Raw genomic sequence first — 529,245 nt, 5'->3', positions numbered from 1 at the left:
CATTTCACAGGCACACACACACACACACCACACTGTTACTCCTCTGCCAGCACACTTATTTCTGCAGCAGCCCACCTGATGTCTCCTCTCACCCCAGTAAATGCCTGCCTCACTCGCTACAATCCCTACCCCAAGATGGGAAAGAAAGAAAGTCGTGACGGGGCCTCAGACAGATCAATGTGAATGCCCTTCCCAACAGCAGCGGGATGGAGCCCAACAAAACAAGAGGGAATAATTAACTAGCTGTACAGAGAGGAGCACCTTTCTGTAAAACCCAGTGCTTGCTTTTCCAGGCCTATAACTTTTGGAGGCATCTGGGATGATGCTGCACTTGTTTAATGGCCCTGTTTTTCCAGTTCAGTTAAATCAGGCTTAGGCCCCGGAGGTCTTCACAAGGGTTCGGTCCTATAAAGGCCACGAAAATCATGTCTCCCTTTTTCTTCATGTCTCTCAAGAAGCACGGAGCATGGGAATGGGTTATAAAAAGTACAAATTGATCCAGGAATATTACAAAGGCATGAAATACAGGAAGAGAGTTGCTTGGTGGAAAGAAGGGCTTTCATCAGGGCTGGCTCCAGGGTTTTTGCCGCCCCAAGCAGCAAAAAAAAAAAAAAAAAAAAAAAAAAAGCTGTGATCACGATCGGCAGCAGCTCCACCGCACCGCTTTCTTCTTCGGCGGCAATTCGGTGGCAGGTCCTTCCCTCCGAGAGGGACAGGGACCCTCCACTGAATTGCTGCCGAAGAGCCCGACGTGCTGCCCCTTTCCATTGGCCGCCCCAAGCACCTGCTTGCTCAGCTGGTGCCTGGAGCCGGCCCTGGCTTTCATTACTATGTGATGCACTCAATAATACACTCTGCTCAGTATGGACCTTCCCCTGCTCCCATTTGATGCTGCTGAAGTTCTGGTGAAATTCTACTTTATTGATTAATAAAGCCGTTCTGTAAAGAGAATTTGCTAACTATGTGCAGACAATAAGACTTTCTAAACCACAGTAAAGCAGGTGTTTTAGCTGTTTCTAAAAAGCTTTGAAAATTAAAAGCACTATATAACTGCTAAGTAGCTGACATGTACAGAATACATAATCACCAGTTTCTTAATGTGCTGAGAAATGTTAGCCAGATGCTGGCCAATGATATTGGAGCACAGACACCAGCTTCTAATATTCCCCAGGGGTGCTTACCCCCGCTCTGCCCCCAGCCCCTGCCCTCAATCAATTGAATGACGATTATAACAATATTGACATTTTAAATTCTAGATCATATTTGGCTCCACATAAACACTGCTCTCTTCCTGCTTCTGGAAGTCTGTAATTTTCAGTGAATCCACTTGCCAGAAGCCTTAAGGAAACACCAAAAAGCAGGCTGACTGCTGAATGAACATCTCCAGCAACACTAAACCTTCTGGATACGGGAGCCAGCACCTGCAGTTCCACAGACATCTGTAGCCAATGTGATGGGGCCAAGACCAGGCCTACCCATCAGAGACTCACAGGAACTCTGATGGAGAGGCTGGGGAGAAGTATTCCCATCAGACCTCTCCAAGAGACCCAAAGAGTTAGCTGCAGAGGTGGGGGTGCAGGAAGAAAAGCATTGTCTATAGAACAATAAACCGGGACCTCATAATCACTATCTCTCAGTTTCCAATCCCTTGCTGCAGATCTGCTGGTGAGGCTCTCCGCTCTCCCTGCTGACTTTTTGCTGCAAAGGGAGAAGGGAAACAAGGTTGAAGCTTGTCAACCTTCTCTGAATCTTGACAACTTTTACAAAGAAATTCGTCAAGGGAGGAAGGAAGGGAGAACAGCCAAAACCCCTTTTTTGTGGGGAAAGGAGATCTAAGCCACTGAAATAACAGAAAGGAAAGGGAAAAGGGAATGGAAAAGAAAAGAAAGACATCTCAACCAGAACTCTACCTCCATACAACTACGCCTGTTCAGGAAATGAGAATATTAAGGGCTATGCTCACAACCGTAACTCTACCCCTGTGTGCTTTTGCATTATAAGTCTACATGATCATATATTGTTTCTCAAAATACAATACCATACAATCCCCCCTCCTGAAAGAATATTAGTTACACATACATCATCTTGTCATTTTTAAAGTTTTTTGTACTTAGACTTGATTGTAATCATAGGGTTATAAGGGACTGCAAGGATCATCTAGTCTAACCCCCTGTCAAGATGCAGGATTTGTTGTATCTAAACAATCCAAGACAGAAGGCTATCCAGCCTGCAATGCAATGGCAATGCAAATGGTGTATTTTACTGACTTAGAATTTTGGGGGGTTGTTTAGGGGAAGGATTGTTTGGTTTTTTAAAAGAATGCCTAAAGTTATACTCTTAAATGTGCTCAGTCTGATTATCAAAAGAGCTGAGCATCCTGCACTACAGGATTCTACACAGATCTAAGGTTGTATAAAAAGTTATGATATATTGTACTGGAGAAACAGAGTGAGCTCCACAATTTACAGATTGTATAGTAATGGCACAGGCAGGCAGAGTTGAATTTTCACCACAACACTAAAATGCTCTCCTCCTCAGTGAGGGCTATTTCCCTATCCTATAGTCACTTTCAGCATCCAGCCATTTTGAGGCTCTTCATATAAAGATGGCAAGCCTTTTTTTTTTTTTTTTTTGGTAATAAGCAAACTAATTTTTCACTTTACCGAAGGAAGGTTAGGGCACTAACTAGGACATGGGACATCTGGATTCAAGCCCCTACTCTGTCACTGACTTCTTGTATGACCTTGGGCAAGTCACTTATCCTCTCTGAACATGTCTACATAGCAAGCAGAAACCCACAGCAGTGAATCTCGGAGCCTGGGCTCATGGGGCTTGTATTATGGCACTAAAAATAGCTGTGTGATTTTCAGGCTCAGGCACTGAAGCCTAGGGATAGGGGGTGGGCTTCAGCGCCTAAGCCAAATCAGCTAGGAGGACAAATTTAGTCAGAAAAATGTGAATGATAATTGGGAATCGCTTAAGAACACCCCAAAAGTCACAATCTCACAATTGAGGAAGAAGAGCATACCAGTTGTAAAACCAACCTGGTTTAGAGGGAAGGCAACTCTAAGACAAACATATATATATAAAAAATATAAAACAAATGGAAGAAAGGGGAAGTTGATACTAATTAGTATATATAAATCAGAAGTTAGGAACTGTAGAAAATTCATAAGGGACACAAAGGAGAAGTTTATGACCAGGACTGTTAAAGACAATAAGAAGGAGTTTTTAAGGTATATTAGGAACTAAATGAATCCTGACAATGGTACTGGTCCATTGCTAGAGGTAAATGGCAGAATTACCAACAATAATGCAGAAAAGGCAGAAGCGTTCAATAAACATTTCTGGTCTGTATCTCGGGGAAAACAGATCTCATCATATGGTAATGATAAAACTTTTTCCATTCCACTTGTATCTCTGGAGGATGTTAAACAGAAGCTACTAAAGTTTGACATTTTTAAATCAAGGGTTTTAAAAGAGCTGGCTGAAGAGCTTGTTGGATCACTAATGTTGGTTTTCAATAAGTCTTGGAACACCAGGGAAGTTCCAGAAGAGGAAAAAAGCTAATGTGTTGTGCCAATTTTTAAAAAAGCTAAAAGAGATGATCTGGAAAATTATAGGCCTGTCAGCCTGGTATTGATCCCAGGCAAAATAATAGAGTGGCTGATACAGGATTCAATTTATAAAGAATTAAAGGAGGGTAATATAATTAATGCAAATCAACATGGGTTTATGGGAAATAGATTCGGTCAAACTAACTCGATAACTTTTATGGATGATATTATGAGTTTGGTTGATAAAGATAATAGTGTTGGCATAATATAGTTAGATTTCCGTAAGGCATTTGATTTGGTACCACACAACATTTTGATTAAAACACTAGAATATAAAATTAACGTGGTACACATTAAATACATTAAAAACTGATTAACGGAAAGGTCTCAAATTGTAACTGAAAATGGGGAATGGTCACTGAGTGGGTGCATGCCCAAAGGGATCCCACAAGGATTGATTTTTGGCCCTATGCTATCACACATTTTTATCAATGTCCTGGAAGAAAATATAAAATCACTGATGAAGTTTGCAGAGGATACAAAAATTGGGAAGTGGTAAACAATGACAAGGGCAGGTCACTGATTCAGAGTGATGTGGATTCTTTGGTAAACTGGATGCAATAAATAAATAAATAATGGAGATATCCCATCTCCTAGAACCGGAAGGGACCTTGAAAGGTCATCGAGTCCAGCCCCCTCCCTTCCCTAGCAGGACCAAGTACTGATTTTGCCCCAGATCCTTAAGTGGCCCCCTTAAGGACTGAACTCACAACCCTGGGTTTAGCAGGCTAATGCTCAAACCACTAAGCTATCCCCATTTTAATATGGCTAAATGTAAATGTATACATCTAGGAACAAAGAATGTAGGCCATAACTTGCACAATGGAGGACTCTTATCCTGGGAAGCAGTTACTCTGAAAAAGATTTGGGGTGGATAATCAGCTGAACATGAGCTTCCAGTGTGATCCTATAGCCAAAAGAGCTAATGCAATCTGGGGATGTATAAACAGGAGACTCTTGAGTAGGAGCAGAAAGGTTATTTTACCTCTATATTTGGCACTGGTGCGACCGCTGCTGGAATAATTTGTCCAGTGCTGGTGCCCACAATTCAAGAAGGATGCTGATTAAGAGGAGAGGGTTCAGCGAAGAGCCACGAGAATGACTGAAGCATTAGAAAACATACCTTATAGTGATAGACTCAAAAAGCTCAATCTATTTCATTTAATAAAAAGAAGGTTAAGGGGTGACCTGATTACAGTCTATAAGTATTCACACGGGGAACAAATATGTGACAATGGGCATTTCAAGTTAGCAGACAAAGGTATAAAACAAGGGGGAGGGATGGGAGAGAACTCTGTGCCTCAGTTCCCCATCTATAAAATGATCCTAGACTTCTGGTGACTGGCAGTCTAGGTACCAAAACCATGAAACTAACAGAAGTCAGCCCTATCTAACATTAGTGTTGGAAACAGGAGATGATGGTGTTGATCAGGGTAGGCAACCTATGGCACGCGTGCCGAAGGCGGCACGCGAGCTGATTTTCAGTGGCACTCACACTGCCCGGGTCCTGGCCACTGGGTCCGGGGGGGCTCTGCATTTTAATTTAATTTTAAATTAAGTTTCTTAAACATTTTAAAAAACCTTATTTGCTTTACATACAATAGTTTAGCTATATATTATAGACTTACAGAAAGAGACCTTCTAAAAACATTAAAATGTATTACTGGCATGTGAAACCTTAAATTAGAGTGAATAAATGAAGACTCGGCACACCACTTCTGAAAGGCTGCCGACCCCTGGTGTTGATGATGATTTTTCACTTTCTGCTTACTCAAAAACACGAGAATGATTTTTGCTCAAACTTTCCTAAACAGAACACAAAAAAGAAAAATCACCCCTGGACAAAGATCAAACTTGCTAAATTTTAGCCCCCAAAATGAGTTTCAGAAAGATAAGAACTAACTGCAAAGGTTACATTTGAAACCAAAGCCATACTTAACTACAGTAGCTGTGACCATTCCCACTATAATAAAGCCAGATGCCATATACTTGCATTCTGGCGGGAATAAATAAAAATGACAAAGCCTGATGTGAATAGTGGTACAGAAAGGAGAAAGGAACCTAAGTATGTCAACTTCAAGTAAAAGATTAGCTTTGCTAGTGAGGAATCCATTCCAGCAGGAATCTGTATCCAAAGCTATGCATACATAAAATTAAAAGGTAATCTACTTTTTCTGTTTCTGATAGTCCCGTTAGCTCAGAATCTGGGGTACAAAATGCACTTTCACAGACTCTTTTTCTCTCTCTGAGGTCTCCCATCCAAGTACTGACAAGTCCCATAGCTTTCAAAAGATGATGAGAACAATTTCCACTCTTTCAAGGATCCCAGCTGCTGTCTCTTTAAACACAACTTCCCACGGCTCCCATACTTTATCCAACTCAGGATGCACTTATTCATCTGCTAGATCATTATCTGATTCAGTGAAAGCATTAGCTTTAACAATTTATAAACTGCTGCTCAGGTGGCAAGTTGAAAAGTTACATAGGGTGATTTATTAGAGAAAAAAGCAAGGTGCAGTCAGACTCACCAAAGGCAAAGGTTCTCACTTTAGAGTGGATATAAAATTTTGCTATATAAGAAGAAATATCTCTAGAAACCCTTACCCCAATGGAAAGCAGAAGAGAATCACTTGCTGTTATATTGCAAGACAGATTGTAAAATCATATCTGGACCTGTAAATGTTTGGAGCTTCACAGTCTATCATCTCTCTCTGCAGTTAAAGCAACTAATGTACCGTGCATGTTGAAGTCAACACTTTCAAAGAGGGAAGGTGGTCCAGGGTACTAACCTAGGATTTGGGAGAGCGGGGTTCAATTCCCTGCTGTCCAACAGACTTCCTATTTAACCTTGGGAAAGTCACCTAGCGCATCTTTGTGCCTCAGTTCCCATCTTTAAAAATGAAGATAATACTTTGCTACCTCAAAGGGGTGTTGTGAGGACAAAATACATTTAAAAAGACTGTGAAGTTCACTGAGATCTACTGATGAAAATCACTATATAAGAACTAGGTATATTATATAATAATTATTTCAAAGTTAGCACTTTTGTATTTCTTCAAGCATCCCACTTAATAGTTCTTGCTCAGAAGACACTAGCACATACCAAGATTGAGGTTTTACAGCAAAGCCTTCTTTGTTTGTTTGTTTGTTTGTTTTTATTGGAGTCGATAATTTACAAAAACCAGCATCTGAAAACTTTCTTTACAGGTTAAAAATAAAACACAAAAAAAACACACATTTCCCACCCCCCAACTCTAAAACAGCAGAACCTTTTTTTTTGAGTCCTTTCCCAGAAAAATTCACTTCTAGACTGAGACTAAGCATGAAAAATTTCAGCTCAAATTATTGTTTTAAACAATGCAAGAAACCACTGAATACAACAGAACCTCAGAGTTATGAACACTAGAGTTACAAACTGATCAATCGACCACACACCTCATTTGGAACCGGAAGTACACAATCAGGCCGCAACAGAGACACCCCCTACCCCCCCCTCCCAAAAAGGCAAATATAGTACAGTACTTTGTTAAATGTAAACTACTAAAAAAAAAAACCCAAATGTAAAGCAGCATTTTTCTTCTACATAGTAAAGTTTCAACATTATATTAAGTCAGTGTTCAGTTGTTAACTTTTGAAAGAACCGCCATAATGTCTTGTTCAGAGTTATGAACATTTCAGAGTTACGAACAACCTCCATCCATTCCCAGGGTATTCGTAACTCTGAGGTTCTACTGTACTGGCATTCAAGCCCTCTCAAGATTAACTCTATTATCACAAATAAAAACACTCAATCTAAATCTCACAGGGATTATATGAAAATCTGTGGCTGTCTCATTCAGGTCCGCCGGGGAATCCCAGGCAGCTGTAGAGACAGGAGCACATACAGCAGAAAGCTATGGAACAAGAAATGTGCAAGTAAAGCTGACTCATCAGAAAGGGCAGCTGGAGGTTCCGAGTTTATATCTTTAGCATTCAGTAAGGGATACATATAATGTCAGTGGGTAATATGGAAACTATAGCAGCAGAACACCCCCTGTGGTAGCTGGCACAACAATGAATGAAATATTAGTTCTCCTATCTAACCCCAAAAGCAGACACACACAAACAAATAAAATCCAAAAATCTTTATTGGCAAGAGAATTTATACAAGTATTGACAAAGTTTCAGACGCAGTGCAATGCACTGAATATCTGCATAGGACAAGCCTTCCGAAATAGGGTTGGGGTTTTTTGGTGTGTTTTTTTTTTTTTTTTTTTTTTTGGGGGGGGGGGGGGAAGAGGGGAAGGACAGGGTATTACCCATGTCCACTTTCATCCATTTTGATGCAGTGACAGATTGTTATGTATCTTGCTCTGCCATGCTTCTCTTTTCTCCTAGTTATGCACATTTCTTTCTTACTTTTTAAAGGAGTCTTATTTCTATCATTTCAAGAAATATCTCTTCACAATCCTTCATATTCTAGATCCTGGAGTGGAAAATATCTGTTTCAATCTCTCATCTGTCTTACTGGTTGCACAATTGTTCCTTTCTGGGATTCCACTGTGCTTTGTGTCTCCCAGTTCCTCTTTCTAGCTTACCAGCAGCAAGTCTATATTTGGTAAGAGTCACTCTGAGTTTTGTGTATACAGTATGGTACAATCTGCTGCTAGGGTGGAACTTCTTTGTAGAGACATACAGCAGCCTAGTTTTTGTGACTTTTGATCTATTCTTTCCTAGTAGATAGCAGACAGTCTTCTCAGTGCTAGGTCTAGTGTCTTGAATGTAACTCAATTGTTGGTGAAGTTGTTTTCTCCTTTTGCTTTTAGAGGTCTGCATTGGTGAGTCCTGTTAGTGATACCATCTAGAAGTGGGGCATGTTTTGTCAAGTTTTTGGTTCTGGTTCCTTCATACTTGGTTGTGGAGAGTGTATACAGTGCACTGGTTGTGATGGCATCAAAAGATGGGTTGTTGGGTTTTTCTGCATGCAGATTAGAAGAGGGCACAATGTCTCGGTTCTGTTCTGCAGAGTCCTAGCTTGGGGCACATGAAGCATCTGCTCACAGAACAGCAGATATAGGATGGGTTTCTGTTGGAGTTTCAGCCCATTTTGTCTAGTTTTGAGTTATAGTTGGATTCCAGACTTTGCTCCTTTATGATAAGATGAGTTGAACAGCACTTAATAGTTTTAGGAGTAGTCTAATCAGGGGGCTGTAGTTGTCCAATGCAATTTTTATGGCATAGAAGACTGCCACCCACTCCCATTGACAACCTATGTCAGGAAGGTGCTTTCCATATTGAAAACCAAACACCAATCCCCAAGAGATGACCCCGCCAAACACACACACAAACAAACCTCCATATAAACATAGACACATAGCCCAGCAGAAACCAGTATTAGAAAACAAAGAGATGAAATAGTTGTTTTTACAGAAACCACATGCAGGAGTTGGTAACCACATCCTGCAATTTCGCTATCTCCCAGCCACTACTATTTTGGAACTCTTACCACTTATCTTGACCACACTAACACTGATATTTCCCTCTACTACCAAGCATGAGCTATAATACCCTCCCTGACATACCAGAAAACAACCACCAGTGGCCTTTCCATTAAAGCCTCACACCTTTAGCTGGCTACATGTGGCTTTGTCCTGAAAAGCATGTAACCTCCTTCCTACCGGGAAGGATGCTTATCTTTTCCTTTGAAGAATTTCTGTTTTAATACAATGGCTTATACCCTGTTTCCCCGAAAATAAGACATCCTCCGAAAATAAGGCCTACTTACAGTTTTGCCTCTCGTTGTAATATAAGGCATCCCCCCGATAATAAGACCTCCCCGATAATAAGGCATCCACCGATAATAAGGCATTTTTCATTTCTGAAAAATAAGACATCCCCTGAAAATAAGACCTAGCGCATCTTTGGGAGCAAAAATTAATATAAGACACTGTCTTATTTTCGGGGAAACAGGGTAGCTCTCTAGGGCAAGGATTCTTAATCCTTTTCATTGGTCCTCCTCAGAGCCCACCCCCACCCGCATCTAACTTCAGCTTCAGCATGGAGGAGAGGCCTATGGTGCCTATTGGAACCAGTGTACAGTGTTCCACCTTGATCTGACTCTAGATACAGGGTTGCACATTGGGAGCTATAGTCTCTACAGACACCATAGTCATGTATAGAGGTGGCAGCTGCAATCTGCTCTAATAAGACAGCTAAGTATGGTCCCCAGACTCCTTGGAAAGGCCCAGCATGGCCCTTGGTTGAGCAAAGTTTGGGCATCCCTAAACTATAAGATATATGGGTCTTGTCAGTGTGGTACAGGCTGTGCTTTTACATGCAGACAGCATTCTTGATTTTCATTGTTGTGGATTTTAAGGACAGATCGCATGAACGGCCCTGATTAGAAAAAGTTTGGCAGGATTCATACAAATACTTTTTGGACCAATAAACACTTCCAAATACTGATCCTGGACCAGTGAAGAGAGGGGGAAAAAATTATCCCTGCATCAAATCTCCATCCTAAATATAGCCTCAAAGTCTCCTATTCCAGCCCTAGAAAGTAGCATTGTTATCTAATGCTTCTAAGGAGTAGAGTTTATGCTGCTTGCACTGATAGTCAAACACATCCTTCCACCGCAGCATGGACACGGATTACTTGCTAGGATCGTCTAGGTATATCTCACTAACTCAATTCCCTGCCATTAGGGGCCTTGGGTAATGGTACACCTCAGTTCCTACTGTTCTCTGCCTGTGGCATACAATAGTTTAGTCTCAAGGGCTGTAATACTTTGGTCTAATTCTGGTTATTGGGCTTGGTGATGTTGTGACATTCTCTGGGGTATAATCTGAACTGCTGAACAGCTGGGTCCCCTCAATTTCTCGTTTACACCCCTCTTCCTGGATGCTTAATCAGGTGATAGTCTATTTGATTATGCTGACTCCTAGCTGAAATACTAGCTAGCCTTATGTCTCTGGAGAACTGGTCAAAGTTGTTTCCCAGACTTGGAACATATCTTATACAGCAGAATTTACAGGGACAACAATGCTCAGCAGATTATGAGTTTTCAAATGATACGTCACAAAACATACTTTATATAAAATGTATCAAGGTCTTGTAAAAAGGATGAACCTAAGGGTACAAACAGTTACAGATGTTTATTGACTGGTGATAAACAGGAGGTCAGATTAGATGATCTGGTGGTCTTTTCTGATCTTACACTCTCTGGGTACGTCTGCACTGCGATAAAGGGCTCATGGGGCTCAGGATGTGGGGCTAAGAATAGCAACGTAGACATTTGTGCTCCAGCTGCAGCCTGGTCCCTGAGACCCTCCCTCCTCACAGGGCCCAGGCTACACCAGACCAAGTCCAAACGTCTACACTACAATTTTATAGCTTCGCAGCCTGAGACCCGGGAGACCAAGTCAGCTGACTCAGTCCAGCTGAGGTCATCTTGTGGGTCTTTTATTGCAGTGTAGACACACCCTATGACTCTGACGGTAACCCTTCCTCCTCAAATACAATATTCTACACCACACAAGGGCAGCATGGAGCAGTGGTTGGAGCAATGACCTGGGATACCAGTGATTTGGGTAATAATCCTGACTCTGCCACTGATCTGCTGCATCACCTTGCCCAAATCATTTAACCTCTCTGGGCCTCTCACTCTTTGTGTCTTTTGTCTATTTACATTGTATGCTCTTTGGGACAGGGGATGTCTTGTACTATGAATCTGTACAAGGCCAATCACAATGGAATCTGTAGCAATGATAACAATCCTAAAGGGGCACATTGAATTTGGACTCAACAGATGTTGCCTTACATAAAAGAAAATATTTCCTGTAAATTAAAGGAGGAATTACAATGCTGAAAGACCCCCCCACCCCGAATCTCCTGAAACTAAAGGATTTCCACACATCAAATAAAAGGAGAATGCTCTCCCTAAGCGTGGACCCCAAAATTCATACACATACAAACTGCAGCCCCTGAACTCAAGACAGAAAACAGTAAAAGACAAATAACCAGAATATACAAAGCAAGAGTAATCAAAGAGGGGCTATACACCCCTCACTCCCACAAAGCAGCAGCAAGAGGTACCCCAAAGTAAATTCCACACATCAGCTCTAGGTACTTGGCAAACTCCACTATAAACTGGGCAAATACAAATCTTCAAAAAGAGACCTCATCCTTAAAAGCCCCAACCAACAGGAGGCAACTAAGCCCAGATGACCTAAACGCCACTGCACAATGCCCCTCTGTCAAGTCTCCCCAGGGGTAACTCCCCTGACACAAAACCACATGAAAAACATACCCATGAGGCAACCAAGGCTTATTGCGTTCCCTCCCAACCTAACTTCCTGAAGCATCCCTTCCTCAGCTCCACGCCCAGGAGCCACCGCCTCATCCATCTCCCATGACTGGAGAGGGCAGGGGGAGCTGGTTCCTCACGAGAGCAAGGGGCATCTCTCTCCAATCCCCTGCTCGCTCCCATGCCGGGGGTGGGGGGGGGAGGCTGGATCACTCACCACCAGGGCAGGGGGCACCTCCCCTGCTCGCTCCTATGCCAAGGGGGGTGGTTCCTCCTCCCGGGCGGGGGGCACCCCCAGCCTCCCCTCCCCCATCGGGAGACACCCCGCCCGCGGCCAGGGCTGGGCCGAGCCGGGCACCTCCCGGTGCTTGCCGCCCCTCACCTCTCTGCCTCCGCCTCCGCCGCCGCCGCCATCGGGCCAGGGCCGCTGCCGCCTCCTCCATCCCGGGGCTCCCTGGCCCCCCGATTCTCCCCACAGCGCCTCCGCCCGCCGGGCCGCCCACTGCGTCAGCTCTGTAAGCCCTGAGTACGCACCCAGCGGTAACCATGGCGACGGCTGGGGCCTGCAGCGCCCCCTGGCGCCAGACAGCGCGGCCTGGTTCTAAAAGCGGGTGGGGAGATGGCGCTCCGGGGGGTGGGTTGGGTCGCAGGGAGAGAGGCAGCTCCCGGAAGGGGGGGGTGATGGTTGGGGTTTGGGTGCCCAGATTCCTCTCTCTTAGGGGGGTGTTCAGAGAGGGGCCCTGTTCCCCTAGGGGAGCAGTTCAGGGGCCCTGTTCCCTAGGCCAGGGGTCTGTTGGAGGTGTAGGAACTGGGATGTGACAGCTCAGCCACGACCTTGCTTCCTCCACGCTGGCACTATGGGCAGGTCTACACTTAAATCACTGCAGCGGCCATGCATCTGCGCTGCTGTAGCACTTCAGTGAAGACAGGAGAGCGTCTCTGGTCGGTGTAGTTAATCCACCTCTGCAAGAGGACATCACTACATTGATGGGAAAAGCCCTCCCACGCACACAGCACTGTCCACAGCGTGGGTTAGGTCAGTATAAGTGCATCACTCGCAGGGGTTGATTTTTCACACCCTTGTGCAACATAGTTATACCATTGTAAGTTTATTGTGTAGACTTGGCCTAAGACTACATCACCATCAGGGTTTCCCCATGAATAACAGACAAGTGGCAGTCATTGGTGGGTGAACCCCCATCCAGGAATGTACATTCTCTACCAACTGGTCCCCTTGAGTCTTCAGGAATTTCTTTATTCAAGAATAATCATTCTATAACAATAATAGGATTTCTATAATGCTTTATGTTCTCAGAGTACTGCATAAAATTAATTAAATAATCCTCCCACAGTGATAAGTGGGTACATATTATTCCCTATTTAGGGGGACTGGGAAGACAGCAAAGTGAATTTATTTGGCTAAGGCCATGCATTTAGCCAGTGCTCTGAGCTCAACCTCATTTTAGTTCCTGAAATGTTAGGACACATTTTCCCTTCAGCTTCCACTTTCCAGGCAGAAGCAGAAGTGCTAGATATCTCCAACAAAAGCCTGTTTGCACTAGCTCTCCAGCCTGAACAAATTCACATAAACATCCACATCAAACCCTGGGTGATGCTTTTGCTCCAAAAGTACATACTTGACCTAAAGAATCTCCTTAAATTAACAGCACAGGGGCCTATGAAACAGATAATTCCATTCTCATTCTCCTACTTGAGCTGGTAGAATATTTTCAATTACATAATATATTTATTGAATATTGGTTTGCATTTTTTCCAGTACTATAGTTAGTGGAGTAATATAGTCAATCAATTCTACATTATTAATTGAGGTCCTATTGGTGTTTATGCTAAAATGACTTTAGATTGCTCTGGTAGTGCACAGGGGCCTTTCAAAGGGCATAAATTACATCTACACCCATTTTAAGGCCTCTTTACCCTGCTGAAGGAGTATAAAGTGCCTTTGGTATAAATAAAAATCAGGCCCTGAATATATAATCATTTTACCCAGTGTGCAGCATTACAAGGTCTTCCAGCAGCACTAACCTTTTAGAAGCAGGGTGGCAAAGATTTGGCAGGCATAAACCCCCAGAAGCTCAAAAATGTAGGAACAGATGGAGGCAAACTTCTGAAAGTTGTGGGTTTTTTTTAATCATTTTTTCTTAATAAATATCTACAAGTAGCTGTTCTATTTAGAATTTTTAAAGTCAACCACTTTCATTTCAGCATTGGCCCACAAAATGCTCAAGAGGCACAGATCCTACAAATTTGTGGATATGACTTTACACACGGGAGTCACCATCACAGGTGAATAGCCCCATTGAACTCACAAGCTTTACACACGGGAGTTGTCTCCTTTGTCCCTGATTGTCCAAAACTATAATTGAACTCACTGGAACTACTGTGGCATAGATGTGTTTGTAGGCTCTGGGCCACACAAAGTACAGCAAAAGGCATTGAATGTTACATGTAGTGAAACAAGCCAAGTTTTATTTCAGAACACTTAAGAAACTGACACAGTTTATAAATGAAGAAAAGTTGATTTAGCTCTTTTGTGGCTCTCTTTGTGCACTCCTCTTTCCTGGACACACCTCTGAACCACCCTTAATCTTTTCTTTTACATACAGGTCATCAGCCTCCATTCTTTTGGTTAATCCACATGAGAGCATGGTGGTGTGATTGGGGTAATAATTATAGGCCAGAGGCAAAGCAAAAAAAGTGAACTGCTTTAATAAAGGAGATTAATTCAACTGCATGAGCAGGAGAGATGGAATGTTTTCTGAGTCCCAGAGAACCACTTCAGACCAGTTTAACTGAATCCCCACCCACATCATCTGCAGCAAGAATATTGATTTACAAGCTTCACCGCCTGAGAACAAGTGGATAAGAGTTCAGGTCTGGACACTCATCAGGGCAATGGAATGATGGTGCATACCCATCAGTAAGTGGTGCAAGTTGCAACTCCATCCCCATCATGGCATGTAACAAGGAAGGAAAATAATTAGGAGTTGCAAGTTAATTTGGGGTATATTGGGAGGTGCTTTATCTGACATCCTCCTATTAGTTTTTCCTGCTACTCCATCCTCTTGCCCCCTCATCAGGTAAATGACACCAATTGCTGATGTGTAATTTACACCACCATTTTAGTAATTTTTGAATATGGTCCCACTTGTCCAAAACCAGGTTCAGATAGTCACTGAGGTCTTCAAGGTGTCCCAGCAGTGCACAGCTGGAGTTAATCAGTGAAGAAACAAAACAAGTTTATACATTTCTTGGGCCAAATCCTGCTGGCCTTATTCACACAAGCATGCTAATTGAAATAAATGGTATTCTAGGACTAGGAACAAGGATCCACATCATCCAGGAAACCTTAAAGAAAAGAAAATCTATCAACAATAAGTTTGAAAGGGTAGAGAAAAGGAACTGAAACATTTAAAAACCTCATGAGTCACAACAGACTGTGCATTCGTGAGGTTTTAGTGTATTTCTTAGCCAACTTTGCCCAATCTACACTCTGTTATGACTAATTGCTATTATTGAGTATCAAAGGGGTAGCCGTGTTAGTCTGGATCTGTAAAAGCGGCAAAGAGTCCTGTGGCATCCAAAGAAGTGGGTATTCATCCACGAAAGCTCATGCTCCTATACGTCTGTTAGGCTATAAGGTGCCACAGGACTCTTTGCTGCCATTATTAGTTGATCAGTGAGGGGAGAACATTCCCACCTAGCAATATCCCTTTTATCCTAGCACTCAAACTGCAGGTATCACTAAACATCACAAAGAACAATAAAATAAAAATCAGAGTAAGTCTATTGAGAAAACCCTCTCAGGAGCAAAGAAGGCTGCTTGTCACACAAGCTCTAATGCTCGCAATATCTGGGCCTGGTAACAGTCTCATGACTTTGCTCTATAGCAGCTCTTACGTTATGGTGTATGCCTCATCATAAAGCTTAGAACTTTGCAGCCACATATCATGACTCTACAAACTCTCACAGCCAAATTCAACACTGTACTAGTGCAGTGCCTAATGTCAAGGGGGTGCCATGGCCCGTAGAGGTCTTGCAGCCCTGAACCACAGGGACAGCCAAACAGCTTCTCCCACCCTGTAATACCCCCAACAATATAGGTTCTGTGGGAGAACTGAAAACCAACTCTGTACCTGCCACAGAAGCCCCTCTGGGCATTGTAACTCCCCCACATGGGCTTTACAGCTGCTTTGAGACCAATTTATGCCGGCATAGGTGGTGAAAAGTGTCTACTACCTCCTGACTAGCCATCTAATTCACATGAGCCTTTACATACTTCCCCATTTACTTCCACTAAGTTGGCACTAGATAAAGGATCTTTTTTGCTCCCTGTGAAAATATACTAGCCTCTGAGTAATAAGAGAAAACTGGAGGGATCAGGAGAGCACAACGGGTACCTATCAGCTAGAAGAGAAAAAGCTGCATCTATTAGCTGCAAAATTCCCCTCTTAAAGCTGCCACTGTTTGGCTTTGCCAATTTTAAAGGGCCAGCAGCAGAAAGGCATGTTCTCCCCATTAAAGCCACTAAGGGGTATGGATATAATATATTCAGCTTTTAATTATGAGGAAAGAAAGCCCTATATATTTCAAGTCCATCTTCTCTATCTCTATGTAATTGTGTTTGATTGGTCTCAGACTATTCAATTTGGAGGTTTTACCAAGGTAGAGAAATGTTTCATAGATTTTTCCTCAAAAGGTAGAAATGTCAGACAAAATCAGAATCTCTGAAGCACTGGAAGATACCAGTGCTAAGTCTGTGGCTTCAGTTTCTCTTTAGTTGGAGGAATTCCTTTAGCAGCACTTGCGTCTTAAGCAAATTATGCTACCCTAAGAAAAAAAGGTGTCATTACTCAACACATTCTTTCAGGCTGTTAAATGGTTCTTTCACGTTATGCTAGTGCATATCTGCGATTCCTTCTGGTACTAGGATATCTAAATAACATTATTATGCTATTACTAATCATATAGCAACCCCTCCCCCTCCCCCCCGTTTGCCTCTGATGCCTGCTGAATGTTGATACACATTAGGGTGCTGTACCAGAATAATCCTCTTATTTTATAAAAAGCTTATTTGTAATTTATAGGTAACAGGTAAAAATATGCATGTAGTATACACATATGGGGATACAAATTTTAGGTGTGGCATTATAATACATAGATAAGAATAAAGGGATTCAGAACAGTGTTATTTTTTGCAAGAATACACACAGGTACTTTAGTGCAGTATTGCTTTCTGTGAAAAGCAACACAGGTATTTGGTGCAGCATTGTGTCACATGCTGCGTGATATCGGGAGCGGGATTGTGAGACACAGGTAGTTTCACAAGCAGTTGAATTTTTTTACACCGAGAGGTGTTTGGTTATTTAGTGCAGCATTGTTAGGCCGAGGTGGGATGCAGGTGTTCCTCATTCAGCACATGAAAATGATTGACTATTTCCTAGATATAGAACAGGGCTCTTTTAACTAGAGTGGTTGGCTTTGTTTCTCATGTGTTACAAGTAGCTCGTTGGCTAAGTGGAATAATCCTTTTAATGCATTAATGCTAAGGTAATGTTCAGATTTACTATCCAGCACCACCTGCTGGTAAACCAGTATCAAATCTGATTTGGAGATTCTTCTGTGAATGTTGAAAAACAATTAGAACTGGGTTATTGATGTACTTCTAAACCAAGGAGTGTCATCACCACACACATACCGTTTGTGTCAGGTGCAGACACACGGTTATGATGGCCCATCACTGTGAACAACAGAGGAGATTGTCCCTTCATTTTTTCAGAGCCCTGAGTTGCTGCTGCACAATAGTTTTTAGGGGAGAGAGGCACTCAGTGCCTATTGAAAACCAATAGAAGTTGGGTGTCTCATTCCCCATCTGTGCCTTTGAAGATCTCCCTCTTAATGCATAAAGGCACTAGTCTAACTTTATGGAATTTTTGAATGGCTGGTTCTGTCCCTGGTCCTTTCTATGCATGTGCTTCTGTTTCTTCAAACAAACCTATTCCTGATATAAAACAGAGGCACATTTGAGCACAGCTCTCCTGAGTCAGCCCTCTGATTAAATCTTGATCACTCTAAATTTAGTAGTTGAGATTCTGTACTGTGCCATCTGGAAGGTGCAGCCCATGGGGACCGGATTCATGCCCTCAGGATTCTAGGCTGCTCCAGAGGCCTTAACTCCCCCAACATAAATTAGAATAGCCACAGGGGAGCGGCCTGTAGGCTGATCTGCAGTGCCAGGCAGCCCAGAATCTCTGTCATGGCATGCACTAAACAGACATGCCTCCTGCACAGAGACTTGCAAAGGGGGCAGTGTAGAGCTGCTTACATCACCTCTACCCTGGGTCTGCACCACCAGAATTTTCCTCGGGCTTCTGTGCACTAGGGCTAGGGTGGGGAACAGAGTCTATTCCAGAGTCTCACACCGTTTTTACCTTTATCCCTGGATGCAAACCAGTATTATATTTGCTACCTGTGGCTGACACCATTCAGTGGCATTTCCCTGGGATTTCTAATTGCTGTGCCGTGGGTTGTGTTTTCAGAGCCACACAGCTGGGTTGCAATTTAATTTTTTTTTTAAATAATTTTACTCTTGAACAAATGTTCAGAAGCAGACTCTGTTACGCCAGGTTTTCTGCTCTGAACATCTGATCAGAGTGAAGCTCTGCACACTCACAGTTCTACACAGTTCATTATATAAAAGTCCCGTAGCTGGGGATTGTTGTCTCTACAGGTCCTTTTTCACATGACAAGTAGAAAGCGATGCAGCCCCCCGCTGCTAGATACATTTATCTTGTTAACGTCTCTAGGGCACGTTGCTTGAGAAGAAAGTCTGGGTGATGGCTCTGGAAGCTTCCCCCTTCTTGAGGATCATATTCGCATGCAATTTTATATGTCCACACTGTAAACATGCCCAGTGCTGCAATTTCATAGCGTCAAGTATCAGAGGGCTAGCCGTGTTAGTCTGTATCCACAAAAACAACAAAGAGTCCAAATAAATCTGTTAGTCTTTAAGGTGCCATCGGACTCCTTCTAATTTCATAGCAGTAGCTTTACAGTGAATACCTGGTTCCAGGCACAAAATTGTTTCCCCACCGATATTGCTGGCTGACTATTTGTGCTGCTTTGCATGAAGTGCCCTGACCCGTATGAAAGAAATCTTTAAAGCTCCCAACCTGGGAAGTGTACAGTGGAACAGACCAGTCAGATCTTTGCATGCTGTGTCCTCTGCTTTCAAAGTTGTTCATGATTTCCAGACTTTTTTGCTCAAGATCAATTTTCCCCATAGGCTGCACTTGGTAATTCAGGGCAGTGCTTGCTACTAAGAATTCTGTACACACAAATGGATCTGTCAGCTGTTTTTCTAACTTTGTGCCAAACCAATACAGAAGCCAAGCCTCGCAGACTTACTATAAATTCAGGCAGCATTTTCCCCAAGTGCTAGCCAGCGTCATAGACACTGTAACTTCTCAGCTATTTCTTGCAGGGGAATAACAGTCTCACTTTAATGAGAATGTTGAACACAGTTTTGCTGAGTTCTCTCAGCCCCACTAAGTCCTTTTAGCAGAGCAAAGCATATTTTGTCTAACCCTCAGTGAAAGGTGATCTTAGAGGCAGTTTGATCTTGTGGCTAAGTGAGTGGATTGGGCTTCAGGTGGTCTGCGTTCAAGCTCAGGTTCTGCAAAAGACTTCCTCTGTGACCTTGGGCAAGACCCTTAATCTCACCATGCCTCACTTCCCCCTCTGCAAAATGGGGATACTGCTGCCTTCTTTCTGTCTGGTCTATTCAGAGTGTAAGTGCTCCAGGATAGGCACTGGGTGTTACAATGTATATGTACAGCACCTAGCACTGTGAGCCCCAAATCTCATTTCGAACCCTTAAATGCTAATAGATACAAGTAATTAATGATAATTGATAGGAACACAGCTCTTTTCCTCTATTCTTGTTCAGATACTGTGGTGATCGGGGCCCTACAAGGACCCAGATAGTATAAGTAGTTTGTTATCTGCTTCTAAAATCTCATTTAATTGTTGTATGTGAAAGCAAAACTGTTGCCAACTCTAGCACTATTTGGTGTATTTCTTGGGGCACATCTACACTGGAATAAAAGACCCGTGGCATGGCCATGGTTCACGGGGCTCAGGCTGCTGGGCTAAAATATGCTGTGTGGATATTTGGGCCTGAGCTGGACCCCGGGCTCTGGGATCCTCCCTCCTCGTAGGGTTCCAGAGCTCAGGCTCCACCCCGAGCCTTGAACCTCTACATAGCAATTTTACAGCCCTGCAGCCTGAGCCCCAGGAACGTGAAGCAGCTGCCCCAGGCTAGCTACAAGTATTTAACTGCTGTGTAAATGTACCCGTAAAGCCCCAGCACCCAAAGTCATGTGATTCAATGAGACTTTCAGCTTCATTTTTAAGACAATACGTTTCTAGCCCTCAGGTTTGCAGAGAAAAGCTTAAAAACGTGAACCCTGAAGCCAATAAGCAGTCACGATTTATTGTTTTTTAAAAGGTCATGATCTTGGAGACCTGACTCATGGTTTTATTAAAGCTTGGTGTTGGCAATACTGTAACCCTGTGGCTTCATTAAAGCACCTGCCAAACTTACTGTTGAAACACTCAATTTTCTTCCTCTGCTTTATTCCTGTCAATTATTTACTATGTCTTCTTGTGCCCCCCTTGCTCTCCACCCACACTTCCCCTTTATACCCTCAGTTCCATCTTCAACACTAAAGTGTTGTTAGGAATAACAGTTATAGCCAGAGATGAAACAGGACATTTAACAATGGCTTTATGAAAATGGGATGAATTCAACTCCATGAACAGGAGAACTGGCCTAGCCTCAAAGCTCCAGATAACCCTTTCAGGCTTATTCAGCAGCAAATCACCCAGGCAAACTCTGGCAAAGATATTAAGTCAAAAGAATTGACATAATCAGAAGAGCCACTGGCTAATCAGGGATCCAGAGGGCAGGGCTCTGTCACCTGCCAGTTTCAGATTGCTCCTTAACTCTTTTTCACGGGTGTCACCACTCACGGGGAAAGTTTACAGGCCACCCATGTTTCGCCTGTCTTCGTTCTCGCTTTGGGAAATGTAGATGGTATCTGAGATGGTTCATAGAGCCAGGTGTTCCATATACATACATTATACATACACTTTAAGTCTGAATTACTGTTGTCTTAGATGAAGGGAAAGAACAAAATAAGAATGATAAGAAATAAAGTCTCCTTGGGAGAGCACAGAGTGTGCGATTCCTCTGTACCATGCAGCATCAGCTGTGCCAAGCACATTTCCCAGAAATTTAAAGGAGAGATGCACAAAGAACATACACCCCACAAAGGATGGCTTGTTGAGCATGCTTTATCGACCTCTTGCCATCATCTGAGTGTGATTGAGAGCATCAACAAGAGCCAGTGCCATTGGGAGATTACTTACAGCTAAATACATTGCCACCCAGTCTTCCTTGGAAGCTGTGAGGGGGCTGTTTAGGGTTTTTTTGCATTAATTTCTGGAGATTTGTTTATAGTGCTGAAAGTGAAATAGTCGCTGTAAACCAAAATATTCTCAAATCAAGAATTACCAGACCCTAACTCTTGTAATAGGCACCTTTCCCTAGGCCACTAATAGTTCCAGCAGGGCCATTAATCAACTTCCCCAGAATGTTAGTATATACGCAGCCTATCGAAACCCCGCCCCCAGAATGTTAACATATATGCAGCACATCCAACCGATAGAAAGAGGGAACGTCATGTTTCTATGTAAAGAATCCGTATGACAGTGACAAATGAGAGGGGTCCTGAGACAGCCAAACGCAGGAGGAGGAGGAGAGAGAAAAGTGACAGAGGGTTTGACAGTCAGACTCTGCTTTAGACGCCTAACCAAGGAGAAAAAAAGGACAAATTGTTGCTAAGAGAAATGGGACAGATGGTTGGAACAAACAACTTGCTGACTCTTGGGGACTTAAAACTCTCCAGATTCTGTGGGGAAAAAACAGTCAGCAAAGCGAAAATCCTTAACATTTGTTTCATTCTCTAAATGTCATGACAGATCATTTCCTAGCATGAAAGGACAAAAAGCAACAAGTGGGGAGACAGTTGGACTTAATACTCCAGCACACCTATAGTTGTCTCTCTGTCCATCATCTTCTCTCCCTCCTTCCCTCTCTCTATTGACTTCTCTCCCTATTCCTCCCGCTCCTCTTCTTTTACTCTTTCACCATCACATTCTCTTCACCATTTTCTCTCCTGTTTCCCAAACACACCATGGCAGATACCACCGCCAGAGCCACCCCTCGAGCTGCTGTGCAACATTTTCCATTGCACTCCGTCAAGTATGCAAGTCACATTTGAGCTCTGAGACATGGAGCGGCTGAGTAATGTCATAACTCTGGAATTCAGAGCGGCTGGGTAATATCATTGCTTCGGGATACAGTAAGACTGTGTGATATGATGACTGGAATTCAGACCGGCTGTGTAATATCATAGCTCTAGGACATATTGTCCCTTGGGGGGTACATTTACACCTCTCGCTGACATTTAAAGCCATCTGATCCTTTTGGCTCCTGTCGTTCTCATTACAGTGCCAGGTCTTGTCTGGCTCAGAAGTCTCTGACTTGAAGAACTGCGATTGCAATGAAACCAACAGGTCCCTGAAATCTCCATCACAGAGCAAAGGGGATGAGAGAGAGGGCAGGAGATACTGCAATTTGCTGGGGGTGGGACACCTACCAAGAATTTGTCAAGTCCACTGACAGCAATAAACAATCTCTGAAGGAGGGAGCTGAAAAACTTTGCCAGCAGGAAAGGCAGAGTTCACAAAGCAAGATACACATCAGCAGTGTATATTCAAGATCATCTTTGGACTGGGATTTTTTTGAAGCGTGGTCTAGTGGACAGAGCACGAGATGTGGTGTCAGGAAACCTGCATTCTATTCCCAGCTTCACCACTGACCTGCTGCGTGACCCTGAACAACCCACTTTGCCTCTGTTTCCCACCCCATCCTTTGTCTGTAATGTCTATTTAGATTATAATGTATCACCAGTAAGAGAGCTCTCCAAACTCAAGAGATCTAGAAAATCTAATCTCAGGTTTGTAAGGGTCTCTGGAGACAATGACTGTCTCCTTCTTTCAGACCACTTTTAAGATGCCCTTGACATAAGCTCCTTGTAGAAGATTCCTCCAGGACCTTCAGATCTGAAGCCAGTGTTGAGTGAATACCCCCCCCCCCCCGCCCCCTCCCCACACACACACCAGGGAGAACACTGCATGGCAATCATAGAACTGGCCAATTGGCCAGATTTCTCCCCCCAACCCCATGTCACCAAGCAACAGAGAGCATTTGCTCTTGTCATTTGAGTGCTGCAAGGATAGCGCTGCTTTGCACTCACACACTCCTGCTCCCTCGTGCACAGGTCTAGGGTTATGTCAGGAGACACTGCTATGAAGAGTTCTCCTTCATCAGGAACACCAGCCAGCAAGTGGCTATGGCGACCATCTCAGCAGCTTTACAGGCACCGGTCCCCTGATGCTCAATAAAGGGATAAAGCATCATGGCGGATATGTGAGAAGTTATTTCTACTGCAGCTGGTTGTGGAAGGTGCCACAGTCAGCCCAGGTCAGGCATCACAGCAGGCTCTGTCATATCTGGCAAGTGGCTGGAGAGATTCACTATCTCTCAGGCCAAGTTGGATGAGCTAGAGCTGGGGAGGGGGACTTGTCATCTTGTGAGACGGTGTGTATTAGGTGATAGTTGTAACATTATTGGGCAACACCAGGTGGCCCTATAACAGCTAGTCTTACAAGGTCTGTTTGACTATGTAGGCAGTTAGCTCTTGGAGAAATACTTATTGTTTGGTGTACTTCTTTTCATCAGCTGTGAGTATCACCAGAACAACTCTCTCTTAGGTGCACAGCTCCTGCTTATAAGATATATGCACACAAGCAAACAAAAACTGTTACAGAGGGCCCTTACCATCACCTAAGCTGCCCACGTGCTGGCCACACTCTGGAGACAACTTGGTGGATCACAAGAGGAATAGAAATCATTAACAAGTCTTGTCCTGATATCACCAGGCAGCGGCAAACTTCCCACCAAGCCCTTGCAGCTATGGAGAATGTGAGACTTTCCTTTAAACGCTCACTTTCCCTTTCTTTTGTATTTAGTCAACAGAGCAGATCCAGCTCAGGCTCATGTGAGCCAGCGTGAAATCAGACACAGATTCTGCATGCTGGAAAGTCGGCAAAGAGATTTCTGCCTCAGAAAGAGGCTGCAACCAACCCTCTTCAAGGCCTTCGGGACAGCTGTAAGGCCAGATCCTTAACTGGTGTAAATCAAAGAGCCAATGACTGCAATGGAGCTAGACTGATTAACACCAGCTGAGGAATTGTCCCATAGTTGTCCAGCCACCCACCAGTGGAGATCCCCCAGGTCAGATGGGGGTAGTGCTTCCTGCTCCTCCATGGGATGAGTCCCCCAACGGCAAGTGGGGTCAGGCTGGCTGAGAAGGGGTGTAATTTACATCTTCCTGCACCAGCCGCAATGAATCTGGCCTGACCTCACCAGGCGCCAGCTACTCCTGTTCTTGCTGCAGGGCTCTGACTTTCAGCATGGCACAGGCATAACATCTGCCAGAGGACACTCATGCCCTCCCGCTTGTGTGTGTCTAGCCTCCCCCCGCTCAGACACCCTCCCCCCGGCAGTGGTGGAGATGCACATCTTTGACATCCACTTTCTGCAGAAAGAACGTGGCTCAGAGACTTATTTTTCCACAATTCGACCCATTCAAACACGCCAAGTGCTGGTCTGGCAATGGGCACCTGGCAAGGGGCCACTTGGTTGCCAATAGGGTTACCATATTTCAAAAATAAAAAAAGAGGACACTCCACGGGGCACTGGCCCAGCCCCTTTCCCAAACCCGGCCCCGCTCCAACTCCTCCCCTTCCCCGCCCTAACTCCACCCATTCCCCAAAGTCCCCACCCTAACTCCCCCTCCTCCCTCCCAGCCACGCGAAAAGGGCTGCCCAAGCGCTACTGGCTTCACAGTTTGCCGCGCAGCCCCCAGACCCTGCATCCCAGGCCGGCGCTTCCCCAGCACAGCTGGAGACCGGGAGGGGAAGAGCCCAGCCTGGGGTGCAGGGTCTGGAGACTGCCCGGCAAACCTGCGAAGCCGGTAGTGCTCGGGCTTTGGGCAGCCCCTATGCCTCCGGACCCTGCGCCCCCGGCCAGGCACTTTCTCTCCCGGGCTCCAGTTGCTCTGCTCCTCCTGTGACTCTTCGGCTGTGTTTAAGAGCCAAGTTGCCCGAGCGCTACCGGCTTCGGGCAGCCCCCATGCCTCTGGACCCCGAGCCGCCGGAGCAGAGCAGCTGGAGCCCGGGAAGGGAAGTGCCCAGCCGGTGGCTCGGGGTCCGGAGGCACGGGGGCTGCCCGAAGCTGGTAGCGCTGGCTCGGGCAGCTTGGCTCTTAAACAGAGCCGAAGAGTCAGGGGAGGATCAGAGCAGCTGGAGCCCGGGAGGGGAAGTGCCCGGCCGGGGGCGCAGGGTCTGGAGGCTGCCTGGCAAACCATGAAGCCGGTAGCGCTCGGGCTTCGGCAGCCCCCTTGCCTCCGGCCTAATTTAAACAGAGCCGAAGTCTGAGTCAGGGGAGGAGCAGAGCAGCCGCGGGAGAGGAAGTGCCCGGCTGGTATTTTTCCCGGACATGTTCGGCTTTTTGGCAGTTCCCCCCGGACGGGGGTTTGATTGCTGAAAAGCCGGACATGTCCGGGAAAAGCCGGACGTATGGTAACCCTAGTTGCCAAGGAATCCCGGATGCCTCCCAAACATAGAGGTCGTTACAAGGAGCTCAGCAGAGAACAAGGGCCTTAATTGGAGATTGCTGTTTTGACAGAGATCCAGGAGGAGACACAGAGCGACATGCTTCCCCCCGGGCTCAGAGCAGCAGACAAGCCAGGCTACTGTGGCCATCAGCTTCCTCCGGAGCCACAATGCTAGCGACTGATCATGCTTTCCCCTGTTGGGCTTTACGGATATCCTGCACAGGCCCTCTGGGCATCAAAAGGTCAGGCTTGTTTTCCAGACACCTGCCCCCTTTTTTAGATCCTTTGCCCCTACTGGGGCTTTCTTAGGGCGTTTTCATGGCAAGGAACAGTTTTGTCTTGAAAGATGGATGGCTGATCAGATAAAATGGTGTACCAAGTATAGGGCAAACGTATGCTTTGTGTTTCACAAGCACACCCCCACACATGGGATGACTCAGGGGATTGGTAATAGGGCACAGAGCCTTCACCTAGCCCAGATTGGTAGTGACCAAAATTCACTGCCATCTGCTGGCTCTTCAACAGCCTACAGAAAATGTGGATGGTCTTGGCCTAATTCATAATGGGCATCCAACCCACTGGCCCAGCTGGCTCCCTTGTTGACAGCCAAGGATCAAATAGGCCTGGAAACAACATGCCCCTCGCCCCCACAGCAGCGGTCCCTCTGAGATGGGGTGGAGCACTGCGGCATGGGAGCAGCCAGCGCTGCTTCTGGAGACAGACGAAGAGCTCTTGTCTCCAGGGCTGTTCAGCCGGTACCTTTCACCACCATTTATTTTAAATTGACTTTAAAAATCAGCAGAAGATCAATATTTTCAAAGTCCACAGCAGCACAGTCTCTGCTGGCTGTGCAGACACTACCGCGGCTGCTCACTCAAGCCCAGAGTGGCTTGAATCTTCCCTGTAGTTCCCGTCTGCTACGATTCAGATTAATGAGAGACAGGTGAGAATGGGAACCCCCTGTGTAAGGGCCAGCCAGCAGAGACACAAATGCAGGGAAGGAAGGCAAGGGTAAACTTCAGCTCCCCACAACCCCTAGCTCTCAGCAGATGTTTTGCTTCCCGCTGTGCTCTGTATGATGAACTCCACCCTTGGTGGTGTCTGAACCCAGCTCCCTTTACCAAGGAGGGCTCCACCTCTCCTGGGTGAACACTGCTTAGCTAGCCCCTCTAACACAGTGCTCTCCGACTCTACCAACTGCCTACGGGCAGACCGGGAACACTGGCAAGACCTCCCTAATTCTCAGCCTGCCCAGGAAACAGCAGCTGGAAGATACATCCCTTCTTTGGAGTGATGGGAAATCAATTACACACTGTCACATCTATGATAGGTGTTGCCCACCATCCCCATCGGTTTGGTGGAGCTCAGCGCTGGGGCTGCCAGCTGTCTGGATTTTGGCCCAACAGTTCTGATTTTGATGAGGCCATCCAGCAAATTAGGCCGGCAAGACATTACAGGCCTGATTTTCAAGATTAGGTGCACGTAATTACTCATCCTACCCTGCCTGTCTAGCCTGTGTGCAAAATTCCTGCAGTTACCCAGCCCAATCTGTACACGCTTGGCCGGTTACACAGCTGCCTGGCCACTTGCACACCTGCATAGGAAAAGCTGGAGCGATTGCACGAGTAGCTGTGTGCACCTCACTTTGATCCCAGGCCCTAATATGTCCCTGGTACCCTTTCAGCTCTGGCTCACCGTTAGCAGGGTCGGATGCCGCGTGATCGCAACATTGCGATGTTGCTAGGTGCCTTGGTGCCTTGTGACAACCAGTCCCGCTGCTGCATCATGATACAATGACCCTGCATCTTGACACAGCACATCGTGACTCTGCAATGGCAAGTGGTCACAACGCAGACGTCACGCTCACTCAGATTATTCCCCTGGAAGATTTCCCCTTGGCCTCTGTCCCTCTTTGCTGAAGGAGGAGTCTTGTGGTCTCTGCTGGTATGACTAAAATTGTCAGAGAGAGCGAGTACATGCGCCTCCCCTGGCCCACTCCACGGGATTGCTTGCACTGTCGCATCTTGCATTATTGAGTGGAAACTGGAGCTATAACAGAGTCTCCTTGAAATTGCTCTGTCCTGGACACTGGGTTCATTATCAGTGACACTGAGTTATTCTACAGAACGCTCTCTCTGCCAGTTCCATTCCAGATCCTAGATGCCAGTAGTGTGATTCTATCTCCTGCCTACTTTCCTTCTGTCCCTGTACCCCGGCCCCTCCCGGCCTTTCACATATCCAGAGGTAGCAATGTCAGGATCATCAGAGGGTGCTCTTTCCTGGAGAGTTAATCACCCAGCGGAAACAGAGACGCATCCCAGGGGCAGTAAATGACGCATGCCCCCCTGCCCGGTGAATGGCACAGTGTGATGACCCTTCGCATCAGAGGGATGTCTCCACTCCGCTAAATACTGCTACTGCTAGGAGTCCCTCTCAGCTGGGATTGATTAAGCCTCCCCAATAGCATTGATCTGATTTGGCAGAACCAAAGGTTTCTGACAGTCAGAGGGGTGAAATATTGAAACAGCCTTCCGAGGGAAACGGTGGGGGCGAAGGACCTGTCTGGTTTTAAGATTAAGCTAGATAAGTTTATGGAGGGAATGGTTTAATGGGATAACATGATTTTAGTCAAAGGAACAGCGCACCATGGCAGGTAAATAGTATAATGGCTAATGAGGGTCAGGCTGGAGAATCTTGCCTATATGCTCGGGGTTCTACTGATCGCCATATTTGGGGTCGGGAAGGAATTTTCCTCCAGGGTAGATTGGCAGAGGCCCTGGAGGTTTTTCGCCTTCCTCCGCAGCATGGGGCAGGGATCGCTAGCAGGAGGATTCTCTGCTAATTGAAGTCTCTAAGCCACAGGATTTGGGGACTTCAACAGCAGAGTCAAGGGAAAGGGTAGGGACGGCTTTGTGGCCTGCATCATGCGGGAGGTCAGACCAGATGATCATAATGGTCCCTTCTGACCTTAAAGTCTATGAGTCTAAGTCAGGCGAAGGAAACTGCTGTAGCCTTGGTAGTATCAAGGGCATGACTTGGGTCCCTAAACACCGGGGTGACAACTGGATCCAGTCTACAAAGGCAAAACCAAACAGGACTATGACAGTTGGGAGACAGCCGGCTGTGCCATCATAGCAGTAGTGTAGGTGGTCCCTTCCTCAGTGTGGGAAGTTGTATGGGTGAAGGCCAAAAGGGGGCTCCAGAGGAGGCAGTAAAGGGAAGTCCCAATGCAATGATCCTGAAAGGGTGTAGACCACTGAAAAGGAGAGGCAGGATGGTCCAGAGGTTAGAGCATCCAGCTTCAATTCCCTGCTTCGCCACAGATTGGCTGTGTGACCTTGGGCAAGTCACTTAGACCCAGATTCACCAATGAGAATTAGCCACCTTTGAGGATCTGAGCCTTAGCCTCTGTGCCTCGGTTCCCCATCTGGAAAATGGGCATACTAGCACTACCCTACTTCCCCGGGGTGTGGTGAGGATCACTCCATTGAAGAGTGCAATGTGCTCAGATCCGATGGTAGGAAAAGCAGTTCTTGTAGGTGTGGGTGAAGTGCCAGTCAGCACAGGGCTGGATCCTCAACTGGGTAAGCCAGTGCAGTTCTGCTGATGGAGTTATGATGATTTACACTAGCTGGGGATCTGGCCCTCAGTATCAAGACTAACTGGAGGTTGTAAGATAAAGGTGTCCTCTACCATCCTTAATATCAGCAGCCCAGTGAAACCCACTGCCTCGCCAGTGCCCAGCTACAAAGGAAAGCTTTGCTGTCAGACCAAACAGGGGAAATACATGTTAATTGTGATTAACTTATCACCTTCTCACAATACGTACATGTCCAGTTTTGGAAGCACAGTTCACACAGTCATTGCCAGATACGATACTAATGTATTTAACATAGAATCATAGAATATCAGGGTTGAAAGGGACCTCAGGAGGTCATCTAGTCCAACCCCCTGCTCAAAGCAGGACTAATTCCCAACTAAATCATCCCAGCCAGGGCTTTGTCAAGCCTGACCTTAAAAACCTCTAAGGATGGAGATTCCACCACCTCCCTGGGTAACCCATTCCAGTGCTTCACCACCCTCCTAGTGAAAAAGTTTTTCATAATATCCAACCTAAACCTCCCCCGCTGCAACTTGAGCCCATTACTCCTTGTTCTGTCATCTGCTATCACTGAGAACAGTCTAGATCCATCCTCTTTGGAACCCCCCTTCAGGTAGTTGAAAGCAGCTATCAAATCCCTCTCATTCTTCTCTTCTGCAGACTAAACAATCCCAGTTCCCTCAGCCTCTCCTCATAAGTCACGTGCTCCAGCCCCCTAATCATTTTTGTTGCCCTCCGCTGGATTCTTTCCAATTTTTCCACATCCTTCTTGTAGTGTGGGGCCCAAAACTGGACACAGTACTCCAGATGAGGCCTCACCAATGTCGAATAGAGGGGAATGATCACGTCCCTCCATCTGCTAGCAATGCCTCTACTTATACAGCCCAAAATGCCGTTAGCCTTCTTCACAACAAGGGCACACTGTTGACTCATATCCAGCTTCTCGTCCACTGTAACCCCTAGATCCTTTTCTGCAGGACTGCTTCCTAGCCACTCGGTCCCTGGTCTGTAACAGTGAATGGGATTCTTCCATCCCAAGTGCAGAACTCTGCACTTGTCCTTGTTGCACCTCATCAGGTTTCTTTTGGCCCAATCCTCTAATTTGTCTAGGTCCCTCAGTATCCTATCCCTACCCTCCAGTGTATCTACCACTCCTCCCAGTTTAGTGTCATTTGCAAACTTGCTGAGAGTGCAATCCACGCCATCCTCCAGATCATTAATGAAGATATTGAACAAAACCGGCCCAAGGACCGACCCATGGGGCACTCCACTTGAAACCAGCTGTCATGCCATGGAGCCATTGATCACTACCCATTGAGCCCGATGGTCTAGCCAGCTTTCTATCCACATTATAATCCATTCATCCAGCCCATACTTCTTTAACTTGGCGGCAAGAATACTGTTGGAGACCATATCAAAAGCTTTGCTAAAGTCAAGGAATAACACATCCACTGCTTTATATATATATACTGTCCCCTTGCAAAAAGTCTACATAAAGAGAGCACTGAGGTCACAAAGTTAAGCATTCAAACATCAGGAAATGCCAGAGCTACACAATTTTAACACTGCTTATTTGTGCACATCCTTATGATCATCCTGTAATTAACATGATGACGTTTTTTTCCCAAATTCTTCTTGCGACCCCCGAGGGGAGCATGGTGTGTTATAGTGGTTATTTTCCTCTTCTAGGTGTGCTCTAATGTCATTGTCATAATGGGCCAGTTTGTCTCTTTTGGTTAAAGGTTTTATATGATAAGTTCTCTCCCTGTAAGGATTATATTTCAGTAATGGATGGTGACCAAATTAACACTTATATTCAGTAGCACCCAGAGGCCCCAGTCGAGATCAGAGCCCCACTGTGTTGGGTGCTGCACATTCACATGGTCCCTGACTTTCCAACGAATGGCAGAGCCTCTCTAATGGGCAGCGAAAGGGATGCGCCAGTTAACTATGAGGCTAATTTACATGTTCACATCCTAGCATCCTTGCTTAGGTGCAATGACGGGGACGAGGCAGTTAACTGTGTAGCTAATTTAGCTGCTAACTTGGGTGACCTAGATCTGCCAGCACATTTTTGCTCTCGCTCTGTCTATTAAATCCGTAGGACACTGGGTAAGTACATTGGCTTTCCATGGAAATGATTCAGACTCAGCACTGCAAGCTACTCCCCACGGGGATCTAAGTTTGTAGACAACACAGAATCCCGCTCACTCACCCGCACCCTCCCCAATAGCAGGGGGGGTCCGGGACCTTCCCCCCTCACATTTCCCTCCATCCGAGGGCTTCTAATTGGCATGGTGGTGGGAGGGGCTGGGTCCCCTCTTTTGCCCCCTCTCCTTTTGGCATCTGCATGCGTCTCAACCAGCTCCTCTGCTGTGCTCCCCCTTGTGGTAGCAGGTGGGGTTTACAACTCAGCATTGGAGCCAGCGAGGAGGGAGCTCACGCCAGCCCTTGCTCCATCCCAGCCTCTCCCCAAAAGCCACAGGCTTCATACCTCACTAATTCCCCCCACCTTCCTGGGGCCCAACTTTGTCAGATGTTTACAGCCTTGGGCCTCTCTTCACTGGCCCTCGGGGAAGCTCTGTGTTTTCAGCCCCTCAGCTCACTGCCATTGCTCTCCTCTGAGCTCCTCCCGCTTTACCCCCATCACCCCGACTGGATGGTGCCCAGGACCAGGTGTGGTGAGCAGCACCCAGCTCCGGGATGGGGCACCTGGGTGGAGCCGAACTGACTTCAGCGTTCTCCTGCCAGCAGAGGCCCCAGTTGCCCTACACAGGCGACTAGAACCCACTAGGTTCCCTTCACGGAGCTTCCTGGATGATTTTCTGTTACAGGATAGAGGCCCAGTCCGGCATCCTCACAGCTCCCAAACCTCCCGCTCCTGGGGGCAATAATGACCATTTGGGCCAGGTTTGGGCTCCCCATGGATTTCAGCAGTAGGATTTTGCCGGGGCTAGAGCGGGAAAGGCAGCCGGAGCCCGCTGGGAGCGGTGGGGGAATGGGAAGAGAATTGGGGTGGAATATTCTGGTGTTTCCAGCATTCCCACAGCAGCCTTGCCCGCGGATCTTTCGCTGCTGCTTTTTAAAGCCTGCTTCCCCTGGGATGGCACAGCTAATTTAACCAGAGGTCAGTCTCTCTGGGTCAGGGCGGAGGAAGGATGCAAGTGGGACAATGTTCTATAAAAAGATCCTTGCTGCTGCTTTTTTGTAATTCCGTATCGATTTTCCCTTGCGTATCTGTACCGGTTCCGTGCAGTATGAGACGAGGGGGGATGGGAGATCTCACCCGCACTGCCCCTGCTCCTGAAACAAATCAAACCAGCCTTCGCATCACCTGCATTACGCTAGCTAATGACCACTAGGAATTTACTAATCAGCTGAGCACACCCTCATTCAGACTGGCTGGGAGGAGAGCTGTGCGTGGAAGGTGAAGGCAGACTGTAGCAAGGCCCCTCCATACGCAGCATCAGATGCTGCCTCTGCCTTAGTTTCCCCTCAGTTTCAGTCGTTCTCCTACTCCAAGCACCCAGCACGGTCAGGTCACTGTAGTCACCCAGCTCGCCAGCTAAATCCACTCCTTTGGGAATGTAAAAAGCAACAAAGAGTCCTGTGGCACCGTATAGACTAACAGACGTATTGGAGCATGAGCTTTCCTGGGTGAATACCCACTTCGTCAGACACATGTAGTGGAAATTTCCAGAGGCAGGTATAAATATGCAGGCAAGAATCAATCTAGAGATAACGAGGTTAGTTCCATCAGGGAGGATGAGGCCCTCTTCTAGCAGAAGAGGTGTGAACACCAAGGGAGGAGAAACTGCTTTTGTAGTTGGCTAGCCATTCATAGTCTTTGTTTAATCCTGAGCTGATGGTGTCAAATTTGCAAATGAACTGAAGCTCAGCAGTTTCTCTTTGAAGTCTGGTCCTGAAGTTTTTTTGCTGTAAAATGGGTACCTTGACATCTGCTATTGTGTGGCCAGGGAGGTTGAAGTGTTCTCCTACAGGTTTTTGTATATTGACGTTCCTAATATCTGACTTGTGTCCATTTATCCTTTTATGTAGGGATTGTCCAGTTTGGTTGATGTACATAGCAGAGGGGCATTGCTGGCACATATCCTTTGGGGCTATAAGCCATGGAGTCCAGACACACGCAAGGCGTCTAACACTGTTCTTTCCCTGGGCTCTGGGCAGTCCCTTCAGCCTCACCACCTTCCCACAGATGATAGCACCCACCCACAAAGGGGCAGGATAGGGGGAGCCCACGCCCACCCATAGTGGTACCCGGCCCTGAGTAACCAGGCAGTCAGCCCTCACAATACAAAATCACCAGGGCTTCTCCTCAGGGTCTCTGCCCCTACACTCCCAGCCCTGCTACTCTTGAGAGGGTACCAACTCCAAGATCTGCTCTCCTTAGAGTCTCCTACATGCTCCCTCTAGGCTACGGGCTACTCGTATTTCCCCAGCAGTCCCGGTCTTAGTCACCTGCCCCTATCTTGGTCTCCTCTACCTGGCATAGGGGCAGCTGAGCCCCAACCCCCTTAAAGGGCCAGCTCACCCTGTAACACCAACCTTGCCCCAAAGGTCAGTGTCTTCTAGGAGATGTTCTGGAGCCAAGCCCAAGGCAGCGCTTGTCTTTGCTCTGTATTTTGGGATAACACTTGGTATTTTTACATCCCTTGCCATCGAGCGATGCCATCCATCAGGTGTCAGTTGCAGGCCTCATTTATAGCTTGTAAGGGGGTCACAGGGTGGAGGGGCAGGGCAAGGAAAAGGGAGGTGAGTGATGGGCAGACTGAAGCAAGGAATGGTATTGCAGAGGGCTAGCATACTGAAGGGATGATAGGTAAAATGGTCCGTGGCAGATATTCAATAATAATCCCTAGCACATTTTACCAGCAGATCTCAAAGGGCTCTACAAAGGAGGGCAGCATCATTATCCCCTATTTTACATATGAGGAAACTGAGGCACAGAGTGGTGAAGTGACTTGCCCAGGGTCACTCAGCGGGCCAGTGGCAGAGCCAGCAACAGAACCTAGGTCTTCTGAGTTCTGCCCCACTGCACTACCCACTAGACCCCACTACCTCCAATGGGCAGAGAAAGGAAAATCAGCTTGGAATAATTGAAACTAAGGGGTGTTGCTTCCCTTCCTGGCCACATACCCCGATACTCCTTTTTCCGTGTGTTGGCCCATTTAGATGATAAGCTTTTCACTGGGGGGGATGAGCCGCTCTTGTTCTATGTTTGTACGACCCACACTTACACGTGTGGATCCCTGTCCCACCCCTACCCCTGGTGGCTGGATGTGGTTGCAGTTTAGGAGCCTGTTACTGGCTTTGTGATAACGCATCTGGGTCTTTTAGCTCAGGCCGCAGTAAGGATTCTTGGCTGTAAAGCCAGAGGCCTTGGCTACACTTGGGAATTCACAGTGCTGCACCGAGGGGAGTAGCTTTTAGCGCTGTGAGCGAGCGTGCAGCGCTGCAGGCGCTGATTACACTGGCACTTCACAGCGCTGCACTCACTGCACTGAGGGGGGCGTTTTCACACCCCTGAGCACAGCAAGTTGCAGCGCTGTACAGCGCCAGTGTAGCCAAGGCCAGAGATGCACGGACCCGTCCCAGGGCATTGCATTAGGTTTGTAAATGCCTAGGCCATTCTTGGACGCTAGACTATCTTGGCCGCGCAGGACCATAAGAAGGAGTAAGTGCCCCCTTACTTCACCCTGCGCTGGCCCCCTCAAAGCGGGTCTGAGCATGCAGAAATAAACAAGGTGGGTGGCCAGATTCATTGTGCTTTCACTATGTCATTCAGTGAGCACTGATACAGCACGGAGCCACTCCACTGCGGGCCTCAATCAGCCTAGAGGCACTGAGAAGTCCAGCGATGGCCCATTAATGCACCCCCCGGGGTGGGGCGCGTAGCAGGACTGGAATCTGGCTCATTTGTCACGTCACCTTCAATTAAAAAAATATACTGAAAGCAGTGCAGCAATGTATGCTTCCACTCCAAAAAGCAATCCCCGCGAAAAGGCTAAGAGAAAACAACAGGGAAAAGGCTCTGAGGCCCAGCTCCTCAAAAGGGCCTAACTCCCATGGAAATCAGCAAATACCTCAATACCTTGGAGGCTCTGGCCCATAGATCCCCTCGCTCCGCTGCTCTGAGTAAGCTAGGGTGATCAGATGTCCCGATTTTATAGGAACAGTCCTGATTTTTGAGTCTTTTTCTTATGTAGGCTCCTATTACTCCCCACTCCCATCCCGATTTTTCAAACTTGCTGTCTGGTCACCCTCGACTAAGTTCATTGTTCATCTCTCTCTTTTAAGGTCATGTAGGGAGGTTCGGCCGGGGCTCATCCCCCTTCAGGGCGGAGGGGAGCCAGACCGCCTCGCTACTTCGGTCAGGTGTGTCAGGGAACTAGCTTGGCTGTGCGGCAAACAGTCAGTAGCTCAGGCCCTCAGGCAGGGGCTGAGCAAACAGTTGAACAGCAAACCCCAGGCTCCTGGCTCTGAGCAGCCGGGGAGAGGGAAAGACTGCCACCCACGAGGTGGGTGGCAGGGGGGACGCAGACCCACCCACTCCACTGCATCCCAGCCCGGGGCCCTAGCAGCGGCAGAATACCCGCTGCTGTGTCAGTGGGGATCCAGACCGCAACACACTGACATTGGCTCTGGCAGTGTTGCAGCCTGACTAGGGTCAGCTGCCCCCGGGCTACTTCCTACCTCCCCCTATAGAGGTACCTGGGTCTGGATGGCGTCCTCCAAGGGGTCACACACCATGGGCTCCTCGGGGTAACTGGCACACGGTTGGCTTGGCAGCTCCTCAGGGTAACTGGCGAGCGGCAAGCTTGGCAGTGTCTCTGGGCTCAGGCTAGCATCAGGCGTTGGCTGGTCTGGCTGATTGCCATGGTCTCCCAACTGGGAGCTACGCCACAGGCGTCTGGCCTCTCCGGTGGTTTTGTTTCAAGTGAGCTCTGGGCTTTTATACTTCCTGTCCTGCGCCTTGACCTCTGAGGGGCGGGCGCAGGGTTTGCTGGCTCCGCCCACTTTTGCGTCCAGAGAGGCTCGTCCCTCTCCGGGGTGGCGGGGAACCAAACAGCTTTGCTACACACACACACCCTTAAGTCTGGCTCCCGCTCGTTGGGGCCAGACTCTTCCATACCTCCCAAGCGGGGCAGGAAGTCAGCATAAGCGTGGTCCTTGCCTGCCCTATGGCGAACCGTAAAGGCAAAGGGCTGTAGCACCAGGTACCAATACTGTATTCTTATATTATTGTCTTTCATTTTGTTCATCCATTGAAGTGGGGCGTGGTTGGTGACTAAGGTGAACGGGGCTCCAAGAAGGTAGTAACGTAGGGCTTCACAAGCCCATTTCACTGCAAGGGCCTCCTTCTCCACCATCGCGTAGTTCTTCTCCCGTGGAAACAATTTCCAGCTGATATATAAGACTGGATGGTCTTCCCCATCTATTTTTTGGGACAGGACAGTGCCCAGTAATACCTCCACGGCATCCATTTGGAGGATGAAGTCTTGACTGAAATTTGGGCTGTAGAGGACTGGTTCATCGCAGAGACTCGTTTTGAGTTCCTGAAAGACGTCTTCACATTCTGGGGTCCAAACCACACGTCGAGGGCTGTCCTTGGTTAAAAGGCCGGTCAAAGGGGCGGCGATAGATGCAAAGTGGGGAATGAAATGCCGATAATAGCCAGCGAGCCCCAAGAACTGTCACACCTGATGCTTTGTGGTGGGAGGCAGGCAGGCCGCCAGGGCCTGGACCTTTCCCACAAAGGGCTTCACTTGTCTGTTCCCTATGATGGAGCCCAGATAAGTAGTCTCTTGCCATCCAATGTGGCATTTTTTTGGGTGGGCTGTCAACCCGGCAGCCCGCAGGGATCTCAGGACTGCAGCTACCCATACCAAATGATCCTCCCAGTGGCGGCTGTAGATGACCACATCGTCTAGATAGGCAGCCGCATAGTCTCGATGGGGTTGGAGGATATGGTCCATCAGCCGCTGAAACGTGGCTGGGGCCCCATGAAGGCCGAAGGGCATCTGGGTGAATTGGTACAAACCTGTTGGGGTGGCAAACGCGGTCTTCTCCCTCGAAGCAGGGTCAAGGGGGATCTGCCAGTAGCCCTTGCTGAGGTCAAGTGTGGTGAGGAAACGAGCCCCCCTAACCGGCCAAGCAGCTCATCTACGCGAGGCATCGGATACATGTCGGAAGTCGATGCAGAAGCGCCGCGTCCCATCGGGCTTGGGTACTATCACTATCGGGGTGCGCCATTCACTCTGTGAGGGTTCAATTATGCCCAGCTCTAGCATGGCTTGTACTTCTTCTTCAATGATCTGCCGCATTTGGTTCGGCTGGGGCCTGGTCACTTCTCAGATCACTACCCCAGGTTCTGTCTGAATGGTATGATAAACCAGGGTTGTGTAACCTGGCTGGCCGGTGAAGGTTCGCAGGAACGCCTGCAGGAGGCACCGGATTTGCTTGCGTTGTTCGTCTGTGAGGGTCTCCGCGAGCTGGGGCCCCTCAGTGTCCTGGGTCAGGGCGGCATGGGGGCCCAGTTCTGGCTCCAGTGGGTCCTGGGGCGGGCCCCCATAGGGTAGACCAAGCTCCGGAACCGCTGTCGGAAGGTCTCCGGACTAATGTCCAAGGCATCTAAGATTGCTGCCTTTACCTGGGTATAGTCCCAAGCCGCGTCTGTGGACAGGCCCAGATATACGGTTTGCGCGGTCCCGGTCAGATATGGGGCCAAAATGTAGCCCATTGGTCTTGGTCCCAGCCTGCGACTAATGCCATACTTTCAAAAGTCAGAAGAAAGGCTTCTGGGTCGTCGTTGGGGCCCATCTTTGTCAACCGGATGGGTGGGGCTAGGCTGGGTGGTCCAGTGCTACCCGCAGGCTGGGGCTCCGCAGGATGGGGCAGCAAGGTCACCAACTGCTGCAGACATTGCTGCTGGTAGTCCCAGTTCTGGCGTCCCAGCTCCAAAATCAGCTGTTGCTTTTGGGTCCTGAGTTGCTGGACCAGCTGCTGCTGCTGCTGGAGCTGGGATGCCTGCTGCTGTTGTTGGCTTTTGGCTAGGAACTTAATAAGCTTGTCCATATCCATGGTCTCTCGGGCACACTCTGCTGCAGATCCCGTCTCACAAGGATCGGGGGATCGCTGCCCGCATTCTTCACCACGTGTAGGGAGGTTCAGCCGGGGCTCGTCTCCCTCTGGGGCGGTGGTGAATCAGACCGCCTCGCTACTTTAGTCAGGTGTGTCGGGGAACTAGCCTGGCTGTGTGGCAAACAGTCAGAAGCTCAGGCCCTCAGAGGCACCGAGTGAACAGTTCAATATTAGCAAGCCCTGGCCCTGGGACGGGCAACAGTCAGTAGCTCAGGCCCTCAGGCAGGGGTTGAGCAAACAGTTCAATAGCAAACCCCAGGCTCCTCGCTCTGAGCAGCTGGGGAGAGGGGGAGGCTGCCACCCGCAAGGTGGGTCACAGGGGGGACGCAGACCCACCCACTCCACTGCATCCCAGCCTGGGGCCCTAGCAGCGGCAGAAGACCCGCTGCTGTGTCAGTGAGGATCCTGGCCGCAATACACTGACATGGGCTCTGGCAGTGTTGCAGCCTGACTAGGGTCGGCTGCCCCCGCGCTACTTCCTAACTCCCCCTCTAGAGGTACCTGGGTCCGGACAGCATCCTCCAAGGGGTCACACACCATGGGCTCCTTGGGGTAACTGGCGCACGGCTGGCTTGGCAGCTCCTCAGGGTAACTGGCGAGTGGTAGGCTTGGCAGTGTCTCTGGGCTCGGGCTAGCATCAGGCGTTGGCTGGTCTGGCCAGTCCTCGGACTGTCCGCCAATTGCCGTGGTCTCCCAACTAGGAGTTATGCCACAGGCGTCTGGCCTCTCCAATGGCTGTGTTTCAAGTGAGCTCTGGGATCAGGCTTTTATACTTCCTCTCCTGCACCTTGACCTCTGAGGGTCAGGTGCAGGGTTTTCTGGCTCCGCCCACTTTGGCGTCCAGAGAAGCTCGTCTCCCTCCGGGGCGGTGGGGAACCAGACCGCCTCGCTACAGGTTCCCTGGACTATTTGACCCCTCGCTTGCCCCCCAAAAGCTCAGCCCCCTTACGACAGCAGCTTGGGATCCAACAGCCTCCTTCAAATCACTTCCTTTTGAGCAGCTCCCCACTCCCCAGCCAGCTTTTACACTCCACGGGGCTGAGGAGGCCCCAGAATGGAGTTGAAAGGCCCCCTTGGGGAGGGGCTAGTTTAAGCTGCCATGTGTCCTCCTTCTACCCATCCCACTCTGCCGCGGCATCTTCTCTCTGTCACTTTCAGGTTCCCTCCCACGGAACATAATGGACATAGGGGTCTCGGGTGCATGGCTAAGCAGCAAGCTCCCCACTGTGCCCCCTGCCCCCGGGATCTGGTGACCTCATCAGACAGGCCTAAGCAGGCAGTTGCAATGCGGCGTTGGGCAATCGGTGGCTCTCCAGGGTTGGATGCTCTTGCAGAGCCAGGCTGGTGCTGGAGCAGTGTGGAAGGGGAGCATACTCATAGTGCCATCTCACAGGCAATGCCGTGTGCTCTTCCAGGAAGGCAGGGCTTGGGCCCCACCTCCCTGCCCCGCTTTTGGGGCAGCTTGCATGAGTGCATAGTGCACCCTCCCCTCCCCAGGGGCATTCCTGCAGGGGCTGACCACACACTTTCTGGTCCTTGGGCGGCTGGGGAGGCAGCCCTGTCTCCCAGCTGTAGCAGGAAAAAAAGAGATTAATCATCCGACTCTTCCAGCCCCAGCCCCTGTCTTTAAAGCATTAAATGAGCAGCAATTGGCGTCTTTGGCGATCGCGGATCAGCGGGCAGGCTGCTGGACAAAGCACTGGGTGGGAATCTGGACAGATCTCCTAATGCAGAGTGCAACATTCAGCACAGCCTGTACTGAGTGTTTCACTGCTCTGGTGTGTGTTTGTGCAGGAGGCAGGATGGTTCTGATATGTAACAGAGCTTGGCCCTTGGGGCGCTAATTGTCCAATTTCAGATTTCTCCCCCTTTTTTAATAAGCTTTCGCCAGTGAGAAGTGCTGCCACCAGCAGAAGTGATTTTCCACTCACAGCTCCTGTCTCACACACACACTCCCTGCATCCAACCAGCGACTGCGGCCTGAAATCATATTTCATGCATTAAGTTAATGTCTTACTGGAAGCAACCAGAAATCTTACCCTGATGACGCAACACACGCAGGGTTATTTTGGGGCGGATATCGGTTTGCTTATAAAACGGTCTGTCCTGGCAGGGCAGTCGCAGGAAATGAACCTGTAGCTCTAGACATGTCCTCGATCAGATCCCGAGCAGCAGGGCAATTGGAACTGTGAGAAGCTGCGCTCATGGCCCAGCGGCTATCTTCGTTATTATCAGCACTCGCTGGCTGGTTCTATATACAGTGCTGGAGGCAGGTGCCTTAATGCATTATGCGATAAACAGCATGTTCACAGTCACAGTAAGCACCCCAGCACCAGAACAGGAGTTTCACAAGCAGTAAAGCCATCTGCAAAGTTTTGGTTTTGCCCATGCGGTGGCAGCGCAGGCTGGGGCGAGACGAAGTCTCTTTTTGCTGTGTAAGATCCTGCTGGCTGATCAGATTCTCTCTGGGCTGCTGTTGTTTGACACCTGAAACAGGAGGGTGCTGTTTTGGCTTGCAGCACCCAAGGGTGCCTTTCCACCCTTGGGCGCTGAAGCCATGGGGTGCTCACAATGGAGCATTTTCCATTTCTTGTTTGACTTGAAGTGCATTTAGTGCCAGCAAGCAGCATCTGACAGCCACGGAGACTGACAGACCCTAACCCTAGCACAGAGATGGCTTCCTCCCACAGCCCTGCCAGCTCCGCAATAGGCTGACCCCTGGTCACCCAGCCAGATCTGATCCCTGGTGAATTATTCGACGGGCTGTTGACAGCCAGATGCCAGTTGGGGTAGCCCATGGACTGCTGTGATCAGGGCCGAGGGCCATATAGGTGCCTGGCAGCCTGAAAATAGAGGAGATGCTTTGGTAGCAAAAACCCAATGCTCTCCCTATGCACTCCATGGAATTCAGCCCAGCTGTGGTGATGAATTCAGCCCAATGGGCCTCCGCACTCCATGCAGGGACCATCTCTAGGTCTGGCTGGGGAGTTCGGTCTCTATGGCCTATTCTGTCCTTGGCCTTTCTGCTGAGTCTGCCCAGTGAAAGGGTCCAGCTGGTGTCCATGGTGGCACCATTGCTCTGATGTCTCCCCGCTACCTGGTCCCAGCCGATGCGGCTCCTTGGATCACCTGCTCCCTCCAGCTGCCTCAAATCACTACTGCTTCCTGGGACCTCACTGCGCTAGCTCCTAGGCTGCCTCCCATCCCTACCGCTGACTGACGCCAGTCCCCCAGAGCCCCTGATGGCAGTTCAGGTGAACTGTGGGTCTCCCAGGGAGACTACAAGGTCAGCTCTTAGTGGGGCAATGGGAGTGGACAAGTGAGACAGTCTGGACCAGTCCTCAGGTGGCTGTGAACTGTACCCTGACCTGCCACGCTGCCCTGCTGGCCTCTCTGGCTGCTAGGTCCTGATCCAAGAATCCTGCCCAAATTGGCCACCGTTCCTGAGGGGTGGCAGCCAGAAGTTCCCTAACGCGCCCAGCAGGGGGAGCTTTCAGACTGTTCCTACCGTTTGGTTTAGGAGCAGATGTGCCCGGGTGGCTGCTAGAGCTCTCTCGCCCGCTCCATTTCCAGGGGGGTGCAGGCCGTGCACTGTGCCTGGACTGCCTAATGAACACAGGGCCTCTTTAGTTCCCTTCAGATGCAGGGAAGGAGAAAGGGTTTCCAGGAACAGAGGGGGTTACTCCTAGCAATGGGCGTGTGACAGACCTGCACTACCTAGAGCTCTGGGCGAGGGGGCACTTCGGTCTCAGCCCCTATTTCCAGTTGCTCACTCTAAAAACCTCTCCCTTGGCCGGCAAATTTCCACGTACAATCATCACGCACAGGCCTCCCTGAGATTTCCCAACCAGCACTATTACTTACATTGCCGTAGTGCCCTGCAGCATTAACAGAGGTCAGGGCCGCATGGCGCTGGGCAAACCCAGAGTGAGAGACGCTTCCTGCCCCACAGCGTCCACAAGCCAAATAGACAAGAAGTGGGAAAACAGAAGGATTCTTATCCCCATTTTACAGATGAGGCACTGAGGGCCAGAGGGATTAGAGGCTCAATTTTCAAGGGCTCAAACCCTGTCACAAAATAGCTCAGCACCTATGAAGGTACCTAGATGTAGCCCAGTTTTCACTGAGAGACTCATGGGCAGCACCCACCATCCTAGGCACTTTTGGAAGGAACTTGCCCATGCTCACAGAGTGAGGCTGTGGTAGAGCTGGGAACTGAACTCACAGTTTCTAAATCCCAGCCCATTTCTTCAGCCACAAGATCAGCCTCCCTCCCTGTGATAGGGGTTTACAGACATCCCCCCGCCCCCCGAACCAGGGCAAGGAACAGAGCAACACTGGGCTAGGGAGGCCCACATGCTCCCAGTGGAGGAATAGAATCATAGAAACGTAGGACTGGAAGAGACCTCAATAGGTCATCTAGTCCAGTCCCCTGCACTGAGGCAAGACTAAGTAATATAGGCTAATAGTTTAAACCAATGGCTCTCAACCTTTCCAGACTACTGTACCCCTTTCAGGAATGGGATTTGTCTTGCGTACCCCCAAGTTTCACCTCACTTACACTACTTGCTTACAACATCAGACATAAAAATACAAAAGTGTCACAGCACACTATTACTAAAAAATTACTGACTTTCTCATTTTTACCATATAAATCAATTGGAATATAAATATTGTACTTGCATTTCAGTGTTTAGTAGATCAGTGGTCTCCAAACTTTTTTGATCGTGCACCCCTATCAGTAAAATTTTTTTGAGCTCTACCATTTTTGCTGCCCCAAGCGAAAAAAAAAAAAAAAGGTGCTCGGACTCCCGCCCGAACTGCTGAAGCAAAAGCCGCCCGAACTACCAAAGCGGCGCTGCTCCGGTGACACTCCTCCTGCCGTACACCCCGAAGGATCCTCTTGCGCACCCCCTGGGGTGCGCGCACCCCACTTTGGAGACCACTGTAATAGATAGAGCAGTATAAACAAGTCTTTGTCTGTATGAAATTTTAGTTTGTACTGACTTTGCTAGTGCTTTTTATGTAGCTTGTTGTAAAACTAAGCAAATATCTAGATGATATTAGTTGAGAACCACTGGTTTAAAAGGACATTGGTAGCCCAAGAAAATGAAACATGGCTGAAGCTGGGAGTTGTGATAGGAGTGGCTATAGAGTTTTTCAGGCTAAGCAGAAGTTGGTTGGGACTGCGCTAACGGAAGCTGCATGCAAGGGAGCTCCCAGGCTCAGTCCCTTGGGGCTCCCAAACCCACCATTCAACAGTGTGATCAGCCCCACTTGGGATGTTACAGACCCCGCTCAGTCAGCCCTGAGGGGGTGAGAGCAGGGGGGAGGCATGGAGAGAGGGACACAGCCACTGCCAGAGCGAGTGTGGGGTGGTTGCAGGACTGGAGGGGAAGTAGAGTATATAGAGACTGAGGAGTTATTTCCATGCATCCCGCTCTGTTGCATTTCGATCGGCTGAATCTCCCCCCGCCCCCACACACATAGTTATTGCCATCCTCCCCTCCTTACTCCCCACTCTCTCTGAATTGCTAAGGTACTGGAAGAGGGAAAGGCTAGTGGCCTGAACACAGGTCTGGGAGACAGGTGTTCTAGCTCCCAGCCCCTCCCAGCCCCTCTGTGGCCAACTCACAGGGGCTCTGTGCCTCGGTTTCCTTCGTCTGTACAATGGGGACAGTGAGACTCACCCCCCTGGCCAGGGCCGGGAAGGGGAGGTAGCTGATCCTGCTGAAGTGCTTTGAAGGGCTACACCCCCCAACCCCCAGAGAAACCCCCCTTTCTCTTCTGTTCCTGCACAAGTAGAGGAGTGGAGATTCAGGGCTGGGAAGGAGCATCCCATGGGCCTCTTCCCCTTTCTCCCAGTCCCCACCCTCCCCGCTCACTGCTTCATGGCCACCCAGCTGTGTAACATTAGGAGCGTTAGCAAGGAAGCAGGCTAATGAAGTGCTGGTGGTTGAGTTTCCTGCTGCCTCTCATCTCTGAGGTGCCATCAGGCACTGCCCAGGAGGAGAGGAGCATGTGATGCACTGAGGGAGAAGGCGGGAGGACAGAGACACCTATCACTGCCTCAGGAGGGACCCCACTTCCCTCACCCTATCCCAACGGGCCCTGGGTCCCATTCTACCAGTGGCCCCTCAAGTCTCCAGGATGTTGCTCTCCATCCCAATGGGTCCTTGCAAAGCATGAGGCCTGGGGGCTCCATTGCCTACCCTGATGGGCCCCTGCAAGGTTGAGAAGCCCCCCAACTTCACTCCCTGTACTGAGGGGCCCCAGAAGACATGGGAAGGCCAACACAACCCTGCCCCTTCCTCAGGAGGGTCAGGGTCCTGTGCACTGAAGGACACATGGGCTTGGAGATAAAGTTGTTTCCTGTCACCCTCAAGGTGTGTGTGAAAAGGGCATTAGTCTCTCTCCGCTGGGCAGACCAGAAGGGGAAGAAGTCATATCCACCCCTGGCTTTTGGGCCATGGCTGAGGTCTGGCAGGCCTGGGCGAGAGATGAGTCATTGCCATGGCAATCAGGGGCGTGCGCGGGTGGCACAGCCACCGAGGGGCAGCCAGCCTCTCGCGCTGCTTCCCAGTGACGTCTGGGAGATCGCAGCTTAGCACCAAGCCTGGCACCAGGAAGTCGGTTGTTGTGGCTTTTGCTCTTTACACAACGTACATAACACGAAGGAACCAGATAGGCACCATGGGGGCCAAGTCGCTGTCTTTACTGAGCAGAGAGGACACACAAGGCCTAGCTACATGTGTACAGTGCAGCATTGCAGGGCTCCTGGGGGCTTCTGGAACAAAGAAGACAGTGAGGATCACTAGACACCTCACAGACCATTTACGGAGATACTACCCAATTCTTATACGCTACAGCAGTGAACCCAGGTCACAGGGACCAAGCCTGTCAGGAGTGAAAACACACTATGGATATACAGAATTAATGGCCAGTTCTAGTGCCCATCCACCCAACACACACACAGCCAGTCCCTACGTACAGCCAGTCCATCCAACCCCACATCCTTGCTCCTACCCAGCATGTCCATTTAGCTCCCCACTGCACTTCCCTCACCCAGCCAGCCCACTTATCCTTGCCATCCCCCTTACAGCAGATCCCTCTGACTAGTGAACATGCAAGAGAAACCCAGCTGGTGTTTATTCCTAACACCTGGGTCATTTTCCCCTTAGCTCCCCAACGCTCTGCTCTTGTGGCTCACGTAACAGGTTCTCTTGGGACAAGAGTCTGTGCCCAGCATCAAGCCTGAACCTTTCCTCTTACAGCTCCCCTTCCAGATAGTGCTCTATACCTCTGCCTTGGCAGGCACACCTCCCACAGGCCTCCTTCTTAGCATGGCCCTGGCCCCTGGAGGTGGAAGGCCTGCGGTTCTGGGCCTGTAGTGTGATGAGTGTACCTGGCAAAAGAGGATCAGGTCCCAGGAGGGATCTATATTGGTGGCTCACCAGTCACTCAACAATATAGGGCCAGGGTTGGCAGGCCAACAGCAGAGTCTCAGCACAGAGCCCTGGCCTCGCAGCCTGTGAGCGGATGCTCCAGTTCAAACAATGCCGCCCGCTGTGCCATGCATGGCTAGCGAAAGAGGGCGCCCAGGCTTCTTGGGGACCAAAAACATGAGTGTGCCACTGTTTGCATGACCAGTTGTGTCTCAGATCCTTGCACTTAGGCTTGGGAAAGCCAGTCTTAGCCTCCTCCTCATCCATCGTACCAAGCTAACCCCCTTTTGGCACACACAGCCCTACTGCCTCTCTTCACCTTCTGGCTGATCAATGGTTTCCTGACCACTGCCCTTCCTTTGCTAGCTAGCCGCTTGATCCCCTGTCCGCATGGCAAGACTCTCCTCCCTGTTGTAAACCCTTTGCTGGTCTTGCTGTCCTGGTTAATAGGGGAGGCCTTGGCTGGATTTCTCACCATTTCAAGTGGCACAGCTGCCCTTGGTAGCTTTTCAGTCTCATTAGCAAAAGATTGCGCTCACAGCCGTGAAATACCCATTTCTGCACAGAACACATGGCTCAGTCTGTGTTGAAACACTGAGACCCATTGGATTGTTCCAGACACAAACTGCCTTAAAAAACAGCTAAGACTGTAAAGATGTAGTAATTGCTTCTGCTAAAAGCCTCATTAGAACCTTGGGCTTATTAGAAAACCCAAATGCCTGAAAAGCCAAGAAATATCCAGCTAAGGATCATTGCATAAAATTGCTGAAACAAAGCTTGAAAAGTCTCGAAATTGAGAACTAAGTTTTCACAAACACCCTTAATCTGCCCTGGCCCCTGCTATGCTCCATGTGCCCCGTTAGGATGTGCTGCCCACATGATGTAGACCAGTGCCTATGTTATGTGTTTCAAATGTGTGTGCGCTCTATCTGCCAAGCTTCTTACCAGCGCCCATCACCATGGGCTCTGAGCAAGTCCTCTGTGTGGGACAGATAAGGTGATGAGTGTGTTTTGGAGAAGGTGGTGCAGCCTCTGTGGTCTGCAGCTAGAATCTGTACAATGGGTGGGATGATAGGGCCAGATCTGAAGACTATGCACTTCAATGGGCTTTGGATCGGATCGGTAGTGGAGATCTGGCTGGATAGGGATGGGTTTGTCTCATGAACAGAGTAGTGTAGTGAGGCGGCCTGGCTCCCAGCCACCCCAGAGAGGGATGAGCCCCTCTGGATGCCAAAGTGGGCAGAGCCCCTGGAGCCTGCGCCCGCCCCCCAGAGGTCAAAGCGCAGGACAGGAAGTATAAAAGCCCCACCCCAGAAGCTGCTTGGCCGCTGGAGAAGCCAGTTGCTGGGGGTCTAGCTCCCGCTGGGGAGACTCCTGCAGCCTGTGACCGAACTGAGGACTGGCCATACCAGTCAAGGCCTGATGACGACCAGACCCCGGAGGAGCTGTTAAGCCTACTGGTGAGAAGCGACCCAGAGGAGCTGCCAAGCCTACCGCTCGCTGAGTACCCTGAGGAGCCCATGGTGCTTGATTCTGTGGAGGACACCGACCAGACGCAGGTACTGCTAGAGGGGAAGGTAGGAAAGACCAGGGGCAGCCGACCCTAGTCTGGCTGCGGCACACCCAGAGCCAATGTCAGTGTGTTGCGGCCAGGATCCCCACTGACACAGCAGCAGGCTGCCTGCTGCTGTTAGGGCCCGAGGCTGGGATGCAGTGGAGTGGGTGGGCCTGCGTCCCCCCTGCCACCCCACTCATGGTTGGCAGTCTCCCCCTTGCCCCAGATGCTCAGAACCAGGAGCCTGGGCTTGTTATTGAACTATTTGCTCAGCCCTGCCTGAGGGCCTGAGCTCCTGCTTGTTTGCTGCCCCGCCCTGACCCAGGGCCTGGGCTTGTTCCTGAACTATTTGCTCAGCCCCTGCCTGAGGGCCTAAGCCCTTGACTGTTTCCTACCTCACCCGGCTAATTCCCCGACGCCCCGGACCTAAGTAGGGAGGCGGCCTGGCTCCCAGCCGCCCCAGAGAGGGGCGACCCCAACCGAACCCTTCTACAAGAAGGAAGGAGATTAAGGCCTTGTGTACACTACAGGGGTAAATTGACCTAAGTTATGCAACTCCAGCTACGTGAATAATGTAGCTTAGGTCGATTTACTGAGGTGTGTAAACCGCGTTGGGTCGATGGGAGACACTCTCCCATCGACTTACCTTACACTTCTCGTTGTGGTAGAGTACCAGAGTCGACAGGAGAGTGATCTGCAGTCAATTTAGTGGGGTCTTCACTTGATCGACCCCTGGTGCATCAATCGCTGCAGCTTCAATCCCCGGTCTGTGTAGACATGCCCTAAGTGTAACCCCTGCTGGCAGAGCATGGCTCTTTGTCTTCCTCTCATGGCTGGTTTATGAATTTCCTGTTTCCCCGCTGATGAAGCCAATCCTTTAGCTGAAGCGATAGAAGTTCATTCTTTTCGTTCTGGAGGTCCTGGCTTGGATCCCTGCAGCTGACCTAATGAGGCAGGAAGGGGCATTACATAAGCAAGCAGTGTCTGCGCTCCACTTAGAGAGCGCAGGGAAGTGGGGGCAGGTTGGGGATATATGCAGATAGGGAGATGTGAAAGTGTTGTCTGTTGGCAAGGCACATGGAGTTTTAGAAGTGGTTTCATTGTACAATGCTCATTTCCCTTGGGCTTTACTGTGATGCATGTATGGGGCAAACTCAAGACACATGAGAAGGGATGGCCCCAGCCCTGAGGCGCTCTCAGTCCAGGGACAGACAGACAGAGGGGAGGGGAGGGGAACAACCAGAGGGATTTTCTATTCAGGTCTACTTAATTTACTAGAAGCAACAGAGCAGAAGTGGGTCTATTATTGGGATTATTAGGGGTCTCCCAAATGAGTTGGGGGAGGCATCATAACATGCACAGGGGGACCATGAAGAAAAAGACACAGGGCAATTGTGCAAAAGACAAGGGTCAAATAACCCACGCCTCAATCCCAACTCAGTCCTGCTTTGGGATTCATGCTAGTTACTAAATTTCTGCAGGCCGGGGCAGGGACAACTGTCACTTTCTCTCCCCCTCTCCTCTGGGGGCAGTGCGACTCTGTGGGGAGGGGTCCTCTGGCTGCCAATCCAGGAGCCAGCTCAGCTCTGCCACCTGCTTTTGTCCCTGCAATGGGGGGTGAGAGTGAGAGCACAGTGTGGGACAGCCTGGGGCCACATGTCTGTCTGCTCTCTGCTGCGTGGGAACCTCATTGCGGAGTGGTGCTTTCCAGCTCTACCGCACGGCTTGGCAGACAGAGGGAACGGGGCTAATTACCTTTGTCACCAGCTTCTCTCGCTACCTAAAGTGAGCAAGCAGCGTATAATCTGCCCTGTCAGACAGGAGCCCGTGTGGGGTGAGAAGCCCGCCTCCCCGCACCCCCACATACATCTATTCCCCGGGCTGTCAGTGCCAAACGCCACTCGCTGACAACAAATAGTATGCCAGGCAAGGAAGGGAAAAGCGGATTAGAGTAGGACGGGGCACTGTGATTCACGGGGGTAACTGGCAGCTGCAAGGCAGGACTGATAAAGAGCAGCTGGCTCCCTGCAGCACTGCTCATCAGCTGTCCCACCCTTGTGAAAACCTGTGCTGTCTCTGCACTCCTTTATTGATCAGAGATGCAGTCTTGAATATTAGCTGCAACCAGGTGTCATTGCTTGCCTATTCCAAGACCCTTCTAGCCAAGAGGGATGCACAGATGATTTCTTCCTCCTCACTAAAAAGGCTCAGAGACCTGCCCCAATAGCCTCAGATACCTACTCTCGTAACAGCTAGATAAAAAGATGGCAAGGGATCAGGGCTGGCTCTGGCTTTTTTGCCGCCCCAGGCAAAAAAGCCTCCGGCCGCCCCCCTCCCCAGCGCAGCAGGAGAGGGCGGCCGGAGCCCCGGGGGGAGGGCAGTGAGCCCCGGCTGGGGCTCCGCTGTCCCCAGCGGCCAGAGCGCCGGGGGGAAGGCGGCGAGCCCGCCGCGGCTCCGCTGTCCCCGGCGGCCAGAGGGCCGGGGGAGGGCAGCGAGCCCGCCTGGGGCTCCGCTCTCCCTGGCGGCCAGAGCGCCGGGGGGAGGGCGGCGAGCCCGCTGCGGCTCCACTGTCCCTGGCGGCCAGAGCGCCGGGGGGAAGGCGGCGAGCCCGCCGCGGCTCCGCTGTCCCTGGTGGCCAGAGCGCCGGGGGGAGGGTGGCGAGCCCACCCGGGGCTCCACTCTCCCCGGCGGCCAGAGCCGGAGCACTGCACCGCCCCCCTCCAGGTGCCGCCCCAAGCACAAGCTTGGTGGGCTGGTGCCTGGAGCCGGCCCTGCAGGGGATAAACACCTGTAGAGGAAATGTGTTACGACTCCCAGTGCTATCCCCTACAGAGTATTATGCAGCACTGTGTAATTATCAAACACTGTCTGTCTCTCCTCGACACCTCTCCTGCCAAGGGATTCCCGGCACTGCATCACTATGGCGCACTCAGGAGATCAGGGTTACAAAGCCTCAGTACTGCCCCTAGGGAGCCTTATGGAGCAGTCTCACACCCCACGAAACACCCCCTGGCACCACCCAGCACACAGCACTGTCCCTGTTGTGCTCTGGTTTCCTCCCTGGCAGCCTGCCTGGGGAATTCTCCCCTCTCCGGTGCTGGGTCCGGGACGGCTTTGTCTTGGGGAGGACCATCCTCCCCTAGCGTTAACTAGGGAGTGGGGAGGGAGCTGCTGGAGCGAGACAGCAGCCCATCTCCTTGCATCTGGGGGCATCTGATTTCTGACACCGTCACTAACGCCATTCTAAATCCGGCTCCTGGTTCTTGGGGGGGGTGGGAGGATTTGCGTCAGTGGGTGACTGTTATATAGCTGGGAGAGTGGCAAGTGGGGACTCCTGGAATGGGAACCAGCTGCTGCTTGAGTCACACATGGAGAAGGCTCCCGCTCAGGCCAGCCAGGGGTGTGTGCGGTCAGTGCTGCCTGCAGCATGATGGGAAGGATGTGGGGGCTCCATTCCCACTCACCCCAGCAGGTTTCCTCCATCCCCCACAAGGCCTGAGTTAGCTCCTCGTTCTCAAAGGGAGGCTGTCAGGCAAGAATGGAAAATGCTGCAGACTCTGCTTCAAGCTTCCATTCCCAGCTCACTCCTGTGTCCCTCTCCTCCTGCTCAGCTGGATCTCAGGCAGGCAACGTGAGGATCCAGCTCCTGGAAGTCCAGAGCTGCTTTAGAGAAGCATCATCCCGGATAGAGATTTCACCCATGTCCATCGGAATCCCTCTGATTGCAGAGCTCATGCTCACCGCTCTTAGGGACTGTCATACGATTCGGGAGGAAGGGAATTCATTAGAAACAGCACTGAGAGCTATCAGAATGGTCCCTTACAAAAGCTTCTGGGGATCCAGCTCACCTGAGCCTAGATCTGTCCCAGGGAGCCTCTTCAGGGGACTGTCCATGAATTCATCTTACTTCGCTGGGCATTGCCTTCAGTTCTATGTGGACACTTCAGACTCCCACCCCTCTCCCATCACACCTCAGCTGGGGGTCCCCTTAGAACCTCATCCACTGCAATTGCAGCCAGGTATCCACGAACCCAGGTTAGCCCGGCCTCCGGCTTCCCGAAGAGCTCCCTGTGCGCACAGAGATGCACAGAAAGTTCAGGGCCCATTCTGCAGGATTCAAGGTGAGGCACCATCCCTGCTGAGCTGGTTCAAACCATGGTTTTAAAAATGAGATGGGCTTGGAGAAGAACAGCATTGGCACTGGGGATGGTTTGGGGCTTGGCTCAGTGTCTGTTTTAAAAGGGGCAGGCTAAATAAATGCCATTTGACTGGTCATTGGGTATGGGGCCTAACTGTTTAAAATCCACATTCTAGCTTAGGTTGAGACGTGTGCCAGGATGCAGGCTGGCTCAGCCCTCTCTAGATGGAGTTAGCCTTGATCACATATAGCTTAACCCACATTGAGAACCTAGGTGTCCAGAAATCCAGATCACTTTAGCCTGGAACACACTCTGCTGGGAGTTTCAGACAGGTGTCCTGCACCCAACTCCATCCAGTTGCTCCCGAAGGCAATCCATACAGAGATATACATGCTGGTCTGGCAGTTGGATTGCCTGGATTCTACCACTGACTCTGTGAACTTGGCCAAGTAACTTAATCTCTCTGTGCCTCCAGTTCCCCACCTGTACAACAGGGACAGTGATTCATACCAACCTTCGCGAAGTGCTAGTGAGAGCTAATCATTCATATCAGAGCCCAGCTAACTCACAATGGAATAAGCAGAGTCTTTTCTAACCTTTGTCTTCAACCACTCAGAACTTTCTGAAACATTCACCTTTGGGCCTGACACTTTCCAGCCTGGGCTCTGTCCAAAGCTTACTTATTTTTGGTGGGGGATGCTGGGAGAGGGAATGTTTTAGTAAAATTCTTTCAGCTGTTTGGTCTTAAGGGAAGGTTAGAGAAAGGAATTTGCTATGGTTGGTTGAAAATTCTATCAAAACTGTTCTTCAACAAAACATTATTCAAGAAAAGTCTTTGCTTTCCACAGAGAATTTTGATTTGTTTTTTTGGGGGAAAGACCAAGGTCCCCAAAACCAAAATATTTTTATCTGAATATGTTTCCACAATATCTCATGGGAGTTGTAGTTGGCTTGCTTCATGGCCTCATTCTCCTCTAGGGACCGGGCTCCCTATTTGGGCTACATGTCCTACAATGCACCAAGGCCAGGAACTCCCAGGATGCAACCACTTTTCCTCACCATAAGGGGAGACTGTAGTGCATCATGGGATATGTAGTCGGAGACCAGGGAGCCTGGCCTCTTGAGGAGAATCAGAAGGCACAAGGCATCTGAACTACAACTCCCATGAGGAAAGGCGGCACAGTTTCCAAATTGATATTTTTCAGTTTTTTGACCAAGTATTTTGATATTTGAATTGTCATTTTCTGACCAGTTCTAGTCTTTTTCCATTGTAAAAAAACAAACAACACCAAATGTTTTCATGGGTTTAATTTCAGAAAGGAAAGGGGAGGGGAGGGCAAGATAGGGAAGCAGTTACATCTAGGGAAGTTACTGATAACCTACAGTAAATAAAATATCCTATTTTGTCCTCCTGTCTGCTTGCTCACCTCCGTCAGAATGCACTAGTCTCCTTGGCATATGTACACGTGTCAGTGGAACCTTCCCTCATCTACTACCTTTTGCCCGGAAAGTTAAGTTACTAACAGAAGTATCCTGCACTATTGTCATTAGTTGTATTGGGCTGGTGCCAAGAGGCCTCAGTCAGGCAGGGCCTGATTGTGCTAGGTGCTATACCATCATAAGTGACAGTCCCTGACCCAAATATTTTACAATCTAAAAGAGGCACAAACATTCTGAAATGGGTCATGCCCTGTAGAGTTGGTGTATGAAAAACACTACCAAACTATCAGTGGTATATGCCCCTCACCTCACAATCTTCAACATATTTAGCCTCACAATGCCCTTATGTGGTAGGGACGTATGACTATCTCCACTCCACAGATACGGAAATCAAGATCCTGCAGGGATCCTATAGCAGAGTCAGGAAGAACTGAGGTCTCCTAAGTTATAGGCTAGCACCCTAACTACTTCTCTCTAAAGACCAAGCCCTTCAGAATCAACTTAGTTTTACATTAAGGGAAACAACCAAACACAAGTAAAACTGCTGCGGCAGGTGTGTGGGTGTGCATGGAACATGTCGCATCAGCTGTCTCGCAGAACAGCAGCTACCTCTGCAGCCTTGTCAGAAGTGTAACAGTGCAGAACAGAAAGCCAACTTGTAGCAGTTATGAAGCTATTGACAAACCGCAACCTATCTTAGGGGCAAATATGTGCAATGGCACATTTTTGCACGCAGGAGATGTTGACACCATATTATTTTCCCAATAAACTATATACTGTTTATTCCATTTTCAATAAAGAAGTTACTATTGATATTACTAAGGCAAGTGGAGGTCTCAGACAAGATCAGGGTTGCATTGTGCTGCACAAACACATAGCAAGAGACAACCCCTGTCCCCCAAAGTTTATGTTCTCATCCAGACAGACATCCCACCTTTTCCAGAGAGATTAAGTCCCTACCCCAAAAAGCTTACACTCTAATTAGAGAAAGGGAGCATTACTGTCCCCATAGGGAGAACTGAGGCCCAAAGAGAATCAGTCACTTCCCCAAGGTCACGCAAGGAGTTGGTAAGAGAGCCAGGCAATGAACCCCTGTCTGAGTCCCACTCAGCTGTTTTAACCACCAGGCCATCTTTCCCCTCTAGTGAAGGGGTTAACAATCAAAGTGGTTGGGAGTCTTGGCATATTTTTTCCTGCAGAGCTATGTGAGCTCTTCAGAGCCACCAGGTCCTTTCTCAGGAGCTGTCACATGCTTATCTGCCTCATTATCTTTACTGGACATGATCTTAACTTTGTTTTCCAGCAGGACGGGAGCATTTGGCCAGAACAGAGTGCTTGCAGAAATAGGAGGGAGCCTATCTTAACCTGGCTAGCAGCCTCCTTTCCCCTTCTAACGGGGCTCAGCTGGAGCCTCCGCACCTAACAGGGAAGGTGATAATGAACACCAGGCAGACAGTGAGGTGCACTTTAAATGAGTCCAATTTGGCCATTTTCTACTGTATTTTTCCTCATGCTATTTTGCCTCGTTGTGTTCTGCTAGAGAAAGGAGGGAGGAGCAGATCTGCTCCCCAAAGCTCCTCTAAACTATTCTAAAGGTAGGATGCTGAGTGGTTGAACCACTAGCTTAGCATTTAGGAGACCTGGGTTCAAATTCAACCTGTACCACATGCGCCCTGTGTGACTTTGGCAAAGTCACTTGGCCTCCCTGGGCTTCGGTTCCCCATAAGATAATAAATCTATCTTGTCTATTTAGATTGTAAACTCTCTGGAGCAGGGACTGACTTGAATTATGAGTCTGTACAGCATCCAGTGCCACAGGGCACTGATCGAGGTTTGGCATTACCGTACAATAACTAACTACGGACACAAACATTTAAAGGACATTATTTAGGATGCAAAGTCAAGCACTGAAAGGCCCAGAAATGCCAAAATATACTATTGCCCATGCCACCTTAGTTCAGCCTCCCTTATGCATTATGATACAGTATTTAATTGCATGGTCACTTACTAGTTTTCATACAGGATCCCTGCCTCATTCAGTGCCCAGGGTGCAGCGGCTCCAAGGAAAGCTTGGCTGCTTTGAAGGAGGAAAGGCAGCAGCTGAGGAGATTGGAGATGGCTCCATCTTTCGTGAGTTACTTACTCCAGATTCCACAAGGCAACAATTCCTGAATGGACTCAGATCCAAGCCCCATGTGAACGGTTTCATCCCAGCTCAGGCGAACTTGTCTGAAAGAAATCAGATGCTTTAATAAAATGGCAAGGTATGACCAGCTCATCTGAGCAGCTAGTGCCCATCGGAGTCTTCTGTCTGGGATGGGCAAGGGCGAATCGGAGTAGAAGAGAAAACAGAAGCAGAGTTAGAGGGCGGGGATCAGAAGTATTTTCAAGAGCCAACAGTTCAGATCTGGGAAACCCATCTAAACACAAGACCGGTGTTCAGACATGCTGAGAACTCAATTCCAGTTGAGGTCAGCAGGAGCTCAGCACCCCAGAATGTCCGATGCCTGAACATGGATGCACGCAGCTAATTTCCGGCAGCCAGTTATGGAAACACGGGCTGACACCTCCTAAGTAAGACATTGTGTGTTGTGATGATTAATTAGTTGACAGAGTTTAAGGCCAGAAGGGACCATTAGATCACTTGGTCTGACCTCCTGTGTCACACAGCCCATACAATGTCACCCAGCCATTCCTGCAGTGGAGGGAATTGTTTTTCTCTGCTTTCTAAGAGCCTCTGTCGAGCCTGAGAGCTGATGGCCATATGGCACTCCACATGTGCTAAGCAGCGAGATACAATAGAGATTGCTCGGGGAAAGGTAGGAGGAATTAAAACCAATGGGGAAAAATTACCAGGCATCTGCTACAGGCCCTAGGGTCTGGAGAAGAGAGAGACTGACAGTGTCCAGATGTAGCTCTCAAGATACTTGAAACCAGTGTACCAAAAACTCAAGCAGGATTTTAACCAGCCAGGTATCTGTTGGGTAACATGGGCAGCCAATCGTGCCTCGTGGGGGTCCTTATCTTACAAAAAAGAAAAACTTTGTGATCTGGCAAGAGGCTCTGACAGAAGAGTATCCCTCCTGGACTGGCTGGTGGAAGATGGGAGAACCTCTGGGCTCTAACAATTGCAGTTAAAGGCCCCTCTGCCATACAACAAGCTCGTACAGTAGAGCAAGAGGATGCGTTTATTTGGAAGGCACTGTCACTCAGGGGAATTAAGCCAGCAGGACATCATAGGAAGAAGAGTCAGACTCCATGAGTGTGGGACACTGGTTCCTTAAAGGTGGCCACAAGTAATCGCATGTCTAAGCTTAGCTCCCCACAGGGAGCGGAGTTCACTCCTGCTGGGACATCTCTTGGGAGGGGGATGCCACTGCTGCCCCGGAGCCACCCGGCCTTCATACCCCACAGAGCTCAGCACAGGCAGCTGGGCTCCCCCGGCAGTGTGGCTAGGCAGAGATCTTACTAAACATTCTCCTGCCTTCCTGGCGCTCTATCCCTGTATGGGGGGGAGTGGCCTGGACTGATCCCTATGCTGGTACGAGCACTAGCACCAAGACAGGCAAGGCAGCTTGAGTCTCCCCTGTGGCAGGGGCTGCTCTACATCCCTGCTTCATGAAGCTCTTGGGGAGTTTTGCAGAATTGCTGGGGCACAGGAACACCCTGACCACACCCCCAACCTGCTGCCTCCCAAACTCGCCCTCTTCCGGCTTCACCCCCAGCCACAGGGGACTGTGACTGACAAAGGCAGCTATGCGCTTATGCCCAGAGATCCCTTACTCTGGGGTATCCCCCATGAGGGGGTTGTGGCCACAGAGCAATGCTGAACGGTGCCCAGAGCAGGGGTACCAGCAGGGAGGAAGGTCACCAGGGGACACGGCTTGTACTGTACAACAGGAAGTGTAAGTGGCATTGTCCCATCAAAGCCCTTCCCCCAAACACCCCCCCCTCCCCCGCACGTACAGAACAGAGTGACTTAGCTCAGCATCCTTAGCAGGGTCCCCCGTCACCGACACAGCGAAGAAGTCCATTGTAAAAGGAAAGTTAGTTTGTAATGCCCCAAATGGGGAACTCTCCTGGCTCTATGGCGCTGTATTCTCCTTTTTCTGCCTGGCAGTCTGTCCCCAGTGTGTTCTGCTTCACCTGCCTCGTCCTCCACACTACAGCGGCTGGAACAACGTACCAGTGCACATTCCCCTCCAATGTCTCTCACTCCCGGCCGCACTACAGAAACCTCAGGTGGTCTGCTGCCAGCTGGAGCAGTGCTCCTGGAACAGAGAGGAGCCACATGGGAGCAGCAGGGACTAGCACAAACCTGAGGGCTCAAGGACAGGGAGGTAGATGGACCTCCTCAGATTGATCTCCTACCCCCAAATGCAGTTGAGGGGGCTAACATCCCCCACACACACACACCAGGCAGCAAGTCCTTCCCTCTTAGGAAACCAAGATGGGAGAGCTCGGCAGTGTCACGGGTAAATATCACCCCCAGCCCCACTCTCTGCAGAGCTAGAAAAAAAAAATGCCAGGAAGGAGAAAAGGGCTCTACCGCCCTCACCTTACAGGGGGAATGTTTTCAGGGGTCCATGGCTCAGGGTAGTGGGGGAGATGGGCAGGATGGGTTGAGAGGCCTTCTCTGTGCCTAGGAGTCTGTGACTCCCGGACACCTGTCTGGGATAGCCCATGGCAGAGTCCTGGGGGGAGGAGGGCTGGGTTCCATGGCACTTCTTTCAGCTCCCCCCACTTGTGCCTGTCCCTTGTCCCTGGCTGGGCTGTCGTTTCCAGCTGGCAGCCTGCCCCATCTCTTGCTGTTCCAGGGCTCTGAGCCCTTCCTCTGTCTGCAGGGCCTTGGAGCTCCTGCAGCAGGAGACTGTGCGTCTGCCATTTCCCAGCCTGAGAAATTAGCTTTTACCCCAGCGTGGGTGGACTGTAGACTCATCCTCTTCCCTTGCTCCAGTCCCGGGTCCTTCCCAGCGCCAAGAGGCAGATGAAAGGGTCAGGCAGTGGAGGAAGAGGGGATGAGTCAGTGGCGAGAAGGAAGCAGGAGAGGCACAAAGAGCCTGAGGAAGGAGGGGAGTGGGAAAGTGATGGGGAAGGGAACCTGCTCCCTCCGGCCCACTCTTGGCTTCAATGACAGTCACCTCTGGAGCCCGGGGGAACTCGGCAGCACAAGGCATGATGCCCTGCTACTCTGAGTGACAGGTCCCCTTGCTCTTCCCATCATGCCGCAGGCAACACTGACTGCAAACCCCCCTGGCTGGCCTGAGCGAGAGCCTTCTCCACGTGTGACTCAAGCAGCAGCTGGTTCCCATTGCAGGAGTCCCCCCTTGCCGCTCTCCCAGCTATAACAGTCACCCATTGACGCAAATCCTCCCACCCCCCAAGAGCCAGGAGCCGGATTTAGAATGGCGTTAGTGACGGTGTCAGAAATCAGACACCCCCAGATGCAGGGAGACGGGCTGCTGTCTCGCTCTGGCAGCTCCCTCCCCACTCCCTAGTTAACGCTAGGGGAGGGCGGCCCTCCCAGAGACACAGCCATCCCGGACCCAGCACCGGAGAGGGGAGAATTCCCCAGGCAGGCTCCCAGGGAGGAGACCAGAGCACAAATGGACAGTGCTGTGTACTGGGGAGTGACAGAGGGTGCTTCGTGGGGTGTGGGACTGCTCCATAAGACTCCCTAGGGGGCAATGCTGAGGCATTGTAACCCTGATCTCCTGGGTGTGCCACAGTGATGAAGTGCTAGAGGCGCGGTGCTGGGGAGCTGTACCCATCCCCTGCGGCTGCGGCAGGGCTGCAGTGCTAGAGGCGCGGTGCTGGGGAGCTGTACCCGTCCCTTGGGGTGTGGCAGGGCTGCAGTGCTAGAGGCGCGGTGCTGGGAGCTGTACCCATCCCCTGCGGCTGCGGCAGGGCTGCAGTGCTAGCAGCGCAGTGCTGGGGAACTGTACCCGTCCCTTGGGGTGTGGCAGGGCTGCAGTGCTAGAGGCGCGGTGCTGGGAGCTGTACCCGTCCCCTGTGGGTGTGGCAGGGCTGCAGTGCTAGAGGCGCGGTGCTGGGAGCTGTACCCATCCCCTGCGGGTGTGGCAGGGCTGCAGTGCTAGAGGCGCGGTGCTGGGAGCTGTACCCATCCCCTGCGGCTGCGGCAGGGCTGCAGTGCTAGCAGCGCAGTGCTGGGGAGCTGTACCCGTCCCTTGGGGTGTGGCAGGGCTGCAGTGCTAGAGGCACGGTGCTGGGAGCTGTACCCGTCCCCTGCGGGTGTGGCAGGGCTGCAGTGCTAGAGGCGTGGTGCTGGGAGCTGTACCCATCCCCTGCGGGTGTGGCAGGGCTGCAGTGCTAGAGGCGCGGTGCTGGGAGCTGTACCCGTCCCCTGCGGGTGTGACAGGGCTGGAGAGTGCTTTGCATGTGACACGGGCTGCATTGTCCTTTCACACCTTTTTCTTTCAGTGCATTTCCCACGATCCGGAGAGGCCCGTGCTGCAGAAGGCAGGATGGTGTGAATGAGGGTGCAGTGACCCCAGTCCCAAGCCCTCCTTTAAGAAGGTGTCTCGCAGCCCCTTCCTCCCACAGGGCCTTCCAGGACTACGTGCTGCTGGTTGGCACAGTCCAGCAGTCAGAGCAGCCGAGTGATAACAGGTTATTAAAGCTCTCTGAAGTGTCCCATTTCCCATTATTGCTCTGAGTGCAGAGTCATTACCATTTAATAACCACTAATCCCCTCATTACCAGTTATCTCTGCTCACTAGCTACTCATCGCCAGTGCCCAGGGTTGTGTCCTCCCTCCTGCTGCCGTCAAACAGCTGTCCTGAGCCCCACGGAATAACTCCCTGGCTGAGCCAGCCAGGCTCAGTTCCCAGGCACAAGATCTGCAGAGCTACAGGACAGGGAGAAGAACCAAGCCGCTAGGTGCTCCACCCCCGCCGTTTCCTCCACCTACTGCTTCCCCCTTCTCCCAGTTTATCTGTGTGCTGATCCCCAGCTGATGGCCTCAAATTTCCAGTTCTGATCTCTCCAGCTCCGTTGGCCATTGGCTCCCCCCTCTCCTGCGTCTGATATTCTCAGCTTGGGCATCCTCCGCAAATCTGTGTATGGTTGCATTTCACCTCCTCCTGGCCTATCAAGGAACATATTAAGAGAAGGGCGTCGTAGCACCCCTCCCTGAGATTACCCCACCCAGCACTGTTTCCCCTCAAATGGTCTCCCCTTAATGGTCACTCCACTCCCTGTTTTTCTGCCAGTTGCCAGTACATGCAATGGCATTTTTATCTGCTTGGTATAGGTCCAATTTCCTAATGTTTATGATGTGGCACTAGAGTGACTGCCTGACTGAAATGCACATAGACTCTCTGCCCTGCATTCCCTTTATCTGTTCCATCAGTGATTACATTTAAGGAAGCTATTAGCCAGTTTGGCACGACCTCTTTCTAATAAACCCAGGTTGCTCAGTGGCTATTAGAAACCTTTCTCCCAAACGTTTACATTATTGACTATGCTTTTTTGGCTTGGGCTAGATGTTAGGCTAATTGGCCCAGTTAATTTCCTAATATGGCCGCCTTCTGGCCTGGAAATTACATTGATCTCTTCCCTCTACCACTCCCACCCCTTTCAATACCTCCTGCCCACATGCTCCCACGATTTACTGCAGATTATTTTCATTTCCATGCCAGAGGCTGGAGATTTCCTCCACTACATTCTTTAAAATCTCTCAGGTACCCACTTCCAACCAGGCCTCCAGCTTCACATGTACCGTGCTCCATCCAGCTGTACCCCGTCTCCTGCGGGTGTGGCAGTGACTCTGTTGTCTTTTTGTAACGTGTGCTCAGATACCACAGTGATGAGGGCCACATGAGTACCTCGGTGAATGACATGTGGCAGCGATAGTGCCCTGTGAATTGTTGGCATATAGAGTGAATAAAGGATGTATTGCCGATGGTAGGTGTTCTCCTTTATGTCAAATCACAGGGGCCTGTGTTACTGGAGCAGAGTTCTGATCCCATCTCCCGTTAGGGGTGTCAGTCACACAGTAACTTGTCAATAACTTTTGCTCTGCCTGGGGACTCTCCATGTCCTGCTTCCTCCTCGTGGTTATCTGAACTCCCTGGTTAGCCTTTTGAGCTGACAAGGGAATCCACTGTCTACAAGGCTTCTTGCCCACTGCAGCCCTCCCCCCTCTCCCATCTGCCACCTCCTCCCTCTCTCCCCTGCAGAATGTGTGTATCCAGCTTCCTTTGTTCTTTTTGTCTCACCGCCCCAGCATTGTCTCATTTGCCTCCCCCTGATTTTTGTCTGCACCTTTGGATGGCAGTGTCTCGCTGTTCCTTTCCATCCCTCCACCCACCCCGTGCCTGTTTCCTATACAGTCCTTTCCTGGGTTTCAGCTCATTCGCTGTGCTTCCTTGCAGGCAAGTGGGTTTTTTAATCTCCCTTGTATGTAACTTGTACTTAATCTTTAGGCTTCCTGTATTGTCTTCTCGGAAACATTCTCCTCCTGGCACTTTGGCTTATTTCGTGCTGCCTCTGCTTTTCTCCCTGATAACAAAGTTTGCTAGATGCAAACAGGTGGGGTCTGGGCTCGCTATCTCAGCACCGAGTCATGGGAATAGTTCCAAGGAAGTCATTGGGATTGTTCTTAATCATTATAGTCCCCAACGGAGATCAGACCCCAGTGTGGTAAGGACTGGACATACATACACTACATACCTGGCCCCAAAGAGCTTCTAATCAAGATAGACAAGACAGGCACAGGATTGGAGAAAGGGCAGTGCTGTTTCACCGATAGGGAGCTGAGCACAGAGAGACTCGGTGACTTGTCCAGGGGTCACGCAGAGAGTCGGTGGTAGAGTCAGGAATTGAACTCACATCTGCTGAGGGGCCACCCTGTGCTTTAGCCATAAGACAGTGCATGGGGTGCTTGCTAGGATCATCTGGGCATATATTACTGTAATGGTTCCTCCCTCTCGGGTCCAGAGAGAGGCCGGATGTAGTTGGGGCAGCTTGATTTGTGGTTGCAGAACTGCCCACGCCACGCTTCTAGTCTCCAATGGAGGACCCAGCACAAGGCCTGTTGGCTGATGACTCTGGCCCCGAGTTGGAGTACCCACCAAATGTCTGGGGTTTTAGACCTCCTGTGTAATGGCACAGTCTTGACCTACAGCCTCCTGGCTGGGTAAACAACAGTAGTCTGTGGCTCCAGCCCTCTGGGCAGGACAGAGCAAGCAAACAGTCTACAGTCCTTAGACTCCCAGCTGGGGCAAGCAACAACAGTCTGTTGCAGGCCTTTGGCCTAGGGTGGGTATGCAACCAGCCCCAGGTGTGGGGCAGTAGCAGGGGGACCCAGGCCCACCCTACTCCACCAGTTCCCGGCCCAGGGCCCTAGCAGTGGCAGGCAATCCCATCACTGGGTCAGCAGGGAAACATAAGATCACAGTCTTGCATCCTGGCAGCACAACCGGACCAACATCAGGTTTCCCTGGGCTACTTTCTAACCGTGCTGCTGGTGTTGCACCGTTGGTGCCAGGCTCTGGCTCGCAGTTGGGCAGTGCTTCCTTCAATGTCTCCATTCCATCTCCTGGGCCAGTAGCACCAGTCTGCTCCAAGGCCATTCCTGGACCTCAAAGGGGTCTGCTCTCTGGTAGGGAGGTCTGCCTCCTTCCCTGGTCTGCCTGCAACTGAACTGAGCTGCAAGGCCCAGCTCTTATACTTCCTGCCCCGCCCCTGCACTTCCTGCAAGGAGGTTGGGCGGGTTACCTGCACCCACATGGGGGGGTGTCATGGGTCCTCCCTCTTGGGTCAAGATGGAGGAGGCCACTCTGCCTCACTACACTTACCCAATCAATTCCCTGCCATTGCATTGGTGCACCTTGCCCCCCCCCCCGCCTCCATTTTCTGCCTGGGGCACACAATACTTTAGTCTAAACCAGGTTAATGGGCCTAATACAGAAGTAACTGGGGAGTGTTGGTGGCCTGTGACATACAGGCAGTCGGACAAGATTATCTGATGGTCCCTTCTGGCCTTAAACTCTATGACTCTGTAATTATCCCTTTCTCTCCATCTTGCCCAAAGTCATGGCGGCAAGCTTCGACCTGAAGGCCAGGTCCTTGGGATCCCGGCTGGCCCCTCTTTCAGAGGGCCAGGCGCTTAGTAACACTGTTGTGAGTTAGTGGTTGCCGCTTGTTGGGGCGGAGTTGGTGCCTCAGACAGGGGCGCCAGATCCTTCATAAAAGGGGGTGGAGGGGCAAGGCCCCACCCCCCTCCATCGCCCCACCCCTGCTTCTCCTCCTCCCCAAGGCCCTGCCCCCTGGCCAGGCCGGAAGCCGGAGCCTGGCCAGGGTAACAGCTGCCCAGGCTGCTGTGGGGAGCCCTGGACCCTCCACCTGACTGGGGCAGAGGGCCTAAGAGAAGCCCATGTCCCTGGCCCCCCTCCGGGGCTCCCCACAGCTGCCCAGGCTCACCGGGCAGTTCTTACCTCAGCCTGGCTCAGGCTTCTGGCCTGGTCAGGGTGTGTGGCCTCAGGTGGAGGAGGAGGAGCAAGGGCTGGGGCTTGTCCTGAAAAGTGGATAGGCCAGGCAGTCCATTACCCCCACCCCGCCCCCCATTTTGGCACCCCTAGCCTCAGAGAAATGTCTTAGCACATACACCTTGTACACGATAGGTTGCAGAGCTGCTACTAGCAGGGCAGGCTTCTGTACCGGATACAGAGTGATTAGATGTCCTGATTCTATAGGGACAGTTCCGATTTTTGGGTCTTTTTCTTATACAGGCTCCTATTACCCCCCACCCCGTCCCGATTTTTAACATGTGCTGTCTGGTCACCCTAACCGGATATGGACTGGTTCCAGAGCTTCCTTCTCAAGAAAGACGCACCAGATGTGTCTTCCATAAGACCCTTTAATGGTCTATCTAAACGGACAAGGTTTATGATTTCTCCTCACATTTTGTTTGGAATTGCCTTTAATTGTCTACGTACAGCAAAGTAACCTCTTGTCACTTCATTAGTGTCCTTTAGAGTCTCCGTCTGAGAAGAAAGCTCCGTAGCCTGTCCATATCTGGCACAGAAGCCTGGCCTGCAACCTACCGTGTGCACAGTGTATGTGACAGTTCTAGGATTCAGAAGTGGGACAATGACAAAGTCCATGTGAGGCAGCTTGGAGGAAAGCCCGGGGCAGGGGACAAGGTGGGAGGAAGAGTCTTATTTGTCACTGAATCCAGGCTCCATTCAGATGTAATCCACCCCCAGGGGAGAGTGAAACTCAGATTAGAACTATTTAGCACCACCGCAGAGAAAATCCTGTTATTGAACTGAGCAAAATTCACCAGCTTCCAGGGTTTTGAGCAAAACATCAAACTCAGGCCAGGTTTGTTGAGAATTTGTGACTCTTTGGAGGGAACTCGGGCCGAGTTCTGAGCAAAGCACTCTGCACAGCTTCGGGGGGGCGGGGGAGGGTTTAGAGAAGAGCTTGAGCTAAAGTCTGGTCCAGGATCCAAACTTGGCTGAAACTTGTAGGGTGGGGTGGGGCTAAGGTTGGGCCCATTGCTGATAGGCTGATGTGAAATTAGGGATTTGGACTCTAACTCAGGCAAAGTTCAGTGGTTCCAATAGAGTTTTGCATTGAGGTTTGGGTCGTTGGGAGGTGCCACATCCCCAGCCCAACTTAAAACAAATATTTGACATCCCTCTACCCTGGTGAACCAAAATCACCAAAGCTGGCCCAAATCACACGAGTCCCTGGAAGAGCAGAAGCGTCTTCTGAAAATCCCGAGTCTAAAGCAGGAAATCTAAGGAGAACAACAGGCCCTTGGAGCTTTCTGGTACTTTGTGCTTCTGCTTGGAAAACCCCTTTTCTTGGTGGATTCACCTTCCCATAGCTGGTCTTGGCTAAAGCCTGGAGGAAGGCACAGATGAAAACAGATGGGGAAAGAGGAACATGTTACCTAATGTTGGTAAAGTGCATGGAGGCTTCGATTCAGCTCCACACAGGGTAGGGCGTATGGCTGCATTTGAATTGTTAGTCACGTTTTAACAGGTGTGAACTCCATTTTGACCTCTAATGTAGACTGGACTTGACAGTTTATTCTTAGTCCTATTTAACCCTAGACCGCAGCAAAATGTGCGTGTCGTGTAACAATTACTTGTGTAGCTGCTACACCAGAATTTACAATCTGGTTAGTTAACACATGACTAAAAATTCAAATGTAGACAAGCTGTTGGGCAAAGATCACGGCTGGCTCTTGTTTTATACAAACCAACTGCCCAGCTTGAGTCCTAACATGACTCCTCATTTCTAACACTCTTCCTTGTGACACAAATAGGGGGGTGAATAATGCCTGTTCATTCAGTAAATTTCCTCCCACCATTCGCTCTTTTTCAGTTCACATTAACTCCAGGGTCACACTTTTCCTTGTTGTTTCCCGCACCATTTGCATGAAGAAACTGTCTGCCACCAGGTCTAAGGATATGTCTACATTGCATTGTAAACCCAGACTCAGATTCAGGTTTGAGCCCAACCTTCCCCCACCACCATCCAGACACAAATCTGTCTGACTCAGGTCAGCAAGCACTCAGGACCCGGGTCCTAGGACACACCCACGGATATGGGTCTGCAACCAAGTCCTGTTGAGACTTGAGGTCCAAGCCCTGTCATTTTGCAGTGTGGATGCAGCGCAAGCTCCAGACCCAAGTCAGCAGATCTGCGTAATGCAGTATGGACACATGAGCACAGCTGTGTGAGACCCGGGTCCAGCAATTTTAAACCTAGGTTTACAATGCAGTATGGAGGCTCAAGCCCAGGTTTAGGAATGCAATCCACAAGCACAGGTCCCACAGACCCGGGTTTGCAGTGCAGTGGAGACATACCGTAAGTGTTTCTTCAGTGTAAGATTGCCATTTGTGTTTTCTAGCAGAACTCTAGCTACAATGATTGAAGTCACCTATTATTCTTTCATTTTTTGACATTCTTGATATTTGCTTCATAACTGCACAAGCTTCCCCTATTCCCTGCTTAGGGATTTGGAATAGTAATGTAATATCCCACGCAAAATCTAAGCATTAATGCACTGTTGCAGATAAGAAATCAAGTGCTCAAATGTTAGGAAATGCAAAGTTAAGGTTGAAAGCTCAAGATTAACTCAGGTCCTTGCTGCTAATGCCATAAAAATAGATCTCTCTGTATGTCTCTGAAAATGATCTGTCAAGTAGCATAATACATAATGCAGCTTCCATCATCTTTATGCTGCACTTATCCCAGGACAAATTCTTCCCCAGTTCTTCACGGTGCATTAACGCTCCCAATATGCCACTGTGATGATGCACAGGGACCAGAGCAGGGGACCGAATCTGTGCTGAAACGTGCTGGATGTTTACATAGGCTGGCTGGGCAAAGGAAACACTGCATGAATTTTCAATTGGCTGTTCAACAGGGGCTTGGCTCCATCTGGACTCCCAAACATGGGAAGAGTTTGTTCTGCAGGGGTAGGCTGTCCTGTGAATGCATGCTACAGAGCAGTGACAGCACCATGCAATGTCCTTCTGCTCCCATGCTATTCCCGTGGGCACAGTATGGCACAGCGTTGGTGATAGCCAAGGGAATGAGGCTCTGCCTGTAGTGGGCAGCCGAAGCAGCACGAAAGGACGATGCCACTTCCCAGGTTTGCACTGCTGGGGGGTGCCAGTGTCCAGCACTGCTGTGAATAGCAGGAAGGATAATCTGACTCAGGCTGCCCTCTGCCAACTCTTTGCCAGCTCCATGGGAGGGGAGGCCTATGGTAATTGACAGCCTACTTGTTTTGATTGCTTCATCTGTTGTCAGGTCCCATAATAATGATTAAGGACCTTAACATTTAAAATGTGTGTGTGTTTCATCCCTGTGTGTGAGAGAGATGGGAAAGCTCTTTACTAGTTCAAGTATTAAGTATAATAGAGATTTTTATCTCCGGTTCTGTTTTATTCTCTATTAGATTTCCTGCATCTCTTAGGCACCCAATAAAATGTTTGCTAAAGCGGTGCCGTGTTCTCTGCTCAGTCAATAAACACAGTGCCCATGCCATGCTCCTGCTAAACCAAAACTGGCTCCAGGAGGAGGGCGGCTTCCAAAGAGGGACCACCAGGGTCTGAGAGCATGGGGCATTCCCAGCAGTAGGACAACACTGGTGATCTTGGCACAAGAATAGGGGATGGGCGCTATGGAGGAGATGGCAGGAAGGAAGAGGACTGTGAGGAGGACACAGGACGTGATTGGTGGATTCATTAGAGGCTGTGGGAGTCTTTCCATTGACTTCAGTGGGCTTTGGAGCTGGGACTGAGCGAAGCTGGTGGGAGTCAATGCCAGGCCGCAGAAGCTGGCAGCACTCCTGGTGGGCAGTTCCAAGCTAGGATTGCCTCATGCAGCAGGCCCAGGAACACTGCATGCTTTACTATCTTTATTTGCCTCAGGGGCTTCTCGTGCTAAATATAATATCCTAACGGGTTGGTTTTCCTTCTCCACCTGTAACCTCAGCCTCTCAGCCTCCTCCTGCCAACCCTCCTCAGCCCGATGTGTGTGTTGCTTCTCCAGTTTCCACACATCCATGGAAACACTGGCGCTTAGAGCCCCTCTTCATCTCCTGCTGCAACTCAAGGAAGAACTCATTCTTTAGCATCCTCTTCTTCCTCAAGCTGCCCTGTGGCTGCTCTCTGCTGCCCCCAGAGGCCTTTGTAGAGCAGGGGCAGGCATCTTGAGTATGGTCTTCCCAGAACCTCAGCGTGCTTTTCCTCATTATCCAGCTTGGTTGTGGCTGCCAGGCCTGGGAAAGAAAGAAAACATCTGATATAAAAGTGTGTATGGGTGCCCCCTGTGTTCCAAACCTCACATGCACACCTCGCTCCCATCGACAGCACCTGCAGTAAGTAGGCCCATGCAACAGAACTAACACATCCACAGAGAATATCTTCTCCCACGGTAACAGAACTCTGCTGCAGTTAGGGGTGGGAGGGAGGAGAAGGCGAAAATAATGCTAGATAAAAAGATGGAGGATCATGGAGTCCAGGATTTGTGTGAGCACTATCATAATGTGTCACCGTCTGTGCGGGTAAACCAAGGCAGCCTGCGGCCTCAACAGAGTCCAGCAAAGGCTTCCTCTGCTCCCAGGGACTGCTGTAAATCTACAGCTATCCTGTACTCCCAGGGCTTCTCCCTACCCGTGGCTCAGCATGCTGGCAGAGCTCTGAGTATCCGCAGGCAACTTCCCAGCTCCCCAGAAAGCCCACATTCAGCCTATGGTTTCAGCTGGTGCTTAAGGTCTGCAGTAGGTCCTGTGCACTTCAGAAAGTCCACAGGGTGCAAAGCTGAGAAGAGGCAGCAGGAATTAAGATGTGGAGTGGGGTAGAATGTGTAACTGTGGGAAGCTGATTCACTGGGTGGGGAGCTGGGGACCATAAGGGACTCCCATGCCCCCAGAGTTCCCTGTTTCCGGTCTCACCTGGTCCCATTACCCTGCAGAATTTAGGGGCATCACATGCCACCTCTTCCTTGCCTACCTTGCTTCTTATGTACATCAAAGGTTTCAAACTATAAAAAAAAAAATAAGGAAATTCCCATCCAAAAAACTTTGCTGTGCTGGAGTGAAGCTTGAGAGCATGTATCAGTAACTGAAGGGTAAAAAAAAATACTTACAATGAGGTCATAAAAACCCAGAACAAAATCCAACATCCCCCAAACAAACCCAGGCAATAGAAATGCAGGAAGTTCAGAGTGAAGGTTAAACTTAAAAGAAAGCTACACATTTAAAGGATGAAAAGGCACATTTAAGGCATGCAAACAAGCTTAATTCTGCCCTTGCAGTATTACCCTGATTAAAGAGAACAGAAAGACATTCTGAGTCACCCTTATCCATCCATAATAAACAGTTTAAAGTAATCAGTGACTCCAGCCACTGGAATGATTTACTCTTAATTGTACAGTGGCTCTGCAAAACCCGACTGCCTTTATGTCCACAAAGATAAAAGAAGAAAAAAAGATGTAGTATACAAATCCCCACTGAAAGTAATAGCATACTGGAGGTCATCATTCATTAAGACTTCAAGTACCACACATTATACAAGCACCAAGAAACTAAGCTATTTTTTCTATGGATACTAAGCTCAGATCACAATGGCTATAGCCCTTACAGAAAAAGAGCAAAGGTTAGTGTGGTTATGAAGCACCACACTTACAGCTGATGCTATATGGCAGGTCTGCACAAGGGCAGCATTCTCTTCAAACTGAGTATTTCTGCAGCCGTCAACCACAAACTTCTTAATGCCCTTAGGAAAAAAGATGACTTGGGACCAGATCCAAAATAAACTGAAATCAATGGAAAAGCATTCAGTGATTTCAATAGGCTTTGGATGAGCTCCAAAGGGAAGATGGGAGGTTGCCAAGAGTACAGTCACTAGCCCAATATACCCGCTTTTCCAAACTACATGCACCCGCTGGTGTAGAACATCACAGACCCATTGACTTCAGCTGAGCAACAAGGTGAAGCTCTTAGAAAATATCCTTGATCCGGAAATAGCAGTCTGATGTCACAGAGGCTTGAGCCTACCCAGCCATATTTGTGTGAGTAATGGTTTGTAGAACCAGGGTATGTCTACACAGCAAAGAAAAAACTGAATGGCCCATGCCAGTCGAGTCAGGCTTGCAGGGCTGTTTTATTGTTGTGTAGAATTCCAGGCTAGGGTCTACACAGCAATGAAACAGCCCCGCAGCCTGAGCCCTGCAAGCCTGAGTCAGCTAGCATGGGCCAGCCATGGTTGTTTAGCTGCTGTGTAGACATACCCTCATCCTCTTGTGCCACCCAAACAGCAGAGTTAAGGTTATCTGGGAGCATTCACTATGCAGTTTCATGCTTCCAAATGTTAGATGCTCTCCAATGTAACCTCAGCTTTGAATTTCTAATGTGTGGGGTATTTTTTATAGAACTATAACATTGTCTTAACACCCTTAACCTTTCAGTCACTGATATGTGCTCTCAACCTGAACAAAGAATTAAGCCTAGAGATATTATTACTAAGCAGTTATGCAGTACTTTTTCATCCTTAAGTCTCAAAGGACTTTATGAAGGAAGTCAGTCTCATTAGCTCCATTTTACAGATGGGGAAACAGATGGGGAGGCACTGAGATGAAGTGACTTGCCCAAGGTCACCCAACAGATCAGGACACACAAAGGTCTCCTGACTCCCAGTCCAGATCTCTATCTATTGGACCTCTCTGACCACCTTCTCCCTTCTGATTCAGTCAATTCTTCAAGGATTTGAATGTAAAAGATTCCAGAGAATCTAAACCACTAAGCCTACAACAACATAGCCCTCCTCATTGTATATTCTTATACTTGTTTCATCCTGTATTCTAGCCTCTCTTTTCCCCCAACGTTCCTCCGCCCTTCACTACTTAAATTGATATTGTTATGCTGGGATGTGTTAATGGTGGCCACCAATCTGGTAAAAGTTGATGGGTGTACTAAGCATCCTTCATTTCAGGCTAAATGAGGGCGCAATTAAATGCCCTTTGTTTAGTGATAGTTTAAACCACAGAAGCCACCGCTCATGGCATGGACCAGCAAGGCCTGACTAAGAAGTGAAGCCATGTGGCCTATGGGGTTTCCCTGGAGACTGACTACAAATTCAGGTGCTGGGCTATTGGTTTAGTTGCAGCTATCTGTCTGTCTGTCTGTGGGAGGAACCAAAAAGCAGGGAGAAAGTGAGCTGAGAGGCAGTGTGAGAATAGCCCTGGAAGGAAGCCAAGAGAGACCTTATTTTGGGCAGAGAACTCACTGAGAAGGCAGGCTTGGATTTCAGAGCAAGGAAACTGCCTCCTGTTTGTGTCTACTGTGTTCAGGGGAACAGGACTTTGTGTACATTCATTGCAAATAAACAGGATTACACCAACGAAATGCTTGACTCATCTCATCCATTTCTCCTCCTAATGGAAAGAACCCAGCAAAGCCCCGAACACAGCTAACCGCTTGAGCTGCAAAGGGTTAACAATGTTTTTGATACCACCAGTGACTTACAACCTCTTCCAGTCTTCCCTAAGAATACCCTGATTAAATTGTATATTGGATCCTTCTCTATCAGCATTCTGGTCATGTGTCTTACCCCACCAGGTCCCTGCAATACCAACTAGGTAGTAATTGTCTTCATGCATGAGAAACTCAACTTCCTCCTCCTTATTTCCTTTGATTCTAGCATCAGCGTCATCACATCTCAGACAGCTTTCACCTCCTTCTTTCTTAATCTTGGCTCAGCATTTCCTTTATTAGTCATGGGGCTGCTCTTCCCTTTCACTTAGAGACCTAGTTCTATGCATTATATACCTCCATAATTGCATTCCCTTCTCATTGCTGAGCTTAAAGTCCTTCCAACCAGCCTTGCTAACCCCTGCCCCCCCCAAGGCGGATTGAAAGTGGAGAATCTATCAGTATAGTATGAAAACCAATGCTGCATGAATCCAAACCCTCCCACCTCCATGCCGGCTCCTAAAACACCATTTTAACCCTCTTCCTTCTTCACTGGCCCTTGCTACAGGTAGGCTTGTTGGAAAGATCACCTGAGAAGTTCATTTCTTCTGTTGCTGCCTAGACATTGTCCATGAGACTTTGTTTTCTACATACTGGACTATGCTGCCATGGGAGTTTTACTGCACTGCCTTTCAGCTTTCCTCCATGGCCCTGCTCTGGGAGATCTGAACAGCAGTTGAATGCTCAATGACATTAGCATATTAGCATCCATTTCAAACAGAACCCAAGCTGCAGAGGAGGGGGATGATGGATCCATTAAATGCAGTGTTTATTTCTTCACAGCCACAGCTGCAGAGCCAAGAAAAAATTAAGCCAGCTCCGCCACTAACGTCAATCAGCATAACTCCACTGAAGGCAATGAAGCCGTGCCGATTCACACCAGCCAAGGGTCTCAGGTGTGATAGGTGTGGAGTCTAAAACGTAATAGTCCTTCGGATACTGTCCATACCAGAACTTGTAACTGAGATTGGAGCCGATTTGGCTGGTCATACTCGTTCCCAGCTCTCTGTGCAGTGAGACATCCCAGACTGTGCAGCTGCGTGGGTTGTCGGTGCCACTCTCTGGGCTTAATCGATGGGAGATGGCTCAGGCCCTGTGGGCATGTTCTCTGGGCACTGTGTGCCTTGTTGGGGCAGGATGGAAAAGCAGTGCAGATTTTCCCACAATGCACTGACACAAAGGCAGAAGAGGAGGTGTGGATGCACTAACTCATCCAACACATGGCTGGGCTGTGAAAAAGAAGCTGCTGTGTGGACATAACCCAATGATGTTTAGCTGGGACAGGGGAGAGTGTTATGAATTGTTATAAAACCACAACTGCCCTTATCGTATAGACAGGGCCTGAAGTCAAGCCTCCAGCCCAGCAAGCAGAGATCTCATTGGCTGGCAGCTAGCATGACAATTTCATGCCTTTTTCAGAGCCTTTGTTCTACTTTAACTGTATCCCAATGTTTCCTTGTTTTCGTGCTCCGTGTCCTGTCTCCAGGCGCAACACAGATGGAGCTGGAGGTGAGACTGGGGGACATGGGAAAGGAACATTCCCAATGGCTCTAATTCTGGGTGCAGTGGAAAGCAACTGCCCTGCTACCTCCCAGCTCTAGTGCATGCAGGGAGCATGTTTCCTGAGGCTATCCACTCTGACGCTGTAGTTACTGGAGGCAGTTTCATGGGGGCAAGCCACAAACCCAGAGAAAGATGATACATGCTCCCAAGGCATGGACGTGCAGGGAGATTTTCAAACCACGTGCTGCCCTTTTAGGAAGCTGAATAGGAAAGGAAGTTCTGGCGTTCCGGCCCATGATGTTCAGTGGCGGAGCTCCTCAACCCAAGGGACACCCAGCATGAGATGAATGTTGTTTTAGTGACCAAGGCAAGGAATAGTTTGCACAAACCATTTGCCATCTATCCTCTCCATTACCCATCCATAGATACCAGTTGCCTGCACTCATCCAGCACGTGAGTCCAAATCGGAGACCTGATTGGGATTGTAGGGAAAATGGCATATGCCAATAATCTCCAATTGCTACTGATCTTAGAGGAGCTTGAGGCTGCTCAGCCAGAGAATCAGGCTGCCCCACTTGGGTACACGAGGCAGCAAGCTAGACTGCTGTTTGGATAATGCAGCTGCACAAGGGAATAAGACTCTCCTAAGGCCCTGATGCACACTAACTGGAACTTGGGCCCAGGATCATTGGGGCAAGTGGGACCAACTCATCCATTTGCACCTAGAGCAGATGGACCGGGCCTTGGCTCCATGCCCCCTTATGTGCTGGACAGAGCAGCTAAGACAGCATGCAGGGGTAATGATTTATTGTGATATAGGTCCCCGCAAGCGAGGGGGGAAATAGAGGAGGAATTGGTGCCTCCCAGGGGCATCTCAGCATCCCAGGCAGGGCATTTTATGCACCACCCCTTGTTTGAGGCTGTGTCCAAAGGCACAATCTATCCCAGTTGTTTTTTAAAGGCAACTACATAAAGCTACAGCAAGACCTAATTCCATGTGAAGGCAAGGGGTGACAAAAGGACCCTCTAAGGCCAGCATTTTCAAATAAGGCACTAAAATCTGTACCTGGGCAATCAGAGGTGTGTGTGGGGGAGGGGGGGCAAGCAGGGCCATGGGTGCCCCCAATCAGTGGGGGCACAGAACTCCCCCGGCGACTGGGAGACAGCCTGCTCCACCAGCCCTGGGGCCGTAGCGGGAGAGCCAGCTCCTCCGGCCTCAGGGGGCACAGAAAGTGCTCCTCCAAAGGCAGCCAAATTTTTATTCCTGTGCACTCCCCTGAGGTCAACTGAATCCAAGTGGTGCCCAAATATGGATTGTCGTGCTTTATTTTAGGCACCTATGTTTGAAGACACTGGCCTGTGCCTCAGTTTCCCCATCTGAATAATGAGATCTGTCTCTGAGATTGAGAGATAAGTCTAAGGTAGGAGGGCAGGAGTGTGTCAATGGAGGGAAAAGGGTCCTGCAGGCGGTACCACATGAGGGGACAGATACGAGTGGGAGGCAGAAATTGTTTCATGTTTCAATTTCCTTTAGACCAGCTGCTAACATCTGGGTAAGGCTGCCATCTCTGGGAAAGCAGAGATCTCAGCAATAAATATTTTTAGCTAAAATTACTCCCAGAGGGACTAGAATGTTTGTTAGCCTGGGAGCAAAGGTGTATAAACACTTAGAACAGGCAGTGAGCGAAGAGGAGTAGACATAGGAGGAGGAGACAGCAGATAAATAAGGCAGAAGGAAAGAGAGACAGGGAGAATAGAAGCCTAGGGATGAAATAGACCCAAGTCTCCATCCCAGGAGCTGCTGAGCACCTGAGTGGCATCAGTGGACATTGAGGGTGCTGAGCTCACAGGATCAAGCCCGGGGAGAGCCAGTCTCTGTCCATATTCAGGAGCAGAAATTATTTCAGACACCTCACTCACTTAAATGGCCGCAGCTGAGTAGGGCTCACAGTCATCTGCTGCCTCCAGCCCTCTGCTAACAAATATCTGCCTCTGGGCTCCTGTGTTTAAGCTTGGCTTGGATCTTACAGGGGGCTGTGGCTCCTAGGCAGACTAGTGAGTGGACAGGGGAAAGGGCACCAGTGGTGAAGACAGGCTGAGAGTAGAGCAGCTTTATGGCTCAGCACTTCCAGCACAGACTCATTCAAACGACTGACCGTCTCCATGGGGAAGACCCATCAGCTACATTCGGTGCACATGAAGGCATGTTGCTGAGAGAGAGGAAGCATTGCTGGATCAGAAGGGTCTAGTCTGGAGGCCGGGGGGGGAGGGGGCGGCAACCTGGATTCTGCCCATGGAGGCAGTAGCGAGACTCAGCTTTGATCCCGACCCCCATTTCCCTCTCGGCTGGCTTGGTTTCGGGTGGGCACGTGTCTGGCGGTGGGAAAATGGATCTTTGATTGACCATAATTCATCTCTCTGCTTCCGCTCCCCATCTCCTGTTTTCATGTTAATTATAATTTTATGTTCCTGGTTCGGTTTCTTTTGTTTAATAACATTGGCTGCCCGGGTGAGGAGAAATAATGAATTTTTATGAAACACAGAACAGGGGCTGAGTGGGAACCCAGTTGAAAGGCCCTGGAGCTCTTATGCTAGCTTAATGCCCCACTCAGCCTGGTTGAGCAGAGCATCCAACTAGCAGCGGAGGGGCTGAGTTCTTCAGGATACGGGGGAGGGGTGTTTGTCGGAAGTGTATCAGCTGCACGGGAGGAATATCAAAACCTTCCCTCTCTGGCTCAGACTTGTTTGGCTTTGCAGATGGCTGTCAGCTTCCAAGGAACCTGAGATGGACCCACACCCAGCTGGACCCTGGTCTGGACCCTGGCGGTTTCTCCAACACCTAAAAGCTTCCTGGAACTGGGTGGCTCCTCTAATTTCAGGAGCCAGGGGAGTCCCCTCAGATGATACCAACTGCTGCTTCTGATTGGTGGATTTTTCTCCTGGTCATTTCTGAGCAGCACACTCTACAGTGCTCTTAATTCTCCACACTGACCATCACTCCACAGCCTCTGTCCTGGTCCCAGGGCAGTTGTCAAGAGAGGGTGTTGCTGGATTGGAGGGTGTTGCTGGATTGGAAGTAGTTGATCATCTGTCACTGTGGAGCAGACCCAGTGAGGGCAATCTACTGTCTGGAGGAGGAGTGGCATGGAGGGCATTACTATATTGTTGTTCAGTGTAAGACTCATGACAGGCCTCTAACATTCCCCACTCTCAGTCCTCTACCCTACTCCTTCTCCAGAGGGTAAGTTGCCCTCACTACGTCTGCTCTTGTTTGCCCTCAAAGGGCTCTCTTTCTCTTTCTCGTCTTCCCTCCGCTCCTATCTCTGCCTCTCCCTCTTGTCCCCCTAAGATCAGCTCTTAGAATGGAGACATGGGTAGCTGAATGTTTAGCCCTGAGTTCAATGCAGAGGCTGGCGGATGAGGAGGACAATAGGGTGGGGGATGAGAACAGTGAAGTGCTGGCCTGCTGCAATGGAGGTGATTGTCCTATTGGGGATGGCAGAGGTGCTGGCAATGAGGTCATTACAGTAGAAGGCCTTGTAAGCGAATGTGGTGACCAAAGAGGGCCAAAATGCTTGGGAAGGTTACGATAATGTGATTTCTACTGCTCTGGTGAAGGTCACACAAGATGAGGGCGCTACTGCTGATAGACATCACTAGCACACTGAAGAGTGCGAGTCAGACTGTCCTGATGAAAGTGGTTATAGTGATGAGGAAGTTAAGAATTAAGATGCCTGTGAATATTACGGAGGACAATATTGTGATGCTGTGAGGACAACCCCATCCTGATTCCTGAGCAGAACCACAAGAAAGTGCCACCCCAGAGACTCCATCACAGATTTTACACAGAGCACTGGCCAGACGGGACTCTGGGAGTTTAGTCAGCGCTGTGTGGCTGTGCATGCAGTGTGGACACGATCAAAGCACTTCTACTTACATACCTCCCTACTGAGTCCTGGTATCTTGATTTAAGGAATGGCCCAGTAACCTGGATGTGACCCTAAGAACCGCTCAGCGCCAACTGGCAGGGGGTTATAAAAATATCCTGATCCTGGTATGGACCTTCTAGTTGACTGAAGAATATCATGTGAGGTCTTAAATGAAAGCCAGGCTCACGCTGCTCAGTAATAGCATTGTGAAGTGTATGTACAGATAAGTCAGGAGCTATGTACACATACTGAAAATACGTTTCTAAAGTCTGTATCCAGGCAGAGTTGACAGAAAGATGCGTATTCACCTGTCTCTTTGTTGACATGTAAATCAAGATTTGTAAGCCAACACAATGGAAGTCCCATTTATATAAGAACATAAGAACGGCCATATTAGGCAGACCAAAGCTCCATCTAGCCCACTATGCTGTCTTGCTACAGTGGCCAATGCCAGGTGCCCCAGAGGGAATGAACAGAACAGATAATCATCAAGTGATCCATTCCCTGTGGCCCATTCCCAGCTTCTGGCAAACAGGCTAGGGACACTATCCCTGCCCATCCTGGTTAATAGCATTGATGGACCTATCCTCCATGAATGTATCTAGTTCATTTTTGAACCCTGTTATAGTCTTGTCCTTCACAACATCAAAGTCAACTGGAGGGTGGGAGTAGGAGTGAAATCAATAGAAAGGCAGCACACCAGAGAATAAGCCACATAGGGCTATCCTATCTCTGGGTACAAAAAATGAACTTTGGGGAGTACAAGGATCTTTTATCTTTCACCTAAGAAGTGATGGGGCAGTGCGGGATGACAACCTGCCCTGGCTGAAAAGTTGCAAAGGACATGTGTGGTTAGATAAACTTCTTTAGACAGGTTAGCCTGTTCGTTCAGTCTCTAGAAAATGTGCTATGATTTTGTTTTATTTATAAACCTCTTGTTCCCATTATCTTTACTCACCTATCTCTTGAATCTCTGATTTTAAACTTATCATTGTTTCCATTATAAATATAGCTCAGTGTTGTGATATTAGACCAGGAGCTGAATCACTCAAGCTGGTGTGAGCACTGGTTCTGTGGAGACAGCAGAGCTGGTATTACTGTGGGTGTTCAGTGGAGAAGAAGCTGGATATCACAGGGGAAGCTTCTAAGGGGCCTGGGGACTGGGGTGCACTGATTGTTAACCTGCAAGGCAAAGTGAGGACTGGCCTAGCCCAACGGAGATGGTGTGCATGGCTAACAGGCTGGCAGTGTCAGAGAGCTGACACCCAGTTAAGCACAAACAAGGCTCCCTCTGGCTGGAGGCAGTGGTGACTCACAAGGTGAGATGGAGGTGAGGGTGGAAGTACAATATCAGGGCATTTTGATGAAGATGGTGACAGGTAGTGATAACATCTCTCATACGCTATCAAGATATCAGCTCTTGCCTCTGCTCTCCCAGTGGGGCCAGCCTTCACCGCCCACTCGTTACATTTTCAAACAAGCACCTTCATGCTTTCTCCCAGGCTGCCCCTCACACTTGGGGGCAGCTCTCTGTAACCATCCACAAAGCCACCTCGCTGCCCTCCTTCAAATCCCTCCTCATAAACTTTGCTTTGCTGTGATACCTACAAAAAACCTGACAACAGTTAGGCTGCTGGTGTGCTGAGACCACTGCCTGTCATGCTGACCGACGTTGCTTTATTGGTTCCTTGTGCTCCGCTAGCTGCCTGTATCCATCTGTCGTCTCTTGTAATAAACTCAGATTGTAATCTTTTTGGGGCAGGGAGTGTCTCCATGTTCTGTGTTTATACAGCGTCTGGCAGAGTGGGGTCCAGGCCCATAACTGGGGCTCCTTAGTGCTGCTCCAATACAGACAATTAATAATAATGAGAGCCCTTTGGTGAGGATGATTGTGATTGTGGTGATGAAGATGAGGCCCAGCCATGGAAATGATGGGAAGTGGAAGGCTTATGATGAGGATGCCCCTGAGATCAGACTCAAATGCGCCACAATGCTGAAAAATTGGAGCAAGAGGCCAAAATCAATTACAGGAGATGCAGTGAGAACAAACATTTATGTGGGGAGGAGTAATCAAATGCACACAAAGAACAGGGGACTTAGTGGTGAGGCAGCTGGTCTGGCAACAAACAGACAGGATGACAAATGGAAAAGTCAACAATGTGATGCTCTGACAGAAGAGGCCAGGATGTTGGGGGTGTCACACGGAAGAGATGCTCATTCCACTTAGCACTGGGCTGGCTGCTGTCAGGAACCTGCATTCAGTGTTTAGCTCCATGTTTGAGGAACTGGAAGCAGATCAGAGGAGAGTATGAAAAGTCAGAGAAGTGTGTAGGAAATAGGTCCCCTGGGGCATGGCTAAGAGAAAGTGGCACATTGAGCTGGCAAAAAATGAGGCAGAGCGGAGACATGAGAGCTGGCTACAAACACATGAAAGGAATGATTGTCACCAGCTGAGGGCGGAACAAGAAGTAACCAGCTCAAGGGCCAGCTGGGAACATTTAGGTTAAACAGCAAAAAAACCTTTCTGACTTTGAGATGAGTTCAGCCTGCAAACAATTTATGTGGGGAACCCCCTCCAAAGGTGGCCCCAGCCTTGCAGTGGTACATGAGCAGAGGGAAGGTGTGTGGGCAGTTGGCTCAGCTGGATCTAGCATGGGGAGGTGCATTCAGCCAGCCCTGTGGGCCTGCACGGAATGTGAGGGACAGTGGTGGGAGCAGGACAGCGTGGGGACAGGGCTGGGTGATTTGGAGGTGAAACATCCCCCAAACCACTGAAATTTAGGGAATGTATAAGTATATGACCATCACTGCCCCCCCAACAGGAACCTCCAGGTCACAGTCACCCCTTTCACAGCCCCCAACAGGAACCTTAGGACACAGTCACCCCCAGCACTACTCCCCAGGAACCTCCAGGTCACAGTCACCCCAGACAGGAACCTCCATGTCACAGTCACCCCAGCTAGGTGACAAAACCTTCCCCCCATCCTGCACCCAATCACACAAGCTAGAGCAGCCCCAGAGCCTCAAATGGCTCCCTAGGGGCCATCATGCTGGCTGAACTCCAGCCAGACCTCCTCCTACCCTGACATCAGGGAGCTGGAAGGGGGTGGCCAATTGCCTGGGGAAATCTTCATCATCTCCGGCAGCACAAAGGGGATTTAATATCTGGGATTCATTACAATAAAGGGTGAAGTGGGAGCAAACAGCATTTACTCATCTGGTGTCTCCACTGCACCAGTCAGCACATCCCACATACTTCAAGCCCCAGCTCCTTTCTCATCTACCTCCCATGGGCCTGATCCTACCTTATTTCTTGTTCTTCTCTGTTCTTGTCTGCCATGCCCTTCTCCACCTGCTCTTACACCTTTCTCTGACTTTTCTCCTTCTCTTCCACTCTCCCCCTCACCTTGCTATGTGAAAAGGAAATGTAGCTCAAGGATTCCTACCCAAGAGGCCTGGTGCTTAGAGAGAATAGGTAGCAATAGGATAGGTCTGGGAGGGTGGAGGCCTGGGAGCACTCTCAGCCAGTAGGGTTGCCAACCCACAAAGATTGTCCTGGAGTCTCCATGTCATGTGATGAAACCTCCAGGAATTCATCCAACCAGAATTGGCGACCCTATCAGCCAGCCTATCATCAATTCCAACAGCTCAGCCAGCCAGTGATGCCTTCAGGCGGCCATTTTGTTGCAACTTAAAAAACTGAGGCAAATCTGTGTGTTTTGTAAAACCAGCAGGGACTCTGGGATGGGTCCCCACATCAGGGATATTCCCCGCCACTCAGTCTCCCTACTCACATGGCACGCAGGGCCTGCACCAATTACATAATGCCCTGATGCAGTCAACCCCAGTGTTCAAAAATCATGAGATGCTTTAAATACGATACATCTGCGGGTGGATATGCATCCAAAGAAGTGGGCTGTAGCCCACGAAAGCTTATGCTCTAATAAATTTGTTAGTCTGTAAGGTGCCACAAGTACTCCTGTTCTTTTATCTATGGGTGGGGTGGGGCTGTATTCTGAATTTTTAGGATACACTTGGTTTATGTTTGTAGGCTTTTCTCTGCAACGACCAAGGCTGGAAACTTACTGTTTTTTTATTAATAAAGCTCAGATTTCCACAAAACCACCAGACAGTATGAGGAGAGTAAGCAACCCACAATGGTGTGGCTTATGGTTTTGTTTTAATATGGCTGGAATTGTCCAAAGCCACATTCTAATTGGCTGGTTGGACCTTTTTTGATAGGGTGACCAGATAGCAAGTGTGAAAAATCAGGATGGGGTTGGGGGGTAATAGGAGCCTATATAAGAAAAAGACCCATAATCGGGACTGTCCCTATAAAATTGGGACATCTGGTCACCCTACTTTTTGACGATGTCATAGCTGCGTGCCATCTCCCAATAATGTACAGTTGGGATCTCGTCAGAGGATGGTGCGCCCACATGTGAAATAAGAGAGTGTGAGGGGTGGGGAGTGGAAGTGGTAGTGGGAGCTAAAATACGTGGCGATAAAGATAGTACAGGCCTCCTGAGGCTTATTCCAAATTTATCCTTTTACTAGGTACTATTTTTCACAGTGAAAGGTATGTGTGTTGTTCCTCCCCCCACCTCATCCCCCATACACACATTCCCTGGCAGGACCAGGAGCCATAGGGTTCCATCCTGGTGGTGGCTTCTGTTCTCTAATGGGAACCCTGGCTGATAGCTGAGGAGCATGTTGAGTCCCTTCCTTCTCTGTAGCCTGAGGAGATGCTGGGTTTTCATAGAGAGACCAAGGATGGAAGAGATAGAGGATGTGTTTCCCTTCACAGGGAGGTGGGTGTGAGAGCCCAGCCCTACAGGAGCTGCTGATCTGCTGCTAAGTCTCAGCTGGAGGACTAAGGCAACAATCCTGCAAGGGGGTCTGCATGCACAGATCCTTGTTCCCAATGGGACTCTGTGTGGCAGTTGGGCCCTCATAGGACTGGGGCCACAGTGAGAGACAGGGAGTGATCATCCATGTCTCAGTGCTTGAGCCAAGCTGGAGACTTTCACACTTTACGTCCTGTTTTCTGCTGGACAGAGGTTCATGAACATTTGTGTTATTCCTATTGTAACAAATCCGAGGGCTTCCTGTTAGTTGCCCTACTGCCCCTTGTGTCTGCTCAGAACTTCACAATCACAGCAAGGGCAGGATTCAGATCCTCCTGCTCCCCAAGCTCCTATCACTTGAGTTAAAGGAGCATCTTCTTTCGGTATTTAGCGGTATAGCATGTAGGGCATACCAAGGAGCAGTTCTGATTCTGTCCAGCATACAGCAGCGGTGTGCATGCATGAGCAGGTCACACAATTGGCAGCTGGCTCACTGTGGTATCATGAGAAAAGCCATCGCATCATGTCCCAGCACAACATCGCATTACAGTGCTGACATGCCGTGCAAACTCAGTCATTTTATGGATGGATCAATGAGCTAAATTTGGGATGATCCTACTAAATTCCAAACAGGTGGCAACCTGCTGAGGCAAGAGGAAAGGAGAGAGACTAGATTTTGAGAGCATACAAGTCAGTTGCCAGAGGAAATCCTCTTGGAGCTGAACTCTGGTATTTGCTGCTGACCTGAGCAGGTTTGCAGAGATAACACTACTCCCAGAACAGAACTGCACAATCCTATCTCAGTGCTTTATTCCATGCTCCAGCCACAGCCAGAGCTCAGGAATAATACAGACACTGGAGTTCCCTGCTTTCCCTGTCCCAGCCTGCCTGGGGGGTCTAGAAAGGCTACAAGCTGAATCTCTCTGGGGGATTGTTTCTTGGCCTATAGGTTCCCTTAGAAGCCATGCCCCACAGCCACCCTGACACAGGGTCACCTAAAGGCCACAACTCGCTTTTCTCTTTAGTGGTAACTGACCCATCTTGGAGGTTCCCTTAGTGTGGGGCACTCTAATTCCACAGCTTGATAAACACACAGGGCCTGAGTCTGCTCTCACTGACAGCAGTGTGAGCTCATAGGCTCCCAGGAGGAGAAGCAGGCCACTGAGCGAGGAGAGAGAAGGGGGTTCGGAGATGGGCAGTGTGGCCCTGTCATCCCCTCTCACACTGCCTCTGCTCCTTACCATTCCAGTTGGCCTGGTACATAATGGCCTGAATCTGTTGTGCTGTGGCCCCTTTCTGTGCTGTATTGACATAAAGGGGGTGGAAATGGCCGCTGGGGGATACTCTTATATAAGGGGGCTCCCTTGCCAGCAGTGGCATGACTCTAGGCTGCGCTGATACAGAGGCCAAGCCAGGGATGGCTGGAGTGCATTGCGCTCTGCCTATTCCCTGCTTGCCACAGCTCACAGGGGGCCATGGGAAGAAGAGTGGAACAGATCTGGGGCTACACTACTTTATACCCAGGGCCAGGCAAGCCCCCAGCTGGCCCCAGATACAGGAGGTGTTAAGGAGGCTTAAAGCTACCTTTGTCCCCTCCCTCTCCACGGTTCCTGAGCTGAGCGTGGGAATGGCGCTGCACAGAGCCAGGCTGACATCTTCCTCCAGTCTGTTTCCTCCAGCTCCTTTCTGGTGCCTGTCTCTTTTGCACTATTTACACCAAGGTTAGACCAGGGCTGTAGCTGGGGAGTGGAAGTGGCAGAACTCAAATCTCTGCCAATGATCCCCAACTCCACCCGCAGCCTCTGAGCAGCTGGGTGTTTCTGTCAAAATTATCACTAGGGAACTAGCTAGCAACAGTGAGATTTAAATGATCACCATTAGCCTTCAGAGTCAACATCTCATTGAGAAACAGGGCAATGTACATCTTTGTGGGTCCATGGTTTCTGTCTCATTAAGAGAGTCCTGTGTAAGTTCAGGACAGAGGTTTGCTTTGAAACACTAAGGGCTAGAAATATAATTACTTTTACATACAAACTTACATGCTGCGGAAACAGATGGAGGCACCCCTTAGAGGGGCAGCACTACTGAATGCTGTCATGGCCCAGCTCCATCCTGGGTACTTACATGGCCTCCCATCACTGGGGAATTTAAGCACCTTGCAATGTTTTTTAATGTATTTATCCCCCATGAGGTAGGGAATTGCTGTTAACCTCATTTTACAGCTGGGGAACAAAGAGACTAAGTGACTTGCCCAAGATCACCAAGGAAGCATATGGTAGAGCAAGGACTTGAACTTAGATCTCCTAAAGCCTAAGCTAATGCTCTAACCACTGGATCACCCTTCCTCTCTGAGCAGCCTGCTGTGCTTTGGTTCTCAGTAGCTGGCTATGCACTAGCTCTGGCTTCACAGCATACTGCTATACCCCGGCGTCATCCAGCCTCTACATTTATACTGACCTGTTCTCTTTTCCACCCTGTTCCAGCCATGTTCACAAGAGCGAAGAGACCTGAGAGCAGAATGCCTTATGCAAACTCTGGCCCAGAAGATGTGATTAAAGCCAACAGCTGAGAGGCTCGGAGTAGAAATTATTCCCATTTCCCCAGTAATCTGGAGGAGAGAGAGCAGCCTTGTTGAGCAATCTGATTGCTGGGGCCTTTCAGTCACTCTGTCAGCCTAGAGCTGGGGGGGAACTGGACTGATGTGTTCTTGCTTTCCGGAGGCCTGCAGTACGGGTATCAGTCCTACTACTGGTGACAAGCAAGGGAGAGGCTTCTTCAGCTCCAGTGGCAGACACAAGACTTCCCATGGGGGGAGGGGGATGATAGCCTTGAGTTCTGTCCCCCATGCTGCATATGCATGGTATGGCTGCGGATCTTGGTGCCTATATGAGGCCAGGGACTCATTTACTACAATTAGTGTAAAGAAGGGTCAAAGTACTGCAGTGGTGAGCCAGTGCAGTAAAACAAACACAGGCAACATGGCAGGTAGCAGGTGTTTCCTGGCAGCCAGAAGGCACTATACAGGGTATAATGAAAAACCTAGGTGCCTGATCCAAAGCCCAATGAAGTCACAGGGGGACTGTTCACAGGATTCAGCTCAGGGATGAAAACAGTCCAATCAAATAGGTGGCTAGCAATGGAACAGTGACCTGTCAGGAGTGTAGCTTTGTCCTGCATCTGAACAGCACTTAGCACAGCAGGGTTCTGGTCCATGACTGGGGTGCCCAGGAGGTACAATAATATAAATAATAGTAGCAGCGTGGGGCTTCCTAGCCCCGGGCACAGCTTCAAATGTCCAACCTAGGGCTTTCTTGACACTTTGCTCTGTGGGATCCTCTCATCAGAGACACATCTTCTAATGGAGCCACTGCACCTTGCAACACTCCACTCCTTGGTCCTCAAAATCTCCCTGCCAGTCCCATATGAGCTCTATTGTCAGAGGCGAAGGCCCTGGCAAATGGTCCCATAAATCAGGGCACGGTCTCTTTGCTCAAGGCGAGCTCACAGGAAGGCGTGGCTGGCGTAACGGGAATCTGCTCTGTGGCAAAGCTGACGCAGGACGGAGCAGGTAACTCTTATGTAAAGGGTATAGGGTTATGGCACAAGCCATGCAAAGCAAACAGCCCGTTCAAACACTGTGAGCTGGAAGGAACCATTCGATCCAAATCCAAGCTAAAACGTTACAGACATAGTCAGGTAGATATAGTTACAGAACAACTTGCGCCACAAGAATCGTGCCATGGAAAGCGTGATTGACACTCCCTCTGTAATGAAAATACATACAGGGCGTTCAATCACCCCCACTCCAATCACTCCTATGTGGGATGCTGTAGTGAAGGCAAAGCCCCTCATTAGTGGGTTGAGACTGCAGGATGTTATCCCCACCATGTTCCTGTCCAGCACTTCGGAGCAACAGTCAGTGTGCTGTTCCCCCAGGTTTTATGCTAAGCCCAGTGCATGCTAAGGCAGCGAGGAGGGTGGCCATTGGTTAGCAGGCAGCACAGCATCATATCCTAGTGCTGAGGATTTATCTGCAGCCATAAAGGCTAGAATGTGTATGTGCTTTGCAGATGAAAGCTTAAAATTGCTGGAAGCGTTGGGTCCACGCAAGAAGCAATAGGCCAGTGTATCGGCTCCAGTCTGACCCCATTCCCCAATGGCCGGTCCCCTCTGTGACCAGGCCAGACCTCTGCTCTATTGAAGGACAGGCATTATTTTGTCCCCATCCCTGGAAAATGCTCAAGGAGATCTGTGCACAGGGCCTGATCCAAAGCTCATGAGAGACTGAAGGATTCTGTCCGTTGACTTTAATGGGATTTGGCTCAGGGTCTCGGAGCTTGCATGGGTGACTGTCTCTGCACAAGAGTGTGACTCTGAGGGTAATTTTGCCAGTGTCCATGTCTGGAAAGTGCCCCTCTGTGCCCCTCTGTGCCTGGTCCACACAGGATAGGAATCTGTTACAGCTCCTAGCTACAAGTCCTTCAATTCAAGGGGTACAGGCTTGCGCCCTTAGTGCTTGAGGGTTCTGGTTCACAACCCCTGGTCACCACCAAGCTGGCAGTTGTCACATACAGTGTGTGATAATCAGTATACCTTTGAGTCCTGGTTACTTCAGAGTCTGTCTCCTCATGTGACCCCATGGCATTTGAGATTAGCCAATATACTCCAGCTAACAGCCCTCCCAGGACCAGATAGCCATGGGTTGGTGGCAGGGCGTTTTCAGTGCCCAGCTCTGGGCTCTGTAACTTGCTTTTTTTGCCTTGGCTTGACAAAGCCAGGATCTAACAATCTGCAGGGCTCATCTAGGGTATAGGTAGAAGCTCTTGCTTGCGGGGATGCGTGGGTGAGTTTCCAGCTGCCCTTCTTTGTTAGCTAGGCTGTTAGAGGTTGCTTATTGGGACTAGGGCAGTAGGCATATGCTAGTGAAGTGATGTGGTTTTAATTACACATAGGTTGAGGGACTTGCTGATTGCAGAATTTTATACTCTGAAATAACTAATTGGATAGATAAGTGTGTTCCTGGGGGGGGGGAGGGGTAACACACCTGGCCTGTTCATTTTCCTGCACAAGCATGATATATCCTGAGATACACAACCCACATAATCTCCAACACAGAATCCCAGCACCAGGGGCAGCCTCGGCTGTGCTCTGACCGGCTGTACCCGCCCAGAACACACACACACACACAGCTGCTCATACAAGTTAAATAACTCTTAATTCCATTTAGTCGCTTGACCAGTTCTATCCTCAGCATAATGTTTACACAGAAGGACAAACAAGATGCTGCGTGGCCGGGCTACGATTCCACTCCTGTCAACAGATGAGGGAATCGGGCAGGGATGCTGCCATAAGAGGTGTAACCTAGCTAATCTCACACTGCTTACATCCTGGGAAATGTTCCATTACACTGGACAGGGTGTCCCCGAGACAAGGCAGGGATGAGGACAGGGAGCTAGGAACTGCTTGATCAGAACAGCTCATTGGGCCATCAGACCTGTAACCCTAGCTCTAACGCAGCCTGTGAGAAAGATAGTCTTGTGGTTAAAGCATTGGTGCAGGCCTTTGGAAGGCTGGGTTCAGCCCTGCCACAGACTCTGTGTTGATCCCGGGCAGGTCACTTAATCTCTCTGTCTTAGTACTCGCTCTGTGCAAGGGGGATAATAATGCTCCCTTTGCTTCCTTCCAGTCTAACTCTTCAGGGCAGGGAGCACTATGCGCCTGTACAGCACCCAATGTGCTGGGGCTCTGATCTCGGTGATGAACATGGGAATTTTCTGCAATATTTTTATGGATGATATGCCTGGAAGTGACTGACGTGATTTAGAGTTCCTACCCTGTCAGTATTGAAGGGTTCAAACGCTGCTCTGGGGCAGACCAGGAGACATGAGGGGCTTGTGTCATGGAACTGTCTGGGATGGTATGAATGGGGTGTTAAAGACTGGCTGAAACCAACCCATATCAATGAAGGATCCAGAAAGACAAAGAGAACCCCAAGGACTGAACAACTGATCCCTATCAATGGGAAATTCCTGCAGGCACAACATGTGAACTCAACATGGGTCTGCAGGAGGGAGACAGTAGAGCAGAAGGTGACGGGGGCTAGGATAAGCACTGGCCTTGACAGAGACACAGCTGCTCTCACCTGGGACTGACACAGGGTGACAGAGCCAAAATGGATTCTACAGCAGCTTGGCTGGGTGGAGTCCTGACGCTGGTGGCCAGTCTGAACTCTATCTTACCCTTTGCTTCTCTGTGCTCACGTAGGACTTCCCGATGCTGGGTTCCAGTTGACTAATACACCCTACTCTGCTGTGAAAAGGCTGCCTGGTGTGCTGAAGCCCAGAGGCTCAGTCTCGGAGGTTTTGGCCTCCTAACCTGAAAGAAGAGTGGGACCCCTGAAGGGGTACTGCCAAGAGACTGTTTAAAAGTTGGGGCGTAGCACAGATGCCTAGGCACTAGTATAATACAAGTAAAAAATACTACTACTACGCACTATAATTCTGTGCACCCCTGCAGCGCCTTCAGTTGGAGGATGTCAAAATGCTTCACAAACATGAAATAATTCAGTGCTAAGTATTATCCCTGGTTTACAGACAAAGAGGTGAAGAGACTTATCCATAACTTCACAGTCAATCTATGACGCCCCCAGTTCCTTGCTAACCAGCAGCAATGCTCCCTTTATTTACAGTTTTGGTTCCCTTTTCCTTACGGCACTTTGCCTCCTCCTAAAAGTGTACTTAATAACTGTAATTAATAGGACTTATCACTCATGCAGCACTTTGCATCTCAAAATCACTGTTCAAACATTAGGTATACAACGTAAGAGTTATGAGCTACTTTTCAGCAGCCAGTGGGTGTTTATTGTGGTAGTTCATGTATTTACCTTTATTGACTGTCTTGAGTGAGTCCGGATGACTTGGAGGCTATGATGGACTTGTCCTTTATCCAGCCAGGCATAGTATAATGAAAGACCCACTATTTTGCCCCCTGCTACCCCTCAACTTTGGGGGTCTCATGATAAACCAGTGGAGGCTAGAGAGCAATTGTGGCAGCTTTGTATTTGCACAGTCCAAGGGAGAGCCAATGTCTGGAACAAAGATCCAATGGATGGAAGTTGGAGCTTGATAAATTCAGACTGCAAATAAGGTGCACATTTTTAAAAGTGAGGGTAATCAACCTCTGGGACAGATTGCCAAGGAATATGGCAGATGCTCCATCACTTGAAGTCTTTGAATCAAGGCTGGATAGCTCTTTACATGGTATGCTGTAGCTGAACCACAAGTTATTGACCTTGATACTAGGTGAAATTCTGTGGTCTGTGTAATGCAGGTCAGTCCATTCCAGCCTTAAAATCCATGAACTTATGAGAACAGAAAGAGAGATTGGGAAGTTAAGATGTTTGAAAGGGAAGGAACTCAGATTCTCAAGCAGACTTAATCGAAATGAAGAAATCTAGGAGTCACGCTGTTATCTTAGGCCTGGTCTACACTACGACTTTAATTCGGATTTATCAGCTTTAATTCGAATTAACCCTGTAACCGTCCACACAACGACGCCATTTAATTCGATGTAAAGGGCCCTTTAAATCGATTTCTGTACTCCACCCCAACGAGCGGAGTAGCGCCAAAATCGATTTTAGCAATTCGAATTAGGGTTAGTGTGGCCGCAATTCGATGGTATTGGCCTCCGGGAGCTATCCCACAGTGCATCATTGTGACCGCTCTGGACAGCAATCCGAACTCGGATGCACTGGCCAGGTAGACAGGAAAAGCCCCGCGAACATTTGAACTTCATTTCCTGTTTGCCCAGCGTGGAGAGCACAGGTGACCACAGATACCTCATCAGCACAGGTAACCATGCAGGCTGATAATCGAAAAAGAGCACCAGCATGGACCGTGAGGGAGGTACTGGATCTGATCGCTGTATGGGGAGAGGATTCAGTGCTTGCAGAACTTTGTTCTAAAAGACGAAATGCAAAAACTTTTGAAAAAATTTCCAAGGGCATGATGGAGAGAGGCCACAATAGGGACTCTGAGCAGTGCCGCGTGAAGGTCAAGGAGCTCAGACAAGCCTATCAAAAAACAAAGGAGGCAAACGGTCGCTCCGGGTCAGAGCCGCGGACATGCCGCTACTACGCCGAGCTGCATGCAATTCTAGGGGGGGCTGCCACCACTACCCCACCTTTGTTCGTGGATTCTGGGTCAGGGATAGTCTCGACGCCTGAGGATTCTGCCGATGGGGTAGAGGAGGAGGAGGAGGAGGATGAGCTTGCAGAGAGCACACAGCACTCCATTCTCCCCAACAGCCAGGATCTTTTTATCACCCTGACTGAAGTACCCTCCCAAGCCTCCCAAGCCAGTACCCAAGACTCTGACCCCATGGAAGGGACCTCAGGTGAGTTTACCTTTTAAAATATAAAACTTGTTTTAAAAGCAAACGGTTTTTAATGATTACTTTGTCTGACTTTGCATTCGCGGTCAGTTCAGCTACTGGAAAAGTCTGTAGCTACTGGAAAAGTCTGTTAACGTGTCTGGGGATGGAGCGGAAATCCTCCAGGGACATCTCCATGAAGCTCTCCTGGAGGTACTCCGAAAGCCTTGCCAGAAGGTTTCTGGGCAGTGCATCCTTATTCCCTCCTCCATGGTAGGACACTTGACCACGCCATGCTTGCAGCAAGTAATCTGGTATCATTGCCTGACAAAGCCTGGCAGCGTATGGTCCCGGTGTTTGCTGGCATTCAAGCAACATCCGTTCTTTATCTTGTTGTGTAATCCTCAGGAGAGTGATATCACTCCTGGTAACCTGGTTGAAATACGGGAACTTAATTAAGGGGACAGAGGTGGCCGTTCCTACTGGGCTGTTTGCCTGTGGCGGAAAATAAATCCTTCCCTGCAGTTAGCCAAGCGCAGATGGGAAATTGGCCCTGAAGTTTTCCGTGTTTGGCTAGCAGGGATCTTCCCTGTTACCAGCCACGCGGTGGGGGGAGGGTACCGTGATCATCCCAGAGAATTCATGGCGAGGGGGGGGGTCGGCGGCGGGGGGGGGTAGTTTGGTGCCTGCAGGGATCTTCCCTGATACCAGCCATGCGGTGGGGGGAGGGGTACCGTGATCATCCCAGAGAATTCATGGCGAGGGGGGGGGTCGGCGGCGGGGGGGGGTAGTTTGGTGCCTGCAGGGATCTTCCCTGATACCAGCCATGCGGTGGGGGGAGGGGTACCGTGATCATCCCAGAGAATTCATGGCGGGGGGGGGGGTTAGTTTGTTTTCTGGTGCTGCTGAATGTTAACAGAAAAACCGCAGCACTCTACTTGCCTGAAGGGGCCCAGACAAGCCCCCCCACACTGCCCCCCCCCCAACTGGCTGAGATTGGCCAGGCTTCTGCAGCACTCTACAGGCTATGCTTGGTATGTGGGAAAGGAGGGTGCAGAAGCTGTAAAACAATGGCTTACCATGGCCGCATGCAAGCCGAATTCTGTTGCCCAGACCTGTGATCTCTAGCAGCAAAGCCACAAGCACTCAGCATTAAGAGGCAAAATGCGACCTTGCACAGAAATCACATGTGCTATGTAATGTGAACAGTGTTGGTCACCGTGAAAGAGTATAAGCATTGTTCTGCAAAATGTAGCTTTTAAAACAATTCTCTCTTTTTTCCCCTCCCTACAGCAGCTGCAAATTCCTCAAGCCTCCCTCCTCCATCCCGAAGGTTATCACAGATAAGGCGTCGTAAGAAGAAGACGCGGGAGGACATGTTTTCTGAAATTATGCAATCCAGCAGGAGTGACAGAGCTCATCTGAATGAGTGGAAGGAAACAGTTTCAAAGTATAGGAAAGAAGTCAGTGAACGTGAGGAGAGGAGGGACCAACGTGAGGAGAGGAGGGACCAACGTGAGGAGAGGAGAGACGATCGAGATGAGAGATGGCGGCAGGAAGACCAGAGGATGAAGGATGCAACGCTGGGGCTGCTCCGGCGTCTGGTGGAAGTTCAGGAACGGCTGCTGGAAAACAGACTGCCGCTTCAGCCCCTGTTCCACCCTCCCCGCTCCCCATGTTCCGTATCCTCCTCACCCAGACGTGTAAGAACGCGGGGGGGGAGGCTCCGTACACCTTCCCATTCCACCCCAGTAGACAGCCCAAGCAAAAGGCTGTCATTTTTTTAACCTTTTCTTTGTGGCTTTTTCCTTCCCAGCAATCCTCCTCCCAAATACCACCCGGGTTCCCTCCCTCTTTTTCTAATCTATTAATAAAGAATAAATGATTTTTAAATGATAGTGACTTTATTTGGTTTGAAAGAAAGCTGGGGGAAGGGGCAGGGTGGGTTCCTTACAGAAAATCAGTCAGTAAAGGGGGAGGGTTTTCATGAAGGAGAAACAAACAGATATTTCACACGGTAGCCTGGCCAGCCATGAAACTGGTTTTCAAAGCTTCTCTGATGCACAGCGCTTCATGGTGTGATCTTCTAATCGCCCTGGTGTCTGGCTGCGCGTAATCAGCAGCCAGGCGATTTGCCTCAGCCTCCCACCCCGCCATAAAGGTCTCCCCCTTACTTTCACAGAGATTGTGGAGCACACAGCAAGCAGAAATAACAATGGGGAGATTTCTTTGGCTGAGGTCAGAGTGAGTCAATAATGAACGCCAGCGACCTTTTAAACGGCCAAATGCACATTCTACCACCATTCTGCACTTGCTTAGCCTGTAGTTAAACAGCTCCTGACTCCTGTCCAGGCTGCCTGTGTATGGCTTCATAAGCCATGGCATTAAGGGGTAGGCTGGGTCCCCAAGAATAACTATGGGCATTTCAACATCCCCAACCGTTATTTTCTGGTCCGGAAAGTAAGTCCCTTGCTGCAGCCCTTTAAACAGAGTAGTGTTCCTGAAGACGCGAGCGTCATGAACACTTCCCGCCCAGCCCGCATTGATGTTGGTGAAACGTCCCTTGTGATCCACAAGTGCTTGCAGCACCATTGAAAAGTACCCCTTGCGGTTTATGTACTCGGTGGCTTGGTGCTCCGGTGCCAAGATAGGGATATGGGTTCCGTCTATTGCCCCACCACAGTTAGGGAATCCCATTGCAGCAAAACCATCCACTATAGCCTGCACATTTCCCAGAGTCACTAACTTTCGTAGCAGCACCTGATTGATTGCTTTGGCTACTTGCATCACAGCAGCCCCCACCGTAGATTTGCCCACTCCAAATTGATTCCCGACTGACCGGTAGCTGTCTGGCGTTGCAAGCTTCCACAGGGCTATCGCCACGCGCTTCTCAACTGTGAGGGCTGCTCTCATCTTGGTATTCTGGCGTTTCAGGGCAGGAGACAGCAAGTCACAAAGTTCCATGAAAGTGCCCTTACGCATGCGAAAGTTCCGCAGCCACTGGGAATCGTCCCAGACCTGCAACACTATGCGGTCCCACCAGTCTGTGCTTGTTTCCCTTGCCCAGAATCGGCGTTCCATGGATAGAATCTGCCCCATTAACAACATGATCTCCAAAGCACCGGGGCCTGTGGTTTCACTGAATTCTGTGTCCGTGTCCGTGTCCATGTCTTCATCATGCTTGTCGCTGCGCTGCCGCCGCCGCTGCCTCCTCGCCTTGTTTTTCTGGTCCTGGCTGAGCATAAACTCCACGAGAACGCGCGAGGTGTTTGCAATATTCATGAGTGCTGTCTTGACCTCAGCGGGCTCCATGCTTGCCGTGGTATGGAGTCTGCAGTGTTCACCCACCCAGGAAAAAAGGCGCGAAAATGGTTGTCTGCCGTCCGTTGCTTTCATGCAGGGAGGGAGGGAGGGAGGAAGTGAGGCTGTACCCAGAACCACCTGCGACGATGTTTTTTGTCCCATCAGGCACTGGGATCTTAACCCACAATCCCAATGGGCGCAGGAGACTGCGGGAACTATGGGATAGCTATGGAATTGCTACCCACAGTGCAACGGTGCAGAAATCGACGCTAGCCCCGGTACTTGGACGCACACCACCGAATTACTGTGCTAGTGTGGCCGCACTCATTTCGACTTTATACAACCTGTTTCTCAAATCCGAATTATCTAAATTCGGATTAATCCCGTAGTGTAGACATACCCTCAGGATGCTAGGTTGCATCCTAGCAAATGCCTGGTTACAACCTGCTCTTGTTAAAGTTGCAAAATAGTTTTCATTCTAACCCCCTATTTTAGTCACTTACGATCTAAAAATTCCATTTTTTTGGATTAAGTTTCTTTGAGCCCAAAGATTAATTTTTATCCAAGGCTTGAGCAAAAATAAATAAATAAATAAATTCCACCACTTTTGAACAGAAACAAGGAGAATGAAACAAATTCACTTTCCCCCCAATTGTGCAAAAGTTTAATGACCTTTTTTTGAACAGTACTAGAGCCAAAATGGCTGGGGATTGTGAATTGCAATTTGGCTGGGAAGTAGACTTTATTGAAGAGCAGTGCACAGCTGCCTCCTGGAAGAAATTCATTTTGATTTGGTCAACTTCTAGGTGTTTGGAAATCACATATTGAGCTTTCACAGTAGAGTTTTTTGACTAGACTCATTAAAAGCACAACAAAGAAAAGATGAGGTTTTCTGGTGAGGGATGATTAGACTATCAAATGTCTATTGCTGTGCAGCCAGTCACAAGAAGTGACGGTGAGGATGTTCTGTTTGGACTAACATAGGGAAGATACTTCTGGGGGAAATTGGAAAAGGAGATGTGTGTTATTTGGCTTATTATTTATCGGACAATAGAACCAAGAGGCCCCATGGTGCTAGGTGGTGTGTAAGCCCATAGTAACTCTGTGGGCAAGACAGACACAGGGTGAGAGGGACAATAGAGCCCCAGAGACACTTGTCCAAGGTCAGACAGTAGGTTAGAGGTAGAGCTGGGAATTCAAACCCAGTGCTCTTTCCTACAAGGCCACAGCCACTAGACCAGACCAACTCTCGCTTTGGGTAGGGAGTTAGGGTAATAGGGGATGGAAAGATCCTGTGTAGGTGAGGCTCAATCAGACCCAAGCTGCTCGCCCTCCCTACTGGCAACCACAAAGCATAAGCTATAAAGACCATACAGGCATTTCCACCTGGTGCGGGCACCCATGGTCCAGCCCCCTCCAGGGCTGCAGTGGCATGACATATACAGCAATGCCTCGATTTTCCCCATGCTAAGCACTCTTCCTGTGGGCAGGGACAGCAGCTACAGCAATCTCATCCTGTTGCAAAGGAGACACCCACAAAACACTCTCACTCTGCTTCTTTCTTGTTGTTTTCCCTTTGATCAATTCTAAAGCTCTTTCGAGAGAGAAGGTGTGAGGGCCACCATCTTGGCTGACACAGTGGGGAGTGAACCCGCGGCTGGGGAACCTCTGGAGCTAAACGCACAAGTTGCTGTACTGGAGGAAAGGCTCTCCAGTTGGGGCTGTACCAGCCTCTGCAGCTTGGGCAAAGTGGGGACCAGGAACACACTCTCCAGAGGGTTACAGAGGCCCAGGTTTTCCTTTGTGTATGGCAAACAGAATCAGCCAGGGCCGCCCAGAGGATTCAGGGGGCCTGGGGTCTTTGGTGGCGGGGGGCCCCCGCCGCTGAATTGCCGCCAAAGACCCAGCACTTCGGCAGTGGGTGCCGGGGCGGAAGGACCCCCCCGCCGCGGGCCATCGGGGCACTTCGGCAGCGGGTCCCGGAGTGGAAGGACCCCCCGCCACCAAATTGCCCCGGAAGACCCAGAGCGGAAGACGCTCCGGGGGCCTGGGCTTTCTGGGGTCCCTGGAGCGAGTGAAAGACCCCATTCCAGGAGCCCCGAAAAACTCTCATGGGGGCCCCTGCAGGGCCCGGGGACTGGGGCAAATTGCCCACTTGCCTCCCCCTCTGGGCGGCCCGGGAATCAGCAGCATTGTTTGAGGCAAACCCAGGCCAGCTCCACCTACTTTCAGGGCAGTTCTACATACATTGCACAGATCTGCTTCCAACTTCCCCTGCTTAATTACCTGACTTGGAAATTTCTCCGCTTGGTCTCCCATGGGTAGGGAGGTGTTTGAAGCCAATTGACGGTCACTAGGGCAGCTACAGTACTTCAGAGTCATCTGAGCATGTCCCCCTCTCCTGCCATTAAAAACTGCAAACACAAGTAAGCAATTTGGATTTAAGACCTTAAACATGGCCTGCACATAGTCCCAGGCAGGAAGGTGGCTTTGCTGCATTGAGAAACAGTTGGCTGAGAAATAAGGTTTTAGGTGAGTGAAGCCTATGTAGGGCTTGGGGGTAGCATGCGTGATGTGTATTGCAGGTTTCAGAGCTGGTCCAGGGAACATGTTGGATGGTGGTGGGGAGGATATATGAGTTATGTAGATGATTGGGGGTTGTGCAGGGGAGAGGGAGTAGAGAGGGGATGAGATAGCTATAAAGTGGAGGAGCAAGGTGGTGGTATATCATCAGCTGGAGAGCAGGAGGGTCTCTGGATTGAGAGTGGGGTTGCACAATTGAGGTGGGGAGGAACGATGGTTAAGGTATTTGAGTGGAACTCGGGTGCTCTGGATTCAGTCCCCCACCCCACCTCTGACACAGACTCTCTGTGTGACCTTGGCCAAGTGACCTGAGGCTGGATTTCCATAAGTACCCAACTCCACTTTAGGCCCTGAACCATGGGCCAGATTATCCAGCAGCTCCTGTAGAGACACTCCTGGGCAGATTGTCTCTGGAAAATCTGGCTGCTTCATTTGATGCATAAATGGGAGCAGAACTTGCGGGATCTCAGGTCCCCATCTGTGAAAGAGGAGCACAAATCTGTTTTCTTTATTTAGCTTGCAATGTGTTCAGGACAGGGGTTGTCTCTTACTGTGCGTGTGCAGCACTGAGCACACCTGTGGACCCGAATCTCTACCTTGCAGTATCATTGTAACCTGGGCATAGTGAGCGCATGACACTGTTCTGAGTTAGCAGCGTTTTACACTCACTTTGCACCAGTGAAAATGCCTGGGCAGGGTGCAAAGTAGGGAAGTGCATTTGTGTGGGAGGGTGGGGTTATGGAGCTGACAGGAGCTTCTGTGCATGGGGGGTGTGGCATTTTCTAGCCTGCTGAAGAGCATGTGGGAAGTGTGTTTAGAAAGCGGAGTAGAGCAGCGATTTGCTGCCAAGAATTTAATTAGAGGCTCTCACAGAAAGGTTCCCCCCCTTGTCTTCAATCAACCCCACGTGCTAGGGGCATGTGAGCTCTCAAAGGAGAGGGCGAGGGCCTTGTTTGCTTTCCCCTTTTAAACCAAACCACTCTCTCATAGCCCCAGGGAAGTGGGTATGATCAGTTGGCAAACAAACTTCACTGAGTGCACTTACTGGAAATGTTTATATTTGGGTCCTGAAAAGTGGGCTGTTTACTGAGACTCCAGCCCAGTGTTTAACTTGTTATCGGAGATGGTGTGCGCTTGGGGATCATAGAATAATAGAAGATTAGGGTTGGAAGGGACCTCAGGAGGTCATCTAGTCCAACCCCCTGCTCAAAGCAGGACTAATCCCCAGACAGATTTTTACCCCAGTTCTCTAAACAGCCCCTTCAAGGACTGAACTCACAACCCTGGCTTTAGCAGGCCAATGCTCAAACCACTAAGCTATCCTTCCCACCTCACTAAGCTTGCCTCCTTCCCTGGAGGTCCGAGAGCACTTCTCCAAGCATCAGCTATTAACTTCCAGGAGGGTGTTGCCTTATTTTGTTTGAGAAGCAGGGGAACTGAGACCATTTTGGGTTCTGAAAGGAATGTACACTGTGCATAATGCATGCATGTGTGCACCTGTGCTTGTACACATTTGTGTCTCCAGATGTGTTGTTGTTGGGGGGGCACATCTGGGATTTCTGGTTCTAAAAGTGTGAGCCTTCACTACTTGAGCTAAGAGACCCAGCTTAAGTCAAGGTAGGAATAGGTTCATCAACCTTGGTCCCAGTCAATGCTAGAGAGGGACAGAGCGACATGCTGAGTGGCTGGGACACACGTGTGTATTGGTGGGTACGTGTGGGTTGATATGTGCATGTGCACACATCTTATGAGCTTGTGTATGTGGGCCCTGTTAGGGCACCTTCCCCTAAGAACATTTTTATGCCACTTGGTGCCACCTCTGATGCATTCCAAAGGCAAAGATGCAATTTTGAGAGATACCCGCACAAGCCACAAGGATGAGGCTTGTTTGGCAGGGCTGGCACAGAGCAGGGGTGAGCTCCAGAAGAGGCAGGCAACCACCCCAATCCACCCGTCATGAGAGACCTCTGGCAGCCATCATTGGTCTGGGGAGGGGGTATGAGAGCTGACTATAGTGTGTGTGGAAGGACAAGGGAGAGTCAGTAGAGCAGGCTTCTACAGCGGGCTGGAGAATGTGTTTACGTGCGGGGGGGGGGGTAATATTGACTGACCAAAGTGGGCAACTTCTCTACCTTTGCTCCTGCCCAAACTCTCTTGGCCCTTCCTGGCAGGGACATGGGCTAAGGAGCATGATGGGCCGGGCTCATTTCCCCACTGGGGAGGAAAGGTTAGATCACTTCCTAGGGACAAGAAGTCCCTTGGAGCTCTCACATAGACTTGTGTGAGTGGGGATGGGGTGGGGGTTCTTGGCTCTCAGGGGCTGTTTCCTGTTGACGTCAGTTTAGCCAGAGCTCCCCTCCCTGAAACCCCCCTCCATACCTATTTATCAACACATTGCAGAGCCAATTTGCCAAACGTATTTCCTTTAATTTGCCATATGTGTTTTTCCATTGGATGCGTTTAGCAAATGTTAAATGTGCAATAAAAGCAGGGGACGTGAATTGTGTTTACCTGCTCTGGTGGAGTGGAAATGATATGGAGATCTTCCTCTGCCCCCTTGCAGATGGCTCCAGAACTCATTCAAGCAAGGCACAGAAATCCAACCCTGGCTTTACCAGTGACCGTGTGGATTAAGAAAGTCTGTGCTAGGGTCAAGACTATAAGATGATGCCCTCTGTGAATTCATCAGCAGGAAAAAAACTTAACTGGATTTCTGTGCTGCCTGGAGTGGGCTCCGGGTACCCCCAGGGAGAAGAACCAGAGTAGGGTTTCTGTGCCCCCTGGAGAGGACTCTGGATGCCCCTGGGGAGAAGAACCGGAGTAGGGATTCTGTGCCCATGGGGTGGGCTCTGGGTGCCCCTGGGGAGAAGAACTAGAGTTGGATTTTTGTGCCCACGGGTCGGGCTCCGGGTGCCCCTGGGGAGAAGAACCCGTGCTGGTTTTCTGTGCCCCTGAGGTGGGCTCTGGGTGCTCCTGAGAAGAAGAATTGGAGTAGGGTTTCTGTGCCCATGGGGTGGGCTCTGGGTGCACCTGGGGAGAAGAACCGGAGTAGGATTTCTGTGCCCATGGGGTGGGCTCTGGGTGCACCTGGGGAGAAGAACCGGAGTAGGATTTCTCTGCCCGTGGGGTGGGCTCTGGGTGCCGCTGGGAACAAGGCCGGATCTAGGGTTTTGGCCGCCCCTAGCAGCCAAAAAAAAAAAAAAAAAAAGCCGCGATCCCGATCTGCAGCGGCAATTCGGCGGAAGGTCCTTCGCTCAGAGCGGGAGTGAGGGACATCCGCCAAATTGCCGCCGAATAGTTGGACCTGCTGCCCCTCTCCGGAGGGGCCGCCCCAAGCACCTGCTTGCCAAGCTGGTGCCTCGAGACGGCCCTGCCTGGGATAAGTGCTCGTGCCCGGTTCACACAGGTGCGGTCCGTTTGGGCGGGCATCGGCCCATCCACTTCCAGCTCCGGCAGGCGACTGCAATCCCTTCCAACGCCAGCAGCGAGCAGCAGCGGGCCGGGCGGCGCACACACACAGGCGCGCGCGGCGGGGTGTGGGGAGCGCGCCGGAGCCTGGCATGCCCCAGTGTGGACGTGAGTCACTCCGCGGAGCCCCTCGTAGCAGCCGCCGCCAGCCAGGCTCCCCCCACATGCCGGCTCCCGGCCGCTCCGGGGCTCGGCTGCCCGCCCGGCTCCCCGCCGCCTGCGGCTGATGCTCGCTGCCCCCCAGCTGCCCCGAGCCCGCCCGTGTGGACCGTACAAAGCCCGCAGCCCGCGCCGCTGTCTGGGGACTGTCTTGCCCGGGAGGAGCCCGCGGCTACCAGGAAGGGACCATGTACGTAGACCCGGAGGCTGCCGGCAAAGGTAGGAGCCAGCCCGGCCCCCCCTGCGCGACTGGGTCTGCCGCGGCCATCGGGCTTCTCCGGGGCCCGCCAGCGCTCTGTTTGCGCCCCTGGGCGTTGTACAGCGCCGAGCACCGGGGCAGCGGCGCGACCCCCTGTTCGACCCCTGCTGCTCCTGCCGCCCGAAGGGGGGCGGCGGCTGCGTCCCCCTCTCTCCAGGCTGGGTTTGGCCGGGGGATGCCCCCCATTTTCCCTCGGGGTAGCCCTTTGGCAGGCAGCTACTCCCCTCCCCTCCCCTCGGCCGCGCTTGACGCGCACCTGCTGCGCTCGCCCAGGTGCTGCCGGCTGGACGCGGCTGGTGCTGCCCTTCCGGGACTGGGTGCGTGGGGACGGCGAGGCTGCGGGAGCCTGCCGGCTTGGGAGCGCAGGGCTCGGCTGCTTAGTGGAACTTCTCTGTGCCCCGAAATGGGGAGCGGGAGCAGGGCACGACCACAGAATGCGGCTCCAGCCGCCCCTCTCTCATGCATTCTCTTCTTCGCTTGCTTCATTTCATCTCCTCTCTGCCCCTATTCTGCCTCCTTCCCGTTCCTCCTCTGTCCCATCTCTCCTTCCGCCTCTGCTCCCATTCCTCCTCCTCCCTGTCCCCCCTCTGCCCCATCTCTCCTTCTGCCTGTGCCCCCTATTCCTCCTTCCCGTTGCCTCTCTGCCCCATGCCGCCTTTTTCCCGTACCCCCTCTGCCCCATCTTTCCTTTCTCCTCTGCCCCCATTCCCCCTCTGCTCCCATCCCTCCTTCCGCCTCTGCTCCCATCCCTCCTCCTCCTCCTTCCCCTTTCCTCTCTGCCCCATCTCTCTTTCCTCCTCTGCCCCTATTCCTCCTTCCCGTTCCCTCTCTGCCTTTATTCCACCTCTTTCCCGTACCCCCTATGCCCCATCTCTCCTTCCTCCTCATTCCCCCTCTGCCCCATCTCTCCTTCTGCCTCTGCTCCCATTCCTCCCCCTCCTTCCCATTCCCCCTCTGCCCCATCTCTCCTTCCTCCTCCTTCCTGTTCCCTCTCTGCCCTTATTCCGCCTCTTTCCCGTTCCCCCTCTGCCCCATCTCTCCTTCCTCCTCTGCCCCCATTCTTCCTCCTCCTTCCCTCTCTGCCCCATGATAGCTCTCCTTCGTCCTACTCCTTCTTCCTGTTCCCTCTCTGCCCCTATCTCTCCTTCCGGTTCCCTTTCTGACCCTCTCTCTTTTTCCCGTTTCCACTCTGCCCCATCTCCTTCCCACTCTGCCCCATCTCTCCTTCCCCTCTTTGCCCCATTGCTTTCCCATTCCCTTTGCTTCTCTGCCCCATCTCTCCTTCCCTCCTCTGTCCCATCTCCATCCCCTTTTCGCTCCCATCTTCCCCGCCCCATTCTGCCTTTCCATTTCTTTCCTCTCTTTGACGTTCTGCTCCCATTACCTCCTTCCTGTTCTCGGCTCACAATTTACTCTATCAGATCTCTGCTCCTGTTCCTCTCTTTCCCCATATCCCTTTTCATTTCCTCTCCTTATTCCGCTTTTCCCTCTCTTCCACCCACGGAGCCGCCTACTTCTCCTTTCTCCATTCCTTTCCTCTCCTTCCCTGGGTTGTGGGCTTTCTGGAGTTTCCCAGGCAGGAGTTACAGTAGTTTGGGGGAGAAAGTCACCGCCACTCATTTCAAATGAGTCACCACCCTGCAGAGCTGCCTGAGCAGTGGCACCTGCTATTCCTGGAAGAAATAAACACAACACAAGCAAAACATTCCCGAGTCACTAAGCCAGTTTGAGAGCAGTCAGCCCAGAGTGAGGGGGAGGAGAGCCTCTCCATCTGGCTGGCTCTGGGGTCCTGCTCAGGCACAGCTTCCTGGCCTCACCTGCTCCATACCAGTCTGTCTTGCCCTCTGAGGACAGGGATTTTAGGAGGCATGTTGGCTGGTGCTCTTTGCTGATCTCATGCTCACAGGGAGCAGTTGGCCCACTACCCAGGAATCTGGGACATGCTGGTGTTGGGGGCTAGGACTTATGGCTCTCGGCAGAAGGGTCTGTTGCCAATGCAAAAGAAGAGGGAAGGGGTGTTGTCGAATGCAGTGTGGCTGGCTGGGGCCTGGTGTTATCTGCAGGGTTTGGTTGCTAGTAATGATGGGCTTCCAGGGGCATGAGGACAGGCTGTTTTCTTGAGATTTGGGGAGATCCAAGAGATGGGTGGAGTTGCGGGGTGGATTTGTCTTCAGGGGATTCTTCAGAATGTAGTCAGATTTTCCAAGTAATCATGATTCTATTTGAAGGAGATGCTCAGGCCTCAGCTAATTGGACCTGTAGGAGCTGGCAGACCCAGAACATGGGTCCATCTAGCCCTGTATTCTGTATGTCCGTAGTTCTCAACCAGCGGTCAGGGCCCCCTGGGCGACCGTGAGCAGGTTTCAGGGTGTCCATCAAGCAGGGCTGGCATTAGATTGTCTAGGACCCAGGGCAGAAAGATGAAGCCCCACCGTGCAGGATTGCAGCCTGGGGCCCTGAGCTCCAGCACCCACGGATAAAGCCGAAACCTGAGCAACTTAGTTCCGTGGGGCCCCAGGCAATTGCCCTGCTTCCTACCCCTTAATGCCAGCCCTGGCATTTGTATGGAGAAAACAGTTGTTGTGGTACAGGTGGGCTGTGGAGTTTTTATAGCATGTTGGAGGGTGGGGGGAGGGGGGCTCAGAAGGAAAGTGATTGAGAACCCTTGCTGTACGTGACCACGACTAGTACCAGATGATACCTGAAGTGAGCAATTATGGAATAACCTGATCTCCAAAGTGTCATCCCAGCTGCCTTAGATACTTACTTGACCCCCACCTCCATACTATCTGAGCACCTCATAGTCTTTAATGTATTTGTGCTCCCACCACGCCCGGAGATAGATGTGGCGCTGAGGCACGGAGAGCAAGTGACTTGCCCAGGGTCACACAGGAAGTCTGTGTCAGAGCAGGCAGTTGAACCCAGGTCTCCAGAAGCCTGGCTAGTGCCCTAACCTCTGGACCATCCTTCCTAAAACCCTCAGTTAGTCTGACTTTGTCCTAAGCAGGAGAGTTTATATCCCTTCCAAACTTCTGATATTGTTTTTATAACCCTACCTAATGTTCTCATTAGCTGTGCAAACATGCAATCCTTTTGTGAATCATGCTAATCACTGACCATAATGATACAGTGTGGCAAGGAGTTCCACTGGTTAATCATGAGTCATGTAAAACAACATTTCTGTTTACCATTTTAAAATTTGCTGCCCTTCCGTTTCATTGGCTGGCCCCCAGTTCTCATCCTGTGCAAGGGTAAATGGGAATACCTGATCTACCTCCTCTGTGCCAGTCGGTATTTTCTATACCTTGATCATTCCCCTTCTTCTTCAGTTCCTCTCCAAACTAAACAGTCCCAGTCTTTGCAATCTCTCTTCATATGGAAGTTTCCTATGTGTCTAATCAGTCCTGTCTCTGAATCCCTATGTTTCTGCTCGATCCCTTTGGAGACAGGGTCCCTAGCATGGCACACAGGATTCCATATGAGGATTCCATATTCCATTGTTTTACACGCTGGCGTTATAATAGTCTCCATGTAACTCTCCATCACCTTCCTTGTGGCCCATAGTGTGCTGTTTGCTTTTTCCACTCCTGCATACTAAGCAGAGGTCTCCATTGCACTATGCACAATGGGGCCCATGTTTTTCTCCTGAGCTGATAATTAAAGTTGAGCCCAGCAATGTGTGTGAGTAGTTCTTGCTGTGGGCCACTTCATTACTGCAGCCCCCTGTTCTGCCCTGGCCCCTTACCAGGAGATTGAGCCCCTGAATCTATCACTCCACCTGCCTCTGCCCCACTGAGGAATCCCACTGCTTGCCCCCAGACTAGGCAGCTTCAGCCTGAACAGCTCTAGGTTTGGCATCTACCTTTCTGTGTGGGCAACTCTCTCCCAGCCCCTGCGGTGAGCTGCCCTCACCACATTAATGCTCCCTAGGCTCCTCCCTGCACCACAAAAAGTGTGTGACCCTAGTCCAACGCCCCCTAGCTGCACTAATGAGGCTCCCTCCCCTACCCTGTGGCATTTGGGTGTCCAGGCACTAGTGCCCCCCTAGTCCCAGCGCACCCCTTCTGTGAGCCCCTCCTCCCAACGTTCCGAATGGGCAAAGCCCCCTGTGCCCGCCTCAACCCCACCCTGAGACCCGCTGTCACCATGATCCTATCCCACTGCCTTCCACTGCACTAATGATCCTGCCCTGACCCCGGTTTCCCCCATGATTTATGGATTACTGTCCCATGCCCCACTACTGGCCTAATGAGCCCCAGGTCATCCCAATGTGCTCACCCGTACCTGCCTCTCCTTGTCATAGAGACAGCCCCACCTTGGTCCTTGGGCTCTTGCGCGGAAGGGTAGATTTCTGGGATGTAAAGATGCCACATGGAATGGAATTGAATGTCTGCCTTAAAACAGGGGGAGGGAGAGGGAGCCAGGTAGGGGCAATGATAAGGCAGCACAGATTTCCCCTCTCAGGCCCTGGACAAATATGGGTTATTTTGAGTGGGCTTGATCCTGCTAGGAGCAACTCCTGGGGGTGCCAAGCATGCTCAGCTTCCACTGAGATTCCACTGAAGTCTGTGGGAGTTGAGGGCACACAGCCCCTTGCAGGATCCAGCTCTGTATGATGTCTCTCTCCATTGTGTGGCCTGGAAGCAGGCCAGCCAGATACAGAAGCTATGACGGAAGGTGTGGCTTCCTCAGACGCAAGTTCAGCCAGAGCGCCAAGAAACCTAGCTCTGCACGGATTGGCAAGATGGGCCTTGCTGTGTGGGGAGACCAGCATGAGCGGCAATGGGTTGGTGCGAGACCTGGTTTAGTTCCTGTGCTGAAATCTCTAGTCTGAAAGCAATCACAAGGAGCAGTCTTTGGAGGAGTGTGTCCTGAGACAGGGACAATAGCTACAACAGCAAAAACAGGAGCAGCAGCAGAGAAATAAATACCAATGCCTGCACAGAACCGTGGCCTCAGATCTTGTTAGAATTCACACATTACGCAAGGTGAGACTACTGGATTGGTATGTGGATGGGCACCTCCCTGGACACTGGGGTGTGAGTACTTGTACGGAAGATATCCAGGAAACATAGAGGTGCTGCAGGAAATACCGTTGGTAACTCAGTAGATGCCACGTCCCCTCTGTCTGTACTTGTTCCAATGCCCCAGCCTGGTGCTAGAGGGCACTTTGCCGTAGGCGGCATCATCATCTGGCTGAAGTATGATAAAACCAAGGTGCTGATCACGTGTGGTCATTAAAGATCCCCTGACAGGACCCCTATATCCTGGTCAAACTTCCCCGCAGATGCTTACATCTTGCAAAAATAAATTCCTGTTCCACTTTCAATTGGAAAGAGTATCACCCTTCATTTCCTGGTGCAAATTTGTGTAATGTTGCTGTGTGCTGTTAAACAGCAGTTGCACCTCTCTCCAGAGGTGGCTACATTTCAGTGGTACAGGAAGCCTTGAGAGATTTGTGAAATGTAATTCATTATGACTTGTAAAATACTTTGGGATTTTTGGAGGAAAGGTGCTTTATAGCCCAAGGTGGTGGTATTAATTATTATCTAACTGTAAACAATCCACAGTCCAGTTAAACAATGGGAGGAGTTGGGAGCCATTATTAAGGGAAATAGTCTAGGGTGAAAAGAGACATTACAGGTATAATTCAAAGCAAGAACAAACTGAGGTGGTTTCTAAAGAGCTTTTCCAGAGGCCAAGAGTGGCAGAGAAGGCTCTTGCTCCGACTGATTGTGGCAAGGGATTGCGAGGAGGGAGCAGGGAGGTGGTCATGGTTTTGTGAGGTCTGGGGAATGGGTGATGCCACACATGATATCCAGCTTCCCAGGGGAGTTACACTTCCTATAGCACATCTGAGGGCTTGATCTCTTGGAAAAAGCGGATCAGCCTTAATGTCAAGCAAAATTTCTCCCACACAACCCTCTGAGTGAGATTTCTGCCCCCCACCATCCATGTCCTCCCCTCCCATCTCTTCTGTCCCCATGTAATGAGGCTCTGTCTCTTTCCATCTCAGCCTGTGGAGTGAGACTGCCCACCCCTGTCTGGCAGCGTGAGAATTTCTGATGCCCCCAGCACTTCTGGGAGGGCAGGTGCGGGGGCAATTTAATAGCGGCTGTCCCCCGTCACTGTGTGAGGAAGGCCTGGGGGGCGGGGGATCAGCACCCCAGATGACAGCGCCTCCTATGTCCCTGGGGCAGCCCTTTCCACTGCTCCTTTGGTGCCTCTGCTCCTCTGATCACCAGCTGCACTGACAGAGCCGAGCAGCCTGAGTGATGGCCCCTCACGACTTGGTGAATAAATAACCAAGCGCCTGCTGTTTTCTCAGGGGAGGGAGGAGCTCCTGGATCTGGGATAAAAAGGTCTGCCTGTTTGAGCGGCAGGTGTCGGGATGGCAGAGCAGGGGAGTGGAAGGGACGGTGACTCCCGAGGGCTTGTGGTGCGGAGACAAAAGATGGGTTGGTTAAAAATAAGATGAAATGACATCAAAAAGATTGTAGCCTGGGGCCCTGGTATAGACAGCACAATGGCCCTGAACTTACATGAGCAGAACAGCCGGGAGGGGAGCGGGGGGGGGGGGGGGTATGTACCGGGGAAAATCACCAGCGGAGAAGCAGACACAGAGCGAGGAGCTCAACCAGGCTACCAGCTATTCTGCACAGCGCTCTCCATCCCCTCCTTGGGCTGGGTGGCTGGAGAGGCCAAAGAGCCATTTCCATGAACAAGCCACCTTTGCTTCCCTGGGGCCTCCCTGTGCAGCTTTGCAGACTTGCGTCTGACTCCCCACTACTCCAGGTTTGCCTCTCTGGCTGTGCTAGTGCCCCTCCATCCTGCCCCACAGCACCATCCTGCTATTTCTGCCCCAGCTTTCACTTCAGTTCTCTTGATCTAGGGTATCCTCTGTTATGTCAGGTCTGGCGCTGCTGATACATTTACCTGCATGTGCCTCTGCCAAAGCCCCAAAATCCAGCCCTACAGCATCCTCTGCTCTTCTGCTCCTGAGGTCCCTGCATCGGTTAGCCAATCCCCTCAATCCTGCCCTGTGTTATCCCTCTGCTGTTCAAGCCCTGGGCTCAGCCAATGCCCCTCCATCCTGCCCTGCAGCGCCACCCTGCTAGTTCAGTTCTGGGCCTCCTGTCCTGCCAATGCCCCTCCATCCTGCCCCACAGCACCACTCTGCTAGTTCAGTTCTGGGCCCCCTGGTTTCCCAATGCCCCTCCATCTTGCCCCACAGCACCATCCTGCTAGTCCAGTTCTGGGCCCCCTGCTCTGCCAATGCTCCTCTATCCTGCCCCACAGCATTACCCTGCTAGTCCAGTTCTGGGCCTCCTGCTCTGCAGTTCCCTCTTCATGCCACCCCTGGGCCCCTCCAAAGCAGAGACCATACCAACTGTTGCCAGCTCCTGCAGCAGTGGTTTTCAGGCAAATTAAATCAAGACCCAAGGTCACATTTGAACTCGGATCTGCTGGGCTGAAAGGCCACTGTGTGAAACTGTTGCATTACGAGCTCCCTCCCTCCTCCTGCTGGCTTTTCTCTCTCTTCATCCCTCCCTTTCCCGCCTACTAGCTGTAAAATTTCTCCTCTCCTGCTCTCAGGTGCTGGTGCCTCCCAGAATAGCTCCCATGCCAAAGGAGGGGTGGGGAGAGAGAGACACACACCCAGTGGTGACAGGTGAGATAAGGTTACTAAAATTAAACCTGCCTTGGCTGCAGCTGCAGGAAGTGGAGTTGGAGGCGAGGGATCCTCAGACAGGAATGTGCTCTGGCCAGGCCCAGAAACTGCACAGGCCAGCCCCAGTTTTGTTTCCAATGAAAGATGGGGCAGGGTGGGAGGAGAGTGCCCCCTCCCCAGCCAGGAATGATGAGTGTGGAAGGAGCTTGGGGCTGATCTCCGTGGCCTGATCTCGCAGCCTTCAGCCTGCCAGGGAGAGAGAGAAGGAAATGAAGACAGATGTAGATAATATCGCTGCCACCCCAAGCCCCCAGGGGCCCGGCTACAATATGTATTATGGATGAATTCAGCAGGGGAAAGGCTTTCGAAGAGCAGACGGCAGGGCTGGCAATAAGGGATTGTGTTCAAAAGGCAGAGACTAGAGAAAGCATAGAGTGGGGTGGCTTGAAAAGCCACCAGTTGGCTCAGCATGACCCGTTCCGGGGGGGGGGGGGGCGGATTTAAAGGCAGGTGCCAGGATACTTATGGGGTGGATGCAAGCCCCTTCTGCCGTTGGGGGTGGGATCCTCACTTCCAAACAATGGGACTCTCCAACACTCCCTTGACCTCCTCATAGGGCTAGTCCCTGCCCTACCCAGCCTTCCCAGTTCCCTCTTGGCTTCATAGATTTTAGGGCCAGAAGGGACCATTATGATCCCCTAATCTGACCTCCAGAATCACAGTCAATTAAGTGTCACAGCTAAGGCTATAACCCACATGTCTGGCATTCACTTCCATGACAGAAGTGGGATAGAACCCAGGAGTCCTGATTTCTGCTCCCCACCTTTACCGCCAGAGAACTCTCTCTGCTGGATCCAGCTTCACAGTTCACCTGCTAGCCCACCCTGCTGCTGCCCATGGAGTGGGCTTGAGTCTGTGGGGCTCAAGGGCGGGCTGCAGAGCTCTCTGTCTGTGGCAATGCCCTGCTGTGCCCAGCAGGTGAATGAGGCAGGATTTGTTAGATAGTGAGAAGAGATGGACTTCCTGGAGCCTTCACCCCCCACCTCCTCCAAGGGAGCTCTGGGTAGGGGCTGAACAGACTTGGGGACTAAAGGAGGCCATGTGCTGAGAGCAGCAGAGTGGGGTGAAAGGGGCCAGGGAGAGTATTGACTGACTCCTTCCTTGATATCTCCCGTAATACAAACTCAGTCCTCAATGTTCAGCTCTTCTCATCAGTCCGTTCTTCCTCTCTTTTCACCCCCATTGCCCAGTCCTCCTTATCCATCTCTCCACCAGTCTCCCGTGTCTTCTCTTCTTTCCTCTCTTCCTGTCTCATCCACTTTTCCCCACCTAGATCTCGTCCTTACGTCTCTCACTCGCTCCCCCCTCCCCATCCCTTCTGTATTTCCCTTCCTACCTTTCTTCTTCCCCTGTCTATCCATCTTCCTACCACGCTCATCACCATGGTATCCGAGCACCTCTCTCCCTGTCTCTTGTTCACCCCCGCCCCCCCACCATCCAATCTGTCTTGTTTTCCTGGGACATCTGTGCGATTGGCTCGTTAGGGACGTCAGGAAGCCAGACAGACCGGCACCCAGGTGAGATGGCCACTGATGCTGCAGGATAAGAAGGAGGGAGACAGGAGGAGCGGGAGGGAGAGGTCACCTTGTGTGGAGTTAATGAGGTTTAAAAGGGAAGTGGCCAATCTCGCAAGAGGAGAGAAAGCGGGGGCGGCTGAGGTTGGGGGACTGAAATCGCCCTGCCTCTGCACCAGCTCAGGGATGGATGAATCTTTACTCGAGGATATAGACAAGCTCTGAAGCTGTGGGGAGGTATAACGGGGTGGCTTGCCCGTTAAGGTCTGAAGGCCTGGGCCAAGCCAGCCCTAGTTACTAAGAAGGCACACCTCAGGAAAGATCACCTCATTCCCTATTAAGAGTAGCAGGAAGCTGCAAAGGGGGATGCGAAGAGAGGCCAGAGGCGAGTGACCTGATGCGTCTAGGAGCAATTAGGCTCTGGTGGAGGAACCTGGGACTTGGGGAGTGAAACCACAGGCAGGAAAATCCTGGGAATGACCTGATGAGGTCATAAACGGAGGAACTTGGGAACTTCAGTTTGAGTGTTTGTTAAATTGCAGCCAGGGAGGTTTAGGTTGGACATTAGGAAAAACTTCTTAACTGTCAGAGTGGTTAAGCACTGGAATAAATTGCCTAGGGAGATGTTGGAATCTCCATCATTGGAGATTTTTAAAATCAGGTTGGACAAACACCTGTCTGGGATGGTCTAGATAATACTTAGTCCTGCCATGAGTACAGGGGACTGGACTAGATGACCTCTAGAGATCCCTTCCAATCCTACGATTCTATGAGCAGGGACAGGCTTGGAGATGCCCATTAGACTGGCTCTTTGCAGGGGAAGAAAGCCTCGAACATGGCACCAGGCCCTCCCTTTGGACGCCTTTAGTAGGTCTCCTGGCTTCCCATTGGCCAAGGTGATGCAAGGGTCTGAGATTCCCCTTGTGGGAGATTTTGGTCAGCCTCTGCCAAGCCTGTTGTGGAGCAAGCCAGTGCTTTTCATGGTTCAGTGGGTGAGCCTCACCTGCCTTTGAGGAGTTCCTGAGATCCGTTTGGATGTTGCTGTCGATCCATTTGCTTCTGGTTCGGTCCTTGGGGATTCAAAACCTCATGCAGCGTCATTGTGAGCTATTCATCACAAGTGAGATGGGCAATTGAGGAGTGAAGTTTATTTGAGTGTCTGGCCTGGGCCAAGAACTAGCTGCAGGGTTCTCCCGTAGCTGATCCAGCTCCCCAAGAGGTGGTAGCTAGGTCGATGGAAGAATTCTCCTGTCGACCTAGTGCTGTCTACCCTGGGGGTGAGGTTGGCATAGCCACGGCTCTCAGGAGTGTGGACTTTTCATGCCCCTGAGAGACGTCACTATGGCAGCGTAAGCTCCCTGTGCAGACTAGCCCTGAGGTTATAACACCTCTGGAGAGGCACCACCACCTGGGGAGCCTCGCATATGCTGGTTCAAATTGGACTCTCCAGAGGCCAACAGACAAAGAAAGGACTTTTGGATAAATAGTACAAGCTTGAACTCACTCGAGCCTTCGCTCTGGTTCCTGATCTACGGACTGATCCAAATGTGTAACCACAGGAAAAACCCAGCTGTGGGGTTTGAAGGACTGACCAATACCAGAGCCCTGGGTTGGAGCTGGGGATGCCCTCTGGTAAGCTTTTTAGCATGTGTGTCAGTTCTTTTATGGGTTGTATGTGCTTTCTCTGTAATGCTTTTACCTTCAGAATAAATGTTTGCTTAGAAAGACCTGTGTGATCACTTGTAACTGCTGGCAATACATTGGCCATAGCTCGCGGAGAGAGCAAAGGGCAGATGCTGGCCTCTTGGGCATCTGCCTTGTTGTGGACATCACAGTGTAGGCAGGGAACTGTGCAGCCTTAACGCTCCTGGTCAGAAGGGAGTGCAACGTAGGTCTCTGCCCATGAGAGGTGACGGCTGGGAGCCAGAAACCTTTACATGTATTCCCTCATATAGGGACGATGGAGGGGGAAAATATAGGTGCAGTTATCCTTAAAACTGGAACGCAGCAGCTCAGTTCTCTGCTGTTGGTGCTACTCTTAGATGCTTGGGACAGCAAAAATGCTAGAGCCGGCCCTGCCCTCATCCATTCCAGTGCAGGGTCTGTTCCACACCTACACCAGCACCACATCTAGTCTATTTCTCCATGATCTTAGAGACTCCCGAGTCCAACAGGTTTCTGTGGTCCCATTGCTGGTGCTGGGGTAGATCTGACCCACATCCCCTTCACGGTGGGACGGATAGATAGCCCTGGGTCGGGGGGCATTCGACTCCTTGGTTCCTCCCTCTATCCTGGTTATTTCTTGGGCCTGGAAGCCACTGGGGCTAACTCCTGCCCTCCTGAAGATCACCCATATAAATAGTGTGTAGGATGAATAAAATGCTTTTGAGCTGAAACTCACCAGTGCCCACCTCCTTGCCTAGTCTAAGGGTCTATCCATCATATTCAGCACCTCCAGCTCCCTGCTGCCTTGTACACCACTAACCGGACCCTCTCCTCCATGGGTTTCCTGACTGCGTCTTTTTCTAGTTCCTCTCTTCCGTGTTACCATCGATGCATCCTCTTCCTCCTACCTCTTGGTACTGTTTCCCAGGAGTCTGCCATTCATCCACTACGCTTTCCCACTCAACTTGCACCCTATCCTCTCTTGTCACCTCACAGACCACTCTCAGATCCATCTCTGCAGCCCTATACTCCCTGCCTAGGCCACATCTCTCTCTCTCTCTCTCTCTCCACACATCCCTAAACTCTCCCATGTCTTCATCAGCACTGACCACTCCTCCCTCCTGCCCATCTCTCAAGCCTGCGCCCTCGGGAAAATCCTTGACTCCTCCCTTTCCTTCTGTCCTCACATCCAGGCTTTCCCCAAACCCTGCTGCTCTCCCTCTAACCATTGCCCCTTCTTCTGGCCCCACTGCTCACTCCTCCTCTGTGTGCCCGCCTCTGGAGGGGGTTGGTTTGGTGGTGGGGAGCCAGGTAGCAAGCGCCTTTATGTACCTGGTGACAGATTCTCAGCTGCAGCATGTGTCCCTGGTGACTGCAGTTCCCTCTTATTGGGGCCCTCAGAGAGGCTCCCCCAGCGCCCGCTGCAGCCTCTTAGTCGTGAGCTATTATGAGTCTATTACTCCCACTCCAAACTCTTGACAAGAGCTGGCTCAGAGTGGTGGATTGATTAGAAGCTGCTACTGTTGGTTTTTAAAGGCCCTGACTGTCCTCCCGACCTGCTTCTCTTGGAGTCTCAGTGACCGTCCTGCTTTAAGAGATTCCTCCACCTTGTCTTGGATCTGTTGTGGATTGTGCCTTCCTGGGGGTGGGGTTATCTCTGCTGCATCTGTGGGACCCGGGCTTGTGGGCTTGGTGTTTCCAAGCCTGTGCTTGAGCATCCACACTTCACTGTAAACTTGGGTTTGCAGTTGCTGGACTTGGGTCTCACAACTGTGCTAACACATCCATACTGCACTGTGCAGACCTTCTGACTCAGGCCTGCGGCTCGAGCTGCGTCCACACTGCAAAACGACAGAGCTTGCACCCAAGTCATAGTGGGACTCAAGCTCTGACCAACCCCATTAGTATGGTCCTAGTACCTGGGTCTTGAGTGCTTGCTGACCCGTGTCAGGGTGGATGGATGGAAGTGGGGTTTGGGCTCAAACCTGAATAACAGCCTGGGTTTAGTGTGCAGTGTAGACAGGCCTAGGGTGTGCAACTTACTCCCCGGCCAGGGCTACAGAGTGGGGACTGTACCTTTTTCTGGGGTTGGAACATGGGGTAGGATGGGGTAGGAGCTAGACTTTTATTTGAGGTAATGGGGTATGGATGGAGCCTATTTCTGGGACAGAGACCTGAGGCACGGAGTGGGGTATCAGGGTGAAAACTTGGCTTTTATCTGGATGGAGACACAGGCCAGGCCTCGGTCTGAGTCGGAGCTGGACTAGGCCCTTTCCACAGGTAGGGCCATGGGGACACAGAGCTGGCTGGCCATTGGGGCTAAGAGAGGAGGGAAGTGTGTGGTGTTGCTGGTGAGGGGTCACTAGTGGTGCCAGGGTGATTTGCTTGCTGTGTGTATAAGTCTGGGGGCCATTGAATTTGTGGGAGACTCACCAGTTTGGTGATCAGGACACTTAGCAGGCACTGTAGAGAAAGAGAGTAACAGGAGACAAAGGGGCTGGGTGAGCTCATCAAAACTAGCCCCCCTTCACCAGGTCTTATTTTGCCTCCTGCTGGGAGAGGCTGAGACATGGATACCTATGAGCTCCCCACACAGTGTCCTAACCCCATTCCCTATAGTGCCCCCTGCTGGGAGAGGCCAGCACTGGGATTGTTTTCTCCCCTCATCTCCTCTCCTGTGAGAGTCTGGAAGTGTGTCACTTTCTGTCCCTCTTTCCCTGTCACTCAGTCACCCCAGCTGTGTGTGAATAATGGAAGGCTCCAAAGTGAAGTGATTTTGGGTGGTGGTGCAGCTCTCTCCCCTCTCAAACGGCTCTAAAATGGAAGCAGCTCTGGGAGGCGTCCCGCTGCTGGTGGGCACAGGCTGCCCCTGAAACAGTGCTGAAATAACAATGCCAGTGTGTGTAGCCATAATGCCACCCAGTGGCATAAATGTGCTGCCAGCGAGGGCAGATGGAGGCTGCACCAAATGTTTAATGGCAGCCTGGGCGAGCCAGCCGGGGAGCTGGGAGAACGGTGGGGACTGCCCTCGCTGCATGGGTCACTGATTCCACACACTGCTCCCCATGTCCATGCTGGATCCAGCTCTCCCGCCAGGGCTGTACATGCGGCACCTGCAGGGGACAGAGACAGTACAAGCCAAACAAGCTTCCCTGCTGGCTTCCAGCCTCCACGCTTGCCTGCATGCAGAGATGGTAATAGCACACTGCAGCCAGAGAGAGATTCCATCCCGTGCCCTGGCAGGCCTCAGGGATTCCTCCCCCTTTGTTACTGGGGCACGCCAACCTGGGGAGAGCACCCCTTGCTGCTTAGAGGGAGACAGAGTCCCTGCTGTCAGACCCAGGCATCTCCTCTCCCCCTGCACTAGCCATTGGGATGGGGGCGCCCCACGCTTGCTGTAGGGTCAGATCTCCTTGTGCTCTTTCAGTAGAGCAGTGGTTCTCAAACTTTTGTACTGGTGACCCCTTTCACACAGCAAAATCTCTGAGTGCGACACCCCCACCCCCTCTTATAAATTAAAAACACATTTTTTATTGTTAACGCTATTATAAATGCTGGAGGTGAAGCGGGGTTAGGGGGTGGAGGCTGATAGCCCGCAACCCCCCACGTAATAACTTTGTGACCCCCTGAGGGGTCCCGACCCCCAGTTTGAGACTCCTGCAGTAAAGGGCACTCAGCCTTCAAGAGTCACATTGATTAGGTGAGGTCTTAAAGCCCTGCTGCATGTGTCCCCCCTCCCATGCACTCCCAGGCTGGCAGGTGGGTGAGAAGGGGAGTGGGAGGTGGGGGTGAGTGGACAGATGTGTGTGAGCAAGCCGGTGGAATCCATTTGCGCTGGTAGCTGTTTTTGTTTGGTCTTTGTATTTAAGACCAAAGAAGCTAACACCCAGGGTAAGAGGAAAAGTCAGCAAAGATGATGCAGCTTCTGGCTTTCTCATTTACAGCTTAGCTGCTGGAAGAATCTCAGGTAAGCACCCAATACGCACCATTTTATTAGCCACGCCGAGGCTCTGGCTAGGATTGGACTAAAGCATTTAATTTATCCAAGAAGAGGTTAAGTAGGAGGAATTGGTGGCTAGGGAATTCTGTGAGAGAATTAGCAGAATAGCCCTTCAAAGGCATACATTACAGATCCTAGCACAGGGAGTGTGGCAGGGAAAGAGGGGCCATGGCTGGGCTGTTTGTTGAATTCAGATTATTCTCGCTTGCAAGAATGGCCCCTTGTGGGCTGTTGTAGCCAGGTGTAAATTAGAGCAGTCCCAATGCTGCTCTAGCTTTTGCAGAGGGCTAAGCAGGCTTGCCCCCCTCCCCATTTTCCTATGTGGAGCATAACTCATTTGGAAAGGAAAATCTGGTGTCAAACCAGCATTTGGGGAATGGGAGGAGGCATGAGTCCTGGACCTACAGGAGATAGGAAAGGGTCATAGCTCACAACTCAAGAGGGAAGGTGCCCCTAAAATATTGAAATAATCATCAGTCTAAATCTGAATTCGGAGTGCCTTACCCTTGGCCCTGCATATGCTGTTACAGGCACCGTTATGGCTAATAGAACTGCACGCACTCCTTGTTGCAAACAGATGGATCGTACAGCATTGGAAATCAATGTCGAGGCTGCATAGACCTTGCTGGCACGGAGGGTTAGAAGAGCTGGCCGGCCTCAGAAGAGCAACGCATCATGTAGAGAGACTCTTGCGCTGTAGCATGCTGATCCGGATCCAGCGTTCGGATCTCCCAAAGCTCCAGTGGGATTGGATTTTTGTTTGTTTTGCTTTGGGCCCAGTGCTCATATCAGTGCAGTCATGGATTAGGTGAGTGCTGAGAGGTGTGGTCAGCTTGTGGATGTGCTCCACTGATCCCTACTGCATGGAAGCAGAACTGCTGAGTGTGTGACTCAGCCCTTATGTTATGCTGCTAACAACTATAGGAGAGTCTCCTTTAACTCAAGTGGGAGGGGCTTTGGGAGCAGGAGGGGCGGAGCTCTGTCCATGCTGTCATTGTGTGTACAATTCTAAGCCGCCATGGAGGCGTAGTGAGAGCTGTGAAATCCAAACTGGCCACAGTCTCTAATGTGTGTAACCCTTGAGTTTGGCCATATTGTTACAGCTTTCAGTGACCGTGTAACCCATCCGACACAGCACTGACCCGCACAAAGGACTGTATCTAGCATAACGGGTGTGTATCAATATTACCTAGCTCTTAACTAGCACATTTCTTCAGTAGATCTCAAAGCACTTTACAAAGGAAGGTCAGGATCGTCATCCCTATTTTACAGGTGGGGAAACTGAGGCACAGGGTAAGGAAAGTGGCATGCCCAAGGTCACCCAGCAGGCCAGTGGCAGAGCTGGAGATAGATCCAAGCTCACCTGAGTCCCAGTCCAGTGCTGCATGCTCTAGGCCCGTGGTTCTGAACCAGTGGTCTGGGGACCCCTGGGGGGCCACAAACAGGTTTCAGGGGGTCCACCAAGCAGGGCCAGTGTTAGACTTGCTGGGACCCAGGGCAGAAAGCCGAAGTCCTCCCATGTGGGGCTGAAGCCCGGGGCCCTGAACCCTGCCACCTGGGGCAGAAGTCGAAGCCTGAGCAATTTAGCTTTGCCAGCCCCACCGTGGTGTGGGGCCCTGCGCAATAGCTTTGCTTGCTACTTTCGAATGCCGGCTCTGGCTTTTATATGCAGAAAAAAGTTGTGGCACAGGTTGGCCATGGAATTTTGATAACATGTCGGGGGGTTGGGGGAGACTCAGAAAGAAAAAGGCTGGGAACCCCTGCTCTAGGACACACTGCCTGCACTTTATGTCCCAAGTGTATTGCACAGACAATATCCGATCCAGTGCAGTTATCTAGAACCAGATACATCAATCAGGCTCTTATTTAGGTGCCTCAGTGAGAGCTGAGCTGTTTTGAAACCCTGGCCCTGCTTGTGGGTGCTGAGCCCTTGAAATCTGGCCTTGAGCTTTTGTGAATCTGGCGCCATTGTCTGCAGAGTCTGCCTGCTTCCAAGCCACGCCTCTCGCTGTCCTCGCACTCCTGAGTGTTAGGAATGGTGACATTATTACCAGACAGTCTGTTACCTTCCTTCCCACTCTGTGCATGCTGCTGCCCCAGGGTGTGTAAGGGAGGTGGGAGAGGAAAGGGCAGCCTGGTCCCTGGGGGGTGTGATCAAAGGGGAGGGGGGGCGACTGCCCTGCAAGGCTTAATGGGGAGAAGACCACATGGCCTGGGATCTGTGAGTGAGGGGGCACAGGGAGTCGACCTGTGATTCAGGGAGGAGGGCAGAGGGCTGTGTGTGGTCAGCAGAGGCAGTTCCACATCTGGGAGTGGGTATGGGATGTCTGGGAGTGCAGTGGGGCAGGAGCCCTGCACAGAGTGAGCTCTGCTGATTGCAGACAGGGGTGGGAATCAGGCTGGGATCCTCGGGGGGGGCGTGTCCATGTGGCTAGGAAGGGCTCTGAGCATGTAGGGGGAGTGTGTGTCTGGGCCGTGTCTCCTCCTCTGGCTGCCCTTTAACGAGCACAGCGGTGCGGAATTGCTGCCTCTCTCCTGCAATCAGCGCTGCTCCTGCCCAGCAGCAGCCACTGCGAGCCCAGCTGGGGGCTTGGCTGCCTGCTTGCCCCTGCTGCAAGGTACTTGAGCAAGGAGCTTGTCCAGGAGCATTTCCTCTGCCCCCCATGCCCAGGTGCTTCTCCACAGGGGTGGAGAGTGAGGGGATCAATTCTTGACAGGTGGAAGCTGCTGATGGCCTCCCACACTGGCTGAGCCCGTCTCCTGGGGAGAGTAGCAATGGTAATCATGAGTCTATGCCAAGGCCCCTGCCAGCTGTGCTCTGAGTCCTGGGATCCCTCTGGCCCAGCAGAAACCAGAAGATAGGGACACTCATGCCTAGGGCTAGTTCCCTCACTCCTCCCCAAGCACTCCAGTCTAACACCTGCGGGAGGTCGGGGGGTGAGGAGAGTCCCTGGCTGGAGCACAGGGGGTGGGCTTCTGCTCCTGCTTTGTCACAGTCAGTGTGTGACCAGGACCTCCCCATGCCTCAGTTTCCCCATCCAGTTAAAGAGGGGTGCTATCACCATAACAGAACTCCTGTCACCCAGTGCTTCACAGTTGTCCCTGTGCTCCACCTTGTGTTCACCCATTGTGTGGCTTCTCTGTTCCCGCAGGGATACAGTGCTGCTCTTCCAAAAGCACAGGCGCCTGCACCTACCCCATCAAACGAGAATCTCCATTCTCTGGCAGCAACATGGGGACTTGAACATGTGGGGAATCAGTTCCATTTCCATCCAGTAGGGAGCAGTGGTGCCTGCCAGCTTATTACCCCATTTGCCTCTTTCCAAGGGTTGCTGTGAGACTTAATCCACAATGCACTTGGAGATCCCTGGTGGGAAGGTGCTACAGGCTAGCAAAGTGTTGCTGTACACTAATAAAGGGGGGTCAGGGTGCGTGTGTTTGGCCTCTACCCCCAGTGTCAGGTTGAGGGCAGTTGTCCCCATCCCGAGCCTTGCTACCCTGAAGAATTCATTCTGGACAAAGCCTTGGACTGCATGGCGTAGGAGACAATCCCATGCTGGTCTCTGGTTCTTTGTGGGCGTCTATGAAGCCTAGCCCTAGGATATTGCTGGAGCAGGCGCTCTCGCCTCTCTCTCCCCCCAAGGACCCAGAGCTTTGGCTGAATCTGAGCGCTTGCAATGGTGCCGTGCTCTAGGAACGAGGAGAGTGCAGTGGTAGAGAGCAAACTGGGGGAGCTGGCTGCTTTCTCAGCTGTGGCTGTGGGCGGCTGTCATGCGGCTCACTTACTGTGTGGTGCCAGCTCTGTGCCGGCTGTGGGAGCGGCACCAGGTGCTGATTTTGCTGGGCTAGATGCACCTCACCATTCCTGCCTGATTCCGGTGACATCAAAGCTTCCACCAGTGCCTCCAAGCGAAGGTCGCTGGGTTTGTTTCTCTGACTCAGCCTGGGCTCCCCAATCCCGCTAGCTGGCAGCGAAGGGGCCAGGACTGATTAGAGACTCGGCAGTGACCCCTGAGCCAGAGCAGCACTCTAAAAACCCTTCTGTGGTTTGTTTAAGTGAAAACTAAAAGGCACCACAGACCCGAGGAAGGGGGCTGGTTAGTGTGACGTCAGGCTTTCTCCTGATGGGCAGTGCGGCTGGATCACAAGGTGTCCTTGTGCTGTGCCAAGTATTCTCTCTGTGCCCTGGACGCAGCAAAGGAGCATTGCCCCCAGCTGAAGCAGCTGGCCTGCGTTATCTGAGCACCTCCATGCTCCACGCAGCATGGAGAGTTCTGAATGGGGGAGTGGAGCGGGGATCACAGGGCTGGTTTAACATCACTTGGGGGGAGGGGTGCACATACCTGAGGGGGAGGAGAGAGAGATGGGTGTGCATGGATGGATAGGCAGATGCATATGGGGTGGAGGGACAGGCAGATAGGGTGACAACACAGGACACTTGTTGCAGAACGGTGGGGTGCAGAGGGGTGAGTGTTGATGGGAGCCCTGGTGACGGAGCTGAGCCTTGGAGGTTTTGGGCAGTTGGGTGTAGGAGGTAGACAGAAAGGGCAGTTGCTATTCCTTCTTCTTCCCCTCACCCCCGCTTTTCTCCAAGCACCCTTGACTGCTGTCCTGACCCTGTTTTCCCAGGCTCTGTCGATCACTTCTCTCTGCTCTCCCATGTCGCTACACTGGTCCCTCCCTTGTTTGTTTTTTCTCTTCCCTTCAATTTTCAAGCCTGTCCTTCCTCCAGTGCTTGCTGCTTCTCATGATCCCTGTCATTCAGTCTTCACCTCCTGTCTGTCTGTCTGTCTGGGGTTTGATTCCACCCCCACCCCAGGGAAGCCCCATTCTGATGCTCCCGCCCTCTCTGGTCCTCTCGATTGCGGGGTAAATGGGAAAGCCCTGTTCCAGTCCCAGGAGAACACCCCTGCTGGGCAGCCCCAGGGGAGTCAGTCCCTTTGCAAGCCCCCTGCACACCCATTTGCTAGTGAGGCACATGTGTGCCACGTCCCTGGTACAGCTGCTGTGTCCCCTCGGCTGCAGAACTGTGTTTGAAATTACCTGAGTGGTGAGGACAGGCTGTTTGAAAGTGACACAAAGAGACATGTGGGAGCTGATGCTGGGCTTCCTGTGGGCCTGCCAGTTGCCTTGTCAGCCTGCCTCTCTTCCTGTTACTTCCTCAACAGGCACAGGGGCCTTGGGGGGGTCGCATGTGTTCCCTGCAAAGATCCATTTCAGGGGCCAGCACCTGCATTTGGGGTCACTGCCCTGCCTAGAATCCGAGGAAAGGCTGGGCTGGGCTGGGCCAGGGCTAGGCTCCTGCAAGGGTCATCACCTGGCCTGGCCTGGATCGCAGTGGCCTGGGGTGAGCCTCCCTCCAGTTCAGGCTCAAGGGAGTGCCAGTGCATGGCAGCTAGTTAGCAGAATGGCATGTGCTGCGACTGCCAACAGGAAGATCTCACTGTAGGAGAAATGGCTCAGGGGCTGGGAGGGGCCACTTTGTGTCCTGGGTGATGATTGCTCTGGGTGCGGCTGGTTAGAAATACTCTCCTGATCTGGCTTGGCATGTGTGTGTACGTGAGTGTGTGTTAGACTGCACTATTGCGTAGGTGTATTCCAGTGTACATTGTGTGCACACTGTGTGTAGGGCTGGGTTAGGTGTGTGTGTAGGTGTAGGAGTTCACACTTGCTCCTGGGGGAATTCTCTGCCACTGCGTATGCGCAGAATTTATGTCCCCCGCAGATTTTTTTGCTTCCACACAGAAAAATGTCTTTCTGACGGGGAAGCAAAAGGAAGCCACAAGAGCGGTCATGAGACCCTCCCCAGCAGTATGTTTTGGGTGCCCAGGGCAGCCAGCAGAGAGGTAAATCACTGTGGGGCAAGGGGCAGGACTCGGGAAGACCTGGCTGGTGGCTCCTACCCTGTGCCAGGCTCAGCTGCTAGTCCCGGCTGGGCTGCGGAGGACAGGACTTCCTCTTCCCCTGTATGGCATCCAGGGCTGTGTCAGACCCACCCCCAGATTTCTACCCTGGCTGTAGGAAGCTTGCAAACTCTCCCCCCCCCCCCTTCCCCCCACGCTTCCCTCTCCCACAGCTGAGGAGCGATGGGTGCAGGATCACTGTACAGGGAGCTGCTTCCCCATCCACCCAACCCCCGTGCATCCGGATCCTTGTATCCAGACCCTCCTGCTGAGCCTCACCCCCCCCAAAACACCTAGAACCCCCGCAACAAGCCCCTGTGCATCCAGATCTCCCTGCACCTGGATCTCCCGCTGAGCCGCCCACACCCAGATTGCCCCACACAGAACCCTCTCAACTCACACCTGGATCTCCCTACACTAAGTCCCTTCACATTTGGATTCTGCCTTGCTGTGCTTGCCTGCCCACACCTGGTGCACCCAGCACGGAGGGGCAGGGCCCTGGGGTGTTTCTGGGGCAGGCCCTGTCCTTGCGCTGTGTCAGGGTTGGGTGAGTCTGTGTCCTGGGGCGGAGATGCACAGTCCTCTTCCACCTCTGTGCAGCCAGTGGCCTGTGCTCCCCAGTGCCATGCTGGAGCCTCCACATTTATTTGATAAATAAAATTTTCAGAATTTTAAAATATCGTGCACAGAATTATTATTTTTTTGGAGCAGTTTGTGTGTGTGTGTGTGTGCAGAATGCCCTCAGAAGTAACACTGCATGGGTGTCTGTATGTACTATGCCCAGCTGTGTGTATAGGTGAGTGTTGCTTTGGACAGGTGGAGATAGTGTAGCTTGCATGATTGTGTGTGTTCATTGTGTGGGGGTGTGTTGGTTTGTATAGTTGTAGGAGAGTTTGTTCTGAGTGGGTGTATACATATATAGAAATATGGAGGGGTGTTAGGTTGTGTAGCTATGTATGTGTATCGCAGAGAGGTGTGTGAGGCTGTATATGAGTACTGTATGTGTGTCTGTATTGTGTAAGATTGTATTGCTTTAAGTATGTACGTAATGAGTGCCATCTGTGTATAGGTGTACTATATTGGGGGGTGTAGGTTGTGTTACGTGTCTGTTTATGGGTTGGTTTGTGTAGTTGCATGTGGGGGTGTGTCTTGTATGGGGGTGTGTAATGACTCTGCTGTGTATGGGTGTATTTGTGTTTTGGGTAGGGGGCATAGGGTTGTGTTGCTGTGTAATGAGTGTGCTGTGCTTGGGGGTGAGTGAATTGGGTAGGAGTGTTTATAAACTGGCTGTAAGTAAACATGGTGTGGCTGTGATCTCAGGGGAGCTATGGGAACTGCAAACACCGTATTCTAATTTATTTATTTATTTTTGGGTGTCTCAGTAAAGTCAATAGACAGCGACCTGAGGCTTGGCTTCCATTTCCCCAGTGGATGGCTGTGGATGGCAGCTGGGGACCGAAGCCTGCTAGCAGCCGCTGTGTGTGTACAGGGTTTCGATAATCTTTGCAAAACCAGGTGCTTTGCAGGAGGGGAATGTCTGATGGCTGCCTTCTCTCCCTCACACTTCTTCCTCCTTCCCACCTGCCCTGGTAACTCTTTGGAGGCTGCTAACCTGAAGCTGGCTGGAGCCCAATAGCAGCTGACCTAGCCTGCCATGGTTTGACTCTAGGCAGCACTCACGGGCTGAGAAGGTGGCAAGGCTGGAGGGGCCTCAAGTGCAGGGCACCACTGGGATCACAAGGGCAGAAAGGCCTCGCCTAGGACATCTGTGCTGCCAGGGCATGGACTGTTGCAGCCACCTCAGGATGTTGTGAGGAGACCTGTCCTGACAGGGCTGCTAGCTGGATGCTGAGAGACCCCGGGACTGGCTTCTTCTCGAGTCAGTCGGGATTCTCTGCCCTGGAGTCAGTGGAGCTAAGCAGTGTTGCAGCAGGAGAATCAGGCCTAGTGGCCTGTAAGGATGCAAAGACACGGCGATGCACCAATCCCAGCATGTTAGCAGCTTGCCCTGTAGGTTCTCAGTCGGGGTCACCAGCAGAGAGGGGGAGGGGGGAAGGTTCCTGTCTGCAAGCCTTCTGGTGCTTAGTCACTTGTCAAGGCTGGATCCCCACTTTGAACTTTAGGGTACAAATGTAGGGGCCTGCATGAAAACTTCTAAGCTTAACTACCAGCTTAGCTCTGGTTCTGCTGCCACCATTTCAATGGATTCCATTTCTGGGAAACCTTGAAAAACCTTCACCAATTCCCTGGTGAATACAGATCCAAACCCCTTGGATTTTAAAACAAGGAGAAATTAACCATTCCCCCTCCTTCCTCCCACCAACTCCTGGTGAATCAAGATCCAAACCCCTTGGATCTTAAAACAAGGAAAAATCAATCAGGTTCTAAAAAGAAAGCTTTTAATTAAAGAAAAAAAAGGTAAAAATCATTTCTGTAAAATCAGTATGGAAATTAACCTTACAGGGTAATCAAACTTAAAGAGCTCAGAGGACTCCCCTCTAGTCTCAGGTTCAAAGTACAGCAAACATAGATGAACACTCTAGTAAAAGGTACATTTACAAGTTGAGAAAACAAATGAAAACTAACACACCTTGCCTGGCTATTTACTTACAAGTTTGAAATAGGAGAGACTTGTTTAGAAAGATGTGGAGAACCTGGATTGATGTCTGGTCCCTCTCAGTTCCGAGAACGAACACACTCCCAAACCAAGAACACAAACAAAAGCCTTCCCCCCCCCCCCCCCGCCCCAAGATTTGAAAGTATCTTGTCCCCTTATTGGTCCTTTAGGTCAGATGCCAGCCAGGTTACCTGAGCTTCTTAACCCTTTACAGGGAAAAGGATTTTGGAGTCTCTGGCCAGGAGGGATTTTATAGTACTGTACACAGGACAGCTGTTACCCTTCCCTTTATAGTTATGACAGCCCCTTCCCCCCGTGCCCCATAAGCCTGCACTGCACTGATTTCCAGGGCACCTTCCGCACAGCCCCCTGGACCCAACACTGCAGATAGCTATCTGGCACCTTTCACCATGGTACCTGCCCATGGTACCTAGGCCCGCAGGATTCTTGGGCTCACCAGCAATGGATGGTAGCTCAGTATAGGATCAGGGTACTAAGAGCTGATGCACCTGAGCTCTGTCATTCCAATATTTACTCTCTGCGGTGCTGCCTTGTTCCTCCAGCCTCACTGGCGAGACCTCACCAAAACCTCAGGCCTCCTGTGTGCTAGTTGGAAACCTGCTCCCCTCAGAGCTTTCGGTGGGATTTCTCTGGAGGCCATCCGCGAGCCCCTCTGCCTGCCAGTCCCCAGGCAGAGCTGAGCTGCCCACCAGAAGCCCAGAGTTTGGGTGACCTCCATTTCAGCTTGCCTGACGCTAGCTCGTGCCTGCAGCTGCATCACCTTGGGCTGTGATCTTGTCATCTCTCATAAGTTAAACGGGGTTAAGCCTGGTCAGTGCTTGGATGGGAGAGCCCCAGGGAAAAACCCAAATGCTTGAGAAAGTGGTGCTGGTGATTCAGTGGCATTCTTCCCCTGGAGTTAGTGCTGAGGTCTCTCCAATGAGATGTAACGCTGAGGACTTAACCCTATGTGGTCTTAAAGAGTCCATGCCCTGCTGTAGTTTAACTCTGGCGCCTGGACCAAATTCTGCAGAAGTTTCAGATCTGGAAGCTCTTCATTCTCTGTCTGAAAGACAGATTCATGCGATTGTGTTCCACCCCGGAGGTGGCTGCGTTCCGGCATTCCGTGAATGACCCCGGCTGCAAGGTCTGTGAAATGTTTGGGTGCTGATTGTTCCCTTCACCTCAGCAACAAACAGCTGGATAAGAGAGTAAGGGGAAGATGCTGCCACTTCTGTGATATTTTGTCTCCTTTTTCTGCAGGCAACTGGGATTTGTGAGTTGGTGTGAGAGAGGGAGACTTAATTCTTTGCATGATTTTGTGCATCGTTTCCACACACCCACCTCCTGAAGCCAGGCTCTGTTCCTTAGGACGAATTGCTCATTAGCGACAAGGACCTGGAATTTGACAGGGCGGCTCTGCAAATCATCTCTTTATTGATAGATTTGAGGTGGAGGGAACTGAAAACCCATCTCTGTGGGAGTATTTGCTGCACAAGGAAGCCTAGGAATGGGATCCCTTTGTGGCATCCCTGCACCCGACCATTCCCAAGATAACAGAGGCTGTCCAGGCTGCAGAGTGGCAGAGGCAGCCTAAGGATTTGAGGGTCTGAGGCAGTTCTTGGAGACCCAACTGGAAGAGCCCCCAAGGAGGAGCAGGTCAATCCCTGCCTGTTGGGATATTAATTATCTGGGAGACCCCCAAGATACTAATCAAAACATTTGGCTTCAATTTCAGTTCCCTGGGAAAGGAATGAAGGGGCCAGGGTTCAATCCCTGCCTACTAACTGCCTCTGTTCACCACCGAACATGAACCCGGGGTCCTGACTCAGGCCCCTGGCTGGGAGAGTTTGCAGCCAGGAACTAGTGGTTGAGATAAGCCCCTGAAGGGTAGCCTGCTTCCATAGTCCCGGGGACAGGCACCAGGGTGCCTGGGATCAATCTCTGATTGGTGCATTCCCTGGGATAGTCACTATGGGGCACAGATTCAGTGCCCAGATGGTAAAGGACAGGAACCATCAGTCCTGAGTAAAGTCCCAAGACAGTAACCTGGGTGCAGTCTCCAGCTGGTTACTCTGCCCACACAGGGATAAAAACAGCGGGGCCTGGGATCAATCCTGGTGTGCAATCCCTGTCTCCCTCAGCCTGCATGCTTCTGAACAGACACATGGCAGAACTTGGGGTGCCTGGGGGCAATGCCAAGTGGGGAGAGCCCCCAGAATGCAAGCAGCACTGAGGGGATCTCAGCACTCAGCTAACCATTCCTTCCCTGCTCAGCAGGTGGAACTGGTATTTCAGAGCCAGGCTTGGTAACAGGAAGGGATCCGAGCACTGGGAATAGACAGGGTAGGAGAGGAAAGGGGCGGGGGAGTTGGGAGCCCAGCAGCAATCGGAGGAGAGAGGGAGAAGGGAGCCGTGTGGGAGGCAGGGATAGAAAGCTTGTGAATGCCCTATGGGACACGTGTATTTGATGAAGAGAAATTCTCTCTAAAGAAAGTGGGTGCTGTGTGTGTGTGGGAGGGGGTGTCTGTCCCCAAGGGGTGTCTGAGGAGTGGTGGGAGTATCACAGCCCTTGCTGACAGTCACTGCCCGGCAATGCAGTGGGGTAGGATCATCTAGCTCTGAGCACCCGGGGAGCAGGGCAGAAGGACTGAAAGTTACAACGGAGAGTTCACTGGCTTGTGAATGCGGGGCTCAGAACCAGTGCGGAGCACTGCCTGAGCATACAGACACTGGGCACCTGGTGTGTGTGGTGGGACTGTTAATATAGATATGGGGGGGGGGTACATATCATAAGATTATTTGGTATGGAGAGCACCTGGAGGAGGGGGTGTTGTAAGCCAGTCACACTCATGCAGGGAGGTGACTCGAGCTGGGGTGATCAGGTGGCAGGGATACATGAAGGGGGCTGGCCTGTTCTAGGCCCAGGGGTACAGAGGAGAAATAGGAGGGAAGAGATTTCTTCATGCCTCTCAGGAGTGGAGAATTCAGTGGCGGGCTGAGAGTCACTGGGGCGGGGTAGAGACTCGGGCCATGGAGGGGCATGGGCAGGAGTGTGCGATGCGTGTGTCCAGTGAAAGCCTTAACCCTGCTGTGCAGCCCCCTGCTGCGTGGTCAGTCCCAGCAGAGGGGAGACAAACAAGCTCCCACCGGCAAATGTGCCTCAGCGGAGGCAACATGAGTGGCGGTTGCTCCGTCCAGCCCCGGCTTCGCTCACCCGGCGTTTGACTGAGACGGTGTAAACCGTTCTGGCTTTCTCCCTCCATCACCTTCGGGGCTTTCAAACATCAGGCAGGCTGGGGAGGAATGAAGATGTGAGCAAAGCTGTCTTGGCTTGCCCCGGGCTGATCTCTGGAGTGCTTCGGGCCTGAGCCCTCACTGCTGTACATGGCCTTACGCTGATGCCCTGATGTCCCTGTCACTCGAGCACTCATCCCATGCTGTACCTGCTGCCTCCTCTGGGACCTGCTATGGCTCACTGACCTGTAAATAGCTTCCAGCAAACTGCAGAGCCTGTGCAGTGGTAGGGACAGGACAGCTGTCCCTTGTAAATGGATCTTAAGTGCTGCTGTCCCTGCAGTCGCCTCTCTCTGCTCCTTTAGGTGCCTGAGAAATGCATAGATATGTATGAGGGGATGGATGGACAGACAGACAGATGCAGGGATGGGTGGATAGTCATGGCCCCTCTGTGCCTCAGTTTCCCCTCCTACCGTTTGTGCATCTGGTCTACCTAGATTGTAAGCTTGCACACTAGGGACTGTCTCTTACTATGTGTTTATACTGCACCTAGAACCCTGTGGCCCTGATCTCAGTTGGAGCCTAGACACTAGCATAATAAAAATAACTCGCAGCAGCACAGCGCCCCCTAGCCTCAGGCGGGTGCTCTACTTCAGATCAGACTCATGTGGAAGAGTGCCCCTGGCAGAATCAAACGCCACCATTGCCTTAAGCCTGTGGCTTTTCGTCAGAGGTCTCCCATCCAAGCACTCACCAGGCCGAGCCCTGCTTAGCATGAGGCTTGACAAGCTGATCATAATAATTAATAAATCATCATAATACTTAGTGCTTGGTAGCACTTTGCCTCCGCAGCTCTCAGCGCACTATTAAATATTCTCCAGGCTGCATTTTGGACACAGGCACTATGCATTCTGTGGCTTTTATTTTATATTAACCCCTCTGCCTTCTGACATGGTGGGCTGTATGGGGGCAGATGTGTTGGTAAAAGCTGAACCAGTTTCACTGGGAGCTGCCCGGTTAGACGGTGGGTGCTAATTAGGGCTAAGGCAGGGGAGCTGCAGGGGAAGCTAAAGGAGAGTATGTGAGGACAAGTGGCCTAGCACCTTGGCATGGGAAAGGGGTGTCATCGGTTTGGTTACCTCTTGTTTTGGGGGATGTGTGGATCGGATCTGCACAGCTGGCTGCGTCTGTGTGGCGCTGCTTGCACCTGTTGGCTTTGCAGCGGCTGAGAAGGAATAGATAAGAGGCACCAGTGATCTCTCACTTCCTCCCGCATGCTGTGTTAAATAGGCTTAAATCACCTTAGTTAAATGCTATTACATGGTTTTAAAAGCAGATTTTATTGTCAAATCCAGGGCATTTGGATTCAAGGGAGGCAGCCCGGGACTCTTGCTCTAGGTTTATGACTCTTTCTCGCTCTCCTCCATTTATCATAAAAGCCACTAGCCCTAATTAGCACCTTCCTCTCACAGATGGGAAACCTGAGGCATGCAGAGTTACAGCCCATGGTTTCCTATTTGCTGGGCTAAGGCCAGGCCCCTGATAAGTGGCCCAAAGATATTGAGCTCCCAATACCTTCCTTTCAAACCAGCATTGCAAGGGTTTCAGCACTTCTGAAAATCAGGTAATTTCTTTAGGAGACTATACACAGATTTAGGTGCCTGACTTGTGCTGAAAAATGACACCTACGAGACTCGTCCAAGGTCCCAGAGTGAGGCAGTGCCAGAGGCAGGATGAGAACCCAGGAGTCCTGATTCCCTGCTCTGCACTTGCTCTGCTGTATCACACTTCCAGGGGGTTCTTGGCCCCCATTCTACCAGACTGCACCGCAGGTTAGCTGAGCCAGGACTCTAGACCAGTGGTTCTCAAACTGTGGGTCAGGACCCCAAAGTGGGTCGCGATCCCCTATTAATGGGATTCCCAGTGTTGATGTGAGACTTGCTGAGGCCCGGGGCCCAAGGGCCCGAGACCCAACATCTGGGGCAGCAGGGCTTGGGCTTTGTCTCCCCCCACCCCCCCCACACAAACACCTGGGGTGGTGAGGCTCAGACTTCAGCTTTGACCCCACCCAGGGTGGTAGGGCTTGGTTGGGATCAGGCTTCGGTCCCCCTTTCTGAGAGGTAGTAATTTTTGTTGTCAGAAGGGAGTCGAGGTGCAATGAAATTTGAGAACTCCTGCTTTAGACTTATTCCAATCAGCTTGAGACCCCGAGGTCCTTCCAGGTGCCAGACAACGCTGGTCCCGAGCAGCAGGCAGGAATGATGGCTGGCTCCTGAGCTCCCTGCAGGGCAGCCTGGCGGAGTGAAGGTGGCACCCTACTGATGACCACAAGCTGCTCTTGAGTGGCAGGTGTGACTGGTTAGATTAGTTCCCAGGTGACCGCGCTTCCTTCTCCTCTCCCTGGTGCCTGTAAGCTATCAGTGTCTGTCCATGATAATGACCCCCCAGATGGGCATGGGCTGCTGGAGAGGGCAGCAGACTATTGCTCATCACTCATCAGACACTGGTACTGCATCGCTGTTGCATCAGACATTGGCAGGCTAAGTTACCAGATCAAGGCAGGTGGCGCCAGTGCAACCTGCCAGACCTAGCCCTCTTCATCATGGGCTGTGACTGACTCAAGTGTCCAGGGGCTCTGGGCAGCTGCTCATTACTTTGCAAGTTCCCCATTTCTAGTTGCAGGGAGACCTGCTAAGGAAACAAATAGACTGCTGACTACAACTGATCCCATTGGCAACTGGATAGATATGCCTGCATGCACCACCAGTGCATGTAGACATGCAATGCACGCGCACACTCACACCTGCACCACTTGCACCACCCATGCATGTAGACATGCAATGCACGTGCACACCCACACCTGCACCGCTTGCACCACCTGCACATGTAGACATGCAGTGCACGCACACATGGGTACATGTCCGTGCAGCACAACACAGACATCCAGTGGCATTGCCAAAGGAACGGGGAGGCGCACATTCAAACATGAAACTACAGGCACTTGTACGTGTTCACTTCATCACAGACTCACAGATGGACCTAGCTATTGGAGTCCTGGCTTCCTGAGCACTTGTCCCCTGGCACCAGGGTGGCAATTGAGATAAGCTCTCCTCTCCCCTCCCTAGATCTAAATGTCAGCAAAGGGCCTTCGACTTTGAAATCTGCTTCCCCTGTTGATCTGACAGAGCTCAGGTCTGTTGACCTTCAAGGCATAGTGTAAAGACCATCTGTTTGTAGAGGTTTTTGCTGGAGGGGAGACGGTGGGGCATAGCTGCCTAGAGCATGTTGCAGGGTGGTGTCTCTTTGGATTTAGTTTGACGTCAGGCAGCTAATTTTGTATTGTTTAAGTAATGTATCTACATACATAAAAAAGTCCTCGTAAAGGATAGAGTTTAAGTCAACAAAAACAAGCACCTGTCCACGCGCACACTCGCATGCACAGTCACACATGCGTAGGTATTGTTATTACAGGCAGCCACCCAGGCTCTTAGGCATGCATCCACACACCCATACAAACAGTCACACCTCTATACCTAGGACCCTACCAAATTCACAGCCGTGAAAAACGCGTCATGGACTGTGAAATCTGGTCTCGCCCGGAAAATCTGGCCTTTTGAGTACTTTAACCTTATACTATACAGATTTCCCGGGGGAGACCAGTGTTTCTCAAACTGGGGGTCCCAACACAAAAGGCTGTTGCAGGGGGTTGCAAGGTTATTGTAGGAGGGGTTGCAGTACTGCCACCCTTACTTCAGCATTGACTTCAGAGCTGGGTGGCCAGAGAGCAGCAGCTGCTGGCCAGGCACCCAGCTCTGAAGGCAGCACCCCACCTGCAGCAGTGCAGAAGTAAGGGTGGCAATACCGTGACCCCCGCTACAATAACCTCGCAACCCCCCACAACCCCTTTTGGGGTCAGGACCCCTACAGCTACACCACGGTGAAATTTCAGATTTAAATATCTGAAATCATGAAATTTATGATTTTTAAAAATCTTATGACCATGAAATTGTCCAAAATGGACTGTGAATTTGGTAGAGCCTTAGCTATACCCAGGGTGGCGCATGTGTACATTCATCTTGTTTCAGTGTTGTCCCAGGCACTCTCACACCTGAGCCTGGTGCTGAGTGATCTAGTCCCCAAATCACTTGATTTCATCATTGCCCCCACCACACATTTCTGTTTTCCTCCAGCTCTCTAGCCTGGTACACGCTGGGTGAGTAAAGACCGCTCTCTGGGTGAGGAAGAGGAGCGACTCTGGGGATAGCGGGGGGTTGTGAAAGCACTGATGGGTGACAGGTAGAGCGGTGTCCCTCATTGTTTCTTGATTCCCCTCGCACAGTTATATCTCTGCCTGTCTGAGCCTAGTGGCAGGGGCCTGGCCAGGAATAGCCCTTCCCCAGGACATGACCAGGTCAGAGGTGTGCAGAGTGGGGCAGCAGTGAATGATGGTTCCATGCTGGGTCCAGGTGTGGCTGGGGGCCTGGGCGGGGGCTGTGGCTGCTCCAAATGCTTTTGTGCAGTGGGATTTATTAGCAGAAGAGCTTTTGAAGTGTCTTTCACACCCCACCCAATGGCTGATTCCTCAGGCACCTGATTTCAGCAGTTATGACCTCCTCGTTGGCTGTTGTGGCTGGGAAGGAAAAGCAGGGCTGTCAATCACAGGGGCCAGCTGGGTCGAGAGGATGGAACATTCCTCCACCCCTAGTGTGATCACCATGGAGACTAGCAGGAGAAGACTGTGCTTTGGGTGTAGCAGGTGGTTGACATTTCATCACAGGCAATGACAAGCTCTGGCTTTCTCCAGCAGAGTGCTAGCTCCAGCAATGCACAAGGGAAGGTTGGGGCAGAGGGTGTGGTTGTGCTTTCCACACCCGAGTTCAAGTGTAGGAAGTGTCTCATCCCCAAGGCGTGCCTCAGCCCAGGGGTGAAATTCATTCAGGAACCCTGAGGTCGTAAAGCGAGCCCCAGTCCTCCCTGCAGTGCCCACTTGCACCAGTTCAGTTGTCCAGCCTTGAGTTGCCATCCCCTAATCTCTTGCTCTGGGCAAATTGCGTTTCCATGGAGATGGTAGCTCAGGATCTTAAGAACTCTGACAACTAGGTGATTGTCCCAGGTGGCTTCTGGCTTGAGACAGAGAAGGGGCATGACAGGGGGGGTCAGCAAGATCCTGCAGCATTGAACTGCAACGACTGAATGTGTGAGGAAGAAACCTATCACCTGATTATTAACAACCCCAGAAAACACGGTCAAGGAGAACAAAAACCCAGGACAGACACCAGAGCTTAGGCCTCCTAAGTCAGTATCTTTAGATCATGCAGCCAGAGAGTTTGCCATACTGAGCACCTTCTCCGGACATTTTGCTTTATACTTTGGAGAGGGTTCCCATTATGCCCTACTCTTAAAGGGGCACTTGTTCCTTCGCAGGGCAAGCTCACCCTGTCTTTTTCTGCAGGCGGGGTGGGTAGTGCACCAAACTGCATTTAACAGCCCAAGAGAGGAAAGGAAGGAGAACAGTGAATACTGTGATACGGGCTAAACTAAAAGGCCCCTATTCCACATTTACTGTCAGGGAAGTCACACAAATGCATTCGATGCTCTGTATTAGCTTCCAGGAGGTGCCATTGAAGGGGCTGATGATTAGCTATAGATAATGGCATAGAACTTGGTTTCTCTTGGAGACACCATGTTGTATCATTATGTCTTACAAAGCATTCCGAGTGTGGGGAAACCACGCAGACCCTGCTGATTTCTAAATGCCACCCTCACAATGGTGCACAAATCCGGCACCCGAGCTGCTGCGCTGTTAGTAGGGTTGCCAACCCCCCAGGATTGGCCTGGGGTCTCCTGGAATCGGTATTGATCTCCTTGTGACTGTTGAAAGCAATCCTGGAGATTTTAATAGGATATTTTAAGAAAATGACATCACGTCATGTTGGGGAGAAAAATCTCCCAGAATAGCTTCAGTCAGAGTTGGCAACCCTACCTGTTAGGTTCTTGCAGCTTCCGCAGTAGAAGGCAGGGAGACCCAATTTATTTAATGGGATCCTACCCAAGTCCTATACCCTGCTCTGTCCCAGCCCATGCTGCCCTAGCAGCTGCCAGGAGCTGAGGGACTCGTGTTTCCTGACCCCCAAGACTGAACCCATGGGGGCCAGGGCATTCTCAGAGAAGGGCCCTAGCTTCCCAGGGGGACTGACAGAGTTCAGGGCTGGCCAAGGTTGAGGCCCCTTGCAAGGAACACCTCCCTGCTTTTCTGTTCTCCGGAAAGGTGGGTGGATGGTCTAGGACTTGTTCTGTCTCTTGAAGCAAACAAGGTGCAGGCTGTATTTGAAGGGCCCACAGCCCTGGCTGCTTGTTAGTGTCAGGCAAGGATGTGTCCCCTGCTCTGTGCTGGCTGGAGTTTTGCAGCGCAGGATGGTCTATGCAGCAGGCCTTTCTCCTGGGTCTGTCAAGGGCAGCATTAGGAGTTTTCTGTAGCAGGTGGCCCTTTCCTCGGCCCACCCCTTTCTCTCCTGTGCCTGGGAGATTCCTCTCCTCTTCTGCCCATCCCCCATTGATGGTTTGCACCAGGGGGTGGCTTCTGAGGCCTGGAGCTGCGAGGAGCCCCAAGGCAGTGCTTTGCGCATGTCCTGGCCCTGGTGGGCAGAGTCTGGCTGACACACTCTATTACTCGCGAGTTTGCACAGGTGCGAAAGCTGCACATTCACAGCTTTTCAACTGCAACCTAAAAATATCAGAGTGGGGAGATGGCTGGCAAATGAGGAGGAGGAATTAGAGGCCCAGTGCCAGGCAAACAGCATCTGTGAACCTTCCCTCCCCCCCTCGCATGGAGACACGGCCCCATCCCCACTGCTGTATCCCAGCCCCCGGGAACCCCCTATGCCGAGACCCGGCCCCATCCCCTCTGCTGTATCCCAGCCCCCGGGACTGCAAGTGGGATGACGTTGTCTCCCGCCATACCCTGGATTCCTGCTCCATCCCCTGTTGTGGCTTCTGCTAGGAGAGGTTGGCTCCACTATTGGAAGCTCTACTACACTTTTTCACACGGTTGCTGTTAAGGTCTCTCTGGGTATGTGCTGCTGTTTGCATGTGGGGAGGGTGGAGAAGTCGGGATCTCACACGAGCATGTATGTACTGTGGGGGGGAAGGTCTGAGTATACAGTGCTGTATCCTCCCAGGGACGAGGAGACAGTGACGCGGTCTGTCTTGCTGAAGATGGAGCTCATATGCAGTAACACTGTGTGCATGCCACAGGCTGTGATTGACCCCATGTTCCCTACATCCCACCAAGAAAAGAGGCCTCTGGATTAATGCACTTAGAGCCTGATTAGCACTGACATCTCGGGCTGGTAGAGACATGCTCGTGTTGTAAGTCAGCCTAGTTCCACAGCTTCACCAGCTGAGGATCCGGCCCCCTCTTGGAAGTGACCATGCAGTTGTTCCTTGGGACAGGGGTTCTCAACCTTTTTCTTTTGGTCCTCCCAAAGGACCAAAAGAATGAGGGGGGATTTGATAGCAGCCTTCAACTACCTGAAGGGGGGTTCCAAAGAGGATGGAGCTTGGCTGTTCTCAGTGGTGGCAGATGACAGAACAAGGAGCAATGGTCTCAAGTTGCAGTGGGGGAGGTCCAGGTTGGATATTAGGAAACACTATTTCACTAGGAGGGTGATGAAGCACTGGAATGCGTTACCTAGGGAGGTGGTGGAGTCTCCTTCCTTGGAGGTTTTTAAGGCCCGGCTTGACAAAGCCCTGGCTGAGATGATTTAGTTGGGAATTGGTCCTGCTTTGAGCAGGGGGTTGGACTAGATGACCTCTTGAGGTCCCTTCCAACCCTGATATTCTATGATTCTATGATTCCCCCCCCCCAACATGCTATGAAAACTCCACGGCCCACCTGTGTCACAACTGTTTTTCTCCATATAAAAGCCAGAGCTGGCATTAAGGGGTGGGAAGCAGGGCAACTGCCCAGGGCCCCATGCCAGAAGGGGCACCACAAAGCTAAGTTGCTCAGGCTTCAGCTTTAGCCCCTGATGTTGGAGCTCAGGGCCCCAGGCTGCAGTCCTGGGCCCTAGAGAGTCTAATGCTAGTCATGCTTGGCGGACCCCCTGAAACCTGCTTGCGTCCCTGTTGAGAACCATGGCCTAGGGAGGTGTCAGACTCTTGGCTTCATGGAGATAGATGCATTGCCTTCCTCTGCAGTGGGTCTCTCTGGTGGTAGCCATCCACAGAGGCTTTTACTTGCTAGACACTCCTAATCATAGAATATCAGGGTTAGAAGGGACCTCAGGAGGTCATCTAGTCCAACCCCCTGCTCAAAGCAGGACTAATCCCCAACTAAATCCCCAAATCCCTAAATGGCCCCCTCAAGGATTGAGCTCACAACCCTGAGTTTAGCAGTCCAATGCTCAAACCACTGAGCTATCCCTCCCCTGCATTCCTTTGTCAGTAAGTAAGTATCTGCACTGATGGTCTTTGGGAGTGAGTGGGAACTGGGAACGGTCATCCATCCATCCATAGTGTGAAGCAGCAAGATGTGGTGCACTGCATTTCAAGTCAATAAACATTATTGGCAAGACAAAGGATCTGAGAGTCACCAAATTTCTACACAATAGAGTTCAATATCAGCTCAAAATAGAGCCCCGCATGGCTCCTGCGTCATGTGTCCATTTGATATCATCGTCCATTTCTAAGCCAGTGGCTGGTTGCCACACATTGGCAGTCTATTGCTGACATCTCTTTGATGTCCCCCAGAATTAGACTCAGTTTTTCGTCCTTGTGGCCTCGGGGGAGGTTGCTCCCTTTGTCCAGCAATCCTTCTGATATTTCTTAATCTTCGGAAAAGCGGACTAGGAAGTGCCATGCAGTTTCACTCTTCTGTCACTGTGATTACGTATTTCTTCCCTTGGTTTCCAGTGATTCATGGGTCTCCTTATTTCTAGTCCCACTTTGGGATTGCTGATTCTATAACCATGGAGGGCCAGCCTGTATTTTGCCCATTTCTTTGTAGAAAGTTCGTTGGCGTGGAATGAAGTTTCTGGGCGTAGATCTCTAACATTTTAGCTTTGGGAAGGCTTTGATCACTTCTTTCCCAGAACACAGTCTACATGTAGCATTCTGCACATTTTAAATTCTCCCTGGGATTGTTTTTATTCATGTGTCTTGCTGCCGGTATTATTTCAGATCGGGAGGCAGGCTACGTAGGTGTGGAGTGTGTTTGCTTGAGTTTCTGCATTTGGTCGTCTAGTGCTTTGTGATGGTAGGAGTGTGTGCTGCTTGGATTGGGATGGTAACAGAATACCAATCAGCTGAGGGGATTGCCCTAGTTCTGCTCTGTGCCGGTGTTGGGAGAGCGTCTGTGTGTGCTCAGCACTGGTTGGTGGAACTGCAAAGGGCAGGGTTTCCTCCAGCTTTCTGCCCTGTTAGGAAAAGTCTGGACTTGGCCTTTGCTGCTGCAGGGCAGAATGAGTTAACATATACTGCCAAAGAGTTTCCACAGTAGTCTTATCAGTGGGTTGTATTTACCTAGTGTTTTCTTTACAGTGTAAAGCTTTTATAGCCAGACTGAAGCTCCCTGATGCATTCAGTATGAAGCCCAGGAATATATAATTTAGAATGTGCTCCGTTTCCATGGTTCTCAGATTAAATTGTAGCTTGTTTTGGGTCTTTCTCTGGACAGTCATGAGCTTGGCCATCTTCTTGATTGACCCGGAGAGCCCATGTGTTGTGGTAGGTTTGTACAAAGCAAGAGATTCTTTGGGAAGCCATCTGGGGAGGAGGAGAGTTTGACCAGGTCACCTGCACAGAGAAGGCATGTCAGGGCAGATCTACAGCTGGAGGAAACGGATGTCAATGGAGCAATGATGATTTACGCCAGCCGAGGATGCGTTAGTTAGTGAGAATCTGGGGACTGCTCCAGCCTGGTAGGTCGTTGATGCGTATCTTGAGAAAAGTAGGGCTGAGGTTCCATCCGTTCCTTGCTTGTTTTTGTTGCTTGAAGGTCTCTGTCTGTAGCGCTGATTCCCCTGGGGTCAACATGCCGGGCAGTGGGGAAAGTCATCGCAGAATTCCCCTGTTCCAGTCTGGCAGTGCTTTATGCCCCTCTGCGTATGCTCTCTCCCCTGGTCTCCGTGACAACACATGGTGCAGGGTGACGGGGAATCAAATAGGGTGCCATGTGTTTGTGTTTCCCCTCCAGTAGGTGGACTGGTTCAGAGATTGAACTCGGGCATACGTTTTCCACCCGTTCGTTTTGTAGCAGTTTACAGTTCAGTCCTGGGTGCCAGAGTGAACCAAAAGCCTATAAAGCAGACGACAAATATCTTTCTCCTTCTATATTTTCCTTCCAAGATTGATTAATAAGCATCTGCGAGGCAAAGATGAGTTCGGGGGCTCGTTTCTCAGGCAGGGCGCCAGTTGGACTTTCATGTGTTAAGCCATCATTGCTCAGTCATTGTGTTATTCTTTTATTGAGGAAGCAACACAGTAGCTTGCTGGTAGTGCAGATACCCTCCTGGTTGTGGATCTCTGCTGCTGTGTGTTTTATTATATGTATTGTTGTAATACCACCTGAGATGAGGAACGCATGATGCTAGGGGTTCTACAAGCATGGAGTAAGAAGCAGGCCCTGTCCTGGAGAGTTCAGAGTATAAACAGACAAAGCAAGGTCTATTGTCTCCATTTTACAGGTGGGGATCTGAAGCCTGGAAGTGAATTGCCGGAGGTTACACAGAGAGTCTGTGGCACAGCCAGGAATTGAGCCTCTAGGCCTGGTCAAGTGCTTTTAAATACAAGACCATTCTGGCCTCAGAACTTAGGGAAATAACCCAGGAAACCATTAGGTGAAACAACTTGAATGGGGCTTTCTAAGGGCTTGTCTATACTTACCGCGCTGGTTCGGCGGCAGGCAATCGAACTTCTGGGTTCGATTTATCGCGTCTAGTCTGGACGCGATAAATCGAACTCAGAAGTGCTCCCCGTCGACTCCGGTAATCCTGCTCGCCGCGAGGAGTACGCGGAGTCGACGGGGGAGCCTGCCTGCCGGGTCTGGACGGGGGTAAATTCGAACTAAGGTATGTCGACTTCAGCTACGTTATTCACGTAGCTGAAGTTGCGTACCTTAGTTCGATTTGGGGGTTTAGTGTAGACCAAGCCTAAGTGTTGGGTTTTAACAGCACATGGAATACGTTCTCTCACTGTTGCCAACCCCCAAGTTCAACAGTCATGAGTCGGCTCCCCCAAAATCATGAAATTAAAAAAAAAAGTGGGGACCTTTTTCCTTTGCCTTCTAGGTTCTGAACTTTTAGATTACACTCAGGTCATATCTTCAAGCTTTTCTCCACAACTACCAAGGCTAGAAACTTACTTATATTTTTAAACAGAAGCTGAGATTCTCACCTAATCACATGCCTCCAAGAGCTGGGGCTTTAAGAAAAACATCAAATACTGTGAGACTCTACAAAATTGTGGGTACAGGCAATGCTGCATGATCTAGGCCTCCTCTCTCCTTCAGCCTGAGTTTCTGAAGGTCCCTGGAGTGTTATGGGGCTCTCTGGGGGTTTGAATGATATTACTGTTTTCTCTGAGCGTGTTGTTTTGTTCTCGAGTAAGTTTGCCAGCCTGAATTACTCTCCAGATCTGCCCAGCCTGCATGGCGAGGTTGCCTTCCTTTGCGCTGGGGATACAGTCTCACTAGGCCTGCCAGATGGAATTGGTGTCTACTGCAATTTGATTTTGTAACAGCTGCTCTGCCCTGTGCTGGTGGGAGTGTTGGTTTGTAGGTCAATGGGAAGTTGAGAGGTGCAGAGCACTTGCTTCTACTCGTGTACCTATGCAACGTGTCCTGGTGCACACCTCTGCAGAGCACATTCATGGAAGCATGAGTGTTGAGAAGAAGATGCAAATAGAGACATGCTAGTGCCCGTGGAGGAACATTGAAATGCCAAGAGAGGGCATGCAAGGGGGGAGTGAGTGTCTGGAGGTGGATATACAAATGTGTATGAGTACCTGGAGAGGGGGGTGCAAGTGTGCTTTGTGTATACCTGTAATGATTCCCTGTATTTGCATCATGCACCCACAGAAAAACATGTGCGCCAGCACTTGTAGAGCAGCGCATGATTGTGTGCGTGTTTGTGTGCGCATATGATTGTGTGTGTGCGGGCACGAGATGCATCACATGATTGTGTGTTTGTGCATGCGTATGATTGTATGCGAGTGTGGGATGCAGCGCATGATTGCATGTGTGTTTGTGCGCATGTATGATTGCGTGTGTGCAGGCACGGGATGCAGCGCGTGATTATTGTGTGTGTTTGTGCACATGTATGATTGTGTGTGTGCGGGCGCGAGATGCAGTGCGGGATTGTGTGTGTGTGTTTGTGCATGCATATGATAGTGTGTTAGCACGGGATGCAGCGCATGATTGTGTGCGTGTTCACATGCACATGATTGTGTGTTTTGCTCCTCGAGAGAATGGGGAGGTTTACTTGAATGGAGACTCCAGTGCCCTCCGTGTGTGCAGGCAGGAGCGTTGAAGCAATTTTTATAATGCGGGTGCTGAAAGCCATTGAACAAAACTATAAACCCTGCATATGATGGAAACCACGTCTTTGGTTGTCATTACTGCTTCAAGCCGGGGGCTGCTGCTGCACCCCCAGCACCCCTACTTCCAGCACCCCTGTGCGCAGGGCCATGAGGGCATGGAAGGGAGTCCCCAGTGACAGAGCGACTCCCGAAGGGCAGCTGGGTGGCACCAGCTTATGGTGTGCCTTGCAAAGCTGGCGCTGGGCCTTTGCGGTGCTAACGAGGCCAGTAATCCAGTCATCAATAACAAGCAGTCAAAATGGAATTATATTCCATCAGAAAACCAGATCACGTGGAATACTGATGAGAGAGTTCCATCTCCCACTGCTCAGCTCCCGGCCGCTGCCCTCCCTCCCAGGGCTGCCCGGGGGGAGGAGGGGGCCAGTGGGGCAATTTGCCCCGGGCCCTGCAGGGGCGCCCACGAGAATATAGTATTCTATAGTATTGCAACTTTTCTTTTATGGAAGGGGCCCCCGAAATTGCTTTGCCCCAGGCCCCCTGAATCCTCTGGGCAGCCCTGCTCCCTCCTCCATGCCTTCCACTTGCTCTTCAGAGCTAGCTGCCTCTCCCTGCTTCTTGGAATGAAAGTGGGGCCTGTTAGGGGAGCTCCAGGAGGCTACCTGGGAGTCTGTGCCACAGGGACCTGCGAATGGAGAAGGGGGCCTCTGGACGAGGCCAGGGCACAAGGATTTCAGCTGGAAGTGAGGCACCCAAATCCCGTTTAATTCCAGAGGCATGTGGGCACCTCATGCCTTTCGCTCCCCCTTGTTGAAGAGAGGAAGCCCCAGGTCCATTTCACGCTGAGCAGCCAGAGGCAGCTCCCCCTTCACTCTTACACTGCTCGGGCATCTCCTCGGACCACCCCAAAGAAGAGATCCTGGTTTCCCATTGAAAGGGGCTAGAGTGCTTTGGAACTCTGTGGGAGAGCAGCCAGTGCAGGCTTCTGGGGAGCCGCAGGGTCTGGAGCCTGGATAATGGAGCAGGTAGCTCAGGCCTTGGGAGAACCAGGAGGTCTGTGAGTGGGACAGGTGCTGCCCCCTGCACCTCTGCCATTTTTGGCTAAATGTTGAGCCTACTTTCCTTAAAGGGCCAGGTGGGGCTCTCGTGAATTCAGGTGACCCCCTCGGCTCCCTGACGCATTGTAGAGGTTGCAGTGCAAGGTTGCCATGGTAGCTGGCATCCCCCCACTACCCTGTTCCACCCTCCTGTTTCCTGGGGCAGAGATGGCGGCGTAGGAAGGAGGTTCAGACAGTGTATGGTGCGAGCATCCCAGTGAGTGACCAGCCGCTCAAGCCGTCCATGGGAGGAGATGGAGGCCTCAGCCCTACTGCCCTTGTCATCCGTCAAGGTGGGTGTGGAGCCAGAGAGGGGCTGACATTACGATTCATTTCCCCTGATCGATTGGGTGCAGGGCCCTGTCAGAGCCAACTAACCTAAATTACATCAGACGACCGCCACGCAATCTGGTAGCCAGGCGAGTGGGGTCTCTCCGGGCCGCGGGACTCGCTGTCTCTCTCACACGCACCCAGCGCTGTCTGCACCAGCAGATAAAAGAGATTTATGGTGGGTTGGAGAAGGAAGGGGCAGGGAGAACAAACGAGCACTGTATATATCATGTGCGCTTGTCTCTGTCCTCACGCGTGCTGCCTCCAGCCAGAAGCAATTACCAGCCGCCAGAAAAAGCCCGGGCTGATGAGAGGAGCAGCTTGGTAAATGAATCATGGCATCCGTCAGAGCCGCAACTCCTGCTCTGCTAACAGACCTGGCTCTGGCAAGGGAGCCCCAGGATCCGGCAAAGGAACAGGGACTGCAAGCCATGGGGGAGCCATCTTGATATGTGCCCCATGGGAGAGCCACACGGACACATCTCCACACCTCCTGGGAGAGCCACACGGACCTGCCACCCATCTCCAGACTGCACCTCCTGGGAGAGCCACATGGACCTGCCACCCATCTCCAGACAGCACCTCCTGGGAGAGCCACACGGACCTGCCACTTGTCCTTTACTCCCACCACCTTGCCATCCTTCCTCCCCTCTTAGTTTGATCCAGATTAAAAGAAATGATAAAGAACTAGAGCTGACCCTGGGCTTCAAGGTTCAGATGTGGACGCACAGCTCTGTATAACAAACAAACACACACACTGCCCCGGGTCTCTTCAGGGACCTGCAGACGTCAGCTGGGATTGACATTCACCTCTGGATGCCATAGTCACTGGCTGGGCTTGACTCTTGGCTCGTCAGCACCGCGAGCACAGGCCTCATCCACTAGAGGAGAGCTTCTTCGGCTGTGAGTATGAGGTAGCTGCTGGGCCTGTCGACTAGAGTACTACAGGCAGCGTCCCTTTAACATCTCCCTCTCCCAGTGGGGTTGTCCAACATATATATCTCTTCTTCCCCTAGCATTCTGTCTTGGTCTCCTCACTCAGCTCCCCCACCCCGCCGCCTCTCTCTCTCTTTGCTGTCTTCTCTGTCTCCAGCTGCTGTGGCGTTTTGTGGCCCTGTGCTTTAGGGCTGCAGTAGTTACAGTTTGTCTTGTCACAAGGCTGAGTGAGCAGCAGAGCCAAGGCGTCTTCTGTCTGCTATCAGTCGTCTTCCGGCTCACCACTCCGTGTCACCCTCGGCCCTCGCTCTTCCAGATGTTCCCCTCTCGCAGTGCCACCCCCCCTTGACGGCTTTGCTGACAGTCAGGGGTCCCAGCCAGTGCCTGTTCCCTGGCCAGCCCTTTAATAAGGGCTGCATCACCCAGGGACCTGCGTCTCCCTAGCTACAGTGCAGCTGTTCCCAGTGCACCCGGCATGTCATGGCACCTGCACCTCTGATCACCACCATGGGCTTTGCTCCATTTGCAGCCTGTGGCTCTTTTTGTGGCCAGCAGGGGGAGCACTCGCCTGGCTGGGATTGGGGGCACTGACAGCATGAGGTTCAGCACTGAGAGTAAGAAGGATGGGACTGTCTCCACGGCACCATCGGGGGGACTCTCACCTGGGGAAAGTTGCAGGGTGGTCATGGTAATAGGGCAGCCCAGCTGGGGTTCACCCTGAAAAGCCGTAGGGCTGAATTCAGTACTAGCGCGAAGCGATGCTAATCCCATTGCAGCTGATGGGGCTGTGCCAGGGCGGAGGTTGCCCTGTAGCCTTTTCCAGTTTGTGTGGGTCTCTCCCTTTCACCTACCCTGCCCTCTGTCCCTCCCTCTGAGCCTGCCCCTGCATTCCCCTGCACCGCCCTTTGTCTCTCCATCGCGCCTCTCTGTGTCTCCTGTGTGCCCCCTTTCTCTGTGGCAGCCCCTCCCAACACTCCAGCTGCTGGTGATGGGCTGGGCATTGGGCAGGGGCAGCCCTGGAATTGCACCGGGGTGAGCAGTGGGTGTTGAGAAGGGTCAGGGGATGCTGCAGGATGATCGATCTGTACCTGGCACCAGTAGCCCCTGTCTCTCTCCCCACTTAGGCTCTGGCCCCGCCCCACTGCCCCTAGGTGGTGAGCGAGGCTCTCAGCACTGTTGGGCTGGGTTTCTGGTATGTGCAGTGCCTAGTGGCAGGCTCCATCTCACTCCAGCTCTCTCCTGCTTTCCTCCCAACGGGAGCTGGGCCTCTTGCTAGGAGCTGGTGGCTGTGTTCTCGTGGGCCGTCCTTGGAAGTGGCCTCTCCGCTACCCGGTCAGTGGTGACTTGGTCCTGGTCACCTGGCCACCAACTGCTCAGCCATGGTGGTGGAGGGGGGCTCTGGGCACCTCCAAGTTGTCCCCAGTTTCCTTGGGGCTCCAGTTGTCCCAGGCTGGCTCTAGTCCAGCCCCATAGCTCCTGCTGGTGCTCAGTGGAATGGTGTCACTGCAGCTAGAAGGGATGTAGTCTCGCCACAGGGGATGTGGCACCAGGAGCCATGAGCACAGCCTCTGTCCTACACAGCCCTTTACAGCCCCAACGCCACACAGGCCTGGGAGCCATTGGAGTCTATAGGGTCGGGGGCCTCCCCAGGGGCAAGGGCGGGCAGGATTCTCCAATGAGACGCTGCCCTGACCCCCTCCTGTCTGCCCATCTATCTCCAGTGTGTCCCTTCATCCTTCCCCTGACCTGTGCCAGGCAGGACTGAGCCGGCCTCTGTCACTTCTCAGCCTCCCCCTGGGATCTATTCTGTTCCCCCAAGGCCTGCTGGCTGCTGCCTGCCCCACGGGCTCCCTTGTCCTCTGTCCCCTCCTCTTCTCCATGTGCTTTTATTCTGCCTTTCAGTGCTGCTGCTCCTTTCTCCCTTTGCTACACAGCTTCTCCCCCCCCCCCATCCCCAAGGGAACACGGACCAGGGCATCTCTCCCGGGTTGCACTGGGGGTCAGCCCCGTGGGCTGGGCACCGGCAGCCTCCCTGGCTAATTAACAAGTGCTAATTGCCTGGAAAAATTCATTTAGAACCAGCTTGAAAACTGCAGCTGAAACTTCGCCTCTGTTGAGTGCGATGAACATGTGAAAGTAGGACAGCGCTGAATGGGGCTGGGCTCTGGGCAGAGCTGCTGGCCTCAACCTGGGGTCAAGATGTGCCCAGATTGGGGCCCAAGGGTTAGGTGGCAGGATGGCCTAGTGGATAAGGCAGTTGGCTGGCATTTGGGAAACCTCGATTCAATTCCCAGCTCAGCCACACACTCCGTGTGCAAGCTGCTGCACTGCTCTGTTCCTCAGTGGGGGTACTAGCCCTGCCCTACCCCACCGACGTGGCCTTACTGTCCGGGAGGCGCTAAGTGACCAGGGTAATGAGGGTCAGAGAAATGCCTGAAACTGGGCTACTCTGTTGGCTTGCCCTGACAAACAATCTTCCCCTGGGGGTGAGGGTGTGGTCTGAGGGCCCTCAGCTGTCCAAGGGAGGTGGGAGTTAGCGGCTGGACTACAGCACAGGGAGAAGGCACTCCTGGATTCCATTCCCTGCCCCTGCCACTATCTCCGTGTGGCCTTGGGCCTGAGCCACTGCCTCACTCAGTGCCTCAGTTTCCCAATCTGGGAAAGGGGGTGGTAATGCTTTAGCAAGCCCATAGCCACCACAGGCTTTACAGTGGTCACTGCAGCACGTACCAAACCCACTGAGAGCACCGTGCAGGGAGAACCCTGCCCCTCCAGCTCTTAACCACACAAGTTGGAGGAGAATCCCTGTTGGATGACAGCCATCTAGAGTCTATGACACGAAGTTGAGCAACTCTAATTGCACCCGCCTGAGGGCGACAACACCAGCCTGCTTCGTACTCACCACCTGGCTTGCCTTGGCTGACGCCTGTAAAGTGCTAAGCAGGGATGTTAGTGAGAGGTTAAAGTCCACCAATGGAATGCTTAAGCCAGGGCTCTCAATCTTCCCTTCCTGTATTGCTCCCTGGGAGTGGTGTCCTGCCTGGATCGGGCAGAGTCTTCATGTGCAGAAAGAGGTTGGCCCGATCCTGCTCCCATGGGAATGCAGCTCTGGAAAGAGTGGGTCCTGCATTGGGGTGGACAGAACCCAGGTCCCCTCCCCCTCCATCGCAGACAGTGACCTCCCCCCACCCTTGGCTCTGATGACCCCTTGGCCCCATCGCAGTCCTGGGCAGCCCTTGGCAAGGTCCTTGCTTTAGAACCTTTGTGTTCTTCGTGCCTGATTTCATTTCTCTGCTAACGAGCATCCTGCCGCAGCCTCCTTAACCCCATCTGGAGTTGCCAGTGTGGTCGGGGGCAAGGGTGTAGAGGGGAGATGGGCTGGGACCAATTAGCAGGGCCAGCGAGCAGCCTGCTGCTCCTGCGGGGTGGGAGGGGGAGGCACACACTCCTGATGCTAATGGTAAATGCTAGGGAAACGCCAAGCAGCCTGCGGGGGAGAGGGCCCTGCCCAGAGTAGGCCGCCATCATCCCAGGACTAGCTGGGAGGGGACTCCAGCTGCAGCTCCCCTTCCCTGTCACACGCGCTGAGGCTCGAGGCCCCGAGGTAACAAGTGCAGGGTCAGCCCATCTCCCTGGCAGCACTGGGCTGCGGGATCAGAAGCAGGCGAAGTACCCTTCCGTTCTCAGTCAGGAACGAATCGGGCTGATAAGGGATGTGACACACCACTGCTGGGGGGAGATCAGAAGCAGGTTCCTTGGGCAGGGAGAGCAGGAGCCCAGCTGTGGGGTGGGGAACTTAGCACACATCAACGTGACACTGAGCTGCAGGGGTGTCACCATACGTGCCCCCCATACTGTCCAGGAGCAAGCCTACTGTGCCCCCCCCGGGGACACTGCTCACGGGGAAACATGATTCTGCTCACCCCAGTAACAATCCCCATGTACCTGCCATGTATCTTCTCCCTCCAGCATGCGGGGCCGGGCCCATGTGCCCCTTCTCAGCACGGCCATCTGCATTGTGCCGAAGGCAGGGGCTTCAGAGACTGATATGAAATATGTGGTGTAGGGGGAACCTTTGTGTTTCCCAGTGTGTGTGTGTGAGTGATTGGGTGTGGGCCTTGTGTTAGCATGAATGAATGTGGGAAGGGAGAGGGAGTTAATGTCAGGGGGACATTAAGGGGGGTGTGTGTATGTGTGAGAGGGAGAGAGAGAGAGAGATGAACGCATTCCCTTCCTTAGTCACTAGGGTATAAGAGCCATGAAATTAACAAGCCGAGAACAGCAATAATCTGTTCCATCATGCCAAGCTAATCCCCCCTGCCCGAACTGTTAAACACATCACCGACGAGTGAAGGATCTGCTTTCCGAAACGGCTTGACATAACTCTTCCTGCCTGACAGCTTGATTTCAGGGGTGCTACAGCTCTTCGTTCCAATCTGTGTCCTCAGCATGGCGGCCCTGTCCCAGCCATGCTTTCTGTGCTGTAGGCTGCAGCTAGCTGAGGAGGGGGGCGGGAGAGGAATTAATTTGCTGCTTTGCGTCGTAACTTAGCACTTAGGATGTAAGTCATGGTGCTTTCGCCTCTGGGGTCAGTTGCCTGAGCATCACCTGTAAAGTGTTATGGAGCCATCTTGCCCTCACCCAGCCTTACCTCACCTGGGTTCTGTTTTGCCCATTCATCAGGAAACCAGTGTCGGTGCTCTCACTGCCCGGGCAATGCGTGCATCGCTACCCTGGCTGACTTCCGCCAGGCTGGGAATACATGGGTGCTGCTGCTCCAAGTTCTCCAGTCCCCAGCCTAGGGGAATGAGTGGCCCCTCGCTCAAAGGGAAGAGCTGGAGGCACCTCACCTGAGATCACGTCCCATTGTGCTAGGCGCTGTATGGACACACACTGAGACTCAGTCCCTGCTCCCAAGAATTCAGGCCCAAATCCTCACAGGGAGTTAGGCAGTAGAAACCTTTGAGGATCTGAGACTTATAGTCTAAATAGGGCCAAAGGAAATATAATTATCCCGTTTACAGATGGAGAACAGAGACATGAAGTGACTTGCGAAGACCTGAACCCACAGCTTCTGATCCCCAGTGCCTTGTCTGTGAGGCCAGCGTTGCTCTGTACGCAGCTGACGAGCAGCTAGATTGGCTCACTCTTCGTGCTGAGGGGTAGGGGATAATTCCATCAGCTGAGGCATATCCACTGCTGACCTGCTTTGCCTCTGTGTGCCTCAGTTTCCCTCTTCATAAAATGGGCATAAGGATCACTCCCTTGTAAATTACTAATCAGAGCTGGAAAGGTCTACGGTGTGGAACGGAAATGCCAGGCGCTGTCCTTCCCCCACTGGCCAGTGACTGTCCCTCCAACCATCAAGGGACTGGACTTCATCTATTTCAGCACCATGACCAGGGCCAAGGCCTTGAGCCATCATTAAAGTCAATGGAGAGACTCCCTTTGACTTCAATGAGCTTAGGATCAGGCCCCCGCTGAGCCACGCAGTCTGAACAGCCCTCAGAACCATGGAGAGCTCTCCTGGGCAGTGATGTTATTTAACCGTGGCCACAGTGCTGGGGCGCTCTATGGACAAGTAATTTGGGGCGGTCCCTGCCCAGAAGAGCTTGCAGTCGAAGTGAGGCAGGGAGTTGGGTTTGGACGGGTGAGGGTAACCGGGGGGAAGCAGGGAGGGGCAAGGAGGTGGGCTTCATGTCACTCCTGCCTCTTGTCCCAGATCGGTTCCCCTGCTGGGGAGTTGGTAGCCTAGGGTTTGTGAACTGGGGCCGGGGTGGGAGGAGGAGAATGGAGCTGGATGGCCCACAGGGTTTGGGGGAGTGCAGGCGTGCAGCGCTGGCCAGCTTGGTAACCCATGGGGGAGTTATCCTGCTCCCTGGGGTCAGTAGGAGCCTTTGTGCTGACGTCAGGCCCTGAGTGGCTCTCCGGAAGGCTGTAAGAAAGTTGTGATGTTTTGGTGCAAAAGTTGTGGTCACAATTTGTTAAAGTTTCAGTTTGGGCTGCAGAGGCATGGGGAACTCCAGGAGCGTGTGGGGGGCTGGGGGAGTGCAGGGGTGTGGGGGGTCTGCAGGGGCATGGTGAGGGCTGCAGGAGTGTGGGGGGGCTGTAGGGGCATGTAAGCAGCTGCAGGGGCACATGTGGGGGTTGCAGGGGTGTGTGGGAAGCTAGGGGGGCTGCAGGATCTAAACTCCTGCTTTGTAAGTGACTAGATGTTGAGTTGGCAGGGGGGTCTGCTCTTCAAGAGGGGCTGGATACCTTGGATTTACCTGGCCCCGTTCCTCTAATCCCCAGAGTGGGGGCACCTGAGCCCCTGCTCCCTAGAGGCAATCCCAGCTCAGAGACTCCTGGCGGCCCTGTGGGGGGCTAGCACCACTGGGGCTCCCCTATCCCAGCACCGCGGGAAGCGCAAGCCCCAGCCCACCACCCCCATTCACTGGGGCCTCCCCAAGCCCATTCACAAGCGCAGCTGGGCAGCCGTGGAAGGCCAAGTCCTGGACAAGAGCCGCAGCTGTTCAGCATGCCTGGCCCATGCCACCTGGGCATAGTGCGAGGCCAGTGGCTGCAGGGCTGAGTGCAGGTTCCATTCACCCGCAGCTAAAGGAGCCCTTAGCTCAAGTGATAGGGGCACATGTTTTCATTGCTGAAGAGACCAAGTTAATCCCCACCACTGGCTGGGTTGTGTATGGAGTGGGCTGCTGCTGGCTGCGTGCACAGGGGACCTCTCCTGGTGGTGGTATTATTTACAGTGAGGTACTGACTGAAGATCTTAGCCATCTGGGGCCCCACTGTCCTAGGCGCTGGACCAGCGTACGGTCCATTTCTGAAGCCTGGTCCTGCAAATCTAGCTCAGACTAGCAGCTATTACAAGAAGACCCATTGACTTCAGTGTTGGCTCCATGAGCGAGCAAGGATTACTTGCGTGAGCAAGGGTCTGTGGATCAGGGTTTTATAAGGTTCTCCTCAAATTACCTTGTAGCTGAAACGTGTCGTACTTGGTCTGAGCCTGGAGATCAGTGATTCTGGCAGATTTCAAGGAAATCTGTTCAGACAGCTCTGAGTTAGCTGCGTGCAGAAAACGAGCCCTTCTCAACCCTTCCAAATAATCGCCCGGAATCTTTTCTGTGCTCAGGCGGTTTGGATTTCAGACGTCAAGTGCGGCGTGGCTGTCATCTGGGACGTGCTTTGCCTCCTCGCATGAAGACATTTGGTTTTCAAATTGAGTCCTGAGCATTTTCATAATGCACATTTGCTGTCCCTCTTGCTGTGTTAAGCGCTAGCCCAAGTGCGACGCTCTGAACAGCTGCTGAGGTTGCGTTTGAGGTCGCAATTCTAGTCCAGCCTTGCAAAACTGGCAGGAAAACAGACTGACCCAGGCACACACCTACTAGCCAGCCCTTAGGGTAACAGTGTGGCCAATGCTGAGTCCAGAAACCTGGGGCCGCTCCCCGAGGGCTGGCCTGTAACCGGGCTGTTTAGCCCAATGAAGGGGCAAGGCAAGACTCCAACAGACTCTGAGACACGGTCTGGACCTTGTAACCCTTGCTCCAACGTGGATGTGTGCTAGACCCTCTGCTGCCTCAGCTGATTTCTCTCTGCCCTGGTTAGTGGGTTGGGTTGGGTGGGGGTGGCTCTACCCACTCCCCTCCCCTCCCCTCTCCGCCCACCTGAGTGGGAAGGAGAGTAGCTGTCCTGTGGTGGCTGTTCTGCCCCACTAGTGCCCCTAGGCAGGCTCAGCGCTGCCGGAAGCCCACCAAAGGGAGAAAGTGGTCACTGCAGGGCTCGTGGTTTAGCTTGAATCCATGTGTGCCTCTGATCCTGCCTGTGAAAGGGGGGTTATGACCTTTCCCTGCAGCCCCACCCTTTGTCTCTCTTGTCTGTTGAGATCGGATGCTCACTTTGTGTCTGTACACCACCTAGTGCAGAAGGGCTCTGATTTTGTTTGGGACCCCTAGGACCTACCCTGTCACTGGAGGAGGCAGATGCAGGCAGCCCAAATATGAGACTGCTAGAAAAATCATGAGCTGGATTCCCAATTAACTCCGTGGTTGGTTGGTTTGTCCTTTGATTTGGGAACTCTCCAGGGAAAGGGAGCACTCCACTCCCTCGAACCACACATGTAGGGTCAGACCCAGCTGCGCTGTCCCATGACATCAGTCCAGCTCACTGTGATTCATGAGCTCGCTTGAACTGGGAGCAGCACAAAAAAGTCAGCTGCAAAATTCCACCCCACAGCCCTGTTAACTCCTTGCCACAGGCATGTGGGACTTGCCAGGCTACTCCGGTCTCATGGGATAACCAGGAGACATGGGTGACTTGTCTGTGGCAGACTTTAAGGCTCGGAAAAGGAATCGCATTGCCAATCTGTATCCATGCTGAGGAGCTTGAACCTTTGACTCCCAAGCAAGCTGCTCTCCAGCGCCCTTTTACTGCAACCAGTAACCCTCCTTAATGTGTCACCTCCACAACAGTGGTGCCACATGAAAGTTTATGGTATGGCTTGTAGGGAAGGCACTGCACTGGGAGTCAGGAGATCTGAGTTAATGCCCTGCTCTGCCACTGATTATCTGGGTCACCCTGGGAACGTTGCTTCATCTCTCTGGACCTCAGTTCCCCAGGTGTAAAACAGGGATAATGCTTGTTTCATTAGATTGTAAACACTTTGGGGCAACAGCGCCTGGCACAATGGGACCCTGCTCTCGGTTGGGAGCCTCCGGGTGCCCTGTAACACACATAGTTATATCGAAGATCTTGGCATGAATCAATCGCAGGACTCACAGAAAGTCCCAGGTTGTCACGGCCTGCTAGGAGCAATCAGGTCCATAGGGTTTGAGACCAGGGCTGAGGTCAGGGAGATGGTGGGCATTGTCGATGCGCATGCTCAGGGAGCAGCTGGGCTTTGTCAGGAGATCAGGGAGGGGTAGTTGTCTGAAGGGCAAGCCAGCTTTCATAGTCCAGGGTGTAGACAAGTTCAGCTGCAGGGATCTCAGTCCGCCAGAGGATGGCAATAGGTGGATAGGCAAGGTGCAGGGTCAGTGTAGGTAGCAGGCAGGGACAGGCTTGGCAGGACGGGGTCTGGGGAAGTCGGAAGACTGGCTTGGGTAGCAAGAGCTTGTTCTCAGTGGGTCTGGGCAGCGACAGGCCTAAAAGACTAGTTGTTCAGACAAGGGGTGAGGCAGGAACTGGAAGCTTTATTCTAAATGGTGTCCAATCAGCAGTCTGCTGCTAGTCACCTGATCCCGCTGAGAAGGCAGGAGTAGCCTCTGTTGGTGGGGTATTAACGATGGTTCTCTTGTCTGATCTTGTGGTGCGGTGGCACGGAGGGTAAGGCTCTCGCTCGGCAACCCCGCAGACCAGTGGTGCCTGATGCAAGAGAAGAGCCAATAACTGCTTGCCTGAAAGCACAGTGCTGCGCCTGCCTGATCTTAGCAGGCTGGGAGCGATCAGCGTGGTGTGTTTGGGGACCTAGGAGTGACCTATGGCAGCATGTCACCGAAAACCTCAGGGAAGGCAGTTGACTAATAGAAAAAGCCAAGACTCCTTCTCTTTGGTGGGTAGCCCATGAGATTTTGGATGCAAAGGATTTTGGCTTGATTTCTTCTTGGAACAGCTTCTTCCTAAGCAGAGACAATCCTTCATTTGAGCTTTGCTGCTTGGATCCCTTTCTGCAGTGAACAGATCTTGCCTTTTATTTATTTTTTTCTCTTGCCAGAATGCACTTAGGGTGAAACTGGCCCATGCAAGGGCTAGACATCACTTAAAGCCTGCTTAAACCCCCATGCACAGGGCTCAATGTCCCCTTCGTTCCTTAGCTGAGTTGGGTTTGTAGTGTTTGTTTATGATTAGTTTGTTATGGCTGTTGGCTGATCTAGCACGTTGCTACGGAGAAAGGCTCAGAAGCAAACTGACAACTTTCCAAACCCTTTACTTCTCCAGCCTGACTTCGCTCCTCTTCCTTCTCAACCCAGAGGTGACATTACTATGTTTTGTGTGGAAAAGTGGGAAGAAATACCCAGCCTGACTTTTTAAGGAGGGGACAATCCAGTCCCCGGAGGTCTCTTTTCATGTTGGGGTCAGGCTATTGCTCGAGATGCAGGATCTTTCCTCCCTCTCTTCCTCTTGAAATATAAAGCGGGTCGAATTGATACAAGCAAGTGACGTTGCATTGAACAAAGCTGTGATTGCCATTGCACAAGACGGAGGGATGTTGGAGTTCAAGGGAGGAAATTGAGGCCAGATCGCTGGCTGGCGTAAATAGCCCGTGGCTTCAGTGCTGATCTCCCCTGGCTAAGGATCTAGCCTGTTGGCTTTCTTGAAATGACATTCAGTCCTTTGTATTTTTTAATCTCTGGGGGATTCTGCATCGAGCGCGCTCGATTGATGAGTCAAAAGATGATTTTTTTCTGCCTGCCAGCCCTGCAGAGCTCAGCCCGGCATCTGAGCGTCTTTGTGTTTTTAACATCAGTCGGAAGGACTCTGCAGTCAGAACTTCACAGACCAAACGCCTGATGCTTTGATGCTGGGCAAATGCAAAACAGATTGCAGTTTGCTGTTTTGTGACCCTGCGGACTGCAAGCTGAAGCCCTCGGTCCCACGCGTTTAGCATGAAGACAATGGGACGATTTCCATGGCATGTGCAGAAAGGTTTGCAGGTTCGGCGCCAAAGGGACTAATCTAGCACCGACTGCACTCAATGGGAGTCTCACCAGTGCTGTTAGTGGGCTGTGGGTCAGGTAGCGAAAGCTCCTTTGTGTCAGTAAAAAGACGTGCCCAGGCGAAAATTCTGCCCTCCCTTACACTGGTGTAAACGAGGAGTCACTCCGCTGAAGTCCGTGGGACACCACCTGACTCACGTGGGTGTGAGTAAGGGCAGGATTCGGTTCCCAGAGGGCGTGGCATATGGTGAGGCTGGGATTAGCTAGGTTCTGGTTCTGAGCTGAAAAGTGACTCACGTGCTCCCTGTGTCTCAGTGGTTTCTAGCTCCAGTGCACTTAGTTATCATCAGTGCATTGTCATCGAGGGTCTTACCCAGGGGTAAGTGACTGGGAACTAGGCTGGTCCTGCAGTGAGCTCCACGCAGACAGAGCCCTGCACCCAAGTGGTGCCCCTTTGAACTCGGTGGGTCTCCGTGCAGCTGCAGGATCCATCCCTGCCAAGCTCACTGCAGAATCGGGGCCTTCGTTATCAGTTCTGCTGCTGTTGCACAAGGCATAATAGACTCCAGCTCCCTCTCCCTTGGCTGCGTGGGCTCGACTGGGCTAGCAAAGCAGTAAGGACGTATTATCAGCCCTGACCCTGAATCCAGACAGGGTGCGCATCTGCAGAGTACAAAGGCACCCTGCTGACAGTCACGTTTCAGAGCAGAATCCCACACTAGTTTCCCAGAGCAACCTTACTTCCTCTTTCGTGCCGCAGGGTCATTCAGCCCATCATTCCACAATTGTCTTCAGGTCCCTTCCAGCCCTGTGTCTCTGATTAACCCTGAGCTGAGAAATGTGGCACACAAATATTCTTCCTTTTTAAATGGACTGGTGACTGTATTACTCATCTCCCTCTTACACAATGGCCACTCTTCGCCTTGGATCCATTCTCCTTTTGTTTTGTGCTTGGGGCTGGATTTATTGTACTGTATTTGTATGGCAGGCTGAGCCCTGTGGAAGGGGGAAGGACAGATGCTATAGAAACTGCGTTCTATTGCTGTTATTTGATGTATTTGTTTAGCTTCAAGGGTGCCCAGAATGACACGGTCACATGGTCCCTGCTCCAAGGAGCTGTCAATCGAAGTAGACAAAGAAAGATCAGACAATACAAACCAGCCACAAAATTCAGTGGGTGGCCAGAGAACAGATTGAATATGGAGTCAGGCAAGTTGCTTTGAGAGGCGGGGGGTGGGGGTAATGGTTTGAATTTGTCAAAATCTTCTGGTTGCATAAATCACAACTGAGAGGCAGGACGAGCTCCTGCTTGAGCCCTGGGCTGCAATGGAGGCAGTCTGGGCTCAGATTCCCATTTAGTGAAACCAACGCAGATCCCGGTGTGGCTGTGCTGAGTCCAGTTCAAGTGGCTCTATTCACTTTAGATAAAGTCAACTGGGGATAAACTGAAATAAAGCATCTCCACCAGCCTACCTGGACCTGGTTACAAATCACTTTAAAGTGCAACTTTCCCATGTCGACAAGGCCTCATTTCCCCATCTACTCCATGGGGATGATAATCCTTCCTCCCACACACCCTGTGTCTTGTCTATTGAGATGGTAAAAGCTGAAAGGAAAGGGCTGTCATTCACTGTGCGTCTGTGCAGCCCCCAGCACAACTGGGGCAGGGCCTGTCTCTCCCTGTGTGTCTGGGCAGCGCCTGGCACAACAGGGCCCTGACCTCAGCTGGGGCAGGGCCTGTCTCTTGCCATGTGTCTGGGCAGCGCTCGGCACAACAGGGCCCTGATCTCAGCTGGGGCAGGGCCTGTCTCTCGCCATGTGTCTGGGAAGCGCTTGGCACAACAGGGCCCCGATCTCAGCCGGGGCAGGGCCTGTCTCTCCCTGTGTGTCTGGGCAGCGCCTGGCACAATGGGGCCCTGATCTCAGCTGGGGCAGGGCCTGTCTCTCGCCATGTGTCTGGGCAGCGCTCAGCACAACGGGGCCCTGATCTCAGCCGGAGCAGGGCCTGTCTCTCCCTGTGCGTCTGGGCAGTGCCTGGCACAACGGGGCCCTGATCTCAGCCGGGGCAGGGCCTGTCTCTCCCTGTGTATCTGGGCAGCGCCTGGCACAACGGGGCCCTGATCTCAGCCGGAGCAGGGCCTGTCTCACTCTGTGTCTGTGCAGCGCTCGGTGCAATAGGACCCTGATCTGCCTTAGGGCAAGGACTGTCCCTCACTATGTGTTTATACAGCACCAAGCACAATGGGAGCCTTATCTCCACTGAGGCATCTAGGCACTACCCTTAATACAGATATAACTACTTCTCTGATTCATGGATGAACTCTATCAGGCTACCTGGGAGAGGGTGTCTGAAGGAGGGATTAGTGGGGTAGGGAGTTCCCAACCATGCAGTACAATTCTATGGATGGGACCTGCTGTCTTGGATTCTGCGCTGCTTCCCAGTGGGGCTAGGTATATCAGCTGGACCATGCTCTGCTCTCTGGTGCAGCTGCCCCATGGTCTAGTGGTTAGCGCACTGGAATGAGACCCAAGAGAGCTGGGTTCTGTTCCCACCTCTTCCTTTGACCTGAGGTAAGTCCCTTTGCCTCTGTTTCCCACTCTGGATTGTGAGCTCTTTGGGGCAGGGACTGTCTCTCACTCTGGGGTCCTGATCTCAGAGGGTACCTCTAGGTGCTACCGTAGGGATTTTCCTCTCTGTATTAGCTGACATACATCCTGCAATCATGTAGTGGAAGGAGGCCACTGAGGGGTTGAATTTCCTGACACGAGTGCGGATTCAACCTCTGCACAGCGCTCGGGAAGCCGGGCAGGGACAATGACAAATTCAGACTGGAAATAGGATGAGGGTAATTAACCATTGGAACAGTTGCCCAAGGATCGAGTGGATTCTCCATCACTGGCAATGTTTCAGTCAAGACTGGATGTTTATCCAACAGCTCTGCTCTAGGAATGATGTGGGGGCAGGTCTCTCACCTGTGCTGTACAGGAGGTCCGACTAGATGGTCACAATGGCCCCTTCTGGCTTTGGACTCTATGATCTATTAATCAAATGAGCAGCACGTTGCTATGCCCAGTGCCGCGGTGAATGGAATCACTCAACTCGCTTAATCCTCCGCTTCGGCATCCCGCGCCGAAATCACTCCCGCTCAGCAGCCAGCCTCATGCATGCTCCACGTGTGCTCTGAGTCCGAGCAGGGGCTGGAGCTCGGCCCCTGCTGGCTCCCCCTTGGTCCTGAGCTCAGCTCCATTGTACGGTGCCCCAGAGGGACATAGCCTCAGATCAGCACCATGGAGAGAGGCCGCTTTCTTCCCGAGCCCCTTGGGGGCTGTTCTCATTGGCTGTGCTGGCAGGTTGAGTTTGCTGAACATCCCTCTCAGCAGCTTATCTGGTTTCAGGTTATAAATGTTTGAAATTAAGGGCTGCTCCCAATTCCCTTCTAGGCAACAGTTGCTAAGTGTGTTTTACACAGACTCGTTATTACTGATGCAATCGAGGCGTTTTCCCTTTTTGCTCTTTCCCTGGCACGTGCTGGTGAGTAAGATGGCTAGGAGGTGCACAGACCTGGTGCGTCACTCTCCTAAAGAGCCCAATAGCCTACCTGGTGCGCGGGGGGTCCAGCGTGTCCCGCCGCTGCTTTGAAACAAAACCTCTGTCCAGCTGCATCTCCAACCCAAGCCATGTCGCCAGGGCAGCGACATGCTTAATAAATTCTTTGTTTCTTTTCACTGCCCTGCCTCCCTATCCTCCCCTACAGCTTATCCCTCACCCCTACAGACGATTACATCTTCTACTTGTCAATGCTGCGCACACACCCTACACACCGGCGGGCGAGGGGAACACATGGCTGCGTACCGTACTCCGCACCCTCCTTTATCCCAGGGCGCGGTTGGCTTTGTGGTGGGTTTTGATTTCCATTAGGCCCTGCACCTGACTTGTGGGATTGTCTGCGGCCATAAAAAGCACCCAGTCATTCCAGCCAGAAGCACCAGCAAACGCCTGCTCTTTTGGCTTGCGCCGCACTGACCTCCCTTGCCTGCGTCAAATCTCAGCCCCGCTTTTCTATTAGCGATTACTGCGCTCTTCCAGCTCTCCCCCTCCAGCCTGACGGGGCTGACAGTTTCATTGACGGCCTCTCGTTAGTGCCATTAAAATCCTCTCCTTCCGCCCCCCTCCATGATATGCAGCGTATTTTGGCTTCTGATTTATGCCAGGTTCTCCAAGGTGGTCGTTTTCCTGTCCATTGAGGAGTTAGTGATGCGGAGATGAATTATGGGACTGCGCGGCTGAGAGAGCGGAGTGAAAAGCAGCCGGGCAGATTAGCCACCGATATCAGTCAGCCCGACTTGAAAAGGGAGGGGGGATTATCTGCAAGGCCTAATATAGTTCTCTGGACACACCAATTAAAAAGCAGAGCCTTGGAATATGGATCTGCCGAGGGAGATTAAAAGATTGGTAATGAAAGACGAGCCCCTGAGCTTCCGCTTCCTAGAGCCCGGCCGACATGCACGAAAGCAAAGCCTCTTTATCATGGGGCAGTTGGGACTAAGAGCACGCGCTCCAGCGAGCCCCAGCGCCGGTGCTGCCTTGTCCCAGAAAGACAGATGCTACCTGCCAGCAGTGCCGCGCCGCCGGGCTCTGCAAAGGCTCTTCGATTTTGTTCAAAAATAAATCACATTTGCCAAATAAAATACAAGGGAAGAATACTAGATTATAAGGCCGGATGTGAGGCAAGGGCGCCATCCTGGCAAAGACTCTGTTGAGCATTGTGAAGCAGAGAGAGAGAGATGCCCATCCTTTTCCCACCCACCCCCCACCACGTTGGCTTTTCATCTGAAACATACCAACCCAGAGAGGGATGCCAAATTGACCGGACTGAGGTCCCAATGCCCTGCAGTGCTGGGATGTCACCGCACTCAGCAGACACTGACGAAGGGAGATGGGGTAAATTCCACTGCGCTCAAGGAGTGTCCCTGCATGGGGAAACTGAGGCATAGAGTGTGGGAGTGACTCGCTCATGGCCACACAATGACTCAGTGGCAGAGACAGGCCTAGAACAAAGATCTGCTCCTTAGTCCTGGGTCTTCGGCAGTGTATCATCTTCCTTTCAGGTTCATTTCCAGTCAGTCTCTCTCTGTTCTAGGCCTCCAGGTACTGCTCCCTCTGTGGTAGAGAGCTGGTCTCTGTCTGTGTTGTGTCCCATGGAACTGCCTTCCTGCTTCTTTGGGCCCACAGGGCTGGTCTGCTGCTGCCCTGGGTCCTGAGGAACACATCTCCTGCTGTGTCAGAGACCCAGAACAACAGGAGACCAGCTCCCTAGGCTCGGAAAAGCAGGAGACCTGTTCCTCCGGACTTGGCACAGCAGACGACCAGCTCCCCATGCCAGGAGATATCAGAAACTGGTTCTTTGAGGCCTATCATAACAGGTGGCCAAGGACCAGTATCCACCAGCTTCAGACCCAGGGAGCTGGTCTCTATCTGTCCTGGGCCCTGGGGAATGGGTCTCCCCCTGGGCCAGACCCAAAAAGCTGGTCTCTATTGTTCTGGGTGCCTGAGAATGGGCTTCCCACAGCTTCAGGCCCAGGGAGCTGATCCTATCCCCCTAGATTTCCTCCTCAGGAAGCGAGCTGGCTAAACCACAGGATGAGTATGTCTCTTGCATGCTCCCCATTGCCCCGATGGGATGGGGGGCCAGGTGTAATTCTCTCATCACTGGGGAAACACCGACTCCCTCTCTAAAGATCCCATGGATTGCAGCTGGTCAGCCGGAGGCCGGTGATTGCTGCTGTGACTCTGGCTGGCTGGGGTCCCCAGTTCTGAGACTCTCAGCTTGCGTACGTCCCTCCACCTTAGGGCTGGCAGGAAAACAGGAATTCCAGTTTGTGAAGAATGTCAGGGCTTCATTCTCCCTCAGGGTGAAACCAGGGACCTTTCCAAATTTTTCATGGAAAAACAAGAGAGAGACAGACCCATAGTAGCCAAGATCCTGGCGTTCAGGCATACAGCTGGGACACAGGACACCTTTGAATCAGGCAGAGCAGGGGAAAATAGGGCTCCCACCTCCCTGCTGAGGGGCTTGTGTGTGTGTGTGTGTGTTTACACACCAGTAATTCCACCCTGGGCCCAAGAACCCTTCCCAATGAAAGCATCCTCAGATGTGGCCATTTCTGTGACAAGTTTGGGTTTGGACAAATGGATGTTTTCTGATGCAAAAAGTTTCATAACAAACTTCCCCACTGGCTACCTCAACCGCTGTGCCTGTCCCCCCACCAGTAAGAGGGGGTGCCCATGGCACAAGGTGGTGTGGAAGCGAGCCATGCAGCACTGTCGCCCAGGGTCATAGAGAGCTCTGTGTACAGCTCCTAGAGCTCTCAGCTCTGTTCCTCCTGGAACTTCCCCCTAGACTGATCTTCTTTGCTCTCTTTCCTAGTCAGTCCCCTGTAGTGCTGTCAGTGCACGCTCCCTGCATAGGTTTCCCGAGGACAGCACGCGTCCTGCTGGATCAGGGGAGGCAGTGCTTCTACCTGGAAGCCTCTTTTAAAAAACCTCTCCCCCGATCTTCTTGACTTTTTTTTTTAGTGTGTGTCTCTTTTCAAATGTCACCACCGCCCGTGTGACAATGGCAGGGAGGGGAGGTGGTGCAGCAGCTGCCAGCGGCAGTAGGGGAACAGACGGGAGCCATTGTCTCCATTTGGTACCATAATCTGAGCCGTGTTTCAAAATGTCACAGACGGGCTTGGCTTTTTCTCTTCTTTCTCCTGTCTCTTTGCTTCCCTTTGTCCTCCCCTTAAAACGCAGGCGGAACAGACATCAGGAATCAATTTGGGGGTATTCTGCCTCTGCCAAGCACCGGGCTGCTCTGGGAAGAGGGTGTCAGAATTGGCTCTTTCTGCCAGAGCTCCCTACACAGCCTGCGACTGGGCAGGCTGCGGCATCTGGCACACAGACTGCAGGCTCCATTTCTGAGCCACTTGGCTTTCACAACAGCAACCAGGCACCTGCAGGATAAATGCTATTCTATCCCCTGGCCTGGGGCATGTGATGGGGTATGTTGGGTTGGTGCCAGCAGGTGGCACTCTTTCTGCTGTTGGCTTGGGTTGCTCTGCCAGTACAGTGGGACGGGGGCTGCAACAGTGGCTAGAGGATGAGAAACTTCCCTCTTGTGCCAGCTGGGGGCACTCTGGGGGAGAGGAGCTTCCCACCTGAAACGCTGAGGACTGGAGCCGTGTTAGCAGCAGGGGGTGCTGTCGTGGGGTGGCCGTGAGTCTGTGCTGTAGTGCAAAGGGGAAAGTGTTTCTCCAGGACTGAGCATGGGGATTAATTATTCATGTTGATTATGGTAGGGCGTAAGGGCCAATCAAAAGTGGGGCCCCATTATGCTAGGTGCTGCACAAACCCAGAGTAGGAGAAGGTCCTTGCCCTGAAAAGCTTACAATCTAAATAGACAAGGCAGCCACGCAGGAGATGCTCTTAGCGGCTTGGGGTTGGGAAGAGCCGCATAGCAGATGGCTGCCATGGTGGCCAACAGCAGGGTTTGAACCAGCGCTCTCCAGAGCTAAAAGCATGAGCTGGAGTGGACCAGCCAGGACTCCCAACAGTGGCTGTTGTAGACTCATATCCTCTGCAGATCAGGCATAGTGGGGGCCTGTAACACACACTGTGCACTGGGTTACCCTCTCCGCTGCTTGGGGTGAAGTCATCCCTTGGCCCACCTGTCAGGAATGGCAGTGTCTCCATGGCACCAGCAGGGGGTGCCTTCAGCTGCTTGGAGTCATGGAAATGAGGGGGCATAGCAAGGCCCAGGAGTCCCTGGGGCAGAACATGCCTTTCCTAGCAGGCAGTTTGACATCGGTAGATACAAATTCTCTTGCCGGGGAAACACAGGCTGAGAAATCTTTCTTCACAGCTCTGCAGCCTCTAATCAAAGCAGCCGAGCATCTCTCTCTTCTTTATCCCATGGGGCTGCGCTCATCCCTCCCCCTCACCCCATGGTTCATGAGAGCGGGGACAGATCCCTCGTTTGTAGCCTAAATGCAGCCTGTGTTGGAGGAGCTCCTTTTAGCAGTTCAGTGCCTCGTGAGTAGCACTGTGAATATCTGGTTGCCTCCTCCTCAGCTTTCATGTCTCGCACAGGCTTCGCAGAGGGGAGCCGGGGCGGGGGGGCGGGGAGGGGGGGCTGGTGAAATAAAGAACCGCAGCCTCGTGTGAAACAGGAGCAGAGAGGGAGGGCTCAGTACAGAATGGTGCTGGTTGCTGTGTGGGAGCTGGGCTGGTGTTGGGGAAGGGACACAATGACTAGGTCCTGCACCCCAGGGAGGGGCACGGTGGCTGTCGCCTCCACGATGGAGGAAATCCCAGCCAGACTCTGTCCTCATGTGATGAGGCAGGGAGGCAACCGAGAGTTCTGACCGAAGTCTTTGAGGTCAACAGCTCCAGGGGGAAGCACTTGCCATGGCTTCCTGAAGGTGTTGGCTCAAGGGGCAGACATGGCACCTGAGGCTGGGATGGTCAAAGGAACCTAATGGATCCAGGCATCTGATTCCTTAGGCTCCTCTGAGAATCCCAGCTCCGAAAGCAATGCCTTGTGAGCCCTGCAGTATCCCACCCCAATGGCCCCTTGGATCTAGTGCTCGTCTCTTCCCCCATCCCCCATGGGGCTTATCCTCTCCTGCAATAGTGCGGGTAGTGGGGCTATGGCAGATCCTTTGCCAGCCCATCTGTGAGCACAGCAGGCGTCAAAGGGGACATCGGGTCCAGTTCTGCTCATGCTAGAGAGAGACTTCAAGCCCCAGCTACCCAAGTCAGGTGCCTGCATACGAATCTCAGTCCCCAATGTGAGCCCTTAAAATGTGACACACACCCCCATGGAACCAAACCCAGAATGCCACTAAGGAGCGTCCCCCACCCCCACCTTCTTCTGTTTAAAACTCAAATGGTTTTTAAGCCCATCTCATGATTTCTGTGGGCCCGGCTCATGAGTTTTGAAGCCTCAGGCAATGCTGGCTTGGCACCAGGCTTTTGTTGGCAAACCCCATCAACAATACAAATGTGTCGCCCCTGACAATCCATGACCTTTGCCCACTTCTGGTTAGATACCTTTAGTATCCACCAGTTGGTGCTATGCCACACTGGCCCAGACAGTTTCTGTATCACCGTGCTGAGAGCCCCTGGGGGATAAGCCTCCAATATGGGGTCGACTAGCTCCATTGCCTCTAACTGGGCTGGATGCACTAACCAGCTCCCAGGAGGCTACATGGGTGCTATAGCTGCATTAGCAAAACGTAACGGGGCCAGAGAGACCGTGAAAGCAGCCGCTGTTCTCCACTAGCTACCATCTGGAGACGGGAGCCCCCAGCAGGGGTGTGCAGGGGGAGGGGTTGTCCCTCTCAGGGCAGGAGTTTCAGTTCCAACGGGAAGCCAAGGACTGAAGGGCCGTGCTTGCGGCTCTCCCTGTCCCCGCTGTAACCCATTAACCAGCGGCGTCTGCTGCAGGCGTTCCTTGGGCTCCAGTCAAGCCATCAGCCTTTGTTACACTGTGTTCTGTCAGCTCTGCCAGCAACAGAGCTGCACCCGCTGCCAGGGATTTAGGAGCGCGCTGCCAGCCCCACACAAGGGAGCACTAGTCTCTGCTCCCCACCAGCAGGCTGAGACTACTGTGGAGCATGGTCAGAGATCACCAGAAACCCCTCAGAGCATCCCCTCCCAGAGCACAGGGCTGGCGGTGGCTCGGACGCGCTACTTGGTTGCTTTCTCCTCTGGGATCTGTCCCTTAGAGACGGGCTCGCGCAGTGGGATCTGGATTTGGAGCCAGGGTCAGGGTGGTCAGAGCCAGGGTGTGGGCCAGGCCCAGGGAGGGTTCAGGGGGAGGCTTAGGGCACATCAGGGAGGGGAACTTAGCTCTCGCTAGCTAAGCATATCGCAACAGTCGGAGGCCAGGCTTGGGATGGTCCAGGGCTCAAGACACAACACAGAGTCAGGTTCGTGGTGAGCCCGGGCTGAGGGTGCAGAAGGTCTCAGATTCTGAGGCCTTCAGGGAGTCTGGGCTCAGAGCCCGTCCAAGAGGAAGGCACAGGGGGAGTTGGGGCACACCCTGAAGTCCTGGCTAAGGGGAGTTGGGCCTAGGACCCTTGCGGGAGTCAGAAGCCAGGGAAGTGGGAGGGCTTCGGGCCTAGCAGGCAGTGCAGTGCTGAGAGGGGCGGCCAGGAGGGAGGCAGCTGCAGGCTGCCCCCAGGGCACAATCCCTCTCGCTAAGCAATGCTGTTTTCCTTTTGACAGTTCAGCCCTGCTTGTGGGCACTCGTTCATCTCAGTGATTTACTGTTCATTACCAAACCCCATTAAAGATTCAGGCTCCCCATGTGGCAATATGAAAGAGCTATACTTCCCCATCCCTCCCCTCCCACCTTCCACCGTGCACCAGCGCACCCAGGGGCTGCTTCTTCAGACAGCCCGGGTAGCAGAGCCTGCCTCTGAGAGTGCAAGAAACGACATCCAGCCCCTCATGCCCTGCCCAAGGCCCCCACGCCCTATCCAGCCCCACACGCCCTGCTTGAGGCCAACATGCCCCATCTAGCTTGGTCACAGGCTTACAGCAGTGTTTGCAGAATATACAATCGTGGCCGGCTAAGCCAGACTGATTAGAGAGAGGGAAGGAGGAGAGGGATAGGAAAGAAGAAATAAGGCAGGGAAGGAAAAGGGATCATGGTGGGAAACAAAGTCTCATCCCACGTGCGGTTTGGGATTCAGCCGGAGCTGGTGGAAGTGGCAATGGATTCTGTGTCACTCTGTGTGGCCCGGTCTGGTCAGGACACATCAGGCTCAGGATGATGAAGGCCCAGGAGACAGCGGAGGTGGCGGTCAGGATGGTGCAGCTTGCTCCTGTTAGGCAATTACCCCCTCAAAGTCTCAGTTGCAGGGAGCGATGGGTGGAGTGATCCATCCCCTCATTATTTTGTCCATCACTTTGGCCACATTTCCGACACACCCGTGTTGCTTCATTGATTTCTGGTTCCACACTTTTCTTGTTTACCAGGCATGATCTTCACACAGTCCTTGTTATGGCAGGGGGCCATTTTGGACGCAGTCTGTCTTTCCCGCCCTTGCACCATTTCCCATCAATGTTTGTGGTTACAGGTTATGGTGACAGTTTATGAACTTTCACTCACTTTTTACAGTGGAGCTCAGCTCATAATTAGTATAAATGTATAAGCCCAACTGTCACCCCATCTAGCCCCACACACCTGACCAAGGCCCAGGGGTCTTCATCCAACCCCTTCAGCACTGTCAAACTGCAACCGTACCCATTCCCTCCCTGACCACATCATGTACAACTGGCCTATTACAGCCTGTCTGGCATCACTCTGTGGCCCCCACCCTGAACATACCCTGCTCAGAGTGTGATCCCCCCATCCCCCTGCCATATCCTCTCAGGCCCACAGCCTGCTCTCCCACCATGCCCCAGATCCCCTCCTCCAGACACATTGCCTCTTCTGAACTTGATTTTGGCTCCCCTCAACCGGTAGTGCACTCCATGGGCCAGATTCAGCCCTGATCAAGCAGATTGTGTTCGCTTTAGGGGGTCACGCCTGCTTATACTAGAGCTGCCCCTGGGTCCACACCGAATGAGATGTTTTACCTGCACTCCCTTCCTCCCTCGAGATGTATGTGAGCATTACTGGATTGGCCTGGGGTTGGGAATAATACTTGATTCTGCTAGAGACCATCCATGCCCAAAGACCTGAGACAGCTTTGCAAAGGTTAGTGGATCTCAGTGGCTGTTTGCTGTCCAGATTGTCACTAGATCATCTGCAGTTGGGAGGCTGTTGTCCTTTACGTGGGTATGGCTTCTCCTCCCATCTCCTGCCTCTGTCCAGAAGAGAGGAGGAGAGAAAGGATGCGATTAAACAGGACAGAAGGAGAAAGAAGCACCCAGAACCTGATGGAAGGAGTGTGGGAGGTTGCTCTTCTGCAGAGGGTTATTAATAAAAGCTGCGTCTGTGGTCTAGGAATAGCTCCTCTGTTGTGGTGACACAGCGACGGAGTCGTTAGTGTAATTTGCTGAGGTCCCAAGAGGCTGCCCCCTCGGGCCAGCACTGGAGAAGTGGTGACACATTGGCTCAGGGAGAAGATCAGCACACTACAGGAAGATCCGGGGAGAAGGCCGACAAGCTGTGGGCAGCTCTACGTGTGTCACGGCCAATCAGCTCTCGGGTCTCAGTGGTGAGAATGAGATAACGTTGGGAGGGTGACAGCCAGCTCCCAGCAGAAGAGTATTTACAAAGAGAAACATGACAGCATTCAACAGTGAATGCGCTTCTGCCATCCAGTCATATGGGCCCAGGCTACTCCAGTGCTGCTCCCGCCACCCAGCCGCACGGCCCCGTTCCACCTGAAGTATCCTTACAGGGGAAGGCAGGCAGGACTGGGAGCCGAGGTCCTCCTGCACCATAGGTTGGAGTCTGGCCATAGCTTGGCATCTGACCCACGGATGTGCTGGGGGCAGGGGGAGTTCCCTGTACCCTGCCTGTAGCTGCAGGAGCTGATGAAAGGGAGAGATCTGGCACGGGTGCCCACTGAAAGTGGGACAGAGATGTGCACTAACTGGCAGCCAGGAGTGACGAGAGCAAGAGATGCATCATTAATCAGACAAAGAGCTGTAGCCTCTCCGTGGGCCCCTGGAGTCTTAGACAGCTCACGCAGTCTTAACAGCAACTAGCCAGGTGGGTTAGTATTCCCGCCATGACGGCGTGGTCGGCCCCACTGAGGACAGACCCTGGTGCATGGGGAATGAGCCCGTCTGGTATCGGGCGGTGCTGCAGGGTGGGTGAGCGCTCGGATATGAGGGCATGGAGGGACCACACGGAGAATTGGAGCTGTTACCTGTGCTGTAGCAGGGCCATGCTGGCCAGGCCACACCAAGTGATCTCAGTTGCTTAGGCGGGTGTCAAGCCCTCAGAGCAGCCATCCAGGCAGGTGCTGGGACCCTGCCAGTTCCCCAGGAGCAGCTGTTTGTTTCACTGGGGCACTGTCAGCGACCCCACTGCTGCATTCGCTTAGCTTGGCGAGTGCTAAACACAGCCCATGCAGTGGCTTCCCAGTGGGGAGCAGAGTTCTGGAGAGCAGCAGCTGGTGGAACTAGTGCCCTGCTTTCTTCTGTCCTCTGCTGGTTGAAGGCTAGAAGCATTTGGAAATTGTCTTGCCACCCTCTCCCCGGGTCTCCAAGCACGGTGCAGGTGGCAGGCATAGCTGGAGGCAGACTCGCTGGAGCAGTGCTGGGAGCTGGGGCTGGATGGTCTCTGCTGAACCATGTGCTCTGATGTACAGGTGCAGAAGCTGCGGGTGAGGGCAGATGGGCTGGTGGCCAGATGTTGTGTTCACCAATAGACAGCCGCTGAGCTGTGCTCAGACACGTCCTTACTGTATCTGCAGCCTCTGTATGTGCTGGTCTCTAGGACAAAGATGGTTGCCCAAGCGTCTGAGGCCTCACACTGTTGGAGACCTTAAACTAGCAGGAAACACAGTGATCCAGCTCTTTCCGCCCTGCCAGTCCTATCCCCAGAGGGCTGTGTGTGCTTGGCATAGCTGCCCAGCCTTCCCTGCTGGAGCTGGGCTTGACAATGCCTCCACTTCCTAGAGTGACAGGTTCAAGCCCCTCCAGGGGTAATGCAGCTTTTCACTGGTAGATGAACCAATGACACCTGAGGTTGCTTCTGCTCTGCACTGAAGAGCCCATAGCTGATTTTGCAAGAGTTGGGCCTCACCCCAGTGTCCTTGGAGAAAGCCTCTCTTTCCACTCCTGTTCAAGTAGTTCTCTCTAGCTGTAGGATCTGAGCATTTCATGACATTCACTTGATTGATCCTCCCCTGTGAGGCAGGGCCATGCTATCATCCTCATTTCACGACTGGGAAACTGAGGCACAGAGAGGGGCAGTGACTTGCCTATGGTTAAGCAGGCAGCCTACAGCAGGGCAGGGAACTGACCCCAGGTTTCCCAAAGCAAAGGCTGGTGCTCTAACCACTGGGCAAGCTTTCCTCTCCTGTGCAGAGAAGGGTGTATACACCAGCGCTGTTGGTGTCAATGTTGTAAACCAGCCAGGCCTGGAGCTGCCAAGACACGTTCCTTTGCCTCTGTGGGCTTTGGGCCAGGTCCTTTGTGGCGATTCCATAGCCACGTAAAGCAGAAGAGCAGTGTTTATTGTCAGTGCCGCCCCACAAGACCCAGTCCCAGGCCTCTGCTTCTTGATGCTCTGGATCCCGCTCCACAGAGGCATCCCTGCTGTGCTGGCGAGGCTGCAGGAGAAGGAAGCAGGTGAAAGCCCAGGGGATGTCTGTTGTGCTACATCATAGCAGGGGGCACAGTTCGGGTGATCACAATTATGCTCTGGCACATGAGGGCTGATAACCCTTAACTTGTCATTGGCATGCAGGGGCAGCCCCAGTCACTGCCACAGCTGCCCTGAGACAGAGAAACGGCTGATCCCTGGGTGAATTTTATTAAACTATTTGCCTCGATAACAAGGGTGGCTGATGAATGAATGATCAGTTATTATTTAATATTTATATTGCAGTAGAGCCTAGAAGTCGGGGCGGGGGGTGATGTTTGCCAGGCATTGTACAAACCCAGCATTATGATTGTGATGCCAAGCAGCCCTACCAAGATGGGGGCCTTGTCGTGCTAGGTGCTGTACAAACACCTGGTGAAAGACAGTCCCTGCCCCTCAGAACTTACAGTCTCAATAGGAAAAAAAGGGGGGATAGAGAAACTGAAGCACAGTGACTCGTCCATGGTCACGCAGCAGGTGCAGGGCAGAGCTGGGAATGGAATTCAGCTCTCCTGACTCCCAGCCCAGTGCCCTGTCAGCCAGGCCAGGGTGGCAACTGGCAGATCTGGCCCATGGGACGATTCCCTGAATGCCTCCGCCCCCTCACCCCCCTGCAGACCTGCTCTACAACATGGGGGTCCTGCGCATGATGTGATCTCGCGCACACCATCCATGTGAGGTCGTGCCATGTGGAGGATGCCGGTGTGTAATGCACAATTTTCTCTGTGTGGCCTGCAAAGGTGCCTCACACAACTGCATCCAGCCCAACATGGCAGGGAAAAGGTTGGACCTCTCTGCATGCGGCTGCCCATAGGAAGAGCCTGTCCCTGCTCCACAGCTCTGACGTGGACAAGCGAGTTCCACAAGCTGTTTCCGAGTTGTGTAAAGCAGCAGTGTTTCCTTCCACCCCAATCATGTTCGTTTCCCCTCGGTTTCACAGCCTGCCTATCCGATGAGAGACGGTGCATGGGGTAGGGTTACCATTCGTCCGGATTTACCCGGACATGTCCTCCTTTTCGCGCTAAAAATAGCGTCCGGGGGGAATTTGTAAAGCACTCACAATGTCCGGGATTTCCCCCTCCCCCGGCAGAGCGAGCGGCTGGGAGGGCTGCAGAAAAATCCCGGGCTGGACTCCTGAGCAGCTGTAGAGGAGCCGGAGCCGCCCTGCATTCTGAGTTGGCCTCTCCTGCAACCCGGTCCGGCAGCACTGTGCAGGGCCAGGGACCGGGTTTTGTTGTGCAGGGCCAGGGACTGGGTTTTGTTGTGCTGGGGAGCGCAGCCACGTGTCCGGCTCGGCTCGCACAGAGCCCAACACCCTGTTCTGAGCAGCAGGGTAAGGGGGACTGGGGGCAGGAAGGTTCTGGAGGGGGCAGTCAAGAAACGGGGGGGGGGGGGCTTTTTGGGGGGGGTGGAGAAAGTTTTGGGCAGTCAGGGTACAGGTAGGGGGTAGGGTCCTGGGGGGCAGTTGGGGGGGGTCTTAGGAGGGGGCAGTTAGGGGACAAGGAACAGGGAGGCTTAGGGGTGGGGTTCTGGAGGGCAGTTAGGAGCAGGGGTCCCAGGAAGGGGCAGTCAGGGGACAAGGAGCAGGGGGGTGGGGAGCTGGGAGTTCTGGGGGGGGGCTGTCAGGGGGCAGGAGTGGGGAGAGGGATCGGAGCAGTCAGGGGACAGGGAGCAGAAAGGTTTAGATGGGTTGCGAGTTCTGGGGGGGGCTGTCAGGGGGCAGGAGTGGGGAGAGGGATCGGAGCAGTCAGGGGACAGGGAGCAGAGAGGTTTAGATGGGTTGGGAGTTCTGGGGGGGGGCTGTCAGGGGGCAGGAGTGGGGAGAGGGATCGGAGCAGTCAGGGGACAGGGAGCAGAGAGGTTTAGATGGGTTGGGAGTTCTGGGGGGGGCTGTCAAGGGGGCAGGAGTGGGGAGAGGGATCGGAGCAGTCAGGGGACAGGGAGCAGAGAGGTTTAGATGGGTTGGGAGTTCTGGGGGGGCTGTCAGGGGGTGGGGAGTGGTTGGATGGGGCGTGGGAGTCCCAGGGGTCTGTCTGGGGGTGGGGGTGTGGATAAGGGTTGGGGCAGTCAAGGGACAAGAGGCAGGGAGGCTTAGATAGGGAGTGGAGTCCTGGGGGGCAGTTAGGGGCAGGGGTCCCAGGAGGGGGCAGTCAGGGGACAAGGAACGGGGGGAGGGTTGGGGGTTCTGGGGGGGCGGGAAGTGGGAGGGGCAGGGGCGGGGCTAGGGCGGGGCTCCTCCCGTCCTCTTTTTTGCTTGCTGAAATATGGTAACCCTAGCATGGGGCCTTCTCATTGGTGTACAGAGCCCTCTCTCTCGCCCTTCTCCTTCCTCGTCTAAATAGCCCTAGGGAATCTGTCCCACCTGGCTGGTGTGAGGGCTTTGCCCCAGCCCTGCTGCCAGCTTCCACCCCCTCGCCTCCCCCAGCATAGGAGGCTTGGCCAGGGTGCAGAGCTGTTCTCTGCTTCCCTGCGGCCCTCATGCATTGAAGCAGCCTTGAGGTTGCTGTACTTTGCACTGGCAAGGGGCCAGCACAGCCCCAGAATACAGGGAGCGTTCTCAGCTGGGATACATTGCCATAGCTCCATGGACTCCAGTGGAGCTACACCAGTTTACGCCAGCTGAGGATCTTGGCCCAGCACACAAGTGGCTTAAAGCCACATTACATCTGCCCCAGCCCTGCCCCACTACGCATCAGACCCTTAGTATTGGTGCTGTCTGTTCCTGTGAACCCCTCCTTGTGACTGCACTCCCTCTCACTGCCAGTCTCCTGCTCTCCCCTGTTCCTATTCTCTGCTTCAGAGCTGAGGTGCCCAGAAGGAAGTGGAGTCGCGTGGCTGCTGGATATAATGGCGTTCTTCTATTTTATATTTGCTCTCTTATGCCCTGGCCACATGTTCACACTGCGCCTAGCACATTGTTTGCTCCCCTATCCCCAACCGCTTCTGTGCATTCAGCAGCAGGCTTTATGGAGCTGTCTGCGGTGACGCCTCGGTCTCTGTCCTGAGGGGTTATAACTAATTCAGAACCAATCAGGGTGTGAGGAGTTTAAATCATTCCTTCCACAGGGCATTTCTTTGCACTTGTCTAGCAGGAATTTGGCCTGCCACCTTGTTGTCCAATTACATTGTTCTCTTCATTCCCTTTGGATGGCTGTGCTGCCCTCCAAAGTCTGCTAACCGAAAGCATTCTGTGCCATCAGCAAGATTGGCTGCCTTAATATTCAACTCCCATTCCAAATCATTAATAAACCTCCTGGACACCGGTCCTCGTCCTGGTCCATGGGGCACCCTGCTCTGAATTCCTGCTCACTATAGTGGCGGTGCATTGTGTGTGTGATGGCAGGGTAATGCCATGCCCTAGGTGGGTCGTTAGCAATGGGGATTGTACCTGGGCTCTCTCCATCTTAAAGTGTGAGCCTCAACTGCTTGAGCTAAAACACCTGCCTCAGTCAGCTTAGCCTGAGGCTCATCAATCTCTGTGTCACAGCCACTACCAGAAGTGGCACTTTTGTCCTCACGGTAGGACCTAGAGGGGCCCCATTGTGCTAGGTGCTGCACAGACACAGAGCGAGCAACCATCCCTCTAAACAGAGGAATAGCAATGATTCCCATTGTACAGATGGAAGCTTAGGCACAGAGAGATTGAGTGACGTGACCAAGGTCCCACAGGGAGTCTGTGGCAGAGCTGGGAAGTGAAAGCTGGTTTCCTGAGCCTTGTCTGGTACCTTAACCACTCGACCAGCCTTCCTTGATGAGAATTGGCCACTTATTTTTCCTTTCGGGCCTGATCCGCTGCTCAGTGACATCAATGGGTGTCTTTCCATTGATGTAACCAGCTTTGGATCAGGTCCTTATTTCTGACAGCCCACTTTGAAACCATGCTAGGCCTTTAAACTCTCACCCCTGGGTTCCTGAGCTTCCCAGCCATCTCCTGAGTGTGAATGATAATTGCCGCCTGCTCCTCCCTCAGTCACTGTCTTAAGCCTTTGGGAGGGTCCTGGCTTGTCCTTAGCATACCACACTCAACTAGGTCCTTTAAAATAATCACCAATGCTTCCTGTTATCCCGGTGTGTTGTCCTTAGGCAGCGCAAAGTATATTCCTGGCCCCAGGAATTTCACCACAGACATTGACGAAGGCCTGCAGACCTGTAATATAATAACCTTCCCGCCCCCGAAGTAATAAATATTTCCCTGACAGCTGAGCGCTAGGGGAGTGCGTCTGCTAGGGCTCAGCCACACCTGTGCAGAGAACGGGACCGATCCGTCCCTCCAGAAGCTGAAGCTCGACAAACTCAGGTTAGCCATGTGCAGATTTTTAACCCTGGGTGCTGGAGGTGGATGATGAATCATGGGAACAACTTGCCTTGGGACATGGGGCTCAAAGTCCTTAAAGCGAAATGAGGGCATCTCCCTAGTTCAGCCAGGAGCTATGTGCTTGAGGTAGGAATCGCTGAAACTCTCTGGGCTCTGCAATGCAGAGGTCAGCTTCGATGGTCCCCCGTGGGGAGTGCACAGGTGCAGTGGAGGGCAGGCATGTGGGGCTGGAATAAAGCAGCCCATTGGTTTAAGGGCCAGGAAGCCCTGGGCCAGAAAGCCCTATTAATTAGCCCTGCCCTGCTACACCTGTATTGGGTGTCGGACTCAGGAGGAAGTGGTAGAGAGTTGGCTGGAGAGGACAGCAGAGGGCTGTGATGAGGAGCACAAGGCTGGCAGAGGGTGGGAGGCTCCAGGCAGGGCTGGCTTTAGGCCAATTCAACCAATTCCCCTGAATCGGGCCCCGCTCCTAAGAGGGCCCCGTGCTCAAGCCCCAGTACAGCATACCAGCAAGAGCCAGTGCGCCATACCGGGGTGGCCCGGCTTCCCCAGGGGGCAATTTAAAGGGCCTGGGGCTCCTAGCAAGGGCTGGAGCCCCAGGCCCTTTAAATTGCCACCAGAGCCCCACTGCTGGAGCCCTGGAGTAGGGCTGTGGGGCTCTGGGGGCTATTTAAATAGTCTGGGGCTACCGTTGCTTCTACCACTTCCCCAGGGCTCCCGCGGCTATTTAAAGGGCTGGGGCTCCAGCTGCCTCTGCTGCACCCCCTGCCCGCACCATCCCCGCACCTCCTGCCCTGCCCGCAGCCAGCCCCGTCTCCAGCCAGCCCCTGCTGCACCCCCTGCCCTGCCTCCAGCCCCGCACCCCCTGCCCGCACCCCCTGCCCTGCCTGCAGCCAGCCCCGCACCCCCTGCCCGCAGCCAGCCCCTGCCTGCAGCCAGCCCCACACCCCCTGCCCTGCCTGCAGCCAGCCCCACACCCCCTGCCCTGCCTGCAGCCAGCCCCGCACCCCGTGCCCTGCCTGCAGCCAGTCCCTGCCTGCAGCCAGCCCCGCACCCCCTGCCCGCAGCCAGCCCCTGCCTGCAGCCAACCCCTGCTGCACCCCCCTGCCTGAAGCCAGCCAGTCCCGCACTCCTCTGTCTCCAGCCCTGCCAACCCCTGCCGCACCCCCCTGCGGCCCTGCCTGAAGCCAGCCAGCCCACCCCACACACCCCTGTCTCCAGCCAGCCCCACACCCCTTGCCCTGCCTGCAGCCAGACCCTACCTCCAGTCAGCCCCTGTCCTGCCTCCAGCCAGCCCCACGTCCACTGGTGCCCTGAGATTCCCAGGGCAATAACCCTGCACACCTGCTTCAATGAGGGGGGCAGGGAGCAGCTGGGACCCACACGTGCACAACACGCCCAGGGTGTGGGGGAGACCCACACGTGAAACGGAGCTCATTAGTAACCGATCAACAGCATATATGACGCAATGTACATACTATATAAATAATAAAATTATATATTTATGGAAAGTAAATAATACATGGAAGAAATGAAAGGCTTTTTTTTACATGTTTTTTTTTTTAGTCATCCCTGCTGGGGCCCCACCAAAAATGTTCAAATTGGGCCCCGCACTTCCTAAAGCTGGCCCTGGCTCCAGGTCAGGATCTGGGAGTGACTGTTCAGGAGAGGGCAGAGAGCAACCCAGAGGAGCCCAGGAAGGAGATAGAAAGGACCTGGGCAGGGAGAAAGCTGAGCCCAGAGGGTGGGCAGAAGAGTGACTGAATCAGAGGAGAGAAGACAGACCCCTGGGGAAGCAGGGGCTAGGCTACGGTGGAGACTAAGGCAAAGACTTTGTGCTGTGTGTGTTTGGGACGTGGATGCCCTGGGTGGGATGGGCTTTTGTTCAGAGAACAAAGACACTATAGCAAGTCACCTCTGTGGCAACAGGAGGCTGAAGATCACTGTGGGGAAACTGAGGCAGGGTGCAACAGCACTGGGTCTTCCTGTGAGGGGAGCACTCCAGGATGGTGAGTCTCGGGACAAGGGCGTTGATTGCAGTAGGGGGACAGGTGTAGCGAAGGGCAGGAATTTGTCCCTCTGCAGTTTTTAAACCTGGGCACCCCACCTCAGCAGGACTCCAGCCCAGCTCCTGCTTACATTCGGGTAACTCAGCCAGGCATTTGAGCACCTAATAGCCGCTACTGATGGATGCTGCCGATGCCCAGCTGTGGGATTCCAAAGCCACATCTGAAAATCAGCCCTGGCCCATCTGTGCTAATTTCCCCCCTCTGTTCCCGGCACTGATGTGTAGGTCTCCGGTTGGTCAATGCCAGCATCACCCTTCGCATCCTTGTTTTGAGAGGGACCTGGGCCTGGCTGCTTTCCAGTGCACCAGGAGAGTGGCTGTTTTGAATGATAAATTACATCTTTTTGTGAGCGGCTCAGTGACTTTGTTCCTCGTCTCCTTCCGAGCCCTGCAACAAATGCCAGCCATCCCCAGTGATTTATGAACGGTGCTCAACTTACGGCTGTGGGGCGTTTCCCTTCACAGGCCCCACTTCTGAGTGCCAGGAAGAGTGACCCCACTGGGCTGGAGTTTGTGCTGCTGTCCCTCTGTGCAGCAGCGAGTCATTAGTGTTGCCTGGTGAAACTCCCTGAGGCTGTTTTAAGAGACCCAAATGTGTGGGGACAAAGCTGTCACCAGGGAAGATACTTGTCAGATTTTTTTTAGGGCTCAGATCACTCAAAACTCAGCTTTATTTAAAAACTCCAAGCCTTGCAGGAGGAAGGCAACTACTGACCCGACTTTCACTAGTGTTGAGCACCCTAGAGACTCCATCAGCGTCAATGCAGGTAGATTAATAGATTTTACGGCCTGAAAAGACCATCTAGTCTGACTTCCAGTGAGTCACAGACCACAGAATGTCCCTCAGTTATTCCAACGTCTGGCTCATAACCTCTGGTTGAGCTGGAATATGTCTTGTTCCCAGTTTCGATGTAAAGACTTTGAGTGATGGAGAATTCCCGCACCTCTCTCAGAAAGCTGAGCCAATGGTTCCTAACCCAATTTCCAGTGTGACTTAGTTTAGCCTCCATGTCTACTGGCTCTGATGTCCAAATAAGGCCCAGAGCGATCAGATCCAGCTGTAACACTGCTGGTTGTGTGAGCCAGGGGAAGTCACTTCGCTCTCTTTGCCTCTGGTTCCCCATCCGTAAAATGGGGTGAATAATTCTCACCAGTGGGGTTGTGACGCTTGCGTGGGATCTTTGGGGAGTGTTCTAGGAATGCAACATCTGTTACTGGTCAGACGTTTCCTTCAGCTAAAGCTTCCCGCTCACCTTCGACGCGTTAGAAGAAACGTTTCTTTTGGAGGAAAGCGGGGAGCATTTGCAAAGCTGCGCAGCCTGTTGGCCCCCTGCCGTTTGCGCCCAAGTCTCACCTGGGATCATCCCTGTTTCATTGTGCGCTTACACACCTTACACACCTTCCTCTAAGAACCTCAAAGCACAGAAAGTCTCCTCAGGGAGATGGGGCAAGTAGAATTATAATAGGGGTCACTCGCTCTCGGCTGAAATGCAGCCACCTCGGTGGTGGGAAAAGGCAGCTGTTTCTCCACAGCATAGCAGTGAGCAGGTTTTAGGGGGTCACTAATAACCCTCCATTTCTTTATGGCTAGATGGAGGCAAAGGAGAACAGTCCTGAAACTTTTTGTGTTGTAGCCTGGGGGCACGGTACAGAAAAGATTGAGAATCACTGTTCCAGGGGATTATAACTGCAAGGAAACAGAGTTCTCTTCTCTTCCCTGAGATTCCTATACCGTGCTCATTGGCGTGTCCGAGCGCCTTCCAGTCATGTGTTACCCAATGTGACTAACGTGTCCCATGTTTGTGCTCTCCCCAGGGGCAGGAGTGTGTGCAGGAGAGTGTCCTGTGTGGTGGGGTTTTTCCATGTGCACGTTGCTCTGTATTTATGTCAGAGAAGGCAAAGGCAAAGAAACGCATCTGGCACTTGGAGCGGGAGCTGGAGGAGGTTTGGGGTGGTCCTTCGTTCCTGGGGGAGTTCATTCCATGGGCTGGGACTGACCCCCAGGAAAGCTCTGTCTCCTGCACAGAGGAGCTTTATCCTGATTGGGGAGAGTTTGTTTGGTTTTGGAATTTAGCCAGGACCTGGGGGCACTTCTGGGCATGTTTCTGTAGAGGAGCTTTGGTGACCACAAGAGGCCAGAATGCTGACCTTTACTCCTCCAGCTGATCCGATTTCACCATGGAGTAACTCCCCTGAGAAGTCCCTGTAGCTGCATCAGTAATCAGTTTGGCCCAGTATCTCCAGCAACACAGGTTCCCCTAGCACCGTGCTGGGACTTCAGCTCACAACAGACTCCAAGAGGAAAGTGTCACATTCTGCGTCACCAGCCAGCCGCACTGCCTCTGGCAGCCCGCCGCTGCTCCATGGGGCCTGTCTAGCCACACTCTGGCATCTGACTGTCTGAGGCCACCTGATCAAGCATTGACCCAGCTCATCCTGGCTGTGCCTGGGAGAACCAACTGGCCCACCTGCAAAGCGTCAGATCCCCAAGCTGTCTTTTCACCTGGCCGTGGAGGCACGATGCTGCAGACAGACACGGGGCGGGTGTTCGAACACCAGAGGGATGTGCGGTTGTGCAAGCGGAGAACACACTGAGATACAGCAGGAGAAGCCCAACTGATCTGCATCCTCCTTGCAGACCTGCCTGGTGTGTCCCTCCTGGTCCCTCCTCCACGAATGTGACTATATCTGATCATGTGTCTCAGCCCTGGCCAGCTCTGGAATCTGACATGCCCCTAGGAAACCTGCAGCATCCCAGGTCTGACGATTTACAGGGGCTGGGGGAAGGGGGTCATGGCTCTGTGTTATTGAGATCATTCCCCTTTGTGTTCTCGCCATTGGGTCGGAGGAGGGCTAGTCTCAGGCTCTGTGCCTGATCTGAGGCTGGGAGGAATCTCTGCCCGTGTTCCTGCTGATCGTCCCCTACGGGAGCAGATTGGGCCGTGCCAGTGACTGGCTCTCCCACCCCTGCCGAGCGCGCTAAGCACGCGCAGGCTTCCCCACCTTGCCACTGCCTTGGCATACCAGTTACACAGGACGGGTCCTGCGCTGCCATCAGCCCTGCTCCCTCTTGGGGCTGAGGCGTGCGTCAGCAGGTGGGTGGGAGCAGGGGAGCAGGAGCCTGGAGAATGGGGTGCGAGTGAGGGTGGAACCTCCCACTCTGTGATGGTGCACATGGGACCAACCCCATAGACACCCCCAGTCAGTGGGAGGCCCAGGGTCACCCTGTATGACAAAGCCTGAGCCAGAGCCCTGAGGTGGGTCTCATGGGATAGCACGGAGTGGAGCTGATGTTTGGCTGGACCTCAGGAGCCAGCTCCTAAGAGTGGCATGCGTATGGCACCATGAATTATTAATAGACTATTATTACAGCGATTAATTATTCATTAGCATTGATGATTATTTAGACAGCGCCTGAAGTGTGTGTTACTAGGCCGCAGAATGACCTCCCCGCGAAAGTGCTGTGACCTTCGCCCCCCCCCTTCCCCACCCCCGTCGCTCAGGGATCTAAACACAGGACAAGGCGTGGGCAAGGGGCTGCCGGGAGCAACCCTCAAGCGGGGAGAGACAGGTGTGTCTCCAGCTGTGCTTGTGTGCCAAATCCTGTAGCCTCTAGTCAACCCAGAAGCCCAGCTCCCCTCAACAGGAGCTTTCCCCGCATCGGCGCTGCGCGAGTCGGCCCTGTGAAGCTGGGATGGTCGGTCAGTATCATGGCGGGGGGGCTACACATGTAACGCTCTCTGTTTAGAGATCTGTGACCCCAGCCTGGCTCCCTAGCAAGCACTCAATTGGGATTTGTTTGCGCTGCCACCTGGTTTTCTTGTTGTAGGACGTAGGCTCCCAGGGAGCGTATTGATGCCCGGGGCTGCCCAGGTCTTTCTCGCTCTCCCTTGTCAGCATTGATCAGGGCTGGCACCCTGCTGAGCCCAGGCAGCCTTTCCCCATGATGGGAATGTCAATCACCCAATGGGGGAGGACCATCAAGAGGAGACCTGGAGTACAAAGCCCTTTGCTGTAAGGTCGCTGGCTCTCACAGGCCCCAAAGTCTGAGGAGACTGAACGGCTCAGAGGATGTGGAATGGGGTGCAGCGCCTCCACCCCTAGGTCCCTGCTTCCAGTCAGGCCTAGGCTTATAGCAGAGGGTCAGGGTTCCACTAAGGGCACCATGGCAACTGGCATCTCTGTTGGCAGAAACAGCCCTCTGACATGGGTCAGGGATTCTGCCCTCCCCATCCCTGCTCCGAGGCCAGACTAGCTAGTGGGGCAGTCAGGGGCGCTTGCGTTGCTGTGGCCCAGGCTATAGACCTTGCCTGGTGAGGGGAGAAATGTCTGACTTTGGGCCTGGGCATCCTTCCAGCCTCTTCTCCCAGCCCCGCCTCCACTCGCAGACGTTTCCTAAAAGGGAAGCAATAAGGGAGATAATGGAAGGGTTCAGGAGACAGGGAGAATCCGGCTTTCAGGCTTGAGTAAACAAAGGTGACTCATCCCCCAAAGCCAACATTCAGGGAGAGCCCAGGCAACACAGCCGAGTAATCAGGCCCATTTGCAATGAGATTGGAGTGATGCAACGCAGATGCTGTGGCAGACCTCCCCCGGGATGTATTGTCACTTAGGGGAATGCACCGTGACCAGCAATGAAATTAAAGGCCGATCCCTGCCTGGTGTAAATCTATTGCACTAGAGGTGATTCACCTAGCAGCACAGGGCCTGCCAAATACCAGGCCAGCAGTGCCTCTAGCCAGCTGTGCTGTGTCCAGCAGCGCTCAGTTCCACGTGCTTCCCCCCGAATGGACTGCTGTGCACTAACTTGCCTGTAGCAGAGGTCTCTTTCTAGCCCCTAGCTGTTAGTGGAGAGCCTGGGTCTTGAAACATGAGGGATTGGGTTCCCAGCACTTGTGGGGAGCTGACTCTTCCTCCTTGTTTGCCAGCTGCTAAGTTACCATTTAAAAAGCTAAAAATACATGAAATACTTTCTGAATGGGACTCTTCCATGTGAATAAGGGCAACAGTTGTATGATCATCAATAGGGGAGGGGAGGCGGAGCTAGGAGATGGCCAATGGGAGGGGAGCAGGTTCACATGCTCTTTACTGGGTGGGGAAGTGCTCATGAGAATCGTTCAAGGATAGAATTTGACGCCTCTCACCATATATTTGTATCACAGTTGGTGTAACTGTGGAGATGCTTAATATTCATATACATGTCTAATCCTTTTGGGAGTCTACTAAGCTCTTGTCCTTCCTGACATCTTGTGGCAAGGAGTTCCACAGGTTAATTACACTTTGTGTAGAAAGATATTTACTTTTGTTAGCTTTAGATGTCTTGCCTTTTAACTGAGTTGGATCTGCCCTAGTCAAGGCAAGTGAGAGCACCGACTTTATCCTGTCTGTATTATTCATCATTTTATAGACCTCTGGCATGTCTTTTCTTATTCACCTCCTCTCTAAACCAAACAGTCCTAATCCTTGTAATCTCTATGCACATGGAAGTTTTTCTATGCATCGGATCATTTCCATTGTCCTTCTCTGGCTCGCTTCTATTTCTGCGATATCCTTTTGGAAAGGTCTAGATGTTGTATTGTTTGGTGGTAGATGGCTACAAATGAGGTGGGTAGATAGATCACCCAGAGTGGCACACAGTATTCCAGGTGAGGGCACATCACTGATCTACAGACGGCGTTAGAATAGCTGCACTTTTATATTCTATTTTTCTTTATCCATTTCCTGCCTAAACATCTTGTTTGCAATTCTGCCTGCCTGCCACTGCACACTGAGAGGTTCCCATTGAAACGGCTGCGATGGCGCCTCAGCCTTTTTCCTGAGTGGTTATGGTTAATTTAGAGCTCATCATGGGGTAGGAGTAGTTCAAAATGTTCCTTCCAACATGCATTATCCTGCACTTATCTCCGCTGAATTTCATAGCCCGTTGCCTTGCCCTAATCTCCTAGGTTCACTGAACCCTGCCTTGCGGCTTCTGCTAGTATTCACTCAGTTAAATCAGTGCCGTGGCAGCTGCAGACTTTGCCACTTCACTTTTCAGCCAGGCGTCCTACCAGTGGATGGGACATTGAAGCATGACACCATTAGCCGTGTCAGAAAGGGAGTGATTGTGCCTGCCCTTTGCTTTCGGTCTTTAATCCAGTTTCTAATCCAGGACAGTTTACCTCTCACCCTGTGATGACTTACCGGTCATTTCCTTAAAACATCTTGTGATGTGCTTGGTCACAACTCTTTTGAAAGCTCATCAGCCATGCCTCCCTTATATACTAGTTCAGTTGTCCTCAACCCTTTCCACCCTCTCCTTCTGTCTAGCCAGCCCCCTCCTGCTGTTTAGAAATATGGGAAGGGCAGGTTGACTAAAACACTCTGTTACCTATTGATGACACACACACTGTCAGGCCCAGAATCTCTGCATTCGTTAGTTGACTCCTCCAGAGAACTCCAGTAGATTGGAGAGGCACGTAATTCAATCTACCCAGGGATGAACTGTCCCATTGTACTTTGTCAGCCATGTCCCGGCAGGCTGGCACATTTTAGAAAATAAACAGATCAAATGACAGAGTGAATCCTCACTATCATGCCTTGTATGCAATGCGTGGTGTCTGGCTTGGAGATGGGCTATCCCACTGCAATGTGATCTACTCAGTGGACTGTATCTAGAGAGGAGGTTCGATATATCTGGCTACAATGTCTTGTGAGATCCACGAACAAGCAGGGCCCTGGCTTGGCCTGACACCTGACGTAGTTTGTTGTGCTATATTTGTATGTGTGTAACCGAGATTATAAACTCTCTGGGCAGGGGCTGTTCTCAGGGAGTGTTTTTAGAGCGTGGGAGCCTGATCTGGACTGGAATGCAGGTGCTGCCCTAATACATTAACTAATTGTGAGCCAATGGCTCTGATGTACAGATTGCATTCTGTCTGGGTTAGGATGGACCAACCCTCATTGCTGGGCATCCCATGTAGCACCGTGTCTGGGTGGCTGTCGCTGGTGGCTGTCCCACACTGCTCCCTCTGTCTGGGTGAGGATGGGGGGATCTCAATGTCAGGTGTCCTATGCATCTGGATGCATGCCTGGGTAGGTGTTTGGAGTAACACCACATCCTTTGAGGCCTCATCAGGGTGGCCCTGAGGGTCTACGTTACCATCAGATGTCAGAGTGGAATGGGCACTATATTGGGACATGAGCCATGGTGCCAGAGTTCAAGTGCTACAAGATGGGGGTGAGTCCATGTGCTCCCATGTGTGGCTGGTAACCTGTCCAGACTCTGTCTGACCAACCACATTGCCACTGCCATCCCCAGCGCTCTGCCCGTGCTGCCTGTCCTTCTCCCCAAAAGCTGAGCTTTCCCCAGCATCCGTGCCTGGGATCGTCCTGTAGGGACTGTGCTGGGGAGGTCGGCTCAGGACAGACCAGACCAGTGGGAGCTTTGTGTCCCTCCCTTGCCAGCCCTGTTCTGCCTGCTCTCCCCCTCCTTAAGGGGCCTGACCCTGTGGTTTCCTCTTGCCAGGAGTGCCCTCCCGCGATGTCCTCCTGGTCTCAGCCATCATCACCGTCAGCCTTAGCGTCACCATCGTCCTGTGCGGGATCTGCCAGTGGTGCCAGCGCAAACTGGTAAGTGCCGTGACTCAGTGGTGGTGGGGCCCTGCTGCCTGAGGATTGTTTGGGTTAGGAACAGCTGGGGGGTGAGGCTGCCCCAGGCGGGGGGTGAGGCTTCCGGGTGGCAGGTAACAGCAGGGATTTAATTACACCGCTCGGTGCATGGCACGGGCAATCCGCACTGCAGCAGCGTCATCCACGACTGTGGGGAACGAGAGCAGCATGAGATGCAGGGCAGGGAAACCAGGGCAGCCAGGAGAGGAACAGCCGCCCAGGGCCAGGGCTCGCCCAGAGAGAACCAGGGACCGGCAGAGCCGCTGGTTTTAAGCTGAGAGGGAGTTTGGGGGAGCGTCTCCTGAATTAGGAGTGTCACGCCCCAGAGCTGAGACTCCACAGTCCCCGATGATTCCTCACTCACCTGTAATGGTAGGACCCCAACCCAGCCCCTCACCAAAGCACAAGGGTGGGACCACCCCGGAGACCCCCCCCCTCACTCGTGCTGACCAAAGGGCAATGTGGCTTCCCCACTCAACCTCAGCTGCTGCAGCTTCCTTCACCTCTGAACCACCGCTTAGAATATAACACAGCCAGCAGGCCCCCTGTCTTCCGTCTGTCCCCCCACAGAATGTGGGGCAGCCCCAAACTCAGAGCAGCCAGCCCCTGCTCCCTGCAGAATGTGGGGCACCCCCAAACTCAGAGCAGTCACCCCCTGCTCCCTGCACAACTTGGGGCATCCCCAAACGCAGAACAGCCACCCCCTGCTCCCCGCAGAATGAGGAGCACCCCCAAACTCAGAGCAGCCACCCCCTGCTCCCTGCAGAACATGGGGCACCCCCAAACTCAGAGCAGTCAGTAAGGGAGGGATCTCGCTGCTAGAAGCCCGAGTGCTGTGCAGTGCTGTCACTTACATGGTTGGGTGGCTCGACCAGGTACAATACCTGGCAGTTTCCTTTCTTTACATTTCTCTCTGTGTGTCCTTCTTCCCACCCTGGATCTAGCAAGATACTTCTCCCAGCTGTACCTGAATTCTTCAGAGGAAGGCCAGTCCTTCCCAGACTGCATGGGGGAGTAGGGGCAGGAATGCTTTCCTGGCCCATGCAGTGGTGTGCTTGAGCTCTCAAACATGAGAATGTGATCCCCTGCCTACACACACACACACTGCATAAAAGCCAGCAGCTGGGAAATCTACAGTCCCCCTGCCTGGAGAGGGTCAGAGCACTGAGCAGGGACCAGCCCTGGGCCCCTCTCAGGCCCCACTTTGCCCCGCTGGGTTTTCCTTTAAAGACAGGGAAAGCAATTGAGATCAAAGGAAAGGGCCGAGCCTGGAGGCCCAGCTTCTCTGAGTCCCACACCACACTACGGCCTGTACAAGGCCAGCATGCGTGGGGAGTCCAGGCACACAGCTGACCAGGAGAAGACATTGGCCAGGCAGTGGGGGGGAGATAGCTCAGTGGTTTGAGCATTGGTCTGCTAAACCCAGGGTTGTGAGTTCAATCCATTGGGGGCCAGTTAGGGAACTGGGGTAAAAATCTGTCTTGGGATTGGTCCTGCTTTGAGCATCGAGTTGGTCTAGATGACCTCCTGAGGTCCCTTCCAGCCCTGACATTCTATGAATGTAGTAGGCTAGGGTGTTCAGTTTTGTGCGACTAGAAATTTGGCAACCCTAGGAGAGGCCCATCTGGTTTCCCCACCTTCCTGGAGGGGTCAGAGTCTCCAGGTGCCCCCTACATTCCAGGCCTACTCTCCCCCAGGCTGGCTGTAGATCCCCAGGTGCCTCATCCATCTGAGCTGGGCCTGTACCTCTGCCCCTCTCCCCATGGAGGAGACAGGTATTCCTGGCTTTGCAGCCTCCTCACACCTCAGCCAGCACATGCCTTTCCCCACACAGTCCCTCACATATATACCCGGGGCAGGGGGTGTCATGCCTAGCCACCTCCTGAGTCCTGCAAAATCTGGCACATGGCACCAGCAGCTGGCTGTTGGCTATGTGCTGCCTGCTGATGGAATCAGGGCTCTCACCGGCTCAGGGCTTGGATCTGAAGAATCTAAGGCTCTGCCTTCAGTTCACCCTAGCACTCACCTAATACCTCGCAGAGCCCCCTTCCCCTGTACCATGTAGGAGGCATGGTTGGGAGATGCTATCTGGATAATTCGTACTCATGGGACTTTCTTCAGTACCATGTGACAGCTGCTGAGAGTCACTGTGCCCCTGATGGAGGATGGGCAGGGATCCTGGGGCAGAGTTAAGGTGATTGTCAGAAATTTAACCATGCAGTTCCTGAGTTTGGAGAATTTTTAAAACACCTGTAACTTTTCCCTAATGTTATTTTACAGGGCACTTTATTTTCAGGCTTAATTCTGGTCTAACAAAGCTTAATCTCAGGGAATAAGATGTTTCATTTAGACACACACTGATGCTGCTCTTTATGCCTCTTGAAATTGGAAACTATCAAGGCTTGATTTTCCGCCTTCCCATTTCTAAGAATGCACTTGCCTGTCTGAGAAGTAGCAGCTCTTCCATTCACCTCTGATTGGGGTAGCAGTTGTTTCATTAATTTGGAATCTCAGCAAGATCCTTTACTTATTAATTCATTCAGATTGTTAATTAAATAGCAGAGTGACAAAATGTAACTTTCCTAACAGCAGCCCTCGCTTTCCCCAGCAGAAAGAAAGTTGCTTGTTATGAAAATCAACCGCAACCAAATAAATCTAATTGAGCTCATGGGGTGTCGGGGATCAGGAACAAACTGGGGTATGAGAGTGGAGGGTAAGATGCTCCCTCTTCTGTGTAAACAAAACTGCACATGATTTGAATAAGGGGGGGGATACTGAGGGCCCAGCATGAGGCATAAGAGAAGGAATTGGGGTACAGGGCAGAGGAGTTTAATTAGGGGTGCACAATGAGATGTCTACGGAAACACATTGGGGTATGCAGTGAAAGGCATAAAGGAGGTAATTTGGGGTGCACAGTGGGAGGGGTAAGGAGAGCCACTTGGGTGTTAGTAACAGGTAGAAGAGCAGTCAGTTGGGGTTCACAGGGGAGGGTTAGTAGAGGTGCCAACCCTGGATGCCCGGGGCCCCTGGAGTCCCGTCCCACAGTGACAGCAGTGCAGCCATGAGAGGCATTTGCTGAGTGAGGCTCTGTGGTGGCGGCTGCAGCTTTTATTTTGCTCCTTCGAAGATGTGATAATTAAATGTTTGGGTGAAAATGTTTGTACAGCATAAAGGGAAGTTTTCGAAATAAATATATATATTGGTGATGCATGGTAATGAGCTGGCCCCTCTCCTGCTCCGCTCTGGCTCTGCATTGGCATGAGCAGCACAGGGGGAGGCAGGCTGCACAGCACTGCTGCGTTATGCCCTAATGACTCTAATGAATGGACTTGCGGTCTCCACCACCCCCGGTTCCCCACAATACCCTGTGGCCCCTGTCTGGCCAGATTTCCCAGAGTGCCCTGCAGCCTCCACCCGCCCAAATTCCCCACAGTGCCCTCCTGTCCAGGATTCAGTAGCACATTCTCTTTCGTTTCCCTCTGCCATGAAGCCTCTCTGTGCACGGCTGAGATTGGAAAGTGGGTCAAGTGCTCTGAAGGCGGCTATTTTGGGGGTTTTTTTCACTCTCCAAACAACAAACACTGCGCTAGAAATAATGTCACCTCCCCTTTCCGCCTGCCCGGGCCCGAGAGGGAGAGACAGGGCACCAGGAGCAATTAAAAAGCCATAGCACCTTCTTTTTAAAACTGGCGTTAAAAGGAGACAGCATCTGTCTTTCCAGAGGAACGTTCCTAAGATCGTCTCCCTGCTGCACCTTCACACGCACAGGCAGCTCTCCTTCCCCAGCCCTCCAGCATGTATCAGCGCGGCTCCACCCCAGCTTCTATCTGCCAACTCTCTGGCTCCGTCACCCCACCGCCCGGATCCAGGCTGTTTGGCTTCCCGTGATTTATGGCCGGGGGAAGCTGGCGTGTGGAATGTCGAGGAGGGCCGAGGATGTTTACATTCACAAACAAGGGAGTTAAGCAGCGATACTGCCACATTAATAAGTAAAGCCCTGCGGCCGGGAGCCAAATTAATAAACCAGGCAGCCTGGGAGGAAGTGAGATGAATTGAAGAGCTCCCCGTTCAGTGGTAACTGGGCCTGGGGCCAGGTTCAGAAACACTTCAGCCAGCCGCACAAGAGAAACAAGGACTCGCTGGGAGGGGAAGGACAGCCCTGGCGGCTGCCTGGAGCCAGCTCTCCAGGCTGCCTGAGGGTAACCAGAAGGGATAGGGAGCTAGGTGGCTGGCTCGGTGGGGTCGGGGAGCAGTGGAGTGATCAGTTGCCTGCGGTGAAGGGTGGCTTCCTCATCCTGAAGACTCTGCCACTGTTCCCACCCCGAACACCCTCCCTCCTTCAGAAGCATCCTGTTCCCAGTACCCAGGCCAGTGCCCTGGAAGGTGATACAGTTCTGCCTGCGTAAGCACTGCAGGGCCAAATCCGTGCCCAACCAGTGCCAAGCCAGAGTAGCTGGGCTGGGCACTGAGGACAGAGGGAGGAATCCTCTCCCAAGGTCACAGAGCCACAGCCCCCAACAGGTCCCCTTGGTAGGCCGAAGATCCATTCCAGGGTGAGGAGAGTCTACTGGCACTCCCCAGCCGCCCATGTATCTACCTGTCTCTCCTGAACAATAGTTACCTCCCGTCTGCCAGCCAGCCGGCCTCCTCCCTCACCCAGACATCCAGACCACTATGCTGAGAGAGCATTGCCTGGCTGTCAGCAAACAGGGCAGCGCCTCCCCTCCATTCAATCCAAGGGAGATGCAGGAAGAGCTGGGCCAGCTCAGAAGTATCTCTGTGTTATAGCAGCAGCAGCACCTGACCACTGGCTCTCCTCCCCCTTCTTCGCCTACTCCGAGCCCTGTCTGGCTAAAGGGAAAGAGCCCTAGCAGGTCCACTAGCTTCTCCGGGGCTAATAAGAGTTAATGCAGACGTTGCTGCCATGTGCCACCTGTTTGGAGCCTCCCGTGGGGACCAGGAGCAGCAGCTGATGAGGAGGGAAGGTCACAGCCGCTGCAGTCCGTCAGTATGCACGCGCCGGGGAGCGCAGGCAGCACAGAATGCTAACGAGTGAGTCCGCTCTTCCAGCGGGCTAAATTTAGAAGCAAAAGCAAGAAGGTGAAACCCTCTCACCTCCTCCCCGAATGCAGCTGAAACATGCCCAGCCTGTCCGCAGCCAGCTGCCGGCTCACTCACTCCTGTAGTGCTGGCTTGTCAGGGAGGCTGGAACCAGAGACGCTGTGAGAGCCTCCCGGCCATTGGCTGTCTGGCTACTCTAATCGCAGTATCGAGGCCAGGGCATCACCCTCCTGGTTCACGGGTTGGCCCATATTTTCATCCTGAGCTTGTCTCAGGGACACCAGCCCTCCCAGATGCAACAGCCCTGGGGAACGCCCGCCTCCCCACCACAGAGCAGTGACCCGAGGAAACGTATTGAATGTGTTTCTGGCTTCATTTAATGCAACTGAATAAGGAGGACGAGGAGCAGCAGCATTACCTGGTGGCCCATGCACAAATGCTCCCCAGATCGCAATTTAGGAACCTCTAGTATGACTCTTGTTCCATTTCCTGCAGCGCCCCCAGCTGGGAGAGGCTAGCATGGCAATAGCTGGGAGCTCCTCCACAGCCAGCACTCCCTACAGCGCCCCCTGCTGGGAGAGGCTGGGCATGAAGTACCCAGGAGCTCCCATCACGGCCAGCACTCCAGTGTTGCTGTGTCCTCCAGTGGCTTGTGCCGGGTCTCCCTTTGCTCGCTGTGGCTGCTCTGAGTCACGCTGGCCTGGCAATACTCTGCAGCTGGGCTGCTGAGCCAGTCCGAGCACACCTGGCAGACACCCCGGGGTAGGGTAGCTAGCATGTGGTTGCCCTTCTGATTCAGCATGCCTTCAGGCTCCTCCATGTCCCAGAGGTGAAATCACAGTCCCCCACCCCCTGCCCAAGGGCTGGACATGGAAAAGACTGGGCTGGGGGGCAGGATTTGAGGAAAGGGTTAGAATGAAGTGGAGGAAGGAGGCCCGGGGCGGTGGGTAGGGAGCCCTTCTCCTGTCCTCCTGGCCGAGTTTGGGAAATCAAGTTCCCATCTTGCCCTGTGACTTTGGCGGGGCAGGTGCCCGGGAGCAGTGGTGGGAATAGGCCATCACAGAGCGTCTCCATTGCACTCCTGGCAAAGAACCCTCCACCTCTCTTCCACCTCCTGACTGATTAGGTTGCTGACTCCTCCCGTTGGGCTTGCGGCAGCTGGGCACAAGGGTTTGTGTGACCTGCCCATCTGGTTGTCATCTGCCCCCGTCCAGTAGCCTGCCCACAGAGGCCCCTTTCAGTTCTCTGCCCCCCAATCCTGCCTGTCCCCTGTGGAGAGAGATGCTGGAGGTCGCAGCAGAGCGTGTCCTTTGGGAGAGCCTCAGGTATGAGTGCCCTCTCCCCCACCAGTCAGTCCCCTGCCTGCAGCGTGTGGGCGTGCACTCCGGTAATGGGAGCCATTGCACGAGGCTGCCCCAAGGGGAGGCGTGAGGGTGGTTGAGCCTGTGTTCCTGGGGACACAGGCTCCTGCCCTCAGGGACGCTCACCCTGCTCCACAATGCCCAGCTGCCCTCAGACCTTGGCAGACGGAGCAGTCACCCCTTTGGCCAAGGGAGCCAGGGGTTGGCCAGCTGGGCACTATGTCTCCACAGCACAATGAGCCAGAGCCCCAGCAGGTGCATGGCAGTTGTTGGATCTGCACACGTTTGCACCAGCTGAGGGTGTGGCCCCATCTCCCTGACACAGGGAGCAGGCTTGCCCAGCTAGAGTTTCCCAACAGAGCCAGCTACGTGGCTCACCAGCACTGACCGGTGAGCACCTGCCCAGCTCCTGCAAGGAAGAAGCTGCTGCTGCACAGACCAGCCTGTGCTGAAGCATTGGAGGAGTGAGCTGCTCCCCCCACCCCCTTACCTCAGCACGTGGCTGGCCTGATGCTGTTGGCCTGGGAGAGGGAGAGGTAGAGGGGGCCCTGCCTCGTTCGGGCTCGGAGAACAGAGAGAGTTTGGAGAATGCAGGAGGAGGATGGAGAGGAGTGACACGGCTTCACCTCCAGCACAGGGATCCAGGTCCTTCACAGCCCGGCCCGTGGCCTGAAATGACTGAAGGGCTGAGAAGGAGGAGGAGGGCATGGAATTGGACAAAGGGGAGACATCTCATAGCCTGGCCCTGGGGCAATGGTTGGCTCAGCTCAGCGATGTACCTGGAGTTGGGGAGATAACGAGTAGACTCTGGGATTTGTTATTATCTCTGTGCTAGTAGCTCTTAGAGGCCCCCCACCAAATTTGCTGGCCCATTGCCAGGCGCTGCACAGACAGAGAGTCAGAGTCAGCGCATGGCCTGAAGAGCTTACAGCCTGAATCGACCCTGGGAGCGTCACAATCCCCTTTTACAGGTGGGGCACTGAGGCCCAGACCCTCAAAGCTATTTAGGCTTCTAACTCCCATGGGAGATGAAGTGACCTGCCCCTCAGTCACAGAGTAAAGAATTGAATCCAGATCTTCTACATCCCCATCCTGTGCCTTAAGCACAAGATCCAACCAGCTGGAGTCACAGCTGGTGAGCTGCAGCCTTCCCTGGGCCTAGCAGGGGGCGCTCTGACTGGGGGCACTGACAATGCAGTGGGTGCAGGCCTGCAGTTCAGGTTCATCTTGTCCCCACGCTGGTCTGCACCAGCGCCCTGCTCATCAGTATCTGTGGAGGGGAGTTTTTTGCCCTTGACCAGGCACTGTGGCCATGCGGTTATCCCACTCTGACTCAGTTTCCCTGTACCCTTGCCTCTGAGGTGCCCACCAGTGATTGTCCCCAGTTAAACAGTTTCCTCATCCAGTCCCCGCTGTCTTATCTAAAAGCAGATGCAATGGGCAAAGGGGGGAGCAGGACGAGGAAAATGTGAAGGACAAAGTGGGTTAAGATAGAAAGGTGGCTAGATGCATACTGAGGAAAGGGAAGCCAGCCCACAATGGCTGTCCCGCAGATAACAGAGCTCCTCTCAGCCCCCCCATCAGCAGTGATGCCATGTGTCTCACTCAGCTCAGGAAGTGTGCACGTCTGTCCTAGATTGGCATGTAGGCCAGATTCAGCTGGAAGCAGATCCAGCTCCCATTGAATTCGGTGGAAGTTGCACTGTGAGTTGCATCTCCTTTGACCTCCCCCAAAGACCCATCCCTTTGTAACCAAGGCAACCAGTTATCCCTTGTATCATCCACCCCAAATCACTTGCATCTAACTCATGCTTCACTCCAGCTCTCAAGTATGAACAACAGCCAGACACCTCTTGAAGTGCCCACTTCTAATCCTGCTGGGATGGTCATTAGGCTCCTTGATGGCTCTGTTTCCCTTTGCACCATCCCAGGGGCACAGACTGGGATCTACCCCTATATTCTGCTACAGTCCTAAATGTGGTGTCAAGCTGGCACTGTACTTGATATTCAGCATTGCACTGGAAAGAACTACTCCACTGGCTTGAGCTTGAAACCTCCTTGGATGGGAACATTTTGATGAATGGGGTTCACTGGAGGCCGTGCTGGCAGAACCCCCACCCGCTTCACACCTGAGCAGTTCCACTAATGGAGCCTGTGGACACTGCAGCCTGCTCTTGGTAGAGTCTGCGCCATTCTGGAACCTGCATCATTTAACGACAGAGCTTATGGGCACCTGGAACGCAAGAGGTTCACAGGACAGACTTTCCACGTGCTGCAGGCCACTCCGGCCATGTCTGTAACCTCCTCTAGACCTTGGACAATGGAGCTCAGAGATCTCATGAGCTGGACTAGGGGCGTTTGCAGCCTTGTTGAACTGCAGTAGCTGAGCTGAGGGAGTGTGGCTGGCTAGGGAGCAGCTTAAACCCAAGCTGGTTGACTGATGAAGGTGACAAAGTCTCCGAGTTGTGCTGCTAGCAAAGACAGGAGCTCACCTGCTGGACCTTACGCTTTTCCAGCAGCTGTAGAGCTCTGGAGATGCTGAATTCAGCTTGACATTGGCAAAAGTTATCAGCTCAGCTGGGTCCTGGCAAAGTTCTCCAAAGTTCAGATGTTCGTGGTGACTGGCTCCGAAGTTAACCACCTGGCCTTCTAGGGCATGTTCAAGGACATGTGCTCTTGTGGAGGGTGCTTGGAGTTTCTAGGCCAAGCCATTTCTGGGGAGGTGCCTTCCCAAAAGCAAATCAGGAGGAAAACATCTCCATTTGCACCCCTTGTGGCTGTCTGAGTGACCTCCAGAAATCTCTCCGCTGCCAGGAGACCACACAGGAGAAAGTGGAAGCAGAATGGAGGTGTTTCTGAGGGGCACAGAGGGAGATCAGGGGCTGAGGCTTAGGATGGAAAAAGCAAACTACAGCCTAGCCATGGAGTAGCTGCACTGCGTTTGCTCTATAAATGAGCCCCTTTCTCCTGTGGGCAGCATTTCTCATGGTGATTAACAGGCTGTTTGTGATCCTCCCCTGGCTTTTTCTTAATTTGTGGGCAGATTACCCCCAACTAACGACAGTGAGCCATTCTTGTGTGTGGCTGCCTGGAGAGCTCACAGGGACAGTGCAAGTGGGGTGAAAGGCCTTGGGAGAGAGAGCGGTCAGTCTGAGTCCATATTTCACATGGCTAGCCTACCCCTCCCCGGCCACAGAATCCCTTCCCCTACCCTGATCAGACTGGTCATTCTCTAACTCTCTATTGTCCCCTCAATCCAGTCCTTTCCAGATCCAAATTGCTGACCCCCTGCCCACAAACATACCAGCCTTATCCCACTGTCACTCCCGCCCTCAGTCCAGACCCAGATTCCCTCACATGCACATCTGCTGCTGTGCTGCTCTCTGTCTTCCCACCCTGATCCAGATCCAAATTCTCTTCTGCTGTTTGTCCCCACCTTGACCTAGATCCAAATTCTCTCCTGCCCCATCCTGCTCTATGTGTGTGTCTGGAGCCAGCTCCCCCACTGCTGTCCTGTTTTCTCCCACGCCTACATCCAGAGCTCCTGTGGGATCCAGAGCACCCTGTACCTTTGCTGCTCTCTCTTGTTACCTCCCCCCAACATATTTCATGCAGCTGAGACTTTAAAATGCTCCTGGCGGCCTCTCATTTTTCTTAGGGGGGTTCCCTGCAGAGCTATGAGGGGGAGAGCCCTTTACCTGCACCTGTGTGGGACGGTGTTATCTGCTAATTGTTTGCTAATCAGCACTAATTGTGCTCTTGTCTGCCCTGGAATCGCACAGCACGTTGAACCTGCCATCGGAAATCACTACCAAGTGGCCTTATTATCAAGCCCCAATTAGGAACAAATGCACATTTCATTATCTTGTGACATGGTTATTTTTTTTTACTGTGAACTTAATTAATTAAAGTTCAATTAATCCTAAAATTGCTGTTCCTCCCCTGCTGCGGATGTGATGGGGCAGCAGGGAGGAAGGCTGGGTTTGGAGACTTGCTCTCTGACTTGCGTTTGTTAAGCAGAAGCAGTAGGGGGACACAGGTCATCCAAACTAACTCCTTGGAAGAGCTCCATTGTGATGGCCAAGCAAGGAGCATTCTGCGGCATGCCTTTCCCATGATGCTCTCTGCCTGTTTCAGATGTCTAGGGAAACACACCGGAAATGTTGAGAGTTTGACCAGTTTCAGGATTTTTCCAAGCAAAACCAGATGGGCAGCTGAAGTCAGGGCTGCCTGGGGGGGTACGGGGGGACAAATGGGGCAATTCGCCCCGGGCCCCACAGGGGCCCCCACGAGAATATAGTATTCTATAGTATTGCAACTTTTTTTATGGAAGGGGCCCCCAAAATTGCTTTGCCCCAGGCCATCACTGGCTGAAGTGAATGACAAACTGGAAGCCACAAAGGAGCAAAACTAGGTCAGAACACACTTAACAATCCAGGACATGAGACTTAATCATGGCCTCATCCAACGAACATCCCCCAAAATCCAGCACCCATCTTCAGTTGCACATTCCCCTCACCCTGCAAACAGTGGGATGATAGAGATGGCACCAGGGAAAGCTCTGGCTGGCCTCCTGGGCAACCTGTTGATTCAAGAATTAGTCACATTAAATAAACATTATTCAGGGTGGGGTGGGGGAGTTTGGGCACTTAAGTCACATGGTCTTGTTTCTTCTCCCTGATTAGATGGCTGTTTTAAAATAGGTCTCTGTCAGTGGGAGAGAGGAGTGCTTTGTGTTTAGGGGACTTGACTGGATGCTGGGGACCTGGATTCAATTCTTGGCTCTGCCACAGATTCCTTGTGGGACCTTGGGAAAGTCACTTGGCTACCATCACATTAGCCAGCAACTTGTTTATATCATAATCACAATCAGAGCCAGATGGATAGGGAGAAAACTGATTTGCAGCAAATGAAAACTGTGAGTTTGATTACCTCAGGTACCTGGGGCTCACAGTGGGCAGACTGGCCTCAAAAAATTAACAAATCCCAGACGATTCACAGGTTTTAGCACGAGCAATCCTGTGTCCAAAAATGCAGTCTGACACTTCTTGGCTCCTACCCCCTGACATATCTCCCTTCTTTTCCCATAGGGTAAACGTTATAAAAATTCCCTGGAGACGGTGGGGACCCCGGATTCCAGCCGAGGGCGCAGTGAAAAGAAAACCATCAAGTAGGTGCCATGGGACAGCGCGAGAAGGGATGAAAGCCTCAGGTGTTGCCCTGGGGTGTGGTGTCTGCTCGAGGCAGCTTCCCAGTAGCTGAGAACTCCTGAACCCCAAACACCCACACATCCCCACACACTGTGCCTTGTACACCCTGTCCCCACACAGCCATGACAATCCACCAACACCCGCACATCCCTTCACACTTCACACTGTACACCCTTCCCCCACATAGCCATGACAATCCACCAACACCCGCACGTCCCTTCACACTTCACACTGTACACCCTTCCCCCACATAGCCATGACAATCCACAAACACCCGCACATCCCTACACACTGCACTCCATTCACCCTGCCACCACACAGCCTTAACCCCCCACCAACACCCGCACATCCCCACAGATGGTGCCCCATTCACCCTGCCTCCACACAGCCTTAACACCCCACCAACACCCGCATATCCCCACAGTCTATGCTCCATACAACCTGCCCACACACACAGTCATGACAGTTCAACACCTGCACATCCCTACACACTGGACTCCATTCATCTTGCCTCACCCCCAGCCATAACACCCCACCAACACCCGCACATCCCCACACCCTTCCCCCACATAGCCATGAAAATCCATCAACACCGGCACATCCCCACACTCTATGCCCCATACACCTTGCACCCACACAGCCAAGACAATCCACCAGCACCCAAACATCCCCACACACTGTGCCCCATACACCTCACTCCCCCACAGCCTCCACACCCCACCAACACCCGCACATCCCCATGGACTGTGCCCCATTCACCCTGCTCCCACACAGCCTTAACACACCACTAACATCCGCACACTCCTTCAATGTCCACAAATGCATCCATAGACCCAGAAACTCTGAACATTCCCACACCGTGATGCCTTCAAACAGCCCCATGCCTCTGCACCTCAACACTCCCCAGAGCATTGCCCACACTCCTGTGCCCCCAGACTATCCCATCCCACTTCCCCCCACACTCCTGCACCCTCAAATACTCCCACGCTCAGAGACTCCACATACGTATGCACCACAAAATACTTCTTTTAGCCCCACCCCCAAACACACCCCTGTGCTCCCAAACAAACCACCCCCAAACTCTCTCATCCATCACTCCCAGCACACACACCTCTCCAAAGGCACACAGCTGCCTGACCCCCAAACACCCCCTGTCTCCTCCCCCAGCTCAGACACCTCCCTGACACACACAGCCCCCCACACCGATCAGACACCAACCCCAGACTGCACCACTGCCTCGTGTGCACCCAGTCACAACCCACAAACTGTTCTCCCTTTCCCCCAACATCCCCCCCCATCTAAACACTCCAGTGCTGCCCCTGTTCGCCAGCCCTGAGCGAGAACAGAGCCTACGAAAGCCAGATCCAGGCTTCATGTCTCCCTGCCCCCTCAGGCAGCAGGCAACCACCTCCTGGGAGGCCAGGGGACTGTCCCTAGGGCTGCGAGTGCTCAGAGCTGTCTCCTCAGGGTGGGCAAAGCCAGGGCCTCGGGTCCCTCATGCCAGGCTTGTAGCCATGGTGGCAGGGCTTGGTGAGGCTGTTAGGCCATCACGCTGCATCATGCCCACAGGGGCTGCTGATCTCCAGCCACGGTCTGCTATAAAAGACCAGGTCCTGCAGCAGCTAGTTATCCTGGTTCTTCCTTCTTCCTGCATGGCCCATGCTCCCCAAAGGGCAGCCAGGGCACATGGAGGGGCAGGGATCCTAGCTGCTCTCCACATTGACAGCCATTGAGGTAACCAATTGAATCTGGGCTCCCATGCCCACCCCGTCCTGGCCCTGCTGGACACCTCCTTCTGCAGAAGCCTGCTTGGCTTGGACCAACCACAATGAGATTTATTCTTCTCTATTCACATCTCAGCATCCAGAAGTCCCCCCTGCCCCATAGAGGGAGGGGGAGCTGCCTCATGGTCCCTGGTGACCCACAGGGGAGGGAAGACACCTCGGGGTCCCCTTTGCCCCATAGAGGGATTGGGAGATGCCTCAGGGTCCCCTCTGCCCCACAGAGGGAGGGGAGACATCTCAGGGTCCCCTCTGCCCCACAGAGGGAGGGGGAGGTGCCTCAGGATCACCTCTGCCCTACAGGGATAGGGGACACCTCAGGTTCCCTCTGTCTCACAACAAGTGGGGCCCTGCTATTCACTCGGCTGTCTCCAGGATGTCTCACCCCACTCTCATGCACTCCCATGGTGCGCTCTGGGGGAATATTAGCCAAAGCCAGGACTTTTCTCGGTGCTTCTCTTCGTTCAGAGGCCAAGACAGCATTCAAAGACAGAGACGCCAATGGGGCAGTCCCCATATCCACTCTGCAAAGGACATGGGGCCGAGGGCTGTAATGTGTGACTGGGCTGTGCTGCAGGAGGGCTCCTAGGACGTGTGCACTTGGGTGGAGAAATGGTGTGAAGGGCTAGTGATGGGCCAGGGGTGCTGTAACGTCATGCAATGGGGCAGTGCCCATTGGGGCAGTAAGATGGGCCCTCAGGGGAACTGGGCCCTGTGACTATGACTGGGCCCCAGGTGGCTCCTACCCACCCGCGCCAGGACAGCGATATTGGTCAGCACTCTGCCTGTTTCCCCCACACTGCCCTGGAAACCTGGTGTTCCCTTCTGCGTGGCCTGCGTGGCTGGGGGGAGGGCAGCTCGCCAGGGAGGGGGCAGTCCTGGGAGGAGGGACGGGTGGATAACTGACGCACTTCAGCCTGGCGAGGGACATTGTCATGTCTGTCGCTCCTCCAGACTGAGCCTGTCATCTTCCACTGCCTTCCTGAGGAGCGGCCGCTTCCAGTGGGCCTGTGGCTGCTTCCTCCTGCCACCAAGCCTATGTGGTGTCTTGCGGAGCTTATGTCATGCCAAGCTCTCTCCTCACCTGCCGTGACCAGGGCTGCCCCTCCATGGGCTGGCCAGTAGTGCAGTTATTGTGGCACTCTGGCTGGGGATCAAGTGTGTGCACACGGGGTCCCTGGGTGCATGGGATCTTCCCTAGCGTAGGCCCAAGGGGACAGCGTCTGTCTTCATGTGGGCCAGGGGACCATGGGCAACATGCCCCTTCAGACAGTGCCCGCATGGCAGCCCCGTTGCAAGCTCCAGACCTGGTTGATGTCACTGACCACGCTGATGAGTGAAGTGATGAGAGGTGAGGTCCGTGGTGAGTCGCAGAGGAGTGGTGTGCAGGCTGCCCCCTGAGGAGAGGAGTCACTCAGGGGACAAAGAGCTAGCCTGAGACACGCCATCCTACACTGCAGACACTCACCCCGTCCACTCCTCAGACACTCCACCCTCTCTCTCTGGGAGGGTCTGCCCACTCCCCAGGGGGTACGCTGCCCACTCAAGACTCTTTGCGCTCTCTCCTCGGGACTCGAAAGCTGCCACTTCCCAGAAGCCTCGCAGGTCTCCCAGCACCAGTGACGAGAGACTCTCCAGACAGCTCAGCCTCCGATGCCCAACGACCTGGCCCTGACTGAGGGAGAGAGCTGCAAATCAGAGAGCCTTTGTCTCTAGCTCTCTCCTCCACCCTCTCTTCTCTCTTTCTCTCCCCACCTCCCTCTTTTCCCCTCCCTGCCTCTCCTCCACTTTCTCTCTCCCTTTCCCCCTTCCCTCCACTGGGTTGTGAGCGAGCCTTGTGCTTGGAGGCGAAAGGCAGTGGCCCCCGGGGCACGCGCAGCCCCCTCTCCTCGGCCTTTCATCTCGCTCTGTGTGTTTGGAGAGGCCGTTTCATGCCAGAACCGCAGGAGGACTGGAGGAATTAATGAGGGGAGCCGGGGCTGAGTGCAGGCATGCAGCCTGCCGGGGACCTTTGAAGTCTCCGATGAATTTGCCGCAGTACCACTTGACTTCAAAGGTGCTGCTTGTCGGATCCCACGTACTCCAGGTCTAGCACCAGGAAGCCATTGGCGGCTCTCTGAAGTCAGGAGGCGATGGGTAGATACGGCTCATGATCTGTCCATGGCATGAAGTGACCTATTTAGAGTCTGAGGAGATGTACAGCCAGGCAGACGCAGTGCACGCCCTGCTGAATCACGCTCCCTGGCTCCCGCTGCACCGCCAAGTGGGGACTGACCTTGTCCCGCAGGATGGGACAAGAGGGTTACCCTTGGTACAGGTTTTCTAGGAGAGGAGGGTCTCACATCTGGAGCAGAGTGTCATTAGTTCTGGATCCTGTAGGGAGAGATTACACATCTGGAGCAGGGTGTCAGTTGTGGATCCTGCAGGGAGAGGTCTCACATCTGGAGCAGGGTTCCATTTGTCCTGGATCCTTCAGAGAGGAGTTGCACAACTGGAGCAGGATGTCGGTAGCTCTGGATTAGAGAGGGGCCCCACATCTGGGGCATGGTGCTATTAGCTCTGATTCTCCACCTCTGCTGTATTAAGATGAGTCCTGGTGATGGACAATGCCTATCTAGGTAGAAGACAGACAGGGAATAAGAATCCCCTGCTGGATTCATCTGCCATCCCTCTCAGGTTTTTAGTGGCTAGTTTCAAATACTAGTCCTGTGTGTCTCTTGAGTTGCTCCCTGGGTCCCTCTCCTCTCTCAGCTGGGTTTTTTAGCAAATCTCAAAGTGATGGCTGAGCAAGTCTGACTATAGTCCTGGCCCAGTGTCCCTCAGAGGCCAATCTGGGGAGATCCTGATGGACTCCCAACTTTATCAAATGTTCTTAGAATCTTTCCATTCCCCAATCCCACGTCTTCCCATGCTTTGGGAACTGGGTGTTGAGTCCTGCCAGCTCATTTCCCCCTTGTCTGAAGATGACATTCCCCACAGCATGCTGACCTCCAGCGTCTTGGAAGATGTCAGTCGTTCCTCAAGACTGTAGTGGATTCTGTCGCTGTCCCAATGCTGAAGGGGCTACGTTTTGCACTGCCCCATTGCCAGCTCTAGCGATAATATTGTGAGTCTCGAGCAACTGGGTGTTTTCCTGATGACCCCAGCTCTTGGGCTCGTGAGTCTGTGAGAATCTCAGCTTCTGTGGTAACACCTACAGTGCGTTCCTAGCCCAGTAATGGTTGCCAAGAAAGCTTGAGAGCGTGACTCCCTAATACTCCCAAACTGCCTCATTTTTAGGCCAATCTCATGTTTTTGGGGGCATACCTCCTGATTTCTGAATGCCTGGAGCCATCAGTTCTGCCATCATCCGGGGGGCAGGGTACTTGGGATGTGGCGAGAACTGCCTTGAAGCTGTTCCCAGGAACAGAGCAGGGAGCCTGGCGAGACATTACCAGATTGCCGTGTCCAGCAGACTCTCCTTTAACCTGCGCTCCGTCTCTCTCTCTCTCCTACTAGCTTCTGGAGGCACCTGCTCCCGTCTTTCTGATGCTCTTCCTCCGTTTGTCCCCAGTCCATCCTCCCTCCGTGTGTGCGTGGGTGTGTATGTGTGTGGCAGGCCAATGCTGCTACAGCTGTGGCTTTTCTTTCGCAGGAGGAGACGGAGCTGCTCTCCTTTCTAACCTGGCTTCTTTCTGGTTTTGGTGGGGAGGGGGTTGATTTTTTTTCTCCTTCCTCCCCTTGCAGGAATTCAGATTCTCTCTCTTGTATTTCCCTTTTCTTTCTCCCCTCTTCTCCGGCCGATGTAGTGATCTAGACAGAGACTTTTGGAATAACAATGACAACACAGTGCAGCAGAAATGGAGCTCCTACCCTCCCAAGGAGTTTATACTAAACATTTCACCTTACGCCCCATACGGTGATCCACGACTTTCCCTCAAGTGAGTCTCTCGTTACCTGGTTTGATCATGTGTAGTGAGTATATGCGCAACCCACCACCCACCCACCCACCCACCCTCTCCTCCCCTTCACCCTCCTCCTCTTCCTCTTTGCTCCACCTCTTCTCCTGACACACTCCACCCCCATGGGCAGACAGCCATGGAGACGAGCAACCCCTCCTGCCCTTCCCCCTCCCCCCTTATCTCAGTGGTTCCCAACCAGTGGCACGGGCGCCAGTACTGGTACGCCAGGCCAGTTCCCTGGGGTCAGCCCCTCGCTCCCTTAGGCTCAAATCCAAGTCAGAGAGAGCGTTGCCAGGGACTTCAGTGGCTCTTCATAAGGCACCGCTGCATCAGGCTGCCCCCTTTCGAGGCTGGGTCCAAGCTCCAGGGTGGGATAGAGCACAGCCCACCGAATGGGAAGCAGTGGTGGGCACTGGCTGGCACAGCCATGGCCTCGGGACCTGATCCAAAGCTCACACCAGCCAATGAGAAGCTTGCCATTGACTTGGCCGAGGTTTGGCTCAGGCCCTTCGCCTGCTAGACTGGAACAGCTGCCCCAATGGATTGGGAACCACTGCCCTAAGTGACTCACTGAGAGAGGCTAGCACCCCCCTCCCGCTGCCCCAAGTCCCCTCTGCTCTCCCTCCCCTGCCCCCGTGACCCCCTTCTCTGCAGCACAGGATGGGGTTGCGCGTTTGGGTCCCCCCTCAGCGTGTACTCTGCATTTGCACTGTGTGGTGGTGACTCTGGTGCTGGTAAGCTCTCACTAACATGGCTTTTCTTTCCCTCTGCCTGTACTGGTGCCTCTCCTAACAGTTTTCTCCATTGTTTAACCCCTCGTTGTCTATGGGATAACGTAACTTTGCTGCCATCACACACTCACCACCGAGCCGGGGCCGCCTGTTGTTTTTTCTCTCCTCTCCCTGTTGCCGAAGGCTACCCCCCAGCCCTTTCTTTTGCAGTGCTGATGTCTCTCTTTCTCTCTCTGTCTGTCTGTCTATTGTCTGTCTGTCCCACTCTTTCTCTCTCTCTCTCTTTCTCCCCCCACGTGTGGCCTCCTCCCCGCCACGCCCCCCCCCCCCCGTGCCCATCCTGGTGGATCTGGCCCACCCCAGTGGCTCTCTGCTGTCGGGCGCTAAGTTGGCCGCCTCTTCCGCTTCGGGGTTGGCGGGGGAGCGAGAAGGACGCCTGGGGGAGAAGCAGCAGCTACGAGAGGACGGCATGAAGAGCAGCCTGTCTGCCCACAGCGAGCCCAGCAATGGGAAGGCGGGGAGAGGCCGATGGCACGCGGTGCAGAGCCACCTAGCAGCAGGGAAGCTCAGCCTATCCAAGTGAGTGAGAGTGCTTCACAGGCCCAGCCCGGCCCCACGAGGCACTGCAGCATGGGGTCCAGCAGAGCACGGGGTTGGGTGACTATCCTGCTGTTTGAGTGGCTTATCCGCCCCACTGGGGTCAGGCAGGGGGTCCAGGAGAATGTGGGATCGTGTGAGGGGATTACCCCACCCCAGTGGGATCGGACAGGGCAGTCTGGAATGTCTGAGATGGCAGGAAACACGTCGCCACCTGATGGGAATTTAACCCCATGTGTGATGAGAATCCCTTTGATCCTTGGCAAAGTATTGTCATTATCTCCATTGCGGTAGCATCTGGGGCCCCCAGTCAGAACCCAGGGCCCCAGTGTGGAGTCCCTGTCATTGGAAAACAGGTTTGACAGCCACCTGTCAGCACTCGTCTAGGTACACTTGGTCCTGCCTTAGGTAAGGGGGATGGACTGGATGACGTCCTGAGGTCCTTTCCAGCCCTCTATTTCTGTGATTGTGTTAGGCACTGTGCAAGCAGGAAAAGACAGTCTCTGCCCCAAAGAGCTTACAATCAAAGTAGAAGGCTAGAGACCACAGGTGGGTCTAGACAGGAGAGTTTGAAGGAGGACACCGAGGTGTCTTTGTGGATGTCCATGGGGAGCTTCTGCTGTGTGTGAGGGAGAGAGCATGAAGGGGCCTGTCTGAACATTTAACAAGTGGATGATGGAGGCCCTGGCAAAGCAGAAGGGGAGCCGACATCTTGGCGGCATTGAAGAGACATTGGGTAGGATGGGGCTAGGCTGGAGAGGACCTTGAAAGTGAGAAGTCATTTGTGTTTGATGTGGTGGAGGAGGAGCCAGCAGAGCGGTGGAAGGAGAGGGGTGAGAATGTCAAAGCTACAAGCCTGGAAAATGATCTTTGTGATGGTGTTTTGAACAGGAGATAAGTGGGGCAGGACTGCTTTTGTCAAGGCCAGAGAGGAGGAGGTTGGTCAAGGCGGGGTGGGCGTGGATGAAACTATTAGAGGTATGGATGGAAAAGGAAGGCCGGATCTTAGAGGTGGTGTGCAGGAGAACGTGTAGACCCAGCCTGGATGTGAGGACCTACAGAAAGGGCCAAGGCAAAGATGACGCCTAGATTACAGACCTAGGCAACAGGAATGATGATGGGGTTGTCCATGGCGACTGAGAGAGGAGCGTGAGGAGAGGCCTTAGTGAGTGGGGGTGGGTGGGTGAAAATTAATTAATTTGATTTCCAAATACCAGGGGCCCGTTCCCATGTCACTATTGCTAGGTGGCTGGTTCCCCCAGCTGGCAGAGCTGCACCCTCTGCAGTGGGGCAGCACCCCCCGAGCAGCCCTGTGGATGTGCTTGAGTCAGTTAATCCTGGGGATACTGCCTGCTACATGGGCCTGGAAGGGAGATCGCCTGCCCAATGCTCAGTCTCCTGGGGATCAGTGCTAGAAGTGGGGGAGACTTAGAGGTACCAGGCAGGCTAGGGGTTATGCCTACATTTCTGCAAGTATCTGGGGGTAGGGGGAGTGAGCAAGGTAGGAGGCTGCTCAGATGGCTTTCTACCCCTTCCATGCTTAGTACCAAGCCGGAGGGGGGGTGGGGGTGGGGAGGCTCTGGTAACTTACTAGTGAATTGCTCCAATGGGTGAACACTCCAATATGGAGTCATTGGTTTGTGTTGTGAAACAGCTGGTAGATTGCCCCACTCTGGGGCCATCCCATTCCTACCCTAGGGGGCAGGACCATTCTTAGCCTCACCCCATGGAGGGGGCTAACGGCAGTAGTGACTTCTTGGAGTCCATTCTGTGTCCAGATTTGGTCTAACTTTTGCAATAAACTAAATTTTTGGGCCCCAACATTTTGCTCCCTTAGTCTGATGTCAGAGGAGAACTTGGAGAAAAGTTTGAGGTTTATCAGAGGTAGAAAAAAACAGAATTTCTTTAGGAGACTCGTAACTCAGTTTGGCTTAAAGGTTTTGGACCAGATTCTGGGCTGCTGTAAATTGGCATAGCTCTATTCATTTACATGCAGCTACAGTGATTTGCACCAGATTGAGGATCTGGCCCTAAATTTCTAATCTCTGTTGGTTAAACTGCCTGAGATCCAGGAAGGTACAGACTCCAATGGTGCAGTATTTAACTCAGATACTATGCTGTGCTGTAATTCACTGAATATCATGTATAATTCTGCACCCTAACTAGAAATACAGCAAAGTAGAAGAACATATATAGATGTATGGTGTGTTTTCACATATAATTGTGTCGAAATATATTCATTAAAAAAAAACTAAGGAAATTCCCAGACAAAATGCTTTGTTACAATGCCAGTAAGGTTTTAATAACATATTCAAATTTGTCATTTAAAATTTTGTTAGAGTCTTATTGTTATAAAGAATAATTTGAAAGCCAGGAAATTGTAAGTTAAGATTCAATTTACAAAAAAAGAAAAGAAAGAAAGAAACTGTGGAAATTCAGAGTTAAGGTTCCATAAATAACCTTAACTCTGTCCCTGAACAACCTTCTGTATCCCTGAGACATTTTTCCAATGGCCCTTTCCATACATTTCCTATATGAGCTACATGCCCCTTCTATAGAGACCCCTTTCTGTCTTATGATATGCAAACTGCATTATCGCTGCATTGAAACAACATACCCAGCTACAATCCCTCCTCAAATCCACACTCCTGGACTGTGTCAGGCAGAGCACCTGCCTCCTACCCATTTGATACAGAGTAAAGATCTCTCCTTCCCACCCACAAATGCCCACTGGAGCAAGACAGGACAACACTCACATCACACTTTCTATATATGGTCCCCAGACACATTACGTGTTCCAGAGAGGACTCGCTCAGGTGTTCAGATACCATGGGGGTGGGAGTAGTGATGGATAGATGGAAGGATGGATATATACATCTAAGGTGGGATGGATGGATGAGTGTGCATAAGGATAGATAGATAGATAGATAGCGGGGTGTAACTAACTAGCTAGCTAGCTAGATTTGACAAACTTTTGAAAATGACTTGAAGCACTTGGCACAGGCACCAGTCTATGACATGTGGTTAGTGCATTTAAGAGTGGGAAATGGGGCAGAGTTAGGGTGTTTGAGAAAATTTAGCTTTGAATTTCTAGACTGTAATGCCTTTGCATTGTCATGAATTTCCCCTTGGCTTTGTCTTTACTGCTTTTTTAAATACAATGGCCCCTGTTTTAAGAAGGTTTCTTGCAGAGGGAATTGATCTGCTTTACAGACCTGGTTGTATTTTAATGAAGTTCCTTTTGTTGGGGAGTAACACAGCCACTCCTGTAGCTGACACCTATGATGGGGCTCTCCATTACATTGTGTGTCTGGAGGAGGTCGACCTGCACTCACTTGTGCCATAGGAATAGCAGTATCCCGGGGGTGGGAGTAGGTACTAGCAGATGCCAGAGTGCCAGGTGTGCTTGATGCCAGGTTCATACAGTCCCCTCTGCATCAGAAGCGGTTCCCATGCGTCAGTTACTGCTGATAGAAATTTATATATTCCGCTGGCTCGGGGCCTAGAGCAGCCAATTTTAGTTTCCTGTGACTGAGAGGTTGTAAATTGGACTAATTTAGGATTTGATAGAAAACTGAAATGAGGTTGCCGAGTATGGAAGCGAAGGCAGCGGCTGGGAAAGGCCCATCTCTGCTTCATAGCAGGCAGCACAGGGGCCGCCCTTGGGGACTCGTCACCCAGATGGCATTGCTCCTTCCGAATCACGTTTGGCAAGGAACCCAAAAATATACGCCAAGCCAGAGGCAATGCCAGCTGGGTGACACCTCTCCAGGGCACCTGGGTCTTTGAGGTGGACTCTCTGCTTATTCAGGACTTTACTTTTTCTCTTTCCCTTTACTCTTTCTTGATCTCTCTCTTTCTCGATCTTTCTTTTTTCTCTCCCTCTCTCCTTTCTGCTCTCTGCGTGATGCACGAAGGCACAGCTTCACCATTGTGTTTCAGCCATAATTACAGCCCAAACCCACATGGAAAGTAGACAAGGTTTTCCTGCTGCTGCCACGGTGAAAGCGATTCCCCCAGGGCCCGGCTGGTATGTGCCACGGAGGTGGCATCTGCTGCCACCGTGGCTGGGCTATTCTTCCTTTGTACCCTTGGGAACCATGCAGGGTCTTAGGTTTGAAATGACCATCAGGGTGGATGGTGAATACCCTGGCCTCAGCCCAGCCGGCTGCTACAGGGACGTCTCAGCCGAAGGCATGTCCTCACGGCAGCCGCAGAGCTGGGGGACAAAGAGGTTAGTTGGGTCCTGGCCACATGCTCCTCTGTTCAACCACATGTTTAGCTACCTGCTTCATTGACTGTCCAGCTGAGTGTCTAACTGGGTGCTCTGTATGTGTGCACAGCCATGTGCTCTGCCTTGCACCCAGCCATGTGCTCCAGGTGCATGCTCTCATGTGACAGCTGTGTGCTCAGCAACAGGCTTTGTCAAATATCCAGGAAGTGTGTGCTCAGCTGTGGGCTCCATCATGTCTTCAGCCAGGTGCTCCGTTGCATTCCCAGTTGGGGCGCTTGCCATGTGTTCCATCGTGTGCCCAGCTATGTGCTACTTTGCATGCTCAGTTTTGTCTGGCTGTGCTCTACCATGTATCTGGCTGTGTGTTTATCTGAGTGTTCTGCCATGTATCTGGCTGTGTGTTTATCTGGGTGCTCTGCCATGTATCTGGCTCTGTGTTTATCTGGGTGCTCTGCCATGTATCTGGCTCTGTGTTTATCTGGGTGCTCTACCATGTGCCTGGCTGTGTGTTTATCTGGTGCTTTACCATGTATCTGGCTGTGTGTTTATCTGGGTGCTCTACCATGTGCCTGGCTGCATGTTTAGCCATGTGATCACCCATGGGTCTGGCTGCATGGTTAGCTAGTTGTACCATTGCATTGTCTTGCCATGTGCTCTGTCCTGGGTCAGCCCATGTGCTCCGTATCTCATGCCCAGATGAGCCCCTGTCCCCACGTGGGCAGCTGGCTGTATTTTTCAGCTGTTTCACCAGGGTTCAAACATTGCAAAGGCCAGATCGTGACCTGGCCGTTGTCCCTTTGGAGTCAGTGATGCAGCTCTGATTTACCCCGGCTGAGCATCTGGCCCTTAAATGCAGACCCATCTCGAAAGCTAAAAAACACAGATGCAAGAGACAAGCAGGCATCTTTCCCCTCTCTGCAGGGCAAAGGAAAGCTTGAGTCCAGGGGCTTTCACCTCATGGCTGGGCTTTGGGCTGCCTCCCAATTGGCACTGAACCATCACCAGCATGTTTGTGGTGGGGGCAGAGGAAGGGGCAGCCAATCAGGAGAGAGAATACTGGGAAGTCATTGCCCTATGCATGCGCCAGGCCTGACGTTGCCGCTGTGCCCCAGGGAATGTGCACAGTACACTTGAGGGGCTTCTGTGGTGCTTGACCTCAGAACCTGAGTGGCTGGGAATGCGCCTTTTTCACAACAGCTTGGCCTGAATTTTGCTGAGGAGCCCAGTCCCGAGACTTTGGAGAGCCCCCAACCTCACAGTCCCTTTCAGGGACTGAGTGGCTGTCCAGCTGCAGCCAATGGGGAAAGGGGCGTTTCCCACATGACGGGAAGCAGTGCAGACACTGGGGGGTTCGCCTTCACGCAGCAGCCTAATTAGCTCAGAAAGGAGGTCAGCCAGCGTGCTGAGAAGGCACAGGCTTCCCGCGAGCCGAGTGGGAAAGGAACAGGGACAGCAGTATCCCCAACGTCGGCTCACGGACACACCAAGCCCTCAAGGATCGGACAGAGTCTGGGAGACATGGAGTGGGGCGGACAGGCAGACGAGATGGCCATGGGGCAGAGAGCTTGCGCCTCTGGGAAGGAAGAGACAGGGCCAAAACCTAGAGGGGCGGCTTGCTGGTTCCGAAGGCCCCCGGCAGAGAGCGCACCACGCTGGGGCATCTTCTCTCTAACTCTCTTCTTTTGCTTCCTCCAATTTTGCCCCTTCACCTTCTTCTCCTTTCTTTCCTCTCCTTTGCCCTCCCTCTCCCTAAGTTTCGAGGACTCCACCATGTCCACAGCCACTACCCTTGAGTATATCCCCACCTCAGCAGGAGACCCGAAATGCCAGCGTCCCCGCACGCTGATGCGCCAGCAGAGCCTCCAGCAGCCGCTTAGCCAGCACCAGAAAAGCAACCACAGCCAGCCCACCACCAGCCAGAGCCTGGGGCACCTACAGTCCCACACCAGCTCCTCTTCCAGCGGCGGCAACCCCCGGGGCCGGAGTGGCCAGTCACGGCAAGGGGTCTCGGCTGGCTCCAAGCACCGGACGGCTGGCGGCCGGAGCCGCTCCAACCCCGGGAGCTGGGACCACGTGGTGGGGCAGATTCGCAACCGAGGCTTGGATGTGAAGTCCTTCCTGTAAGTTCTCTTTCTCTTCTCTCTCTCTCGTTTGTTTCACTTGCTTCTTCTTTGCTAGCCAGTGGCAGGCACCCAATGCCATGTCAGCCACTGAATTTTCCTCTCTCATGGGCAGCGCCACCAGCTCTCTCACTGCTCTGATCCTTATTTGCACGTGGCAGAGGCAGCTGTTACCCTGCATGGATCTCTGTCCCCAATCCATGAGACACGGAGGAAGATGGGGGTCTCTCTCTCCTTCCTCTCCCTCCAAATGTGTCTGGGGAAAGGTTATCTCCCTCCCTCCCTCTCTGCTCCCATCAAATCCAGTCGCTTTGCCCCACATATCCAGTAAAATCTCAGACTAAAGCATCCTGTGAATTTGGCTGGAGAGGAACTTTTGGGGCCCAGCCCTCCTGCCTCAGGGAACCAGTAAGTCCCATCCACTTCCTTCTCCCAAAGCAGGAGAACAGGTCCATTGAGTCCGTCTTAGCAGAGCTGCTGAATCCTGGTTCCAAAACCCCACAAACTCTTGGGGAACTGCAGGTCTGGCTCCTCACTCCACAGTTGCTCACTGTCTATAGAATGAGCTGAACCAAAATCCTGGATCAGACCTGGGAGAAAGTGCCCGTGTGGTCCTGGATCCATCCCTAGGTGTAGCTGCAGACAGTACATGGTCTTGCCTTCGGGAGAAGAGAGAGCCTGTCAGCTCAGGGACAGGAATTCTCTTCCCACCATGGGGTGGATTCTCTTTGTACTGCTTGGAAACTGACATTCCCACCGCGAAGGAGGCGATTGTCTGTGCTTATCCTTGGGAGCGTTAGTCCGCAGATCCTTCACAGCCGTGATCCCTAAATGCAGCTGTATCAGAGCAGCTGGAGGCGTGTGATCTCTCATCAGTTGTAAATGCGTCTCCTATCAGTGACGGCTTTTACATTCCCAATGCCATGGACTAAGCCGAGTCCCTTGCTGTCACTATATCTCTGCTTATGAAAATCTCACTTATCTTCTGAGCATATGCCCCTCCCCTGACAATACTCTCCGAAGGCGCCCTGCTCTTCCAGTCACTCTTTACCCAGCGGGACCCATATTCAATGGGAACTACGTTGTAACTCCCATAGAATGTATTACACGTTGGGCCAGATCTTCGGCTGGCATAAACTGATGTAATGCCATTGGAGTGAATGGGCCAGATCCCCAGTTGGTGTAAGTTAGCATTGCTCCCTTGGCTCAGTGGTGGGTAGGAAGGATAGCTCAGAGGTTTGAGCATTGGCCTGCTAAGCCCAGGGTTGTGAGTTCAATCCTTGAGGGGGCCACTTAGGGATCTGGGGCAAAATCAGTACTTGGTCCTGCTAGTGAAGGTAGGGGGCTAGACTCAATGACCTTTCAAGGTCCCTTCCAGTTCTAGAAGATAGGATATCTCTATTAATTTATTTTTATTTTTTATTTTTAAGGATGGTCTGGTGGTTAGAACTCTGGACTGGGCTTCAAGAGACCTGGGCTGTTCATTTACTCTGCCCTGTGCCTCAGTTCCCCATCTGTGAAATGGGATAATGCTTCCTGACCTCAGAGCAGTGTTCTGAGACTAAAACCCATTAGTGAGTGGGCAGTGCTCAGATGCCAGGTAACTACTTAGATGGATAAGGAACCACATTGACTGACGCCAGTTGAGGCTCTGACTCACAGCAGGGAATCCATCCTGCCTAATGGAGAACACGGCGCGTCAGGTTTAATTCATAGGTAAAGCTCTTTCAGATCCTTGGATGGAAGATGCAAACTCACTACGCCAATGATGGTGATCAGCATCCTTGGGGTTAATTTGCTATTAATTCAGCCAATTCCGTGGCTGTTCACACCCTGCTCAGCACCAAGGGCCTTTTGCCTCCTGGCCTTGGCCTTAAAGATTTTCATAGCAGGCTCCATTTGCCTGCTTCCTGATTTATAGATGAATCTCATTAGCCCTCCAGAGGATTATAGACCTCTCTGTTTGCACAGCTTCATTTGCTTATTCCAGCCTTAATTGGTTGAAAAAAGTACCCACAGAAAGAGAACGAGCTGAGCAGCTCTATTGCTTTTGCCCTTCGAGGAGCACAGCCATTTAGTTCCATTACTTCCAAAAAACCATTAACTTTGTTTTTCATCTTGTTTACCATCAAACTCCCGCTCCTCCGCATTTTAATGCACATGCATTTATTAACCTCTGGAGGCCCACAGAAGGCTACACTAAGGAGGCTGCGTCATCCGCGCAAAGCATCCTGGGATCTCAAGTGGGTGAAAACGCTCGCTCTTCTAGAGAGGGAGCCGAGCCTTTAAATAGCAAGGCAGGCATGCCAGTGCCCCCCCGCATAGCCAGTAGGCTGGAGCTGAGTGGGCTATTCTGTAGATATGCAGAGCACAGAAATATCTGCCTAGTATTTCTTTTCCATGCAAGCAGTTGCTATGGTTGACATGGGGATGAGTTGCCCATGAGGGAAGCTGGTTGGTGTGATCAGAAATGGGAGAGAATGGAAGCTTGGTAAATCTCTAGGAAGATGTGATCCAGGTTCAGGAAGGGGATCTCCAACTGCTTCCCAATGGGACCCAGCACTTCTGGCCCTCGAAGGGCCCAGAATAACAGACTTTAAATCTGTGGCATGTTCAGGTACATGAGTGCTAGTTTGGGTTCTTTTGTGGCTCTCTCTGAGCCCTGAACAGTCAGGCTCATGACAGCTAAAGCACTCACCTTTGCAGGCGAAGGAATACAAAATATAGTCCCAATAAAACAATTTTAAAAATATCTAAAGCTTTCCTAAAATGTCCAGTATCTGTAGGAGACACAAAGGCTCAGCTGGAACTTGGTTGGGACGATGTGCCTGTCTCACCATGTGCAATGCAGCCATCCCAGACTCACTGATAAAATCTACATTCCACACCGGGCTAGCCTGCATTCCCTGTCTCTAGATGCAGAGATGAGTGCATGTCCTACTTGGTATCTGGTCAAGGTCTTTCTCTTTCTCTCTCCCTCCATTTTGGTCTGGGGGATCCTCACTCTCTCTCAGGAGGGCTGGAACAATTTGTATAGCGGGGTTGCTGAGAGCCATTGAACCAAACTCTAAACCAGGGGTATCAAACTCAAATGACCGCGAGGGCCACATGAGGACTAGTGCATTGGCCTGAGGGCCGCATCACTGACACTGACACCCCCGCTCGCTGCCCCTGGCCTTGTTCCCACTCCACCCCTTCCATGAGGCCCGGCCCCTGCCCCATCTCTTCTCCACCTCCTCCTCCAAGTGGTTTTAATAATATATATACACTCAGTAAAGCCCCCTCCGCCCCCGCACTGGGCTGCACCACCACTCCACCCCTGCTCTGCCTCTTCCAGGGGTGGCAGATTTGTAGAAATTTTGGTGGTGCCCAGAACCTGCCCCCCCCCCAAACTCCGCCCCCACCTGCCTAAGGCTCTGGGAGGGAGTTGGATGGGGGAGGGGGTCTGGGGTGCAGACTCTGGGATGGAGTTTGGGTGCTGGGTGCAGGCTCCAGGCTGGGGCAGGGCATGGGGGTGCAGGCTCTGGGATGGAGTTTTGGGATAGGAGGGGGTGCAGGGGTGAGGGCTGTGGGGCTTGGGATGAGGGGTTTGGGGCATTGGAGAGGCTTGGGGCTCTGGAGAGGCTCAGGACCAGGGCAGGGGAAGGGCAGCCTGCCCTGACCCTAGTGTAGGGGGGCACTAGGACCCTGCAGCAGCAAGTGATGCTGGAAGCCAGCAGAGCAGAGCGTGAGCTGCAGGCTCTGGGGCAGTGACGGGGCAGCAAGTGAGGCCGGGGGACACCTGGGGGAGGTGCGTGTGGGCGGCAGGCGGGGCCCGGGGGAGAGAACTGGCCCCAAACATTGGGGAGCAGTGCACGGGGAGCTTAGCTGACACATAAAATAACTTGGGGGGGCGAGGGTGAGGGGAGTTTGGCGGTGACAGGAAGTAACGGGGGATGGGCCGCAAGGAGCTTGGTGGGCAGCAGGGAAGAGTTCCGCGGGCCGCATGCAGCCCTCATGTTTGAGACCCCTGCTCTAAACCCTGTATATGATGGAAATCGTGTCAAGCCAGAGGGTGCGGCAGCACCCTTAGTTCCAGCACCTATACATTCTCTCTCCCCTTCTTTCCTCTTTCAGGTATGTCTGGAACCAATTTCTCTCTCTCTCGTCCTTTCTCCTGTCAATTGCAGTGCATTTCTGAGATACAAATCATACAGTAGAAGGAGGGGCGGCTCCAGGCACCAGCGCACCAAGCGCGTGCCTGGGGCGGCAAGCTGCCGGGGGCGGCCTGCTGGTCGCGGTGAGGGCAGCAGTCAGGCGGCTTTCAGTGGTGTGCCTGCGGGAGGTCCGCCGATCCCGCGGTTTTGGCGGCAATTCGGCGGCGGGTACACCGAAGGCATGGGACCAGTAGACCTCCCGCAGGCATGCCGCCGAAAGCCGCCTGACTGCCATGCTTGGGGCGGCAAAATACATAGAGCCGCCTCTGAGTAGAAGAAGCCCATCCAGACCATCCCTAGCTCTGTCTGAGCTCTGTCTCATCCCCTCCAACCATTTGTAGCCCCTCCCACTTGGTCTGGCCCCATGTGACCTCTCCTTCCCCCTCCTACTGTCTGGCCTTTGTCTCACCCTGCATGACCTTTCTCAGTTCTCTCCCTCATCTGAGCTGCCTCCCATTCACCTAAGGAAACCTTTCTAGTTCCGTTAAGAAACAAAACACAGCAGTGACACTCAGGGAGTGAGACAAAGGACCAGGGCCCAGGGGTATTTTTTGCCACTGTTTTCTGCACTCTGTGTTTCCTAATCCCCCCATAACAGACAAGCATCTTTGCAGGGCCCTGCTCCACAGCTGCTGCCATGCTGTTGGCTGGTCCTGACTTCCGAGAAGAACTTTACCTAGGAGTGGAGTCAGATGGCACTAGGCCTCTGCCAACGCAAACCCACCCATGCCTCTGATGGCAGCAGCTCCAACAGACCCTATTCACTCTGTCTAGTCCTCATTGCTTTGGCTGGTGCAGGCTCCCTGGCTAGTCACAGCAGCTCAGCGTGCCATCCTTTGCATGGCTGGATAGACTTTAAGCCCATTCTAATAATCTAATCTGATCTCCTGCATAGCACAGGGCAGAGAACCTCACCCAGTGATTCCAGCATCCCAGCCCATAACCTGTGGTAGAGCTAGAGCACAATCCAGCAATGTGGGGCTCAGTCCTGCCAGGTGCTGAACACCCTCAGTGCCTAATGACTTTGAGAGGGGAATTGAGGCCACCTAGTGCATCCCCTCAGCCCCTTGTAGGACTGGGACCACAGGGTAACAGCAGTGATCCCTGGGCCATGGTCCCTCCCTCGTTTGGAAGTTCAACTTCCCGCAGAATTTCAAAATGTTCCCTTTAAAGAGTCCTGCCTGGCCTGGATCCCAGCAGATAGTGTCAGACTGAACCTAGGGGACAGAGGGCAGTTGGTGAGGGAAATGTTCTAAATGGGCTCCTTTCAGTCCAAACTAGTTGACACTGCCCTGGGGACCAAATGGACATTGTCCCAGCCTTGGGGAGGTTCCTGCATAGACCCTCTCGTCTACCTATTGCAGCAAGGAAGGGTGTGCTCCCAGGACATTAATAATAATAACTCCATACACTTAGCATCTTCCAACCCACGTTCTCAAAATGCTCTACAGATACCAGATCTCCACTGATCAGATGGGAGACCCTTGGCATCAGTCAGTGAGCGAGCACCGTCTAGGGGTTCAAAGGAGTTGGGCGGACTGGGTTCTAACCCCAGCTCTGCTACTGACTCACACTGAGTATGGAACAAGAGGTGGCAGTTCCCGCTTGAGGAGATGTCCTCAAGATGTCCTTGAGGAGATGAGGACATGTCCTTGCTAGATCTGATCGAGCTAGTGCACTAAAAATGGAAGTGTAGTGTTGGGAGGAGCTAGCTGCCCCAAGTACGAGCCCATACGAGATGCTAGGCACACACTTGGGTGGCTAGTCGCTCCCACCGCAGCTACACTCTATTTTTAGCACGCTAAGGCTACTGCAAGTAGGTCTCCGCAAGCCGGCATTTACATCTACAGCTCCAGTGTAGACATACCCAGTATGACCTTGGGCACATGGCTGCACTGTTCCATGCCTCAACGTCCCGCTCTGTGAAGCAGGATGAAAACGCCTTTCTGTCCCACTTTGCTGCTGGGAAAATTAAGGGCCGGGGTTGTCAACGGCAACGAAGGGAATTAAGCGATCAGCTTTCGGATATTTAGGTTTTCTGAAAAGCCCAGCCTTATTCAAGCAGGCCAATGTCATCAAAAGTGGGTGCCTAAAACTAGGCACCGAAGCAGCCTGATTCTCAGAGGTGCCAGCTCCTCTTGAAAACCGGTGGGATTTACAGGTGGTCGGCACGTCTGAAAATCAGGCCGCTTAGTAAGGGGCCTAAAGGTGGATTCAGGTGTGTAGGGCGCCTAGTTTGGGTCATTGTACTTGAATGAGATCGTGCTCCCAGCTGCAGTGTGAGACAGAAATGTATGATGAGCCCCCTTTTGAGTAGGAAACTGAAGTGCCCAGAAGCTGAGGCCCAGATCCTCAAAGGTGTTTAGGTGCCTAACTCTCATGGGTTGCAGTGGGAGTTAGGCACCTAAATATAGGGTTACCATATTTTGTGCCTCCAAATGGAGGACACTCCACGGGGCCCCGGCCCAGCCCCGCCCACGCTCCCGCCCCAACTCCGCCCCCTCCCCAAAGTCTCCGCCCCCTCCCCTGCTTCCCGCGAACATTTGATTCGCGGGAAGCCTGAAGCAGGTAAGGGGGAGTGTGGGGGAAGGAGGTGTGGCCCAGGCTGGCCCCCCGGCGGCTCCAGCCTGGGTCGGCTCGGGCCCTGGGGTGCCGGCCCCGGCCCCCGGCCGACCACCCCCGGCCCGCCCAGCACTGCCGGCCCCCAGCGGCCCGGCGCACCCCCCGGCGGCCCGGCCCCGCAACCCCGGACCAGCGACCCCGGACCGGCTCCCGGCCCCGCGACTCCGGACCGGCTCCCGGCTCCGCGACCCCGGACCGGCTCCCGGACCGGCCCCCCGGCCCCGCGGCCCCGCGGCCCGGCGCACCCCCCGGCGGCCCGGCCCCGCAACCCCGGACCGGCTCCCAGCCCGGCCCCCCGGCTCCCGGCCCCGCGGGCCCGGACCGGCTCCCGGCTCCCGGCCCCGGCCCCGCCACCCCGGACCGTCTCCCGGCCCCGCGGGCCCGGCCCGGACCCCCGGCCTGGCACTGCGCCCCCGGCTCCCCGCCCGGCCCCGCGCCCAGCCCGGCCCGGCACTGCGACCCCGGCCCGGCACTGCGCCCCTGGACCCTGGCCCGGCACCGCGCGCCCGGCCCGGCTCCCGGCCCCGCACCATGCCCCCGGCCCCGCACCGGCCCCGGCCAAAGAGGCCCCGGCCGAGCCCTCCCTCCCTCCCGATCTTCCCGGACATGCCCGGCTTTTGGGGATTTCCCCCCGGACGGGAATTTGAGCCCCCAAAAGCCGGACATGTCCGGGAAAATCCGGACGTATGGTAACCCTACAAAATACCTATGGGGATCTAGGCCTTAGCCACTTGCCCAAGGCCACCCTGGGACTTCAGATGGCCTGACTCCTACTCCGTGCCTTAATCGCAGCACAATGCTCCCTCACCGACGAATAGCGAACCATCTCTCGTGATCTGTAACACAGATGCATTTAGAATTGCAAGGAGCAAGAGGAGGCTGTTTCTGCTCTGGCTCCTTCCCGAGTGTCGTGCTATTTGTCCTGACCTCTCCTGCTCCCATGCCCGGCCTTTCCTGCCTCGCACAATGATCATCTGATCTCAGACACAAGCCACGCAGCAGCTTCAAATCCAATTACACAGCGCCCCTGCCCAGAGCGCCCCGGTACCTTTTTAAGCCAGCCGAGAGCAGTGAGTTCAGAGATGCGAAAGCATCTGCAAGACGCTCTCGTCAGCCGTAATAAGTAGTGGCACGTATGTGTCGGAGCGGCTGCATCACACTTCAGTGGCAAAGGCACTGCTCTTGACCCGGGGTCATGACGCTATTTGTTGTCTCCACAACACATAAGAGCCTGGGGCCCGCAGAACCGCTGCCCAGTGACAAAGATCAGAAAGTCTTGCTCACTCAGAATTGAAAAGCCCTTGTGCTCCCAGCAGGGGTGAGGTTTAAATTGGAGCTGACACTCATTCCGAAGGTCCATGCTTCTGAGCGACCAGCAGTACTCTGCGGAGAACCTTTCTATTTACTTAGCCCAGGCGGCTTGAGCTGGGGAAACAACAGATCAATCCAGCCCTGGGAAATGCCTTTGACCACAGCAGAGCTAAAGCAGGGATGGCTTAGGCCTAATTTGTTAAGCTAGGCCCTTTCCCCTCACAGAAAACCTGCCCTTTAACACCAGCTCCCCAGAGGTTCCCCCGTTTGGTACGAACTATCCTTCAATTCTAGCTCCCACTACTCACTGCCTCCCATGGCAATCTGCATACGACTAAGACCTTCCAGTATCCCCACCCTCTTACTCAACCTACCCATGCTATCAGGCCAATTTCTATGCCAAGCACCCAGATCAGCTTGCATCATAGGTAATCTCCATACCCACCCTGATTCGACAGCAGCCTCCTATAATCATTCTCAAGTACCAGCTCCCCAATAGCCGGCTTATTCCAACTCCATCCATCTCCAGCACCAGCTCGCCCAGCTACAGTAAAGCCAGGCTGCCTTCAGTAATCAACATTTCTGTGACCTCCTCTGCTAGAACCAACATCCCTGTACCCAACCACCCTACCGCTGTCCCCAATGGCAGCTCCCCAATGCAGAGCTGTCATCAGGACTCATTCCTCACTACCATCTCTCCAATACATACCTGCCTCAAATAGATTAGATTAGATTACAGTTAGATGAGGATCAGGGCCGGCTCCAGGGTTTTGGCCGCCCTAAGCAGCCAAAAAAAAAAAAAAGCCGCGATCGTGATCTGCAGCGGCAATTCGGCGGAAGGTCCTTCATTCGGAGCGGGAGTGAGGGACCATCCGCCGAATAGCTGGACCTGCTGCCCCTCTCCAGAGTGGCTGCCCCAAGCACCTGCTTGCCAAGCTGGTGCCTGGAGCCGGCCCTGATGAGGATAATTTCAAATACAGACAAGGGGAATTTTCCCAAACTTTTCATTAAATAAATTTTCTCCTTTGGGCTGAGAAGTGAGAGAGAGAAATATCATCCCAGGATGGGGTAATTTTACGGAAAGCTATCACCTGAAATGAATGTGCTTCGGAAACCATATGACCATAGGCTTTACCATCCTGGATCAGAGCATTGGGCTGTCTAGCATGGTATCCTCCCTCTGCTGCAGCCAATACGTGATGCTTTGGAAGAAGGTCCAAATCCAGGTGAAACGCCTCCTGAAGTCACTGGGAGATTTTCTGGAGTTGGCCAGGATGCATTTTGGCAAGTTGTGCAGTGGTTGCCAGTGCAACAGTAAAATACCAACTTGCCTTTATCCACAGACCAGCTGAGCTTTGGTCATCAACAAGCCCCAGCTATCAAACCACCAAGGATCACTCTCCGCCGCACACCATTACTCCTCTCTTTCAGAACCAGGGCACCTCCCATAGCCATAGCAATCCTAGTTTAATGCCCATCCTTCCCATGTTACCCAGTCTTTCTTGCCTTCCACACCAACCTTCAGCCCCTGTTCACCTGCCTTCACTTTCATCTTGTCTTCTCTGCTAACCTTCACCCCTTGCACAGTCACAACTCCCGGAGGAGAGGCCATCACCAATGGGAGGGGAACTGCCCCCGAGGGATGCCTCTCTGTTAAGATGCAATCCACACTAGAGAGAGGTCTGAGACGCCCTGCATTAGATTGACAATCTTTTCTGGAGCTGATTCTCAAGTGTCCACTGGTGATGGGATTCCCCATGAATAACGCAAGCGCCTCTTTCCTACTGAAAAGTGGCACCATGGCTGGTTGACTTTAGTCCTGGTCTCCATGGCCAGAAAGAAGTGCCAAGTGCATTTGCCACCTTACAGAGATTCTCTGTCCAACAATCTACTCTGTACTCCATGTTATCTCCAACTGGGGAGCCTCTGGCTCTGTATTGTGGGTATCTATCCCAACCTTGAGTAGCCGCACACTCTGTCTCTAAGGTGCTGTTTTCCTCTCGGTTTTGTTTCTCATGCTTTGTTCTTCTCTCTCTTTCCTTTCTGCTTCCTGCTCTCGTCCTCTCCGCGGCCGGCTCCCACCTGGGCAGGGAAGGCCGGATGGTGGTGTTATCCCTGGTTCTGGGACTCTCGGAACAGGACGACTTTGCCAATATACCCGATCTGCAAACCGCTGGGAACCAGCAGGCGCAGAACTCTCAGGGGGACAAGAGGTATGAGTAAGGGAGAGGGCGCTTCAGCAGCAGGAGGAGAAGAGAGGGCCCCGCTGAGGGTCGGAGGAGGCTGGTGGCAGCTCCCACTGCCAGTGAGAGTGGAAGGTTGGCGCAGCAGGAGGGGGGGGAACGCCAAGCAGCTTGGGTGCTGGGCACAGTGTTGTTTCAAAGCCATGTGGCAGGCTCCCTCCTCTTTCCCTAGTACCTAATCCTGGTGTTTACGTCCCTGTTGGGAGAGCGCTGGAGCTTGGGAATCACGCCTTCCTCGGGCAGAAATGAATTGTCCTCAACCTCCTTCCTCCCTTCCCTTCTGCCACCTCCCCTGCTCCCTTCACCTCCATGTCTCATCCCCTCCCCTCTCTTCTAATGGGTGTCAGGGAGCAGGGTGGTGGCCACACCGATTCCCATCACCCTGCTTAGCTAAGGACGATGGGAAGCGAAGACATGAAGGGAGAGGAGTTGAAAAGATCCAGGGGACAGAGGGGAACAAGACCAATAGAATGGAGAGGGACGAGAGGAGGACCTCAGGGCAATTTGTGGTCCACTAGGCTCGGTAATCAAGGCCATGGCTAGTCCCCCAGTTTCAATTCCTTGGTGCATTATCAGGCGGTATTGGTTGTGGTCACTCAGAGGTACTGTGTGCTTCAGCAGAGAGCTGGAGAATGACCTCCTGCCAGGAAGTTCCTGGCTTCATTCAATCCCCTGTACACCACATCCGGGAGAACCAAGACCTCCGTGATTGGAATCCCAGCCCCATAAGTTAAGGGGAACTTTGCCATTGACTTCAGTGGGGCCAACATTCCATTCCATGCATTTAACTTAACTCCGCAGTGTTGGCTGGCCTGGGGCAGGGGGATACAGTGAACTGCAGGGAGGGGAGGGAAGAGTCAGTGGAGAGGGAATCTACTGCTCTCATGCTATTCTCCCGAGAGACCCGACCCAGTCACTGGTATTTGCACATTAGACCCAGGGAGGTGACAGCCACCCCATTGTTTGTTGCCAAATACACCACCTATGGTGGCACATGCCCCTGGGCCACCGTGCTGGCTGCTGAGCTGTGATATGAGAAGTACCTTTGTTTCCCAGGATCCCAGGGTTTCTTTCTGGCTACAGGGATGGCAGGATATTTCCTAGCAGCTCTGGGGCTAAGGTTTCCCTTCCTCTTGCTGCCAGCCACATGGGCCGCTGGCAGGCAGCTGCTTTCACTGCTCCTGACTGCCACTCCCTCGCTTCTGGCAGCCTCTCCTCTCCTGGGCCCCTCAGCTGGCTCCTGGGCAGTTTAGACACCCAAGAGAGGAGGGGGCCAGGGCTGCAATGGGACAAAATGGAGGGCAGATTGGGGGGAGCCTGGGAGACTCCAGGCTCCCACTTCCCCATCACCCCTTTCCTCAGGCTGCTCCAAGCCCTCTCCAATCCCCAGTAACGCTCCAGGCTCTCCCTACCACCTCTCTCACTCCAGCCTCCTCCAGGTGAGCCCTGACTCCCTCCTGGTTCTCCCTCCCCCCGCCAAGGCCCAGCTTCTGAGGTGGTGGGGCACTGCCCCATCTCCCCTCACATCAGTGCAAGGAACATCCCATGTGGGCAGATGTGCAAGCACCTTGGCAGCCATGAGTCAATGGTGGGGTGACTGGGTGTTTCAGGGCAGTGAGCTCCAGGGGGCTGAGTTTCTTCTCACTCTTAACCAATGCAGCCCCCAGACTGTTCCGGAGTCACTCCAGATTCACCCCAGGGAAGGATGGGAAGCAGGCCTTAGGTCTGTGTGGAGAGCTTTCATACCATAGCTATGTTTACACTGTCATCAGGCACTGATTATCGCTTGTGTAGACATAATCGCGCTAACTCTGATCTAGCTAGCTCGGTACGCATGGCAGTGAAGCCGCAGCAGCATGGACTGCAGCACTGGCTAGCCGCCTGAGTACGTACCCACACTGGCTGGCCTTCAGGTGGCCAGCCCATGCTGCTGTGGCTTCACTGCTATTGGAGCCCAGCTGGCTAGATCACAGCTAGCTCTGCTGTGTCTACGCGTGCTGCAGTGTAGATATACCCTGTGAGTTTTATGGATCGTGCCTACATTGCAGGGGCATCCGCACAGCCCTGCCTAAACTCCTTGAGTCCTGCCCTGGGAGGCACAGGGCTCAGCAGTGAGTCTGGGGGTGGAGTCACGCTTTGGGTTGTTCCAAAGTCATGGTCAGGAAACTGGGGGGAGACACCCCCCAGAACATTATACCCTGATCTTTCCATTGCCTAAGCCACGTGGCCAGCAAATCTGCCAGCATCCTTTTGCCTTTCTGCTGCTCCCCAGCAGGGACTGCTTCCCCTGCTAGCTTCCTGCTGTCCTTGCAGGGGGAGGGGAGTGATGTGACAGCCACGACCCCCCCGCCCCCTTGTGTGGTTTTGTGCCATCTCATTCCCCTGCTGGGATCAGGAGGGGAGGGGGCCTGGCTGACTGGAGGCAGAGGCCTTGAGGAGCTCCAAGTGCGTGTTAAATTCCATCTCTAGCTGCGAGGAGGTGTGAAGAAGGAAGGAGCCGGCTCCACATGATCAGTGTGTTAATTAGCTGGCACCGTTCTCACCCGCACACTATTTATACCTCGCTGTGGTTATATTTCACTACATATTTTAGCACTTCCAATTTGATCATCTAATTGCACAGTCTGTCCCTATCGGACGCTGTTAGCGGGGGTGGGCTGAGCATGTCCCGCCGAGATCGCCGCAGCCCAGAGAGAGCATCGCCTGCTGGCACATGTCCATTCTGTGCACACTGACCTAGGAGCTGATCTCCCACTGGGCGCTCAGCATGCTCCAATCTGGAGAGAGCGCCCCCTGCTGATACCATTCTGTACCTTCCACCTTGGTCCTAGGAGAATAGCCTGCCCTCCTCCAACCCCCTCCGCACCCTCCTTCTGTCCTGGTGAGAGCACCCCCTGTAGTGCTAGGGAGGCAAGTCCCTTCTCCACAACCTGAGGACTTGTGAATCTGTTTATGGATTAATTTAAGGAAAAGTTGCCCACACATACCTCGTCTTCCCCAGCAGACAGAGATGGGTCAGTGGGGAGGCATACATGGGAAAACTGCAGTGAACAAACCTGGGGACAGTTCCCCTCATCCCAGGAAGGAGTGTGTGTGTGTGTTTGTGTGTGTGTAACCCCAGGAACAGTCCCCCTCTTGCCCCAGAAGGATCCACTGGTGGATGTGTGTTTAAACGCCACAGAAAATTCCCCTCTTACCCTGACCAGGCCTGTGGTTGTATTTAGGTTCTCTTCAGCACTGTAGCAGACCCTGCTCCTAGCCTTAAACTATTGCCTTTAATGGAAGACTTTTGCAGGACTTGATTTCCACTTGGTGCACAACAGCTTGGTTCTTGGGATGGTGCTTTCAGTCATCCAGCCTGAGACAAGACGGGTGGAGAAGGGCAACTCCGGCAGAGGCCCCCTGCCCATTATTCAAAGCAAGGATTTGCCCTGACCCTAAGCAGCCTACCCTGGAAGCTCAACATCTCATCACAGCTGACGAGGTCCATTCAGTGCCCGACTCTATTGCCCAGATCGTCCTCAGTGGCCAGTTCTCAGTGCTGTTAAGCAGCAAGGGCCAGTGAATTTGGGGTGCCCATGCCTAGAAAAGGGGGCTCACTTCTGAGACACACACACACCTCGACCACATTCTGCTGGCCCTGGGCCTTTGCTGCAGGCTCCTCTAGCCACAGGCAGTTGCCCTGGCTTTGCAGTGGGAGTTAGCAAGCAGGGGGCATACTCCTGGAATTGTGTGCGACGGGGAAAGGCTGCACTGTCAGGTCCAGATGGAATAAGGCACTGTCCCTGTTAGGAAGAATCAGCCTGGTCCTTACGGAGACCCTGTCATTCATGAAAACAAAGAGCTGCAAGAGTAGGGTTACCATTCGTCCGGATTTACCCGGACATGTCCTCCTTTTGTGTGCTAAAAATAGCGTCCGGGGGGAATTTGTAAAACACTCACAATGTCCGGGATTTCCCCCTCCCCTGGCAGAGCAGAGCGAGCGGCTGGGAGGGCTGCAGGAAAGTCCCGGGCTGGACTCCGGAGCAGCTTCCTCCTCCCACCCCCACCCCCCTGCATTCTGAGCCGGCCGGCAGCTCCTCCTCCTGCAGCCCGCTCCGGCAACCCTGTGCAGGGCCAGGGACCGGGTTTTGTGTTGTGCTGGGGAGCTCAGCCATGTGTCCGGCTGGCACAGAGCCCAACACCCTGTTCTGAGCAGCAGGGTAAGGGGGGGCAGGAGAAGGGACAGGGAGGTTCTGGATGGGGCAGTCAAGAAACGGGTGGGGGCTTTTGGAGGGGAGTGGAGAAAGTTTTGGGCAGTCAGGGTACAGGTAGGGGGTAGGGTCCTGGGGGGCAGTTGGGGGGGGTCTTAGGAGGGGGCAGTTAGGGGACAAGGAACAGGGAGTCTTAGGTAGGGGGTGGGGTTCTGGAGGGCAGTTAGGAGCAGGGGTCCCAGGAGGGGGCAGTCAGGGGACAAGGAGCGGGGGGTAGGGGGCTGGGAGTTCTGGGGGGGAGCTGTCAGGGGGCAGGAGTGGGGAGAGGGATCGGAGCAGTCAGGGGACAGGGAGCAGAGGGGTTTAGATGGGTTGGGAGTTCTGGGGGGGCTGTCAGGGGGCAGGAGTGTGGAGAGGGATCGGAGCAGTCAGGGGACAGGGAGCAGAGGGGTTTAGATGGGTTGGGAGTTCTGGGGGGGGCTGTCAGGGGGTGGGGAGTGGTTGGATGGGGCGTGGGAGTCCCAGGGGTCTGTCTGGGGGTGGGGGTGTGGATAAGGGTTGGGGCAGTCAGGGGACAAGAGGCAAGGAGGCTTAGATAGGGAGTGGAGTCCCGGGGGGCAGTTAGGGGCAGGGGTCCCAGGAGGGGGCAGTCAGGGGACAAGGAACGGGGGGAGGGTTGGGGGTTCTGGGGGGGCGGGAAGTGGGAGGGGCGGGGCTAGGGCGGGGCTCCTCCCGTCCTCTTTTTTGCTTGTTGAAATATGGTAACCCTATGCAAGAGGGGACTTTGGGGAGAGGTAGGTGGGCCCTGTCTAGCCATCCTGGAACCCTGACCAGACGGGGCCAGTCTCACCTCCCCTTTGCAGTGTGGGGATGTGATGGGGGTCCCTCAGGAGCTGGATTTCTTAGGGAGGTGATCAAACTGTCCATGTCCTGCAACCTCCTCTTTCTCTGCAATGAGTGAGCTCATCACCCACTGCTTCCCTTCCCCTCACTGCCTCTCCATATTCCCCCTCTGATAGGCCCAGGCACCACCTGCCATTCTCAGCCTCTTGGGCCTCCATTTCCCAGCCTGTTTCCCCCACATCTTCCTAGTGACCCCATTTCACCCACCCTCCATGCTCCCCCCTCCATGCCCTCCTAACCCCTGTTCTCCCCATACCCCATCAGCATGACATCGATCCTGAGTAAGATAATGGAGCGGCTCATACAGGACTAGATTAATAAAGAACTAAAAGGGGGTAATATAATTAATGCCAGTCAACACGGGTTGATGGAAAATATAGCCTGTCAAACTAACTTGATATCTTTTTTTTTTTATGAGATTACAAGTTGGGTTGATAAAGGTAATAATGTTGATGTAATAGACTTAGAGTTCTGTAAGGCATTTGATTTGGTACCACATGACAGATTAAAAAACTAGAATTATATGAAATTAACATGGCATATATTCAATGGATTAAAAGATGGCTCCCTGATAGGTCTCAAAATGTAATTGTAAATAACAAGCAAACAATATGCGTTTTACTATGTAATGTAAATGTGTACGGCTAGGAACAAAGGACGTAGGCCATGCTTACAGGCTGCGGGACTCTATCCTGGGAAGCTGACTCTGAAAAAGATTTTGGGTCATGGTGGATAATCAGCTGAACATGAGCTCCCAGTGCGATGCTGTGCCCAGAAGGGTTTATGTAATCCTTGGATACATAAACAGGGGAATCTTAAGTAGGAGCAGAGAAGTTATTTGACCTCTACCTTTGGCACTGGCGTGGCTGCTGCTGGAATGCTGTGTCCAGTTCTGGTGGCAACAATTCAAGAAGGATGTTGCTAAATTAGAGAGGGTTCAGAGAAGAGCTACGAGAATGATTAAAGGATTAGAAACTGTGCCTTATAGTGCTACACTCAAGCACTATAAGGTCTATTTAGCTTAACAAGGAGAAGGGTAAGGGGTGATTTGATCACAGTCTATAAGTACCTATATGGGGAACAAATATTTAATAATGGGCTCTCCAGTCTAGCAGAGAAGGTAGAACATGATCCAATGGCTGGAAGTTGAAGCTAGACAAATTGAGACTGGAACTAAGGCATAAATATTTAACTGTGAGGGTAATTAACCATTGGAACAATTTACCCAGGGTCATGGTGGATTCTCCAGCACTGACAATTTTTAAAACAAGATTGGATGTTTTTCTAAAAGCTCTGCTCTAGGAATTATTTTGGGGCAGTTCTGTGATCACACTGGTCTCTTCTGGCCTTGGAATTGATGACAATGATAGGCTCCATGTTCCCCCCACTTCCTTCCAGCCCCCAGCTCCTGCTCCCCCCACACCCTCACCTCTCTCCCTGTTCCCCCCACTCTTATCTCCTGTTCCCCCTCACACTCCACCTTCCTCCCTGTTCCTCTACATCCTCCCAGCCCATCTATTGCTCCCCCCACAAGCTCCCCCACCCCTCCAGTCTCAGTGGGATATAGGGGGATGTAGCTTGTGGAGGCCGGCGTGGTGGGAGGGAGGGGTACTAAGGGCTCCTGAGGCTTGTGGGTCCATGGAAGGCCCTGTCTCTCTTTCTCTCTCTGTCTCCCATTACCCCCATCCCAGCACTCCTGTTCACAGTGGCCATGTGGTGTATCACATTGTAATGTCTCCTCCTTTCCCTTTTCTCTGCTTCTTCCTTCCAGCCCTGCTGCTGCTGCTGCTGCTCAGCCCTGTCCCCCCTGTCAGCACTGGTGGCACAAGTCCAGTGCCTAGTCCTGTCCATGTGGTGGTTGCTTTTCGTTTACTAATCTCTCTCTCTGTCTCCTTCTCTCCCCTCACGCTTTCTTCCCATTTTCCCTTCCCTCAGGAGGCAGGCCAGGCCCTGTGGTGGAAGTTGCTGCTCTTCCCTTGTCTCTCTCTCTCTCGCTCTCTCTCTTGCTGTCCTGTGAGCTCTGCCGGTGCTAACCATTTCCCAGATAGCTTTGCAGCTTCGTCGATGCGATGGGGTTGACAAAATACCTCTGAATTGTTCACACCTTCAGCTATCAATCACACACTTTCTCTCTCTCTTTGTTTTTAACCTGACTTTACCTCTCCAGCTATTTCAGTCTCTTTCTTTATCTGTGTGTGTGTCACTCTGTCTGTGAGTGTATCGGTGTGTCTGGATCTCTGTGTGTGTCAGTCTGCCTGTGAGTGAATCAGTGTATCTAGATCTGCCTGTCTTATGCTGTCTACGAGTGTATTGGTGCATCTGGATCTTTGTGTGTGTCACTCAGTGGGTCAGTGCCTCTAGGTCTATGTGTGTGTCACTGTCTGTGACACTTTGTCTAGATCTGTGTATCTATCTGTGAGCGTATCTAGGTGTGTGAGAGAGACTGTGTGTGGATTCCACTGCCTAGAAGATTTAGGTGTGTGTTGCTCTGTCTCTGAGTGTGTCAGTAGATATCTGTGTCTGATTCTGTGTGTTTCTTTGAGGGTTTTGTATGCTTTTGTTTTGTGTCTCTGCATGTGGGTCTGTGTGTATGTGCGTACCCCATGTGTCTCTGTGTGTATTTCCCTGCATGTCGGTGTCTTTATATTTTTCTCCTGTGTGCCTGTGTGTGTCTCACTGTGTGTCTCCCTGTATGCCTGTATCTCCCTGTGGGCCTGTCTCTCCATTGCTGTTCTACTTCCATGTACACTGAACAACATGTGGGCTTGTGTGTGTCTCCTCTGTGCCTTTTCCAGTGTTCTGCTCCTGTGCCCTCATCCCTTGGATCTCTCCTTCCTCCCAATCCTATGTGCATCATCTCCTCTTGCAGCATCTGTGTTGGGGCTGCTGCCATCAAACCCCCCAGCACTGCTGTTCACTGCACCTAGCGATCCAGCTGCTGTCACAGAGAGGCCATTGAATTGCTAGGCCAGGACGAGCATAGCTGGGACTTCCCATGTGTGCATGTGAATGAACACCAAGCCATTGGAGGCCTGGATGTCCCGGGCCGGAGAGACGGCACTGTGGTCAGGAAAATGGGGGAACCAGTGAAGGCCGCTCCTTAGTGTCTTTACAGGATGGGTTCATCCCTGCTAGGGTATCGGGGTGGATCTGGCTTCCTGGATGTCTGGGGAAGATGACCGGGCTGACCGAGCCCTGCTCCTTGTGCTATATGGGAAGAACAAGCCTCCAGCTTGTGTGTTTTGTCCAGCTTCTAGGGGCAGCAAGAGGGAGAGATGGGAATGGGGGTGGCCAGCGGAAGAGGAGAGTTGGGGATGATATTGGCAATCTAGCACAGGGGTGGCCAACCTGTGGCTCCAGAGCCACATGAGGCTCTTCAGAGGTTAATATGCGGCTCCTTGCCTAGGCGCTGACTCCGAGGCTGGAGCTACAGATGCCAACTTTCCAATGTGCTGTGGGGTGCTCACTGCTCAACCCCCTGTTCTGCCCCAGGTCCTGCCACTACTCCACCACTCCACCACTTCCCCCAAGGCCCCTGCCCCTTCCCCCGAGCCTGCCATGCCCTCGCTCCTCCCCACCAGAGCCTCCTGCACATTGCAAAACAGCTGATTGCGGGGGGGGGGGAGGGAAGCCTGGGGAGGGAGGGGGCGGGGCTGCTGGTGGGCTGGAGGCTGGAGCGGGGGTAGCGGATGGGGGGCTGCTGACATATTACTGTGGCCCTTTGGCAATGTTCATTGGTAAATTCTGGCTCCTCCTAAGGCTCAGGTTGGCCACCACTGATCTAGCATCTTTACAGAGAGGCTCTTGGAGCCAGCACCTACTGGGATCAGACCCTTCCCAGGCATGGGCAGGGGAGCCATGGACAGGAGGGCGAGACCCTGCTGACAGGCACTGAGCAAGGCCTATCTGCATATGGGAGATCCTACAGTCACTTTCCTAGTGGGGTGGTGAGTCCTGGCAAGGCTACTGCAGCTCACATGGCAGGGTGCTGAGCAAAGGAGGCATAGCCAGGCAGCTTCCCCCAGCACCGTAAGTGAGAGCCGCCAACACACCAGGAACTGCAATGGGATGTCACATGGGGGGCGTGGGGCTGCCACAGCCTGGCAGCTGGGTTACAGGCCATAGTGGGGCTGCCAGGACCTGGCTGGTGGGTTACGGGCCATAATGGGGCTGCCAGGACCTGGCTGGTGGGTTACAGGCCATAGTGGGGATGCCAGGACCTGGCTGCTGGGCTACAGGCCATGGTGGGGCTGCCAGGACTGGGCTGGCATGGAGTCACAGCTGCAGCGCGGCTGCCATGTTGCTGGCCTGCGAGCCCTGGGGGAGTTTGTCCCATCGCTGCTGGCCTGCAGAGCTGACGTCCTGTAGCACCTGGCACTCGGGTTCTCCCGGGGGGAGGGATAGCTCAGTGGTTTGAGCATTGGCCTGCTAAACCCAGGGTTGTGAGTTCAATCCTTGAGGGGGCCACTTGGGGATCTGGAGCAAAATCAGTACTTGGTCCTGCTAGTGAAGGCAGGGGGCTGGACTTGATGACCTTTCAAGGTCCCTTCCAGTTCTAGGAGATGGGATATCTCCATTAATTTAGATTTAAATTTAGGTGCTCTGCATGTGCTGGGGCTGGCAGACAACTCATCTGTCAGGCCAGCACCTGCCTGGCGGAGAAAGCAAACAAAGGCAGCTGCCTCTTTGTGAGAGGGAGCGTGTGTGTTCCCAGAGGTTAATGGGTATGAGAGGCAGGGGAGGGTGTCAGTGGAAAAAAGCAGAAGCAATAGCTTAGGCTCTGCCTCCACTCCCCCATCTCTCCCAGTACAAGACAGGAGGGCCTGCAGTGCCAGTGGGTGATGCCCAGGCCCGCATTGAAGGGGTGGGAATTACTGGAGGCTGGGGAGACATGAGGGCCTCTATCTATAGGGCCAGAGCAAGACGGAGGCCAGGACAAATGGGATCAGCACCAGGCTGAGGGCAATAGCGAATGAGATGGACAGGTGCCCATCTGAGGGGCATGCCTGGATCCGTGGTTATGAGTCAAATGGGTGAGAGGTATGAGGAGAACTCTCTCGGGGCCAGGTGGGTGAGGAGTCATCCAGGGGTGTGAGGGATACACAGGAATGTCTCAGGGGATGCTGAGGAGGATCTTGGCATCAGGATACAGCCGTGATGGAGAGCAGCTGGGGCTGCATTGGCACAGCCTGACCCACAGCTCAGACGTGGTACCCTGCCCCCTTCTCTTACATACTGCTTCTCTCTCCCAAGGTTGCCGTCTGGAGGCAAGATGGTGAACACAGCCCCTATGCCCGGGCAGACCCAGCATGACGAGTCTGACCGCAAAACGGAGCCTCGCTCGTCTGTCTCGGACCTGGTGAACTCCCTGACCAGTGAGATGCTAATGGTGAGTGCAGGCCATAACCCCTGTGCCTCTCACTCGGAGATACCCCTGATCCTGTCTGAACTGCCCTATGCCCAATACTCCTGCTCCACTCCCTATAGTGCCCCCTGCTGGGACTGGAGTAGCTAGGAGTTCCCCCACAGCCAGCACTGCTACCCCATTTCTGCAGCCTAGCTACATCTCCACTGAAAACCAGTCACTGTGGGTCCAGTTGTGCCCTTACCTGCAAGGCTCAGTGGGTGACACTGCAAAGAGCACTCTGGGAACTTTAAGGCTCAGGGTTTGCCAGGTTGTTCTAGGCCCATGTTTCAGGGGCTGTTGCCAAGACATTGAAGGCTACCAAACCCTGCAGGGGTGATAGGTTGTTCTAGGCTCCTGCTTTGTTCTGAGCTGTTCCCAACATGTTCTAGACTTGCACTCTCTTTGGGGGCAAAGAGCAGGTTGTTCCATATTCCTGCTTCATTCAGGGATCATGGAAATGTTCTAGACTCACATTTTCTTCGTGGGTGATGGGCAGGTTGTTCTAGACTCATGCTTCACCCAAGGGTCATTGTTGAGATGTCCTAGGCTCCTGGTTCCTTTGGGGTGACGGTCGTTCCAGGCTCACACTTGGTTGGGGGAGCTCCACTGGGATGTGCCAAGCTGCCGTTCCCTTCTGGGCCCTGCTGGGACACGGCTAAGTGGGGGTTCAGGCCAGCCTTTGTTCCCCAAACCCTGTGTATCCATTTCCCTGGAGTCAGCCCTGACAAGCCCTGCATTCAGGAAGCAGGCAGCACAGAGCCTGTCACTGGGCACCTCTGCCCAGCCACACGCCCAGTGGTGGCAGGGGCGCCTGAGACAGGGCTGGCCAGGCTCATTCATCTCGCGGACAGCTCTCTGTTCCTTTGTGAGGACTGAGCAAACCCCAGATGGCCCCCAAGGGCACCCCCTTGTCACAGAGTTGGGCAGTGTGTTGGATCAGTAACTGTGAAGCTCTCACTCTGCTCCTTGCTGACAGGAGGCTGGGATGCAGCTGAAGTGGCTGAGTGTGTTCTGGCACCTGCCCAGCGCAGATGAAATGAGTAAATAAACCTTCTCCAGAGCTCTGTGCTGAATCCTTAGTGAGGCAGGAAGAGAGAGACACCAAACCCAGGGTTCCCAAGCATCTCAGGGAGGCCAGGGGGAGCTTTACACTAGAGCAGGCAGGAAGGGAAGAGGGTGCCCAGCCAAGGGGGAGGCACCACTCTGGATGGAGGATGATGTATCTATTTATTAGGGAGGGGGTTTATTTGCTATCGCTATTGATGGAGCTAATGACATGCTGAGAACACTCAGTATCAGGATTGCCCTTCCCATGCATTCAAAAGTCACACGATTCAGCCAATGCAATCAAAGATCATCCCCCCAAATCATGAGATTGGCTAAAGAAATCACAAGATTTCAAAAATACTGTATTTGGGGTTCTTTTCATTTCTTGTCTGGCTTTGGAGTATTCAGGGGTCATGTTTTCAATCTTTTCTGTGCCGCCAGGAGGGCAGGAAACTTGCTTTGTTTTTTAAATGAAAGATGAGAGTCTCATAGAAGCCCCTAATTCCAGGAACTGGGGCTTTGAGAAATATGCCAAGAAACTCACTAAAGTTTGCAACCTTGAGACTGGAGGAGTCGCAAGCAACCCATGCGGACAGAGAAGTGAGACAAAGGGGCTGACCTTAGACATGCAGGCAGGAAATAATGCCTCTTGGGAAGATACCAGCCATTTGTGGGGGGGAGAATCTGGAGCAGGGAATGTACAGTGGGGAAATTCCCTCTAAGTTGTGCAGCTGGGTGGCTGCCCAGTAGGCTATCAAGTGCAGTGCACTTCAAGTGTTCCTCCTCCCACTGCCTTGCTGCTCCTGCCCTCTGCCTTGAAGCCCCTGGACAGCTGCTCCCGGGAGCCTCTTGCTTGCTGTGCAGAGTGGGGCAGGGGAAAGGGGCGCTGATGTCAGGGTGTCCCCCTCCCCCCGCCACTGTACCCCATCTCCACGGGGGGGGGGGCATGACAGGGTTCTGGAGGGAGCTTGCTGGCAGCTGTTGCTGTGTCTGATCAAGCAGGCTTCAGACTGCTGAGTGCTGATCTACTTAAAGGGGTAGTGTGTGTCTCTCTTTGTCACACACACACTGTGTTTCTCTGTCACACACACACACTGTGTCTCTGTCACACATACACAGTGTGCGTGTGTGTGTGTCTCTCTCTCACACACACACTGTTTTCACACTCACCTCCCAACACGAGGTATTATTGTTGTTGTAACTTGATACTTCTTTCAAAGTGTGTTGTTTTAGTGTTTTGCCTGGTCTATGCATTTCATAATTTTTATTTCTCTTCTATGCTTAAATTTAATTCTTTGAGTAGTGAGTTCTAAAATGTCTAACTTGTCCTGGCTGGAGTAATTATCCCTATGGTAACTTTTTAAAAATATATATTATAGCTAGGTTTTTGGTTTCTACTGGTGGCGCATATCCGCACATTACCTCGCTATGATGCACATAACAAAATTCATTCCGCACATGAATGGGCTCAGGATCAGGGCTGTAGTGATGGCACCAGCCCAGCAGGACAGAGACGTTATCCCCACCACACCCCGGCGCCATCCCAAACTCACAAACTGTCTTGTCTCACTGCAAGATCCGGAGCGAGAAGAATGGCCTCTGCTTCGCCCGATGGACATTATGGCATCATGTGGCGCCCCCTTGTGGCATAGCTGGGAAGAGCAGTGTCAGTAACCAAGCAACCTCTCCCTGAACTGGGGTGCAGGGCAGAGATAAGAGGGGCGAGCCAGAAAGCAATCCCCACGCCCCTCCGCACTGCAGCATGAGAGTGACGTGCCCGGGGGCTGGGACACCCCATCCAGGGGATATGGGACAAGCACGCCCCTGCAGAGAGAGGTTAAGGACAGACTAGCTAATCCCCACTCCCAGCTGCATGGCCAGGGCTTGGGAGCCCAGGCTCCTTGGCCCGGGAAGCCAGAACTGCGCCCTCCACTCTGCCCAGGAGACCCCAGCACCTGGTCCTGGACCAGGCAGTGGGAGAGGAGGAGCTGGGCGCGTCCACCCTCCTGGATCAATGCACCACGCGGTGGAGCTGAGACCCTGCTCCTTCCCTAGGTCCCATGTGTATGTGGAGTGAGGCCAGAGCTGCCCAGCTCAGAGCCAGGGGCCAATCCAGCACCCTTGTCTGGGCTACATTTGCCCTATAAAACATCCCTGCTGAGATGTAAGCAGATGGGGCACTCTGCTTGACTGGGTCACATAGCTGGGCCCATCGTGGGGAATAGGACGTTGCCTCCTACTGCCAGGGGAGAGGTTCCAGCAGGCAGCAGGGGCATGGATCCCACCTCCCCCAACCATGGGAGGGACTAGGGAGGGCACCTCCCGCAGGCCAGTGCCACTGCCGGGATCAGGGCCGGTGCTTCCACTAGGCGATCCGAGGCGGTCGCCTAGGGCAGCAGGATTTGGGGGGCGGCATTATGCTGTCCTCGGTGGAAATTCAGCGGCGGGGGGGGTCCTTCCACTACGGGTCTTCGGCAGAAATTCAGCGGCGTGTCCTTCACTCGCTCCGGGACCCACCGCCGAAGTGCCCCGAAGACGTGGAGCGGAAGGACCCCCGCCGCCGAATGCTCAGAGGAGGACAGCTGCCGCCTAGGGCGGCAAAAACCCTGGCGCCGCTCCTGGCCGGGGCCCTCAGTCACACAGTCCAGGCCAGCCACCCTACCCGGGGCTCCGGGACCGGCAGCTCAGCTTCCATGGCAGGCTTGGGCAGGGGAGAGGAGCCTGGCTGCAGGGCAGGGAAGAGAGCGTGTGATCTAGGAAACGGATATGCTTCCCCCTAAGGGCTGGGGACCCTGTGGTGGGGACTGAACCCCGCAGGGTGTGGGGGCATTACCTCCACACGCAGCAGAGACACGCAAATGGCCATAGCACACAGACATGCAGCAACGCACACACGCAAAGCCCAGAGAGATACACACAGCACAGAGCCATGCTCTAGCCAGTCATATAGCCCCCCTCCACCCTGAGCCAGGCTAATGCACATGGGGGTGCACATACACCCAGTGCAGGAACATTCACACCCAGAGCCTCCTGGCCTGTATACATATCCACAGGGTGACACGTGTCTTACCTGTGGCCCTGCCCACTCACGTATGCTCTGGCTGCCTATGTACCAGCCTGCCCGGGTGCACCAGTCCTGGCGGAGGCCTCTGGGCCCAGCAAGGAGCCCCTACTTGATCCCCTAGTGTCTCCCCCTGCGGGAAGTGGCTCACTCATGTTAGACACACTGGTGGAGTCAGAGGCAGAAGCTAATGAACTGCTGGACCACTGCCAAGCGCACTTGCCCTGTAGGAAGACGCAGAGCCAGGCCATGGGCTGCCACCGAGCCACCCAAATCTCGCAGGCCATGGCAGGGCCCTGAGTGGCAGCCTGCATCTCCCACCCCCTACCCTGGCCCCATGCTCAGGCCAGCCCCTGGAGCATGGTATAGGGCAGGGCACTCTGCCTGGGCACAGAGACACCTTGGACAATGCGTCCTGCTTTAGCAATCAGTGACCTCTCTCCTGTGCTCCCCATGCCCTGCCCTCTCCTGCACCACTCCTCTGCACATGCCCTACTCCTCCTGTGCCTCCCTCCATTCTCCTACTCCCCCAGCCCCCTGCCCCTCCCCTCCACAGCCTCCTGCCCTCCCCTCCATGCCCTCCTGCCCCCTGCCCCTCCCCTTCTCCTCCAGCCCCCTCCCCTCCATGCCCTCCTGCTCCCTGCCCCTCCCCTCCTCCTCCAGCCCCTGCCCCTCCCCTCCACGCCCTCCTGCCCTCCTCTCCCCCTCCAGCTCCTGCCCCTCCCCTCCACGCCCTCCTGCCCTCCTCTCCCCCTCCAGCCCTCTTCCCCTCTCCTCCACGCCTTCCTGCCCCTTCCACTCCCCTACTCCTCCAGCCCGCTGCCTCTCCCCTACTCCTCTGGCCCCCTTCCCCTCCCCTCCATGCCCTCCTGCCCTCTCCTCCACTCCCCTCCTCTACTCATCCTGCACCCCTCTTCCTCCCCTCCCCTTCTCATCCACCTTCCCTACTCACCCTGCCCCCTCCCTTACCCCTCCTCCTCCACTCTCCTTTGCCCTCCCCTCTCCCTTCACTCCCCTACTCCTCTTGCCCTGCTGCCCCTCCCCTTCTACTGTCTGCCTCCCCTTCCCTCTCAGGCAGTCTCCTTCCCCCCAGCAGGCAGCTCACTAACCGCTCTGACCCTCTGGCCCTGGCTCCTACTCTGCCAGCCCCTCTCCCTTCCGTTCACTGCTCCCCGACCCTGCCTCTCTGGACTGAGGGGAGAGGAGTCCCTCTGGGTGGCTGAGCCTGCCAGCCCTGTAAGGAGGAGGGAAGATGCTCTGTAGGATGGTGGCATCCTGTTCTCTCAGATCCCCAGTACCCTTCCTCAGGCTGTTCCTCAGGGGGCCCAGCCCACTCAGGAGCATTGCCTGCCTAAAGCCCACTGCTCAGTGCCTGGCCCTCTTTAGCTCAAGCTGTGGAGACTCACACCTTGGCTCCGGAGGTCCCCTTGTCTGTTCCAGGTCATGAGCAAGACACTGTTACCATAGCACCACTTGGCCTTCCAGACCCACAACAAACAGATTCCCATAGACCTAGCAAGAGCCTGATCTGAGCCATCATTGACAAAGGCACAGCTTTGAGGAAGCTCACATGGCTGGCACCATACAGGAATAGACAGGGCACTGCTGAGGGGAAGCTCACAGCGCTGGAGTCCATGCTGGCATAGACAGGGCACTGCTGCACGATGTGACAGAGAGACTGCCGAGACTCATCAAGCCCTCGGATCGCTACCCCTTCCTGCTTCTCCACGTGGGCACCAATGATACTGCCAAGAATGACCTTGAGCGGATCACTGCAAACTACGTGGCTCTGGGAAGAAGGATAAAGGAGTTTGAGGCACAAGTGGTGTTCTCGTCCTTCCTCCCTGTGCAAGGAAAAGGCCGGGGTAGAGACCGTCGAATCGTGGAAGTCAACGAATGGCTACGCAGGTGGTGTCGAAGAGAAGGCTTTGAATTCTTCGACCATGGGATGGTGTTCCAAGAAGAAGGAGTGCTAGGCAGAGACGGGCTCCACCTAACGAAGAGAGGGAAGAGCATCTTCGCCAGCAGGCTGGCTAACCTAGTGAGGAGGGCTTTAAACTAGGTTCACCGGGGGAAGGAGACCAAAGCCCTGAGGTAAGTGGGGAAATGGGATCCTGGGAGGAAGCACAAGCAGGAGAGCGCAAGAGGGGAGGACTCCTGGCTCATGCTGAGAAAGAGGGACCATCATTGAGTTATCTTAAGTGCCTATACACAAATGCAAGAAGCCTGGGAAACAAGCAGGGAGAACTGGAAGTCCTAGCACAGTCAGGGAACTATGATGCGATTGGAATAACAGAGACTTGGTGGGATAACTCACATGACTGGAGTACTGTCATGGATGGATATAAATTGTTCAGGAAGGACAGGCAGGGCAGAAAAGGTGGGGGAGTTGCGTTGTATGTAAGAGAGGAGTATGACTGCTCAGAGCTCCAGTATGAAACTGCAGAAAAGCCTGAGAGTCTCTGGATAAAGTTGAGAAGTGTGAGCAACAAGGGTGATGTCGTGGTTGGAGTCTGCTATAGACCACCAGACCAGGGGGATGAGGTGGACGAGGCTTTCTTCTGGCAACTAGCAGAAGTTGCTAGATCGCAGGCCCTGGTTCTCATGGGAGACTTTAATCACCCTGATAACTGCTGGGAGAGCAATACAGCGGTGCACAGACAATCCAGGAAGTTTTTGGAAAGTGTAGGGGACAATTTCCTGGTGCAAGTGCTGGAGGAACCAACTAGGGGCAGAGCTTTTCTTGACCTGCTGCTCACAAACAGGGAAGAATTAGTAGGGGAAGCAAAAGTGGATGGGAACCTGGGAGGCAGTGACCATGAGATGGTCGAGTTCAGGATCCTGACACAAGGAAGAAAGGAGAGCAGCAGAATACGGACCCTGGACTTCAGAAAAGCAGACTTTGACTCCCTCAGGGAACAGATGGGCAGGATCCCCTGGGAGAATAACATGAAGGGCAGAGGGGTCCAGGAAAGCTAGCTGTATTTTAAAGAATCCTTATTGCGGTTGCAGGAACAAACCATCTCGATGTGTAGAAAGAATAGTAAATATGGCAGGCGACCAGCTTGGCTAAACAATGAAATCCTTGCTGATCTTAAACGCAAAAAAGAAGCTTACAAGAAGTGGAAGATTGGACAAATGACCAGGGAGGAGTATAAAAATATTGCTCAGGCATGCAGGAGTGAAATCAGGAAGGCCAAATCACACTTGGAGTTGCAGTTAGCAAGAGATGTTAAGAGTAACAAGAAGGGTTTCTTCAGATATGTTAGCAACAAGAAGAAAATCAAGGAAAATGTGGGACCTTACTGAATGAGGGAGGCAACCTAGTGACCGAGGATGTGGAAAAAGCTAATGTACTCAATGATTTTTTTGCCTCTGTCTTCACGAACAAGGTCAGCTCCCAGATTGCTGCACTGGGCAGTACAGTATGGGGAGAAGGTGACCAGCCCTCTGTGGAGAAAGAAGTGGTTTGGGACTATTTAGAAAAACTGGACGTGCACAAGTCCATGGGGCCGGATGCGCTGCATCCGAGGGTGCTAAAGGAGTTGGCGGGTGAGATTGCAGAGCCATTAGCCATTATTTTTGAAAACTCATGGCGATCGGGGGAGGTCCCAGATGACTGGAAAAAGGCTAATGTAGTGCCCATCTTTAAAAAAGGGAAGAAGGAGGATCCGGGGAACTACAGGCCAGTCAGCCTCACCTCAGTCCCTGGAAAAATCATGGAGCAGGTCCTCAAGGAATCAATTATGAAACATTTAGAGGAGAGGAAAGTGATCAGGAACAGTCAGCATGGATTCACGAAGGGGAAGTCGTGCCTGACTAACCTAATTGCCTTCTACGATGAGATAACTGGCTCTGTGGATGACGGGAAAGCAGTGGATGTGTTATTCCTTGACTTTAGCAAAGCTTTTGATACGGTGTCCCACAGTATTCTTGCCGCCAAGTTAAAGAAGTATGGGCTGGATGAATGGACTGTAAGGTGGATAGAAAGTTGGCTAGATCGTCAGGCTCAACGGGTAGTGATCAATGGCTCCATGTCTAGTTGGCAGCCGGTTTCAAGCGGAGTGCCCCAAGGGTCGGTCTTGGGGCCGGTTTTGTTTAATATCTTTATTAATGATCTGGAGGATGGTGTGGACTGCACTCTCAGCAAATTTGCAGATGACACTAAACTAGGAGGCGTGGTAGATACACTAGAGGGTAGGGATCAGATACAGAGGGACCTAGAGAAATTAGAGGATTGGGCCAAAAAAAACCTGATGAGGTTCAACAAGGACAAGTGCAGAGTCCTGCACTTAGGACGGAAGAATCCCATGCACTGCTACAGACTAGGGACCGAATGGCTAGGTAGCAGTTCTGCAGAAAAGGACCTAGGGGTCACAGTGGACGAGAAGCTGGATATGAGTCAACAGTGTGCTCTTGTTGCCAAGAAGGCTAACGGCATTTTGGGCTGTATAAGTAGGGGCATTGCCAGCAGATCGAGGAACGTGATCATTCCCCTTTATTCGACATTGGTGAGGCCTCATCTGGAATACTGTGTCCAGTTTTGGGCCCCACACTACAAGAAGGATGTGGAAAAATTGGAAAGAGTCCAACGGAGGGCAACAAAAATGATTAGGGGTCTGGAGCACATGACTTATGAGGAGAGGCTGAGGGAACTGGGATTGTTTAGTCTCCAGAAGAGAAGAATGAGGGGGGATTTGATAGCAGCCTTCAACTACCTGAAGGGGAGTTCCAAAGAGGATGGAGCTCGGCTATTCTCAGTGGTGGCAGATGACAGAACAAGGAGCAATGGTCTCAAGTTGCAGTGGGGGAGGTCCAGGTTGGATATTAGGAAAAACTATTTCACTAGGAGGGTGGTGAAACACTGGAATGTGTTACCTAGGGAGGTGGTGGAGTCTCCTTCCTTGGAGGTTTTTAAGGCCCGGCTTGACAAAGCCCTGGCTGGGATGATTTAGTTGGGAATTGGTCCTGCTTTGAGCAGGGGGTTGGACTAGATGACCTATTGAGGTCCCTTCCAACCCTGATATTCTATGATTCTATGATAAGCTCACAGCTCTGGAGTCTGTGCTGGGATAGATAGGGCACTGCTGCGGGGAAGCTCACAGCACTGGAGTCCATGCTGGCATAGACAGGGCACCGCTGAGGAGAAGCTTTGTAGAAATGAGAGATGAACAAGGCTTGTGAGGACCTGGCTGGAATACACCTCCCCCTGCCCCTCCCTGGACAACACACGGTCATTCCATGCTTCCACCACTGCCTTTGGGGAGACTCTTCCACAGCCTAACCTCTTGCCATTAGGAGACTATCGCTGCTCGTCAGTGTCGCCCCATCACTCCTACCTAGCCCCCCTTTAAACATTCTCCTCCCCCACTCGAAATTCACATTCCTCAGGTTCCCCTAGACATTTGTGTCCCTGCACCACCGACAGGACACGTGCGGGGGAGACGGAATGTAATTACCCTGGCTGGAGCTAACAATACAGTGCCGCATCTGATACAAGCTCTATCCTTCCCCAAACACATTACCCAGCTACATAACATGATTGCAGAGAGGGAGAACAGCAGAAGGACAGTGAAACAAAATTGTTTTGCCATTTAACTCCCTGTTTTGTTCCAAGGACACAGGAGATGAGGGGACAGATTCTCACCTGGTGTCCATCGACGTTGATATGCACCAGCTGAGAATTTGGCTCAATAGCTTTTAAGGGCAGGCTCAGGGTCAGTTCTTCCATATAGGCAGGGCAGCAAAACCCTCCAAGGCAATGCCTGGGTTTCTCCTTCTCCCTGCTGCTCAATGTATGTATTTCTGTGCCCTCCTCAGTGGTTGGCTTGAGGAAGGGCAAAGTGAGAGGTGGCCCTGTGGATTTGTCTCAGGGAGATCAGGGTAACTGCTGCTGGGACCCCTGAATGAGTCTGTGCTAGATTCCTTACTCTGCACAACTAGTTTCCAAGGCTGATGGTGGAACATGAGCTAATGACCTGACACAGTGTCCTCCAAACGACCCTGGGAGGTCCCCAAGCAACCCGGCAAGCTGCCCTCTGAGTGACTTAGGGAGGGACCTACACGATCACCTAACCAGGCATCCCAAGGGATCTGATGATGTGTCCTCAGAGGTGTATTTTGTGTGTGCTCATGAGCAACACCCTAAAAAGCTAGAGCAGCCTTGCTGGCTGCCTCCCTGTCCAGCTCCCACTGGCTCCTGGAAAAGTGTGATACTCGGGTGGATGGCAAGAAATGGGACATGTCCAGTGTTCTTTGCTTCTGAACAGAGCTGGTCAGGAAAGGGAACTTCTGCTCCATCTGACATCTCAAGATTTCCCTTCCTCCCACCTCTGAGCGACAAAATTCACCACAGAACGAAGAGTCGGAGATCTTTCATGTGAGACACACTGAAAGAACCTTATGGAAAAGTGGTTTCACAGGGACTTTAATGTTACAATGTAACATTTGAAATGATGCCATCAAAGTGAAAAGCTTTGATAAATTCCCCTTGCTTGGTTTCACTTGGTCAGTGTTTTCTGAGGGAAAGCTGTTCCACAGGCTGTGTTTTGACTAGCTCTGCTTCTGAGGGTATATCTACACTTGGTTGCAGCCCATGTAGATCTAACCAGGGTAGCGGTGATCTAGCTAGCTTGAGTCCTGGAGCAGTGAAGCAGCAGTAGCATGGGCTTCAGCGTGGGCAGTACCAGCCTGCCCAGACCCCTGGGTAATTACTTGCGGGGCTAGCCCAGGTTGAAGCACATGGTGCTGCAGCTCCACTGCTCCGGCACCCAAGCTAGCTAGATTAAACTTTGCTCGGGTATGTGTGCTTGAGCTGCAATCACACTCTGGTTGCAATGCAGGTGCACCCTTGTATCTCTAATGCACTAGTGTGTGGTGGCAGGGAGAGGCGACTAGTGGGTCCCTAATGCACTGGGGGCGGGGGTGTCCATCCATCCAACAGCTCTCTAAGTACTGGTGTGGGGGGAGGGAGCGGGTGGGTCATCCAATGGAGGAGATGGTTGGACAGCTTCCTAAGGCAGTATCAGTCTGTGACAAATCTGAACCGACTGGCTCCTCGATAGCTCCTGTGCTGCCCCGAGCCCCTGCTGGAATGCAGTGCCATTGCCCTGCGGGAACACCGGCCCTGGCCGATGGTACCACAGGAGCACCGGCAGAGGGCAGCAGTGAAGGGGTTGAGATCTAGTCCTAGCGGGTGAGTGTCTGGGGAGGCAGCGTATGCCCCCCTGGACTGATATGACCGAGTGAAACCACAAATGTGGAGCTGAGTCAGACAAATAGTGAATGGGGCTGTCAAGGGGCACATGGCAAATGCTGCATCACAAGGGCCTGGTGGGTGTCAGGAGGTCTCATGTTTGGAGCATGTGGGGACTGAGAGTGGAGCATTGGAGATACCTGGCCCTTCCACCTTCTCTCAACAGTTCTCACACATGAGGAACTCCACTAGCACCAGCCATTATCATCTCCCACCACCCCATAATTTGCTCTTGAGCCTCTATTTAGGGATGTTGAAGAGCTTCATCCCAGCTTGGTTTTGGGCCTTTAGGTGTCTCTTCCCACCTCCCTGATAGACGGTACTGCGTGGAAATCCCTCCCCATAGATAGCCGGGTATGTTACTTCTCTCTCTCCCCGCTCAGCCCTCTTCTGTCTCACGAACTCAGGCCATACACCCCCGGCATTAGCCACTGTGTGCGTGAGGGTCCCGTCCTCTGCCAGGTCTCAGTGCCTCCATTGTGTTGGGTGGAGGAGGCCAAGTTATCCCGGGGCTGCTCACGACGAGACGCAGCCTGGGCCGTTGGATTGGTTCTGGAGAGATCGCTGCAGTGATGTGACAGGCAGGCTGTCAGGAAGGATTTGGCTAATTGGAGCTCCCGACCCTAGGGAAATGAGTGTGTGGAGTGGAGCCAGGAGCCATCTGAGGAGACGCCAGTGACAGAGAGAGAGGCTGATCCCCTCTGACAGCTGCCTGGACAGCAATGAAGCCACAGGCCCAGGAATCCATAAGATATTATCTAGTTATCTAAACGTAGTGGGAAGAGTTCCGCTCCCCAATGCCCTGCAGAGGCATCTTCGCTGGAGACACAGACAGGATTGCCAGAGAGTGCTACAAGGACAGGGGGCTCCAGGCATGGGGAGAAAGGGAGGAGCCCAGCTAGGCCCTGGCAAGACGCAGAGGAGATTGCTCCTTCATCGTGGATGTGGGTGTGCCCCTGCTTCCATGCTGTGTATCCAGGAGAGTCAGCCAGGAGTGAATGGCCAGCCCCTAAAATTCCTCAAAGCCTGGAGGATGAAGGGATTTGTTCTCTGAGATCTGGGAGCCCATGCACTGTGACTAGACATGGATACCCTGTCCCAAGGCCATGCACACACCCACAGAGACATGAGGGCCACATGCAGAAGAGGGACCTCAGCATCAGCACTTGAGGAGATGGGGCCTGGGGTCTCCATGCATGGCGTCGTACTGATGAATTAACCAGAGCTGCCCCTGACCCTTGCTTCAGTCAGAGCCAGGGCATGAGATTTTCCTGCAGCTCCTCTACCTCTCACTGAGGTGACTAGCTGAGCTGAGAGCTCCGGAGGAAGGAGAGGTACCGGTCTCGAAGGGGTCTGCAATGCCTGTTTCTGGTGGCAGTGCTCAGGCTGTGCTCCACATTTCCCTTTGCTGACAAGATGCCGGGAAGTTTTCTCCTCGGTGCATTCCGGGGTACAGTATGGCACGAACAGCATGCACATCTGCTCAGCTACGTGCCAATGCAGTCCTCCCTTTGCCTGGTCCCCGGGGACTTCCCAGGCAAGCTCTCCACATCTGCTTTGGGTCAATGGCTCCAGCTTCCTCCAGGCTGCCTTTGTACTGATGGAGTGGCTTGCAGCTGGCGGCGTCACTACCCATAATGGAGCAAATGCATGTGCCGCCCTCCTCATATGTCTGCATCTCTTCTCTTATTTCTTTCCCCATTCCTAAAGATGAGCCCCAGCCAGCCCTCCCAACAGTCCCTGGGCCGCAAGCCACAGCACCAAGCCATCTGCTCTGTCTGAGTGACTCAGACTCCCAGTGGATCCGGAGAAGCCATAGGCGAGAAGGGGCTTTTGTCATTTATGGAGAAGTGCAGAGCCACCAGCACCCACAAGGCCTCTCGTTTCATCCAGTCCAGCCAGGAAAGGAATCAGAGCAACCCAGACAGGGCTACTACAGAACCTCTGGTTCATCCCCACTAATGACTTCTCCATCCTGCATCTGCACAGCCACGGCACCTCCACCTCCCTGGTCAGCCCCATGGTTGCTCATACTTCCTAACAGTGCGGCCTGTCAGTGGGAAGATCCGCAGGTGCTGAATCCGGGCCTTCAGGCTGCAGCCACATCCACAACACCACTCAACAACTCTACTAGTGACTGGAGAACTGGGAGCCTGAAAGGCATATGATCCATTAAAGTACTGCCCCCAGGGATGTGATTGGAGGAGTTCCGGAGTCCCTGATTGGGTCACGTACACTATTTAAGCCAGAAAGAGACAGAGGACGTTGTCTGTGCAAAAAGGTGGATCCTGGCTTGCTGCTGCTACAGACCCTGCCGTCTCCTACCTGCTGTCCCAGCCTCGTCCCCAATTCCGGACTCTGACCCTGTCCTGTTCCCAGCTCCTACCCTCAGCCTCCTTCCAGTCCCTGGACCCCCTCGTCCTGGTTTCTGACTGCTCTGGCTCCAACCATAGGCTATGGCTCTTTGGCTTCTGACTCAACACTGACCTTTGGCTTCAGCTTCTGTTTCCTCTCCCTCCTGGCTTCAATTTTCGGCTCTAACACCTGGCTCCTGCCTTCAGACCTGCCCATTGGCCTCTGGTTCCTGAGCACCATGCTGACCACCAGGCCAGCCCGCCCCATACTGGTCCCAGGGCAGTGGTGGAAGCCTTATCACTTGAGTCGTCTAGAAACCAGATAGTCCTTTAGAAACCAGTGCAAAGCACTATTAGGTGCCCTAAAGGGAAGCTCCTGCACTAGCCAGCAGGTGATTTAATGGGTCTGTTTCTGCTGTGGTTTCTGCTGTACCCATTAAGAACCTTGCTTCCAACATCTCGGCCTGAACTTCTCCTTCCTTAGTGTCAGGCTGTTGCTCCAAGGCCCACGTAGAAAGCTGTGGGACATTGGACGCAAAATGCGCAAGGTGTCTGGGAGATGTGAGGGTTTAAGAACAGCTGTCTTCCTCATTTCTTGGGGAGGGTTTTTGGGCTGACCAGGCCTGGCACCATTCAGAGCGCAGCCTGGGCCCCTCGCTTGTGAAATACCTCCCATCAACATCCAAAAGTGCCCTAAACAGTGCCCATTCCTGCCATGGAGCACTAGGATGGGACAGGCTAAGAAATGTCTCAGTCTGCAGCATGATAATGGCAGCGTGAACAGAGGTCAAACAGTCCTCCCATGCCTGTCCCTCGTGTAGGGTGACCAGACAGCAAGTGTGAAAAATCCGGACGGAGGTGGGGGGTAATAGGAGTCTGTGTAAGAAAAAGCCCCAAATATCAGGACTGTCCCTATAAAATCGGGACATCTGGTCACCCTACCCTCATGGACCGTTGGCCTTGCAACATCTTCCAAAAGCCTCTGCTTCTGGGAACTGTGGGATAGATACCTAGAGGGCAGTGTGGGTATGGGGAAAACTGTAACAGGTCTGCAGCATGGACACACTGAACCGACTGTGCTTAAACCAAATCTCTCCTATGGCTTCAGTTAGAAGCAGCTCTGTGAGTGTAGACTCAGCCGAAGAGAGCTCGGTCTGGACACTCCATGTTTGCTTTAGTCTGTGTTGGCCTCAGTGAGGACTGGTGCCTTTGGCTAAGTCAGGAGAGGCTGGTGGGATAATGAGTCATTAGATGCACCGTTCACAAGTGTTTTAAGCTGGACTACTGCAGTGCTTCTATGTGTAAGGCAGTGGAGAAGGGTCGGGTGGGGGGAGGGCAGCAGAACCAGGGTGTCTGTTAGTGGGGGACAGGAGACCCAAGCATCTAAAACCCACATGTATAGTGGGCCAAAATGTTCTGACCAAAAACTTTTCTTGCTAGGGATGAACTGAAAACATTTTTTGCAGGAATGTCATTTTAGTCTAAATTTTTCGACAGGACATTTTGAAACAAAATTAACTTGTTTCATTTTTAATTGAAATTTTCATTTCATTTTGTTTTTCGAAACCTGAAAAAGATTGATGATTTTGAAAGATTTCTACATGTTATATTGTATTAATTCCGTTCTGTTAGTCAAAATGAAACGTGATCTGGTTGAAATCATGTGTTTTGCCAAGACTGAAAGGGGATATTTCCAAATATTTCGTTTTGCCAAAAATTCCAAGATTTTGACTCTTTGTCCCAATTGGGGGTGAAACCAAATTTCAAAATCCCAGAACTTTCAATGGGACAGAAATTCATTTTTTGGCCCACTGTAGTTAGGACTGTTCAGGAAACCAACATTAAAACTGTGGTTCCCCAGCTTAAGAGAGCTCGGCCCTTTGTTATATCTGTTTGGAGCCTGCCAAACTAGACTTTCTTTAAAATCCTTAGAAGAAATGATATGATTTGAGGCCAGGTGCTGAGGGGCAGGAGATTTGTAATTGGAAATTGTTGACCTTGCCATGGGAGTCAGCAGAGACATTTAGCATCTTGTATGTGCTGTGGATTTGTATCTCCCGAAGCCACTGTACCATTCATCAAAGGCTTACGGAAACTCTGAACACACACAGCATTTCAGAAGGTAAAACTCACCCTGCCTAAAGTCCTTATTAAAGAGTTTCCAGTTCCCAGGCCTCATGCCAGAGCACTACTGGCTGAGATTGGGCATACGGGTTAGCAAATGCTTTGAACTTGAACATAAGAACGTCCATACTGTATCAGACACATGGCCCATCTAGCCCAGTATCCTGTCTTCCGAGAGTGGCCAGTGCCAGATGCTACAGAGGGAATGAACAGAACAGGGTAATTATCGAGTGATCCATCCCATATCGTCCAGTCCCAGCATCTGGCAGTCAGAGGCCTAAGGACACACAGGTGCCAATTTTCCAAAGTGCTGGGGGGGCTCAACCCCCAGCTCTGCCCCAGGCCCCACTCCACCCCTTCCCCCAAGACTCCACCCCTTCCCTGCCTCTTCCCGCCCAGTTCTGCTCCCTCCCCCGAGCAGGCCAGATTCTTGCTCCTCCCCCCTCCCTCCCAGAGCCTCCTGAACACCATGAAACAGGCGGGAGGCATGGGGCAGGAGCTGGAGGTGCTGATCCGCGGGGCCTGCCGGCGGGCAGGAGGCACTGAGGGGGTTGGGGGGAGCTGATGGCGGGCTGCCGGTGGGTGGAGCACCCACAGAGTCTGCGCCTATGTAAGGACACCCAGAGCATGGGGTGGCGTCCCTGACCATCCTGGCTAATAGCCATTGATGGACCTTTTCTCCATGGACTTACCTAGTTCTTTTTTTGAACTCTCATACGCAAGCAGGCAACTATAGGGTTACATTGTGCCTTTAGGCACCACCCTACGCAAGGGGTGGTAGGTATATCAACTGTGCCACCTCTGGAAAAGCCCCAGGGGCAGAGGCACGACTTTTATTTTTCCCTGTAGGTGCTCCACCCCTGCTTCGCCCTGAGCCCCCCCATTCCACTCCCCTCCCCCGAGGCCCCACCCGCCCATTGCTCACTGCTCTCCACTCTCCCCCAAGCATCTCTCTCCAGCTGCCAAACAGCTGATCAGTGGTGCCGCAGAACAGCTGTGGCTGGTGGGTGCTGAACACCCACTGTTTTTTTTCCATGGGTGCTTGAGCCCCAGAGCACCCCCGGAGTTGGCGTCTATGCCAGGGGGCATCATAGTTCAGAGACACGCCTCTGTGTTACAGTCCCTCCCCTGCTTCCCCCTTGCTCTGCAGGGTAGTGATTAACTACAGGCCCGGACCAGCCACAAATTACAACACCCCGTGTACTGGCTGGGCTGCTCTGGTCAGGGAATAGAGGGAAGACGCAGCAACTGCTGACTCCTGCCTGCCCAGTCCCCAGCTCTGGGTAACATGCAGAGATGCAAGGAGAGTCGCTCCCCTGCACAGCCCTATCATCCAAACCACAATCCGGGCCACTCAGGTTCAAAGATGTTCCCAGCCTGTGCCGACGTGTATTAAAGTCCTCAGCAAAATAGGCGTGTTTTGTACAGTGCATGCCCTGGGCGTGGAGGGACAGGCCAATGTAAAGTCTGTTTCGTTGACTGTTGACATTTTCAACCTTTCAGAGGTTTGTTTGGATTTTGATTTTCCTGTCGTTCTAGGGATTTGTTTTGTTTTGTTTAAACCACAACATCCTTTTAAGACCATTTCCCTGGAAATGATTGATGTGTATTTTCAACCTTAACTCCAACGTAAAGAAGCTTTTCGTCATGGAATACGGAGAGATTTGGGGAGCGATACAGTATCGTGTGAAAGCAGAGTGGTGATAATTCCCCTGCACTCCACCAGGGGGAAGCCATGGTGCAACTGAGATAGTCATTATTAATCACTGGTTTGTTATTATGAGCAGTAAATCAGGGAGTACAAAGGGGAGCGTGGGAGCTGGGAGAGTTGGAAGGCCTCCCATCTAAGAGACCGTCACAGGAGCTATGCATATGTGTCTTAAAGAAATGCAGGGAGCAGGGTGGCATAGGCCTCTGTGCCAGCAGCAGAGCGGAGATAATAGAAAGGAAGCTGGGAATGATTGGAGTTTAACAAGAAGCAAGAGACCTACGCACGGGAAGAGCACATTTAGATGAGGTGCCTGCTGATGCTCTGACAATGGACTGAGGTCAGGGAGGTCCCATCAGTGGAAATGCTCACAAAGAGCCCAGATGAGACAGGCAGAGCAAGCAGAGGGAGATGAGCTGGGTTGCGGTGGCCTGTGAGCTCCGTTCCTGCTAGTGATTGGTACTGGAGAAGCAAGGGCATTTTGGAGAGGCCCATGAGAAACAGGCAGTGCTGATTGCCAGGGCAGGTGAGCCGGGGGCTGAGGCCAAGCAGGGTAAATTGCTGGCTAGCGAGTTGGCTCCACACATCGCTGACAAGAAGCAGAGTAACCAAGTGCTCTAGTGGCTAAATCACAGAGCTTATAAATATGCTATTCTGGATGGCTAGCAGGTTCGGTCCTTTAGCTCAAATGGTAGAAGCCTGTGCTTTTTGTACAGACAGTCCTGGGTTCAAAGCCACTGGTGGCCTGAAGAGATTCATTTGCTGTGTTGATGTAGCACCTGTCCCCAGCAGGCCCTGCCTGCCCACAGCTCTGTGCCAGTTCTTCCCCAGCCTCAACTAACACACCTGTGCTGGTTCCCAAGCTGAGGGGGCAGTCAGGAGGTGACAGCAGGGGAGACGGGCTATGCAGCTAATTGGCTGTCCTAAGCTCCTTCTCCGCTGCAAGCAGCATGATGGGGCCTGTGCATAGGGTTCCCAGGGCTCCCGCGCCAGCTGGGGGCGGGCCTCATATTCCAGGAGGTGTGGTCTACCAGTCTCCAGACCCCTCCTCCCAGCAGGCTAGCACACATGCTGGATGGGGGGCCATCTCAGCCAGCTCTTGTGCCTGAGACGTGCATGGCAGCGCTTGCCCTCTCTCAGGCAAGGGTGGGATTTTGTCTATTGTTCTTGGAGGGCACTAAGTTGGACGCCGACGTGAAATGCTAGCCCAGCTCTGCAAAGCTGTCCAGACACACAGAGGGCTCCAGAAGAAACTCACCTCCCTTTCTGACCATACACAACTTCTCTACTCCCAGACCAGAACCTGGCCCCACCGAAGCCCAGGGAGTTTTGATGATTATCAGGAAGCAGGTTGATAATCAGCAGAGCCTTGCCTCGGAGAGCTTGACCCTGCATGCTTCCCTCTCACCTCCCCTTGGCTGGGGCAGCAGCTGATTGAACCTGGTCTAAAAGCATGAGCTTCTACTGGTTGAGCTAAAGGACCAGCTCTGCCATGTGGAAACAGCAGCTGCCGCCTAAGAAATCTCTTTATGGGGAACAGCCACAGAGGGGCACGTAGCCGGTGCTGTGTTTCGCATTACACTTACATCAGGGCTGCAGGATCGGCCCTGGCTATTTAAGCAATATTGTAACATTCCTCAGAGGCAGATGGAAACCAGCCTTATCCACCCATCCTACTGCTGTGATCTCCCCTCCCCGGGAGCCTCCAACCCCCCTTCCTCACTGCAGATTTACGCTCTGCCCTGACTACAGATGCCTCTTGGGTCTGCAGAGTCCCGAGCTGCCCAATGGGGAGAAATGAGCCCAGTCTCCTCCTCTGGTCCCATCTTGAGGAGGGAGGGGGAGATAGGGGCCGGGGAGAAGGGCAGCTATAGGAGGAGGTGCTCAAAGACTGAACATAAATCATAGATACCCTGGTGATGTGACAGGTAGATAGACAGATCTCTGGGTCTCTCCCTGGCGATGGTGCTTACCCCATGCTGAGCTCTCCAGGCTGACTCTCCATTCTCTGTCCCCCCTCAGCTCTCCCCAGGCTCTGAGGATGATGAGGGACATGACAGCTCCAGCAGGGAGAACCTCGGCCGAATCCAATTCAGCGTCGGCTACAACTTCCAGGAATCCACTCTGACTGTCAAGATCATGAAGGCTCAAGAGCTGCCAGCCAAGGACTTCAGCGGCACCAGTGACCCTTTCGTCAAGATCTACCTGCTGCCTGATAAAAAGAACAAGCTGGAGACCAAAGTGAAGAGGAAGAACTTGAACCCGCACTGGAACGAGACCTTCCTCTTCGAAGGTAGGCAGCAGAGGCCAGCAGACAGGGCGTGGGCCAGGAGCGAGTCCCAGCTCAGCCACTGACCCCCAGCTAACCCTGGGAAGTCACTGCCTCTCCACTGCCTCTGGGCCCTGGCTTTAGCATGGGGTTAGCACTTCGTTCCTCCCAGCGCTCAGATACTGTGGTGACAAGGGCCATATGCAGGGCCGTCCTTACCCATATGCAAAGTACACAGCTGTGTAGGGCACCTGGAAATTTGGGGTACCAAATTTCCGGGTGTCCTGCGCAGCTGCCTGCTGCTCCAGCCCCTGCTCCATCTCTTCCCCATGGCCCCCGTCCCTGCTCTGCCCCGCCTCTTCCCGCCCCTGCTTCACCCCAGCCCCGCCCCCACTCCCCTGAGGAGTGGGGGCAGGGCTGGCCCTGCACTCACCGGCGTCGGGAAGTGCAGCGGCCCAGCCTCAGCTGGGCCGCCAGTGAGTGCTGGGGGGTGGTTCCCCACTGTCCCCCAAGCCAGCCCCCCCCTCCGTGCGGAGGCCTGGAGCCAGTCCCCCTTCCCTCATGGAGGCCTGGGGCCCAGACACCCACCACACAGGGGGGCTGCATAGGGCCCCAGAATAGTTAGGGACGGCCCTGGCCATATGAACACCTAGAGAGACAGAAAGTGAGTCCGAGTCCCTGTAGGAAACAGGGTTTGCCAGACTGAAGCCCAAAGTGAGCCATCTAGAGCAGTGGGTCTGCTCCTGCTAGGCTGATCTCACCACACGACTGTTCTCCCTAGGGCCGGATTAACTTTTTGTGGGCCCGGCTCCAAACATATTTGTGGGCCCCCTGGGGAATGATTGTAAAAGGGACCAGGGCAAAAGCACAGTGGGGCGGGAGCTAGGGTTGGTTCCTGGAGCAAGGGAGGGGCCAGGGGTAAACTGCAAGCGCAGCAGGGCTGGGGAGGGGGTAAACAGGATCCCCCCCCGTTCCTGCCCACATAGAGCGGGTACCTACCTTCTCCCTGGTTCTAGACCATTCTCTTCGTCTCTCTCTGCACTGAGCTGCCCCTCCTCCAGTGTGACAAAGTGGGAATGTTCTTAATGTTTTCTCTGAATACTGTGTGGGTGTCTCAGTTTCCCCTATGCATTTCTTAAGTATCTAGGTGGTGGGATAAGGCTGTGTGATTGTTGCAGAGCCCTAGAGGGCAGGTGTGATGCTGTCTGCACAGAGAATGGCTGACACACTGTCTCCTGGCAACTGATGGCCTGGGCCCCTCCCCAGCAAGGTGCCAACTGAAGGTGTTGGAGAACAAAGAGATCAGGTGGCCTCCTGGCCCGGGGAAAGAGACAAAGGACAGAGGAGGGGCTGGAGGGGGTTGCAGTTTGGAGCTGGCTGGGGAAATGGAGGGAGGCCCAGCACTGGTGTCTGGGCTCCCTACCCCACAAGACGGACCTGACTGAGGGGTCCTGTTTTCCATACCTACAAGCTCTGCTTTGACTATGTTCCTGTCGTCTAATAAACCTTCTGTTTTACTGGCTGGTTGAGAGTCACGGTGAATCGCAGGAAGTGGGGGGTGCAGGACCCTGACTCCCCCACAGTCCGTGACATCCAGCAGCAGCTGCACAGGTTCTCTTCCAGCCCTCTGGGGTGGGTGTTGGGAGTGGGAGGAGCGGAGGGTAATGTGGTTACTTCTATTTTAGTTTCCAGTCAGCACTGCTAACCGGACACCCAAGTCCCATTTTCTACTGGAGTTTCCAGTCTAAAACTGGATACCTGGCAACAGGGGTGCCAGAAAAGCCTGAGGGGAGGAGGAGGGGCAAGCAATCATTTTTAAAAGTGAGAGGGCTAAGCCTTAAGCAGTGGGAAGCAAGGGGTGAGGGGGGGTGCAGGAGTCAGGGCAGGGGGCTGGGTGTGTGTGGGGGTGCAGGAGTCAGGGCAGGGGCCTGGGTGTGTGTGAGGGGGTGCAGGGGTCATGGTGGGCAGGGGGCTGGGTGTGTGGGGGGGTGCAGGGGTCATGGTAGGCAGGGGGCTGGGTGTGGGGGGGTGCAGGGGGCTGGATGTGTGGGGGGTGCAGGAGTCAGGGCAGGGGGCTGGGGAGGTGTGAAGGAGTGCAGGGGTCAGGGCAGGGGGCTGGGGAGGTGTGAAGGGGGTGCAGGGGTCAGGGTGGGCAGAGGACTGTGGGTGTGGGCTGGGGTCGTGGGGGTGCTCACGGCAGGGGGCTGGAGGGGGTATGCCCTGATTCCAGCCCCTTCCCCAAGGTCCCACCCCCGCCTTTTCTCCTCCTCCTCCTCCCCGGAGCAGCGAGCGTGATGAGGCTCCGCTCCTCCTCATCCCTCCTCCTGCTGGCAAACAGCTGATCTAGCTGATCGGCAGCAGGGAGGGCGGGAGGGAACGTAGCACTCTGGGGTAGGGTGACCAGATGTCCCGATTTTATAGGGACGGTCCCGATATTTGGGGCTTTTTCTTACATGGGTGCCTATTACCCCCCACCCTCTGTCCCGATTTTTCACACTTGCTGTCTGGTCACCCTACTCTGGGGAAAGAGGCAGGGGAGGAGCTTGGCTGCCGGCAGAGCCTGCCCTGTTGCAGCAGGAGCCGGCAGCACTAAGCTTCTGCCCCCATGTGAGGGAGGGGGAGGCAGAGAAGAGCCGGCAGGGCCGGGGCCCCTTTGGACCGTGGGCCTGGCACCGTGGCGCCATGGTAAATCCGGTACTGGTTCTCCCCACCATGCTGGATCACACCGTGGTCAGTCAGCAGCAGTACACCCTTTCCTACCTCCCTACCTTGCGCCACTGGCCTGTCTGGCCAATCTGGACCTGCCTCCTAGTCCTTCCAGCGTGGGATTCTGTGACCTACCCCCCACAGCCACCCCAATGGACAGTCAGCTCCATGATCCCCTCTCCTGCCTCCCCGTATTGAACCGCTGGTCACACTAGCCCTGTGTCCCACATTGTGTGCCACATCTTTGGTCTACTTGATCCACTATCTCCGCTTCTGCTAAACCATATCAGACCGTCCTGCCTCCTGCCCTATCAGATCACACCCTTGGGTTCTGACCTCCTGCCGTATCAGATCACACCATCGATCTGGGTCCAGCCTCTGGTGAACAGTCAATACCTGGTCATTCACAGAAAGATACAAACACCTCCACCTCTGGGCGATGCACCCAGCCAATTGTGGAATGATGTTTGTGAAGGATGGGATTCCTTCCTGACCCTGGCAGTGGCCAGCTGGTGTCATGAAGTATGAGGGTTGATTACTCGTAACCACAGATATTAGTAGAGGCCATAAAATTACTGAAAAGTGTGTCTCCCTCCACCCAGTGCCCCTTCTCCACAGACTGTTTGATCCCAGCATCATACACCAGCCAGAACTGGCTAGAGAGACACATGCCAGTGATGGTCTCTTTTGCATGAATGCCACCTGGGTTTATGTATGTGTATGGCTCTGGAATGGCTCTGCCAGACTTGGCCGTGTTGCCACGTTCCTGGGTAACCACCTCCTGCTCTGGTCTCCTTGGCAGGTTTCCCATACGAGAAGGTGGTGCAGCGGGTGCTGTATCTCCAGGTTTTGGACTATGACCGCTTCAGTCGCAATGACCCCATCGGAGAGGTGTCCATTCCACTCAACAAGTTGGACCTGACCCAGATGCAGACATTCTGGAAGGAGCTGAAACCCTGCAGTGATGGGAGCGTAAGACCTTTGCTTTGTGTTCGGAGAGAGGCTTAGCCAGCATGTAATGCCCTGGCTTAGTGTACGTGGCTATTAGCTGGCCTCAGTGACTAGAATTGCCTAGTGCTCCCAGGGGACATCCTGGAGCTGCTGCAGCAAGGATCCCAGAGAAGACATCCCCAAACCCCCACCCTTTTACCGGTACCCCATTAATCTGGTACCGGTAAAAGGGGAAGTATTGACAGACCTGAGGACTACATCTGCTCTTTATCCAGAATCTGAAGGCCTAGGGGTCTTACCCGCTGTCAGCTGAGAAGGGGTTTAAGTCCTTCTGCATCCTGTAGGAGACACTCTGCTAGCAGAAAACAGTTCTCGGCCATGGTTTAGAGCCAACTGCAAACACGTGGGCTGGCACCAGCTGTGGGATACTTTCACTGATCCCTGTGGATGTGAATTTGTTTCCAATAATGGAGCTAGCTGAAGCCATGCTACAGATTCTGTCCCACCCCTAGACAGCCAGCTTCTTTGGATGTGGGGGAGAAGCAAAGCATGTTACAGCCATAAATACGTTTGCAGGTAGTTTCTGTGGGGACGGGGCCACCGAGGTGCTCTGGTTGAGCTAGGCTAGCTGGTGTCTGCCAGTCTATAACAACCTCTCCTCTCTGCAGGGAAGTCGGGGAGAACTCCTCCTGTCCCTTTGCTACAACCCTTCTGGTAACTCCATCGTTGTGAATATCATCAAAGCACGGAATCTGAAAGCCATGGACATCGGGGGGACGTCAGGTACTGGCAATCGGGGCCCTTCTTCTGTACTGAGCTAGGGGTCCTGGCAGGGGCCATTCGCCCCAGCATACTAAGATGCAGGGTAACTGCAATCTATTCTTCCTCACCTTAGGTCCCCTCTGCCTCTCCTCAAGGAGGAACTTGTCCGGAGTACCTCTGTCCCACACCAGGGAGAGAGTCCTCCTTTGTCTTCCACAGGGAACGTTCAGCTCTGAGTCTCTTCTGTCCCACACTGGGAGGAACTCAAGAGTCCCCCTGACCTGTCTCAGCTCCCCAGTACATCCTGCAGCAAAAATGGGAGCACTGAGCAGGAGGCTGCAGGCTCCCAGATGAAAGAGAGGGCCCTGGCATGAGAGGCAGGAAACCTGAGGACAGGCCAAGTTAAGAAGCAGAAGGGGGAGGAGCCCTGGCCTGGCCTAAGAGCAATGTGCCCTCTCCTCTCTGTGGCAGACCCTTACGTCAAGGTGTGGCTGATGTACAAGGACAAGAGGGTGGAGAAGAAGAAGACGGTGGTAATGAAGCGGTGCCTGAACCCAGTCTTCAATGAGTCCTTCATCTTTGACATCCCCACCGAGAAGCTGCGAGAGACAACCATCATCATCACCGTCATGGATAAGGACAGGCTGAGCCGGAACGACGTCATTGGCAAGGTGAGTCCCCCGCCGGATAGCCCCAGGGCCACAGCTCTCCTTGGCCTGCAGGTCACAGGGGCGGCGGGAAACTGGGTTCTGTCAGCACAGAGGGGAGGGGCTACGGGAGGCCAAGGCTGGACCTTCACTAGCGTCCCAGCGCAGTGCTCAGAGGGGCACACTACGGATATTTTGTATTCCCACCTCTGGGACAGGGCGAGAGCTTTAAACCTTGAAACGCTTCCATTTAAAATGCCTGTTCCAGCACACAGCATTGCCTTAGGCCACAGGCTCATAGTATTGCCTCAGGCCATGGCTCACACCATTGCCATAGGCCACGGGCTTACACCATTGCCATAGGCCACGGGCTCACACCATTGCCGCAGGCCACAGGTTCACACCATTGCCGCAGGCCACGGGCTCACACCATTGCCCTAGGCCACGGCCTCCTACCATTGCCCTAGGCCACGGGTTCACACCATTGCCCTAGGCCACGGGTTCACACCATTGCCCTAGGCCACGGGCTCACACCATTGCCCTAGGCCACGGGCTCACACCATTGCCCTAGGCCACGGGCTCACAGCATTGCCCTAGGCCGTATGCATAGGTGACACACAAGCACGTAGGCCGTGGACATGCACTAAGGGCTTAGGCCACCGGCACATACCACTGGCAGAGACCGTAAGGGCAGCTGATCCACACACATCACAGGTATAGATAATCAAATATCAGGGGGTAGCTGTGTTAGTCTGTATCCACAAAAACAACAAGGAGTCCGGTGGTACCTTAAAGACTTACAGGTATAGATAATGGGCATTGTCAACATTGGGAGGCTGTGTCAAGTGGGGTCCTGCAGGGGTCTGTTCTGGCTCCAGCACTGGCCAGTGTTTTCACTAAGGACTCACAGAGCAGAGGGGAGACACAACCAAAGCAAAGAAGGCTTGCAGGAGCCTGGGGCACATTGTTAACTCCTGCTGGGCCACACTGGGATGCTAATGCTTCACAGAGAGGGGCTTTGTCCCCCTGACTGCTCCCGAGTTAGCTCTTGCCAAGCGCATTCAATTACCAGTCAGTACAAAGCCGCAAGGTCATTGAAGGGGCTGGAACTGTCCGGGGAGGTGTAAGAAGAGCTGCAAGGATGGTAGGCGTAGGGGAGGCTAATGGCTTGGCTGTTGTGATACAGACGAGGAGCTATAAAAGATAGTAGCCGGACACCAGCAGTGGGACTCAGTCCCAAAGGACGTGATATTCCAGGCATTCCATTGCTTACATAAAAAATGCATATGCAGGTGCATGCCTAGTCTGTATGCGCAGTTAACCAGGACTGTACAACGGCTGGTTGTACATCAACTCCCCCTCCCCGCCGCATACACATACAGCTGCCTGACTCTGACCCCACACTGGTGTAGTAATAGCTTGCTCAAATTAGGCTTGCAGAGGCAATTGTGCCTCTCAGGCTTTGACACGGCTGGACTGTGTTAGCAGGAAGAGCTGAGACAAACAAATGATGGCGTTATTTCCTCCCTATCTTTAATGTCACATGATCCCGATCCACCCAATCCTAGACCAGCACTGACTCCTCTCACAATGGGGCCGCTCTACAAGCTCACACTCAGCTGCTGTTCCTCCCTGGGTCTTTCCCAGCCTCGTTGCTCTGTGGATAGCTGGTCCCTTCCCACATTTGTCTCTGTGCCACTTCTTCCTCTGCCAAGGCGGATGGCCTCACATGGCTGTACTGAACCTCAGGCACCCTCAGTGCTGATCTCCTGAGCTCCCTTTGCTGCTGGCTTCCCCTTCCCCTGCATTTGCTATGGCTGATTTGGGCATCAGAGGCAAAGCTGGTGAATTTCACCTTCCCCTAGCCTGTCAAGGAGAATATTAAGTGATGGGAGTCCGAGCACTGACTCTTGAGGTTCCCTCCCTTGATACTGCTCCCCGCTCAGAGGTCTCCCCTTTAACAGTTACTCTCTGCTCCCTGTTCATCAGCCAGCTGCTAATACAAGCAACAATCGTTTGATCTGCTGGGCCTTTTTCCAACATCTGTGTCTTTTAGGTGGCTCTGCAAGGCATTTCTGGGGTTTGGGGATCCATATCGCACCTTCCACAGGGATCAAGGTGTTGCACAACACCACACCACAGCCAGCAGAGCCAATTGGGGAATCCCAAAAGCTCTCTGCAGAGTTCACTGCAAGCACCCCAAATATTGTGCCCCAGCAACATGGCGACTCAGAGCCCCTCTGTTGAGGTTGAGGCAAAGAAAAGGGAATTCTACCAGACCATTGGAAATGGTGCCACCAAAGCAACGTAGCCCCAGGCAAGGAGAGAGGGCAACTGTCCATTCGTAAGAAGGGACGTTAATGCCAACCACGTCTTGGGAGTATAACGGGGAAGTCAGGAAGTGTCTTAAACGGAAGTAAGAGACTCGTGAACTCATCTCTCAGCACACGGAGTCCCTCACACAGAGGGCATAATGTGGAAATGATGGTTCTGTAAGGGAGGAAAACTCACCAACAATACCCTGTCTGGAGTGTCAAGCTCATGGTGCTCAAGCCAGAAAGTGCCTAATGCCTCCATTGCCACCTAGAGAATTCTGGACTGTGAAGATCCTGGAATCAGATGAAGCCTACAGGGATCAGGGAATTGATTTACTGTGAGAAACCATGCATAAGTTGGGGAATCACTATAACATGGCCAGGACCATCTTCAGGGCATGTGGGGATAGGGAGCCAAATGTCAGAAACAGGAACAACATCTCAGCTTTGTCCATAAAAAATGTTGATGTATCCAGTTAGGGAAACGGAGCCACATCCATTGCTAGGATAATCAGGCGCAGCTCCATTGGGATCAATGGATTACACCCATGGGGAATTTGGCCCCTTACCACGTGAGCAAAATGGCATGAAAAGGGAAGCCAGGTCCACCACCCAGATCACTGGGATGGAAATCTGGCCATTGTCCATGTTGCGGATTGTGGGGGAGTTAGGGCCCTGCACCCCTCTTCCCGAGATTCACTGCGACTCTCAGCCAGCCAGTAAAGCAGAAGGTTTATTTGGATGACAGGAATACAGTCCAAGACAGGTCTTGCAGGCACAGACAACAGGGCCCCCCCTCAGTTAGGTCCAGCTTGGGGTCCCAGGGCATGCCCGCCCACCCCCCTTTGGGGGGGTCAGAGCCATCCCTGCCTCCCAGCCATCTCTCCAGCCTCCTTCTCCCTGCTTCCAGCACTCTCCTTTTACGACCCCTCCCACAGCCTTTGTTCAGTTTCCCGGGCTAAGGAGTCGCCTCGCCTTCAACCCCTTCCTGGGTTCTCATGTTACACACTCAGGTATGCGCCCTCGGGCGCCCTCGGGCAGATCCCATTCTGCAATGCAGACTATCCCAGCACACTCCCCTGTCAGCATTCACAGACCACCGTGAGAACAGGCCCAGTTCGTCACATCTCTCCCCCCTTCGAGACCGAACTGAGCAGGGTCACTTTAGCCAGTGACCCGGGGAAGTTCGAACCTACCCCTGTTCCCATGGATGCCCCCGCATCCCTCCCATTCCTTGGTGGGAATTACACCAGGCCCCTCCAGTTTCACGCTCCCCCTTAGGTTGGGGGTGCTTGATGGCACTCGCAGTTCGCATGTGGGAAGGTTTATGCGGCCTGCGCCCTTTTCCCACCCCCATACCTCTGGGGCTCCAACTGGGCTGTGGTCTTCTCCCAGCACTCCAGTCTGGAGGTCTGTGCTTTGGGCTCTCTTGGTTTAGAGCCGCCCTTTTTACCTTGGTCACCCTCCGAAAAGGCTCCTCTATGCTGGGCAAGGGTCCTAAAGCTGTTTTCCCCTTGTCCCAGGCCTTCCTCCCCCTCTGACAGGGGTCACAGGATCGGCAGTACTGTCGGACAGTAGCAAAGACCCCAGGCCAGTAAAAGCTCCGTAGCAGCCTCTGCTGGGTACGCCAGGTTCCCTGGTGCCCTGAGAGGGGAATGTCATGGGCCCGGCACAGCAGCTGGCGGCGATACTTCTGGGGTACCACCAGCTGCCTCCTGATCCCCCCTGACTCCATTTTCCCTGGGGGAGCCCATTCTCGGTACAGGAACCCCTTCTCCCACAGGAATCCTTTCCGGCCACCTCGTCCCATGGTCTGTACCGCATTGAGGTCGGCCAGGTCCCTTATCTTCCGCAAGGAGGGATCTCTCTGCAACTCGGCCTGGAACTCAGCAGCTGGGACGGGGATGGCCACCTGCTCTTTCTTGCCCGCTGGGTCCGAAGCTGCAGCCTCCCTGAGCCGCGTCCCTGGGCGTTCCCTCCCCACCGGGTTAGAGTCCCGCGCCTCAGGCAAGGCACCCCCCCCAAGGCCAGGGCGCAGTGCCCCTCGCCGGCTCTGACCGCGGGTCACAACTAAGGCGGTCTGGGGGCTGCTGGGCCAGTCCTCTAGGTCCCCACCCATCAACACCTCAGTGGGCAAATGGTGGTGCACTCCCACGTCCTTGGGGCCCTCCTTGGCCCCCCATTTCAGGTGTACCCTCGCTACGGGAACCTTGAATGGGGTCCCGCCCACCCCGGTCAGGGTCAGGAAGGTGTTGGGCACCACCCGATCTGGGGCCACCACCTCGGGCCGGGCCAGTGTCACCTCTGCGCCCGTGTCCCAGTAACCATAAACTTCCTTCCCATCCACCTCCAGGGGAACAAGGCACTCGCTCCGCAGGGACAGCCCCGCGCCAACCCTGTAAACGGAGAACTTTGAATCCGGAGCATCTGGCCCCCCAGAGAAGCTGGCCTGGGGCTCTCCTCCCTCCTTAGCAGGTGGTACTCTGCCAGCCCCCCTTCCCTGGGAATGCTGCCTCTCGCCGGGCTGGGTCTCTACCCAGTCAACCCTCTGTGGGTTCGGCCTGCTCAGTCTGTCCCTGAGCCTGGGGCATTGGGCCCGTATGTGGCCCTTTTGGCCACAGTGGTAGCAGCCCATGTCCCATGGGTCCCCTTGAGTGGGTCGGATGGTCCTGATGCCGGATGTTCCCCTCTGATGGGGTTTTTCTGTATTTTCCCACGGGGAGGTCCCATGGTGACTCTCTCTCTGCGTTGTGGTGGGATTGCTCCTTTGGGACTCCTCCCTGCCACCCCCTGACCGGCTCTTTACAAACTCATCAGCCAGCTGCCCGGCGTGTCGCGGGTTCTCTGGCTTTCTGTCCACCAACCACAGCCTCAGGTCGGATGGGCACCGCTCATACAGTTGCTCCAGTACCAGCAGTTTAATCAGGTCCTCCTTCGTCTGGGCCCCACCAGCCCACTTGCTGGCGTATCTTTCCATGCGGGCGGCTAGTTGCAGATATGAGATCTCAGGGGTTTTATCTTGACTCCGGAACCTTTCCCGGTACATCTCAGGAGTCAGCCCAAATTCTCGTAGCAGGGCCTTTTTGAATAGTTCGTAGTCCCCTTTCTCTGCCTCTCCCAGTTGGCGGTACAATGCCACGGATTTGGGGTCCAGTAAGGGGGTAAGGACCCGGAGTCTGTCCGCGGGCTCCACCCGGTGCAGCTCGCAGGCCGTCTCAAAGGCCTCCAGGAAGTCATCCATGTCCTCCCCCTCCTTGTATGGGGCCATGATGCACTTATCAAAGCTCCGTGCAGTCCTGGGTCCCCCCTCACTCACCGCAGCCGGGGGTTCGCTGCCCTTCAATCTCGCCAGTTCCAGGTCATGCTGACGCTGTCTCTCTTCATGCTGTCTCTGTCTCTCATTCTCCTCCCGTTCCTGCTGACGCTGTCTCTCTTCACACTGATGCTGTCTCTCTTTCTCCTCCCGTTCACGCTGATGCTGTCTCTCTTTCTCCTCCCGTTCATGCTGTCTCTGTCTCTCTTTCTCCTCCCGTTCATGCTGTCTCTGTTGTTCACGATCCTCCAGCTCTCTCAGTTTTAGCTCTTTCTCCCATTCCAGCCAATTCCGCTCCCCGGATGCCGAACGTCGCCGGGAGGATCCTCTGCTGGCCGGCGAGCTTCGCCGGGGGGACCCCCTGCTGGCCGGGGGGGCCACGGCGCCTTCAGTATTTGCTGGGCTCCTCCCCACCCTTCCCCTAGGCATAGGAAGGAGGGGTCTCGGGACGCCCTCAGCAGCCGGCTGACCACTCCCAGCTGGGACAGACACTGGTGCCTGCGCTGCATTTGCCAGGCTGCTTCCCTGAGACACAGGGATCAGTTCATTCGCGCGATCTTCTGCCTCCAGCTGGGCAATGAGCTGTTCTTTGGTGAGCCTCCCAATGCGCAGCCGCCTCTGCTTGCACAGCTCCACCAGGTCGCTCTTAAGCCGCTTGGCATACATCTTCCTGCTGGCCACTCACCGGCCTGTGTGCTCACAGCTCCCCACAGTTCCCAGGGGGCCCCCTAGTGTGCCAGCCCTTCTCGAGGTCACCACCTCTCTGCCAGGGTCGAGCTGCAGACTCCTCCGCCCCTGGGACCACTCGCTGCGATCCCCTCGGGGGACCCTGTTACTGCAAAAGTCCTTCTCGCTGGTCACACACTCCCAGGGGTAATAACCGTCCCTCTCTCACTCTTCAGCGCGCCTGGTCCCCGTCAATCCCCCTTCGTTTTACTGCTCCCCAGTCACTTACTGCAGGAAGCGCCGTCCACGGGGTGCAGTAGATCCCGCCGCTGCCACCAGTTGTTGCGGATTGTGGGGGAGTTAGGGCCCTGCACCCCTCTTCCCGAGATTCACTGCGACTCTCAGCCAGCCAGTAAAGCAGAAGGTTTATTTGGATGACAGGAATACAGTCCAAGACAGGTCTTGCAGGCACAGACAACAGGGCCCCCCCTCAGTTAGGTCCAGCTTGGGGTCCCAGGGCATGCCCGCCCACCCCCCTTTGGGGGGGTCAGAGCCATCCCTGCCTCCCAGCCATCTCTCCAGCCTCCTTCTCCCTGCTTCCAGCACTCTCCTTTTACGACCCCTCCCACAGCCTTTGTTCAGTTTCCCGGGCTAAGGAGTCGCCTCGCCTTCAACCCCTTCCTGGGTTCTCATGTTACACACTCAGGTATGCGCCCTCGGGCGCCCTCGGGCAGATCCCATTCTGCAATGCAGACTATCCCAGCACACTCCCCTGTCAGCATTCACAGACCACCGTGAGAACAGGCCCAGTTCGTCACAGTCCACATAAGAGGTGAAGCACAAAAGCCTTTAGCTTTGTGACAGCACTGAGTGGATGTAGGTACAAGAAAGCCGCAACAGAGCAGAATAGAATTCTGTGTTTCTCATGGCCTCTGGGAGATCCAGGGAAGTTCCAGGCTCCTATCTAGCAATGTGTGTGATACTGATTCGGACAGTGGAGAGTGCGCCCCACGGGTTGGGTTCAGATAGACACCTAACATTTTTTAAGCTTGTGCAGATGTTTTTCAGCATCTTCTCCAGAAATTCCCAGTGTGCAGACTCCCTTGTGTGATTTCCATTATTGCCTGCTCTTGGCCAAGCCATGAATACTGCAGCAACAGTCTGTCTTTGGAGCTTTCATTCCTGAAAATCAGTGTGTGAACAACATTCAGCCCATTGAAGGCTGAGCAGCCCAGGGAGATATACTCTCCTCATATCTCCAGCCTGACTCGGTCTGCATTATTTCAGCTGTGCCAGGATATAGTCTCAGCCACCTCCACGTTATCTAGTCATGGATTTCATAGCATGTTCCTCACGGAATCTGGAGAGGCAAATATCAGTATGTATCTAGAGAGAGAGCTGGATATTATCAGCATAGCAGTGAATTTCCAGACCATAGACGATACGTATCCTTCCAAGAAGCTGCATCTGAAGAGCATTGGAGACGATCCACAGACGTGGAGAACAGAGCACATTATCCCAGTACAGCCTGGTGAGTATCCACCCAGAGATACCATACCAATTGGGACAGCTCCCTAAGACACAACTGGTACCAGTCCTGTGCATTCCCAGTGTTGTTCCACTAATCATCTAGGTGAGGCAATAGCATCAACTGTCCACAATATCCACATCTGCCCATAGATCTAATAACACCAGCAAGGACAGCTCTGTGTTTGCAAAGCGGTGAGTAAATCATCCCTGACACTAGCAAGGGGATTCTTGGTGCTGTGTCCTCGACTGAATCTGGGCAGCTATTTCATTACTGAACATGACTGTCTAGATGTTCCTCCAGCTCTGTTACCACTACTGAATCCAGAATCTTGGCCACAAGTGTCTTGTTAGACACCAGTCTGTCCTTCCCTGCACAGTTAGGATTTCACTGGCAGAAGAGTCACCACTTCCTTTACACCGACTCGAGAACAGCTGCCTCTAATGAGGACAGCTGAGCTGCATCGGGACAGCGAGTCTCACCACTCCCCGTTGCTCCAGAAGGAACATTGCTGGGCAAGGAATAAACCTTCAGCTAGCAGCACGGAGCCCAGCTCTCGTACTGCGCAGCTCCAACTGTGAAGATGGTCCGAAAGCTCATGGGCAAGCCAAGGCAATTGAGAGGCCAACTGCTAAGTAATAAGTGACCACATGGGGGCGCTCAGGTCAAGTGGTCTGTCTAAAGTCTTCTGCTCCTTGAGCAAGAAGAGGCTGACCACCTTCCCTCTCCCCCCACAGTTAACTATTTAAATGTTCCTGTAAGGTTAGTGCTGGTGAAAGATGCTAGATTGACAGCCCTGGAGTGGGACATCTTCTGTTAATCCCCAGCATGCACAGCATGAGCAAGGCCCATCACTATCATCATCATCAAGGCAAATCCCAAAGTAATGTTGCTTCCTTGCAGATTGGGCACCACCCAGACTGATCTCTAGCTAGGTCCTTAAGGCGGTCAGGCTGGATATTCAGTCAGTGTCCATCATCGGCAGTCCTGTTGCACCACTGAAGTGCTTGGTACCCACGGGCTTGCCAGCTGTGTAGCAGCATTCCTTGATACACACACTTCATAATTCATTGATCTTCCCTCCTGATGATACGTCTATACTAAGAAAACCACTGAACCCGAACCTGGGCTGATGGGAGGCAGTTTCTGGGTTCAGCTATGAATATCCTCATTGCTGACCTTGTCCTGCCACTTGATATGGAACAGCTGACAAAAACAGTGCTGTCCCTCATCTCTGACCTGGGAAGATCACCTTTATGGAAGGGTGGGAGTTCTTGGTCCTTGCCCTCTTCAAGCCTCAACCTCTCTTTTGAGACTGCCATCAAGAGGGTATTGGTTTCATGACGTAGATACTTATCCTCTGGGAAGTGGGCTGAGACCACTGAATTCATCCCACCCAAGCCACCAAACAGATGTCAGATGGGAACCTACCTACCTAAATTCAAACCAGTGTCCTGGAGGCGAAAGGCCCCATAGCCTAGTACCCATCCACTGAGCCCCCAGCCCTCCAGGTAACTCTATTAACATAAACAAAGGTTCATCAGTCAATAAAAAAACAAGCCAAACCAACTTTGCTTGCAGCAGCCACACCTCAGCGTCTCAGTCTCCTCGCCTTTCCCACAGCCTCCTATTGCTCCCATCACCCTATGCCGATGAGAGCCCATCCCAAAAGCCGTGTGACCTTCCAACGTGTCTTCCTGGCCCTGGAATACGAATACTAGTCATTCATTGCATACGCATGGGGGGAGCCACCCAAAGAACTACAGCCAATCCTGGAAGAAACCCCAGGTCCCAAAAGGCACCTAAATTCTGGGAAAGTTTGGATCTGGCACTAAACTCTGCAACCAGCCTGGCCACTGTCTCAGCTCCTCGTATTAGCTTCTGACCTGACATGATCCAAGAGTTGCTAATCCAGCCAACAACTGGGATACCAAGGAAATGAGCCATCCACTGTGTCTAATGGATCTGTCTGCCTAAGCTTTTCTGCTACATTTGTCTCTCCAGTGTACAGCAGAACCTGCTTTAGGGTGAACTTGAATCTAATGAAACTCTGTTTATAGGGAGATAAAATGAAAGGCTCAGTGCGCTGCAGTTCTAGGTAGAGTGTAATCTCCACCTACAACCAAGCTGTCCTATGGAGGAAAAATATCTCGTGCTGTGGGGAGTGATCCTGTGACTGTTACTCAGGAGAGTACTTCCATTGGCTTTAATGGGGCTGCTTGTGTGAGTAATGGAGGCAAGATCGGGCCCAGTAAGATGGGATATATACTTTGGATATAGCGCCGTCTGCGCTTACATCAAACACTCACTGCACATGTATTCCAAGGCTTAGTCGCCCCGAGTCCTAACCAAAGAATTAGTTAACAACTTGAGTTAGACCCTCAGTAGGTGTAAATCAGCCAAGCTCCATGGACTTCAGTGAAGCTACGGCCAATTTATACCAGCTGGGGATCTGGCCCATTGACTCAAATGGAATGATGCTGATTTACACCAGTTGGGGAAGGATCTAACCCATTGATTCCAATGGAGGCACAGCCAGTTTACACCAGTTGGGGAGCTGGCCCCTTATTTGTAAAGACAAAATTACAGGCGGTACTTACAAAAATAAATCTGTTGTAAATCTGATTTACACTAAGTATCTATAACTCTTCCCCCATTAGGGTAATGATGATACATTGACGTGGTAATCTCATTATTATTACTGCATGCTGCAGGGAGTCAATTATTCCCTCATGCCGGGCTGCAATAAAACAAACACCACGTCTATTACATTAAAAGCGGAACATGAAGGCGGCGTTAAGAAGCTGAAAGTTTAAGCACAGTCAGGCCACAAAGTGAGAGGACGGCTGGTTGCGTTGGCTTGGGCCTCAGCCATGGCTGTGTGTTCCATTCCACCGTAGCCACCTGTGTGACTAGGGGCCGGTCACCTCACCTCCCCAGCCCTTAGTTCTCCATGTGTCCAAGGGAGGGGGAAGGATCCTTCCCTTCTCCCACTCTTTGTCTATTTAGGGTATAAGCTGTGTGGGGGAGGGGCTGCCTCTCCCCAAGTGTGTGTGCAACACCTAGCACAGATTGATTGGAGCCTCTAGGTGCTACTGTGATAGTGATACAAGTAGACAGCCCAAACTCTGTCCCCCTTTCTACCGATGCAACCCAGCGACCATCAGTAAGGATATACATGTGTAACCGAGGCTGGATTCTGCTCCAAGGTTTGCAGCAACATTAACTCAGCTACGTTGCAAATACAGCGTCATCATGGGTAGGATTTTCCAAAGCGCCTATGTGATTTAGGAGCCATTTGAACAACTAGCCTCCAATCACCCAAGACCTCCCAGCCCCCTGCGGGGCTGCTTCATGTCTGTGGGTGTGTCCACAGTTTGAGCTGGAGCGTAATTCCTAGCTCAAGTAAATATGCCCACACTAGCTCTGATGGAGCTAGAGTGCTAAAAACAGATCATCAGCATGGGGGCGCAAGCTGTGGGCAGGGCTAGCCGCAGCAAGTATATACCTAGCATCTCAAACAGGATCCTACTGGGGCAGCTAGCCCTTCCCACCGCTCGTGCTTGCTGTGACTACACCTCTATTTTTAGCATGCTAGTTGATCAGCACTAGCATGGGTCTGACTCCTTGAGCTGGGAACTGCACTTCCCAGCTTCAGTGTAGACAGGTGCCTCTTTCCTATAAAATCAGGCAGGATCAGGTTTGGTTATGATACTCAAACCAGAAACACCAGGAGGCCAGAACGAGAGCGGGATGGGATTTTTCCATGACTTGGCTTTTCGTCACAAAAATGCCAATATGTTGAAATTGAAGCTGTTCATAAATCAGGATTGGGGCCAATGCCTTTCCCAACTGGAAAAATGTCGAAGGAAAAAGTTTTGAAATTGTCGAAATGGCTCATGTCAACGTTTTCAAAACAACAAATTCCAGCATTGTGGTGTGAAACGACTGTCGAAATGTAAGCTAACTAGACTGAAAGAAAGGTTTTTAAAAAGTGTGGGGGGGGTCAAAATAGAAACCTGGTGTTTTGATTGACCTGAAATAGGGGGGGAAATGTTTTTTGAGTTCACAAATATTTTTGAAATTTTGACTTTTTGTCCTGTAGCTAGGAGGGCCTTGGGGAGCAAGGTCTCTTGAGTCCAAACAAGCAATTTTCAGCCGTTTTTCTAACCATCACCGTCCTTGAGAGACAGGGGGCCAGATTCCCTGCTGGTGTAAATCAGCATCGCCTTGGTGAGCTCAGCACGGACTACACTGATGTACACCAGCTGAGTGTCTGACCCAAGATTGTTTAAAGGGGAAAAAGCGGGGGGGGGGGGATTTCTCCTCTCTTCTAATTAAAAAATAGATGAACCAATTATGCACAAACTTTTCAGAAAAGCTTCCTAGACTTTGCTACGGTGACAGGCATGTAGATAGATAGATTAGATTAGATAGATCACACATGGTAGGTAGGTAGATGTGACACTTCTGGGGGTTACCTCAGGTGGCCAGGGTGAATCACTACCCCCTGCATTCAGCATAAGAGAGGCTTTTCTGTGCCCACCAGAGGAAAGTCTCCCAATTCTACAGGCAACCCAAGTGCTCTGCTCCAGGCTCCGCAAGCCCACTACTCTTCCCCTCTGCAGGCTAGCACTTAGCATACCCCACCTGCTGGGTGTAGCGTGCAGGTGCTGGGTGGCGTTAGTTGCTTGTGGAATGGAGGAGATCAGACTGGATGCCCTGGTGGGCCCTTCTGGCCTTCAACTCTACAATTCCATGACCTTATTACACTCGCGTGCCCAGTCCCTGGTCTTCCAACACCTGCAATGTACACCAATCTGCTGCCTCTGTGGAAGCCATGCATTCTGTCCTTCAGCAAACTCCTCCTGGCCTTGGTTATACTGAGGGCTGCCTTATGAAAGGGGGCTGATCCCTCGTCCCTCTCCCCTGTGGACATCTCGCTGCTCTCCACTGCTAAGGGTGTGGAGGTCTCACCTCCCCCTTCAGCTGCCTCTCCCTCTGCAGGGTGTATGTCTGGGATCCAGGGGGACACACTCCCTCTTGCTGCAGATCACAATATTAACAGCCCTAGGCAGTGAAATAATATCATTCCCCACTTGCACATCCACAGGTATATTCTGGAGAACCCCCGCCTTAAAGTACCTTTTAAATCTTCCCCCTCGAGCTCAGTGTGAGCCAAAGACCCCTGGTTTTGGATTCTCCCAGGGCCAGGGGCTTTACCCTCTCCCCTGGGAGCACATCAGACTCCTTAATCATATCCTCCTTGACAAGTGGGTCATGGACCCCCGTGTCCCTCCAGCCTCAACACATTCTGCTGTTTACCTTGGCATCTTTGTCCACCTCCAGTAGGTCAAACTGGACAAAATTAACTGGGACCCTCTCATGGACCCTGGGGGGCTCCAGACTGGGGGTTCCTTAACCTGGCCAGTTCAGGGTTGGCGTCTGGATTCCACGTAGGAAGTGCATTGCTTCCTCATGCATTCAGTAGACTCAAACAGATAACAGCTTCTGGGACCATCCCGCTGGGCTGGGAATCTGTTATTGGTGTTGCCAGGAGGGGACCATCTCCTGCCTTCTTCCCCAGGACAAAGCAGGGACCCTCCTTTGTGACCAGGACATTGCCCATCCCTCTCTGGCGTGTGCTCCACAAATGGTCCTGCACCAATAGATCAGCTCCGTCTTTTACAGTCATTGGGGTTCTATCCCACACTTCAGCCCTTACTTCATCAGTGCTGTAGGCATCAAAGAACTGGTCATGGGCAAACGTGTCGACCAGCTTTTCACAATCCTCTGCCCCTTTACCCCTTATCCACTTGTTCAATAATCACACACTTTATAAATATAGTTCCCATGACTCATCTGATCATGTTTGCTGAGGTTTCTAAACTGTAGGCGATATACCTCGGGGGATTTGAAACATTTTCAATAGTTTCCTTGGACCGATCATAAACCAGAGCCTCCCACAGATCCGTATAATTAAACACATGTAAGGCTTTAACAGAGAGTTTGAGAAGCAAGACGGTCATTTTTGTGCACCAGGAATTTGGTGAACTTTGCATATCCTCTCAAAGGTAATCAGATGTTCCTCTTTGCATTGCCTGTCCCTGCAGCTTGGACATCGCTTATCATAGCTGGTTGATCCCTGCGGGTGGGGCACTACCTCTGGATTGAGGGCTCTTATTTTGTAATTCCAGCACTCTGAGATCCTGCTCACCTGTGTTCATGCTTTCAGTCTTCCAGCTCCATCAGTCTCCAATGGGCAGCTTCCTGGGCTGCCTTCTCTCTCTTGCAGCCTTTCTCCTCCATCCACCTCTGGTGCTCTCATTCTTTTTCCAATTTCACCAACTCCGATCTGGCCATCTGAGATGAAGTGGGAATGTTCTTAATGGTTTGTCTGAATACTCTGTGTGTGCCTCAGTTTCCCCTATGTGTTACTTAAGTGTCTTCTACTAGGTGGTGGGACAAGGGTGTGTAATCATTACAGAGACCCCCCAGAGGGCAGGTGTGGCTGCCTGGGCTCAGACAATGGCCAACACTTGGTATCCTGGCAACTGATCGCGGGGGCCCATCCTCTGCAAGAGCCAGCCAGAGATGTTGGAAAACAAAGCGAGGAGTGGAGGCGAGGTGACCCGTTTGCCCCGGAGAAGGGGCAAACTGGGTGTGACAGAGGCTGGGTTGCTGGAAACTGATTAGTCTGTGGTTGGGGGACTGAAGAGGGGAAAGGCCAGGGCTCTGGATTACCCCCTGCCCTCCAGGATGGACTTTGCTGAATGTTCCTAATTTCTGTGCTAACAAGCTCTGTTCTACACTGTGTTCCCGACGACTAATAAACCTTCTGTTTTCCACTGCTGACTGCAGAGTGGGGGTGCCTGGCCCCTTTGGGGGCGTGTAAGGCTTCCCCAGGTGTCCCATCCAGGTGGACTCACTGCGGGAAGCTCACGGTGTGAACGGCTGAATGCTCCGAGGTCAGACCCAGGAGGTGCTGAAGCCAAGGAGGCATGCCCTGGTGAGAGTGTGCCCTCAGGGGGGAGACACTGCACTAGAGTCCTGTCTGACTTCATTCAGAGCAGTTCCAGAGCACCCAGCCTGTGACTCTGTGACACCATCGCCAGCCAAAAGGCTGCTTTGTTGAGGGCTGTGTCAGGCTGGCCCCCATTGCTGGGAGTCGCACCCAGACCTGCATTCCCTACATTTTCATTCATTCCCGAGGGATCTAGCCGCTCTCTGTACAACTTGTTCCATGAGCATAAACCTCATTCCCACAGCGACTAATCCACATTGGGCGCACAGCTGCTCTGACTGCCGCGGAGTTCATTTGCAATGTGTTTCGTGGCCACTTTGCGCTGTCTTTGTTCTATGGCCCTCTCCCGAAATAGACAGAAACCAACAAAATGTCTCCTTTTTCTCTCCTGTTTCTAACCATATTACCTTCGAGCCTTTAGGGTAGGTCTGTCAGTGTACGTTGTACATGCCTTGAGCCTGAACTTCTGCTGGCTCACAAACAGGATGCACTTTTTCCTTCCCTTGTACAGTCATAGACATTTGTCTCAGTTCAGAATCAGGGCATTTCATTAACGTCAGCTCAGTCCTGATGGTCCCCTAGTCACAGTGTTTCCTTGGCATTCTTTTGTCTTTCTCAGTGCTCAAGACTGCATCTGCTGCAGGCTGCAAACCCAGAGCTGGGCTGGGTCGATAGATGTCCGTTGTTCTCAGTGTTGATTGAGTCCACTCTGGAGACCCATCCTGCCTCAGGCAACAAGTTTCACCTCCAGTAGCTTTGGAACCCAATATTCTACAAGTGATATAACTCTACAATTGTTTCCCATACAGATAGGATGCCAGGTGCCCAGTTTTGAACCGGACAGTTCTCTTTTTGGGTGGTTTGTCCCACATCTGGTACTGAGACAAAACCAGACGAGGTTTTGTCCGTTATCAGACAGAGGACACCATTTTGAAGAGTGCGTCACTCCACCCTCGCTGGTGTGACCTCGCATGCATCCTCACACCAGCAGGTGTGGGGTTACGCCAGCGGGATCAGGCCCATGCCGTTCCCAGAAGTATCCGGTATTCAGGGAATGAATGAGTGGCCACCCTATGTACCAACATCCTGCATTGACCATGATAATTAGCTTGTTCTTAGCTTTTAGAGTCCATAAGACCCCTTGGCTGAAATATCTGGAGGATGGTTGGACACAGATGTAATATACCTGCCTGGGCATGTCTGTGTCAAAAGGTAGGTAGGTAGATCAAGTGTGCTACAATCAGCAGGGTGTGAGAGAGAGAGACATTTCATTACTAAAGGAAATTTGTTGAGAAAGTTCCAAGCAACAGAGCAAAGAACTTGAAAAAAACTTGCAAAGGAAAATTGTCAAGTATGTTCCAGGCAACTGCAGCCCGAGGTTGAGAATAGATTGCCCTCCACAACCTCAACCACAGCTCTGCTGCTGGCAACATGATAATAACTTCTGATTGAATAATTACCAGTATATACCATACCTTAAGTCAAGCTATGAAATCCTGTTACTTTGAGTGACAATCACAAGGCTCCATTAGTGCATCTGTAACACGTCTCAGCTGTCAGCATGCAGGAGGGTTGACACACACATTTTCAACGTGGCTGTATAGAAAATCGGCAGATAAAAATAACCCAGCCTGTGCGGAGGGGTTTTCACTCACTTGCATTGCCTTGTAGCTAATTCTGACGCCTCCATCAAATTTGCTTGGCAGAGGAGGGATGCAGGATATCAGCCGATGTTATCACAAGAGGTCCATGGAACTGGGCTGTGGATGGGAGGCCCAAGTGGGGGAAGGATGAGATTTAGTGGCCAGAGATGCATGCCCCAAAGAGGAGCCTGGTGTCTAATTGCAAAGCTTCTCTGCCCTGTGCCCGATTGCTTGGAATGGGCGGGTCGTCGATGCTTTTCTCTGAAGGGTGTGGCGTGTTAGTGACATAGCCTACGTCCCGCTGAATGTCTGTCAGCTTCAGAGCGTGGGTCATCTCCCGATAGCCAGAGCATCTCAAGGGCACCTCCCCGGCAGCTGCAACCCCTCCCATTCACCAGTGGGCCTGCGTAGCCAGCTGGTCCTCTTCTCCCCCAGACACACCAGCCAACCACCTCGCTGGCCTGGCCATGCCTCTCTTGCCAGTCCATCAGGCCGGCTCCAACAAGGGCATGGGGCTTGCTTGGGGAACAAGAATTGGGAGGCAGGTCCAGGTGTGGGGGCCGTAGGACTTAGTGTGGAAAGAGGAAGGACAGCAATAGAATAGGAAGGAACATACAGGGAGCAGGACCATGAGAGGAGAGATACGGGCATGGGCAGGGCCGCAAGGGTGTGGATGAGGAGCCAGAGCAGGACATTACTAGTGTAAATGGTGGAGTCTCTGTAACTTGAAGTCTTTAAATCAAGATTTGAGGACATCAGTAACTCAACCAGAGGTTCGGGATCTATTGCAGCATTGGGTGGGTGATGTGCTGTAGCCTGCAATGTGCAGCAGGTCAGACTACATGATCATGATGCTCCCTTCTGGCCTTTGAAGTCTCTGAGCAGGAATCCAGTGAGCTAAAGGGAGGCCGATGGGGTCAGTGCAGCAGGGAGGAAGGTGACCCTAGCCGCAGTGTTGGTAGGGGTGGTACAGAGTTGAGCTGTGGCCCAGGCACACAAGGAGGGGGAGTGAGTGACTCTCGGGTTTCTCTCCCTGTAGATTTACCTGTCCTGGAAGAGTGGCCCCGGCGAGGTGAAGCACTGGAAGGATATGATCGCCCATCCCCGGCAGGCCGTGGCACAATGGCACCAGCTGAAGGCCTGAGCGGCAGCGGCTGAGAATTCTGTCTGGCTTTCACCGCTCCGAGTCGACGTTTCTTGGCCATGCTCTCACTACTTTATGCACAACAGAGGCACCTGGGGATCCCCCTAGGGGACGAGCTCGGAGCTGACAAGGAGCTGAGGGTCTGAAGTTGGCGACGTTTCCAAACTCTGGGAAGCAGCGTTGGCCGCCCGCTGTGTCCATGGGGCGCCCGGCACCAACAGGAGCACCTTTAGTGCCCAACTTCCTGCTTTAACCTTTCCTCCTGTTACACCGAGAGAGAGACGCCAGCCTGCTAGGTGGGAAGGAGCCTCGGCACTGGTTTGTTTTGCCCTGGAGGGCAGGGAAGTGGTGTTGGCGCGACTGGCTCCATGAGGTGGTGAGAGGAGGAGACGCCTCCGCCACACGAGACTTCCTTCGAGTTCTTCCAGCCCAAGGCCTGTTGGGAGTGCTCCCCCGAGGAAGCCAGCATCTCCTAGGGGGCGCGTGGGCCTAGGAGAGGGGCCGGCAAGGGGGACGTGCCCTCGGTCTCCTTGAGGTCATTTATTTTTAATTCAATAAAACTTGTAAGAGTAATAAGAATAATATAAGTAATAGCGGCTAGAATCCTGTCCCAGCCAGGACTGGGGGAAGCCGCGCCACTCCAACAGTCTCCTGTGCGTTTGCTGTGTGTGTGTATAAGCGTGTTGTAAGTGTCACATGTTTGCGTGCGGGCTGCTCATGTCTCGCTCGCTCTCTCTCTCTCTGCCCTGCCTGGGAGCAACCCCTGATCCCACAGGACAGTGGTGGTTCCAGTGCGGGATGTGGTTTTTTTTAATTGGCTGGTGCATGGGGTTTGAAGGAACTGATGCCACATGGGGAGTGGGGCCAGTCTCTACTGCCAGTCCATGCTGGATAGGGAGGGAGGCGGAAGGAGCTGCCCACCAGGCAGGGTCTCCCCTCATGACCTTTCTGTGGTATATGGGATTGGAAGCCATAACAGATGGATCGGTAGCCAAACTGGGCTCGGCTTTAGGGCTAATGAGAGCTTGACTGTAGTCACCTCCCTCTGGCTGGTGATTGCCTCGTCCTGCTTGAACTGAGAGAATGTCCCAAACCAGCTCCCAAACACTGCCACGCTCTCAGGCATATGGACCCCGAAACAGCCCACCCTCCAGCACCCATCCCCCAACCTCACCCGAGACACCCCACACCCTCACCATACACAGCCCACCCCTCCAGCACCCATCCTCCAATCTCACCCAAGACACCCCACACCCTCACCATACACAGCCCACCCCTCCAGCACTCATCCCCCAACCTCACCCGAGACACCCCACACCCTCACCATACACAGCCCACCCCTCCAGCACCCATCCCCCAATCTCACCCAAGACACCCCACACCCTCACCATACACAGCCCACCTCTCCAGCACCCATCCCCCAACCTGACCTAAGCCTCAGAGGTGCTGTCTGTGAAGGTCTCCCACTTGCTATCTGTCTCCTCCTAGCTGTGGGGCTGGATATGGCCCCCCCTTCTCCTCAATCCAGTAGTGATGCGGCCCCATGATGGGATCTCCTGGGTGGTCCGAGGTAGCAGGCGGCTATTTCATGGTGGCCCATTTGAGCCCAAGCTGGGTGCCTCACTGGGCCATGTCGGCTGCAGTGGCTGACTGGGTCCCAGGGGTGCTCTTTTCCCCACCCCCGCAGTTCTGGGCATTGCTGCTCATTTCCTGGCAGCGCGACACTGGGGCAAAGGGTCTGCACCTCGCCCACGAATGGGCACAAAATAACTAATGTCGCCCAGAAGCCCTTGAGAAGCCTGCTAGGTGGCCAAAAAAGCCAGAGCCCTGGGCGCTGGGGCATGGGAATGCTGCGGACACATCCCACCCATGCCTGCCACCCACCATTCCCCGCAAGCAGGAGGCCAGACTGGCATAGCTGTGAGCGCACCAGTGCTGCTGCTACACCACTGCCTACACCGTCCCCTGAGGGGAGCGGCTGGCATTGGCCTAGCCAGGAGCACCCCATGGCCAGCACTCCCCCTATGGCCCTGCCTGCTGCCCAGCACGTGACTCAGCTCCAGGGCTCTGACCTGCCCCAGTCCCTCCCCTGCCCCTTTAAAGGGACTGATCCTCTCCATTCCCGTCGGGCCTGAGCCTGGGGGGGCGGTCATGCTGAATTAAGCATCTGCTTCACTCAGCCAGCAAGGGACCCTGCTAGAGAACTAGCTGGAAATTGCCCATCTGGTCTGCAAGCCAGGGCTGGTGCTGTGCCAAGGGACTAAGAGCCGCTGAACAGGCACTTACACTCAGGCAAGGGCAAGAAGCCCTCATTTAATTCCCGCAGCCCTTTTAATCGGCACTGGCACAGGGAGGGGAGCCCAAGCCATGGGCCTGGAGAGAGCAAACCATAGGCCCTGCACAGCTGCAAAGCCCCCACCAGGGGGCACTGTAAGGCCATAGGCAGAGCAGTGCTGGGTCTCTGGCTCCGGCTGAGCACCCTTGGAGTTACTGCCCAGGGGGCTGGCCAGGGAGCCCCGCAGAGACTAGGCGCTTCCAGAGTTGCGCCTCCCCAATCAGCGCATGGGACTGGTCCCTGATTTCCCCGCTGGCAGAAACACAGCGCTCAGGCCCTGAACTAGACTCAAGGCAGGAGACTGGTACGTGCCAGCCAGCTCTCTCATATCCCTGGGCCAGTACATCTGCCCCCTTGCTATGCATGGCCCTCTGGGACCCTCTTTCCATGGCACCATGGCTGCTCCCCTGCTGAGGCCTGGGCTCCTTACCATTGTTCTGCAGCCCCACGTCGCTGCCTCCTCCCACCCAGCCATTCCTCTCACTGGGGCCTCATACAATGGTTCACCATCTCCACACAGCCCCCTGCCCCCCCAAAAAAGTATCCCCCCCCAAGCTCCTGTCATCAGTTCACTATTCCCAGCCCCCCTCTGTCTCCCCCCACACACACCTTGCTCTGCTCACCAAGGGTGTGGCGAGTGCTGAGGCAGCTGGGTGGTGGAATGGGTGCTGAGGCCATTGGGTGGGAGGGTGGCTGCTGGGTAGGGCGAGTGGGGTAGATGCAAGGGTGGTGTGGATGATAGATGGGAGGGTGGAGGTCCTTGGGGTGGGTGCCAAGACTGCTAGATGGGGGTTAGGGGTTAAGGGGTGCAGACCTGATAGAGGGAGAGGGTGTCAGGGATGGGTACTGGGACTGATAGGTGCCTGGGGATGCTGGAGGGGCAGCTGGGTGGATGATTGAGTTAGGTACTGAGACTACTGGGTAGGCTGGTGCCTGGGGTGGCTACTGAGTGGGTGAATGGCGTGATAGGGTGGATGCTGGGGTGTCTCGGTGCTAAGTGGATGTTTAGGTATCAGGGCGGGTACTAGGGCACCTAGGTGGGGGGAATGTGAGGGGGGGGGGGTCCAGGGGTGCAACCAGGTATCAGGGGCGCTCCCCTAGACCAAGGGAGCTCTGCATTTAGTGATGTCCAGGCTGCCTTGCTGCACTCTTGCCCGGCTGGGTGGTGGAGTCACTTGGCACGTTGCCCTGGGTGACAACAGCATCTGTTCAGTTTCCCTTGTGATGTTCTAGAACCCTCAGCGCTGGGGTGGGGAGTAGGGAACACCGTGTCCATTGTTGGGTGAGATCATTAACGCCTACCTACCCGGCCAGCTGCATCTCATTAGCGGTCCTCACTTGGTCTGTGCACACGCTGTCCTCGCTTGACATTGTCCGTCTCACTGGTCTTGCTCTAATCTACCCTTTTTTAGATGAGATCACTGAAGAGATTGTGAGAGGATACCTTCGGTGTCATGGAGAGTCCACGGGTTGCCTTGATTCCTTTCAGTTTGTGGCATGGATGCTGCACTAGCCTTGCTGCCTGATGAGCTCCTAGTGATGGACAAAGGTCAGGTATTACCATGTTCCTTGTAGATCTGCCAGCAGCCTTTGGAGCTGAGGACCTTGAGGGCTGGTTGACACTATTGAAGAGCATAGCTAGGGCTGATGAGATGGCTCTTGCATCGGTCTGCTCGAGGCAGGTGGTGTTGGGCAATTGCTTTACTGACTCAAGGGCATGTTCACGTGTGGCACGTTGCAGTTCCATTAGGTCCTATTCAGTTTGTGTGTGAGGCCACCAGGGGCAGAGGAGACTGAGACATTACAGGCCACAGCAGTGTCATCGTTATGTCAGTGGCAGGTGGCACAATGATGCTGGTAGGTTGGGTCCTAGCTAGAGTGTATGGCAGGGGGTTATTGAAAAGTTGTTCCCATCCTTTATCAGTGCCGGTCCAATTTGGAGGTACTGTCAGAACTCCAGCCTCCCCCACAATCTCAGGCATCACTGGCAGCTTTTATTCTTCTGCCTCTAGTCAGACAATTGTGACCATCTCATTTGGACCTTGAGTGTTATTCAAGCATTGATGGCCACCAGACTGGATTGCTGCAGTGCACTCTACATTGGCAGTCCCTTGGAGATCATTTGGGTTGTAGCTCTGGTGCAAAACCTGGTAATGAGCTGTGTCAGGCACAGTGAAAATGTTACACCTGTTCTTCCAGAGGCTACAGTAGATTCCTATGAGCTTCCAGGTGTGATTCAAGGTGTCACTACTAACCTATAAATCCCAGTGTGGTTTAGGTCCTCGCTACCTGTGTGACCACCTCCTAGGGTGCCACTTTGATAATTGATGTCACTCTCAGTCTTAGGTCATTCATGATCTTAAGTGTTTTAAAATGTTATTGGGGCAGTCTTGGGGCAGGTTCTCAAAGCACTCATTCACTTCTGCTTCCATCCAGGCAAGACAGCCCAAGGCTCTTAACCCTGTGGGCATGATGTAAGGACCACCTACTCTCTCAGGCCTTCCGAGTGAGGTGACTGATAGGCTCTGTACAGTAGTTAGCCTATTTTTTAGGGCATAAGAGTCTTTTTATTTGGTTTACATAGTCATTGTGTTATGGTGTTTTTTCTACATGATGTGCAGGTGCCTAGAGACATTTGTGATAGGCACATTTTTATAAAATTAACAATAAACCATGACGGGAGGATGGAGGAAGGCCTACGGGTGATGGGGGAAGGGTTAGGATCTCCTAGGAAGGGTTGGGTGGACTTTCGGTTCTTTCTTGTTCCCCCATTTTGTGGCATCACTTCTTCTCAGCTGAGCCAGTTCTTCAATGACGAGGAAGTGCTGTTAGATTTATTTATTGGTCTGTGGGGGCAGGGACCGTGGGGAAGAAACGACCACTTAAAAACGCAGAGAGAGCGAGAGAGACGACGAGACGGCATTTAGCGATCTGCACTCATTAGGTGAAATAGTTACCAATTTACTACAGAAATAAAAACCAAACTCGTATTGATGTGGGAGGGGCGACAGCGTCTTTTTATTTTTGTGCCCCACCCATGCAGCTCTCAGCCAATCAGATGCAAGGAAACATTCCAGAGGGATACTTTTTGCAAAGGGGGACTTTCGTGCCAAAGCAAACTTGAAAATACGCAGCTTCCCGTGTCAGTATTTGAGCTGAGCTGTGTTGACGGGAACGGTTTGCCTGCAGCCCTTTCTCTGCCTCTTCCTGAGCCTCCAGGAAAGTCAGAGCTAGTGCTAGTCCAACTATGGTATGAATTATCGTAATCCAGAGCCCCATTCCTTCTAATATACACTATTGGTTATTCAGCCATAGCTCGGGTGATAGCAGTGGTTCACAACTGAATCAACTCCTCACTGTTAGTGTGTGTAACTGGTCACGTAAATCACATGCTGGTGTTTCTGCTCCACTGATTGCATGATGGAACCATTCATAACAGGAGAAAAAAAAATTAACCAACTTTCTGGTATGAACTTTTGCACCAACCTGTGCTAAAATTGGGACTAGGATCCTGTATCGCTGGCCACTGACCAAACACTCCCAAATTACAAGTGTGACAACCCACAGGCAGCAGCGTGAACAGAATTGGGCTTATTTGGGCACAAAAATATTCAGGACTCAAGGGGCAAGGGGCGTTTTACTAGTCCACCCACTCCTGTCAGAACATTGCCTCTGTGACATCACAGGCTGTAGCCATGGTTACAACTGCGATGTCTCAACTTTGGCATTGTGGCTCTTGCTGGACAGTGGAAGAAACAGAAGGGCGAAGTGTACAACCCCAACCGATTTCCCTTGGGAAAGAGGAAACTTGTCACTTGTGGAGATGTTAAGGTGAGGTCAGCCCTGGGGTCCTTTGTGTCTGTGAAGTGGAGCTGTCCTCTGAACTCCTGCTCCCTGGCGGCCTTCCACACCCCCTCCAAGCTGGGATTTGGCTCCACAGCTCCCAAAATTCTCAGTGAATCTGATTCAGTTTTGACCATCCCTATGTGGCCTCAGGCAAACTGCTGCACCTAAACAGGACTCTGTTTCTTCTTTGGTACAACGGGGATATTCCTACTTCCAGCCCAGGCTGAATTCATGAAGTGCTGGGAGATCCGGGCTAGCAAAGGGGCAGGAGTAGCTAACATCCCAGAAGTCCAGGTGCCCATTCCTGCATTAGCAGCCATGTGACAAATGTACACAGCTAATGTCATGTGGAGATGTAAAGCCACAAAAGGAATGTATTTATGCATCAAACTAAAGTTTTGCCTGCAATGAAAGTCCCTCTTTAAAGTGCTGGACAATCTTGACAGAAATAATCATTTTAAGAATATTTGTATTTTTTTCATATTCTCTCTCTTTTTTTTTGTAATAAAAGAGACTTTATAAACCTCGCAGAGGAGGGGAAGATGAGCTGAACGGGTTTTGTGCCGCTGGCTAACAGTAATGGCACTGACTGGCTGATAATAAGCAGGGCGGTGGCATGGAGGGGCAATATTTGCCATTCAACTAATTGGGAGCCAGCATGTCTAATGATTAGTGCAGAGGGGACATGAAGCCAGGACTCCTGGGCTCTATCCCTGACTTTGCCATTGACTCACTGTGTGACTTTGGCCGAGTCACTGAACCTCGCCGTGCCTCAGTTTCCACACTTGTCAAATGGGGCTAATAATACTTCCCTACCTTTCTGGGGGGTAGGTTGTGAAGCTTAATCAACAAGAACCAGCTTCGGATCCCCATAGTCGCATGGCGTCGTTGCCCAATGTCACAAGAAGCCCCATTGACTTCAGTGGCATTTTTTGTGGAGCAATTTGCTTACTTAACACGAGTAAGAGGAGACAAATCCAGCCTCTGAGTAAAGCACTTTGAGATCCTTCGATGAAAGGTGCTAGAGACATGCAAAGTACTATTTTCGTTATTGACCAAACGGCCTCTCTGCCCATGTTCCCACTAGGTTAGCAGCCGGGGCTAACCCGCTTCCCTTCCCCAGAAGTGGTTTCTTTTGTATGGCTGGATTTGCAGGAGTTGCGTGTTCCTTTTTAACTCTAGAGCTCTTTGCTGTATCTTGTTCGGGTAGCTCTTCTTCATGTGCTGATAACCATCGAACTGGTGTGTAAAATACAGGAAAACGAAAATACATAATGACTAAACTGTAGACTTCTTTGCTAGCAGCAACGGCAGCAGCTGGGCTAGACACCGCTGCTGCCTCATTTCTATTGTGTTTGGATTGAAGAGATGTTAAACTCATGGCGTTGCCGTAATTTTATAATAGAAACAGAGAAAACACCAAAAAAAATGATAAAGGGAGACAAATAACCCAACTACTAACTACTAAGCCAGCGTGATTTCATCATCTCGGATATTTACGAGGTAGGAGCGTTTTCTTTGAAGAACCATATTTTTGAAGACCTGGCCCCTCGTTTTGTGGAGGCGGCCTCTCTTCTGAATAATAAAGGATAGCAAATAACTCGGGTTTCAGTATTCTCTCTGGTCACTTGCAGTAGGGCACCGAGGATGCAGGAGGGGAGGGAAGGGGAGGGCGTGATTCATGCACAGCCCCACCAGAGGACACAAGGTGGGAGAATGGGATGAAAGGGGTGTTCCCACTACAGGGAGATCCAGGGCTCAGCGGATCCTCGCCCTGCCCTCACCCTCTTGAGGCATTTTCATCTTCTCTGTGGTTTCAGCTTCCCAAACAGCCTGCCAAGACACGGCCTGGATGTGGCCAAGGGGTAGGGTGGGTTGGGCTGTAAGGAGACTCAGAATGCTGTGCAAAATGCACTTCCTGCCCCCAGCGGGCGTGGGCTAAGGAAACTGGCCTGTTACAGGGCTACAAAGCCTAGCCAGACATTGATGGTCTCCAAAGGCTGGGGAACGTCTAGCTGAAGTGGGTGACCCCGGCCTCCTGACCCATGTTTATAACACGGATTGCTCCCATTTTCACTGGAACCCCGAGAGCCAGCCCCTAGTGCTGGCCTGGCTGGCTCCCCTTTTCTCTTACCATTCTGCCTGGCCTCCTGAACAGCAGTGCTCTGCCAGTCACCCTGCCACTGGGAGCATGGCCTCTGCTCTCTGCCTGCATGCCCGCTCCCCCTCGGGCCTCCGCTCCCTGCCTGCCACACACCCGCTTGCCAACAGGCCTCTAGGTCCCTCAACCCTGGCAGAAGGCGACTTTGTCAGACCTCCCAACCCCTTCGGAGCCATGGCAAGAAGTATTTGGGGCCATGGAGCCAGAGGGAGAGCATTGGAGGACCCTGTGGAGAGGAACAGGAGGCTTTTGAAGCACAGGAAAGGGGATTGGGGTGTTGGGACTGAGCAACTGGGGGAGGGGATGGATCGTACAGGTCTGTCAAGGGCCCAGTGTGCTCTTGGCGCTATAGCCAGCAGCACTGGCTTGGCAAAGAAATGAAAGCGAGGAGCCAAGTGCAGCGCAAAAGGCTCCAAGAAATCCCAGCAGCAGCAGGAGACGAGCAAACCCACAGCAGGACTCTGAGCAGGATGGAATACGGGGTAGTGAAGGGGCTGAGAGAGCACAGGCAGAAGACGCCAAAGGAGAAACAGGTTTCCCCCCCACCCCACCCCACCCCCTGGGTCCTTTACTGTACTGAGTCCTTTGTTTAGACTGAAAGAGGACATGGGGCTGACTGGGATGATAAAGGCAAGTGCGCCCCCGCCCCCGCCCTCCCTTTGGCAACTGCCCTAGGTTTTCACTTTAATAATTTGGGGCATCTACCCCGATGCTCTGCAAAGCCATTCCTTGACCCGCTCAGCAAAGGGTTTGCCTGCTACAAAGATAAACACCTGGCACTACAGGCCCACAATGCACTGCGCTGCCCGCCTCCTGCCCCTGACTGTGACAGAAAGGGCTCCTCTGGTCCACCCAGCAATTATCAATTGTGTTCACACTTAGGCACCTGCTCGACAACCTTCTGTCTGAGAGGAGCAGATGGAAATGGCAGCATGCTGCTAACTGTGCTTTCCTAGGGCACTTCAAACAGGCCCTTGTGTCAGCACTAACCAGTTCCATGGCAATCTACACCGCCAGGGATCTGACTGGCTTCCCGCACCTCCAATGGGCTGGAAATCTGGGAGCTGCCCAGAAAGGGAACAAAGATTCAGACACCCCGCAGAGCCGACATTTTCTGGGTCCCCCAGACCATAATTTGAAGGATAAAAGTGCTGCTACTGTAGGGCTGGTGAAAAAGACCTGGCGAGGATGTCACAGTACTAAAGGTGTATTATGGTTAATAGGAAAAATACGTGATGCCCAAAGCAAACCTAATTTTGTGATATTCCCTGAAGAGCAAGGAGTGACTCACAGAGGCACCTGACCAGCATGGAAGTGAATGAAAGCGGTTAAAGACAGCAGCTGCACAGACAGTGATGAAATGGTGCTACTAGAGAAAGCTGGGGCTTTCTCCAGACCTGCGGAAGTCACAAAAGCCCAGCTAAAAGCAATGGCTGCTGGAATGGAAGGTGATTAAAGCGCATTCAGGCAAGGAAGAGCCATGCAAAAACACTGGCAAGTCCCCATTGCTGAAGGAACTGAAGCAAGCCACAGAGTCTTCACCCTCCCCTCCCCCATGGGCACAGAAAATGTGCAGGACGGAAACCTGCTAATGCCGAAATTATGCCAAGTGTAATAAAAGCCGTTGCTTTGCACAGGTCTGCAGCTCTGAGCCACACAAATCCAGGCCCATCATTAGACTGCAGGTGACAGGAACCGTGTTTCTGACAGCAGGGAGTTTTGATTGATAGTCGGCACTAACAATGCCTCAGAAACAAATAAGTCACATTCAAGCCAAACACCTATTAATCTCCCGTTAGGAACAGATACTCAGACTGTGGGACAGACACTTAACACCCCTGCCCTGCACATTTCAAACCCTGGCATCCACATGTCAACAAACATGCGTCAGGCTGTGGAGGTGAACGGTTTATAGGTGATGGGCCCAGGATGAATCACTGGGGGACTTGTGGCTTTTATTGAGCCTTTGTGATGGATAAAGGGCTTTTTCTGCTTGTTTTTTGCACTAGAAATTCAGGCCTAAGCCTGGAAGCCTCCTCGGTGATTAGAAATCTAGTAACATGGTGGCCATCAGAGGAGCCCAGGGAGTGAAAGCTGAGCAAGCGCCTGAACCAAAGACCGTTGGTGTTGTTCCACTGACCTCAAATGGGCTTTGGCTCAGGCCCCAAGGAGGGACTTTGAGTTAGACTGTTTCAGATTCTTTTGGGTTGGTTTGATTTTTATGAACTCCAATGTCTAATTAACACTGTGGAGCAGGCGACCTTGTTAAAGCCCGAGCACCTTCTCCCCTTTAATTACGGCATAAAAATGAGGCACTCAGCATAAGTACACATCCTCCAAGATCCCCAACAAAACCAGAGTTGGCGTTCCTGGTATTTTATTTATCCACCGTGAAGAAGCAGAAAGGGCATCAGCCCAATTTCCTGTAACTCCTTTGCAGGTCCATTAAGCACAATGGTACAGAAGAACTAGAAAGTAGATTGAAAAATGCCACCCGTAAGCCTGCGGTAAACACTCAGCCACATCCAGTTATGGGCCTGGAAGCATGTTTGGAGCTGAGCACAGTTTCACAGGCAGCTGTTCAGCATGGGGAAGCACTGGGGAGTTGGTTACTGCTCCCTGATTTTCAGAGTGCATCCATGCCACTTTTCGCCTGGGACGGGCAGCTGTGACCTACACAAGCTGAGCATAACCACAGCGCAGCACACCCTGGCCACTGCCCCTCTAAACCCCATCACGCCCCCTACACTGGGGCTGAGTGGTGGTGCAGGGGTTCTGTTATGCGCTGCCAGAGGAATTCTCAGCTGATGAGATCTGGCTGCTTTTCAGTCCTTGAATGTATTATATTAAGATTCTTTGTAGCTCCAGCTGAGATTACAAAACCTGCTGTTCTCACAGAGCATGCTGACGTTTTCGAGAACTGAATATTCTTTCAGGTAAACATTTCTCTCATCTTGATCCAGCAGCCACCCCTGCCATCAGCACACCAAGAAAAATACCACTTGCAAACTGCAATTGCCTCCAGCAGGAATTAGACCACGCAATAAAAGCAGGGATTGTCAATAGCATGACAGGAGCTACAAACAGTCATTTACAAACTGTTATTTACCAGTTAGAGAAAAAGCCTCAAACAGGCAAACTCAGTCTGTCCAGACCCTCAGCAGCGTAGGAGAGTAACACAATGTCCACATTACACCAGACTTGGAAGACAATGGGCTAGATCCTCAGCTGGTGCCGATCAACATGTCTGTGCTGAGCATCTGGCATATTACACCTACACTAATTTGCTCGTGACTTTGGAGCACTGGATGGGAGGCCAGAGTATTAAGCAATTCAACTTTCTGAAGAGTCATCATGAGTCTATTTTTGACTGATTTTAACCAGAACAAATTCCTTTGTCCACCTTTTGGCATCAGTTCAGCATAAAAGAAATTCCAGTACCAGACTGATGAGACACATGAAAGACTCAACAGAGCTGCAGTCACTTGACATCATCCAAATATTTGGGGGACGCTCTAGAAATCACCTGCCAAAGGGGCACATCTTAGGCCAAGGAAAAGTGTGATCTGCATTCCAGATGTTGCATTGCTGCAGGTGGGATCAAACTACCATCACTACAATCAGGAACAAGGAATGACCCACAGGACTATTGTTCAGAGCTAGAGACAATACTTGGTCTGTTTAGCCTAACCTGCCCAGGTCTCTGAAAACAGAAGAAACTCAGGCTCAAAGGTATCAGAAAAGAAGTAGGTCCAGTGCTTATCTACTTTGATCCAAAAGAACAGCAGATGCTACAAGCAGATGCATTTAAGAATGAACTTATTCTGCTCTTCCAGAAGGGCCAGCCCTCTGTTACGCAACCAATTCATTCACCCCAACAGGGGAACATTATGCACAAACGGCAAAGGAGCTACAGGCAATGGTATTTGGCTACAAGCACTTTCATTGATATATGTATTGATCCCCATGTTAGAGTTAAATCCAGCCATGAATTATTTTGATCAATCCAGAAATAACCATTCACTGCAGGATTCTCCAATGGCAGATGTGACAGCCACGTTGTGTATCGTCCAAGGAGAGAGAGGCCTGTTGACAAGCTGTTAAAAAACAAAACAAAAATCCATCACTGATAACACCAGTGAAAGAATGAACATGCAGGACCACATGGGAAATTCTGAAGTGCCAGGAAGTGATCAGAAAGTGACAGAGGCAACTAAAGGGGAAGAACAAAGCAAAACTTTGGAATTAGCAGTAGGGGGTAGACTGCTAGATATTGAAAAAGGAATATCCCTGCTTCATTGCCAAAAAATGGAAACAGAGATGAAGTCTCATTTTTGAAGGGGAGAAGGGTAAGGGGATATATGATTGAGATCTATAAAATTATGACTGGTATAGAGAAAGTAGATAAGGAAGTGTTGTTTACTACTTCTCATAACACAAGAACTAGGGGTCACCAAATGAAATTAATAGGCAGCAGATTTAAAACAAATAACAGGAAGTATTTCTTCACACAACGCATAGTCAACCTGTGGAACTCCTTGCCAGAGGATGTTGTGAAGGCCAAGACCATAACAGGGTTCAAAAAAGACTACCAGTAGATAAATTCATGGAGGATAGGTCCATCAATGGTTATAAGCCAGGATGGGCAGGAATGGTGTACTTAGCCTCTGTTTGCCAGAAGCTGGGAATGAGTGACAGGGGATGGATCACTTGATGATTACCTTTTCTGTTCATTCCCTCTGGGGCACCTGGCATTGGCCACTGTCGGAAGACAGGATACTGGGCTAGATGGATCCTTGGTCTGACCCAGTATGGCCATTCTTATGTTCTTATATGTTCTTAAGATTTGGGGCAAATCCTCAGCTGGTGTAAACTGGCATAGCTTTACTGAAATCAATGACGCTATGCTGATTTGCACCAGCTGGGCATCTGGCCCATCAATGGCAGTGGATTACTGATTTTATGTGTATAAAACCAGCATAAGACCAGGAGGGAATTCTCCTAGCCGTGAAGTTCTGAGCAGTTATGTACCCGAAAAAGGATGTCTCAAGTCATGCACCCACTTCCCCCTCACTCAATGACTAGGTTGCCTCTCCTTGTTCCCTGGTCAGTTCCTTCCAAAGTAAGAGGCAAAAATAATCCCACCAGCCAATTAGCAAAACTATTAGGCAGAAACTCCAGAGCCCTCAGGTCTGCAGGGAGGAGAGGAGAGCAGTAATCCACTGGGAGGAGAACAAAAATTACAGACAAGTGATTTCCTGTTCTCCAAAGATACCATCTCATTTGATTCTGTTCTTGAATACTAAACCATACTGTACCGGATACTGCAATGGGAACTAATAATAGAGTAAAACAAGGGATATATGTGCCTTGAAAGGTAATAGATTTTTAATATGGAAGAATAAGATATCTCCTAAAAATGCAACTGCTGGACAATTTCAAGAGATATCCCGATTAAATAAAATCCAGGGGGCACGAGCATCATGGTGCACCCAACCTTGAAGGAAGTTTAAGCACTGATAAATCAAGCCTGGATTGTTGCCGAAAAGCCAAGCCTGAACAGTGATGCTTGGTAAATGAATGCAGAGTAAGCCAGGTGGCTGCACTGAAAACCTGAACAGAGACAGATTTGACAACAGTTGCCGAAACTGCTCTTCTGTGAATGGAGCCATTTAGCTACAGTTCTCTTGGGAACAGCAGAATCTATTGTACTGGTTTCAAAGCCAGCCTCTCCCTGGGTTAGCCCACCAATCAAAGCAGTGTTCTGGGGTCTGGCCGTTGTCGCATACTAGCTGCTACTTGGAGCCAGAGGTGAGAGTCGGGTGTAAAGTGAAGACCAATGAAAAAGAACCTCTCAAAGTGTGCAACTGTCTTGACTTTCAGAAGTACTACCTCTCCCTTCTACACCCTATATTCCCCTAGAAGGCAGCTATGCAGGGAAATGCCTATCGCCAGCATGCTAAGTCTTCTTTGGCAGACCGGGCGGAGGAGACCTCCTGGTCCAATGGCTGGAAAGGCACAGCTCCAGCATATTGTGGAATATGGAAGACTTGACCAGGCACAAAAGATGTCAATCTACCCACTACAGCTAATGAAGTTCCCAATCACTGAGACCTTTTGCACCCTAGGTCTTTGACTTCAGCAGCCAAGAGAGTGAGACTTCTCTCTTTAAAAGCCTCACACACAGGCATTCACGCATCATTAAGAGCCCACGGCCACAAGACAACGCACAAGAAGCTGTGGCCGTCAGTGTCAGGTACAACGGCCAGTCATGTACATAATATATATTTCAAGTACATAAAAGGTTATTACAATGAGGAGGAAGAAAAATTGTTCTCCTTAACCTCTGAGGATATGACAAGAAGCAATGGGCTTTAATTGCAGCAAGGGAGGTTTAGGTTGGACATTAGGAAAAACTTCTTAACTGTCAGAGTGGTTAAGCACTGGAATAAATTGCCTAGGGAGGTTGTGGAATCTCCATGGTTGGAGATTTTTAAGAGCAGGTTAGACAAACACCTGTCAGGGATGGTCTAGATAATACTGAGTCCTGCCATGAGTGCAGGGGACTAGAGCACCTCTCGAGGTCCCTTCCAGTCCTACGATTCTATATGCATACTGGCGTCAAGGGTAAACTCCAGAGGAGTGGGAGCTCAAAGGCACAAAGCCCAAGCGCATTAACAGGACAGTGTACTGCAAGGCTAATCTCAGTGCCAAAGAGCTGCAATGAGTTCAGAGAAGTGTCTCATTGCTGCACCCACAGAAGGATGCTCTGTAGAGGAGATAGGCCCAAGGCCCTGAGGGCACTAGTGACACAGGCAGCCAGTCAGTCTTTGCCTAGGCACTCTGGAAGGAGCAGTAGCACAGGAATCAAAGTTCTGATAGCACCACCACCAATGGTCATGGTCTTGAACACCCAGTTTAGAAAGAAAGATTACTCGAGGAACCAGTAAAAGATACATAGCTAAACTAGCACAACACTGCTGAAGCGTCACCAAAAGCCAGGACAAACACCGCCAAAGCTGGCAAGTCCCCAGGCAGCCCCTTCACCGAAGGCAGTCTGAAAAGAATTGGCCATGGAACACTGAGGAGCCGACCACACGCTGCAGGAGGGCACAGCAGGAGTTGCCCATACCTCAGCGCTTCAGAACTCAGGCAGTTCTGGCTTTGTCTCATGCTGGCAGCATGAGCCCAAGGGTAGCAATCCACTAAGATAGGTTATTTGGCCGGAACAGGTGTTCCATGTGCACTGAGAAGCTCTCCAACTGGGTTCATAGACTCAGAGACTTTTAAGTCCAGAAGGTACCATCACAATTATCTAAGCTGACCGCCTGCACATTGCAAGCCACAGATCCTCACCCACCCACTCCTGTAGTAGGCCCATAACCTCTGGCTAACGGGCATGCAGAAAGGCGAGCAAAGAAACTGTGACCTATTCCTTTGGTTTGGTACATGTCAGCAAGTTGACCAGCTTGTCCAATATGCTTTAAGATATATGAAAAATACAAGTGAGCCAATGATACCTCATGGAATGCCAACAAGACCATGGCAGACCATTGACAGTTGTTTGCTTCCTTGTGTGGAACAACAGACTCGATATGAATGTTGTGCATTATTACACTAACTTCTTGGAACTGGAAATCCTGAACACCACTGAAAGTACCACAAACTGAGGGCCACACTCACAAGACATGGAATCCCAGAAAAGGTTATCTTAGACAACGGCCTTTGTTATTCCTCAGAGGAATCTGCAAACTTTGCCAGTGCATTAGATTGTAAACAGCACAGTTAATCTGTGTTATCCACAAAGCAACAGTCTTGCTAAGGAACCAGTCCAAAGGACAGAACATATACTGGTCAAAGCCAAGGTTGATGGCAAAGGTTCCTCAACCTTTATCAGAATTCACTTATTGACTTTAAAGTGTGATTCTACTCTGAAAAGTGACACTATAGAAATGTCACCGTGATGTTCTACATCTGTCGCCTCTCAATGATTCCAGGTCAAATGTGCTTAGTATACAAGTAAAAAGAAGCCAGCCATTAAAACTCACCCTAGGCTCTGAAAACTAAATTTAATTCTTTCCTTCTTCTACATCATCACCAGCTAGAGAGTTTCTGCAGACCAACTTGGACCTTTCTTGACATCTCTGCAGCCCCCTATCTTCAGATTATGTCCTCAGCAAAACTGGTGAAACCTCTTCGCCTTTAATGGGGTTGCACATGTGTAAATGACTGGAACTAAGGCATGGCTAGGCTGCAATCAGGAGATGTGACTGTAGCATGTGAGGACAGACCTGAGTGAGCTTTGATCTAGCTCCAGTTACAAGAACAGTAAAGCTACAGCAACACAGGCATCTGCCTGGGCTAGGCCCACCTGCCCAGGACCCTGGGGACACACTCAAGCAGCTGCCCTCCATTCTGCCGCAGATTCACTGCTATCGTTACTCAAGCTAGCTTTGATCCAGCTCCATCAAAGCTAGCTTGGGTATGTCTATACATGCTGCAATCACACCCCTGACTGCAGTGCAGACAGACCCTGAGTACACAATTCTGCTGATGGTATCAGTGCAGAAGGAATAGAATCCAGTTGCGAGCCAGAACCTCAGCTGGGGTAAATTGGTGTAGTTCCATTGAAATCAATGGAACTAGGCCAACTGATACCTTCTGAGGATCAGGTCTTGCGTATGCTTGGCTTGTTTCAGTGTAAAGAGCAGAATGGTCATACGAAACCACTTGCCCAGGGCCGGCCGCAACCCATTAGGCAACCGCGCTAACATTTGAGGGTCGGCAACCGCGGCGGCCGGATCTACGGCCGCCCCAGTCATCAGCGGTATTTCGGGGGCGGGACCTTCCGCCACCTAGGGCGGCAAAAAAGCTGTCAGCGCTCCTGCACTTGCCAGAGTCAATGCGACTGATTCGTATTTCTCTTCCAGCAGACATTGTACATCTGAGAAGGGTTCTCTGAAGGGAGAGGTAACAAAATGTGCTAATCCCTTTTGCAGTGAACCTGCTAGTTGTGTTTACCCTGAACCTTTCAGAATCATGCCCTTCTAAAGTGAGACTTCCTCTCTCCAAGGCTGCCTTATGTTTGCAGTCAGCAGGAGCAGATGGAAACAGAAGCATGCTCCTAACAACTGTGATTAAAACAAGACACAAAGCAGTGCACGCTGGATATTGGAGAATATGCCGCTTATATACATACAAATCTTATGCTCTATACTGTGACCCAAAGATGCACACATGCCAAAGCTATTTGCATACAGTGCTAGGGCTGTGAAGTCTCACTTGGATTCCTGCAGCATCAGATCAGCTCATGACCAGACCTGCAAATGCTCTCCTGGAATGCAGGCCCAATCCCAACCCCTGTGCAGATGCAATTGTTGTGCCTGAAACCAGCCTCCCAGATTGGATCCCATTCCTTTTGTGGACTCTCTCTCGACTCCCTCCAGCTAATGCCCTCCAAGGGAGTGAAAAATAGGCAGTCTAATGCCACAAGGGAAGCACAGCGCAGGCAGACAGATGGAGGGAGTCTGGGGAAGTCAGACTCAACGGGGTAGCATGGGGCAGCCAGGCAGAAGAGCTGGGGAGCAGCAGAAGTAATGGCCCCAACAAAAAAGCAGGGCAAGAAGGAGGGGAAACTGTTATTTCAGCATCCAAATGCCTTTCTATGGGACTGCAACAAAAATGTGGCCATCTACGACCTTTGTGCTTGTCATTATGTTGCACACTGGGGCCAAATCAGACCTTCCAAGCGATAGTGGGGATAGAACTCAGATCTCCTGCTTCAAAAAGCATAGACGCCTGCTCCTTGAGCTAAAAGGGAATCTTCTTTAGCTATCAGCAGTAGAGTGCCTCTGACATACAGAAAAACATTTCTGATTTTATTCAGTAGAAAGCAGTGATGTGCATACATGCCACTCTCTATACATGCAGGTTGTCCCATTCGTACATAGAGGTGTGAATGCCACTATCTTGTATTACTATAGCGTCTTCAATCCCAAAGCACTTCAGACTCTATGAACCGGGTAGTCAATAGACAAGACCGTAAGCCAAATCCAGACTGCCAGAGGCTTTCGAACGGACCATGAAATCTTTTTATTTACTTATTATCATTATTGTTATTGAGGTGTGAAAAATGTTTCTCTGGAGTCCAGACCTTGACTATACCTTGACCAAAAAATTCCCCTGCTATAAACCATTCAGATAGCACCTCTGAATAGAGCCCACCTTTGGGGTGAAAGGTGGGATGCAGCCAGGAAACAGCACACTCTAGAACAGTGACTGCACCCCTTTCAGGAATGGGAATGTCTTGCATACCCCCAAGTTTCACCTCACACTACTTGCTTACAAAATCAAACAAAAAGATACAAAAGTGTCACAGCACATATTACTGAAAAATTGCTTACTTTCTCATTTTTACCATATAATTATAAAATCAATTGGAATATAAATATTGTTCTTACATTTCAGTGTATAGTATATAGAGCAGTATAAACAAGACGTATGAAATTTTAGTTTGCACTGACTTTGCTAATGCTTTTTATGTAGCCTATTATAAAACTAGGCAAATATCTAGATAAGCTGATGTACCCTCAGAAGACCTCTGCATACGCCCAGGGGCTACATGTACCCCTGGTTGAGAACCACTGTGCTAGAACACCAGAGAGCAGGGGAAAAATCTTAATCTTAATGTCCATACAGAGCAAACCGGACCACTCCAATTAATGGCTGGTGCTCAGTTTCTCTCTCTCAGAAAAAAGGCTAAGTCAACCCAGCTGGAATGTGAACTTATGATACCGGGCAGCATAGCTGTGTCACACCTGATGCATAGGCAACAAAGCCAACCCTGGATAAAACCCTAGACAGAGGCCTCCCAGATCTCAACACAATTCTGGAACTTCACAACTCACAAACATTCAGTATCACTCAGTGCACTTGACTTTAGTTCATTTGCATACTGCAGTCTTATTGGTTACAATTAAAGCTGGTTGAAACGCCGCCTTTTTATTCTGCAGGAAATTCCAACATTTCAAAATTTGGTTTTGCGCCACACCAACATGAAAACAAAACAATGTGAAATTTCCCATGAAATGAAATTTTCAAAAAAATTTAGTTGCAGGTCAAACAAAACATTTCGTTCAGATTTTGACTTTTGAAAGAGTTTATATGTTAATGATATAATACAAAATAAATTTCTAAATAAAGTCATTTCAAAATGAAAAATCAAAATGTTCCATTTCAATAAGGTCAAAACATTCCACTTTGACCTTCACTTTGACAAAACACTTCAATTCCACTTTTATTTCTTAACAACATTTTGTCAAAATCCCTATGCTCCCGCAGAAAGTTTTGAGAAAACTGTCTCATCTGAACATTTTTTGACCAGCTCTAGTTAAAACGTCTTGCAACTCTGACTGTTTTTAAAATAAAAAATGTAAACCTTTGGTCTGAAGTCTTTGGACTGTTCCACAGAAACAGTCTTTGGACTGTTCCAACAAGTAACTTGTGAAACTCACTGCTGCAGGATGTTATGGGGGAAAAGAGTTCAGTGAGATCCACAGGTTCTTATGCTTCAGTGAAAGCTGATCCCCGTCTGGGATCAGGAAACATTATCGCCCCTACTGCCTTGCTATGGTATTGCACAATTAGATGTATCATGCAGGGGAGCATACTGGCTACTGCCAGAGGCAGGATACCAGAATAGACAGACCACAGGTCTATTATACTATAACAAGGAGGAGGGATATTGGCCCAGCTGATCACTGATCTGCTCTGATGCCTCAAGGAGGTGAAATACCAGATGGGATAGACTCACTGCTCTGATCAGCTGGAGCAGGACAGTAGAAATTCACTCCACCTTCACAAATGGGCAGTAGGATTTAGACTTCATGCTCAGTCAGACTTCCTGGCTCTGCAAGATCACTGAACAGCACAGGAGATTGTAATGGGGGTCACATCAAGCAATAGATTCTTAACTGCTGGCCAGAGTACTGCATACTCCAGAGCTGGGGGATGGAGTGGGGTGGATTTCCCCCCTGAAAAGAAGGTGATGACAATAGTTGTTAGTGGGTGTTCTAGGTGCTTTTGGGGGGGAGGGATAGCTCAGTGGTTTGAGCATTGGTCTGCTAAACCCAGGGTTGTGAGTTCAATCCTTGAGGGGGCCACTTAGGGATCTGGGGCAAAATCAGTACTTGGTCCTGCTTGTGAAGGCAGGGGGCTGGACTCAATGACCTTTCAAGGTCCCTTCCAGTTCTAGGACATAGGATATCTCCATTAATTTATTTATAATCAGGGCCAGTCAGCCTTTAGCACAAGCAATGTTCCTGTGGGTACCTGCATTCTTGCCACACATACACCAGATTCCTGGGCTGACTCAGCAACTGTCGCCAGTCCAATGTCCCCCTCTGGCAGAGGGGGAGGAAGGTAACTCACGTCTCAATCCCCTCCCCTAACCTGACAGCCTCTTGCTGACTCCAGATGTTACTATAAGAAACGGCAAAGGAAATCATTTGAAATTGTTCCCTTAAGAAGCCTAATAAAACCACTTGAAGCTGATCAAGAGAAGGAGAGCAGAGAAATGACTCAAACCAGGAGGAAGAGGGGAAATGAATTAACTACTCCAGTCAAGCAACATTCCTGATCTCGGTAAACAAAACACCTCTAAGAGGTACAGGAATCCCCACCACCAATTTCATCGGAGTCTGGACAATCAGCAATAAAAGGCCCTTCCCAGGCAGCAGTTTAGCTTCAGTGTACCCAGCTTAATAAACCCATGTGTGCGCTAAGCCTCAGGCAGGCATGCCCCAGTGCACCAAGCTAGCCAGGGCAGGCAGCAGCAGTGGGCTTAGAGAGGAGATCACTGCGGAGTGCTATGGGGATAACAGGCAATACACCCCTAACACATGGGGGCAGGAGAACTCTGGAGCTCAGATCAGTACAGTCCTTTGAAATACAAGGGCCAGAGAAGCACTAAGGGCTGTAACTGTCAGGAGTTATTGTCTTCCCCTCCACCCGCCCTCATTTCGATAGCACAATTAGAATCCATTTTTCCAACAGCAGCTTGAGTCAGCCTCTCTCACCACCCGTGTCTGCTCCCTGGCCTGATCTTTCAGCCTCTCTACTCATGACCAAGGGTACGCAGCTGGGATGGCACATCCTCAGGTGCCACAAGGGCTTTTCAAATGAGATGGGAGTGAGCAAGCGAGAGAGGACATGGCCGAGAGAGAGGACACCGCTGAAATAGAGACAGAGGGAGCACTACTCAGAAAGAGATACCCAATGGCTCAGACAGAACAACAGAGAGGGAGAACGTGGTTTTCAGGTGCAGACGGGACCAAGATCATGCAGTTTGGGCCTCCCCTAGTCACACAGACCAATTCATCCCCCGGAGCAAAAATGACGCAGAGAGGGACCGAGCAGTTCTGAGAGACACGAGTCATACTCTTCCTGTTATCAGTACTGGGCAGATTAATCGCCACCCAAGGCATCTGAACCTGCTATAGAGACACCTGCTACAGCAGCACACAGGCCCCGTCAGATCAGCCTAGAAAAGACCAAAAATCACAGGCTTAAAGCCCCAAAGCAAATTAAAATGTTACTGTGCAGACACCCGCAGAACCCATCTGAACAAGCCACACCTTGGCCTCACAGTCATGCAGCAGGAAGGGCTACCGGATGTGCTACAGACCTTTAAAATCCTCTGGCTACCTTCAACCCACGGATAAAACTACTGCTAGATCTTTATGGGTGGGGAGTGGGGAGTACAGCAATTGGCACACAGGCTGCACTGGAAGGGACATAAGCACTGCTAAAATCACCCTCCACTCTTACACAGGCAGCATCTTCCCACCTTCTTCCAGACACTGCATGAAGCCCCAAAAAAGAAAAGTATGTTAGCTACTGGGATTAGAGAACATCACCAACACAAGCAGCTAGATTGCTCTAGCTCTCTTCACACTAGCAGACCCCCTATCTACAGGGCAATGTGTAAAACAGAGCTGTGCTCTCACCAAGTATTGAAGCAGTGATCCCAAAGCAAAAACGAAAACCAGGACACTTTCCACTAGAAACCCAGGGATGGGCAATTTTGTACCCCACGGTGACAGGAGAGATTGAAACTGACAGGCACTTTTTATTCTGCTGCATGAGATCCAAAAGAAGAAGAGGAGACTTTTCCAAGTGATCAGAAATAGCAAGACTCTTTGCGGCAAAGCAAAGAAGAAAAATGACATAACTTTGAGTGAAAGAAAAAAGACAGTGGAAATGTCTTAATGCTACCTGGCCCCCAGCCAGCAAATTCACAATAGATCATAGTGGCCACATGGTATAAAACCCAGTTACTCCTGACCAAGGCACAGAGATTTGACAAAGTGTATTAACTTTGGCAATACTGGTATACTTTGCCATGCCAATAAAGTTACTGAGATTGAAGCTGGGCTGAGGGTGAACACAGCCCAGGGAAGTGTGGAGGGGAGGAGAGGAGGGGAGCTCAGAGAGAGGTATGGAAAGGAGGGAAGGAGAATGGACCTAGCTCCAAGTGAGGGAGGAGTAACACTGCAGAGGGAGTCACAGATGATAGCGGCAGGGGGAGGGATGGAGTAGAGTGAGGAAGAGTGCAGAGAAGACAGTACAGTTCAGAAACGGGCAGAAAGAGGAAACAGGATTCCCCAAAATGTTAAAAATAACACAGATGCTTGAGAACCCAGTTCCCTTTCCCCAGGCCATATTAGTCTGTTTACATACTCTTTCCAAATAAACCATCCTGGCAGCAGCCTCCCTGAGAATCAGCCTGGGAGCCTCTTTCTCTCACTACCAGATTTTCTCAGTTTTCTACTTTTTATTGCTTAGATTTGGTACAAATCTAGCCCGTGGGGGAATGAGAATGAGCCTGCCACCCCCAGGAGGAAAGGGAGAGTTGGAGAGAGTCCTGCTGCTGCCACCCCACTGCCCCGGACGCACACAGTCCTGGTGGCCCAGTTCATACCAGCTTTTGCTTCTGTGCCCATTTAAGGGAATGGAAAGTCCAGGCAGCCTGCAAAGCAGCACACGGGGCTCCTTTTCCCACCATACAAAGAGCGGAGGCAAAAACCCTTTCCAGGCCAGAGAGCGAGCACTGTGCACAAACAAGGCTTTCCTATCAGCTTCCTTTTCAAAGCTGACAGCTGGAAGGAGCAGCTTGGGAGACGTTTCTCTCTGAGTCTAATTCCAGTAGCAGAATAGGAATCTCTAGGATGTGAGAAGCTTTTCTGTTCATACTCGAACCCTGTAGCCCTCCAGGGCGTGGAGTCCAAGGGAATTAAAAAAACCCACCAAACCAAACAGCATGGCTTTTTCCTGTCTTGCATCTGAGTCCCGTGGCAATGGGCCGGTTGGCTAGGAGCAGGGATCACTCATAGATACCTAACCAAACAGCCACAGATTGTCACATTAAAGTCTTTTCAATTCCAGGCTTCCACCACAGGCTGGCTGTTCTGAGAAGGCCAGCTCTTATCAATGCCCATCTCAAACAGGGACCATCCTCCCACAGAGCTGGTCCAATGGGATTATCCAACACAACAGCATTGTGGTTTCAACCCTGCCAACCCCCACATCCTGTGGCTATGCAGGATGCCTCAGGGGTGCAGTGATTGCCCAGCACTCCTGCAGATAGATGATGCTCCGCTTTGCTGTCTGTGGTCCCAGCAAGGAAACAGCAACCCTTTTGATTCATGGTTTTCCTGTCTCATGCAAGAAGATAATGACTCCCTGGACTGGTAGTTACCCATGATTCTAGTTGGGAGACTGTGGCTACCCATGGCCAGAGATGGTCCATGCAAACTCTCACCCCTTGCAGCGCAGAAGCGGATCTACCAGCCCACCAGTGTCCACCAGATTTTCTGAGCAGCAACCATGTTGTTGTAGTGCCCATTCTCATGTTTCTTCTGGGGAGCATTCCAGGGCAGAGAAACTGCCTTCAGCATCCTCTAGCAGAGAGGAGTCATTCCTCAGGATGCCCTGCATGGCTTCTGAGCCATTCTCCTCCTGTTCATCCTGCTCCTCCTGCTCCCGCAGGCTCTGGAGACGTTCCTCCCTGGCCTCCATCAGCTCCTGGGCCCCATCGCCCACAAGGGTGACAGTGTCAGCCACACAGGGTGGTGCTTTAACTGGATTATGGTCATAGGAAAAGAGCCGTAACCCCTTCAGGTGGGCCAGGTCTGGGAAGTCGATGATCTTGTTGCGGTCCAGGTCAAGGATATGGAGCTGGGACATGCGGAGCAGGGGCTGTGGGAACTCCTCAAAGCGATTCCCATAAAGCCAGAGTCCCCGGAGGCCAGTCATACGCGGCAGGCTGCCCGGCAGTGCTCGGAGTCGATTGTCACCCATCTGCAAGGACTGCAGTGCAGGCATCTGGAGCAAGGCCCGAGGAAAATGGTACAGGTAGTTGTTCTCAATCCACAAGCAGCGCAGAGTCTGGAGCTGGGCAAATTCTGCAGGGAGGCCAAAGAGGCGGTTGCTGCCCAAGTAGAGGCGGGTGAGACGGGGCAGGCGGCATAATGCCTCAGGCACCTCCTCCAGCTTGTTGAAGTCCAGTGCCAGGATGCGCAGTTCCCGCAGTCCGTCGATCTCCTCGGGCAGCTCCCGCAACCCAGTGCCACTGATGTAGAGCTTCTGCAGGCTGCCCAGGGCACACACTGGGCCTGGCAGCCGCTTCAGGTGCCGCCCGGTCAGCTCCAGTGTCTGATCCCCACCACTCAGCTGCTCCTCCGCACCCGATGGCAGCCGCTCCTCCCTGCCTGAGGACCCTGCGCTGCCCATTCTCATGGCCAAGGGCTGCTGGGAGAACAAGAGCCACCGCCTCCAGCGGGGCAGCCCACAGAGAACATGACAACCAGCTAACCTGGTGCCTCCTGGATTAGCCTCCTGGGACTAAGACCAGTGTCCCCCCCCCGGGTCTCCCCTGCCAGGGTTGGGACTGACCAGCCTCCCGGAGCTGGGACTGGTGCCCCCTTGCACCCCTCCGGCCAGGGCTGGGACTGGTGCCCTCTGGATCACCCTCCCGGGAATAGGACACGTGCCCCCCTTGGGTGCCCCGTGCCAGTGCTGGTGCCCCCTTGCCTCTTCCTGCCAGGGCCGGGACCAGGGCTCCCCAACAGCCTGCCTGCTACGGAGTCGGTGTCCCGGATCAGCCTCCCGGGACCAGGACCAGAGCCCCGGGATCCCCCTGCCAGGGCCGGGCCGGGGCCCCCTGGATCGCCCTCCCGGGGCTAGCACCCTGCCCCTACCCGGGATCGGCCTCCCCCCCGCGTGGTGCCGGCCCTGGCGCTGCGCGGCCCCCGGTGCCTCCCGGCCTCTCGCTCCGGGGCTCCCGGCTCGGTCTGAGCTCGGCTCCCACACACCCGGCGCCTAGCGACTCGTCTCCATGGCAACCCCCACGCGGGACAGCCCGCCTATGGCGGAGCCGCTCGGGCCGGCGGGGGCGGGCTGTCCCCCAGGCCCCGCCCCTATGACACGCCCACTCCCGAGGCCGACTGCTGCGGCCCTGGCTGTACCCAGCGCGCGCTAGCTCGCACCTGACGCGGGCCTCGCCCCGCCCTTTCCTCCCCCCCCCCCCCGTACAGCCTTGGCTACACTCGGGCCCCACCCCCCAGGACCCGTGTCCCCACTACGGTCTAGGCTACACAGGGCATAGACACCCCAGAGCTATAGCCCCAGGCTCACCCACCACACCCCTTCCCCTGCTACACCCATTGCACAACCCCAGCCCAGCTCCATTGAGAGCCTCCCTATCCTCCACACAACCCCCACACTACAGCTACACCCACCACACAACCCCTTCCCACGCTACACTCGCTGCAGAACCCCAGCTCAGCTACACAGACTCCCTGCCTTCCTACACCCACCACACAACCCCCTCCCCAGCAAGAGCCGCCCCCCACCCCAGCTACAGCCACCCCGCAACCCCCAGCTCCACTAAGGAACTCCCCTTCCCTCCTGCAGCCACCACACAACTCCCCTCCTAGCTACGCTGATAAACTCCCCCCCACTACACCCACTGTAGGTCTCCCTGCATACCACCACCAACAAACCTACTTCTGCTACATCCCATGAGCACACCTTTCTACAACTCCCTCACAGACACACACCCCTGCGCAACAGAGCGTCTTCTGGTTAGTCAGAGCAGGAAGAAGATATCACCGGCTACTCTTGTTGTCTGCGTATCCAGGAGTAGCGATGAGCACCCCAAGACTTGTCACTGCCTTGACTGCTTGGCAAGTGCCACTGCAAATACCACTGCCTCAGAAAGTTTTCCTTTTCCTACTAACATTACCTGGGGTACCCTCTTCCCTGGGTTTAACAGAAGCCAGCTTCCTTTTGTCCAGGTTCCTTCAGACACATCAGTGACATCCCCTGCACTGGAGATGTAGAGCTGAGGGTCATCAGCCTATTAATGGCATTCAATCTCATGGGATTTCAGTCTCCTAGAATTCTCCGACCAGTCCTTTCTCCTTCATATGGCAACCCCCTGGATACACCTCAAACCACACTAACAATTCCTGCTCACGCAGCCGGGTGTACAAAACAGGACCCATCAATCCTTATCCTCCATGCCCTCAACCAACACATACACACAGCACCACACCAGTCCTGTCTTCTCCTTCCACCTAATCCACCCCCCAACCTCCAGCATACACCCAACCAGCTTTTCTGGGCATGCACAAAATCATTCTTCCTTACAAACCCAATAAAGGTCCTCCCACAAGACCCCAACCATCTCTCATACACTCAACCAGCCTTGAGTTGGTTGGAACTCAGGCAGCTCACATGGTTTGGATTAGGTTGGCATTTAGATAGGCAGGCTCTCCCAAGCCAAGCAGCTTTTATGGCTTGGATTAGGCAGGCAGTTTGCATGGCTTGGATTGGGCTGGTACCCTGGAAGTTCCTTTGATCAGGAGAGTTATTCCTTTATCAATTAATCCTGTGGCACTTTAGCCTCAGGGGTGGAACTGTCTTCATAGCTGTATCTTGTATAGCTGTATCTTGTGAGCACATGGCTGGCAGTGACAATTTAATAAATAATAAACCCTGTTTGTCCCCCTCCCTGTAGGAATGTCTTGATACCAAAGAAGGATCAGGCCTGTGTCCCAGTCCCAGCTCTTGGTTGGGGGTGGGGTATTTCTGTTTGTTACCCAGAGGCCTGGTAGGTTTGTTGTGAGCTCCTGTGAGAGGCTGGAATGGGAATTGTGCTGACAAGAGTTTATTGATCTCCCAACAGAGTGAAGCCAATTAGCCCAGAGGTTACCAGAGGTCACAGCAGCTGCCTTTATTCTCCCCCCCCCCCCTTCTCATTTAATCTCATTCATTTTCAACCAAATCACATTGAAAACAAAATTCTCTCATACGTGGTTTATCCTGTATCTTTTCAGTATCCCCTTCCTCCCATTTAATGCAGCCCACAAGAGATCCACATGCCCACATACATGAGCTCCTGTGTCCTACAACAAAATCAAGAGGCACATACACAAACATGCTGACCTCATGTACATGCAGATCTGTACGCCAAATGAACTCACCTCCATGCACCTGGGCATATGCACACAAGCACACATACATGTATGGTATTTGTCCACAAATATGCCCACATAAAGAACAAACATACCACATTAAAATTACATGCAAACACAAAACGCACTGAATTTTCAGTCTATGCCATACACAAATACTGAAATCACCTACATGCCTATACATATCTGCATTCACACATTCACCTGTGTCCCTAAGTACACAGAGCAAACATGCACATATATACAGTATTTGTGCACAAATATACACATGTAAAGAACACATACATATTCAAATTACATGCAAACAAACACACACTGACTTTACACCCACGCACAAGCTATGCCATACACAAATATTTAATTCACCTACATGCCCAAACATACATACATACACAGACAGAAAACTCATGCACATTCGCACACAACCACATGTGCCTAAATTCATACAGCAAACATATACAAACATGCATGCATTTCTATTCTATTCTGTGTAGATTCATATACCATGCCACCACTGTGGTATCCGAAGGCTTACACACACCAAGCATCCATGCACACACAAACATGCATGCATGTGCATGTTAAGGGACAGTCCATAAACTACCACGTCACCCAGCGTGGTTTCTTTCAGAGACTCAGTCATGCTTATCCCTTTTGAGATACTGGGTTTTGACTGCCCTGCACTGACCCTTTTGTCCACTGCATTCTGAGAATACAGCAAAGGTATGCGTCAGTACCTATCCCTAGAGCTGGTGGCCCTGCTGGAGATGACGGTCTTGCTCCTCGGCTGGTGGGAATGGACATAGTCAATGGATTTATGCAGATGTACACCAGCTGTGCATCTGGCCCTTCCCTCAGCTCATTCCTTGCCACCCTCAATTCTGTTCCACCCCAAGTACCTACTCTTCTTACAGTAATGTTCCCAAACATTGTCCACTAGTTGTTTCACTCATATTCAGTGAGTTTTAAATTATCAAGTCCTGGCTCCTCTCCTGTATCCAGGTTCTGTTCATGGAAACTATTGCAGCTCCTCATCTTTTGACATTCCTAAGTCTCCTCTCCTCCATAAAAAAGCCATAATTTCTCTTCCTCAGCACAGTCTAGTTACTTTGGTTCAGTTTGAGAGCTTATCTTCTCTCCTCTCCTTTTTCTATCCTTCTCCCTGTGGCTGGCAGTGAGCTCTCACCCTTCTCCAGAAGAACACAGACACCTTCTCCAGATCCATTAACACCACTCTCAATACACCCTGCCTCATTCCCAGGTTAGAGAAATAGCTTAACAACCCCAGGCTCTGAAGTACCAGGTGGAGACCCTGCTGTCACAGAAAAGGATCATGGGCAGAACCAAGACCCCTGATCTGGTACCAGAGATCCCATCCCCTACCCTCATTTTTGCCCCATCTCATCCCACCAAGACAAAAGATGCATTGAACTATAGTTATCAATCAGCAGTTGTGTATTTCTTATTGCCTCTTACACATCCCTCCAGGTGTTTTGTACTCAGCCACTCTCCTGCCTTAGTTCCCTCTTCAAATCAGCCGTGTCATCCAAAAGACCTTCCCTGGGAAAAATTATACTCAGACAGCCCTCCAGTGGCAGCTGTCCCAATGACAATCTCCCATAGATTGCATGTGGGGTACTGTACCTTACTCAGGCAAAATTCCAACCAATGTCAACAGGAGTTTGCCAGACTAAAGACGGAGCCTGTACTAAGTAAGGACCCAAATCAATGGGGGTTTTGCCCAAGTTAGGAGAGAGTGTAATGTGGTCCGGTTTGTTCCTGTGCTGCAACTACAGATGGGGCAACCCAGCGTCCCATGTTCTGGTAGTGGGGGCTGAGACGCCAAGCCCCTCACGTCTCATTGCACAATACCTCAGTGCTGACCGTGGGATAAGAATGTGATTAGAATATTTTTGATTAGCTAAACTAGATAGTCTGAGGTCCATTCCCACCACTAGCACTGGAGAACACTTAAGAGCTGAGAATTCACTCTTCAGGGTGGGGGATCAGTGAGGCAGACACTCAACCCCCTGTCACAAGCCTGGGGCGGACTGCCCTTATCCCCTTTACTTCCCACCCCCACATCGCCCTAGGTCAGGTCAGCCTCTCACTTCCCTTTTCCCCCGGGTCAGCCCAACATTCTGCCCCACCCTGTTAATGCTGCATCACCCAGAACAAACAGCCGCAGCCTGTTTGTCCAGCCCAAGAGTGTGTCTGCCCGGGTGTTACTCTGTCACACACGGACTGACTGGGAGGCAAGAACTGCTGCTGTACAAGAAGTGCCCAGGAGCAGTCGGTGTTACTCACAGTGCACAGACACTAAACAACCTGTAACAAAACTGGGAGCCCCAGAATCTCAGAACCATTGATTAATTTTGGGTGCCCCACCTGAGTTCCCGAGGGGCTGATTTCCACAGGCTCTGAGCTCTGCTATTATTATTTGTGTTACAGCAGCACCTAGAGGCACTGACCAAGATCAGGTCCCATAGTGCCAGGTGCTGCACAGACGCACTGTGAGAGACAGTCCCAGTCCTGGTTGAGATCAGGGCCCCTTGTGCCAGGTATTGCACAGACACACAGTGAGAGACAGCCCCTCCCCTGAAGAGTGCCTAGTCTACACAGACAAAGGAAGGATTGTTATCCCCATTTTACACATGGGGAAATGAGGCCCAGAGAAATGCAGTGACTTGTCTAAGGTCCCACACATCTGGGGCAGAGCCAGGTACTGAACCCAGGTCTTCCAGTGCCTCAGCTCCAAGCCCACCCTTCCTTTTGTGCACCAAGTCCCATTGCTTTCCTTGGGGGCACTAAGCGCCTCTGTAACTCAGACCCTGATTGTCTCAAGCTGTGATCAATTTTCATTTTAAACACAGCAAAGGATGCCAAAGGAGAAAGAGCAGCCTCATCAGCTAGCGGCCTGTGCACTAACACCCCTCTGCAGGATTCATTACACAAACCCAAGCGCAGGCTAGAACTGTAGCTGCAATCATGCACCTTCTTCTGCCAGGCCTGCTCACGTGAACCCATGGGCATGTGTGGGGCGGGAGTTAACCCTGTTCTCACTAGCAAGCTTATATCAAGCAGCACTCGTGCACAGCACAGGGCTAGCACGCGCAAACACTGAATCAGACGCAGGCCAGTACGAGGGCCTGTCATAAACACACACGTACGTGTATGCACACAGCCACAATGGGGACACACCTCCTGAACCTGTGCTGTGGTGGACGCTGCTCTCAGGCCCTGATCCAACCACATGGAAATGGACAGTTATCTATTGACTTCAAGGGGAATTGGAGCAGGCCCTTACTCCAGGCAATGACTGTGACTGACTACCGGGGTGAGCCATCAGCTGGTCAGACTCCTTCATACACCCCCTGAACAGTGTACCATGGTTCAGTCCTTGCCAGCTCTCCCCTTATCCCCAGTCACTCTGTGGCTGTGTCCCCAGGCTAGTTATTTTGGTACTAACTCCTCCTCAGTCCTTTATATATCCGTTGTCATGAGTAACGCTTGCTCTGAATGAGTCTCACTCCAGATGGTTGTAAAGGTAACAGGGAATTTTTTTTTCAGAGCTATGTACAGCCCTGTCTGTCTTCTGAGATGAAATCAACAACCAGCATACGTTTCAGCTCCACACCCATATGCTCACTTCATGCTAGGGCAGGGGTGGGCAAACTTTTTGTCCCGAGGGCCACATCTGGGTGCGGAAATTGTATGTAGGGCCATGAATGTAGGGCTAAGGCAGGGGGTTGGGATGTGGGGGGGATACGGGGTGCAGGAAGGGGCTCAGAGCAAGGGGGTAGGGCGCAGGAGAGAAGCAGGGTGCAGGAGGGGGCTCAGGGCAGGGGGTTGGGGTGCAGGTGGGGTGCAGCAGGGGGCTCAGAGCAGGGGGTTGGGGTGCAGAATGCAGGTGGCTCAGGGCAGGGGGTTGGGGTGCAGGAGGGGTTCAGGGTGTGGGCTCCGGCCCGGTGCCGCTTACCTTGAGCGGCTCAGGGGTGGCAGTGGTGTGCAGCAGGGCTAAGGCAGGCTCCCTGCCTGCCCTGGCCCTGCACCGCTCCTGGAAGTGGCCAGTATATCTGGCAATGGCTCCTGGGGGTGGGGAAGGCGGCTCCATCGCACACTACCCTCACCTGTGGGTACCACCCCCGAAGCTCCCATTGGCCGCAGTTCCCCGTTCCTGGCCAATGGGAGCTGTGGGGGTGGTGCTTGCAGGCAAGGGCAGCACACAGAGCCCTCTGCCCCGCCTCTCCCCCAGGGGCTGCAGGGATGTGGTGCCGGCTGCTTCCGGGAGTGGCGCAAGGCCAGGGCAGGCAGGGAGCCTGCCTTAGCCCTGCTGCACCATGGGGTTGGCAATCCTGTGAGCCAGATTGAAAGCCTTGATGGGCCGGAGTTTGCCTTCCCCTGTGCTAGGGCATTGCTGGTGCTCTGAACAGACATGAAACAATGGTCCATTACCTAGTGCATCATCATTCTCTGGGATCACCTGCCATGTACAGGCATACACACAAACATGCACATGGGCATGGGATTCACGCAGGCAGGCACACACACACACACAGCGTCAGATCCAGAACTGCTGTGCACTCAAACACAAATGCAAGCAGCACAGGGAGACCCATCTTGGGAAAGTGCAGCTAATCTAGCTGGAGAAATATAATCCCATAGATAGATGCGCAATAGGAACGAGAAATCCAACAGGCAGTTAGGCTAAGGCAGAGATATGAGTTATAAGGGACAGGACATTAGATGTGATAGGACAGCAAAAATTTAAAAAACAGTGTGATTCTGTGCTATACAGGCAAAGGTAGTGGACAGGGCATTGAACTGGAACTCAGGAGACCTCTGTTCTATTCCCAGCTCTGCCACTGGCCTGCTGGATGATTTTGGGCAAGTCACTTTGCCTGTCCGTCTCATTTTTCCTATTTGTAAAATGGGGATAATGCTTCTGCCCTTCTACTATCATGATCATCATAAGGGCAGAGAGGTCCAGCTATCTGGCTCTGCTGCCAGACCTGCTGTAGTCAGGTTGGGGTCCCACATCACCAGAGGCTTAAGGGAGGTCAGAGAAGCATAACAAAAAGAAACAGCTGGGCTGGAGGTGCTGGTTTATGAGGAGAGATTAAAGGAGTGAACTCTATCCTGCTTGGATAAGCCAGGTGGCAGTGGAGAATGTGACAGTTTGGCAGTCCCTGCAGTATGTCAAGCTGATGGAGGGATTCTTGGGGCGGGGATGTGGGTGGAAAGAGGGAGGGGAAGTAGAAGTAGAAGTAGAAGTAATGGGATGAGGGAAAATTTAGGCTGCCTACCAGGAAAATGTTCCCAGCGGTTAGATCCATCAGATTGTGGGAAGCCGGCCACTTGGGACATGTAAACTAGATGCAGTTATGGGGGAGAATCTAGCCCAGGTGTGCAGGAGGGGCTATGGCTGATGGAACCAATAGGATCTACCCATCTCTAAATACTCCTGCACACGCTACAAACATGATGCAGGCCATGGCACACACACACGGTCACTCAGAATTCACCCCTCACTTGCAGTTTCCTTTAATATCTAGCATTACATGAGGTAAGTCAAGGCTCCGAGTGAGCTGTAGCCAGAGAAGCTGTGAGATGTAGCAGGATTGCTGGGCAAAGCTACAGCCCCCACCCAGCTTTCCCCTCTGCAGAGTGTGGTGGGGGGGAGATCAGCTGTCGGCAGGCTCAGGTGTGCTGGAAAGAGCTGCAGCCAGGTAGTGTTACCTGCAACATGAGGCCGGCTTGTTTGGTATCACTGATTGTGCTCGTTGTTGTCAAAGTCAGAGGCCCCACACCAGCTCATGAAACATGCACTAGGAAATGAAACTACCCTCCAGAGAGAAACATGAGAGCTGGAAAGAGGGAGATATCATGTTTTGGGGCGGAAAGTGAGACCAAGGGCAGGAGTGCAGCGGGTGTGCATTGCAGTCCCAGGAGCCAAAAGCTCAATACTACACCAAACAGGGAAAAAGGCTTACGTCTTGTATCACCCCATGCAGGGAGATCCCACTGTGCGTGGGTGCATCATGCCAATCTGGGAGCCTCGAGACCCTATTGCATGTGCGAGCATCACACCATGCTGGGAATTGAGACCCCACTGTGTATCTATATAACATTACACCTTGTTGGGAGGTTGGAAACCCTACTCTGTCTTTGTGTGTATCACACCATGCTGGGAATGTGGAGCTCCGACTGTGTGTGGGCACATGTACACCACGCCATGTTGGGAATGTGGAGACCCTATGGTACGTGAGTGCATCACACAATGCAGGGAATGTGGTGCGTATGTGTGTGTATATCTATCTATCTATCTATCTATCACACCATGCTGGGTGTCTGGAGACCCTGCTTTGTGTGTGTACTATCACACCATGCTGGGAGTGTGGAGACTACTCTGTGTGCACTACCCCATACAGTAGGTTATGGGGCATGGGAAAAGATCCTATTACCTGTACATCACCCCAAGTGGTGCCGGTGAATTTGGGACATGCTGAGGGTGTGGGAATCGAGCTGCCAGCTGTTTGGGATGGGGAGGGGAGCAGTAGGAAGAGAGTCCTTAAATGCAGCATGTGTAGATGCACAGTGTGACAGGACCGGGAGGAAACGCAGTGGTGTGTCAGACTGTCTATTAACAGTTACCAGCTAGCAGCTGACGAGACAATTCCAGCCCATCGCTCTGCTATTACCCCTCTCCCATCTGGGTACCGCCACAGTGCTGCTGGGCCAAATGCTGCTCCTTTCAGGGCACAAGGGAAAGCTCGCCAGTCAGTTCCTAACATACGTGCATGAGCAGGATGGCATTACCGCCATGCTGGGGCACCTGAGCCAAGCAGCATCACCACACAGCTGCCTCCACCATCACAAACAGCACTGCGATTGAGCTGTGAAAGAGAAACAGCCAGGCAGAGGGGGATCCTGCCAGGCAAACCCAGAGTTACTCAGCTGGAGTCAGTGCAGGGCCCTGGACTTAAGTCTGGAGAGCAGCCGTTGAGTGAAGACTCTGCTGAGCAGGCAGGGGGACATTACAGAGTGACCTAGCCTCACTGGTTCTCAGCGTGCCTCTGCAGGGCAGGTTCAGTCCCCCGTCTCCAGAGCTCAGCAGCCTCCGCTGGGTCTTGGGTGGCCTTAGCAACAGGGCTACGTTTGAAGAACAAATCACCAGCTCCTCCACTGCTGTAAATGAGCCTTGTTCCATTGAGGATGATGATTTAATGGCCAAATCAAGGCAACCCTGGTGCCGGTGAGAGCTCCCAGGCCCCGCGAGAACATCCCTAGGCCCCACGGTAACAGCCCCAGGGCCCTGCAGGGACAGTGCCAGGCCCTGCAGAGACCCTGGGGTGAGCTGGGGTAGCCCAGGTGGCTGCAGCACATGTCTAATGGTTAACTCCATTTACTGCTGCACACACAGGGCCCAGTTTCCTGTCTCAAGTCAAAGGGCCTGATCCTGTGCAATGACAGGCTGCCTCCTCTCCCACTGCTCAGCACCGTGCAGGATGGGGCCCGAATGCCAAAACAATGGAACTGCAGGGCCCAGGAATGCCCTGGCACTTCACCCCCCGAGGCCAGAGCAGGCAAGGTGCTGGGGAAGGGCTGTGCTCCCCTTTCTGCCAGGAGGCACCAGCTGATCCTTCAGATGCAAAGACCCCATCCAGCTCCCATGGCAGCACATGGGTTCCACTATGTGTGGGATGAGAGTTGGGGTCAGCTCGCACAGCAGAGGGCTCCCCTGTGAGAACAGCACGGAACGGGGGTGGAAGGGGCCCCTGGGGTCCCTGGGGAAGAGGAGAAATTTATGGGGCCATGTGGAAGAGGAGGAGAGGTCTGTGGGATCTAAGGGGTGGGGGGCTGACAGCTAGGCCACTGAGAACCAATGAGCCTTCACTGGGTGATGATTTCTCTTTATATCCTTGGAGAAGTAAAGACCGTTGGGAGATGCTGAAGCCCCTGCCTCACCGGGGGAGACCAGCCCTGGAGTCCCTGCCTCACCGAGGGAGACCAGCCCTGGAGTCCCTGCCTCGCCGGAGGAGACCAGCCCTGGAGTCCCTGCCTCACCAAGGGAGACCAGCCCTGGAGTCCCTGCCTCGCCCGGGGAGACCAGCTCCTGCAGGGTGGAGGCACAGATCTGCAAGAAAGCAAAGAAGAGGTCCTTGAAATCTGGCAAAGTGCGGAGGGACCCCAAGAGGGGAATGGAGAATGTGGAGTGGCCCTGGGGAACCCATACTACCTCCCCAAAAGCTGGGGAAAGGACAGGGATGAGGATGGGCAGCCTAGCCTACAGCAGTCATGCTCCCCACTCTTCATAAGGGCCTGGGACTCCCTTCCCAGCGTCCCCTGAAGGGAAATGCCATGAGCTGTGCCCTGGAGGGAGCAGAAAGCCTGATCCAGGCCCAGCAGATCCTGACACCTGGCCTCATCAGCTCCAGCACCAGGGCTGAGTGCTCACAGCTAACTGGCCAGGTCTCTGCTGGGTGCGTGCCCTGGTGCTCCACTGCATAACTGGGGGGCAGCGCAATCCCAGCCCCGCTGCCCTGGGATGTGCCCAGCAAGGCCCCTTACCTACTCAGGTATGGCGGTTTGGTAAAGAGCAGAGAAGCGGCTGTCGTGAGGGGTGTCGCAATAGAACGGGTCCACTGTTGTGATTGTCCTGGGAGCAGAGGGGGAGAGCGTCACAGAGGGAAGAGGAGGGGCAGGAGGATGTCAGGGACAGGGTGGAGGGCAGTGGGAGCCGGCCAGCCTCACCTGCCGACATGGGGATGGACCCGTCTCAGGGTCTCTGTGGCATTGGGGTCGCTGCCCAGTTCAGTGACGTGGTTATTGGTGGCAAAGCCGCCTGGCTGTTGGGGCTGGATTCCTCCGCGGGTCCATCCTTCACGGTCCACCCCCTTGAGGGTATTGTCATAAAACCTGCCAGAGGGGAGGAAACAGAGTCAAAGAGCTCTGCCTCCTGCTGGGTCCGTCAGCTGCTCAGACCCCTCCCCACTGGCCAAGCGACCCCCTTCGCTTCCCTCCCCCCCACACACCCGGTCAGGGCACCCCCACTCAAACCAAGAGACACACAGGGCATGCACATGGAGAGAGGGGAGAGCGCTGGGGGAGGAAGGGTAGAGCTCCCCCAGGGGCAGGGTGGGCTGGGGGAGGCAGGTAGAGCTCCCCTCAGAGGCAGGATGGGCTGTGGGGAGGCAGATAGAGCTCCCCCCAGGGGCAGGATGGGCTGGGGGAGGCAGGATAGAGCTCCCCCAGGGGCAGGAGGTGGCAGTATTCCAGACTCACTTGGAGTTGTAGCTGCTCAGGTACTTGTTGGGCAAGTCCGGGTCATAGGGAGGTGTCACATACTTCTTGTTGTTGATGCTGAATCCGGAGAGTTCCTGGGAGGGGGGACACAGGGCTGAGCTGGCCAGGCCCAAGGGATCTGCGGGACGCTGGGCAGGCCGCACAGGCCGTGCTCACACTCACCTTGTTCCCCACGTACTCCCGGCCCAGCAGGTTGGTCTGGGTCTGCAGGGGCCTCTGGAGCCCTCGGAACTGAGCGTGGCTCAGGGGCTCTGATCTCTCGGCCCCAGGCTGGGGTGCTGCATGCAGCGGGCCCTGGGGGGCGGGAGGAGACCAGGTGAATGGGGGGGCAGTCACAGACTGGGAGGGAGGAGACAGAGAGACCAGCACACAGACAGGTTACAGGTGGAGAGGAGGATGCAGGCAGACAGGGAGGACTGAAGGCAGGATGGGGGGTGCCAGTGGAAAGGAGAGAGCGGGCAGTGAGGCGGGGGCAGATTGGAGGCAGGATGGGGAGTGCAGGCAGGATGGGGGGTGCCAGTGGAAAGGAGAGAGCGGGCAGTGAGGCGGGGGCAGATTGGAGGCAGGATGGGGGGTGCAGGCAGGATGGGGGGTGCCAGTGGAAAGGAGAGAGCGGGCAGTGAGGCGGGGGCAGATTGGAGGCAGGATGGGGGGTGCAGGCAGGATGGGGGGTGCCAGTGGAATGGAGGCGGCAGGCAGGGAGGCGGGGGCAGATTGGAGGCAGGATGGGGGGTGCAGGCAGGATGGGGGGTGCCAGTGGAATGGAGGGGGCAGGCAGGGAGGCGAGGGCAGATTGTAGGTGGGATGGGGGTGCAGGCAGGATGGGGGGGCAGGCAGGCAGATGGGGGGGTGCCAGTGGAATGGAGGGGGCAGGCAGGCAGGTGGGGGCCGATTGAAGGTGAGATGGGGGTTGCAGGCAGAATGGGGGGTGCCAGTGGAATAGAGGAGGCAGGCAGGGAGGCTGGGGCAGATTGGAGGTGGGATGGAGGGGGCACAGGATGGGGGGTGTCAGTGGATTGGAGGGGGCAGGCAGGATGGAGTGAGGCAGGCAGGTCGCTCACCATGGCACTGAGGCCATTGCCTTTGTCCCGGCTGAATCCCGTCTCTCGCTCGGAGCCCTTTGACAGCACAGGCAGGAACTCATCGCCCTGACAGGAGTGGGACAAAGTGATGCAGCCAGGGGCAAAGTGTCACCTCCCCCATCCCAAGGACTTTGCAGCCACCCAGCTCGCTCGCACGGGGGAGCAGGGCAGAGGGCATCACAGCCCGGCCTCTGCGGGGTCACAGGCTCTGATCGAACTGGAAGCCGCCCAAGCACTGGGGCTTGGCCACCTATTACAGGATGCTGGGAGAGGGCACCCCAAATGGCTTCTCTGGCCTGGAGCTGTAGCCCAGGAATGACCCTAACTCTGCCCTCCCCACTTAGTCTCTGGGTGACTCCCCCACTCTGCCCATCCTGCCCCCCATCTCTGGGTGACCCTCCCACCCTTTGCCATCCTCCCTCTGCTCCTCCTTCTCCCCCCTCCCGGCCCCTCTTACATGGGGGAGAGTGCTGGGCAGGAAGTCCGTCTTGGTGATGCTGATGCCAGGCTGGCTCCTCTGCAAGGGAAACACTGAGCAGTGAGGCCCCTTCCCCATGCAGGATGGGCCCAGGATTCCCCAGACAGGCCTGGCCAGCTCCTCCCCTTGGGATCTAAGGGGGATCCCTTGGGATCTTACTAAGGAATCTGCTGGTGTATGGAGCTGGCCCATGACATGGGGAGTAGGCTGGTAGGGATGAGGCCAGGCTGTGGGTGACCTCCCCTCTCTTCCCCCATGTAGCTGAGCTGTGTGTGTTGTGTGTGTGTGTGTAAGGGGGGGATGGTGTTTGGGATGCTGGGCCCCAAACAGCTTTGGCATGTGTTCCAGGGCAGCCCTGAGGGGGCACAGGAGCCTTCAGCCTCACCTCAGCTGCCGCTCAGAGACGGTTCCGAACAAAAGGGGTGGGGGGAAGAGAAATCCACTGGAGTGGCTGGGAAACTGGGGGTGTGTGGGAGGGCAAGCTGCACAGGCTCCTGGGAAAGTGTGGGCATCCACAGCTTGGTCACCCCCAGGTACAAAGGGGGTGCTGTGCTCCACTCAGCCCAGTGCAAAGATGACCACCAGGGGAGCAGACCAGGGCCCAGCACCTACTGGCTCTCCTGGAGGAGGTGGCAGGATTGCAATGGGGTTCCGCTGGGTGCCCTCAGTGAATCCCGTCTCCTCCTTGGCTCCTATCGTCTTCCTCTGTAAGAAATCTGTAACGGGAGACGAGGCACAGGAGTACACGGTCACCCACATTCCCAGAGGGAGTCCAACAATGCTGGGCAACAACCAACATATCTAAGCCACCTGAAGTCATGTAACGGTGCACCTCGGGGTTCGAACCTCCGACCTCTGTCTCTAAAACCACCAGCCTCTCCGGCCAGAGCAGAAAGATCAGCTCCATTAATGAAGGCGGGAACAGGCTCATCAACCTCCATTTGGTCTAGCCACTAGAGGGAGACAGAGCCTCCCATAGGGCAAGCCCGGCTTGCGTCTGCATTAGCCTCACACTTAACTGGGCTGCGGGTTGAATGAAAAATGAGGTGCACACGGGAGCTAAGAGCACCAGAGAGAAAACGATCACCGGACAAGCCAATGGATTCAGATAAGCTGGGCCATGACGACTGTGGGACCAGCCCACATAGGAGGGGGAGGAAAGATCTCGAGGTGGCCCATGGGTAGCTAAGATCACAGGGAGGGCCCCGGGCTGTTGTGGAGAAACAGCAAGTGAGCCTGGGCTCGGGCTGTGGTGTAGCGGTGCAACTGGATAGGGGGCTGCGCGTGGAACCCTGCCTCTGACGCTCCCAGCCTGAAGGGTGACCTCAGCATAGGTGGCTGCATGGAGGCGAGAGCGATCGTATGGATAAAGAACCGTGAGAATGACAGGGGTGAAGTTGTGCAGCCGGCATAGTCTGCGCAGGAGACAGGAACTGGGAACCCCAGGAATGGCTCATGCTCAGGGGACAATTCAGAGAGCTCCCCATGCTCCCCCAACCCTGGGAACCCCACACCCCTTACCATTCCCAGACAGTTCTAGCCAGTAGAAAGCCTGGTACACCTAGGGTTCCCTTCGTGTTAGGGGTTCCAGTAACACCTCCTCCCTACTTCCCCAGGGTCAGACAGCTCATCAGCAGGGAGACCCCACCTCTTAAGGCTAGAGGGACAGGGGGTTGTGCTCCCAGGCAGGGGACAGAGAGGGGCTGCTGGATGAGAATAGCCAGTCATCTTGTACATAGCACTTTCCATCCAACAGACCATAAAGGGGTTTCCAGTAAGACATGGGATCACTTCCCCATCACTGCAATGCAGCCACCTCAGGGCTGGAACGTGCTTACCAGCTCACAGTGACATGACAGAACGAGGTAGGACAGGCACGGGAAACAAAGAGCGCGGCCAATTGAAACTGCCAGAGGAATTTAGGGAGGCAGGAGGTAAGCGCATGAACTGGAATTTGGCTGGGAAACGGGTTAAAAGTCCTGCTCTTAGCAAAAGTCCCAGGGGACCTTTAATAACCACAAGCTGTTGGGACCTCGGCTTCCTGTCTCAGACAAGAGACAGCATCCTCCAGCAGCGCAATGCCCCTTGGCACCAGGCTGGGGCACTGGCTCATGACAGAGTACCCGGGGTGCCTTTCCAAGCCCTGGCTAGGCCCAGTGCTGCTTAGACGGGGGGGATGGGTACAGGTGTAGCTCCTATGAGTGAGCCTATGGCAGAGGCCTGCTTGGCTGCCCCAGGACATGGCTCAGGAGGGTGCAAGGGGCTCCAGGAAGAACCGTACCTGGCTGGCTGGGACCGTCGAAGCGGAACTTGGAGTTATACTCTGTGGACATGTAGAGAGGGCCCTGCAAGGAGCAGGAGAGAGCGAGTGAACAGAGAAGGGGAATCAGCCTTACACCCGGCCTGCCAGTAGGCCCCTACCCACCTCCCCAGCCTAGTACCCATCCTGCCAGAAGACCCCCCACCCAGAGCTCTCACAGACCCTGGCAGAAGACCCTCACCCTCCTCCCCTGGCAGGAGCCCTCCAGTCTGGTGCCAGGGTATCTCCCCTTCACTCCAGCACGCAGGCACACCAGGGCTGTCCCCCTTGCTTTGCTGCAATGCCCAGGACATGTGTCCAGCGGAACAAGGCCCGGGGAGAGCCGGTGCTGCACTCACGTGTCTGGCGTTCTCCCCCTCGACGGAGCCTTTCCCCTGTGGCTTGTGCAGGACAGGGAGTTGTCTGGGCTCCAGCCCTGTGATGGCTTGCGGCCCCTGGTCCCGCGTATTGAAGTGGACTTTCTTAACCTGCAGAGTGAGCCCCTCTGGTGAGTTCCATGGCAGCAAAGCGCCAGGTCCCCACTCAGCCAGGATGGGCAAGGCAGCACAGGGCACTGCTGAGCCTCTATATCCCCACAGGGGGTGATTAGAGCCGAGGAATGGTTTATATGGACCTTTGCTGCAGGATGTGATGGGGAGTGTCCAAGGAGGGGAGGAACGTCGCAAGTGCACAGACACCTGTACGTGTGTTAAATCAGCACTCCCGGATGCTGACTGTCTCTGGATGCCCCCAGCTGCAGTGCAAGCCCCAACGCCCTAGCGCTGTTCCCCCCTCTAAGGGGGAGAGGGCAGGGCAGACTTAATGCCCATTCAGTCCTTGCCTTATCTGCTGAAGCTGCCAACCCACCCCAGCTGTACGGGCGCTGCATGTAGCAGGGGCACCTGTCCAATCCAGACTGAGACCTCCCTGCAAACTCCTCATTTCACATAGGCCACCAAGCAGTCACTGGGTAACCCTGCCTCTGGGGTCACATCATGCCAATGGGACCCGCTCCCTGATGGAGCCTGCGCTCAGGAGACAGACTGCAGCACTTTCAAGGCCTGTGGACACTTATTAACACTGTCAGGTTATTTATATTCCCATCCGAACAGAACCAAAGTGTGCTATTGTTTATTATTTGTGTAGTAGCATGTAGGAGCTGCAGTCACTGACCAGGCCCTGTGGGTGCATCTACACTGCATTGTAAACCCGGGTCTGCAGGACCCAGGCTTGCGGACTCTGTTTCCAAGCCTGCACTGGAGTGTCCACATGGCATTGTAAACCTGGGCTTACAATCACTGGACCAGGGTCTCACAGCTGTCCTAATGTGTCCATACTACACTATGCAGACCTCCTGACTCGGGTCTGTGGCTTAAGTTGTGTCCACATTGCAAAATGCCAGGACTTGGCCCCAAGTCAAAGTCTAGCAGGGTCCTATGACCTGGCTCTTGGGTGCTTGCTGACCAGAGTCAGACCAATGTGTGTGTGGATGGAAGGGGGAATTGGGCTCAAACCTGAGTCAGAACCTGGGCTTTGTGTGCAGTGTAGATATACCCCAAGGTGTTAGGTGCTGTACAGACACAAAACCAGGATGAGCTCTGTCCCAAAGACCTGATGATCTAAGACAATAGACAACAGATGGATACAACCAAAGCTAATTTTGTAAGTTCCATTTTCCTTGTTGCATGTAGTTAATAAAGTAAAAGGGTCGCATTGTGTATAATTATTAAAGGGTTAAGGCCCTCTCTGCCCCCAGACCTACAATCTAGCACTAGCTCTGGGATGGAACGTACCATCTACACAATCCTCTAGCTACAATGTCACCAGGCTGCATTGCCAATGGCAAACCCATGGCAAACAGGGTCTTGATCCATGAGCTGGCCAGGCACAGACCCAGGGCTTACTGGACACTTACGGCTTTGGTGGTGGGGAAGGAAATGGGCTTGTCTCGAACAAACCCGCTCCCCGGCTGGTAGACGCTCCAGGGCAGGGGGTACTTGCCATCGGGAAGCTGGAGGGGCTGGAAGTGCTTGGTGGTCACTGTGTCATAGTTATCTTGAAGGAGCTGTCTGGAGCGGGAGGAAGAGAACAAGTGTGGGATAATGATAGCTAGGTCTTCTGTAGATCTCACAGTGCTCTAGAAAGGAGGTCAGGGTTATTACAGATGGGGAAACTGAGGCACGGGCGGGGGACGTGACTTGCCCAAGGTGGCAAAGCAGGCCAGTGACAGAGCTGGGAAGAAAACCCAGATCTCCCGAGGCCCAGGCAAGTGCTCCATCCACTAGGCCACACTGCAGGACAGTCTCTTCCCTGAACATGATCCCAGCTCTGCACTGATACACCCACCTCCCAAGGGGTGAGAGGGGAGCAGTGAGGGAGACCCACCAACCTGGGGTACACGCCTAGGGCTGTCCTGATGGGATGAACACCCAGGGAGGGAGAGGGGTCTATAGTCCATGGGACAGTCCCCACCCTGCACACAATCCCAGCTGTACCCAGCCCCCCTCATCTCCTCAAGGACAGCCTACCCCACAGCTGGATTATCCACTTGATCCAGGCTGGCCTTGTAAGAGATGACAGGCCGGTAATTGGATTTGTACCCGGCTCCGGAGTGGTGGCCGACGCGAGGATGGAATCTCTCCTGCCCTGCCGAACAGAGCAGGGGAATCACAGCTATCAGCCACACAGGCAATGGGGGGTCCCATGGAGAGAGAGACACTTGCTCAGCGTGAGAGACTCCTCCTGAGCCCCTAATGCTGTTAGAGCCTTTGAAAGGACTTGCTCTTCCAGGACAATCCCCAAGCTCCAAATTGCAATGGCGCCTCGGCAGTTTGCATTATCAGGGCTTAAACTTGGGAGCCTGAGCTGAAGCAGCAGGTCTGTTAAACTGGCACCAGGGCAGGACTCATACATGGCTATATAGGCTCTCAGAGTAGCAGCCGTGTTAGTCTGTATCCGCAAAAAGAAGAACAGGAGTACTTGTGGCACCTTAGAGACTAACAAATTTATTAGAGCATAAGCTTTCGTGGACTACAGCCCACTTCTTCGGATGCATATAGAATGGAACATATATTGAGGAGATATATATACACACATACAGAGAGCATAAACAGGTGGGAGTTGTCTTACCAACTCTGAGAGGCCAATTAATTAAGAGAAAAAAAAAAAACTTTTGAAGTGATAATCAAGCTAGCCCAGTACAGACAGTTTGATAAGAAGTGTGAGAATACTTACAAGGGGAGATAGATTCAATGTTGTAATGGCTCAGCCATTCCCAGTCCTTATTCAAACCGGAGTTGATTGTGTCTAGTTTGCATATCAATTCCAGCTCAGCAGTCTCTCGTTGGAGTCTGTTTTTGAAGTTTTTCTGTTGTAATATAGCCACCCGCAGGTCTGTCACTGAATGACCAGACAGGTTAAAGTGTTCTCCCACTGGTTTTTGAGTATTTTGATTCCTGATGTCAGATTTGTGTCCATTAATTCTTTTGCGTAGAGACTGTCCGGTTTGGCCAATGTACATGGCAGAGGGGCATTGCTGGCACATCATTGAATCTATCTCCCCTTGTAAGTATTCTCACACTTCTTATCAAACTGTCTGTACTGGGCTAGCTTGATTATCACTTCAAAAGTTTTTTTTTTTTCTCTTAATTAATTGGCCTCTCAGAGTTGGTAAGACAACTCCCACCTGTTTATGCTCTCTGTATGTGTGTATATATATCTCCTCAATATATGTTCCATTCTATATGCATCCGAAGAAGTGGGCTGTAGTCCACGAAAGCTTATGCTCTAATAAATTTGTTAGTCTCTAAGGTGCCACAAGTACTCCTGTTCTTCTTTTTATATAGGCTCTGGCCACTAGAAGGGACCAGAGAGCACAGATAGGCAGTTCAAGCCTATGTGGCTGCAGACAGGGACAGGGCCAAGCATGGTGGGGAACTGTGAGGGGGATTCAGTCCTTAGTGGGTTAGCGCTGGGGACACAGGGGCCTTGCTAGGGAAGCTGCCCAGGGTCTTGGCCCTGCTGGGATTCTGAGGCTGGGGTCAGGCCAGCAGTGCACCGTAAGTGGTGCACAGTGGGAGGGAAGCGCTGCCGGCTGGCTCCCTGAGCCCAGTGGGTCAGTGATGATCAGCACACAGGGATGGAGGGAAGGTCATTCACACGGCCTGCTGGGGCAGCGGCTCCAGGACTGGCATGGACTTCTCCATCCCCTCCCCTAATCCTTCACAGCCACAGGTGCCCTGTCAGGCACCACTTCCTGTGGGGCCCTTACCGTAAGCCGTGCCGTAGCTGGTGGCGTAGAACTTCAGAGGGTCCACGCTCCCACCAGTGCTGGTCCTCACATAGGGCGAGACACCGCCCAGGGGGAGGCGCCCCATGGTGGAGGGAGGGCTGGATCTCTGCGGGGCAGGCTGCCCAGTAGCTATAGAGACAGAGGACGTGGTACAGCTGATCATGGGGACGAGAAGACCGACACCTACCCTGCCCGGCTCAGCTGCTCCTCCGGTGTCTCCCTGGCGACAGAGCATGAGGTCATACCTGTGGCACTGTGATGTCAGAGCAGGGGCAAGGACACAGCCCAGCTCTGAGCCCATTGCCCTTCTGGGGCAGCAAGCCAGCAGATCCCAGAGCCAGGGCAGGGAAGGACCGCAGAGGCCTGGATATCCTGGGGACAGGGGAAAGGCCCAGAGCCCCGAGTCCCAGCATCACAGTTCTGACTCCAGGGCAGGATAGCTCAGTGGTTTGAGCATTGGCCTGCTAAACCCAGGGTTGTGAGTTCATTCCTTGAGGGGGCCATTTAGGGATCTAGGGCAAAAATCCATCTAAGGATTGGTCCTCCTTTGAGCAGGGCGTTGGACTAGATGACCTCCTGAGGTCCCTTCCAACCCTGATATTCTATGATCCTGCCAGGGCCTGGAGGTGACAGGGAACCGTGCTGGGCCTAGGACTATAGGATACTTTCTTGGAGAGCCTGGGGCCATGAGTCACTGTGTTACCCCCATCTCAGTAAGAGGGAGACTTCTGGTGGTAGCTGGGTGTCCTGACCCCACCAGCCCTTCAAGCACTCTCCTAGGGCTGTGCCAGCCCCTACTTTGCCTTGAAGGGCACCACAAACTCCTCAAAATCATCCCCCCATAGTGTCCAGCCCCTGACACTGAACCCTCACAGTAACTACTATGTTTGCTACTCTCAAGGGAACAATACACCCACCAGCTTGTTTGAATCAACCGAATATCCACTCCAGTATAACAACATAGCCCTGGCACCTCTTTACAGGGACAACCAATCCGAGTTTATGAACAAAGGTTAAGATTTAAGAGCTACCGAGCAAGGGTAATAAGAGCAGCCAGTTATACATAAAACCAAAGGTACAACATGTGTCTTAGAGCCTAAACAACTTTTAACAGGTGAAAATCTCATCTAAGTCAACCTCCCAGTATCACTAGCCCAGGAGGCCAGAAGCCAACTTTCATTAATGGGAAAAGTGCTGATCTTTTTTCTGCCTGACGGAAGGTGTCCTTTTGCCTTCCTCTTATGGGCCCCCCTCAAGTTCATTGTCTTTGCAACCCTGACAGGACAGCCCTTGCAGTCTAGTCTCCAGTGTCTTCCCAGCCTTCTGTATATGTCATAGACAGATTTGGCTTAATTTACATGATACAGAGACATATCTTCTCTCCTGTCTGGCAGAAACCTGTGGGTCAGCTCTGCCTGGTTACAGACTTTAAGACACAGTGCCAGGGTATACACATCACTTTTAATTTATATGCTCAGTACGTACATTTCACAATGGTATTAGTGACCAGCGTGATGCCAGCTTTCATTTGATACCTAGGCTTACACTATGCTATTTCTGGATAAATACCATGACAGCGGGGTGCTAGGCGTAGTGAGTTTGTCAGGCCTGTTAGACAGTGCTGTTACAGGATAGGGAACCCTTTGCCAGTTGGCACTGAGGGGTTCAGAGGGTCACATACTAACAGTGTCACCCAGAGAGTTACCAGGTGATAGCCCTACAGGGGATTTTGCTTTCCCTCCTCTCCACCAAGGCTCCTTTTTCAGCTTCTCTTCCCCCCTCCCTCAGCCATTCTGCTCCGGCTCCCCAGCAGAGAACTCCCTGCACCTGTTGGTGGAGCTCCCCAAGCCTGGCTATCCACTCCATCTCCTCTGGGGCAGTTTTACCCAGTGCAGGCTGGGGATTAGCAAGAGGCTCTGTCTCTACAGAGAGGACGACCTGGCCCCAGACTGGAGTTTGCAGATAGTCCAGGAACTTACCGGAGAGGGTCGGGCCCAGCACAACTAGAGGCTCAGATGACAGGAGCACACGTGCATCCCCCCCCACCCATAAAGAAGTGGCACATGCTGAGCATCATCTTGCTGTACTCTGCCCGAGGAGCTGTCCTTACGAACTCTAGAGGCCCCAGAGAAGGCCCCTCCAAGCTACTTAATCATAGAATCATAGAATATCAGGGTTGAAAGGGGCCTCAGGAGGTCATCTAGTCCAACCCCCTGCTCAAAGCAGGACCAATCCCCAACTAAATCATCCCAGCCAGGGCTTTGTCAAGCCTGACCTTAAAAACCTCTAAGGATGGAGATTCCACCACCTCCCTGGGTAACCCATTCCAGTGCTTCACCACCCTCCTAGTGAAAAAGTTTTTTTACTAATATCCAACCTAAACCTCCCCAACTGCAGCTTGAGATCATTATTCCTTGTTCTGTCATCTGGTACCACTGAGAACAATCTAGATCCATCCTCTTTGGAACCCCCTTCATGGCACCTGGCCTTCCTGCTGCTGCTTGGGTATCTCAGGGGCTTGTACCCACCTCTGAGTTCCAAGGGTCAGCGCAGGAATAAGATGTGTTGGTACTTTTCCAGGCTCTGCCCACAACCCAAGCGCCACCCCTTCACTCATGACACGGGCAGGAGGCGCTACCCACACTAGGTTATGAAATTCCCCATCATTATTATTTGTACTATTGTAGTGCCTAGGAATCCCAGTAGGTGCTGTACAACCCGAACAAAAAGACCTGCCCCAAAGAGCTGGCAATCATCTGATCCTCCCTCCTCTTTCTCATTTGCTTTGATCAACAGTGAAAGAATTGACAATGTTAACAGCCACCGCACTGTTAGACTTCCAGGTTAACAGGTGCAGACGAATGGGGATAGTGCCCCTTCTCAGAGCCATCAAGCCACGCAGGCTGCAGGCTGAGGCAGAGGCCCTTAGAGGGGCTGCATCACAAAGGTTTTGTACAAAATCAGGGGTTGAGACTTCTTCCCTGTTCAGTGATAGGGCAGATCCCAGGGGAGAGCCCTGGGCCGGTTTGAGCCCTGCCACGCCACTGAACCCAGCCCAACTCCAGCACATGTGGCTGAGCCAGAAGCTCCTGCTCTTCCACCATCAGCCAAGTCCAATGGCCATAAACAGGGACACTGGCTGGCCCAACGGAGGGAATTCAGGGTCTTTCACCTCCCATCTAACCCCAGGCCGCACGTAGGCAGACCTTGGTAGACAGCCGATCAGATCCTTGAGGGAGGTTTTGAGGGGGAGGGGGCTTTGGGGGTCTCAGTGAGCAGTATAAACCCATCATGGCTATTGCCACTGGCTGCCCCTCCTGTTGGCACGCTCAGCAGAGAGACCATGGAGCCAGCAGTCCCCCCTCACCGCTGAGGATCAATACAGCAGGGGCAGGGCTGAGCCACACTTATTTGGGCTGGGGAGGGTGCTGGGGATAGAGGGACCACACGGGCAGCTTCCCCCGCTCACTCTGCTGCCTCCCAACTCTGCCCACCCCACACCCTTCTCCCGCTCCCCCCTTACCTGCCCCAGGCAATGCTCTGGCAAGGTCCTGGCAGGCGCTGGGCAGGGTTAGGAGCTCGCTGGAGGAATGTGCAGGCCTGCCCAGTCACAGCCAGTATCCTAGCAACCAGTGCATAGCAACCAGCTGGAGAAACAGGACAGCTTCCAGCTGGAGGGAGCGGAGGCCCAGGCTGCAGGGGGATCTCAAAGCACTTTACAAGCACTCACAATGCAGGCCAACATCCCAGATGAGGGCTGCAGGTATTTCCAGCCCTGCTGCCTGATCACAACACAGGCTGATAGGTGCATCTGGCCTGGATGGGCCCTGAGCCACACAGAGGGCACTACACAGGCGCAGGTGCCCAGAGTACCCAAGCGCCCGCTGCACCCATGTCCCAGCATTACTGTGAGGCAACAGAAGCAGGGAGAGCAGCCAGTGGGGCTGTGGCCGAAGCAAGAGGCGATTGCATTAGACAGAAAGCAAGGGGCGAAGAGATGCAGCCACAGGGTGCTTGGATGAGAGCAAGCAGTGGAGGGATTGGTCAGGCCATTGGGTAGCAAACCCAGGGGAGCCTTCACCTTGCTTAGCTCCCAGCCCTTCAGCATTGAAGAGGCAGCAACACCCCATGGCCATTCCTTGGTACTGCAGCTGAGGCTAATCTCCCTTGATCCTCGGACAGCTCCTGCTGAGTCTCAAAGACACTGAGCTGGGAATCTTTCCCAAGAACTTCAAGGGAAAAGATCAGTTGCTGTGTGTGTCGCTGCTCCCCCTTTCCACCAGCCAGAGGTCCTGTCTTCTGCCCACTTCTCTGCCGTGCAATGAAATGACAGGTCCCACCCCCTCCCTGTAGCAATGAGATACCTAAAACCCTACTGTCCCCAGCTATCCAGAGCCAGCCCCCACCTCTTTCCTTCACAACCCCAGGGCTCTGAAAGCCAACCATTGGCCAGCACCATAGGTCTCCTCATTGCAGAGGCTGCTTGCAGGAAATGAGGATGAGAGAAGAGAAAGAAAGGAGGAATGAAGGCCTGGCCACTGTAACTAAGGCCCTGTATAAATTGCAGGGTGTTTGTCACAGCTCAATGTTTGAATTTCACAGGACAGGCACAACCGCCAAGTCTCCCCTTTCCCTGCCCCAAACTGCGGCAATTTTCCCCATGGGGCGATGGAAGCAGGCATTCTGGCTTCCACTTCCCGCCTGAAGCCAGAGATACTCATGGGGGTAGGCGACAGGTCAGTCCTACGCTGAGGAGCAAGGTACGATGGTGGGCCGGTGCAGCTGTTTCACCACACGGCACCAGTTGTCCAAGCCCATCTTGGTCCAGGCTGCAGCTGCTGCTCTCTGCCTGGCTGGTGGGGAGAAGGGGACGGCACTGATAACACATGGTGCTTAGGAGCCCTGGACTGTCTCAACCTATAGCAGCCCCTGGCGGGCCCAGGGAAACACTGCAGCAGCTGAGACTAGGATCTGCACTTGGCACACAACCAGGTGCGTGAGGGGGCCCTGCCCTGGCAGAGTGGAGGTGAGTCTGGAATCCATCTTTCCACCCCACTCCCCAGCACTGGGGCAGGGTCCCCTAATACACCATCTCATGCACCCAGTGGCAGATCCTGGGCTCAGCCCTTGTCATGTCTCCCCTGGGCCTGCTGCAGGGCCAGGGCTCCTAACCGCAGCATTGTCAGCTGGGCTCCCCTCTCCCTGCTGGCCAGGCAGGCAGCTCTAATGACAGCCTGAGCTGGATAGACAGTGTCATTTGATGAAACCAGCCCAGCCTGCACCCCATTACTGTGAGTTGTTCCATCCCCACTTCAGTCTTCCCCCTTTACTGGAAAAAATCACAATATTGGGCTAATTTCACAATTTCCATGCAGTCCGTGAAACCGTGATTTAACAGGTAACCCCCTTACCGATAACACGAGAGACAGATGGCAGCCAGGCCAGGTGCATCCTGGGACTGCGGTCCAAGGAGTAGCTGAGAACAGGCTGGTCACATCGCATTGGCTCCTCCTCCTTTCCAGCTGATACATTGCAATAAACGAAGCTAAACTCATCAAACCCACTCCTAGCATCTTTCCCATGGCAGCAATTGCTGCAGGGACACAATCTGAACACCAGTGGGAGGGGAGCGGCAAAGAGACAGACTATCTATGATGGCAGCTCTTTGGGGCAGGAACTGCTCACTTGGTTTGTGTTTGCACAACCCCGGGCCTATCACAATGGGGGCCTGGCGCATGATTGAAACTCATAGGTGCTTCTGCAACAAAAAATAATTGCACAGGATTCACTCTTGGAAAAGGTTGGAGAATACTCAGTTTAAGCAAACCGTTTTCAGCCTGCAGGGTTGGTTGGGCACATAATCAGTCATTAACCTCACAAGGGAGTGAGCATTGCTGTTCCCTTCCTGGCGCAAGTGTATTTAAACAGGAGGCTGGAAAAGAGCAAGTGGTGGATACTCTTCCTGCTGGGCGGGTCTATATTCTCTCCCCCCTCCCCCGCCCCTCCCTTTACACTGAATTTACCCATTGGTGGGCCCTGGCCACAAGGATTTACAAGGAATGGTTAATGGAGAGGCTGTAGCCATCAGAGAGGCCCCCACCGTCAAACAACAAGAGGAATTTCACAATGAATCAAAGCACACTGTCATAATGCTATCACCTTCTATTTCTCTCGCACCAAGATGCTCTACAAGCTATATACATACAATGCCACTGAAATGCAGCCACTTCTGAGGTGGACTGCTGCACCCGTACAACAGTGGGGACAAATCCATGTAGAAATTCCCACGGTCAGGGATAGTGCTTGAAACTTTATTCAGTGGGGTTTGGAAACCTGGGTAGAAGCAACCACCGGGTGGAGGACTCCAGGAGCCAGGACCACAGCACTGCAGGCTGCCAAATAGGTGTAGGCACCTCAGCCTCTGCTGCTAGGGATGAGAAGAGGATCCCGGAGCAGACAGCGTGCCTCACCATGAGGGCTCAAAGAGGTACTCTAGGTCCGGCTGCCGCAGCCTCTGCTCCTTGTTCTTGTTCTTGGTGAACTCTTTCAGCATCACCATGACATCATTCTCAAACACCTCCGGGGTGGGCTTTGCTTCTTCAGGGAGAAAGGACACAGGATGAGACACAGCATCCCCACCCCCATTTCTCAAAGTCACCAGCTTCACATCTTTGTGCAGCCAATCAGGAGTCACACTGAACCCAGTCTCATATCCCTCTAAAGTTGTAGTGCCTCTTTCAAGTCTGCTTCACGAAACACCATGGGAACTCAGGTCAGAGCAGCTAACCACTCCTCCTAGTGAGACCCATCTCAGATGGCAGCAAACAGCTCTAGGACACAGAGGGAGTATAACCCTGCACCCATTTGATTAGTGCAGTACAGGGGAATTCCTTCCTGCCCCCAGTTTATGATCATCCTGTGCCTTGAAGCATGGGGATTGGAAGCCCTGGACAGTTTCTGAGCAAGAGTCACTGCGGTTGCTATTCTGATCCCCATACTGTATATTGCTGCATGTGGAGCCCAGGTGAGCGGAGACACACTCATCATCCCAGAAAGCTTCCTGCTCCATCTCATCATAGGAGACAGGGCCCAGTTATAAAACCTAGCTCCTGTAGATTTTACAAAGATCAGTATCATCACCCCTATTTTGTAGATGCGGAAACTGAGGCAGGGGGAGGGGGAAGTGACTTGTCCAAAGTCACCCAGCAGACCTGGAAATAGAGCCCAAGTCTCCCAAGCCCCAGCCCACTGCTCTATCCTCTAGGCCACACTGTCTCCCCCGAAGAGGGCCCTGTTGCAATACAGTACCTGTTGCCCAGTAGTAAATATCCCAGTCGTTGCTGGGCTCATTGATCAGACGGTCATAGAGGTTCAGCTGCCGCTCAGTCATGCTGTTCAGATTCTCCTTTGCAAAGAGGCTAAGTGAGGCGAGAGAGAAACCAGGAAGCACGAGGAACATCGGAACTGCCAGGCTCACAGCCAGGGTTCGTCCAGCCCAGCATCCTGTATGACACTGGCCAGTGCTAGCAGCAAGCAGATGTGAGATAATCTACCCCCAAGAAGGGCTCATCCAGGTCTCTAGTAGTTAAAGATCAGCTTAACCCTGTAGCTGAGGTGTAATATCCCTGCCAACATCTGTTATCATTAATTATAACTCTGGATATTTTAGTTATGCATAGAAATGTCAGGTCACTTGGCAATTTTACCATGTTCCTGACCTCACCAACTTCTTGTGGTAGAGAGTTCCACAAGCTAATTATGCACTGTATGAAAAAGGATTCCCCTCTATCAGTTCTGAATTTCCCATTGTTCTATTTAATTGACTGTCCCATTGTGCTTGTTATGAGGCAGGGAGAACAGAAGCTCCCAACCTTGCTTTTCTAGACCAGTCATTGTTTTATCAATGTATGTCCCCTCTTACTTGTCTCCTTTCTAAAACAATAATCTCAGTTTTTTCTCTCTCTTTTTGTAGGAGAGTTTTTCCAGGCCCTTGATCATTCTCAACCACCTCTTTTCGGCAATACCCTTTTGGAGATGGGGTAACAATAATCACGCCTTAGCCAGCTGAGGCCGCACTACTAATTTATAGGGCAGCATTAAAATATTTTATCAGCACTGAATTTCACCTGTCATGGTGCTACCCATTCCCCTAGCTGGGCTCGGTCCCGCTGAAGTTCCATGCAGTCCCCTGTAGCTTGACTTCGTGACCTCTGTACGTTTGTGACCTCGCTCTGCAGATCACTACTTACACTGAACAGCACGGGACCTGGCCCGAAACCTAAAGGCAACCTCGGTTCCCCGCCGTGGGGGGACGGGGAAGCCCGGCAGAGCCAAGGAGGGCCGGGAGAGCTGCTGGGGAGACGGAGACCCTCATGCCCGCCCCGTCCCCCAAGAAGGGGGCAGGAAGCGAATCCACCCAGGGAACGTAGCAGCCAGAGAGAGATCCCGATCCGGCCCCCCATGCGCGGGGCCCCCCTTACCTAAGCAGCAGGCAGTTCTCCAGCATGCCTCGCTTCCTGCTCTCGTACAGGAGCCGGGCTCTCTTGGCCTGCAGGGGCTCGCTGGGCCGCTCCTGCCAGGGGGGCAAGGGGATCTCCAGCAGGTCCTTCCGCGAGTCGGCCGAGGAGCCCCCCCGATAGCCGCGCCGGGCGGGGAGCGAGCTCGGGCGGGGGCCGCGGAGAGCCCGTCGGGAGAGAGTCAGGAGCTGCCGAGAGAGGGGGCGCGTGAGGGGGAGGGGCTGCCCCTACTGGCCCGCACCCCCAGCACAGACACCCGGCAGGGGTAGGACCCGCCCAACCCCCGCAGCGAGCCGGGCGCCCACCCGGGGCGGGGGTTGAACGCCAGGCTCCGCTCCCCCGGAGAAACCTGCCCCGCTCACCCGAAGCCCCATCGCCGCTGCCATCCCGCTTCCTGGGCCTGGCCACTCTACTCCGGCCTCCCCCGCTCTCTATGGTACCTCCGGTCCCGGCAGGCGAGGGGCGGAAGGGGCGTGGCCTGCATCGGAAGGGGCGTGGCGTGACGGCGCTGGCTTGTGGCGGTGAGCGGTTCGCGCGCTTCGGGCCTGCTTGGGACGCTGGGCCCCGGCGCGGTAACGGGCCGGCGGGGGCCCCCCGGTGACTCGATGCAGCGGGGTTGGCTCGGGGATTGGACCCGCGGGGAGGGCGGGCCGGTCGGCTGGCGGCAGGGCCCTGAGACGGGGGAGTCGTGTCCCTGCGCCCGCCTCGCCAAGGCAGCGCCGGACGGGGCCCCTGTTCTCCCGGGGGGTTGGGTGAAGCTGGCGGGCCGATCGGGGGCGGATAGATATAAACGGGGAGGGAGCCGGGAGGAGTAGATGGAGGGGAGCCAAGGCGGGTAGGTCCGGGGGGAGGGTAGATTCAGGCCGGGCGCACATGGCCGGCCCGTGTTACTGAGCCGCCTCTCCCCGCAGTGCACCGCATCTGCTTCCTTCCTGTGCCCCCGGGCTCTGGCTCCCGCCGCGGCTGGAAATATGTCCGAGGGGGTGGATCTGATCGATATCTACGCCGACGAAGAGTTCAACCAGGTGAGCGGCGAGTGAAAGCCCCACCCCCATCCACGGCAAGGGGGGGCGATTTGCAGAGAGTTGCTGGGAAGCCTCATGGAGTTTGGGGGGCTGTTTGGAGAAGGTTTGGGCCCCCCTTGCGGAGGATATCAAACTCATGAGACTCGGAGGCTGTGAAGTAGGCTGCAAGGGACCATAGGTGAGTCTGATTCCTACTCGTCTGGTAAAGGCACGTGATGGGGCTTGTGTGCCAGCAAAGGAGCATTATGGTGCTGAAGGGTGGCTCTGAAAATCCCCACAGATCTTGACAAGTTTCAGAGTAACAGCCGTGTTAGTCTGTATCCGCAAAAAGAAGAACAGGAGTACTTGTGGCACCTTAGAGACTAACAAATTTATTAGAGCATAAGCTTTCGTGGACTACAGCCCACTTCTTCGGATGCGGATGCATATTTCCAGCCGCGGCATATGCATCCGAAGAAGTGGGCTGTAGTCCACGAAAGCTTATGCTCTAATAAATTTGTTAGTCTCTAAGGTGCCACAAGTACTCCTGTTCTTCTTTTTACAGATCTTGAGAAGTCTGCAAAGAATGGCAGTGTTGTTAAGGCATTATCTGGGTGATGACTGGAATCTGCTGGGACGGTTTTTTTAGCTGGAGCTAGTGTTTGTCTGGTTACAATCTGTGGGCAATAGGGAGAAAGAAGTGGGCAGTACCTGTTGGACTGAAGCATCCCTTAAGCCAGGAAGATCTGTGTTGTTGGAGAAGAGGGCAGTGGTGGATACAACAGATTGGGAACCTAGCCATCCTCTTCTGCAAAACATGAGGGTAAGAGACAGGAAACGAAACCAGAAGAGAGCTAGATGGGGCAACTACTAGAGATCTCTCTGGGACTGTAGGCACATGAACACAACCTGATTTAGGGTACTCGGGACTTCAGGATGCTGAGCTCTTAAGGAATTTTATCTGCTTGAATAACTGGGTATAATCAGAGAGGTGCCTAAATTACAAAGAAATCACCCTGATGATACCAGGAACTGAAAATCTATCCCAGATTTACAAGGAGAAAATTATTGAGAATGTGTGAGTAATAAGGAAGCTTGGGAACTACTTGAATTCAGTGTAGTAAGGAACGTGAATGCAGTGGTCCAAATGTATTAGATTTCAGAGGAGCAAATTTTGGAGAGTTAAGAAATCTGGACACGTGGGTATAATGGAAAAAAGTTCAGCTCGGAGATGGAAGTGCTAAGTCTGAGATCATGGAAGAAGGTTAGAGATTCTTAGGAAACTGCAATCAATCTTGATTACTTTCCAGGAGCAAAATGCAAAGAACCAAGAGACTGCCAGTGTGGCCTCATGAGGGGTTGAACAGAAATTTTAAGGCAATAAACCCCTGTTCTGAAAAGGTGGGAGGTTACCAAATGAACCTATACCAGAAGTTAAGCCTTGAGGGAAAAGTTAACAGTGGCAAAAAAATAATGTTAACCATAAGGGAAATGTGAGAGGCTTTTACAGCTATCCTGGGAGAAATAGTAGTGCTTGATTGGAAGTAGATGCATTAAATGAGGATGAAATTGAGGATGGTTCTAAATGGGCGAGGTCTTGAATGCCTTTCTGAAATCTTACCTTTTAAAAGAACTGCATAAAAATTATGGCATTTCTGTGCTGTATGATCCCCAATAGCCAGGCTTCATCCCCCACAGAAAGCAGTTTTAACTTTAAAATAAACATTTCCCCTTGTTTGGAATCCTCTTAGGACTTGCTGATTGATTGAAAGCATCCTAGAGTACAGCATGGTTATCCAAGTCTCACTAGATCCCATGCTATAATGATAGGTCAGAATTATGTTCTGGGATGTGGCCACTGAAACAGTTCAGCACAGAAATATGCTTAATTTAGTTTCCTTGCAGTTAACCTTTAACAAGCAAAATCCAGAAAGTAACTTTGGACAGTTGGGCAGTATGATAAAGAGAGTAGGTATGAGAGAACTTGGAAAATATGAACATATGCAGATTAGTGTATCAGGATTACAGGCATTCTAGGTAATAGAAAATGACTAACAGATTTCTTGAGTCATTGGCCATTATTTTGAAAAGTCCTGGGGGAGGAGATTGGAGAAAAATAAATGTGCTACCGATCTTCAGAAAAGGGAGAAAGTGTGACCCTGGCAATTATTGTTTGGAAGGTCTATCAGTTCCTAATTAAAATAAAAGTCTAAAACATCTTGGAGGATAGCAGAGGTATGAGCAGCGTAAGCATCATGGAATTATGAAGAAAAACAATCAAGCCCCTCTCATTTGATGGCTTTCTGTAATTTTGACTTTAAAGCACTTATTGTGCCACAGTAATTATTCAGGTTGGGTTGGCTGTGAGTATTTTCTCGTGGCTTCAGAAGTGGCTGGAAAAGCAGAAAACAAGAATGGTAATAAAAGGCAATGTATTGAGTTGGGAGGAAGATGTTTACTGGATGCAGAAAAAAATCTGTATTGGACATGGTTTTACTCAACATCTTCAGAAGTTCTCTGGAAGTAAACAGCATAATGAAAATATTCAGTGATAAAACCTCTCCAACACACATGAATAGATGTAGTTTTTAAGTCTAGAAGTGAACATTGTGATCCATCTAGTCTAACCTGCATAACCAAGGCCATGGAATTTCATTTTCAATGGGAGGAAGAAACCTAGAAAGCAACAGTGCTAAGACAAAGAGGCTATGGCGTGATTGTGAGTAGTTTGCAGTGTTGTAGCGTTGGTCCACAGATATTGAGAGACAAGGTGGGTGAGATAATGTCTTTTATTGGACTAACTTCTGTTGGTGAAAGAGACAAGTGTTCGCCACCAGAAGTTGATCCAATAAAAGACATTACCTCATTCACCTTGTCTCTCTAAGGCTATGTCTACACTAGAAACTTCAGAGTGGTTCGGGAGCGCTTTGAAGTGTGAGTGTGGTTCCGCGTGAACAGTGGGAGAGCTAGAAGTGTAGGACTGGAAGGGACCTTGAAAGGTCATCGGGTCCAGTCCCCTGCCTTCACAGCAGGACCAAGTACTGTCCCTGTCAGATTTTTGCCCCGGATCCCTAAATGGCCCCCTCAAGGATTGAACTCACAACCCTGGGTTTGACAGGCCAGTGCTCAAACCACTGAGCTATAGCTCCTGGTAATCCATTTTCATGAGGGGAATAGCTCCGAGCTCTGGGGGCGCTGTCCAAACTAGCGCTTTAAAGCGCTTAAACGTGCTGCACTCAGAGTGATTTTTCACCCCCCTGAGCCAGCAAGTTAGAGCACTATAAAATGTAAGTGTAGACAAGCCCTAATAGTGGCTAGTGAGTTGGGGCTTTTGTATCCTGCTGCATGTTGGATCTCAATTCTGTGACAAGACACCCCTACTCCTGATTCCTGTGATAAGTGTTACATCCTGTGGCAAAGTAAAAATTCTACTGCAGCAGTTTGTTCACAAAATAATTCCAGAACACAAGATTGTAATTTAATCTAAAAATGCACCACTTAATCAATATACAACTAGTCAAGGACTCAGTTCTGGGAAGGTTCAAATAATTAATAAAGACATGTTTGCGGATTTGAGTTGCAGCAGGGAGATCTTAGCTGCAGAACATTGTTGCCATACATCCCAGGTGGGGATGGGCTGTAAAGTGCTCTCTTTGTCCTAGTGAATGAGGCAGTCTTTTACAGCCAGCACATGGCAATGTGGGGAAAGGCCCTGAAAAGCCAGTTCTCTTCATGGCAAAGACAATATTGGGGTGAGACAAGATGGAAAAGTGAACAAACCTTGGGAAGATCTTTGATAATCTATACCTGGAGCAGCAGCAAATGGCATATTTAAGGCTGCAGAATGGTTTCCATTCCAACCCCCTATTTTTATGCACTTGTAACTTTCTGAAACTCACCTTTCAGGCTTGGTCTGTGTGCAAAGGTGACTTTTTTGGTGGGTGGAGAAGGAGTTTAAACCGAAACATCTGAGCAATTTTTGAGAATGAGTAAAAAAATATTTTCCCTGTTAAAATTCATGTAACCTTTTTAATCACTTCTGCAACTGAAATAGCTGGGAGCAGAAAATGGAAATTTGGCTTGGAAATAGCCCTTGCTTTTGAGAAGGGCTTGTGAAAATTGGAGTTGGTTTCATGTAGCTGTGACCCTTTGCAAGTTGCATGCTGTGTGTCCCTGCCACCCTCTCTTCCCAAGCTCATGAAGTGCCAGACTGCACATATGTGCATGCACAACTCCCTTACCTTCACATTAAAGAGTGTAGGCTGAGATTGTCAAAGCAGCATATGGGATTCAGCCACACAGGTTGACTTTAATGGAAGATGTAGCTCTGGCTGGTAGGAGCAGAAGCAGCCAAAGCAGGGACCTCTGGACATTCAGACAACTTCCTACATTTTGACTGGACTTTCTCTGCTCTGTGCAGATTCTGTTTGCTCCAACCCTCCCTTCCCTCATTGACTGTTCATGTCAGCTTCACTCAGTCCACGCCTACCCCATCCCTCTTTGCCTGCCCCCCTCACCTCTTTCCCCGTTCTTTCCATTTAGCTGATCACCTCCGAAATAAACCCAGCTGCTCACCCCCCAAAATTGCTGTATTAACATGACATTTGCTGCGATCACATAGTTCACTCTGCTTATGTGTTCGACTCCCTTTCCCTCACACTGTGTCTGTCTGGTTTATTTAAACAGTATACTGTTCAAGGAAGAGACTATTTAGTATAGTGTGTATAGCCCCTAGCACAATGGGGCCCCCCCTCTTGTTTGGCCCTGGCACTACGATAATAAACATGATTGATTAATATGTTAGCCTCTGGCCTGCTTTGAAAATCTCAAGCATAGTGTGGCTGTGTAGCCCTTGACTTAGCCCCTGTATATCTTGAAAGGTCTTTGTACAATGCAGCACAGTCCAGTTTCTTCTATTTCCCTCTCTTAAAATATCTGCTGGAAACAGATGGCTATTGCTGGCTGAAGTATGGTGTTAGGGATGAACAGGACAGGGAGGCAGTTATGGGAATGAAGGAGAGTTCAACGGCCTGTCATAGCGTTTCTGTAGAACCTTAACGGGCATTTCCCAACTTCACATTGTCTAACCTTGCAATCTTGGTACTTCCTTTTGTACGGAATGCAGTGTATCTTACTGCTCTTTGCTTCAACCTTAGAGACACATGGCACAGGGTCAGGGCAACTGCATCTGTATTTCCCCTTTGTGGGGCACCCAGTTTAATTGCAGAGCAGCCAGCCTTGCACTGGGATATCCCCAGGAAGCCAGACTGCCTAAGAACAGCACCTGTGCTCTGCTGTCTCTCCAAAGAGCTATGGCCAGTGTATTGCCAGCAGTTATAAGTTACCATGCAGCTCCTACATTTATTCTTAAAAAGTACTACAGAAAAAACCTATTAAAACAATAAGAAAACCTTACATGACTGCTCAGAAGCTTATCAGACCCCCAACTCCCGCCCAGGGCTCTGATAGTTTTTAGTCCTTCAAAACCCAGAACTGGGTTTTCCCCCTGGTTACAAGTTCATCTGTCTTAGATCCAGAACTCCCATCTGGGCAGATTAGCTGTTTCTTTATACAGCTCGGCCCTTTGATCTTGGCCTGCTGTAATGGGTAATCAGCAGACATTGACCCTCTGTTCAGGGTAAAAACAACGAGGAGTCCTTGTGGCACCTTAGAATTCCCATCTTTTCATGTACTGTGTATATATACCTGCTACTGTATTTTCCACGCCGTGCAGCTGATGAAGTGGGTTTTAGTCCGCGAACGCTTATGCCCAAATAAATTTGTTAGTCTCTAAGGTGCCACAAGGACTCCTCGTTGTTTTTGCTGATACAGACTAGCACAGCTACAACTCTGAAATCTGTTCAGGGTGGAGCTTCATAACTGGAGGTGGGGAATTTGCATTAACTTCTCCCTAGGGATTCCCCAGGAAATCGACTTCACTCTTATTGTTCCCCAAAGTCCATGTGTGTCTGGTACATTTTCAGTATAGTCTTTTAAACTCCCAGGTTGTGAGGGGCATTAGCAGTGGCACAGAGATGACCTTAGGATGTTTGATCTGCAGAGGTGTTTTCTTTCATTGAGCCCCTGCTCTTTGGTGTGCCTTTATAAAGGTCAGGGTTTTCTCATTGCTTTTTACCTTAGAAATACCAAGTTTGGCCTGGCTCTGGTCTCCTGGCAGATGTTGAAAGCACAACCAGGCCACCTTAGCATTCCATTAACTGGGGTTTGTATGGCACACAGTAGCACCTTGTTAAATTAAATTAACTGGGTGGCGGGGGTTAATAGAAAAGAGCAACACATTTGTAGGCAGAAACTCATTGGGGAGGTTTTCAAAGGGGGCATCTAATTCCCATTGACTGCCAATGTTAGGCACCTAACACCATTTGTACCTATGAATACCTCCCCCTATGTGACTGAAAGATAAAGAAAGGAAGTGGCTGGTTTTAGAAGATAGGCTCTGCTTTGGGATGCTAGCTGCAATCCTCCTCCTGTTATCACAACAGTAGCCATAAAAAAAAGGAACTTGAGTCCGCGCTTTACAAAATATGCTAATGATTGACTGGTTGGAGGGCAGGCGTTTGACTAGGATGGGGAGACACAGGCAGTGTAAAAGGGCAGCTGGACACCGATAAATGCAAAGGAAGGGGATTTCTGTGTCATGGGGGAGAAAGCGCGTTCTGTGGTGGATTCCACAACTGAGGAATTGTAGCAAATGTGGGATTCTGGATATTGATTCAGAGATTCGAAGGCCAGAAAGGACCATTGTGATGATCTAGTCTGACCAGAGGTTCAACACAGGCCAGAGAACTTCTCCAAAATAATTCCTAGAGCTGATCTTTCAGGAAAACATCCAATCTTGATTTTAAAATCTTCAGTGATGGAGAATCCACCACTACCCTTGGTAAATTGTTCCAATGGTTAATTACTCTATTAAAAATCTAGGGCTTATTTCTAGTCTGAGTTTATCTAGATTCAGCTTCCAGCCAGTGGATCATGTTCTGCCTTTCTCTGCTAGACTGAAGAGCCCATTATTAAATATTTGTTCCTCATGTCAATACTCGTCTTATCAAATGTGGAGCTTGCCAAGCCAGTTTGCGGCAGCAATGTATCAGCATTCTCATTGCGTGACCCAAGATTACCTGGTTAATAGTGGGAGTACTCATGAACCAAGCTGTGGATTGCAGTCAAAGCCCTTTCTAGGGCTGAATCTCGATTACTTGCCAGTCGTCATTCCTGATGTAGATACTTAGACTCTGATCAAGTCATCCCTTAGCCTTCTCTTTGCTAAGCTAAACAGATTGAGCTCCTTGTGTCTGTCACTGTAAGGCATGTTTTCTAATCCTTTAATCATTCTTGTGGCTCTTCTCTGAAGCATCTCCAATTTATCAACATCCTTCTTGAACTGTGGGCACCAGAACTGGACACAGTATTCCAGCAGTGGTTGCAGCACTGCATTTACAGACACAGCACATTACAAAGTAGGGAGGCAATCTCTGTACACCTTCAGTGGTGGGATGCCAGCTACAAAATTCAGTTCTGGGCACTTTGTTATCGAAAAGGTGGCAATATATTGGGGGAGGAGGGGTTCAGAAAAGGGCAGGAGAAATGCCCGGGACCTGGGGAGATTGACTTGTGACTTGTAAAAAAATATTTGTGTCTTGGCTAAGTGATGACTATGGGGAGGCAGAACCGTTTGCAAGGAGCCATGGATCTGAAGATGACTTACTCGGTGGTAGAAGGTCTAGCTAGGACGAATGGAAGGAGATTGAAAGAGGGCAGTTTTAGACCAAGTATTCAGAAAGGTCCCCCTGTGGAGACTTTTATAGGAATGTGGGGTTAGTGTTCCAAGGCAGGAGGATGGTCACCCCTCCCTGGAGAGATGGACTGGTCCAGGCACTAGGGGTGAACTATTTCATCCCCTGGACTAAGGCATGTACTTTTCTGGACTTCCAGGAACTGTAGCGTGGAAATGATGCATCAAGTCAGATCCCGCCCAACTGAACTCATTGGCCGTTTTATCCTTGATTTCATTGGGAGCAGGAGCAGGCCCTTAGATGTGTGTAATAGCTTTAAAATGGCTCTCTTTCTTGAAGGAATTGTCCTCCTGATCTCATGCCTCTGGCCTATCCCGGATTTACACTCCTCCTTATATTGTCTCAGTACAAGAACAAGTGTGCACTTGATGAATTAAGATAATTAACTTCAAGCATATGAAATGGCTGCTAATGCATAATTAACTTGTGGCACTTGCTGCTGCAGGGTGTCAATAAAGCAAACAGCTTTATAAGAGTTTTGAAAGGACCATAGCATTTGTTGTAACAGTAACTGGGATAAAATGATAAGCTAAGGGCTCTAATGCTTTATGGTCTAATAAGAACGGTAGAAGGAAAATGCTTCCTCAAAAGCCTCATGCCACCTCGGGTTCAGGTCTCCTAAATTAAGCCTGGCCAGGAGATCGCAGAGGAAAGCCCAGATGCTGCAGAAGGCAGTGCTCTTTCCTCTGAGTGCTGAATCAGTGCCCCAAAAGTATGTCTGGGGGTGCTGTGCCTCTGGGATTAGATGTAAAACAGAGGTCCTGGCCACTCGTGATCAGAAGACGAGCCCTAGCCAGATTCCATTCTGCGTTTGGAAGTTCTCCCCATAGTTTCATTTGGATGCACTGTTCTTCACTTCCTGTCCTAAGCCGTTGTCCTAAGCCGAATGAGTCACATCTGCACACTGACACACGTTACTCCCATGAAGCTGCAGAGCCCACACAGCTACAGGAGAGTGAGCCACGTTCCACTGTGCCTCCTGCGTTGGGAGAATCATGGTCTCTGTTCCACGGCAGAGGAGGTGGGGCTAGTGAGAACCAATCTGGATTTGAGGTTCTCAGGGAGAGTTAGTGGCAATGAGAAAAATCCTCTCTGTCATTGAACTCCTTCGTTGTCTGAAATTTATGGCAGGAGTTTTGCAGGCACGTAGAGAAACGATTCCTTGCCCAAGCCACTTACAGTCTGAATCAGGCAGGAAAAATGTTATACCCAAGGTAATAATTCAGATTTAGGATGTGGAAGACACAGAGAGGCTGAAGAACCAGGAGTGTCCCTGTTACATGGTACTTCTCAGCCCAGTAGCATTCCTTCCCTTTGGCTTCTGAGAGTGGGAGTTCTAGAGAAACTCATTCTGGACAGGAGAGAATGATTCCTCCTCAGGATTGTTTTGTGTTTGGTGTTTAATCTCTTGGGTGCACGGGCTGTTTGCCAGCAGATCAAAAGCACTGGGCAGGGCAAACCTCTGGCCTGCTGGAGCCTCTCCCTTGACGTGACTGGCTAGTGATTGATTGTTGCCCAGCTGGTAAACTGACCCCATGGGCTTGTCACAGAAATGCTCACTGATCTCTCGTGTGTCCTAGGACTCCGAATTCAGTAATGCTGACCAGATGGATCTGTACGACGACGTGCTAGCAGCAAGCTCGCAGCCACCCGAAAGCCGCACCAGCAGCTCGGAGGCACCGACCGAGATCCGCCAGGAGCAGTCCGCCAAGCCAAACAGCAAATCGCCTGCCATCTTGTACACCTACAGCGGCCTGCGTAACAAACGGGCTGCCGTGTATGTGGGCAGCTTCTCCTGGGTGAGTCAGGTCACTGATGCCTGCTGGAAGCACATGGCCTAGTATGACTGTCCTCCACTTACTGGGGACAGATGCGGAGTCTTCAGTGCTTGCAGTCTGGGCTGCAATTGTTGCTGTCAAGTGAAGTGAAATCAAGCTTGGTCTGTACGTGGATGGGGATCCTCTAAGGAAACCCGTGCCCTGTAGAAAGGGGTGTGGTATAGGGGGCTCTCTTCCCTTTGTGTCAATACTGAACCAGTGCCCCATCCTGGGCTTGCAAGGGCTGTGCTATCAAACAGTTAGTGAGGTGTGGTAAAACAGAGACCTGGACCACCTGTGGCCAATGGTGATCCATGGTGCGGTCTGCATGGGCCTGGGATATGGAGCCTTTAACACTTCAGAGCTAGTGCAGTGGGAGGGTGATGGCTCTGGGCCAGCTTATGTGCTCTTGTGGCTGTGGGCTGGCTTATATGACATGAGGTGGTGGCTCTCTGAAGGACAGATGTCCCCACCACACAAGCCACTGACACAGTTGGGACTAATTGTCCCCTTTGTTGGTAGTCCCCGAGAGAAGCCAAGGACTGAATGGGCCTGGAAACTGAGCTCTGGCCCCACAACCCCTGTGATCCTTCTTGCTCCAGATCTGTTGGTGGAGTGGCACGTGGGGGAATTTTACCCTACTGCTCAAACTCTGTAGACAGAGCCCTTCAATCACCACAGCTCTCCAGGGTGCCTTTTCCCAGATCTTATGACTGTCATTTACAACTGTCTCCCTGGGGATTGGTGTCTCCCAGACAGAGGGTTACTAGGCTGGGCTGTATCATCTTCCCGTTGAAAGCATTTGTGGCATCAGAAACTGGAGCCTACGCTAAAGATCCTAGGGGGAGATTGAGCAGGGTGGGCCTTGGTGGTGGTGAATGATCGATAATGCTAGTCCTGGAACAAGGGTGTGTGGCCCAGAGATCCTGCCATAGGGCCTTAGCTGCTAACGCTGTCCTCTTCCACCTGTTCTCAATCAGTGGACAACTGACCAGCAGCTGATCCAGATTATTCGCTCAGTGGGGGTCTACGATGTGGTGGAGCTGAAATTCGCGGAGAACCGAGCCAATGGCCAATCCAAAGGGTGAGAGCTCTGGAGGGACCCAAGGCCTTCTGGCACTGGGCCAGTCCAAAGAGTGAACACTGTTGTGGGAGACCCTGGACCTTTTCTCCTATGGGTTTGTCACCATGATTGTCCGGCCTGTTCCCAGTGGGCAAGGTGTCAGCAGGCCTTCTTGTGGAGCTGTCTGGAGGCTTGAAAGATGCTTGTGTGAATGGAGCTAGTGTTCCAAAGCACAGAGGATGAGGTAATGAAGAGGTGGTGGGGAGCTGATGTGAGGCACGTAGGAATGCCGGTTACCCTGCAGTGGTGGGCTGGGTTCAGCTGCACACAGATGTCCATAGTGAGAGGTGAGGATTGCTGCTCTCAATGTTGCCTGGGCCATGGGGAGAGGTGTAGATTGAAGCCCCCTGGTTGCTCGTTGGGTTGTCCCCACAGATTGTGGTCGGGGAGGAGGGTGGGCTTGGTCCCTCGATGTGATGGGGTACTGGCCTGCCATCATCTGCTTGTCTCTGGCTCCCCCCAGGTATGCAGAGGTGGTAGTTGCCTCCGAGAACTCAGTCCACAAGCTCCTGGAGCTGCTGCCCGGCAAGATCCTCAATGGGGATAAGGTGGAGGTGAGACTGGCCACCCGGCAGAACCTGTCGCAGTTTGAGGCACAGGCTCGGAAACGTAAGTGGGACAGGCCCGCTGCCAGGGCGGGGCACAGGGTGCATGAGGAAGGGGAGACTCCCATTGGGCCCTAGAGATCCTGAGCAGAGCTTCAGCAGCCTGATCCAACCAAAATCCTGGGGTGGGGGCTGAATTCCCAGGAGTCTCTGCGTGTTTTTCCTATTGCTGCCGAGTCTGACCAGATCCTGACCCGAGTCTTTATGATCCCATTTTAGGTGCTCATAGACTGCGAAGATCCCTCGTAGCCTCCTCCTCCTCCTCCTCCTCCTCTCCAAACTGAATGGGCTTAAGCTCTTCAGCCTATCATCATAGCTAAGACCCTCCATATCTATTAGTAGCTCTTCTCTGGACCTTCTCCAGAATTTGTACATCCCTGCGGAGGTAAGGTGCCCAACACTGGACGCAGTACTCCAGCTGGGGCCTCACCATGGGCCTTGTACAATGGCCTTTTTCCTCAGTCTGATGGCCCAGCCCAGCATCCCAGCCCCGCCCCAGCTAGGGGGCGCTGTGCAGCTGGAGGTGCCATCTTTCCAGGGACACACATGACAAAACTGGCCACCTGTGGTCATTGTCGATCCCATGGCATGTTTCGTAAGAGGAGAATTACTGCCTCCAGTGCCCTGGACAAATTACAACTGGGTGACTGTCCTGCAGCCTTCACGCACCCTAGGCAACTGCAGTGGAACACCAAATTTTCCATTGCCCATCCTGAATTGTCAAAAATAAGTTCTCTGCACTGTCAGACCGCTGCCACCGTCTGCTGTGGAGGTGGCTGCATTTCAGTGGCAGGTGAGAGGTTCCTCTGTTCTGTCCCTTACCTCACAGGGCTGTTGTGAGGCTGTGGCTTTGTCTGCACTGGGGAATTGCCCTGGCTATAGCCATTGGTGTAGCTGTGCTCACCCTGATGGAGCTTACCAACACCTGGCATTAATGGAGCTTCTACCTGGATGAAACCGGGCCAGCTCATAGCAGTTTAGCATGGACACTATGGGGTTTGCACCAGTGGCTGTTACAGGACCACTCACCAGGGCAGGCAAGGCCTCAGTGAGTCTCCAGCCCTTTGATTCTGGGCTGAAAGGGGCTAGAGAAGGGAAAGTTTCCTTGTAGTAATCTCCTTTGGCTTGTTCCCATGGCTGCAGATGAGCAACATCTGCATGTTTGCTGCAGATCTAACCCCCTCAGACTCTCTCATGGTCAGCATCTGGTTACTTGCTCTCCAATACTTGGTAGCCATGGGAGTTTTGGATCCAAGCTGTGTCCCTCTAAGTTTGTTCACCTTATAATCCCATCAGTCCTTTCCAGATCCACTCCCGTAGGGGATTGCAGGCTCTCTGGGTCAGGGTCTCTTATTGGCAGGATTTCAGTCTCTGCCTCTGTGCAGGCCCAAACCAGCTGTATTAACCAACAAACAGGCAAGCTCTGACTCACGCAGTGTCCGGTGGCCTCTCCGCTGAGGCCTCTTGCCATTTGTCAGGGCTTTTGGCTTTTGCCCAGGTAATCAGTTTGCTTTGCAACTTCCATCCCCTGTGTTCGCCACCGGGGCACTGCCTTTGACGCTTTCCTGATATCTTGGTGGAGAGCAATCACACCCTGGCTGAGGCCCGTGGAAGTGGAGGCTACGTTTGGCTGGCTGGATCTTTCTCTTGGCACCTCAGGCTCCGCTGAAATCAGGCGTGTGGCCATGGGAGACGGGTGCCCCGATCTCGAGACGGAGAGGTGATGGGGGCTGGTGCAGGGTCGAGGGGACGATATATCCCTCCCTCTGTCACTGGGTCATTCCATCCCCCGCCTCCTTCCTCCCTCCCCAGGCTTGTGGGGGCTGCCGCACCAGCTTGCTCTCTTCAGGTGGCTTTCCTATGGGTGAAGTCACCCCCATGCTCACAAGCCATTCCCCTTCTCTGTTGGCTAACAGGGGTGCCACCGAGGGCTCACTCCCGGGACTCCTGGGATTCAATGGATGGCCGAGCCACGCCGACGGAGAATGCTGTGCCGCCCCCTCGTGTGGAGAAGCCCCCTTCCGTGCTGTCTTTCTTTAACCGCCCCCCTGCCGCCATGCCCCTCATGGCCCTGCCCCCTCCCCCGATGCCTCCCCCACCACCTCTCTCCTCCAGCTTTGGAGTGCCACCTCCCCCCCCAGGAATCCACTACCAGCATCTAATGCCCCCTCCTCCTCGACTGCCCCCACACCTGGCCGTGCCACCTCCAGGGGCAGTCCCTCCCGCCCTGCACCTCAACCCTGCCTTCTTCCCCCCGCCAAATGCAGCATTGGCCCCCCCGCCGGACACCTACAAGACCTCTGCAGCCTATAACCACAGCAGGTGAGAGCAGTATGATGGGATAGCCTAATTTTGGCAATTAATTGATCTTTGATTATTAGCAGGTAAATATGCCCAATGATCTGTGATGGGATGTTAGATGGGGTGGGATCTGAGTTACTACAGAGAATTCTTTCCTGGGTGCTGGCTGGTGCATCTGACCTTAAAGTCTATGAGCTGCAGCCTCTGCTGGATTTAGAAAGAACGAGCTGAGATCGTGGGAGCAGGAGACATCAGCACCATCGTAACCGTGTGTCAGCCAGATCTGGGCCTACTGGGCCCCAAGAGGGCAAAAGGTGTTGCTATGGGGTGCCAGGTGGGTGTCCCGGGGAACCTCTGCCAGGTGGGCAGTGAGCCTGGGATGACCCCTGGTTGGTGCCCTTGGGGAGCTCTGCCAGGTGGGCAGTGAGCCTGGGATGCCCCCGGTGGTGCCCTGGGGAGCTCTCTGCCAGGTGGGTAGTGAGCCTGGGATGCCCCCTGGTTGGTGCCCCTGGGGAGCTCTGCCAGGTGGGCATTGACCTTCAGCACCTGTCGGGTCAGTCCCCAGGGGTGGGAGCTTTCTCCCCATGCCCGGCTGACAGGCGCGTGCTCTGTTCTGTGCAGTCGAGAGCTGGGCCCACTGCCTCCTCCAGTGAGCGAAGCCGAGTTCGAGGAGATCATGAACAGGAACCGAGCGATTTCCAGCAGTGCCATTTCCAAAGCGGTGTCCGGAGCCAGCGCAGGTAACAGTGGCCCCCTGACACCCGTCATCCTCCGTCCCCTGCCTGGTCCTTTTCCTCACCCTTCTCATCTCCTGCAGGGGATTACAGTGATGCCATAGAGACCCTGCTCACGGCCATCGCCGTTATCAAACAGTCCCGCGTAGCCAACGACGAGCGGTGCCGCGTCCTCATCTCCTCCCTCAAGGATTGTCTTCATGGGATCGAAGCCAAGTCCTACAGCATGGGTGCCAGCAGCAGCTCCTCCAGGTAAATCCTTGCCAACCAGAGTAAGAGGGGAGAACTCCTTGCTCTCATCTTCGGCCTTTGGAGATTTGGGGGGCAGGCACAGCTCACTATCCTTTGGGGAGACCTGAGTTGGAGGCAGCAGCCCCTCTTTGTCTGAAGATCTGGAATGGAGCACGGCTTGGGAGATACTCAGCACCTAGTCTTGTCTTTCAGAAAAAGACACCGGTCTCGGGAGAGGTCGCCCAGTCGGTCCCGCGAGAGCAGCAGGAGGCACCGGGACCCACTTCATAATGAGGATCGGCACGAGGACTATTTCCAAGAAAGGAACCGGGAGCATGAGAGACATCGGGACAGAGACAGAGAAAGGGACCGGCACCACTGAGAAAGGTGAGCTGGCCTGAGGCCCTGCTCCTATCTCCCTTGTGCGGCGAGGCCATCTACCTGCTGCTGATGGAGCACCCCTTCCCTTAGAGGGACGTGGCAACCTCCTGGGGGTGCAGACTGGACGTTAAGCAGTCTATTTCCCCTGGCTTTTAGCAGTTGACTCTCCATAGCTAACATGGCAGCCCCTCCAGTTAGTGTTATAACTACATAGTCAGTGGCCACCCTCCGGATCTCAAGCAACAAATGATCTTTCATTGCCCGCAGCGGGTGTTCCAAGAGGGAAAGCCCCAGAGGAGAAGAGAAGGGAATGTCCCTTAATCTCCTCTGATGGCTGCTGAATAACCATCACTGAAGTCCCTCATTGGTGGTTTTCCATTGAAACTGCAGCCAGCTTGGTGCTGCTACTCGTTCACATGCATCAGCAGAGTCAATTCCAGCCCCGTTCCTCTCCTTCCTGTGTCTTCACTTGATTGATCTGTAGCAGGCTGTGAACCTACACTGCCCACACCGAACAGCAGAGAGCGAGCTCCTTGCCCTTTGCGCTCCGTCCTCCTTTCTAGGTTCAGTGCGGACAGTGTGAGGACGGGGCTTTCCTTGGTCAGGTATCCTCCAGCTATGGAATTCCCTTCTGTGGTTAGCCTGCCAGAGTCCCTCACTGGCTGATTACAGCACCCTGCAGTGTTCTCACTTCCTGTTAACCATCTTCAGAGCCAAGGGGCAGTGAGCTCTGCTGTTGGTGGGTGGCTTGGCTGGGGAGAAGTGGCTTTGCCCACATGGTGGTAGCTGGGCAGAGTACGAAAGCTTGTTGGATTTTTAGGATGCAAGTGTCAATAGCATGTCCCCACGCCCAATAGTTGGGGGACATGATAGTGGTCTTCAAATACTTGAAAGGCTGCCATAAAAAAGATGAAGAAAAGTTGTTCTCTCTTGCTACAGAGGGCAGGACAAGAGGCAATGGCTTCAAGCTACGGCACTGCAGATTTAGATTAAATCTGCTTCTTAATTCTAAGAACAGTAGGACAGTGGAACAGACGTGTCTAGGGAGGCTGTGGAAGCTCCTTCACTGGAGGCTTTCAAAAAGAGGCTGATAGCCACCCGTCTTGGATGGCTTAGACACAACAAATCCTGCATCTTGGCAGGGGGTTAGATTAGAACTAGACCCTTGCGGTCCCTTCTAACCCTATAGGTCTCTGGTTCTATTATAGCTCTACTGGAGAGGGCCATGCGACCTTTTAAATTAGGGCTGATGGGTCAGGGCTGCCAGCTTCAGGCCATGTGCACCTTTCAATCGGCAACAGGTTTGTCACTCCTACATTTCAGAATTACTTGGTGGGTGGAGGGAATGGGGGGGACTGCACAGTTTCCCCCGTGTCACCCACATGTACAGCCTCTCCTGCTTTGTGTTGGGGCTTTTGTACAGCACTTGGTCCTAAAGAATTAAAAAACGTTACCCACTAGATTTGCCTTTGAAGGTCTTGACTAAAGCCCAGCAATGCGACCCATACGCTGCTCCTGCTCCCCTCTGAGAGAGGCTGCCACTAAGGAACAAGCTGACTCAGAAATTACATCGCATCAACCCTGCAAACATAACATCCCATGGGAGCTCTCCCCATCCTGGGCTAATGCCAGAATTTCTGCTGCCTCCCCTACCTCTAGCTGTACTGAGGTGGGCGGTGTTAACTACAAACCAGCCTCCAGTATCCTCCCGAGAGGCCACAGTGTTTTGGTCCCATTCCTGCTGTGTGGGAAAGTTCTCCCTGCAGGACTCAGTGCACCAGTTGGGCTGCCTGAGACAGAGGATGGCGGTGTCTTTAGTCTGTTGCAGGGGGAGTGCTCTGTGTTTTTTGTTCTGCTTTGTGGATTTTATTTAGCAATGGGCTGATGCCACTTAAATGATCTGCCTACTGCTGGAGTGCCTTCACCTCTGAGCACTGCCACACCCGACACACTACTGATTTGTACCAGGGTAAGACCGAGAGGCCCCCCACTGCGACTGGGCCAGCTACTGTGAGTTTCTTACCCAGATCAAACCATTGGTCTCTTGGGGAGCCCTGGGTTTCAAACCCACGATTGCCTTATGCTTTTAAACATTCATCCCCCCCACCACAAAATGTTTCCAATGTGAGCTTTTGTCGAGGCATGATGGGGGCCTGGTGGTTAAATCAAAGAAAGGGGGAGTTAGGAATGAAGCCCAGCTCTCTTTGCCACTGATTTGACAGTGAACTTTGGCAAGTTACTTCCCTTTTCTGTGCCTCAGTCCCCCCTTCTCTCCTCCTCTCCCCTTCTCTCTCTTCCCTCCCCCCCCCCCTGCTACCCATGGCAGTAGTATTTGCCTACCTGCCATGTACTTCTGGCTTACCCATTACCCTTGTGAAGTGCTCAGATCCTTGGCTGAAAGACGCTCTAGGAATGCCCAGTGTAACCCGGTCCTGTTAGCACGTCCTTTGGTGTAGAGAACTGCCTGGGGCAAGTTCCCTCTCAGCAGAACCTGTGTGGCTCGCAGGATTTATTCCGGATCAGCTGAGAATGTACTTTAGGTGTCATTAAATATTCCAGGTGAAATAATTCCCCTCTAGGTCACCAGTTCCAATCCAGCCTGGGTTGGCCAAGACCTTCCGGCGATTTGACCTGGGCAGGTTTGGCTGATCTCAGTCCAGTTCCTAGTGCACAAGTGTCCTCTCTGGAGAGCCCACGTTCTGTTAGACATGCATTGTCCTCCTTGGCGTTCCCAGCTGTTCAGCCGAGGCCAGAATGGGGCCGTGGAGAAGGAGTGTCTGCCTCACCCCTAGAGGTGGCCACCGGGGCAGGGACAAGGCACCTCACCTGGTGGAGCCTGCCCTGGGGGTGGAGGACTTCCCTCTCCAAGGCTGTGGATCCTGCACCTTGATCCTGTCAGCACCAAACTTGCAGGAAGACAAATGTTAAAAGGCAGGTCCGTGGGGGGAGCCTTTGCCTCCAGTGGGGGAGGCTGACTGGGCCCCAGGCAGATCCTTGCTGAGCAGTTGGCATCAGCGGCGACTCAGTGCCTGGTCAGCGCAGCAGGGAGACTGTGACCTGTTGTCTTGTTCTGTCCCTTCCAGGAGTTTGGTTGGCAGTAAGTGTTTTTAATGGACTTGTATCTCCTCACCTCGATCAGGACTGAAGGACGGAGGCCGCTCCACCCCTCTCCTCCCCACTGCCCCCAGCTCCTTCCAGGCACCCAGGGAAAGCCACGTCGCCTGCGGGACTCCAGCTGGCACACAGTGGCCTCGGGACCCACACTCGCTGCTGCTGCTTTCTGGGGAAATGCTGGAAGACGTGGAGTTAGGGAGGGATAGCGTCGGGGCCACTGTGAGCAGGGAGTGCTCCAGTCCACGGATACTTGGACCCAAAGAAAAATGGTGCTTTTCCATGGAAGCTTGTGAGCTCCTTCCTCTCCGTGGCCCTTCCGGAGACAGCTGGAAGGGAATCCATCACCCTCGTGTGTGCTGGGGAGGGTTGGAGGTGGAGGCACAGATATCCCTGCGTGGTGTCTGGTGCCTGGCCTGCTTGGCTTACTGGGGCCAGTATCCATGTCCTCCCATGATGCACTGTCTTCTCATCCTGTGTGGGGGTGCTCTCTTGAGGAATGCGATCCCTTCTCCCAACCAGTTCCAGGCCTGGCTTGTCTGGCCCATTATACTCATCTTAGATAACAGCATTTCCTCTTCCCCCGCCTCATGGAGAGCAGGCTGGCTGCTGCTTCCCATCACCTTTTTCTGCTCCCAGTTGCCGTTCCTGTAGGCGCTTCTGAGTTCTCTGCATTCTGCCCTGGCTCCTCTAGGGGGCTTGTCCGGAACAGAGGTGGCCCCTCTCAGCTGGACTCAATGCCTCTGGCTCTCCATGCTGATCTCATGCAATAACCGTTCCAGTTCACGTTTTTCCCTACCGCAAGCCCCAGCCACCTGTTTCTTCAGAGCCAGCCTCCTCCCAGAGAGGCTGCCTTCCTTGTTTTAGAGGAAGCGGCATGGGGAGAGACTTGAGTGTTGTGATATCGGTGGATGGAGATGGGGTGGGCTGGGGGCTGGCTGGATGAGCCCAACAACTGATAACCTGGCGAGCTGCTTAGCATTTTTGTGTGGTGGGAGGTGCATTGATTCCAGGGATTGAGAACTCTGGTGGGGACTCCTGCCTCTTCATAAACACTCTAGGAATGGGAGCTCCCAGTCGAGCGCTGGGTGGGAGGTTTCTTTAGACAGCACCGCTGCTTGCTATTGCTCTATGGTGCGTGACGGTGAGCAAAGAGTTTGGGGTGGCTGAGAGTTGGTCTACATCTAGCTAAGGAGTCTTGGTGCCTGTTCCAGCACATGGGGCTGATTGTGCCCAACAGTGCGATGCCTGAAGGGCCAGGGGGAAACATAACCACTATTTCCACCACAGCCTTCAGCTGGTGATTCTTGAAGGCTGGTAGGATAGATGGTGTGGAAGGAGCCATGTTCCCTCGAGCAAAAGATGCTCTAGGGTACAGGTGGCCAGAGAGCAGCCTGCACGTGTCGCATGACTGTGCCCATCTGAGCGGCAGCTTGTGGAGACTGCACATCCCAGCATGCAGTTCTCCAGTCACTTAACTCAAGCTATAACACATTGTATGCTGGGACCTGTAGTCTCCAGAGCCTGCACCTTTATGTAAGACTGAGGACAGCAACCACCTGCTGCATTTCATGCCATTCAGTGTGGCCCTCCTGGCAAGTTGTGGACACAGCTGGGCAAAACCTGGGCACCATCCCCCCAGCAGGGGTCTCCAGTTGAACACATCAGAGAGGGTGGCAGGGGACGAGAGTGCACAGCCTGCCTGGAGGCTGGCGAAGTGAAGTGACACCTCCGTAAGAACTGTGATCGGTGAGCAAAGGCCAGCTCTGGATGTCTTTTTAAAAAGAAAATGAAAAAAAAAAAAAAACGGAAACTTAAAGTGAGGTGACATTAAAAAAGAAGTGTAAAATACCAGAAAACCCTTTGACAGGAGAGTGTTCTGTTTTTTTACGTAATAACACAAATTTTTAGTTTATTTCAGAATAGTGGTGGGAGGGGGGATGATAAAAATAAAATAAAAAGCAACGCCCCAATTCCCCTCCCCCAGTTCTCGGTGATTTGATTTTTGTCTCTTTCTGATAGGTTGGAAATTGTGTAATAAACTTGATGACGTTGTCAATCTTTTATACTGCATTGTATGTTTTCTTTTTTTTCCTTTTGTAACAAAATATTTTAAATAATAAAGGGGGTGTGAGCTGTTTTACGGAACCTGCATTGAATAATATTCTCTCTCTGGGGCCATGGTGGTATTGGTGCTGTGAATGGGGATCTAGGGTTTGGGATTCTGGACTCTTGGGTTCTTGGCCTTGCTTGTGGTCTGATTTTCTGAGACACTGAGTCCTCAAAACCAGCACCAGCATTTAATGGTCAGACATATAGGAGGCTGCCTAGGACGCTATGCCAGCTATGCCCTCCCTCAGCCAAGTCTATGCTTCTAAACTACACCTCCAGCCCAGCCCCCTGCTCTGCAGCAGTGGCTGGGACTGAAAGCAACTGCTTGGCCATGGCTTCACTCTGGCTACCTCCTCCCCAGGTAGGGGAGATTTCATGGGTTTCTGACCCTTTAAGGGCACACCGTTCACTAGCAGCAGTGTTTGGGAGTTGTGGATCTCTGCCTCTCAGCCAAGACAGCATTCAGGGCTGTAGCGCTTTAAAAACACCACCTTCCAGCACTACCCTTAGGCAGCCCCATTGACCTCAGCAGGCCAGTCCCATGCCCTGTGAAGTATAGGGAATGCTGCCCCCCACCCCAGGAGGTCAGATCAGTGCCTGTGGGATGCTTTGAGATCCACTCTTCAAAAGAGACAGAGGCAAAGTTATGAGTGCTCTCCAGCAGACCGGTTCAGGCTGTATGTCAGTCCTTGCTATCCAAGAGGATCTGAACGTCATGGTGCTTTTGAGCGGGTGGAAACCGCGCCATTCTGGGTAGGCCTGAGTTAAGGTTAAAATAATCAGAAGTAGGAAAGTCAGAGGTTTAGAATGAAACCCTAAATGCCGGAGTCTGGAAATAATCACTGAGGTGTACATGTCAATGCAAATGGCCCCCCTTGCCTTCCGTTACCCTCCCCTGGCCACCTACCCACTGTCAACTGTTTTCTCTGTTGAGTGTTCGCATTACAATAATACAGACTTCTGTTGATGGTCTAGCCCCCTGTATCAAGGGAAGGTGGCCTGTATGTCCATGATGAATGTAGGGAAAGTTGGCCTTGGCTTGGATCTGGATTGTTGGGGGGGGGGGGCACTTGGGTCTCTTTGGGAGGGTGACTGGGGCAGAGCTCTTTTTGGTGGATGAGGACAGGATATTGGATGATCATGTGTAGGGTAATGTGGCGGTTTTGTCTCATACTGCCAGCATGGGGGTTGGCAGTGTTTCTGTTTCTTTGAACTACAGTGTTCTAAAATTGTGCTTTTTAAACCTATCTCCATATTTCCTGGTTTTCAAGTGCTTAATGATTTCATTGCCAGAGGGCAGCTGCATGGTTCCTTTACAACCTTACTGGGGGGTTTTTTTGGTTGGGAGATTACTTTTTTGGCGACGGCTTTTTATAATGTGTGGAACTTTCTGTAGATGGAATTGCAGCCAATGGGAGCAGAGGTCCCCCTCTTCCCTCCCGGGGCTGTGACTGCTGTGGCGTTCATAGGCGCGGCCTGCGCCATTCGAAACCGCATACAGATTTCCTACATCTCTGCCACACCTGGTCCTAGTCAAAATCCTCCCTCTTCTGGCTGTTGCTCAGAGCCTTTGGCTCGGGCTGGAACCCTGCTGTTACAATGGGTGCAAGAGACCTCATCAAGTTTAGAAGGGCCATGCAAAATATCAGGTAACCTAAAAGTCCTTTTGAGTCTCCTCGAAACTCTTCTCCCTCAAGAACGTCTCTTCTGATCCCTCCCTGAGGCAGCTCTCTGGCTAAAGCAGCTAACATGAGCTGTAGGGTGGATTGGAGGAGTGTTGACAGAGCTGGAGAAACAACAAGGAGTCTGGTGGCACCTTAAAGACTAACGGATTTATTTGGAAGACAGAGCTGGAGGTAGCTCTCAAGTAAGGTATGGCAGAAGGCTAGTTGCAGACTTCCCTATGGAGAGGACCACACAGAGGTGAGATCTGCAGAACAATCTCCCAGGAGAAGTGGGGGAAACCCCACCACTGAAGACACCTAAAATTAGACTAGGGACAAATTCCTAGATGATGTCCTGTTGGGACCAATCCTGATGGACTAAGTGGGACCTGATTGGCCCCTTCCAAGTTGAATTTCTGGGGTGGTTCCTTGTAAAAGGAAGACACTTGGCAAATGCAGGCTTCTGGCAGCCCTGCGCAAGGGGTTGGGACTTGGTGTCAGTTATGAACTAATTCTTGGTGTATGTGTGAGGAGGGAGGGAGACCCAAACTAGTGGGGAAGGAGAGAATGGAGCACATCCAGTTAGGCTGGTGGTGATGGCCTGGAGCATTCAGGTCAGGCTTGATGATCTGGTGGCCCCTTCTGGCCTTGAACTCTGACTCAATGACTCTATTGGTGGGGGCGATTCCCTTCCCCATGCTGAAGGAGCTGTGGCCCTCAGCAGGATTTGAGGGAGGAAGAGGCAAGGAGGGAAGTATATGCTATGATAGGAGTCAGTTGCCCTGCCTAGCTGTGATTTTTGCACCTCCATTGACTAGCTACATATGAAGTCCAGTGAGAGCCCCCCAGCGTGATAGGTAGAAACTGAATGCGAATCCTCTGCCACCCTGCTGAGAAAAAGCCAGAGCCCTTCTGAGCTGGTAGATCGGAGCACATGTAACAAGACAGATGCAGGGCTGCTCCGTCTGGCCCCAGTGTGAGGGCCCCTGGGATGTTGTGTGCTGGGCCCTAGGGTACAATACCTTCTTTGAGTTTGGACCAATCACTGAGGTCCTGGGAAGCTGCGGGACATTCAGGTCACATGTGAAATGGGTCCCACCAGGGATGATGAGGGCTAGCTGGTGGCTCCTGCAGAGAAACAGCCTGCCTGTCTCTTTGAGGCATCCTTCAGGCAGCAATCAAGAAAGCAGTCCTGCATGGTGCCAGCAGGGCTGCCGAGAGCGGGTTCGGGCCCTGGTGAAAAAAAAATTTCGGGCTCCCCAGCAAGGGTGGACCAGCTAAACAGGGACAACAAGAGGGAGTGCAAGCTGAGCCCCCTTCTGGACCATCGGGCCCCAGTAATTTGTACCAGCTCCCCCCCCTCTCTTCGGCCCTGGGTGCCAGTCTTGTAAGCCGCTGCCCTTTCAGGCCTCTCTTTCCCAGGTATGGCTGAAGTGCCAGTGGCAATGAGACTGCATCCCTTAGCCTTGTGCCCTTCAGACCAGCTGTGGTAGCACTGAGCTTTAGGCTGTGGCCAGAGGTCAGGTGTCTGTACTCACACTGATCAGTCTGCAGCTTTTCACCCTGATGAGTGTGAAGTCCTGCCTGCGAGCCCAGGCCAGAGTGGCTGGGGCAGCGTGAACTGACTCTGGTCATTCTGGGGATCGCAGGAGGATGGGCAGCTGCGGCTGGTACTCTAAGGCCCTCCCTTGTGAAGTCTTGCAAGGCTCAATCTTGTACTCTTCCAGCACTTCTGTGGGGCCATGAGATGCCATGGCTCTGATGTCAGCTATTGGCCCTCCAGCTTTCCATCCCCCCAGTAATCAGGGCTGTCACAGAGATGTTCTGGAACCTGCAGGAAGAGGGGAGCTGGCTGATGCGCTTGCCCTGGGGTGGCATGTGCACTCTCATTCTCAATGGCTTCACTGTCTTCTGTTCCCTCCCCCAGGGGCCTGGGGCAGGGTGTCCTTACCTGCCACCAGCTTAGCCTAGCAGCGCTTGGGGTTGGGGTCAAAGGCTGCAGCTGGAGGGCCTGAGGGAGGGGTTCTGCTCCTAACGCAGGGTGGGGGTTGGGCTGTGGTCCCTGAGAGGGCTGGGGGCAAAGCCCTTACCAGCAAGTGTAACATCCTCCTAGGTTGTAGGGATGGAGCACAGCTATGGCCCCTCCATTGTGGATGCTGCTCCGTTAGTGACGTGTCCATGTTGGGGGTGAAGCCATGAGCGCCTGAGTGGCTCATAAGGTGGGGGTGGAGCCAGGGTGTAAGTGGAGCTAGATGTGTGGGGGTGGAGCTGTGGAGTGGGCGGAGCTAGTGCTGTGGGGTGGGGCCTATGCAGTGACTGCCCAGTTGCCTGGTGCCCATTGTTGTGGGCGTGTCTGAGCAGTCCCAGTGCCATATAGCAGCCCAGGTGGGACGAGTGGGAGTGATCAGAGCTCCATGGCTGACTCCACTGTACCCCCCTCGCTGCCCTGTGGCCTTATCAATGCCGCCAACCGGTACCTGAGCGCCGAGCCCTTCCGCTTCCAGGTGGTGGCCACGGGCTTGGTGCTGCGGCTCCGCCAGGTCTGGATGCTCCGCTTCGTGCCCTCACAGGGAGCCGGAGCGGCCGGGCAGGCTGAGGAGAGCGGGCAGAGACTGCATCTGCTCAGCTGGCTGCAGCGCTTCCTGGCGGCCGATCCCAACGGCAAAGTCACCTGTGACCAGGAGAGCCCGGGCCCAGGTGCCCTCTTCCTGCTGCGGCAGTACCCAGATGGCAAGGTGTGCAAACTCCACCCACCCCGAACTCTCCATTGCCCCCCACCCCAGGCACCAGCTCCACTGACCCCGGGCCCCCCTCCTACTGCAGCAGCACCTGAGGGCAAGGTGTGAGCCCCCACCTGCCCCAGCACCTAGCACCCACATACTGCTGCCATATCAGCCCATCTGATGGTAGAGCCCGCAGCCCCCTGCCCTCCCTATGGGCAATCTCCCAGCACCCCGGCTAGGGGGACCTGACAACTGGGGGAGGAGCAAAGCTGGCTAGGGCTCAGCTGGCGAAGGGGCTTCCCACAGATCAGTGGGGGTCCTTGCACTGAGCCGGGGCATGGGGAAGTGCAGATGAGCTCGGGTGCCATGTCAAGTCAGAATTAGCTCTCCCACCAAGCGACCTCTCTGCTGTGGCCAAGGCCTTAGGGGCACCGCACTATATTGGAGAGTGACCATGGCCTCAGCCCACCATTAGTGGTCTCTACAACACAGGATGGGTGGGCTCATCTCAGTTCCCCCATCACCCCGATTTGTGTGTTGGGAAGGAAGTTTGTCCTATGCCTGCTCAGATCCTCTACCCTGCAGCCATCAGGGGCCACACAGCCCCCAAGAAATCCCCCTTCTGTGGGCACAGTCGCTGTGTCACTGGCTGGAGGTGACTGGGTGCTCCCTGAGGGCCGGTTGGCTCGGGGCCTGCTTTTAGGGGGCTGGGTCCCACTGTAAGCTCCAGGGATGGGGAGGCACTTTTTGCCTCCAGGCCAGTGACTGGAGTCTGGCTGGAGCTGGTAGTGACCAAAAGCCTTCCCGCGGGCCGGCTGCTGAGGGGTCTGGGGCAGATAAGTTGTAGGCATCGCAACCTGGTGGCGCAGGTGCCCATGTCTCAGATGCCGTGGCTGGGAGCCTCCAAACAAGCCACCTGGCCAGCATGAGGAGTGGGTGGAGCCCCTGAGCTGAGACTGACTGAGTCACTTTGGATGTGGGCTGAAGCAGAGCCAGGGGCATGATTGCTCAGGGGTCTTGTGGTCAAGCGGGTCCTGCCCATGGGTCGGACGGAACCAGGGGCTGAAGAGCAGGCAGAAGACGAGCTGTCAAAGCTCACGTGTCAGCACGGACCCAGCTGGGGGCACTCCTGTGCTCTAAGGCCCGGACATCCTCTCCTCAGACATACGAGCCCTGAGGATTTCCCACCTCCATTTTACCAAGGAAATGGGGGATCCTGCAGGTCCCTGGTCCCACAGAAGGTAAGGATGTGGGTGCCACTGGGGCTCCCTTGCTGCACTGCAACCCAGGTGGGAGAGGTCTACGTACCCCTCTCCTGGACCCTCTTCCAGCCAGCCCAGCCCCTCTGGCTGCTGAGCGTGCCTCATGTGACAGTGCCGGCTTCTCTCCTCCATGTACCAACACACCCACATCTTCTTGTGGCTTCCCCCAGGCTCCCACACGCAAACCGGGGCCCTCGATTCCTGTGCTGGGGTCTGCACTGGAGGAGCCAGCACTGCCCCCCGAGCCATGCTGGCACCGGCCCCTCCTTGTTGGGTATGTGCTTTGCCCACAGGGAAGACACGTCTGTACCCACCCTGCCCTGGCACTGACGAGCTGCCCCTCCCGGCAGGTGTCCCTGCAGTGCGAGCTCTCCCAGCGCTACCTGGGCGGGGCCGAGGACAACATCACCTGCTTTGCCCAGACCGTGAGTGAGGGCGAGAAGTGGAGCCTGCACCTGGCCCAGCACCCCAACGGGCACATGCTGAACCCCGGCAAGCAGCGCTACATGCGCTGCGACCAGCAGACCGGGCACATGCGCTGCGACCGCGATCTGCCCTGGGGGCCCGAGGCCGTCATCACCCTCCACTTTGACCTCAAAGGTGGGCAGCCCCTCCCCGCTTCCTCAGGGGTGCTCTGCCCTGCTGGGGTGAGGGGAGCTGAGGGGAGGTACTGGAGAGTAAGGGGGTGGGGGATTAAGGGGGTGCCATGTGGGAGCAGATCGGAGGGAAGGGGGAAGATGTGAGCAGGGGAGGGGGTATTGGGCGCTGGGGTGGGTGGGGAAGGATCTGAGGGTGCAAGGAAGGATGTGGGAGGCCAGGGCACTGAGGTGGGATAGGAAATATACGTGTAGATGAGGTGGGGTGCATGCTCGCCCATTGCATGTGTCCCACAGGCCTGCAGCATCACTGGGATTGCCAGTGGCTCGGATCCTGTACAGCTGGGAGGGCTGTTAGGCCAGCAGCACTGGGCTATGGTGCCCCGGTGCCAGGATGACTCTCTCTCTAATGTTGCCTCCCTGCCCCGTCTCTAGAGAAGAAGTACGGGCTGCGGAGCGGGGCTGGGAGCCTCCTGGCTGCCGACGGCTCACTACAGGCCGAGCTGTCCCCTCAGACGCTCTACTCCCTGGAGCTGCGGGGTAGCCTGCTGGCCCTGCGGGACGCAGATGGCAGGTACCTGACTGGGCGCGAGGGCATCGTCAAGACCTTCAAGACGGACAAGCCGGGGCGCGACGAGCTCTTTGCTCTGGAGCCCAGTGCTGCACAGGTCTCGCTGCGCACCTTCGCCGGGGGCCGCTTTGTCTGCTGCAGGCCAGGTGAGCGGGGCAGGGTGGGGAACCCGGTGCTGCACCACTTGCCCTGCTGGCTGCTGCTATTCCCACTCCAACTCGCCCCCCCCCCTGCCCTGGGCTGCTCTCCAGACGGGCAGCACGTGCTGCAGCAGGAGCAGACCTGGCAGCCAGGCCCCATGTATTCTGGGGCACTCTGCACATAGAAGGCCTAGTGGTTGCAGCACTGGACTGGGACTGGATCTGGGTTCATTTCCCGGCTCCCTGCGGGACCTAGCTCAAATCACTGCATCTCTCTAGGCCTCTGTTCCCTATGTGCAAAACGTTCCTTCCTTTCTCCCGTTTGTGTAGTGAAACAGTCAGATCTGTAGGGCAGGGACTGTCACTGTGTCTATACAGCCCCTAGCACAATGGGGCCTGATCTTGGTTCAGGCCCCTATTGTTGTTATCTGTATTAAACTACGGCGTGATCTGAATTCTGCAGCAAAATCCGGTGGTCTCTGAGAAAGATACAAGTCGTTTGCAATATTGCACCCAGTGGAATATGGAAATCTGCACTGTGCTGTTTATTTTGTGTAAAGCATTGTATACTGGGCTACCCCCACATGTTGAACATGGCCCATGGGGTTTGGCATTGACAGATAGTCAGTAGGTTTCATGCTTAACAGTCCATAGAGCTGCCGGATCAGCCGGCACTTCCTTTCCTAGCTGTTGTTTCAGGCTGTCTGCCTACAGCCTCAGGCAGGTATCCCATTGTTAATTACCCTCCATTCATATTTTCAAGGGGGCTCTGCATTATGTGGGCAGCCACAGGGTCCCAGTTAGCCCTTGGGATCTCTTCACAGGGCTGTGTCCCCATCTGCTGTGGTGGATGGAAGTTGCTGTGACTGGAGTAGGTCCAGCTGCAGCCAGCAGAGGGCAGCAGTGATACACATACCGGCCCTTCTGGGCCATGGGGGAGGGCGTTATTGACTCTCCAGGCTGGCACCACACTGCCAGCCTTTTTACTATGTGTCTCTTGCTGCCCACAGGGGCTGACATCTATGCCAATGCCATGTCCGTCGGCAACACGGAGATTTTCCAGCTGCTGCTGAACGATGTCACTAAGCAGGCCTGCTTTCGCAGCTCTTCCGGCACCTATCTCGCTGTGGTGAGTGTGGCTGGAGCCAGGGGATTGGCACAAATCCCCCGATGGGGGGAGATCGACAGAACCACCGGCTTTGGCCTGCAGCATGCTGCCTGCTGCAGTGCAGCTCTGGCGATCTACCAGCAGGGGGCGAACACATCGCTGGGACAGGGATGTAGGCAACTGCCAGCACAGGGAAGGCTGGCCCTGGCTCTCCCCTGCCCTGCTATCCAATCCCAGCTGCTAGAGTGTGCCCCGTTCCAGGAGTGGCCTATTCAGAGGGTGCCAGCAAGTTAGGGGTTAAACCCCCTAGCTCCGGGGCCTGGGTAGGAGAGCTTTGAATCTCAGTCCCTCTGTCCCTCCTCTGCCCAGCCCTGTGCCCAGCTGGTGCCTTCCTTAGCCCTGCCCCAGAGCCATGTTCGCCCCTCCCTTAGGGAGGTGTTAGGTTGTGGCAGGGTAACATGGCTCCAAGGACCGGGCCTGTGGCTAGACCCCAACTGGGAACGGGAGCAGCTCCTGATCCCCCCCAAAGGGGGAACATGAGGGCTGAGCACCTGTCCCCGCCCCCTAATGCTGCCTCCTTGCAGGGCCCCAAGGATTCTGTGGTGAGCACCAGCACCCAAGACAAGGGGGTCTGGTTCTCACTCCAGTACCGGGAGCAGAGGGTGACCCTGCGAATGGCTGACGGCAGACACATGGCCACCAGGCCCAATGGGCAGCTGCTGCTGGTGCCCGAGGCGGCAGGTAGGGGCAGGACACAGCCGACACCCCTAATTGGGGAGGGGGGTTGGCAATGCGATAGAGGCCCTTCACCTCAGTGCCCCACGCTTCCCATCCAGCCCCGGGGCGGCGCTGATAAATCCCTCCCGTGCAGTGGCTGTTGTGGGGCTCACGTGACGTCTCTGCCCAGATCACTGGCACTAACTGCCCCCCTTGGTTGCAGCCAGGGTCCGCCCTGGCCTTGGAATGAGGCCCTGGGGCAGGGGCCAGGACTGCCCTGCAAGGAGAGCGTCCGTTTCCAGGGCTTGCTCTTCAGCAGCGATGGCGATTTTGGGCACACAGCAGCTTTGGCCTCTCTGCTCGATCCCTGCCCTGGAGGGGTGGGGCAGAGGGGGTCTAGGGCCCTGCTCTAGAGCGTCACCCCTATTTCCCCCATCCCTGGGGGAGTGGGCCCTGGCCTGCCCCATATACTGAAGGGATGGTTCTCAGAAGCAGCCCCTCCTGACCTGACTTGACAGAGCTTTGGCCCTGTCTGCCTCCACACAGCGCTTCTGCAGGCCTGGTAGCCTCCATCCTGTGCCCCGTGTGGGACCAGCTGGAGCTAACGCTGCCTGCGGGGATCTGTGCCCTCAGGCAAGGGGGAGGAGTTCCTGCTGCTGCTGGTGAACCGGCCCCTGCTGATCCTGCAGAGCGAGGCGGGCTTCGTGGGGCTGTTCCCCGGGACGCAGCGCCTGGACGGAAACCGGCCAGCCTACGATGCCAGTGCCCTGACACTCGGCGAGGACGGCTTCTGCCACTTCAGAGTCGGTGCGGCACGGGGTTCCTGCCAGGGTCTGGGGCATGGAGACGCCAGGGGACTGGGGAGTACCAGGCATGGGGAGGGGACCGAGGATTTGTGCCAGGGGCTGGAGTGTGGGTGTGCAGGGTGATGAGGGTGTGCCAGGCACTGGAGTATCCCTGGGGATGGGGGTGCTAGGGGAAGCCGACTGGAAGTGGGGGGAGGGGCCCTTGGCCATGTCTTAGGAAGAGGGGTTGCCCAGGGTTCCTCTGCCCAGGCTGGAAATGCCCTCTTCCATCACTGGGGGGTCAGTCAATGAACTGCTGAAGGCCCCCAGCTCCTCCCCTTCCCATCAATTTGCAGTAGCCAGCACTTCAGAGGCAAGGGGGAAGCGCCCTCTGCCCCTCCCATAATCCTCCTAGGAGCAGAGTCCATGCTGGCCCCACCTAGTGTCCGCTCTGCAGCAAGGCTCTGGTGTGCATCTCCTGGAGTGCTTCCACCCATAACATCCTGCGGCAGCACCTCCCCTAGGTTACAAGTGTGCCCTTTCACTCTGGCCGCCCCCTCTGCCATGATCCATGTCACCCAGCCCTAACTGCTCCCTTTGGCCCACAGCCAACAAGTACTGGAGCCTGGATAAGGACGGGCTGGTCATGGCGAATGGAGACCACCCCAGCAACTTCACCCTCCAGTTCGTCTCCTCCAGCTGCCTTGTGCTGAAGGCTCCCAACAACAAGTACCTGGTGGCGGAGGCGGGGGGCCGCCTGTGGGCAGGGGCCTCAGACGCAGCCTCTGCCACGCCCTTTCACTACTAAGGGTCTCTAGCCCCTGAAATAAACTTCTCTTCCACTGTCCAAGCGCTGCCAGCCTATTGCTGGGACCCCCTCCCCTCCTGCTGCCACCCGGTCATTGCCCATCTTGCCTCACTATCAGTATCCCTCCTGCTGCCTGGAGAGTGGGTCCAGGCTGGGGCAGACAGTGCAGGCTGGCATGGGCCTGGCCTGCCACCTGGAGCCAGCTGTTGGGAGATGTGGGTCGGGGGAGGCAAATTGATGGGGCTTCTCCCAGCCAGAGCAGTGCTCTGTGGCGCAGGGAGCATTCATGTGTCCTAAAGTGGGAGCAGGCTGCCCCCTAGTGGCCCAGGGGGGAGGTGCCTCCTTGCTGCCTCCTGGGGGAAGCCCTACTCTAATGAAAAGGCTCTAGGCAGCAGCAGTAGCAGAAAAATAAATATTTATTGGAAAATAGTATTGATTTGGAGGATGCGAGAGGAGGGGGAAAAGTGCCACGAGTCACTGCTACAGCAAATAACACTGAATGTGGGGGAGCGGGTAGAAGCACCTCTCAATCAGTCACACATGCGATAGACAGGAGCTTATTAATACTTACAAGGGGGGGCCCTGGGTGTCTGCCCCTCCACCCCCATGCTGAAATGGGAGGACACAGAAGGTGCAGGCATGATCCATGGGGGTGTGGTCTGGGCCAGGGGCCACCTGGCCTTGTGTACGTGGGCTCGGACAAACTCTAAGCCCTGGCTGTAGGGGCCGGAATGGGATCCATGTCACCTCCCAGCAGCCTCTCCCCCTCCTCCCTCCCCTCCCCCACTGCACGGCAGGCAGGGGAGGGCGGTGCCTGCAGCGGGTGAGTGATGCCTGGGCACACGGAATGGCTGCTTCATGAGGCGCCAGGTCTGGGATGCGAGTTAGTCTCTCTCCAAGTTGCTGGGCACGCCAGCGGTGGCTTCCTGCCCAGGAGGGGCTGATGTGGAACGAGGCTGTGGCTGGGTCTAGCTCTGCTCTGAGGGGCTGAGACGCCGCCATCAGACCAGCCGTGGAGGGAGGGAATGTGTGGCCTCAGTCCCAGGCGCTGGGGCAACGTGTCGCCTTGTCTGGCACGGAACAGGCTGGATGGAGCCTTAATATGAGTCCACCCTAGAGGGAGATAAACAGGAGAGAGCCTGGCCGTCAATTGCAGACCCTCAGTAGCCTCTCCAACCCCACACGGCTCTGGCTGGGGCGGGGGGGGAGCTTCCCTCACATCCCTGGGCAACCCTGTCACCCCAACTGCTTCCACACACCCCCGGGAATCTGTCCTCGTAGCAGCCAATCAGAGGAGAGGAGTGCAGATGAGGAAACCGAGGCAGGGGCAGTCAGGAATGGCACCCAGGAGTCCTGATCCCCAGGCGTGTGCATGAGCCACCTGCCCAGCCATTCCCTGTTTGTATCATCAGCGTTTTCTCTCCACACTTTCCCTCCCTCATCCTGTCTCCACCACAGCCTCCCTCCTTGCTCATGACCTATTTATTCCCTCATTTCCACTAGCCCATGAATGGTCCAGTCTCCCCCAGCCCCAGTACTTTTTCACCCCTTGGATCCTGTCTCCCTCCTGGCCAGTCTGTCCATCCCAGCTCCTCCCATGTTACCCCTCCAGACCCTGCCCACAGCTCCTCAGTTTCCCACTGCCTCCCAGTGGTGCGGCTGCTCAGGGCAGGAGGGGGGTGGGGTACCTGGAGAAGGAGGCCAGGGTGAGGATGCCCAGGAGCAGCTCGACGGCGTAGAAGAGCAGCAGGATGGCATTGAGGATGGCCTCCAGCCGGAGGGCGTAGGTCTGCAGGAGCAGGTAATAGGCCGCCATCACTGCCGCTGGGAATGTCAAGGCCAGGCTGATGGAGAGCGGCACCTTCCGCTGGCACAGGTTCCCCTTGGAGCCTGCCACGTGGCACAGTTAGTAAGGCAACTGCTCCCTGCCCTGCAGCCATCCACGCACGCAGCTTCCTGGAGGGGCAAAACTGGGGGGACAGGGATATAGAGCCTATCCCCTCTAGGACACAGGCTCCAATCCAGCCCAAGGGCAGGGAATGGGACATGGAGCTTTTCCTCTCTAGGCCTCTGGCCCCTGGTCCAGAAACCTGGCTGGCTCAGGCAAAGAGCTCTTCAACTCTAGGCACTGATCCATCTCCAAGCTGAGTGAGCAAAAGCCAGTCATGTGCTGGCTGCTTGGCGGCCCAGTGAAATCAGGCACCAGTCCAGCTGTCTCAGAGCTGTTTGCCCCCAGGGGGCTGCTTGCCCTGTTGTTCCAGAGCTGGCTGTTAATCTTAGGCACTCACCAAAAAATATCCGAGTGACTTCAATGCCGAGGTAGAGGAAGAGCATGACCAGATCCAGGGCCAAGTTGGCAGAGGGGTATGGTAACAGCAGCCCTGTGGACACAAGTCACCTGTTTCAGGAGGAGTGCAAGGCCTCCAAACCCTCTTTCTGGGGTGCCACTGTCCCTCACCGGGACAGGCCCCTAAGGAAGGGGAGATGGCTGTGAATAACTAGTGGTTCTCAGCCCGAAGGCCTTCCTCCAGGGACAGCAAGTCTGGGGGAGAGCCCCAGAGAGGTGCCAGCAGGACCACAGAAATGCAGTGCAGAGTGGCTCATCTAATGGGTCCCGGCCCTTGCCCAGCATCAGAGCCAAAGGCTTCCTCTTACTCCTCCCTCCCACCAGATGCAGCCCTGCAACGGGCTGGGAGTGGCTGAAACGCATGGATGGGCTGGGAGTGGCTGAAACGCATGGATGGGCTGGGAGGCCTGAGGGGCTTAGGTGGAATAAGTCAGCTGGCACTCCACTGGGCTTGTCCTGCCTGCCTTGCCCTCAGTCAAGTGGCGCTTGATACCACAGCACAGAGGGCAGCCCTGCTGCCAAAGGCTGTTCTGTAGTAGTCCCTGGTGATCTGGAATGGCAGTGGAGGGAACTCACCTTTATAGACGAATATGAAGATCTCCAGGAGGAAGTAAGTGGCATAATACCATCCATTGAGGAAGAGCAGGATTTCCAGCGGTGTAGAGGAGAGCTGGCGGCCTGGGGGATGGGCAGACGAATAGCATGAATGGGCGAGGTGCTGCTCCCCATGCAGGCCTGCCGGCCTCATTCTTCCCCCCAAAGAGGGCAGAGGAAGCCAAAAGGGCCTGAGCTGCATTAACCCCTAACTCCCCATGGGAGCCCCGCCCTCGTAGGATGAGGGATTGTCTGGCTCTCTGAGATAGGCTGAACACAAGGGACTGACTGAGAGGATAGGTGGTCAAGGTACTACTGGCCTGGATCCTTTCCCAGCTCTGCAACAGGCTCCTTGCATGACCCTGGGCAAGCCACTGAGCACAGACTTACAAAGAGATGTAGGCACCTAAAAATGTAGACAGGTGCTCACCTGCCTCTTTAGGCACCTCAAAATCTGACCCTGAGTCTCTCTGGGCCTCAGTTTCCCATCTGTAAAATGGGGATAAGAATCCTTCATTTCATAGAATCATAGAATATCAGGGTTGGAAGGGACTTCAGGAGGTCATCTAGTCCAACCCCCTGCTCAAAGCAGGATCAATTCCCAACTAAATCATCCCAGCCAGGGCTTTGTCAAGCCTGACCTTAAAAACCTCTAAGGAAGGAGATTCCACCACCTCCCTAGGTAACCCATTCCAGTGCTTTCTCCCAGCTTTTGTCTATTTTGTTTCACTGGGGCAGGGGCTGGTTCTCGCAATGCATTAGTGCAGCAGAATGGAGCCCTGATCTCAGCTGGGGCTGCTGGGTGCTATTGTGATTTCACATCGTCTAAGGCCAGAAGGGATCACTGAGTCTGACCTCCTGTATAGCACAGGTTGCCAAGTTACCCCAGAGGCCGGACGAGCTGCCACTTGGGGCTGACCTCACATCTGGCATGAGTCCAGTAACTTGTGTTTGACTAAAGCATCTTCCAGAGAGGTGATGTGACTCCCCCACTTCCCTGGGTCATTTTTTCCCGTGGTCTGTCCCCTCACTGTTAGGAATGTCGGCCTATTGTCTAATTTGAATTTGTCCAGCTTCAGCTTCAGCTTCCAGCCGTTGTTTCGTGGTTGGCTCTTCTCCGCTAGAAGCAGGCAATGTGGTTCTCTAAGCCTCTCCACTTTCTGTCTGCAGGCAGGAGCTTTCCCCACTACATTTTGGTTTTTCTCCCTCTGCTTGGTGCCACCCTTGGCAGGAAGAGGATTTTTGAGAACAGGAAACTTGTATTTAAAGAGAAAACATGGCAGGGCAGCAGACCCAACTAAGATCAAAGAGCTCCTACACATGCCCAGCCACACAGTAGTGTGCCACCTACCCCACTTTACAGCAGGGTATCAGGCAGCAAGGAGTGAAACTCGGCAGCAGGAGCTGGCTTCGCACTCTCCAAGCCGGCTGTTTCTATCTGGTTGGTGCTTCAGGCCAAGGTGAAGCATTGACTCCACCAGCAGTGATGTGGCAGACAAGCTTTCAGCTGTGTGGGCTGGTCATTTAGCAGTAGAACATGTTTTGGAAGTAACAAGCCAGAAACCCATAGCTCTTGTCTTCTGTTCTGACTGGGGTGAAACAAAGTTCCCAGGAATATGTCTGTAAATGGTGGATTCTCTGTGACCTTAAGTCTTTAAACCATGATTTGAGGACTTCAAGAGGTTAGGGGTCTATTTCAGGAGTGGGTGGGTGAGGTTCTGTGGCCTGCAATGTGCAGGGGGTCAGACTAGATTGGGGTGGGCAAACTACGGTCCGGAGGCCGCATGCGGCCCTTCAGATATTTTAATCCAGGGGGCAGGGTGTGGCTCCCGGAACCAGTGGCATGTCCCCTCTCCGGCTCCTACACGTAGGGGCAGTCAGGGGGCTCCGCACGCTGCCCCCACCTCAAGCGCCGTCCCATGGCCAATGGGAGCTGCAGTGGCGGCGCCTGCGGACAGGCAGTGCGCCAAGCCGCCTGGCTGCACCGCCACATAGGAGCCAGAGGTGGGACATGTCGCTGCTTTTGGGAGCTGCTTGAGGTAAGCACCGCCTGGAGCCTGCACCCCTGACCCCCTCCCATGCCCCAACCACCTGCCCCCGCCCTGATTCCCCTCCTGCCCTCCAAACCCCCTGCCCCAGCCCGGAGCCACCCTCCCGCTCCCTGAACTCCTCATGTCTGGCTCCACCCCAGAGCTCGCACCCCCAGCTCACCTCCTCCCGCACCCCAACACCCAATTTTGTGATCATTCATGGCCCTCTATACAATTTCCATTACCAGATGTAGCCCTTGGGCCAAAAAGTTTGCCCACCCTGGACTAGATGATCATGATGGTCCCTTCTGATCTTAAAGTCTATGAGATGACAGAACCCTGTAGTATGCGGTGTTTTCAAGGTACCGACAAATCGTAATCAGGTTAGTGATGAGAATTAGGGTTACCATACGTCCGGATTTTCCCGGACATGTCCGGCTTTTTGGGCCTCAAATCCCCGTCTGGGAGGAAATTCCAAAAAGCCAGACAGTCTGGGAAAATAGGGAGGGAGGGCCCGGTGGTGCTCGGCCGGGGCCGGGAGTGCGGGGCCGGGGGTGCAGGGGCGGGGGTGCTCGGCCGGGCCGGGGCCGACGGTGCTCGGCCGGGACGGGGACGCGGCCGGGGCCAGGGCTGATGGTGCTTGGCCGGGACGGGGACGGGGCCGACGTGCTCGGCCGGGACGGGGACGGGGCTGGCGGTGCTCGGCCAGGACGGGGCCGATGGTGCTCGGCCGGGACGGGGACGGGGCTGATGGTTCTCGGCCGGGACGGGGACGGGGCCGACGGTGCTCGGCTGGGGCCGGGACCGAGGCCGGCGGTGCTGGGCCGGGGGTGCTCGGGCCAGGGCCGGCGCCCCAGGTCCCGAGCCGGGCGGGAGACACCGGGGCCAGAGCCTCTTGGCCTGGGCCGGCCGGCCGCCGGAGGGAGCTGCTGGGCCGGACTGGGCTGCGCCGCACCCCGCCCCAGCCCCAGCTTACCTGCTGCCTCCCTGTTTCAGGCTTCCCGCGAACATTTGAAGCAGGGGAGGGGGAGGAGCAGGGGACGGAGCATTCAGGGGAAGGGGCAGAGTTGGGGCGGGGACTTTGGGGAAGGGGCGGACTTGGGGCGGGGCTGGGGCTCCGTGGAGTCTCCTCCTTTTTTAAAACTAAAATATGGTAACCCTATGAGAATGGATCTCACTGCCAGAGCTAACGCTGCCTGACCCCGACCGTTTCCATTCCAGCCTCTGCTGGCTGTAGGTCTGCGCTTTGCAGAGAAGTTTCCAGGCCTGGGCTCTGAGGGCGAGCTGCTTTTCAGCACCCTTTGAGCCAGCTGGGGTCAGTGGATCTGTGTGTGTGTGTGTGTAAGGGGGAACTCGGTGCTTTCCTGAGATATAAAATCTGCTCGTTTTGTTTTTAAACCAGCTCCTGAAGGTGCAGGAGGGGGCGATTGGGCAGGGCCACCCTCTCCATCAGCACCTGGGGAGAAAGGCTTGGAGGGAAACAGGGCTGGGGGGGGCATAGCTCCGTCCATGGGGTGGGGGAAAGGGAGGCAGGTGACCCCCTGGGATGGATTGGGGGAAGGGATGTGCCCCTCCCCCCCCCATGGAGGGGAAGGTCAAGAGCCCTTCCCGCGAGGACGGGGTCACGTAGCAGCCCCAGGGTGGTCAGGGAAGTGGGAGGACACGTGGCATCCCATGTAGAAGGTGGGGCAGGAGGACGTGCACCCCGAAGGTGGGAATGGGGAGGTCACGTGTCTTTCCCGCAAGGATTAGAAGTCACGTGGCACAGCCCCCCGGCATGCGCCCCCGGATGCTGCCGCCCCGCACTCGGTGAAGGCTCCTGGGGGGGAGGGGGTGTCCCACGCACCGGGCTGGTGGGGAGGGAATCCGGGACCCCCTCCCCGCACTTACTTCTAGGCGCCATCTTCCATCTCCATGGAAACTGTCACCCAGCGACATCGCTTCCGGCAACGCGGACTAGGGAAGCGGAAGTGCGGGGCCAGAGCGGCTCGCGCCGCTCCATCCGGCTCAGCCCCGCGGCTCGATGGTGCTGGAGGACCCGCCGGGCTTTGTGCAGCGGGGGCTGCATTGTGTGGTGGCGGTGGCAGAGGCAGGCCCTCCGGGGCTGGGGCTCTGCGTAAAGCTCCAGCTCCCGGAGTCCCGGCATCTCCGCGCTGCCCCAGGGGGTCCCTCCAGCCAGCCCAGGGACCCCCCGGGAGCCTGTCGGCTCAGACACCCTCGTCCCCCCGCCTTGATTATTTGTTTAACATCTCCTGGGTTCGAAGCCCGTCTCCTGCCTGCGTGGCTTGTTGCCTTTGCCCACCCACAGCTGGGGACATTGCGATGCTCCCCCGGCCTCTTGCCTCCAGGAGCTTTATGACAAGACTTGTCATCCCATCACAAGAGTTGGCAACGCAGCTATTGGCTCCTCCTACTATCCAGGGGCTCATGGCTAATATTGAGTGCCTCACAGTCTGCTATGGATCCTGATCTCCCTCTCTAACAGCAAGGCTGGTCACTCTGCAGTACCCCTGGCACTGCTTCCCCATGAGACCCTGTTCCCTCCTTCAGCACCCCGACCCACAGACAACACAGGTCATTTGGAGATATCCCTCCCCCAGCATTGTGTAATCCCCCTTGCTCACCAGTGACCCCCATTCCCTTCCCCAAAGCAGCATAGTTGGGTCACTGTCCGACCTCTTCCCCACAGCCTGTCTGGAAAAAGGAAATACCATGGTTCTGAATTACAGAATTTATTTCTGAATAACTAACTCCTGAGCTGTACTCCCTTCTGCTCTGATCACAAGACACCACCCAGGCCCCTTCCTCTGGAGCAGGCGTCTTGGAAATAAACCAATGCTGAAAACACAGCTCACTGGCAAGCTGAAGGGTTTCTCCATCTAGCTAAGATCATTAGGCTAGCAAGTGCTTTATCTTCTCTCCCCTCCAAGATTGGAATGTCATGGGAAACAAGGGCTATGTTATGTGGGTCTACATGTAACTCTGCCTGCCCTATGTTACGGCACCATTCCCGATACACACCTCTGCCCTGGCCTTTACCAAGGCTCTGCACCTTGCTCAGCCCTCCAACAAGCTGATGGAGGAATTCAGCGGTTGCCCATTCAGTAACGCCTACTGTATGGTAGGAACGCAGACCCTACTGCTACCACCGCCAGTCAAGGTGACCAGTATTGTCTTATTGTCTCCTTCCTACTGCTTAGATTGTCAGCCCTTTAGGGTGGCAGCCATCTTTGTTCTGTGTTTCTCCAGTGGCTAGCTCAACAGGGCCCTGATCCATGACTGGGGAATGACTAAACATCACAGGCAGCTCAGCAGCTGCATGGAGAGTGTGTGTTCTGGCCATTGGACTCCTGCCCCCAGTAGGGGAATTAGCTGCAATGTGGGCTAGAACAGAACAGTGTTTTTTGGGAGGGAGGGGGACACATACTCCTAGGATAGAACAGGGCCTGGGGTACGGAGGGTGCACTCAAAACATGCACACACAAGGACGTTTCTGGAAAATGAAGCCAATTTATTGTCTCATAATTTACAAAAATACGAAGGTACAAAAGGAGGGTCTACCACCAGGACAGGCCTAACGCTGCATGGCTAGGACAGGCTGCGTCCTGGCACCTCATCCCACCAGATATGCAAAGCGGAGGCCAAATGGAGCCGATACCAACAGGACCCCATTGGTCAGGCGGCGAGTTAGCTGTGCGTAGGGCTGGTGGAAGGATTGTTCTGGATGAAGAGGAGCCATGCTGCAGTTACAGGACAGGAGTCCTCAGCCAAACCTGCTTAGCACTTCGGATCACTCCTCAGGGAGGCTGCAGCTGGGTCTAGAGAGAAAGGGGCAGGAACGGCTCGCTGATCTGCAAGAGGGGAGTGGAATGAGTTACTGGGGATGAGGGAGAGCCTGAGCGGGCAACCAGCAAAGCAGCAGGTGCGAGGATGACACGTCTCTTGATGGGATCTCTCCAGCCTGTTTAGTTCATGGGATGGAGTGCGAGACCAGGCTTGAGAGACACTGGCTTCTCAGACAGCTGATAGAGAGCGCAGGTGGAACGGGGGGCTCCATGCCAGCCAGCTGGGAGCAGTCACGGACCGGCCACGGCTCTGGGTCCTGGAGGAAGCCATCAGCTGCGGACCTGAGCAAACTCCTTGCGCAGCCATAGGGAGTCCTGGTAGAAGCGGGGGTCCCCCAGGTGCAAGGCCGTCCTCTTGTAGAAGTAGCAGTACAGCACGGCCACTGGGGACAGCGAGAGGAATGTGAGACAACACAGCCGGCTGGGGAATGTCCTCTCCCCCACCCCATCCTCCACCTGCTGGATCACCCCAGTGTGCCCTGGGGACCTTCAGGACAGGCAGAGCCTCCCTGAGATCCAGCACCAATGGGAAGGGGTTGGTATGGCTCATGGGAACGTAGAGCTGCCATTCCCTAACAAACCCACCCCAAGCCCAGCCTAGGGAGACTGCAGGGAAGGCAGATGGGGCCAGCCCACTGCCAGCTATGGTAGCTCTGCTCTGGGGCTGTGGTCTGGGTGTGCGTGTTGGGATCCATGATGGAGCTTGGCCCTTACCCAGCCTCTGGAACACAAAGAGGGCCTGCAGCCCGTCCGTCCATACAAAGCGGGTGGAGTTTTTCCAGCGCAGGTTCTGAAGGAGAGAGAGGCACAAGGGAAATCAGGGGGCAGGAAACGGCCACGTGAGCACCTGCCCAGCCCACCACAGGGCTCAGCACGCTGAGTCCCTTTACTCACTTCCTTGCTCCTTTCTTCTCCGGGCTGCTCCATTCAGTCACCTCCCCATGTCACTTACTCCAGATCCCCAGTGGGAAGCAGCTCCCTATCTCCCCAGGGTTAGAGGACTCCCCCTAGTGGCTGAGCCCCTCAGCAGGGGGAGAAATGCATCATCACTGTACTGATCCACTTTCCAAAGCAACTCTTTCCCAACAAGAACCATCCCCCTCTCTGAGCCCATCCCTGGGGCCCAGCCGTCTAGAGGCTTCCCTCCTCCTCCCTACGAGCGGGGGTGTGAGTGGCAGGGAGCAGCTCAGGGAGCACACAAAGGTTAATCAGATCAGCGGATTTATACAGAACACCAAGACCCAGTCAAGCTTCCCAACACAGATCCTAGAAAATCCTCTTAAATCCCGCTGCCCAGCTACTCACTAACTCGGTGGCTTTGGGCAAGTCACCTAGGCCCAGTTCCTCAGAAGTATATAGGTGCCTAACTCCCACTGATTTCAATGGGAGTTAGGCACCTAAATACCCTTGAGGATTTGACCCTGAGCCCCTCTCTGTGCCTCAATGTCACCGTCTGTGCAGTGGCGGGGGGGAGGGAGGGAGGGGAGATGATGCTGGTGGCTCCCTGTTTCATGGGGGGGCGCTGGACGGCAGGTGTTCTGAAATTCCTGGCTGGGGGGTGCTGGAGCAGGGCAGAGGGGGACCACGGCATTCATGGCAGCAAAGGCAGCTGGTATCTGGCTGGCAGTGCCTCACCATGATGCTCTGTTCCAGCGGGTTACAAGCGTCAGTGGTTCTTATTACTGATGTTCTTCAGCACCAAACGGTTGAATCCAACACAAGAGGCTGGTTTATTATCCTGTGGCTTTGGGCCAGGTACTACTAGACTCAGCCAGCCGGTCACCCCAGTGCTCACCCCGGCGTCTCAGAGCCAAGCAGCAGCTCCAGCAGAGAAATGGGATTTGTGGAGCTAGCCCTTTAAGAGACTGGCAATGTCGCAGCAGGTAGCAGAGAGAGACTCTCAGCTGTGGGTGAGATCAAAGGGGGGAGGGCGCAGTGCCTAAGAGACAGGGCAGGAAAGCGTTAATGGGAGTGGCGAGGAGGGGATGGTGGGTGTCTTGAGGATGGGGAGAGAGCAACCCTCCCTACCCTTCTCCTCCGAGGAGGGCAGGGCACAAGCAGAGCTGCCAGCACCTGTGCTTGCTCCAACCCAAACTGGGACAGACACTCGCAGCCTGTAGCTGCTGCAACCAGCACTGGTTCCTGGTGGGGATTTATCCATGCACTGCCCTGCACAGACATTGGCACTGCTCACCCAAGGATTAGCCTCGTTGGTGGGGAAGCCATTCCAGCAAGACTCTAAAGCAGGCTTGGGAGCTTTCCAGGGCAAGTACCCACCAAGCCAGGCATCCGTGTAAACCCAACTCCCTAGGGCTCCCACACATGATCCAACCCAGGATGCAATTGTTCATCTGTTAGATCCTGATCAGAACCGGCGAGACCAGAAGCTGCTGCTCAGGGGGGAGCTGAAAAGGGAAGGAGGGGGATTTCAAAGGGAAAGGCTCTTGCTGTACCGCCCTCTCATGGGTACCACAGTTGAGGACACAGGTCAGTTTCCACCCTAGCTCCAACAGTCCCCTGCCAGGAGGGTGTTCTCTGAGGCCTGGCTTCTGCTGAGCAGTGATTTGGGTTTTTAGATGGAGCAAAATCCCTTTGGGAGGAAGTGATGGGATATCAACAGACTGGCCAATGGCCCAAGCTGTGCCAGGAGGGAGTGGGCTACCACACTAGATGGATCGGTGCAGCCACTCCACCACCTCTTTAGGAGTGAACACCTCTGATTTCCCTACTGTGAGCATTCTGATCACTCCTGGGATAGCTCCTGAGGGCAGAACCAATGCCTCCGCCATCCTCTGGCCCCAGCCGCCAAGGGAGGAGTTGGATTCAAATGTATTTTGAATCCCAAACTATCCCCCCTCCAAATAAACTCTCACTGTGGAGTTGCCTCCCCCAGCCATGTTTCCTACCATGGCATCAAGAGAGCACAAGGCCCAGGACACCAGCACCTGCCGATGGCCATGCAACAGGCTGCTGCGTGAGGCCCCACTCCTGCTCTCGGCAGTGAGGACTCTGCTTGAAGTGGCCAGGAGGGCTGCTCGCAGACCCGAGTCAGATTAGGTCCCCAAAGAGCCATAACTGACTATGCTGCCTAGTGGGAGGAGCAGCTCTCCCCAAATCTGGCAGATGGGGCATGCTTCTGCCCAGCCCCACGGCCAATCTCCAAGAAGAGAGGAGGAGGCTGGGGAGGCACATGTGCCACCAAAGAAAGGATCTGAGTTGGGGAGGAACAATGCTCCCTGTCACAAGTTAGGAGGAAGGTGCTGGGGAAGGGCTGCACGGAGCCCAGCTGAGCTCCCTCCAAGGGAGAGGAGAGGAAGTGGGGCTTGTATCCCTCCCCCGCTTCTACTCCAGGCCCAATCCCCCTGCTTGAAGCATGGGGTGAATCCCCCAATCAGCGAGGGCCCAGGTGCAAGGGTGCTTAGCGGCAGCTCCTGGTACCTCACTCCTCTCCTTAGAGTGCCCCACACTCTCCAGAGATGCGCTGCTGCCTCCTTGGGAGACGGACACGTTCCACAGAGCAGCAATCCTCCCTCTCTGGAGCTGCAAGGGGAGAGGGGCCCTGAGTGAAGCTCTGACCTCTCCAGGCTCAGGAGTCAGCCCTCCTCCCTCAGGATAAGCTGCTCTCCAGCAGGAGGCCAAGACAACACACTGCTTACAGAGTGTGGCAGGACTGGCTTGGTGCACAATGGGGAATTTTGGCCCTCTCTAAACCTTTATGCCAGAAGGGGGCTAGCAGAGCAGACGGACAGTGTCCAACTGGGGCAGGACATCAGACCAGTGGGTGGTTCTGGGACTACAGGAAGTGGGTATCATATCAGATGCACCAGGCTCCCAGCTGCTCCGGAAGAGGGTGAGCTACCCATCTAGACAGATGTGTACAGCTGTTCCTACGCCCCCTGAGAACAAGCCCTGCCTTACCATGATCCAGATGTGGAAGGCGATACTCAGAACCAAGTAAGCCGCCGACAGGACAATGGTCCCTTTAAACTTGTGGAAGAGGAGGTTGACCAGGCCGGCCTGGAAGACGAAGGTGTTGAAAAACATGAGGAAGATGATGATGATGTTGAAGAGGATGGCGATATCCTGGATGCTGCAGGGAGACAGATGCCATGAGCACACTTCCAGAGACCACAGCCCTCCCTGGGGCCATGTGCTGGACACAGTGGCCAACACAAGCATTGCCCTCTGTCCTAGGGGGTGTCCCAGCTGCCCTAGCCTACACAGCAAAACACAAAGCCTGTGCTGGAACAACACCGTGCACCAGGCCCCTGGAAGGAGAGGCAGCCAGCTCTGGGTGGTTCCTCCAGCCCAGGCAGCCCCTCCTAGTGCAGTAATTCCCTGCTTTGATAATTGATCTGGGCAGACACAGATGTTCCTCCCCAGATCTTTATGTAACTGACACTTGGCTTAGTGCCAAGAACACGGGCTGGCTCTGGGAATGGAGCCACTGTCCACAGACCAGATTCTCCCTGCAGCTACGTCCCCCTCCCCCCTGGCAGCTAACAACTGATGCTTCAGAGGAAAGCAGTCAGGTACTGCTGCACACAAAACCTTCCCCAAGTCCTCCCCCTCCACTCCATTGCCTCAGTGTGTCCTCTCGTCCCCATTTTCTTGGCTACAGTGGCAGTGAGCTGGAAGAGAACCCAGGGCTCCTGACTCCCAGTCCCCTGCTCTACCCACTAGCCTGCACTCCCTCCCACAATTGAGAAGTGAACCCAGCTCTCCCAATTCCAACCGCTAGCCCCTGCTGCCTCACATGAAGAGCACAAGCTGGATGACGGGGGCCGTGCGGAGCAGCTCCGAGAATGAGTTGACAAAGAGGTCATAGACGATCAGCAGGAACTGCAAGGAGAGCACCAGGCTGTAGTTACTAGTCCGGAGCATCTTCCTTTCCCAGGGCCCTCAGCATGTGCATTCCAGAGAACAGAGCCAGCTCATCCTCAGGGCCAGAGGGGCTTCGGCTCCCCTCCTGCACCACAGCCTCTCCCTGCTCCCTACAGCTGAGCTCTGGAGTCTGGAAGAGAAGGTCAGAAAGGGTTTATCTCCAGCAGGGCCTGTGGCAAATGCCTACCTGACCTAGGGGTGAAGCTGCAGCTCAACCAAGAGCCCAGCTTGGCCAGGGGTTCTCCCCAAACTGCTTCATATGCTCCCAGACAGTACCTGGGCCCAAATCCATGGGACCTTCTCAGTTTCAGCTAGCCAGCAGCCAAGCTCCAGGCTAGAGAGCAAAGATGTTTACAAGAGAACACCCTTAAGGGTCATAGCAGTAACCCTGGACTCCCTTCACCCAGAACACAGGCGCTCTCCTACCTAGGGGCTGCAGGCATACCAGGGAGAGGATCTCAGGGGCTCCATGCAGAGCCATGCCCTAACCCAGGGTGCTCTCTACCCTGTGAGTCATAGTCAGAGGGCTCTCGTTCTGCCTGACCCAGGTTACTTTAGGGTTATGGCAGGCCACAGACCGGCAGAGAATGCGTTTGGAGGAAGGTGGGGGGGACACGACCCTGGAGGAAGAAGAGGAGACAGAATCTTGGGGGGTTACAGACGCCCATAAGGGAAGAGGATCATAAATATATTTGGGTTTGGGAGCCAGCGGTAGTGGTGTGAAGGGACACGGGGTTGAGCAGAGGACAATGGGGTGATCTTATTTGGGGCAACTCACGCACAGCCTGAGACTGGAGCAGAGGGATCCTTCCTGGAGACTCAGGATCACCCCGGGCAGGGAGAAGGAGACAAGGAATAGGAGCTGAGGCAGGTTTACCCACCCGTGGGGAGGGAATATGGGTCTGTCCATAGGAGAAAAGAGGAAATGCAATTCAGAGCCAGCCAGCCCCCCCGCGCCCCCCGATTGCTACAACGCGTGTGTGTGTGTACCGTACAGCGCCTGGGGGTGGGGGTAACAAATTGGGTCGCCCCCAGTGGGAGGGGCAACAATACTAGGGGATCGCACGTAGGTGGGGGCAGGAAGGCCAGGGCGAATCCCTGCCAACATTTACGGGGGCGGGGATGGGGGCGATTCTGGGACATCGTAATTGACATCCCTCTTAATTCAGCGCCTCCGGGGACTCGGGACACGGAGACCCAGGAGCTTTCTGATGCCTCCACATGTAGGGGCCCCCTCGGCCCCCCTCCAATGGTTCCGCCCAGGGAACCCCCCGAGCCCCGGCCCCCACCAGGAACCCCCCGGGCCTTGGTTGCATAACCAGGGCGCAGCGGCCCGATCCCGCCTCCTGCGGTTCCCCCGGGCGCAGCTGCCTTCCCCCAGCCAGGCCGGGCCGGGCCTCGCACGTACCTCGGGCCGCCATCTTCCATCCCCATGGAGACCGCACAGCCATTGGCGACCGGTCCGGCCGGCGGAAGCGGAAGCGCTCAGATAGAACCCAGGGGCACCTCCGGCTGCCTTGGATCATAGAGTAGGGCAGAGTTCTCGTCTCTCAGTCTCTATGAGTTGCGGAGGCTGCTAGACGGCGAAGACTCCATTTCCCATAGTGCCGCGGGGGAGGGCGAGACTCGGAAGTGCCTGGCGCGGGGGCGTGGCTGTAAGGGGGAGGCGAGCCGACCGCGCGGCTGCTCATGGTGAGCCGCGGGGGTTCCGTGGACCCTTGGAACTACCACTCCCAGCGTGCACCGCGGCGGGGCCGGACGAGAGGTGCGAGCTGGACAGGCGGTGGGGTGGACGTAGGGGAGGGGTCAGAGGACCAGTCCAAGGGGCAATGGGGGGCACTGCTGTGGGGCAGCAGGTGACCTGGTGACCCCTCCCCCAGCCCAGTGTAATGGCCCAGCAGCACTCCCTTGGCACAGAGCCCCAGTTCCCCAGCCGGGTCTGGCTAATGGCTTTGACCCTTGGGTGGAGGCGCGAGGGGCTGGCCTGGCTGCAGGGAGCCCTGGCTCTAGGGTGACCAGATGTCCTGTTTTTTGGGGCTTTTTCTTATATAGGCTCCTATTACCCTCCCACCCTGTCCCAATTTTTCACACTTGCTCTCTTGTTACCCTACCCGGCTCACTGGTGCCCCAAGGCCCACTTTTCATGGTGTGTTGGCCCCAGGCCTGCCCTCAGGGGACTGTGCGGATCCTGGGGACCTGGCATGCTAAAGGGGTTGCTCACAAGGAGCTAGTTACAGGCTGGGGGATAGGCACCCCTGCATCGCCAATGCCTTGCTCTGAATCCTGCTCTGTTAAATGGTGCTAGCTCACCCCTTTATTGTGAGTCTCATGATTCTTAGTGTTCGCTCGTAAGGCCTCAGCTGCTGGAGATTGCACAAGAATCAGCCCTTTTGAGTTAAGTAAGTTTCTAGCCATCATGGTTGCAGAGAAAATCTGGAAATCGTGACCCTGCATGCTCCCGGAGACTCATACAGCACAAGGGAAATACAGTGAGCCTTGCATTCATTCACTTAATTTCTTGACCTCTTTTCCATTTACACAGACCCAGAGATGCCCATAATTCTTTGCCACTCCTTTGGGTCCATGACTTGGGTTCATAGGTCTAGGACTTGAAGTTCCAGCCCTTTTGTCAAACTTCTCTTGACTGACTCTGTTGTATCATTGGTCTTCCATGCCCTTTCTTGCTGTCCTCTCCTGTGCTTTCTTTGCTGGTCTTTCAAACGAGCTCTGGTGCTCTCCTGCCTCTCTCTCATTGAGAGTCCCAAGTTCAACTTCCCCCTAACTTCTTCCCTGTGTGCTCTGTCTACTCTCTGCTTGCCTGCCATTCTCCTCACTATAGTATTTTCTGCTACCTATATCTTTTGTTTTCTCTTCCATCTCTCTAAGACCCACTGTTTCCAAACTAGAGCAGACAGGGACAAATGCAGGCAGCATACACTTTTCCTTGCAGCTTGTTAGTTAATTGCCACTCCCACAGTACTCCTGCCACTTTTTTCACTGCGGCCCATGCACACTGGGTTCTTTCCCTCTCCCCACCCTCCAGTGGTACTAAGTGTATTTCCCAAGTACACAAATTCTTCTGATTCAGCATCTCTCCTGAAACTTCTATCAACAGCTCTTCTTCAGCCTTGCCTACTTGCACAACTTCAGTTATCTTTATGTTTAGCTTCAAACACAGAGGCCCACTCTCATAAGATATTTACTAATTCCTCTTTGCTGTCAACCAGGTCACCAGCATACGTTAGTTTTCTCTGTGTCTCCACAGACTTGGTTCTCCTACTAATTAACGCCATAACTAGGATGAAGAGAAGTGGACTCAGCATACCGCCTTGTCTCAATCTGATTGTCACTTCAAAATTCTGAAATCGCATGTATAGTTTTCACCTTAGCTGTTGACCCTTGATACAGCTCGTTTATCATCTCCACTTCTTGAACACCCCTGCCCATCTATCTTAATACTGCAAACACCAGCTCCCATGGAACCAAGTCATACACTTTCTCCAGATCAATAAATGCTGCATAGTAGTTATGCCCTCCACTTATCATTCTTCTAAACTTCTGTCTCATTAACAATATTGTGTCTATTGACTCCTTCCCTTCCTAAAGCCATGTTGCTTCTCTCCTATATTCTCCACCTTGCACCTCATCCTTGCCTTCAAAATTCTCTCCAGGACTTTGAGGCTGACTTAACAAGGTGATGCTGTGATAGCAGTTCAGATCAAACATTTGCATCACCTTTACCCTTCCAGAGAGGCACAGTCAACCCTATTCTCCAGTCATTTGGTATCCTAGCTTGATCCCAGCAAACTCTGAGTAATCTGTGATGCCACTTTACTCCAGTATTTCCAACTACCTTGATCATACCAACAATTATTTCATCTTCTCCAAATGCTTTACCATTCTTCATCCTATTCAGTCTCTTCTATACCTTTGGAGGCTTCCCCAAAATTATCAGCAATGATTGCACTTGCAACTCTCTTCTCATTTAACAGCCTTTAGAAATATTTTTTCCATAGCTCCTACAACTTGTTTGGGGTTAGTCACCACCACACAGTACCTATCCTTCACATATGAAGATTTCTTCATTTCTTGTGCTTTAGTGTTCCTCTTTTTTTTTTTTTTTTTTTGCCAACCCAAAAACCGATTTCCTGCCATTATCTTCCTGCAGCTTTCTGTTTAATTCCTCTTTAGCCTCCATTCTTGCCTTAGCAACTGCCTTTGTAGCCTTCTTTGGCCTGTTTGTGTGCATTTTTTGATGGTCTCATTATCATGACCTGCTCTCTCAAGCTCCTTTGAGTCATTAATTCTTTTTTGTTTCTCTTGCACTTCAGATTTCTCCCACCAGCTTGTTCTCCCCACATTTATTTATTTATTTATTTTAAAAAGGCCTTATGATTTTTTAAGGCACTCTCATGATTTTTTAGGACTGGACCTGTAACTTTTGGATGCTTGGAGTTGGTGCTATTGTGTGAGACTGGACACGGGACTGGGCTTTCTGTCCTTTTTGAAATCCTCTCAGCATCTTTGGAGCATCCTCTCCCAAAGGGTTTGGGTTGGAATTGCTCCATTTGGGTGGGGGGCAGCAGGAGTCCTGCTGATCCTCCCTCAGCTTTGTGCGTTTAGCAGGGGGCTGGGAACCAGCAGCTCCTGGGTATAATAGACAATATGTTTGTACAGCACTTTCCCTCCAGCTCTCTCAAAGTGCTTTATGCATTCCAGCCCTTCCTGGGCAACAGGCAAGCATCACAATCCACGTTTTTCTGGTGGGGAAGATGAGGCTGAGGGGCTACAGAGTGAGTCGGGGCAAAGCCATTGGTGCAAATGATCACGAGTGCTACAGCTGTGCATGATGCTGATTGGTTCCTGCGAGAGGTACTTACTGTTTTGTCTGATTGCTTAGCAGTTGTATCTAACCTCTCAATGCACAAACACATTGAGATCCTGACTAGGAAATGGTGCTCTTCACATACATGCTGAAGACCATTATTGCAGAAGCTCCAATCAGAATCCGGTGTCCTATTGTGCTGAGCACTGGATGCAAGAAGAGGGCATAAAACTTGTCTTAAAGAGCTTTCAACTCCTAGACTCCTTTCCTGACCTCCGGGCATTTTAACTGCTGATCATCCAGCAAGCAGGATTCCTGTGGCTGCAGACATTAAACTCTGTATCACCGCACGGTTAGTCCATGTGTGCTCATCTGCATAAACCACTATGGATAGGACTGAAGGTCCCTGCATCTGCAGACATGTGAGAGGAATGACACTAGACTGGGATACACAAAGTGAGGCCCAGGGCCTATTGGAGTTTGCAGCCACCCACTCCCAGAGATCATTGGGAGGCTGTAGTGTTCACTGCTGGTAATCTCACCCATGAGCAGCTCTTTTCCTCCCTTGAGGTGGCTGGGTGTATTTTTGGTGGAGGATGCAGATCTCTAAGCAAATGAGATGCCACCCCCCAGTTCCTGAGAACTTGCTAGTGTGCACTTAGTCATAGGGTTAGCGTAACCCTGTGTGGAGAGTCTGTCCCATTGCAGAGAGACGTCTCTCCTGATGGCGTCAGCTCAGCACAAGGCCAGACTGGGAGTGCTGTAGGACAGTGTTACATGTTACTTGATTCCACACAGGGCTACCAGGGTGAAATATAATGACCTACTTGTGACCTTAAGAACCCCTCAGCGCCACTTGACACAGGGTTACAAGAATATCCTGGTGCGTATAGGTGGGCAAGGTAATATCTTTTATTAGCAGAGGTGAAAGTAACACTCAACACTTACCAGTACGGGGGCCAGTGCCTCGGGCGGAAGGGGCGGGGCTACGGTTCAGCATCCGCCAGCCAGCCAGCCGGTCTATGCTGCCTGGCCCGCACCGCCCAGGGCTCCAGCAGCGATTTAAAGGGCCGGGGCTCCGGTCACTGCTGCTGTGCTAGCGGCCGGAGCCTTGGGTCCTTTAAAATTGCTGGTCCCAGGGCAGCTGCTCCTTCCCCCCCCCCTCGGCAGCCCGGGGGGGCAAAAGGGGCAATGATGTTAAAGCGCTGCCGTGGCAAAGGACCCTGCTTAAAGTGTTGCCGCGGCAGCGCTTTAACGTCTACTGCTACGGGCCAGTACCGGCAGCCGCTTTTTACCGGTAGGCCGTACCAGTCCATACCGGCTTACTTTCACCCATTTATTTGATTAATTTCTGCTGGTGAAAGAGACAAGCTTTCGAGCTACACTGAGCTCTTTTTCAGGTCTGGGTTTTCTGTTGGACACAGGCATGTCTAGTCACCTGTCTGCTGACGTCTAAATCAAGCAGTGTAAGCTGACACAGTGGAAACCCACAGTCACAGAGTCAACAGGGGGCTATGACAACAACAGGATAGCAAAACACAGGACAATAAGCCCCAGGGGTTATGCTGACTCGGGGTACAAACAGTGAACTCTGGGGAAGGCAAGGAAGACATCCCTTTGTCCTGCACCTAGGAAGTAATTGGGCAGTGCGGTTACTTTCACGAAAATGGGATCACAGCCTTGCCTGAAACACTGCGAAGGATGTTTGGGTGAGATATAATGTCTTTAGATGGAAGGTTAGCCTGCTCAGTTTAGTCTCTAGGAATCGTGTTATGATTTTATTTTATATGTAACCCTTTTGTTTCCATCATCCTTACTCATGATCTCTTGAATCTTGAGTAGTTTATCATCCTTATTTCCACTGTAAATATATCTCAGTGCTGTGGTATTAGACCAGGAGCTGATCCGGAGTTGGTGTGAGCGCTGTTCCCGTGGGGACAATAGAGCTGGTATTACTGTGGGTGTTCATAGAATCATAGAATCATAGAATATCAGAGTTGGAAGGGACCTCAAGAGGTCATCTAGTCCAACCCCCTGCTCAAAGCAGGACCAATTCCCAGCTAAATCATCCCAGCCAGGGCTTTGTCAAGCCGGGCCTTAAAAACCTCCAAGGAAGGAGACTCCACCACCTCCCTAGGTAACGCATTCCAGTGTTTCACCACCCTCCTAGTGAAATAGTTTTTCCTGATATCCAACCTGGACCTCCCCCACTGCAACTTGAGACCATTGCTCCTTGTTCTGTCATCTGCCACCACTGAGAATAGCCGAGCTCCATCCTCTTTGGAACCCCCCTTCAGGTAGTTGAAGGCTGCTATCAAATCCCCCCTCATTCTTCTCTTCTGGAGACTAAACAATCCCAGTTCTCTCAGCCTCTCCTCATAAGTCATGTGCTCCAGACCCCTAATCATTTTTGTTGCCCTCCGCTGGACTCTTTCCAATTTTTCCACATCCTTCTTGTAGTGTGGGGACCAAAACTGGACACAGTATTCCAGATGAGGCCTCACCAATGTCGAATAAAGGGGAACGATCACGTTCCTCGATCTGCTGGCAATGCCCCTACTTATACAGCCCAAAATGCCGTTAGCCTTCTTGGCAACAAGAGCACACTGTTGACTCATATCCAGCTTCATATCCACTGTGACCCCTAGGTCCTTTTCAGCAGAACTGCTACCTAGCCATTCGGTCCCTAGTCTGTAGCAGTGCATGGGATTCTTCCGTCCTAAGTGCAGGACTCTGCACTTGTCCTTGTTGAACCTCATCAGGTTTTTTTCTGCCCAATCCTCTAATTTGTCTAGGTCCCTCTGTATCCTATCCCTACCCTCTAGTGTATCTACCACGCCTCCTAGTTTAGTGTCATCTGCAAACTTGCTGAGAGTGCAGTCCACACCATCCTCCAGATCATTAATAAAGATATTAAACAAAACCGGCCCCAGGACCGACCCTTGGGGCACTCCACTTGAAACCGGCTGCCAACTAGACATGGAGCCATTGATCACTACCCGTTGAGCCCGATGATCTAGCCAGCTTTCTATCCACCTTACAGTCCATTCATCCAGCCCATACTTCTTTAACTTGGTGGCAAGAATACTGTGGGAGACAGTATCAAAAGCTTTGCTAAAGTCAAGAAATAACACATCCACTGCTTTCCCCTCATCCACAGAGCCAGTTATCTCATCATAGAAGGCAATTAGGTTAGTCAGGCACGACTTCCCCTTCGTGAATCCATGCTGACTGTTCCTGATCACTTTCCTCTCCTCTAAATGTTTCATAATTGATTCCTTGAGGACCTGCTCCATGATTTTTCCAGGGACTGAGGTGAGGCTGACTGGCCTGTAGTTCCCCGGATCCTCCTTCTTCCCTTTTTTAAAGATGGGCACTACATTAGCCTTTTTCCAGTCATCTGGGACCTCCCCCGATCGCCATGAGTTTTCAAAAATAATGGCTAATGGCTCTGCAATCTCACCCGCCAACTCCTTTAGCACCCTCGGATGCAGCGCATCCGGCCCCATGGACTTGTGCACGTCCAGTTTTTCTAAATAGTCCCGAACCACTTCTTTCTCCACAGAGGGTTGGTCACCTTCTCCCCATGCTGTACTGCCCAGTGCAGCAATCTGGGAGCTGACCTTGTGCGTGAAGACAGAGGCAAAAAAATCATTGAGTACATTAGCTTTTTCCACATCCTCGGTCACTAGGTTGCCTCCCTTATTCAGTAAGGGGCCCACACTTTCCTTGATTTTCTTCTTGTTGCTAACATACCTGAAGAAACCCTTCTTGTTACTCTTAACATCTCTTGCTAACTGCAACTCCAAGTGTGATTTGGCCTTCCTGATTTCACTCCTGCACGCCTGAGCAATATTTTTATACTCCTCCCTGGTCATTTGTCCAATCTTCCACTCCTTATAAGCCTCTTTTTTGCGTTTAAGATCAGCAAGGATTTCACTGTTTAGCCAAGCTGGTCGCCTGCCATATTTACTATTCTTTCTACACATCGGGATGGTTTGTTCCTGCAACCTCAATAAGGATTCTTTAAAATACAGCCAGCTCTCCTGGACCCCTTTGCCCTTCATGTTATTCTCCCAGGGGATCCTGCCCATCTGTTCCCTGAGGGAGTCAAAGTCTGCTTTTCTGAAGTCCAGGGTCCGTATTCTGCTGCTCTCCTTTCTTCCTTGTGTCAGGATCCTGAACTCGACCATCTCATGGTCACTGCCTCCCAGGTTCCCATCCACTTTTGCTTCCCCTACTAGTTCTTCCCTGTTTGTGAGCAGCAGGTCAAGAAAAGCTTTGCCCCTAGTTGGTTCCTCCAGCACTTGCACCAGGAAATTGTCTCCTACACTTTCCAAAAATTTCCTGGATTGCCTGTGCACCGCTGTATTGCTCTCCCAGCAGATATCAGGGTGATTAAAGTCTCCCATGAGAACCAGGGCCTGTGATCTAGCAACTTCTGCTAGTTGCCAGAAGAAAGCCTCGTCCACCTCATCCCCCTGGTCTGGTGGTCTATAGCAGACTCCAACCACGACATCACCCTTGTTGCTCACACTTCTCAACTTTATCCAGAGACTCTCAGGTTTTTCTGCAGTATCATACCGGAGCTCTGAGCAGTCATACTCCTCTCTTACATACAACGCAACTCCCCCACCTTTTCTGCCCTGCCTGTCCTTCCTGAACAGTTTATATCCATCCATGACCGTACTCCAGTCATGTGAGTTATCCCACCAAGTCTCTGTTATTCCAATCACATCATAGTTCCCTGACTGTGCCAGGACTTCCAGTTCTCCCTGCTTGTTTCCCAGGCTTCTTGCATTTGTGTATAGGCACTTAAGATAACTCAACGATCGTCCCTCTTTCTCAGCATGAGACAGGAGTCCTCCCCTGTTGCGCTCTCCTGCTTGTGCTTCCTCCCAGGATCCCATTTCCCCACTTACCTCAGGGCTTTGGTCTCCTTCCCCCGGTGAACCTAGTTTAAAGCCCTCCTCACTAGGTTAGCCAGCCTGCTGGCGAAGATGCTCTTCCCTCTCTTCGTTAGGTGGAGCCCGTCTCTGCCTAGCACTCCTTCTTCTTGGAACACCATCCCATGGTCGAAGAATCCAAAGCCTTCTCTCCGACACCACCTGCGTAGCCATTCGTTGACTTCCACGATTCGACGGTCTCTACCCCGGCCTTTTCCTTGCACACGGAGGATGGACGAGAACACCACTTGCGCCTCAAACTCCTTTATCCTTCTTCCCAGAGCCACGTAGTCTGCAGTGATCCGCTCAAGGTCATTCTTGGCAGTATCATTGGTGCCCACGTGGAGAAGCAGGAAGGGGTAGCGATCCGAGGGCTTGATGAGTCTCGGCAGTCTCTCCGTCACATCGTGTATCCTAGCTCCTGGCAAGCAGCAGACCTCTCGGTTTTCCCGGTCAGGGCGGCAGATAGATGACTCAGTCCCCCTGAGGAGGGAGTCCCCGACCACCACCACCCTCCTCCTCCTCTTGGGAGTGGTGGTCGTGGAACCCCCATCCCTAGGACAGTGCATCTTTTGCCTTCCAATCGGTGGAGTCTCCTTCGGCTCCCTTCCTTCAGATGGGCCATCTAGTCCACTCTCCGCATTAGCACCTGTAGAGAGAACATGGAAACGATTCCTCACCTGTATCTCCATTGCTGGTGCATGGACGCTCCTCTTTCTTCTTCTGGAGGTCACATGCTGCCAAACCTCCTCACAATCCTTCTGTCCCTGCTGCGCCTGCTCTGAATCTTCAGAACATTGTGGCCGTAGAAGCATCTCCTGACGTCTGTCCAGGAAATCTTCATTTTCCCTTATGCAACGCAGAGTTGATACTTGTTTCTCCAGCCCTCGAACCTTCTCCTCCAATATGGAGACCAGCTTGCACTTTGTGCAGACAAAGTCGCTTCTGTCCTGCGGAAGAAAGACAAACATGGCACAACCTGTGCAGGTTACAACAGCTGATCGCTCACCTTCCATATCACCGTCCTCTTAGGAGCTTCCTCAACTGTTGCAGGAACTACTCGGAGAAACCTGCAGATGAAAGCCTCAGTGCGCGCTCCCTAGGCGAACTCCCAGGCAAACTCCCGCTGTTAGCCTCTGCTGTTCGCCGGAGAAGAGGCTGGATATCATAGGGGAAGCTTCGAAGGGGCCCGGGGTGCACTGATTGTTAACTTGCAAGGCAAAGTGAGGACTGGCCTAGCCCAGCGGAGATGGTTTTGGTGGCTATCACCCAGTTAAGCACAAGCAAGGCTCCCAGTGGCTGGCAGCTGGAGGTGACTCAGTCCTGGGCGCCCCAAGAATGGTCACCCAGTGTTTCACAGGAGGTCAGACTAGATCAGGGGTTCTCAAACTGGGGGTTGGGACCCCTCAGGGGGTCACAAGGTTATTACATGGAGGGTTGCGAGCTGTCAGCCTCTACCCCAAACCCTGCTTTGCCTCCTGCATTTATAATAGTGTTAAATATATTTAAAAGTGTTTTTAATTTATTGGGGGGGGGTCGCACTCAGAGGCTTGCTATGTGAAAGGAGTCACCAGTACAAAAGAACCACTGGAGAGCACCACTGGACTAGATGATCTAATAATCTCTTCTGGCTTTAAAGACTCAATCTCTGGTGGGGGAGGGGGTGGTACAGGAACAGCATAGTTGGATACTGTCAGAAATAGGGTGCAGAGGTGGGGAGGGCCCTGTGATGGGAATAGCAGGGGGTGCTGCAGGGCAGGATTGAGCATTGGGTGAGTGAGGCAGGGGGATCAGCCTCACTCCCATGTATGATGTCCCTCCCCCGAGCTCTCTACTGTTGGTCTCAGGTGCCTTTAGCTCTGTGCTCCTCCCCCTCCCAGTGGCTGTGCAGTGCTGATCTGAAAGCAGAAGTTGGGAGGGTCTCATGACCCGCTGCCTCCCCACAGGAAGTGCCAAGCACAGGTGCAGCCACCAGGGTGGCAGGCAGGAGGCTCAGTGACTGTGACGAGGGCCCTTCCTTTCTCTCTGGGCGCTGGGGGAGTGGGTGGTGTTTTGGAGGATCTGAAACCCCTGGGCTGGAGGTAGCTCCCTCTCTGTGGCTGGTCAGGTTGTGTTTTCCACGTGGGAAGGCTGCTGGGCTCTACTTGTGCTTCTGGTGCCAGCTGGTGATCTGGCCAGCCCATTGTGGATACTCGTGGCAGCTGGTGGGAGAGCCTTCGGTGCTGCGGGGGCTGGGTCCGTGTCATGCTGGTTGCTGGCGTGTGGGCACAGCATCCCCAAAGCCCAGCTCCTGGCTGTTGGGTTTGATTGGCTCAGCACAGGTCTTCAGAGTGTGAGTGCTGTAGGGCAGGGACTCCTTGGGGAGGAGGGGGGAGAACAGGGCTCTTCTCTACTTGGGAACCTGGGATCCCTGCTGTCCTCCAGGGGAAGGGGAGTGAAGGCTGCAGGGTGGGCAGAGGCCTCTCTTGCCCTCTGAACTCTGGCTGCAGAGGTTTGATTATCTAAAATCATCTCTGTCTCTGGAGACTTTCCCTGCCAGCTCCCAACCAGAAGGATCAATTCTGGTTGGGTTCAGGGCAGTTGGCTGCTCCTCCCCGCCCACCTGCAGCTTGTTACTTAAGGCTGCACTTAAAGCAGCTCTTGATCCGGTCTGATTAACTCTGGGGCTCCGCCTGCTCCTGGTTCTATAACCAGCCTTCTGAGACAGGAGGGCACTGGCTGACAGCAGTTGGCAGAGGCTGGTGGAGGTGAGGGAGGGCGGATGAGGAGCGGCTGGAGCCAGGTGGAGGTCGGAGGGAGGGCTGGCAGGCAAGGGGCTGCTGGAGAGGGAAGGAGGGAAAGTGAGCCCAGTGGAGAGGCAGGGTGAGGGGCGGCTGGAGCTGGGCGGAGGGGAGGGTAGGGGCAGCTGGAGCTGGGTGGGGAGGGTGGGCGGGTGAGGAGCGGGCGAGGGGCCTCCGGAGACCGGTGGAGGGCAGGTGGGCGAGGAGTGGATGGAGCCCAGGGGAGGGAGCGAGAGAGGGAAGGCGGGCAGGTGAGGGGTGGCTGGAGCCCGGCGGAGGGAGGGGAGGCCGGGTGGGTGAGGGGTGGCTGGAGAGGAGGGAGGCCGGGCAAGTGGGTGAGGGGTGGACGGAGTTCGGTGGGTGAAGGGTGGTTGGAGAGGAGGGAGGCTGAGTGGGTGGGCGAGGGTGGCCAGAGCCCGGTGGAGGGAAGACAGGTGGGCGAGTGAGGGGCAGACGGAGCCCAACGGAGGAGAGGGAGGGAGGGCGGGTGAGGGGTGGCAGGTCAGGGAGGGAGGGTTGGCGAGAGGCAGCAGAGCCTAGTGGGCTGTGCAGGGTCTGGCGTGGGGGGCAGCGATTTGCTCAGAGTGCAGCAGGGCACAGGCTGGGCAGTACAATCGGCTGGCATGGTATTTCCCCCCCTCAGGTGCAGTCCCTGCTGCTGGAGTGATGCCCACCTTCCAGTTCTTGCCCTTCTCGGCCCTGCTGGGCACCCTGGGGCTCCTGTGTGTGGTGTTCACAGGGTTCTGGTCCCAGCACTGGCGCGGAGGCTTTGCCTGGGATGGCTCCGCCAAGATGTTTAACTGGCACCCCATCTGCATGGTGACAGGCATGCTGGTGCTGTATGGGGCGGGTAAGTGGGTGCTGTCCCTGGGTGGTGCGTCGGGGGCTGGGACGTGGATACAAGGGTTGCTCTGAGTGTGCCGGCCTCTCTCCCCTGCAGCGGTGCTGGTGTACCGGGTGCCCAGCTCCTGGGCGGGCCCTAAGCTCCCGTGGAAGCTGCTGCACGCAGCGCTGACCCTAGCAGCCTTTGTCCTGGTCGTGCTGGGGCTCGTCGCCGTCTTCGGGTTCCACAATGCCCAGGGCACCCCCAACATGTACTCGCTGCACAGCTGGCTGGGGCTGGCAGCTGTGCTGTTCTTCTCTTGCCAGGTGGGTGCCCAGCCTCCCCCTCTGATGCCCAGCTCTGCCCTGGCTCCCCCTCTTGCTGTTGGCTGCCTGTGCCATGGCTTGATCCACTCTGTGCTCCAAACTCTTCTCTGTTCCTCCATCCTAGTGGCTCATGGGGTTCACTGCCTTCCTGTTACCCTGGTCTCCTGCCTGGCTGCGGATCATCTACAAGCCTGTTCACGTCTTCTTCGGCTCCACCATCCTCGCGCTGGCCATGGCAGCATCCATCTCCGGCATCAACGAGAAGCTCTTCTTCAGCCTGTGAGTGCCAGAGCTGGTGTGGGGTGTGTGGGCCTCCATTCGGCCTAGGGCTTCCCCCACCACTCCTAAGAGCTGGGCCAAACCAGGGTCCATCTTGCCCAGTGTCTTGTCTCTGACAGTGGCCCATACCAGAGCTTTGGGGGAGTGCACCGAACAGCACAGTGACCCACCCCTGTCTTCCACTCTTGGCTTATGTTAGTCAGAGCTCTGGAGTTACCCCAGGCATGGGTAGGGTCACCTCCCCCCACCACACATACACACTGTGTGACTGAGAGATGCCAGCAAGCGGCTGAATGGTGACAGCCCCAGAAGGGAAGATCTAAGGGCTGTGCAGGCTCGGTGCAGAGAGGATAACTAAGGGGAGACTTGGGAAGCGTCCCCAGCTCTAGGTAGCTGTTCAAGAGGATGGGGAGCTGCTGTTACGGGTGGGAGTGGGTTGTGAAGATGACTGGGCAAGGTGCCCAAGGAAGGGCTAGAACCTCCTGCCCTGGAGATGGGTTGAGGCATGGCTGGATCTCACAGGGCCCGATGGATGCTCCAGGAAGTGGGAGAGGCCCCTCCCCACCCATCTGAGGGAGTGCTGGCAGGGTTTCCCCCTCCAGGGGCTCTCCAGAGGGAGCTGGGATCGTAAGGGGCGAGGGTGCTTGCACTGGTGCTGTCTCCGAATGAAAGTGGTGGCTCCATCTTTTCTCTCTCAGGACGAACAAGACGGTTCCCTACGCTAAACTCCCCCCTGAGGCCTGGTTCGCCAATTCTCTGGGGATGCTGATCTTGGTCTTTGGGTTGCTGGTGTTGTGGGCTCTCGCCACGCCGGCCTGGAAGCGCCCAGAGTCAGAGTCACTGGAGGCCCGACAGGTACCAAGTCCGTGTTGCTGATGGCCCAGGACATGGGCACTGTGGGCAGGAGGGGATGTTGTGGGGTTGAGGATCGGGGAGGAGTTGGGCATGTGGAGTGTTGCCGTTAGGCCAGGTTTAGGGCGGATGAGGGAGGGGAAGAGTGGGTGCAATGTTCCCTCTAAATATTTTACATCCATGTGCGGAATTACCTTTATGTGCATCAATATGGAGGTGATATGTGGCGGGGGTGGGGAGGAGTGGTAGGGGAAGGGTGGGAGATGAGATTGGAAACATGGGCAAGAAATAACGAGTCAACTCACCGCTGATCTGCCTGGGAAGACACCTGCTAATGTGACGAGCCAGGAAACCGGCGGCTCAGCCAGTGGGGTAGATGGGGGCAGCAATCAGACAGGAATGTCCAGTACAGGATGGTGGCACCGAAGGCCAGGGCGGTTTTGGAGCCACCCTGGTGGAGCAGCAATATGTGGTGCTGGAAGCGACTCAGTGCTGGGCGAGGGGGGTGCCTTGCTCATGGCCTCTCTCTCCGCAGCCCCTGCTCCATTAGGACAAGTGAAGCAGCTGCCTGGAGGAGGAGCCGCTGCCCAGACTCTCCGATGAGAAGGGCAGCTTGGTGCTCCTGCAGTTGGCGCTGAGCCATCTCCGGAGCCTGGCCAGCACGGAGCCGAGGGGTGGAGGTGCTCTCCTTGCTCCCTCACCACCCGGCTGCTCTCCCGGATCCCTGGCTCTTGCCACTCCCCTGCCTTCTGCTCTGGGTTCCTGCATGTGCTGCTTCTTCCTGGGATTCACCAGGCAGCCTTGGCCCCTCTTGCCATTGTGCTGCTGTGCCTTAGGGGCCCTGGCTGACGCTACGGCCTAGATCAAGTAGCCTGAACTAAAATAAAAGCCTGCTTTGTGGCGCTTGCCCTGGCATCGGCTCTGCAGGAGGCAGGGGCTGGTTGTGTGTAAGGAGCCTGTGCTGGCCGCTCAGCTGTAGCAGCGTGCATGCGCCTGGGGCATCAGTGTGCCAAGCTCCAGCCAGCTTCCCTTTCCCACTGCCAGCTTAGCACCCACTTCTGCTCTCTGGCGCTGTCCCCTGCTACCTTGGGAGAGTCTCTGCTAGGGCTCAGAGCTAGGGTGACCAGATGTCCTGATTTTATAGGGACAGTCCCAATTTTGTGGTCTTTTTCTTATATAGGTTCCTATTACCCCCCACTCCCTGCCTTGATTTTTCACACTTGCTGTCTGGTCATCCTACTCAGAGCATTTGCTCTCCATGGGGTTTGCTTCCAGCCCTGGTCATACTCCCTCTCCCTTGTCCCAGCTCTTTGAGTGGAGGAAGCAGTCACATTTCCTCCTGCCAGGAGAGGGCTGCAGAGCAGGAAGCTGTTGTCCATGCATCGCTGTGATGTGCAGGTGGGCTGGGGAGTCCGGCTGCAGTGCCTGACTGCCCTGGGGATGCTAAGGTGGGAGGAGCTGTTCAGGGCCATGCTGTTCACTCCTCTGCCCAGGATCCATAGATAAACTCTGTACTGAGCTTCTCTAACTAGTAAAACAGCTCAGGCTCGGAATCCACTCACCTGCAGCTCTCCGTTTGGATCTAGGCTGTATTGCCGTCTCTGGTGCTGTATCACAGCTCCACCCTGCACAGTCCTACACCAGGCTCCGGTCTGCCTTTCCTACCTCACCTGGGGTGTCTGGCTCTGGCCTCAGCTGCGCTGAGCCCTGAAAGCCACTCCAGCAAAAATTTCCAAGTGGTTGGGCCTGGAGGCTCTCTAGTGCCTGGCCAATTCACAGTCTTCATGGCTGGCCTCTCCCAGGTCCCGGCTCAGTGCGGGCAGGCACCGTGAGCTGTATCTCCTCCCAGTGACTACGCGCTACCATTGGCATGACGTAATTTGGGGGCTGTACAACAGACACTGTCTGGTACCTGACCCAGCCAGCACTAATGAAAATGGACTCATAGCTTACGCATCCTTTGGTGGCATCTGCCACAAGCTGCTCAGAAGCTTTGAGACAAGATCCTGTCCATTCTGGGCACTGGATCTGCTGGGGTGGTGTGGGGTCCCCATGAAGCAGATACTTCACTCTGGTTTAAGGATTCATGTACAGGATTAGGGCTAAATTGTTCGCCAGGTATTAATCCCTCCCATCCCCACATGGTGTAACAGACAGGGACATGGTGGGAAGGGTTCAGACCCCCCAGAGAAGGGCAGACAGGGAGTATGGTTGACTCAATGGGGAATATTTCCCCATGACTGATTGCAGGGGGGTGGGACGGGTGGCCCTTCCTATCCTCTATGGCTGTGCGTTCTGCTTCTCTGGGTGTGTGCTATTGCGGTAGGTTGGGAGTGAGCCCACGTGGCTCAAGCTGAGATCTTAGGAAGACACTGGAGGCTTCCTTAGAAGTGTTTCCAGAGAGAGGCAGTTAAATGTATTTGTTGTATGTGAGAAGCTGCCCAGCCCAGGGGGTTTGATAGCATCCACACAGAGGCTCAGTACATGCTACTGGAGAGGTGGAATGCAGCTACAGCTGGTTGGAATTTGAGTTTTCTGTCCCCTGGGAAATTCTCAGACTTCCAAATCTCTGGCTTTGTTCTGAGCTGGGATGCTAAATCGGTGGCGGGACTCCGTGTGACACCCAGCACGGTGAGGATTTCAGTTTGATGGTCTCAACACCTTTTGATGGGGCAATGCTTCAGTTTGGCTTATCTAGAAGTGAAATGTTTGACAGGGATGATTTCCCCCAAATGTCCAGCTAACTCCAGGCATTCCCCAAAATGCATTGACTCTGTCAATCAGCTCTTTCTGATGGAAAACTGTTTGTGGAAAATGTCCAAACAGCTCTGTAGACAACCTTGAAAAATCAGGTGGCCCTAGGCTGAAGGGAAAAAAGAGGCCAAAGCAGACAGTGGGAGCAATTGGAGCAGCTGCCCCTGTACCCAGGAGAGGCAGGGTGCAATCCAGCATCATCCCATTGAGTACTGGGGCTTACGGGAATGAATTAGAGTGACTGTTGCAAAGAGAACTCATGGGGTGTAGCCTGGACATCTACCTAACTCCAGGGAAAGGAGCTGGCTGCTGAGTCCTTGCTAAGAGTTCATGACTTAAAGCTCCAAACTGGGAAGTGTATTTCCATCCTGCTGTGTGTGTGTGTGTCTCTCACTCTCATAAGCTTGGCTGAAGTGTGTGGCTTCCCCCGGGCTTTGTCTCCTAGCTCTAGCTTTAGCCATATTAATATCTGGGGTACTTCTGATGTCTTGCTGGGAAACCGTACAGCTGAATAGGCTATTTTGAAACGCTGGGGCCTCGGTGGTGGTACTACCCTTTGTTTAATAAATAGCACTGTTTTGGAATTGGAGTCAAGGGGGTGTCTTCTTGGGGGAGGGTGGAAACCGAGCCTCCTAAAAACCAGCTGTTGCTCAATATGCTTAGTGCTGGGAGTAACTGGCTGGAGCTAAGCAAAGGCAATAGGGAGGTTGGCCTTTCAGGTACATTTCCCCCCACCAAGCTCTAACAGTCTGGGAGCAAGGCCACCCTTATCGATCCGGCTCCTCAGAGCAAGGCAGGACAAAGAGCCTAGTGGTGCAGGCTGCTGGGGTGAAGATACTCCTTTTAACAGTTCAACTCCATGAACTGGCTGGTGCCGGCAGGGTGCTCTGATCTGTTGGCTTGATGAATTAGCCCTCTGCCTCAAATGCCCTGTGCTCAGCTGCAAACCCTTCTCTAGCAGAGAGGAAGGGGTGTGTGTATTGCAGCCCTGCCCAGAGCTGGATTTCCTCATTGCTCTAATTCTAGCACATTGGTTGCTCACTTTCCCCTGTGCTAGTTACCTGGGCTCATGTCTCAAACCCCTCCCGCCCCCAGCAATGCTGCCATGTCATGGCTTAGCTGGAGCTATGAAGTGTGCTGGCAGCTGGAAGAGCTGCTTCTGGCAGGTAACAGCTAGTGCCACAATCTCCCTTCTGTGCTGATCCAGGAAAAGGATAATCTCCCTGCCACTCCTAGGTCCCTTTCAGCCTGTTCCTGGACTCTGCTCAGCTCAGGCCCTTCCCCCAGCTGCTGCAGTGTTTGCCTGTGGCAACATCCAGCTGGTCCCTCCATGTGCTGGTCCATGTTCCAGGAAGCAGACCTTGCCTGGTTGGATTCATGACAATGCACACCACGTGCTGGCAGTGCCTCACCCTGTTTCATAATCCCATAGCAGCCTGCAAACCTTGCTGGCTGGATGGGGTGGAGTGGGGATGGCCCTTGGCCTGACGCAATCCTCCTGCAGCGTATGTGACCTGTGCAGCTGGGCTGGTGCCAGCTCCTGCTCTCCCAGGGCACATAGGCTGAGTGAGTTTCTCCAGTGGCAGCTTTCAGGGTGGTACATTGGGCTGGAATAACCAGCTCAGGATCTGTGGAAGGCGACCTCTGCATGGCTTCAGCACTTCTTCCTCCCCACCCTTGATTCAAGTGACAGTGAGATAGGGAAGCCCCCTGCTCCAGGCCCTTTATCTCAGGGGGCTGGCCCCTTAAATGAAGCAGGTCCAATGTCCCTGAAGTCCAAACAGGTGCTGCCTGCTGAGGGATGGAATGACACCTGCTCAGGACTATACCTGGGGGGGAGAAGGGGAGCCCAGGGAGAGCTTGAAGAGAGCCTGGGGAAAGGCTCTACCCAGAGGAAAAAGGGCCTGCTAGTCCCTCCGCACAAAGCTAGGCCCCACAGGACAGAACTAAACCATACCAAACTGTGAGGAGCAGCATGATCCCTTCAGCAAGGTAGGGCTGGGGAGGGCAGAGCCATGGAGTTAAAGTAACCATGAGCCCTAAGAGAGGGCAGGTAACGACTCTCTTTGAGGAGGTGCAAAGCCTGAAACACCTGGTGTAACAGGCTAGGGCTGAGGAATAAATAAAACCCCAGCAAAGGAGCTATGTAGCATAAAATGTCTGCATAGTAGCCCTGAGGGGTTGACAGAGGGTGTAGTCATGGTGGGGAGCAATGAGCCCCCCAGTCACCTGCCCCTGCCAGGGCAAGACTGACCCTGGGTGCTCCTCTGCAGGGGCTGAACTCAGCTAGTGTAGGGAGTTGGCTTCCCTAGCCCACTGGATCTCACTACAAAGCTGAGCCATGGCTGCATTCTGCTCTTTCATCCCAGTGCTTCCCACTCACAGCCCCTGCCCCCTCCTCTCTACCCAGCCCCAGCATATGCAGAGACCCCCCCCCATACCTTGCCCCCCTCCACATCCCTTCCCCTCCCCAGACCTGCTGATCTGAGAATTCATAGCCCTGACATTCTAGGGGAGCTCCCTCACAGCACAGGCAGCACTGAGCAAACATACCAGGGGAGCCTGGCTCTCTCCCCACAGGAAGGGGGAATCAAAGAGTGGGGCGGGGTCCCCAGCCTAGGAGCAGCCTGCAAGCACAGAGAGAGGAGACCCCTGCTAGGAGGAGGTGGAGAACACAGGAAGAAAGATCCCTCCTCTGTACTACCCAGCCCGAAAGCTGCATGAGGAGACCCCAGCCGGGAGAGCAGGAAGAGCTCGAGCCCATTCACCATCAGGCGGCAGGAGCCGGTGTTGTGCTTACAGTGAAGTAGCCCTTACAGCTGCTGGAGCGTGTGTGTGTGTGGGGCCCCAGCAGCCCTTAGCCAAGCTCAGACAGATGTAGATCTTTCCATGTGCCACCCCCTTCCTCCCATCTGTCACCAGCTTCCTGGTAACAAGGGGCCTGGGGTGCTCTAGTCAGGGTCTTGCCACAGCTCAGCTATGGCTCTCTGTGCCAGGGTAGGGGAGGTAGATGAGCACAGCCCCACCACCAATAGCTTTCCTGGCTCCTGTGCTCCACTGGAAACTCTGCTGCTCAGTTCAGGGGTTGCCCTGTCCCCTCTTGTAGCACAGGGCCCTGGTAAGTGGGCACTCCCAGGTGCACTGTATGAGGAGGCATGGGCCAGGGCTGAAACCTCAGCTCTGGAGCTCGGAGCTAGTGCCAGCTTTGCATTGACTCAGCGCTGGGTGCCTCAGTTTCCCCCTCCATGCAATAGAGAATCTGGACCTTACCTGACCCCGCTTCCTGGGGTAGGGACAATTCATTCACCAACAGCTGGAACGAGGTGCTCGGAGATTCTCTGGGGGTGGGGGCAGGGGGAGAAGGCACAACAACTCCAAAGCCAGAAACACCCCAGGCGGGGAGCTGTTCTGTGCTGTGAGAACGAGGCGGCAGGCAGGCACTGCTGCTACAGAAAGGAACGGGCCATGACCTCTGGAGCAGAGCTCTTTATTATAGCCACCGCGCTCAGAGCACCCAGTAGCAGGGATGAACTGGGAGGGACAGTGGGCCTGCTACCCAGTGAACAGTGGGCACAGGGATGACCCTAGTCTCCCTGCTGGCCCCCATTCCTGCCGATGAGATCCTGGTTTGGGCAGATCCAGGAGCATTGAGCCAGCTCTTGCCAGGACTCCCATAAACATCACTTCTCCTTGTCTTGCCTACAAAGGGTGTGCAAGTCAGCACAGAAGGGCCCCAGGGACTTGCGGGGGGAGGAGGATAAAGTGAGGGAGGTGCCCAGGAGCAGCGGGAGGTGGCAGAGTCATGCACTCTAGCTCTGTAACCCTTCCAGCACAGCACGCAGAACGGCTGCTGCTGCCACGGCCCCTGGATCCGGTAACTCCAAGCGGGCCGAGCTGATGTAACTGGCCCTGCCAGCGCCTGCTTCCATGTTCTTAGTGGATTCAGCCGCAGCCTCTGCACTCTGCCAAGAGACCAGGGGAGGGAGTAGGTCATGGGTGGGAGTGTCCCCAAGGGACACGGGGAACACAACAGGGTCAGGGTATGCAGCTGGGGAAGGGGGGCTTCCCTCTACAACTCTCCCGCTGCCCCTCCATCCTGCCCCCGTGAGCTGTGCCAATGCCCCTCAATCCTGACCCACAGTTCCCCTGCTATCTCGGCCCCTCCAGAGCTCTGCTGACACCCCTCACCCCCTGCTTTTGCAAACCGCACCATAGGAATTTTCCTGCCCAGACATAGCCTGGGCCTGTGTTTTACATTTCCATCAAAGACAGCCATCCACTGGCACAGCACCCCCCATGTCTCACGCTAGGCGTTGGCTCAGTTCTTGCTAAGAGCCATTCACCCCCCTTCCTGCAGTTTTCTCAAGGTGCCCAAGTGCTAGCCTGCCCCAACTCTGCTCATGAGCCCAACAGGATCACAGCCCCACATTCAACTCCCCTCATGCAGCTTTGGCTCCCCACTCAGCTTCAGGCTCCACCCCTTCACTAGCTCCTCCCTGTCCCACCAGAGAAGACGGGCCTGGTGGGAAGTGAGCTCTTATACCTGGACTGCCTTGGCCAGCACAGGCAGCAGGTCGGTGCCAGGGGCCTGCATGGCGTGCAGCTCCTGAGCAGCAGCACAGAGCGAATCCAGCTGCCCAAGACACAAGTGGGAGGAGTGGTGAGGGCAGGGCCCCTGGGAGACAGGGCAAGCGGCTGGGGTGGGGGTTACTGAGTAGAGGTTGCCCCATGGATCCCTCTGGGGCTCACCAGGGGGCAATGCCTGCCTGAATCAGCAGCGGACAGTGCCAGATGGGGAATACTCCTCTGTATCAGCACTGAATGGCCTCCCTTGCCCTCAGTGTTGCCTGTAGATGGGAGCAGGCCCAGCACCAAGAGGGTCCCCAGTGGCAGTGTAACAGGCATGGGCAGAGCTTTGCCTGGTACCCATCGCATCATGTGCCCAGCTGTTTGTCACTCACCATGGTCCTGTCCCCGGGCGCAGCTCCCCCGTACCTGGCACAGAAAGGAAAGGGATCAGTAGCGAGCACAGAGCAGTGCCATGGACCCACCGCGGAGGGGTCACGGGCCACTGGTAGTGGTGGGAATGCCTCATTGTCCTTCCCACTCACGATCCCCCCCTCCCCTGGCAGGGCCAGGCACTGCTGCAATTTCCCCCTGGACCCGAGTGACTCTCCCACCCACCTTGCGGGCTCTACTCACCGCTGCATGGCTTCAATGCCAGCCTCCATGGCGGCAGCCCAGGCCGCGGGGTCGCTGCGGCTCTGCAGGGGCTGTGCGGCCGCCGTCAGGAACAGCCCATACAGCTGCAAGGGAAACGCCAGGCTGCTCAGCAGCAGTGCTGCCCTGACGCAGGGTGGTGGGCACAGAGACAGCAAGGCTCCTACTCCCCAAGGGTGATGAAATACCATCCCTCCCACTGGGCGATGGGACACAGGATCCATATGCCACCCCCAACCACCCCGCAGGCCTCATATCTTCCCACAAGGGCCATAACACACCCCCAGCCAAGGAGGAGGGGGCAGGGATCAGCTCAGCAGGGACAAACCTACCCAAGTCCCCATCCGCGGCACTCACCGCCCCCGAGGACCCCCCCATCTTCTCCAGCAGCAGCCTGGCCAGGGTGGAGAGGAGCTGGGATGGCCGGGCAGGCAGGGGAGTCGAGTTCAACCACTCCTGTATGGCTGGAGACACACGGCACCTCGGGTGAGAGGCAAAGGGGCTGGGCTCGAGGGTTGGCTCCCTCCAATCGACCCCACCCCAGGGACAGCAAGGGCTTGGGGGGGGAGGGGGCACTTCAGGGGGCAGAGGGATCCTGAAATCCAAAGTCCTCAGGAAAGCCAGCCTGGGAACCCTGCTCTATGGGAGCCTTGGGGGAGCCAGCCTGGGACCCTGTACCCCTGGGGTGGTGATGTGGGGGAGGGGAGCCCCATGCCCAGGGGATAATTGAGAGGCTCCTGGAAGTGACCTTAGCCTTGGTGAGCAGGCAGAGTGCGCTCAGTGGGTGCACCTCAGGCAGCGCCAGGGCAACTACCCCTCCCCCAATGCAGGGTGCCTGAGCCCCAGGTTGCCCAGTCCCCGTGGCTGTGGGCACTGAGGGGTGGCCAGGAAGAGGATGGAGACTCCTCTACCAGAGGGGGTTGGTTTGGTCCTTCCTGGCCAAGACTGGATCAGAACCATCCACTTTGGACTGAGATGCTCCCTGCCAGCTGTCTGCCTTCCCACACAGGGAAGGAGGCCACCCCCCAGAAGCCAGCGAGCGGGATCCCTGTGCCTGTTGTGAGCCCCAGCCCGGGGGAGCTGCTATGGATTGTGCGACAGATGCTGGGTCCCAGCACTGACCCCTGGCGGCCCGGGCATGGGTGCTGCCACAATCGCCGTCCCCCGCCGCGCGGTCCAGCTCGTTGAGCTCTTCCTGCAGGCCCAGCAGAGTGCTGCACACCCGCTCCAGAACCAGCCGCACCCGCTGGGAGGCTGGTGCTGAGGGAGAGAGGGGGCTGGTTAGATGAGGGAGGAGGTGCCTGGCTCGGCATGTGGGGCTGATCCTGTGACACTCACGCCTGTGCCCTCGCACACTCACTGCCCGGGCATTAGATCCCATGATGTGCATGCCCATGCCTGTGTGTCCCCCTCAACCTCACCCCCATCTCAGCCCAGTGCCCTCTGTCCTGGCATCGCACAGCACACTACAGATGTCAGCGAGTCCAGGAGCACAGACCCCCATTTCCCCCAGCTAGGTAGAAAGGAACCAACAGCACCCTGTCCTACAGATGGGGAAACTGAGGCACAGAGAAGTAAATTGCCTATGATCATAGAGTGTCAGCTGCTCAGATGGGAACACCAGCCCCCATACTCTAACCACTAGACTGTACTCCCCTCCCAGTGCTGGGATAGAACCCAGGAGTCCTGCCTCCAGCCCGCCACTCCATCCCTCACTCCCACCGAGCTAAAGAGATAACTCAAGAGTCCTGATGGCCAGCCCTTCCTCAGTCCCATGCTCCCTCCCTGCAGCAGGAATACCAGGGCTGCTTGGTCTCTGTCCCCCCACCCATCTCAATGCTGCGCTCACTCCTTCTGCCATCAGCAGGCAGGGCGATAGCAGGGCCTCAGCCAACATCCCCAAAGCCCTGTCCGGTGATGGCCAGGAGCAGGGGCCCCGCTCCGTACCTCCAGCTGGGACGGGCTCCTCCACCATAGGTCCTGCCTCAGGTGCAGCCAGCACTCTGCTCCTGCCTGTCACGGTCACTCGGGCCAGGTTGGGCCATGCCACAGCTGTGGTCTTAGCATCTAGGGGGAAGTAAGATGGCAGGGTCAGGCCCAGAACCCCAGCCCCTTGTAGGGCCTGGCTCCCAGCCGGCAGGTTGGGAGGGCTGAGGGATTAGCGCAGGGCTAGCCAGGGAACACAGGGCCCTCTCCACCTGTGGCCGAACACAGCCCACCCACCGCTGGGAGGAGATGCCACCACTGGAGGCACTGAGGCCAAGGGCCCGAGGAGCTGGGCATCAGCTACTCTGCCCATGTGTGCCAGAAGGGGGCCCACTGCCATCAGCCTCTGGAACACCAAGAGCATCACTTCCCCCACATCCCTCTCATGGGGGAAAGATGGACCCTCAGCCCCTCACCCAGGGCCATCAACCCCCGTTTCATCCCCAGCCCTCATGCCAGGAGGGAAAGCCTCACCTCCCCCACAGCAAAGTCATCCAGCGCCGGGGGTACCTCCCCTGCCCCCATTCCCTGTATAATCCCCAGCTCAATGCCAGGGGGAAATAAATGCCCCAGGGTCTCACCGATCAGTCTCAAGAGCTCATCATCCGCTAGCAGGAGGGTGAGGGAGACACCGGCCATTTCCAGCGCCGTCATGAAGGCGCCAACCAGAGCTCGGGCGACGCGAACACCTCGATCCTCTGCGGTGAGAGAGAGGGGAGACCGTGAGGAGCGGAACAGGAACCAGAGCTCAGGAGTGCAGGAGGGACCCAGCAAGGGGATTGCAGGGGTGATGGAGGAGGGGTTGGAGTGGGGGAGTGAGGGAAGGAAGCAGTCCCCTCTCACTCCCCCCCCCCAAGCAGGATGGCAAAGGGGGGGACCATGCAGGGAGATCGGGGGTGGGGAGTGGAAGCTGAAGGACCTCATGGGATGATCCAAGCCCAGAAATCCAGGGCAGAGAGGTCCAGGGTGCAGTTCCGAGGGGCCCTAGGCACACAGCTGGGGAGCATGATACACACAACCCAGGCACAGCCTCTACCCATGAAGAGGAGGGGAGAGACCCCCAGCATCCCCTCCCCCTGCACTGTCCTGTGCCTGTCCCCACCTCACCAGCTCTGGGCCAGGCCAGGCACTCACCAAGGCAGCGTACGGCCGCACCGGCCACCACACCCAGCTCCAGGAAGGACAGGCCTCCCAGGTTGTTCACCACCAGCACCACGGAGGCCCCTGGACGGCAGAGGAGAGTGGGTGTGAGCCCTGCCCTGCACAGAGGGAGGCAGGTCAGGGGAGGGGGTCACTCACCGGGCTCCAAGGCCACACGTGAGGCGTTGGAAGGGCTGCTCATGTGATCGAGCATCGTCTTGACGATTTCGTCCGCCAGCACCATCTGCAGGGAGAGGAGGAGATGGGTGAGGGCGGGGCAGCGGCAGGCTCGAGGGCAGGCGAGGGGGGAACCAACCTACCTTCATCCTGCGCACGCCTGCCTCACCATGAATCCCTGTGGAGACAGGAGAGATCACCAAGGCCTTCGACTGCCCCCTATCCCCTCTGCCAGCACCTGATCCCAAACCAGAAATGGGGCCTGGGCCATGGGCACCTACAACAGTGACCAATGGGAGCCGTCTGGCCCCGGCCCATAATCCCCTCCGGGCAGCGTGGCCACCCGGCCTGTAACCCCCTCTGGGCAGCGTGGCCGCCCGGCCTGTACCCGGGATCCTAAACAGTGGATTCTTAGGCACCATTGACAATGAACATCTCAGGCCCATGGGCACCTGGGCCCTGTAGGTGATGGGTACCTGGACCCCCTTTGGACTCAAGCACCCAGTCCCCACCTGCAGAGAGAGAGCCACAGGCTGAAGGAAGACAAGGGCAGAGGGATGCAGCCACACTCAGGACAGGCACAAGGTGACAGACACACAGACAGACAGATGTGGAGGCAATTCCTCACCCAGACCCAGCTCCAGCTCATCCTGAGCCAACTGAAAGGTAGGCCCCGAGCCAGGGACACTGCAGGGGGACAGGCTCACGCCCAAGGTACCTGCATGGGGAGAGAATGAAAGAGTTAACTCCACCTTCACCAGTGACAGGTACACCGAAGCTGGGCCAGAGGGATCTTTCCATGTTTTCAGGGAGAACGACTCCAGGCTGTAATCAGCACCGAGCCCTCTAGGGGGAGGAAGAGGGAGCTTACTTGGCAGGGCTGGGGCTATGCAGGGGCAGGTGCCAGGTTTAGAAGAACATCTAGGCATGGGGGCACCATCTAGGTTGGGACTTGAGAGTGGGAATCTCCTGGCTGAGACATCCCCGGGGGGAGCCCTCTATTGTTGTGGGGCCACATCCCTCCCAGATCTCCTCCCTCACCGATTGGCAGCTCCTGGGCACTATAGCGGGAGGTGGTGCCAACCCCAGCCCATGCCAAGAGTCCCTAAGCACTCACCCATGTCTCCTGCAGCAGCCGTCACCCTGCGAACAATCTCCTCCAGGCTCGCCCCTGCCTCTGACAGCGCCCCAGCCACCTGCCAGGAGAAAGACTTCATCAGTGCCAACTCAGGAGGCTGCTCCTCCCTGTAGCCAGCCCTGATACCATGGTCCAGGGCCACAGCCAGGGCTAAAACCCAACACGGAGCAAGACATCTGATTAGCATGTGTGCTGCTGTAGCACCCACGGGCCCCAACACTGGACCAGGCCCATTATGGTGGGCACCACACACACACAGCAAAGAGATGGTCCTGCCCTTTGAGAGCTCCCAATCCATGGATGAGACGAAGTGGATGCAAACAAACAAGGTCTTGTGACTACAGCACTGGGCTGGGACCCAGGACACCTGGGTTCAATATCTGCCTCTGCCACAGACTGCCTGTGAGAATCGCCCCAGGTCCCTTCCGCAAAAGAGGGATAATGACCCTTCTTTGGCCTGTCTTGTGCTTTTCCATCACGCGTCCTTCAGGGCATGGACTGACTCTCCTTGTGTCTGGGCAGCACCTGGTACAACGGAGCCCTGATCTTTCTGGCCTTTACTTGCTATGAAATACAAGTAAGTCACTGCAATAGTGACCGCCTAGGGTATTTCACCAAGCTAATCATCACAGAGAACCATTCCCCTGCAACTTAAAGCAACGAACTCACTGCAGACAGCTCTGTGCCTGGATTCAAACACTCCCTGGTGGGTGGGCGGAGCCTGCAACCCAAACATCACAGCTTCCTGCTGGCTCCAAAGCCTCTGCTGCACCCTGACTAGATGCACAAGTGAAAGTGACCAGGCCGACTATTCTTGGGAGAGCAGAGATGGGGTCAGTTACAACCCCGCCAGCTCCAGGGGAGCAGGGACACAGGCCTGTGTATTTGACTGATAACATGACTGTCTTTTAACCCCAGGGTCTGAGGCTTCATCCCCAGCTCGTAGAGTCTCTGGCACTACAACCGGGGCCCTGGATGTGGACCGCTAAATCCCCTGGACAGGAACGGCTGATCAGCCCCCTTCAGCCTATCCAGGAGATTTGACCCCAGCAGGCAGAGCTAGATCAAGGCTGCTCGGAAAGTAATTGAGGGCTGGTGGTTGACCTGCAGTGGGCCCTGCACAGTGAGTGGCCACTGTGGACCGAGCTGCTCACAGTGTTTATGAGCACTGTGCCGCACAGCCCCATCCCAGCTAGTTGGCACTGGGGGGCTGCCCCATCCCACTCGCCTTGTGTATGAGCACCGTGCCACACAGCCCTCTTCTCCCGGCCTTCTTCTGCGTGGTGAAAGCACTGTCGTCACCCACCACCACCATCTGCACGTCGGCCCCCTCCGCCCGTGCCTGCTCCAGTGCCAGCCCGAAGTTCAACCGGTCCCCAGTGTAGTTCTTCACGATCAGCAGGGTCCCGGCTGAGGGAGACAGAAGGAAGTGAGGTGCCCCAGTTACTCTCTGCCACTCTTAGGAGGAGGGCCCCCTCACCTGACAGCGCACTGCCGTACCTGAGCCAGCCTGCGTCACCGCCCGGATCGCTGCCAGTATGCTTCCCACTGCAGGAGAGGTGAAGACGGCGCCAGCCACCACTCCGGTGAGCATCCCCTTCCCGATGTACCCTGGGCAGGGGAACAGAGAGAGAGTGTCCTGTTAGGGGCCTCAGTGGGAGAGCCTCATTTCCAGCATTCACTGCTTCCACTCTGACCTCCCTGCTTCCTGTCATGTCTTCAGCAATGGGATCCTCCACTAGCACCAACCCCGGCACACTCCTGTGTAGCAGGGCCCTGCCATCCATAGCCAAAGGCCTGCAGTTGTACCTCTGCTCTGCATTAGTGACTCACCATGCTGGACAATGAGATAGTCTCCTGGGCCCTAGGCTGGTAACTCAGCCTCAGGCTACCCCACTCTCCAACCATGCCTCCAGCCTGGCCCAGTTCCCCTGCTCCTGACACCGCATACCTGCATGTGCGGGCTCGTGCCCCGACCCTCCTCCAGACAGCAGTGCAACCCGTCCCCGAATGTTCTCCAGGTCGGCTCGCAGTGCCACCCGGTGCCCTTGGAGGAGCTGGATGGCTGGGTTACAGGCCACCAGCCCAGCCAGCGCATCATCCGCACAGCCTGGCACCGAGTTCACCAGCTTCTTGGAGACCTGGGAGGCAGCAAGAGAAGGGAGTCATGCAGCTCCTGACTGCACTGCTGCTGGGAAGAGGCTGGCATGGGAGGGTGTTACCTGGGTAGTTAGGGGTAGATGAGTTACTGGAAACAGATGTGCTTTGAATAAACAATTGCAGGGGCTCAAACAACGCTGCTCTGTTGGGAGGACTGCTGGCTAGTGGGGGAGGAAGAAATGGACCACAGGACCTTTCCCCTCAAGGGGGTACTGGCTCCCATCCAACCCAGGGCAGCAGGACTGGCTGGCTCGGGGGCTGAGGAATGGGATACGGTGCCTTTCCCCTGCAGGACACTGGGAGTTCCTTGTTACAAGGGAAGCAGAGGCATGGTTCCTCGTAGGTCCATTACCGCACCATCCCTATATCCACACCCCCATCTCTTATTGCTCTATGCTGACACTCCCCTCCTCGCACAACCCTGGGCCTCCTCAATAGATCCCAGCCCTGCTCTGCATGGGGACTAGCCCCCGCCTGGCCAGCCTCTGCTCATACAGCCCCACTGTGCCATGTGTCTGGGGCAGGGCCGGCTCCAGGCACCAGCTTGCCAAGCAGGTGCTTGGGGTGGCCACTCCGGAGAGGGGTGGCAGGTCCAACTATTCGGAGGCAATTCGGCGGACGGTCCCTCACTCCCACTCAGAGCCAAGGACCTCCCGCCAAATTGCTGCCGCAGATCGCGATCGCAGCTTTTTTTTTTTTTTTTTTGCGCCGCTTGGGGCGGCAAAAACCCTGGAGCCGGCCCTGGTCTGGGGCATGGCTGTGCTGCTGCCAGCCGGGGACCAAACTCTGAGGTCTTTGTGAGGCATTTACTCAGGCAAATCTCCCAGTGACCCAGAGGCTTTAGGAACAGGACCTGGGACTGTAGACTAGTCAAATGCAGCCAGCACAACAACTACCCTGGATTCCCGATCACAGCAGAGTACCAGGACTCCTCATGCTGCTGGAGGGGCACATGGCTAAGTCAGCCCATGCAGGGCAGAGGATTTACACCTCCATTGCAGTGGGACTGGGGCCCCAGCTATAGCTCCTCCTCCCTACTCCATCCCTGCTCCTTTGAGGCTGTGGGACTCACCTGCATGGGGGGGATTGAGGCACCCCTGTGGGCAGAGCGAATCCCAGCAAGAAGGGGCCCGATTCCTCCTAGGAGAGCTGCCCTCACCTGGGGCAAGAGATCGGGGGTCAGATAGGATATGTAGCTCTGGGGGTGAGTCTGGGGGAATGTCGGTCTCACTCCGGCCAGACAGGGAGGGAGCAGGATACTGAATAGGACAGCAAAACAGCCCTGTGGGATTGTGAACAGGCTGAATCCTGCCTGCGGGGCCACAGACTTCAACCTAAGTCCAAACTCTGCTGGCACCAGGAAGGGGACGTTGCCAAGAGGCAGGGAAGAGTGATCCCAGGGATACGCCCACCTGGCCCTGCTCAGTGTTCCAGTGAGACTGGTGTACCTCTATTGCCTGCCATGCCCCCAACCCAAAGGCCAAGCCTGGTACTCGGTGTAAAACCACAGCCCCGCTCCCTGGGCCGGCAGAGACACAGGGAGAGGCAGCAGGAGGGGAACACAAGGGGCCATGGTGGTGGGGAAACTGAGGCAGGCGGCCATGGAGCTGACAGAGCGGGCACGGCCCCTTCCACCAGGGGCATCGCAGGGCAAAGCAGCAGAGATGGCAGCCATGGTGCTACCAGCATGGGCATGGCGGGAGGGATAGGGCAGGGAGCCACCCACAGTGGGTTTCATGCAGATGGGGGGCAGCGCGAGGGACACGATGCCACCCACAGAGGGTGCCGGGGGTGGGGAGAGGAGCACGACGCCACCCATGGGGAGTAACGGGGGGTGGGGGCATGGTACCATCCACAAACGGGGGAGCGGAGGGTTACTCTGCAACACTCCCCCCCTCCTCACTCGCCCGCCTGCCGACTCTTATGCTCGTAGCGGGTCCTCCAGGCTGGCCAGAGCGTCCTCTTCATCTTCATCCGGGCCCTACTCGGCGCGCGCGCGCGCGGGTCCTCCTGGTAGCCGTCCCGTGGTGCCCCGCGCGGCGGCGGCGCTCTGGCGGTGGTATCTCGCTGGTGCGGGAGGCGGCGGTCAGGGCTGCGCGGGCCTCGCTCTCTGTGTCTCTTCGGCCGCCCCTCCCCCGCCATGTCCTACAACTACGTGGTGACGGCGCAGAAGCCAACGGCTGTGAACGGCTGCGTCACCGGTACCGGCCGCGCGGGGGGGTGAGGGGCCGGGGTGGGGGGGCGCCCTAGGAGTTGGCTGAGGCGGGGAGGGTCTGGGGGGCAGGGCCGCGGGGCGGGGGCACGGGCTGGGAAGGGTCCGATGGGTGGGTGGCTGGCGAGTGGGGAGGCAGTGGGTGGATGGGGGCAGTCAGTGTGTGGGGGCGAGTGAACAGGGTTCTGGGGGTGCCAGGGGCTGGAGTGCAATCAGGGTGCTGGGGAACACGCGGGTGAGTGAGGACGAGTGGGGTTAAGGGGGTGAGCAGGGTGTTGAGGGAATAAGTGGGGCGCTTGAGGTGTAGTGTGAGCCCCACTGGGGAGACATAACTGCTGGGTTGCTCCCTTGGTTTGCAGCCTTGTGATGCTTTATCTTGCAGGGCACTTCACGTCCTCGGAGGACCTGAACCTGCTGATAGCGAAGAACACACGCCTTGAGATCTATGTGGTCACGGCAGAGGGGCTGCGGCCCGTCAAGGAGGTGGGCATGTATGGCAAGATCGCAGTCATGGAGCTTTTCCACCCAAAGGTGAGTGTGGTGCCTGGTGGTGGGGTGGGGTCAGGGCCGTCTCCAGGGTTTTGGCCGCCCCAAGCAGCCAAAACAAAAAACAAACAAACAAAAAAGCCACGATCGCGATCTGCGGCATCAATTCGGTGGAAGGTCCTTCGCTCCCAGGCGGAGTGAGGGACTGTCCGCCAAATTGTTGCCGAATACCTGGACGTGCCGCCCTCATCCGGAGCGGCCGCCCCAAGCACCTGCTTGACAAGCTGGTGCCTGGAGCCGGCCCTGGGTGGGGTATGGTGCCGGCTGGGGTGCTGAAGGGATAAGATTGTGGAATGAGGGGTGAAATTTGTTCTGATTCAGTGCCAGGAGTTTGGATGGGTTTCCTTTGTATGAGTTTTCCTGAAAGCATGTTGATGTTCCCTCTTCCTAGGGGGAGAGCAAGGACCTGCTGTTCATCTTGACAGCCAAATATAATGCCTGTATCCTTGAGTACAAGCAAAGTGGTGAGAGCATTGATATCATCACCCGAGCCCATGGCAATGTGCAGGTAAGTTGGGTGGGCAGTGCAGTAAAGGGTGGTGGGTTCCCTTTGTGAATGCTGGTTTTATTTTGCTGTTGGCATAGACAAACTATAATTACAAGTCTCTGCCTTGTGGAGCTCGCAACCTAAGGTCCTGATCCTGCAACTGACTCTGTGTCTGTGCCTGGTCTCTTACACTAGTATTCAGACAAAACCCTCCTCACCAGTTGTCAAGCCAAAGCACCTTTCATCTGTTTTCAAATATTGAGGTATAATTGGCAGCTGTGATGCAATGGATTGAGCACAAGACTGGATGTCAGGAGATTTGATCTGCCAGTATATTGCTGAGCGTGTTCTTGGCCAAGATGCTTTTCTGTGCCACAGTTTTGCTACCTGTAATGTGCTAAGAGATCTACAGATAATACCTAGGTCTCAGATCTCAAAGTGCTTTATAAAAGAGGTAAGCATCATTATTCTCATTTTACTAATGGGGATACTGAGGCACAGGTTGGTGACATGTCTGAGTCACTCAAGCAGACATAGGATTAGAACACAGGTCTTGTGTATCCCTGTTCAGTGCTGTATCTACTAAGCCATGTTGCCTCCCTAGAAAAAAGACTGCAAAGTGTTTGTGCTACAGGAAACTGAGAGTCCAGTTATTGAGTCTGGCTGTTTATCTTTGGAGGATGTCATGGCCCACTGGCGGAAAGGACATTGTCTCTTGACCTCACTGAGTGTTCTCTTGCTTCTTTGTTTGGGTCTCTTTCTGATAGTAGTCTCTTCTCTCCCAGGATCGCATTGGTCGGCCCTCAGAGACGGGTATAATTGGCATAATTGACCCAGAGTGTCGGATGATTGGATTGCGGCTCTATGATGGCCTCTTCAAGGTCATTCCTCTGGACCGGGACAACAAGGAGTTAAAGGCCTTTAACATCCGCCTGGAGGAGCTGCAGGTCATCGATGTCAAATTCCTCTATGGCTGCCAGGCTCCTACCATCTGCTTTGTTTACCAGGTACCCTGGGTGACTTCCTTGAGTTGTCCCTGAATAGATGGTATTGGAAATCCAGTGGGCAGTGCTGGGTGTGAGTTGGAGCCCCTGAATGTCCTTGTAATTGTCCAAGTCATTTATGCTGTCCTGGAACCTAAGCTAAGCAGCACTGTGGTCTAGTGGTTAGAGCAAGAGGGTGGGAGGCAGGACTTGACTGACTGTGTGACCTAGGGAAAGCCACCTCACCTCTGTCTGTGCCACATGGGTATAAGCACTCCACGGGAGGTCAAGTCTTCCCTCTTTAGGAGCATTGAGATTCTTGGATGACTGGTGCTTTAGATGTGACTATTTCTCATTAAATGGTTAGCAGAAATGTCTCTCAACATGCATTGGGTAGGTTGAGGAGAGCTCAGATTGGGTTTACAGGTTCTGGCTATTTCTTTATAGAAGGTGATGTTGGGCCCTGATCTGCTGCCTCCTCAGTTGTTACAAGGAGTCAGTAAATCCTGTTCAGCTACAGGTTAAGGCTACTTTTCATTTCTGTAGGAGCCTCAAGCCTGTCTTACTTTTGGGATAGTCTCCCAAAGGGAACATTTCTGAGCACTGTTAAATCTCCACTTACACATCTCAAAACAAACCAACTCTGTGGGCTGGCTGGCTGAGAAAATTGGTGAGAGGACTTTGTCTTTACATTGCCAGTGCAAATCTAGCCCAGGCGGATAGACACTGACTGAAAGTCATTGCTGTCTGATGGCTTCTTTGGTGCCTGTGTGAAATGAGTTTGGTAGCTTCAGTTTAGTTCTTAATGGCTAGATCACATAAAAGTCACGAGCACAAGTAATAATATTAATGTAGCTTTTATAATGTGTATTTCATCAGTAGATCTGCACACTTTACAAATTTCAGAGTAACAGCCGTGTTAGTCTGTATCCGCAAAAAGAAGAACAGGAGTACTTGTGGCACCTTAGAGACTAACAAATTTATTAGAGCATAAGCTTTCGTGGACTACAGCCCACTTCTTCGGATGCATCCGAAGAAGTGGGCTGTAGTCCACGAAAGCTTATGCTCTAATAAATTTGTTAGTCTCTAAGGTGCCACAAGTACTCCTGTTACACTTTACAAAGGAGGTCAGTAACATTATCCCCATTTTACAGGTGGCAAATCTGAGACACATAGTAGAGCTGTGACATAGACTGTGTCAGAACTGGGAATGGAACCCATGTCTCCTGACTCCCAGTCCAGTGGTCTATCCGCTAGGCCACAGTGTGCTAATTGTTGGCAGTCTGAGCAGAGAGGCCAGGGGAGCCTGAGCTTCCCCCTCATCTTTAGCAATGACCTCTTCAGGGCATGTCCATGTAACCACAGTGATGTTGAATCCTTCCATCATGACATTTGCCTGTAATGCTTTTAATCTGTGCTCCATAAAACTTACACATGCTACAGCAATGAGGTTTGTGTAACCATTGCACCCAGTTTGGGATGTTTGTGGCTTCCTTAAAGCTAATAAGTATAAATAATGGCCTTTACACAACAGTCTATAAAGTGCAAATTACCCCTGTGAGATTAAGAAAGCATTTCCCCAATTGTGCTGGGGGGGAAACTGAGGCAGAGAGTGGCAGTGACTTGACCAAGCTCATAGAGTCCATGTCAGAGCCTGGGTAAGAACTCAGGAATTCCAGGTTTGTACTCACAACGTGCCTCTTTCTACCAAAGCAGCAGAGACAAGGTGTGACAAACTGGGCCTGTTCTCACTGTGGTCTGTAAATGCTGACAGGGAAGTGTGGCTGAATAGTCTGCATTGGGGAATGGGAGACAGCCCGAGGGCGCATACCTAAGTGTGTAACACGAGAACCCAGGGAGGGGTTGAAGGCCAGGTGACTCCTTAGCCCGGGAAACTGAACAAAGGCTGTGGGAGGGGTCGCTGAAGCCAGAGTGTGGGAAGCAGGCTGGAGAGATGGCTGGGGGGCAAAGATGGCTCTGACCTCCCAAGGGGGGCTGGGACCCCAAGATGGACCAAACTGAGGGGGTCCCTGTTGTCTGTGCCTGCAAGACCTGTCTTGGACTGTATTCCTGTCATCCAAATAAACCTTCTGCTTTACTGGCTGGCTGAAAGTCATGGTGAATCGCAGGAAGCCGGGGGTGCAGGGCCCCGAGTCCCCCAATACTCCGTGACAACTGGTGGTAGCGGTGGGATCTACTGCACCCCGTGGACGGCGCTTCCTGCAGTAAGTGACTGGGGAGCAGTAAAACGAAGGGGGATTGACGGGGACCAGGCGCGCTAAAGAGTGAGAAAGAGACGGTTATTACCCCTGGGAGTGTGTGACCAGCGAGAAGGACTTTTGCAGTAACAGGGTCCCCCGAGGGGATCGCAGCGAGTGGTCCCAGGGGCGGAGGAGTCTGCAGCTCGACCCTGGCAGAGAGGTGGTGACCTCAAGAAGGGCTGGCACACTAGGGGGCCCCCTGGAAACTGTGGGGAGCTGTGAGCACACAGGCCGGTGAGTGGCCAGCAGGAAGATGTATGCCAAGCGGCTTAAGAGCGACCTGGTGAAGCTGTGCAAGCAGAGGCGGCTGCGCATTGGGAGGCTCACCAAAAAACAGCTCATTGCCCGGCTGGAGGCGGAAGATCGCGCGAATAAACTGATCCCTGTGTCTCAGGGAAGCAGCCTGGCAAATGCAGCGCAGGCACCAGTGTCTGTCCCAGCTGGAAGTGGTCAGCCGGCTGCTGAGGGCTTCCCGAGACCCCTCCTTCCTATGCCTAGGGGAAGGGTGGAGAGGAGCCCAGCAAATACCGAAGGCGCCGTGACCCCCCCGGCCGGCAGGGGGTCCCCCCGGCGAAGCTCGCCGGCCAGCAGAGGATCCTCCCGGCAACGTTCGGCATCCGGGGAGCGGAATTGGCTGGAATGGGAGAAAGAGCTAAAACTGAGAGAGCTGGAGAATCGTGAACAACAGAAACAGCATGAAGAAAGACAGCGTCAGCATGAACGGGAGGAGAAAGAGAGACAGCATCAGCGTAAAGAGAGACAGAGACAGCATGAACGGGAGGAGAATGAAAGACAGCGTCAGCATGACCTGAAACTGGCAAGATTGAAGGGCAGCAAACCCCCGGCTGCGGTAAGTGAGGGGGGACCCAGGACTGCACGGAGCTTTGATAAGTGCATCATTGCCCCATACAAGGAGGGGGAGGACATGGATAACTTCCTGGAGGCCTTTGAGACGGCCTGCGAGCTGCACCGGGTTGATCCCGCGGACAGACTCCAGGTCCTTACCCCCTTACTGGACCCCAAATCCGTGGCATTGTACCGCCAACTGGGAGAGGCAGAGAAAGGGGACTACGAACTATTCAAAAAGGCCCTGCTACGTGAGTTTGGGCTAACTCCTAAAATGTACCGGGAAAGGTTCCGGAGTCAAGATAAAACCCCTGAGATCTCATATCTGCAACTAGCCGCCCGCATGGAGAGATACGCCAGCAAGTGGGCTGGTGGGGCCCAGACGAAGGAGGACCTGATTAAACTGCTGGTACTGGAGCAACTGTATGAGCGGTGCCCATCCGACCTGAGGCTGTGGTTGGTAAACAGAAAGCCAGAGACCCCGCAACACGCCGGGCAGCTGGCCGATGAGTTTGTAAAGAGCCGGTCAGAAGACAAAAGGGAGGAGTCCCAAAGGAACAGTCCCACCACAACGCAGAGAGAGAGTCACCATGGGACCTCCCCATGGAAAAATACAAAAAAAACCCATCAAAGGGGAGCATCCGGCATCAGGACCATCCGACCTACTCAAGGGGACCCATGGGACATGGGCTGCTACCACTGTGGCCAAAAGGGCCACATACGGGCCCAGTGCCCTAGGCTCAGGAACAGACTGAGCAGACCAAACCCACAGAGGGTTAACTGGGTAGAGACCCAGCCCGGCGAAAGGCAGCATTCCCAGGGAAGAGGGGCTGGCAGAGTACCACCTGCTAAGGAGGGAGGAGAGCTCCAGGCCAGCTCCTCTAGGGGGCTGGATGCTCCAGACTCAGGGTTTTTGGTTTATATGGTAGGCGCGGGGCTGTCCCTCCGGAGAGAGTACCTTGTTCCCCTGGAGGTGGATGGGAGAAAGGTCAATGAATACTGGGATACGGGCGCAAAGGTGACGCTGGCCCGGCCCGAGGTGGTGGCCCCAGATCAGGTGGTGCCCAACACCTACCTGACCCTGAAGGGGGTGGGCGGAACACTAGTCAAAGTACCCGTGGCAAGGGTACACCTGAAGTGGGGGGCCAAGGAGGGCCCCAAGGATGTGGGGGTACACCCGTATTTGCCCACTGAGGTATTAATGGGGGGGAACCTGAAGAACTGGCCAAGCAACCCCCAAAAGGCACTGGTTGTAACCCGCAGTCAGAGCCGGCGAGGGGCACTGCGCCCTGGCCTTGGGGGGGGTGCCTTGCCTGAGGCGCAGGACCCTAACCTGGTGGGGAGGGAACGCCCAGGAACACGGCTCAGGGAGGCTGCAGCTTCAGGCCCAGCGGGCGAGGAAGAGCAGGTGGCCATCCCTGTCCCAGCTGCTAAGTTCCAGGCCGAGTTACAAAGAGACCCCTCCTTGCGGAAGATAAGGGACCTAGCCGACCTCAATGCGGTACAGACCATGGGACGAGGTGGCCGGAAAAGGTTCCTGTGGGAGAAGGGGTTCCTGTACCGAGAATGGGCTCCCCCAGGGAAAATGGAGTCAGGGGGGATCAGGAGGCAGCTGGTGGTACCCCAGAAGTATCGCTGCCAGCTGCTGTGCCGGGCCCATGATATTCCCCTCTCAGGGCACCAGGGAACCTGGCGTACCCAGCAGAGGCTGCTACGGAGCTTTTACTGGCCTGGGGTCTTTGTTACTGTCCGACAGTACTGCGGATCCTGTGACCCCTGTCAGAGGGGGAGGAAGGCCTGGGACAAGGGGAAAACAGCTTTAGGACCCTTGCCCAGCATAAAAAATCCTTTCCAGAGGGTGGCCAAGGTTAAAAGGGCGGCTCTAAACCAAAAGAGCCCAAAGCACAGACCTCCAGACTGGAGCGCTGGGAGAAGACCACAGCCCAGTCGGAGCCCCAGAGGTATGGGGGTGGAAAAAGGGCACAGGCCGCATAAACCTTCCCACATGCAAACTGCGAGTGCCATCAAGCACCCCGACCTAAGGGGGGGCGTGAAACTAAAGGGGACTGGTGTAATTCCCACCAAGGAACTGGAGGGATGCGGGGGCATCCATGGGAACGGGGGTAGGTTCGAACTTCCCCAGGTCACTGGCTAAAGTGACCCTGCTCAGTTCGGTCTCGAAGGGGGGAGAGATGTGACAAACTGGGCCTGTTCTCACTGTGGTCTGTAAATGCTGACAGGGAAGTGTGGCTGAATAGTCTGCATTGGGGAATGGGAGACAGCCCGAGGGCGCATACCTAAGTGTGTAACACGAGAACCCAGGGAGGGGTTGAAGGCCAGGTGACTCCTTAGCCCGGGAAACTGAACAAAGGCTGTGGGAGGGGTCGCTGAAGCCAGAGTGTGGAAAGCAGGCTGGAGAGATGGCTGGGGGGCAAAGATGGCTCTGACCTCCCAAGGGGGGCTGGAACCCCAAGATGGACCAAACTGAGGGGGTCCCTGTTGTCTGTGCCTGCAAGACCTGTCTTGGACTGTATTCCTGTCATCCAAATAAACCTTCTGCTTTACTGGCTGGCTGAAAGTCATGGTGAATCGCAGGAAGCCGGGGGTGCAGGGCCCCGAGTCCCCCAATACTCCGTAACACAAGGGGACTTTGGTCTTTCATATAGTCACTAGCAAAACAGGGCTTTGTTTCCACAGACCTAGGGGTTGTAAATGTTTCTAATTAAGAGTGAAGCTATGAATGCCCTGTTTATAATAAATAAACAGTCCTGGTATAAGAAAGGAGGGTTGGTTTGATTTGTGTCTGCCAACAAACACTTAATGCAGCGCAGTAAATTTTGCCCTTGCAGCAGAGTGAGATGCGCATTCTGTCTGACTCATTCATTCTGTCATAAAATGTTTGGTTTGGTTGCTGTCTCTTGGAATTGTGTGCATGTAGGTGGGGAGAGGTTTCCGAGTTTATTTTTCGTGTCTAATTCTCTCTAAATGTATTAATCCTGATCAGAGAATTTGGAATGAGCAGAATTGCAGTGCATGTTCTTAGATGTTGGTGGGTGTCCCTTTTCTTTTCATTTTTTTTAAATGCCAAAGGCTGATCCCACAAATAGGAATAAAATTCCATACAAAAGACTGTTTAAAAAACATCCCAGTTGAAAGGACTCAATATTGGTCCAGAAATGCCAGAGTTAAAATGCATTTTTACTCTGAAAGGCTACTGTTAAAACAGCGGCTTTACACTCAAATCTATTCCCCATTTGTATTCCTTGTAATTGTTTCCTGCTTTACTCTTACTTAAGCTCTTACTGCTCTTTACTCTGGTTAACACTGGTTTGCCAACACAATCAGAAGAGAATCCAACTCATGCTCCTTGAGTTAGAGCATTGCCAACCGAGTGATTTAAGTTCCAGCTGCATAATCTTTGTTGAAGTGCGAGCCGGAAAGAACCCAGCTTAACTTGGATTTTGCAGAGCAGGCAGTTAGTAAAAATCTTTTCCTTAGAAACTGTTGATTGGATCTGAAAATTGTCAAGACACAACACACAGAGAGCCTAACAGTGCCCTTTGACGACAAAAAAAGTAATTTTTCATAATAGAATCATGCTCACAACCTGAACTCTGCCCATTTGGGCACCTGCATCTTTACAATACAGTCTGTAGTTCCTGGATCCCATACAGTTTCGAAATAATAGTGCTGTATGGGTTTTCTGTAACCTGGTAGTACAGAGCACTATTCTGTGTGTCAGATAAACATAAGTTCAGAAAAATCATTTTTGTGAAAAGTACTAGTAAACTGTGCTTACACAACATACTGCAAAATAATAACTTTAAGTAATAGCAAGAGTTTATGTAACCCTCTAGTCAGTGTGTGTTACATGACCCTCTCTGTGCCTGATCCACAGGGGATATGAGTTTGTTACAGCCCCAGCTACAGAGCATGAGTCTCTGGATCAATTTTAGCTTTGGAGGTCCCTGGTTCAGTCCCCCTGGTGTTTCAGTCAGCATGCTGGCTGTCACACTAGCTTACATGTTTGCAGCTAGGTTAGGTTGATAGTTAACTGCCTGATCTCCTAAACTGCATCTGTGGAAGGCTGTCCTGCTGGCTGAATAGAAGAGCAGAGTCCATGGGTAAACTGGATAATGGTCAGGGAGGGGGTCTGCTGAGACCACTGCTTTTTATGCTAGCCTGTATCATCTCATTGTTACTATGTGCTCTTCCATTTGTTGTATCCACCTGTTGTCTCTCAGATTGTTATACTGTAACTCTTTGGGACAGGAGCTGTCTTTATTATGTGTTTGTACAGCACCTAGCACAATAGACTGATCCATGATTGGGGCCCCAGATGCTACTGCAGTACAAATAATGGGTGTTGTCATAAATATCATGAGAGAAAAGGCGACTTATTTAAAAAGACTGTCAGTAAAGAAAATAGTGAAATATAACAAGACAGTCTGTATTTTCATTGCCTTCTGGGCAAGTCAAGTAGCACATCTCTAGAAGGTACTGCATGCACATGCAGTAAGGTTGTAGAAAATTAAATTGTATTTGAGAGAATCGGATAATGTGATTTAGGGCATTGCTTAAACATTTCCACTCTAACATGATATTGGTTGTGGAGGGTCAGACTCCATGCTCCCTGCTGTTTTGCGGCCCCTAATCAGGCATTAGAGCCCTGCAGCCTCCTTATTACTCTGCAAGTAATCTCACTATGTTCATAATCAGCCCCCCACTTCTGTCTGCCTGCTGCAGTGATTTCTGTTGCTTCTCTTTCTGCAGGATCCCCAGGGCCGCCATGTCAAAACATACGAGGTATCCCTGCGAGAGAAGGAATTCAACAAGGGTCCCTGGAAACAGGAGAATGTAGAGGCCGAAGCGTCCATGGTAATTGCAGGTCAGTTCTTCTTTATAGAAGATCTTACCTACTACATCTTGCTTCAGTGGTGATGCTTCACCCTTGTTACAGGTACTCTCTAATGAGGCTGTCTGCATTCTCCCTTTCTGCAGTGCCCGAGCCCTTTGGAGGAGCTATCATCATTGGGCAAGAGTCCATCACCTACCACAATGGCGATAAATATCTGGCTATAGCCCCACCCATCATAAAGGTGAGAGAGTTTCTTTCGAGAATGCTGATCCCTAGGGCCATGGATACAGTTGCTCTTGGAGCCTGGCTCCCTTGCACTTCAGTTTCTACATTGTGCCTAGGTACTGCATGTAGTAAGTTCTAAGGCCCACCTGTACTAAGGAGTCTCCAGACTGGGATTTTAAACTGCTCTCTCCCCCTTGCATGTCTGTGGGATGGGACTCCTCTACTCCCATGTGACAATGTAGGGATGTGGCCTTTGGGCGCATGAATGAGTGTCTGGTACAGTTGTTGATCCCTGCCTTCGGACACTTGAGGGATGTGTTCTATGTTGAAGAAGGCATGTGCCTGGTCCCCCTATAGCCACATATGGTTGGGGCTGCTCTCTGCTTTGAGTGCCGGGGAGAATGCAGTAAAGCCAAAAGCCGGTTGGGGTTCTGGGGCCTCAGAGAAAGAAATACATTAGGTAGCACAGTGAGGTTCGGGCATTCATCCAAGCCAAAGCAGGGATGTAGCTGAATGAGGCTCACAGCAAAGGTAGGATCTGTAGCAGTGAAAGATCTGAAGCTTGAATACAACACTGTGTCTGAGGGAATGCTTGGTTTGGGAAGAGGGGAGCCCAGATGGGGTATCTGAGCCAGGGGGTTTGATCCTAATCAGAGGGGTATGATTCCTGGGTGCAAGTTGTACAGGAAGCATCAACTAGATCACAGAGGCAACAAGGGGAGTGAGTATGTGTTAGACTGAAAGAAAAGCAGAGATATGATCAGAAGGTCATTTGAAGGCTGAGACAACAATGGGTTAGAATGTGGCAATAGATCTCTGGGAAATAGATACAGGCATCATGGCTTGAGTGTTTGACAGGCTGTCAGCTCAGGCTCTTTGGAGGCCCATGCTTTGATGTGTGCTGCATTAGTAAGAAAAGTAACATGTTGCCTGGGAGTCTCTCTGGGCCTTGCCCTGCGGACCTACTACAGGCACATCTGCCCTGAAAGTCAATGGGAGATTTGCTTGGGTAAGGGCTGCAGGAGCATGCCATTAAATCCCAAACCAAATGTCTTGACCAGAAGCTGGGCAGCATCTGTCACTCAGAAAACCACTTGTTCAGAGTCCTGAGACAAAGCTGGCATGCAGCTGTCTGGGCCCAAAACAGCATCGGGATAATTTATCTGCTGAAAGTGCTCAGTCAGCAGAATGGGGGTTTCTGAGGGGGTCACTCCTGAGCTGAGAATGGGCTTAAGAAGTTAGGCCCATTCTCCAAGCTAGGGGGCCCAGTAACTCCAACCTCTTTCTCTGCCTGCAGCAAAGTACAATAGTGTGCCACAACCGTGTGGATCCCAATGGGTCCCGTTACCTCCTGGGGGATATGGAGGGCCGTCTCTTCATGCTGCTTCTGGAGAAGGAAGAGCAGATGGATGGCACGGTCAGCCTGAAGGACCTGCGTGTGGAGCTGCTTGGAGAGGTAGCGCTCTTCCCCCTTGCTGCTGTGCCATGTGTGGTCTCTGCCTGGGGAGTTCATGAGCTGCAAGCACAGCTCAGGGACTTAAATGGAGGGAAGCGAGTCTCCACTGAGACTGGGATGGGGTGGGGTTTAATTCCCTGCTATATTCATAGCTCCGAACCCCCTGAGGCACCAGGATGTCTGTGGGAGTGACCAAGTGTGGGTCCTTTGCTAGTGTCCCCACCTTCAGGGATTGCATTGGGGCTGGTACTTCGGACTGTCATTGTACTCTAAAAGGATTTTCCTTCAGGCTACGGATCTCAACCTCCTTCTAGGGGCTTTCCCGTGGAGCTGGAGTTTGGGATTGGTGTTTGTAGGGCAGAGGGCCCTGCTCTGGCCTGAGGCTTTCCAATGGGCTTGAATTGTGTATCTGCTACAAGCCTCTTTCCCCCTAACCTGATGGTCCATCTGTCTCCTCGCCTAGACATCCATTGCAGAGTGCCTGACCTATCTAGATAATGGTGTTGTCTTTGTCGGCTCTCGGCTTGGGGACTCCCAACTCGTGAAGGTGAGAAGAAGCCCTCTCCTTATCTAGTTCTATCTGCAGCCACGTTTGTTCACCCTTCCCCTCCCTGCTGGATGGGTCAAGGGAGGCTCTGCCTTGCTTCCCATTGCCTCTTGCAGGCCTCTCTGCTCTGTTCGCTGGAGGTTCGGTTCGGTTATTGATAAGAGGTCGAATAAACAGGCTCAGTCAGTATTTATGAATCAGATTATTAGTTAAGGATTGATATAGCACAATACAGAATACAGAAAGGAAGGCTGTACATTACCAAACCGATCTGCAGAAATGTTCTTGTTTCACTCCCAACTAAGTCTCAAAACCTCAGCTCCTTATGTGCCATGGGTCTTTACAAAGAGAGACAAAGGAATTCCTTTTTCAACAGCCTAATTACTTGTGAAATTTCCTTTATGGTATTTCAGTGTACATGATTGATAAGCCCATAGGTATTTTGAACAAAGTTGTTATTATAGAAAATGTCTCTGACAACAAGCAAATTCTGATGAATTAAAAACATCTCAATAGTTTATTATCTTATCAATCACAAAACACATCTGCAATAACAAGTATCCTTCGTCAGTCACAAGTGGTCTCTTTTCTTGGTTTCCTAGACATCTGTTGACTTTTTCTGTGGGTTGATAGGATCACAGCAAGAGATTACACACATTCCATCACGTGGTCACAGACTAAGGTTCAACCTGTGTACAGAGAATATTTAGGTGTATAGATCCAGAATACCAGCACTTTGATTCATGTCCCACAGTGTTCTGCGACTTATGTACAAAGCATTATGGGAGTTTGATATCTGCTAACAGCTCAGATCCCTCCCCACCTGCTGCCCACTTCTGGTTGCTCCCTGCATTTACTTTGGGAGCTAATGACTTTGTGTTCACAGCTCAGTGTGGACAGCAATGAACAAGGCTCCTATGTAGTGGCCATGGAAACCTTTACCAACCTGGGCCCCATCGTGGACATGTGTGTGGTGGATCTGGAGAGACAGGGTCAAGGGCAGGTAATAATGGCTCTGCCTTCCCTTTGTTAGTGCTGAGTGCATCTGCTCCAGATGGGGGCATGCCCACTGCAAAGGGGGAATAGACTGTGCTCCATGCTGGGCATCCAAGCTGCCCTTGTTTGAGCTGTTACACAAGGAGATGCTGGGAGGGAGGATAAGTACTGCTTGTAGGGTATTCTGTGTTGGGAGCAGCGAATGGTGGTGTTGTGAGTGCAAAGCAGGGGTCTTAGGGTGGCTGCTTCCCGTGGATCCCTTCTCCGAAGGAAGATTAGCCCTCCCATGAGACTGCTCTGGAGGATCAGACTCTGGGGTGGGGAAGGGGTGATGAGTCACCTCCAAAGAACTTCCTTTGGGACACAGGGGACACCAGACCCCTTCCCTCTACCAAGACCCTTACCTGGATGCCTCTTCTCATAGTGGGAGGAGATGTCTCTCCCCCCCCGCCCCCCCATACCCCTTCCCCCTCACCAAGACCTTAGCTGGGAGGAATTGGAGGAATGTTAATGGGTACCTGCTCTATCTAGCTGGTCACATGCTCTGGCGCCTTTAAGGAGGGCTCCCTGAGGATCATCCGGAACGGGATTGGGATTCACGAACACGCCAGCATCGACCTGCCAGGAATTAAAGGTGTGTAAATCCATTGGGAGCGCAGAGCATATGTGCCAGCCTTCAGCTCTGCCAGCCTGTTCTACAGGTCTATGTGGTTGTGACCTACAGCTTCAGGGGGGGATCGTGTCCTGCATGAGGCTGGGCAGGAGTATGGGTTGTGTCAAGGGACATCTCCCTAAGCTTTTTCCTGAGATGTTTACTCTGAGTAATAGTGGGATCTTTCCCTGTGCAGGCCTATGGCCCCTGAGGTCAGATTCACATCGTGAAACCGACAACACCTTGGTGCTGTCCTTTGTAGGCCAGACCAGGTAAGGCTCTGGGATTAATGCTGGGGCAGGCTCTGGGTTGTGTGCTCTGCACCTAGTTAATGAGTTCTCTCCCTCTTGTAGGGTTCTGATGTTAAACGGGGAGGAAGTGGAGGAAACTGAGTTGACAGGATTCGTGGATGATCAGCAAACATTCTTCTGTGGCAACGTAGCCCATCAGCAACTGATCCAGGTACTGGTTAGGCCAGTGAGAGAGGAGGGGGCTTCTGGCTGGATTGGAAAGGGCTGTGAGGTATCATGGGAGGAGGCCTACAGAATGTGCTCCCAGTAATGGGGAGGGTGGCAGCATTCCACCTGGGCTGAGTGTCGTTGAGGGTGAATGTGCCCTGCGTCTGAGCTGGAGTGTTTCCTGCTCCTCCAGATCACCTCTGCCTCCGTGCGGCTGGTCACTCAGGAGCCCAAAGCCCTCGTGAGTGAATGGAAAGAGCCCAAGGGGAAGAACATCAGCGTGGCTTCCTGTAACAGCAGTCAGGTGGTGGTGGCTGTGGGGCGAGCACTCTACTACCTGGAGATCCAGCCCCAGGAGCTCAGGCAAATAAGGTGGGTGTGATCCCCTTGCCCTTGCTGGGGGTCAGAGGAACCAGACCTGGTTATTGACCTGTCCATTTCCTTCCTGCCTGCCTGCCAGCTGCACAGAGATGGAGCATGAGGTGGCCTGCCTGGACATTACCCCACTGGGGGACTCTAGTGGCATGTCCCCTCTGTGTGCCATCGGCCTCTGGACTGACATTTCAGCCCGCATCCTAAAGCTGCCCTCGTTTGAGCTGCTGCACAAGGAGATGCTGGGAGGAGGTAGGCGCTGCTTCTAAGGCATTCTGTACTGGGAGCAGTGAACAAAGCTGTGTGTGACACTTAATGGGGCCTTCTCTTTTCCCTATCCCTGCAGAGATCATTCCCCGCTCCATTCTGATGACCACCTTTGAGAGCAGCCACTATCTCCTCTGCGCCCTGGGAGATGGGGCTCTCTTCTACTTTGGGCTCAGCATTGAGACAGGTAAGTACATGGCCCTTCCTACTCTGTTTTTTGAGGGGGGTGAGACTGATCAGATGCCCTTTCTACCTCTTCTGAATCCTCTCTCTGATCCCAAGTGGGCTGGGCTCCATGGCATGATGGCCCCTCCCCTCTCCATCCTGGTCAGGCCATGCCCTGACAGGGCAGGGATCTCACCTGTTTGTAACAACCCTGACATCCCTGGGGAGTCTGATGGGCAGGTTCTGTTCAGATACTCGATGTAATCAGGATTCCTGCTACAGGAGGGGGATCACCCCTTGCCTGCTTTTTGAGGGAGAACTATTCTTCCCTCTCCTGGAGGGGACATGGGGTAGCTTTTTGCGTCAGGCCCTTTGACAGCCACCCTCTGCCGACAGCATAGTGCCTCTGGCCTCCACGTGGGCCCCTTCCAGCTAGTGTGTCTCACGGCTTGATCCCACTCTTCCAAAAGCTCCCATCCCCTTTGGTTGGGCAGCTCCTAACACTGCTGCTCCCTTACTATAGGTTTGCTGAGCGACCGTAAGAAAGTGACGCTGGGCACCCAGCCCACTGTCCTAAGGACATTCCGTTCACTCTCCACCACCAATGTCTTTGCCTGCTCTGACCGCCCCACTGTGATCTACAGCAGTAACCACAAGCTGGTCTTCTCCAATGTCAACCTCAAGGAGGTGAACTACATGTGTCCCCTCAACTCGGATGGCTACCCTGACAGGTGAGCACGCTCTCCCCCCCCCATGCCAGAGGGGAGGGGCTTCTGGACTCTGCACTGGCCCAAGTGAGGTAAGGAGCAGCATGTCTGGAGGGTTCCCAGCTGCATCCTTCTACCTGATCTAGTGTCTGAAGGCACAACACCCCCACGTGCCTTCCCTGCTCAGGTCTGGCTGACAAGAAGGTGGAACATGATGGCATGTTCAGTGAGCACTATACCCACAGGCCAGCTTGCAGCTGCATGGAGAATGGGAAAGGGAAACCCTCCTCCTAGATGCTATCAGACCCGCTCCTCTTCCTCACTTGCACAATCAATCCAGCTCTTTTGTTGCCCTGATGGTTTTGAATGAGAAGACACTTGCCATCGCTTACTTTGTCCCTCCTCATATACCGGCATTGGGTTTTCCCGCCCAGGGTCCCAGTAACCCTTAGAATCAGGAGATCAGTGCTGTGTTAGTCTGGCTGTTCTCCCAGCATCCTAGCTACGCAGAGCCCTGGAGTCAGTGGCTTCCTCTCTGGGCACCTGGTTTACAAGCCTGATCACTGACAGTCTCCTTTCTTTACAGTCTGGCATTGGCCAACAACAGCACCCTGACAATCGGCACCATCGACGAGATCCAGAAGCTGCACATCCGCACGGTTCCCCTCTACGAGTCGCCCAGGTGGGGTGTTAGGGTTACTGGGTGTTAGGGTTTCTGGGTCTGCGCCCTGTGTGAGAGTGGGGAAGGACGATGGGACGGCTCGTCGTCCTCTAAAGAGGAGCCGCCCCACCTTTCCACTGGTGTGTGGAAGTGGTGAGATGGATAAATCGATGAGATTGGTGACTGGCATTCTCAGAGCAGCTTGGGGGCTGTAGGAAGGAGAAGTCTGGGCATTGAGCAATATAACAGCCTAGTGTCCCAGGAGCCACTGTGTTCTCTTCAGCCTCAGCCATGCTCTCTCCCCTCCCCCTGAGGAGTCCTTGCCCACACGGCTTTCTCTGTTTATCCTGCAGGAAGATCTGCTACCAGGAGGTTTCTCAGTGCTTTGGCGTGCTTTCAAGTCGCATTGAGGTGCAGGATGCCAGTGGGGGCACCACTGCACTGAGACCCAGTGCCAGCACCCAGGTGAGAGGAAGCTCTGGGAAGGCATATGGGCTCAGGAGCTGGGCCGCTGGATTAGCAGCTGTTGGAAACATGACTCTTCAAGCCAAATGGTGATACATATTTTCCTTGGCCATCTTTTCATCCCAAGGTTGAGTACGTGGACCCCACTGCCCTACCCCATGGCAGTCTGGGAAGGAGGGAGGGTGGGACTCTTGTCTTAGACTCTTGAATCTTTTTATCTCTAGCAGACTCTGCAGCTTCCCCTGCCACATGTTCCCCTTTTCTCTCAGCCCGGAGCCCCAGGTCTCCTTCGTTTCCCTGGGCCTTACCATTCCGATTGCTCATTAGATGGGATCGCTGATCCATCCTGGGCTGTTTCCTTTTCTCCATGGCTGAGACAAAGGTCCTCTCAGAAGCTGCCATGGAAACTTCCATCTCATCATTCTGTGTGTTTCTTAAAGGCCCCTTAGCCTGAATTCTGTTCTGCTGTTCCATCAGTCTGGCTTCAGAAGATTCTCTGAGGGAGAGTCTAATGTGCTCATGTGCCCCTGAGCAGCTGCATCTGGATTTTCCCATGGGAAGAAATGTTCCCCCATGTCGGAGGCCCATTTGGCCAAGAGGCTTGTCTGGGATCTCATTCATCTTCTTACCCCTGCCCTGCATTTCCAGCTTTCTCTCTCATTCAGCCTCTCTGCTCTCCCAGTGTGCCAGGCCGCTGCGAGTAGCTTGAGGGTGTGATCGCTCGCTCTCTGTCCCAGGCCCTGTCCAGCAGCGTCAGCTCCAGCAAGCTGTTTTCCAGCAGCACCGCTCCGCACGAGACATCCTTCGGAGAGGAGGTGGAGGTGCACAATCTACTCATCATAGACCAGCACACCTTTGAAGGTACCAACCCCAAATACTGCCTTCTTCCTGTCCCCAGGAGGGGGCCCAGCTCACCTGCTGAACACTTTCCCTTGCAATGTACATGCGGCAAAGGGGCGTGGATGAGACCAGCAGTTCTATGAAAAAGAGGCTTTATCAGAAGGAAAGGCAAAGGGATGGGGACTCCTGGAGGAGGGCTGGGTGTAAGGCCAAGGGGGTTATACTAAGCGGAAGCACAGTCAGGAAAAGAGGGGGTCTCCAGGACAGCTCTTGGCTCTGTCACTTGGGCACATGGAGCAGGCTCTTAATTCCTTTTGATAGGCTGGTCCAGTAGCGTGGAAGGGGAGGGGGCTCTTAGTCACAACCCAATTGGTTTTCTCTTTCCTACACCCAGTGCTCCACGCTCACCAGTTCCTGCAGAATGAATACGCCCTAAGCCTGGTCTCCTGCAAGCTGGGCAAAGACCCCAACACGTACTTCATCGTGGGCACGGCCATGGTGTATCCTGAGGAGGCTGAGCCCAAACAGGGTCGCATTGTAGTCTTCCACTACTCAGATGGTAAGAGGGAGAAGGCTGAGTTCCTGTACGGGGTCCTTCTGGCAGCACTCCAATCATCCGAGGGAGATCACCCCTTAATCCCAGAGGATTGGGAATGGACATCACTGCAACAGGCACTTTGGCTTCCGTCACAGGCCTGCTGACAGATGGTTGCCAGTTGTCCATGAGAAAGCTTGTGCCCCCAGACTCTTCTGCTGCTTGGGGGCTTTTGCTCTGCTGTGAACCAACCTCCAAATTATGGTAACTTCTCCCCATCTCCCATTAGGACACAGTAATCCTTCACCCTAACTTCCTTCCGGATCCAGAGTCTGAATCCCATGGTCTTTCCAGTCTTACCTCTCACATCCTTCCGCTACTGTCACTGGGCCAGCAGTTGCCCACAGACTGGTTGAGAAATGGACTTAGCCTTTCTAGGGAAAGAACAGACTTGAGTAGAGCATCTTGTTTGGGTTCCACAGAGGGTCTTGTAGCTGCTCTTGGGGGGGACACAGATGGTAACCAAAGAGTCTATTGGTGCGTTCCAGGGAAACTGCAGAGTCTGGCCGAGAAGGAAGTGAAAGGGGCTGTGTATTCCATGGTGGAGTTCAACGGCAAGCTCCTAGCCAGCATCAACAGCACGGTAAGGCTCCAGCAAGGCCCTGGATATCCCAGGGAAGAGTTTCCTCCAGAGTTGGGAGGCGGCTCAGCCACGAGATTGAAAGAGCTCCTGAGCTCTGGTGTGCTGGGCTATTCTGGGCTGCTGTGTCCCTCTCGTGTTTCTGTGCTGGCCCTGGCTCACACATCCGTTCCCTCAGGTGCGTCTGTATGAGTGGACGGCAGAGAAGGAGCTGCGCACAGAGTGTAACCATTATAATAACATCATGGCTCTCTACGTAAAGACCAAGGGGGACTTCATCCTGGTTGGAGATCTGATGCGCTCTGTCCTGCTTCTCGCCTACAAGCCCATGGAGGGTAACTTTGAGGAGGTATTGATACTCTTCCACCCAGGGTGATTCAAGGGATGGGGGTCTCGATCCTGTGGTACAGCAAGGGGCTTTCAGGAAAGGGAGAGCAGCTTGTGGGGTGAGGAGAGGGCAGTTTGACCAGAGGAGAGCCAACAGAGCTTGGCTTCTCTTTGAGGCGCAATGTCCCTAAGAACAGGATCTACTGAAGCCACCCCTTGGCAGATCTCTGTGGGCTCCTGTGAGACAGGCTGCTGGGGGATCTGGTTCAGTGTCACAGGCCTTGAGGAAAGGATGCTTTGTGCAATATCTGGTGCCTGCCATGGGGCCAGGAGGTGGGTTGTCCTGGCTTCCTGTGGTGGGATCCAGGGTTGGTAGTACAAGGTGTCCTGATGAGAGACCAGCCCCCCTCACAAGCAACATGGGTTGCCCTGCCAGGATCCTTGTTACGTTCTCGGGGTAGGGAATGTGCTGCTGGGGTAGCTGGCTCTCTGGTGTAGTCCTCCCAGGGATCAGCCTGCTTTTCCATCTAAAGGCCCCACCTTCCTAGGCTCCTCCAGAAAGAGCCACTTCTGCAGAAAACTGGCACAGAGTCCCTCTCCTAGGGAGATGGGATCGTGATCCCATCAACTGTTTGGCGTTTGTACTGTCCTGCTGCTCCTCCAAGGGGCCTTGTGAATGTGCAAACCTTCTTCCTCTAGCTCTGACATGGGCTGGCGCTTCCTCCTTCCACCTGACTTTATCGCTGGGCTCCCCCCATGCCATTGTAACCTTGGTGCTGGGTGGGGCAGGGTGGCTCCATGAGGATATCACCTTGGGGGCTCACAGCAGGGCCTGATCTCCCCTGGTGTGTGTCATCCCCTTTAAGATTGCTCGAGACTTCAACCCAAACTGGATGAGCGCTGTGGAGATCTTGGACGATGACAACTTCCTGGGAGCAGAGAATGCTTTTAACCTGTTTGTGTGCCAGAAGGACAGGTAAGCTGGCTCTGGGCATGACGCAGTGCCTGATAATGGTGGTGGGGTGGTACATCCTATCATCCCCTCCCTTTACAGGTGGGTGTTAGCTGGCAGGACCTGCCTCTCTTCTGTGTGTGGAATGTGGCTCTGGGGAGGTGTGTGTGTTAACTCAGAGTACTGGAATGGGGAGCATGCTTGTGTGCAGGGGGACATGTCTCTGTGGTGCCTCTGGTCTGTGTTCTTACCCCGGTGCCTACCAGGGTCCTTGCATTTCAGCGCTGCCACGACCGATGAGGAGCGCCAGCACTTGCAGGAAGTGGGGCTGTTCCACCTGGGGGAGTTTGTCAACGTGTTCTGCCATGGCTCCCTGGTCATGCAGAACCTGGGCGAGACGTCCACACCAACGCAGGGCTCGGTGCTCTTCGGCACAGTCAACGGAATGATTGGTAAGGGGAGTGCTCCTTGGCTGCCTCTCACCCTGCTGCTAGGGCCTGTTGTGTGGGATCTCAGATCCTGGAGGGGGCACTAATATGGGCCTTGAAAGGAAGCTGCTAAAGTGGATTAGATAACAGAGCCCTCCTGGAGCCATTAGTTGGGCTGGGCAAATTGGTTTTTGATGAAAAATTTAAAATATTTGCACAATGTCTGCTCTCACCAGCAAATTTTGATTTTTGGGGGGGCAATTAAAATACTTCTGCTTAAAAAAAAAAAAAATTTTTTTTTATTTAGAAATGCTACTGTGGTGCCTCATGTGAGTTGTAGTTGTTTCTTCATGTTCCCACTCGCTTTCCTTGGCTGGGCTCCTCAGACTGCCTACATGTCCCATGATGTGCTGCCATCCCTCTCCAAGAGGCGACACTGTGGGGCATCATGGGAGATGTAGTCCCAACAGGGAGCCTGGCCTACATGGAATGGGAGCATAAGGTACCTGAACCACAGCTCCCGAGAGGCACCAGCTTTTCTGGATTTTAATCTTTTGGGGTCTGAATTTTTGCTGAAAAATGAAGTTTTCTGTGGAAAATATGCAAGAGAGTGATTTTTTTCACTTCCATTTCAATTTCCTGGGTGGGGGGAGCACTTGTGACCATCTCTACTCATTAACTGCCACGCAAGAGCTTGCTATTCCCAGCCTGCTGGGAGCTGAAACATGTGGCCCAAGGGTTGCCAGGAAACTGCTGCGTCCAGCCCTGCCACTCATTGCCCTCTCCTCTCTTGCAGGACTGGTGACGTCACTGTCGGAAAGCTGGTACAACCTCCTGCTGGATATGCAGAACAGACTCAATAAAGTCATCAAGAGTGTGGGCAAGATTGAGCACTCCTTATATCCTTCCCCATCCTCTTGCTCTGTGCCACCTTCTCTAGCAGATCTAGGAGCTTAGCAATGAAGGTGCCTTTACAGTGGCAGTCACCTAAACCACGACTATGTTAGGCTGTGCTATGAGTGGGGTAGAGGCTGACAAAGCGAGTGCTAGAATGCTGACTCCTGAATTGATGAGCCAAAGCCTAGAGTGATTGCCATAAATTCTCCCACCACCCGGGCTCCTGGAAGTTAACCAGATCTTTGTATAATTGTGACCCACTGTGGTGGGCTCTGGTCACTTGGACATGGTGTCCCTGGCATTTCGAGCTTTGGCACCAATATCCTATGGCAGTGGTCACCAACCCGTCGATCGCGATCAACTGGTCAATCTTGGAGCCTCATCCAGTCGATCGCAATCTCAGAGCCGCGAAAAGTCCAGCGGTGCAGCGGGGCTCAGAGGCTGCCTGCCTGCCATGGCCCCACACACTCCTGGAAGCAGTTGACTGTTGGCACGTCTCTGTGGCCCCTGGGGGAAGGGAGGGAGGAGGTGGCTTTGTGCGCTGCCAATGGGAGCTGCGGGGATGGCGCTTGCAGGCACGGGCAGCGCACGGGGAGACCCGCTGTCCCACTCCCCCAAGATTGCGATCGACTGGCTGAGGCTTCTGGATCGACCAGTTGATCGCAATTGAAGGGTTGATAACCACTACCCTAGGGTATTGGTGCCAAACCTCAAAGTGCCAGGGACACCATGTCTAAGTGATCAGAGCTCATCACAGTGGGTCACAGTTACACAAAGATCTGGTGAACTTCCATAAATTCTCCCACCACCCGCGCTCCTGCTGCTTCTGGGAGCAGCATGGGACCATGGCAGGCAGGCAGCCCTGCCTGAGCCCCGCTGCGCTGCCGCCTGGGAGCCACCTGTGGTAAGCGCCTCCTGGCCGGAGCATGCACCTTGTACCCGCTCCTGCACCCCAGCCCAGAGCTCCCTCCCAGACCCCACAGCCCAGCCTGGAGCCCCCTCCTGCACCCAAACTCCCCCCAAGAGCCCACCACCTGCACCCCAACCCACTGCCCCAGGCTCAGCCAGTGGACACCCCACAGTTGAGAATGTTAACACTGATTTGTGACCATCCCTGAAGGATTTTGGATCTATAATTCACAAATGACACCAATAAAAAGTAAAATTCATGAAATGTCCACTGGATTCTATGAAATTAGATGCAGTGTGACCATATGATGCCTGCACCCAAACACCCTCCCAGAGCTTTCACCCCTCACTCCTGCACCCCAACCCCCTGCCCCAGGCTCAGCCTGGAGCCCTCTCCCACACTCTGAGCCCCTTGGACCCAGCCCAGAGCCTGCAGCCCCTCCCGTACCCCAACCCTGTGCCCCAGCCTGGTGAAAGTGAGTGAGGGTGGGGGAGAGCAAGCGACGGAGGGAGGGGAGAATGGAGTGAGCGGGCCGGGGCCTCGGGGAAGGGGCAAGGTAGGTTCTGGGTTGATCTTAAGTTGAAAAAGTGATCTTGTGCATAAAAAGGGTTGGAGACCACTGCCGTAGGGGGAATGTTTTGAGCTGCTCTGCAGAGTAGCAGGATGAATCCGGCAGTGTGTGTATCTGTTGTATTGCAGTCAGGGTCAGGGATTCCATTGGGCTTGAGACACAGTCCTTGCCCCAGAGAGCTCACAGTGTCTGTCTGTCTGTCTCTCTCTCTCAAAAATACAGGGCCATGATGTAAATCAAATGCTGCACTGGTCGTGGATGTAGCATGTATGTGTGGGAAGCGGGCAGTGTGTGTCCTACGAAGCTGCTGTGCATGCCTGGGGGTGGAGTTCTGTTCTGAGTGGGGTTTAAGGGAGTCTGAGGATGATGCATTTTAAGTGGGTTTTGCTCCTTGACTCTCGCTTGCACCTGGAGATCATTTCACACTGAGCGCAAGACGGAGCCAGCCACAGGGTTCATTGATGGTGACTTGATTGAAAGCTTCCTGGACATCAGCCGGCCCAAAATGCAGGAGGTGGTAGCAAACTTACAGGTGAGATGGGGTCCGAGTGTGAGAATAGGTCAGTTCCAGGTGAGCAGCAGAAGCTCTTGGGAATCTGTTCTCTAGTACTAGTCTTTTGAATGACACTCCTTCACCCTGGTCCATGCAGGGGTGCTTCTGTAAGAGCTGTGTTCCTCCTCTCCCCCCCCAGTCATGCTGCTGTAACACATCTGTCCCTTGTTGCAGATTGACGATGGCAGTGGCATGAAGAGAGAGGCCACCGTGGACGACCTGATAAAGATCGTGGAGGAGCTGACCCGGATCCATTAATAGGATTCGGACTCATCTCCTAGCATCTTCCTCCATGGTAGAATATGGAGTTTCTTCCCACCTGCAGCCAGGGGGTCCCTAGCCAATTGCACTATGACACCAGAGGCTGCGATTATTTTCCCGGGTGGAAGGGGAGAACCTCTGAACTGAAGCCATCTCGCTAGGGACTTGGGGATGTGATTTTTGGCTGGGCGTCACATCATTTCCTGCTTGGGTTCACCAATCCTGTGGACCTTGGCTCCCAACCCAGGACTGGTCATGGCCGATTGCTCCCATTGGGTAACTGCTAGCGCTTGGCTGAAGGGTCACCCCTGCCTGGACTTCCCCCATGGCTCACTCGTTCACTGTTGTCTCTAGTATCTTTTTATTTTATTTTCTTTGATTCATTGTGTTTTGAAGTGGAAGCCTCCTACACCCCCTTCTGCCTCTGTAATGAGGATGGGCTGGAGGCTCTTCTCTGGTGCTGGGAAGATGGGGGAGATACCGTGCTGGCTTGTGGAGGTGCCTGTTTGTCTGGGTGATGAAGCTCAAAGGGTAGAGAAGGCCTCTCTCTCTCCACAGGATTTGTGGCGTGCTCAGGGAGGAAGGGTCTGGAAAGTGAAATCTCTGTGGTTTGGTTTCTGAGTTTTACCAAATAAAGTAGAGTCAAAGAGGAAAGGTCTGGCTCCTGCCTTCTCCTTGTCCCTCTGTTCTGCCATGGGGCTGACTTGTAGTGCTGTGCCCTCCCTGCTCTGTGGGCCATGGCTACAGGAGCCATATCCCTGCTATGCTCCACAGGGAACTCTCACTCCATGTCCCTGTTCTCCATTGCCTTGAGCTTTGTCCAAAAATGATCCTTTGGGCATAAACTTTCCCCTTGTTGTCTCAGCTCACACACAGTCTACAGCGGGAGTTGGACAGATCAGTTTCTGGGGAAGGAGGCGAGAGCCTTTTCCCAGATGCATTCTTCTGTGTGCACACTTTGGAGACAGGCATCTCAGACTTGTCTCTGTAATGAGGAATGTGGGCTTTGCCTCATGCAGAGTGCTTTGAAGGCATTACGGTGCATGCTCCTCTTATAGATCTAGGCATGTACCTAAGTGTATGGTGCTCCAACGTTACCCAAATACTCAAGGGAAAGGTAAGACCTGGAGACCTTTCTAGAATGTTTCCATCCCCTCTGTGGAGCAGAGTTAAGGTTACCATGGGGATGGGCTTGACCAGTGGTTCTCAAACTATTGTACTGGTGACACCTGTCACATGGCAAGCCTCTGAGTGTGACCTCCCCCACATATAAATTAAAAACACTTATTTATATATTTAACTCCATTATAAATGCTGGAGGCAAAGCGGGGTTTGGGGTGGAGGCTGACAGCTCGTGTCCATCTCTCCCCCCCCCCATGTAAAACCTCGCAACCCCCTGAGGGGTCCTGACCCCCAGTTTGAGAACCCCTGTTCTTGACAATGAATCCCTGGATTTTTGTTATAGAATTAAAAGGACAGCTTCACCATCACCTTTTTGCACCTATTAAGGGGCTTCCCATCTGCCCTGCCTCTTGGCTTGCTGTTCTGGCTGTCTCATGCCAAGCTGTGTGGGATGAATTTCTTGGGTTCAGTCTGCTGCCAGTGGGGCAGAGGAGGAGTGTGTTCCCATGACAAGATGCCTGAAAGGGCAGTCCACCCCAGCTTGGAAGCTTTGCCAACAATTCCCAGTAGCATGAGCAAGTGTAAATATCTCTGTGATTAGGAACAACGAGATCATCAGATTGGCTCAGACCCGTGGTCCGTCCAGACCAGTGTTCCTCTCTCTGACAGCCGCCAGCAACAGATGCTTCAGAGAAAGGTGCCAGAACTCCTGCCCTAACATAGTTCTGGCTCACTTTGCATTGTCTCCTCTGTAGATTCACCCCAGCACCTTACTCTGGGTCACGATGTGGCTGAGATAATAGCTTTGTCTACAAACTGAACTGCTTTCACAGCAGCCCATCTCCCTCCAGTCTTGTTGCTTGTGAATAAAATAAAGAACGAACTGTGAGCGGCTCAGTGTGGCGTGGGGGCTGGCCTATTGTGCTCCAGTACATTTCTGCACACTGGCAGGAGAGTGAGGCCAGGGACCCTGCTGTTAGCATCTCTCATGGGAAATAGGTGATAGCAGATCTGGAGGAGTGTGGGTCAGGCAGCAGAGAAGTCAATGTTTCTCCCCTGTGCTAATGAAACAATCCATTGGGCAAAAATGATTCTGCATTGGACAGGATGGTCTAGTGGTTACAGCACTGGCTGGGGCTTGGCAGGCCTGGGTTCCACTCCACTGACTGTCCATGTAACCTCAGCCCAGTTACTTAGTCTCTCTGGGTCACTGTTCCTTGCCTGTAAAATGGGGATAATGATTCTTCCTTTCTCCATTTGTCTGTCTTCGTTATTAGAGTGTGGGCAGGGACTCTCTCTTACTATGAGTATGTGCAGCACTCCGCACTTTGGGACTGTGATCTCTGGTGTTACAGATATTACCCTGATACATGTGAACTCACACAGAAAAATGATAAAAGACAAAAACACGATCTCTCCCGTCGGTGAACGCTTTTCACAAAGCGATCTCTCCATAGCTGACCCCTCTGTCCTCACCCTCAAAGGAAATCTTCACGACACCTTCAAAGGATGAGCCTGGGAGCTTACATTTATAACTTTGCTAGACATTAAAAATCATGGACTCAATGAAGACACTGGATTTATGGCTCATTACAACACTACAACCCACTAACCTCCATTTTTGTCCTATAACTGCATAGGTGTTAACTGCCAACTTCACCTTGGATGGTCCTTTGTAACGTTAACTAGTTGTGCATGGGTGGCCGGTGATTCGGCTGTTGGGGGAGGCAGGCCCCTGCCCCCTCCCCCGCAGGAGCCCAGATAACCCCCATGGCGGCCCCAGTGCCAGGCTAGTGGGGAGGTGAGGCCCCAGCCCCAGTGCTCCAGGTGCTGTGGCCAGCTCTGGGAGGCTGGGCAGCATGGCTGCAGTGCCCCCAGCACTGGTACACCAGCCCCCCTGACTCCCTGCTGATGGCAGGCCATCTAAGGCAGAGTGGGAACTGCAGGATGGGGCCTGGCTTTGGGGGCAGAGTGTGGGTAGGGCCACGCTAGGGTGTTTGGGAAGGCACAGCCTATCCCTGCCTACTTACCTGCCGCCCATGTCTTTGTGTTAATCTGTCACACCTTCTGTTTAGCTGTGACACTGAGTACCTTTCCCAGCCCTGAAGAAGAGCTCTGTGTAAGCTCAAAAGTTTCTCTCTTTCACCAACAGAAGGTCCAATAAAAGATATTACCTCACCCACCTGGTATCTCTAATATTATAAAGTGACTCTTTGGAACATAGGAGTCCACCATGCCAGTTCAGCCTGCTTGTTCTTCCAGATTGGTATTCTAGCTATGGTGGACCAATCAGCAAATGTGAAAAATCGGGATGGGGTGGGGGGTAATAGAAGCTTATATAAGAAAAAGACCCCAAAATTGGGACATCTGGTCACCCTAAATCTAGCTCTCACCACTCTGGATTAGACCAGCGATCCTTTCTAGTCTGGTATCTGATCTGGTGCCACACTGCATCAGACCCTTGGTCCTATCTATTTTGGTGGCTATAAGTGATGGCAAACGCATCAGATCTTTGTTCCTGTCCATTCTGATAGCCCAGCTCCTGCAGTGGTTTAGAACCTGCTATTTCACTCCACCTGCCCCATATAATGCACCTTGGCTGTGATCCAGGCTGTCTGAGCGTGGGGTTAATCATTCCTGATCACTTATACACTCATCAAGATTTGATTACACAGCAGGAGCTGTCCCCAGTTACCCAACAGAGGCACTTGAGTCTGGCGGAACAAAGTGCAGTTCCTTGGCTCTGCAGCAGGGGATAGAAAGGAACTACTCCCCTAGATCTGTTAGGTCAGCAGGTTCTTGTGCCTCTGTACTGTGAGCTGCGTGCATAGTGTTTGCCCAGAGACCAAATCCTATCTAGTGTAGCTGTACAATTGCTGCTTCGTGACTTAGATGCCATCCTGAAGGCTTCTGAGACCAATCTAGCTGGCTGGCTAACGGGATAGTAGCATGATCACACCCAAGCTATTCTCAAGAAGTGCCTGCACAGATCTGAGCTTGCCAATGGTGTTAAGCTGGCAGTGAGCAGGGTCATGGGTATTGACTGTCCCCTGGCAGGCAAAATGAGACCACCTCACCTAGGAGGAAGCTATACCCTTTTGGGTAGTGAGTTGCCAAGTAGCTTCACAACAGGAGACTTGCAAAGGGACTAGCTGCTCTCCCTGAAGAAGTGGTTTGAGGGTCATGACTCCAGGGTTCTGTTCCCACCCATCCTGTTGACTTGGATAAGTTGCAGTCTCTGCCAGTTTCAGTTTCCCCATCTGTGGACAGGAGCTAATAGGTCAGGTGTGGTGTGAGGCCTAATCGGTGTTTTGCAAAGTGTCTTGAGATCCTTGGATAAAAATGCCAAGTATTAAGCCTGCCTAGGGTGGGCACTGGCCTAGGAAACCGAAGTTCTGTTCCCCATTCAGACTTCAGGCAAGTCTCTTCACCTCTGCTGCTTTTCCTTCCACTAGTTAAACTGTAAGATCTCAAGCCTAGAGATTTTTACTGTGTGTGTATAGTGCCTAGTGCAATAGGGTACTGATCTTGGCTGGGGCCTTTGGACTCTAATATGAATAAACCCCCAAATAGTCCCCTCAAGATAGAAGCTTCATTTAAAAAGCCCATGTGTGTATCACCTAACCAAGAGGGATGAGCAGACAGAGACGTAGGTGGTGTTTCTGAAACACGAGCTTCTATAAAAGCTTGCAGGCTTGGTTTTACAAATCTGAAATGTTCAGCCAGATCTGCCCTGCCATTGTGTCTTTGAAAAATCTACTATTAAAAAGCCCATATTTGGAAATGTCTTTATTTAGAAAGACTATGTTTAGGGATAGAAAGAAGTGGACCATGACCCTTTGAAATGAGTCTGGATTCTGTGCCTAAACAGTCAGATTGCTCTCAGCCTGTTGTTTTGGTTTTTGTTTTATTATCTCTGGCTTTTGATCATTGCATTTTCCTCCCCACGGTGACTTTTGACCTGTTTTCTTCATGGTTGCTATGCCTGTTGCTTGGGGTAAGGTCATTTCTTTAAAATATCAGAGGGTAGCCATGGTAGTCTATATCCACAAAAATGAGGAAGTGGGGTTTTTACCCACCAAAGCTTATGCCCAAGTAAATCCGTTAGTCTTTAAGGTGCCACCGGAGTCCTCGTTGTTTTTATCATTTCTGTAGTTTCCTAAATGACTGAAACTGAGCCCCTCCTCCCCCTTAGGAAAATAAAACCAGTTGTGGCCCCACTGCAGCTCTGCCATACATCTTAGCTACACATCTTAATGCATGCATCTTCAATGCATGCACTCTGTGCATTGTGAAACATTGCTGTTGATGTTAATGTGATGTTTCCTCTCCTTCCTTATGTGCTTTGAGCAGTGAATTAGTGATATTGACATTTAAAGCATCACTAGTAGCATCTGAGTGAGTGTCTTTTGAAATGATGGCGGCAGTCACATCTCAGAGCATTTGTTTCAGGCTTGCTGCAAACTCAGGCACTTATTGCTGCATCAGTTATGCACAGATCATGTTTCGGAGGTTTTCTTTGCAACAATAGCTGATCACTTCCCCTTTATTTTAAATGAAATCTGAGTCACTAAAGAACAACTGACAGATCTTTATATGCACACAAATGAGGGGATGTGCCTTACACTGCAAAATGCTGCCTGGGAAATGCTCTTCTGTTCAATGCTCTCTATGAGCCATTGTACTCAACAGAACTCATCCACTGGGCTTTGGATCAGGCTCCAAATCTTCCATGTATTATTCTTTAAAAATGTGTGGGGGAAATAAAAGTCGGGCTTTTGCCCTTTATGCTTTATGATAAGAAGGGAGCCTAAAGGGAATTTTGTGTTGCCTGTTTGTTTTGAATCCTTATTGAACTGAATTATCTTTTCTCCCAAATATTTGCAGGGCAATTGAATTAAACAGAGCTTTAAACAGTCTGCATAAACTCCCCCCCCCACTTCTACAATTGTTACATCATTTGTATTTGTGATGTTATCCAACCACCCTGTTCTTCAGTGATCCATAGAGTCTTCCAGGGGTAGGGTGACCAGATGTCCCGACTTTATAGGGACAGTCCTGATTTTGGGGTCTTTTTCTTATATAGGCTCTGATTACCCCCCACCCTCTGTCCCGATTTTTCACATTTGCTGTCTGGTCACCCTAAGGAAGACAAGATGTGAATTTCTAGTGCAAAACCCAGTAGCAATGGGGAAGAATTTCAGGCCTCTATCCATTGCAAACAAGCTAGACAAGGGCAAAAGCCCCATTAAGCGTTTCCTTGGCAGGTCACTTGTACGAATGAATTCTGGAGGAACTCAGCAGCCTGCTTGCTAAGTGGTGTTTATCCTTAGTAACAGTTTTATTGCAGTGGCACGTAGTGACCAGGCCCCATTGTGCTGGACACACCTGTTATAAAGAGAGAGATTCTGCACAGCTGAGCAACGACTAACTGTAGAAGGCACCATTCAAAACAAGAATGCGTTCTCGTGTGGATGCTGCATCCCCCTGACACGCTGTGCAGGACCTGTATTGGACTGAGCTCTAAGGCTCCTGTGTGTTCTGTTGGCTCTTATAAGCTAAGAGGGTCAAGCCTAACCAGCATTTGGATGGGAGATGGTCTAGCAAAATCCTGATGCTGCTCAAAAGTGTGTTAGTATGGAGTATGGAAGCAATTCTGTAGCAGGGGGCAGGAGGTGCCATTTTAGGGGGGGGGGGGGACAGTGGATAGGGCAGTGGACTGAGACTCACAAGCTCTGCCATTTATTCCCTATGTGACCTTGGGCAAGTCATTGTGCCTCAGTTCCCCATCTGTATGGGAGTGATAACCCTTCCTCTCCCCCCACCCTGTGTCTTGTCAGTTTCGGCTGCAAGAGCTGCCAGGCAGGCACCATCCTGTATGATGCGTAGTGTCTAGTGTAATGTGGTCCAGATCTCAGTTGGGCCTCGAGGTGCTACTGGAATATAAACAGAACACTGATCATCCGTCTGCTTGTGCTTGCTGACAGTCCTCCTGTGCTGTTTGCAGGGTTGGGGTGTGTTAATCCCAGTTCTCTGGCCATTTTCCAGTTGGGCTGCTCCCTAAATTTTCTCGGCTGTGTCACCAAGCTCCAAGATCTTTCACCCCCTGTCCCAACCTGTTGTGCAGCATTGCTGTTAAACAGCTGCTCCGTTCCATTCCAGAGGTGACTGCATTTCAGGAGTTTTTCCCTATGTAGTTGTGTGATCTCTAGCTGAGCAGCCCAATGCACAATGTCAGTTTCTATTTATAGCTCACTGAGGCTGACCTGCTCTCTGACCTATGCAAAAGAGAGGGGGCCAGCTTGGGGGTCTTGCAGGCAGCTGTGCAGTCGTGCACACTCAAATGCTGCAGAATCCTTCATCCCACTGCAGAATGCTAGCAGGCCTCTGGTTTCAATGTATCCCCTTACAGAGCTCTCTAGTTCCTTCCAAACCTCTCCCCAGAGCTAGGTGTAATCACCTGTTGTACTATGGGCCTAATTTCCCTGGCTGGAATCTCAGGCAGGGATTAGTTATAGAAACAAGGCTGTTGAACCCATTGTTTAGGAGGAGATCCTAAATTCCATCCCCCACTCACTGCAAGGCAGGGGAGAGGGATGCAGGCGGCTTGGGTTCTAATCCTGCCTCTGGCAGGGACTTTCGGGTCTGGGCAGCTCCTGGCACAAAAGGGCCCTGATCTCAGTCGGGCAGGGTCTGTCTCTCGGTGTGTGTCTGTGCATTGCCTGGCACAGTGGGGCCCCAATCCCAGCCCTCCTCTTACACTAATAACCCTGGCTGCCTAAGCTGGAAACATTGTGTGCCTGCTTTATCACAGGTAGAGGAACTGGGGTCCCGGGTGGGCCAAACCCAAGTGGTGCTGTGACCCCAAGTGCCAGGCTGCATTAACACCACTGTCTCACAGCTGGAGAGGTGGGTGTGTTGGGGCTCCTGGGCCCAGCGGTTCAGGCTGCTGGTGGGGTGGGGGAGCTCCTAAGAGAAGAGGAGGGTCAGGCGAAGGGGTCCCCTTGTTTTACTGCAGCAGCCCCAGTTTACACAGGTGTAAGTCAGGCCACATGCTGTCAGCCCAGGGGGAGGCGGCCACCCTGGCCCCTGCCTGCCTGGGGCCCGATCAGTGCCCGCTTCGCCCACAGCCTATACCTAGCTGGCTCAGCCCCGATGGGCGCCGGGCCTGGAGCCATGTATCTCGGGTGGGTCCCTGTCCAGGCAGGGCTGGGCAAGCGGCCAAGGGGGAGGGGAAGCCGGAGCCAGCCTTGCCAGATGTGGGAAAGGGGACGAGGGGGTGCTGCGCCTCCCCCCGCCACGCCTGCCAGCGACAGGGCGTCTGTGCTTGGACCCTCCCACTCCTGCTGCTCCCCCGGTGCGGTGCCTCTGCCCGCCGTGGGGAAGGGGAAGCTTGCTCCGGCGCTCGCTCGCACACGCCCGCTGCTGGGGGGACCGGAGAGCTGCGCATCGGTGCGCGCGGGTCCCCAGCTCGTGGAGCGCCCCCAGCCCGCCAGGGGAGGAGGAAGGACCCGGGGCGGCCAGCATGTGGTAGCCCCGGGGCGGGAGGAAGGAAGGGGCTCCGGACGGGAGACGCCTGTCATGTTGGCCGGGCTGCTCTTGGGGGCTGCCTGTGTGTCCCTGGTCCGCCCGGGCAGCCCGGGCAGCGCCTATCCCGGCAGGAAGAAGCCGCCCAACTTTGCCGCGGACAGGTACCGACCCCAGCCCCCGTGCCGGGGGCAGCCAAGTCCCAGGCGCCTGGCAAGGCGGCGGGAGCCGCCCGGTGCCGCGGGGGTCAAGCCAGGCAGCGGAGCGTGGCCCCAGCGCCTGCGTCTGTCTGTGCCACCACCCCCGGGGAGGAGGGATCTCGGGGTCCGTCTGTCCCGCACGCCGCTGTGTGTGCTCCGTTCCTCGTGTCCGGCTGCCCCCTGGGCGTGTGTCCGTGCGCGGGGCGTGTCAGCGTGTGAGCGCTGCGCCTGGCTCTATCTCGCTGCCCTGCGCCTGTCCTCTGTGTACAAGGCTCGGGCCCTTTTCCTCCCTGTGTGTGTCTGGCCAGGGGCGGGCTTTGCCCTTCCCGTCCGTCTGTCAGTCCGGGGCACACTCCTGTCCTTTGCTCCGTGTGTGTGTGTGTGGAACTTTCAGTCTTCCTGCGTGTGTCTGTCCACGTGTGATCACCATGCCCCCCTCACTGTGCTCTGTGTGTGTCTGTCTGTCCCTCTCAGTGTCTTGTCTCCCTGTGGGTCTGTCTGTGCCTTTCCCCTTTGCTTATCTGTCCAGGTCACACAGTAGGCCTTCGCTCTGTGTGTGTGTGTGTTACCCACCATCTGTCTGCCTATGTGTGTCTCTGTCTGGTTCTGGGTCACACTCCAGGTTTTTGCTCTGGGGTGCGTGTTGCTGCACTGTTGCTCCCTGCCAAGGCAGGGGGAAGGATAAGGGAATCTTGGGCTGCCCTTCTCCCAGCAGTTCCTCTTGGGAGCAGAGGGGATGTCAGTCCCAGGACCCTGTTCCCCAGCACAGAGCTCACACTCTTGGTCTCCTAGAGGCAGCTCTCAGTGGGGTCCTGGTGGAGTCGCAGCCTCAGGAAAGCAAGGGCTTCAGGGAACATGGGAAGCCAAGCAACCCCAGGCCTTGCATCCTGCTGCCTGGTGCTAACCCCTTTGGGGCCTTAGTTGAGTCTCTGCCCAGAGGGGTCATCCCTGCATCTGCAGCAGGAGAAGGGGTAGGGGCAGCTTGTCCTTCCCATGCTTCCCTTTATCCCCCCTGCACCTTTGTTCTGGGGTTGCTCTCACCACCCTGAAGCCCCGTCCCAGAGAATCTGATGTTTCTCTCCTTCCCAGGCACCGTGTGGGGCCGCATGTTTGCCTCTCCGGCTTTGGGAGTGGATGCTGCCCTGGGTGGATGCCATCCCCAGCCAGCGGGCAGTGCACTCTGCGTGAGTATCCTGTGCCCTCCATTTCCCACCACCACCTGGTACCTGCAGCACAGACAGCGCCTCCCCTATCAGCCCCCAGGTGCCCGGTACTCTGCCTCTCCATGGCACAATGGCACCCCCCCGGGGGGGAGGGGTAATGGCAACCACTGACCAGGCCACCCAGTGCAGAAATGCCCATCATGGCTCCTGCCCCTCCTCCCATCGCTGAGAGGGGGCTGTATTCACCCCGTTCCCCAAGAGATCCATTCCCCCCCAACTGCTTCCTTCATGTGCCCCCACCATCCCCTGCCCCCAGCGGCCAATGCTCTCCCATGGGATCTGCAGCCTGTCTGTCCAGCAGGGGATTGAGGGGCTCTTTCCAGACAGTGCCTGCTCTCTCCATTGGCTCATGCCAGGCTGGGTGTGTAAGAGCTGCTGCCCCGGGTGGAGATGTCACCGAGGGGTCCCTCTGTGTCCTGACCGGCATCTCTCCCGGCCCCTCTCCCACAGCACTCTGCTCCTTTGGCTGTGGCAGCGGCTGGTGCATCGCCCCCAACGTCTGCTCCTGCCGGGATGGAGAGCGGGGCATCACCTGCCCAGGTAACTAGATCCCTTTGCTGAATGCTTGTGGCCCTTTATCTGCAGCCAGAGCCATTCATAGGAGAAGGGCACTATCTAGGGCTAAAATCAGGGGGCTGGGAGGCCTTGTGAGGCTGAGCTATCCGTGCAGTTGAGTGGTAACGTGGTGCCTGTGTGAGGGGCTGCAGCGATGGTGGCACAGACTGGTCTGTCCCAAGGGCAGAGAGCCACAAGCGGCTGCCCTGCTGCCAGGTTGTACTGCCCAGCTCCCTTTAGGAATCAGAGCCCAGGGCTGCCTGTCTCCAGCGAGGGAGTGTGGGCTGGGTCCCAACATCTGGAGGGTCTGACTCCACAAAGCACTATGTGGTGGGAGTAGCGGGCGGCCTCGGAGCGGCGCTGGAAGGCTGTGACCCGGCAAGGGGCTGAAGGCAGCGGGGTGGCTGTGTCGGTGGGTTCCTGTGCCAGCATTCTCAGTATGTAGTGCAGGCAATGGGCTCCTAGGGCAGTTGCCAAACCCTGCTCCAATTGTGGTGCCTGTCTCAATGAGCCAAGGCAAACAGAGGCGCGGGTAGGAACAGTGAGGAGTCATCCACCATGGGAAGCCCAGCCGACTGGGAGTCTGAGGAAGAACGTGGGTGGAGGTGGCGGGGGAACCAGAGCCGACTTGTAGCTCGGGGACAGAGGGCTGGGTGTGCAGAGGACACCCACTCACCCAGAGAAGATCCTAGAAGAGAGTCACCTGTGCAGCCTAGGCCCAGACTCCGGGTGGTGCCACCATGCAGCGCACTCATGGAGAGCAGGAGGGGACCAGAGGGCTGTCCGGATCCAGCAGCTTCCACTTTCTATTAACCACAGCTGAGGCCAGGATGGGTCTGAGCCCATCTTTCCATGGACAGGGTGGCACTGGAGTTCCCTGTTCCCAGTGACCTTCATGCTGCAGTGTTGATCTCTCCTCCCTGGGTCTCTGCTGCCCCCGCGATCCCAACTGGCCCGTCAGCCTGCTGCCGTATGTGTTTCAGATCCGCCCAATGCCTGTGGGGAGTATGGCTGTGACCTCGCCTGTAACCATGGTGGCTGCCAGGAGGTGGCCCGTGTCTGCCCGCTGGGTTTCTCCATGGTGGAGACGGCCAACGGCGTGCGCTGTACAGGTGAGCACTCATCAGGCTGTCCACCATCGGGCTGACCCCCGATCAGAGCCCAGACCTGTGGCAGCCAAAGTCAGTGAAGCAGCAGAGCTCCGAAGGGCTGTGAGCGGAGGGGTCTGAGTGCCGGCTGGGCATGGGCAGCAATGCAGCCACGCTCGGGATGCCAGTGTGGCAGAGGGTGACCTGCACCCACTTGGGGTGTGGTGACCGGGCCACAGACAGAGGTTGATGAGCCTGCTTTAGTCTTGGCTAGCAGAGCTGGGTGTTTTCACTCTGGCATTAGAGGCTTGTCCCATCCATTGGTCCCAAGTTCAATCCCCGCTGACGATGATCCAGCCAGGGGCATGAGTTCCTTGCCTAGAGAGCTCCCCCATCCCTGGCTGATTCTCCCCAGGAAAAGCTGGATCTGCTGGCTGGGACAGGAGTGCCACTTTCTCCTTACAGCTGATGTATGGGCTCCCTGAGCATCCCCGCTGGAGTGCCCATGTTCCCTCAGCTGTAAACAGGGCTGGCTGTGCATGTGTGTCCATGGGAGTGGCCAGGTGCCCTCTCCTCCCCGGACCCCGCTGCCAGGTGGTCCTGTCTCTCTCCTAGACATTGACGAGTGCCTGAGTGCCTCCTGTGAGGGGCTGTGCGTCAACACCGAGGGAGGCTTTGTGTGTGAGTGCGGCCCAGGCATGCGGCTTTCCGCCAACCGGCACAGCTGCCAGGGTGAGTCCCTGGGCCTCAGGGTGCAGAACGAGGGATCAGAGAAAGGTTGGGGTGGGGACTGGGCCGAGTGGCTGGTACCGGTGTGTGTAGGGAGGGTGGTGGGAGCTCTGGGGAGTTGTGGGGAGCACCTGTCTCATCCTTTCCTCTTCCAGATACGGACGAGTGTCTGGCCACTCCGTGCCAGCACCGGTGCAAGAACAGCATCGGCAGCTACCGGTGCTTCTGTCGTCCCGGCTACCACCTGCACAGCAACCAGCACTCCTGCTTGGGTGAGCGCCTCCTCCTCCTGCTGATCCGGCCCTCCCCATCCCTCCTGAGAAGCCCCTCTTCCCTCGCCACCCAGTCCTGCCCCTTCTCAGACCCCCCTCTCCTCCAGTAAGGCTTTGGTTCCAGAGTGCTGCCCAGTCAGTGATACTCCCTCAGCTCAGGGGAAGAGCTGAGTGCTGGTATCCCCACACTACCACCAATGGGGCAGCCAAGACACTGAGGGGTAAAGGGGCTTCCTCATGGCCATGGCAAGGGACCCAGGAGTGGAAGGACTCAGTGGCCAGAGCGGAGATCAGGCCCTCGGTGCATTGGAGCTAGTAGGTAGCAGCCGTTGGAGCTGAGCAGATATTCAGCCCAGCCCCATGAGGTGGGAGCTTTCGGGGGGAACGGGGAATATGGCCCCTGGGCTGAGATTGTTCTAGCTTCTCCCTGATACAGAAGTGGGGACTCTGGCAGTTAAGGTTCCACTGTCTCCCTCTTTAGTGAACCGAGTAGGGGGCCCCCCTGGCTTATTCCCTTCCCTCTCCCCGCCGGACAGCCCTGTTTCACTGCAGTGACTTGAGTGTGGTCCCACCCAGCTCACCCTGCTGCGGGGGGAGGGGGAATGAGGCTGTGGAGTCATCTATTATTGCCGATTTGTGTCGTGGCAGGAGCCAGCTGCCCAACTCCTAGACCAGGTTTCCGTGGGGGTGGGGGCAGGACAGACCCAGAGCAAGAAGATGGGCCCTGCCCCACGGAGCTTACAGTCTGAATCCCTTTGTGGTGCCTTTTCAGAGCCGGGGTAGCTCCAAAATGGAGAAAAGGCCTTGCCTTCCCCTGAGGTCCAGTGAGAGGTGCCCCCCAGGCTGACTTTGCCCTTTGGCCTGGCTGAAGGCCATCTCCAGACAGGCCTGAGATATCAGCGCGTTGCGCTGGGGTGCCCGGCTTTGGGGGCCCCTGGTGAGTGGGCAGACAGGTGGTGAACACCCAGGCCTGGCCATCTCCCCAGTCCCAGCCAGCGTGGGGAAGAGCCCTACCTAGCTCCTGCCCAGACCCAGCGAGCAAGTACAGTCCCCTGCCCTCCCTCGCAGCTGGTGCTGCTGCCGGGCACTGATGCCTGGTTCTGCCACCCACAGATGTGAACGAGTGCCGCCGGCCCAGCGAGAGGCGCCCCTGCCAGCATGCCTGCCACAACACGCCAGGCAGCTTCCTGTGCACCTGCCACCCTGGCTACCGGCTCAGCGGGGACAGGGTGTCCTGCGAAGGTAAGGATGGGCCCCGCTCCCCCGCCTGTTGGGGGGCGCAGGCCTGCCCACGGTCCCCTGTTGTGGAGAGCATCAGGGTTGGGGTTAGCTCCCGCCCCCATTCTGTGCTGTGGGGAGGGGGCTCTTCCCATTGACAGAGTGGAGAGGGAGTGGGGGTCACGGCTCACGGCATGGGAAGGTTCTCCATAACGGACTGTGGGTCTGGAGAGCTGGGTTCTGTGCCCTGCAGCACAGGCAGAGCTGGTGTCCCTGGGCCTAGTAGTGTATTCTGGGCATGTCCTGCACCAGTCCCTGGGTCCCCGCCCAGCTGCCCCAGCTCTCCCCAAAGAGCTCCGTGTTGTGTTTCCTTCCAGGCTTCCTGAAAACCATCCCGGCCCCGTCTCCCATCCTGCAGTCCCTGCAGCACCCCCCAACTCTGCTGCTGCTCCCTCCTGACTCTGGGGGACCCCTGCTAGCCCCCAGGGCCTCCCTTCCTTCACATGCCCCTGCCCCCGACCCCAGCTCCCGGCCCCCTTCCTTGTTGACTGCCCCACCACCCATATCCCTCTTGCTCCCGGCTGCCACCGCTGCCCCTGGCGTGTTCTCCCCACTGCCGCCATCGCTGCTCCAAGGGGAAGTCCCCTCGCCCTCGCCTCGTCCCTCTGCTTCTCTGCCGCCCGCCCTTGCCACCTCGCCTCCCCTCTGCTGGCACCAGGGGGCGCCGCGGGAGCACAGCAGCCATTGGACGGAGCCTGGGTGCCTGCACTGTGCCTGCAAGGTAGGTACCCTCCCACCGGGTCCCTGGCTCCCCTGCCGTGCTCTGGACAGTCCCCCACTAACCGGCCTGTCCCATTGCAGGGGGGCCAAGTGGTGTGTGAGGCGGAGAGCTGCAGGATTGCCTGTTCCCACCCACTGCCCCTGAAGGACGGGGGCTGCTGCCCTAGCTGCACAGGTGAGACCCGCACCCCCTACTCTCTCTGGCTCAGGCCCACGGGGTCCATTGGGGTCACCGGAGCTGGATGGTTCGGTCCCTGCTGGGTCCTGTCCCAGGTGCGGGTTGTTTCCCAGCCTGGGTGATGCCCAGCTGGCTGGGCTGTACGGCTGCTTCTTGGAGGTCTGTGTGGGTGCCCAGCTCAGCTGTGGCCCTGAGGGCATGGTGGGAAGGCTCATGCTGTCTCCCCCAAGTGGAGCTGGGAGCCCAGGCCTGTGCCCAGTAGCCTCATGCTGCCCTTGCTTTCCTGTCTCTCGCAGGCTGTTGGCACGAGGGGGTCGCCCGGGCCGAGGGGGATGTGTTCTCTGTGGCTGATGGAAATTGCACAGTCTGCATGTGCCTGGTGAGCATGGCACTGGCTAGGGGATCCAGGCACCTCTGGGGTCTCTGAGGAATGATGTGAGCTTATTACCCAGACTGGCTGGAGGGGATTCCCTAAGGAATTTCTTCCCTGTCCTGGAACTCCTGTGACATCGGTGCCCAGGGTAGCGGGGAGCCAGAGGCTTAGTGAGGTCACTGTCCAGGAGACTGATTAGAGGTGGTGGCCATGGTGACGTGGCTCCTCAGCTGGGAGTTCAGGGACAGAGACATGGCCCCTCAGGTGGGTCGGGGTGGAGATATGGGGCTTTGGTGAGGGGATCAGACATGGCAACATGGTCCCCTCCTTGTGGGGTTGGACATGGGTTTAAATGAGCACCCAGAGGAGGGGAGAGTTGCCCAGTGCCAGGTCTGTGGCATGGGGCCCTGGATCTTTCCCTGGCATTCCCTTTGGTTTCTCTCTCTTCCAGGCCGGCAACGTGTCCTGCATCTCCCCTGAGTGCCCTCCAGGGCCCTGCCCCAGCCCTGCCCAGGCCAACTGCTGCTCTTGCCAGCCAGGTGGGTCCCTCAGCAGCTACGTTGGTCTCTCCAACCCCCCAGTTCTGGAGGCTCTGTGGAGTTCCTGGTGAGAAAGGGGTGCCCCATCGGCTGGGCCAATGGGTCTTGTAGATCAGAGAGGAGGAGGATTTCGGGAGGTGGAGCCCAGCGACTGCTTCAGTGATGGGGTAGCAATGACTACACAGGGAGTGTGTGGTCAGTGGTGAGGCAGCATGGCCTAATGGTCAAAGCATGGGATGATAAGTCTGGCCTCCTGGGTTCTCTCCCCAACTGGGGGAACTCTGGCAAGTTGCTTAAGCTCACCGTGCCTCAGTTTCCCTGCCTAGAAATGGGGAGTGTGACCCCTGGGGTGGAGGGGTCTGAGGCACTTGGAGATTTGCACCCAGGGGGCCTGTTTGAGAAGCCAGGGTCCCATTGTGTGACGGCTCTGGCTGGCTGCGTTTCCCGCCATCCTGGTACCAACCGTCCCTTTCCCCCTATCCCCTCAGCCACGTGCGATTTCCACGGGCGCACATACATGCACGGAGCCGAGTTCAGCTTGGATGGAGACAACTGCACCACCTGCATCTGCCGGGTAGGCCTCAGCTCCCCCGTCCCTGGCTCCCTAGCACAGTGCAGTGGGGGTCCTCACCACCTGGGGTCAGTGCCTGCTCATGCATCGCAGAGGGACAGGGCTGCTCCACCCCAGACCTAGGTGCCAGGGAAAGGCATGGCCTGTGGGGATGCCCAGGCCAGGGTAGGAGCGTGGGGGGCTAGCAGACAGAGGGCCCCTTCTCCTAGGAGCCCATGGGGGGGATGTGGAAAGGGAGTGAGGGCTGAGGCCAGGCTGCCTCGGTTGGAGCCCTCTGCGTGAAAGCTCTGGCAGGGCCTGCGGTGCAGTGAGGATGAGGAGCGGGAGGAAGGAGACGTGGGGCACTGCCCTGCCCCCTTTTCCCCCCAGCTCATGTGCGACACATCTCTTCCCCAGAGTGGCGAGGTGGAGTGCTCCTTCGCCCCCTGTCCCGAGCTGGCATGTCCCCGCCAGGACTGGCTGCTGGCCCCGGGGCAGTGCTGCTTCTCCTGCCGGGAGCCTGCACCAGCGTCAGGTGAGAGCCTGCACAGGGGCGTGTGCACGTGCTTGTGACGGGCAGGGGCCTTTGTGTGTGACACGCAGGGTGTTTTTGTCATGGGCAGGGGGATGGGCAAGGTGTGTGTGTGATGGGTGGGTAGGTGTAGGGCTCTGTGTGGTTGTGTGTGTGTGTGTCTATTACCCACAGTCCCAGGCCTTGTCATCTGCCCAGGGTCCCCACCTCTCAGGCTGCGCCCATTGGGCTCCCTGCCCCTCCTCTCTACTCCCCTCCTCTCCCGTCAGTCCCAGCCCAGCTCTGAAGCTCTCTCTCTCTCTCTCCCTGGCCAGGTTGCTTCGTGGATGACAATGGGGTAGAGTTTCCGATCGGACAGATCTGGTCTCCGGGTGATCCCTGTGAGTTATGCATCTGCCAGGTGAATGAGAACCTGCTCTACTTCACTCTCCTTACCTGTCCTTACAGCATGCAGTGTGCCCCCTCTGCCCTGCACCCTGCGCTAGCCTTCCCTGGCTGGGGGTGGGGGCCAAGTGCTGTGCCTTATGGATATTGAACCCTCCAGAAGGACCCCACAGCTCTCTGCTGGTGCGTGCTCACTTGGCAGTGAAGTGCAGGCCCCCCGTCGGGTGGACTGTGGCAGCACACAGCATCGATGGGCCAGGGCTGGCTGTGCGGGGCAGTCGGCCAGGCCGCGTGTGCCGTGAGTTTCTGTCAAGTGCTTCTCTCTTGCAGGCAGACGGCTCGGTGAGCTGCAAGAGGACAGACTGTTTGGAGACGTGTCCTCACCCCATTCAAATCCCTGGCCAGTGCTGCCCGGATTGCTCAGCAGGTAACCGGCCCGGGGGTCCCCTCCCAGGGAGCGACCATCTGCAGTGAGAAACCCAGGGACAGAGTAGCTCCCCCCTCCATGGCCCAGCCAGCCCTCGTCCTCTCTGCTCAGACAGACGTCAGCCAGGCCACTGAGTGCTCCTGGGGACATGGAGACCCAACCCCCTACTATAGGCCAAGCAGCCCTCAGACAGGAACAGCTTTCTGTCATCACCAGTGTGGGGCTGACTTTGAACCAGCAACCCAGCTGTGAATGGCTCTCCCTCCATCCCTTGAGCCGTTCTGGTGGAGAGGGCTCTGGGTGTGTCCCACACAGGCTTTGTTCCTGTTCTTGGTCTCTCCAATCTGCCAGGTGTGCCCTGGCCCCCCGGGAGGCAGTTGACTTTCTGGTGGGAGGTGTCATGACTGTGCCTTTCCTTCTCTCTCCTCCCTGAAGGCTGCACCTACATGGGAAGGATCTTCTACAACAACGAAACCTTCCCTTCTGCCCTAGACCCCTGCCTCAGCTGCATCTGCCTGGTAAGGGCTTCACCTTCCCTCCAAGCATTTCTGTAGGAAAGGCCTCTCAGGTCCATTAGACCACACGGTCTAAGCCAAGGGGTTTTATCCAGCCTGGGGCTGCACCTTCAACTTCAGGCCCAGGGCTGCTCCAGATGGGTAGAACATGCAGAGTATGGAGGCAGGCACCAACGTCCCTGGACCAGGGAAGAAGAGTCCAGTGGGGTGAGGCTGTGAGTGCAAGGTGCCATGGGGGTTGTCATCTGTGGGGAAAATGAGGTGAAGACAGGTTTGAGGTCAGGCACTGTCCTGGAACTCAATCATCCTACTGTTGCTGCCACTGTCCATGGAGAGTCCTGCTGATCATCCTCCCTGGATAGCTCAGATTGTGAAGAAGGTGGCTGGCCAGATGCTGTGGGTCTGGAGCAGAGGGAGTCTGGCTTGCCCTCCCCAGGTTGACAAATGGGGGATTTTCCTTTGCAGAAAATTTCAACAAAAATGGGAAAAAATTGTTTTCTTCTAAATTTTATGCAGAAAATTTCAATTTTTCAGTGGAAGCTGGAAAGCAGAAATGTTTCAATTAAAAATGATTTCAGAGTAGCAGCCGTGTTAGTCTGTATCTGCAAAAAGAACAGGAATATTTGTGGCACCTTAGAGACTAACAAATTTATTTGAGCATAAGCTTTCGTGGGCTACAGCCCACTTCATTGGATGCATCCGATGAAGTGGGCGGTAGCCCATGAAAGCTTATGCTCAAATAAATTTGTTAGTCTCTAAGGTGCCACAAGTACTCCTGTTCTTTTTTCAATTAAAAATGAAGTCGCTGTGCGTCATGGGAGTTGTAGTTCAGTTGCCTCATACTCCCAGTCTCCTCTATGGGCTGGGCTCCCTAGTTGGACTACATCTCCCATGCACTAGGGGGAGGTAGTTGCATCATGGGAGATGTAGTTTAGGCAGGGAGTCCAGCCCATAGAGAAGAATGGGGACATGAGGCAATTGAACTAAAGCTCCCATGGGTCAATGCAAGAGCAGTTTCTAATCAAAACGTTTCATTTTGTTGGAAACTCAATTTCCTGTTGAAAAGCTGTTTCAAAGGAGAATTTCCCATCAGCCGTAGGCGTAATCCACTGTGTCTCCTGCCAGTCGTAGTCTCCCAGTCACCTGCCTACCTTGTGTTGCTGCTAAGGCAGAGTCCTAGTGTTGCTGTTCTGTGTCCTACAGCTGGGCTCCGTGGCTTGTTCCCCTGTGGAGTGTATCATCTTCTGTATGTACCCGTTCCACCCGGAGGGAGAATGCTGCCCTGTCTGTTATGGTAAGTGCCTAAGCCCTGGCGAGCCCTGGAGTTCTACCCTGGCTGCTTCCAAACCACCGTGGTCTTCAACCACCTCTGATCTTACCACCGGGGGAAGAGGGTCTGGTGTGGTCAGTACTAGGATGGGAGACCTCACAGGCTGCAGTGAGGGGCATTGGGGGGCTCAGTCCGGATAGCTCCTCTCTGAGTCATTGCTGACCCCAATGCCCCTGTGCAGTGCTAGGGGTGCTGTGCTGCCGAGAGTGGCGTGGGGGCTCAGTAGAGGGTGCTTTCTTCTCACAGTCAGGACTGACCCCAGGGCGCCAGGATCTGTGCTGCAGGGAGCAACGTGGAGTGTTGTGCTGCAGGGAGTGGTGTAGGTTACTCAGTAGAAGGCTTTCCCAATGCATCAGAGAGGCTCAATATGGGGTATTCTCCTCTTACAGTCAGCCCTGACCCCAGTGTCCCAGTGCAGTGCCAGGGGGACTGTGCAGTCGGATGTGCTTTCTTGTGGGTGAGTTGTAAGATGAAGGCCCTAACCACTTGTGGTCATGAAAACTCCCTTTGCACTTTAGTGAGGTTCGGGGTGTTGCCTTTGGGTAAGTCCCCAAGCAGTGTGAATTAGGTACAACATTCAGCTTCACTTCCTGTACTACACTCTCTTGTGCAGCATTGCCATGGGCTGCTAAACACCTGCAGCATCCTCACCTCAGAGGTGGCCGCATGTCAGTGTTGGGTGAAGTGATTCTTCTGTTGTTGTTTGGGTTATAGCAGTGCCTGGAGACCCTAGCTGAGATCAGAGCCCCATTGTGCTAGGCACTGTACATACACACAGCAACCTCTTCAAGGCAGGGTCTATCCCTAAATAGGCAAGGCAAATAAAGGGCGTGAAGAGAAACAGGCATGGAGTGGGGAAGTGACTTGCCCAAGGTCACCCAGAAGAAGCAAGAATAGAACCAAGGTGTCCTGACTCCCAACCCTGTGCTCTATCTACTTTGTGCGTGTGTTACTATCACATCCAATCTCTATATAGTTACTGTAATGTTAAAGCTTGTCTGTCCCCTGCAGATTGTAACTACGAAGGGAGGAAGGTGGTGAATGGACAGATATTCGTACCGGAGGGTGAGCCCTGCATTCACTGCATTTGCCAGGTGAGCTGTTCCCTTGGAGGGGAGGGAGCTGATGGGGATTGTTCTGCGGGGACTGGGGGAAGGATGGGAATGGGCATCCCTCAGCATCAGCCAAGAGTCCCATGGACTGTGTTGCCATGAGTGTCTATCCTGTGGGGCCTCCAGGGGCTAGTTTGAGGGGACCCTGAGCCCCGCTGGGAACTGCCCTCCGGGGGGCTGGTGCACAAGGGGATGCTGGGAACTGCCTTCCGGGGGGCTGGTGTGATATGGGCCAAGGGGATGATGGGAGCTGCCCTCTGGGGGCTGGTGTGATATGGGCCGAGGGGATGCTGGGAACTGCCCTCTGGGGGCCTGGTGTGATATGGGCTGAGGGGAGGCTGGGAGTTCCCTTTTGGCTCCTGTAGTGCTGCAGGCCTTTGCTTTGGAGAAGGGTCCAGTGGGCCTTGGCATGACTGAAGGAAAAACCAGCGGGTTGCTGGGTGTGTGGAGGAGCTGGCAGGCTCCCTGCCGTCCCCACAGATTGGGGTCATTTGTCCCGGCCTGGCAGAGAGATGGAGAATGCGGGTGTTCACAAGCTGTCATGTCTCACCCCTTCCTTTTCCCCCTCTCTCAGTTGGGGGAGGTGAGCTGTGAGAGGAGGCCCTGTGCCCGCTCCTGCACCGAGCCCTCGGCGCTCCCTGCTGCCTGCTGCCCTGCCTGCCAAGGTAATAGCCCTGCACACCTGGCCTCCCTATCCCTGTGCCCTTGGAGTTGGCACAGGCTCTTCCTCCTCCCTCCCGCCCCCCGCCTACAGAGGGAGCTTTGCCCTTGTGGCAATGACCCTGAACAGGTCGCTGTCATGGTCCGAAGTCAGGAGTGCTGGAGTGGAAAATTGATCCTTCGCTGCCTGAGCTATGGAGCAGGCCCCTTCGTGCAGCAGAGACAAGAGCTGACTCAGAAGCCCCTGTGTGTGGCAAGGCCACTAGAGGGGCATGGAGAGCAGGCCTGATGCGTGGGCACCCTTGGCACCTCCCGACCGCAGGGCCCTGGGATGTGATGTCATGTCAGTCACTGCGGCACCTCCAGGTGAGGCTGTAACTGGGTGCCACTGTCTGGTGTGGAAGAGCCCCCGGGCTTAAGGTAGCCCTGTAGGACAAGCCCCCCATGCCTGCCTGAGGGGCTTGTGTAGGGGAGCATGGTGCCAGGCTGTGGAGCAGGCATGCAGGCTTTGTGCCTGGGTTCCTGGGGTTCCCTAATCTCAGGCCCTTGCCGTACAGCGCTCTGGCCCCCCCATGGGCCCCATGCCCCCGGATGGGTGTACCACAGCCCTGGGGGAAGGCGCTAATGATGTCCCTGTCTTCATTAACCACAGATGCTCCAGTCCCTCTGGAGGGCAGCCCTGTCCTTGTCCACACAGACGATGCAAAGGCTGGGAAATCCCCATCCCGCAATCCCAGAGAGAATTCCATGGACCAGCCCAGGGCCAGTGACTGCCGCCTCTGCTCCAGTTCCCTGGCTCCTGCTTCTCCCAGCCCAGAGCTCCTCGCAGGAAGGAACATGCCCCGCTGGGATGCTGAGTCCGTGAACACGGCTGAGCCCCCTCTGGCTGGACCCCCTCCAGCTGGGCCAGGGTCCTTGGGATCCCATATGGCTCCCTCGGGGCCTTCTCTGCGCCCCACCATTCTGAAAGAAACCTCTGGGCCGGTGACTGCAGTTTCAAGCCCCGATCAGCCCCCTTCACCCACCCCTGCAGGGCCCAGAACTGCCCCCCGGACCCCCATCCCCAGTGCCGGCTTGGTCCCTGCTCCTCAGAAGCATTCCACGCTCCCATCAGAGGGAGCGGAGCCCCCCCCGTGTGAGGAGAGCACTCCTGGCCAGCCAACTGCGTAGTGCCCCTCGCCGAGGGGATGGGGAGCGCCCGGCCCAGCAGCGTGAGGAGGAGGAGGAAACTGGCAGGAGAGATGAGCTTGATCGAACGGGGTGGGGGAGGGAAAGGAGGCATCACGTTGTTCTGAGCAGCATGTATGGGAAGAACCACTGCCTCTTCCCTTGCCTATGCCTCGCCTGCTCCCTCCCCGGATCCTGCTAGACAGCAGATGCCTCACCAGGGGCAACGTGTGGGCGGCTCCACATCCCGCTGGTGAGGAGGAGACGGCTTGGCCCTGGCCCGGCTGCCTGAGCAATCCCAGGAGATGAGCGGTGCCATGATGTTCTGGGAGGACATGGTGCCTAGCTGAGATACCATGACTCAAGATTTTCCAGGCATGTGCGAGTTGCCAGCCTCCTTACAACCACAGTGTGGGAGGAGATGGGGAAGGGCCGAGAGCATGCCCAGCTCCCTGCATTGGGTGGGACGCGCCCACCTGGTCCCAGGGGATGATCCCTGTGCAGGGCTCCTGAGACAGGTGAATCGCCCCACCCTTTGGGGTGGTCCCTGCTTCAGCCAGGCCCAGAGCCCCTGGATCCAGCCCTGAGATCTCCCGCTACTTCTTGCAGACTCGTGTTTAAACCTTAGAGCTGAGATTTCAAAACTTCCTAAGGAATTTGAACACCCAGTTCTCAACTGGGCATCCAGATCCCCTGGGCCGCTTTGCAATTCCCACCCTAGATTCCTTGGGGCTGCTGGGAGGCTTTCCCAAGCTACCCCTGATGGACAGGTATCTGATCGCCCATCAGGGCCAGCCTGCCCGTTCTACGGTGAATAGTAATAAAGTTTTCCCTACTAATCCAAGCATTCCCTGCTGCCACCTACAGCTGGCTCTGGCCATGGGGACGAGTACAAACTGAATGGGCTCAGCAACCCTAGGGCTGATACCCTTAGTGGTGGGGTGATGGCCTGGAGGTGGCAGGGTCTTCCTCTCCTACCATCATCTCCTCAGCCAGTCCTGGATTTGGCAATTCGTGCAGTGGCTGATCTCAGCAGGGGAGGGGCTGCAGGTGTCTGATGTGAAGGGGATGTAGAGCGGGGAGCCTATTGCTGGCTTGTTCTCCCCAAGCAACTTCACTCAGCTCCTGGCTAGGATGGGGGAGAGGATGGGTCCCTGCAGGACCCTGTGGCTGGGAGCAGGTGTCTTCTATGTGGTCTGGGAGGAACGATCTCAGCCTTAGACAAGGTTTTTCCCCAGTGCATGGGGAGCTCACATAGACTTTGCTCATTCCTCTGCGATGGGTGAAGGATTCCAAATCCCAGACCTGTCAAGCAAGCGCCCCAGACTAAAGTCGTTTCACTTAGTGTGTAATATCAGCTGTCGCCACTGGGTGTCAACACAGGCTGAAATATTTCCTCGGGGACGGCCATCAGACAGAATCCAACCTGACCATCCGTCCCTGGCTTCCGGAAGCAGCTGCTTATGTTCTGAGTTGAACAGGCAAGTCCCCTCTTCTTCACCCATGCAGACGGGCACCCGGGGCTGTGGCCGCCACCCTTGGGCAACTGTGTCTTCCCTCTGCCTGCATAAATGTAGGATTTGGGCTCACATGTCTGAATTTTGGGCCAAAACTGCTAATCAGTTGCACACGGAGATCCGAACCCTCACTGGACTTGCCGCACCTCGATCTCCCCTCCTAGGCCCTATCTCCAGCCTAGTTCCAACTCCAGTCTCAGCAGGACCCCAGGTCACAGGATGGGGTAATTGATTATTTGTTTGTATTGTGATGGTATCTAGGAGCTCCAGTCACAGGCCAAGCCCCCATTGGGCTAGGAGCTGTACAAGCACAGAACAGAAAGGTGGTCCCTGTCCCCCATGAGCTGATAAGCTATAAACAAAGAGGCTGACAGACTGGGAAACACAAGGAGACAATACAGCTCAGCATGATAGCATGTGCTGTCAGCATTGCAGCAGCCTGGCCATGGCCAAGTTCTTTGTAGGGTTGTGAAGCAGAGTTGGGATTGGGGTTAGGATTAGGATTAAAGTTCTTTGGGGCTATTCTATGGTTAGCATTGGAGTCCATTGGGGCTAAGATTAGGGTTCGCTATAAGGTTATAGTTGGGCTAGGAGCTAGAACAACATGAGAGGGTGAAACATTACAGTCAGTGGGCTAGGATTTAGATTTACCACCATAACCTAACCTTGACAATTTACCCTGCACTGTACTAGCCTCGTTCCAGTGCACAGCATTGCCAGCATCCCTTTCCCAGCCACTCCCCATAATATTTACCCTCAGTGAATATCAGCCCCCAGCTGGTCGTGTGCAAAAAATTCCAAAACACAAGGCCTTAACGCAAACCTTGTGAATGTTTAATTACACCCCAAGGGAGTGAAAAATCCCAGCTAGTGTGAACATTTGCTTTGGTTCTAAAATAAGACTCTCAGAGAGCAAAATTGGGCACATTATCACTTTTTTTTTTGTTTTTTTTTTTTACAAAGTATTTTTGAAGCAAAAATGCAACTTTTTGAAAAGGAAAATCATTTAAGGTCAGAATTTCAGTGTTTATTTCAGGCAGAAATCAACTTTGTCAAGAAGCGGGGAAGTTTTAGAATATGAGTGTCCCTGATGTGAAAGTGGCCAGGCCTTGGACCCCCCCCCCCCCAGAGATATTTGTGTGTCCATGAAATGTTGTGGGGTTTTTGTGTGCCATGCACAAGGAGCCTGTGAAACTCACTGGCACAATAAATCTTTGAGTCCAAGTGTTTAGCAGGATCCCCAAAAGGGTCCATCAGACATTTACCTGGATAATAACAAAGAGAGATGTTAGTAGGGGGTTTAAAAAAGTGTGGAAGGGCTAAACACCCTCATGATTTCAAGGTGTAAAGGCAACCTTGAACAGAGGCCAGGAAGAGACTTGTGCCATGGGCAGGTGTGGGATTTCTGCTGGTACCGGCTATTGTCTGAGACAGAACACTGGGCAAGATGGACAATGGGCTGTTCACTGATCACTGAAAGAGATACTAATTCTTCAGTGACCCACTTCCAACTGCCTCTGGTGAACAGAACATGGGCTTCTGCAGTGCCCCTCTTCCAAACTTCCTGGTGGGGAAGCTAAACTGTTACAGATACGGTTCCCAAGACCACATCTTCCTTTCCCAATCAAAACTTAATAACGGTGCTACCCTCTTTTGACCCGAGTGGCAAGTCAATGTCTGGGTTGTTTCCATTAGGAGGAGACATTGGTGATGGAGTCAGATATCTTTGATGCAAGCCTGCCTATTTACACAGAATGTACAAAGGCCTCTTTCTCTGAACACAGGAGAAATCAATCAACAGGAGACAGTTTCTGTGCTCCCAGCTCCGAGGCCCTTTCAGCCAGCACTCTGCCCAAAACCTCTAGGCTTTGCAAAGGGTCATGCTCAGTGCTTGTTCAGCTTGTGTCTGAAGCTTTCTTGCTGCCTTTCTGCTTCTCTGGTGTGTTTGTTGCTTCTCTCTCACACAGACTCCTCCACCAACCAACACCCAGCAAAACTCCTCTGCCCACGTGCACACTCTCCTGTGCCTTTGTTTTGGCAGGAGACCACTGTTATTTTTATAAAGGAGCTTAACCGTTTCTATTATCTTAAATGAAGGGTGGTGGTTATACCTACCAGTTTCAAGGAAGTTAAACCCAACATATAACAGGTGCCAAAATTAAAACCAACCCTGACTACTCGGCATCCGGGCAGCTCCCAATCAGCTCCAGGGTGCTAGACAGCAGGACTGGCACTTGTCATGAGTGTGATTCATTAAAGCCCATGAGCATCTTCAGGCTGGGGAGCTACAGCACAGGTAGTTCATTAGGAAATAGCAGGGGAGCACAAAGCTAAAGTCTGGCTACTGGGCCAGACTTGGCTGCACTCCTGACCCAGTGTGCTATAGACTGGGGCCTGCTGGGATAAGCAATTAACACCAGGGGAAGGATGAGTTTTTTTGACGTGGCTGGGAATGAAGCTGTCTATGCTGAGCTACAGCCCCAACGAAAGGACCTGGTACTGGCCAGATCTGACCGTGCTACGTTGCATATGGAAAAGTCTCTTTTCCCTAGAGTTTGGTTGAGCAGAGCTGGCCTGGAATGAAAGAGTGCTCCCAGAAACCACCCTATTAAGGTGTCCCTTGGTGCTGCACATTGCTGACACCAGGAATTTGGTGCTAGTCTCGTTAATGGGCAGAATTTATTTTCCATGCCCCCCTTGAAAGCTTTCAACAAAGAGGCAAAATGGATCACAGGTTTCAAGAAGGGAGGTTGGGTAGAAATATCTGATGCCTATGTAAGCAGGGTCTGAATAAATGCTTCCCTGACAGCTAGCTGGGAGGAGGAGAGACTTTGGATGTGTTTATGTAAATACAGTTTCCTCCTGATCTGCTTACATATTTAGCAGATACAGCAGTGTCATGGTGATCAATTTTGGCTGGTGTTGGGTACAAATCACCTTAGTACTGAATGCAGGTGTAGTGAAATATGGTTACCAATGTTGTAATTATTGTAGAAATACAGGAAAGTAGGACTATGTTTAACCTGTCCCGGGGGCCACCCTCAGCTGAAAGATCCTTGTTAAGCCATGGGCTCAAATGTCAGAGCCCTGTGAAAGTAAGAGGGGTGGGAACAGATATCTTAGCTAGGGGGCTGTACAACCTCATCAAGGGTCCTTATTAGGTTGGTTTAACCTGTTCCTCCCCAGTGTTCAATGAATAGAGCTAAATGGGCTTCATTAGCAGCCTCTTTGTTATGTTAAATGCCCAATCAGACCTGAAATCAGTTGTGGTAGGACTGTGTTTCTGCCCTGCCTGCTCAGAGCTAAAAATCACTGAGAGCTGAAATCACTTGAGCTGTGGCAGTGTTTCTGTCCAGCCTGCAAAGAACTGAAAACTACTAAGAGACTGATGTGCAGAGGTCACAGCAGAGAGGCAGATGGCAGCAGAAGGTGATTGACAGCTGGTGAATGAGTGGCTGGTGTGGTAGAGAGGTGCGACAAGTGCCCAGTGCAGGAGCAGCCAGTGAGTGGCCAGCAGGGTGACTGGCAGAGAGGGATGGCGAGCGAGTGCCTGAGCAGCATAGCGAGTAAGGTACCTCTTTACCCCACCCAGGGAAGAGGTGAACTCTGCAGATGCACCTCTGAACTCTGGGTCTGCACTGACTCAGGACAGCAACTGTGAGTGGGGTGCAGAGAAGAGTTGGGCATGTGAAGGGGACTTTTGGGTTGCTGGATTTAAGAACCTGAGGGGAAAAGGACACTGCCCAACCTACTTGGGGGTGGGTCTTTTACTCATGGTTTATGTTTATGAACCCTGCTTATGGTGTTTTCCCCAATTAACACCAAGTTACTTCCCTCCTTTTATAAAAAGTTTCTTTTCTACACTCAGACTCTGTGCTTGCGAGTGGGGAAGTATTGCCTATCAGAGGCACCCAGGGGTGGTGTGTAAATTTCCCAGGTTTCTAGGTGGGGGCTCGAGTTCTGCGTTGTATCAATGGAAAGGAACCCCTAGATATTGGACCTGGCCAATATTGCTGCTGGCTCCATCTGGTAAGAAGGGTTAAATTTTGGGGGGTTCGTCTGGGATACTGGGTCAGTACCCCTCGCAAGCACATCTTCAGTGATTCACTAAGTTGGGAAAACAATTGTGTTTATATTTTTGGGGAAATCATTGCTTGTATAATGGCTAATATGTCAGGTTTCTTGGGCCATTACCCTAGTAACCATTATACAATATAGCTGCTCCTTCCTGACCCCCCACCCTCTGCTGCCCCTAGCGCCCATTATACAGTGTAACTGCCCATTCCTGGCCCCCACCCTCTGCTGCTCCCAGTGCCCATTATGCCATATAGCTGCCCCTTCCCCACCCCCATCCTCTGATGCCACTAGTGCCCATTATATAGTATAAACTCCCCTTCCTCACCCCCATGCTCTGCTACCCCAGTGCCCATTATACAGTATAGCTGCCCTTTTCCCCCACACTCTGCTGCCCCTACTAACCATTACACTCTAGCCATCCCTTCCTCGACCTCACCCTCTATTGCCCCTAGTGCCTATTATACACTATAGCCACCCCTTCCCTTCCCCCAGGCTCTGCTGCCCCTAGTGCCCATTATAGAGTATAGCCACCCCTTCCCCTCCCCTCAACCTTTCCTGATGGTGGTGCCCATAATACAGTATAGCCACCACTTTCCCGCCCCCCACCCTCTGCTTCCCCTAGTATCCATTGTACAATATAGCCACCCCTTCCCCACCCCACTTTGTGCTGCCCCTAGTGCCCATTATGCAGTATAACCAACCCTTCTCACCCCACACCCTCAGCTGTCCCTAAGTAGTATACTGTTCAATAGGATTCATCACCATGTATTTTTGACAGGTTTCTACATCCTGTTTAGGGCTTATGTCCCACCCTCCGTTCCCGTTTCTGTATGTGTCAAGGTTTGGTGCCATCGGCCATTTTGAAAAAAAAGTTTTCATTATTTTTTATGTTTGAATAGGGGGGTTGTTATGTGCTTGTGCTTTGATACATTTGGTTGATTGTTTAGAGAAAAAGGTTGAAAGAATAGAGTGAGAGAGCTTAAATATTAAAAAAAGAAAGCTTTGGTTAGGTTTAGCGGAAAAAAGGAAAAAAAATGTTATTAAACGGAAGAAAGATTGTTTGGTTAGGTTTAGTAAGGAGAGATTATTTTTAAAGAATAGAAAGAGAGGAAAAATAAGCACATGGCAAAGAAAAAATGGTTTTAGAGAATAAAAAAAATAAAGCAATAAGAGAGTCTGTGTTACTGGACATATGCAGAGTGAAACATCCTGCCCCAGTGACTGCTGGTAGTGAAATGATAGCTGTTCTGGGTGGTGAACCTTGGGAACTATTCCCGCTTCTCGGTGGACCAATCAGAAGCTATTTTACAGCTCCATCACAGAATGCCCTTTTTGAACCAATCCTTTCATACCATGATTTTAAAACAAGAGCTTTTCATAAATGGGCTATCATGGAGTGGATTATTTGAAAATCTCTAGCCAATGAGCATTTGACTGTGTGTATAAAACCACATACTTATTTGAATTGTGGTTTTAAAACCGGGAGCTTAGACAAAATAGCCGTGTCCTTTTACAAGATGCCTACAGATGCCAAGAAGCCTGAATTGCCTCTGGGTGTCCCAGCTCATGTTCAGAAGAGAAGACCCATTTACAGTTATTTTGCTAAAGAGGCAGCCTCGGTGCTGAATCCCGTGTTTCATCCTGAAATTGAACCAAAGAAACAGGAAGACTTTATGGGGGCACTGCCAGTTGTAAAAGAGAAAAAGGATAATATGCAAAAAAATCTGTTGCCGGCTTTGGAGGAAGCAGACTTGAAGGTGGAGGTAAGGCACTCTTTAGAACAAATTGATGAAAAATTACACACTTTTGATAAATATTTATGGTTAAATATATTTGTTTTTTATAGGTAGGAATGGAAGAAGAGTCTGTATACAAGGACATAGCAGCCAAGAGGTCGTCAGAGGATAGTGATGTCGAGAACCAACCGATAGACCCCGAGTCATGGAAAGAGGGCGACATTGTTACGGTAAAAGCAAGTGAAAGTTTTACTAGTTGTGAAAAAATTATTATATTTATGTGCTTAAAATTAATTATTTTGTTCTTTGGGCAGATAACCAAGCCAGGGCCATACAGGATCACCGCACTGGTGTGTGACAAGTGGCTGACAGATGCAGAGCCAGAAGAGCATGACAAGGTAAAAGCAACTTAAATTATTTGAAAGAAAAGAAATATATCTATGTAAGGTGGGGGTTAAACGCTACTATACGTTTGTGCTTAATAACAGGTTGCTGAAACGATTACCAATGGAGCGCCCACCAGGGGTGACTCAGAAACAAACAACGCAGCACGGGTGTGTAGTGAGCGGATGTCAAATGTAGAAGTAAAAGAACACGAGGAGGCAAAAACAACTTAGAATATTATAATATATATAAAATATTCTAAGTTAAACTTGGCTATATGTTTGTGCTTAATAACAGGAGGCTGATACGGTTCCTGATGGCACGACCACTGGGGATGATGATGATGATTCAGAATCAGACGTGGGTATGATTGAGATAGCACGAGTAAATTGTTTGCCTTTTTTTATTTTTAAATGATTGCAAAAAAGAATTTAAAACATGCTTTTTTTCTCTGCTTTTGACAGACATCTTCAGAGGATGAAGAGGAAAAAGAGAGATGGCCTTTGAGAAGAATAACTGTGATATGTACCTGCTGTTTTTGCATGAAGCAAGATTTTTTTAAAAAAGACTGTAAAAAGTAAGGAGGGTGTCCAGCAGAGCTGTGAAGATGACATTATGGCCAACATTATTAAGGTTGTTGTAGTAAAACCTATTTACTTTTTTGAAAACTGTACACCCTGCGCAGTAGACTCTCCCAATCCACGTATTCGCTCTTGTGTTTCTTGGGGTTGTTCAGAAGCATTTCACCAGATTAGATGTATTTCTTCTAAAATCAAAGATGTGGAGGTATTTTACCGCCCATAGCACCTTTTGATACATCAGTGTGCTGCAGGCCTTCATAGACCATTACAACAGAAGTTATCAGAACTGTCAGAGGATGCCCAATCGACGTGACACACACTAAGACGCTGAGCATATGGAAAACCATCTACAAGGATAGTTTTAAAATAAAGGCACTGCGAGTGATTTTTAAGAAAGGGGATCACGTAAGGGTATCTAAAACAAAGGGTATTTTTGAAAAGGGATATCAGCAAACCTTTACCGATGAAATATTTATTGTGTCTTGGGTTTTATTGCGAGGACAGTGGCCTGTGTATGCATTTTACCCCAAAGAACTACAAAAAGTAAACCCTAACCAGGACCACATTTACAGGGTAGAAAAGATTCTAACGAAGAAAGGTTGGGGAAGGCATGACTATTTCTTGGTGAAATGGAGAGGATGGCCTGAAAAATTTAACAGTTGGGTTAAAGCGTTTCCAGTTCAAGACCTCTAATAAAGGGAGGAAAAAATGACTGAAGGAGGTTTTTACGTTACGTTACCTAGCAATGCCTCTGTGGGGGGCTTTTCCTCAAAATACTAGTTCCAATTTTACAATACAACTGGCCAAGCCTTTAAATTTGATTGGCTATTGGGATGTTGCTTCATCGGAAATTCATTATTGTTACTTGTGGAACACAGTCTTTCACGATACGCCGTTGGTGATAGCATCAAAAAAGAAATTTGGTCCTACAACATAGAAGCCAGCTATTATTCAAGCATTCATCATTCAACAAGAACATCGACAAAGATTCCGAAAAACTGAAGGTCAGCGTCATTTACAACTCGGTGACCAGAAGGGTTCAGTTAGAAGCAAACGATGAAAATTAATTTTTTTCCGCATGGGTAGAATTGGCAGCAATATTGGGAATGATTCCGAATAGTCCATGTAAGATAGCACCCCACCCCACAGACATCATGGGAGGGTTTAACTCTTTATACGTGTACACGAACATAGTGGAACATCAGTTAGTGGGGGACTACTAGTGCCGTTGTTGCGCTGCGTTCCCATCTGCGGCAGCAACAACGAATTTATTACCATCACGTATAACAAACCACATTACGTCCCTGTGAGTAAGCAGCATATAGGTACTGCATTTGCGCCCCCGGAAAGTTGAAGAATGGTGACTATAAAAAAACTACGGGGATCCCTTTTTATATAGGAACTACTACAAGGCCCAGGCTGGTTATGCCTTACCGGGCTATCAAGGATTACCCATCATGTACAGGGCCGGTTTAGGAGGGATATTCCACAGTCTTTTTAGAAAAGCCATGCTGCTTTTGAGAAGACGTTTTGAAGTTATTAAACCCCACATTAAAACAGCCGCAAAAAATATAACCAGAGACGTAGTGAACCCCATGTCTAGCGCCGTTATAAACAAAATAGGAGCGCACATGCCACAGGAAGGTTCTGGTTTAGTGATGTTGAGGAGAAAAAGAGCAGGATTGCGCCTGCCATTTAAAGGGCCTCCTAGGCCCTTTAAAAAAAAAAAGCTGCCAGAAGACGCCTCAGCCATAAACCTAAAAGGCGCCCCAAGAAGAGGAAGTGGAGCATCGCCCGCGGTAAAAGGGACATATTTTAAAATGGCTTTCATTCATTGTGGCTCTGAAGAATGTACTAAATCAGAACTGGATTTATTTCAAATAGCCCCCACACAAACCAGCATCGAGAATAGCTTTTATGTAGAGATGCCGCCTTTGGCCACTTTGATGGTGAATGTCCCTCTAGAATTTTTTATTTCGGGACACGGGGATCATTACTTAGATGGTAACAACATGCTGTCGTACCTGTGCTGCAAGGAGGTAAAAGAAGATACGACGACAGGGTTGCCCTAACAAACTACCCCATCGCCACCCTTTTTAACCAGATGGATGTCACACTAGGCGACTGTCTTATCAGTCAGAGCAACAATTGTTACCCTTACAGAGCCTTGATAGAGCTGATTCTGAACTACAGCCATGACATCCTCACTATGCAGATTTCGGCAGGAGGGTTTCATAAAGACACTGCGGGGGCTCACAAAAGCACTATTTTGGATGGCACAGGTAAAAAGGGGTTTATGCACAGGGCCAGACTAATGGCCAGCAGCAGGAAGCTGGATTTGTTGGGGCCTCTACACAGTGATTTGTTTTCTCAAGAAAAACTGTTGCTGAAAGGTGTGGACTTGAAAATTAAACTGACACGTAGCAAAGCTGTTTTTTGCCTCATGAGTGGGAATGCCAACCAGAATGATAAAGTTCACATTATTTCAGAGTCCCTCTTTGTAAAACGGGTGACAGTGACCCCAGGGGTCCACTTGGGGCACACTGAAGCGCTAATGGCCGCCAGTGCTAAGTACCCGGTAGACAGGGTGGGCATAAAGGTGTTTAGCATTCCGGCAGGCAGTCGTGTCAGTAACCAAGAAAACCTCTTCTGGGGACAGTTACCCAAGCAGCTTGTAATCGCATTTATAGATAACGACGCCTTCAGCGGCAGCTACATTAAAAACCCTTTAAATGTTACAATATTAATTTTGTGGCCTTGTATGTGGATGGTGAACAGGTGCCGGCGAAACCCCTACAACCCAATTTTGAGAATGGAAACTGCGTGAGGGAGTATATGCAGCTCAGGCAGGTGACTGAGAAATATGTAAAAGACCAAGCGCTCTTGATTGACTAGTGAATTTGCCCAGAGCTACACCATATGCCTTTGATCTGACCTCAGACCAGGAGTGCGCCGATCATTATTCTCTGATTAAAACTGGAAACCTGAGAGCGGAGATTTGGTTTGCAACGGCACTACCCTCTATGGTTAACATGATAGTGTAGGGGGGTTTTGATAACGTGCTTGAAGTGAACCATAGAAGAAATGTCCTGTTTGACTATATGTGATTATGAACACCATGCAGCTAAAGCATATTTTATCAAAGGACGCTTCTTTTTTAGATGATTTTCCTAGAGACTTGCTCCCAAAGGGGTTTGTGTCCAGAATACCTTTGGGGCTTATTGTTAAGTTATACGCATCCCTATGACTTACCTGGGGAACACTGGCTGGCCCTCTATTTCCCAAAACAGGGGCCAGGTGAGTTCTTTGACTCCTGTGGATTTCCTCCAGACAGTAACTTCTTTCCTAAATCTATTATAACTTTTTAAAACGGTAACTCTAATAATGTGTTTCACCAGAGACAACTACAGCACCCTCTATCTGTAACCTGCGGTTATCACTGTATATATTTTTTTAAAGCAACGTAGTAGGGGTTTATCTTTGGATTGCATTTTAAAATTGTACACCAATGATTTACCAGAAAATGACCACATTGGGGTGCGGTTTGTAAAAGGGAAAAGGGCAGGCATGTCCAGACTTGTCCCAAACATGTTTCAACATGTCCAGACAACATGTCCAAGCATGGCCAGCCCCACAGCAAGGCACCTGCCCTGGCACCGCCCCCGAGCCTGGCCGGCCCCCCAGCCTGACTCTGGCAATGGCTCCGACCCAGAGCCTGGCTCTTCCCCCAGCACGGCTCTAGCCATCGCCCAGCCCCCGAATCTGGCTGTTCCCCCAGCAAGGTGCCGGCCCTGACCCCATCCCCGAGACTGGCCGGCCCCCAGCAAGTGGCAAGTCCTGGCAGTGCCCCCAAGCCTGACTATCCCTGCAGCATTGTGCCAGACCTGGCCCCGACCCCAAGCCTGGCGCTGACCCTGGCCCTGGCCCCATGCCTGGCTGGCCCCCCAGCAAGGGGCTGGCCCTGGCTCTGACCCATAGTCTGTCTGTGCCACCACGATAGCATAAGCACTGGTAGGGTTACCATCCGTCTGGGTTTCCCCGGACATGTCTGGCTTTTGAGTCTTTAAATAGCCGTCCTGGGGGAATTTGTAAAAAGCTAAAAATGTCCGGGATTTCCCCCTGGATGGCTATTTAAAGACCCAAAAGCGGCTGACAGGGCAGCCGCACCAGATTGAGCCGCTCACTTGCGGCCTCTCTGGCAACAAAACCCCCTCCCCTGCAGCTTCTGGACGCCGGCAGCACTGTGCGGGGCATAGGCACCGACTTTTTCAACTGGCGCTAGTGGGTGCTCGCACTCCCCCTGCTCCGCCGCTTCCCCACCCCATTCCAACCCCTTCCCCAAATCCCAGGCCCCGCCTCCTCCCCCGGGCAAGCCGCTTTTCCCGTCTACCCCCCTCCCTCCCAGACTTTTGTGCGGCAAGCCTGGGAGGCGGAGGGAGAAGCAGAGCGCTCAGGTGAGCTGGGGCAGGGAGGACTGTCTGCAGCAGTTAACCGGGGGCCTGGCCGGCGGTACCGGGGGCTCGGGGCCTGGCCGGCGGTGCCGGTCCGGGCCGGGGGCTTGGGGGCCAGGCCAGCGGTGCCGGTCCGGGCCGGGTCTCGGGGGCTTGGCACGCGGTGCCGGGCTGGGTCGGGGGCTCGGGGGCTCGGGTGCCGGGCCAGGCCGGGGGCTCGGGGGATCGGGGGCCAGGCCGGCGGGGCCGGGCCGGGGGCTTGGGGGGCCGGGCCGGCAGTGCTGGGGGCCGGGCTGGGGACTGGTGGTGCGGGGCCGGGGGTGCTGGCCCGGGGTCCGGGCCGGGGACCGGCAGTGCTGGGCGGGCTGGGGGTGCTCAGCAGGGCCCGGGGCCGGCACCCCAGGCCCCGAGCCGACCCAGGCTGGAAACGCCGGGGGGGCCAGCCTGGGCCGCGCCTCCTCCCCCCCACACCTCCCCTTACCTGCTTCCCGCGACTCAAATGTTCGCGGGAAGCAGGGGAGGGGGCGGAGACTTTGGGGAGGGGGCGGAGTTGGGGCGGGGCTGGGGGCGGGGCCCCGTGGAGTGTCCTCCTTTTAGAGGCACTAAATATGGTAACCCTAGGCACTGGCCCCACCCCCGAGTCTTGTCGGCCACCCAGGAAAGTGCTGGCCTTGGCCCTGCCCCCGATCCTAGCCAGCCACCAAGCAGAGCGTTGGCCCTGGCCTCGCCCCCGAGCCTGCACGAACCTCCAGAATGGTGCTGGCCCTGGCTCCACCCCCGAGCTGGGCCGACCCCCCAGCATGGCGCTGCCCTTGGGCGTCCCCTCGAGCTGTGCCAGCCCCACAGCTAGGTGGTGACCCTCACCCATCCCTGAACCTGGACGGCCCCTTAGCAGGGGGCCCACCTTGGCCCTGCCCCTGCCCTGGGCTGGCCCCTCAGCAAGGTGCTGGCCCTGGCCTAGGGTGATTTTATAGGGACAGTCCTGATTTTTTTTTTTTTTTTTTTATATAGGCTCCTATTACCCCTCACTCCCTGTCCCAATTTTTCACACTTGCTGTCTGGTCACCCTACCATGGGCCCGCCCCTGAGCCTGGCCGGCCCCCCAGTGTAGCGCTCGCCCTGGCCCCGCCCCTAAGCTTGGTTGGCCCCCCAACAAGTCGCCGGCCTTGGCCCCACCTCTGATCCTGGCTGGCCCCCCAGTGTGGCACTGGTCCTGGCCCTGCCCCCAAGCTTGTCTGTCCCCCCAGCATAGCACAGGCCTTATTGGAATTCCTGGGAGGCGGGCAGGCCTTGCGGGAGGGACCATTGGACCCAGCAACCAACTGAATTTGGGAGACAACTAATGAACAACAGGAATGGGAGTGGCGGTCACAGACTTAGAACTAAGGATCTAGAGGGGGACACAAAGCAGAGAACCCCAGACAGCGCCCACTGCTCATTAAAGCTGTCTTGGGAGCGAGCGGACGCCACCCAAAGGACCAGGGAGGAGCAGAAATAGGCCCCACAGTCACAGAGCACCCCATCATCTAGGGTGACCAGATGTTCTGATTTTTGGGTCTTTTTCTTATATAGGCTCCTATTACCCCCCACACCCGTCCTAATTTTTTCACATTTGCTGTCTGGTCACCCTACCGTCATCTAGTATCCTCCTCCTGGTGTTGAAGATGGCCACTTTGACCAGGACCAGGAGGAGGTTGACGAGGAGGTCTCGTGACTTCATGGGGCCACAGACAGGGTGTCAAGGCTGTATCCCCACTTTGAACTTTAGGGTACAAATGTTGGGGCCTGCATGAGCTGTTACCCTTCCCTTTATAGTTATGACATGCCCCCCAAATTACAGATAGTGTTGGACATTCGGGTCTACACTGGCTGTGATTTTTTTTGGAGTTTTAGGAGAAAACAGAGTTAATAAGACACATGTACCTTTAGACATACTACTGATTATATAAAAACTAACAATATGTTTCATTCGAAGAACAATTGTTAACCAGTTAACTCTGGGAAACTTTCCCGGGAGAGTGCATCAGCCACGTTGTTAGAAGCTTCCGAAATGTGTTGTATTTTAAAATTAAAATTTTGGAGAGCTAAACTCCACTGAAGAAGTTTTTTGTTATTTTTCTTGGTGGTATGAAGCCACTGTAGCGCAGCATGGTCTGTTTGTAGTTGGAAACGCCGTTCCCAAACATATGGGCGTAGCTTTTTCAGCGCGTACACAATGGCGTAGCATTCCTTTTTGCTGATTGACCAGTGGCTTTTCCTCTTAGACAGTTTTTTGCTGAGAAACACGACAGGATGGAATTCTTGATCCGGTCCTTCCTGCATTAAAACTGCTCCCATGCCTCGCTTGGACGCATCTGTGGTTCCTAGAAACGGTTTGTCAAAGTCTGGGGCCCTTAGCACAGGGTCAGACATGAGTGTTGCCTTAAGCTGGTTAAAGGCCTTTTGACACTTACCAGTTCACTGAACTGCATTTGGCTGTTTTTTTCTGGTTAGGTCTGTCAGCGGGGCGGCGATTTGGCTGTAGTGGGGTACAAATTGCCTATAACATTCAGCCAAGCCTAAGAAGGATTGGACCTGTTTTTTAGACTTTGGAACCGGCCACTTTTGGTTAGCATTTACTTTGGCCTGTAGGGGAGTTATAGTTCCTCGACCCACCTGGTGCCCCAGGTAAGTTACTTTGTTTTGGCCTATTTGGCACTTTTTAGCCTTAACAGTTAGTCCTGCCTGCCGGATGCGCTCGAAGACTTTTTTCAGGTGCTCCAGGTGCTCTGCCCATGAATTAGAAAAAATGGCCACATTATCGAGGTAGGCAACTGCAGATTTTTCCAATCCCACTAGGAGACCATCTACAAGTTTTTGGAAGGTGGCGGGTGCATTTCGCAACCCGAAAGGGAGTACATTGAATTTATACACCCCAGCCTGGGTGACGAAGGCTGACCTTTTCTTAGCGGGTTCATCTAGTGGTACTTGCCAGTACCCCTTGGTTAAGTCTAAAGTAGAGATGAATTGGGCATGTCCCAGTTTCTCCAATAGCTTATTTGTGCGTGGCATTGGATAGTTGTCAGGACGAGTTACAGCATTTAACTTACGGTAGTCCACGCAAAAGCGTATTTCCCCATCTGGTTTGGGAACTAGAATCACTGGAGATGCCCATGCACTATTAGAGGGGCGGATTATACCCACCTGTAGCATGTTCTGGATCTCCCTTTGTATAGCAGTTTTGGCATGAGGTGACTCCCGGTAGGGTGGGGTTCTAATTGGGTGAGCATTACCTGTGTCAATGGAGTGGTATGCCCGTTCGGTCAGTCCTGGAGTGGCTGAGAAAATTGGTGCAAAGCTTGTGCACAGCTCCTTGATCTGCTGTTGCTGCAGACGTCCAAGGGTTGTGGAGAGGTTTACCTTTTTTACGCCACCATTCTTTTTTTTTTTTTTGTAGTAGACACCTTTAGGCCACTCCGCGTTATTTGTTTCCTGGGCTGTAAACTGGCAAACGTTTAATTCTCTGGAATAAAAGGGCTTAAGAGAATTAACATGGTATACCTTAGGCTTTATGTTGGAGGCGGGGGAGGCTATGAGATAGTTAACAGCTCCTAGGCGCTCCTGGACCGTGAATGGTCCTTCCCACGACGCTTTTATTTTATGGGTCTGGAGCGCCTTTAAGACCATGACTTGGTCTCCTACTTTGAAGGAACGTTCTCTGGAATGTTTATTATACCAGGCCTTTTGCTCTTCCTGAGCATCCTTTAGGTCAGAGGGTGCTTTGTAGGTTGCCTACAAAGTCTAGAATGTTAGTTTCTGGAGAAGGCATAAACCCCTCCCATTGCTGCTTCACCAACTGTAATGGCCCCTTAACCTCGCGGCCATACACAAGTTTAAATGGTGAAAACCCTAAACTGGGATGTGGTACAGCCCTGTAGGCAAAAAGCAACTGCTGCAACACTAGGTCCCAATCATTGGAGTGTTCATTTATGAATTTACATATTATGGCCCCCAAAGTTTCATTAAACCTCTCCACCAGTCCATTGGTTTCATGGTGGTAAGGGGTGGCAACCAAGTGATTTACCCCATGAGCTTCCCACAGGTTTTTCATGGTCCCTGCCAGGAAATTAGTTCCCGAATCTGTAAGGATGTCGGAGGGCCAACCTACCCTGGCAAAAATGTCTGTTAATGCCTGGCACACACTTTTAGCCCTGGTGTTGCTTAAGGGTACTGCTTCCGGCCATCGGGTAGCAAAATCCATGAAAGTTAGTACATACTACTTTTCTCTGGGTGTCTTCTTTGGGAAAGGACCCAGAATATCCACAGCTACTTGCTGAAATGGGACCTCAATTATGGGTAGTGGCTGGAGAGGGGCTTTAACCTGGTCTTGGGGCTTTCCCACTCGTTGGCACACCTCACAAGATGGGACATAATTAGCAACGTCCTTGCCCATTCCCTCCCAGTGGAAGGACTTCCCCAACCGGTCTTTGGTTCTGTTCACCCCAGAATGGCCACTGGGATGATCATGGGCTAAGCTCAAGAGCTTTACCCGATACTTAGTGGGAACTACCAACTGTTTTTGAGGATGCCAGTCTTCCTGGTGCCCACCAGAAAGAGTCTCCTTGTATAAAAGTCCTTGTTCTACAACAAACGTGGATCGGTTAGAAGAGCTGAGAGGCGGTGGGGTGCTCCGCGCCGCCGCCCAAGCTTTCTGAAGGCTGTTATCTGCTTCCTGCTCGGCCTGGAACTGTTCCCTTGATGCTGGAGACATCAGTTCCTCCTTGGACTGTGGACTGGGGCTTGGTCCCTCTGGAAGCGATGCAGGTGCTGGGGCTGTTTCCATTGTCTGTGAACCGCTGTCCGCTGGTGCACTATGTGGTATCTCAGGCTCTGGCTGAGCCTCTTGGGTAGGGTTATCTGCTGCTTCCGCCAGGTCAGGCTCGCTGGTGCCCTCTGGCATTGAAGTTGTAGACGGGTTTGCAAGCGCTGGACTCAGTGCTGGCAATGGTTCTGGTGCTGGTTGCGTTGCCAGTTCCGGTTCTGGGACTGGCTTTGGCTGGGTCTCTGGGATTGGATCCACTACGGCTGTTGCAGTCGTTGGCAGGGGATCCGGTTCCACCGCCTTTGTTTGGGACTCTGGTAACACAGACGGGGCCCTCGTGGACGGCTCAGGAACAGGGATGGGGGTGCAAGCTGGCTTAGCCTGGCTGCGGGTGACTATTCCCACCCTCTTGGCTAGCTTCACATGGTTGGCCAAGTCTTCCCCCAGCAGCATGGGAATGGGATAATTGTCATAGACTGCAAAAGTCCACATTCCTGACCAGCCCTTGTACTGGACATGCAACGTGGCTGTAGGCAAGGTTACAGACTGTGACACGAAGGGTTGAATTGTCACTGTAGCCTCCGGGTTGATGAGTTTGGGGTCCACTAGGGATTGGTGGATAGTTGACACTTGTGCCCCAGTGTACCTCCAAGCGATAACCTTCTTTTTGCCCACTCTCAAGGTTTCCCTTCGCTCCGAGGGTATGAGAGAGGCATCTGGGTCTGGGGATCTTTGGTGTGATTGGGGTGTAATGAACTGTAATCGGTTGGGGTTCTTGGGGCAGTGAGCCTTTATATGTCCCAGTTCATTACATTTAAAACATCGCCCTGTTAAGGTATCATCGGGGCGTTGTTGGTTGGTGGAGACTGGTGTGGTGGGGTGAGAAGGTGTCTGGGTTTCCCTTGGGATGTGGGTGGGGCCTTGGGTTGTCCCCGGTGGTAAGGTTTTGTTTCGGCTTGCCCCTTCTGATATTCGCTCCAACTGCTACTAGCTTTTTTCTTTTCTGTCACCTTCACCCATTTGGCTCCAATCTCCTCCGCATTGGTTACAGTTTTGGGCTTCCCATCTAGGATGTACCTTTCTATTTTCTCAGGAACACCCTCTAAAAACTGCTCCATTTTTACTAGGGAAACCAGATCTTCCAGAGATTTAACATTTGTTCCTGATACCCAGGCATCACAATTTTTGTCAATGTGGTAGGCATGCCGGGTAAATGACACATCCGGTTTCCACCTTAGGGCTCTGAACCGCCGACGGGCATGCTCGGGTGTTAGCCCGATTCTGAGTCTGGCCTTGTTTTTAAAAAGTTCATAACTGTTCATGTGTTCCTTATGCATTTCAGCCACCACCTCTGCTAAGGGTCCACTGAGCTGCGGCCTCAGCTCTACCATGTACTGGTCTGGAGTGATGCTGTATCCAAGGCAGGCCCTTTCAAAATTCTCTAGGAAGGCCTCAAGTATCATCGCCTGCCTTGTAGGTGGGGAATTTTCTGGGATGGGAAGTGGTACCTGGAGAGGGGTTGTTAGGATTGGCTGTTGTATCCGGCTTAGCCTTTGCTACTTCCAGTTTATGCTTCCTTTCTTTTTCTCTCTCCTCCATCTCTTTTTCTTTCAGCTCCATCTCTCTCTTGTGGGCCTCCTCTTTGGCTTTCTCTTCTTTTTCTTTCAGCTTCTTAGCTCTCTTGTGGGCCTCCTACTTGGCTTTTTCTTCTTTTGTAGTCATTTTCCTGTTTTCTTGTGCTGGGTCACACTCCTCTGCAGTTGACTGAAACTGGGATGCTCTCAGCTCTGGCTGCTGCTGAGTTAACAGAGACTTTCTAACTAGCTACTCCCGAGGATGTAAAAAGAAAAAAAAAACAATTCAGCTTGTAAATTCCTTTTACCAGTCGTTTGTTTGCTCAATTGAACCCTTCTATTAACAAAGGATCTTGTTAAAAAAACTTAACACCTCTGCCTTCAGGCAAGGAAAGATAAGATATGCATCTACCTTCAGCTCTGCTTTCCAAGCAGCTAGAAGGAAAAAAAAATCTCACTGGTTTTTGGGTTTAAAATGAATGCCACTGCTATGCCACCATGTCAAGACTGTATCCCCACTTTGAACTTTAGGGTACAAATGTAGGGGCCTGCATGAAAACTTCTAAGCTTAACTACCAGCTTAGCTCTGGTCCACTACCACCATCCCAAGGCTAGTTCCCTTTCCTGGGAAGCCTTGAGAGACCTTCACCAATTCCCTGGTGAATACAGATCCAAACCCCTTGGATCTTAAAACAAGGAGAAATTAACCATTCCCCTCCTTCCTCCCACCAACTCCTGGTGAATACAGATCCAACCCCCTTGGATCTAAAACAAGGAAAAATCAATCAGGTTCTTAAAAAGAAGGCTTTTAATTAAAGAAAAAGGTAAAAATCATCTCTGTAAAAACAGTATGGAAAATAACTTTACAGGGTAATCAAACTTAAAGAGCTCAGAGGACTCCCCTCTAGTCTTAGGTTCAAAGTACAGCAAACAAAGATGAACACTCTAGTAAAAGGTACATTTACAAGCTGAGAAAACAAAGTAAAACTAAGATGCCTTGCCTGGCTATTTACTTACAAGTTTGAAATAGGAGAGACTTGTTTAGAAAGATGTGGAGAACCTGGATTGATGTCTGGTCCCTCTCAGTCCCAAGAGTGAACGCACTCCCAAACAAAGAGCACAAACAAAAGCCTTCCCCCCGCCCAAGATTTGAAAGTATCTTGTCCCCTTATTGGTCCTTTGGTCAGATGCTAGCCAGGTTACCTGAGCTTCTTAACCCTTTACAGGGCAAAGGATTTTGGATTTTATAGGAGGGATTTTATAGTACTGTACACAGGACAGCTGTTACCCTTCCCTTTATAGTTATGACACAGGGTGTGAGAATATAAACAGGTGCGGGGAAAAGTGCAGCCAGAAACACAACAGGAGACTGTAGAGGAGCTGGAATAGGGGCTGCAACCTGGCACATTCAAGAGAAGCGTGCACCAGGTTCTCCCTCACGCCGCAAAAGGGGCAGGCGTCGGGGATGGGGGTGAACTGTGCCAGGTAGACGCCCATGTTCACAGCTCCATGGAGGAGCTGCCAACTGATATCCCCGGCGGGCTGTGGGACCAGGGTGGAATAGCGGCTGGCCCACTGGAGTCCCTCACCCTCCATGCGTGGTAGATAGTTCTGCCATTTGGTGTCAGGGTGGGACACGAGGAGGAGGAAGTGAAACCTGTGGAGCACAAGCGTGTATAGTTGTTTCCTTGGCGTGGTTCAGATTGTGGAAGGGAGGGGGCCTGGAGGGCTTGTTGGACAGGGACCCGATGAAAAGGTCTGGAGACCTGGGATGAGGGGTGGGTGGGAAGTAGCCTCTCGCAATACCAGCTCAAGGAAAACCCGAGAGGTGGGTGATAAAGCTGCCCCAACCTCCTGGAGCACGCACAGGAGGGTCAGAGGTCTAGGAGGTCTCAGATTCTTGTGGTTTCTGCTGGAGCCAGCCTCCAGTGCACCGAGGGGGACTCCGCCACCTGCACAAGAAGGTAGGGGTTGTGTACCAGGGGTTCCACAAGGAGGTCCGCCCACTTGATGGCCACAATGGACCGGGTCACTGAGAACAGCTTCCAGGTCTGGAGGAGGTCCTGATTGAAGACCAGCAGCTTGGAGAGTCCTCGCAGAAGATTCCTTGGGTGGAGAAAAGAGATGCCGGTCGTATTGGAGCCCTCGGAGGTGGTGGAGGAAGTCGTCCGCCAACGTGCTCCACGCTGGACTACCTGCACCATAAAGGAGTCTCTGCAGTGCCTGGAGGCGGAAGACATGGATCTGGCTGCGGAGGCAGACCAGGCCATGTCCTCTCTTCTCCAGGGGAAGACTGAGGACACCTGCAGAGACCCAGTGCAGTCCTGGCTAGAAGAACTCCAGAGCTATCCTCTGGAGCTGGGACAGGATCTCTGGGTCCGGGCTCAGGATGTTGAGCCAATGCCAGAGCATGGACAGGACTGGTTGGTTCAGCACCAATGCCCTCCCCGCAGTGAGAAGCACCAGAGCGGTTCCGTCCATCTCCACAGCTGCTCACCCACCCTGGCCTCCAAATCCTGCCAGTTATCCGGCAGAGAAGGTTGCGTGGTGGAAAGGTAGACACCGAGATAGAGCCGCGGACCCGCACTCCACAAGATGGCTTGAAGCGCGGGTGGGAGGGAGCTTTTCTGTCACCCATCCCCAACCACCAGGCCAGAGCTCTTGACCCAGTTGACCCGGGAGGAGGAGGCTATATGACGATGCAGTTCTGGCGGGACCCAACTGAGAGTGCCAATTCAGGACAAAAACAACAAGGAGTCTGGTGGCACCTTAAAGACTAACAGTTAGTCTTTAAGGTGCCACCAGACTCCTTGTTGTTTTTGTAGATACAGACTAACACGGCTACCCCCTGATACTTAATTCAGGACAAATCGCTTAAAACAGGGCAATTACAGCCCTAGGCTGGGGTTTTTCCACCTCTAAGGCAAACCAAACCAGCCAAACTAAGAGGACTTTAGTCTCACCCCACTGGCTATCCACAAGTCACACAAGCAATTCCCTTAGACACTCCAGTTTCCCAGTATCACCACCAGTGCCACTCGTTATGCGGACAAATGGTTATGAAAACCAACACCCCAGTAAAAGAAAAAAGGTTCTCCTGATCCCATAGGACCAAGCCCCAGACCCAGGTCAATATACAAATCAGATCTTACCCACAAATCACGCTGTTGCCAATCCTTTAGAATCTAAAATCTAAAGGTTTATTCATAAAAGGATAAAGATATAGATGAGAGTTAGAATTGGTTAAATGGAATCAATTACATACAGTAATGGCAAAGTTCTTAGTTTAGGCTTGTAGCAGTGATAGAATAAACTGCAGGTTTAAATCAAGTCTCTGGAATACATCCCCAGCTGGGATGGGTCATCAGTCCTTTGTTCAGAGCTTCAGTTTGTAGCAAAGTCCCTCCAGAGGTATGAAGCAGGATTGAAGACAAGATGGAGACGAGACATCAGCCTTATATAGTCTTTTCCAGGTGTAAGAACACCTCTTTGTCCTTACTGTGGAAAATTACAGCAAAATGGAGTCTGGAGCCACATGGGCAAGTTCCTGCATACTTTGCTGAGTTACAAGGCATATTTGCCTTCTCTCAATGGGTCAGTTGTATAGCTGATGGTCCTTAATGGGCCAGCAAGCAGGCTAGGCAGAGCTAACACCAGCTTGTCTGGGATGTCACCCAGAAGCATAGCATAAGTTTGAAATACAGACAGTATAGAGCCAATATTTATAACTTCAACTACAAAATTGATACACACATATAGACAGCATAATCATAACCAGTAAACCATAACCTTGTCTTAGACACCTCATTTGACCCCCTTTATACAAGATTTGGTGCCACTACAAACTTTGGTTGCAACCATGTTCTATATGGTCCCAGATTATGTCAATAACGTCACAGGCTGCCAAGTAGATGGCCTGGCAGGTCTCCACCTGAACCAGGTCACCTGGGTCCTGGACCACAAGGAGCATGTCATCAGCATACACCGACAGGACCAGCCACAGCTCTGGTTCCCAAAGCACCAACCCTGTCAACCTCTGGGAGAGGAGACAGAGGAAGGGCTCGATCGCCAGAGCATACAGCTGGCCTGACATCTGGCATCCCTGACGCACCTCCTGCCTGAAGCTGACTGGCTTGGTCAGGGTCCAGTTGAGCCTGACCAGACACTCCGTGGACGTGCACAGCACCTGGAGAAATCCCACAAACTGGAGCCTGAAGCTGAATGCCCGCAGAGTGCTCAGGAGATACCTATGGTCCATCTTGTTGAATGCCTTTTCCTGGTCCAGGAACAGGCGGGCGAATGACAGACCATCCTTACACCCTAGCTCCAAGAGGTCCTGGACCAAATACAGATTATCAATAATGGTGTGGTCCAGGACATTGTAGGTCTGGTCGGGATGGACCATGTCCGCCAGCACGGACTCCAGCCACAGCGAGATGGCCTTCACTACTACTTTGTAGTCTGTGCTGAGGAGCAAGATGGGACGCCAATTCCGAAGGTTGCGGGGGATCCCCCTTCATGGGTAGCAAGGCGAACATCATTCGCCTGCATGACAGAAGGAGGACCTTGCTCTCCAAGAACTCATCCCAGATGGTGACAAGTTCTGAGTCGAGGACGTCCCAGGACATATGGCAGAACTCCATGGTCAGCCCGTCTATGCCTGGAGATTTATTGGTGGGCATGAGACGGAGGGCTTCCAAGAACTCTGCCAGCGTGAGAAGCAGCTCTAGCCGGCCCCGGTCACCCGCGCTGACCATTGGGAGTTTGTTCCAGAGCACCCTGCAAGCATCGGTGTCGGTCGGATCTGGGGAGAAGAGGCTAGGGTAGAAGGCCCTGGTCCTGCTATGCATCTTCTCCAGATCTGTGAGGGGGGCACCATACTCTGCCAAAAGGCAGGTGATGTGCTTTTTAGCCCCTCTCTTTTTCTCCAGGGCATAGAAGAAGAGTGAGCCACGATCCATCTAAAGGAGATGGATGTGGGATCGAATGAACATGCCTGGGGCCCAATGATCCTCCAGGGCCCGGAGCTCCTCCCACTTTTCCCGGCATGCTCTGCAGAGGGATGGATCCCCGGGGCTGGTGGCCAGACACCTCTCCATCTCCAAGACCTCCCACTCCAACTGCCCTAGCGCTGCATCCCTCCACTGGCTGGTGCCCTGGGTGTAGTCATGGCAGAAGAGCTGGGTGTGCACCTTTCCCACATCCCACCACCGCCGCGCCGAGGGAAAGGTGCCAGGCCAGCCGGAACTCCCGGAAGGATGCCACGAAGCTCACTTCCTCCAACAAGCTGTTATTAAAATGCCAATAGGCCGGCCCTGGCCTCTCCGAGCTGAGAGAGGCTGTCATGGTCAGCAAGCGGTGATCTGAGAACAGGACCGTCCGAATGCTGGAGGAGCGGGCCCGGGCCAGATGGAAATGTGATAGGTCATGCCACTCCCAGTTGGACCATATTTATCTATCATCCTCCACCCGGACATAGGTGAAGGTGGTGTTGTCATCTGGATGGTGGTCGTGCCAGGCATCCACCAGGGAGTGATGGTTGACAATCTCCCTGAGGATGCCTGCGGCAGCCTGGCTGCTCTCAAGGCCTGAGCGATCCCAGTCCTCAAGTCTGGTATTAAAATCCGTGCCCAGGACCAGGTACTCTCAAGGATCCAGGGTGCTGAGGAAGACAGATGCCTGCTCATAAAAACACACCCACTCCAGGCCTGAGGTTAGGGCATAGATGTTGACTAAATTCAACGTCAGCCCCTCCACACAGGCCCAGACATGCAGCAGGTGACCCGGCACGACTTTGGCGACCCCCAGCACCTCTGGCCGTAGGTCGGGGGAGAACAGGGTAGCTGCCCCAGCCGAATGGGCACTGAGGTGGCTAAAGTACACCCTGTTCCCCCACACCACATCTGCCAGCTAGCCTCGGAAGCTGGAGCTGTGTGGGTCTCCTGCAGGAAAATCACTGAGTACCCCCCCTCCCAAAGGAAGGAGAGCACCTGACTCCTGTGGAGACCGACCCTACAGCCCCGGGTGTTCAAGGTGACAAAGATGGCCGAGAGGTTAGCCTCCGGGAGACATGGGGGAGGTGGTGGAGGGGAGTACCATAGAGTCAATGGGAGGGGCTTCACCCAGTTTCCCCACCATGTTAGCAAGGGGCAGGTGCTTCACCGGTGGAAGGGGAAGAAGGGAAACAGAAGATAGAAGCCTACCACTCCTCCCTGCTAGGCTGCAGGCAGGGGAGGAGGGTGCCAATGGGGTGGGGGCACGGGGGAGCTGATCGAGGAAGGGAAGGGGGGCGCAAGTACTGGTGCGGGGCAGGGATACTGGCTCCTCCGTCTGGACTGGGAAAGGGGGGGATTATAGTATCATGAAGGGGTGCAGTGAACAAGGGCAACAGAAAAGCGGGCGGGGCAAAAGCGCCTCGGGAGTGGGCATGGGTGCACAGGGCAGATGGGCTAAGCTGGGGGGAGCAAGGGAAGGTGGGGGGAGAAGGGGCACATTCCCCCTAGTGGCCACCCAGTGTCACTGTTGCTCCATGAGGGAAATGCTCTGTGCATTACCCCAAGTGGCCACCCAGTGTCACTGTTGCTCCATGAGGGAAATGCTCTGTGCATTCCCCCAAGTGGCCAACTGGTATCATTGTTGCTCCATAGAAATGCTCTGTGCATTACCCCGACTGGCCACATGGTGTCACTATTGCTCCATGAGCCTCTTGCATCTGAAGAAGTGAGGTTCTTACCCAGAAAGCTTATGCTCCGAATACTTCTCTTAGTCTTAAAGGTGCCACAGGACCCTCTGTTGCTTTTTACAGATTCAGACTAACAAGGCTACCCCTCTGATACTTGTGCATTCCCCTGGCATTCCACTGGGTGTCACTGCTGTACTGTGTGGGAATTGATTTGTGCATTACCCTGAGTGGCCACCTGGGGTGTCACTGCTGCTCCCTCAAGGAAATTATTTGTGTATTACCCTGAGTGGCCAACTGGTATCACTGTGTCTCCATCACGGAAATGTTCTGTGCATTAAACCAAGTGGCCACCCGGTGTCACTGTTGCTCAAGGAGGGAAATGCTTTGTGCATTACCCAGAGTGGCCACTCGGTATCACCGTTGCTCCATAAGGGAAATGCTTTCCGCATTATCCCAAGTGGCCACCTGGTCATACTGTTGCTCCATCAGGGAAATGCTTTGTGCATTCCACCCCCCCCCCCGCCCCCAACTGGCCACCTGTTGTCACTGTTGCTGCATCAGGGAAATGCTTTGTGCATTACCCTGGGTGGACAACTGGTATCACTGTTGCTCCATGGGAGAAGTGCTTTGTATATTACTCTGACTGGTCACATGGTGTCACTATTGCTCCATGAGAAAAATGCTTTTTGCGTTCCCCTGACGTTCCACTGGGCATCAGTGTTGCACTTTGGGGAAATTGATTTGTGCATTACCCCGAGTGGCCACCTGGTGTCACTGTTGTGAGATGAGGGAAATGCTTTGTGCATTCCCCTGACATTCCATTGGGTGTGACTGCTGTGGTGTGGGGGAAATGATTGGTGCATTCCCACGACTGGCCACCCAGTGTCACTGTTGCTCCATCAGGTAATTGCTTTGTGATTTACCCTGAGTGGTCAGGCTGCAGCCTCTGCTGATGATTGGGCAAAAGCACTGGGGTAAACATTGGAAAAGGTTGTGCTGTCCCAGGCTACATTAAGCTCCTATTGTAAGTTAAGGTTATTTGCTGGGTGTCCCATCCCAATACCTGGGGAAGAGGAGTTTGAACCCTGGTTGGAACATACCACTGAAATGCTGCAGGCTTGGGCTGTACTAGACGCAGAAAAGCGAAGATGTCTAGTAGAGAGCCTCAGGGGCCCAGCATTAGACATGATTCACACCCTGAAGCTCACTAACACTGGGGTTGGTATGAATGTCTGCCTAGAGGACCTCGATCACAACTTTGGGAGCATAGAGGGCTCTGAGGACAGTTATTGTAAGTTCCTTAATTCCTGACAGCGAAGGGGCGAGAAGGTTTCAGCCTATATACAGAGGCTGGAGAGGCTGCTTCAGAGAGCTGTCAAAAGGGGAGCTGTGACTGCTGAGCAGATGGATCAGACCAGACTGGCTCAAATTGTAAGAGGAATTCAATATCAGATCCCGATTCTATTTCATCTCCGGTTACGAGAACGACAGGAACGTCCCCCGAGTTACTCCCAGCTGATAAAAGAGGTCAGAGAGGAGGAAGAACGGCAGGCTGCCAGTGAGTTTTGGGAAGCTCAAACATCTGAGCCAGCCAGCACAGCACCCTTATGAATAGCCAGTGTACTGATGGTGAGCACCAGAGAGGAACTTGCCCAACAAATGCAGGTCCTGACAGAACAGATAGCTGGGCTGCAAAGCACCATTGGCCGAGCTAAGACTTCCGGGATTAAGGAGCCTCTATGGCTATGGAGAAGTCAGCATTTAGAGCCACCATCCCACCCGGGCGAAGGGGGAAAGGACAATTCTTCTGCTACCGGTGTGGTCAGGATGGACACAGTGCTGCCAAGTGTCGTAATGAAGAAAATCCCTCCTTAGTGTATAGAAAGCTGAGGATCAGTGGGGAGGGATCGGGGAACTGCCAAAGGGTCTGGGGACAGGGGCCATCCACACCCACAGGACTTGAAAGCTCCCCTAGACGAGACAATCCAGCTGGGATCCCCTCAGGCCTCGAGCAGAGGTCACAGTGAGGATTGAAGGGGCGGAGTGTAAAGCAGTGCTTGGCACTGAATGTCAAGTGACAATTATATTTCACTCATTCTACCAACAGATGCTTAGGCACCTGCCTATACAGCCACTGACTGGCCTTGGTCTGTGTGGCCTCAGCATGGATGAATACCCCTACCAAAGGTATGTCATAGTGCACCTGGAATTTCCAGAGGAGGTTACTGGGGTAAGAGAAGAGGTAGACACTGCTGCCTTAATATGCCCCAACCCTATAGGAATTTCTGATGTGTCTGTGCTGACAGGGACCAACTCCAGTCTCTTCAAGGTACTCGTGGTTTACTGCAGATGACGGGCTGGGGACCAGTACCTGAATATCCTGATGATCCATACGCATTGTGCTGAAGCCTATAGGAAAATTGAGAGCACTAAAAAGGAGACATCTGAGCTACCAATGGGGGCATTGAGGTACACGAGCACGACCCCTTTAGTAGTGCCTGCAAGGACGGAGTGAAAAGTGCTTGTCATGAGCACCTGGCTGAAAGGCAGATGAGCGGCATTAGCAAGGGTAGAGCAGCTGGCTGAAGGAGAGCTCCCTGAAGGTGTGCTGGTCCCCAGTGGATTCATAACCCTACCTGCTGGAGCCCAGGAAAAAGTGATTATACTGATTGTTAATGAAACAAGCCATGATGTTGTGAAGCAAAGGCAAAAGATAGCAGACCTTTTTGAGCCTGAATCCATTGTAAGACCCCAGTGTGAAACTCAAGTTCTGGTGATAGATCCTGCAAAGTTTGACTCTGGAGAGTCATCATTGTCCGAGGAGTGGAAGGATCGCCTGAGGAAGAAACTTTATGGAAGATCCAAGGTGTTCTCACTGCATAAGTGGGATGTGGGATGTGCAGAATGGGTAGAGCACAACATCAGACTGCATGACTCTCAATCCTTCAGGGAGCGATCTAGGAGGATTGCGCTCTCCGAGATGGAAGACGTGCAACATCATCTTCAGGAGCTGATTGCAAATGGCATCATTACAGAGTCCCACAGCCCATACGCCTCACCCATTGTGGTGGTCCGTAAAAAGAATGGGAAAAGCCGGATGTGTATCGACTACCGCACCCTAAGCAGCTGTACTGTGGTTGATCAGTACACCATGCCTCAAGTACAAGATGGCTTAGACTGTTTGTTGGGGAGCCAGTGGTGCTCATTATTGGATCTTCGAAGTGGACACTACCAGATCCCTCTGGGAGCAGAAGATAAGGAGAAGATGGCCTTCACCTGCCCGTTAGGGTTTTATCAGTTTGAATGCAGGCCCCAAGGGATTTCTGGGGCATGCGCCACATTTCAACATCTTATGGAGAAAGTTGTGGGAGACATGAACTTACTGCAAGTCTTGGTTTATTTGGATGACCTGATTGTACTTGGAAGAACCTTAGAGGAGCATGAAGAAAGACTTCTTAAAGTGCTTGACAGGTTGGAGGCCTATGGACTGAAGCTTTCCATTGATAAGTGCCAGTTCTGCAGAACATCAGTGAATTATGAGGGTCACATCATGTCCCAAGTGTTATGCTTATAAGAAGCACATGGGATCTTTTTCAGGGGAAAAGGCAATATGCCACATTTATTGGAAATACAATTAGCATATGTATTCAATCACACAAACACACACATACACTGTCCTGTCAATTGATGTTATAGTTACTCAGGGCAGCCCAGAGGATTCAGGGGGCCTGGGGCAAAGCAATTTTGGGGGCCCCTTCCATAAAAAAAGTTGCAATACTGTAGAATACTATATTCTCGTGGGGGCCCCTGTGGGGCCCGGGGCCTGGGGCAAATTGCCCCACTTGCCCCCCCCCCCCCCCCCCGGGCGGCCCTGTAGTTACTAGTCCAGAGTCCGGATCAATCTAGTGGCCAGCTAGGTTGATCATGGACCTTCAGCTGGATTCTGGGGGACGTGCAAGAGCTGGTGAGGAGGCAGCACTAATTTCAAGGCCTAGGTGATTGGAGACTCTACCTCCAAGAGGGTGTCAGAAACCAGGTCTACACCTGGAGTGCCTGCCTAGAGACCCCAAAGCTGACGACAGTGCTGAAACACTGTCCAGCCCCAGCAAGCCAAGGGCAGGTGAGAGTAAGTGCTGGGATCCCCATGCAGCAGCCTGGGGAGTGCTACCAGATCCGTGACGCTCTATCCAAACCAGAGCAAACCCTATTATTCATTTGGCATTGCTACTGTAACAATCCTATTGTGATTACTGTAACCCAAGCTTCTTTCAAATCGTTGTTTTTTTCTGTGGTGTTGTAGCTTTGTTGGTCCCAAAATATTAGGGAGACAAGGTGGATGTGGTAATATCTTTTATTGGGCCAACTTCTGTTGGTGAGAGAGACAAGCCTGTGATCTTACACAGAGCTCTTCTTCAGCTCTGGGAAAGATGCTATTGTGTTATTATGATGATTTTCAGGTAGGCATGTTCATATTGCCACTTTATAAACTTGAGTTGGAATTGTCCTATGACCTCGAAACTTCTCTCTTGGAATCCTATGCTTAGTCCTAGAAACATAATTTATTTAAGATAGTGTTAGAAGGTATTATTGGTTTTCCTAGCATTGTCTAAGTTGACACTGGTTTGACACATATTCTAGTTTGCATTTTGATTCTCTTCTACACTTCAAGATCATTGATATTGAGTTGAATTATAATGTTGTTTGTGACCTAGTTTACTTTCATTGAATTTGTATATGGCTATATGCTTTTTTTGCCTTGGTCTTCACAGACAAGGTCAGCTCCCAGATTGCTGCACTGGGCAGCACAGTATGGGGAGGAGGTGAGCAGCCCTCAGTGGTGAAAGAACAGGTTAAGGACTATTTAGAAAAGCTGGACATGCACAACTCCATGGGGCCGGATCTAATGCATCCAAGGGTGCTGAGGGAATTAGCTGATGTGATTGCAGAGCCATTGGCCATTATATTTGAAAACTTGTGGCGATCGGGGGAAGTCCCGGAAGATTGGAAAAAGGCAAATATAGTGCCCATCTTTAAAAAAGGAAAGAAGGAGAATCCGGGGAACTACAGACTGGTCAGCCTCACCTCAGTCCCTGGAAAAATCATGGAACAGGTCTTTAAGGAATCCATTTTGAAGCACTTGGAGGAGAGGAAGGTGATCAGGAACAGTCAACATGGATTCACCAAGGGCAAGTCATGCCTGACCAAACTGATTGCCTTCTTTGATGAGATAACTGGCTCTGTGGATATGGGGAAAGTGGTGGACATATATCTTGATGTGGTGGGGCGATTACCCCACACCCAGAGAGACTGGGCTGCGGCAGGCCTAGGCGCCTGCCTAGACGCGCGGCCAATCAGGAGAGGGCTTACTGGGAGCCAATAAGAAGGCAGATTGGAGCCAGCCAATCAGGGCCCGGCTTAGCCATATAAAAGGCTGCCCAGATCAGGAGCAGTCAGTCTGTCCCAGGCCTTCAGAGGGGAAGGTCTGTCTCCAGAGCTGGGAGGCCAGCACCACGGACAGCGCAGTGCAGGCCAGCCTGAGAGAGTGGGAGAAGGCCCCACTCCATAGCCTGCTAGGCGGCAGGCCTGGGAGGAGGAGGCCTAGCGTAGCGAAGGGCTGTTGGGGAAGCAGTCCAGAGGGATAGTCAGAGGAGGAAAGAGAAGGAAGACAGGGAGACTGTCACCCAAGGGCCTCTGGACTGGGACTCAGAGTAGTGGGCGGGCCTGAGTCCCCCCCCTCCTTTTCCCCCCTTTGTTTGCTGTGCTACCCCACGCACAGCCACGGGCCGCAGGGAGCGGCTGGTCAGAACCACACAAGGTCCTGGACGGTGAGGATCGGACTCGAAGGTGTGGGGCTGTTGTTTACCCCTCCCCCCCCCGGAAGGGGGTGTGAAGAGGCGAAAGGGACACTGTCGGAGGACAGTGCTCCAGAAGAGGACTCCGTACATTGAGGGTGACGCAAGTCCGCGCACCCAACGCAGGTGGAACGACAGGTGGGACGCCACCCGAAGAGGCGCCCTACTGGTTCGAGCCAATTCCCCAAGACGACCAGGAGGAGGCGCCACAGCGGTGAGCTACGACCCTGTCACACGTGGTGGAGAATGCAGGCATAGCAGTCCGCCCCTGCTATGAGGGGCCAGCGCCAAGACTGCGGACTATTGCCCAGAGCAGTGCCGTGCGCTGACAGACGGTCGACCCAGATTGTGGGTGCAGACCAGGACCCACCAAAGGGGTCCAGAGTGTGGGGGTTGAATCGAGAGTAACCCGCTGAACCCCAACATGGAGGCTGAGAAGCTATTAAAATGGCTGCTAGAGAAGCAGCAGGAGCAGTCGGCCCAGCAGCACCAGCAGCAGGTACAAATGCTGCAGCAAATGACCACTCAGCAGCAGCTGCTGATGACTCAGCACCAAGAGAATCAGCAGCAGCTCCTCCGAGAGTTGGCCACCCAGCAGCGGGTGCAGCAGGAACATTTGGTGCAACAGATGGCCGCACTATTATGGCCAGCAGGAGGCACCCCTGCCGCCCCCATGGGAACTGGACTGGGGGATACTCCAGGGGCACTACCGATACACCTCACCAAGATGGGGCCCGAGGACGACCCAGAGGCCTATCTGGTGACATTTGAATGGGTGGCGACTGCTGCCCGGTGGCCCTCAGAACATTGGGCCACGTTACTAGCCCCTTATTTGACGGGGCAGGCTCAGGCCGCATATCGGAGCCTCGATCCCCGGGAAGCGCTCGAGTACGCCCGAGTCAAGGCGGCCATCCTAGACCATACCGGCATTAGCCCAGAGACCTACCGACAGCGTCTCCGCAAGGAACAATATCCTCCGGGGGCCCGACCCCGCGCTGTGGCCCAACTCATCCGAGACCACTGCTGGAGGTGGTTGAACCCAGAGGGCCTGACAGGACCCCAGGTCGCGGAGATGGTAGCCTTAGAGCAGTTCACCCAGATCCTACCCCCAGGAGGGAGGGCCTGGGTACAACGGCATCGCCCGGCCACCCTCTCTGCAGCAGTGGCCTTAATGGAGGATTAACTTGTCGGCAGAGGGGGCGGAGGCGCCACCCCGAGTGGCCGGAAGCCTTGGTCGCAAGGGCGGCGCAGAGAAGGTAAACTCTCGTGGGGCAGGAGCCTCCGAACCACTGGCAGGCCACAGCCATGGGCGTCCGAGGCCTCCCAACCCTGAACCCCGACCCAAGTTACTACCGGGGACGACTCGGAGGGAGCGACAGCCCCCGGAGCGAACAGGCCCCCCCGGAGGAGGCACAAGCCCGGCCGAGACCCGAGAGAGGTGCTGGGACTGCGGTCAAGAAGGACATTTCCGGCGAGATTGCCCTTTTATGGACTGCAGCTACGGGCAGGCCTGCATGGCTGGACAACGGGCACGGAAGAGAGGGGCAGGAAAGTTGATTCATAGATTCTAGGACTGGAAGGGACCTCGAGAGGTCATCGAGTCCAGTCCCCTGCCCGCATGGCAGGACCAAATACTGCCTAGACCATCCCTAGTAGACATTTATCTAACCTACCCTTAAATATCTCCAGAGACGGAGATTCCACAACCTCCCTAGGCAATTTGTTCCAGTGTTTAACCACCCTGACAGTTAGGAACTTTTTCCTAATGTCCAATCTAGACCTCCCTTGCTGCAGTTTAAACCCATTGTTTCTGGTTCTATCCTTAGAGGCTAAGGTGAACAAGTTCTCTCCCTCCTCCTTATGACACCCTTTTATATACCTGAAAACTGCTATCATGTCCCCTCTCAGTCTTCTCTTTTCCAAACTAAACAAACCCAATTCTTTCAGCCTTCCTTCATAGGTCATGTTCTCAAGACCTTTAATCATTCTTGTTGCTCTTCTTTGGACCCTTTCCAGTTTCTCCACATCTTTTTTAAAATGCGGCGCCCAGAACTGGACACAATACTCCAGCTGAGGCCTAACCAGAGCAGAGTAGAGCGGAAGAATGACTTCTCGTGTCTTGCTCACAACACACCTGTTAATGCATCCCAGAATCATGTTTGCTTTGTTTGCAACAGCATCACACTGTTGACTCATATTTAGCTTGTGGTCCACTATAACCCCTAGATCCCTTTCTGCCGTACTCCTTCCTAGACAGTCTTTTCCCATTCTGTATGTGTGAAATTGATTTTTCCTTCCTAAGTGGAGCACTTTGCATTTGTCTTTGTTAAACTTCATCCTGTTTAACTCAGACCATTTCTCCAATTTGTCCAGATCATTTTGAATTATGACCCTGTCCTCCAAAGTAGTTGCAATCCCTCCCAGTTTGGTATCATCCGCAAACTTAATAAGCGTACTTTCTATGCCAATATCTAAGTCGTTGATGAAGATATTGAACAGAGCCGGTCCCAAAACAGACCCCTGCGGTACCCCACTCGTTACGCCTTTCCAGCAGGATTGGGAACCATTAATAACAACTCTCTGAGTACGATTATCCAGCCAGTTATGCACCCACCTTATAGTAGCCCCATCTAATTTGTATTTGCCTAGTTTATCGATAAGAATATCATGCGAGACCGTATCAAATGCCTTACTAAAGTCTAGGTATACCACATCCACCGCTTCACCCTTATCCACAAGGCTCGTTATCCTATCAAAGAAAGCTATCAGATTGGTTTGACATGATTTGTTCTTCACAAATCCATGCTGGCTATTCCCTATCACCTTACCACCTTCCAAGTGTTGGCAGATGATTTCCTTAATTACTTGCTCCATTATCTTCCCTGGCACAGAAGTTAAACTAACTGGTCTGTAGTTACCTGGGTTGTTTTTAGTTCCCTTTTTATAGATGGGCACTATATTTGCCCTTTTCCAGTCTTCTGGAATCTCTCCCGTCTCCCATGACTTTCCAAAGATAATAGCTAGAGGCTCAGATACCTCCTCTATTAGCTCCTTGAGTATTCTAGGATGCATTTCATCAGGCCCGGGTGACTTGCAGGCATCTAACTTTTCTAAGTGATTTTTAACTTGTTCTTTTTTTATTTTATCCGCTAAACCTACCCCCTTCCCATTAGCATTCACTATGTTAGGCATTCCTTCAGACTTCTCGGTGAAGACCGAAACAAAGAAGTCATTAAGCATCTCTGCCATTTCCAAGTTTCCTGTTACTGTTTCTCCCTCTTCACTAAGCAGTGGGCCTACCCTGTCTTTGGTCTTCCTCTTGCTTCTAATGTATTGATAAAAAGTCTTCTTGTTTCCTTTTATTCCCGTAGCTAGTTTGAGCTCATTTTGTGCCTTTGCCTTTCTAATCTTGCCCCTGCATTCCTGTGTTGTTTGCCTATATTCATCCTTTGTAATCTGTCCTAGTTTCCATTTTTTATATGACTCCTTTTTATTTTTTAGATCGTGCAAGATCTCGTGGTTAAGCCAAGGTGGTCTTTTGCCACATTTTCTATCTTTCCTAACCAGCGGAATAGCTTGCTTTTGGGCCCTTAATAGTGTCCCTTTGAAAAACTGCCAACTCTCCTCAGTTGTTTTTCCCCTCAGTCTTGATTCCCATGGGACCTTACCTATCAGCTCTCTGAGCTTCCCAAAATCTGCCTTCCTGAAATCCATTGTCTCTATTTTGCTGTTCTCCCTTCTACCCTTCCTTAGAATTGCAAAGTCTATGATTTCATGATCACTTTCACCCAGGCTGCCTTCTACTTTCACATTCTCAACGAGTTCCTCCCTATTTGTTAAAATCAAGTCTAGAACAGCTTCCCCCCTAGTAGCTTTTTCAACCTTCTGAAATAAAAAGTTGTCTCCAATGCAGTCCAAGAATTTGTTGGATAGTCTGTTCCCCGCTGTGTTATTTTCCCAACATATATCCGGATAGTTGAAGTCCCCCATCACCACCAAGTCTTGGGCTTTGGATGATTTTGTTAGTTGCTTGAAAAAAGCCTCATCCACCTCTTCCACCTGGTTAGGTGGCCTGTAGTAGACGCCTAGCATGACATCTCCCTTGTTTTTTGCCCCTTTAAGCCTAACCCAGAGACTCTCAACACTTCCGTCTCCTATGTCCATCTCTACCTCTGTCCAAGTGTGTACATTTTTAATATATAAGGCAACACCTCCTCCCTTTTTCCCCTGTCTATCCTTCCTGAGCAAGCTGTACCCATCCACACCAACATTCCAATCATGTGTATTATCCCACCAAGTTTCAGTGATGCCAACAATGTCATAGTTGTATTTATTTATTAGCACTTCCAGTTCTTCCTGCTTATTCCCCATACTTCTCGCATTTGTATATAGGCATCTAAAATACTGGTTTGATCTTTCCTCCCAGTTTTTTCCTGACTCTCCTTTCTCTCTGCCAATATAGCCCACACTCCCTCTTGTTTCCGACTCATTTCCCCGGTCTCCATGTTCCCCACTTACCTGTGGGCTTTGCTCACCTGTCCCCGTCGAACCTAGTTTAAAGCCCTCCTCACTAGGTTAGCCAGTCTGTGTCCGAATAGGGTCTTCCCTCTCCTCGAAAGGTGAACGCCATCTCTGCCTAGCAGTCCTTCCTCGAATAGCATCCCGTGGTCTAGGAAGCCAAAGCCCTCCTGGTGACACCATCTTCGCAGCCAGGCATTCACCTCCATGATGCATCTGTCTCTGCCCGGGCCCCTACCTTTAACAGGAAGAATTGAAGAGAATACCACCTGTGCTCCAAACTCCTTCACCCGTGCTCCCAGAGCCCTGTAGTCACTCTTGATCCGCTCAGTGTCACACCGCGCAGTATCATTTGTGCCCACATGGATGAGTAGCATGGGGTAGTAGTCAGAGGGCCGGATAATCCTCGACAATGCCTCCGTAACGTCTCGGATACGGGCCCCCGGCAGGCAGCATACCTCTCGAGATGAAATGTCAGGGCGACAGATGGGCGCCTCCGTCCCCCTCAGCAGAGAGTCTCCGACCACCACTACCCTACGTTTCCTATTCGCAGTGGTGGCAGCAGACTCTCCAGCCTTAGGGGTACGAGGCTTCTCCTCCTTTACTGTAGGGAGTGATTCCTTCTTTCCTGTATCAAGAAGAGCATAACGGTTACCTATAACCACGGCAGGAGGGTTCGGAGCAAGGGTGGAGCACTGCCTGCTGCCAGAAGTAACCAGCTGCCAGCGTCCACCCTGAGCCATCTCCTCCTCCACCAGTGGTGTATCAGCAGTCCTGTGTACTGGGACAGCTACCTCAGCTGTCTCCACATGGACACTGTTGAGGAATTGCTCGTGGATACGGATGCTCCTCAACCTAGCCACCTCCTCCTGTAGCTCTCTCACCTGCTGCCTGAGAGATTCCACCAGCAGGCACCTTTCACATTGGATGGTCCCCCCAGCCTGGATATCCGTAAGTGGAAATTGCAAGTTACAGTCTTTGCAAAACCACACCAGGATCTGGGTAGAGGCATCCATGCTTAGGCACTCTGTCTGGCTACAGGCACAGGTGGAGGAGACAGTAGCAGTGCTGGCACAGGTGTTGCGGGTCTTCCTAACCATCGTAAGCCTCCCTCTGTCAAACTCCCGTCTGCAGCCCCCTGTCAGCTGAAAGGGTTGTTTAAGCAAACAGTTAGAATGTAGTTGCTTTATAGGTATTAAGGGGAATCAAGAGAAAACAGATGGAACCGGCAAGGGACCCTCGCCCCCTTCCTGCTCCCCTTCCAAACTCCCTTGCGAAACTCCCTGTTAGCAGCCCCTGTTCGCAAAGCTCCCTGGTCGCTTGTGCGCTGCTTTATAAAGCCCTGGCCTGTATGAATGCCCCGCCCACTGATTAAGGCTCAGCCACTTACCAGAGGCTTCTAGCTTTCAAACCTTCCTTTGAAGCTCACAGCTTCCAACTGCCAGCCACAGCACACGGTCCGGGTTGAAGGGAACCCCACCAATGCCCTCGTAGATTCGGGGTGTAGTCAGACCCGCATACGAGAGGGGCTGGTCCCAAATATCAATCTTTCGGGGCCCCCGATCTACCTACAGTGTGTGCATGGGGACATCTGCCAGTATCCCACAGCCTGGGTCAAGATGGGAGTAGGCTGCCGAGAGGAGGGTCTCCGTGTAGGAGTGGCCCCCAGGCTGGCCTACCCGGTGGTGTTGGGACGAGATTGGCCCGGCTTCGGAGAGGTCCTCCTGAGATATCAGCCACCCAAGCCCCGACCAGACAGAAATATAGCACCGGGAACGGGGCTGCTTGGGCGCAGGCTAAGGGATGACCCCGGCGAGGGGACCTCCTCGATGGCGGAGACCCCTGCGAGTTGTCCTGGAGACAGGCCCCGTTCGGTGGAGGACGCCCGGGTAGAGTTAGAGCGCGACGGGGACTTCTTACGTGAGCAACGGGAAGACCCAACCCTAAGCCGAGCCTGGGAACAAGCCACCAACCCTGCTGTTGAGGGGGACGGGACGCTACGGACTCCGCAGGGCCCCCGCTTTGAGATATGGCAGGACCGCCTGTACCGAATAGTGCTGGAACCCCAGACCCGAGAGACGTTCCGCCAGCTGTTGGTCCCCCGGAGACTGCGAGCCGGCCTCCTCCACTTAGCCCACGCAAACCCTAGGGCCGGACACCTGGGACGCGAGAAGACCCTACAGAGGGTGGCCCGCCGGTTTTTCTGGCCAGGCATCCACCGGGAAGTGGCAGACTTTTGCGCCTCATGCCCAGAATGCCAGCGAGCCGGACCGAAAGGTAGCTCCTGCACCCCTGGTACCCATGCCAGTCGTGGGGGTACCCTTTGAACGGATCGGGATGGACCTCGTCGGCCCCCTTGAGCGAAGCAAGACAGGGAACCGCTTTATACTAGTAGTCGTGGACTACGCAACACGCTATCCCGAAGCTGGTCCCCTAAAGACAGCGACGGCACTGACCATTGCGGGTGAACTGGTAAAGATTTTTGCCCGGGTTGGGATACCCGGGGAAATATTGACGGACCAGGGCACCAATTTGTCCTCCAAGTTAATAGCCGAGCTATGTCGCCTCCTCCATATCCGGACCCTCCGGACATCGGTGTACCACCCGCAGACCGATGGCTTGGTAGAGCGGTTCAATGGTACGCTAAAAGCCATGTTGCGGAAGTTTGTGGAGGAGGACCCCTCACATTGGGACACCTTGTTGCCGGCCCTGCTGTTTGCAATAAGAGAGGTACCACAGGCCTCGACGGGGTTCTCGCCTTTCGAGCTCCTATATGGCAGGCAGCCCAGAGGAATACTGGACCTCCTGAAAGAGGAGTGGGAAACACAGGAAACGCGGGTCCTTGGGACCACACAATACGTACTACAACTCCGGGAGTGACTCCAAACGTTAGGGGCCTTCGCCCGTGAAAACCTGGAACGGGCCCAGGCAGGTCAGGAGCGCCTCTATAATCGAGGGGCTAGAGGGAGGAAGTTCGCCCCAGGCGATCGGGTGCTGCTTTTACTGCCCTCTTCCGAGTCGAAGCTCCTGGCCAAATGGCAGGGTCCCTATGAAGTGATCCGACGAGTGGGGCCAGTCGATTACGAGGTCAGACTACCTGGTTGACGGAAAGAGACCCGCATTTATCACATTAACCTTCTAAAGGCCTGGAAAACCCGGGAAGCCATGTTCATTGGCCCGTCCACCCCAGATTAGGAACTTGGACCCCTAGCAGGGGACCTTCCCGACCCCGGACCGGCCACGCTGGGGTCAGGCCTCAGCCCCAGACAAAGGGGGCAACTACAACGGGTGGTAGAGAAGTTTCCGGATGTTTTATCGGCCCGCCCGGGCCGGACGACTTTAATGAGTCATCATATCGCCACCGACCCCGGGAAGAGGGTGACGGATAACCACCGGCCGTTGCCCAAGAAAATGTGGGATACAGTACGATGGGAGGTAGAGACGATGTTAGAGATGGGAGTGGTAGAGGAGTCGACGAGCGAGTGGCGAAGCCCTATCGTCCTAGTTCCGAAACCAGATGGGACGACTCGGTTTTGCATTGATTTCAGGAAGGTCAACGCTATCTCTCGTTTTGATGCCTATCCAATGCCGAGAGTGGATGAACTGTTAGAGCGCCTCGGGGGAGCCAAGTACCTGTCAACCCTAGATTTGACTAAAGGATATTGGCAGATCCCACTGACGCCAAACTCCCGGGCGAAGACTGCCTTCCCTACGCCTTTCGGCCTCTTCCAGTTCGTAACCATGCCGTTCGGGTTACACTGAGCCGCAGCCACGTTTCAACACCTGATGAACAAGGTCCTCCAACCCCACGACCAATACGCAGCGGCGTACATAGATGATATCGTGGTTTACAGTCTCGAATGGGAGAGCCATTTACACCACCTGGCAGCAGTGTTACAAGCCCTCAGGGCGGCCGGCCTGACAGCTAACCCAGCGAAATGTCACTTAGGCCAAGAAGAAGTGACCTACCTGGGATACACGGTAGGAGGGGGGAAACTAACACCCCTGATTAGCAAGGTACAAGCCCTCAGAGATGTACCCACCCCCACGACGAAGAAACAAGTGCGTCAGTTTTTGGGATTAGCTGGGTACTATCGTCGTTTTGTACCAGACTTCGCATCCATAGCCGCCCCCCTGTCAGATCTAACGAAGAACTCCCAACCTCGACAGGTACAGTGGACTACGCAATGCGAGCGAGCCTTTAACACACTCAAGGAACGGCTCACTCAAGAACCAGTACTACGGCACCCCGACTTCACGAAGGAGTTTATACTACAAACAGACGCTTCGGAAGTCGGCCTAGGTGCAGTACTCTCCCAGGAAGTAGACGGGGAGGAACACCCAGTACTGTATTTAAGTCGGAAGCTGTTCCCCCGAGAAAGACACTTCTCAACGATAGAGAAAGAGGCCCTGGCGGTACGGTGGGCTATCGACGCCCTCCGTTACTATCTGCTAGGGAATAGTTTTAAATTAATCACAGATCACGCCCCTTTGCGATGGATCCACAGCATGAAAGACACGAACGCTAGAATTATGCGGTGGTACCTCGCCCTCCAGTCTTACGACTTCCAGGTGCTCCACCAACCGGGTAAGGCCCATACTAACGCCGATTTCTTCTCCAGGCTAGGGGAGGAGGGCGAAGAATCGGACCAAGGAGGGGGATCCTTAGCGCAGGGGGTGGTCTGCGAGGGGGCAGTCAAGCTCCCATCCAACTGCCGAGGCCCTAAACAGTTAGCCCTGACGGCAGAGGATCCGTCACGCTTATACGGGGTGTGTCCCAAATGCACAGAGAGTGCGAGAGGAGGGAGCATACCCCAGCCTAGACAGACGGCCATGGGAGGAGAACCCTTGCGGGAAGCCCCGGTGGAGGACCAGCCCACACTCCTGGAACCGCCGAGGACTGCGACTTCTCCAGGTCGAGAGGGAGCCTCACTGTGGGAGGGACCAGCCGAGGCGGTGGACCACGAGACCCGTGGAGAATCAGGAGACCCGTGGGACACTCCAGCAGCGGAACAGATAGGAGGCAGCTTAAGGGAAGAGACGGACTGGTACGTCGGACCCGGTAAGCCTCAGCGTGTTTTGGTGGGACCCCCCCCCGCTGAGACGGTGGATAAGCCGGGTTGCCCGTTGGCAAAGACTAATTTCCGGGACTTTGGGGCCAGTAGGCCATAAGGCCCAGTGACAAGGGCTAAGTTTCTAGACTTTGAGCCGGTAAGCCGAGCCACTGCGGGACAAAGGTTGCTTTCCGAGCTCTAGGCCATTAGGCCGGTTAGGATACCCCCCCGCCTCGGGAGGGTTCTTAAGGGGGAGGGTGTATGGTGGGGCGATTACCCCACACCCAGAGAGACTGGGCTGCGGCAGGCCTAGGCGCCTGCGTAGACGCGCGGCCAATCAGGAGAGGGCTTACTGGGAGCCAATAAGAAGGCAGATTGGAGCCAGCCAATCAGGGCCCGGCTTAGCCATATAAAAGGCTGCCCAGAGCAGGAGCAGTCAGTCTGTCCCAGGCCTTCAGAGGGGAAGGTCTGTCTCCAGAGCTGGGAGGCCAGCACCATGGACAGCGCAGTGCAGGCCAGCCTGAGAGAGTGGGAGAAGGCCCCACTCCATAGCCTGCTAGGCGGCAGGCCTGGGAGGAGGAGGCCTAGCGTAGCGAAGGGCTGTTGGGGAAGCAGTCCAGAGGGATAGTCAGAGGAGGAAAGAGAAGGAAGACAGGGAGACTGTCACCCGAGGGCCTCTGGACTGGGACTCAGAGTAGTGGGCGGGCCTGAGTCCCCCCCCTCCTTTTCCCCCCTTTGTTTGCTGTGCTACCCCACGCACAGCCACGGGCCGCAGGGAGCGGCTGGTCAGAACCACACAAGGTCCTGGACGGTGAGGATCGGACTCGAAGGTGTGGGGCTGTTGTTTACCCCTCCCCCCCCCGGAAGGGGGTGTGAAGAGGCGAAAGGGACACTGTCGGAGGACAGTGCTCCAGAAGAGGACTCCGTACATTGAGGGTGACGCAAGTCCGCGCACCCAACGCAGGTGGAACGACAGGTGGGATGCCACCCGAAGAGGCGCCCTACTGGTTCGAGCCAATTCCCCAAGACGACCAGGAGGAGGCACCACAGCGGTGAGCTACGACCCTGTCACACTTGACTTTAGCAAAGCTTTTGATACAGTCTCACACAGTATTCTTGTCAGCAAGTTAAAAAAGTATGGATTGGATTAATGGACTATAAGATGGATAGAAAGCTGGCTAGATCATTGGGCTCAGTGGGTAGTGATCAATGGCTCAATGTCTAGTTGGCAGCTGGAATCAAGTGGAGTGCCCCAGGGGTTGGTCCTGGGGCTGGTTTTATAAATAAATAAATAAAATTTAATGGAGATATCCCATCTCCTAGAACTGGAAGGGACCTTGAAAGGTCATCAACTCCAGCCCCCTGCCTTCACTAGCAGGACCAAGTACTGATTTTGCCCCAGATCCCTAAGTGGCCCTCTCAAGGATTAAACTCATGACCCTGGGTTTAGCAGGCCAATGCTCAAACCACTGAGCTATCCCTCCCCCTGTTTTGTTCAACTTCATTAGTGATCTGGATGATGGGATGGATTGCACCCTCAGCAAGTTCGCAGATAACACTAGGCTTGGGGGAGAGGTAGATATGCTGGAAGGTAGGGATAGGGTCCAGAGTGACCTAGACAAATTGAAGGATTGGGCCAAAAGAAATCTGATGAGGTTCAACAAAGACAAGTGCAGAGTCCTGCACTTAGAATGGAAGAATCCCATGCACTCCTACAGGCTGGGACCAACTGGCTAAGCAGCAGTTCTGCAGAAAAGGACCTGGGAATTACAGTGGATGAGAAGCTGGATATGAGTCAACAGTGTGCCCTTGTTGGCAAGAAGGCTAACGGCATATTGGGCTGCATTAGTAGGAGCATTGCCAGCAGATCGAGGGAAGTGATTATTCCCCTCTATGCAGCACTGGTGAGGCCACATGTGGAGTAGTACATCCAGTTTTGGGCCCCCCACTACAGAAAGGTTGTGGACAAATTAGAGAGAATCCAGTGGAGGGCAATGAAAATGATTAGGGGGCTGGGGCACATAACTTATGAGGAGTGGCTGAGGGAACTGGCGTTATTTAGTCTGCAGAAGAGAAGAGTGAGGGGGGATTTGATAGCAGTCTTCAACTACCTGAAGGGGGTTTCCAAAGAGGATGGAGCTCGGCTGTTCTCAGTGGTGGATGACAGAACAAGGAGCAATGGTCTCAAGTTGAAGTAGGGGAGGTCTAGGTTGGATATTAGGAAAAATTATCTCACTAGGAGGGTGGTGAAGCACTGGAATGGGTTACCTAGGGAGGTGGTGGAATCTCCATCCTTAAAGGTTTTTAAAGCTTGGCTTGACAAAGCTCTGTCTGGGATGATTTAGTTGGGGTTGATCCTGCAGGGGGTTGGACTAGATGACCTCCTGAGGTCTCTTCCAACCCTGATCTTCTATGATTCTATGATATATGGCACTAATTCTTCACATATGGTAACTGAATTATGCTGCCGATGCTTAACCATTAGCCTACCTCAATTGAATAAGAATGTCCCTCTAATGTTTTTAGTGTTCTAAGTTATTGATTGAATACCCTGGTTGATTCTCATTGCTTGGTGAACCTTATCCTCCCATCAGTGAACCAGTCCTTTAAATATAGTTAATCAAACTTTGTTTTTGTTTGAATGTGATCTTATATTCTAAAACTTCATACCTGAAGAGGGGGTTGCTTTAAGTATTTGTACATTGTACCACTCATTTGTTTATCTTTTTTTTATATATGATGTAACTCATTTGCACACTCTATGGGTTGTCAGTTTTGTTTTTTAGTTTTCTTTCGTCTTATAAACAATTTCTTCATGTCAAAGTTATACCCAGAAAACCATTTCACAAGTTACTGTTGGAGGTAACAAAGCAAACAGGTCAGGATTGAGGGGCATTGGCAGATCAGAGGGCACATGGTTGGGTACATGAATAGAATAGCACGGGGACTGTGCATAAAGATTGAGGGGCATCAACAGAGCTGTGTGTGTTTGAAGAGCCCAGGACGGGAATGGCAGGTCAAGACTGAGCAGCATCAGCAGAAGCTATGAGGATATGTCACCACTTTTCCATCGGAGGAGTCCAGGCATGACATAGTCAATCAGAGAGAAACAATTCACTCTGATGCTTTAATAGTCCTATATTCTATTCTACAGTTGGTAAGATTAGAGGCGAGAGGGTGAGTGTGGGGTGGGGCATAGCGTGTGTCCATTTAATTCCTAGCAGCAATTTCTAGTACTAGATCGATACACGGTGTTGGGCTCTGGAGAAACGGAGACTCTCCGGGGTCAGTGTTCCATGATTGGCTCCCAGTAAGCCCTCTCCTGATTGGCCGCGCGTCTACGCAGTTCAAACAAGCCAGCTGAGAGCATTGCTGTGCAAAGACATGCAATGCACCTGTGGTGCAAATCTTCATAGAGAGTCTGAGACAATTAAGGGACGGCGCTGTGTTTATGCCATGGGGGCCAGGCCCACCTGGTTGTTGGCCCTGTCAAAGTAGTACTGGCGGATGAAGATGTCTCTGAGGATCCAGAACTCTCCGGAGGAGGTGGGGACGTTGATGCCTTCAAAGCCGGGAGAGCAAGAGCCTGAGTTCTGCACCAGGGAAAAATGGCACATGGGTTATTGGGCTGGAACTCCACTGACTCCCTGTATGTTGGGCTGAGATCTCGGCGCTCCCAAGCTAAGCTGCCTGAGGCTGGGGCAGGCATGGCTAGGAGACAGGCAGTGAGTACAGTGGGTGAGTACCGTACCGACTCAATGCCTCAGCCAGCTGCTAGGGGTCACTGCCCTTCAGACGGGATATACAGTGATCACTCTGGGCCCAAGGTGCTTGAAGGAATTCCCCAGTGCTCAGTTCTAACTGCTTCTGCAGAACAGCACAGGGGCCTCCGCAACCCCTCCCCTAGACTTCCTGTCTGGGATGCTAACCCTCTTAAGGGACAGTGACCGATACCACCTCCTCCTTTTCCAGCCATTACTCAGTCACAACGCCACTTAAACCGCACTCATAGAATGCTCCATTCCATATGCTTATAACCAACCACTAGTAACACTCAATTGATTTCCAAGGCACCCTTCACTCTAGCTCGGATTGCTGATCTCCCTTGATGTGTCAGTGCTACTGCTGTTAGGAGGCAGTCAGTCCATTTGCTCCATGGTGGTATGTCCTGGGACTCACTTGTCTCCACCTGCTTAATTTGTTGCCTAACTGAGACTCCCTTGGGCCAGCCGGCCGACCCAGCTCCCCTCCTCCCTCCCTTCTGGATGTTGGAGAAGGTGTCATCTCTTCCTCCTCAGTATGTGTCCGTCTGGGATGACCACCTCATACAATCTCAGGGCAGCCTCACGTGACCTCACCGCTGCTGGTGGCCATTGATTTCCATTACAGATGCACGCTGCATCATGTCCACGATTTGGTGGAAGCTCCTGGGATCCCATGGCTCCAATACTCCAGGACCAGGCGCTCTGGATTCAGCTCCTGTGTTTCTCAACAGGGTTCTCCAGTGAGATTTTACCCCTTTGGGAGCAATATGACCATTAGAGATTTGCTGTGCTGCCTTTTCAAAACAATCCAGCATTCATTAGTCACCTGGAATCCAGGGCTGAGGAGTTCTTAAATTAGCCTAGGACAGCACAATTTAACTCTAAATCCATGTTGGCGGAATCACCTGCCCCCTCTTCCATAGCCTTGTGGATGTAATCTCTCTGAACTGGGAGCAGTCTGCTTAACAGTCTGTCCGCAGTTCCACTGTGGTCACATGTTCTGCTTCCCTTGGCTGCCAGTCAGTGCCCAATTGTTGGTCTTCCATTGTCTCTGCAGGGCACTACATTGCTATGCAGTCAGTTCCTTATAGGTCAGTCATGCCAACCTGGGCAGGCTTCTGTGACCAGCAGCTATCTCTTATTCCCCCTGTCCCCGAGAAGAAATTAACTCCTCCAGACCCAGTGCCGAGCAATACAAAGTAAGTAGGGGAAACTGAGTCATGCATATTTTCCCTATAAATATTACAGACATTTCCATATTCTCCACACGTCTAAACCCAACCTTCACCGCAAACTGCTAAAACTCAATGCAGCCCATTGTCAGACATCACTATGGCAGGTGTACTGTGACTAGCAAAAATAGAGATGCACAATCAACTGTTTAGCTGTAGTACCTTAGTATGGCTGCCTCAGGGAAATGAGACTAGTAGTTTAGGACAAATACATAGTCTTCTTTTTTCCAGCCAATGTAGACAAATTTCTACTCCAGGGACAATTTTTTCTCTGCCACTAACATAGGTTTTTGCTTTTTTGGCACATACAACAAGCCTTGACAGCTTCCTCAATGTTGCTGTTCATTTGAGGCCAGTGTAAAATGTCTCTGACCCTTTGCTTAGATTTTTCAATCATTAAATGACCTTCATGTCTCCTTTTTAATATCTGATTCTGCAATAGCTCAGCGATCACCGTCCTGGTGCCTTTAAACAAAATCCCATCTAGGACTGAGAGTTTCCCCCTGAACTGGTGATAGAGGCTGGGAACATGTGGTCACGGTCACTCAGTGCTAACAGCCTTAACCGATTTCTGCAGCGTCTTGTCCTAAGCAGTAACTCTGGCAATCGCAGTCCATGTTTTGTCTGAGGCTGGACTGATTTTTTTTAATCAAATTGACATGTAGAACAGCTCTGGACTTTGCTCCACTGCCGTCTTCTCAAATGCTCTAGGGAGCGTGTCTGAGACTGCCAAATCTCCCCCAGGATCGTATTCAATTTGCAAATCCTATCTTTGCAGCTGAAAAAGTAATCTTTGTATGGTTCCCAGGCTCCTTTTGGCAATGGTAAATATGTGGTTTGTGGTCAGTTTCGGCGAACACTGGCCTCCATAAATAGAGACATGAAACTCTTTACACCTGTGGACAAAAATCCGAAGTCTCCTCCTCTCTCTGAGCATATGGTCATTCCAGTTTTGTTTGTTCCTGTGATGCGTAAGCCACTGGTCTCCCGTTCTGACCATCCTGCTGTAGGAGGACTGTGCCAATATCTTCTTCAGAGGTGTCCATGGACAACTGAGTTTTGAGCTTACTGTCAGAGTTTCACAGGACTGTGGCCTTTTTAACCCCTTAATTGTCTCAGACTCTCTCTGAAGATTTGCACCACAGGTGCATTGCATGTCTTTGCACAGCAATGCTCTCAGCTGGCTTGTTTGAACTGTTAGTTTAGGCACAAATTTCCCTACATAATTTACTGTTCCAAGGAATCATTGTACCCTTCCTTGTCTGTTGGGGCCGGCATGTTGGTGATGGTCTCGCCTACACTGTGATCGACCTGTGCCCCTTGCTAGACTAACTTCTCGCCCAGGGACATTATTTCCATTACACAGAATTTATATGCTTGTTCATATTCGCTTTAGCTCAGCAGCTCTGGCTCTTTCCCAGCTGCCCGGAGCCTCTGGTCATGGTGTTCTTCTGGTTTTCTCCAGATCAGAACATTGCCTGCATAAACCATGGCACCCTCTATACCATCAAAAGCATATTGTATTTTCCAGTGAAACACTGGTGCTGAACACAAGCCAAGTGTCCATCTGTGGAAATGGTGTCTCCCAAAGGAGATGCTGAAGGAGAACAAACATGTGTTCTGTCCTTCTTAGGGCACCAGTCAGAACCCTGCTGTGATGCATCCCCTGTAGAAAAACACTTGGCATTCACCATCTCCCCAAAAATGTCTTTCCCTGTAGTAGTGAAAAACATCCCCTTTTTTCAGACATTTAAGTCTTTTGAGGTTATGCATAAGCGAAGGGTTCTGTCTGTGTTTTCTACAACGACCAATGATTATATCCACTCTATTAGTTCCTCTACCTGCTCGGTGATTCCCAGATCAATGAGTCTATCCAGCTCCTCTCTCAGCCTCTGCCTCAGGGTGAGGGGAGCGTTCCTTGGGGTGTGAATTGTGGGGTGGTTGGGCTCTTTCAGATCTATTCTGTACTCTGCTGAAATATTCTCCATCCCCTGGAAGATGTCCTCAAACTCTTTGCACCCTCTTGATGAGACCAGGGGCTTGACACACTTAACCCAGTAACAGGTGCACTTTTCCTGGGTACTATTCCACATTGTAGCTTTCCCAGTTTACCCATATGTCTAGTTCACATACTCCTTTAGTGGGGATAATCTCACTGCTCTAAGCCCTGAGTTTACCCGTGGCTTTTCTTTTAGTGTTGATAACACTATTTGTGGCAACTCATCGGCTTGTGCACCAGTGTCCAACGTAACCATTTGCTCTCCGGCTGTGACAGCCTGGTCATCTTTTGCTGCGACCGTTGCTCCTATGAAACAGCTGAGCTAGTGGTACTGTCATCGTCCTCTTTGTCCAGGCTGTGCGCACTCTGCCGGTGCTGGCAAACTCTTGCAAAGCGATGGAATTCATGGCGGTTCTTGTATCTCTTCTGATATGCCAGGCATTGCCTGAACTTCTGCTGGTGTTGTTCTTCCCTGATTCTGTCTGAGCTGCGTGCGCCTTTCTGCCTTAGGTTTCCTGTTAGAGAGGCAGGGTGGGGGAGGTAATATCTTTTATTGGACCAGCTTCTGCTGGGGAGAGAGAGAAACTTTCGTGCTACACAGAGCTCTTCTTCAGGTTTAACTACAGCATTTTGGATTCTCAGTCATGACTGCAGCGTCAGAGCTCTGTCCATCCTCCACAAGGGTCATTCTGGACTTGGAGTGCTTCGTGAAGGGTTGATTCTAGGTCTCCTGGCTTTGTTCCGCATTCCAGTCACAGTGTTGTCTCTTCTCAGGGAGTCGGTTAGTCTCTGCTCTGCCCCCTAAAAAAACCTGCAAAATTGGCTCCCCAGCTCTAGATCAGGAACAAATTCTACTCTAGTTTCACTTTCCTTTTGGAACCTCAGGTTAAACTCTCATAAGCTTCAGTTTTATGTGGAGTGCAGTACTCCTTACATTTTTGTAATACAGTTTCATAGTTAACCTGACTTAACTGATATTTTAGACACATGTGCACCAGAACCTGCTCTTGTCAGAATAAGGCTACATCTGATTCCCTCCCTTTTCACTAAAAAGCAACAGAGGGTCCTGTGGCACTTTTAAGACTAACAGAAGTATTGGGAGCATAAGCTTTCGTGGGTAGGAACCTCACTTCTTCAGATGTCCTTTTCACTGGCACTCGTTGCTTGCAGACGCAATGCAAGGCCTGTTTAAATCTCTTCCACTTGTCTTCCATATTTCCAGCCAGCTTCAGCTCTGGTGGAGTTTTGAGCTGCTCCATTTCTCCACTTAAGGTATTTTCTTGAATTGCTATTTAGTCCTGGTACCGTAGGGCGTTCAGGAATCACTCTGGGCCCCAGGTGCTTAAGGGAGATCCTCTTTGCTGAGCGACCCCATTTCAACTGTCTCTGCCTAACAGCATGGGGGATTCCGCAGTGCTCCTCTGTCAGTCGTTCTGTCTGGGGAACTAAACCACTTGGAGATATAGTTCCCAGCTCCACGCCAACCACTTCTCCTCCTTCGAGATCCCTTGGTAAGACAAAGGATGCTCTCCTCAGTGGTCTCCTAGCTGGGTAGCTGCTTATTTAACCCCTCTCCTGTAAGCCCCCTGGCATGGTGATTTCCTGGGGCAGCCAGCTCTACAGGCTGCCTGTACAGTCCCTTTGGGGGAAGAGCTCTTTGCGCCACCCCCCATGCTAAGAACGGACTCTGTGCTGCATTTCAGTGATGGTCCTGCAGCCTCAGGCACAAGCTCTTGAATCATAGAATCTCAGGGTTGGAAGGGACCTCAAGAGGTCATCTAGTCCAACCCCCTGCTCAAAGCAGGGCCAATTCCCAACTAAATCATCCCAGCCAGGGCTTTGTCAAGCCGGGCCTTAAAAACCTCTAAGGAAGGAGATTCCACCACCTCCCTTGCTGAGAGGCTCCGACGCAGATACTTACCTGGCAGATGTAGGTGGTGGCGGGCAGAGGGAACTTGATGCCATTGATAGTGAAGATGATGTCGGGCAGGGTGTGCTTGGCGCTGCAGCTGATCTGTAGGGAGAAAGGCAACATCGAGGAGCCAGGTTAGTCATGGCTCCAGCACTCAACTCTGCAACGAGGGAGGTGACACATCTGGGCAAAGGGAAGCCGCATGTGGTTAGCAATGGGTTCTGAATGAGCTGGGTGACTGGGGCCTCTCCAGGGATTGAACCTCTGGCTCTGAAAGCTTGAGCCTCTGTGAATTGAACCAATTTTGTCAGCTCAGATGGTCCCGGATTCTATATGTGGCCTGGCCACGTGCTGGGGACGGCGACCTCTCCTGTGTTTCTATGGTGAGGGTGGAAGCACCAGGGAATCTGCAGAGTGACCCAGCTGATCTTTCCTGGCTGGATGCAGCTTGTGGGCAGTGGTGTTGAAATCAGGGGTTCGGCCATGCGCATGTATAGCAGATGCCTCTAGAAACATCCATCCCTCCTCCCTGACCTTACCAGGTCGTCGGAGTCCCCAGCCCCCCAGCACAGAGGTGCCAGTGTCGATGATAGCCTGGCAGCCATTAGCACAAGAGATAAGGTAGCCATTCATGGTGATGCTGGAAGAGAGAGAGAGAGAGAGAGAGAGAGAGTCAGGGGAATGTCCCCAGGAACATTCCCAATCTCATCCCCACTCAGCCCACAAGAAGCCAGGAAGCGTCCTGTGGGGTGGAGCTGCCCCACCGCCCTTTTGTTATGACTGCCAAGAACTTTGCTCTGACGTCTCATCCTACGCTTTTCCTTCCGCGGCTACTGCCCGTTGCTCCTTGTGCTACAGCCTTCTGGGACTGATGGTCATAGCCCCCCTGCCCTTCCCATACTGCTAAACAGAGCTGGAAAATGGGAGAGGGGTCCTGGTATGGACAAAGTTGAGAATCACTGACCTGACCTAACCTAGTGGTGGAGTCCCATTCCTATGGCTCCATGGAAGGTGTTTTTGTGGCTTCCTTGTCTCTCATTTTGTCTAGACTCTGACGGCTGAGTTTCCCTGGCTCCGATGTACAATTCAGTAACATTTGACCTGTCTTCCAATAGCCCCCAGGTGGAAGGGCCAAGGGGTGGGCGATACCTGTCCATGAAGATTTGCCAGTAAGTCTCAGCGGAGAGAGGGATCCAGTTCAGGCTCCCAGAGTAGTAAGATGAATCAATGCAGCCGAACATCACAAAGCTTCCCCTTTTGTTGTTGCTGGAGAAGGGAGAGAGGAGAGTCAAGGAAGATGCACGAATTGTTGTCTAACGAGACAATGTCAATCACTTCAATGGGAGATAGAGTCAGACTGGTGCATTTCACATCATGCAACACCCTTTCCCCACCATGAGGGGGGACAGTGGTGCATCATGGGCAGTGTAGTCTGACCATGGACTCCAGCCTAGATAGGAGAATGAGAGCATGAGATCCCCCCATTCAAACTCCCACGAGGCACTAGGGCAATATTTCCAAACTGAATTATTTCAGTGTTTGATTTTTTGCTGGAAAGTAGAAATTTTCTTGGGGGGGGGAGGCGAGGGGAGACCCATTTTCCAGTCATAACTAGTAACTAGATTCTTCCTAATGTTAATTCCCCCTGCAGTTGTTATTAGAGATATCATCATTCACTTCTGCTCTCCAAAACATATGGCACTAGCACCAGGGCCAGTGCAAGGATATTTTGTGCCCTAGGCGAAACTTCCACTTTGCCCCCCCCCCACCCCGGAGCATTGCTTATTATAAACTTTCAAAAATAACTACTGCATAATATGGCATTGTTCATTAGAATTAATACATGTTATTGGACCCCATATCTACTCTGGCGACACCATCAGAGGACCCAACATCAGCCACACCATCAAGGGCTCAGTCACCTGCACGTCTACTAATGTTATATATGCCATCATGTGCCAGCAGTTCCCCTCTGCCATGTACATTGGCCAAACCAGACTGTCCCCAGGTAAAAGAATCAATGGACACAAATCGGACATCAGGAATGGTAACATACAAAAGCCAGTAGGAGAACACTTCAATCTCCCTGGACATTCTATAACAGATTTAAAAGTCACTATTCTTGAACAAAAAAACTTCAGAAACAGACTTCAAAGAGAAACAGCAGAACTAAAATTCATTTGCAAATTTAACACCATTAATTTGGGCTTGAATAGGGACTGGGAGTGGCTGGCTCATTACAGAAGCAGCTTTGCCTCTCCTGGAATTGACACCTCCTCATCAATTATTGGGAGTGGACTACATACACCCTGATTGAATTGGCCCTGTTAACACTGGTTCTCCACTTGTGAGGTAACTCCCTTGTCTTCATGTGTCATTATCTAATGCCTGCATCTGTAACTTTCACTCCATGCATCTGAAGAAGTGAGGTTTTTTACCCACGAAAGCTTATGCCTAAATAAATCTGTTAGTCTTTAAGGTGCCACCGGACTCCTTGTTGTTTTTATAAAATTAGAATGGTGGATACTCCATCATACTGGGGGATCGAGTTTGGTGGGGAAAGGAAGCAGACTGGGTTCGGGTCAGTGGGGGATTGGGTTTGGCTGGGGAGCGGAAGGGAAGCAGACTGGGTTGAGTCAGTGGGGTATCAGGTTAGGTGGGGAAGGGACGCAGACTGGGTTCCATCAGAGAGGGAATCGGGTTTGATGGGGAGGGGAGGGGAAGCAGGCGGGGTTCCGGTGTGGAGGGGGGAGAGGGCGCAATCTGGGTTTGGCCGGGGGGGGGTGGAGGGCGGGGTAGGATTCAAAGAGCCGCAAGGTAAAATGGGCGCTCTCCTCTCCAGTGCCTGGCATGCAGCAGCGGGCCAAGTGCAATTGCAACAGGGCAATGGGATCGTGTCACCTGCTTTGCCTTCACGAGTCCATCCTGCACCCTGGCTGGGGAGTTGAATGCTGGGCTCTTGCTCCGGGAGGGGGAGCGTATGGGGCAGACAGGACTGTGAGGCAGAGAGTGCGTGGCCCTCACGCCAAAGCAGGGTCGGGAGGGTAGAAAGCTGGGGCACAGGGAGGTGGGTTAAAGCGGCTTAGCCCCTCCATACGAGAGAGCCCGCAGAACTGCCAGCCACGGCATCCCTCCCTTCTCTCCTCAGGGAGCAGAGCCTCTGCCTGGAAATCCTGCTCTCAGAGCATGCCATGTGCAAGCCGGCCCCGGCCTGCACCGCACAGACAGCACAGCTCAGTCCCAGCGGGGGTCTTACACTTCCCGCTGCAAGCTGCTCCACTCTCCTTCTGGCTGCTGTGCGATCTACAAGACAGAGGAGCTATTATTGTAATGTACCTACCAACACAGCAATATCTGTACAATTATTGATTCACAATCAAAGGACTTTGCTGGCTTTCTAAATGGCAGGAGTCGGAGAACAATTCATTGGGAGCGTGGTTCTTATCATATACGTCCTCCCTACAGTCTGCAATCTGCAGCCATCGTCTTGATTAGCGGTGGCGCCCCCAAATCTTGGTGCCCTAGGTGGCCACCTAGTTTGCCTAGTGGTTGCGCCAGACCTGACTAGCACAGAATGGCTGCCACGTTCCACCCCAGAGGTGGCTGTGTTTTGGGAATTCTGATGCAAACATCGCAGGGATTGCTCAGTGTGAGAGGTGCTATAGGAGTGTGAATCTCGCTGCAGACAGATGGGCTGTTTCCAGCCCTGACTTACGAGCTCAGGTAGACGGAGAAGAGGTCCTGGGACAACAAACCCTCTTTGATCATGTTGTCGAAGACGGGGGGGGGGGGTGGCTCCAGAGGAGGAGATGCTGGGGAAGACCAGACCCAGGATCCCATCGTAGGGGGCAAAGTAGCTTAAGTAGCTGGGTTCGGTCTTGCTCAGACCAAAGATCTGGTTGGTGTCCACAATGCCTCCGACCTTGGGGGGAGGGATGGGGAGAATCAGATGCATGTTACGTAATGATCTTGGGGTTCATTAAACAACAAACCAGTGAATGTGAAAGGATAAAACCTTTAATAAAACAAACTGGGGAGCTTCTGTGGTGAACTGCTGTACATAGCGACACAGTGTTCTCTATCCCAACTTCCAGGGCACATCTCTAAATTCCTGTGTTCATAATACTGTCCCTTATGGGGGAGCATCTCTAAATGACAATCTTCCACAAACATATCTGCATCTTCCCCCTTAAAAAACAGAAAAACCCAGTAGCTCTTATCTACCTATATATAAACAGCTAACAACTATCTAATAACACACACATTAAATTCTCAACCCGTCTAGTGTTTTTCCATAAACACAGTGTGTCAACTATCTAGAGAGGAGAGGTTACCAGCACATCACTCTGGAGTGAATCTTTACCACTCACTTTCCTCAATAGCCTTTCTCCAGGCAGGTTAGCAAGTCTCTGAGTCTTTCAGGATGTTTAATCTCCTGAGGTCCCTTCCAACCCTGATATTCTATGATCTTCTCAGTATCAGCCTTTCATTAGAGTCTGAATTATTCTCTTGTTCCTTGCCAGGTTCTCCTTTGTCAGTTGATGATAAATGATCAGTCAGTTGGGAAATGGCAGAGTCCACATCGACTGTCAATGTGTTGGAACTTCCTGGGATTCCTCGTAGATTTTTTGGATTATGTTACAATGTGTTCCCCTGATCAGTCTGGATTGCGTAAAACCTTAGGGTATGTCTACACTACAAAATTAGGGTGAATTTATAGAAGTCGATTTTTTAGAAATCGATTTTATACAGTCGATTGTGTGTGTCCCCACTGAAGACCATTAAGACCATTAACTCGGCGGAGTGCGTCCACAGTACCGAGGCTAGCATCGACTTTCGGAGCATTGCACTGTGGGTAGCTATCCCACAGTTCCCGCAGTCTCCACCGTCCATTGGAATTCTGAGTTGAGCTCTCAATGCCTGATGGGGCAAAAACTTTGTTGCGGGTGGTTCTGGGTATATGTCGTCAGCCCCCCCTGCCCGTGAAAGCAACGGCAGACAATCGTTTCGCGCCTTTTTTCCGGGGTTCCGTCCACCAGACCCGCTCAGCCCGCTGCCTGCCTGGATGATCGGAACCCCAGACAGTGGGTTGAGCGGGTCGGCGGACGGAGCCCCAGACCAGCAGCAGGGTGAGTGGCTCAGCCCGCTGCTGGTCTGGGGCTCCGTCCGCCGGCTCCTGCAAGCTGGGGTCCTGCTCAGCTGGCAGACCTCGGTGAGGCCGATCAGGGGTGCCTGGACAGACATGGCTATCCTCCTCTTAGAGCACGGAATGGGAGTGACTCCAGGTCATTCTCTTCTTTAAGTTTCGTCTCATGGAGATTCAGTCCTGCCTGGAATATCATGCGAGCTGGAGGCTTCTGCCTCAGGCTTCTCTCCCAGCCGGCAGCACCGTGCGGTTGCACCTACTCCAGCCTGCCCCTTGTTCCTATGGCTCATGAAGCCTGGACAGTAGTAAGGAGCAGTTCAACTTGTGGAATGACAAATCCAGAACGAAGGATTGCACTCTATGGGCCACGTTAAGATTATTTCAGAGTCTTAGGGTACATCTACACTACAGGGGGGAGTCGATTTAAGATACGCAAATTCAGCTACATGAATAGCATAGCTGAATTCGACGTATCGCAGCCGACTTACCCCATTGTGAGGACGGCGGCAAAATCGACTTCTGCGGCTTTCTGTCGGCGGCGCTTACTACCACCTCCGCTGGTGGAGTAAGAGCGCCGATTCGGGGATCGATTGTCGCATCCCGACGGGACGCGATAAATCGATCCCCGAGAGGTCGATTTCTACCCGCCGATTCAGGCGGGTAGTATAGACCTAGCCTTAGATAGCATTAGTCCCTATAAAAGGCTTCATGAAAATTTTCCCCTGCCCCTAACAAAAATGTTAATTTATCAGAGCTGCTGAAAGGGTAAGGAACCTGGGACTATAACTGAGAGAGAGCTTCCATATTATTTAACTCATAATTGATATAATTCAAAGTAAAATTTCACAGCGCGGTCTGTTCTAAGACTAAAAATGCAGGAGGGGAGACAGAAAAAGGAACAGTGACCTGTTTCAAACCGGTGACGGTTCATGTGTTAGGTGAACACAACTACTGTTCTACCACTACACTACAGGGCTTTTGTGTGTTAGGTGAACTTGATAACCACCACACTACGGGGCTTCTCTTTTTTTGCCACAGACTTTGCTGAATGCACAGGAATGTTTTCTCTAGCTACAGAAGCTATCTAATGCAATGTCTATATCTATGGCCTTCCTGCTCACAAAGCGGTCATGCCCCCGCCCAAGGCTGACACAGCAACCTGGCTCGGGCAGGATTGCTAGCAAGGCATGATACTTTTGCCATTAAGCAAACACAGCAATTCTTTCCTGGCCTCTGCCACTGAATGCCTCCATGCATTACGCTGTGCCCTATCAGTGTGGGAGCACTGCATGAGCTCGGAAAACATGTCATCGCAAGTGCATTTTTTTCGCCTTCTAATCTGCGATAACCTCAGGGACGGAGATGATAGGGGGAATGTAGAAACATTCTGGGGGGACTTCATGGTCACCTGTGCTGCTGAGTGCTGCTGAGTTCGCCACACTGGCCAAACAGGAAATGAAATTCAAAAGTTCCCGGGGGTTTTCCTGTGTACCTGGCTAGTGCATCTGAGTTCAAAGTGCTGTCCAGAGCAGTCACAATGGAGCACTCTGGGATAGCTCCTGGAGGCCAATACCATTGAACTGCGTCCACACTACCCCAAATTCGACACGGCGATGTCGATTTCAGCGCTAATCCCTTCGTCAGGGGAGGAGTACAGAAATCGATTTTGAGCCCTTTAAGTAGAAAAAAACAGCTTCGTTGTGTATACGGGTGCAGGGTTAAATCGATGTAACGCTGCTAAAGTCGACCTAAACTCGTAGTGTAGACCAGGGCTTGGATGCAGCTGTTCTTTAATGGTACCCCTTTGGCCCCAAGTATTAGAGTGTGCCTGAGGAATCACATTTCTCTCACCTGGGCTAAGAGACGGGAGATCACAGGCCCTTTTCTCAAAATAATATTTCTGCTTCCACTTCTGATTTTCTTTCATATTCCCTATGGTTTCATTGTCATGAGATTTCAGCAGGTTATCAGTGATTGGTAAATTAGATCTGAGCCTTCTTCCCACTAACAGCTGAACTGGAGAAGAGCCATTCTCCAGAGATGTACTTGGGTATACCAATACAGATTTATACAAATCACCTCCATTGTCAGAAGTCTTTTTCATAAAGTTCTTTGCTGTCCATATAGCCCTTTTCACAAGACCATTCGATTGGGGGTAATTTGGACTTGATGCCAATCCCTGGCAAATTGTCTAAAATCTGTGCTGGAAAATTATTTTCCATTATTGCTAACAACTTCATCTGGAATTCCATATCTGTAGAAGATTCCCTTCATGCCGGCTATCGCTGACTTACTATTAGTGCTGTGCAGAGTGCAGATTTCTCGATACAGAGAATAATAATCTGTGACTATTAAATAATCCTTTGATTGCCAGATACATAAATCAGTGCTGACCTTCTCATAATGCCTTTGTGGAACTGGATGAGACCTCAGTAGCTCTGCCTGTTGACGTGGCTTGTATTTCAAGCAAGAAAAGCAATTTCCTATGATATTAGTAATGTCATGATTGATCCGTGGCCCATACAGCACCTCTCATGCTCGTTGTTTGCACTTCTCAATTTCTAAATGACCCTTGTGGATCTTCTGTAGCATTTCTTGTTGGAGGCTCATTGGAATTACAACCTTGCTGCCCTTGAAAATCATCCCATCTATCACAGTAAGTTCGTATCTGCAGTTCCAATAATCTCTTATACTTGGACAACTGCTTATTTCTTCAGGCCACCTTTAATGATCACTTCTTTAAAGATCCCCAATAATTCATCTTTCTCCGTTTCTCCTCTTAATTTGTTGGTTTTTTGTTAGCTATGGGAATTGACTTTACAATCATATCTACATAGGCTTGCATCTCTATCTCTAAGGTCTCCTTTGGTTTCGTAGTGGGAGTCACCATTCTGAAAAGTGCATCTGCAGTGAACATGAATGTACCGGGTGTGTAGGCCACAACCACATCATGCTTTTACATCTTTATCATCATTCTTTGAATCCTTAAGATACAGTCATTTAGCGGTTTGTTAAATAACGCTATCAGGGGCTTGAGGTCCATTTCAACTTCCACTGTCTGGCCACAAATATACTGATTGAATCTGTCACAGGCCAACAATACTCCTAAAAGCTCCTCCTCAATCTGTGCATATCTGGTTTCTGCCTCAGCCAGTGATTTGGATGCATATACCACTGATTGCCAACAATCCTTATGCTTCCATAAAATCACTGGACCTACCCCAGACTGTGAAGCATCTGCTGAGATTTAAATAGGCCTTCCGGCTGCATAGAACTTCAACACTGGCTCTTATATCAGTTGTTGTTTAAACCTTCCAATGGTGCCTCCTGTTCTGCACCCCAATACCATTCAATTTTATTCTCTAGGAGTTTTCTCTAAGTTGCTGCTTTGGTAGATAGATTACGGATGAATTTTCCAAGATAATTAACCATTCCCAGGAACCGTTGGCCATCTTTCTTTGACTGCAGACGTGGCATCATTTCAGTGGCTGAAATCTTCGTCTAATCAGGTTTTACACCTTTGTTGGAAATAATGTCCCCAACAAAAGTCAGTTCTGTAACCCCTAAAACACATTTCTCCCTATTTAGTTTGAGGTTTGCAGCTTTAGTTGCATTCAGCACTTCCTAAAGTCTACAATCATGCTCCTCTTTTATTGGGGTGTCAACATGAGTAATATGTTCATAGATTGTATATGTGGTTTTGTGGTATAATTCTGATGCTGAAACTATACTAAAGGGTAAGTGTAAGAATCTGTATCTTCCAAATGAGGCATTAAATGTGCATAATTTTGAGCTTTCTTCAGTTAATTTTAGCTACCAAAAACCTGAGGATGCATCCAATTTACTGAAATATTGAGCATTTGCAAATTGAGACATAATCTCTTCTCTGGTTGGTAGCTTGAAATGTTATTTTTATAGCTTTGTTGAGGTCTCTTGGTTCTAAGCATATGTGTAGCTGGGTGTTACTTTTCTCCACAATGACGAGGGAGCTCACCTATTCTGTTGGCACCTAAATTTTTGTATTACTTGCATTGCTTCCATCCTTGCAAGCTCAGCCTTGAGTTTATCATGGAGTGCAAATGGCACCTTTCTAAGTAGAATCATAGGACTGGAAGGGACCTTGAGAGGTCATCTACTCCAGTCCCCTGCACTCATGGCAGGACTAAGTATTATCTAGACCATTTCTGACAGGTATTTGTCTAACCTGCTCTTAAAAATCTCCAATGATGGAGATTCCACAACCTCCCTAGGAAATTTATTCCAGTGCTTAACTTACTTGACAGTTAGGAAGTTTTTCCTCATGTCCAACCTTAACCTCCCTTGCTGCAGTTTAAGCCCATTGCTTCTTGTCCTATCCTCAGAGGCAGGGGCGGCTCTATGTTTTTTGCCGTCCCAAGCACGGCAGGCAGGTGGCTTTTGGCGGCATGCCTGTGGGAGGTCCACTGGTCCCGCAGCTTTGGCATAGCTGTCGACGAATTGCCGCTGAAGCCACGGGACTGGCAGCCCTCCCGCAGGCATTCCGTCGAAGGCTCCCTGACTGCCGCCCTCACAGCAACCGGCAGGCCGCCCCCCGCGGCTTGCCGCCCCAGGTACGTGCTTGGTGCGCTGGTGCCTGGAGCCGCCCCTGCTCAGAGGTTACGAAGAACAATTCTTCTCCCTCCTCGTAACAACCTTTTATGTACTTGAAAACTGTTATCATGTCCCCTCTCAGTCTTCCAGAATAAACAAACCCAATTTTTTCAATCTTCCCTTATAGGTCATGTTTTCTAGACCTTTAATCATTTTTGTTGCTCTTCTCTGGACTTTCTCCAATTTGTTCACATCTTTCCTGAAATGTGGTGCCCAAAACTAGACACAATACTTCAGTTGAGGCCTAATCAGTGCGGAGTAGAGCGGAAGAATTACTTCTCATACTTATACATCCCGGAATGGTGTTCACTTTTTTTGCAGCAGTGTTACACTGTTGACTCATATTTAGCTTGTGGTCCACTATGACCCCCAGATCCCTTTCCGCAGTACTCCTTCCTAGGCAGTCATTTCCCATTTTGTATGTGTGCAACTGATTGTTCTTTCCTAAATGGAGTACTTTGCATTTGTCCTTATTGAATTTCATACTGTTTACTTCAGACCATTTCTCCAGTTTGTCCAGATCATTTTGAATTTTAATCCTATCCTCCAAAGCACTTGCAACCCCTCCCAGCTTGGTATCAGCCGCAAACTTTATAAATGTACTCTCTATGCCATTATCTAAATCATTGATGAAGATATTGAACAGAACCGGACCCAGAACTGATCCCTACGGGTCCCCACTCGAGATGCCCTTTCAGCATGACTGTGAACCATTGATAACTACTCTCTGGGAACGGTTTTCCAACCAGTTTTGCACCCACTTTATAGTAGCTCCATCTAGGTTGTATTTCTCTAGTTTGTTTATGAAATGGATGGATAACTGGAGGGACTTGCTTGTTTATCCGGATTATATGTTCACCCTGAAAGCAACTCAACCCTTGAAACAGATCATGCTATTCCGAAAAGAGTGCCTCATAACCAGATTCAGTATGATCGTTTAGTGAGAACACCTGGTTTACCAGACTGAGTTTTTCACATGGAGCCAGGCCTAAAATTGGTGTCACCTTCTTTGGCACTTCAATGAACAGGAGCCTGCACATGGTGTTTTTATGGTTGATGCTAGCAATGCACCTCCCCTTCAATGGTATAATTGTTCCAGAATAACCAGTTACTTTTATTTTTGTTGATCCCAGTTTTGGTCTTATTTTCAGTCTCTCATAATCTTCTTCAGACAGAATATTAACCTGAGCTCCTGTGTCCAGTTTCAGTGGAATAATTTCCATTCACTGTCACAGGTAGTATCCAGTCCCTCTCAGCACGCTTGCTAGATCCCAGTGCATCTATGAAAAACTCCCCAACCAGGTTGTCTTCAACTGAATGCACTTGACTTTTCTGCATTTGAGATCTGCAGCATTTTGCAGAATGATTATTTCCCTCACATTTATGAGTTTCCCAAAGACAACACAGTGTTTGGGGCCATGCTGTGATCCACATCTTCCACATGATCGTCTGTACCCAGCCTTCCCCCTTGCAGTAGTTTTCATAGCGAGTGGTTCCACTCTTTGATTTGACCTATTCTGGCTATATTTGTTTGTACTTAGTACATGGATAACTCCCTCTGGTGGATTCAGCTCTCTGGCTTGTGCTTTCACAGTTTCTACTGCCCTGCATATCTGGAGAGCTTTTTCTAAAGTTAAGTCTCCTTCACAGAGCAGTCTCTTTCTTAACACATTGTCTTTAATGCCACAAATGATTCTATCTCTGACCAGTCAATTCACCAAAGTTGCAGGTTTTACTGAGTTACCTTAATTATGTGACATATTGCTCTATGGTATGATTGATTTTTTTGTCTCTCAAAGGTCTCATTCCTTTTTGGCATGCAGTGTTCCCCAAATTTAGTCAGTATTTCACTTAACTTCATGCTTTCACCTTCTTCGAACTTAAAGTTGTTATAAATATCCCAATGCTTCCTCCTCAACAACATGCAAAAAGACTGATAAATTCACTTTATCATTTTTCTCCTCTGCCCCATCGCTGCTAAATACAATTCAAATCTATATCTCAATTTTTTTCGCAGTTCTCTGCAACATTGCCTGACAATTGCAGACTGGATAGAGGTTGCAACACTCCTTAAGCTAGTCAAGCTACTATTGTGCTCACCAAATACATACAAAAGCCTTTGTTCTCTGTTTGCTCTGCCACGTGCTCCCCTTGCCTCTGCTTTAGTTTCAAACACAGGAATTGACTTTGAAATGACTGCCATCTCCTTCTCACTCAGCACTTCTGACACCATGTAATGAACTTGGGGTTCATTAAACAACGACGTAGTGAATGAGAAAGAAATAAAACAAACTAGGGAGCTGCTGGGGTGAACTGCTGTACATAGTGACACTGTGTTCTCCACCCCAGCTTCCAGGGTACATCTTTAAATTTCTATATGCATAATACTGTCCCTTATGAGGGAGCATCTCTAAATGACAATCTTCCACAAACATATCTGTACATGCTGCACCTGGGAAAAGCTGCCCAGCCCTACCCCAGGGATCTTATGGGTCTGCATTCTGCCAGAGGCTGCTGTTCCCTGCACTCTGCCTTCCCCCAAATGGGTATTCACAGTGCATGGTTTAGGTTAAGATGACATTTCTGTTTCTAAGCTGACTATTCCAAGAGTTCTAACATCCGCATGTTTACTCAGCAGGGCCAGCTCTAGGCACCAACAAAACAAGCTGGTGCTTGGGGCGGCACATTTTTAGGGGCGGCATGGCCGGCGCCAGAATGCCACCCCTAAAAATGTGCCCCGGCCGCCCTAGCTCACCTCCGCTGCTGCTGCCGCTCGCGCGCCGCTACTCGCCCTCCCTCCCAGGCTCACAAGCCTGGGAGGGAGGGGGAGCAGCGGCGCGCGAATCAGCTGTTTCGCGCGCCGCGGCCGCTCGGGGTCTCCCCCTCCCTCCCAGGCTCTCAAACCTGGGAGGGAGGGGGAAACTCCGAGTGGCCGCGGCGCGGGCGCCGCTTTTCCCCCTCCCTCCTAGGCTTGAGAGCCTGGGGGGAGGAGGCAGGGGCCGGAGTTGAGGCGGGGCCGGGGTAATTAAAAAACGGGCGGGGGGGGGGCGGCCAAAATTGTTTTTGCCTTGGGCGGCAAAAATCCTAGAGCCAGCCCTGTTACTCAGATTTCTTGAAATTTGCTGTGACTTGGGGTAGACATAGTAAACCAAATCTGAGGTCACTCGAGAGAGTTTCCTGAGCTATAGCCTTCCCCTCCTCCCCAAACTAGTGTTTCATAAAGTCAATAGATTCCACCAATGTGGTTTTAAAAAAACAAACAAACCAGACCTGGTGCTTAAACCACAGCTTTCAGCCTCCCCAAAGTGATCTTAGTCCCTTGATATTTATCTCACCGACTTCCTGGCACCCGCTGCCCCTTTGGGGAAGCAATTATGAAAGCGTTATGAAAGGCAGAGCTTTGCTGGCTGGGGTATTGTGTAGTAAACACTCATGCACCACACAGAGTTTTCCAGCCAGCCTGGTTTCAGGTGACTTTGGTGGCTCAAGGGGACATGCTGTGTGGCCACAGAGGTGGAGCCACAGCCAGGGATTGTACCTTTACCCTTGGCGGAGATCTGAGACTGACTTGCAGGCATGGTGTGGCTATCCTCCTCCTCTGCTGAGGTGGTTTTTACTGTTGGGAAATGCAATCTGAGTACAGCAGATAATTTGAAGGGGCTCAGACTGGTTTTGAAAAGAAAAGCAATTGCACGTGTGAATGCTCACAGTGTCGTGCTGGGCAGCTGGGGTTGGGAGAGTGCAGGGAGAGGAGGGGGGTTGGGGGGACTAGGAGAGAAGAGTTTGGGGCTGTGGTGAGGGGATGGGGACTGTGGGGATGGGTGGGGGAGGGAAGAGGGAACAGGTTGCGGGGTGGGGTGGAACTATAGTAAGGGGAAGATGAGAAGTAGGATACTGGGAGGGGGCATGCATGAGGGATGTGGCAGGGGAAGCTGGGGATTAGGGGAAGGGGGCCTGTCAGCCTCACATTCTCTCCTCTTATATGTGTGCTGCGATCTATGGGGCTTGTAGGGTGACCAGTTGTCCTGATTTTAAAAGGACAGTCTCGATATTCAGGGCTTTGTCTTATATAGGCACATATTATCCCCCACCCCTGCCCCAATTTTTCACATTTGCTACCTGGGGCTTGTCTCTCCTGGGGGTCTGAGCCTCTTTCATTGCCCCCAGGTGTGTGCTGAGACCTGGGGGATCCTTGCCACTCTCAGTGCCTGAGCCCCTTTCTGTGCCACCATGTGTGATGGGATCTGGGGGGGGCCTGGTCCCTTGGGTCTAAGCCCATCTTCATACCCCCCATGAGAGCCAGGATCTGGGGAACCCAGCCCTTCTAGGGTGGTCTGAGCACACTCCATGTAAACCAGGATTTTAGGGCCCTGCATCTCTGGGGGCTCAACGCCTCTCTGTTCCCCACCGCCCTATATGAGCCAGGTTCTGAGGTAACAGAAATGTAAGCCTCTGAAACCCTGGAACTATCAAGTTAAGGTGCACATCACCCCCACGTGGGCTGGGGGGTTGGATGGAGGGGGATGGAAGCCAGCTTGGAGGGAGGTGGACCAAAGGGCGTTCTCTAGGGCTGAAGGGCTATTCAGGTGTTTGCTCTCCAGTGAGCCCACCACTGGCCAGTGGTCAGTCTTTTAAGAGTGGTATTTATTGATTTCAAACTAATGGGTTATGCATGCCGGTAGATCATATTCCAACGCAATCTTGCAAACAACTCATTATACAAATATGCCGTAATGCTATTAAAACAGCATACTGTTAATATTATTGCTATTAAAACTATGCAATTAAAAACTAGACGTTAAACTCATGAGAAATGAACACACATCATCTAATAGTGAGATCTGAATGAGGCCCTGGTATCTGGAATAGGCTGACTGGGTATTATGTGTATCAACAATCCCGGGAAAACCCTTTCGCCGACTAGGATTTAACAGTGGTTCCTATTCGGGATACTACGGTCACTTCACACTTCATGCCGACAGCAGGCGGAGAACTGAAATCCTTCTGTTCCAAAAGCCCCCCTGACCAGTAAAGCAGAACCTCCTATAGTCATTGACACGATAGGACTATGACACAGCAGAGCAGCTCTGTTTCCATCCACTAGGGGGCAGGGGTGCACATGCACCCTTACCACTTCACGAGGCAGTGTACAGGATACACGATGCTTGTAAGCACGCAAAGAGAATCTAAGTGGGCATGACGGCCTAATGCAGATGATCTCTGGCTTGCTTTGTGTCACCTGCCCTCTTTCTTTGACTGCATCCTCTGTCTTCTCTTTCTCTCTTTCAACACCCTTCTCCCCATTCACACCCAGTGTAGTTGCTGGTTTAGCTTCCCAGCTCTGTCCTGTCCTTAACTCCTAATCTTTCCCCAGAGGCTTTGATCCTTTCTTGTGATTTACCTGGACAGTGTCGTAGGCCAGGAACCCAGTCATGCTGCCGGTGCCATATTGGATAGAGACGCTCTGACTGGTGGCCTGGTAGGTGGAGGACTTCTTAGGGTTAAAACGTCTGTGGTTCGCTGCGAGTACAGAAGAGTCAGAAGGTCACAACCTGACATTTCCTGGAGCAATGTGCCACGGCTAGGGCAGTACTAACTGCTGGAAGGCCGGGGTGATGGGAATATTCCGTGCTTTGCCACTTAAGGCAGGCAGTTCTTGTGCTAATAGTTTGTGTCTCGGCTAATGCTCTTCCATTATGGGCCACTTGGCAGGAGCCATTCTACTGAGCTTTGTGACATGGGCCTGAACTGTCCACTCCCTCCTAGTCATTGTTGGGACCCTCTCCCAGCCCTGGCTCTGTATGAACTAATAAGCTAGTTTGATTTGGGAATAAGGACCAAGTCCATCTCCAACGAGGCCTTGTCACCTGCTCTCCCTAAGGACCAGCTCACCACCTGGCCAAAGCTCCAAGCACCCTGACACAATACACAGAGGATGACAAAGCCCAAACAGGGGAACGTTCCCCTCCACCAAACCATCTGGTCAGGACCCATGGGACTAAGAATATAAGAATGGCCCTACTGGGTCAGACCAAGGGTCCATCTAGCCCAGTATCCTGTCTTTGCTGAATATGATTATCCTATTTGTATGCATGTATCATTTTTGTATCTGAAGCTATGACTATTGACTAGGGATCAGTATTTCAAATGGGCTTACTCTGGAAAACATCCACAGCCAGCCTTTTAGGTACAACAATGAAGAAGCCAGATGGTGCTAATGGCTCATCAACAAAGACCATGGGCTGTGGAATAGCTTAACCTTCCTGTGGATGTTTTAGCCAGCCTGTAAGCAATGGCTGCTATGACACTGCAAGGGCATGTGACCAGGCCACATGCCACGGAACTCCATCTTGGATGCCAGTGTTTTTGCACAAACTGGGCTGGGAACTGAGTTTGGGACAAAGGGTTCTTGCCATATGCTAAAGCTATATAAGGCAGGGAGTGACATCATTGATTGTTCTTCACTCCCCACACAAGAGGACTCCTGGTAACACCTGAGGAATAAAGACTGAACTGGGGGAAGTGCTGGACCCAGGCTAAAGGGATTTCTAGCCTGTGTATGAAAAACCTGGTGATTCAAAGCTGCAAAGCAAGTGCAGCTTGTACCTTGAGAATCTGCCAACCTGCTTGTATCATCAGCCAGGGTGAGAATTTGCTAATTCATATCCTATCTTTCTAGTATTTTAGGCTTAGTTTGTGTTTTTGTTTATTTACTCTGTAATCTTCTTTGATGTGTTTTGCTATCACTTATAATCACTTAAAATCTGTCTTTTTGTAATTAATAAACTTATTTTATGCTTTAATCTAAACCAGTATGTTTGGAATGAAGTGCCTGGGAACCTTAGCTGAAAGGGCAGGGCTGTTGCATTTCCTCTCCACATTGAGAACTCTATGGGTGAACTCTATGAGCTTATGCTGTACAGTTCCACGTAGTGGTGGGTCAGAGAGCCTGCATGTAACTGCAGCTGGGTGTGTCCCTGCCTGTGTGAATGCTGGTGGAAGTGTAGGACTGGGAGTGGGTCTGCAGCTTGTCACAGCACAGTGTGAGAGGGAGCCCAGGCTGGTGAGTCAAAGGGCTCAGTGGTATCCCAGTTCCAGGTGGCACCCCGAGGGGAACCCATCACAGCCCCTACCCCCAAATGGCTGTGTTATGTAGTTTATGGACAGCTACCAAGCCCATCTCATGAGATACTGATGGAAGTAACAAAACAAACAGGTCAGGAGTGAGGGGCATTAGCATAGCAGGGGATGAGGTGGGACAAGAGTGAAATTGCAGTGGGGGGCTGCAGGTGAGGGTAAGGGGGCATCAGCAGAGCTGTGTGTGGGGAGCCAGGGCTGGAAAAGCAAGAGGCTGTGGGTCAGGTTGAAGGGGAATTGGCAGAACTGAGTGTGGAGGGAGCTCAGGGCTGGCATATCAGGAAGCTGCAGGTCGGGATTGGCGGCCTCAGCAGAAGATATGATAATATTCCCTACCCCCCTCCTCTTCGGTGGAATGTGGGTCACTCCGCCCATCAGAGAGAAACAATTCACTCCAATGCTCTTATAGTCCTTTATTTTACTGTTGGTAAGATTAGAGACGAGAGGGTGAGTTTGGGGTGAGGAATAGCTTGTGTCCATTAAAGTCTCAGCAGGAGTAAGGGTCACTAGATTGATTCGCAGTGTTGGGGCTCTAGAGAAACGGAGACTCTCCGGGGTCAGTGTTCCATGACAGTGTCCCGGGGACAGCGCTGTGTTCATGCCATGGGGGCCAGGCCCACCTGGTTGTTGGACCTGTCGAAGACAACGTAGTACTGGCGGATGAAGATGTCTCCGAGGATCCAGAGCTCTCCAGAGGAGGTGGGGACGTCGATGTCTTCAAAGCCGGGAGAGCAAGAGCCTGAGTTCTGCACCGGAGGAGAATGGGACATGGGTTATTGGGCTGAAACTTCAATGTCCCTTTGAGTTACTGTCCAGCAGGGAGTGCACATGCCTGCACCTGCACCATCTTGGGATGGGATCTCACCACTGCTCCCAAACTAAGGCGCATTAGGCTGGGTCAGGCCTTGGCTTGGAGACTTTAAGGAACAGCTTGGGGATGCAAGCAGTGGGGTTGGTGAGTGAGGCCTGGATGCTCACAGGTATTTAGGGGCATAACTCCCAGTGAGCTACCTTTGTGGATCTGGGCCTCAGTACAGCCCCAAGGTTCTGACCACTTCTGTTCATGACACATCCCTTGGGGAGGCAAAGCATGCTCTCTCCAGGCTCCTGGCCAGATACCAAAGGGAGCTACCAGAAATCCTGCTGTGATTATAAGTGGATTTGGGCTTCCCCACTGCCTCTCCCCAGCTACCAGCTGGTGTTGCTGTGTGCCGTTAAAGCAGCTTGCCTGTTCCTCCCTAGAGGGAAGTAAACCTTTATCACGGAGAAGGAAAACTCCTTCCTGATGCCCAGATGCCCATGCCCTGCAGCACAAGGCAGTAATCTCTCTTGATCTAACCTCCTAGCTGCTCATTTAATTCTCTCCTAGCCCAGTAAGGCCTCTTTCCTAGTGATCTCCTACGGTGGCCAGCTCTACAGGCTGCCTCGCTGCTCTTCCGATATGTCACTTTCACTATGGGCCTGCCTTGATCTAGACCGTTCCTTCCCTTGGATCTGTTTGTGGGAAGAGCTCTCTGCTGCCCCACTCTAATACTGGTGACAGACCCTGAGCTGCATCTCAGTGATACACCTGCAGCCGTATACCAGCTGTGCAGGGGAATGTTGCCAGCATGCAAAGTACAATGGCCTCAGGCACAAGCCCTCGCTAAGAGGCTCCAAGGCGGCTTTCTGAGCAGGACACTCACATCAGTGATGTAGGCACTGGCAGGCAGAGGGAACTCGATGCCGTTGATGGTGAAGATAATGTTGGGCAGGCTGCTCATGGCACTGCAGCTGATCTGCAGGGAGGAAGGCAACATATGGAGGAAAGGTTAGATGCTTCTTGGCTATGAGGCTCTCCGTAGCAGACACCTCTAGAAGTATCTGTCCCTTCTCCCTGCCCTTACCGTGCCATCGCTGGTGCCAATGTAGGACTCGATGTTGGAGATGCCAGTAGAAGGCCCAGCCAGCAGAGAAGTGCCAGTGTCAATGATAGCCTGGCAGCCACCAGAGCAAGCGATGGTCTCTCCGTTCATAGTAATGCTGAAAGAGAGAGAGTCAGGGGGGACGTCCCTAGAAACACTCCCAATCTCATTCCCACTCAGCCCACGAGCCAGCAGTGAGAGGCCTGCAGGGTGGAGCTGACCCACCGCCCCCTTGTTACAACTGCCAAGAACTTTCCCCTGATGTTTCAGCCTCAACCTTCCTTGGCTATTGCCCGTCGCTCCTCATCCTACAACCTTCTGGGACTGTGACCGATCTAGCCTGGGGGTCACAAGCAGATGTCAAGGAGTCGTGACCACCAAGCCCTTTACTTTATTGCTAAGCAGAGCTGGCCAGATGAGGGTTCCTGGTGTGGACGAGGTGGAGAACCACTGCTCTAATCTCCTTGCTGGTGAGTCCCTTTCCTATCGCTCCAAGGAAGGTGTGATTCTGACTCCCGGGTCTCTCATCTTGTCTAGACTCTGAAATTTGAGCTTCCCCAGGCTCCCGCATGCTTCTCCTTTTGCCCATCTCCTCAAGGTGGCCTGATGAAGGGGAAGGGCCAAGTGGTGGGAGATACCTGTCCATGGTGATTTGCCAGTAAGTCTCAGCAGAGAGAGGGATCCAGTTGAGGTTCCCAGAGTAGTAAGATGAGTCGATTCCACCGAACATCACGAAGCTCCCGCTCTGGTCGTCCCTAGAGAAGGGAGAGAGGAGAGTCAAGGCAGATGCATGAATGGTTGGCTGATGAGTCAATAGGAAACGCTCTGTCAGAACATAAGAACAGCCAGACTGGGTCACACCAAAGGTCCATCTAGCCCAGTATCCTGTCTTCCAACAGTGGCCAATGTCAGGTGCCCCAGAGGGAATGAACAGAACTGAATCAACAAGTGATCCGTCCCCTGTCGCCCATTCCCAGCTTCTGGCAAACAGAGGCTAGGAACAGCATCCCTGCCCATCAATGGCTATTAGCCATTGATGGACCTATCCTCCATGAACTTATCTAGTTCCTTTTTGAACCCTTCCCTGTTAGAGAATGGGCCACAGGTGGGCAGTGCTGGGATACAATCAGAGTTGGGCACATCAGTGTCTAGTAGCGGAGAAAGGGCAGGCCGGTTGGATGAGAGGGGCACCTCTGACCCTACTTTGATAATTGTCTCTTGCCAGGTCTCAAAAGCTAAACAGGGCTGGGCCTGCCCTAAAACTGGATGGGAGACCTCCAAGGAAAGGCCCAGATGTTTGAGGCAGTGGTGTCAGGGACTCAGTAGATGCTGCTCTTCCCTCTGAGTCAGTACTGAGCAGATGGTGCAGTCTGGTGCTGGAAGGTGCTGAGTCATGTGGGTGACATGGAGCATTTTCTCCCCTAGGAGTCAGTCTAATACTGATGATCTGCAATGGGTGTAGGCAGGGCCCCGATGCTTTAATGTAATCATTAAAGATGCCAATGTTCACTTCTGCTCCCAGAATGTACATCACCAGCATAGAATGGCTGCCATGTTGCACCCCAGAGACACTCTGTGTTTTGGGAATTCTGATGCAAATATCGCAGGGCTCACTCAATGTGAGAGGTGCTGAATCTCACTGCAGCAGATGGGTTGTTTCCAGCCCTGACTTACGAGCTCAGGTAGACAGAGAAGAGGTCCTGGGACACCAAACCCTCATTCATCATGTTGTCAAAGACGGGGGTGGCTCCAGAAGAGGCGATACTGGGGAAGGCCAGACCCAGGATCCCATCAAAGGGGGAGTAGTAGAGGAAGGAGCCAGGCTCGGTCTCACTCAGGCCAAAGATCTGATTGGTGTCCACAATGCCGCCAACCTTAGAGGAGGGATGGGGACAATCAGACACACCCTACACCCTGGGAGAAGCTGCCAAGTCTACCAGAGGGTCTTTACAGCGTGCCAGTTCTCAGCGGTTACCATGCTCTGAACTGTGCTCTCTCCCCTATATGAGAATAGTCCACGATTGGCTTCATTGTCTCTTCTCTTCCCTTTCTCTATTCCTGTCTCCCAGTTCACAGCCAATGGAGTTCCTGCTTTAGCTTTGCAGATGCATCCTGTCCTTCTAACTCCTAATCATTTCCCTTCTCTGCTCCAGGGGCTTTCATCCTTTCTTGTGATTTACCTGGACAGTGTCATAGCCCAGGATTCCGGTCATGCTGCCGGTGCCATACTGGATGGAGACGTTCTCACTGGTGGCCTTGTAGGTGGAGGAGTCTGATGGGTTGAAGCGGTTGTGGTTTGCTGCAAGTACAGAAGGGTCAGATGGTCACACACCGACACTTGTAACTCTCCCCATGTGTTGTATGGGAGACTGGTGAGGCTGTGAATTCTCTGGTTGGGGGAGGGTGATTAAGAGTTACGCACTGCAGTGCTCAGCATTGCAATGCCTAGGTCCCTTTGTGGATCTAGCTCCTGGGCTTCCTAGAAACCATTCTCCTCCTCTGACACTGTACAATTGGACAATCCACAGACAATTGAAGGAAACCTATTCATCTCTGGCTTCCACGGTAGCTGGAAACTGATGATTTTTTTAATTAAAAAAAGTATGATTTTAAAAAATGTAAATATGTTTTTCTTTTTAAAAATAATCATTTAAAATTAAAGTTTAAATTATCACAACATATGTGCAAGTCTAAATTTACTAAAATCTATTAAAATCAGTTAAATTAAATAAAAAATTACTATTAAGTAATGCATATTTGTTGCTGAAGTTTTAAAGATAGACCACTAAATTGGTGGATTTCACTGGCTCAGCAGCTGGAACTAGACTTTGTTGAAGTGCTAAACCAGCTTTTCACAGCAGTAGTCTCTTCTGCAGGTGCACAGAGAATATTTTCTTCATGTCAGTTCATTCAGCTAGTTCAGTTCACTGACTAGTTCATTCTAACTTAAGAAATTGATTGGGGGTTATAAAGGCAAGACAGCTTGTTTTCCTTTTCCAATCTCTGAACAAAAAGTAAGTGTGAGAGGATGAAATCTAGTAGTTCTAAAATTTTGGAAGGACATGGTGACCAGAAACAATCAGTTCAATTCACTGACTACAGATAAGAACACAAGAACATAAGAATGGCCCTACTGGGTCAGACCAAGGGTCCATCTAGCCCAGTATCCTGTCTTCCAACAGTGGCCAGTGCCAGTGCCCCAGAGGGAATGAACAGAACAGGCAATCATCAAGTGATCCATCCCCTGTCGCTCGTTCCCAGCTTCTGGCAAACAGAGCCTAGGGACACCATTCCTGTCTATCCTGACTAATAGCCATTGATGGACCTATCCTCCATGAATTTATCTAGTTCTTTTTTGAACCCTGTTATGGTCTTGGCCTTCACAACATCCTCTGGAAAGGAGTTCCACAGGTTGACTGTGTGTTGGGTGAAGAAATACTTCCTTTTGTTTGTTTTAAACCTGCTGCCTATTAATTTCATTTGGTGACCCCTAGTTCTTGTGTTGTGAGAAGTAGTAAACAATACTTCCTTATCTACTTTCTCTACACCTGTCACGATTTTATAGACCTCAATCATATCTCCCCTTAGCCGTCTCTTTTTCAAGCTGAAAAGTCCCAGTCTTATTAATCTCTCCTCATACGGAAGCTGTTCCATACCCCTAATCATTTTTGTTGCCCTTTTCTGAACCTTTTCCAATTCCAATATATCTTTTTTGAGATGGGGCGACCACATCTGCACAGAATATTCAAGATGTGGGCGTACCATGGATTTATATAGTGGCAACATGATATTTTCTGTCCTATTATCTATCCTTTTCTTAATTATTCCCAGCATTCTGTTAGCTTTTTGGACTGCCGCTGCACATTGAGTGGATGTTCTCAGAGAACTATCCACAGTAACTCCAAGATCTCTTTCTTGAGTCGTAACAGCTAATTTATACCCCATTATTTTATATGTATAGTTGGGATTATGCTTTCTAATGTGCATTACTTTGCATTTATCAACATTAAATTTCATCTGCCATTTTGTTGCCCAGTCACCCAGTTTTAAGAGATCCTTTTGTAGCTCTTCGCAGTCTGCCTGGGTCTTAACTATCTTTAGTAATTTTGTATTATCTGCAAATTTTGCCACCTTATTGTTTACCCCTTTTTCCAGATCATTTATGAATATGTTGAATAGGACTGGTCCCAGAACAGACCCCTGGGAGACCCCACTTTTTACGTCTCTCCATTCTGAAAACTGACCATTTATTCCTACCTTTTGTTTCCTATCTTTTAACCAGTTACCAATCCATGAAAGCACCTTCCCTCTTATCCCATGGCAGCTTACTTTGTGTAAGAGCCTTTGGTGAGGGACCTTAACAAAGGCTTTCTGAAAATCTAAGAACACTATATCCACTGGATCCCCTTGGTTCACATGCTTGTTGATCCCCTCAAACAATTCTAATAGATTGGTGAGGCATGATTTTCCTTTACTAAAACCATGTTGACTCTTCCTCAACAAATTATGTTCATCTATATGTCTTACAATATTGTTCTTTATTATAGTTTCAACCAGTTTGCCCGGTACTGAAGTCAGGCTTACAGGCCTGCAATTGCCGGGGTCACCTCTGAAGCACTTTTTAAAAATTGGCGCAAAATTAGCTATCCTCCAGTCATCTGGTACAGAAACTGATTTAAATGATAGGTGACAGACTATAGTTAGTAGTTCTGCAATTTCACATTTGAGTTCCTTCAGAGCTCTTGGGTGAATACCATCTAGTCCTGGTGACTTATTGCTGTTTAATTTATCAATTTGTTCCAAAACCTCCTCTAATGATACTTCAATCTGGGACAGTTCCTCAGATCTGTCACCTCAAAAGGATGGCTCAGGTTTGGGAATCTCCCTCACATCCTCAGCCGCAAAGACCGATGCAAAGAATTCATTTTGTTGCTCCACAATGGCCTTATCAATAACACTTCCTTTTTTAAATACATTGTTAGTTTTAAATATAAATTGTTTTAATACACTTTTTTCTTAGCTATCCAGGACATTTAAGGTAGTTTTATTTTACTAATAATTTTTAAAAGCTTTTTTTTTTTCATTTTTAATCAATTTCCAATTACCATGTAAAGGTGAATACATACATCAAGTAACAACATTAGTCAGTTAGCAAAATGAAAAATGCATCCTTCACCATTTTCTCATAATTAGAAAATGTACAAATTAAAAATCTGAATAAATGTATGTTAAGTACCAAATTTAGTGTAAAAGCTATAATTAGCTGCAAATCAACATGTTTTAATGGCTACCAACAAAAAACAACTTCCTTCAGGAAAATAACTAAAAAGTACAAATGCAAAGCAAGATTGAAATCCGTGATTTCAATCAAAGTTTCCTCATTGTTGACTTAAATATCAAACCACCCAGATGGCGTGTTAAGGCAAGAGGCATTGCAGGTGACTTACTGCAGGCTGGGCTGGAGCAGTACACGGAGGGCACCCAGAGATTGGAGGAGCCAGTGTCAAAGAGGACAGAGAAATCCTGGGCTGGGGTGCCGATGGAAATGGTTCCAAAGTACTCGATCTGCCAAAGCAGGGCAAAGAATGATGTAAAGAGAGGGAACCATTGCCATCCAAGGTCTAGATCCTCAGCTGGTGTAAACCGGCATAGTTCCACCAGCTGATTTACACCAGCTGAGGGTCTGGGTTACGGTGTCCTTGCTAAAGGCTCAGTCTGAGTTGCTGTTTCTCTGCCATCACTTTGCCAAGCATGGCTCCTAGGAGTTGCTGGCATCTGATGCACAGAGTTATTTATCCCCAGTTCCCATCAATCTCAAGGTGTTGGGAAGGGGGGAGCCAGCAGACCTGGGAGTTCTATTCCCAGTGCTCTTCTTAATCCCATCCAATCACAGCTGGGGGCTGGATGGCCCAGCACGGGGGCTGGGGAGGGTTCTTGGCAGCAGCAAGGTATGTGCTTGGTTGGAAGCACGTCAGTGGGGGAGTGGGTTGAGGCCCTTTTGGGAGGAGGGCAAGATCAGCTGTTGGCAGCAGGGCCACCCAAAGGATTCAGGGGGCCTGGGGCAAAGCAATTTCAGGGGCCCCTTCCATAAAAAAAGTTGCAATACTATAGTAACATGTATTTAGAAATGTAAAAAATAACCAGTGAAATACATTCAAAAATAATTTTTAATAATTTGAAAATACACAAAATGCATTATTTAAAAACCACTAAATGCTTTAACGGTATGTGTACATTTGCAATTACATAATGGGCTGTCGCTGGGTGATGGTGATGGTTGGTGCCAATGGGATGTTGCTGCCTGGGGGTGGTGCTGCTGTTGCCCAGGGCTCGGTGGGGAGCTGGGCTCTGGGTCGGGGGGTGCCCGGCTCAGAGGGGCTGGGCTCAGAGCTGGGGGTCAGGACTGTGGGGAGATGGAGTCGGGGGGTGCCCGGCTCAGAGGGGCTGGGCTCGGAGCTAGGAGTAAGGGGGGGTGCCCGGCTCAGAGGGGCTAGGCTCGGAGCTAAGGGTCAGGGCTGTGGGGGGATGGGGTCAGGGGGTGCCCGGCTCAGAGGGGCTAGGCTCGGAGCTAGGGGTCAGGGCTGTGGGGGGATGGGGTCGGGAGGGTGCCCAGCTCAGAGGGGCTTACCATGCTGCTTACCCCCACCTCTCCCCTTTCCCGGAGCCTCAGTGCGCTGCAACCAGGAGAGCCCTGGACAGCGCTGCAGCGGCGTGGTTCCAGTGGGACCTGAGCTCCCACCGCTTGGTTGGAGCTCGCAGCCCTGCCCCCTTACCACGCAGCTCTGAGCGGGAGGAGCTCAGGTCCCGTCCAAGCCATTGAGGCACCGGGGGATGGGGGGAGCCTCTGACATTCTCGTGGGGGCCCCTGCAGGGCCCGGGGACTGGGGCAAATTGCTCCACTTGCCCCCCCCTCACCCCGGGCAGCCCTGGTTGACAGAGGAGTGGGAAGCTTTGATGAGGAGAGGAAGGCTACAAGACCTGCTGTCCTGCCATACTCACGTCCATGTAATTTGTTAGGGGCTCGCTGGCAGCCTCGTTGGCCAGGCTGGGGAAATACTTGGAGGCCACGTTGTAAGGGTATTTCCTCAGGAAATCCTCCAGCAAGCCATGTTCCTTGAGATTCTGCCTCAGGGATTTCCCTTTCTTCAGGGAGACCCTAATCAACAAGGGTGGGGAGACAGGCCGATCAATAACAAATAAACAATAGACAAGCCTTGTATTCAGGGAATACTGTGCAATCCAGTTTTTACATTGCACAGAGACCCCTTTTTATAGCTGGGATTAGCACAGGGTATAGGTGAGTTGGGTGACCAGTGCACAAAAAGTCAGTGTGAGTTGGGCATATAATTCCCGTAGGACGTTTGGAAACTGCTGGCCCATGTGTAAGTAGCACTGAGAGGGCCTAGTATGCTGGGAGCTGTACTAATACATTGTATAAGACAGTCCCCCTGTCCTATAGAGCTAATTGATGAAATAGACAAGATGGACAAAGGACATATGTTCATTTTTATCCAGAGAACTGAGGCACAAAGAGACTCAGTCACTAGGTCACACAGGCCGTCTGTGGTAGAGCCGGGAATGAACCTAGATTTTCCAAGTCCTGTTCCAGTGTTGTAACCACAAGCCCATCCTTCCTCATACCTCTACTGTACCTTACAGCCAAGGGGTAGTTCCCACCAGCTGCCTATTAAGGAATGAAGTATTGAGGAGAGAGATGTAGAAGCTGCTGCTGCTGCTGCTGCTGCTAAGGGAATATTGCTCTGTAGAAAGCCAAGCTCAGGATTCCAATGTTTCTTGTTCCCCCCCCCCCCCCCGGTACTCACTTTGTCACCCGGCACTGAGAAAGCGCCACCAGACTCAGGAGCAGAAACCACTTCATGATGTCCCTGTACACCCAAACTGGTGGGGAAAGGAAAGTGTGGCTGCTAAATGCAGTGCAACGCAGGATGCTGCTCCTTATATGCACATAGTGCAGAGCCTTTCCTAGCCCATTAGTAACCCTGATAAGAATGCAAACTTTCCTGATAAGATTGTCCAAGATGTCCTTTAAAGAAAGGTTTGGAGAACACTTCAAGTTCACAGATTTCCACCTTCACTTGGCTGTGACCTGAAAATGGGGGCATCCTCTAGAGGGAAGGGGTGAGAGTTAGGGGAGGTTTCCTGGCTAAGGAAAAGAGATGATGCTGGGTTGTTTTAAAGAGCAAACAGGAGGCACAGAGGAATTGGAATGGGATATGGAGCTATACACCTCTAGGTCACTGGTTCCAGTTTGGGCCCAGTTGCAATACAGCCATGTAGTGGGAACTGGTTCCTCTATGGGAACTGGAATATGAAGCTTTACACCTCTAGCTCATTGGTATGAATCTGAGCCCAGGTCAGTGCAAGGAGCTGAAGTTAGTGGACAGGGAAATAGGATGCATGGCACGCAACGGTCTGAGTAACTGGTTGACTCAGAGGATATGGAGCCGTTCACCTCTATGGCACTGGTCCAGCTCACCCAGTTCAGTAGAAAAAATCTTTGTCACTTGAAAGTTTGTGGATGAAATATGCTGATGGTCTTCATGCATTTCCTAGTGGGACATGTCAGGGAAGGGAAGGATCGGGTGTGAGGACTTGGTTTGGGTGTGGATAGATGAATGACTCGATGTCTAGTTGGCAGCCGGTATCAAGTGGATTGCCTCAAGGGTCGGTCCTGGAGCCGGTTTTGTTCAACATCTTCATTAATTATTTGGATGATGGGATGGATTGCACCCTCAGCAAGTTCACAGATTACACTAAACTGGGGGGAGAGGTAGATACGCTGGAGGGTAGGGATAGGGTTCAGAGTGAGGATTGGGCCAAAAGAAATCTGACGAGGTTCAACAAGGACAAGTGCAGAGTCCTGCACTTAGGACGAAAGAATCCCATGCACTGCTACAGGCTGGGACCGAATGGCTAAGTGGCAGTTCTGCAGAAAAAGACCTGGGAACTACAGTGGATGAGAAGCTGGATATGAGTCAGCAGTGTGCCCTTGTTGCCAAGAAAGCTAATGGCATATTGGGCTGCATTAGCAGGAGCATTGCCAGTAGATCGAGGGAAGTGATTATTCCCCTCTATTCGGTACTGGTGAGGCCACATCTGGGGTATTGTGTCCAGTTTTGGCCCCTCACCACAGAAAGGATGTGGACAAATTGGAGAGAGTCCAGTGGAGGGCAACGAAAATGATTAGGGGGCTGGGGCACATGACTTATGAGGAGATGCTGAGGGAGCTGGGTTTATATAGTCTGCAGAAGAGAAGAGTGAGGGGGGATTTGATAGCAGCCTTCAATTACTTGAAGGGGGGTTCTAAAGAGGATGGAGCTAAGCTGTTCTCAGTGGTGGCAGATGACAGAACAAGGAGCAACGGTCTTGAGTTGCAGTGAATCATAGAATATCAGGGTTGGAAGTGACCTCAGGAGATCATCTAGTCCAACCCCCAGCTCAAAGCAGGACCAATCCCCAGACAGATTTTTTTACCCCAGTTCCCTAAATGGCCCCCTCAAGGATTAAACTCACAATCCTAGGTTTAGCAGGCCAATGCTCAAACCACTGAGCTATCCCTCCCCCCCACTGGGGGGAGTCTAGGTTGGATATTAGGAAAAACTTTCACTAGGAGGGTGGTGAAGCACTGGAATGGGTTACCCTGGGGTGATTTAGTTGGGGTTGGGCCTGCTTTGAGCAGGGGTTGGACTAGATGACCTCCTGAGGTCTCTTCCAACCCTAATCTTCTATGATTCTATGAATGTGATGTGACTGCCCTCAACAAGTCTGAGGGCAAATGGTAAGTTGTGATTGGAAATGACAGGACTAAGGCATTGGTGGGCTATGGAGGCCACCAGCGGAGGAGAACAGGGAAGAGATGTCCAGCCATGGTTGGGTAGAGGGTAAGTTCACCATGACATAGGATTTAGGGGGAGAGAAAAGGAGATCTTGGATGGTCCCCAAACTGGCAAGTGATTACCTGCACCGGGAGCAGATCATGGGTTCAAATCTCCATGGTTGGGATGTGTGGAGAGGCCTCGCTGATTAGCTCTGACACTGCAGCCTTCCTATTCCAGGCACTAGGCCATCCATGGACTTGGGCACCAGGCCATGTGCCCACATGCCAGGAGCAGCTGCTCTGCCTGAAATCACAATGAGAATCCCATGAGATTAGACAACAGCATTTAACTTTCCATTTAGCACTATCCGCTCCTAACCCTGTGGGGACAAGCAAACACCAGGGGAAGGATGAGGTTTCCACATGACTGGGAGTAAAGTTGCCTTAGGCCAGTGACAACCCTAACAAAGGGGCCTGGAACAGGGCAGGCCTAACCTTGCTACTCTGTGTATGAAAACTTATCAGTTTGAACAAGTTTATCTGAGTGGAACTGGTCCTTAAAATCAGCTTATCCGATGTCCCCTGATGCCCCACAGTGAAGTCCTGGCATCTGGTGTTAGTCTCGCAAATGGGCAGGTATTTTCCATTCCCTGCTCCAGGTTTTTCAAAAAAGAGGTGAAATAGATGTCAGATTTAGAGAAGGGAGGTTTGCTTTGAGACATCTGACACCAGAGAGACCATACAGGCACCTTGTAGCACCCTGAAGCAGTAGGGATTAATACTGCCCGATAGCACCCACTGCTCTTCCAGTCTTGGGTCTCCACGCAGCTCTGCGAATGCCTCTCAAATTTGACCTGGTTATTATAGCCCTGGGGTATGAAACACACCCACAGCGCTGCTAAAGCGCCTCACTCATGAGCTGCAGGCTGCCCTGCTATTCCAGCCTTTGGCCTGACACATACACAGCTCTTCTGATGCCCCTCAGTCCTGACCTGCAGTTCCCTGTGCTAGTCTATAATATAGTCTCTTCTACAGAAAGTTGGCTGATCATAACCAATTGTGCTATTCCCATTGCAGAATTCCTTGCAGCCTGCAAGAATTTGTGACTGATTTGAGGATGAAGAGCTGAATTTGTAAGTTTGGGGAGGCTAAAACTGAATCTCAGATTGTGACTGGGATCTGGAACAAAAATTTCAGAGATTACTGGAAGATCCATAATTAACCTGTGACAAATCTGTTAGAATTTGTCAAGCAATGGAAGTCACCCAGTCCAGAAGGAAGTTTATGGAGGGTGGGCTGTGCTCTGGCACTGTGGACATGGTAGCGAATCCAAAATACTGCAAGAAAAGAGACCTGAGGCAGAAAGGTATGGAGACTTCCAAGTCAGAGTTCTGCAAAAAGAGCACATGGCTTGTGTTGGTTACCACAGTGTGTACAGCTCCAAGATAATGCCCGGCATGTGGGAAAAAGATGCAAGAAATGCAATGGATTCCATCACTTTGCAAGAACTTTCAAGGACCATTTAAAAAAAAACCCAACAGCTTTCCAGTCTAAGACAAAATGTTGACTGTGATTGCGAGACCTACTCCTCAGGGTGAGACCCTGTAGCAAGTAACGCACAGAGTGGCCTGGACAGCATATTCCCAGTCCCTATTTTTGAGTTCAGACGGAGTTGTCAGTACCAGATGGGACTATGTTTAAAGGAATCAGGATGGTGCTTCATAAGATGCTACAGTAAAATGTGTTATGAAGGAGAAATGACGGTGATTTAGGAATTGAGAAATCTAAGAGAAGTGCTGGAAATGTTTTACACTGGGCTCAAATGAACAGCAACATTGAGGAAGCCATCAAGGCTTGTCGTATATGCCAAAAGTATAGGCCAAGTCTAGCAAAAGAGCCAATGTTGGAGGCACAGGAATAATTGGCCCCCTGGAGCAAAGTAGGCAGAGATTTGTTTATGTTGGCTGGAAAAAAGCTATGTCTTCATTCTAGACTATTCTCACTTTCTTGAGATAGCCTTACTGGAAGATACTATAGCTGAACAGGTGATTGTGCATATCTATTTTTGCTAGCCATGTTATACCTGAGATAGTATAGTCTGACAATGGGCAGCAGTTTAGTGGGCATGGGTTTGAGCAGTTTGCAGTGAAGTTTGGGTTTAGACATGTAACTGCTAAATCCCCATTATCTCCAAACCAGTGGGTTGGTGGAAAATGGTGTTAAAATAATAAAATGGCTACTGAAAAGTGCTCTGGAGTCACACTCTGAGCTAGGCTTAGCACAGTTCAGTTACAGGATGGTACCAATGAAACATCGTTTGTCACCTGCAGACATGTGGTTTAACAGAATACTGACAAGTAGAACACCTGCGACGACAGAAGCTGCTGTTCAATGAACTGGGGATTTGCAGAAGAATAAAGAGAGACAGAGAAAACAAATAAAAAAAAGCCAGATGATTTGGGATCCCAGGAGTGTCCACCAAATTGTGAATATGATGCAGCGCACATCTGTGATGGAAATCAATGGTCACCAACAGTGGTGGTATTAAGGGAGACTGCCCTGCAGTTGTATGAGGCTATCACCTCAGATGGACTCATACTGATGAGGGATAGGTGACACCTTCTCCACATCCAGAATAGAGGGAGGAGGGTTGTAAAGTCAGACATTTGGCCTGAGAGGGTCTCAGTTAGGTAACAGGTCAAGACAACCAAGCCCCAAAACATGCCATCTCCAGAACAAAATGGACTCACAGCCTTCTGACAACAATAGTGCTGATCTGGCAGGGAGACCAGCACAGGGCACCTGAGAGATTAACTGAACATTATTAGCAAGGTTCGTTAATAGGATGGTTATGAGTGTTTGGAGGAGTGAGTTATATACATGTTGGTTGTTAAGTGTTGTTATTACGTTGTGGCTGGATATTGGGAATTGTACCTTTCAGAGCATTCAGCTTCCCAGACACAAGAAGTCTGGGGGAGGGGCGCTGCAGAAACCCATGCCCTGTGAAGCAGAGGCAGGTGCAACTCAGTGACTGAGTGAAGAGGGGCTCTTTCAAGCCCCTTGGGCCACAGTGTTTCCTGAAGACCACACAGCCCTCTACCCAGACCAGGAGAAGGAACAAACAGAGGCAGAGGCTCTAGAAGCTCTCAGAGCTACCTGGCACCAAACCAGAGCCAGCCAGGAGCATGGCAATTCTTGTGTTCCTAAAACTTGTTCCACGCTGGAGCTTTGTCAGGTTTAAATTCTTGTTATCGAGACATTTTCTGCTGTTTCCGTAGATGAGCTCATGCATATTCATTGAGTCACTGGAATAGAATCTCCATGATTTCTAGACCTTCAGCCTTAACAGGGCTGCCAGTGGGAGGCGATATGGTACACACAACTTCACCCAGACAGGAAGCTGAAGGGAAGGGGGATCAGGGATAGATCTCTTATTGTGAATTGAAGGTCCCAGGACAGAGAAGACCTCTATCCCCAAGTCCAGTAACTGTTCCAGCCCTGACCTGGAAGGGTTACATCTAAAGATGGGAGAATGAAAGGATTGGTTTCTATGATCTCTGACTTGTATACTGAGATAAAGGGGCCCAATTAGTGCCCCTTATGATTAATTTATCTGGCAATGTGGGCACCTGTCCCACCAGGGTCTGGGACTGAGACCCATCCCCTTCCCACTCATCTGACCTGGGGCCACCAAACATCCATCCCTTGACTTGGGCTCAGACTGTACCTAGGGGCCTAGAAGTGGAAGGCTCTGTATGCTAATCCTAATGTTCCTGAGCCAGTTGTTCCCCAGCTTGTGGCCAGATTGGACTGAGGCACAATGAAAAACAAATGGCTCCATCTTCCATTCTTGAACTTGCCAGATGGCAAGTCCCCTTGGTTGTCATGCTTCTTAAAAGGGTCTTTATTTCGAGCCAGGAACTCCTCATACATATTTATGATTATTAAGCCCTAGTTAGTGGGTGGGGGAATGTGGCTCATGATGTGTTTGCTTGTCAGGAGCCTGGTAGCGCTAAATGGAAAATTAACATTATTGTCTAATCTGATGGGATTCTCATTCTTATTTCAGGTAGAGTGGCTGCTCCTGGTGCATGGCCTGGTACCCAAGTCCAATGGATAGTCTTCTGAGAGGAACAGGATGGCTGAAGTACCAGGACTAAGAAGTGAGACCTCTCCCACATCCAACCCACTGGAACTTGAACCTATAATTTGTTCCTGGGCCAGGGAATCAGTCTCCAGGTTTGGGGCCATCTGGGATTTTCTCCTTTTCTCTCCCCCTAAGGTCTAAGTCATGGTGACCTTACCCTGTTCCCAAGGAGGGCTGGACATCTGCTTCTCGCCCATCAACAGGGGCCTCCATTGGCAATAAACAAAAATTCACAGAAGCCCACAACCTGTCCCTGACTTTTACTAAAAATACCCGTAAGAGAATCTTAACCTTAGGCTATGTCTACATTGTGCAGCTTTTAGCGACACGGCTGTGCCACTACAGCCGTGCCACTAAAAGGTGTGCAGTGTAGCCACTGTTTGTCAGCAGGGGAGAGGTCTCCTGCCAACAAAAAACTTCCACCCCAACAAGTGGTGTTAGCATTGTTGGCAGGAGAGCGCTCCTACAGACAAAGCGCTGTTCACACAGGCACTTGTCGTCTGCAAAACTTTTGTCTTTCGTGTGTGTGTGTTTTTTTAACACCTCTGAATGCTGTTAGCTTATAAGCCTGTTTGTTAGCCCGAGATAGAATTTTGGGTTTGATATTTAATACTCTTACATCCTTACTAATATGTATGAAGAACAAAGGACAAAAATGCTGTGTCTTGCAT

At 52.7% G+C, this 529,245-nt stretch overlaps 15 protein-coding genes and 1 pseudogene across 31 annotated transcripts; 8 read left to right on the top strand and 8 right to left on the bottom strand.

Annotated features, from left to right (window-relative positions):
* Positions 1–99,247: 99,247 nt before the first annotated feature.
* Positions 99,248–276,296, top strand: SYT7 (synaptotagmin 7). Of its 4 annotated transcripts, XM_054026584.1 has the most exons (13): positions 99,248–99,476; positions 179,945–180,048; positions 191,600–191,679; positions 197,289–197,420; positions 198,536–198,751; positions 204,758–205,123; positions 215,343–215,465; positions 225,845–225,980; positions 245,570–245,840; positions 249,325–249,494; positions 250,142–250,256; positions 250,707–250,906; positions 268,411–276,296. In XM_054026584.1, the coding sequence occupies exons 1-13, from the start codon at positions 99,446–99,448 to the stop codon at positions 268,513–268,515; spliced, it is 2,049 nt and encodes a 682-aa protein (XP_053882559.1). In that variant the 5' UTR covers positions 99,248–99,445; the 3' UTR covers positions 268,516–276,296. The 4 variants fall into 4 exon arrangements, with proteins under 4 accessions (XP_053882559.1, XP_053882560.1, XP_053882561.1 ...); XM_054026585.1 differs by lacking the exon at positions 197,289–197,420; XM_054026586.1 differs by lacking the exons at positions 197,289–197,420; positions 198,536–198,751.
* Positions 276,297–286,567: 10,271 nt separating this feature from the next.
* Positions 286,568–294,180, bottom strand: LRRC10B (leucine rich repeat containing 10B). Its single transcript, XM_054026607.1, has one exon. The coding sequence runs from the start codon at positions 293,652–293,654 to the stop codon at positions 292,764–292,766; it is 891 nt and encodes a 296-aa protein (XP_053882582.1). The 5' UTR covers positions 293,655–294,180; the 3' UTR covers positions 286,568–292,763.
* A 7,735-nt stretch (positions 294,181–301,915) lies between these two features.
* PPP1R32 (protein phosphatase 1 regulatory subunit 32) lies at positions 301,916–319,024 on the bottom strand. 3 transcript variants are annotated; one of them, XM_054026590.1, is made up of 14 exons: positions 317,375–319,024; positions 313,831–313,980; positions 312,089–312,206; positions 311,476–311,629; positions 309,920–310,048; positions 309,543–309,606; positions 307,874–307,977; positions 307,241–307,300; positions 306,763–306,849; positions 305,864–305,995; positions 305,681–305,775; positions 305,150–305,314; positions 304,971–305,054; positions 301,916–304,532 (listed from the first exon to the last, which is right to left on the bottom strand). In XM_054026590.1, the coding sequence occupies exons 2-14, from the start codon at positions 313,934–313,936 to the stop codon at positions 304,310–304,312; spliced, it is 1,521 nt and encodes a 506-aa protein (XP_053882565.1). In that variant the 5' UTR covers positions 313,937–313,980; positions 317,375–319,024; the 3' UTR covers positions 301,916–304,309. The 3 variants fall into 3 exon arrangements, with proteins under 3 accessions (XP_053882565.1, XP_053882566.1, XP_053882567.1); XM_054026591.1 differs by lacking the exon at positions 309,920–310,048; XM_054026592.1 differs by lacking the exon at positions 317,375–319,024 and having other exon boundaries at positions 304,444–304,532; positions 304,967–305,054; positions 313,831–314,014.
* Positions 319,025–319,998: 974 nt separating this feature from the next.
* On the bottom strand, positions 319,999–322,827 carry SDHAF2 (succinate dehydrogenase complex assembly factor 2). The gene is made up of 4 exons (XM_054026617.1): positions 322,730–322,827; positions 322,332–322,555; positions 321,160–321,269; positions 319,999–320,448 (listed from the first exon to the last, which is right to left on the bottom strand). Exons 1-4 carry the CDS (start codon positions 322,751–322,753, stop codon positions 320,318–320,320), a joined length of 489 nt encoding a protein of 162 aa, XP_053882592.1. The 5' UTR covers positions 322,754–322,827; the 3' UTR covers positions 319,999–320,317.
* Positions 322,828–322,837: 10 nt separating this feature from the next.
* Positions 322,838–343,628, top strand: CPSF7 (cleavage and polyadenylation specific factor 7). Of its 6 annotated transcripts, none has more exons than XM_054026598.1 (10): positions 322,838–322,888; positions 323,279–323,392; positions 332,766–332,984; positions 333,983–334,086; positions 334,589–334,734; positions 336,647–337,052; positions 337,653–337,771; positions 337,849–338,017; positions 338,210–338,383; positions 341,461–343,628. In XM_054026598.1, the coding sequence occupies exons 2-9, from the start codon at positions 323,339–323,341 to the stop codon at positions 338,376–338,378; spliced, it is 1,386 nt and encodes a 461-aa protein (XP_053882573.1). In that variant the 5' UTR covers positions 322,838–322,888; positions 323,279–323,338; the 3' UTR covers positions 338,379–338,383; positions 341,461–343,628. The 6 variants fall into 6 exon arrangements, with proteins under 6 accessions (XP_053882573.1, XP_053882575.1, XP_053882571.1 ...); XM_054026600.1 differs by having other exon boundaries at positions 322,882–322,939; positions 341,517–343,628; XM_054026596.1 differs by having other exon boundaries at positions 322,882–322,939.
* A 3,965-nt stretch (positions 343,629–347,593) lies between these two features.
* LOC128836383 (fascin-like) lies at positions 347,594–348,267 on the top strand. Its single transcript, XM_054026621.1, has one exon. The coding sequence runs from the start codon at positions 347,679–347,681 to the stop codon at positions 348,108–348,110; it is 432 nt and encodes a 143-aa protein (XP_053882596.1). The 5' UTR covers positions 347,594–347,678; the 3' UTR covers positions 348,111–348,267.
* A 135-nt stretch (positions 348,268–348,402) lies between these two features.
* Positions 348,403–354,243, top strand: LOC128836370 (fascin-like). The gene is given in 7 exon segments (XM_054026589.1): positions 348,403–349,517; positions 349,520–349,849; positions 350,281–350,562; positions 351,567–351,685; positions 352,249–352,405; positions 353,015–353,188; positions 353,775–354,243. Coding segments are annotated over 7 exon segments (1,752 nt in total). The 5' UTR covers positions 348,403–349,027; the 3' UTR covers positions 353,975–354,243.
* A 129-nt stretch (positions 354,244–354,372) lies between these two features.
* On the bottom strand, positions 354,373–360,927 carry TMEM216 (transmembrane protein 216). The gene is made up of 5 exons (XM_054026622.1): positions 360,836–360,927; positions 356,898–356,999; positions 356,263–356,355; positions 355,663–355,864; positions 354,373–355,087 (listed from the first exon to the last, which is right to left on the bottom strand). The coding sequence occupies exons 1-5, from the start codon at positions 360,846–360,848 to the stop codon at positions 355,072–355,074; spliced, it is 426 nt and encodes a 141-aa protein (XP_053882597.1). The 5' UTR covers positions 360,849–360,927; the 3' UTR covers positions 354,373–355,071.
* Positions 360,928–362,435: 1,508 nt separating this feature from the next.
* On the bottom strand, positions 362,436–369,158 carry TMEM138 (transmembrane protein 138). Of its 2 annotated transcripts, none has more exons than XM_054026619.1 (6): positions 369,083–369,158; positions 368,453–368,576; positions 367,547–367,804; positions 366,709–366,880; positions 363,505–363,580; positions 362,436–363,173 (listed from the first exon to the last, which is right to left on the bottom strand). In XM_054026619.1, the coding sequence occupies exons 3-6, from the start codon at positions 367,672–367,674 to the stop codon at positions 363,061–363,063; spliced, it is 489 nt and encodes a 162-aa protein (XP_053882594.1). In that variant the 5' UTR covers positions 367,675–367,804; positions 368,453–368,576; positions 369,083–369,158; the 3' UTR covers positions 362,436–363,060. The 2 variants fall into 2 exon arrangements, with proteins under 2 accessions (XP_053882594.1, XP_053882593.1); XM_054026618.1 differs by having other exon boundaries at positions 368,457–368,576.
* Positions 369,159–369,263: 105 nt separating this feature from the next.
* Positions 369,264–385,843, top strand: LOC128836378 (lysosomal membrane ascorbate-dependent ferrireductase CYB561A3). Of its 5 annotated transcripts, none has more exons than XM_054026608.1 (6): positions 369,264–369,439; positions 380,869–381,075; positions 381,166–381,374; positions 381,499–381,653; positions 382,352–382,508; positions 383,041–385,843. In XM_054026608.1, exons 1-6 carry the CDS (start codon positions 369,364–369,366, stop codon positions 383,053–383,055), a joined length of 819 nt encoding a protein of 272 aa, XP_053882583.1. In that variant the 5' UTR covers positions 369,264–369,363; the 3' UTR covers positions 383,056–385,843. The 5 variants fall into 5 exon arrangements, with proteins under 5 accessions (XP_053882583.1, XP_053882588.1, XP_053882587.1 ...); XM_054026612.1 differs by lacking the exon at positions 369,264–369,439 and adding an exon at positions 379,154–379,777; XM_054026609.1 differs by lacking the exon at positions 369,264–369,439 and adding an exon at positions 379,910–380,192.
* Positions 385,844–388,730: 2,887 nt separating this feature from the next.
* Positions 388,731–399,066, bottom strand: TKFC (triokinase and FMN cyclase). The gene is made up of 18 exons (XM_054026588.1): positions 398,930–399,066; positions 398,153–398,239; positions 396,872–397,061; positions 396,421–396,531; positions 396,149–396,330; positions 394,900–394,978; positions 394,411–394,500; positions 393,926–393,960; positions 393,765–393,849; positions 393,600–393,689; positions 393,047–393,163; positions 392,427–392,546; positions 391,602–391,739; positions 390,837–390,943; positions 390,462–390,565; positions 390,221–390,254; positions 389,803–389,892; positions 388,731–389,221 (listed from the first exon to the last, which is right to left on the bottom strand). The coding sequence occupies exons 1-18, from the start codon at positions 398,930–398,932 to the stop codon at positions 389,069–389,071; spliced, it is 1,815 nt and encodes a 604-aa protein (XP_053882563.1). The 5' UTR covers positions 398,933–399,066; the 3' UTR covers positions 388,731–389,068.
* A 68-nt stretch (positions 399,067–399,134) lies between these two features.
* On the top strand, positions 399,135–423,812 carry DDB1 (damage specific DNA binding protein 1). The gene is made up of 27 exons (XM_054026577.1): positions 399,135–399,281; positions 399,675–399,823; positions 400,230–400,346; positions 401,111–401,332; positions 409,189–409,303; positions 409,417–409,514; positions 410,796–410,954; positions 411,418–411,501; positions 412,388–412,504; positions 413,029–413,131; positions 413,346–413,421; positions 413,503–413,611; positions 413,801–413,979; positions 414,068–414,231; positions 414,326–414,433; positions 414,935–415,142; positions 415,705–415,800; positions 416,133–416,244; positions 416,982–417,105; positions 417,479–417,643; positions 418,168–418,262; positions 418,438–418,608; positions 419,453–419,562; positions 419,821–419,990; positions 420,763–420,865; positions 422,753–422,876; positions 423,072–423,812. The coding sequence occupies exons 1-27, from the start codon at positions 399,221–399,223 to the stop codon at positions 423,153–423,155; spliced, it is 3,423 nt and encodes a 1,140-aa protein (XP_053882552.1). The 5' UTR covers positions 399,135–399,220; the 3' UTR covers positions 423,156–423,812.
* Positions 423,813–431,667: 7,855 nt separating this feature from the next.
* VWCE (von Willebrand factor C and EGF domains) lies at positions 431,668–446,478 on the top strand. Its single transcript, XM_054026583.1, is given in 22 exon segments — positions 431,668–431,971; positions 433,097–433,191; positions 433,681–433,770; positions 434,769–434,897; positions 435,489–435,605; positions 435,758–435,874; positions 436,988–437,116; positions 437,470–437,873; positions 437,954–438,047; positions 438,347–438,429; positions 438,875–438,962; positions 439,451–439,536; positions 439,930–440,047; positions 440,359–440,444; positions 440,759–440,855; positions 441,291–441,373; positions 442,574–442,664; positions 443,712–443,794; positions 444,387–444,477; positions 445,125–445,519; positions 445,521–445,675; positions 445,677–446,478. Coding segments are annotated over 22 exon segments (2,832 nt in total). The 5' UTR covers positions 431,668–431,861; the 3' UTR covers positions 445,768–446,478.
* An 80-nt stretch (positions 446,479–446,558) lies between these two features.
* On the top strand, positions 446,559–456,655 carry LOC128836379 (uncharacterized). Of its 2 annotated transcripts, none has more exons than XM_054026614.1 (5): positions 446,559–452,996; positions 453,080–453,199; positions 453,284–453,367; positions 453,651–453,713; positions 453,818–456,655. In XM_054026614.1, exons 1-5 carry the CDS (start codon positions 452,751–452,753, stop codon positions 453,932–453,934), a joined length of 630 nt encoding a protein of 209 aa, XP_053882589.1. In that variant the 5' UTR covers positions 446,559–452,750; the 3' UTR covers positions 453,935–456,655. The 2 variants fall into 2 exon arrangements, with proteins under 2 accessions (XP_053882589.1, XP_053882590.1); XM_054026615.1 differs by having other exon boundaries at positions 453,651–453,717.
* A 33,660-nt stretch (positions 456,656–490,315) lies between these two features.
* LOC128836385 (pepsin A-like) lies at positions 490,316–511,078 on the bottom strand (annotated as a pseudogene).
* Positions 511,079–513,083: 2,005 nt separating this feature from the next.
* LOC128836375 (pepsin A-like) lies at positions 513,084–522,523 on the bottom strand. Its single transcript, XM_054026605.1, has 9 exons — positions 522,413–522,523; positions 521,589–521,745; positions 520,037–520,154; positions 516,770–516,888; positions 516,264–516,463; positions 515,228–515,344; positions 514,572–514,707; positions 514,371–514,463; positions 513,084–513,431 (listed from the first exon to the last, which is right to left on the bottom strand). Exons 1-9 carry the CDS (start codon positions 522,466–522,468, stop codon positions 513,282–513,284), a joined length of 1,146 nt encoding a protein of 381 aa, XP_053882580.1. The 5' UTR covers positions 522,469–522,523; the 3' UTR covers positions 513,084–513,281.
* Between the last annotated feature and the right edge of the window lie 6,722 nt (positions 522,524–529,245).

Source organism: Malaclemys terrapin, chromosome 4, assembly GCF_027887155.1.
Source record: "Malaclemys terrapin pileata isolate rMalTer1 chromosome 4, rMalTer1.hap1, whole genome shotgun sequence".
NCBI classification, from domain to species: Eukaryota; Metazoa; Chordata; order Testudines; family Emydidae; genus Malaclemys; species Malaclemys terrapin.
The sequence above is the reverse complement of the archived record's forward strand: the minus strand, read 5'-3'. Positions and strand labels throughout refer to the sequence as shown.

What these genes read in the sequence shown, in the direction of transcription:
- TMEM138 (XM_054026619.1), bottom strand. Translation starts at nt 367,674, where the DNA reads ATGCTCCGGACTAGTAACTACAGCCTGGTGCTCTCCTTGCAGTTCCTG. An exon ending in ATCCAGCTTGTGCTCTTCAT is followed by an intron (nt 366,881 to 367,546) that starts GTGAGGCAGCAG and finishes GTCTCCCTGCAG; the next exon opens with CATCCAGGATATCGCCATCC. An exon ending in CTTTGTGTTCCAGAGGCTGG is followed by an intron (nt 363,174 to 363,504) that starts GTAAGGGCCAAG and finishes CGCTGTCCCCAG; the next exon opens with TGGCCGTGCTGTACTGCTAC.
- LOC128836383 (XM_054026621.1), top strand. Translation starts at nt 347,679, where the DNA reads ATGGCTGACTCCACTGTACCCCCCTCGCTGCCCTGTGGCCTTATCAAT.
- PPP1R32 (XM_054026590.1), bottom strand. Translation starts at nt 313,936, where the DNA reads ATGGGGCGCCTCCCCCTGGGCGGTGTCTCGCCCTATGTGAGGACCAGC. An exon ending in GTGGATAATCCAGCTGTGGG is followed by an intron (nt 311,630 to 312,088) that starts GTAGGCTGTCCT and finishes CTCCCGCTCCAG; the next exon opens with ACAGCTCCTTCAAGATAACT. An exon ending in CGACGGTCCCAGCCAGCCAG is followed by an intron (nt 307,978 to 309,542) that starts GTACGGTTCTTC and finishes CTCCCGTTACAG; the next exon opens with ATTTCTTACAGAGGAAGACG.
- TMEM216 (XM_054026622.1), bottom strand. An exon ending in CTTCATATTCGTCTATAAAG is followed by an intron (nt 356,356 to 356,897) that starts GTGAGTTCCCTC and finishes TTGTGTCCACAG; the next exon opens with GGCTGCTGTTACCATACCCC. An exon ending in AGTCACTCGGATATTTTTTG is followed by an intron (nt 355,865 to 356,262) that starts GTGAGTGCCTAA and finishes GCCACGTGGCAG; the next exon opens with GCTCCAAGGGGAACCTGTGC.
- SYT7 (XM_054026584.1), top strand. Translation starts at nt 99,446, where the DNA reads ATGTACGTAGACCCGGAGGCTGCCGGCAAAG. An exon ending in TTGGATGTGAAGTCCTTCCT is followed by an intron (nt 205,124 to 215,342) that starts GTAAGTTCTCTT and finishes CCACCTGGGCAG; the next exon opens with GGAAGGCCGGATGGTGGTGT. An exon ending in GGACATCGGGGGGACGTCAG is followed by an intron (nt 250,257 to 250,706) that starts GTACTGGCAATC and finishes TCTCTGTGGCAG; the next exon opens with ACCCTTACGTCAAGGTGTGG.
- SDHAF2 (XM_054026617.1), bottom strand. Translation starts at nt 322,753, where the DNA reads ATGGCAGCGGCGATGGGGCTTCGG. An exon ending in CAGCGGCGATGGGGCTTCGG is followed by an intron (nt 322,556 to 322,729) that starts GTGAGCGGGGCA and finishes CTCTCTCGGCAG; the next exon opens with CTCCTGACTCTCTCCCGACG. An exon ending in GAGAACTGCCTGCTGCTTAG is followed by an intron (nt 321,270 to 322,331) that starts GTAAGGGGGGCC and finishes CGCCTCACTTAG; the next exon opens with CCTCTTTGCAAAGGAGAATC.
- TKFC (XM_054026588.1), bottom strand. An exon ending in TGGGGGGGTCCTCGGGGGCG is followed by an intron (nt 390,566 to 390,836) that starts GTGAGTGCCGCG and finishes TTTCCCTTGCAG; the next exon opens with CTGTATGGGCTGTTCCTGAC. An exon ending in GGCATTGAAGCCATGCAGCG is followed by an intron (nt 390,255 to 390,461) that starts GTGAGTAGAGCC and finishes TTTCTGTGCCAG; the next exon opens with GTACGGGGGAGCTGCGCCCG.
- LOC128836379 (XM_054026614.1), top strand. Translation starts at nt 452,751, where the DNA reads ATGCCTACAGATGCCAAGAAGCCTGAATTGCCTCTGGGTGTCCCAGCT. An exon ending in AAGCAGACTTGAAGGTGGAG is followed by an intron (nt 452,997 to 453,079) that starts GTAAGGCACTCT and finishes TGTTTTTTATAG; the next exon opens with GTAGGAATGGAAGAAGAGTC. An exon ending in AAGAGGGCGACATTGTTACG is followed by an intron (nt 453,200 to 453,283) that starts GTAAAAGCAAGT and finishes TTCTTTGGGCAG; the next exon opens with ATAACCAAGCCAGGGCCATA.
- LOC128836375 (XM_054026605.1), bottom strand. Translation starts at nt 522,468, where the DNA reads ATGAAGTGGTTTCTGCTCCTGAGTCTGGTGGCGCTTTCTCAGTGCCGG. An exon ending in TCTCAGTGCCGGGTGACAAA is followed by an intron (nt 521,746 to 522,412) that starts GTGAGTACCGGG and finishes CTTGTTGATTAG; the next exon opens with GGTCTCCCTGAAGAAAGGGA. An exon ending in TGGGCTATGACACTGTCCAG is followed by an intron (nt 516,464 to 516,769) that starts GTAAATCACAAG and finishes CCCTCCTCTAAG; the next exon opens with GTTGGCGGCATTGTGGACAC.
- CPSF7 (XM_054026598.1), top strand. Translation starts at nt 323,339, where the DNA reads ATGTCCGAGGGGGTGGATCTGATCGATATCTACGCCGACGAAGAGTTC. An exon ending in GCCAATGGCCAATCCAAAGG is followed by an intron (nt 334,087 to 334,588) that starts GTGAGAGCTCTG and finishes GGCTCCCCCCAG; the next exon opens with GTATGCAGAGGTGGTAGTTG. An exon ending in GGTGTCCGGAGCCAGCGCAG is followed by an intron (nt 337,772 to 337,848) that starts GTAACAGTGGCC and finishes CATCTCCTGCAG; the next exon opens with GGGATTACAGTGATGCCATA.
- LRRC10B (XM_054026607.1), bottom strand. Translation starts at nt 293,654, where the DNA reads ATGAGAATGGGCAGCGCAGGGTCCTCAGGCAGGGAGGAGCGGCTGCCA.
- LOC128836378 (XM_054026608.1), top strand. Translation starts at nt 369,364, where the DNA reads ATGGTGAGCCGCGGGGGTTCCGTGGACCCTTGGAACTACCACTCCCAG. An exon ending in GCGGCGGGGCCGGACGAGAG is followed by an intron (nt 369,440 to 380,868) that starts GTGCGAGCTGGA and finishes TCCCCCCCTCAG; the next exon opens with GTGCAGTCCCTGCTGCTGGA. An exon ending in GCTGGTGCTGTATGGGGCGG is followed by an intron (nt 381,076 to 381,165) that starts GTAAGTGGGTGC and finishes TCTCCCCTGCAG; the next exon opens with CGGTGCTGGTGTACCGGGTG.
- DDB1 (XM_054026577.1), top strand. Translation starts at nt 399,221, where the DNA reads ATGTCCTACAACTACGTGGTGACGGCGCAGAAGCCAACGGCTGTGAAC. An exon ending in AGTCTTCCACTACTCAGATG is followed by an intron (nt 417,644 to 418,167) that starts GTAAGAGGGAGA and finishes GGTGCGTTCCAG; the next exon opens with GGAAACTGCAGAGTCTGGCC. An exon ending in TTTGTGTGCCAGAAGGACAG is followed by an intron (nt 419,563 to 419,820) that starts GTAAGCTGGCTC and finishes CTTGCATTTCAG; the next exon opens with CGCTGCCACGACCGATGAGG.